Genomic DNA, 576,716 nt, shown 5'->3' with positions numbered 1-576,716 from the left:
GGTGAGAGGAGGAGGAGCCAGCAAAAGATACAGTAAAGGAGCGGTCAGAGAGATAGGAGGAGAACCAGGAGAGAACGGTGTCCTTGAGGTCAATGGAACGGAGCATAGTGAGGAGGAGCTGATGATCCACAGTGTCGAATGCTGCAGAGAGATCCAAGAGAATTAGCATGGAGTAATGACCATTTGAGACTTTAGTGAGGGAAGCTTCAGTAGAGTGTAAAGAGTGGAAACCGGATTGGAGAGGGTCGAGAAGAGAGTTATCCGAGAGATAGCGGATCAGAGGGGAGTGAACCAGGCGTTCCAGGAGTTTAGAGATGAAGGGAAGATTAGAGACAGGTCTATAGTTAGCGGCACAGTTTTGGTCGAGGGATGGTTTTTTAAGTAGTGGATGTTTGATGGCATGCTTAAATGAGGAGGGAAAGATACCAGAAGAGAGAGAGAGGTTAAATATTTTAGTTAGGTGAGGGGTGACAGCAAGGGAAAGGGACTGGAGGAGATGTGACGGAAATGGGTCACTGGTGCAAGTGGTTGGGCGAGAAGATGCAAGGAGCCTGCTTACTTCTTCTTCTGTGACTGGTTCAAAATCAGAGAGTGAGCTAGATGCAGTGGGGAGGGAGGACAGTGCATGGTATGAGGTGATTGGGAGATAATTTCCTGTCGGATCTGGTCAATTTTTTCTTTGAAGTAATTGGCCAGATCATCAGCTCGGAGCTCCGTGGTTGGGGCCTGTACTCTTGGGTTGAGTAGAGAATGAAAAGTGTCAAAGAGACGTTTCGGGTTATTGGACAGTGAGGTGATGAGGGTGTTGAAATAGGTTTGGTTGGAGAGGTGAAGGGCAGTGTTGTATGTTCGAAGCATAAACTTATAATGGATGAAATCTTCGTGTAGATTGGATTTTCTCCACAGACGATCGGCACACCTGGAGCACCGCTGCAGGAAATGTGTTTGCAGGGTGTGCCAGGGTTTTCGCCATCTATGTTGTGGTGTTCTATTTATAGGGGGTGCAAATTCATCCAGGGCACTTTGAAGTGTTTCATTGTAATGCTTCAATGCAGGATCAGGACATGAGAGGGAGGAGATAGGGGCCAATGAAGACTGCAAGTTCTTCATAAGTTTCTGGGTGTTAATGGCCTGTATGTTTCTATAAATATGGACAGTGGGGGTGACCTGAGCAGCCTGGCAGTTCTTGATAGAGAATGAAAGAAGATTGTGGTCAGCGAGCGGGAGAGGGGAGTTTGCAAAATCATCCACTGTACAAAGCCGAGAGAAGACCAAGTCGAGGGAGTTTCCATCTTCATGCGTTGGAGAATTAGTAAGCTGCGAAAGGCCAAACGAGGAGGTTAGAGATAAAAGGTGAGTAGCAGATGGGGAGAGTGGAAGAGCAATGGGGATGTTGAAATCTCCCATGATGAGGGTAGGGATGTCACAGGAGAGAACATGTGGAAGCCAAGTGGCAAAATGATCCAGGAACTGATGGGAGGGGCCGGGAGGATGATACACCACTGCCACTCGCATGGAGAAGGGGGTGTAGAGTCTGACGGCATGGACCTCAAAAGAAGGGAAGACTAGTGAGGGTAGTTGAGGGATAACCTGAAAGGTACATTTTGGTGATAGAAGCAGACCAACGCCTCCACCTGCTCTATTGTCTGATCTTGGGGTATGAGAGAAGTGTTGTCCCCCGTATGAAAGAGCAGCAGCGGTAGTGTCTGACTGCTGGATCCAGGTTTCAGTAAGAGCCAGGAGGTTAAGAGAATTAGAAAGGAAAAAGTCATGAGTGAAGGAGAGTTTGTTACACACTGAGCGAGAATTCCAAAGTGCACAATTAAGAGAGACAGATGGCATGCAGGGAATATTAATAAGATTAGAGGGGTTTCTGAGTGTAGCAGTTGGGGGGTTTGACTTTCTATAACATGGGGGACCAGGGTTGGGAGCAATGTCTCCTGCGACTAGGAGAAGGAGGATAGAGTGAGCAGATGGTTAAGTGATTTTTGAGAGCAATTCTTGTCTGTCATCTCAGAGGCAGTTGCCATTGGAGGAACAAAGGAGGACGAGAAGGAAGAGGTGATGGACGCACAACAGTTAGAAGATGAAGAGGATAATGATTCCCACTCTTGTCTGTGGTTGCCAGGAGGGGATGAAGGAAGGGAGCTTGAGTGCCAGCCTGCGACCAACACACTATGGACTTGGACCTCATGAAAGAGACTGACTCATGAGAGCCTTCTTGCAGCACTATCTGCAACATGATTGTTGCCCATATTGTTAGGATTCGAAATTGTGCTGAATACTGGGTTGCCAACCTGTTCAATCCACTATACAAAAATAAATTTTGCCAGTTGCTTCCCCCCCCTGAAAAGTGACGAGCCCATGCTGCACTATCAAAACATGGTTGAAGACATTCTTGACAGTGGTTTTCCCCAAGACAGCAGTGAGGCACATAGCATGCATCACAGTGATAGACGTTCTCAGTTGCCAAAATACTTATAGCTGCCAGGTGGAAATCTGATACCATTCCCAGCCTCAATATGATAATAAATTAGAATCCCATAACAAACTTCGATTTAGGTTTTGCCTTGAACATTAACTCCCTTTCAAAATATAAATCTAAATGGACATTATGTAATTCATTTTTTTCTCCACATGCAGAGTCCTTTACAACTAATTGATATGACTGCATAGCTGGTGTATATGCCAAGTAGAAATCTTTTAAGATTGCTGCTCTTTACTGTGTCACCACTCTCAGTGGACTATTGCTTTGTTCCGTTCCCCTTCTTTCCCTTGTTTTATCCCTAATTTCCACTTTCCATGCCATATCCAAGTTCATGCCCCTTCACCCCATTTTTTTCTTCCCCTTTTTCCTTTTCCCAATTATCCATTATCCTGTCCAAATTGTTATTATTATCCTTCATATAGCTTCTGTGGTATTATTTGACATGCTCCATTAATATTATATATGTTGAATTTCAACTCATGTTATATTGTCGCATATAACCTTTTCCCTTACCTTCATATTTTAAAATTTCCCCAAATAAAAATTATTTAAGCAAAAAAAGATTAATTTAATTATTTTTGCTTTCTTTCAATTGTTTATTTGTTTGTCTATCCATGGTGTAAATTGTTGTAATGTGCATTTAGTAGAACTAGCTCAGTAGCTCAGCTGGGGAGCCAATCACCCATCCGTGCTCGTATGCGCAGACGTCACTGCTACATCAGTAGGTTTCAGCTCTGTGTATCACAGGTCGACATATAGGCAATAGCTGCATCGATTGATCGAGTCTGTCTCGTACAGTTTGAGAGGGTGTGTGTATAATGCTAATGTCTGTGGTGAGATTCGGGGGGCTTATAATGTTGATACGTTTGGGTGGGAGTGGCAGGGTCGGAGAAAATAAAATGGTGCTCTGCAAGTATTTGGATTTCCTTGGACTCGAAAAGTGGCTCCTAAGACTTTGAGTAAAATATGAAACATTCAACAATTTTTTTCTGGAACTGGAGATGAGTGAGCGCTCATTGAGACTTTTTGTACAGAGTAAAAATCTAATAGGGTAGCTAGGTAGATTGCTACCTTTTTACACCAGGCCCAGATCTTCTGCTTCACCAAGTATGAATTAAACACCTCTCATAAATGTATTCTAGTCTGTTATGCAGACCGGTTTTTGTTTGTCCTTGGGACGCCTGTCTTTGACCATCACAGTGGTGTCTGTATGCAGCATTATTAGCATGTAGATATCTTTCCTTTTATTTCACTTCACTGCAAGAAGTTGGTCACTTGCAAGTGTGAAAGACGCCCCCTTCTCCTAACGTCTGGATTTTTATAGGGGGATACTAATATAATACAGTAATTGTCGGTATTCATGTGGTACCCCTCATAAAGAAATGGTTTCATTAGTTCCCAGACAATTTTACCCATGATGCCAATTGTCTGGGGGGCAGTTTGGTGGGTTTAATTGGCACTCCCAACCTTCATATATTAGAAAGGTGCACGTCTACTATTCTGTGCTCTTTCACATTTTGTATAATTCAATGCTGTGTTAGGCGTTGGGTTCCTGTAGCTGCACAGCGGTAATCCCGAGCCTTACTTCCGGCGGTCTCCCATTCTTCTCCAGCCGCAGAGGAGGTTGCTCAGCAAACGCGTCGGTCCCTGCACTCTGTCCTGACCACCTCCGTGGGTTTGCTTGCTGCTGCGACCTCTGGCTCAGCTATGGCAAAACATGCTGCTCAGCAGCGAGATTCTCCAGGGACTATGTCCCCATGTCAGGTCACTGAGCATGCCCGTGGAGTGATCTCCCATTGGAGATCGAAGGTCACGTGCTCAGGTCCTGCTCCTGTTAGGATTGGCCTATCCGAGAAGCCAGGAAGGTCCCGGACGCTCACGGCTATAAAAGGGTCGCATGGCAGGATAGACTGTACTTTCAGACTATAAGGAGTGAGTGATGTATGCACGTATGAATGTCTCTGGTGACTGACTCATTATGAAACCCCTACCCTTGGTACGCATGTGTTGTGCAGCCTAGCCTGCTAGCGCCCAGGCTTAGTTGTAGGTAGGTCAGAGTCTGAGTCAGGCATTAGTCATCATCAGTGTATTGGCACGCCTCAGTGCAAGTGCACCACACTCCATAGCCAGCGTCTATAGCAGCGTTCGTGGCAGCGACGCCGCGTGCTCAGTGGGCCTAGAGGGACTCTAACCCCGTGTCCTTGGGGTAGATTCTGTGGCCGTTTGCTGTGCGCTCTTTGGCCGGGCTCTGTGAGCCTAACAGGCTCCGGCATCCACGTTCAGCGGTTGTGCGGCTCTGTGAATTAACAGAGTCCGCTCCTGTTCACCCTGGGTGACGTAACCCACGTGTGACTGTTTTCACGCTGCTCTATTCTTCCGCCATTGTCTAGCAGCAGTGTACCACCTCTGCACGGTGGACCCCGGGCTGTGAACGCACCTACTACTACATAATAATTTGGTGCGTTCCGCCAGCCCTAACATATCCTAGCGCCAGGGTCTGGCTAGTAATGGCAGACGAACAGCGACTGCATAGGTACATTCAGCAGCTGGAGGGTAGGTTGGCAGTGCTAGAGCATTCCACCTCAGCTGCGGATGTTACCTCAGTCGCCGTCCAAGCAGCTACTGAGGCTGTCGCCCGTGTCTCCACGACCAGTCCTGCCCCGACCTTGTCCCGCATCCCGCTGCCCGAGAAGTTCTCGGGTGATAGTGCTTCATGCAGGGGTTTCGTGAGTCAGTGCTCCATTCACCTGGAGTTGCTGGCCACACGATTCCCCTCCGAGCGGGCCAAGGTGTGGTTTATCATCTCCTTCTTGTCGGGCAGGGCCCTGGAGTGGGCCACCCCGCTGTGGGAGTGGGGGGATCTACTGGTACAGAATGCCACCCATTTCCTGGTCACTCTGAAGCAGGTGTTCCTGGGTCCTCGGGTCACGCACGATACCGCACTTCAGTTGCTGGCTCTAACCCAAGGTGTGTCTCTGGTCAGCCAGTATGCCATCCTCTTCAGAACTCTGGCCTCAGAGCTGGAGTGGTCCGATAAGGTTCTCATACCTGTATTCTGGAGAGGCCTGGCTGATCATGTCAAAGATGTCCTGGCCACCAGGGAGGTGCCCACCACTTTAGAGGAGCTCATTACGGTCTCAACCCAAATTGACATTCGCTTCACGGAGCGAGGGCTGGAGCGCTCCGGTCCGCGCGGGTACCCCCAGTCTGCAGACTGGGCAGCTTGCTAACCAGTGCCCATAGTGCTTGGGAAACATCTAGTGGATATCGGAGGGGACCTACTAGGCAACGCGACTTTCTCCTCCAGGCTCATGTTTAAAGGGGCGATAGAGTTTAATTCTTCCACTCTATTGGTCGAGGTTTGCGTGGACTCTGGAGCGGAGGGCAATTTCATGTCATCTGTAGTGTTGAGCGATACCGTTCGATACCCAAAAATATCGGGTATCGCCGATTCCGATACCGGAAGTCCCATTCAAGTCAATGGGACTTCCGGTATCGGAATTAAAAAAAGCCCTTTATTTCCTTGTTGGCTAATTCTACATAATTGAAAACAAATAAGAATCATGTAGAATGTATTGTGGGAGGTGGAGGAGACATTAAAGGCATAGTGGTTTATTCAAATCACATGGCATAGCATTAATTCCATTTTTTTTTTCAAGACGTTCGCAGTTAAAAAGATATTGACTATGTTAACTTTTTTATATTTTGTCAGATATGTATGTTTCACAACTTCCATGCTCTTCACCTTCTTTTGTACTTCTCCCACACTTTCTCCTTCATGATCCGCAGCAGTAGCATTTTTTCATCAACTTTTTCTTCACCTTATTCATCTTCTTCTTCTTCACCTTCTTCCCATTATTTTTTTTTCCATTCTTCATATTCTTCTTACTCAGCTATTATTAATTTTCATATGCTATTTCTTCATCTTCTTCCTATTCTTCTTTTTCTTCATTTTCTTATGGTGACAGGCATTCCTGTAGTACTTATCTATAAAAGTTATAAGATTACACCTTACGTTCTGCCTGTCACAAAAGATTTACAACAGGATTTGTCCGCGTTCAGTTTGGCCTGCAGCAGCAGGCATTTTCCAGGGGCACCACAAGGAGGAACGGACTTACCCCCATTTACTGCTTAGTCTTCTTCTGCTTATAATTTTGATATCTTCTATGCTGATTTTTAGTCTTATGCTTAATGTTCTTCTGCTTTCTGTTCTTCTGCTTTTGCTTCTTCTGCTTCTTGTTCTTCTGTCTTTTGTTCTGTATCTTGGTGGTTGTCTTCATGTTCTTTGTCCTCTTGGTCATATTATTTAGGGTCATATTTCTGGTCTTCTTTGGTGTGGTCTTCAGGGTCGTCGTCATCAGGGTCGTCGTCATGGAGATCAATAAGGATTACCAAAGACAATTTCAAAAAGCTTGATCTTGGAAATGTAGCAGAAGGTACAAGAAGGCTGAGAAACTGGTGAGAACCAGCTGACAGTACTGGAACCTGTAGTGGCAGCAGAAGGAACAAGAGCCAATGGCACTACTGAGGAACAGCTGACGGTGCTGGACCCCGGATACTATGCAGGAGGTACCTGTGCTAGAAACCACTACCAAGGACCAGCTGACGTTGCTGGACCTCGGATACCAAGATGGAGGCACCTAGGCCAAAGGCTCTGGCGAGAACCAGCTGACAGTGCTGGAAACCGGATGGGTAGCAGAAGGAACAAGAGCCAATGGCACTACCGAGGACCAACTGACGGTGCTGGACCACGGTTACTAAGCAGAAGGTACCTGTGCTAAAAAGCACTACCAAGGACCAGCTGACAGTGCTGGACCTCGGATACCGAGATGGAGGCACCTAGGCCAAAGGCTCTGGCGAGAACCAGCTGACAGTGCTGGCACCCGGATGGGTAGCAGAAGGTACCCATTCATAGCAAAGTAGCCAGGCCGCAAGCCGGCCACAGTTACCGAAACCCACAGTACTACAGGGGGTCCATGTCCCATTGGCACTACGGATCCAGCCTTCAGTGCCAGATCCCGCAGCCCACATAGGAGTCACCTAAACTGCAGGCACCGTAGAGTCGGCTAACCCGGCAGCAAGACGACAGGACAACGGATTGGTGGCAAAGTGACCTTGACACTACCCGGAAACAGCTGGCGTGCTGAAAACAGGCTGGGCAACAGGGAGTACCCGTGCCAAAGACACTGCCGAGAACCAGCTGACGGTGCTGGAACCCAGATGGGTAGCAAAAGCTACAAGAGCCAATGGCACTACCGAGGAACAGCTGACGGTGCTGGACCACGGTTACTAGGCAGGAGGTACCTGTGCTAGAAAGCACTACCAAGGACCTGCTGACGTTGCTGGTCCTCGGATACCGAGATGGAGGCACCTAGGCCAAAGGCTCTGGCGAGAACCAGCTGACAATGCTGGCACCCGGATGGGTAGCAGAAGGAACAAGAGCCAATGGCACTACCGAGGACCAACTGACGGTGCTGGACCACGGTTACTAGGCAGGAGGTACCTGTGCTAAAAAGCACTACCAAGGACCAGCTGACGGTGCTGGACCTTCGAATACCGAGATGGAGGCACCTAGGCCAAAGGCTCTGGCGAGAACCAGCTGACAGTGCTGGAACCCGGGTGGGTAGCAGAAGGTACCCATCCAAAGCAAAGTAGCCAGGCCGCAAGCCGGCCACAGTTACCGAAACCCACAGTCCTACAGGGGGTCCATGTCCGATTGGCACTACGGATCCAGCCTTCAGTGCCAGTTCCCGCAGCCCACATAGGAGTCACCTAAACTGCAGGCACCGTAGAGTCGGCTAACCCGGCCGCAAGACGACAGGACAACGGATTGGTGGCAAAGTGAAATTGACACTACCTGGAAACAGCTGGCGTGCTGGAACCAGGCTGGGCAACAGGGAGTACCCTTGCCAAAGACACTGCCGAGCACCAACTGGCGTTGTTGGAGCCCAGGGACAATCATGGTGTAGGCCGAGGCCTACTTGGTGGTAGTTTTATATCGGTTCCGGACTACAGCTGACTGTCAACGTGCTCCAATTAGGCATCTGTCTCCACTCTGTTTCCAGGATTTAACCTGACCACCAACACCACCACCGCCAACATGCGCACAGTAGCCGTCAGCCCAATCCACATGTGTTCCTGTGTTACTGGGATTCTGTAATGTCAGCAGATCCCCTGATGTGTTTCTGCCAATGTCTCCTGCTCTGTCCACATTCCCACCACTTGTAGTGGGAAGGTGGACAGCGCAGGAGACAGTGCCGGACACACATTGGGGGATCAGCTCACGTAACAGAACACCAGGAACACAGGAACAAGTGTGGAATGCATGGACGGCAACTGTGAGCAGGAACTGGCGGTGTTGGAGGTCAGGGGAAATACTAGAGACAGAGGCCAAATCAGAGAATGTTTAAATCAGAAGTAGTTACAATTGCAGCAGTTTGACCTCCACACAGCAGGGGATCAGCTGACGTTACTGACCCCCACTTACACATGAACGAGTGTTTTTTCTGTGCGGACAGCACTTCCGAGCACCAACTGGCGTTGTTGGAGCACAGGGACAATCATGGTGTAGGCTGAGGCCTACTAGGAGCCAGGTGTAAATCAGAGATATTTTGACTTTGGAGGGAGCAGGGCACTTTGCCATACACACAGCAGGGGATCAGCTGACGTTACTGAACCCCACTTTCACACGAACAAGTGTTTTTTTCTGTGTGGGCAGCACTTCCGAGCACCAACTGGCGGTGTTGGAGCCCAGGGACAATCATGGTGTAGGCCGAGGCCTACTTGGTGGCAGTTTTAGATTGTTTGTAGGCTACAACAAACTGTTAACGTGCTCCAATTAGGCATCTGTCTCCACTCTGTTTCCAGGATTTCACCTGACCACCAACACCGCCAGTTTATGCGTACAGTAGCCGTCTGCCCAATCCACACGTGTTCCTGTGTTACTGGGGTTCTGTAATGTCAGCAGATCCCCTGATGTGTGTCTGGCAATGTCTCCTGCTCTGTCCACATTCCAACCACTTGTAGTGGGAAGGTGGACAGCGCAGGAGACAGTGCCGGACACACATTGGGGGATCATCTCACGTAACAGAACACCAGGAACATAGGAACAAGTGTGGAATGCGTGGACGGCAACTGTGAGCAGGAACTGGCGGTGTTGGAGGTCAGGGGAAATACTAGAGACAGAGTGGAGACAGAGGCCAAATCAGAGAATGTTTAAATCAGAAGTAGTTACAATTTGGAGGCAGCAGCAGTTTGCCCTCCACACAGCAGGGGATCAGCTGACGTTACTGACCCCCACTTACACATGAACGAGTGTTTTTTCTGTGCAGACAGCACTTCCGAGCACCAACTGGCGTTGTTGGAGCCCAGGGACAATCATGGTGTAGGCTGAGGCCTACTAGGAGCCAGGTGTAAATCGGAGGTATTTTGTGTCATGGTTTGAACAGGGTTCTTGCCCTGCACTCACAGGGTTAAGTGTTCGTGGCCTCTTTCTGGATCTGGGAGGGGTATTTATACTCACTCTTTACCAGGGTTCTCTGTCAGCTATACTGTTGTTCTGGTGTGTCTGACCCCTGTTGTGCGTGTATTCTGCATTGCTTGTTTGCTTCCCGTGTATGACCCGGCCTGTTCCCTCACTCTGTACTCCGTCTCTCGCTTTGGTACTATTGTCTTCTCCGGTTCTGACCTCCTGGCTTGGCTATCGTTACTCCGTTACAGTTTGTCCCTATTGTACCGTCTATTGCCCGTTCTGGTTTTCTGACCTATTGCTACGTCCTGACTATCCTTTCTGTCTAAACCCTGTGGTACTGTATTTCTATCTTGTTCTTTGACCCTGGCTTCATCTGGTTTCTGTCTCTGTCTATGCCCCTTGGTAACATTGTCCCGTAGTTACCTTTCTAGGAGTTTCCCTGCAGCTCCTAGATCTGTGGAGCTTAGGCCACGCCCCCAGCTGTCATGTGCTTCAGGTCCTGATACTCTGAAGCACGCATCGTCACCGCTGCTGCCCTGCTCCACAGGTATCTTTGAGTACTGTCTTTTTACTCAGGACACCTGCACTGGCTCAGTGCGCAAGTGCAGTGCGGTGTTCCTGACATTATAGCTGACCATTTCAGGTTTTTTTCCCCCTCTGAGGAAAAAAAAAAAAAAGTGTGTTATCCTCATTGATCCCATACAAGCTCTGGCTGATCAGGTCACGCACCTGACCCAAATGTTCCACAAACTTAATGTGGAACAGTGCACGATGGCCCAGACCCAGCAACAGTTGGTGGATACTGGGCAGGGGGCTGTCGCTGCATCTCCTAGTGCTGGGGATAGAGATGTGTCATTGGCATTCCCAGAATCTCTGGTCAAATTGCCAGACCTTTTCTCAGGGGATAAAAAGGAGTTCAGGTCTTTTAGAGAAGGATGCAAGCTTTTTTTTCTCTGTGGCCCCGCTCTTCCGGGGATGAGTTCCAGAGGGTGGGGGTCGTCATTTCCCTACTTCGGGGGGCTCCACAGGCATGGGCATTCTCTCTCTCTTCCTCTGCTCCTGAACGCATGTCTGTGAATTTGTTCTTTGAAGCTCTGGGGCACATTTATGATGAGCCTGATAGAGTGCGTCTGGCAGAGGATATGGTGATGAGTGTGACACAGGGAAGGAACTCTGCTGAATGGTTCTGCTCTGAGTTCAGACGCTGGGCAGCGGAGGTCTCCTGGGATGATGCTGCCCTCCGGGGTTTGTTCTGTAGAGGCCTGTCCGAACGTTTGAAAGATGCCCTAGCCCTTCATCCTCCACCGGATTCTTTGGAGGACGCTCTGATCCAGGCTGTCCGCATGGACCGTAGGCTGCGGGCAAGAGGGGTCATGCTGCAGGAGACCCCTTTATTCTCCAATCTGAGAGACTCTGCATCTAGTCCTGAGCCCATGGAGGTTGGTGCCACATCATTGGAGGAAAAAGAGAGGAGACACCGAAGAAACAACCAATTGTGCTTTTACTGTGGATCCGCTGGACATTGGAGAAGGAACTGTCCTTCTTGCCCTTCTTCAGTGAAGCCATCAGGAAAACGACTGAGTCTGGGTAACAATCGAGGAGGTTGCCCAGACTCCCAGGTACCCTTTTACTCACTTACTAAAATTCTGCTTCCGGTGGAACTGGAACTTACATGCGCTCTGGTTGGGACTACCGCCTTTGTTGACTGTGGTTCTTCTATTAATCTGATCGATGCCAAAGTTGTGACTTTTCATAAGATAGGGACAGTCAGGTTAAAAAATCCTGTTAAAATCGTGGCAATTGATTCTTCTCCTATCACCCAGGAGGGAATTTGTTTCATGACTGATACCTTTTCTCTGAAAGTGGGTTCCACTCACGTGGAAAAATTAAGATGTTTTGTCATAAATAATCTGCCGGCTGGACTGATACTGGGTATGCCTTGGCTTCAACGTCACAATCCTACTATTGACTGGGTCGCAGGGGAGATCATTCAGTGGGGTTGTATGGCTAACGGTCTATGTTGTAACTTGACAACCCTTGAAAACACATGAAAAGAAGAAAGTATATGCACACAAATAGGGATCACCACAAAGATATGAAAAAAGTATCAATTTTATTAATGGACACAACAAACAGACACTTTGTGGTTAAAAACAATTAAAAAGTCTGAACAACCAGACATTAATAACAGAACAAAGACAATGGGTCATTTTGATAAGTAGTTAAATGCTATGGGTCCCAAGACCAACCATACAGTATAATGCCAGGTATCTGCTAGTTACCATAACCTAGGGTCTATCAAATCAATTGTTATGACAATCATGACCTTAAATCAAAAAATACCATATTATCAATAACTACTATGGTTACATAGAAATTCTACATATACCATGGACAGAAAATTGAATGCTTATCATGTTGCCAACACAAATAAACATACATTAATAAGTCCCTTTCCCTAGCATGATATCACCTGGTTTCTGAGGATGAACAAGCTACCGGGTAGGTTACATGGGACCCCCAAACCCACGCGTATCGACACAGTGATGTGTCTTTCTCAAGGTCAATGTGATGTTCTGTTGAAGTCCTTTATATACCTATCCAATTAGTAATCACTCTTACCAGCTGAGTTTCAGAGTGGGGGAGAAAGGTAGATCGGATCTGAGTTTAATGACACAGCGTCCTTGAGTCATTAAACTCAGATCCGATCTACCTTTCTCCCCCACTCTGAAACTCAGCTGGTAAGAGTGATTACTTATTGGATAGGTATATAAAGGACTTCAACAGAACATCACACTGACCTTGAGAAAGACACATCACTGTGTCGATACGCGTGGGTTTGGGGGTCCCATGTAACCTACCCGGTAGCTTGTTCATCCTCAGAAACCAGGTGATATCATGCTAGGGAAAGGGACTTATTAATGTATGTTTATTTGTGTTGGCAACATGATAAGCATTCAATTTTCTGTCCATGGTATATGTAGAATTTCTATGTAACCAAAATAGTTATTGATAATATGGTATTTTTTTATTTAAGGTCATGATTGTCATAACAATTGATTTGATAGACCCTAGGTTATGGTAACTAGCAGATACCTGGCATTATACTGTATGGTTGGTCTTGGGACCCATAGCATTTAACTACTTATCAAAATGACCCATTGTCTTTGTTCTGTTATTAATGTCTGGTTGTTCAGACTTTTTAATTGTTTTTAACCACAAAGTGTCTGTTTGTTGTGTCCATTAATAAAATTGATACTTTTTTCATATCTTTGTGGTGATCCCTATTTGTGTGCATATACTTTCTTCTTTTCATGTGTTTTCATGTCAATCCATTTATATGCACTAGGTGATCCCACCTAAATTGATATTGTGGTTGGTGCCCGTTTACTCTATATCTTGTCGAACTTGACAACCCTTGTCACCCCAGTAAAATCTGTGTCAGTGTCGTCTGTCGATCTGGAAGGTATTCCGGAGTGCCTGAAAGATTTTGAAGACGTATTTTCTGAAAGTGAGGCTGAGGCGCTACCACCACATAGACCCTTTGATTGTGCCATTAATCTAGTCCCTGGAGCCAAGTTACCCAAGGCTCGCCTGTTCAATTTATCCGGGCCCGAACGTCTAGCCATGAAGGAGTACATTACTGAGAGTCTCCGCAAAGGGCATATTAGGCCTTCTGTTTCACCTGTGGCAGCGGGCTTCTTTTTTGTTAAGAAAAAAGATGGTGGTTTGCGGCCGTGCCTCGACTTTCGGGAATTAAACAAAATTACTGTGAAAAATACATACCCTCTCCCCCAATTCCTGATCTATGTAACCAACTCACCGGGGCCAAGTGGTTCTCTAAACTGGATTTACGTGGGGCATATAACCTTATAAGAGTCTGTGAAAGGGACGAATGGAAAACAGCATTCCTGACGACTGAAGGGCTGTTCGAAAACTTGGTTATGCCCATTGGTCTCACCAACGCTCCTGCTGTTTTTCAGAATTTTATTAATGTAATTTTCTCTGATTTAATCGGCCATTTTGTGGTTATCTATTTGGATGACATTCTGGTGTACTCGGTGGACAGTCAATCTCACTTGCACCATTTGCGGATGGTTCTCATGAGACTGAGGGAGAATCATTTGTATGCCAAGCTGGAAAAATGCTCATTTTTCATGCAAGAAGTATCCTTTCTGGGGTTGATTGTGTCAGGGGAGGGGTTCCGCATGGATCCTAAGAAAGTCCAAGCTGTTACGGAGTGGGTGCAACCTCATGACTTGAAAGGGTTGCAACGATTTTTGGGCTTTGCCAACTTTTATAGGAAATTTATTAAGGGCTTCTCGCAGGTGGTAAAGCCGCTAACGGACCTCACTCTCAAGGAAGCTGATGTAAAAAATTGGTCTGTAGCTGCAAAAAACTCTTTCATGACATTAAAAAAGTGCTTTTCTTCAGCCCCTGTATTGGTACAACCCGACCCGTCAAAACCTTTTGTCGTGGAGGTTGACGCCTCGGATGTGGGGGTGGGGTAGTTTTGTCTCAGGGCCCTCCTACCCTTACTAACCTGAGGCCTTGCGCCTTCTTCTCTAAAAAATTTTCCTCTGCCGAGAGAAATTACGATGTCGGCAATAGAGAGTTGTTGGCGGTAAAGTTGGCTTTTGAAGAATGGAGGCATTTCCTGGAGGGGTCTGTTCATCCCATTACAGTCATCACTGATCACAAAAATTTGGCCTATATCGAGTCTGCCAAGAGATTGACCCCCAGACAGGCTCGGTGGGCGCTTTTTTTTCTCGATTTCAGTTTACCATCACATTCTGCTCGGGATCTAAAAACATCAAGGCTGATGCTTATCCCGAAGCTTTGATTCGGTGTCCCCTCCAGAACCTCCCTCCTCCATTCTTCAGCCAGGAGTAGTGGTGGCCGAAATCTCATCTGAGTTACAGAGAGGGATTTTGGAGGCCCAGGCTCGGGCTCCTGGTGGTAAACCCCCAGGTAAATTGTTTGTACCGGAACGTTTCCGTCTCGGACTTATGCAGGAATTTCACGATTCGGTGTTGAGTGCTCATCCTGGGATTGCAGCTACCCGGGGGGGCAATTGCGAGGGATTTCTGGTGGCCCTCTATGGTAACAGATATTAAAAAGTTTGTGACTGCATGTGGGGTGTGCGCTCGTTCTAAAAGTTCTCAGGTCCGGCCGGCCGGGGAATTGGTGCCTTTGCCAATTCCGGATAGACCATGGACACATTTGTCCATGGATTTTATCACAAATCTTCCTCCTTCCAGGGGCAACTGGTGATATGGGTGGTGGTGGATAGGTTTTCAAAACAAGCTCACTTTGTACCTCTCCCCGCGTTACCATCTGCTGAAACCCTGGCCCGCTTATTTATGCAGCATATAATTAGGTTACATGGAGTGCCTATGAATGTGGTGTCAGACAGAGGGGTACAGTTTGTTGCCAGGTTCTGGAGGGCTTTTTGCAAAAAGCTGGGGATTTCGTTGTCCTTCTCCTCTGCCTACCACCCAGAGTCTAATGGACAGACGGAGCGCACGAACCAATCGTTGGAGCAGATTCTGAGATGCTTGGCCTCTTCCAGGCAGGAGGACTGGTGTGAGGTATTGCCCATGGCAGAGTTTGCATTCAACGGTCGTGTGAGTCAGTCTACTGGGAAGTCTCCTTTTCAGGTCAACTATGGGTTTAACCCACATTTTGGAGAGTTTTCCCGTATGGATTCAGGTTGTCCTGGTGCTGAGGATGTAACACAACGTCTTAGAATTCTTTGGAGGGAGGTTCAGAGGAATATTTCCAAGGCCCAGGAAAACTATATGCGGTTTGCTGACAGGAGGAGGGGGCCAGGTCCAGCATTTGCAGTAGGGGAGAAGGTGTGGCTATCCACCCGCAATATCAAGCTTAAGATACCTTCTATAAAGCTGGGCCCCAAGTTTATTGGCCCATACAAAGTTGTGGAGGTTGTTAACCCAGTAGCCTTCCGACTGCAGCTGCCCACCTCCTTTAAAATTTCTGATGTCTTCCACAGGTCCCTGTTAAAGCCTGTGGGGACGGTGAGAGAGGATCCCTCATCAAATGCTCCACCAGTGCTGGTAGAGGGGCAGCTGAAGTATGAAGTAGAGCGCATTGTTGACTCCCGATGGGTGCGCCGGAGACTCCAGTATCTGATACACTGGAAGGGGTACTCTCTGGAGGATCGGTCATGGGTTCCGGCCAGTTCGGTGCATGCCGATTGTCTGGTGCGGGCTTTCCACGCCAGATACCCAGACAAGCCTGGGGGTCCAGTGGCCCCCCATTAAGAGGGGGGTACTGTCATGGTTTGAACAGGGTTCTTGCCCTGCACTCACAGGATTAAGTGTTCGTGGCCTCTTCCTGGATCTGGGAGGGGTATTTATACTCACTCTTTACCAGGGTTCTCTGTCAGCTATACTGTTGTTCTGGTGTGTCTGACCCCTGGTGTGCGTGTATTCTGCATTGCTTGTTGGCTTCCCGTGTATGACCCGGCCTGTTCCCTCACTCTGTACTCCGTCTCTCGCTTTGATACTATTGTCTTCTCCGGTTCTGACCTCCTGGCTTGGCTATCGTTACTCCGTTGCAGTTTGTCCCTATTGTACCTTCTATTGCCCGTTCTGGTTTTCTGACCTATTGCTACGCCCTGACTATCCTTTCTGTCTAAACCCTGTGGTACTGTATTTCTATCTTGTTCTTTGACCCTGGCTTCATCTGGTTTCTGTCTCTGTCTATGCCCCTTGGTAACATTGTCCCGTAGTTACCTTTCTAGGAGTTCCCTGCAGCTCCTAGATCTGTGGAGCTTAGGCCACGCCCCAGCTGTCATGTGCTTCAGGTCCTGATACTCTGAAGCATGCATCATCACCGCTGCTGCCCTGCTCCACAGGTATCTTTGAGTACTGTCTTTGTACTCAGGACACCCGCACTGGCTCAGTGAGCAAGTGCAGTGCGGTGTTCCTGACATTTTGACTTTGGAGGGAGCAGGACACTTTGCCATACACACAGCAGGGGATCAGCTGACGTTACTGACCCCCACTTACACATGAACTAGTGTTTTTTTCTGTGTGGACAGCACTTCCGAGCAACAACTGACGATGTTGGAGCCCAGGGATAGTCATTTTGTAGGCTGAGGCCTACTTGGAGGCAGTTTAAGATAAGACGTTGTTTGAATTTGGAGGCAGCAGGAGAGTTTGCCGTACACACAGCAGGGGATCAACTGACGTTACCAAACCCCACTTACACATGAACAAGTGTTTTTTCTGTGTGGACAGCACTTCTGAGCACCATCTGGCGGTGTCGGAGCCCAGGGAAAATCAGGTAGTAGGTCGAGGCCTACTTGGTGGCAGTTTTAGATTATTTCTACTCTACTACTAACTGTCAACGTACTCCAATTACGCCTCTGTCTTCACTCTGTTTCGAGTATTTCTTCTGGCTTCCAATCACGCCAGTTGCTCTGAAATGCCGTCTGCACAACCAACACTTGTTCCTGTGTTACTGGGGTTCTGTAACAGCAGCTTCTCCCTAGAGGTGAGTCAGGCAATGTCTCCTGCTCTGTCCACTTTTCCACTACAAGTAGTGGGAATGTAGACAAAGCAGGAGACATTGCCGGACTCACCTCTGGAGATGAGCAGATGTTACCGGACCCAGGTAACACAGGAACAAGTGTTGATTGTGCAGACGGCACTTGAGAGCAGAAAACAGGCAGTGTTGTAGGCTGGAGGAAATACTCAAAACAGAGTGGAGACAGAGGGCAAATCAGAGAACATATTAAATCAGAGGTAGTCAGAAGTAGTGTTGAGCATTCCGATACCGCAAGTATCGGGTATCGGCCGATACTTGCTGTATCGGAATTCCGATACCGACTTCCGATATTTTTTCAATATCGGAAGTCGGCATCGGAATCGGAAGTTCAAAGTTGATTGACAGCCTGACGTCATCATGATGCGCGGTGTGTGCGCATCATGATGCGCCGTCATTTCGGGCCTTCCGGGGGTCTCTGCCGGCCTGCCGGGGGGCTGTGTGGACTGCCCGGGGTCTGTACAGGCCTGCCGGGGGGCTGTGCCGGCCTGCCGGTGGTCTGTGCACCCTGTGGGGGTCTGTACCGGCCTGCCGGGGGGCTGTGCCGGCCTGCCGGTGGTCTGTGCACCCTGTGGGGGTCTGTACCGGCCTGCCGGGGGGCTGTGCCGGCCTGCCGGGGGGCTGTGCTGATGTCCGGGGGTCTGTGCAAGCATCGTCCGATGGGACTACAAGTCCCATCTGGCGATGCCTGCTACCATGACAGTGATTGACACATTAGCCAATGATGGGACAGTAGTAGTCCCATCATCCGGCTAATGTGTTAAATGTTAAAAAAAAAAAAAAATACTACATACATACTACATGCATGCTACATACATACTACATGCTACATACATACTACATACATACCACATACATACTACATACATACTACATACATACCACATACATACCACATATATACCACATACATACTACATACATACTACATACATACTACATACTGTACATAACACATATATACTACATGCATGCTACATACATACTACATGCTACATATATACTACATACATACTACATACATACATACTACATATATACTACATGCATGCTACATACATACTACATGCTACATACATACTACATATATACTACATGCATGCTACATACATACTACATGCTACATACATACCACATACATACTACATACATACTACATACATACTACATGCATGCTACATACATACTACATACATACTACATATATACTACATGCATGCTACATACATACTACATGCTACATACATACTACATATATACTACATACATACTACATACATACTACATGCATGCTACATACATACTACATGCTACATACATACCACATACATACTACATACATACTACATGCTACATACATACTACATATATACTACATGCATGCTACATACATACTGCATGCTACATGCATGCTACATACATACTACATACATACTACATGCTACATACATACCACATATATACTACATACATACTACATACAATACATTCATACAATACATACATAGACATACAGTACATATAACATAGAGTAACATACTTACCAATACTTGTCACATTGTTCCCCGAAACCATTGTCTTTTACGGAATAAATATTAACATAACAAACCACAAAAATACTCACCCACGATCCGAAGCAGTCCACGAGTGTGTCCCACGACGATCTTGGGTAGAGAACTGCAGCATCAGCTGTTGCTGCCGTTCTCTACGGGCTGCAGGAATCCAATGACGGAAGGTAGGTATCCTTCCGCACTGTATTCCTCCGCCACTTAAAAAAAAAAAAAAGTCCCTAGTCTCACTTTATGCCATTGCTGTGTGGGAAATTCCCACACAGCAATGGCATAAAGTGAGACTAGGGACTTTTTTTTTTTTAAGTGGCGGAGGAATACAGTGCAGAAGGATACCTACCTTCCGTCATTGGATTCCTGCAGCCCGTAGAGAACGGCAGCAACAGCTGATGCTGCAGTTCTCTACCCAAGATCATCGTGGGACACACTCGTGGACTGCTTCGGATCGTGGGTGAGTATTTTTGTGGTTTGTTATGTTAATATTTATTCCGTAAAAGACAATGGCTTCGGGGAACAATGTGACAAGTATTGGTAAGTATGTTACTCTATGTTATATGTACTGTATGTCTATGTATGTATTGTATGAATGTATTGTATGTAGTATGTATGTAGTATATATGTGGTATGTATGTAGCATGTAGTATGTATGTAGTATGTATGTAGCATGCATGCAGTATGTATGTAGCATGCATGTAGTATATATGTAGTATGTATGTAGCATGTAGTATGTATGTGGTATGTATGTAGCATGTAGTATGTATGTAGCATGCATGTAGTATGTATGTAGTATATATGTAGTATGTATGTAGCATGTAGTATGTATGTAGCATGCATGTAGTATATATGTAGTATGTATGTAGTATGTATGTAGCATGCATGTAGTATGTATGTAGTATGTATGTAGTATGTATGTGGTATGTATGTAGCATGTAGTATGTATGTAGCATGCATGTAGTATATATGTAGTATGTATGTAGCATGTAGTATGTATGTAGCATGCATGTAGTATATATGTAGTATGTATGTAGCATGTAGTATGTATGTAGCATGCATGTAGTATGTATGTAGTATGTATGTAGTATGTATGTGGTATGTATGTAGCATGCAGTATGTATGTAGCATGCATGTAGTATATATGTAGTATATATGTAGCATGTAGTATGTATGTAGTATGTATGTGGTATGTATGTAGCATGTAGTATGTATGTAGCATGCATGTAGTATGTATGTAGTATGTATGTAGTATATATGTAGTATGTATGTAGCATGTAGTATGTATGTAGTATGTATGTAGCATATATGTAGTATGTATGTAGCATGCAGTATGTATGTAGTATATATGTAGTATGTATGTAGCATGTAGTATATATGTAGTATGCATGTTGCATGCATGTTGTATATATGTAGTATGTATGTAGCATGTAGTATATATGTAGTATGTATGTTGCATGTAGTATATATGTAGTATGTATGTTGCATGTAGTATGCATGTTGTATGTATGTAGCATGTATGTAGCATGTAATTTTTTTTTTTTTTTACATTCAACACATTAGCCGGATGATGGGACTACTACTGTCCCATCATTGGCTAATGTGTCAATCACTGTCATGGTAGCAGGCATCGCCCGATGGGACTTGTAGTCCCATCGGACAATGCCTGCACAGACCCCCGAAGCCTGCACAGCCCCCCGGCAGGCTGGCACAGCCCCCCGGCAGGCCGGCACAGCCCCCCGGCAGGCCGGCACAGCCCCCCGGAGCCTGCACAGCCCCCCGGCAGGCCGGCACAGCCCCCCGGCAGGCCAGCACAGCCCACCGGAGCCTGCACAGACCCCCTGGCAGGCCGGCACAGCCCCCCGAAAGGCCCGTACAGACCCCAGAGAGGCTGTACAAGGGAAAAACAGGATTTTTCTTATTCCGATACCGGAAGTCCCATAGACTTGAATGGGACTTCCGGTATCGGAATCGGCGATACCGATACTTTTTTTTAAGATCGGCCGATCCATTCCGATCCGATACTTTGAAGTATCGGACGGTATCGCTCAACTCTAGTCAGAAGTTGTAGGCAGCAGGAGTTTGCCGTACACACAGCAGGGGATCAGCTGACGTTACCGAACCCCACTTACACATGAGCGAGTGTTTTGTCTGTGCATACAGCACTTCTGAGCACCAACTGGCGGTGTCGGAGCCCAGGGAAAATCAGGTAGTAGGCCGAGGCCTACTTGGAGCCAGGTGTAAATCTGAGGTACTTTGAGTTTGGAGGGAGCAGGACACTTTGCCATACACACAGCAGGGGATCAGCAGACGTTACCGAACCCCACTTACACATGAGCGAGTGTTTTGTCTGTGTGGACAGCACTTCTGAGCAACAATGGGTGTTGCTGTAGCCCAGGAAATAAAGTTCAGGTCATAGAAACATGAACACAACAGGAGACCTGGATCCTGTTGCCAGGCAATTATTTATTCTGGAAGAGGACTGGCAAATTCAGGTGAGATCCAGGCCTTGTTCATTTTCACAAAAGTAAGCCGGTCAACATTATCGGCGGATAGTCGCGTGCGACGGTCTGTTACCACACCACCTGCAGCACTAAAGACACGTTCCAATAATACACTGGCAGCAGGGCAAGCCAGCACCTCCAATGCATACTGGCTAAGCTCTGGCCATGTATCCAGCTTAGAGACCCAAAACTTGAATGGGGAAGAGCCGTCTGGGAGTACACTAACAGGGCAAGACAAGTAGTCTGTCACCATCTGACGGAAACGTTGCCTCCTGCTGACTGGAGCCGTCTGTGATGGTGTAGCCGTTTGTGGCGGTCCCACAAAACTTTTCCACATTTGGGCCATACTGGCCTTGCCTTGTCCTGCGGCACTGCCTCTGCTACCTCTTTGTGCAGAGCTTCCTCCACTGCCTCTACCCACATGGCTGCTTTGAAAAGCACTACCAGCAACACTTGCAGGGGGAATGGAGAACATGATGGCCTGCACAAGTGTTTCTTGGTACTCCCGCATTTTACGCTCGAGGTTCAACCGTGGTATGAGGCTTTGTAAGTTGTCCCGGTAGCGAGGATCTAGGAGGGTGTACACCCTATAATCAGCCGTGTGGAGAATGTTGACGATGCGGCGGTCATTTAACAAGCACTGCAGCATGAAATCAGCCATGTGCTGCAGACTGCCAACTGGACCGGAAACGCTGTCCCCAGCTTGAGGCAGCATCTCAGCCTGCTGAGCATCACCCCACCCTCGCTGCACACACTGACTACTAGAGCCTTGTGTACTTCCCTCCTCTGGAGAGATGTGTTCCTCCTGCTCCATTGACGCCTCGTCATCCTCCTCACTAAGTGTCCCCTGCCTGGGCCTTTGTGTGGAAGCACGTTGCGCAGACTTGCCAGAAGCAGATGGCATTTCTGACTCCTCATCCTCGACCTCTTCAAAAACCTCCTCACTTAGTGCTTGTAAGGTTTTTTGAAGCAGACAGATAAGGGGGACAGTCATGCTGACTAGTGCATCATCTGCACTGGCCATCCGCGTGGAGTCATCGAAGGCACGCAAAACTTGGCAGATGTCCCTCATAGTGGCCCACTCAGTGGTGGTGAAGTGTGTCCGGCGCACAGTGCGACTTGTTTGCGCCTGATGCAGCTGGTACTCCATTACTGCTGCCTGCTGCTCACACAACCGCGCCAACATATGTATCGTTAAATTCCACCTGGTGGGGAGGTCACATATGATGCGATGTTCTGGCAGGCGGAATCGGCGTTGCAGAGATGCAATGCGCAATCTTGCCATGCTGGAATGCCGCAAGTGAGCACACTCTAGGCGAACCTTGTGCAGCAGTGCATCAAGATTCGGATAGACCCTCAGAAAGCTCTGCACGACCAAATTGAGCACGTGTGCCAGACATGGTATGTGAGTGAGGTTGCCTAGGCCCAGAGCTGCAACTAGATTTCGGCCATTGTCACTCACTACCAAACCTGGCTGGAGTTTCGCTGGCACAAACCACACATCGCTCTCCTGCTTGATGGCATTCCAGAGCTCCTGTGCTGTGTGGCTCCGATTCCCCAACGAAATTAATTTAAGGACGGCCTGTTGACGTTTGGCCACACCTGTGCTCATATCTGGCCTAACAGGCTCATGCAGTGCTGATTCCGAGGAACTAGAGTAGGAGGAGGACTCAATATGTACAGACTGCATTCCTGCAATCCTTGGAGTTGGCAGAATACGTACAGAGCCACTCTCCAGATCTGTACCCGGCTCCACAACATTGACCCAATGGGCAGTGAAGGAAAGGTATCGTCCCTGTCCATGGCTACTGGTCCACGCATCGGTGGTCAAGTGGATCTTGCTACTGACGGCGTTTAGTAGCGCATTTTTAATTTTTCCCTCCACATGCTTTTGCAGGGCAGGGACGGCTTGCCTGCTGAAATAAAAGCGGCTGGGCACATTGTATTGTGGAGCTGCCAATGACATCAAGTTCCGGAAGGTGTCAGTCTCCACCAGCCTGAATGACAGCATCTCAAGGGCCAGTAGTTTGGCAATGCCGGCATTCAGAGCCAGTGCTCGGGGATGGTTTGCTGAGTATGGCCGCTTTTTCTCCCATGCCTGTGCTACTGATTGCTGGTGAGTGGCCTGGGAGTGTGCTGATGACTGAGAATGTGGTTCAGTGGGTGGAATTTCACTGGGTCTCTGGACAACAGTGGCAGAGGTTCTTCCATGGCGTTCCAGTGAGGAAGCCGAACCAGCTGTGTGAGAGCTGGAGGAAGAGGCCCCAACACGAGCTGAAGAGGTGGTAGGTGCTGCTGAAGGTTGGCCTACATCTTCAGTGTGTCTGTGTAACTCCACCTCGTGCTTGGTACGCACATGTTTCCACATATTTGTGGTATTGAGGTTGCTCACATTTTTCCCTCGTTTAACTTTCTGATGACACAGCTTGCATTTGACAAAGCAAATGTCATCTGCAACTGTGTCAAAAAAAGACCACGCACTGCAAGTCCTGGGAGCGCCCGTTTTGTGTTTTGGAAGAGGATTGCTCCTCACCGGTGCCAAAGTGGAGGCTACAGGCAACCAAGTCTGCCCCCGCCCTCTCCCTCCTCTTTTGGGCGTTCGGGGAATCTCTTCCTCAGAGCTGCTCCCACCACCTTCCTGTGGCTGACGCCATGATGGGTCAAGGACCTCATCATCTCCACTCCCCTCTTCAAGCACCGGCTGGTCCTGGGTTGTCTCGCCAGCACCGTACGCACCAGAAATTGGCAACTGAGTCTCATCATCATCAGATGAGCTGACAATAGGCACTGGCCCACCCGCCTCTTCAGATTCAGAGGGACAAAGCAGTTGCGCATCACTGCATACTCCCTCTTCTTCACGCTCTAGAATGCTGCTTGGCTGGCCACCTCTTTCCAAGCCAACAGATTCTGAGAACAGAGGTAAAGATTGAGATGGCTCCTGTCCAGGGCTCTCAGACTGCCTGGGCAATTTGGCAGGTGGTGAAGAGACAGATGGTTGCTATTCAGTGCTCTGGCCCTGAGAGGATGCGGAAGTCATTGAAGTGGATGCATTAGCTGCCATCCATCCGACAACGGCTTCAATTTGTTCATCACACTGCAGTGGGGTACGGCGAGGTCCTACAAAGCTGCGCATGAAGGACTGTTGCCTGGTAAAAGTGGGGGATGCCGGGTCACTGGTGGCCGCAGCAGACACCGAATCCCCACGTCCTCTCCCTGCTGAAACTCCACGGCCACGACCATGTGCCTTACTCCCTGCCTTCTTCATCTTGGTAGACTGATAAAGATAGGCAGAAAAGTAAAAAAGGGGGGGCTTAGTGTTCTTATTCCTGAACACCTGCTAACCAGTATAAGAAACACTAATTTTGCTAAGAGTGTGTGTACTACACTTTAATATGATCTAATGTGGCCTACACAACTCTAAAGTGGAGTGTTTGGTGAACTTTATTTCCTTTTTTTTTGGGGGGAAAAATAAAAGGATGTGACCAAAGTTTGAAAGCTATAGTATCACAAACTTTATGGAGCGATTACAATGCAGGAAGCTAACCTACAATGCAATTGCTGAGGCTACAAAAAATAGGATGATACTAGTCTGGCTGGCCCTGAAGGGCACAAGCCAGCAAAAAGGCTCCTCTATCTAATCCTATATAGTGTTTGCAACCAACCAATGACAATGGATGCGGATGGAAGCACACTAATATAGGAGCAAAAATCTGGACAAATTAGCTCCAAAAAAAGGACTATGTATGAGGCAGTGACGCACGCTGAGCGGACTACAACCAGTGGTGGCTGTAGAACACACTGCAATGTGAGCTGCACTCACACACAGAGAGACCTATCAGACAGCCAAAAACAGTGCAGAGAAATGGGCTATAGCACTGAAAGGCTCCTGAAAGGCTCCACTGTCCACTCCTTTAGTGTTTGCAACCAACGTATATGGATACGTATGGAAGCACACTATACAGGAGAAAAAAAAGCAGCAATAAAAGAAAAATGTGTATGAGGCAGAGACACACGCTGGGCGGCCTACAAGCAGACGTGCCTGCAGGACACACTACACAGCGTGGGTCTGCACTCACATAGCCCTTGCAGACAGCTATTAAAACAGCGCTGCTGGGCTAAAAAAATGCTACAGTGGTAGATTATGTAGCCTGGGTAGAGCAATAGATATGTGTGATGATCGCTATTTCTAACTGTCCCTCACAGTCTTCAACAGCAGTCTGTCCCTAACTGAATTCACAGCAGAGTGAACCCGAAATGGCGGCTGCTGCGGTTTTCATAGTGCATCATGACATCATTTCAACAGCCAATCACAGCCATGCCAGTAGTTAACATGCCTACATGCCTAACAGGATATGCCCACACTTCTGAGGATCCCCATTGGCTGAATCAAATCGAGCGGGCTCCTAGCATTATGGGAACTTCCTATTCCGGTATTCGATATGAAAAAAGTATCGGAACTAAGTATCGGAATTCCGATACAGCTAATATCGGCCGATACCCGATACTTGCGGTATCGGAATGCTCAACACTTGTCATCTGCCTTCGCTCAACAACACGCAATCCCCCTGGTCTTGCTACCTCAACCAGTCACCATCAGAGTGGTAAATGGGGCGACACTCCTGTCCTAAATCACCCACCAGACGGCTCCACTGAGACTCTCTTTGTCTCCTTCTCATCAGGAGATGCTGTCACTCCTTGTTATGACCGAAGGGATCGACGAGATCCTCCTAGGGGTTCCCTGGCTACGATCTCATTCTCCCCACATAGAGTGGTCTTCAGTAGAGTTGAGCGAAACAGGTAGAAAAATTTCAAAAGTCGCCGACTTTTGGTAAAGTCGGGTTTCATGAAACGAAACCCGACCCTAGGGTGAGGTCGGCCACGAGCTCGGCCACTTTAGCTCCAAAGTCGCATTTCAAAAGTTTGTTTTCCACCCTTTTTCAGCCAATCAGGATCCACGGACACTGTGGGCAATGTGATGACATAGGCAGCGGTCACCACCATCTTTGAGAAGGGCATGCAAGTGATTGGCTTGCTTTGGGGGGCGTCACAGGGGGTATAAAAGGGCGTGCACGCCGACCGCCATGTTATGCTGATCTCAGAATAGGGAGAGCTGCTGCTGATTCTGTAGGGAGAGCGTTAGGCAGGGAAGAAGACACTAAAAACTGTTTCTGCTGCTAGCGATTTTGCCTGTACAACACAACAGTCACTGAGTGTGCAGTGCAAGTGGAGGCTATATTTTGTTGGATCAGCTGTGTTGGTTGTTAGGCTGCCTTATAAGGCTTCCTGATAGCTGCATTGCTGTTTTCCCACTGCTCTGCAAACTGCTTTTTTAAAAGCAATCCAAATTTTTTTTTTGTCCTGGTGAGGTACTGAGCGTGCATTTTTTCACACCATACAACGGTGTACGCTCTTCACACAGTACCGTGTAACGGTTATCACGGCCACAGCGAAGCTATCTGTGTGTTACAGTTAATTATATTTGCTGTTTGATCACATTCAAAACTATAGAGAGACAGCGTGTGTCAGTCTGTATACTTAAAAAACACGGAGCTTGACAATTTTACGGACACCGGACAGCGGTGTACGTGCACGCTCCTCTCTTAGTACCGTGTAACGGCTGTTATCCCGGCCACAGCGAAGCTATCTGTGTGTCACTCTGTAAGAATAAGTCGAGGACATTCCTCTTACATTCTTACAGACCTACACCTTCTAGTTTTGTCTGCTTTTCAAACAGTAAAGTGTTGTGAGTTCATTTTTCCCTTCACCATTGAGGTCTGATGAACTCCCTCCTCTAGTGAAGGAAGGTAGTGAGACTGATTACCAAACACCTGGGCAGCTAGATGATGACTGGGTGGCTGGAATTGAGGACTGGATATAAGGCTGCTGACGCCCTTCTTCCTGGCTGGTGATTTTCCTGCTGGATTCTTGGAGACCAGTCTGATTCCTGCATCTCAAAGCTAAGTTTTTCTGCTCTGCTTTGTACTCTTCAGTTTTGTTTTTGTTTTGCCTTGTTTTTTGGGAGTTCTGCCATCACCGGCCGGGGGTGAGCTGAATTCCTTTTTTGTCTCTGATCTGTTGATATTTTGCTCTGTCTTCAGAATATACCTGAGTGCTGATATAGTCTTTTGAAGCCTAGCGACTTCAGGGCCTGTTTTTCCTATCAGTCGGTTGGCTCATTTTGATAGGGTTTTTGCGGATGGCAGACAGCAGCTTTCCTATCCTGTCCTATGTAGTTAGCTTGGGCCCCGTCATTTGCTCAACCTATCTTTCTATCTGTGTTGGTGTTTTCATCTTGCTTCACCGTCATTATATGTTGGGGGCTGCCTATTGCTTTGGGGTCTGCTCTGGGGCAGTTTAGTTTTTCCCCTTTCTGTCTTTAGGCTATATAGTTCTCCGGCTGTGATCGAGGGGTCTAGGGCACCGTAGGAACCCCCCACGGCTACTGCTAGTTGTTGTGGATAGGTTCAGGGGTCTGCAATCCGATAGCTGCCAACCTCTCTGGTTTTTCTGGACTTAGCTGGTATTTTGTTTTTTCCTCCTTCGGTGACTCATCATAACAGTAAAGTATATTTGCTGTTTGATCACATTCAAAACTATAGAGAGACAGCGTGTGTCAGTCCGCATACTTAAAAAACACGGAGCTTGACAATTTTACGGACACCGGACAGCGGTGTACATGCACGCTCCTCTCTCAGTACCATGTAATGGCTGTTATCACAGCCACAGCGAAGCTATCTGTGTGTCACTCTGTAAGAATAAGTCAAGGACATGTTCCTTTCTTACAGACCTACACCTTCTAGTTTTGTCTGCTTTTCAAACAGTTAAGTATATTTGCTGTTTGATCACATTCAAAACTATAGAGAGACAGCGTGTGTCAGTCCGTATACTTAAAAAACACGGAGCTTGACAATTTTACGGACACCGGACAGCGGTGTACGTGCACGCTCCTCTCTCAGTACCGTGTAACAGCTGTTATCATGGCCACAGCGAAGCTATCTGTGTGTCACTCTGTAAGAATAAGTCGAGGACATGTTCCGTTCTTACAGACCTACACCTTCTCGTTTTGTCTGCTTTTCAAACAGTTAAGTGTATTTGCTGTTTGATCACATTCAAAACTATAGAGAGACAGCGTGTGTCAGTCCGTATACTTAAAAAACACGGAACTTGACAATTTTACGGACACCTGCGACATTGAGCCCGTGACATAGCAGTGTGATATTCACTGGGCCTCACACAATCCAACAGTGTCCACAAGTGTGTTCAGAAATTCTACATCTCCCCTGTCCTATAGTGACATTTTTCACACCTGCGACATTGAGCCTGTGACATAGCGGTGTGATATTAACTGGGCCTCACACAATCCAACAGTGTCCACAAGTGTGTTCAGAAATTCTACATCTCCCCTGTCCTATTGTGACATTTTTCACACCTGCGACATTGAGCTTGTGACATAGCGGTGTGATATTAACTGGGCCTCACACAACAGTGTCCACAAGTGTGTTCAAAAATTCTACATCTCCCCTGTCCTATAGTGACATTTTTCACACCTGCGACATTGAGCCTGTGACATAGAGGTGTGATATTAACTGGGCCTCACACAACAGTGTCCACAAGTGTGTTCAGAAATTCTACTTCTCCCCTGCCCTATAGTGACATTTTTCACACCTGCGACATTGAGCCTGTGACATAGCGGTGTGATATTAACTGGGCCTCACACAACAGTGTCCACAAGTGTGTTCAGAAATTCTATGTCTACCCTGTCCTATAGTGACATTTTTCACACCTGCGACATTGAGCCTGTGACATAGTGGTGTGATATTAACTGGGCCTCACACAATCCAACAGTGTCCACAAGTGTGTTCAGAAATTCGACGTCTCCCCTGTCCTATATACACCTTGTACCTTGTTTTACATTACTGTATAGTTTGTGGGATTTTGTGTACATTTTTACCAAAAATGAGGAAGGCTGGTGGAAGAGGCCGTGGAATTGGGCGGGGGTTGGCAGCTGGCAATGATGGTGTTGGTGGTGGATCTGATGGTAGTGGCAAAAGCAAAATAGGACTGAATGCAGGAGGTGTTGAGCCTGCGTCATCGTCTGGCTCCACAAGGCCTCGAAGGCTTAGTTTTCTAGGAGTTGGCAAACCGCTTTTAAAGCCAGAGCATCGGGAAAAAGTTTGGCTTACATTGCTGACTCAGCCTCCAGCTCTATCGCCTCCTCTTCTGAAGTTGTAAAAAATAAAAGCACTGAGTCGTCATTGGAGGGTCATGTTCATGAACCACACCTTTCCTTGTGTCCTTCACCCCAACCAAGATTGAAGGATGACGCAGGCCATACAACTGATTACTCCATGGAGCTGTTTTCACATACCATGCCTGGGTTATCAAGTGAAATGGTGAATTACCCAGGCCAAGATGAATCTGACATGGAGTGCACTGATGCACAGCCACTGATAGATGATTCTGCTGGTATATTCAGTCAGAGCACTACATTGTCCTCGCAGTGTAATGAGCCAGATTCTGACCCTGATGAGACTCAGGTGCCCCTTCCCGCATACTATACCACCATACACGGTGACACAGAGGAAGGTGCACATGACATTGAAGAGGAGGTGATGGATGACCCAGTTGTTGACCCAGATTGGCATCCATTGGGGGAAGAGGATGCTGCTTCCAATAGCTCAGATGAGGAGGAGGAGCATCCACAGCAGACATCGACATCGCAACAGCTGTTATCTGGCAGGCCCGGAGCACTCCAAAGGCAGGTTCCAAAAATCAAAAGAGTTGCTGGACAGCTTGTCCAGAGGGTCAAAACATCACAGCGTGCTAGGCCGCAAAATGTCTGCCAAAGTAGGAAGAGTGCAGTGTGGCAAAATCCTCATGATCAGGCCAAGGTTATCTGTAAGAAGTGCGCAAAGACCTTTAGCCGAGGGAAAAATCTGAAAAATTTGAATAACAGTTGCATGCTTAGACATTTAACCAGCATGCACTTGCAAGCGTGGACACAACACCAAACCTCAAGTACCACATGTGCAACTGATCAACAAGAAGGTAGTCAGCAACGCTACATTGTTTCCCCCACTGTAAGCCCACCGGTTAGCACAGCAGCAAATGTTGAGGTGTCATTGCAAGGCCAAAGCAGTCAGGGAATCCCACTGTTATCCCTCCGTCAGGAGCAATATAGATTCTCCTCAGTTCATGCGCAATGTGCCTGACAAGCACAGGTCAGAAAACCACCTATAGTAGCTACATATTTCAATTTCAGGACTATAGAAGTAGTCAGTGACCTTCATAGGAATGTATTAAAAGAGATTACACCAAATCAGATGCAAAAAAAAACATTTATTAACCATAAACTTATTAAAACTAAAAGTACCACTTTTCGGTAGTACCGCCAAATAGGCTCCAGTTATCTTTACTTAACTATTGCTTAAATATAAAATTATGGAAAAAAACTTAAAGGATATTGCACTTAGATGTTACTTAATTATTTTCTACTCATCTTCAGTGGTTTCAATTGCAGCAGAAGCAGCACAGGTACACTTAGAAAAGCAAGGCTGGCAGACGAAAGTTGCATGGGAAAGGCAGATTGATTCTTTACATATTTTGCAGTCATATTTAGAAAGCCTTCTGAAACCAGATACAAATGAGCAGGTAGTACAACTGCGTCTTTTAGAAGGTGGTAGAGTCGGTGTTTGTTCTGGAACGTCCTTGGGACGATATCTCTTCAACCGGTGTTGCAGGGCAAGGGGCATTCCAACCGTCTTTGTACTTCTTAGGCTTAGCTCTCCACTCACCAGTTCATTAGCCAAATGTTTTAGGTACATTCTTCTGCGCATTTGTTTAAGTTCATTACCGAGGTAAATTACTTGTGAGTTGATGCCACCCACATTCAGCATTGTAAAGAAGATTACCATCGGCCAGCGTTTGGTATTTTGACTTACATTGAAATTGCCACACATTTGGTCAGCAGTGTCAACGCCGCTTTTGGTCAAATTATAAAAAGTTATGATTTTTGGTTTCCTTAGCTCCCCAGACTCTGGATCAATGGTGTAATCATTATGTAATGAAGAGACCAAAATCACATTTTTCCTCTCGCGTGGGATGTAAGAAACTAAAATCTTTCCATTACTGAACCCAAACATAGTGCTATACTGTTGTTTGCCTTTTGTATATAGAAAATCTGGCGGCAACTGCCTTTTGTTTTTTCTAACAGTTCCCACATATGACAGCTTTTTCGTTTTTAAAAAATCAATCAGATCAAAGTCAGTAAACCAGTTGTCAGCAGTGATATTTCGACCAGATCCAAACATTGGCTCAGCAATTCTCTTTACCACATCACTAGGCTTGTTGCTCACATTGAAAGGACCTGGTGGCTGTCTTCCACAATAAACTTCCATGTTCATAGTGTACATCATCCTTGCATCAACCATGGCAAAAATTTTAATTCCATATTTGTTTGGCTTTGATGGTATATATTGCCGAAAACCACATCTTCCACGGAAACCTGGAAGCATCTCATCAATAGTGAGGTTTTGCCCCGGGCAATAGCTTTTTTGACAATTCATAATAAATTGTTGAAATATGTCCCGAATTGGTGCAAGCCGGTCATAACCTTTTCGTTCTGTCTGGGTACTTCGATCATCGAAACGGAGGCAACGGATCAGGACTTTGAATCGTTTCAGATTCATCACAAGGCTGAATTTTTCGATGCCATCACCGTCTGTCCCCCACAGCTCCTCCAAACTTTGCCTATTTGCTCTGAAAGCACCAGCTAGGTATAACAAGCCAAAAAATGCCTTGAGTTCAATCACATCAGTGTTTTTGATGTCCCTCTCTCTGGAGAATTGCTCTTTGATTGTGTCAATATACTGGTTAGTGAACCGAACAATAGTTTCCAACATGCTATCTGTAATTAGATTACTCCAACATTCCACTGCAGTTTTAGCTTTTCTAGCACTTCCAATAACTCCAGGAAGGTGTGTAATAATATTGTGGGATTCTCTGCGCTGTTTGTTCTTGGGTGCCTTTTTGTTCCACTTTGTATTTTTATCTTTGCCCAAATAATAAGCTAGATCTGTGTCTGTTTCCTCTGTATCAGTGTCATCACCATCCTGCTCTGTTCCAGAATCAGTGTTACATTCTGCTACCTCATCTTCAGATGAAATGTCACTAGATTCCCCTAAATCCTCAGTTACTGCTGGTTCTTCCTCATCATCTTCTAACAAAAAAATCTTCATTTCTTCTAAATGAAGGGGTTTAGATGAATCATACTGTTTTCTGGCCATTGCAGCAGAAAATCTGAAGCAAGAGAGAAAGAGTATGTGTTAGGGCGCAATGTGCCTTAGAAGCCACCCTCCTTTTGTCTAAGAAAACAGTACTTATGTACACTAACTTAGCATTAATCCTTCATAAAACAAGCTAAATACACAATCGTGATGAATAAAAAAAGAAAATACTAACCTTTCAATTTGTGTTGAAATCAGGCGCAATGTGCCTGAGAAGCCAAAGTGTTGATATCTGCTCACTAGAAGGTCTGCTGAGTCACTGTGATATCAGGTTTCACAGAGCCTGTAGAGTCAGGAGATAACTAAGAGGGGTGGGGTTTTCTGATAAGTGGGCAAGGAGAGAGAAGTGAAACTAATTACTGTGTGCCTGTCAGATCTATTGCGCCTGACGGAGGGTTAAATCAATGAAAGACTGAATCTAGGCCATCAGAAAGAACACCAACTCCATCACCATCATCAACCCTCTCTCAGTCCGCCCTGTCCACCGCTAGTTCCACCATATGCAGCTCTCAAGTCCAGCTCACCCTCCCAGAGACTATGAGTAGGTCAAGAAAGTACTCAGTCTCTCATCCGCGTACACTGGGTTTGAACACCCGCATTGCCAAACTAATCTCGTTAGAGATGATGCCCTATCGGTTGGTGGAAAGCGCAGCTTTCCGCGAACTCATGGCCTACGCAGTACCACGCTATGACCTACCCAGTCGCCACTTCTTCTCTCGCAAAGCCATCCCAGCCCTCCACCATCATGTGAAAGACCGCATTGTCCATGCACTCAAGCAGTCAGTGAGTGGAAAGGTGCACCTCACAACAGATGCATGATCCAGTCGGCATGGCCAGGGCCGTTACGTGTCCATCACTGCGCACTGGGTTAACGTGGTGGATGCAGGGTCCACAAGGGACAGCGGTGGTGGGACAGTGCTGCCTAGCCAACGGTATAGGAAACAGTTGGCTGTAGGCGCTCGACCCTCCTCCTCCAGAAGCAAAAGCTCGTCCACAGAACGCAGTCGTACGAGCACTCCATCTGCAGCTGCCACTGTTGCACACAAGGTGTCCCCCTATCGAGCAGCTAGTGGAAAGCGTCAGCAGGCTGTGTTGCAGATGATGTGTTTGGGCGACAGACACACCGCGGAGGTGCTGGCCGAGTACTTTCAGCGACAAACTGAGTCATGGCTGGGCAGTGTACATCTTGAGGCAGGCAAGGTAGTTAGTGATAACGGCCGTAATTTTGTGGCAGCCATAGCCCTTTCAAAACTCAGCCACATACCTTGCTTGGCTCACACCTTGAACCTGGTGGTGCAGTGCTTCCTCAACAATTATCTGGAGTTAACAGCCCTGCTCCAGAAGGTGCGAAGACTGTGCGCGCACGTCGCCTGTACACTCCATTCGTATGCAGAAGCTGCAGCGATTGCTTCACCTTCCCAACTACCGCCTCATTATCGACATTGCAACAAGGTGGAACTCCACCCTGCACATGGTTGAGTGGCTGTGCGAACAGAGGCAGGCCATAATGCATTTGTGGGAGGATACACGGCCAGGCACTTTGAGAGCAGACATGGAGTTGACAGGTGTGCAGTGGTCGAAGCTGAAAGACCTCTGTAAAGTCCTTCAGTGTTTTGAGGAATGCACACGTCTGGTGAGCGCAGACGACGCCATCCTAAGCATGAGCATCCCACTAATGCGTCTGCTCATGCAAACTTTGACGCACCTTAAGGAGCAGGCGTCTGCAGCCAATGTTGACGAGGAGGAAGAGGAGGAGGGAATCCTTGATGACATTCAGCCATTGTCTGCTCAGGGACCTCTCCTGGACGAGGTGGAGGAAGAAGAGGATGAGGAGGATGATGATGGGGATGATTACTTAGGGGAGGAGGATGCATCTCGTGGGGCAAGTGAAAATGTTGGCGTGGCAAGGTCTGGTACAGGGTTTGTGCGTGACTGGAGGGATGTGGATTTGCCAGAAAGTGCTCCTCCAACCAGCACTCGCAGTGCATCATTGACACCGGGAACATTGGCCCACATGTCAGATTATGCCTTGCAGATCCTAAAAAGGGACCCCCGCATTGCCAAAATGATGAACGATGACGACTACTGGTTGGCCAGCATCCTGGATCCACGCTATAAAGGCAAATTACAAAACATCATGCCACACGAGAACCTTGACCTAATATTGGCTAATAAACAAGCAACTCTGGTAAACCGGTTGGTTGAGGCATTCCCAGCACACAGCAGCGGTGATGGTTCTCACACGAGCCGTACGGGCCGGGGGCAGCTTGGCAGAGGTGTTCGTGGTGCACACAGCAGAAGTGGCGTTGGAGACAGGGGTTTCATGACAATGTTGTGGACTGATTTTTCAAGTACCGCTCACACAACTGGTAATACTGCATCGATGGAAAGTGACAGGAGACAGCAGTTGTCAACTATGGTTAACAACTACTTTTCCTCCCATATCGATGTTCTCCCACACAGGTCATTCCCCTTTGACTATTGGGCCGCTAAACTGGACACCTGGCCTGAATTGGCACAATATGCCTTACAGGAGCTCGCTTGCCCAGCTGCAAGTGTGCTATTGGAAAGAGTCTTCAGTAAAGCTGGATCAATCCTGACAGAAAAAAGGACCCGTCTGTCAACCCAAAATGTGGATGATCTAACCTTCATTAAAATGAACCATGCATGGATTTTCAAGGATTTTGTCCCACCTTCCCCTGATGACACATAGGGTGACAGAAAAATGGCTTGCTTTGTTCCTCCTCTTCCTGGGCCTTGAACAATTTCGCCTTTTGCATCAGCTGAATGTCCAACATCAACATATGCCACTTTCTAAAACTCTCTAACTGTGCTGCCTCCCCCCCATGGCCGGGTTCACCACCTAGCGCTCGAAACCGTGCGACTGCCGTTGCCCTGGACAAGTGGGTAGGTCGACTCTTGGGCGCGGGCACTGGCACAGGGTCCCTCATAGTGCAATCAAGTGTCTCTGACGGTGGTGGTGCACACCTGCCATCAGACACACCGCCGTACTATGAGGGGCCCAGTGCCAGTACCGACGCCCACGAGTGGGCCCCCCTTGCTTGGGCAGGGCCCCAGCATTTGCAATCTTTACCTCTCCCTGCTCCTCCGCTGTGTAGTCTGGGCCGTCAAATCCATACTGGGCCTGACACCGTCTGAGCATGCCTCCTGATTTATAGACATATATTTTGAATGTGTACACTATGCTATCCATACATGTTATCCGGGGATACAGTACCCTTTCTCACCTTTGTGCAATCACGTGTAATCCATACTGGGCCTGACACGGTTTGAGCCTGCCTCATGATCTATAGACATATATTTTGAATGTGTACACTATGCTATCCATACATGTTATCCGGGGATACGGTACCCTTTCTCACCTTTGTGCAATCACGTGTAATCCATACTGGGCCTGAGAACGGCTGGCGAGCTGTTAAGCAAGCTACAGCACCTGTGGTTTGCACACATAAGTTTTTCATTTTTTCAGGAATGACGGTTAGGCCTAATTCCGGAACTGCGGTTGACCTGCACTTACTGGGAAATCATCGTTCGCGGGTAATAATTGTAATCCCAGATCCCCATCACTAACGTTGTTCAGCGGGTTATCTGCACCTGTAAGCGACAAACGCTGGCCTTTTCAGTGTAGCGCACATGCAGCCACGGACATGTAAGGGCATGACACACCAGTTATTGGCCAATCTCACGTGCCAGAGCCTCGCATGTCCCTATAGTAAGCCGGACTCGGACCGCGGGGCATGACGGAGTCTCGTTCGTTAACAGAATTAAGCTTGCAATGTGTGCATCTTTTTTGTGTCTGGATGGTTGAGGTTGCCCATGTTGAGTCAAATTACGCCGTAGGCTCCACTCCTGATGGTGCCATTCTGGACATTCCTTTAAGGTTCAGCTTTGCAACCATACTGCCCAAGTAAAACAAACACTTTGCCTTCATGAACGCTGTTTGGACGGTCGTGACTCATGGGAATAACGCCGCCCAATAAGTTAACCTGCTAGAGAGATCCTTCGTTGCTCCCAAGCATGACATCACACTCCCTAGGAGGAAGGTAATGCCACTGTGGCGACCGTACTCCTGGGGGCGACACAAGTGTACTGATGCCCAGCCACTGCTCGATGAATCTGCTGGTACATTGACCCAGACCACTACATTACCCTCGCACGCTACATGGCCTGAAACTGACCCTGATGAAACTCAGGTTACCCTTCCCATATACAGTTCCATCTTACACGGTGACAAAGAGGAAGCTGCAGATGAAAGTGCAGGTTCGGCACACCCGCCGTCAGACACACCACCGTACTATCAGGGGCCCTGTGCCAGTGCCGTCGCCAACGAGTGGGCCCCCCCTGCTTGCTCAGGATCACAGCACTTGCAAGGTTGAAATACTGTGCAGTGAGATGGAAGATGGGGACGACGAGGAGTCCAGACTAGTACAGGGATTCTCTAGCGAGGAGACTTATTTCATTGTTTTCAATTTTGGGACAGCAATTTTTGGGGAGCACTATACTCTGGAGAATGATAGATGGGGCCCACCATACACTGGAACATTCCAAAGGTGGACATCAGACACTGGAGCAGCATTTACAGGGCCCATTATACACTAGAGCATTAGAAATGGGGCCCATTATGTTTGGAGCATTATTTGGGCCCATAAGATAGTGGAGCTTCATCCATGGGGACCAACATATACTGTAGCATTATTTGGAGCTCATCATATACTGTTTCAAACATTATATGGGACCAATGATTCTGTATGGAGAAATAGATGGGCCTCGTCATGAGATGTAAAAAGTGAAGTATTTTTCATTGTACTTTACCGCTATTTCTCTGCTGTATCGGAGCATCATGAGTTGTGGTATGTGTTAAAGGGGCGCTCTTTTGCCCAGGGCACATGAAAACCTGGAGCCAGCCCTACCCCCCCACAACTTTAGCCAAATAACCCCCATTTTTCAGTGCATAACTAGTATTATGAAGTTAATTAAGGTTGACAAGCTTAAGTAAGAAGAATTGATGCTTTTGGCATTCAAATGGGCACTGTAGGTGTGTTTCCTGTCCTCCTCTCACTGCCGACTTTAATTCCCCATTGACTTACATTGGGTTTCGTGTTTCGGTCGGACCCCCGACTTTTCCCTATAGTCGGCCGATTTTGCTCGACCCGACTTTTGGAAAAGTCGCGTTTCATGAAACGAAACTTGACCCTAAAAAAGCAAAAGTCGCTCAACTCTAGTCTTCAGGAAAAATCCTCGGTTGGAGCAAGTCTTGCGAGGGTAGGTGTCTGACGGACTGTGTACAGGTTGCTACTTCTGAGGTTCCTGCAGATCTCTCCTCGCTTCCCAAGCCATATCAGCAGTATGCAGACGTGTTTTCCAAGAAGGCGGCAGAGACCCTTCCGCCGCACCGCCCTTATGACTGTCCTATGGACCTCTTGCCCGGTGCTGAGCCTCCCCGGGGTCGAGTATATCCCCTATCTCTCCCAGAGACAGAGGCCATGTCTCAGTATATCAGGGAGAATCTGGCAAGAGGATTCATTAGGAAGTCGGTGTCCAAAAGAAGAATGGAGAATTACGTCCATGCATCGATTACAGGGGCCTTAATGCCATAACCGTTAAGAACAAGTATCCTCTGCCCCTGATATCGGAACTGTTTGATAGGCTATGGGGAGTGAGAGTGTTTACTAAGCTCGATCTGCGTGGAGCCTATAACCTGTTTCGCATCCGTGAGGGGGACGAATGGAAGACGGCTTTTTACACCAGAGATGGGCACTATGAATACCTGGTGATGCCCTTCGGGCTATGTAACGCTCCAGCCGTCTTCCAAGACTTTGTGAATGACATCTTCTGGGATATGCTTACCATCTCGGTAGTGGTCTATCTGGACGATATTCTCATTTACTCTCCAGACATTAACTCCCACCGGAGAGATGTTCGCAAAGTTTTCGATCTCCTACGGGTCAACTCTCTTTATGCCAAATTGGAGAAATGTGTGTTTGAGCAGGAGTCCATGCCTTTCCTGGGCTACATCATCTCTGCCCAGGGTTTAACCATGGATACTGCCAAGCTACAGGCAGTGAAAGATTGGCAGGAACACCATTCTCTCAAAGCGGTGCAGCGCTTTATGGGGTTCATAAATTACTATCGCCAATTCATTCCTCATTTCTCAACTTTGGTAGCGCCCTTAGTAGCCCTCACCAAGAAGGGCGCAAATCCCAAACTGTGGTCGGAGACTGTCTCCAAGGCCTTCGCCTCCATTAAGTGCCACTTCGCTAGCACTCCCATTCTACATCGTCCTGATGTAGATAAGCCCTTCATCCTGGTGGTGGATGCCTCCTCCGTCGGTGCTGGAGCGGTCCTTTTTCAGAAGGACTTGTAAGGTCGGAAGCACCCATGCTTCTTCTTCTCTAAGACCTTCACACCGGCGGAGAGGAATTATTCCATCGGGGACAGGGAGTTGCTAGCAATGAAGCTGGTCTTCTCAGAGTGGAGACACCTCCTGGAGGGGGCTTGCCACCCGTTCCAGGTGTTCACCGACCACAAAAATTTGGTCTATTTACAGACAGCCCAGTGGCTGAATTCTTGCCAGGCCAGATGGTCCTTGTTCTTCTCCCGATTTCATTTCACACTGCATTTTCTCTCCGGGGAGAAGAACGTCCGGGCCGATGCTCTTTCTCGCTCCGTGGTGTCATCGGAGGAGGAGCCTCGGCTGATAGTCCCATCTGAGAGCCTGAGGACCATGGCTCCGGTTGCTCACGAGTCTGTAGCTCTGGGCAAGACTTTGGTTCCTACCCATCTGCAACCGGAGGTCCTCTCTTGGGCTCTTTCGTCCAGGGTGGGTGGCCATTTTGGGATCAAACGGACCTCTGAATTCCTGGCGAGGACGTACTGGTGGCCGCATATGGCCCGTGACGTCAGGGACTATATTTGGGCATGCATCTCTTGTGCCCAGAATCGGCCCTCTCGGCAGCGGCCCGCTGGGCTACTCTATCCTCTGCTGGTTGCGGACAGGCCCTGGGAGATGGTCGGTATGGACTTTGTGGTGGGTCTGCCCAAGTCGAGCGGCAGCACTGTCATTTGGGTGATCACCGATCATTTCTCCAAGATGGTGCATCTGGTACCACTCTATCAGCTACCTTCGGCACGGGGCCTGGCAGCGTTGTTTATTAAACATGTTTTCCACCTGCACAGCATGCCGGATAAGATTGTCTGCGACCGGGGTCCTCAGTTTGCGTCTCGGTTCTGGAGAGAGCTCTGTTCTCTGCTCAGCATTGAACTAAATCTCTCCTCGGCCTATCATCCCGAGATGAATGGGTTGGTTGAGAGAGCCAACCAGACCCTGGTGACATATCTGCGACATTTTGTCTCGGCCAGGCAGGATGATTGGGCATCCTTGCTGCCGTGGGCGGAGTTCGCCTTGAACAACGCTGTGGCCGACTCCATTGGTCAGACCCCTTTCTTCTTAAATTACGGCTAGCATCTGCGCGTCCCCGTGCCCATGCCTGTGTCGTCCACCGACTCTAGGGAGGCAGACTGGGCGGTGGAGGCACGTGACATTTGGGATCGCACGCAGGATGCTATCCGGGCCTCCAAGGAGAGAATGAGGTCCTCCGCTGACACTCGCCGACGCCCGGCTCTGACCTTCGCCCCTGGCGACTTTGTGTGGCTCTCCGCTCGAAACATCAGGCTGTGGGTGGAATCTGCTAAGTTCGCACCGCGCTATATTGGTCCTTTCAAGGTCCTCAAGCAGATCAACCCTGTGGTCTACCGCCTGGCTCTTCCACCACACTTGGCCATCTCAGACACGTTTCATGTGTCTCTCCTCAAGCCGGTTCACATGTCCCGGTTTTCTGAGCCATCTGCCAGGACATATGACCTGTTGTCAGACAAGTTTGAGGTCAATGCCATCGTGGGATGCAAGATGATGCAGGGCAAAAAATTTTATTTGGTGGATTGGAATGGACCAGAGGCTCAGACCTGGTGGAGAACATCCACACTCCTCTACTCATTGCGTAATTTGAGCAGAGCGAGGCTCAGAAGGAGGGGGGGTAATGTTAGGCGTTGGGTTCCTGTCGCTGAACAGCGGGAATCCCGAGCCTTACTTCCGGCGGTCTCCCATTCTTCTCCAGCCGCAAAGGAGGTTGCTTAGCAAACTCGTCAGTCCCGGCGCTCTGCCCAGACCACCTCCGTGGGTTTGCTTGCTGCTGCCACCTCTGGCTCAGCTATGGCAATACATGCTGCTCAGCAGCGAGATTCTCCAGGGACTAAGTGCCCATGTAGGGCCACTGAGCATGCCCGTGGAGTGATCTCCCATTGGAGATCGAAGGTCACGTGCTCAGGTCCTGCTCCTGTTCGGATTGGCTCATCCGAGAAGCCAGGAAGGTCCCGGACACTCGCCGCTATTAAAGGGTCGCATGGCCACTCAGCCATGCGCTAGGATAGACTGTATTTTCAGACTATAAGGAGTGAGTGATGTATGCACGTATGAATGTCTCTGGTGACTGACTCATTATGAAACCCCTACCCTTGTTGCGGATGTGTTGTGTAGCCTAGCCTGCTAGCACCCAGTCTTAGGCGTAGGTAGGTCAGAGTCAGAGTCAGGCATTAGTCATCATCAGTGACTCGGCACGCCTCAGTGCAAGTGCTCCACACTCCATAGCCAGCGTCTATAGCGGCGTTCGTGGCAGAGACACCGCGCGCTCAGTGGGCCTAGAGGGACTCTAACCCCGTGTCCTTGGGGTAGAGTTCTGTGGCCGTTTTCTGTGCGCTCTTTGGCCGGGCTCTGTGAGCTTAACAGGCTCCGGCATCCACATTCAGTGGTCTTGCAGCTCTGTGAATTAACAGAGTCAGCTCCTGTTCACACTGGGTGACGTAACCCACGTGTGACTGTTTTCACGCCGCTCTATTCTTCCGCCATTGTCTAGCAGCAGTGTACCACCTCTGCACGGTGGACCCCGGGCTGGGAACGCACCTACTACTTTATAATTTGGTGCGTTCCACCAGCCCTAACACGCTGCATGTGGAGCACTTTGAGGGGATAAATTGGCAGAATGACTAACGGTCCTTGAAACTCACGAGGGACTCATCGACTGCAACATTTTTTAGGGGTATAGGAATTTACAAAATGAATGCAATTGACCAAAGAACAAAGAAATCTGCACCGCCAAGACACCTTCAATACCGACACATAATCTTTGTGCAAAAACAGCAGCCAGTCTCTATGGGTCGCCCTCCCAGGGCTGTGGGGTACTCGGTACTGGGCAGGTGTCAGTGGGATTTCTCACAGCGGCGGTGATCCGGTCCATAGCCCTGGGCGCCCAAGTAATGGGGGAATTGAAATGGTGGAATGTAATTGATTGAATGAATAGTTTGTGACACCACCTGCGGTGTTCGGCAAGTGAGATGTTAAGCCGACACTGCATGCAGATCCTCTGGGACTGGTGGTGTGTTGCAGCCAAGATGTTGAAGCTCCCCACAGGTGGAGCTGTAGTCCCAGGGCAGTGTAGATGTAGGGGTAGAGGAGAGGCGCAGGCAGTGTAGAAGCTGGTACCCTGATGTAGCAGTACAGGGTGTGTTGGCGCAAGAAGAAATAGAGGACACCAGGACTTGTAGTTCCAAAGCTTTACTCACAGTCTATAGTACACACAGGTGCCTGCCTCCGTGCTGTGTCCTCCGGGTCAGGGACTCAGTCAACCTCCAGGTCAGATGGAATGCTCTCTTCCAACACTCCGCCAACATGTGCCTTTCTGAACGTCTCCTCTTATAGTGCCTTTGGCGTGAGGTACTCCTAATACTGAGTTACACTGGAGTTACTCCTGACAGATGTTCCCATGAACCTTCCTTGTACGGCAGACAGCTGTAGCCTGCTTCGGGGACTCCTTACTCCTGAGTCCCGGCTCACTATCCAAGTTGCTATTGTGCCCCCAAGTCTTAGATGGGAGTAGTGCATTTACAGCCCACTACTCCACCGGTGTCTGCTGTAGGACCCTTAGTATCCATACAACCTCGGGGACCGGGCCCCGGCCTTGCACTTAGAACTTCTAGGCAGGGTTCTCTTCTAACCCACGTCCTCTGTTCCCTTTTACTCCTATGTTCCGTACTAGTCTTTCCTTCCCATGGAAGATCAGGTTTCTGTTCAATGTCTTTCTCTTTCTTTCCTTTTCCGTGCGAGCAGACCCAGGTCGCTGAAATCTGCTGCAGCACCTCCTTCCTCCATCCCTCTCTCAGGGATCCTCACTCCTCACTCCTCTCTGGCTGACTCACTCACTGACTGACCTCAAATCCTAAACCTTCCCACTCTTTTATGTATTCTAACTCCACCCGCCTCCCAGCACATTTCGTGTTCCAAGCAGGGAGCCACCAAAGGTTCTCTGCTACACTCCAAGCAGGGAGCCGCAATGTGGCTTTGCTGAACTACTGTGTTGTGTGGGATGCAAGTGTTGGAGCGTGGCCAGGAGCCTCCAACTTACCTGGATGGTGGGGTACCACACCTCAGGTGGAGGTGCAGTACCTCTGTGGCAACTGAACCCTCAGAGGCGCCACATTTACACCTGAAACCTTCAGGTGCTCATCCAAGAAAAGACAGTTTTGAAGCCAACATATTTAGAGAGAAGATTGGCACTCACCAGGCTGGATATGAAACTTTATTGGAAAATCTTCAACGGGAGAATGGGAACAGGGGTGCAGGAGTGATGACGGCCGTTTCGCGCAAATGCGCTTCTACGAGTCACCAAGCCTGGTGAGTGCCATTCATCTCTCTATATATGTTGGCTAAAAAATGAATGCTTCAGGGGGAAAACTAGGGGTCTCAATTTGTTGTCAATCATAATTGTGGTAATTTCCTAAGGAGGCTTGAGAATTGTCACTAAAATGGAGGAATCTCATTATGGTTTCATAATGGGCTCAAGTCATGACAGCTGCAAATACAGGAGAACTGTGGACAGATTTGGTTGCCCAGTAGGAACAAAGATTGTTTTTTATTTTACTAACCCTATGTTGCGGGCAATGATCCAAAAATATTTTATTCTAGGGACATTTTTGAGGATGCATGAATGAGAATTAAAGGATGTGGGTTTTTGATAAATGCATTGTCAGAACTTCTGGGATAAAAGAAAATGTTGAAAAATTCAAAGGAGATAAAATTAATGACATCTACTTTTATTGCAGGGGTTGCTAAAAATGGGGAAATTTGAAGGGAAAAGGAATTGTTTGGGATACCACAGTAGAAGGGGCACTGCAAACCTTGGCCCTGCCTCTGACGTTTCAGCAGAGAAGACTGGCTCCACTATCACCTGGCTGTGGGATCCCATACCTAACAAATAACCCAAAAAAGTAACCTAATATAATACTAGAAAACCTAAACATAACTCAAGAGTAGTATTTTTACTTATTTACAGATTTTTTTGTTTGTATTTTTTTTTACATTTGAAGAAATCCGTACTTTAAATCCTAACCCTAACCATAGCTAAAGGCAAAGAAAGAAAAAAAAATAGAAATTCATATAAAAGAGAAAAATATATATATATTTTTTATCTGACTAGGGGGATGAAATTTGGGGGGGGATGATCAGGGGGTGTAGAGGAGATTAGGGAACAATTTATTGACAGGACAGCACTCGATCGCAGTATATTTCTCTTTTCTCACAGAACATCTACAAGGAGAGGAGAGAGGCACAGCCCAAGTGCTGCCATATGTATTAAATATTGGTGTTTTGATCACTGTAATAGGGTCTATCGCAGTGATCAAATATCAGGAAGCACTCAATGTGGTTCCTAACATTGCTGGGTGCCAGTAGGCAGATCTTGGTGGGTGCACAGTGCATGTGCGCACCGTTTTACTTTAGGAACAGGGGGAATGGGCCAGTGGATGGATGTTTTGTTACCAAGGTATCGCTGGGGGCCTTGGGACATCATATCTCTCTCTTCTGACATATTAGATCATGTCAGAGGACAGAGAAATTATTTTTAAATGGGACTTCACTTTTTTTTAAATGATCGCCGTTATTCAACAATTAACACTGATCACGTGATCGGGGACTGTAAAACGCGGACCTGATAGCGTTTTCCAGAGTCTCAACTACCCCGGTAGCTGAAACCCCAGAGATCTTCTGGCGCTGGGGGGGAGCTATTACCTTATTTCAACACTGATAAAAAGCGGCAATGAAAAATAAGGCCAATCACCTGCCACCGTTAAAAAGCGTATCAGCTGTCGTTAAGGGCTTAATTCCCTATGTGCTGTTTTGTCAAACTGAAGTTATAATAGAGTGAATTCATAGCACTAAAAGGTCTCATTCAGACGCCCGTGAAAATTGTTCCAAACATGGACCCCTAATGCACGGACTGATCGCGGGTCTCTTGACATGCGATCGATCGGATCTCGCATTGATTTGCACGGACATCTAAATGAACTCTGATTATAAAGCCTAGTGAGGATATATTCTGGGCAAAGCATTATCTCCTAAGACTCTTAAGCTAAGAATATTTTCAAAGGTGAAATGTAGATTCAGATCAATTTTATTAAGTTTATTCACAAAGACTTCAAACTGTACAGAGTGCAGGGAGAGCCGTTGTGGAGCGGGGCCGCCACTGTGCAGGTTATAGGGTGCCAACCTCGGCAGTTAGGTAGAAGATATCCTAACTTAGTTGGTAGATAGGTCAATAATAGAGCCTCCCCTTCATCTAGATTCACACTCCTCTTCTCCACCCTGTTTTTCTCTGTAAATAACCAGGATATTGCCCTCCATATGCATGTAATTCTGCCTTAGCATATGTAAAAAATCTAACTCAGATTTCATGATCATAACCTACATTTAACATTGACAATATCAGGCTATTATTTATTTAAAAAAATTATTTTACAGAATGTTGGCGCTTTGAATTAATCCTTCTTCTGAGAAAAATACCCCATGAATGAAAGGAAATTTTGACGAAAAAGACCCTTATTTGACTATGCATGCCATTACCTGCAAATACTCCTTTGAGGATGAGTATGACTATGGTGACTCAGCCGAGCCACCTATCATACCAGCCTTTACCTACTTATCAATATTGCCAAGTTAGGTAAAGGTAGATCAGAAATAAAGCTATGTCGAGGTCAACATAATCATTATGTAAAAAATATATCTTTCATCGCTCTAATGAGACCGCCTTTTCTGGACACCCTACCAGGTACCATACTTACCATTACACGAGCTTACGAAGTTTTGATAGGTGCGGGTGGCTTTGCGGATGCTTGCACTCCAATTATCAAAAATATTGGAGGCACTTCCGGTAATGATTGGGTTGCGTTTCACCAGCTGGATCATGTGTTCCACTCAACAAATGTGAGGGGGTGCTCCCTGAAGTGACACGACCAGGTTAAAAAATCACGCTATTCAAGATTGTACAAACCAGCGCACAGGCTGAGAGCATGTGTGCAACAGGCAAAAGATAGGACTTGCATGATGTCACAAATCTGCACAAAGACTTAGTCTTTGACGCGCCCCAGAGGCCATGGGATACTCGGCACCGGGCCCGTTGACTTCAATGGGAAATGTCACAGTGGCAGTGACCCAGTCTGTGGCCTCCGGCAGTCATGTAAAAGGGGTTGAATTGAATGGGGATAAAGTTTATGCATTGATTTGTGACGCCAGTTGGAGTGTTCGACTGTAGTATAGCCGGCACTGCAGATGATCCCTGGGGGAGTAGATGGTGTTGGCAATGCAGATGTTAAGCCCTCTCCAACCAAGGCTGACCCCCCAGAGATTGTGATGGAAGTAGAAGGCATGGAGTAATAAGGCAGGAGACAAGGAAAGTCACTTTATCATTTACTGTAGTTCAGGTGCAGTTCAGAGGAGATATTACAACTCTCACCAGGTTACAATCTGCTCTGGAGAATGGGAGTTAGCCTTCCTCTGCCGTGACTCAGTGTAAGCTTCCTGCTATTCTAATCCCTTCAGGGATCATGGATTCCCAGAGTTTGGAACTTCTAGTATAGCCTCTACTCACTGTGTATTTCTCTGCTGGTAACTTGCAGCTTGGTTCCTTTGTGAAGTTCATGTTCCTGCTTATGCAATCCTTACTGATCCTAGTTTGCTGCTGTAATCCCAGAGAAAACACTGCGCTGTTGGTTGTATAAACTCACACAGTCTCTCAGCTTACCACCCTGCTCTGAAAGCATGGATGGTCTAGGGGCTGATTCCCTGATGCTTCTTATTAGCTTTACTCCTGGAGGGACCACATGTCATCATGGCTCCCAAGAGCGTTCTTACTCCTTCCTCACACTGAAAACAACAACTCTGCTCCTCCCCCTCCCAGTTAGGGTGTGTCTGCAAAGCTCTAAGCTTCAGACAAGTGAGGGAGTGAGGTGAATTGTGGGTGTGTGTTGTTGTCTCTAGCAGAGAAAGCATAACTCCCATTGCTCACAAAACACATACAAAACAGTACATATTTAACCCTTTTGTGGCGGTAAAGATGCAGGGCGCCACATCTTCCCTGAGGAAGCTAATAAGAGGAAACGCGTTGGGAGGAACAGACTCTGACATGGACAGGAGTATGCTCTAAATGGTCCTTCCATGCCACTAAGATAAAGGGGGTATGAGGTTGTCTATACTACACATGGTGAGATTGTTCCTTTATGAATTAGTTGAACACTATCAAATATCAAATGTCTGGTGCTGCTCCCTACATACTAATTTCTGCATACTGAATTATAGAATTTTTGCTGATTATCTATCACAGGATTTATTGACTTGATTCAGATATACTTTATTGTGTTAATGGCCACCATAATAGAACTGGGTTATGCCTAGTGGGGCATAGTACACCTATCATGCTTCAGGTAGTGATATTAGCTTTAATTGATTTGTTTGCACACTTTATGTCCCTAGGGTTTTCCAGTCATGGCCAAAAGTATTGACACCCCTGCAATTCTGTCAGATAATATTCAGTTTCTTCCTGAAAATGATTGCAAACACAAATTCTTTGGTATTATTATCTTCATTTAATTTGTCTTAAATGAAAAAACGCAAAAGAGAATGAAGCAAAAAGCAAAACATTGATCATTTTACACAAAACTCCAAAAATGGGCCAGACAAAAGTATTGGCACCCTCAGCCTAATACTTGGTTGCACAACCTTTAGCCAAAATAACTGCGACCAACCGCTTCCAGTAACCATCAATGAGTTTCTTACAATGCTCTGCTGGAATTTTAGACCATTCTTCTTTGGCAAACTACTCCAGGTCCCTGATATTTGAAGGGTGCCTTCTCCAAACTGCCATTTTTAGATCTCTCCACAGGTGTTCTATGGGATTCAGGTCTGGACTCATTGCTGGCCACCTTAGAAGTCTCCAGTGCTTTCTCTCAAACCATTTTCTAGTGCTTTTTGAAGTGTGTTTTGGGTTATTGTCCTGCTGGAAGACCCATGACCTCTGAGGTAGACCCAGCTTTCTCACACTGGGCCCTAAATTATGCTGCAAAATTTGTTGGTAGTCTTCTGACTTCATAATGCCATGCACACGGTCAAGCAGTCCAGTGCCAGAGGCAGCAAAGCAACCCCAAAACATCAGGGAACCTCTGCCATGTTTGACTGTAGGGACCATGTACTTTTCTTTGAATGCCTCTTTTTTCTCCTGTAGACTCTATGTTGATGCTTTTGCCCTAAAAGCTCTACTTTTGTCTCATCTGACCAAAGAACATTCTTCCAAAATGTTTTAGGCTTTTTCAGGTAAGTTTTGGCAAACTCCAGCCTGGCTTTTTTATGTCTCGGGGTAAGAAGTGGAGTCTTCCTGGGTCTCCTACCATACAGTCCCTTTTCATTCAGATGCCGACGGATAGTACGGGTTGACACCGTTGTACCCTCGGACTGCAGGGCAGATTGAACTTGTTTGGATGTTAGTGGAGGTTCTTTATCCAACATCCGCACAATCTTGCGTTGAAATCTCTTGTCAATTTTTATTTTCCGGCCACATCTAGGGAGGTTAGCCACAGTGCCATGGGCTTTAAACTTCTTGATGACACTGCGCACGGTAGACACAGGAACATTCAGGTCTTTGGAGATGGACTTGCAGCCTTGAGATTGCTCATGCTTCCTCACAATTTGGTTTCTCAAGTCCTCAGACAGTTCTTTGGTCTTCTTTCTTTTCTCCATGCTCAATGTGGTACACACAAGGACACAGGACAGAGGTTGAGTCAACTTTAATCCATGTCAACTGGCTGCAAGTGTGATTTAGTTATTGCCAACACCTGTTAGGTGCCACAGGTAAGTTATAGGTGCTGTTAATTACACAAATTAGAGAAGCATCACATGATTTTTCGAACAGTGCCAATACTTTTGTCCACCCTATTTGTTATGTTTGGTGTGGAATTATATCCAATTTGGCTTTAGGACAATTCTTTTTGTGTTTTTTTCATTTAACACAAATTAAATGAAGATAATAATACCAAAGAATTTGTGCTTGCAATCATTTTCAGGAAGAAACTGAGTATTATCTGACAGAATTGCAGGGGTCTCAATACTTTTGGCCATGACTGTATATACATTATATGTTTGTCATATTGAAATAAAAAAATATATAGATTAAAAGTTATATTTTAACAATGCACAGTTATTGCACCTTTGCTAAAGTCTAATTTACAAGTGAATCTTCACAGCCATACCCATTTGCTTATAATCAATTGATTCAAGGACCCTGGCAGTTTTTTTTTTTTTTGCAACAGGCATCAATACAAATCTTTGGATTAACCCCTTAACGACCAGGGGTATTTTTGGTTTTGCATTTTCATTTTTCCCTCCCCTTCTTTCCAGAGCCATAACTTTTTTATTTTTCCGTCTATATGGCCATATGAGGGCTTATTTTTTGCGGGACGAGTTTTACTTTTAAATTACACCATTGGTTTTACCATGTTGTGTACTCAAAAATGGGAAAAAATTCCATGTGCGGTGAAATTGCCAAAAAAGTGCAATCCCACACTTGTTTTTTGCTTGGCTTTTTTGCTAGGTTCACTAGATGCTAAATCTGACCTGCCATTATGATTCTCCAGGTCATTACGAGTTCATAGACACCAAACATGTCTATGTCCTCTTTTAACTAAGTAGTGAAAAAAAATTCCAAAGTTTGCTAAAAAAAAAAAAAAAAAAAAAAAATTGTCAATTTTCCGAGACTCGTAGCGTCTCCATTTTTCATGATCTGGGGTCGGATGAGGGCTTATTTTTTCCGTGCTGGGCTGACAATTTTAATGATACCACGTTTGTGCAGATAAGTTCTTTTGATCGCCCGTTATTGCATTTTAATGCAATGTCTTGGTGACCAAAAAAACATAATTCTGGCGTTTTTAATTTTTTTCTCGCTACGCCGTTTAGCGATCGGGTTAATGCTTTTATTTATTAATAGATCGGGCGATTCTGAACGCGGCGATACCTAATATGTGTATGTGGGATTTTTTTTTACTGTTTTATTTTGATTGGGGCGAAAGGGGGGTGATTTGAACTTTTAGTTTTTTTTAATTTTTTTTATTTTTAAACATTTTTTCTTAAACTTTTGGCATGCTAGAAGCATGTGCAACCCGATCAGCTCTGCTACATATGGGCGATGAGCAGATCGCCCATATGTAGCAGATTTACTGCTGTGCTTTCAGCGCTGACCACTGGGTGGCGCTGAAAGCCATATGCCTGGAACAACCATAGAGGTCTCATAGAAACCTCTGGTTGTCCAGGCAACATGACGCCGACCCCGATCACGTGACGGGGGTTGGCGATGACGTCATTTCCGGCCCGGTGGCCGGAAATGCTATTTAAATGCCCGCTGTCAGCTTTGACAGCGGGATTTAACTAGTTAATAGGCACGGTCGGACAGCGATTCTGCTCGCGCCTATTGCAGGCACATGTCAGCTGTTCATAACAGCTGACATGTCCCGGCTTTGATGCAGGCTCAGCGCCGGAGCCCTCATCAAAGCAGGGGAGATGTCTGATGACGTTAAGGGGTTAATGAGGCAAAAGTCTTTTCTAATTGGGCTTTTTCTCAAAAAAATATACACCTTTTACAACAGCCTTTAAGCAACTCACTAAAGCCTTTAAGGATTAAACCACGTCCTGGTGGGAGGTACAAACATTAGAGAACTAGATTAAAGGGAAGGTACCGCGTATTTAGATAATTTATAAATCAATGTAATGTAGCATAACATGCTGTTATAACCAAGTTTTGATTGCATTTGAAACATATTTCGTGTGTTATAGGAGTTTAAAGAAGGCACTGGGGGCTGACACCTTGCTTTCATAGTAGCAGCAGGACACTTTCAGTGTCATAATATGGCACCCCATGGACATAGGAGATAACAAACAGACGCCGACCCTATCTATTTGTTCTGTCTCTGACATTTAATCCAATATTTGAATGTCAGTCTGGAAATATATTGTTATTTGCTGTAATGAATAGAATGTACAGGTTTCTATATATTTTACTGTCTTCTGTATCTTTGGCTCCATCTACTGACCAAAGTTAAAACTGCAGTGTTATTCTATTTTAGTTTCATTTTGCTTTCCCTCCATTCTCAATGTATTCTGGGAAAGCTTGCAAAACACCCTAAGTTTGCAAAGCATTATGGTCTAGTCGAGACCCATTTTTCCCTCCAGTCCTCCATTTTCTATCAAGCCTGTATTCTGGGAACATTTCATTTCTCTTCCCCCTTGTGTCAGCATTGCTGGTAGGTAACCATTAGTGTTGAGCGATACCACCCGATATTGAAAAATATCGGATTGGATTGGCCGATATAAAAAAAGTATCCGTTATCGCCGATTCCGATCCCGGAAGTCCCTTTCAAGTCAATGGAACAGAAATACCGGAATTAAAAAAAAACTTTTCTTTCCTTGTAGGTTAATTCTACATGAAGAAAAACAACTAATAATAATGTAGAATGTATTGTGGGAGGTGTAGGAGACATTAAAGCCATAGAGGTTTAGCCCAATAAAAATGGAATAGCAGGAATTATATATTTTTTTTTAAAGACGTTCGGAGTTACAAAGATATTGACTATGTTAACCTCTTTTATATTTTGTCAGATATGTATGTTTCACTACTTCCATGCTCTTCACCTTCTTTTTTACTTCTCTCACACTTTCTCCTTCATGATCCTCAGCAGCAGTAGCAGCAGCATCTTTTTCATCAACTTCTTCTTCACCTTATTCATCTTCTTCTTCTTCACCTTCTTCCTATTATTCTTTTTTTGTACATTATTCATATTCTTCTTATTCAACGATTATTCTTCTTCATATTCTACTTCTTCATCTTCTTCCTATTCTTCTTCTTCATCATATTCTTATTTGTGACAGGCATTTCTGTAGTTGTTATCTATAAAAGTTTGAAGATTACACCTTCCTTTCTGCCTGTCACAAAAGATTTACAACAGGATTTGTCCGCATTCAGTTTGGCCTGCAGCAGCAGCCATTTTCCAGGGGCACCACGAGGAGGAACGGACTCACCCCCATACACTGCTTAGTCTTCTTCTGCTTATATCATCCAAATAGAAAAAGGAAGCCATATTCAAAATATAAAAATATGCATTCTTTATTGAGATATAATTAAAATCACAAGCAAAAAACAAATGAAAATATAAAAGTGGGTACTGTAAAAATCACCACAACAAGAGGTAAGATAGAATAGGGTAACAAGGTAATATATATCTTTCTTAGATAATACCGATCCGAATATGGATGGATATATATTCATTCAAAGACATGCCAAGATTTTCAATATAAACTATGAATGCAAATTGCAAGTGTACAGTAAATAGCATGAAAAGGCATGATAAAAGAATGAAATATCAATTAGCCAATGTGTACCTGTGCAAAATGCGGCAAAGAGATAAAATGGATCGTATAGTACCTCAAGTGATGGGCAGGAGGGTCCCCGACGCGCGTTTCGCGGCTGCTTTCTCAAGGGGCGCAAAGAGGGGCTGCAAAATGGTCCTTTATATATCATAATCAAGTGGTGGTAATCAGCGTGTGACAGCGCTTCCGGTAGGCGGGCCAGAACAGAGCCGTCATAGGGGAGCGTCATGCCTTGCCGCGCCTCCTCACCGCTCGACGCGTCAGAGCAGGAAGGAGGCAACGGCTGCATAGAGACGCGTCGCCATGGTGACGACCCGGTCTGTGCGCCAGTGGAGCGCGTTCTGCTGCCACAAAAAATACGAAGCTACAATGACAGCGCTTGAGATGGAATGAGGTGCTCCATTACAAGTGAAAGAGTGGTAGGATAAATCGAGCATAGGGGGAAAAAGGATTGCATCATTATATGTGAGGAATATAAGAAAGTGCAAGAAGTACAATCATGCCGAAAATGTAACATTAAATATTTGAGGTGCTATATTGTGTTAGAAATAGGTGTTATGAATTGCATATAAGATACATAAGCAGTGCAAACCGTATTTCATAAATGGCACAAGATGCATAAAATTTGTCATATGACAGATGAATTAAAAACCTACAAAGTGCAAAAAGGAAAAATAAATATATAGAAAAAATATAATAAGAGAATAAAGGAGCATAAATAATGTGTAAAGCGCAGGGACATCGGTTCCAGCTTGGAGAAGGACGAAATCAGCTAGCATCTCTGGGAGAAAGTGAAAGCCATCTAAAAAGTATATAAAAACAATGTTAAATATACAATAAAAGAAAATGAAAAGAAAAAATAAAAAATAAATGAAAAATAAGATAAAAGGAAAATAGAGAAACGGAGCTACAGAAAAGAGGCGAAACTAATGACCTCATTGAGACCATTAGGCTGCAGTGATTTAATCTTAAAAATCCATCGCGCTTCTAGCTGCGCAAGAGATCTTCTCCAGTTCCCACCCCTAACATCAATGTGTATTTTGTCTATTCCAAAAGCTTTCAATAGGTTGGCATTACAATCATGGCTTTGCTTAAAATGGCGTGGTATAGGTTTTAAGGAGAAGATATCCTGGATGTCTATAGCATGGGTAATATCGCGATAGTGTTCTCTGATTCTGGTCTTCAAGGGTCTTGAGGTTAGGCCCACGTAGATTTTAGGACAGGGGCAGTAAGCGTAATATACTACTCCTATCGAATTGCAGGTAATGTGTTGCGTGATGGAGAAATTCTTACCATCACTGGAGCGGAAGGTGGAGGTCCATACCATATTGGGGCAAGAAATACAGTCCCCACAAGGAAAAAAGCCCCATGCGGGACCTTGGGATCCAAAGGCTTTTTCAGGAAGGAGTCCAGAGTGGTAACTCCGAACAATAAGATCCTTGAGATTGGGTGATTTCCTGTATGTGACAGATGGAAAATCAAATAGAAATTTTGCCAAGCCAGCATCCTCCTGTAAAATGGGCCAAAATTTCTTTAGGATATTTTGCATGCCTTGGGAGCTGGCATTATAAGTGGTTATGAACCTTACCTTCGTTTCCTGTGCTGGTTTGCAACGTGATTTCAAAAGCTCGCCGCGATTAGTTTTCTCAGCTGCTTTCAAACCTTTTTTAATACACCGCCGGGAGTAACCTCTTTCAAGAAACCTATTGGATAGATCATTTGCTTGCTCATTAAAATAATCCGAGTTGGAACAAATCCGTTTAGCCCTAAGAAATTGGCCTTTTGGTATACTTTTAATTAGGGATAATGGATGTGAAGATGACGCATGCAGGAGCGAATTCGTGGCAGTATCCTTACGGAAGATATTAGTTTCCAGAAATCCACTTGGGGGAACAGAGATTTTAATGTCAAGGAAGTCAATGGAAGTTTGGCTGTATTTGCATGTGAGATTGATATTCAGTTTGTTATTGTTAAGAGTCCTAACAAAATCGAGGAGGTCCTGCTCAGAGCCCTGCCACACCATGAGAATGTCATCGATGTAGCGGGCCCAGAACAGGACCTCCTCGATATGTGCCACAGGTTTAGTGAAGAAGATTTCACGCTCCCACATGCCCATGAAGAGATTAGCATAAGCAGAAGCAAAGGCCGCCCCCATTGCGGTACCTTGCTGCTGTAAATAAATGCTCTGCTTGAAAATAAAGAAATTGTGTTCTAAGGCAAATTTCAGCAATAGAAGGAGAAACTCAACAAAATCGGGACTATGTTCAGACATACGTAAGAAGGTTTTAACGGCCAATATTCCGTCCCGATGCTGGATGGAAGTATATAGGGCCTCAACATCCATAGTGACTAGCCACATGTCTCCATCAAGAGGCATGCCATCTATTTTCCTCAGGATGTCCCCTGAATCTTTCACATAAGAGGGAAGATCAAACACTAGAGGTTTCAGATGAAAATCCAAAAATTTTGAAATGGTTTCAGTTAAGTTTCCATTGCCCGAAACAATGGGGCGTCCAGGCGGTATAGTGGCATTTTTGTGTATTTTAGGTATAAAATAAATACAAGCCATTTTGGGGTAAAGTGGAATCAAATGATCTCTGATGTCTTTAGCAATATGTCCCTCATTAAAGGCTCGATCGAGAATGTCCTGTAATTCCCCCTTGAATTTTAGAGTGGGATTGAAAGTCAACTTTCTGTAACAGGTTTCGTTTCTGAGTTGCCGAAGGGCCTCTTTTTCATACATTTGAACCGGCCACACCACTACATTACCCCCTTTATCTGCCTGTTTTATAACAACTTCTTTAAGGTTTTTCAATTCTCGCAGAGCCTTCCTTTGCACAAAAGTTAAATTATCCCTAGAATCAAAATGATGTAACTTGTCAAACTCCTTAGTGACGAGCCTGACAAAAAGATCAATGTGGGGATATAAATTAAGGGGAGGAAATTTCTTGGGAATGGGGGGTTGGAATTTAACAATACCTGAGGTAGTAGTGGTGTGCTGGTTATCCTCCAATTCTTCAAGAATAGAAATAGCGCGTAATTCTTCCTCAGACCAAGTTTCGCCAACTTTCGGTTTATCATGTAGCTTCTTGAGAACTAATTTGCGGGCAAAGAGCTGGAGGTCTTTGGTTGCTAGGAAGGAGTCAAAATGAAAAGATGGTGAAAAAGATAATCCTAGACTAAGTACTTCCATTTGGGGAGGAGTGAGTTTAATAGAGGATAGGTTAATTACCTGCATTTTGGTAGAGGATTGAGAGGAACGTTCAAATGATTTCTGGGGCGTGTGCCCCTTTTTAACAACATCATTGTTTTTTCTCAGATTGTAAGTGCGCTGCTGCGTCCTACCACTTTCTCTGGAGGACACCGAGGAAATGGAAGAAGAGCGGGAAAATGATCGCTCACGCAAACCCCCAGAGGGCCATCTGTACATGGTACCATTATTGAAGTCTTTCAAGTCCCTTTGATATTTCTTAGTTTTAATCTCTTTTACTTCTTTTTCCCAAGTTATGAATTGGTTATCCAGATCCTTATTAAAGGTTTCAATTTCCGAGGAAGTTGAATTGTCCAAAAGCTTTTGCCTTGTACAGTCAATGTCTGAGTCCAATTTTTCCAAAGTTTTTTTTATTATTACCTATAAGCAGTTCCATTAATGATTTGGAACAGGTGGTACAGACCTCTTCCCATCTTGTTCTGAATAAAGGGTCATCAATAGTATAGGAGGGCATTATACGAACTCGGAGTCCCCTCGGTATTAGACTTTTAGCTAGATAGGTCTCCAATGAGGTCTTATTCCACCATGTGCTGGTTCTTTTTTTAAGGCAGAATTTTAACGTATTCTTAAGCTCCGTTTTTTGGCTACTTTCATTGATTCCTGATTGTACAGTATCCCCACAAAAAACAGTATCGACGCAAGAGAGCCAATTTTTGTCTCTTGCTTTATAGTCCATCCTGACAAGCGAACTGTAAGAAATACAGTATAATAATCAATAATCAAAAAATAGAAAAGCCTAGGCAAAAGAAAGCTTCAATACTAAATCATCCAAATGGAAAAAGGAAGCCATATTCAAAATATAAAAATATGCATTCTTTATTGAGATATAATTAATTATTCGGATCGGTATTATCTAAGAAAGATATATATTACCTTGTTACCCTATTCTATCTTACCTCTTGTTGTGGTGATTTTTACAGTACCCACTTTTATATTTTCATTTGTTTTTTGCTTGTGATTTTAATTATATCTCAATAAAGAATGCATATTTTTATATTTTGAATATGGCTTCCTTTTCTATTTGGATGATTTAGTATTGAAGCTTTCTTTTGCCTAGGCTTTTCTATTTTTTGATTATTGGTTATTATACTGTATTTCTTACAGTTCCCTTGTCAGGATGGACTATAAAGCAAGAGACAAAAATTGGCTCTCTTGCGTCGATACTGTTTTTTGTGGGGATACTGTACAATCAGGAATCAATGAAAGTAGCCAAAAAACGGAGCTTAAGAATACGTTAAAATTCTGCCTTAAAAAAAGAACCAGGACATGGTGGAATAACACCTCATTGGAGACCTATCTAGCTAAAAGTCTAATACCGAGGGGACTCCGAGTTCGTATAATGCCCTCCTATACTATTGATGACCCTTTATTCAGAACAAGATGGGAAGAGGTCTGTACCACCTGTTCCAAATCATTAATGGAACTGCTTATAGGTAATAATAAAAAAACTTTGGAAAAATTGGACTCAGACATTGACTGTACAAGGCAAAAGCTTTTGGACAATTCAACTTCCTCGGAAATTGAAACCTTTAATAAGGATCTGGATAACCAATTCATAACTTGGGAAAAAGAAGTAAAAGAGATTAAAACTAAGAAATATCAAAGGGACTTGAAAGACTTCAATAATGGTACCATGTACAGATGGCCCTCTGGGGGTTTGCGTGAGCGATCATTTTCCCGCTCTTCTTCCATTTCCTCGGTGTCCTCCAGAGAAAGTGGTAGGACGCAGCAGCGCACTTACAATCTGAGAAAAAACAATGATGTTGTTAAAAAGGGGCACACTCCCCAGAAATCATTTGAACGTTCCTCTCAATCCTCTACCAAAATGCAGGTAATTAACCTATCCTCTATTAAACTCACTCCTCCCCAAATGGAAGTACTTAGTCTAGGATTATCTTTTTCACCATCTTTTCATTTTGACTCCTTCCTAGCAACCAAAGACCTCCAGCTCTTTGCCCGCAAATTAGTTCTCAAGAAGCTACATGATAAACCGAAAGTTGGCGAAACTTGGTCTGAGGATGAATTACGCGCTATTTCTATTCTTGAAGAATTGGAGGATAACCAGCACACCACTACTACCTCAGGTATTGTTAAATTCCAACCCCCCATTCCCAAGAAATTTCCTCCCCTTAATTTATATCCCCACATTGATCTTTTTGTCAGGCTTGTCACTAAGGAGTTTGACAAGTTACATCATTTTGATTCTAGGGATAATTTAACTTTTGTGCAAAGGAAGGCTCTGCGAGAATTGAAAAACCTTAAAGAAGTTGTTATAAAACAGGCAGATAAAGGGGGTAATGTAGTGGTGTGGCCGGTTCAAATGTATGAAAAAGAGGCCCTTCGGCAACTCAGAAACTAAACCTGTTACAGAAAGTTGACTTTCAATCCCACTCTAAAATTCAAGGGGGAATTACAGGACATTCTCGATCGAGCCTTTAATGAGGGACATATTGCTAAAGACCTCAGAGATCATTTGATTCCACTTTACCCCAAAATGGCTTGTATTTATTTTATACCTAAAATACACAAAAATGCCACTATACCGCCTGGACGCCCCATTGTTTCGGGCAATGGAAACTTAACTGAAACCATTTCAAAATTTTTGGATTTTCATCTGAAACCTCTAGTGTTTGATCTTCCCTCTTATGTGAAAGATTCAGGGGACATCCTGAGGAAAATAGATGGCATGCCTCTTGATGGAGACATGTGGCTAGTCACTATGGATGTTGAGGCCCTATATACTTCCATCCAGCATCGGGACGGAATATTGGCCGTTAAAACCTTCTTACGTATGTCTGAACATAGTCCCGATTTTGTTGAGTTTCTCCTTCTATTGCTGAAATTTGCCTTAGAACACAATTTCTTTATTTTCAAGCAGAGCATTTATTTACAGCAGCAAGGTACCGCAATGGGGGCGGCCTTTGCTTCTGCTTATGCTAATCTCTTCATGGGCATGTGGGAGCGTGAAATCTTCTTCACTAAACCTGTGGCACATATCGAGGAGGTCCTGTTCTGGGCCCGCTACATCGATGACATTCTCATGGTGTGGCAGGGCTCTGAGCAGGACCTCCTCGATTTTGTTAGGACTCTTAACAATAACAAACTGAATATCAATCTCACATGCAAATACAGCCAAACTTCCATTGACTTCCTTGACATTAAAATCTCTGTTCCCCCAAGTGGATTTCTGGAAACTAATATCTTCCGTAAGGATACTGCCACGAATTCGCTCCTGCATGCGTCATCTTCACATCCATTATCCCTAATTAAAAGTATACCAAAAGGCCAATTTCTTAGGGCTAAACAGATTTGTTCCAACTCGGATTATTTTAATGAGCAAGCAAATGATCTATCCAATAGGTTTCTTGAAAGAGGTTACTCCCGGCGGTGTATTAAAAAAGGTTTGAAAGCAGCTGAGAAAACTAATCGCGGCGAGCTTTTGAAATCACGTTGCAAACCAGCACAGGAAACGAAGGTAAGGTTCATAACCACTTATAATGCCAGCTCCCAAGGCATGCAAAATATCCTAAAGAAATTTTGGCCCATTTTACAGGAGGATGCTGGCTTGGCAAAATTTCTATTTGATTTTCCATCTGTCACATACAGGAAATCACCCAATCTCAAGGATCTTATTGTTCGGAGTTACCACTCTGGACTCCTTCCTGAAAAAGCCTTTGGATCCCAAGGTCCCGCATGGGGCTTTTTTCCTTGTGGGGACTGTATTTCTTGCCCCAATATGGTATGGACCTCCACCTTCCGCTCCAGTGATGGTAAGAATTTCTCCATCACGCAACACATTACCTGCAATTCGATAGGAGTAGTATATTACGCTTACTGCCCCTGTCCTAAAATCTATGTGGGCCTAACCTCAAGACCCTTGAAGACCAGAATCAGAGAACACTATCGCGATATTACCCATGCTATAGACATCCAGGATATCTTCTCCTTAAAACCTATACCACGCCATTTTAAGCAAAGCCATGATTGTAATGCCAACCTATTGAAAGCTTTTGGAATAGACAAAATACACATTGATGTTAGGGGTGGGAACTGGAGAAGATCTCTTGCGCAGCTAGAAGCGCGATGGATTTTTAAGATTAAATCACTGCAGCCTAATGGTCTCAATGAGGTCATTAGTTTCGCCTCTTTTCTGTAGCTCCGTTTCTCTATTTTCCTTTTATCTTATTTTTCATTTATTTTTTATTTTTTCTTTTCATTTTCTTTTATTGTATATTTAACATTGTTTTTATATACTTTTTAGATGGCTTTCACTTTCTCCCAGAGATGCTAGCTGATTTCGTCCTTCTCCAAGCTGGAACCGATGTCCCTGCGCTTTACACATTATTTATGCTCCTTTATTCTCGTATTATATTTTTTCTATATATTTATTTTTCCTTTTTGCACTTTGTAGGTTTTTAATTCATCTGTCATATGACAAATTTTATGCATTTTGTGCCATTTATGAAATACGGTTTGCACTGCTTATGTATCTTATATGCAATTCATAACACCTATTTCTAACACAATATAGCACCTCAAATATTTAATGTTACATTTTCGGCATGATTGTACTTCTTGCCCTTTCTTATATTCCTCACATATAATGATACAATCCTTTTTCCCCCTATGCTCGATTTATCCTACCACTCTTTCACTTGTAATGGAGCACCTCATTCCATCTCAAGCGCTGTCATTGTAGCTTCGTATTTTTTGTGGCAGCAGAACGCGCTCCACTGGCGCACAGACCGGGTCGTCACCATGGCGACGCGTCTCTATGCAGCCGTTGCCTCCTTCCTGCTCTGACGCGTCGAGAGGTGAGGAGGCGCGGCAAGGCATGACGCTCCCCTATGACGGCTCTGTTCTGGCCCGCCTACCGGAAGCGCTGTCACACGCTGATTACCACCGCTTGATTATGATATATAAAGGACCATTTTGCAGCCCCTCTTTGCGCCCCTTGAGAAAGCAGCCGCGAAACGCGCGTCGGGGACCCTCCTGCCCATCACTTGAGGTACTATACGATCCATTTTATCTCTTTGCCGCATTTTGCACAGGTACACATTGGCTAATTGATATTTCATTCTTTTATCATGCCTTTTCATGCTATTTACTGTACACTTGCACTTTTGCATTCATAGTTTATATTGAAAATCTTGGCATGTCTTTGAATGAATATATATCCATCCATATTCGGATCGGTATTATCTAAGAAAGATATATATTACCTTGTTACCCTATTCTATCTTACCTCTTGTTGTGGTGATTTTTACAGTACCCACTTTTATATTTTCATTTGTTTTTTGCTTGTGGTTTTAATTATATCTCAATAAAGAATGCATATTTTTATATTTTGAATATGGCTTCCTTTTTCTATTTGGATGATTTAGTATTGAAGCTTTCTTTTGCCTAGGATTTTCTATTTTTTGATTATTTCTTCTGCTTATAATTTAGATAATATCATTTGCTCTGATTTTTAGTCTTATGCTTAATGTTCTTCTGCTTTTGGTTTTTCTGCTTCTTGGTCTTCTGTCTCTTGTTCTGCATCTTGGTGGTTGTCTTCATGTTCTTTGTCCTATTGGTCATATTCTTCAGGGTCATCTTTTTGGTCTTCTTCGGTGTGGTCTTCAGGGTCGTCGTCTTCAGGGTCATCGTCAGGGAGATCCAGAGTGAAAACCAAAAACCATTTCCACAAGCTTGAACTTGGAAAAGTAGCAGCAGGTACAAGAAGGCTGAGGAACTGCCGAGAACCAGCTGACGGTACTGGAACCCGGATGGGTAGCAGAAGGAACAAGAGCAAATGGAACTAGCAAGGACGAGTTGACGGTGCTGGAACCCGGAGGGGCAGCAGAAGGAACAAGAGCCAATGGCACAACCGTGAACCAGCTGACGTTGCTGGAACACGGTTACTAAGCAGGAGGTACCTGTGCTACAAAGCACTACCAAGGACCAGCTGACGTAGCTGGAACTTGGATACCGAGAAGGATGCACCTAGGCCAAAGGCACTGCCGAGAACTGGCTGACGGTGCTGGAACCCGGATGGGTAGCAGAAGCTGCAAGAGCAAATGAAACTAGCGAGAACCAGCTGACGATGCTGGAACCCGGAGGGGCAGCAGAAGGAATAAGAGCCAATGGCACAACCGTGGACCAGCTGACGGTGCTGGAACATGGTTACTAAGCAGGAGGTACCTGTGCTACAAAGCACTACCAAGGACCAGCTGACGTAGCTGGAACTCGGATACCGAGAAGGAGGCACCTAGGCCAAGGCACTGCCGAGAACCAGCTGACGGTGCTGGAACCCAGATGGGTAGCAGTAGGAATAAGAGCCAATGGCACATCCGTGGACCAGCTGACGGTGCTGGAACATGGTTACTAAGCAGGAGGTACCTGTGCTACAAAGCACTACCAAGGACCAGCAGACGTTGCTGGAACTCGGATACTGAGATGGAGGCACCTAGGCCAAAGGCACTGCCGAGAACCAGCTGACGGTGCTGGAACCCGGGTGGGTAGCAGATGCTGCAAGAGCAAATGAAACCAGCGAGAACCAGCTGATGGTGCTGGAACCCGGAGGGGCAGCAGAAGGAACAAGAGCCAATGGCACAACCGTGGACCAGCTGATGGTGCTGGAACATGGTTACTAAGCAGGAGGTACCTGTGCAACAAAGCACTGCCAAGGACCAGCTGACGTAGCTGGAACTCGGATACCGAGAAGGAGGCACCTAGGCAAAAGGCACTGCCGAGAACCAGCTGACGGTGCTGGAACCCGGATGGGTAGCAGAAGCTGCAAGAGCAAATGAAACTAGCGAGGACCAGCTGACGGTGCTGTAACCTGGAGGGGCAGCAGAAGGAACAAGAACCAATGGCACATCCGTGGACTAGCTGACGGTGCTGGAACGCAGTAACTAAGCAGGATGTACCTGTGCTACAAAGCACTACCAAGGACCAGCAGACGTAGCTGGAACTCGGATACCGAGAAGGAGGCACCTAGCCCAAAGGCACTGCTGAGAACCAGCTGACGGTGCTGAAACCCAGATGGGTAGCTGAAGCTGCAAGAGCAAATGAAACTAGCGAGAACCAGCTGACGGTGCTGGAACCCAGAGTGGCAGCTGAAGGAACAAGAGCCAATGGCACAACCGTGGACCAGCTGACGGTGCTGGAACACGGTTAATAAGCAGGAGGTACCTGTGCTACAAAGCACTACCAAGGGCCAGCTGACATTGCTGGAACTCGGATACCGAGAAGGAGGCACCTAGGCCAAAGGCACTGCTGAGAACCAGCTGACGGTGCTGTAACCCGGATGGGTAGCACAAGGTACCCGTAATAAACAAAGTTGCAAGGCCGCGAGCAGCACGCAGTTACCGAAACCCACAGTCCAACAGGGGGTGCTTGTCCTATTGGCACTACGGAACCAGCCTTTATTACCAGAACCTGCAGCCCACATAGGAAGCACCTAAACTGCAGGCACCATAGACTCGGCTAACCCGACCGCAACACGACAGGACAACATATTGGTGGCAAAGTGACGTTGACACTACCCGGAAACAGCAGGCGTGCTGGAACCAGGCATGGCAGGAGGGAGTACCCGTGCCAAAGACACTTCTGAGCAGCAACTGGCAATGTTGGAGCCGAGGGTCAATCATGCAGCAGGCTGAGGCCAACTTGGAGCAAGTAGAAAACAAAATGTAGTGTGATTTTGGAGGCAGCAGGAGACTTTGTCGTCCACACTGCAGGGGAGCAGCTGGCGTTACTGAACCCCACTAACACAGGAGGTAGTGTGTTTTTCTCTGTGAAGATGGCACTTCTGAACACCAACTAGCGTTGTTGGAGCCCAGGATCAAGCATGGAGCAGGCAGAAGCCTGATGGTCTTTGAATGTGGAGGCAGCAGGAGACATTGCCGTCCACACAGCTGGGGAACAGCAGGCGTTACTGAACCCCACTAACACAAGAGCTAGTGTTTTTCTCTGTGCGGACAGCACTTCCGAGCAACAACTGGCTGTGTTGAAGCCCAGGATCAATCATGCAGCAGGCGGATGCCAACTTGCATCAAGTTTTATATAGGTTTTTGACTACTACTGATTTTAACCATGCTCCACTATGGCCTCTGGCTCCACTGTCTATAGTATTTCCCCTGGCCTCCAACCCCACCACTTACTGCTCTGAAGTGGCGTCTGCACAATCCACACTTGTTCCTGAGTTACTGGGGCTCAGTCACGTCAGTTGATCCCCTGATGTGTGTCCGGCAAGGTCTCCTGCTCTGTCCACATTCCCACTATTAGTAATGGGAATGTGGACAGAGCAGGAGACATTGCCGGACACACATCAGGGGATCAACTGACGTGACTGAGCCCCAGTAACACAGGAACAAGTGTGGATTGTGCAGACGCCACTTCAGAGGAGCAACTGGCGGGGTTGGAGGCCAGGGGAAATACTAGAGACAGTGGAGCCAGAGGCCTAAGTGGAGCACGGTTAAAAATCAGTAGTAGTTTGATTGTGGAGGGAGAAGGTGACATTGCCGTCCACACAGCAGGGGAACAGCTGACGTTACTGAACCCCACTAACACAGGATCTAGTGTGTTTTTCTCTGTGAAGACAGCACTTCTGAACACCAACTGGCATTGTTGGAGCCCAGAATCAAGCATGGAGCATGCAGAAGCCTGATGGTTTTTGAATGTGGAGGCAGCAGGAGACATTGCCGTCCACACAGCAGGGGCACAGCTGACGTTACTGAACCCCACTAACACAGGAGCTAGTGTGTTTTTCTCTGTGAAGACGGCACTTCTGAACACCAACTGGCGTTGTTGGAGCCCAGAATCAAGCATGGAGCAGGCAGAGGCCTGATGGTTTTTGAATGTGGAGGCAGCAGGAGACATTGCCGTCCACACAGCAGGGGAACAGCTGACGTTACTAAACCTCACTAACGCAGGAGCTAGTGTGTTTTTCTCTGTGAAGACGGCACTTCTGAACACCAACTGGCATTGTTGGAGCCCAGGATCAAGCATGGAGCAGGCTGAGGTCTGATGGTTTTTGCATGTGGAGGCAGCAGGAGACATTGCCGTTCACACAGCAGGGGAACAGCTGACGTTACTGAACCCCACTAACACAGTAGCTAGTGTGTTTTTGTCTGTGAAGACTGCACTTCTGAACACCAACTGGTGTTGTTGGAGCCCAGGATCAAGCATGGAGCAGGCTGAGGCCTGATGTTTTTTGCATGTGGAGGCAGCAGGAGACATTGCCGTCCACACAGCAGGGGAACAGCTGACGTTACTGAACCCCACTAACACAGGAGCTAGTGTGTTTTTCTCTGTGAAGACGACACTTCTGAACACCAACTGGTATTGTTGGAGCCCAGGATTAAGCATGGAGCAGGCTGAGGCCTGATGGTTTTTGAATGTGGAGGCAGCAGGAGACATTGCCGTCCACACAGCAGGGGAACAGCAGACGTTACTGAACCCCACTAACACAGGAGCTAGTGTTTTTCTCTGTGCGGACAGCACTTCTGAGCAACAACTGGCTGTGTTGAAGTCCAGGATCAATCATGCAGCAGGCGGAGGCCAACTTGCAGCAAGTTTTATATAGGTTGTAGACTACAACTGATTGTAACTGTGCTCCACTATGGCCTCTGGCTCCACTGTCTCTAGTATTTCCCCTGGCCTCCAACCCCGCCAGTTACTGGTCTGAAGTGGCGTCTGCACAATCCACACTTGTTCCTGAGTTACTCGAGCTCTGTCACGTCATTTGATCCCCTGATGTGTGTCCGGCGAGGTCTCCTGCTCTGTCCACATTCCCACTACTAGTAATGGGAATGTGGACAGAGCAGGAGACATTGCCGGACATACATCAGGGCATAAACTGACGTGACTGAGCCCCAGTAACACAGGAACAAGTGTGGATTGTGCAGACGCCACTTCAGAGCAGCAACTGGCGGTGTTGGAGGCCAGGGGAAATACTAGAGACAGTGGAGCCAGAGGCCTAAGTGGAGCATGGTTAAAAATCAGTAGTAGTTCGATTGTGGAGGGAGCAGGAGACTTTGCCGTCCACACAGCAGGGGAGTAGATGGCGTTACTGAACCCCACCAACACAGGAGCTAGTGTTTTTCTCTGTGCAGACAGCACTTCTGAGCGACAACTGGCTGTGTTTAAGCCCAGGGATTACAGTTCAGGTGGTAGAAACATGAATACAACAGGAGGGGCGTGGCCTGCACGCTGTTGGCCATGGCTGCTTGAAAGGAGAGCTCTGTGCTTCAGCAGGATAAACCAGCTCTTATCAGCTCACAGATAACAGGATTACCAGCTACAGGAGGTGTGAGTAACCCCAGCCCTCAGCAATGCCTAAGTTGAGACCTAAAAAAACTGGCACTCCAGCCAAGCTGACAGACTTTTACCCCCGGGATAGGGAAGTCTCCTCACCAAGCAAGATGGCGCTGGCTTCCCACTCAGTGTCTTCCCACTCCTCACAAGGAGATACAGGCTGCTTGAGAGGCAATACAGGCATTCCTCTGACAGAGGAAACAATGCAATCTCTGCTGAAAACGCTGAGGGCTTCCCTACAGGGTGATCTCAGAGAAATAGTCAGAGAGCTGAAGGAAGAAATCAGGTCTCTGGGTGATCGCACAGAGCACGTAGAAACTAAAATGGCTGAATTTGCAACATCACATAACAATCTGATAGATGCTAACACAGCTTTGGAAAAGGAGGTGGAGGCACTAAAACTTAAAATCAGTGATATAGAGGACAGATCCTGAAGAAATAACCTAAAAATCAGAGGGATTCCCTCATCTGTAGCAGATAAAGACCTCCATGAATACTTCCACAAGTTTCTGCAGCTTATACTTCCTGGATGGGACGCCAGAGACCTGATAGTGGACAGAATTCATAGAGTCCCTTAATCCAAAGGCATAGATCCAGCTCTGCCTAAAAATGTCCTGGCTAGACTTCATTTCTATAAAACAAAAGAACCTGTGCTGTACACACTGAGGGAAAGTCCAGCCCTGCCAGACACTTTCATGAGACTAAAAATCTTCCCAGATCTTTCTGCTACAACTCTTAATAAAAGAAGAGAATTCGCCCACCTTTCTAAACTCCTTAGAGATCAAGACATCAAGTACAAGTGGGGTTTTCCGGTGAGGATGATGATTTTCAAATAAATGGAGGCACTTACATATGTCATACTCCTTCTCAGCTGGGCAAATTGCTGGATGACTGGGGAATAGCCCACCCGCCAAACCCTGGCGGGTGGGAGAATCAAAGAGGATCTCCAGACAGGATTAACCCTGAATGGTCAGCAACTTAGCTGGGACTCTTTCCTGCTTATGGCACCTGCTGTCCTTGCTCCTGTGACACGGAATGTCACGTAGCCCCCCTGATGTTCTCGCCTATGGTGAGCGGTTATACTCCGGTCACCCTACTCGAGGCAAACCAGTGTTGATGGAACTTTTTTGTTTTTGTTCTTCTTCTCACAAATGTTCCTTAATTTTTTTCAGAAATTTCTTTCAATTCCTTGCTGGTCTAACCCTTCTCATCCCTGATGGCGTTCCTAGGAATTCAAACCCCCCTGCGGCTCCAATATGAGAATTAAGATATTGTCTATTAATGTGAACGGACTCAACTCCCCAGCAAAAAGGTCAATGATGTGGAGAGAGGTGAAGGCATCTAACTGTGATATAGCGTGCATTCAGGAGACCCACCTTCTTTCCACAGATAATAAACGGCTACTTCAGCCCAGGTTTCAACACGCCTTTTTTGCTAATGACTCAAAAAAAAGAGGAGGAGTGGCCATTTTAATAAAGAACTCAGTGGCTTTTAAATTGATAAATGTCAGTTATGGAGTGGATGAAAGATATATTATTTTGTCTTGTTATATCAACAGCGTCCCTTATACCTTGACAACGGTCTACTCCCCAAATTCATCGCAATTGACCTTTGCTAGGAAATTTTTCCAAGCATTCAAAGATACTGCCACAGGGGCGGAAATCATCTGTGGAGATTTTAATATACCTGTTATACGCTCCATGGATTGCTCCAACATCAACATCTCACATGCTAAGGAACTTAAGCATCTCATCAATGAATTCCATTTTCATGACATCTGGAGATATTTACACGCATCAGAAAGAGACTATACATTCTTCTCTTCCAGGCATCGCTCATACAGTAGATTTGATTTCTTTTTGGTTGACAGCAAATCTATAAGTAATTGTGTTGCAGCTGATATTGGTTTAATCACTTGGACAGATCATGCGCCGATCTCTTTGTCTGTTCAGGGTGGCTTTAATGTTCAAAATTCCCCCAGGTGGAGATTGAATACTAGCTTGCTTGGTAGGCAGAAGGTACATGATGAAGTAGAGTCAGTGTTAACAGAATATTTCAAACTTAATAATAATGGGGAAATTTCTGACGAGACCCTGTGGGCTGCTCATAAAGCAGTAGTCAGGGGGCAGTTCATAAAGCTAGCCTCCATCCAAAAACGGCAAAAAGACGCAGATATTAAATATATATTAACCCGTATTCATCACCTTGAATCCCTGAATAAAGCCAAAGCAACCTCTAACTTGACTAAAGAAATTGTAACCCATAGATTCCAACTAAGATCCCTACTCCTGGAAAAATACGAACATAATCTTAAAAAAAATCGATCGATATTTTATGCTATGGGGGATAGAGCGGGGTCCTTATTGGCAAGAAGGACAAAAAAACGTGAGATTCAATCTAAAATAGAATTCCTGAGGGACCCAAACGGAACAATCACTAGACATCCCATTGAAATAGCAGAAGCATTTGCGAAATATTATGAGGCCCTGTATAATCTAAAATATGATTCCAACACGTCACAGCCGACTCAAGTGGATATACAGGGCTTTCTAGACACCCTGGATCTTCCCCGGGTCTCAGATGAGCAATTAGAGGAACTTAATCTTTCCTTTACTACACATGAAATCCCAGGTGCCATCAAAATGACTAAGACTAACTCTGCCCCGGGCCCCGATGGGCTGCCATACGAATATTACAAACAATTTACATCCACTCTGTCCCCCTTTATGTTAAAAACCTTCAATTTTTGGCAAAATAAAGGGTCAATTTTCCCAGACATAAAATCATAGAATCGTAGAGTTGGAAGGGACTTCCTGGGCCATCTGGTCCAACCCCCTGCTCAAAGCAGGATTCGCTAAATCATCCCAGTCAGATGTCTGTCCAGCCTCTGTTTGAAGACTTCATTGAAGGAGAACTCACCACTTCTCGTGGCAGCCTGTTCCACTCATTGATCACTCTAACTGTCAAAAAGTTTTTCTAATATCTAATCTGTGTCTCCTCCCATTCAGTTTCATCCCATTGCTTCTAGTCTTTCCTTGTGCAAATGAGAATAAAGTTGATCCTTCTACAATGTGACAGCCCTTTAGATATTTGTAGACAGCTATTAAGTCTCCTCTCAGTCTTCTCTTTTGCAAACTAAACATTCCCAAATCCTGCAACCTTTCCTCATAAGACAGGGTTTGCAGACCGGTCACCATTCTGGTCGCTCTTTTCTGAACTTGCTCCAGTTTGTTGATGTCTTTTTTAAAATGTGGTGCCCGAAACTGGACACAATATTCCAGATGAGGTCTGACCAAAGAGGAGTAGAGGGAAATAATGACTTCACGTGATCTAGACTGTATGCTTCTGTTAATACATCCTAGAATTGCATTTGCCTTTTTTGCTGCTGCTTCACACTGTTGACTCATATTCAGTCTGTGATCTATTAGTATACCCAAGTCTTTTTCACATGTGCTGTCACTTAGCCCTATTCCTCCCATTCTATATATGCTTTTTTCATTTCTATTGCAACTTAGAAGCGATTATTATCACGCTACCCAAGCCAGGGAAAGCTGCAGACACCCCGGGTAATTTTAGGCCCATTTCACTCCTAAATTGTGATGTTAAAATTTATGCCAAACTAGTGGCGGATAGACTTCATAAAGTGATCCCGGCCTTAGTGGCTCCAGACCAAGTTGGTTTTGTGACAGGCAGGCAATCTAAGGATGGCACCAGACGGATGCTTGACTTGATTAGACTGGTGGAGATATCGGGTGAACCCAGTGCATTCCTGTCTCTTGATGCTGAAAAAGCCTTTGACAGGGTGCACTGGGGATACCTGGAGAGAGTTCTAACAAAATTCGGGTTCTTGGGGAAAATTAAGTCATCCATTCTAGCTCTCTACTCTTACCCAAATGCGTCAGTGTTGGCATCGGGGTTTCTGTCATCTAAATTTCAAATAAGTAATGGCACTCGCCAGGGGTGTCCATTGTCTCCCGCTATTTTTGCTTTAGTGGTAGAACCTCTGGCGGAAGCTATACGAAAAAACATAGCCATTTCTGGTATAAGAGTTGGGGAATTTGAACATAAACTTGGTTTATACGCAGATGATTTGATAATTTCCTGTTCTAACCCTGTAGTTTCGATTCCAGCAGTGGTGAACACATTATCAAACTTTTCTAAAGTGTCGTATTATAAGCTTAATGCGGCAAAGTCTTTGATATTGCCGTTTAATGTACCGGTGGAGGCCAGGAGTGTGCTGGAGGGGGCCTTTCAATTCAAATGGTGCGACAGGGGGATACCTTATTTAGGTATTAAGCTGACACCATCGCAGATGTTAATTAAAGAAAATTTGGAACCTCTGATCCAAAATTTAGAAAAGGAATTGGGAAGGTATGAAAAAATATCGTTGTCCTGGATGGCCAGGATACAGTCCTTTAAAATGGTTTTCTTACCCAAAATATTGTATGTGCTCAGTTGCTTACCCATCAAAATTTCTAACAAAACCCTGATGAAACTTCAATTGTTGACTAACAAATTTGTCTGGGGTAATAAAAGGGCCAGGGTCGCAGGTAAAGTGTTATATCCCCCATATGACTTAGGGGGATTGGGCACCCCAAACATAACGGCATATTATAAAGCCTTACTAATTGAATCACTAAAGGAATGGTGGCGTCCAGGTAATTCACATAGATGGGCTCAGATTGAAAATTTCCTGTCCCGCCAGGGCTCGGTCAGAAGAATGATGGAAGCAGAATATTTGAGCCGTTCACGGTTCTCCCCGTGTGTTCCCACCATGTCAGCTTCCCTGGAGGTCTGGCGAAATGACTTGATTCATAAGATTCAGATTCCTCTTTCAGAGATTTCCCTCAAGTCGTTGGAATCTCAAATCCCCTTTTTGAATCTAGCCAGGTGGGAGGGATCGGGCATTACAGTGCTGGTGGATCTATTCTCTGATTTGGGTGTTAACCCCTTTAATGAAATAGTACGGAAACACCCCTCTTTAAAGGTTTGTTTCTATCAACACATCCAAATTAGTCATTTTCTGGCCTCTAAATTTCCTCTAAAGTCGAATCCTCTGTTACCTACAACAAAGGCTTTGGTATTTGAAAAGATAATTAAATCTAAAGGTATCTCCTCAACATACAAATGGCTCAATAACCCCCCCGAAGAGCAAAAATCTCCTTATATGAATAAATGGGACGTGGAGTTGAGTGTCTCTACCTCTCCTTCAAACTGGCACTCGGCTTCAGCAAATATCCAAAAATATTCCAAGTGCATAAATCATCTGGAGCAACTGAAAAAAGTACACCTGCGATGGTATCGGTCCCCAGCCAACTTAGCACAGTTCCTCCCAAATTATTCGCCACATTGTTGGAGGGGCTGCCTCCAAAGGGGTACTCTTGGTCACTGCTGGTGGGCTTGTCCCAAGGTTTTCTCGTTCTGGCTGGAGGTGTTTGGCCTGATGGGTGAGCTGACAGGCAATCCTATTAATCTGAATCTGGGTCTGGCAGTGCTAAACGTGGGTATAGAGGAGTTCTCTTGGGAATCCAGGGGATTATTGGTTCACATTCTAGTTGCTGCCAGATATTGCATAAGTAGCTATTGGAAATCCCCAAAGACACCTACATTAGTTGAACTATATAACCGAATTAATCTCCATTGCCAATACGAGTTCTGTCTGGCTCACTCCATCCGCGCCAAAAACAAAATACTTCAGACTTGGGACACGTGGCTAAACTCTGTATATGCATCCCCTGTCAGGCATCTGTTTCCAGGGCAAACTGTCTGAGATTAATAAAATGGGTCAAATAGGGTCAAAGAGAGTGTTACGCAGGGAGTTCACCCGTACCACATGTCAATATTCAAGGTGTTTATATCTCTGTTGTTGTTACTGCTCGGGCTACCCCGGAACGCCATCTAATTCCCTAGATCCCCTCTCCCCCTCCCCGGTTGCCTCTTTGCAACCATCCATGGTTCCCCCCCACCTCTTCCTTCCCTCCCCTTTCTTATCTTCCTTTCTTACTCTCTGGTTCTGGTTGTTTGAAACCCTCGTTTTGAGGATTAAAGAGTAAATGGGTAGGTTGACTCTTTACGTTTTAGGTGTTGATTAACCAAAAAAAAAAAAAAAAAAAAAAGTTGTAACTTGCATCAGACATGATTGTTGGTGGTGTGATAGGAAATGTGAATCATAATCAAAAGATATACTACCACGTGTTACAGCGTTGTTCTCTTTGTGTATTAATGCCATTGATACCTGAATTTCTCCTTTTTCTAATGTAACTTCCTACAATAAAAATTGATTGGAGTAAAAAAAAACACAACAGGAGACATGGATACTGTTGCCAACCAATTATTTATTTTGGTAGAGGACTGGCAAATTCTGGCAAGATCCAGGCCTTGTTCATTTTTAGAAAAGTAAGCCGGTCAACGTTATCGGAGGATAGTCGCGTGCGACGGTCTGTGAGTACATGTCAGTACTCCGGGTTTTCTAAATCACCTTGCGAATGAATTTGCCCTTTGTCAAGATAGAGGTTACTGGTCTTGTGTGCCCTACTTCCTGTTCATTTGTGTAAAACCCTGCTCAGGTGCTGCCTTCCTTGCTGGAGTATTCTGCTTCCTTCAGCTGTGCTGTTTGTTTCTTAGTGTTCTTCTGCTGTGGCTCTGGACATTCCCTATTCTCTGTAGGAAAGCTGCACTCATCTTTGGAACTTAACCCTTGGTTCACTTTATCTGGTAAGAACTGTGTTCCTGAACTATGTGTTGTTCTTAACCCTTCACTCTCCCCAATGAGAGCAGTCGGAACTGTCACCAACCGTATGCTTTAATGTGAACCTGTTCCTCGACTCACCTGTGTTTACGCGACTCCTGGGATCAACTTATAAATCAGCTTTTGGACTGTCCTGTGCTTTTGCTCGTCTGGGATTTACCTATAGTCTTGTTCTGGACTTCCCTGTGCTTGCTACATACCTGGATTGGACTCTCTCTGCATCACTACGTTGTGAACTGTGCCACGTCACCTGAGTGTTACACTCGCCTTTGGATCACATTTTTATGAGGACTCTGTCTTAGGAACTTTACTGAATTGCTATATAGCTTCAAGACTTGTCTCATTTCAGGCTATCAGCATATTGTTTTTGGGTGTCACTGCTGTTATAAAAATACATTATTTGCACTAAAGTAACCCGCTTCTGTCTGATCATTGCCCCACGCTATCAGAATCCTCTAGTTCCTACAATAGTATTACAGGATACTCCATCCTAAAAGAGGATTCTGCTGGGGCAATGTCACAGTCACAAGCAGACAAGATGTTTTCTATTATTAACTCCTTGCAGCTGGAGGTGGGGGCTATACAAAATAAGCTCAGAGACTTGGAGTCCCGGGTGGACCACAATGCACAGGTGTTTGGTCAGGCTCTCCAAGATCTACGTACCAGGATGGAAGTCCAGGAGGCTTTACCCACTGAGCATATACCGTCCCCCAGTATGCCTAAGTTGCCCCCATTCCGGTTTAATGGTGACCGAAGTCAATTTCGTGGGTTTGTTAATCAATGCATATTATTTTTTGATGTACATGCCTCTTACTACCGGTCTGATAGATCTAAGGTTTTATGTATCATTATGTTGTTGACATCAAGGGCTCTGGCTTGGGCAAATCCTATGGTTGAAAGTCATGATACCCGTCTAAATAATTTGGATGATTTTCTGACATCTATGGCGCAAATGTTCGACGATCCCACCCGCCGTGCCACTGCTGAATCTGCCCTGCTGTCCTTACGCCATGGGAAGCGCTCAGTCATAGAATATGTTACCGAATTTAAGAGGTTAGTGGTGGATACCAACTGGGACAACAATGCTTTATTGCCAATTTTTAGGAAAGGTTTATCCAGTGCAATCAAGGATGAGCTAGCTCGTTCCGAGTCCCCACAGGAGTTCGAGTTGTTTTTACAACACTGTGTGCGTATTGACATTCGCCTAACTGAACGCAGACAAGAGAAATGGGCAGCTTTAAATCGCATTGCTAATTTTTCTCTTCCATCTAGGGAAACTACAGGCAAAAGCCCGAGGGAGACCGAGGAGGTGCCTATGCAAGTGGACTCGCTACAAAGACGTGAGAATAATAATGAACGCCGGGAATACTGTTTCCGTGAACGATTATGTTTTTATTGCGATCAATCAGACCATTTCCTCATTAATTGTCCTAAATGTCCCAGGCGACCTAACAAGGTGTTAGCGGCAGTAAGGGATTATGACAATACGGACGCTGAGTCTGAGGTTTCGGAGACCAGTCTACACCTAGACGCTGTGTTTCCCCCAACATTGATGTTGACTCCTCTAAAGATCAAGGGGAAAAATATTCACATTGTTCTCTTCCTACTCAGATTCTGTGGGAAGGTCAGTGGATACCAAGTTCTGCCATGATAGACTCTGGAACAGGTGGGAATTTCATGGATTCTTCTTTTGCCAGGAAACATGGTATAAGGACACAACTAAGAGCTTCGCCAGTCACTATGGAAACAGTGGATGGTTCCCCATTAACTTCTGGACCAGTAGACCGGGAAACGGTGCTCCTGAGTGTAAGATGGAACCAGACCATCAGGAAACCCTTTCATTTATGCTAATATCTTCTCCTCATTTTCCTATAATTTTAGGAATTCCCTGGCTGCGGTCGCAAAATCCAAACATCAATTGGGAAACCAAGGAGATATCCTTCCCCTCGAAGGGTAGTCCTATCATCTGTCCAACGATCACGGTTCCAGTTACCCGGGACGTGGAAGAGGCAATACAGGTACCTACTCTCCCTCTGGTTTACCAGGAATTCGCGGATGTTTGTGACAAAAAGAAAGGCAGACCAACTCCCACCACATAGACCATATGACTGCCCCATAGAATTGCTTCCAGGGGCAGCGATCCCATTCGGCCATGTTTACCCGCTGGCAGCTCCAGAACTAAAAACATTATGAGAGTATATAGATGAGAATCTAGCCAAGGGGTTTATCCGACCATACTCTTCACCAGCGGAAGCCCCCATATTCTTTGTAAAGAAGAATGATGGGACTCTAAGACCTTGCATTGACTACCGGGAGCTAAATAAGGTAACCATTCGTAACAGGCACCCGTTGCCGCTAATTCTTGAAATGTTGGAAAGATTTCGTAAAGCCAAGGTGTTTACCAAATTAGACCTTCGTGGGGCATATAATTTACTCCGCATACGTCCCGGAGACGAATGGAAGACAGCTTTTAGATGCCGGTATGGACATTTTGAATATTTAGTGATGCCCTTCGGACTGTGTAACGCTCCTGCGGCTTTTCGACACTTAGCCAATGATATCTTCAGGGATTTATTGGACCATTATGTGGTAATTTACCTGGATGACATCTTAATTTTCTCTGATTCTCTACAGAAACATCAGGAACATGTCAAGACCGTGCTCAGACGCTTAAGAGATAATCATTTATACATTAAACTCGAAAAATGTGAGTTTCATTGCTCCGAAATTCAATTTCTGGGCTATATTATTTCTCCCCAGGGATTGAACATGGAATCCAGCAAGATCCAGGCGATCATAGACTGGCCTGTACCAGGAAACATCAAAGAGGTACAACAATTTATTGATTTTGCTAATTTTTATAGACTTTTTATCCTGAATTTTTCGGAAATTGTCCGTCCCATCACTCTCCTTACTAAGAAGGGGAAGAAGTTTGTATGGTCTTCGCAAGCCCGGGAAACCTTTGACCTCGTCAAGGTTTGTTTTACCACGGCTCCGATATTAATGCATCCGGATCCTGCACTGCCTTTCATCGTGGAGGTGGACGCTTCTGACTGTGCACTGGGAGCTATCCTCTCACAACGAACCGGAGACAAAGGTTTGCTGCACCCGTGTGCCTTCTTTTCACGCAGGTTATCTTCTGCTGAACTAAATTATGACATTGCAGATAAGGAACTTTTGGCAATAATTTCCGCCTTTAAAGAATGGAGACTCCATTTGCAGGGAGCTACTCAACATGTAGTAGTGCTTACAGATCATCGTAATTTGGAATTTCTTAAATCCGCCAGGTTTCTTTCTCCTCGACAAGCTAGGTGGAGTTTGTTCTTGAACCAGTTTACTTTTATTATCTCGTACCGCCCAGGTTCATGTAATGGGAAGGCTGATGCATTATCCCGAATCCACACGGTGAACTCCGTGCCTGGGACCCCGTCTAAGACCATCTTGTCTGATGCCAATTTCATAGGAGTGCTCCAGGACCGGGACTTGTGGGAGGAGATCAAGCTGGCCTATGACGGTGATGTATTTCTTGCTGCTCCACCTGACAGCGTGAATCTTGTCTTTCAGAATGGTGTGTGGCTTAGAGATTGACGTATTTACGTCCCAGAGGCTGTGAGACTTCGAATCCTCAAATTGGTCCATGACTCCATATTGGCTGGTCATAGGGGGGTACAGAAGACTCAGGAATTTTTAAGTCTTTTTTTCTGGTGGCCTACCTGCTTAAAAGATGTGAATGAGTATGTCCGCTCTTGTGAGGTTTGTGCCCGGTACAAAGTTCCTCGTGTTTCACCTACTGGTCTTCTCAAACCACTACCCGTACCATCTCGCCCTTGGGGGTCTATTTCGATGGACTTTATTGTGGAGTTACCCACCTCTGCCGGTAAAAACACTATTTTGGTGGTAGTGGACCGTTTAACGAAGGTGGCCCATTTTATTCCTTGTGCCGGTCTCCCCTCGGCTACAGAGACAGTGGATCTGGTTATCCAGAACGTTTTCCGGCTGCATGGGGTACCAGATGAGATGATCTCTGACAGGGGAATACAGTTTACCTCTAAGTTTTGGAAAGAATATTGCTCTGCGCTCCACATTAATGTTTGCTTGTCTTCTGCATACCATCCTCAGACCAACGGGCAGACCGAACGTACCAATCAAACCTTGGAGCAATATCTATGCTGCTACGTCAGTCATTTGCAGGATGACTGGCTGAAGTTACTTCCTTTAGCGGAGTTTTCGTGCAACAACTCACAGAACAGTTCCACGAAGGTAACTCCTTTTTTGCCAATCTGGGATATCATCCAAATATTCTCCCTAGGTCTCCGGTTGTCTCTTCGGTACCGGCGGTTCAAGACAGAGTGGAGCTGTTGCAACGTAATCTTGAAGTTTTGAAGGACTCCCTGACTGTAGCACAGGAGCGTTACAAGAAGTCGGCTGATAGGTTCCGGAAACCAGCACCTTTGTATAAGGTAGGAGACTTGGTTTGGTTGTCTACCAAGAATCTAAGGTTGGGTGTTCCTTCGCAGAAACTGGGACAGAAGTTCATCGGTCCATTCAAGATTACCGGGATTGTGAGCTCCGTTGCTTGTCGGCTGAAGCTACCACGAACTCTAAAGGTACACCCAGTATTTCATGTTTCTTTATTAAAACTGGTTTCTCCTAACAAGTTTCAGGGACGTATCGTACTTCCTCCTCCACTAGTGTTGGTTAATGGCGGAGAACAATTTGTGGTCCAGGACATTATTGATTCGAGACTTCATCGAAACCGGCTTTGGTATCTAGTTAGATGGCAGGGTTACTCTCCTGAAGATGATTCCTGGGAACCAGTAAGTAACATCAATGCTCCCCTGAAGGTTGCTCAGTTTCATCGGAGATACCCAGACAAACCTGGTCCGGGATCGCCGTTTCTAGGTGGGGAGTAATGTCAGTACTCTGGGTTTTCTAAATCACCTTGTGAATGAATTTGCCCTTTGTCAAATGGAGGTTGCTGTTCTTGTGTGCCCTACTTCCTGTTCATTTGTATAAAACCCGGCTCAGGTGCTGCCTTCCTTGCTGGAGTATTCTGCTTCCTTCAGCTGTGCTGTTTGTTTCTTAGTGTGCTTCTGCTGTGGCTCTGGACATTCCCTGTTCTCTGTAGGAAAGCTGCACTCATCTTTGGAACTTAACCCTTGGTTCACTTTATCTGGTAAGAACTGTGCTCCTGAACTATGTGTAGTTCTTAACCCTTCACTCTCCCCAATGAGAGCAGTCAGAACTGTCACCAACCGTATGCTTTAATGTGAACCTATTCCTGGACTCACCTGTGTTCACGCCGCTCCTGGGATCAACTTGTAAATCAGCTTTTGGACTGTCCTGTGCTTTTGCTCGTCTGGGATTTACCTATAGTCTTGTTCTGGACTTCCCTGTGCTTGCTACATACCTGGATTGGACTCTCTCTGCATCACTACGTTGTGAACTGTGCCACGTCACCTGAGTGTTACACTCGCCTTTGGATCACATTTTTATGAGGACTCTGTCTTAGGAACTTTACTGAATTGCTATATAGCTTTAGGACTTGTCTCATTTCAGGTTATCAGCATATTGTTTTTGGGTGTCACTGCTGTTATAAAAATACACTATTTGCACTAAAGTAACCCGCTTCTGTCTGATCATTGCCCCACACTATCAGAATCCTCTAGTTCCTACAATAGTATTACAGTACACCACCTGCGGCACTAAAGACGCGTTCCGATAATACACTGGCAGTAGGGCAAGCCAGCACCTCCAATGCATAATGGCTAAGCTCTGGCCATGTGTCCAGCTTTGAGACCCAAAACTTGAAGGGGGAAGAGCCATCTGGGAGTACACTGACAGGGCAAGGCAGGTAGTCTGTCACCATCTGATGGAAACGTTGCCTCCTGCTGACTGGAGCCGTCTGTGATGGTGTAGACATTTGTGGCGGACACACAAAACTTTGCCACATTTGGGCCATAGTGGTCTTGCCTTGTGCTAAGGCGCTGCCTCTGCTCCCTCTTTGTGCCGAGCTTCCTCCACTGCCTCGACGCACAGAGCTGCTTTGTAAAGCACTAGCAGCACTGCTGTCGGGTGGAATGGAGAACATGATGGACTGCACCAGTGTGTCTTGGTACTCCCGCAGTTTACGCTCACGGTTCAACGGTGTTATGAGGCTTTGTAAGTTGTCCCAGTAGCGAGGATCTAGGAGGGTGTACACCCAATAATCAGTCGTGTTGAGAATGTGGGCGATGCGGCGATCGTTTCTCAGGCACTGCAGCATGAAATCAACCATGTAACTGCCAAAGAAACGCTGTCCCCTGCTTGAGTCGTCATCTCTGCCTGCTCTGCATCACCCCACCCTTGCTGTATATACTGATTAGAGCATTGTGTACCTCCCTCCTCTGGAGAGATGTCTTCCTCCTCCATTGACTCCTCCTCATCCTCCTCACAAAGTGTCCCCTGCCTAGGCCTTTGTGAGTAACCCCTTAGCGCAGACTGTCCAGAAGCAGATGGCATTTGTGACTTGTCATCCTCCACCTCTTCCAAAACCTGCTCCCTTAGTGCTTGCAGTATTTTTTGAAGCAGGCAGATAAAGGGGACAGTAATGCTGACTAGTGCATCATCTGCACTCGCCATCCGCACGGAATCATCGAAGGCACGCAAAACGAGGCAGATGTCCTTCACAGAGGCCCACTCAGTGGTGCTGAAGTGTGACTGGCGCACAGTGCGACTTGTTTGCGCCTGATGCAGCTGGTACTCCATGACTGCTGCCTGCTGCTCACACAACCTCTCCAACATATGTAACGTTGAATTCCACCTGGTGGTTAGGTCACATATGATGCGATATTCCGGAAGGCGTAATCGGCGCTGCGCGATCTTGCCGTGCTGGAACGCCGCAAGTGAGCGCACTCTATGCGGACCTTGTGCAGCAGTGCATCAAGATCCAGATAGTCCCTCAGAAAGCTCTGCATGACCAAGTTCAGCACATGTACCAGACATGGGATGTGAGTGAGGTTGCCTAGGCCCAGAGCTGCCACCAGATTTCGGCCATTGTCACACACTACCAAGCCCGGCTGGAGATTCGCTGGCACAAACCACACGTCGCTCTCCTGCTTGATGGCATTCCAGAGCTCCTGCGCTGTGTGGCTTCGATTCCCCAAAGAAATTAATTTGAGTACGGCCTGTTGACGTTTGGCCACGGCTGTGCTCATATTAGTTGTAACAGGCTCCTGCAGCGCTGTCTCTGAGGAACTTGAGTAGGAGGAGGAGTCAATGTGTACAGACTGGATTCCTGCAATCCGTGGAGTTGGCAAAACATGTACAGCGCCACTCTCCAGATCTGTAACCGGCTCCACAACATTGACCCAATGGGCAGTGAGGGAAAGGTATCGTCCCTCTCCATGGTTACTGGTCCACGCATCGGTGGTCAGGTGGACCTTGCTACTAACGGCGTTTAGTAGCGCATGTTTTATTTTTCCCGCCACATGTTTTTGCAGGGCAGGGACGGCTTGCCTGCTGAAATAAAAGCGGCTGGGCACGGTGTATTGTGGGACTGCCAATGCCATGAAGTTCCGGAAGGTGTCAGTCTCCACCAGCCTGAATGAGAGCATTTCATGGGCCAGTAGTTTGGCAATGCCAGCATTCAGAGCCTGTGCTCGGGGATGGTTTGCCGAGTATGGCCGCCTTTTATCCCATGTCTGTGCTACCGATGGCTGTAAAGTGGCCTGGGAGTGGGAGTGTGAGGATGACTGGGAACGTGGTGCTGTGGGCGGAATATCACTGGGTCTCCGGACAACAATACCAGAGGTTGTTCCTTGGCGATCCTGTGAGGAAGCCGAACCAGCTGTGTGTGAGCTAGAGGAAGAGGCCCCAACACGAGCTGAAGAGGTGGTAGGTGGTGGTGCTGTACGTTGGCCTACGTCTTCAGTGTGTCTGTGTAATTCCACCTCGTGCTTGGTCCGCACATGTTTCCACATATTTGTGGTATTGAGGTTGCTGACATTTTTCCCTCTTTTGACTTTCTGATGACACAGCTTGCATTTGTCAAAGCAAATTTCATCTGCATCTGTGTCAAAAAAGGACCACGCACTGCAAGTCTTGGGAGCGCCCATTTTGGCTTTTGAAATAGGAATGCTCCTAATGGGTGCCGAAGTGGAGGCTACAGGCAGCCAAGTCTGCCCCCTCCCTCTCCCTCCTGTTTCGGCCGTTCAGGGTATCTCTTCCTCAGAGCTGCTCCCACCACTTTCCTGTTCCTCATGCCATGATGGGTCAAGGACCTCATCATCTACACTCCCCTCTTCAAACACCTGCTTCTCCTGGGTTGTCTCGCCAGCACCGTATGCACCAGAAATTGGCACCTGAGTCTCGGCATCATCTGATGCGTACTGAGGTGTGCTGACCACCCACCTCTTCAGATTCAGAGGAACAAAGAAGTTGTGCATCACTGCATACTCCCTCTTCTTCACATTCTTGAATGCTGCTTGGCTGGCCCCCTCTTTCCAAGCCAACAGATTCAGAGAACAGAAGTAGAGACTGTGATGGCTCCTGTCCAGGGCTCTCTGACTGCCTGGGCACTTTAGCAGGTGGTGAAGAGACAGACGGTCGCTCTTCAGTGCTCTGGCCCTGAGAGGACGTGGAAGTCATTGAAGTCGATGCGTTAGCTGCCATCCATCCGACAACGGCTTCAATTTGTTCCTCCCGCAGCAGTGGGGTACGGCGAGGTCCTACAAAGCTGCGCATAAAGGACTGTTGCCTGCTAAAACTGGGGGATGCTGACTCAGTGGTGCCCGCAGCAGGCACAGAATCCCCATGTCCTCTCCCTGCAGAATCCCCACGTCCTCTCCCTGCAGAATCCCCACGTCCTCTCCCTGCTGAAACTCCACGCCCACGTGCCTTACTCCCTGCCTTCTTCATCTTGGTAGACTGATAAAAATAGGCAGAAAGTACAAAGGAGGGGCTTAGTGTGCTTATTCCTGAACAGCTGCTAACAGGTATAAGAAACACTAATTTAATGAAGTGTGTGTGTGGACTACACTTTAATAGGAGCTAATGTGGCCTACACAACTGTCAAATGGAGTGTTTGGTGAACTTTATTTTGGTTTTTGTTTTTTTTTGAAAAAAAACTAAAAGGATGTGACCAAAGATTTGAAAGTGATAGTATCACAAACTTTTTGGAGCTATTACAATGCAGGCAGGTAACCTACAATGCAAAAGATGAGGCTCCAAAAAAGTTGGGTAATACTAATCTGGCTGCAGCTGAAGGGCACAAGCCAGAAAAAAGGCTCCTCTATCTACTCCTATATAGTGTTTGCAACCAACCAATGTAGATGGATACAGATGGATGCACATTAATAGGAGAATAAAAAATGAGCTGCAATAAAAGAAAAATATGTGTGAAGCAGTGACGCACGCTGAGCGGCCTACAACCAGACGTAGCTGCAGGACACAGTACTCAGTGTGAGGCTGGTTTCACATTAGCGCTTTTTAAGCGCACGCACGGCCGGGGGTAGCTCCGCCCCCGAGCCAGCTCTCTGCCCGGCGTGCCCGCCCCTTGCTTGTAGCGCCGCCTCCTAGCGCACAGCGCTATCTTTATCTATGCTAAAGATAGGGTGCGCCGATCGCAGGCGCCGCTGTGCGCTAGGAGGCGGCGCTACAAGCAAGGGGTGGGCACTCCGGGCAGAGAGCCGGCTCGGGGGCGGAGCTACCCCCGGCCGTGCGTGCGCTTAAAAAGCGCTAATGTGAAACCAGCCTGAGCTGCACTCACACACAGAGACCTCTCAGACAGCCGTGAACAGTGCAGAAAACTGGTCACTAGCACTGAAAGGCTGCAGAGAGGCTCCGCTGTCTACTCCTATAGTGTTTGCATCCAACGTATATGGATACGGGTGGATGCACAGTGCACACTAATAGAATGAAAAATGAGCAGCAAAAGAAGAAAAATATGTATGAGGCGGTGACACACGCTGAGCGGCCTACAACCAGACGTGGCTGCAGGACACACTACTCAGCGTGAGCTGCACTCACACAGACCTTGCAGACAGCTGTGAACACTGCTGCAAGGCAAAAGAAAGCTACAGTGGTGGATTATGTAGCCTGGGTAAAGCACACTAAGATTGTGAAAATCGCTATCTCTAACTGTCCCTCACAGTCTTGACCAGCAGCCTGTCCCTAACTGAATTCACGGCAGAGTGAACCCGAAATGGCTGCGTTGACGGCTTTTATAGTGCATTATGACATCATTTCAGCAGCCAATCACAGCCATGCCATTAGTTAACATGCCTACATGCCTAACAGGATGTGCCCACACTTCTGAGGATTGTCATTGGCTGAATCAAATCAAACTGGCTCATAGCATTATGGGAACTTCCGATTCCAGTATTCGATATGCTAAAAGTATCTGAACTCAGTATCAGAATTCCGATACAGTGAATATCGGCCGATACCCGATACTTGCGGTATCGGAATGCTCAACACTAGTAACCATACTTCCTATATCTAATTCCTATCTCATACTACCCTGCTTAGTTAGCTCTCCCCTGGTTAGCTATTAATTCAGATAATCTATGTTATGTATATTATGTATTCCTATGACCCTAGTACTGATTGTATTTGTATGTTTTACTTGTAGTTTCACCACATCAATATAGCACTACGTTCAATAAAGCACAGATTCAACCTGCAGTCTCCTTTTTGGACCCCCGGTATAGTGCTTTAGCTGCCTGTATAATCTACATGAATCCCGGTTCATTAGTGAGGACAGAATAGTGAAACAGCGGCTCTCCAGCTAGTGGGAATACAGAGAGAAGAGCCTTCCATCTTGCAGGACCGCAGTGAAACAATAGCTATCCAGCTAGTGGGAACTCAGGGGAAAAATAGTCTTCCATCCTGCAGGGACCAGTTACACAGCACCATCCAGCTAGTGCAACTCAGATGAAGACAGCCCTTCATCCAGATTGCAGGAACTAGTAAACTGCAGAAATCCATCTAGTGAGATTCAAGTCACCAGCTACACAGAGACTAATACAGCTACAGCAATCTCTGCCCAGCCAAGCATCCCTCCATGACACCATGCCCCACAAATCACACAGGACAAAATCTGTTACTTCTGTGTCCTCAAAGACTGTATCCATCAGCAGCATGGTCGCCATTGCCCGCACAAAGTCAAAGGTGTTAACCCTTTAATCCAAAAGTTGCCCCACAATCTACAGGAGAGGTGGCTCACACGTGTTTCCACGTACAAATACAAACACAGTGTTCCATTCCCTCCCTTCTCCGTTTTTGTAGACTTTATACACAAAAAGCGACAATCAGGAATGATCCCAGCTTTGATTTTGCAATGTCATATGCCACACCATCACCAGCTGCAAACCCACGCAGAACATCTGTGGCAGTGCACAAGACTTATGTTTCATCTCCAAGTTCCAATTACAGGTCTGCTGGCTGCTCCCAATCAGAGACAAAGGTACAAGAACCTGACAAGCAGTGCCCGCTCCATCAGAAGCCTCATCCTCTCCTGAAATGCAGAGCCTTCAGAGGAAAATCTATGCCAGAATGCAGAAGCTTCCTGAAAGAGAACGGTATCTGCTACAAGTGCTGCTCATCCACAGTTCACCTCGCCAAGGATTGTAAGGTTAGTGAAAAATGCACAAAATGTGGCACCACAGATCATAACACTGCCCTACACCCTGGCCCAGCTCCATGGAGTGCATAAAACACGCTAGCTGACAGTGAGCATGGCTGGGAGGAAAGGAGCAATGATGCAGCTACACCAGAGATCACTTCACAATGTAATGAAGTCTGTAAAGGGACAATAGACAATAGGTGCTTTTCTAAAATATGCCTCATGTCAAAGATATTGGAGAACTGCCATGTAGAACTAGCTCCCACTCTCAAAGTCTCTGAAGAATGCTGGTTCCTACCCATGTTTGGAGTATACCACCCTAAGAAACCGGGCCAGATTAGAGTGGTGTTTGACTCCAGTGCTAAGTTTGATGATGTCTCCCTGAATGATATTCTACTGACAGGACCAGACCTCAATAACAAACTGCTGGGAGTACTTATGCGCTTCCATTAGGATTCCATTGCTTTCATCAATGACATCCAGCAAATGTTCCATTGTTTCCTTGTGAGAGAGAGAGATGTGGCGCCCCTGAGGGTTCAGTCGCACAGAGGTACTGCACCTCCTCCTGAGGTGTGGTACCCCACCATTCGGGTAAGGTGGAGACACCTGACGACACTCCAACACCTGCATCCCAAACAGCATAGTAGTGTAGCAAAGCACCTTTGGTGGCACCCTGTTTGGAACATGAAGAGTGCTGGGAGGTGGGTGGAGCCTAGCTGCACAAGGGAACGGGAGATTATTAGGACTAGGTCAGTCTGTGAGAGGAGATCCCCTGAGTGGGATGGATGGAAAGAGGTGCTGCAGCAGTCTCCTGTGACCTGGAGCTGCTGGCACGGGAAAGAGATATAGAAAGCTTGATTCTCCATAAGAAAGATTGATTTGTACGGAACGTGAGAAGAAGAAGAGAACTAAGGACTAGGGTCAGAGCAGACTATGAAAAAATGAGGATGATTGACCTCATGGAGATCAACATCCGACACTGCGGAGACACCATCACGTGTTTCTCAACGCAGTGATTCTAGAGCACTGCTCCCATCCCTTATGGGAAATATGTAAAACATGCAAATATATAAGCCGCGGAGACACCATCACATGTTTCTCAACGCAAGCAATGACTAGCCAGGTCTTTCACCGGGAAGGAACAACCACGGGAAGGGCAGTCTCCAATGAAGGAAACCACCTATGCCAAAACATGGTATCCATCCACAGACAGCTGTTTCCGGGTATTGCCCCTCATCAGTGTGGAGTAGGAAACTGGCTAGTAGGAGCAATGCCTAGTAGCAGACTATGAAAAAATGAGGATGATTGACCTCATGAAGATCAAATTCCGACACTGTGGAGACACCATCACATGTTTCTCAACACAGTGATTCTAGAGCACTGCTCCCATCCCTTATGGGAAATATGTAAAACATGCAAATATATAAGCCGCGGAGACACCATCACATGTTTCTCAACGCAAGCAATGACTAGCCAGGTCTTTCAACGGGAAGGAACAACCACGGGAAGGGCAGTCTCCAATGAAGGAAACCACCTATGCCAAAACATGGTATCCATCCACAGACAGCTGTTTCGGGGTATTGCCCCTCATCAGTGTGGAGTAGGAAACTGGCTAGTAGAAGCAATGCCTAGTAGCAGACTATGAAAAAATGAGGATGATTGACCTCATGGAGATCAACATCCGACACTGCGGAGACACCATCACGTGTTTCTCAACACAGTGATTCTAGAGCACTGCTCCCATCCCTTATGGGAGATATGTAAAACATGCAAATACATAAGCCGCGGAGACACCATCACATGTTTCTCAACGCAAGCAATGACTAGCCAGGTCTTTCACCGGGAAGGAACAACCACGGGAAGGGCAGTCTCCAATGAAGGAAACCACCTATGCCAAAACATGGTATCCATCCACAGACAGCTGTTTCGGGGTATTGCCCCTCATCAGTGTGGAGTAGGAAACTGGCTAGTAGGAGCAATGCCTAGTAGCAGGCTATGAAAAAATGAGGATGATTGACCTCATGGAGATCAACATCCGACACTGCGGAGACACCATCACGTGTTTCTCAACGCAGTGATTCTAGAGCACTGCTCCCATCCCTTATGGGAGATATGTAAAACATGCAAATATATAAGCCGCGGAGACACCATCACATGTTTCTCAACGCAAGCAATGACTAGCCAGGTCTTTCACCGGGAAGGAACAACCACGGGAAGGGCAGTCTCCAATGAAGGAAACCACCTATGCCAAAACATGGTATCAATCCACAGACAGCTGTTTCGGGGTATTGCCCCTCATCAGTGTGGAGTAGGAAACTGGCTAGTAGGAGCAATGCCTAGTAGCAGACTATGAAAAAATGAGGATGATTGACCTCATGGAGATCAACATCCGACACTGCGGAGACACCATCACGTGTTTCTCAATGCAGTGATTCTAGAGCACTGCTCCCATCCCTTATGGGAAATATGTAAAACATGCAAACATATAAGCCGCGGAGACACCATCACATGTTTCTCCACGCAAGCAATGATTAGCCAGGTCTTTCACCGGGAAGGAACAACCACGGGAAAGGCAGTCTCCAATGAAGGAAACCACCTATGCCAAAACATGGTATCCATCCACAGACAGCTGTTTCGGGGTATTGCCCCTCATCAGTGTGGAGTAGGAAACTGGCTAGTAGGAGCAATGCCTAGTAGCAGACTATGAAAAAATGAGGATGATTGACCTCATGGAGATCAACATCCGACACTGCGGAGACACCATCACGTGTTTCTCAACGCAGTGATTCTAGAGCACTGCTCCCATCCCTTATGGGAAATATGTAAAACATGCAAATATATAAGCCGCGGAGACACCATCACATGTTTCTCAACGCAAGCAATGACTAGCCAGGTCTTTCACCGGGAAGGAACAACCACGGGAAGGGCAGTCTCCAATGAAGGAAACCACCTATGCCAAAACATGGTATCCATCCACAGACAGCTGTTTCGGGGTATTGCCCCTCATCAGTGTGGAGTAGGAAACTGGCTAGTAGGAGCAATGCCTAGTAGCAGACTATGAAAAAATGAGGATGACTGACCTCATGGAGATCAACATCCGACACTGCGGAGACACCATCACGTGTTCCTCAACGCAGTGATTCTAGAGCACTGATCCCATCCCTTATGGGAAATATGTAAAACATGCAAATATATAAGCTGCAGAGACACCATCACATGTTTCTCAACGCAAGCAATGACTAGCCAGGTCTTTCACCGGGAAGGAACAATCATGGGACGGGCAGTCTCCAATGAAGGAAACCACCTATGCCTAAACATGGTATCCATACACAGACAGCTGTTTCGGGGTATTGCCCCTCATCAGTTTGGAGTAGGAAACTGGCTAGTAGGAGCAATGCCTAGTAGCAGACTATGAAAAAATGAGGATGATTGACCTCATGGAGATCAACATCCGACACTGCGGAGACACCATCACTTGTTTCTCAACGCAGTGATTCTAGAGCACTGCTCCCATCCCTAATGGGAAATATGTAAAACATGCAAATATATAAGCCGCGGAGACACCATCACATGTTTCTCAACGCAAGCAATGACTAGCCAGGTCTTTCACCGGGAAGGAACAACCACGGGAAGGGCAGTCTCCAATGAAGGAAACCACCTATGCCAAAACATGGTATCCATCCACAGACAGCTGTTTCGGGGTATTGCCCCTCATCAGTGTGGAGTAGGAAACTGGCTAGTAGGAGCAATGCCTAGTAGCAGACTATGAAAAAATGAGGATGATTGACCTCATGGAGATCAACATCCGACACTGCGGAGACACCATCACGTGTTTCTCAACGCAGTGATTCTAGAGCACTGCTCCCATCCCTTATGGGAGATATGTAAAACATGCAAATATATAAGCCACGGAGACACCATCACATGTTTCTCAACGCAAGCAATGACTAGCCAGGTCTTTCACCGGGAAGGAACAACCACGGGAAGGGCAGTCTCCAATGAAGGAAACCACCTATGCCAAAACATGGTATCCATCCACAGACAGCTGTTTCGGGGTATTGCCCCTCATCAGTGTGGAGTAGGAAACTGGCTAGTAGGAGCAATGCCTAGTAGCAGACTATGAAAAAATGAGGATGATTGACCTCATGGAGATCAACATCCGACACTGCGGAGACACCATCACGTGTTTCTCAACGCAGTGATTCTAGAGCACTGATCCCATCCCTTATGGGAAATATGTAAAACATGCAAATATATAAGCCGCGGAAACACCATCACATGTTTCTCAACGCAAGCAATGACTAGCCAGGTCTTTCACTGGGAAGGAACAACCACAGGAAGGGCAGTCTCCAATGAAGGAAACCACCTATGCCAAAACATGGTATCCATCCACAGACAGCTGTTTCGGGGTATTGCCCCTCATCAGTGTGGAGCAGGAAACTGGCTAGTAGGAGCAATGCCTAGTAGCAGACTATGAAAAAATGAGGATGATTGACCTCATGGAGATCAACATCCGACACTGCGGAGACACCATCACGTGTTTCTCAACGCAGTGATTCTAGAGCACTGCTCCCATCCCTTATGGGAAATATGTAAAACATGCAAATATATAAGCCGCGGAGACACCATCACATGTTTCTCAACGCAAGCAATGACTAGCCAGGTCTTTCACCGGGAAGGAACAACCACGGGAAGGGCAGTCTCCAATGAAGGAAACCACCTATGCCAAAACATGGTATCCATCCACAGACAGCTGTTTCGGGGTATTGCCCCTCATCAGTGTGGAGTAGGAAACTGGCTAGTAGGAGCAATGCCTAGTAGCAGACTATGAAAAAATGAGGATGACTGACCTCATGGAGATCAACATCCGACACTGCGGAGACACCATCACGTGTTGCTCAACGCAGTGATTCTAGAGCACTGATCCCATCCCTTATGGGAAATATGTAAAACATGCAAATATATAAGCTGCGGAGACACCATCACATGTTTCTCAACGCAAGCAATGACTAGCCAGGTCTTTCACCGGGAAGGAACAACCACGGGAAGGGCAGTCTCCAGTGAAGGAAACCACCTATGCCTAAACATGGTATCCATCCACAGACAGCTGTTTCGGGGTATTGCCCCTCATCAGTTTGGAGTAGGAAACTGGCTAGTAGGAGCAATGCCTAGTAGCAGACTATGAAAAAATGAGGATGATTGACCTCATGGAGATCAACATCCGACACTGCGGAGACACCATCACGTGTTTCTCAACACAGTGATTCTAGAGCACTGCTCCCATCCCTAATGGGAGATATGTAAAACATGCAAATATATAAGCCGCGGAGACACCATCACATGTTTCTCAACGCAAGCAATGACTAGCCAGGTCTTTCACCGGGAAGGAACAACCACGGGAAGGGCAGTCTCCAATGAAGGAAACCACCTATGCCAAAACATGGTATCCATCCACAGACAGCTGTTTCGGGGTATTGCCCCTCATCAGTGTGGAGTAGGAAACTGGCTAGTAGGAGCAATGCCTAGTAGCAGACTATGAAAAAATGAGGATGATTGACCTCATGGAGATCAACATCCGACACTGCGGAGACACCATCACGTGTTTCTCAACGCAGTGATTCTAGAGCACTGCTCCCATCCCTTATGGGAGATATGTAAAACATGCAAATATATAAGCCGCGGAGACACCATCACATGTTTCTCAACGCAAGCAAGGACTAGCCAGGTCTTTCACCGGGAAGGAACAACCACGGGAAGGGCAGTCTCCAATGAAGGAAACCACCTATGCCAAAACATGGTATCCATCCACAGACAGCTGTTTCGGGGTATTGCCCCTCATCAGTTTGGAGTAGGAAACTGGCTAGTAGGAGCAATGCCTAGCAGCAGACTATGAAAAAATGAGGATGACTGACCTCATGGAGATCAACATCCGACACTGCGGAGACACTATCACGTGTTTCTCAATGCAGTGATTCTAGAGCACTGATCCCATCCCTTATGGGAAATATGTAAAACATGCAAATATATAAGCTGCGGAGACACCATCACATGTTTCTCAACGCAAGCAATGACTAGCCAGGTCTTTCACCGGGAAGGAACAACCACGGGAATGGCAGTCTCCAATGAAGGAAACCACCTATGCCAAAACATGGTATCCATCCACAGACAGCTGTTTCGGGGTATTGCCCCTCATCAGTGTGGAGTAGGAAACTGGCTAGTAGCAGCAATGCCTAGTAGCAGACTATGAAAAAATGAGGCTGATTGACCTAATGGAGATCAACATCCGACACTGCGGAGACACCATCACGTGTTTCTCAATGCAGTGATTCTAGAGCACTGCTCCCATCCCTTTTGGGAAATATGTAAAACATGCAAATATATAAGCCGCGAAGACACCATCACATGTTTCTCAACGCAAGCAATGACTAGCCAGGTCTTTCACCGGGAAGGAACAACCACGGGAAGGGCAGTCTCCAATGAAGGAAACCACCTATGCCAAAACATGGTATCCATCCACAGACAGCTGTTTCGGGGTATTGCCCCTCATCAGTGTGGAGTAGGAAACTGGCTAGTAGGAGCAATGCCTAGTAGCAGACTATGAAAAAATGAGGATGATTGACCTCATGGAGATCAACATCCAACACTGCGGAGACACCATCACGTGTTTCTCAACGCAGTGATTCTAGAGCACTGCTCCCATCCCTTATGGGAGATATGTAAAACATGCAAATATATAAGCCGCGGAGACACCATCACATGTTTCTCAACGCAAGCAATGACTAGCCAGGTCTTTCACCAGGAAGGAACAACCACGGGAAGGGCAGTCTCCAATGAAGGAAACCACCTATGCCAAAACATGGTATCCATCCACAGACAGCTGTTTCGGGGTATTGCCCCTCATCAGTGTGGAGTAGGAAACTGGCTAGAAGGAGCAATGCCTAGTAGCAGACTATGAAAAAATGAGGATGATTGACCTCATGGAGATCAACATCCGACACTGCGGAGACACCATCACGTGTTTCTCAACGCAGTGATTCTAGAGCACTGCTCCCATCCCTTATGGGAGATATGTAAAACATGCAAATATATAAGCCGCGTAGACACCATCACATGTTTCTCAACGCAAGCAATGACTAGCCAGGTCTTTCACCGGGAAGGAACAACCACGGGAAGGGCAGTCTCCAATGAAGGAAACCACCTATGCCAAAACATGGTATCCATCCACAGACAGCTGTTTTGGAGTATTGCCCCTCATCAGTGTGGAGTAGGAAACTGGCTAGTAGGAGCAATGCCTAGTAGCAGACTATGAAAAAATGAGGATGATTGACCTCATGGAGATCAACATCCGACACTGCGGAGACACCATCACGTGTTTCTCAACGCAGTGATTCTAGAGCACTGATCCCATCCCTTATAAGAAATATGTAAAACATGCAAATATATAAGCCGCGGAAACACCATCACATGTTTCTCAACGCAAGCAATGACTAGCCAGGTCTTTCACCGGGAAGGAACAACCACGGGAAGGGCAGTCTCCAATGAAGGAAACCACCTATGCCAAAACATGGTATCCATCCACAGACAGCTGTTTCGGGGTATTGCCCCTCATCAGTGTGGAGTAGGAAACTGGCTAGTAGGAGCAATGCCTAGTAGCAGACTATGAACAAATGAGGATGACTGACCTCATGGAGATCAACATCCGACACTGCGGAGACACCATCACGTGTTTCTCAATGCAGTGATTCTAGAGCACTGATCCCATCCCTTATGGGAAATATGTAAAACATGCAAATATATAAGCTGCGGAGACACCATCACATGTTTCTCAACGCAAGCAATGACTAGCCAGGTCTTTCACCGGGAAGGAACAACCACGGGACGGGCAGTCTCCAATGAAGGAAACCACCTATGCCAAAACATGGTATCCATCCACAGACAACTGTTTCGGGGTATTGCCCCTCATCAGTGTGGAGTAGGAAACTGGCTAGTAGGAGCAATGCCTAGTAGCAGACTATGAAAAAATGAGGCTGATTGACCTCATGGAGATCAACATCCGACACTGCGGAGACACCATCACGTGTTTCTCAACGCAGTGATTCTAGAGCACTGCTCCCATCCCTTATGGGAAATATGTAAAACATGCAAATATATATGCCGCAGAGACACCATCACATGTTTCTCATTGCAAGCAATGACTAGCCAGGTCTTTCACCGGGAAGGAACAACCACGGGAAGGGCAGTCTCCAATGAAGGAAACCACCTATGCCAAAACATGGTATCCATCCACAGACAGCTGTTTCGGGGTATTGCCCCTCATCAGTGTGGAGTATGAAACTGGCTAGTAGGAGCAATGCCTAGTAGCAGACTATGAAAAAATGAGGATGATTGACCTCATGGAGATCAACATCCGACACTGCGGAGACACCATCACGTGTTTCTCAACGCAGTGATTCTAGAGCACTGCTCCCATCCCTTATGGGAAATATGTAAGACATGCAAATATATAAGCCGCGGAGACACCATCACATGTTTCTCAACGCAAGCAATGACTAGCCAGGTCTTTCACCGGGAAGGAACAACCACTGGAAGGGCAGTCTCCAATGAAGGAAACCACCTATGCCAAAACATGGTATCCATCCACAGACAGCTGTTTCGGGGTATTGCCCCTCATCAGTGAGGAGTAGGAAACTGGCTAGTAGGAGCAATGCCTAGTAGCAAACTATGAAATAATGAAGATGATTGACCTCATGGAGATCAACATCCGACACTGCGGAGACACCATCACGTGTTTCTCAACGCAGTGATTCTAGAGCACTGATCCCATCCCTTATGGGAAATATGTAAAACATGCAAATATATAAGCCGCAGAGACACCATCACATGTTTCTCAACGCAAGCAATGACTAGCCAGGTCTTTCACCGGGAAGGAACAACTATGGGAAGGGCAGTCTCCAATGAAGGAAACCACAGACAGCTGTTTCGGGGTATTGCCCCTCATCAGTGTAGTCTGCTACTAGGCATTGCTCCTACTAGCCAGTTTCCTACTTCACACTGATGAGGGGCAATACCCCGAAACAGCTGTCTGTGAATGGATACCATGTTTTGGCATAGGTGGTTTCCTTCATTGGAGACTGCCCTTCCCATGGTTGTTCCTTCCCAGTGAAAGACCTGGCTAGTCATTGCTTGCGTTGACAAACATGTGATGGTGTCTCTGCGGCTTATATATTTGCATGTTTTACATATTTCCCATAAGGGATGGGATCAGTGCTCTAGAATCACTGCGTTGAGAAACACGTTATGGTGTCTCCGCAGTGTCGGATGTTGATCTCCATGAGGTCAATCATCTTCATTTTTTCATAGTTTGCTACTAGGCATTGCGCCTACTAGCCAGTTTCCTACTCCTCACTGATGAGGGGCAATACCCCGAAACAGCTGTCTGTGGATGGATACCATGTTTTGGCATAGGTGGTTTCCTTCATTGGAGACTGCCCTTCCCGTGGTTGTTCCTTCCCGGTGAAAGACCTGGCTAGTCATTGCTTGCGTTGAGAAACATGTGATGGTGTCTCCACGGCTTATATATTTGCATGTTTTACATATTTCCCATAAGGGATGGGAGCAGTGCTCTAGAATCACTGCGTTGAGAAACACGTGATGGTGTCTCAGCAGTGTCGGATGTTGATCTCCATGAGGTCAATCATCCTCATTTTTTCATAGTCTGCTACTAGGCATTGCTCCTACTAGCCAGTTTCCTACTCCACACTGATGAGGGGCAATTCCCCGAAACAGCTGTCTGTGAATGGATACCATGTTTTGGCATAGGTGGTTTCCTTCATTGGAGACTGCCCTTCCCGTGGTTGTTTCTTCCCGGTGAAAGACCTGGCTAGTCATTGCTTGCGTTGAGAAACATGTGATGGTGTCTCTGCGGCTTATATATTTGTAGGGTCAGTGCAGAGCCCTTCTTCAAGTTCAAAGTGCATGGCCGGGGTCCGGTCCACGAGGTTGTATGGATAGTAATGGTCCTGCAGCAGACACCAGAGGAATAGAAGTTGTCACCACTTTATTCCCACACATTACTTGGGGGCACAACAGCAATGTGAGTGATCCGAGACTTGGTAGCAAGAATTCCCCAAAGCAGGCTACAGCTGTCTGCCGTACAAGTAGAGTTCAAAGGAGCATCTTAAAGGAGGAACTTGGGTTTAACACACAACCACAAGTACTTCATTACAAGCGCTAGAAAGGAGACATTCAGAGGATGTATATGTTGGCGGAGTGTTGGAACGGAGTACTTCATCTTGCCTGGAGGTTGGCTGAGCCCCTGACCTGGAGGACACAGCACTGAGGCGGGCACCTGTATGCACAACAGACTGTGAGTAAAGCTTTGGAACTACATGCCCTGGTGTCCTCCGCTTATTCCTGCGCCAACCCACTCAGCACTGCTACATCTCTGTACTTCACACTGCACCATTACGCTCTCCTCACTAGCTCTTCATCTACACTGCCCTGGGACTACAGTCCAACCTGTGGAGGGCTACACCATCATTGCTGCACCACACATCTGTCCCAGAGGATCTGTCTGCAGCGTCGGCTTAACACCTTCATTGCTGAACACCACAGGTGGCGCCACGAATCATCCACTTATAAACTTTAATCAGCCTCGCTTAACACCATTCCCTTTTACATGGGCGCCCAGGGCCACGGACCGTGTCACCGCCGCTGTGACTACTCCCATTGAAACCCACGGGCCCGGTACCGAGTACCCCACGGCCCTGGCGGGCGACCCAGAGACTGGAACTTCCTAAGATTCTCCGGGTATAGAGACAATGATCCTACTAAAGAGGTCACAGAGTACCGCATGAGAGTGCACATCTTCGGCAATAGCCCTTCTCCTGCAGTCACCATCTATGGACTCAAAAGGTCAGCTCAAGAAGGAGAAACAGAATACGGATCAGATGTTAGACAATTCATATAAAAAGACTTTTATGTTGATGACTGTCTGAAAGCCATGCCTTCAAATGAGACTGCCATCAGTCTTCTCAAGAGAGCCCAAGAGACGCTTGCTTGCTCTAACCTCAGGCTTCACAAAATAGCCTCAAACAGCCAAGAACTCATGAAAGCATTCCCTTCATAAGACTTGTGTAACGGTCTCAGAGACCTGGACCTGGAGTCAGACCCCACACCAATGCAACGCAGCCTCGTCTTCCCTGGAATCTACAATCAGATACCTTTACCTTTCAGGTCAGCCAGGAAGAAAAGCCTTTCACACGCAGAGGTGTCCTGTCTACCATCAACAGCCTGTATGATCCCTTGGGTTTTGCAGCTCCTGTTACTATGCAAGGCAAAGCTATACTAAGGCTGGTTTCACATAAGTGTTTTATCACGCAGCGCATCGTGCGCAATCGTGCGCATGCACAATGCTTCGTTAGCTTTACCATGGCAGGCGCATGGTCTAGCGCTTGCCCGCGTTCATCTGCATTTTCGTGCGCTGCACTTTTTCCAGGTGTGCACCCAGACGCGCGAGACACTACATGTTGCATCTTTTGTTCCGCCCAACCGCGTTAAAAAAGCGCATGCACACGAGTGCGCTCAGAAAGCGCAAAAAAATAACATTACAGTCTATGGGGTCGCTGGCGTGCGCATGGACGTGCGCATGTCTGTGCTTTTGAGCGCATGCGATTTTGGAGTAAACAATGTCTAGACACTTGTTTAAACCATCCCCTACACAAAAAACATTGTGTGTTTGGGAGGAGTGTAGATAAAAGGTGTCTTCTCTGTCAGACCACTACTCTACAGACAGCCTGCAAGAGATAAGACACCCAGCAAGAGACAAGAGCCATATTTGGATCAGAGCTGCATCATCAAGAATGAGAGTATTCTTAAACCTAATGTCTGCCTGTCCATTCAAATGTATTATGTACTAATGCTTTGTATTTTTTTTAATTGCAGCATTTCTTCTGGGGATGAATACACACCATCCTGGCAAGAACTGTCCCAAGCAGAGCGTGAGGTGAGTATCTTCCTGCCTTTGGTAAGTATAGCTGCTGCATCTACAAATGTGTAATAATTTTTGTTCTTTTTCAGACATCATCATCGGACCCAGCAAGTGAGGCCGAACAGCGGGAGAAGCCAAGACAAGTCCCGGTGGTGAGACAGAATGTAAGTATGAAATGACTTTGAATGTCCCTTTTTTTTGTTTAAATGTATTTTCTTCTTCCTATTTTTCTGTCCTGTTTTTCATCTTCTCTCTTGCTTCTTTTCTGTACCTTTTTCTAACTTTTTCATTCACAAAAATTTCCAAGATTATAATGTATTTTTTTTCTATGTTCCACAACTGGATGAAGAAGACACCTATCTTGACAACGAGCACAAGATCCACCTGGTCAAGGAGCGTGTCCCGTTGTGGGACAGCTGTGACCAGCAGTACAAGGACACTGTGGTGACCCGGCTGTGGAATGAGGTGGCCTCAGCGTTGATGGATGGCTGGGACAGCGTCTCTCCAAGTTCCAAAAAGGCTTTTAGTAAGTATTTCCCTGCTCCGTGTTACCGCAGTGACTATTGTCCCTGATGACACTGTTGTGTTTCCTGCTAGATATATTCTAGCAGGAAACACAACAATGTTATCAGGATCAACAGTGACAGCATTGTATATTGTATTGCTGTATTGTGCCGCATTGACTATTGTTCCTGATGACACTGTTGTGTTTCCTGCTAGATATATTCTAGCAGGAAACACAACAGTGTTATCAGGATCAACAGTGACTGCCTTGTGTATTGTATTGCTGTATTGTGCTGCAGTGACTATTGTCCCTGATGACACTGTGGTGTTTCCTGCTAGAATATATCTAGCATGAAAAACAATTGTGCTATCATGGCGAACAATCAGTGCATTGTCTGTTGAATTGTTTTGTGATGCCGCATTGACTGTTTTCATGTTCACTCAGGTTTGTGTGATGATACAGATTTTGGCATGAGTGCATTGTATAATGTATTTTCTTTGTTTTTCCAACAGTGAATAAAGTCCGAACACGTTGGCACTCGATGAAGGACCGCTTCAACACTGATGCTCGTGCTGAGGGACAGGTTCGCAGTGGTTCAGCGGCAAGGACCAGAACTAAATACCGTTACCATCGTGAGTTGACATTCCTTAGACCGGTCCTTGCCACCAGAGAATAAGTATTTAATTTTTTTAAAATTTATTTATTTTTTTTAACCTGTGCTTTTCTATTCCACAGCAGTTGCTTCTTGTAAATGCAGGAGACTAATATTTTTCTTTTCTTTCCACAGCACCTGGAGCAGCACCCTGCAACCTGTCCCTGGAGCGGCCCTTCATCGAACGACCTCGGACCCGTCCCAGCCATCCGACAGCCAGGAAGCAACTTGCAGGTCAGCAACACGGACAGCTGGTGATCAGGAAGCTGATCAATCAGGTGTTCCCCTGTCCCAGGTCTCTGCTACTGGTTATGTGGGCACTTCCTGCCAGCGGCAGAGGGCCTTGGACAGGAATGTCCTGCTTGAGTTCATGCACTTAAGCGAGGCCTTTCATGCCAGCCTCAAGGCGCTGTCAGACAGAGTGGAAAGCGGTTTTTCGCTCGCTCCATCCTTGATCTCCCTTCCCCCACTACTTTCGTCGCCCCTTCCCCTAGAACCCCTTCCTCACCTACCAGCCATTCCTCCTCTCTCCACACCCCCAAAGTAGCCGAATCTTCCCCCAAACGTCCTTCACAATAATTTTTTTTTAAATAAATGTGTAATTCTGCTTTCACCTAAAATGGTTTGATTAATGTGTCTATCGCCGCCTTCACACACTGTGCCGTACACACACTGCACCGTACACTTTGCCTTTTTGCCCAGACATAGCTCCATTAGTGACACATGTTTCTTGTGTCATTCCTGGAGATATGTGTAGTCAAAAACACAAATATATGACTTGTATTTTCCCTACCAGTCTCTTCAGTATGCTAATATTGCACAGACTGAATAGAGGATGGTGTTGAGTGCAAGGCATATCTATTGTTACCTTGCCAGGTATCATTAAAAGTTTATTGAGGATGGTGTATTTTTACCATCATCAATTCACTTATTGTGAGACAAGGCCAGGGGATTCCAGATATACCTTGTAATTAACCACATCCTCTATTCAGTGTGTGGTGAATAAACTGAGGAGATGATGGGGAAAATAAACGTCATATGTACAATACCCTGGCCTTGTATCATAACTATTTATCACACCTGGGCAGGTGAATACACATATGAGTTTTAACCTGCAGCGTCCCTTCAGTCTGCATATATTTCACGCAGACTGTATCGATGCTGCATTTTAACTCATGTGGTCTAGCACTTGCCCACGTTCATCTGCATTTTCGTGCGCTGCACTTTTTCCAGGTGTGCACCCAGACGCACGAGACGCTACATGTTGCATCTTTTGTTCCGCCCAACCACGTTAAAAAAGCGCATGCACACGAGTGCGCTCAGAATGCGCAAAAAAATAACATTACAGTCTATGGGGTCGCTGGCGTGCGCATGGACGTGCGCATGTCTGTGCTTTTGAGCGCATGCGATTTTGGAGTAAACAATGTCTAGACACGTATTTCCCTGCTCTGTGATACCGCAGTGACTATTGTCCCTGATGACACTGTTGTGTTTCCTGCTAGATATATTCTAGCAGGAAACACAACAGTGTTATCAGGATCAACAGTGACTGCCTTGTGTATTGTATTGCTGTATTGTGCCGCAGTGACTATTGTCCCTGATGACACTGTTGTGTTTCCTGCTAGATATATTCCAGCAAGAAACACGACAGTGTTATCAGGATCCACAGTGACTGCATTGTGTATTGCATTGCTGTATTGTGCTGCATTGACTATTGTCCCTGATGACACTGTGGTGTTTCCTGCTAGAATATATCTAGCATGAAAAACAATTGTGCTATCATGGCGAACAATCAGTGCATTGTCTGTTGAATTGTTTTGTGATGCCGCATTGACTGTTTTCCATGTTCACTCAGGTTTGTGTGATGATCCAGATTTTGGCATGAGTGCATTGTATAATGTATTTTCTTTGTTTTTCCAACAGTGAATAAAGTCCGAACACGTTGGCACTCGATGAAGGACCGCTTCAACACTGATGCTCGTGCTGAGGGACAGGTTCGCAGTGGTTCAGCGGCAAGGACCAGAACTAAATACCGTTACCATCGTGAGTTGGCATTCCTTAGACCGGTCCTTGCCACCAGAGAATAAGTATTTAATTTTTTTAAAATTTATTTATTTTTTTTAACCTGTGCTTTTCTATTCCACAGCAGTTGCTTCTTGTAAATGCAGGAGACTAATGTTTTTCTTTTCTTTCCACAGCACCTGGAGCAGCACCCTGCAACCTGTCCCTGGAGCGGTCCTTCATCGAACGACCTCGGACCCGTCCCAGCCATCCGACAGCCAGGAAGCAACTTGCAGGTCAGCAACACGGACAGCTGGTGATCAGGAAGCTGATCAATCAGGTGTTCCCCTGTCCCAGGTCTCTGGTTATGTGGGCACTTCCTGCCAGCGGCAGAGGGCCTTGGACAGGAATGTCTTGCCTGAGTTCATGCACTTAAGCGAGGCCTTTCATGCCAGCCTCAAGGCACTGTCAGACAGAGTGGAAAGCGGTTTTTCGCTCGCTCCATCCCTGATCTCCCTTCCCCCACTACTTTCGTTGCCCCTTCCCTTAGAACCCCTTCCTCGCCTACCAGCCATTCCTCCTCTCTCCACACCCCCAAAGTAGCCGAATCTTCCCCCAAACGTCCTTCACAATAATTTTTTTTTTAAAATAAATGTGTAATTCTGCTTTCACCTAAAATGGTTTGATTAATGTGTCTATCGCCGCCTTCACACACTGTGCCGTACACACACTGACCGTACACTTTGCCTTTTTGCCCAGACATAGCTCCATTAGTGACACATGTTTCTTGTGTCATTCCTGGAAATATGTGTAGTCAAAAACACAAATATATGACTTGTATTTTCCCCACCAGTCTCTTCAGTATGCTAATATTGCACAGACTGAATAGAGGATGGTGTTGAGTGCAAGGCATATCTATTGTTACCTTGCCAGGTATCATTAAAAGTTTATTGAGGATAGTGTATTTTTACCATCATCAATTCACTTATTGTGAGACAAGGCCAGGGGATTCTAGATATACCTTGTAATTAACCACATCCTCTATTCAGTGTGTGGTGAATAAACTGAGGAGATGATGGGGAAAATAAACGTCATATGTACAATACCCTGGCCTTGAATCATAACTATTTATCACACCTGGGCAGGTGAATACACATATGAGTTTTAACCTGCAGCGTCCCTTCAGTCTGCATATATTTCACGCAGATTGTATCGATGCTGCATTTTAACTCATGTGTATTCACCTTCCCATGTGTGATAACATTCTGAAGTCAGGATGCATTATTTTGGGCGTCCTCAATTCAGCATGACACTAGGCCTGGGGATTGAAGAAGTTGTATAAACTTTATTATCTCTCCAGTCTGCGTTCAAACTCAAGCCACATTGGTGATCCTACAAATAATATTTATAGTCACATGGTTAGTTGTCATAAATATTGACGGATGCTAGTGCATCCCCAAATCACTATTTGTAACATCAGGTCAGGTGACACAAATATTAGTTGTATTATCTCCACCGTCGCTGCAAATTGAACACAAACTGTAGAAATGATAAAGGTCATACAACTTGCGTGTGTGTATAGTCACCTGGTCAGGAGTGCTAGTAAATTCATGATGCACAAAACACAGCATCATGAATTCACTGGTACACATGGCCAGTTGATTATTGTATTGAAGTGTAAAAAGACAGAGTGCACTCGGTACAGGTATCCAAACAGGTTTTTTATTAACATACACACAAGAAAACATTTTTACACCATTTCATCTTACCATTCCACCCGTCCTACATCTGAGATGAAGTAGGCCGCAAATTGGTCCCTCATTTGGCCAATTTCAACGGATGACCTGAGAGGGTGCTGAGTGAATTCAGGCATTGGGTTTGGAGTTGCATCATCGAGTTCAAGGGTCGGGTGCTCTTTTGCCATCACAAAATTATGTAGAACCACACATGCCTTCACCACCTCATCCACTGTTTCCAGTTTCACATTAATGGCTATAGCGAGAATGCGCCATCTGGAGACCAGTACACCAAAGGCACACTCTACAGTTCTTCTGGCCCTGGTCAGCCTCTAATTAAAGATTTTTTTTGTGTAGGCCCCTCCTGGGCACGCTGCAGGTTCAGAGAGCCTCTTGTCTCAGCCGCAGGCGGTGTGTCAGCTGGACAATCTCACCTATTCGCACTCTTCATGCCTCCTTCCATCCTCCATCATGGCGTCCTGGCGTTCTTTTCCCCTCCCGGGCTCCTTTCCCACCACCAAGCTTCGCTCCTCCTTCTGGGGGCGGCGTCTTCTTCCTACTCCTCCATACCAAGCCAGTATATGAACCCCTCTGGGGGTGGGCCATGTTGCTGTAGCATAGAAGTTAAGGCAGGGGAGGCCCAGGACAGTCCACGCTCTTTTCTTGGGACCACCCATATTGTCACGTCCTTCTTAACCGCACCGGCGGCCATTTTGAGAGTCCATTTTGCAGTCTATCAATTTGGTTATTTTGCACATTCTCAGCAATTAAGTCCAATAAATCTTTGGCACACAGAACCAGTGGTAACGGGCTTCGCCATCCTGCTCGTGAGCCAAGTTGGGTCGCCCTCCCAGGGCTGGTGGGGTACTCGGTATTGGGCCCATGGATCTCCAAGAGGGGGTTTTGTCACGGCAGCGATGACCCGGTCCGTGGCCCTTGGCACCCATTGTAGACAGCGGAAATGTTCATTGCACGTGTAGGCAATGGTTGAATGTTGGTATAGGAATGATTCGTGACGCCACCTGTGGTGTTCGGCAAGAGAGGGGTTAAGCCGACGCTGCGAACAGATCCTCTGGGACAGATGGTGTACTGCAGCAATGATGTTGTGGCCCTCCACAGGTAGGACAGTAGTCCCAGGGCAGTGTGTTATGAATGAGTCACCGAAGGAGGAAAAAACAAAAAATACAAGCTAAGTCCAGAAAACCGGAGAGGTTGGTAGCTATCGGATTGCAGACCCCTGATCCTATCCACAATAACTAACAGTAGCCGTGGTAGCCGTGGGGGGTTCCTACGATGCCCTAGACCCCTCGATCACAGCCGGAGAACTAAATAGGCCTAAAGAAAGAAAGGGGAAATCTAAACTGCCCCAGAGCAGACCCCAAAGCAACAGGCAGCCCCCAACATATAATGATGGTGAAGCAAGATGAAAACACTAACACAGATAGAAAGATAGGTTGAGCAAACGATGGGGCCCAAGCTAACTAAAAAGGATAGGATAGAAAAGCTGCTGTCTGCAATCCGTAAAAAACCCTACCAAAAAATGTCCCAACCGTCTGATAGGAAAAACAGGCCCTGAAGTCGCTAGGACTTCAAAAAGACTATATCAGCACTCAGGTAAATTCTGAAGACAGAGCAAAGAGAAAAACTGAACAGAGACAAAAATGGAACTCAGCACACCCCGACCGGGGATGGCTGAACTCCAAAAAACAAGGTAAACAAAACAAAACTAATAAGTTCAATAGCAGAGCAAAAATTTATCTTTGGGAAGCAGGAATCAGACTGGTCTCCAAGAATCCAGCAGAGAGATCACCAGCGACTCAGAAGGGCGTCGGCTGCCTTATATCCAGTCAAAATTTCCTGTTACCCAGTCATCATCTACCAGATCAGGTGTTTGGTAATCAGCCTCACTACCTTCCTTCACCAGAAGAGGGAGTTCATCAGACATCGACGGTGAAGGGGAAAATGAACTCACAACAGCAGTGTAGGTGAGGAGATAGAAAGGAGACGTAGATGGTGCAGTGCTAGGCACAGAGATGTAGCAGTGCAGAGTGTGTGACCTCAGGAATAAGTGGAGGACACCAGGGCATGTAGTTCCAAAGCTTTACTCACAGTCTGTTGTGCATACAGGTGCTTGCATCTGTGCCGTGTCCTCTGGGTCAGGGGCTCAGCCAACTTCCAGGCAAGATGAATTACTCCCTTCCAACACTCCGCCAACATGTGCCTTTTCTGAACGTCTCCCTTTTTGTGCCTATAGTAGTGTTGAGCGACTTTTGGTTTTTTAGGGTCGAGTTTCGTTTCATGAAACCCGACTTTTCCAAAAGTCGGGTCGAGCAAAATCGGCCGACTATAGGGAAAAGTCGGGGTTGTCCCGAAACACGAAACCCAATGTAAGTCAATGGAGAATTAAAGTCGGCAGTGAGAGGAGGACAGGAAACACACCAACAGTTCCCATTTGAATGCCAAAAGCATAAATTCTTGTTACTGAAGCTTGTCAACCTTAATTAACTTCATAATACTAGTTACGCACTGAAAAATGGGGGTTATTTGGCTACAGTTGTGGGGGGGGAGGGCTGGCTCCAGGTTTTCATGGGCCCAGGGCCAAAGAGCACCCCTTTAACACATACCACAACTCATGATGCTCCGATACGGCAGAGAAATAGCAGTATAGTACAATGAAAAATACTTCACTTCTTACATCTCATGACTGATATCCATTTTAAATTCTCCAATACCTCCAAAAACGGACAGTATATAACTCCATACAGTATTATGGCCAGCGCTTAGTGCGCTATACAGAGTAAGGAGGCCCATATATTTCTCCATACGGAATCATTATTCCCATATAATGTTTCAAACCGTATATGATGAGCTCCACATAATGGTACAGTATATGTTGGTCCCAATGGATGAAGCTCCACTGTCTTATGGGCCCAAATAATGCTCCATATATAATGGGCCCCATTTCTACTGCTCTAGTGTATAATGGCCCCTGTAAATGGTGCTCCAGTGTCTGATGTCCACCTTTAGAATGGTCCAGTGTATGGTGGGCCCCATATATCATTCACCAGAGTATAGTGCTCCCCAAAAATAGCTGTCCCAACATTGAAAACAATTACATAAGTCTCCTTGCTAGGGAATCCCTGCACTACTCTGAACTCCTTGTCGTCCCCATCTTCCATCTCACTGCACTTGGCTGTTTAGGCCCTCCCACCGGCAGAGACACTTTTGCGTACTATGCGGTGCCCTGTGCCAGTGCCATCGCCCATGAGTATGCCCCCCACCTGCTCAAGGAACTTGCACTTTCATCTGCACCTTCCTCTTTGTCACCGTGTAAGGTGGTATAGTATGCGGGAAGGGGAACCTGAGTTTCCTCTGGGTCAGATTCTGGCTGTGTAGAGTGCGAAGGGAATGTAGTGGTCTGGGTCAATGTACCAGCAGCATCATCCAGCAGTGGCTGGGCCTCAGTGCACTTGTGGCGTCCCCAAGAGTACGGTCGCCACTGTGGCATTGCCTTCCTCCTAGGGAGTGTGTTGTCAAGCTTGGTAGCAACGAAGGATCTCTCTAGCAGTGAAACCAACACACAACACATTTCCCACTCCAGGCCAGCAGGGAGACCTCTGAATCTGACTGCTGAGGAGCTGCTCTCTGTGGTCGGGAGGAGGTAAGTTATGGCACTCTGTGCAGGGAAGGGGAAGTGTGTGGACGTGAGAAGGGGAGCTGGAGGATGAGCAGAGTTAAGGCTCACTCCTAGCTGGAGCGCATGGTCCGGATTCCGGTCTCCGAGTTTGTAGGGACACTGACGTTCCTGCAGCAGAAACCTGGGGAAGTAGCAGCTATAAATGCTCTGTACCCAACTAAGGCTCGGAGGCCCCAGCATCGACGTGTGCGAGGCAGAAGGAAAAGGCTACAGCTGTCTGCCATACAAGTAAAGTCTGAGGAACATCTGTTAGACAGGAGGCGTTTCAGTGAACCACGGTCCTGTGAGTGCTTCCCCCACAAGCGCTAGAAAGGAGACGTTCAGGAAGGTACATGTTGGCGGAGTGTTGGAAGGGAGCTTTCCATTCTGGTCCCGGAGGTTGGCAGAGGTCCTGACCCGGAGGACACAGCACGGAGGCAGGCATCTGTGTAACCTGCAGACTGTGAGTAAAGCTTTAGAAATGCACGCTCTGGTGTCCTACAGTTATTTAATCACCGCTACATCTGGGGTACCAGCACCTACACCGCCTGTGCCTTTCCCCCATCACTACATCTACACTTCCCTGGGACTCCAGCTCCACCTGTGGGGAGCTTCACCATCTTTGCTGCACAACACCATCAGTCCCAGAGGATCTGCATGCAGCGTCGGCCTAACATCTATGTTGCCGAACACCACAGGTGGCGTCAAACTATATAAACTCTTTACGATTATACCGCGCCATTTACATGGGTGCCCAGGGCCACCGTCCGGATCACCGTTGCTGTGACACATCCCACTGACACCGGCCCGGTACCGAGTACCCCACAGCCCTGGGAGGGCGACCCATATGCCGACTGCTGATCGGGCGGCGTTATTCCCACGAACCTCCAAACAGCATCCCTAAAGGCAAAGTTTTTGGTTTCCGGGGGCAGTATGACTGCAAAGCTGAACCTTAAAGGAATGTCCAAAAGGGCACCACCAGGAGTGGAGCCTGTGGCTTAATTGGACTGCACCCGGGAAACCACTACCATACAAGCTACAGAAAAGATGGACAGATTGCAAGCTTTGTCGATTCTGTGTGTGGTGTGGTATGTCCGTTTGTAGTTGTGCTAGCGATTTCTCAGCTTTATTCCGTTAACGACCGAGTCTCCGGCATGGCCCTGCGGTACGCGTCAAGCTTACTAGAGGGATACGCGAGGCTGTGGCACGTGGGATCGAGCAATAACAGGTCTAGCATTCCAGTACATGTCCGGGGCTGCATGCACGCTACACTGAAAGGACCAGCTTTTGTCGCTTACAGGTGCAGATAACCTGCTGAACTCCGTTAGTGATGGGGATCTGGGATTCAGATTATTCCCCGCGAACGATGATTTCCCAGTAAGTTCAGGTCAATTCTGGAGTTAGGCCTAACCGTTATTCCTGAAAAAATTACGTGTCCAAACCACAGGTGCTGTAGCTTGCTTAACAGCTCGGCAGCCGTTGTCAGGCCCAGTATGGATTCAACAACATTGTAGAAAGTTGATAAAGGGTACAGTTTCACCAGATAACACGTATATATGTAGCCTAGTTTACACATTAAAAATATATGTCTATAGATCAGGAGGCAGACTCAGATGTTCTCAGGCCCAGTATGGATTTGACCAGATTGTACAAAGTTGAGAAAGGGTACTTTATCAATGGATAGCAGGTATATATAGCATAGTTTAAACATGTAAAATCTCCGTGTTCTCAGTATGGATTACACAGCAATCTAAAAAGTGGAAAAAAGGAAATGCATTTGAGGCGTACACAATTATATACTTTTGGTGTTATTTTTAAATCTTCATATATATTTCTGTCTCAGTAATACAGTCCAGCCTCTCCGCAATAGGAAATGAGATGCATACAATTAGTGACATAAAGGCTATTGATTGCAGAAATCTAGGAATTATTATTCACGGGAAAAACTTCCGTCACAATTCTCATAGGCGATGCTGACCCTCAATTAATTTGTGTTTTGAGACAGTGAAAACATTTTTTTGTGAATAAAGTCTTGCTGTATCGCACTTCCGTTGATTCCATCACTGTTACTCATCTCAATCCAATTTTTATCACAGGGAGCGATGTAAACATGGTGCTCACTGGCTATCATGATCTGTCACGTAACTTTGGAGTGCAAAAGACAGAAGCCACAGGCCGTAGGCGATTCTATTTGATTGGCATGAGAGGGCACATTTTGAAATGTGCGCCGGAATGTCACACGTTTGTGAGTAGGAAAACTGTGAAAGCTGATGATAAACCACCACTGCATGTAATTGTGAGTCGACGTCCATAAGAAATGCAAGCCACTGATCATCTGGAGCTAGAGCCCGGCCAGCAGGACAGGGCATAGCTACATCTTAACCATCATCTTTCAGTTCAATCAATTTGTAGTGGCAGTCCCAGTGAAGGATTTGACAGCCCAGACTACACAGCGGAGAAGCAGGGAGAGGTAAACATTGCAAATGCAAGGGGGGCACACTCGTGGGCGTCGGTACTGGCACTGGGCCCCTCATAGTGCGGTGGTGTGTCTGACGGCGGGTGTGCACCACCACTGTCAGAGACACTTGATTGCACTATGAGGGACCCTATGCCAGTGCCCGCGCCCAAGAGTCGGCCTACCCACCTGTCCAGGGCAACGGCACTCGCACGGTTTTGTGCGCTAGGTGGTGACCCCGGCCATGGGGGGGGCCGCCCACTTAGGGAGGTTTACAAAGTGGCATATGTAGATGTGGGTCATTCAGCTGCTGCAAAAGGCGAAATAGGTCAAGTTCGTGGAATAGTAGGAGGACCAAAGCAAGCCATTTTTCTGGCAACCTATGTGTCATCAAGGAAGGTGGGACAAAATCCTTGGAAACCCATGCATGGTTCATTTTAATGAAGGTTAGATCATCCACATTTTGGGTTGACAGACAGGTCCTTTTTTCTGTCAGGATTGATCCAGCTGCACTGAAGACTCTTTCCGATAGCACACTTGCAGCTGGGCAAGCGAGCTCCTGTAAGGCATATTGTGCCAATTCAGGCCAGGTGTCCAGTTTAGCGGCCCAATAGTCAAAGGGGAATGACCTGTGCGGGAAAACATCGATATGGGAGGGAAAGTAGTTGTTAACCATAGTTGACAACTGCTGTCTCCTGTCACTTTCCATCGATGCAGTATTACCAGTTGTGTGAGCGGTCCGTGAAAAATCAGTCCACAACATTGTCATGAAACCCCTGTCTCCAACGCCACTTCTGCTGTGTGCACCACGAACACCTCTGCCAAGCTGCCCCCGGCCCGTACGGCTCGTGTGAGAACCATCACCGCTGCTGTGTGCTGGGAATGCCTCAACCAACCGGTTAACCAGAGTTGCTTGTTTAGTAGCCAATATTAGGTCAAGGTTCTCCTGTGGCATGATGTTTTGGAATTTGCCTTTATAGCGTGTATCCAGGATGCTGGCCAACCAGTAGTCGTCATCGTTCATCATTTTGGCAATGCGTGGGTCCCTTTTTAGGATCTGCAAGGCATAATCTGACATGTGGGCCAATGTTCCCGGTGTCAATGATGCACTGCGAGTGCTGGGTGGAGGAGCACTTTCTGGCACATCCACATCCCTCCAGTCACGCACAAACCCTGTACCAGACCTTGCCATGCCAACATTTTCACTTGCCCCACGAGATGCATCCTCCTCCCCTAAGTAATCATCCCCATCATCATCCTCCTCCTCCTCTTCTTCCTCCACCTCGTCCAGGAGAGGTCCCTGAGCAGACAATGGCTGAATGTCATCAAGGATTCCCTCCACCTCTTCCTCCTCATCAACATTGGCTGCAGACGCCTGCTCCATAAGGTGCGTCAAAGTTTGCATGAGCAGACGCATAAGTGGGATGCTCATGCTTAGGATGGTGTCGTCTGCGCTTACCAGCTGTGTGCATTCCTCAAAACTCTGAAGGACTTTACAGAGGTCTTTCAGCTTCGACCACTGCACACCTGTCAACTCTATGTCTGCTCTCAAAGTGCCTGGCCGTGTATCCTCCCACAAATGCTTTATGGCCTGCCTCTGCTCGCACAGCCGCTCAACCATGTGCAGGGTGGAGTTCCACCTTGTTGCAATGTCGATAATGAGGCGGTGGTTGGGAAGGTGGAGCAATCACTGCAGCTTCTGAATACGAATGGAGTGTACAGGCGACCGGCGGATGTGCGCGCACAGTCTTCGCACCTTCTGGAGCAGGGCTGTCAACTCCAGATAATTATTGAGGAAGCACTGCACCACCAGGTTCAAGGTGTGAGCCAAGCAAGGTATGTGGCTGAGTTTTGAAAGGGCTATGGCTGCCACAAAATTACGGCCGTTATCACTAACTACCTTGCCTGCCTCAAGATGTACACTTCCCAGCCATGACTCAGTTTGTCGCGACTGGGTAGGTCATAGCGTGGTACTGCATAGGCCATGAGTTCGCGGAAAGCTGCGCTTTCCACCAACCGATAGGGCATCATCTCTAACGAGATTAGTTTGGCAATGTGGGCGTTCAAACCCAGTGTACGCGGATGAGAGACAGTACTTTCTTGACCTACTCATAGTGTCTGGGAGGGTGAGCTGGACTTGAGAGCTGCACCTGTTGACTCATATTTCCTCTTGCATGCAAATTTGTTGGAGTGGGTGTCTCTTCTTTTTTTTTAGGGAGCACAATTTATCTCCCTTTGTTGTGACACGTATGATGTCACTGAGGCATTTGTATCTAATATTTATTTCTGTGTTTTTCACAGTGTGCTTCAGTCCTAATATGGATTTCCGTGCACGTGACCAGATGTGGCGTGCACTTATTAATGACACACTACAGGATGATACAGGGGGGGGTCCAGAGGGAGTGAGTAGGGAAATTCATGATGTTATTCAACACTTTAGAGATTTGCTTCGTAAACGGACCCGTATTTGGTGGAACCATGCATTTCTTGAAAAATATCTACAGAAGGACCTCATACCGCGTGGTCTACGGATTCAGGTCTTTCCATCTTTTCCCATTGATGATGATGTTTTTAAAAAGAAGTAGGAAAATCTGATCAATACATGTTCCAGGGGCTTCATGGAACTACTTAAACAGATGAACCATGAGTCCCTGGTATCTCTGGAATCAGAGATTGAAACCTTACAGGTCACTCTCCGTAAAGAAATGACCAGTGATTCCCTAAAAAAATTAAATGAGGAATTGGATGAGCTTTCCCAGAAATGGGCTCAAGAAATTCAGACTGCTAAGGCTAAAAAATTCCAAAGAGATATAGAAGATAAGAAATCACTACGGGTGTATAGATGGCGGAATCCGCAGGACCGTTCAAGATCACAATTTAGGAGCTATTCACGTTCTAGGTCCAGATCTACCTCTATGAGGTCTAATTATTCGGGAGAGGATGAACAGACTCCCAAAAATTCCATGAAAGCGGGTTCCTCTGGGATTATTTCCACAAATAAACGGATTCTGACGAGACAGACGTTGAGAAATAAACCTAACAATGGAAAGGCCTCGCAATCTCAGGGGGGGCTTCAGGTACTCAACTTATCATCACATATATTGTCTGACACCCAATTGGAGGTTCTATCTAGGGGCCTCTCTTTTTGTCCCACTAACTCTTTCCATTTCTTCACAGCCATGAAGGACCTGCATTTATTTTCTCGTAAACTTTTGCTACGCAAACTACATATGAAGAGAGACTCCAGCGAATCAATGTGTGAGGTCGAGAGAGAGGCTTTACGCAATTTGGAGGAGCTCTTAAATGAGCAAACATCCACTACCTCAAGTAGGTTTCCGTCATCTATTTTACCTAGGTCAACAAAATTCCCCCCCTTGTCACTAAGTCCGGCAATTGAGGTTTTTACGAGGCTGGTACAGGAGGAATTTAAGGAGTTAACAACTAGGCGTCAATATGATAATCTTACTCATGTCCAACGCACTGCTATATCTGAACTCCAGTCCTTGCCTGATGTTGTCTTTAAACCGGCTGACAAGGGGGGGAATATTGTTATCTGGCCTCATGAAAAATATGAACGTGAGACATTTCGTCAATTGAGAGATACGAGTACTTATTCTCGCTTATCATATAATCCTCTTGCGACCTTCTCTCTCGACCTACAACGTATTCTCATGGAGGCACTTGAAAATAATATAATTACTAAGCAGGTCTTTGATGGGCTGATTGCTAAATATCCGAGAGTCCCTACATTTTATTTACTACCTAAAATCCACGAAGATGCCCTCGACCCTCCGGGACGTCCTATAGTGTCGGGCATCGATGGACTATGTGATCCTGTATGTCGTTTTATTGATTTCTATTTAAAACCTCTAGTAGAAACTTTACCATTGTATATACGTGACACTACGGACGCCGTGGCTAGGGTCGATGGCATCTTTGTGGAATGTGGGACTTTGTTGGTGAATGCAGACGTGGAGAGCCTCTATACTTGCATCGAACACTCACATGGGATCGATGCGGTCCGCCTCTTCCTGGGCTCCTCCGACCTGGACAGCCCCTTATGTGAGTTGATCCTCGAGCTGTTGCACTATATCCTCACCCACAATTTCTTTACATTCAAGGATCAGTTCTTTCTGCAGAAACACGGCACAGCCATGGGCGCGGCCTGTGCGCCCGCGTACGCTAATCTATTCCTCGGATCGTGGGAGAGATCTGTTTTTGGCGACGCGGGCGTGCCGGCCGCCTCCCATGTCCTGTGCTGGCATCGGTATATGAATGACATCCTATTTTTGTGGGATGGGACTGTGCAACAGCTCGGGGATTTTATGAGGACGCTCAAACAAAATGTATTTAATATTCATTTAACTTAATTTTTTGAGATCAAAAATATAACTTTTTGGATGTCACTCTGAGTGTGGATTCTTCGGGCCACATTCAGACTGACGTCTATCGCAAACCAACATCTGTGAATTCTTTGGTGCATGCGTCCTCTGCTCACTATCCATCTACTATTAGGGCTGTCCCTGTCGGACAGTTCTTACGGATGAGGCGGATCTGTTCATCGGATATGAAATTTGAAGCCCAATCGGCTGATCTAAAATTACGATTTTCCAGCCGTGGATATTCTAATAGATGCATAAAAAATGGCTATCTTAGGGCAAGGGCGACTCCACGATCTGGTCTCCTCAAATCCCACGTTGGGAACTCTCGGACTGGCAATGATGGACCTATTAGGTTCATTTCCACTTTTAATAATCAGTGGGACAATATGAGACGTGCCCTTACTAAACATTGGTCTGTTTTGAGTACTGAGCCTTCCCTGGGATCGTGTTTGGGTAAGAATCCTCTGATGACTTCAAGGAGGTCTAAAAACCTTAAGGACCTTCTGGTTAATAGCCATTACGTACCCGCTGTGGTTAATCCATTTGGTACGAGGGGCCCTATTACTGGTTCCATACCCTGCGGTCACTGTCTGGCATGCACAAATGTCCTGCGCTGCTCTACCTTTACCTCCTCTGACGGACAGAAACAATATGATATCCGGCATCGGATATCATGCAGCAGCACAAATGTCATATATTATGCCACATGTGGCTGTTCCAAGATATATATTGGCTTAACGTCTAGGGAGTTAAGAATACGGGTACGTGAGCATGTGCGGGACATTTGTGCGTCAAAGACAGTGACCGACCCTTCACTTCTTAAAACATTACCCCGCCATTTCCGGCAATACCATAATAGTGAGTCTTCTTCGCTTAAGATTAGAGGTATTGATCAGGTCCATTTTGGCATAAGAGGTGGTAACTATAAACGTAGATTGGCCCAAGTTGAGGCCAAATGGATAGTAACGTTGGACACTCTGGCCCCGAGGGCCTTAATGAATCTCTATCTTTTTCCTCCTTTTTGTAGGATCCTTTATTTAGTGGTTAGATATTCTCAGTATCTTATTATAATATTTTCTCATCTCATCATTTTTCCCTCTCATTTTTCCCTGACCCCCCCGTCTCTCAGGATGAGGGGTTTCTTGTGTTTTTATTATGTGTTTTTAATATTTTCTTATTTTTTTCTTTTTCTCCTTTTTAATCCATTTTCTTAGTTTGTATGGGACCTTCTGATTCATCTGGAAGTGAAAATATATTTTCAGCACCTCTGGTCATCTATTGTACTATCAAGTTCCTCTACTATATGTTTATATGATCTTTTGTATTGTGCCTGCATGTACGTTTGAAATTATATTCCTGATTTAGGATGTTCTATATATGATTATATATTTGCATACTTGCGATTGTAAGAGCGCACAATTTTGGCACACTTTTGATCTATATTACATTATTTTTATGTGAAGGCTTTCCCTTTTTTTCTACTAAGATATTACTTTCCGGTGGTGATCTAGTGGTTGTGCGCGTGCGCTCTGTTTTCCTTGGTGTTGGCGATCGGGGGCGGCGTCTCTTCACCTTCCCCGGGCTCTGGGAGGGTTTCTTCCTCCTTGCACCCGGGGTAACGTGTGACACCTTCCCCTGCATCTGCTGACGCCTTTGGTCTCCAGCGCGCACGCGCCGCTTAGAACCACGCCGATTGGCTCACTGATTCCCATGTCACTGAGTCACATGGGATATAAGAAGGTCCTGTGCTCCACCACACACAGACTTCCCTTGAGAAAGCGTGGTCTCTCCACGCGAAACGCGTGTCGGGCTCTCTCTCACCTGGCCCTGGGGTCATCCCGCTCCTGCCTACACCTGGGTAAGATATCGCGCTACCTATGCTATGTTCAGGCGATCGGTATCTACCTGCACTTCATGGTGTCTTCTTGGACATTATTGCTTGACATGTCGGCTTATAATTGCACCTGCTGTCTATTTTTCTATATATATACCGCATGTACATTTTACTTTATAAGGCATGATGTAGTGGGTATTACCCTGGGTGAGCTGCTTCTACCCTGTGGTGTTGTTATTTTATTTACTATATTTCTTGATATGATGTTACTCTATGTATTTCAATAAAGATTATAAGACTTTTTATCTTATTCACCTGTTGACTCATATTTCCTCTTGCATGCAAATTTGTTGGAGTGGGTGTCTCTTCTTTTTTTTTAGGGAGCACAATTTATCTCCCTTTGTTGTGACACGTATGATGTCACTGAGGCATTTGTATCTAATATGGTGGAAGTAGCGGTGGACAGGGTGGACTGAGAGAGGGTTGATGATGGTGATGGAGTTGGTGTTCTTTCTGATGGCCTAGATTCAGTCTTTCGTTGATATAACAGTGGGATTCCCTGACTGCTGTGGTCTTGCAACGACACCTCAACATTTGCTTCTGTGCTAACCGGTGGGCTTACAGTGGGGGAAACAATGTAGCGTTGCTGACTACCTTCTTTGTGATCAGTTGCACATGTGGTACTTGAGGTTTGGTGTTGTATCCACGCTTGCAAGTGCATGCTGGTTAAATGTCTAAGCATGCAACTGGTATTCAAATTTTTCAGATTTTTCGCTCGGCTAAAGGTCTTTGCGCACTTATTACAGATAACCTTGGCCTGATCATGAGGATTTTGTTCAAAAAAGTGCCACACTGCACTCTTCCTACTTTGGCAGACATTTTGCGGCCTAGCACGCTGTGATATTTTGACCCTCTGGACAAGCTGTCCAGCAACTCTTTTGATTTTTGGAACCTGTCTTTGGAGTGCTCCGGGCCTGCCAGATAACAGCTGTTGCGATGTCGATGTCTGCTGTGGATGCTCCTCCTCCTCATCTGAGCTATTGGAAGCAGCACCCTCTTCCCCAATGGATGCCAATCTGGGTCAACAACTGGGTCATCCATCACCTCCTCTTCAATGTCATGTGCACCTTCCTCTGTGTCACCGTGTATGGTGGTATAGTGTGCGGGAAGGGGCACCTGAGTCTCATCAGGGTCAGAATCTGGCTCTGTACACTGCGAGGACAATACAGTGCTCTGAGTGAATGTACCAGCAGAATCATCTATCAGTGGCTGTGCATCAGTGCACTCCATGTCAGATTCATCTTGGCCTGGGTAATTCACCATTTCACTTGATAACCCAGGCATGGTATGTGAAAACAGCTCCATGGAGTAATCAGTTGTATGGCCTGCGTCATCCTTCAATCTTGGTTGGGGTGAAGGACACAAGGAAAGGTGTGGTTCATGAACATGAGCCTCCAATGACGACTCAGTGCTTTTATTTTTTACAACTTCAGAAGAGGAGGCGATAGAGCTGGAGGCTGAGTCAGCAATGTAAGCCAAAACTTTTTCCTGATGCTTTGGCTTTAAAAGCGGTTTGCCAACTCCGACAAAACTAAGCCTTCGAGGCCTTGTGGAGCCAGACGATGACGCAGGATCAACACCTCCTGCATTCGGTCCTATTTTGCTTTTGCCACTACCATCAGATCCACCACCAACACCATCATTACCAGCTGCCAACCCCCGCCCAATTTCACGGCCTCTTCCACCAGCCTACCTCATTTTTGGTAGAAATGTAGACAAAATCCAACAAACTATATTGTAATGTAAAACAAGGTACAAGGTGTCTATAGGACAGGGGAGATTTTGAATTTCTGCACACACTTGTGGACACTGGACACTTTTGGATTGTGTGAGGCCCACTGAATATCACAGCGCTATGTCACAGGCTTGATGTCGCAGGTGTAAAAAATGTCACTAGAGGATAACGGAGATTTTGAATTTCTGCACACACTTGTGGACACTGGACACATGGATTGTGTGAGGCCCACTGAATATCACAGCGCTATGTCACAGGCTCGATGTCGCAGGTGTGAAAAATGTCACTAGAGGATAACGGAGATTTTGAATTTCTGCACACACTTGTGGACACTGGACACTTTTGGATTGTGTGAGGTCCACTGAATATCACAGCGCTATGTCACAGGCTTGATGTCGCAGGTGTGAAAAATGTCACTAGAGGATAACGGAGATTTTGAATTTCTGCACACACTTGTGGACATTGGACACTTTTGGATTGTGTGAGGCCCACAGAATATCACAGCGCTATGTCACAGGCTCGATGTCGCAGGTGTGAAAAATGTCACTAGAGGATAACGGAGATTTTGAATTTCTGCACACACTTGTGGACACTGGACACTTTTGGATTGTGTGAGGCCCATTGAATATCACAGCGCTATGTCACAGGCTCGATATCACAGGTGTGAAAAATGTCACTAGAGGATAACGGAGATTTTGAATTTCTGCACACACTTGTGGACACTGGACACTTTTGGATTGTGTGAGGCCCACTGAATATCACAGGGCTATGTCACAGGCTCGATGTCGCAGGTGTGAAAAATGTCACTAGAGGATAACGGAGATTTTGAATTTCTGCACACACTTGTGGACACTGGACACTTTTGGATTGTGTGAGGCCCACTGAATATCACAGCGCTATGTCACAGGCTCGATGTCGCAGGTGTGAAAAATGTCACTAGAGGATAACGGAGATTTTGAATTTCTGCACACACTTGTGGACACTGGACACTTTTGGATTGTGTGAGGCCCACTGAATATCACAGTGCTATGTCACAGGCAGAAATTGGCTAGTGTATGACAAACTACAAGGTGTATATAGAATTGGGCAGAATAGGAATCTCCCTAGAGTGTAGGTCTGTAAGAACGGAACAAGAACTCGACTTATCCTTACAGAGCGACACACAGATAGCTTCACTGTGGCCTTGATAACAGCCGTTACATGGTACTGAGAGAGGAATGTGCACGTACACGGCTGTCCGGTGTACTTAAAATTGTCAAACTCCGTGTTTTTTAAGTATACGGACTGACACACGCTGTGTCTCTATAGTTTTGAATGTGATCAAACAGCAAATATATTTAACTGTTTGAAAACTAGACAAAACTAGCAGGTGCAGGTCTGTAAGAACGGAACATGTCCTCGACTTATCCTTACAGATTGAAACACAGATAGCTTCACTGTGGCTGTGATGACAGCCGTTACACGGTACTGTGTGAGGAGTGTGCACCGCTGTATGGTGTGAAAAAATGCACGCTCAGTACCTCACCAGGACAAAAAAAAAAATTGGGATTGCTTTTAAAAAAGCAGTTTGCAGAGCAGTGGGTAAACAGCAATGCAGCTGTGAGGAAGCCATAGAAGGCAGCCTAACAACCAACACCGCTGATCCAGCAAAATATAGCCTCCACTTGCACTGCACACACAGTGACTGGTGTGTTGTACAGGCAAAATCGCTAGCAGCAGAAGCAGTTTTTGGTGTCTTCTTCCCTGCCTAACGCTCTCCCTACAAAATCAGCAGCAGCAGCAGCTCTCCCTATTCAGAGATCAGCATGAGTAACATGGCAGTCGGCGTGCACGCCCTTTTATACCCCCTGTGACGCCCACCAAAGCAAGCCAATCACTTGCATGCCCTTCTGAAAGATGGTGGTGACCCCTGCCTATGTCATCACGTTGCCCACAGTGTCCGTGGATCCTGATTGGCTGAAAAAGAGCGCAAAACAAACTTTTGAAACGCGACTTTGGCGCTTAAGTCGCCGACCTCGTGGCCGACCTCATCCTAGGGTCGGGTTTCGTTTCATGAAACCCGACTTTGCCAAAAGTCGGCGACTTTTGAAATTTTTTGACCCGTTTCGGTCAACTCTAGTGGTGAGCACTTTGAACCCCCAAGTGCTTCACAGAAGTTTATAAAGCCCGGGTGTGAAAATAAAAAAATCATATTTTTTCCACAAACATGATCTTTTAGTCCTCAATTTTTTTTCCTAAGGGTAACAGGAGAAATTGGACCCCAAAAGTTGTGCAATTTGTCCTGAGTACTGATATCCCATATGTGGGAGAAAACTACTGTATGGGCACAAGTCGAGGCTCGGAAGGGAAGTAGTAACGCTTTGGAATGCAGACTTTGATGTAATGGTCTGCGGGTGTCATGTCGCGTTTGGAGAGCCTCTGATGTGTCTAATATGATGAAACCCCACAACTGACCCCTTTTTTGGAAACTAGACCCCCCCAAGGAGCTTATTTAGATGTGTGGTGAGCACTTTGAACCCCCAAGTGCTATACAGAAGTTTATAACATAGAACCATAAAAATAAAAAATCTTTTTTTTCCACCAAAATTATATTTGTGCCCACAATTTTTTGTTTTCCCAAGGGTAACAGGAGAAATTGGACCCCAAAAGTTGTTGTACAATTTGTCCTGAGTAGGCTGATACCCCATATGTGGGGGTAAACCACTATTTGGGCGCATGGCAGAGCTTGGAAAGGAAGGAGCACTGTTTGACTTTTTCAACGCAGAATTGGCTGGAATTGAGATCAGACGCCATGCTGCATTTGGAGAGCACCTGATGTGCCTAAACAGTGAAAACCCCCCAAATCTAACTCCAACCCTAACCCCAACACACCCCTAACCCTAATCTCAGCCCTAACCCTAACTCTAGCCCTAGCCCTAACCCTAACCCTAATGGGAAAATGGAAATAAATACATTTTTTAAATTTTATTATTTTTCCCTGATAAAGGGGGGTTTGATTTACTATATATGGCGGGTTTTTATGTTTGGCAGCTGTAGCACGCTGAAAGACGCTTTTTATTATAAAAATAGTTTTTGCATCACCACATTTTGAGAGCTATAATTTTTCCATATTTTGACCCACCGAGTCATGTGAGGTCTTATTTTTTGCGGGATGAGTTGATATTTTTATTGGTACCATTTTCGGGCATGTGACATTTTTAATCGCTTTTTATTCCGATTTTTGGGACACAGAATTAACAAAAACCAGCATTTCATGAATTTCTTTTGGGGGGTTTACACCATTCCGCGTCTGGTAAAATTCATGAAGTGGTTTTAATCTTCGGGTCAGTACGATTACAGCGATACCTCATTTATGTCATTTTTTTATGTTTTGGCGCTTTTATGCATTGAAAACAATTTTACATAAAAAATAATTATTTTTGCATCGCTTTATTCTGCGAGCTATTACTTTTTATTTTTTCGCTGATGATGCTGAGTGGTAGCTCTTTTTTTGCGAGACAAGATGATGTTTTCAGTGGTACCATGGTTATTTATATCTCTCTTTTTGATCACGTGTTATTGCACTTTTTGTTCAGTGGTATGATGATAAAGCATTATTTTTTCCTTTGTTTTTTATTTTTATTTTTTAAGGGGTTCAATAAAGGGGTTAACTAGTGGGACACTTTTATAGGGCAGGTTGTTACGGACACGGCGATACCAAATAAGTGTACTTTTATTGTTTTGGGGTTTTTTTATTTCCAAAAATTGAATTTATTAGGGTATTTTTTTTTTTAATTTATTTAGCGATTTTTTTATAAAATATTCTTACACTTTTTTTTATTTTTTTTTACTTTATTACATTGTCCCGGGGGGACATCACTGTCATATGTCAGATCGCTGAGCTGACACATCACACAGCGCTGTGTCAGATCAGCGATGTGACAGGCGCTGCAGCAGGCTTCCTCATGCCTGCGCTCTGCAGGCACTGAGGAGGCCGCCTCCCTGCAGGCCCGTAAAGGTCCCCGCCGCCATATTGGATTCGGAGACTTGCAGGGAAAGAGGCCCCCAGCACAGAGCAGCATTTCGCGCTGCGCTGGGGGTCACAGGGAAGCACTGAGGGAGCCCCCTCCCTGCCGATGCTTCCCTGATCCTCAGTTACACTGCGATCAGGTTTGATCGCAGTGTGCCAGGGTTTAATGTGCCAGGGGGGGTCCGTGACTGCCCCTGACACATAGTGCCGAGTGTCAGCTGTGATAAACAGCTTACACCCGGCCGCGATCAGTGGCGCCCCCGTCCCGTGAGCGCCGCTGATCGCTATGACGTACTATCCCATCCTTGGGAATTAAGTCCCAGGGCACATGGACGGGATAGTATGTCATATGTCAGGAACGGATTGATTAAACCATACTAACTGCATTGCCTAATTTCCCTATGCCCTCAATCTCCTGCAACAAAAATTAAATAATAAACCAACACTAATACTTCCTGTCCAATGTAGTACTAAATAACGAGTGTCCCACGACGATCTCACGTCTACAGGGCCTCCGGTAATACACTGACAGGAGTTCTTGCTCTCACTTCATGGCACTAACGCTGTGCGAGAATTTTCTCATGCTGCAGTGTCGCAAGTGACAGCATGAACTCCGGTGAACTCATGGCGGCAGGATTATCTCTTGTCACTGTATCACCAGAGGCCCTGTAGAGCAGTCAGATCTCCCTATGTGACTGTTCTCCACGTGATATCACTGTGGAAAAATCATTATTAAATGGACTATAGCAGAAAGGTAAGTATAGGTTGGTTTATTTTATTTTTATTGCAGGAGATCGAGGGCATCGTGGACTAGCTATTAGTGAGTATGAATGTTTTTTTTCCTACTATTTAACAGACAGTCGTTGGATTATGGGACTACTAGCCCATCATCAGCTCATGCTGTCGCTGTATATGTGACAGCAGACATAGCCGGATGGGAGTAGAAGTAACATCAGGTGATGACTGCCTACACACAGACACCCACACACACACACAGACCCGCAAACAGCTGCACCCCCCCCCACAGACACACGCAGACACACACAGATGCAGACAGACACGCACATCTTCTCTGCTCACATGTAGGGGGTGGACTGACCTATAGACCTGCCTGATGTGGAAAGAAAATGTAAAAGATGATGTGCACTATGCTTTATTCTGATTTGAATATATATGTGTGGGATAACAGCTGGAATTAGTAATGGACGATGTAGTACCGGCTTTTGGCCACAAGATGGAGAGTGCAGTGAGAAAAGGACTTAACAGCAAGCTATAGGCTAGCGAAACTGCAGAGTCATGGTGAGCGGAGTTACAGGACTGGGATGGGTATTTCCAGAAGGAGGAGATAAAAAGGAAGGAGAGTCCCAGGGGAGGGCAGACACCCAGGAGGAGGAGAGAAGCAAGAAGAGCTCAGGAGAGGATGGAGGAAAGAAAAGCTCAGGAGAGATAGAAGAGAGAGACGGTTATTCGGAGAGGGGGGTGGCCCGGAGAAGACATCTGCAGGACAGGACGGCAGTGACAGACGGAGGCCTGGGGTACCGGACAGCTGGACACCGAAGAGTGAGTAAGTGTTACAGCGAGCAGACTCAGACGGGGGAAGCACTGTGTCCATGGGCCTAATGGCAGCCACAGTAAAGGAACCCAAAGGGTTGACACCAACAAGAGTAGGAGGAGGTGACTGGTACCCGGGCCTGAGAACAGCAGCTGTCGTGTTGGCTGTGGATGTCAAGAGGACACCCAATAAAGCTGCACCTGGTTGAACAAGTTTCTGTGTCTGTCATCAGTCTGTCTCGCAGCCAAAAGGGACCACCCCCAGTCGGCACACGTACTACAAAGTGGCGTAGTCGGCAGGATCCATCACTACCCTCCCCACCAACATAGGCAGTGAGAACACGCCGAAGATTTAACGGACCGAGCTGAACGGGTTGAAGATTTGCTGGAGTGGATTACAATCTGGGACTGTGATTGGGATTACCGGATTTGACCCAGAGTAACACTGCTGGAAAAGCTGGGTGCCATTGCAGAAAAGCTGGGTACTCTTCTACATTAACAGACAAAAAAAAGAAAAAGGAGGAATCCTGAAAGAGACTATGCGCACCTCCAGAGATGGCGACTGTCCGGAAGGAGGAGGTTGGAGCTAAATTGGACAACCAGGGGCAGTTAAGCCGAGCCCACCCCTGGGGGAGCGGTGGTCATTGAGTGACAATCGCCCCATTAGGGAAGCTTTGTGCTGCCGCAGGAATGCTGGGCACCCTCCCACGTTAAAGGACTACAGCGGGAGCTGGGAGCCGTTACAAAAGGTCCTGAAGACCTGCCGCAGATGGAGTCCGTGAAGCTGGATCACCTAGTGGAGGTGCACCCACACTCTCCACCATTCATGCCGGAGTCGGAGACAGCAGGGGAAGCGGGACTCGCTCTTCAGCCATTGGAGCAGCAGTCGCTGACGTGTCCTGCGGAACCATTGGGCCTGGAGACTGATCCTGCCAGATGGCTGGATGAAGAACAGCAGCGGACACCAGGTAATGGGACTGGTAGCGGCAGACGAACGGCGTGGCCCTTCTCACGGATGACGGCTGGCGACATCGAGCCCACCCAGCGGGAGGCTGGCGGCATCGTGGAAACTCCGGTCATTCGAGTGCCCGAGTCCCCAGAGGAGCAGTGGAGCAGCTGGAAGGAGGCCGCGGCACCGGGAAAGGTGAGCGTCTCCCCGCCCCTTGCCGGCGGCACCGCCGGCAGCCCCCGCTTCCCTGACTTGTCCGGACGCTAGGCCCAAAATCCCCGATTGTGATTTCCAGCCTCCCTGCCTGGCCTCCCGTATGCAGCATTACAGGCAGGAGCTGAGGGCCGGATGGAGCGGAACCGCGACCTCAAAGGTTGTGAGTGCATCCTTACCTCGGCCGGTGACAGAACGTGTAGCCTCAACGCTGTCCCACTGCAGGGACATGAGGCCCAAGGTCCGTGTCACTGGGCCCCCGAACGCTCCTGCTTGGCATCCCTGAAACCACCGTGCCCTCCGGAAAAGATGTCGGTCCCCGTGCGGAGGCAGCTGAAGATGCCTCTGCCCCTCTTTCTTCCCCTCGGTTTGGGGCTCTGCGGTTGTAGAGTCCTCTTCGGCCCTGGTCTCCCGCAGGGATGCGGCCCATGATGTATGCCGCGGAACCCTCTGTGGCCCCTTCTTCCCCTTCTAGGGCATGTTTATACCATCTAAGGACTGCCCCGCATTCCCTCAGGGTAAGGAACCCTGCAACGCTCATCTGGAGAGTCCATGACGGTCCACGGGACCTGAGGAAAATTGTTTTGCGGGGCGCCTGTTGTGCTCCTGTAGCAGAACTACAACGGGGGAAGTGAACACTCGTGGCCCAGGGACTGCTAGACATCCCGGGGGCCCCACGTCTGTGGGGTGCCCCTCTACAGGCGAAGAACAACAGCCATCAGGAGATGGCCCGGAGCATCGTTGATGTTCACGGACTACCGGGACTGCTGCGCGCCGTTGCGCAGCTCAGGGGACTATTCTGCATCCCCTCGGGGTAAGAGGTAAGAAGCCCTGTTCCTGATGCAGCCGGGATGTGGTGGGGGTTACGTTCCGCAAAGGAAGGGGGAACTCTTGCGTTTATAATTATTTTCATAATGGTTGATAAGGTGTTTACATAAATATTTGGAGTTATTATTATGTCAAGGGTAGTGTTGAGCGATACCACCCGACATTGAAAAATATTGGATCGACCAATCTAAAAAAAACATCGGGTATCGCCGATTCCGATCCCGGAAGTCCCATTCAAGTCAATGGAACAGAAATATCGGAATTGAAAAAAACCTTTTCATTCCTTGTAGGTTAATTCTACATGAAGAAAAACAACTAATAATAATGTAGAATGTATTGTGGGAGGTGTAGGAGACATTAAAGCCATAGAGGCTTAGCCAAATCAAATGGAATAGCAGGAATAATTTTTTTATTTTAACCCCTTCACCCCCAAGGGTGGTTTGCACGTTCATGACCGGGCCAATTTTTACAATTCTGACCACTGTCCCTTTATGAGGTCATAACTCAGGAACGCTTCCATGGATCCCGGTGATTCTGACATTGTTTTCTCGTGACATATTGTACTTCATGTTAGTGGTAAAATTTCATTCAAATAACTTGCGTTTATTTGTGAAAAAAAATGGAAATTTGGCGAAAATTTTGAAAATTTCGCAATTTTCCAACTTTGAATTTTTATGCCCTTAAATCACAGAGATACGGCACACAAAAAACTTGATAACTAACATTTCCCACATGTTTTCTTTACATCAGCACAATTTTGGAACCAAAATTTTTTTTTGTTAGGAAGTTATAAGGGTTAAAAGTTGACCAGCGATTTCTCATTTTTACAACACCATTTTATTTTTAGGACCACATCACATTTGAAGCCACTTTGAGGGGTCTATAGGATAGAAAATGCCCAAAAGTGACACCATTCTAAAAACTGCACCCCTTAAGGTGCTCAAAACCACATTCAAGAAGTTTATTAACCCTTTAGGTGCGTCACAGGAATTTTTTTGAATATTTAAAAAAAATGAACATGTAACTTTTTTTCACAAAAAAAGTACTTCAGGTTCAATTTTTTTTATTTTACCAAGGGTAACAGGAGAAATTGGACTGCAAAAGTTATTGTGCAATTTGTCCTGAGTACGCTTATACCTGATTTGTGGGGGGGAACGACTGTTTCGGCGCATGGCAGAGCTCAGAATGGAAGGAGCGCCGTTTGACTTTTTCAATGCAAAATTGGCTGGAATTCAGATCGGACGCCATGTCACGTTTGGAGAGTCCCTGATGTACCTAAACAGTGGAAACCCCCTACAAGTGACCCCATTTTGGAAACTAGACCCCCCAAGGAACTTATCTAGATATGTGGTGAGAACTTTGAACCCACAAGGGCTTTACAGAAGTTTATAACGTACAGCGGTACTATTAAAACATCATATTTTTTCCACAAAAATGATCTTTTCACCCCAATTTTTATTTTCCCAAGGGTAACAGGACCCTAAAAGTTATTGTGCAATATGTCCTGAGTATGCTGATACCCCACATGTGGGGGTAAACCACTATTTGGGCGCATGGTAGAGCTCGGAAGGGAAGCAGCGCCATTTGACGTTTTTGGCTGGAATTGAGATCGGACATCATGTCGCGATTGGAAAACCCCTGATGTACCAAAACAGTGGAAACCCCCCACAAATGACACCATTTTGGAAACTAGACCCCCTAAGGAACTTATCTAGATGTGTGGTGAGAACTTTGAACCCCCTAGGGCTTCACAGAAGTTTATAACATAAAGCCGTACAATTAAAAAATCATATTTTTTCCACAAAAATGATCTTTTCACCCTCAATTCTTATTTTTCCAAGGGTAACAGCACCCTAAAAGTTATTGTGCAATTTGTTCTGAGTACGCTGATACCCCACATGTGGGGGTAAACCACTATTTGGGCGCATGGCAGAGCTCGGAAGGGAAGCAGCGCCATTTGACGTTTTTGGCTGGAATTGAGATCGGACACCATGTCGGGATTGGAAAACCCCTGATGTACCTAAACAGTGGAAACCCCCCACAAATGACACCATTTTGGAAACTAGACCCCCTAAGGAACTTATCTAGATGTGTGGTGAGAACTTTGAACCCCCCAGTGCTTCACAGAAGTTTATAACGCCCGGGCGTGAAAATAAAAAATTTGTATGATCTTTTAGTCACCATTTTTTTTATTTTCCCAAGGGTAACAAGAGAAGTTAGACCCCAAAAGTTGTTGTCCAATTTGTCCTGAGTATGCTGATACCCCAAATGTGGGAGAAAACTACTGTATGGACACACGTCAGGGCTCGGAAGGGAAGTAGTGACGTTTTGGAATGCAGACATTGATGGAATGGTCTGCGGGTGTCATGTTGCCTTTGGAGAGCCCCTAATGTACCTAAACAGTGGAAACCCCCCACAAATGACCCAATTTTGAAAACTAGACCCCCTAAGGAACTTATTTAGATGTGAGGTGAGAACTTTGAACCCCCAAGGGCTTCACAGAAGTTTATAATGCCAGGGCATGAAAATAAAAAAATCATATTTTTTCCACAAACATGATCAATTAGTCCCCAATTTTTTTATTTTCCCAAGGGTAACAGGAGAAATTGGACCCCAAAAGTTGTTGTCCAATTTGTCATGAGTACGCTGACACACGATATGTGGGAGAAAACTACTGTATGGACACACGTCGGGGCTCGGAAGGGAAGCAGTGACGTTTTGGAATGCAGACTTTGATGGAATGGTCTGCGGGTGTCATGTGCGTTTGGAGAGCCCCTGATGTACCTAAACTATTGAAACTCCCCACAAGTGACCCCATTTTGGAAACTAGACCCCCCAACGGAACTTATCTAGATGTGTGGTGAGCACTTTGAACCCCCAAGTGCTTCACAGAAGTTTATAACGCTCGGACGTGAAAATAAAAAAATCATTTTTTTCCACAAAAATGATATTTTTTCCCCCAATTTTTTATTTTCCCAAGGGTAACAGGAGAAATTGGACCCCAAAAATAGTTTTGCAATTTGTCCTGAGTAGGCTGATACCCTACATGTGGGGGTAAAACACTGTTTGGGCTCATGGCAGAGCTTGGAAGGGAAGGAGCACCATATGACTTTTTCAACTCAGAATTGGCTGGAATTGAGATCAGACGCAATGTTGCATTTGGAGAGCCCCTGATGTGCCCAAACAGTGGAAACCCCCAATTCTAACTCCAACCCGAACCCCAACACACCCCTAACCCTAATCTCAGCCCTAACCCTAGCCCTAACCCTAACCCTAGCCCTAACCCTAACCCTAACCCTAGCCCTAACCCTAGCCCTAATGGAAATAAATACATTTTTTTAATTTTATTATTTTTCCCTAACTAAGGGGGTGATAACGGGGGGTTTGATTTACTATTTATGGCGGTTTTTATGTTTGGCGGCTGTCGCACGCTGAAAGACACTTTTTATTGTAAAAATAGTTTTTGCATCACCACATATTGAGAGCTATAATTTTTCCGTATTTTGACCCACCGAGTCATGTGAGGTCGTATTTTTTGCAGGACAAGTTGACGTTTTTATCGGTACCATTTTCGGGCACGTGACATTTTTTGATCGCTTTTTATTCCGATTTTTGGGACGCAGAATGAACAAAAACCAGCGTTTCATGAATTTCTTTTGGGGGGGTGCGTTTACACCGTTCCGCGTGCGGTAAAATTGATAAAGCGGTTTTATTCTTCGGGTCAGTACGGTTACAGCGATACCTCATTTAGGTCTTTTTTTATGTTTTGTCGGTTTTATGCAATGAAAACTATTTTATATAAAAAATAATTATTTTTGCATCGCTTTATTCTGCGAGCTATAACTTTTTTATTTTTTCGCTGATGATGCTGAGTGGTGGCTCGTTTTTTGCGGGACAAGATGACGTTTTCAGCGGTACCATGGAAATTTATATGCGTCTTTTTGATCGCGCGTTATTACACTTTTTGTTTGGCGGCATGATAATAAATCATTATTTTTTGCTTCGTTTTTTATTTTTATTTTTTAAGGGGTTCGCTAAAGGGGTTAACTAATGGGACAGTTTTATAGGGCGGGTCATTACGGACGCGTCGATACCTAATATGTGGACTTTTATTGTTTTGTTTTTTTTTATTTTCAAAAAATGAATTTATTGGGGAATATTTTTTTTTTTTTTTACTAATTTATTTGGCGATTTTTTTTTAAATTATTTTTACACTTTTTTTTAATTTTTTTTTTACTTTATTACATAGTCCCAGGTGGGACATCACTGTCCTGTGACAGATCGCTGATCTGTCACATCACAGATCACTGTGACAGATCAGCAATCTGTCACAGGCAGTGCAGAAGGCTTCCTAATGCCTGCGCTTTGCAGGCACTGAGGAAGCCAGCTTCCTGCAGGCCCCCGAAGGCCCCCGTCGCCATCTTGGATTCGGGGGCCTGGAGGAAAGGAGTCTCCCGCAGCAGCGCTGCACATTGCGCTGCCGTGGGGGGCTCAGGGAAGCACGGAGGGAGCCCCCTCCCTGCCGATGCTTCCCTTTAACCCCCGGTACACCGCGATCGTGTTTGATCGCGGTGTGCAAGGGGTTAACGTGTCGGGGGAGGTCCGTGACCGCCCCTGACACATTGTGCCGGGTGTCAGCTGTGATAATCAGCTGACACCCGGCGGCGATCAGCGGCGCTCACCACGTGGGCGCCACTGATCGCGGTAGACGTACTATCCCATCCATGGGCATAGGGGCCCGGGTCCCATGGACGGGATAGTACGTCTCATGTCAGGAAGGGGTTAAAGACGTTTGGAGTTGCAAAGATATTGACTATGTTAACCTCTTTCATATTTTGTCAGATATGTATGTTTCACTACTTCCATGCTCTTCACCTTCTTTTTTACTTCTCCCACACTTTCTCCTTCATCATCCTCAGCAGCATCTTTTTCATCAACTTCTTATTCACCTTATTCATCTTCTTCTTCTTCTTCACCTTCTTCCTATTATTCTTTTTTTTACATTCTTCATATTCTTCTTATTTAACTATTATTCTTCTTCATATTCTACTTCTTCATCTTCTTCCTATTCTTCTTCTTCATCATATTCTTATTTGTGACAGGCATTCCTGTAGTTGTTATCTATAAAAGTGTGAAGATTACACCTTCCGTTCTGCCTGTCACAAAAGATTTACAACAGGATTTGTCCGCGTTCAGTTTGGCCTGCAGCAGCAGGCATTTTCCAGGGGCACCACGAGGAGGAACGGACTCACCCCCATACACTGCTTAGTCTTCTTCTTATAATTTAGATAATATCATTTGCTCTTATTTTTAGTCTTATGCTTAGTGTTGTTCTGCTTTTGGTTTTTCTGCTTCTTGGTCTTCTGTCTCTTGTTGTTCTGCATCTTGGTGGTTGTCTTCATGTTCTTTGTCCTCTTGATCATCTTGAGGGTCATCTTTTTGGTCTTCTTCGGTGTGGTCTTCAGGGTCGTCGTCTTCAGGGTCATCGTCAGGGAGATCCAGAGTGAGAATCAAAAAACAATTCCACAAGCTTGAACTTGGAAAAGTAGCAGAAGGTACAAGAAGGCTGAGGAAGTGCCGAGAACCAGCTGACGGTACTGGAACCCGGATGGGTAGCAGAAGGAACAATAGCAAATGGAACTAGCGAGGACCAGCTGACGGTGCTGGAACACGGTTACTAAGCAGGAGGTACCTGTGCTCCAAAGCACTACCAAGGACCAGCAAAGGCAGCCAAAGGTGCTGGAACCCGGATGGGTAGCAGAAGCTGCAAGACCAAATTAAACTAGCGAGGACCAGCTGATGGTGCTGGAACCCGGAGGGGCAGCAGAAGGAACAAGAGCCAATGGCACAACCGTGGACCAGCTGACAGTGCTGGAACACAGTTACTAAGCAGGAGGTACCTGTGCTACAAAGCACTACCAAGGACCAGCAGACGTTGCTGGAACTCGGATACCAAGAAGGAGGCACCTAGGCCAAAGGCTCTGCCGAGAACCAGCTGACGGTGCTGGAACCCGGATGGGTAGCAGAAGCTGCAAGAGCAAATGAAACTAGCGAGGACCAGTTGATGGTGCTGGAACCCGGAGGGGCAGCAGAAGGAACAAGAGGCAATGGCACAACCGTGGACCAGCTGACAGTGCTGGAACACGGTTACTAAGCAGGAGGTACCTATGCTACAAAGCACTACCAAGGACCAGCAGACGTTGCTGGAACTCGGATACCAATAAGGAGGCACCTAGGCCAAAGGCACTGCCGAGAACCAGCTGACGGTGCTGGAACCCGGATGGGTAGCAGAAGCTGCAAGAGCAAATGAAACTAGCGAGGACCAGCTGACTGTGCTGGAACCCAGAGGGGCAGCAGAAGGAACAAGAGCCAATGGCACAACCGTGGACCAGCTGACGGTGCTGGAACACGGTTACTAAGCAGGAGGTACCTGTGCTACAAAGCACTACCAAGGACAAGCAGACGTTGCTGGAACTCGGATACCGAGAAGGAGGCACCTAGGCCAAGGGCTCTGCCGAGAACCAGCTGACGGTGCTGGAACCCGTATGGGTAGCACAAGGTACCCATAATCAACAAAGTTGCAAGGCCGCGAGCAGGACGCAGTTACCGAAACCCACAGTCCAACAGGGGGTGCTTGTCCTATTGGCACTACGGAATCAGACTTTATTACCAGAACCCGCAGCCCACATAGGAAGCACCGAAACTGCAGACACCTTAGACTCGGCTAACCCGACCGCAACACGACAGGACAACATATTGGTGGCAAAGTGACGTTGACACTACCCGGAAACAGCAGGCGTGCTGGAACCAGGATGGGCAGGAGGGAGTGCCCGTGCCAAAGACACTTCCGAGAACCAGCTGACAGTGCTGGAACCTGGATGGGTAGCAGAAGCTGCAAGAGCAAATGAAACTAGCGAGGACCAGCTGACGGTGCTGGAACCCGGAGGGGCAGCAGAAGGAACAAGAGCCAATGGCACAACCATGGACGAGCTGACAGTGCTCGAACACGGTTACTAAGCAGGAGGTACCTGTGCTACAAAGCATTACCAAGGACAAGCAGACGTTGCTGGAACTCGGATACCGAGAAGGAGGCACCTAGGCCAAGGGCTCTGCCGAGAACCAGCTGACGGTGATGGAACCCGTATGGGTAGCACAAAGAACCCATAATCAACAAAGTTGCAAGGCCACGAGCAGGACGCAGTTACCGAAACCCACAGTCCAACAGGGGGTTCTTGTCCTAGTGGCACTACAGAACCAGCCTTTATTACCAGAACCCGCAGCCCACATAGGAAGCACCTAAACTGCAGGCACCATAGGCTCGGCTAACCCGACGGCAACATGACAGGACAACGTATTCGTGGCAAAGTGACGTTGACACTACCCGGAAAAAGCAGGCGCGCTGGAACCAGGCTGGGCAGGAGGGAGTACCCGTGCCAAAGACACTTCTGAGCAGCAACTGGCGATGTTGGAGACCAGGATCAATCACGGAGCAGGCTGAGGCCTACTTGGAGCAAGTTTTAGATCGGTTGTACACTACTACTGATTATAACCATGCTCCACTTAGTCCTCTGGCTCTACTGTCTCTAGTATTTCCCCTGGCCTCCAACCCCACCAGTTGCTGCTCTGAAGTGGCGTCTGCACAATCCACACTTGTTCCTGGGTTACAGGGGCTCTGTCACGTCAGTGGATCCCCTGATGTGTGTCCGGCAAGGTCTCCTGCTCTGTCCACATTCCCACTACTAGTAATGGGAATGTAGACAGAGCAGGAGACATTGCCGCACACACATCAGGGGATCCACTGACATGACAGAGCCCCTGTAACTCAGGAACAAGTGTGGATTGTGCAGACGCCACTTCAGATCAGCAGCTGGTGGGGTTGGAGGCCAGGGGAAACACTAGAAACAGTGGAGCCCGAGGCATAAGTGGAGCATGGTTAAAAATCAGTAGTAGTGTGACTGTGTAGGCAGCAGGAGACTTTGCCATCCACACAGCAGGGGAGCAGCTGGCGTTACTGAACCCCACTGACACAGGAGCGAGTGTTTCTATCTGTGCGGATGGCACTTGCAAGCAACAACTGGCTGTGTTGAAGCCCAGGATCAATCACGGAGCAGGCTGAGGCCTACTTGGAGCAAGTAGAAAATACGATATAGTGTGATTTGGGAGGCAGCAGCAGACTTTGCCATCCACACAGCAGGGGAGCAGCTGGCGTTACTGAACCCCACTGACACAGGAGCGAGTGTTTCTATCTGTGCGGATGCCACTTCCAAGCAACAACTGGCTGTGTTGAAGCCCAGGATAAATCATGGAGCAGGCTGAGGCCTACTTGGAGCAAGTAGAAAATAAAATGTAGTGTGATTTGAGAGGCAGCAGGAGACTTTGCCAACCACACAGCAGGGGAGCAGCTGGCGTTACTGAACCCCACTGACACAGGAGCGAGTGTTTCTATCTGTACGGATGGCACTTCCAGGCAACAACTGGCTGTGTTGAAGCCCAGGGTCAATCACGGAGCTGGCTGAGGCCTACTTGGAGCAAGTAGAAAATAAGATGTAGTGTGATTTGGGAGGCAGCAGGAGACTTTGCCATCCACACAGCAGGGGAGCAGCTGGCATTTCTGAACCCCACTGACACAGGAGCGAGTGTTTCTATCTGTGCTGATGTCACTTCCAAGCAACAACTGACTGTGTTGAAGCCTAGGATCAATCACGGAGCTGGCTGAGGCCTACTTGGAGCAGGTAGAAAATAAGATGTAGTGTGATTTGGGAGGCAGCAGGAGACTTTGCCATCCACACAGCAGGGAAGCAGCTGGAGTTACTGAACCCCACTGACACAGGAGCGAGTGTTTCTATCTGTGCGGATGGCACTTCCAAGCAACAACTGGCTGTGTTGAAGCTCAGGATCAATCACGGAGCTGGCTGAGGCCTACTTGAAGCAAGTTTTATATCGGTTGTACACTACTACTGATTGTAACCGTGCTCCACTTATACCACTAGCTCTACTGTTTTCAGTATTTCCCCTGGCCTCCAACCCCGCCAGTTGCTGCTCTGAAGTGGCGTCTGCACAATCCACACTTGTTCCTGGGTTACAGGGGCTCTGTCACATCAGTGGATCCCCTGATGTGTGTCCGGAGACGGCAGCAGGAGACATTGCCGTCTACACAGCAGGGCAACAGCAGACATTACCGAACCCCACTAACACAGTAGCTAGTGTGTTTTTCTCTGTGAAGACGGCACTTCTGAACACCAACTGGCATTGTTGGAGCCTAGGATGAAGCATGGAGCAGGCTGAGGCCTGATGTTTTTGGTATGTGGAGGCAGCAGGAGACATTGCCGTCTACACAGCAGGGAAACAACAGGCATTACTGAACCCCACTAACACAGGAGCTAGTGTGTTTTTCTCTGTGAAGACGGCACTTCTGAACACCAGCTGGCGTTGTTGGAGCCCAGGATGAAGCATGGAGCAGGCTGAGGCCTGATGTTTTTGGCATGTGCAGGCAGCAGGAGACATTGCCGTCCACACAGCAGGGGAACAGCAGACGTTACTGAACCCCACTAACACAGGAGCTAGTGTGTTTTTCTCTGTGAAGACGGCACTTCCGAACACCAACAGGCATTGTTGGAGCACAGGATCAATCATGCAGCAGGCGGAGGCGAACTTGCAGCAGGTTTTATGTAGGTTGTAGACTACTACTGATTGTAACTGTGCTCCACTTAGGCCTCAGGCTCCACTGTCTCTAGTATTTCCCCTGGCGTCCAACCCCGCCAGTTACAGCTCTGAAGTGGCGTCTGCACAATCCACACTTGTTCCTGTGTAACTGGGGCTCAGTCACATCAGTTGATCCCCTGATGTGTGTCCGGCAAGGTCTCCTGCTCTGTCCTCATTCACACTACTAGTAATGGGAATGTGGACAGAGCAGGAGACATTGCCGGACACACATCAGGGGATCAACTGACGTGACTGAGCCCCAGTAACACAGGAACAAGTGTGGATTGAGCAGCAACTGGCGGGGTTGGAGGCCAGGGGAAAAACTAGAGACAGTGGAGCCACAGGCCTAAGTGGAGCACGATTAAAAATCAGTAGCAGTTTGAATGTGGATGGAGTAGCAGACTTTGCCGTCCACACAGCAGGGGAGCAGCTGGCATTACTGAACCCCACTAACACAGGAGCTAGTGTTTTTCTCTGTGCAGACGACACTTCTGAGCGACAACTGGCTGTGTTGAAGCCCAGGGATTATAGTTCAGGTGGTAGAAACATGAACACAACAGGAGACCTGGATACTGTTGCCAAACAATTATTTATTCGGGAAGAGGACTGGCAAATTCTGGCGAGATCCAGGCCTTGTTCATTTTCAGAAAAGTAAGCCGGTCAACGTTATCGGAAGATAGTCGCGTGCGACGGTCTGTTAATACACCACCTGCCGCACTAAAGACGCGTTCCGATAATACACTGGCAGCAGGGCAAGCCAGCACCTCCAATGCATACTGGCTAAGCTCTGGCCATGTATCCAGCTTATAGACCCAAAACTTGAAGGGGGAAGAGCCATCTGGGAGTACACTGAGAGGGCAAGACATGTAGTCTGTCACCATCTGACGGAAACGCCTCCTGCTGACTGGAGCCGTCTGTGATGGAGTAGACAATTGTGGCAGACACACAAAACTTTGCCACCTTTTGGCCATAGTGGTCTTGCCTTGTGCTGAGGCACTGCCTCTGCTCCCTCTTTGTGCAGAGTTTCCTCCACTGCCTCGACGCACAGAGCTGCTTTGTAAAGCACTAGCACCACTGCTGTCGGTTGGAATGGAAAACATGATGGACTGCACCAGTGTTTCTTGGTATTCCTGCAGTTTACGCTCCCGGGTCAACGGTGTTATGAGGCTTTGTAAGTTGTCCTGGTAGCAAGTATCTAGGAGGCTGTACACCCAATAATCAGTCGTGTTGAGAATGTGGGTGATGCGGCGGTCGTTTCTCAGGCACTGCAGCATGAAATCAACCATGTGCTGCAGACACCCAACCGCCAAAGAAACGCTGTCCCCTGCTTTATGCCTCATCTCTGCCTGCTCTGCATCACCCCACCCTTGCTGTACATACTGACTAGAGGATTGTGAACCTCCCTCCTCTGGAGAGATGTCTTCCTCCTCCATCGACTCCTACTCATCTTCCTCACAAAGTGTCCCCTGCCTAGGCCTTTGTGAGCAACCACGTAGCGCAGAAACACAAAACGCAGGCAGATGTCCTTCATAGAGGCCCACTCAGTGGTGCTGAAGTGTGACCGGCGCACAGTGCGACTTGTTTGCGCCCGATGCAGCTGGTACTCCATGACTGCTGCCTGCTGCTCACACAACCGCTCCAACATATGTAACGTTGAATTCCACCTGGTGGGTAGGTCACATATGATGCAATGTTCCGGAAGGCATAATCGGTGCTGCAGAGCAGCAAGGCGCGATCTTGTCGTGCTGGAACGCCGCAAGTGAGCGCACTCTATGCGGACCTTGTGCAGCAGTGCATCAAGATCCGGATAGTCCCTCAGAAAGCTCTGCACGACCAAGTTCAGCACATGTGCCAGACATGGGATGTGAGTGAGGTTGCCTAGGCCAAGAGCTGCCACCAGATTTACGCCATTGTCACACACTACCAAGACCGGCTGGAGATTCGCTGGCAGAAACCACACGTCGCTCTCCTGCTTGATGGCATTCCAGTGCTTCTGCGCTGTGTGGCTTCGATTCCCCAAAGAAATTAATTTGAGTACGGCCTGTTGACGTTTGGCCACGGCTGTGCTCATATCGGTCGTAACAGGCTCCTGCTGCGCTGTTTCTGAGGAACTTGAGTAGGAGGAGGAGTCAATGTGTGCAGACTGGATTCCTGCAATCCGTGGAGTTGGCAGAACACGTACAGTGCCACTCTCCAGATCTGTAACCGGCTCCACAACATTGACCCAATTGGCAGTGAGGGAAAGGTATTGTCCCTGTCCATGGTTACTGGTCCACGCATCGGTGGTCAGGTGGACCTTGCTACTGATGGCATTTAGTAGCGCATGTTGTATTTTTCCCTCCACATGTTTTTGCAGGGCAGGGACGGCTCGCCTGCTGAAATAAAAGCGGCTCGGCACGGTGTATTGTGGGATTGCCAATGCCATCAAGTCCCGGAAGATGTCAGTCTCCACCAGCCTGGATGAGAGCATTTCAAGGGCCAGTAGTTTTGCAATGCCAGCATTCAGAGCCTGTGCTCGGGGATGGTTTGCCGAGAATGGCCGCCTTTTATCCCATTCCTGTGCTACCGATGGCTGTAGAGAGGCCTGGGAGTGTGTGGAGGACTGGGAACGTGGGCTGTGGGTGGAAGTTCACTGGGTCTCCGGACAACAGTGCCAGAGGTTCTTCCTTGGGGATCCTGTGAGGAAGCCGAACCAGCTGTGTGTGAGCTGGAGGAAGAGGCCCCAACACGAGCTGAAGAGGTGGTAGGTGGTGCTGTTCATTGGCCTACGTCTTCAGTGTGTCTGTGTAACTCCACCTCGTGCTTGGTCCGCACATGTTTCCACATATTCGTGGTATTGAGGTTGCTGACATTTTTCCCTCTTTTGACTTTCTGATGACACAGCTTGCATTTGACAAAGCAAATGTCATCTGCAACTGTGTCAAAAAAGAACCACACACTGCAAGTCTTGGGAGAGCCCATTTTGCCTTTTGAAAGAGGAATGCTCCTACCGGGTGCCGAAGTGGAGGCTACAGGCAACCAAGTCTGCCCTCTCCCTCTCCCTCCTGTTTTGGCCGTTCGGGGAATCTCTTCCTCAGAGCTGCTCCCACCACCTTCCTGTTCCTCACGCCATGATGGGTCAAGGACCTCATTATCTACACTCCCCTCTTCAAACACCTGCTTCTCCTGGGTTGTCTCGCCAGCACCGTATGCACCAGAAAGTGGTAACTGAGTCTCTTCATCATCTGATGCATACTTAGGTGTGCTGACCATAGGCACTGGCCCACCCGCCTCTTCAGATTCCGAGGGACAAAGAAGTTGCGCATCTCTGCATACTCCCTCTTCTTCATATTCTTGAATGCTGCTTGGCTGGCCCCCTCTTTCCAAGCCAACAGATTCAGAGAACAGAAGTAGAGACTGTGATGGCTCCTGTCCAGGGCTCTCTGACTGCCTAGGCATTTTGGCAGGTGGTGAAGAGACAGATGGTTGCTCTTCGGTGCTCTGGCCCTGAGAGGACGTGAAAGTCATTGAAGTCGATGCGTTAGCTGCCATCCATCCGACAACGGCTTCAATTTGTTCCTCCCGCAGCAGTGGGGTACGGCGAGGTCCTACAAAGTTGCGCATAAAGGACTGTTGCCTGCTAAAACTGGGAGATGCTGACTCACTGGTGCCCGCAGCAGGCAGAGAATCCCCACGTCCCCTCCCTGCAGAATCCCCACATCCTCTCAATTCTGAAACTCCACGCCCACGTGCCTTACTCCCTGCCTTCTTCATCTTGCTAAACTGATAAAGATAGGCAGAAAAGTACAAAAAGGGGGCTTAGTGTGCTTATTCCTGAGCAGCTGGTAACAGGTATAAGAAACACTAATTTTATGAAGTGTGTGTGTGTGGACTACACTTTAATAGGAGCTAATGTGGCCTACACAACTGTCAAATGTAGTGTTTGGTGAACTTTATTTTGTTTTTTGTTTTTTTAAAAAATCAAAGGATGTGACCAAAGATTTGAAAGTGATAGTATCACAAACTTTTTGGAGCTATTACAATGCAAGCAGGTAACCTACAATGCAAAAGATGAGGCTCCAAAAAAATTGGGTAATACTAATCTGGCTGCAGCTGAAGGGCACAAGCCAGAAAAAAGGCTCCTCTATCTACTCCTATATAGTGTTTGCAACCAACCAATGTAGATGGATACGGATGGATGCACACTAATAGGAGAAAAGAAAGGAGCTGCAATAAAAGAAAAATGTGTGAGGCAGTGACGCACGCTGAGCGGCCTACAACCAGACGTAGCTGCAGGACACACTACTCAGCATGAGCTGCACTCACACACAGTCAGAGACCTCTCAGACAGCCGTGAACAGTGCAGAGAAGTGGGCACTAGCACTGAAAGGCTGCAGAATGGCTCCGCTGTCTACTCCTATAGTGTTTGCAACCACCGTATATGGATACAGATGGATGCACACTAATAGGAGAGTAAAAAATGAGCTGCTATAAAAGAAAAATATGTGTGAGGCAGTGACGCACGCTGAGCGGCCTACAACCAAATGTAGCTGCAGGACACACTACTCAGCATGAACTGCACTCACACACAGTCAGAGACCTCTCAGACAGCCGTGAACAGTGCAGAGAAGTGGGCACTAGCACTGAAAGGCTGCAGAAAGGCTCCGCTGTCTACTACTAGTGTTTGCAACCAACGTATATGGATACGGATGGAAGCACACTAGATAGAATTTATGAAAAATAAGCAGCTTGAAAAGAAAAATATGTATGAGGCAGCAATGATGCACGCTGGGCGGCCTACAATCAGGCGTGGCTGAAGGACCCACTACACAGTGTGAGCTGCACTCACACAGCCCTTGCAGACAGCTGTGAACACTGCTGCTAGGGAAAAGAAAGCTACAGTGGTGGTTTATGTAGCCTGGTTAAAGCACAATATTTTTTTGAGAATTGCTATTTCTAATTGTCCCTCACAGTCTTCAACAGCAGCCTGTCCCTAACTGAATTCACAGCAGAGTGAACAGAAATGGCGGCGGCAGCTGCTTTTATAGTGCATCATGACATCATTTCAGCAGCCAATCACAGCCATGCCAATAGTTAACATGCCTACATGCCTAACAGGATGTGCCCACACTTCTGAGGATTCCCATTGGCTGAATCAAATCGAGCGGGCTCATAGCATTATGGAAACTTCCGATTCCGGTATTCGATATGAAAAAAGTATCGGAACTAAGTATCGGAATTCCGATACAGCGAATATCGGCTGATACCCGATACTTGCGGTATCGGAATGCTCAACACTAGTCGAGGGATATTAGCGGGTATGCTGAATAGTTTAAAAAAAAGGGAAAGCGTTAATTAATAATGATGGTTAAATAGATATTTGAAGGTAGAGGTAATGAGCATATTTAACTGAAATAATGTAAATGTTGCCAGAAAAGTTGGTAAAATTGATATACTGGAAAATGTTCAAGAAGGAGGTCCAAAATGTGAAGAAGTGTAAAATGCTTGCCATGACTAATCATAAATGAAGGGGTAAGAAAGTTTGTAATCTTGAACAGACAGCGGTCCACAGGTCAGGTCCTAGGTAGAAAAATACCTGGAGCAGAAGAAAAGGGAAGGCAGTGGCCAGAGCCTCGGTCATTCCGCCACTAGAGTGGAGCACATTACTGGAAAGTGAGAACAGTGGGGGAGAACACCCGGTAAGGCATCCGGGTGATCCTACCCCAATGAACGAAAATTGTGCCAGCAAGTAGCCGTCAGCTACTTGGCGCTTAATGGCTCCTGGCCCTGCCCAGCTTCCCATGTAAGAGCTAGAGAGCTCCTGGCTCTGCTCGGCAACCGGCCACACAGGCAAAAGGAAATTGAAAAGGCAAAAAGAGGGATACGGGATTGTCGGGAATGACAATGGTCAAAGGAAGGGGGTATGTAGGTGGTGGACTGACCTATGGACCTGTCTGATGTGTAAAGAAAATGTAAAAGATGATGTGCACTATGCTTTATTCTGATGTGAATATATATGTGTTGGATAACAGCTGGAATTAGTAAAGGAAGATGTAGTACCGGGTTTTGACCACAAGATGGAGACAGTGAGCAGTGAGAAAAGGACTCAACAGCAAGCTTTAGGCTAGGGAAACTGCAGAGTCATGGTGGGCAGAGTTACAGGACTGGGAAGGGGATTTCCAGAAGGAGGAGATAAAAAGGAAGGAGAGTCCCAGGGGAGGGCAGACACCCAGGAGGAGGAGAGAAGCGAGAAGAGCTCAGGAGAGGACAGAAGAAGGAAAAGCTCAGGAGAGATAGAAGAGAGAGACAGTCATTCAGGGGGGGTGGCCCGGAGAGGACAGCTGCAGGGCAGGATGGCAGTGACTAACAGAGGCCTGGGGTACCAGATTGTTACAGTGGGCAGACTCGGACGGGGAAGCGCTGTGGCCGTGGGCCTAATGGCAGCCATAGTGAAGGAACCCAGAGGGTTGTCACCCACAAGAGTAGGGGGAGGTGATGGGTACCCGGGCCTGGGAGCAGCAGCTGTCATGTTGGCTGTGGGTGTCAAGAGGACACCCAATAAAGTTGGACCTGGTTGAACAAGCTTCCGTGTCTGTCGTCAGTCCGTGTTGCAGCAGGAAGGGACCACCCCCCAGTCGGCACACGTACTACACACACATAGTCTCCGCCCACACACTTCCTCCTGCCTTTCTGCAGCATTTTTCACATACACATCCGTAGCAAATCTGTATACCTTTTTACACCTGCCGTTTTGCTGCGGATTTGACTGACTGAGTGGAAGTCAATGGGTGCAGAAACGCTACAGATCTGCAAAAAGAATTGACATGCTGCGGAAAAAAAGCGCTGCAAATCTGTGCAGATTTTTCTGCAGCATGTGCACACCAAGTCTGGATTCCCAAAGATTAACATTGGTTGGGCACTACATTGCTGATCTGGTGCAAATCCACTCGTCTAAAATGTTGCGGATCCGCAACAAAATCTGTAACGTGTGCATATAGCCTAAAGCTACATTCCCATGATGAGCTTTTGGTGCATTTTGAAATTGCATTTTTTTTGCTTTTGTCTTACAGTTCTTGCAAAGTGGATGGCATTTATAGAAATCTCAAGCTCAATGTGTTTTTTTTAATGCTGAATAAGCTCATCTGTGGTGTGTTTTTCAAATCTACAGCATGTAAATTTCTCTTGCGAATACCGCAGCAAAAAAATATGCATGTGGTTTTAGTGTGTTTCCTCTGCGGAAACATATCAAAAGCACATGGAATCAAAAAACAAAAAAAACAGAATGCATAAAAACAAAGCAGCTTTGTTTAAAACATGACACACCAAAAGCATCAAAAATGTGATAAAAACGCATGGTAAAAAAACTGTAATAAAAACGCAATGAAAAAACACAAGTACCCTAGACTAAATAATAGGAGCAGAAATGGTTCATAAATTCTGCAGTGTCAAAAACTCACCAAAAGCTCATTGTGGAAACATAGCCTAAAAAGAGTGACAAATGGGTATTGTAAGGCAGTTACTGGACACATAGTTAATGAGTGGTATGTATCATGGAGGTGATTGTCCTCTGTGATGTATACCTGGAGTATTGCTCTAGTGCACATAGTACTAAAGAGGCTTGTTTTATGCATCTGGGTAAGCTTTATCAGCAGCCTTAGAGATTGGTGGCTCTGGCTGCCCATATACCCACCCCTGGGTGTGATTCACATATTAAGGCCGGGGTCACACTTGCGTATGGCATCCAATGCGAGAGCATCAGATACAATATGCTAATGACCCTCGGTTCCTGCTCTGCTGCGAGCAGGAGCCAATTGTCATGCGTCTGTACTCCGAGCCTCTCGCACAGGGAGAATTGGAGCACAGCTGCGGAGGAAGCAGAGAAATTAATTTCTCCATCTCCTCCGTTTATCGCACATCACTCGGATGATACCTGAGTGATGTGCGTTGTCTTAATCGCACCCATATGCTTATATGGGTGGGAGTGAGCCGAGACTCTGCCGAGTGTCGGTGCAAATCGCAGCATCCTGTGATTTCACTCACATGTTGAAAACGTCCGAGAAAATAAACACTGATGGGAGCTGCCCCATAGATGAATACTGATCCGAGTGCTATGCGATGTTTTATCCAATAGCACTCATCCGTATTCATCACTAGTGTGAGCCCGGCCTAAAATGGAGTCACATGTCTGTTTGACACATGATCTGTGTGTGGAGGTAAAGATGGCCTCCTGTATAATGTCTCCAGACTGAGCTGGTATGCTGGATGCTATCCAGCCTGTGTGACCAGGATTGTCTCTAAAGTGACTTTGTTGAAACTGTTTACTTTGCTTTGCCTGCACTGAAAGGTCATTTATTTTCCTTTGCTTGTGGCATGGTTTATGAAGTACCAATACACCAATTTTAAAAAAAAGTGTAAGGCTATGTGCCCACGGTGCGTGTTAAAATGCACACCAAAAACCGGACTCCTTCCCAGAAATCGCGCGTTTTTTTCCGCGCGATTTCACCGCGATTTTACTGCGATTATTATCGCGATTTTGCCGCGATTTTCGCATGCGATATTCAAGCACTTTCCAAGCGATTTGAAGCATCGCTTGGAAAGTGATTGACAGGTTAGTCACACTCGTCAAACATAGTGTTTGACAAGTGTGACCAGGTTTTTACTATTGAGGCCGCCTATGCGGCCTCAATACGATAGAATGTTAAAATGCTAAAAAAAATTAAAAAATTGGTGGTATATTTACCTTCCGGCGTCCCGCCCTGCATTCCCGGGCCTCAGCGTTCCCAGTAATGCCTTGCGAGACCTGTGATTACGTAGTCTCGCGTTGCTATAGCGATCTCGCGAGACCGCTAGAGTCACGCGGGACTACGTCATCACTGGACCGTGCCGCAAGGCATTACTGGGAACGCTTAGGCCGGGAATGCAGCGCGGGACGCCGGAAGGTAAATATACCCCGATTTTTTATTTTTTATTCTTTTTTTTACAGGGGTATGGTACCCAGGGCCTGGAGGACAGTCTCCTCTCCTCCACACCGTGGGTACCAACCGCACGTGAGACGCTTAATAAATACATTTATTTGTTTATTTAAAAAAATAACAGAAAAAGTACACATATTTGGTATTGCTGCTTCCATAACGACCCAATCTTTAAACTGTCCCACTAGTTAACCCTTTCAGTAAACACTAAAAAAATAAAAAGAGGCAAAAAACAAAACTTTACCATACTGCTGAACAAAAAGTGCACTAAAACGCGATCAAAAAGGCGAATGTAAATAAACATGGTACCGCTGTAAACATCATCTTGTCCGGCAAAAAACAAGCCCCCTTACAGCTCCATCAGCAGAAAAATGAAAAAGTTATAGCTCTCAGAAAAAAGCGATGCAAAAATAATTACACAATAATAACAGTTTATATTGTGTAAAAGCGCTAAAGCGCTGTAATCGTACTGACCCGAAGAATAAAACCGTTTTATCAATTTTACCACACATGGAATGGTGTAAAAAAAAAGCTAAAAAACAATTCCTGAATTGCTGTTTTTTGTTCATTTTGCCTCACAAAAATCAAAATAGAAAGTAATCAGAAAATGTCATGTGCCCGAAAATGGTACCAATAAAAATATCAACTCATCCCGCAAAAAACAAGCCTTCACATGACTGTCAGATGAAATATGGAAAAATTATAGCTCTCAAAATGTGGTGATGCAAAAACTTCTTCTTGTAAAAATAGCATCTTTTAGTGTGTGACAGAAGCTAAACATAAAAGAAAGATATAAATCTGTTATCGCTGTTTTCGCACAGACCCGAAGAATAATGTCGCCTAATCACTTATAACGCATGAGGAATGACGTAAAAAATAAATAAAACCAATTCTTCACCTGCTGTGGATTTGTTCATTCTGCCTCCCAAAGGTCACAGTAAGGCTTGGTGCACATTTATCCTGCGCTTTACGCTCAGCGCTTGCATCAAGGTTTCCATGTAAATCTATGAAATACGTGATTCACACAGAATCACCGGTGGAAGATTCCCTATAAAGAGGCGGATAAAGGCAAAGTGAATGTCATATGACCAGTGATCTAATGGTGTCTGTATTTTTTTGCATGCATTAAAACGCAGTCCACCATAGTTTTGTGCACCTCTGAAAAGAAGGCCAATGCTGATCAGAGGCCAGACAGAGTCCAGACTAACTCTGCTGCCTCATTGTAGAGAATGGATCCCTCAGTGGTTTCATCTGTCACGTAGCTGGGAGATTTAGATGGAAACCCCAAAATATGTGGTTAGCATAGAGAGCCAGATAAATGTGATCACAAAAGTAATGAAAAATGTTCCCAATAAAAGCTTCAAATCAATCCACAAAAAACTCCCCAGTTAGGTCTGTCATCTGTTAACAGAAATATAAAGGGCTTCCACGTTACTGGTAGCACAAAGGCTCTGGAAAAGCCAAAAGAAATTCATCAAATTCTGCTCTCCCAAATATAAATGTGTTGTGAATTCACTTTCTGGCCTACCTCTGGTTACTGGTGAAGGTAGTAGAGATGGTTATATTGACAGAGGGGTCGCAAGTTCTCTTTCCGGGCTCCCTCTGGTGGTTACAGGAGGTAATGGAGCTGATCTAATTAACAGAGGCCTGCCACCTGATAATGAGGAGGCCGATTGGACATTGGGAGTTTCTGACTGGATTTAAGACAGCCAACTCCCTCTATCCCTGCTGGTGATTTTTTCCTGCCTCCTGAGGTCTTAGTTTCCAGCTCAGTCCCTGCATGCTCAAGCTAAGTGTTCTTTTGCTATTGTCCCCGGCTGGGGCTGTGCTGAATTTCCTTCCTTATGTTACTGTTTGTGCCAGTTTGTTTTTGTCCCTTATTAGATTGGCCTCTCTTTGCTCTGCTTTCAGAATATACCAGAGTGCTGATATTGTGGGCGAAGTCTAGTGACTTCAGTATTTTTTCTATCAGACGTGTTGGGCATTTTTTGCAGGGTTTTTTGCGTGATTGCAGACAGTGTCTTTTTTTTCCTGTCCTGTCTAGTTAGTTTGGGCCCCATCTATTTTCCTACCTGTGTTTGTGTTTTCATCTTGTCGCACCGACAATATATGTTTGGGGGCTATCTATTCCTTTGGGGTCTGCTCTGGGGCAGTTTAGATTTCCCCTTTCTTGCTTTAGGCTTATTTAGTTCTCCGGCTATGTCGAGGCGCCTACAATCATCATAGGTACGCTCCACGGCTACTGCTAGTTGTGTGGATAGGATCAGGGGTCTGCAATCTGCTTAGTTGCCAACCTCTCTGGTTTTCTGTGGCTTAGCTTGGTCTTGCTTTCCTTCTCAGTGACCCAATCATAACATAATCACCAGCCTAAACCGCAGATTCTAGGGTACTCAAAAACAGTAGAGAATTGTAAAAAGAAAAAAAAGTGTCAGAATTTATTTTTATATATATATATATATATATATATATATATATATATATATATATATATATATATATATATTTTTTTTTTTTTTTCCTCTTTTTCTCTGGGGCCGTAGGAGGGTTTTTTTTTCTCTAATGGAGATTAAGCAATTGTCTGATCGTGTTGAGCAGCTAGCTGCTGAAGTGCAGGGAATTTCCGCTTATCTTGCTCAATCACCTGCTGTTGAACCAAAAATCCCTACTCCTGATGTGTTTTCTGGGGATCGGTCTAAATTTTTGAATTTTAAGAATAATTGTAAACTATTTCTTGCCTTGAAGCCTAACTCATCGGGGAGCTCTGTGCAGCAGGTTAAAATTGTCATCTCTTTGCTGTGCGGCGATCCCCAGGATTGGGCTTTTTCTCTGACACCTGGAAATCCTATTCTGACTAATGTGGGTGCAATTTTACAAGCCTTGGGATTGTTGTATGATGAACCTAATGCTATTGATCAAGCTGAGAAAACCCAATTGGCATTGAACCAGGGTTAGGATTCTGCAGAGTTATACTGTAAAAAATTCGAAAAGTGGGTGGTCCTTACTACATGGAATGACAGTGCCTTAGCAGCTCTCTTTTGGAAGGGTTTATCAGAAACCATAAAAGATGTTATGGTGGGATTTCCTGTTCCCTCTGGTCTTGATGATTCTATGCCATTAGCCATTCAAGTTGATCGGCGTTTACGTGAACGTAAAACTACACGAGAGGCGTTGCCGCCTTTTGAACAAGCGTCTGAACCCATGCAATGTGATAGGGTTTTGTTTTGGGCGCAACGTCAGGAGTATAGAAGGCGTAATAAGCTGTGTTTTTTTTTGTGGGGACACCTCTCATACTATTTCTTTCTGCCCTAAACGAGAGAAACGTTTTGGGCACACATTTGCTGTGGGCAGTGTACAACCTAAGTTCCTTTTGGCAATTACTCTGATCTGCTCCTTATTTACATTTTCCGCTAAAGCATTTGTGGATTCAGGAGCAGCTTTGAATATGATGGATTTGGACTTTGATAAACTTTGTGGTTTTCCCATGATACCACTGCGGACTCCTATCCCTTTGAGGGGTATTAATGCTACTCCATTGGTGGAGAATAAACCCCAGTTTTGGACCCAGATGATAATGCGTGTCGCCCCGGACCACCAAGAAAATTGTACATTTTTGGTGCTGCACAATTTGCATGATATTATTGTTCTGGGTTTTCCCTGGTTGCAAACTCATAATCCTGTTTTGGATTGGAAATCTGTGTCTGTAGTGAGTAGGGGTTGTCAGTGTGTTCTTAATGACACTCCTATTTTCTCCACCTCTCCCCAGTCTCATGATATTCCTGATTATTTGGCTGATTTTTCTGATGTATTTAGTGAGAGTAAGTCTGCGTCTTTGCCTCCTCATAGGAGTTATGACTGTGCAATTGAGTTAATACCCAGGTGTACATTTCCCAAGGGTCGGCTTTTCAACTTATCGGTACACGAACATGATGCTATGCGATCTTATATCAAGGAGTTGTTGGAGAAGGGTCATATTAGACCATCCTCTTCACCCTTAGGTGCTGTTTTTTTTTGTGACCAAGAAAGATGGTTCATTAAAGCATTGTATTGACTATCGTTCCCTTAACAAAATCACAGTTAAATATCAGTACCCGTTACCCCTGATTTCTGATTTATTTTCCAGAGTTAAAAGTGCCTGCTGGTTTACCAAGCTTGACCTCTGGGGGGTGTATAATCTTATTCGCATCAAGCACAGGGATGAATGGAAGATAGCATTTAATACTCCGGAGGGACATTTTGAGTATCTGGTGATGCCTTTTGGGCTCACTAATGCCCCTTCTGTCTTCCAATCCTTTATGAACGATATTTTCCGGGACTTTGTGGATAAGTTTTTGATCATTTACCTGGATGATATCTTGATCTTTTCCAGTGATGGGGATTCTCATGTGGAACATGTCCGGACTGTGTTCCGGATTTTGAGGGAAAATTCCCTGTATGTTATGGGATCGAAATGCCTCTTTGGTGTACAGAGGATTTCATTTTTGGGATTTATTTTGTCTCCGGCGGCTATTGAAATGGACCCAGCCAAGGTACAGGCCATTTATGATTGGGTTCAGCCCACTTCTTTGAAGGCTCTCCAGAAGTTTTTGGGTTTTGCTAATTTCTATCGTAAATTTATAGGTAATTTTTCTGGTATTGTCAAACCACTGACTGATCTGAACAAAAAGGGCACTGATGTGGTGAATTGGCCTCCAGAGGCAGTTTCGGTATTTCAGGAGCTTAACCGGAGATTCACTTCTGCTCCAGTTCTACGGCAACCTGATGCCTCACTCCCATTTCAGGTGGAGGTAGATGCTTCTGAGATTGGTGCAGGAGCTGTTTTGTCCCAAAAAGATCTGGTGACTTCTAAGATGAATCCCTGTGCCTTCTTTTCTCGAAAATTCTCCCCATCTGAATGTAATTATGATGTGGGGAATCGGGAATTGTTGGCCATGAAATGGGCATTTGAAGAGTGGAGACATTGGTTGGAGGGAGCTAGACATCAAGTTGTGGTCCTCACCGAGCACAGGAATTTTATTTATCTTGAATCAGCCAACCGCTTGAATCCTAGACAGGCTAGGTGGGCCTTGTTTTTCACGCGTTTTAATTTTGTGGTCTCTTTTTTTCCAGGCACTAAGAATGTTAAGCCGGATGCCCTTTCTAGGAGTTTCTTTGCGGATTCTCTTATTGTGACCAAGCCTACTGCCATTCTAGGTGAAGGGCTAGTTCTTTCAGCCATCTAGCCTGATTTGAGACGTGCCCTGGAGGAATTTCAGGAGGACAAACCTGAGCGTTGCCCTATGGGAAAATTGTATGTTCCTGACCAGTGGAGGAAGAGAGTAATGTCTGAAATTCATTGCTCCGCTTTGGCTGGTCATCCAGGTATTTTTGGTACCAGAGATTTGGTGAGTTGGTCTTTTTGGTGGCCTGACTTATCTTGTGATGTCAGGAATTTTGTGCAGTCCTGTGGGACTTGTTCTGTGTCTAAACCCTGGTCTCGTTCTAGTGGGTTGTTGATACCCCTGCCGGTGCCCAAGAGGCCATGGACCCATATCGCAATGGCGGCACCTCCTGATCCTGTATTGGTTAAAGGCAATGTGGAATATGAGGTAGAGAAAATATTGGATTCTCGTTTGGCTAAACGGAGTCTCCAGTACTTGGTCAAATGGAAGGGTTATGGCCAGGAGGATAATTCTTGGGTCTCTGCTTCTGACATTCATGCCGATAGATTGGTTCATGCTTTTCACCGGGCCCATCCTGATCGGCCTGGTGGCGTGGATGAGGGTTCGGTGACCCCTCCTCAAGGGGGTACTGTTGTGAATTCACTTTTTGGCCTACCTCTGGTTACTGGTGAAGGTAGTTGAGATGGTTATATTGACAGAGGGGTCGCAAGTTCTCTTTCCGGGCTCCCCCTGGTGGTTACAGGAGGTAATGGAGCTGATCTAATTAACAGAGGCCTGCCACCTGATAATGAGGAGGACGATTGGACATTGGGAGTTTCTGACTGGATTTAAGACAGCCAACTCCCTCTATCCCTGCTGGTGATTTTTTTCCTGCCTCCTGAGGTCTTAGTTTCCAGCTCAGTCTCTGCATGCTCAAGCTAAGTGTTCTTTTGCTATTGTTCACATTTGATTTGGTTTTGTCCATTTCAGTTTTGTGTGGTCAGCCAGCCCCGGCTGGGGCTGTGCTGAATTTCTATCCTTATGTTACTGTTTGTGCCAGTTTGTTTTTGTCCCTTATTAAATTGTCCTCTCTTTGCTCTGCTTTCAGAATATACCAGAGTGCTGATATAGTGGGCGAAGTCTAGTGACTTCAGCATTTTTTCTATCAGACGTGTTGGGCATTTTTTGCAGGGTTTTTTGCGTGATTGCAGACAGTGTCTTTTCTTTCCTGTCCTGTCTAGTTATTTTGGGCCCCATCGTTTGCTAAGCCTATTTTCCTAACTGTGTTTGTGTTTTTATCTTGTCTCACCGACAATATATGTTTGGGGGTAGAGTTGAGCGAAACGGGTCGGTCATATTCAAAAATCGGCGACTTACACTGAAGTCGGGTTTCATGAAACGAAATCCGACCATAGTGTGAGGTCGGCCACGAGGTCGGCGACCAGAGCGCCAAAGTCGCGTTTCAAAAGATGCTTCCAGCGCTCTTTTTCAGCCAATGATGGAGGACGCACACTGTGGGCAATGCGATGACATAGGCATCGGTCTCCACTATCTTTGAGAGGGGGCATGCAAGTGTTTGGTTGGCTTTGTGTGGCATTACAGGGGCTATAAAAGGGCGTGAACGCTGACCGCCATCTTACTTATGCCGATCTTAGCATAGGGAGAGCTGCTGCTGCTGCTGCTGATTCTGTAGGAAGAGCGTTTTTACAGGGAAGAAGAACCAAAAAAACTGCTTCTGCTGTTAGCGGTTTCCACGTACAACACTTTGTTTGCAGTGACAGGGGAGGCTCTATTTTTGTGCATCAGCTCTATTGGTTATTAGGCTGCCTTATAAGGCTCCCTGATGGCTGCATTGCTGTTTGCACACTGCTGTGCAAACTGCTTTTTTAAAAGCAAAAATACTTTTCTTCCTCTTTTCTGCACCGTTACCAAGCGTTCATTTTTCCACCCTTGCGTCCACACTTGGACTGAGAGCATCATTGTCAGCGTCCTCAAATCTCTAGTGAGATCAAAATTCTCACCAATCCTATAGACACCCTCCACCTTGTCATATACCATCCAATTTCAGCCTGTTACATTGAGGTGTAATTTCTCCTGGGCCAGAGACAATAGTTCTGCGTCCTCAAATCTATAGTGAGATTCAAAATCTCACCAATTCTATAGACACCCTCCACCTTGTCATTCACATCCAATTTCAGCCTGTTACATTGATGTGTAATCTCTACTGGACCAGAGACAATAGTTCTGCGTCCTCAAATCTATAGTGAGATTCAAAATCTCACCAACACTATAGACACCCTCCACCTTGTCATTCACCATCCAATTTCAGTCTGTTACATTGAGGTATAATCTCTACTGGGCCAGAGACAATAGTTCTGCGTCCTCAAATCTACAGTGAGATTCAAATTCTCACCAATCCTATAGACACCCTACACTTTGTCATACACCATCCAATTTCAGTCTGTTACATTGAGGTGTTATCTCTCCTGGGCCAGAGACAATAGTTCTGTGTCCTCAAGCCTCTAGTGAGATTCAAATTCTCATCAATAGTAGATACACCTTCTACCTTGTTTTACAGTACCATATAGCTGGTGGTATTTTGGGTACATTTTCACAAAAATGAGCAAGTATGATGGAAGACGCCATGGAAGTGGGAGGGCGTTGCCAGCTGGTCCCGATGGTGGTGCTGCATCTGTTGGTAGTGGCAAAAGCACAATAGCACCTAAGGCAGGAGGTGTTGAGCCTGCGTCATCGTCTGGCTCCACAAGGCCTTGAAGGCTCTCTTTTCTGTGAGTAGGTAAAGCACTTTTAAAGCTGGAGCTTCAGGGACAAGTTTTGGCTTACATTGCTGACACAGCCTCCAGCTCTCTCGCCTCCTCTTCTGAAGATTCAAAAAATAAAAGCACTGAGTCGTCATTGGAGGCTCCTGGTCAGGATCAACACCTTTCTTTGTGTCTTTCACCCCTTCCAAAAGTGAAGGATGTGGCAGGCCACACTACCGATTACTCCATGGAGCTCTTTTCACATACCATGCCTGGGTTAGCAAGTCAAATCATGAACTCCCCAGTCCAAGATGAATCTGACATAGAGTGCACTGATGCACAGCCACTGCTAGATTTTTCGGCTGGTACATTCACACAGAGCACTGCATTGTCCTCGCAGTGTACTGAGGCAGAATCAGACCCTGATGAAACTCAGGTGCCCCTTCCCGCATACTATACCACCTTACACGATGACACAGAGGAAGGTGTACATGAAATTGAAGAGGAGGTGATGGATGACCCAGTTGTTGACCCAGATTGGCATCCATTGGGGAAGAGGGTGCCACTGCCAATAGCTCAGAAGAGGAGGAGGAGGATCCACAGCAGGCAACGACATCGCAACAGCTGTTATCTGGCAGGACCGTAGCAGTCCAAAAACGTGTTGCAAAAACCAAGAGTTGCAGGACAGCTTGTCCAGACGGTCAAATAAGCACAGCGTGCAAGGACTCAAAATGTCTACCATAGTAGGAAGAGTGCAGTGTGGCACTTTTTTGAACAAAATCCTAATGATCAGACAAAAGTTATCTGTAAGAAGTGCGCAAAGACCTTTAGCCGAGGGAAAAATCTGAGAAATTTGAATACCAGTTGCATGCTTAGACATTTAACCACCATGCACTTGCAAGCGTGGACGGACTACCAAACCTCATGTACCGCATGTGCACCTGCCCTGAATAAAGGTAGTCAGCAATGCTACATCGCTTCCCCCATTGTAAGCCCACCGGTTAGCACACCACCAGCAGCAAATGTCGAGGTGTCGTCGCAAGGGCAAAGCAGTCATGGAATCACAATGTTATTGCTACGAAAGACTGAATCTAGGCCATCAGCAACACCACCAACACCATCACCAACCCTCTCTCAGTCCGCCATGTCCACCGCTAGTTCCACCATATGCAGCTCTCAAGTCCAGCTCACCCTACCAGAGACTCTGAGTAGGACAAGAAAGTACTCATCCTCTCATCCGTGTACACTGGCTTTGAATGCCTACATTGACAAACTAATCTCGTTAGAGATGATGCCCTACCGGTTGGTTGATAGCAAAGCTTTCCGTGAGCTCATGGCCTGCGCAGTACCACGCTATGACCTACCCAGTCGGCACTTCTTTTCGCGAAAAGCCATCCCAGCACTCCATGTGTATGTGAAAGACCGCATTGTCCATGCACTCAAGCAATCAGTGAGTGGAAAGGTGCACCTCACAACAGATGCATGGTCCAGTAGGCATGGCCAGTGCCGTTAAGTGTCCATCACTGCGCGCTGGGTTATGTGGTGGATGCAGGGTCCACAGGGGACAGCGGCGGTGGGACAGTACTGCCTAGTCCTCGGTATAGGAAACAGTTGGCTGTATTCATTCGACCCTTCTCCTCCTCCTCCAGAAGCGAAAGAGCGCAGTCGCACGAGCACTCCATCCGCAGCTGCCAGTGTTGCACACGAGGTGTCCCACTATCGAACAGCTAGTGGTAAGCGTCAGCAGGCTGTGTTGAAGATGATGTGTTTTGGCGACAATAGACACACTGCGAAGGTACTGGCCAACTACTTGCAGCAACAAACTGAGTCATGGCTGGGCAGTCTACATCTTGAGGCAGGCAAGGTAGTTAGTGATAACGGCCGGAATTTTGTGGCAGCCATAGCCCTTTCAAAACTCAGACACATACCTTGCCTGGCTCACACCTTGAACCTGGTGGTGCAGTGCTTCCTCAATGATTATCCTGAGTTAACACCCCTGCTCCATAAGGTGCGAAGACTGTGCTCTCACATCCGCCGGTCGCCCGTACCCTCCAGTGATATGCAGAAGCTGCAGCGATTGCTCCACCTTCCCCAGCACCGCCTAATTATCGACGTTGCAACAAGGTGGAACTCCACCCTGCACATGGTTTAGAGGCTGTGCGAATAGAGGCAGGCTGTAATTCATTTGTGGAAGGATACATGGGCAGGCAGTTTGCAGGCAGACATGGAGTTGTCTGGTGTGCAGTGGTCGAAGCTGAAAGACCTCTGTAAAGTCCTTCAGTGCTTTTAGGAATGCACATGGCTGGTAAGTGCAGATGACGCCATCATAAGCATGAGCATCCCACTTATGCGTCTGCTCATGCAAACTTTGACGCACATTAAGGAGCAGGCTTCTGCAGCCGAGGAGGAAGAGGAGGAGGGAAGCCTTGATGACAGTCAGCCATTGTCTGCTCAGGGATGTCTCATGGACGAGGTGGAGGAAGAAGAGGAGGAGGAGGAGGATGATGGGGATGATTATTTTGGGAGGAGGATGCTTCTCAGGGGGCAAGAAAAAATGTTGGCATGGCAAGGTCAGGTACAGGGTTTGTGCGTGATTGGAGGGATGTGGATTTGACAGAAAGTGCTCCTCCACCCAGCACTCGCAGTGCATCATTGACACCTGGAAGAATGGCCCACATGTGTGATTATGCCTTGCAGATCCTAAAAAGGGACCCCCGTTTTGCCAAAATGATGAACGATGACGACTACTGGTTGGCCAGCCTTCTGGATCCACGCTATAAAGGCAAATTCCAAAACATCATGCCACAGGAGAACCTAGAGCTAATATTGGCTAACAAACAAGCAACTCTGGTAAACCCTTTGTTTGAGGCATTCCCAGCACACAGCAGCAGTGATGTTTTTCCAACGAGCCGTAGGGGGCAACATGGAAGAGGTGTTCGTGGTGCACACAACCGAAGTGGCGTTGGATACAGGGGTTTCATGACCATGTTGTGGACTGATTTTTCAAGTACCGCTCACACGACTGGTAATACTGCATCGTTTGAAAGTGACAGGAGACAGCAGTTGTCAACTATGGCAACAAACTACTTCTCCTCCCATATCGATGTTCTCACTCACCGGTCATTCCCCTTTGACTATTGGGCCAGTAAACTTGACACCTGGCCTGAATTGGCACAATATGCCTTACAGGAGCTCGCTTGCCCTTCTGCTAGTGTGTTATCTGAATGAGTCTTCAGTGCTGCTGGATCAATCCTGACAGAAAAAAGGACCCGTCTGTCGACCCAAAATGTTGATGATCTAACCTTCATTAAAATGAACCATGCATGGGTTTCAAAGGATTTTGTCCCACCCTCCCCTGCTGACACGTAGGTTGCCAGAAAAATGGCTTGCTTTTGTCCTCCTCTTCCGCGGACTTCTCCAATTCCTCCATTTGCAGTTGCTGAATGTCCAACATCAACATATGCCAATTTTTCCACCTCCCTAACTAGGCTGCCTCCTCCCACAGGGCCGGGTTCACCACCTGGCGCACGCAGCCGTGCGAGTGCCATTGCCCTGGACAGATGGGTGGGCACACTCTTTGGCAACGGCACTGGCACAAGGTCTCTCATAGTAGAATCAAGTGTCTCTGTCGGTGGGGGTGCACACCCGCCGTCAGACACACCGGTGTACTATAAGAGGACCTGTGCCAGTGCCATCGCCAACGAGTGGGCCCCCCCTGCTTGCTCAGGATCACAGCACTTGCAAAGTTGAAATACTTACCTCTCCCTGCTCCACCGCCATGACGTCTTCCGCGTTTCCTGACAGTGACATTTTGGTCAGAGAGCGCGATGACATCACATTTGTCCCTCTACCTAAACAGTCCAAGTGCAGTGAGATGGAAGATGGGGACGACAAGGAGTCCAGACTAGTACAGGGATTCCCTAGCATGGAGACTTATTTGTTTTCAATGTTGGGACAGCTATTTTTGGGAGCACTATACTCTGGAGAATGATATATGAGGCCCACCATACACTGGAGCATTCCAAAGGTGGACATCAGACTCTGGAGCAGCATTTACAGGGCCCATTATGCACTGAAGCATTAGAAATGGGGCCTATTATATATGGAGCATTATTGGGGCCCATATCACAGTGGAGCTTCATCCATGGGGACCAACATATACCGTAGCATTATGTGGAGCTCATCATATACTGTTTCAAACATTATATGGGACCAATGATTCTGTATGGAGAAATATATGGGCCTCATTACTCTGTATAGCGCACTATACCTTGGCCATAATACTGTATGGAGTAATATTTTGTCCGTTTTTGGAGCTACTGGAGAATTTAAAATGGATATCAGTCATGAGATGTAAGAAGTGAAGTATTTTTCATTGTGCTATGCCGCTATTTCTCTGCCGTATCAGAGGATCATGATTTGTGGCATGTGTCAAAGGAGTCCATTGACACTCTTTGGCCCTGGACCCACAAAAATCAGGAGCCATCCCTACCCCCCCCACAACTTTAGCCAAATAACCCCCAGTTTTCAATGCCTAACTATTATTAAAAAGCAAATTAAGGTTGACAAGCTTAAGTAATAAGAATTGATGTTTTTGGCATTCAAATGGGCACTGTAGGTGTGTTTCCTGTCCTCCACTCCCTGCCGACCTTGGTTCCCCATTGACTTGCAATGGGTTTCGTGTTTCAGTTGGCCTTCGACTTTTCACGATAATCGGCCGATTTCGTTCGCCCCGACTTTTGAGAAAGTCGGGTTTCATGAAACCCGACTCGACCCGAAAAAAGGCAAAGTTGCTCATCTCTATTTGGGGGCTATCTATTCCTTTGGGGTCTGCTCCGGGGCAGTTTAGATTTCCCCTTTCTTGCTTTAGGCTTAGTTAGTACTCCGGCTGTGTCGAGGCGTCTAGAATCATCGTAGGTACGCTCCACGGCTACTGCTAGTTGTGTGGATAGGATCAGGGGTCTGCAATCTGCTTAGTTACCAACCGCTTTGATTTTCTGTGGCTTAGCTTGGTCTTGCTTTCCTCCTCGGTGACCCAATCATAACAATTAGTGTAGCATCATACATGACTTTACTGTGTTGTCCCATGACACAAATGCCTCCATCGCTTCTGAGCCCCAGTGTGCATAAACCACTTTTAGCATTCACATTTGGCAGGGTATAATTTCTAAAATGGGATCACTTAGGGGGAAGGGGGATTCTGCTCTCTAGGACTTAGGGGGCTCTGTATATTGAGTCCACAAACTATTCTAGGAAAATCTGCGCTCCATGAGGAAAATAGCGCACCATCCCTACAGAGACTCTCTCTATGGTTAAGCAGTACTGTACAGCCACATATGGTGTATTTCTATATTCAGCAGAAATTCTGGTGCCAATTTTACCCACTTCTTGTGTGAAAATGTTAAATCTGGGGTGAAAACAAAATTTTTGTGGTAAAATTTAATTATTTTTTCTTCACTGCCCAATGGGGTCTGTTCAATTCTTGTGAAGCACATGAAGGGTGAAACTTTTTGAACATGGTTTTGAACACCTTAAGGGGTGCAGTTTTTAGAATGGTGTCACTTTTCTGTCATGTACACCCCTCAAAGTGACTTCAAATGTGAGGTGATCCCTAAAAAAATGGTTTTATAAATATTGTTGGAAAAATGAGAAATCGCTGGTCAAGTTTTAACCCTTATAACATCCTAATAAAAAAAAATTATGTTTCAAAAATTGTGCTGATGTAAAGCAGACATATGGGAAATGTTATTTCTTAACTATTTTATGTGACATAACTCTCTGATTTAGGGGCATAAAAATTAATCCCTTAAGCCCCAAGGGTGGTTTGCACGTTAATGACCAGGCCAATTTTTACAATTCTGACCTCTGTCCCTTTATGAGGTAATAACTCTGAAATGCTTCCATGGATCCCGGTGATTCTCACATTGTTTCCTTGTGACATATTGTACTTCATGTTAGTGGTAAATTTTCATTCAAATAACTTGCGTTTATTTGTGAAAAAAAAATGGAAATTTGGCGAAAATTTTGAAAATTTCGCAATTTTCCAACTTTGAATTTTTATGCCCTTAAATCACAGAGAAACGGCACACAAAAAACTTGATAAGTAACATTTCCCACATGTTTACTTTACATCAGCACAATTTTGGAACCAAAATTTTTTTTTGTTAGGAAGTTATAAGGGTTAAAAATTCACCAGCGATTTCTCATTTTTGCAACACCATTTTATTTTTACGGACCACATCACACTTGAAGCCACTTTGATGGGTCTATATGATAGAAAATACCCAAAAGTGACACCATTCTAAAAACAACACCCCTTAAGGTGCTCAAAACCACATTCAAGAGGTTTATTAACCCTTTAGGTGTGTCACAGGAATTTTTTGAATATTTTAAAAAAAATGAACATTTAACTTTTTTTCACTAAAAAAATACTTCAGGTTCAATTTTTTTTATTTTACCAAGGGTAACAGGAGAAATTGGACTGCAAATGTTATTGTGCAATTTGTCCTGAGTACGCTGATACCTGATATGTGGTGGGGAACCACTGTTTCGGCGCATGGCAGACCTCAGCAGGGAAGGAGCGCCGTTTGACTTTTTCAATGCAAAATTGGCTGGAATTCAGATCGGACGCCATGTCGCGTTTGGAGAGCCCCTGATGTACCTAAACAGTGGAAACCCCCCAAATGACCCCATTTTGGAAACTAGACCCCCCAAGGAACTTATCTAGATATGTGGTGAGAACTTTGAACCCATAAGGGCTTCACAGACGTTTATAACGTACAGCGGTACAATTAAAAAATCATATTTTTTCCACAAAAATGATCTTTTCACCCCCAATTTTTATTTTTCCAAGGGTAACAGGACCCTAAAAGTTATTGTGCAATTTGTCCTGAGTACGCTGATACCCCATATGTGGGTGTAAATGACAATTTGGGCACATGGCAGAGCTCGGAAGGGAAGCAGCGCCATTTGACGTTTTTGCCTGTAATTGAGATCGGACACCATGTCGCGATTGGAAAACCCCTGATGTACCAAAACAGTGGAAACCCCCACAAATGACACCATTTTGGAAACTAGACCCCCCAAGGAACTTATCTAGATGTGTGGTGAGAACTTTGAACCCCCAAGGGCTTCACAGAAGTTTATAACATACAGCCGTACAATTAAAAAATCATATTTTTTCCAAAAAAATGATCTTTTCACCCTCAATTCTTATTTTTCCAAGGGTAACAGGACCCTAAAAGATATTGTGCAATTTGTCCTGAGTGCGCTGATACCCCACATGTGGGGGTAAACCACTATTTGGGCGCATGGCAGAGCTCGGAAGGGAAGCAGCGCCATTTGACGTTTTTGGCTGGAATTGAGATCGGACACCATGTCGCGTTTGCAAAGCCCCTGATGTACCAAAACAGTAGAAACCCCCACAAATGACACAATTTTGGAAACTAGACCCCCCAGGGAACTTATCTAGATGTGTGGTGAGCACTTTGAACCCCCCAGTGCTTCACAGAAGTTTATAACGCCCGGGCATGAAAATAAAAAAATAGTATTTTTTCCACAAACATGATCTTTTAGTCACCAATTTTTTCATTTTCCTAAGGGTACAAGGAGAAATTGGACCCCAAAAGTTGTTGTCCAACTTGTCCTGAGTACGTTTATACCTCATATGTGGGAGAAAACTACTGTATGGGCACACGTCGGGGCTCGGAAGGGAAGTAGTGACGTTTTGGAATGCAGACTTTGATGGAATGGTCTGCGGGTGTCATGTTGCTTTTGGAGAGCACCTGATGTACCTAAACAGTGGAAATCCCCCACAAGTGACCCCATTTTGGAAACTAGACCCCCTAAGGAACTTATCTAGATGTGTGGTGAGCACTTTGAACCCCCCCCAGTGCTTCACAGAAGTTTATAGCGACCGGGCGTGAAAATATAAATATCGTATTTTTACAACAAACATCATCTTTTAGTCCCCATTTTTTTATTTTCCCAAGGGTAACAGGAGAAATTGGACCCCAAAAGTTGTTGCCCAATTTGTCCTGAGTACGCTAACACCCCATATGTGGGAGAAAACTACCGTTTTGGAATGCAGACTTTGATGGAATTGTCTGCGGGTGTCATGTTGCCTTTGGAGAGCCCCTAATGTACCTAAACAGTGGAAACCCCCACAAATAACCCCATTTTGGAAACTAGACCCCCTAAGGAACTTATTTAGATGTGTGGTGAGCACTTTAAACCCCCAAGGGCTTCACAGAAGTGTATAATGCCCAGGCATGAAAATAAAAAAATCGTATTTTTTCCACAAACATGATCAATTAGTCTCCAATTTTTTTATTTTCCCAAGGGTAACAGGAGAAATAGGACCCCAAAAGTTGTTGTCCAATTTGTCCTGAGTACGTTGACACCCCATATGTGGGAGAAAGCTACTGTATGGGCACACGTCGGGGCTCGGAAGGGAAGTAGTGACGTTTTGGATTGCAGACTTTGATGGAATGGTCTGCGGGTGTCATGTGCATTTGGAGAGCCCCTGATGTACCTAAACTATTGAAACTCCCCACAAGTGACCCCATTTTGGAAACTAGACCCCCCCATGGAACTTATCTAGATGTGTGGTGAGCACTTTGAACCCCTATGTGCTTCACAGAAGATTATAACGCCTGGGTGTGAAAATAAAAAAATCATTTTTTTCCACAAAAATGATATTTTTGCCCCCAATTTTTTATTTTCCTAAGGGTAACAGGAGAAATTGGACCCCAAAAGTTGTTTTGCAATTTGTCCTGAGTATGCTGATACCCTATATGTGGGGGTAAAACACTGTTTGCGCGCATGGCAGAGCTTGGAAGGGAAGGAGCACCATTTGACTTTTTCAACGCAGAATTGGCTGGAATTGAGATCAGACGCCATATTGTATTTGTAGAGCCCCTGATGTGCCCAAACAGTGGAAACGCCACAATTATAACTCCAACCCTAACCCCAACACACCCCTAACCCTAATCTGAGCCCTAACCCTCTTCTGAGCCCTAACCCTAGCCCTAACCCTAGCCCTAACCTTAGCCCTAGCCCTAACCCTAACCCTAGCCATAACCCTAGCCCTAGCCCTAACTCTAATGGGAAAATGGAAATAAATACATTTTTTTAATTTTATTATTTTTCCCTAACTAAGGGGGTGATAACGGGGGGTTTGATTTACTATTTATGGCGGTTTTTATGTTTGGCGGCTGTCGCACGCTAAAAGACGCTTTTTATTGTAAAAATAGTTTCTGCATCACCACATATTGAGAGCTACAATTTTTCCGTATTTTGACCCACCGAATCATATTATATTATATTATATTGGTATCATTTTCGGGCACGTGACATTTTTTGATCGCTTTTTATTCCGATTTTTGGGACGCAGAATGAACTAAAACCAGCGTTTCATGAATTTCTTTTGGGGGGTGCGTTTACACCGTTCCGCGTGCGGTAAAATTGATAAAGCGGTTTTATTCTTCGATTTGGTATGGTTACAGCGATACCTCATTTAGGTCGTTTTTTTATGTTTTGTCGTTTTTTTGCAATGAAAACAATTTTATATAAAAAATAATTATTTTTGCATCGCTTTATTCTGCGAGCTATAACTTTTTTATTTTTTTGCGGATGACGCTGTATCGTGGTTCGTTTTTTGCGGGACAAGATGACGTTTTCAGCGGTACCATGGATATTTATATGCGTCTTTTTTATCGCGCGTTATTGCACTTTTTGTTTGGTGGTATGATAATAAATCATTATTTTTTGCTTAGTTTTTTATTTTTATTTTTTAAGGGGTTCGCTAAAGGGGTTAACTAATGGTACAGTTTTATAGGGTCGATATGGACACAGTGATACCAAATATGTGTACTTTTATTGTTTTTTTTTTTGTCAAAAAATGAATTTATTGGGGCATATTTTTTTTTTTTTTACTAATTTATTTAGTGATTTTTTTAAAATTATTTTTACACTTTTTTTTTTTTTTTAACTTTATTACATAGTCCCAGGTGGGACATCACTGTCCTGTGACAGATCGCTGATCTGTCACATCACAGATCACTGTGACAGATCAGCAATCTGTCACAGGCAGTTCTGCAGACTTCCCCATGCCTGCGCTTTGCAGGCAGTGAGGAATTCAGCTCCCTACAGGCCCCCCAAGGCCCCCGTCGCCATCTTGGATCCGGGGGCCTGTAGGGAAGGAGTCCCCCACAGCAGCGCTGCACATTGCGCTGCTCATTGCGCTGCTGTGGGGGGCTCAGGGAAGCACGGAGGGAGCCCCCTCCCTGCCGATGCTTCCCTTTAACCCCCGGTACAACGCGATCATGTTTGATCGCGGTGTACAAGGGGTTAACATGTCGGGGGCGGTCCGTGACCACCAGTGAAACATTGTGCCAGGTGTCAGCTGTGATAATTAGCCGACACCCGGCCGCGATCAGCGGCGCTCACCACGTGGGCGCCGCTGATTGCATTAGACATACTATCCCGTAATTGGGAATTAAGTCCCAGGGCACATGGACGGGATAGTACGTCTAGTGGCAGAAAGGGGTTAAAAGTTAAAAATTGTGAAATTTTCAAATTTGTTGCCAAATTGACATTTTTTCACAAATAAACACAAGAAATTTTGAAGAAACTATCATAAAGTACAATATGTCACAAAAAAGTGTCTCAGAATCAGCGGGATCCATTGAAGCGTTCCAGAGTTATGACCACATAAAGTGACAGTGGTCAGATTTCAAAATTAAGGCCAGGTCATTAATCTACAAAGTGGCTTGGTCCTTAAGGGGTCAATATCACAGTTTTCAAGGCAGCGTTTTTTAGACATTTGTAGCTATAAATTCTTATTTTAATTGACGGGTTGGTAATAAAAATAATGTTTCCATGTAGTTATATGTGAAGTACATTACTCACCCTTTGTCTAAGATCGTTTCCTTTTATGTATAATGATTATGCTTCCGCAAATCTGGTTCAACAGGATCTGTAGATGATACAGCGAGCAGCAGAGTAAGTTCATGTACGTGCACAGAAATAGGGATAGGGAGTAATTGAAGGAGAGAAGAGATGTAAAGAAAGAGAGGGGAAGAGAGAGGAATAGAAGAAAAGAAAGAGGGAAGTTAAGAGAGGAACAGAAGGAAAGAAGAAAGAGATAAAGGTAAGGAGACAAAAGAAGAAAAAGGAAAGGAAACGAAATATGAGGCATAGATATAGATATGAAGCTAGATTAGGATATATATATATAACCTCTGGCTATAGATGTTTACTGTGCATTGTTTTTCTACAGACAATGAAGTACCTCTTATCCTACAAAGGTTACCCGATATCATTAGTTGCATTCTGTCTCCTGATTAGCATCATTTACCATCAAAATTTAAAAAAGGTAAGACCTAAAATAACTTGATTATGTCGTTACTTATGTTGATGAGAATTAAATTGTGAAATGTGAAGTCACCTGGTGCATGAATATAATACTTTGTTGTCATTGCATTTTTTGTATGTAATCAATTTGTCTGATGTCATATGATTGTTGTTCTAACAAATATAACATTCAGTCAGCAGGAACAAAAATACCATAATAGCCAAATAGGAAAAATATTTGTAATGAAATTCAATTGTAAAAATCATTTTGAGCTCCAATTACCTGCATTTACTTAAAATCTAAATGCCCCCCCCCAGAGGTGTCCTTATCATTTAAAGGAGACCGTGCCCATGGGATGTGTGCCATAGTTCATACAAGCTAAATGTGAAAACTGACAGTATGTCAGCTATTAAGTTTTCCTTGTTACAACTAATTGAGAAATTCGTAGTAAGCTAGATTGTTAATAATTCTCATTAATACCCTGGAAAGTGATCTCTGGTTTTTATCACCATGTTTCTTTAGGTCTAAAATTTTTTCCTTATTTTTTTTTAATATTTAGTGGCTGGTGCTTTGTGTTTCTGATAAAAAGCTCTAAAAAATTTAGAAAGTTATAAATAAAACACAGTGAACAGTAAACTCCTTTTTTATAAGCTCATCGTATACCAGTTACTGCAGCTCCTAAGGTCACCAAGTATTGGTGAGGTTACATAGCATGTTAAAATTGTTAAAAATGACATTTATAAACATCATCTTTACTGGAGTTATATGAAGGGAAAAAAGGGTTCTCTCCTCTAGATACTACATTTATAGCGGACATGGACCTTTCAACATCTGCTAAAAGAGACCCTAGGGATTGGGATAAGGATGAGGTAAGATCTCAAGGTGACTCAGACCGCTTTTCTGACGTTACATCTATCGCCCAATGACAGCCCCTTTAAAAACCGCGCCAAAACAGACCGTCCGCTACCACCTCATCCAGAGGAATCTTCCATCTCTCCTATTAATATTGAGATTTTACCATCCCCAGAAAACCAAATTAACGAAGATTAAAAGCTGTTTATATGTAATATCATAAGAGAGAGCCCCAAAATAGGATTTGAAAAACAACAGGAAAATCTTCATTCTGTGTGTAGGCATTTATGTAAGATTTGAAGAAAAGGAAAAAAGAATAAACAAGGTAGAGAACAAAACAGATAACCTTTTCAAACTAAATTTAAATCTACAAACTGAAATTCAAAGTTTAACCCCTTTTCCCCCAAGGGTGGTTTGCATGTTAATGACCGGGCCAATTTTTACAATTCTTACCACTGTCCCTTTATGAGGTAATAACTCTGGAACGCTTCCATGGATCCTGGTGATTCTGACATTGTTTTGTTGTGACAATTGTACTTCATGATAGTAATAAAATTTCTTTGATATGACTTGCGATTATTTGTGAAAAAAATGGAAATTTGGCTAAAATTTTGCAATTTTCCAACTGAATTTTCATGCCCTTAAATCACAGAGATATGTCACACAAAATACTTAATAAGTACCATTTCGCACATGTCTAATTTACATCAAGAAATTATAAGGGTTAAAAGTTGAGCAGCGATTTCTCATTTTTACTACACCTTTTTTTAGGGACCACATCACATTTGAAATAACTTTGAGGGGTCTATATGATAGAAAATACACAAAAGTGACACCATTTTAAAAACTTCACCCTGAAAGTGTCACATGGACCCATCTTGTCTGGCACGACCCGCAGGTCGGTAACTGAAACAACAAGACAAGGCACGTGTAACTGTCCTGTGTGACACGACTCGCAGGCCGGTAACTGATACAGCAAGACACGGGGAAAGGGGCAACAGTTACAATGGCGGGCCCTGTGATAGGGAACGGGGACGTGGAGACCTCCTGCACTCCTCTGAGTCAGTGTCCCTCCACTCCTAACGATCCCTAGGCCAGTTCCGCACCGGGTGTCGATCAGGATACCTGTTGTGAGTTCATTTTCCCCTTCACCATTGAGGTCTGATGAACTCCCTCTTCTGGTGAAGGAAGGTAGTGAGGCTGATTACCAAGCACCTGAGCAAAATGATGATGACTGGGTGACTGGAATTGCTGACTGGATATAAGGCAGCTGACGCCCTTCTGCCTTGTGGGTGATTTCCCTGAGGGATTCTAGAAGACCAGTCTGATTCCAGCTCCTCAAAAGCTAAGTTTTCTGCTCTGCTTTTTGCATTTGCGTTTTGGTTTTGTTTTGCCTTGTTTTTCTGGATTTCTGCCATTCTCTGCTGGGGTGAGCTGAATTCCTTTTGCTCTGTCTTCAGAAAATACCTGAGTACTGATATAGTCTTTTTGAAGCCTAGCGTCTTCAGGGCTTTTTTCCCTATCAGCCTGTTGGCTCTTGTTTTGATAGGGTTTTGGCGGATTGCAGACAGCAGCTTTTCTATCCAGTCCTATTTAGTTAGCTTGGGCTCCATCATTTGCTCAGCCTATCTTTCTATCTGTGTGAGTGTTTTTTCATCTTGCTTTGCCGTCATTATATGTTGGGGGCTGCCTATTGCTTTGGGGTCTCCTCTGGGGCAGTTTAGATTTCCCTTTCTGTCTTTAGGCTATTTAGTTCTCTGGCTGTGATCGAGGGGTCTAGAGCACCGTAGGAACCCCCCACGGCTACTGCTAGTTGTTGTTGATAGGTTCAGCGGTCTGCAATCCGATAGCTACCAACTTCTCTGGTTTTCTGGACTTAGCTAGTATTTCTGTTTTTGCCTCCTACGGTGACTCATTCATAACAGAATCACCCGCCATACTGCAGATCCTAGGGTACTCAATAGCAGGAAAGAATTGAAAAAAAAAAAAAAAGAGTGTGTATATTTTTTCCTCAATATCTCTGAGGCCGTAGGGGGAATTTTTTTTTCTCTCAATGGAGATAAAGCAATTGTCTGATCGTGTGGAGCAGCTCGCTGCGGAAGTGCGGGGAATTTCCGCCTACCTTGCTCATTCACATGCTGCTGAACCAAAGATCCCTACTCCTGATGTGTTTTTTGGGGATCGGTCTAAATTTCTGAATTTCAAAAATAGTTATAAATTATTTTTTGCCTTAAAGCCTAACTCGTCAGGGAGCTCTGCACATCAGGTTAAAATTGTCATCTCTTTGCTGCGTGGCGATCCCCAGGATTGGACGTTTTCTTTGAAACCAGATGATACTATTCTGACTAATGTGAACACATTTTTTCAAGCCTTGGGGTTGTTGTATGACGAACCTAAGGGTATTGATCAGGCTGAAAAGACCCTGTTGGCATTGAGCCAGGGTCGAGATTCTGCAGAATTGTACTGTCAAAAATTCCGAAAGTGGGCGGTCCGTACTACCTGGAATGATAATGCCTTGGCAGCTCTCTTTCGGAAGGGTTTGTCAGAAGCCGTAAAAGATACTATGGTGGATTTCCTATTCCCTCTGGTCTTGACGATTGTATGTCATTAGCCATTCAGGTTGATCGGCGTTTACGTAAACGCAAGACTGCACGAGAGGTGTTGCCACCTGTTGAACAAGTGTCTGAACCTATGCAATGTGATAGAGTTTTGTCCAGGGAGCAACGTCAGGAGTTCAGAAAGCGTAATAAGCTGTGTTTTTTTTGTGGAGATGCCTCGCATATTATTTCTGTCTGTCCTAAACGAGAGAAACCTTTTGCACACATGTTTTCTGTGGGTGGTGTTCAACCTAAGTTTCTTCTGGCAATTACTCTGATCTGCTCCCTGTCCACATTTTCCGCCAAGGTTTTTGTGGATTCAGGAGCAGCCCTGAACCTAATGGACTTGGATTTTGCTAGACATTGTGGATTTCCGATGATACCTGTGCAGACGCCTATCCCTTTGAGGGGTATTGATGCAACTCCTTTGGCAAAGAATAAACCTCAGTTTTGGACCCAGGTGGTAATGCGGGTCGCCCCAGACCATCAAGAAAATTGTAGATTTTTGGTGTTGCATAATTTGCATGATACCATTGTTCTGGGGTTTCCCTGGTTGCAAATTCATAATCCAGTGTTGGATTGGAAATCTGTGTCTGTGGTGAGTTAGGGTTGTCGGTGTGCCCTTAGTGAGGCTCCGGTTTTTTCCACCTCTCCTCAGTCGCATGATGTTCCTGACTATTTGGCGGACTTTTATGATGTATTTAGTGAGAATGAGTCTGCGTCTTTGCCTCCTCATAGGAGTTATGACTGTGCAATTGCACTGAGCCCGGGGTGTAAATTTCCCAAGGGTCGGCTCTTCAATTTATCTGTACCCCAGCACAAGGCTATGCGATCCTATATTAAGGAGGCATTGGAGAAGGGTCATATTAGACCATCCTCTTCACCCTTAGGTGCCGGGTTTTTTTCGTGGCCAAAAAGGATTGTTCATTAAGGCCTTGTATTGATTATCGTGCCCTCAACAAAATTACTATTAAATATCAGTATCTATTACCCCTGATTTCGGATCTATTCTCCAGAGTTAAAGGTGCTTGCTGGTTTACCAAGCTTGACCTCAGGGGGGCGTATAATCTTATCCGCATTAAGCATGGGGATGAATGGAAGACCGCGTTTAATACTCCGGAGGGACATTTTGAGTACCTGGTGATGCCATTTGGGCTCACTAATGCCCCTTCTGTCTTCCAGTGCTTCATGAATGATATTTTCCGAGATTTTGTCGATAAATTTTTGATTATCTATCTGGATGATATTTTGATGTTCTCCAAGGATTGGGATTCTCATGTGGAACATGTTCGGACTGTGTTCCGGATCTTGAGGGAGAATTCCCTGTATGTCAAAGGATCGAAATGCCTTTTTGGGGTACAGAGGATTTCATTTTTGGGATTTATTTTGTCTCCGTCAACTATTGAAATGGACCCGGCCAAGGTACAGGCCATTTATGATTGGGTTCAGCCCACTTCTTTGAAGGCCCTCCAGAAGTTTTTGGGTTTTGCTAATTTTTATCGGAAATTTATAGCAAAATTTTCTAGTATTGCCAAGCCATTGACTGATCTGACTAAGAAGGGTCCTGATGTGTTGAATTGGTCTCCGAAGGCTGTTTCTTCCTTTCAGGAGCTGAAGCAAAGATTCACTTCTGCCCCGGTTTTGCAGCAACCTGATGTCTCACTCCCGTTCCAGGTAGAGGTGGACGCTTCTGAGATTGGTGCAGGTGCTGTTTTGTCCCAAAAGGATCCTGCAACATCTAAAATGAATCCCTGTGCTTTCTTTTCCCGAAAGTTCTCTCCATCTGAACGTAACTATGATGTGGGGAATCAGGAACTGTTAGCCATGAAATGGGCATTTGAGGAGTGGAGATATTGGTTGGAGGGAGCTAAACATCGGGTCATGGTCCTCACTGACCACAAGAATTTGATTTACCTGGAGTCGGCCAAACGCTTGAACCCTAGACAGGCTAGGTGGGCCTTGTTTTTTTTACACGTTTTGATTTTGTGGTCTCTTTGCTTCCTGGCACTAAGAATGTCAAGGCAGACGCCCTCTATAGGAGCTTCTTTGCTGATTCTCCTGTGGTGACCAAGCCTGCTACCATCTTAGGCGAGGGGGTAGTTCTTTCTGCCATCTCGCCCGGTTTGAGACGTGCTCTGGAAGAGTTCCAGGAGGACAAACCTGAGCGTTGTCCCAGTGGAAAGTTGTATGTTCCTGACCAGAGGAAGAAGAGAGTGATGTCTGAAGTTCATTGCTCTGCATTGGCTGATCATCCAGGTATTTTTGGTACTAGAGATCTGGTGAGTCTTTCTTTTCGGTGGCCCGCCTTGTCTCGTGATGTCAGGAATTTTGTGCAGTCCTGTGGGACTTGCTCCAGGTCTGAACCTTGTTCTCGCTCTAGTGGGTTGTTGATGCCTTTGCCGGTCCCCAGGAGGCCATGGACCCATATTTCAATGGATTTCATCTCTGATATGCCTGTCTCTCAGAGAATGACTGTTATTTCGGTGATTTGTGATAGGTTCTCTAAGATGGTTCATCTTGTACCACTCCCTAAGTTGCCATCTTCCTCTGAGTTGGTGCCCCTGTTTTTGCAACAGGTGGTTCGCTTGCACGGGATTCCTGAGAACATTGTATCTGACAGAGGAGTTCAGTTTGTGTCTAGATTTTGGAGGACTTTCTGTTCCAAGCTGGGAATTCAGTTGTCCTTCTCCGCTGCTTTTCACCCTCAGACCAATGGGCAGACGGAGAGAACAAACCAGACCTTGGAGTCATATTTGAGATGTTTTATTTCCGCTGATCAGGATGATTGGGTTTCATTTTTGCCCTTGGCTGAATTTGCTTTAAATAATAGAGCTAGTTCTGCCACTTTGATGTCACCTTGTTTTTGTAACTTTGGGTTTCATTCTCGATTTTCTTCAGGGCAGGTGGAGCCTTCTGCCTGCCCAGGTGTTGACACTGTGGTGGAGAGAATGCACCAGATCTAGGACCAAGTGGTGGATAAGTTGTCTCTCTCCCAGGAAAAGGCCCAGCGGTTTTCCAACTGACATAGGACCATTGGTCCCCAGTTTAAGGTTGGTGATATGGTTTGGTTATATCAAAAAATATCGCTATGAAGGTGGCTTCTCCTAAGTTTAAGCCTAGATTTATTGGACCTTACAAGATTTTGGAGATTATTAATCCGGTCTCTTTTCGTTTGGCTCTTCCTGTCACATTTAAAATCCATAATGTGTTTCATAAGTCCTTGTTGAAGAGGTTTGTTGAACCAGTTGTTCCTGGGGTGGCACCTCCGGACTCTGTATTGGTTGAAGGTAACATGGAATATGAGGTAGGGAAGATACTGGATTCCCGTCTGGCTAGACAGAGACTCCAGTATTTGGTTAAGTGGAAGGGTTATGGTCAGGAGGATAATTCCTGGGTCTCTGCCTCTGATATTCATGCCAAAAGATTGGTGCGTGCCTTTCATCGGGCTCACCCTGATCGCCCTGGTGGCATGGATGAGGGTTCGGTGACCCCTCCTCAAGGGGGAGGTACTGTTGTGAGTTCATTTTCCCTTCACCATTGAGGTCTGATGAACTCCCTCTTCTGGTGAAGGAAGATAGTGAGGCTGATTACCAAGCACCTGAGCAGAATGATGATGACTGGGTGACTGGAATTGCTGACTGGATATAAGGCAGCCGACGCCCTTCTGCCTTGCGGGTGATTTCTCTGAGGGATTCTAGGAGACCAGTCTGATTCCAGCTCCTCAAAAGCTAAGTTTTCTGCTCTGCTTTTTGCATTTGTGTTTTGGTTTTGTTTTGCCTTGTTTTTCTGGATTTCTACCATTCCCTGCTGGGGTGAGCTGAATTCCTTTTGCTCTGTCTTCAGAAAATACCTGAGTACTGATATAGTCTTTTTGAAGCCTAGCGTCTTCAGGGCTTTTTTCCCTATCAGCCTGTTGGCTCTTGTTTTGATAGGGTTTTGGCGGATTGCAGACAGCAGCTTTTCTATCCAGTCCTATTTAGTTAGCTTGGGCTCCATCATTTGCTCAGCCTATCTTTCTATCTGTGTGAGTGTTTTTTCATCTTGCTTCGCCGTCATTATATGTTGGGGGCTGCCTATTGCTTTGGGGTCTCCTCTGGGGAAGTTTAGATTTCCCTTTCTGTCTTTAGGCTATTTAGTTCTCCGGCTGTGATCGAGGGGTCTAGGGCACCGTAGGAACCCCCCACGGCTACTGCTAGTTGTTGTTGATAGGTTTAGCGGTCTGCAATCCGATAGCTGCCAACTTCTCTGGTTTTCTAGACTTAGCTAGTATTTCTGTTTTTGCCTCCTACGGTGACTCATTCATAACAGATACCTGTCACCCTAGCACACCCTAACCCTATCCCTTGCTAGGGAGCTGGGTGATGCAGGCACTGGCCCCACCGCTGTACTAATACACACCAGGGAAAAACACAAACAGGGGAAACACCAAAAAGACTTATCTTGCTCTGCTGCAGCACCAGGCAGCAGAGTGCATCACCGGGTTAACTTTTCGCAGTGGCTCAACACCTCAGAGCCAGCTGACACCTTCACCATCTCACTGTGCTGCGGACACCGGGCAGCCAGAGTTCAACACCAGTTTCAGCAGTGGCTCCAACCTTCAAGCCAGCTGCTAACTTCACCAGGTTTCTGCAGTGACTTCACACCTCAGCCAGCTGTTCCCTTCACCGTGGTTGGAATCCCAAAAAGACGCTATCACCAACACCTGCTCATAGACCATGTGACCCTATATAGGAAAAGGGAATGGTCAAATGATCAGGGGCCAAAATCTGCTATAACCCCTGTGACCACCGGGGGCAAAAGGCAAAGCAAAGAAAACATCAAGTGCAATGGCCAATGGCCACCGGGGGCAAAACTAGAACTGAAACCACACAGTGAAGAAAAAAAAGGTTACTGGTGCTTTTATCTGTCATGATCCAGCATGGAAAGTAGGTGCTCAAAACCACATTCAAGCAGTTTATTAACCCTTCAGGTGCTTCACAGGAGGTTTTGGAATGTTTACAAAAAATGAACATTTAACTTTTTTCACAAAAAATTTAATTCAGATCCAGTTTGTTTTATGTTATCAAGGGTAACAGGAGAAATTGGACCCTAAAAGTTGTTGTGCAATTTGTCCTGAGTACACTGATACCCCATATATGGGGGTAAACCACTGTTTGGGCGCATGGCAGAGCTCAGAAGGGAAGGAGCGCCGTTTGACTTTTTCTATGTAGAATTAGCCGGAATTGAGATCAGACGCTATGTCACATTTGGAGAGTGCATGATGTGCCTAAACAGTGAAAAAAAACCAATTCTAACTCCAACACTAACTCCAACACACCCCTAAACCTAATCCCAACCCTAACAATAACCCTAACCACAAACCTAACACTAACACACCCCTAACCCCAACCCTAACCCTAATCCCAACCCTAACCCAAATCCCAACCCTAACTCTAATCCAAACCCTAACCCTAATCCCAACCTTAACCTTACTCTCAACCCTAACTCTAATCCAAACCTTAACCCTAATCCAAACCCTAACCCCCAACTCTAGCCCCAACCCCAACCCTAACTTTAGCCCCAACCCTAACCCCAATGGGAAAATTGAAATAAATACTTTTTTTTATTATTTTCCCTAATTAAGGGGTGATAAAGGGAGGTTTGATTTGCTATTTATAGAGGGTTTTTATAGCGTGTTTTTATGTTTGGCAGCTGTCACACACTAAAAAAACGCTTTTTATTGCAAAAAATAGTTTTTGCATCACCACATTTTAAGAGGTATAATTTTTCCATGTTTTGGCGCACAGAGTCATGTGAGGTCTTATTTTTTGTGGGACAAGTTGATGTTTTTATTAGTACCACTTTCGGGAGCATGACATTTTTTGATTACATATAATTCCGATTTTTGGGAGATAGAATGAACAATAACCAGCAATTCATGAATTTCTTTTGGGGGGGCGATTATACCGTTTCATGTGTGGTAAAATTGATGAGGCATTTTTATTATTTGGGTCAGTATGATGACAGCGATACCTCATTTATATCTTTTTTATGTTTTGGCGCTTTTATATAGTGAAAACTATTTTATAGAAAAAATTATTATTTTTGTGTTGCTTTATTCTGACAGCTATAACTTTTTTATTCTTTTGCTGATGATGCTGTTTATTGCGGGACAAGATGACGTTTTCAGTGGTACCATGTTTATTTTGTATCTGTCTTTGTTTGCGTGTTATTCCACTTTTTGTTTGGCGGTATGATGATAAAGCATTGTTTCTCTCTCACCCATGGCAGCACCACGGAGAGAGGGGGTCCGCCCATCAAGGACAGGAACCTACAGATAAAAAGGCGGCACCTCTCCTCCGCCCCCAGTTGGGTTCCTGTCCTTGACTGGTGACCCATGTATCCTGCAGCAGCGGCGGTAGCAGCTTACCTGAAAGGACCAGGGCCGTTTCGTTCGTGGTTCTGGCAGCGGGGAGGCCCCCTGCAGTGGCGGGGTCGGTGTCTGAAGCTGCCACCGCTGTAGCTGAGGGGATGTACAGGGTGAACAGGCAGGGGCGGACCGAGCCGCTGCTCCGGAAAGGAGAATGGAGCTGGGGGACGCCGGCACATGTGGGGGCAGCGCAGCGGTACAGAGGTGCACCAATATGGCACTGCCCCGGAAATGAAACGACGACTTCCAGGTTCCCGCGGTCGGCGCATGCGCAGTGCACGCTCCCCGGGGCTCAGCGGTGCAGGCTGGGAGAAGGAAGGTGACGTCATGGTGGGAGATTTAAAAGAAGAACGCAGGAGCTGCTCCTTGCTGGAAGCATAAGCAGCAGCAACACAGACAACACCACCATCGCCGGTAAAAAGAAAAGGACGGCGATGGCCAGTCCAGTAGCCACTCCACGCAGCGGAGCAAGTCGACTGCGAGGGGCAAGTCACCTTCCGTGGATCAGCCTGAGGGATCCGAATCCACCTCCCGAACCAGTACCTGCATTCGCGCACAATGGGGTAAGTGATCTACGTGAATGTCCCCCATTTGAATAGACTTCTTTTCCTTAGGGAAAGAAGAAAGAAAAAACAAAGAACAGGGAATGCCCCACCTGTAGCAGACCGCTACCACCAGCTTAGGATAAAAAGCTCTGCGATTCCTGCATACAGGAAGTTCTTTGTGATGAAACCCCGGATTACGCCTCGGATCTAAGAGCGGTAATCCATACGGAGTTTCAAAGTGCCCTTTCATCCCTAAAACACAAAGGAAGGGGAAGGAAAAGGGACACAATAGTAGCCTCCCAGTCAGAGGCCTCGACGTCAGGGGAAGTTACATCACATACCTCAGGCACCGACGTGTCATCCTCAGATGAGGAAACAGAAGGTCGTCATTGCTTTCCTTTGGACTAGGTAGACATGCTAGTAAAGGCGGTAAGGTCTACCATGGGGGTAGCAGACCCTCGGCCAGATAGATCAGTCCAGGACATAATGTTCGGGGGACTAGGCCAAAAGAGGCGCAGAGTGTTTCCGCTGAACGAAAAGAGTAGGAAACCGATCACAACCAGGGCCTATGGTAGAACTTGGAGGAAATTTCTATCCAGCTCCAGGGTAAGGGTTCAGGATGTGGCGGGCAACCCTTGAGTAGTACGGTTTATGAGGGCCGCAGCCAGATCTAGACCAATAACCACCCAGAAGATACCATCATGGGATCTAAATCTAGTGTTGTCTGCCCTAACAGGGCCCCCATTCGAGCCCATCCAGTCAGCACCCCTGAAAACCTTATCATTAAAGACTATACTCTTAGCGGCCCTCACATCCGCTCGCAGAGTGAGCGATATTCAAGCCTTGTCAGCGATACCCCCATTCACTGAAATCTTGGACGATAGAGTCATATTAAAACCTGACCCAGCATACCTACCTAAGGTGTCAACACACTTCCATAGGTCACAAGAAGTAGTCTTTCCTTCTGCCCAAACCCTAAGAATAGGGGAGAGGAAAAATTTCACACCCTAGATGTGAAGAAGTGCCTAGTTCAGTACTTAGAGGCCACCAAGGAATGTAGGAAGGAAGGGTCTCTCTTTGTGTGTTTCCAGGGACCTCGGAAGGGACTCAAGGCATCCAAGAGTACTCTAGCAAGATGGATAAGGGATGCGATTGCCCTGGCGTATTCATCCAGTGAGAATACCATCCCGGAGGGTCTAAAAGCTCACTCTACAAGGGCAATGGCGACCTCATGGGCTGAAAGATCAGAGGTATCAATAGAGCAGATCTGTAAGGCGGCCACCTGGTCAACACCTTCTACCTTTTTCAGGCACTATCGCTTAGATCTAGCCTCTACGTCTGACCTGACCTTCGGGAGAAGGGTCCTTCAGGCGGTGGTCCCTCCCTAAGCTACCAATCTCTGAAATTCTCTCCGTGGTGCTGTCATGGGTGAGAGAGAATAGCTTAGTTACTCACCGACAACGGTGTTTCTCGGAACCCATGACAGCACCCGCTTATTCCCCCCTTCACGTGTGTGGTGAGCACGAGTTAATATGTATAGAGTGGTTTGTTAGACACGGTGCTTCTCCATAATATACAATATTATAATGTTATGTATATACTTTTGTTGTTAACTAACCTGGAGACCCTCTGATGCTCTGTAACCAACTGGGGGCGGAGGAGAGGTGCTGCCTTTTTATCTGTAGTTTCCTGTCCTTGATGGGTGGGCCCCCTCTCTCCGTGGTGCTGTCATGGGTTCCAAGAAACACTGTTATCGGTGAGTAACTAAGCTATTTTTTGCCTTTTTTTTTATGATGTTCACTAAAGGGGTAACTAGTGGGACAGTTTTATAGGTTGGGTCGTTATGGACGCTGCGATACTAAATATGTGTACTTTTATTTTTTAGATTTTTTTTCTATTAAATATTTATTTTGTGATAAAATAAATATTGATTTTTTTACAATTTTTTATTATTTTTTAAAATATTTTTACAATTATTTAAAATTTTTATTTTATTTAATTCTTACTTTTACACTTTGTACCACTATGGGACACTCATTTTGTGCAGGCTAATCGCTTCTATAGCATGCAGATATGCATGCTATAGAAGCTGTCAGTGCTGCAGCTTCTGTTACACTGACCTGTGAGACTTCCTGACATGCACTGTGCATGACAGGAAGTCTCTCAGATCTGGAGACCCGGATGTCGTCATGACGACATCGGGTCTCCATGGCAGCAATCGGGACCCTGCGTCATGCCGCGGGGTCTCCGATCCAAAGTCAGAGAGGCTGTCAGCCCCTCTGCCAGCTCTGGATTGCTGCAATCATGTTTGATCGCTGTGTCCCGGGGTTTAAAGTCCTGGGAGCGGTCCGTGACTGCTCCTGGCAATTAGTGCCGGGTGTCAGCTGTGAGAATCAGCTTACACTCGACCGCGATCGCACATAATGTACTATGTGCCCTGGACCTGTATGCCCATGGACGGGATAGTACGTCTAAGGTCAGAAAGGGGTTAAACATTAAAACTAGCTGATCTGGAGGATCGTAATAGACTAAACAATTTAAAAATCTGAGGAATTCCAGAACCAGAAAATATCTTACCAAACTAGCTAATGTATTATACTAAGACTATGTTTAAAAAAGTTTTACTATCCCTAGTAGTGATGGGCGAGCACTAAAATGCTTGGGTGCTCATTGCTCAGGTCAAGCAAATTGGAATACTCGGGTACTCGGATAGAACAACGAGCCCAATGTAAGTCTATGGGAGACCCGAGCATTTTTACCACGATCCCTCCCGGGGGTCTAAAAACATCTGAAAATGATGCAAACACTGCTCAAATGACACGTGGACATCACGGGGATTGCCCCTGGAAGCATTCCTGACTCCTAGTTCACATCTTTAAACAATGTTGTCAGAGTTTCTTGCCATTTTTACAAAAAAAACATACCAAACCAAAACCAAAACAGATTTTGCTGGGAAATATGCTAAGGTACATCCTTTCCAGGTTAATGACTTGTATATAAGGCAAAAAAAATTAACCCCATACCAAAAAGTTCCTCCCCCACTTTAGCTATGTTCAGACGCTGCATTTTTGAAGCGTTTTTCAAATTTTACATTGCTTTCAACCAAAACAAATGCATTCACTGGGAAATGTCATTGCAACATTTACCAACCCTAGCTGGCCATGTGGTGTGTGACATAAGCAGACATATCTTGCTTCATTTATGAAGGAGAGACTCTCAAAGTCACAGAGGCTATTTTTACAGGGGCATCAGGCAGCACTAATCTGCTTAAAGGGCCATTATTAAACAGTGGGTCATAAACTGTTATAGCCTATGCAGTGAGTGGATGGGCTTCCAAGAATTACGACGCACCCCAATACCCCTTTCACAAGATGTCCAGGAGAGCTTCCCTAAAAAATGTTGCATTGAATGCAAGGCCTGCCTTGCTACCAAGTCATATGCACCCCAATAAGCCTTTGAACCCACATACTGGATGGGCACAGGAAAATCCACTTCACATTATTCATTTTGTACTCCCATTCTGTTTTCTTATGGATTAACTGCAAGGCCTGAACTGCTACCGAGTCATATGCACCCCAATAAGCCTTTGAACCCACATACTGAATGGGCACAGGAAAATCCACTTCACATTATTCATTTTGTACTCCCATTCTGTTTTCTTATGCATTGACAGCAAGGTCTGCCCTGCTACCAAGTCATATGCACTCCAATATGCCTTAGAACCCAGGTACTGGATGGGCCCAGGAAAACCCACTTCACATTATTCATTTTGTACTCCCATTCTATTTTCTTATGGATTGACTGCAAGGCCTGCCCTGCTACCAAGTCATATGCAGCCCAATAACCCCAATCCCCCTTGGAAGAAACATGGATGAGGGCCTCTTAACAAAATATGTCCCATTAAAAAGGAGCTGGTCTCCTAAACTTGTAATGCCCATACACTAAGTGTGTTGGCTGGAAAACATGTTCCCCTGTGGGGTACACCTCAACCTTTTCCATAACAAGTCTTTTACGCCCAGCAAAACCACCCACCCTTGTTCGTGTGATGACTCCTGGAGTGGACCCTCTGGGCCGTGACACCAACTCACCCCTGGCGAGCTGACCTAGGGAGGACCACCTCCTATACAGGGAGCGTCAGGGGCAGGCCCAGGGGAATAAAGTACCACGACTGTTGGAACCAGATGGCCTGTTCAAAGGAGGCATGAGAGACCGTGTTTAGCAGGATGAAGATGGGGGCACACAGGGTACAGGAATATATAAAGCATGTACTCGGGGCACGCTGGGTACAGAAGTGCGTACAGCATGTAGACGGGGGCACGCAAGGTACAGGATGGAGCAGGACGTGTACTGGGAAGCACACTTGGGTACAAGACACAGCAGAGCACGTGCTGGGAAGCACGCCTGGGTACAAGACAGAGAAGAGCGGGTGCTGGGAATCACACCAGAGTACAAGGCAGTGGACCTGAGTACAGAGAGCCACCATGCAGGCACCAACAAGGCCTAGCAAGGAAGCAAAAGCGATAATCAGGTGCTGCCTCCAGGAAGAGGCGGCCTGATATAGGGAATGCACGCTGGGACTTCTGGGTAAGGTCCTCCAGGACCATAAAGACATCAGACTCAGTGCGGTCACAGTCAGAGTGTCATGGTTTGAACAGGGTTCTTGCCCTGCACTCACAGGGTTAAGTGTTCGTGGCCTCTTTCTGGGTCTGGGTGGGGTATTTATACTCACTCTTTACCAGGGTTCTCTGTCAGCTATACTGTTGTTCTGGTGTGTCTGACCCCTGGTGTGCGTGTATTCTGCGTTGCTTGTTTGCTTCCCGTGTATGACCCGGTCCGTTCCCTCACTCTGTACTCTGTCTCTCGTTTTGGTACTATTGTCTTTTCTGGTTCTGACCTCCTGGCTTGGCTATTGTTACTCTGTTACAGTTTATCCCTATTGTACCATCTATTGCCTGTTCTGGTTTTCTGATCTATTGCTACGTGCTGACTATCCATTCTGTCTAACCCTTTGGTACTGTATTGCTATCTCGTGCTTTGACCCGGCTTGATCTGGTTTCTGTCTCTGTCTATGCCCCTTGGTAACTTGTCCCATAGTTACCTTTCTAGGAGTTTCCCTGCAGTTCCTAGCTCTGTGGAGCTTAGGTCACGCCCCCAGCAGTCACATGCGTCAGGTCCTGATAGTCTGAAGCACACATAGTCACCACTAGTGCTCTGCTCCTCAGGTGTCTTTGAGCACTGCTTTTGTACTCAGGACACGCGCACTGGCTCAGTGAGCAAGTGCAGTGTGGTGTTCCTGTCATTATAGCTGACCATTTCATTTTTTTTTTCCTCTGAAGAGAGAAAAAAAAAGTGTGCTATCCTCATGGCTCCCTTACAAGCTTTGGCTGTTCAGGTCAAGCACCTGACCCAAATGTTCCACAAACTTAATGTGGAACAGTGCACGATGGCTCATACCCAGCATCAGTTGGTGGATACTGTGCAGGGGGCTGTCGCTGCAGGAGCTCCTAGTGCTGGGGATAGAGATGTGTCATTGGCATCCCCCGAATCTCCGGTCAAATTGCCAGACCCTTTCTCAGGGGATAAAAGGGAGTTCAGGTCGTTCAGAGAAGCATGCAAGCTTTTTTTTTCTCTGAGGCCCCGCTCCTCCGGGGATGAGTTCCAGAGGTTGGGGGTCATCATTTCCCTACTTCGGGGGAGCTCCACAGGCATGGGCTTTCTCTCTCTCTTCCTCTGCTCCTAAATATATCTGTGAATTTGTTCTTTGAGGCTCTGGGGCACATTTATAATGAGCCTGATAGAGTGCGTCTGGCAGAGAATATGGTGATGTGTTGTGAGTTCATTTTTCCCTTCACCGTTGAGGTCTGATGAACTCCCTCCTCTGGTGAAGGAAGGTAGTGAGGCTGATTACCAAACACCTGGGCAGCTAGATGATGACTGGGTGGCTGGAATTGAGGACTGGATATAAGGCAGCCGACGCCCTTCTGCCTTGCTGGTGATCCTGCTGGATTCTTGGAGTCCAGTCTGATTCCGGCATCTCAAAGCTAAGTTTTTCTGCTCTGCTTTGTACACTTCAGTTTTGTTTTTGTTTTGCCTTGTTTTTTGGGAGTTCTGCCATCCCCGGCCGGGGGTGAGCTGAATTCCATTTTTGTCTCTGATCTGTTGATCTTTTGCTCTGTCTTCAGAATATACCTGAGTGCTGATATAGTCTTTTGAAGCCTAGAGACTTCAGGGCCTGTTTTTCCTATCAGTCGGTTGGCACTTTTTGGATAGGGTTTTTGCGGATGGCAGATAGTGACTTGCCTATCCTGTCCTATTTAGTTAGCTTGAGCCCCATCATTTGCTGAACCTATCTTTCTATCTGTGTTAGTGTTTTCATCTTGCTTCACCGTCATTATATGTTGGGGGCTGCCTATTGCTTTGGGGTCTGCTCTGGGGCAGTTTAGTTTTTCCCCTTTCTGTCTTTAGGCTATGTAGTTCTCCGGCTGTGATTGAGGGGTCTAGGGCACCGTAGGAACCCCCCACGGCTGGTGCTAGTTGTTGTGGATAGGTTCAGGGGTCTGCAATCCGATAGCTGCCAACCTCTCTGTTTTTTCTGGACTTAGCTAGTATTTTGTTTTTTCCTCCTTCGGTGACTCATCATAACAGAATCACCAGCCTTACCCAGATCCTAGGGTACTCAATAGCAGGAGAGAATTGATAAAAAAAAAAAAAAGTGTGTCAGAATTTTTTTTTTTCTTTTGTGCATATTTTTTTCCTCTATATCTCTCAGGCCGTAGGGGGAATTGTTCTCTCAATGGAGATGAAGCAATTGTCTGATCATGTGGAGCAGCTCGCTGCTGAAGTGCGGGGAATTTCCACCTATCTTGCTCATTCACATGCTGCTGAACCAAAGATTCATGCTCCTGATGTGTTTTTTGGGGATAAATTCTTGAATTTCAAGAATAATTGTAAATTATTTTTTGCCTTGAAGCCTAACTCGTCGGGGAACTCCGCGCAGCAGATTAAAATTGTCATCTCTTTGCTGCGCGGCGATCCCCAGGATTGGGCGTTTTCTTTGAAACCTGATGATCCTATTCTGAATAATGTGAATGCATTTTTTCAAGCCTTGGGGTTGTTGTATGATGAACCTAATGCTATTGATCAGGCTGAAAAGACCCTGTTGGCATTAAGCCAGGGTCGGGATTCGGCAGAACTGTACTGTCAAAAATTCCGAAAGTGGGCGGTCCTTACTACCTGGAATGATTGTGCCTTGGTAGCCCTCTTTCGGAAGGGTTTGTCAGAAACCGTAAAAGATACTATGGTGGGATTTCCTGTTCCCTCTGGTCTTGACGATTCTATGTCATTAGCCATTCAGGTGGATCGGCGTTTACGTGAACGCAAAACTACACGAGAGATCTTGCCACCTGTTGAACAAATGTCTGAACCTATGCAATGTGATAGAGTTTTGTCTAGGTCGCAACGTCAGGAGTTCAGAAGGTGTAATAAGCTGTGTTTTTTTTGTGGAGATGCCTCGCATATTATTTCTGTCTGCCCTAAACGAGAGAAACGTTGTGCACACACGTTTTCTGTGGGTGGTGTTCAACCTAAGTTTCTTCTGGCAATTACTCTGATCTGCTCCCTGTCCACATTTTCCACCAAGGCTTTTGTGGATTCGGGAGCAGCTCTGAACCTGATGGACTTGGATTTTGCTAAACGTTGTGGATTTCCTATGACACCTCTGCGGACGCCTATCCCTTTGAGGGGTATTGATGCAACTCCTTTGGCAAAGAATAAACCTCAGTTTTGGACCCAGGTGGTAATGCGGGTCGCCCCAGACCATCAAGAAAATTGCAGATTTTTGGTGTTGCATAATTTGCATGATACCATTATTCTGGGGTTTCCCTGGTTGCAAATCCATAATCCAGTTCTGGATTGGAAATCTTTGTCTGTGGTGAGTTGGGGTTGTCGGTGTGCCCTTCGTGATGCTCCTGTTTTCTCCACCTCTCCCCAGTCGCATGATGTTCCTGACTATTTGGCTGACTTTTATGATGTATTTAGTGAGAATGAGTCTGCGTCTTTGCCTCCTCATAGGAGTTATGACTGTGCAATTGAGCTGAACCCGGGGTGTAAATTCCCCAAGGGTCGGCTTTTCAATTTATCTGTACCCGAGCACGAGGCTATGCGATCCTATATTAAGGAGTCATTGGAGAAGGGTCATATTAGACCATCCTCTTCACCCTTAGGTGCTGGGTTTTTTTTCGTGGCTAAAAAGGATGGTTCATTAAGGCCTTGTATTGACTATCGTGCCCTCAACAAAATTACTGTTAAATATCAGTATCCGTTACCCCTGATTTCTGATCTATTCTCCAGAGTTAAAGGTGCTTGCTGGTTTACCAAGCTTGACCTCAGGGGGGCATATAATCTTATTCGCATTAAGCATGGGGATGAATGGAAGACGGCGTTTAATACTCCGGAGGGACATTTTGAGTACCTGGTGATGCCTTTTGGGCTCACTAATGCCCCTTCTGTCTTCCAGTGCTTCATGAAGGTTAAATTCCGAGACTTTGTGGATAAATTTTTGATTATCTATCTGGATGATATTTTGATCTTCTCCAAGAATTGGGACTCTCATGTGGAACATGTTCGGACTGTGTTCCGGATTTTGAGGGAGAATTTCCTGTATGTCAAGGGATCGAAATGCCTTTTTGGGGTACAGAGGATTTCATTTTTGGGATTTATTTTGTCTCCGTCAACTATTGAAATGGACCCGGCCAAGGTACAGGCCATTTATGATTGGGTTCAGCCGACCTCTTTGAAGGCCCTCCAGAAGTTTTTGGGTTTTGCTAATTTTTATCGGAAATTTATAGCTAATTTTTCTGGTATTGCCAAGCCATTGACTGATTTCACTAGGAAGGGTGCTGATGTGCTGAATTGGTCTCCGGAGGCTCTTTCTTCCTTTCAGGAGCTGAAGCGAAGATTCACTTCTGCTCCGGTTTTGCGGCAACCTGATGTCTCACTCCTGTTTCAGGTGGAGGTGGACGCTTCTGAGATTGGTGCAGGAGCGGTTGTTGTCTCAAAAAGATCCTGTGACATCTAAAATGAATCCTTGTGCTTTCTTTTCCCGAAAGTTCTCCCCATCCGAACGTAACTATGATGTGGGGAATCGGGAACTGTTGGCCATGAAATGGGCATTTGAGGAGTGGAGATATTGGTTGGAGCGAGCCAAACACCAAGTCGTGGTCCTTACTGACCACAAGAATTTGATTTACCTGGAGTCGGCCAAGCGCTTGAATCCTAGACAGGCTAGGTGGGCCTTGTTTTTCACACATTTTGATTTTGTGGTCTCTTTTCTTCCAGGCACTAAGAATGTCAAGGCAGACGCCCTCTCTAGGAGTTTCCTTGCTGATTCTCCTGTTGTGACTAAGCCTGCTACCATCTTAGGCGAGGGGGTAGTTCTTTCTGCCATCTCGCCCGATTTGAGACGTGCTCTGGAAGAGTTTCAGAAGGACAAACCTGAGCGTTGTCCCAGTGGAAAGTTGTATGTTCCTGACCAGTGGAGGAAGAGAGTGATGTCTGAAGTTCATTGCTCTGCATTGGCTGGTCATCCAGGCATTTTTGGTACTAGAGATCTGGTGAGTCGGTCTTTTTGGTGGCCCGCCTTGTCTCGTGATGTCAGGAATTTTGTGCAGTCCTGTGGGACTTGCTCCCGGTCTAAACCTTGTTCTCGCTCTAGTGGCTTGTTGATGCCTTTGCCGGTGCCCAGGAGGCCATGGACCCATATTTCAATGGATTTTACCTCTGATATGCCTGTCTCTCAGAGAATGACTGTTATTTCAGTGATTTGTGATAGGTTCTCTAAGATGGTTCATCTTGTACCACTCCCTAAGTTGCCATCTTCCTCTGAGTTGGTGCCCCTGTTTTTGCAACAGGTGGTTCGCTTGCACGGGATTCCTGAGAACATTGTATCTGACAGAGGAGTTCAGTTTGTGTCTAGATTTTGGAGGACTTTCTGTTCCAAGCTGGGAATTCAGTTGTCCTTCTCCTCTGCATTTCACCCTCAGACAAATGGGCAGACGGAGAGAACAAACCAGACTTTGGAGTCGTATTTGAGATGTTTTATTTCTGCCGATCAGGATGATTGGGTTTCATTTTTGCCCTTGGCCGAATTTGCTTTAAATAATAGAGCTAGTTCTGCCACTTTGATGTCACCTTTTTTTTGTAACTTTGGGTTTCATCCTCGATTTTCTTCAGGGCAGGTGGAGCCTTCTGCCTGCCCAGGTGTTGACACTGTGGTGGAGAGAATGCACCAGATCTGGGACCAAGTAGTGGATAAGTTGTCTCTCTCCCAGGAAAAGGGCCAGCGGTTTTCCAACTGGCGTAGGACCGTTGGTCCCCAGTTTAAGGTGGGTGATATGGTTTGGTTGTCATCAAAAAATATCACTATGAAGGTGGCTTCTCCTAAGTTTAAGCCTAGATTTATTTGGACCTTACAAGATTTTGGAGATTATTAATCCGGTCTCTTTTCGGTTGGCTCTTCCTGTCACATTTAAAATTCATAATGTGTTTCATAAGTCCTTGTTGAAGAGGTTTGTTGAACCAGTAGTTCCTGTGGTGTCACCTCCTGACCCTGTATTGGTTGAAGGTAACATGGAATATGAGGTAGAGAAGATACTAGATTCCCATCTGGCTAGACGGAGACTCCAGTATTTGGTTAAGTGGAAGGGTTATGGTCAGGAGGATAATTCCTGGGTCTCTGCCTCTGATATTCATGCCGAAAGATTGGTGCATGCCTTTCATCGGGCTCATCCAGATTGCCCTGGTGGCATGGATGAGGGTTCGGTGACCCCTCCTCAAGGGGGAGGTACTGTTGTGAGTTCATTTTTCCCTTCACCGTTCAGGTCTGATGAACTCCCTCCTCTGGTGAAGGAAAGAAGTGAGGCTGATTACCAAACACCTGGGCAGCTAGATGATGACTGGGTGGCTGGAATTGAGGACTGGATATAAGGCAGCTGACGCCCTTCTGCCTTGCTGGTGATTTTCCTGCTGGAATCTTGGAGACCAGTCTGATTCCTGCATCTCAAAGCTAAGTTTTTCTGCTCTGCTTTGTACACTTCAGTTTTGTTTTTGTTTTGCCTTGTTTTTTGGGAGTTCTGCCATCCCCGGCCGGGGGTGAGCTGAATTCCATTTTTGTCTCTGATCTGTTGATCTTTTGCTCTGTCTTCAGAATATACCTGAGTGCTGATATAGTCTTTTGAAGCCTAGCGACTTCAGGGCCCGTTTTTCCTATCAGTTGGTTGGCACTTTTTGGATAGGGTTTTTGCGGATGGCAGACAGCGGCTTTCCTATCCTGTCCTATTTAGTTAGCTTGGGCCCCATCATTTGCTGAACCTATCTTTCTATCTGTGTTAGTGTTTTCATCTTGCTTCACCGTCATTATATGTTGGGGGCTGCCTATTGCTTTGGGGTCTGCTCTGGGGCAGTTTAGTTTTTCCCCTTTCTGTCTTTAGGCTATGTAGTTCTCCGGCTGTGATTGAGGGGTCTAGGGCACCTTAGGAACCCCCCACGGCTACTGCTAGTTGTTGTGGATAGGTTCAGGGGTCTGCAATCCGATAGCTGCCAACCTCTCTGGTTTTTCTGGACTTAGCTAGTATTTTGTTTTTTCCTCCTTCGGTGACTCATCATAACAGTGATGAGTGCGACAAAGTGGAGGCACTCTGCTGAATGGTTCTGCTCAGAATTCAGACGTTGGGCAGCGGAGGTCTCCTGGGATGATGCTGCCCTCCGAGGTTAGTTCTGTAGAGGCCTGTCCGAACGTTTGAAAGATTTCCTAGCCCTTTCTGCTCCACCAGATTCTTTGGCGGACGCTATGATCCAGGCTGTCCGCATGGACTGTAGGCTGCGGGCAAGAGGGGTCATGCTGCAGGAGACCCCTTTTTTCTCCAATCTGAGAGACTCTGCATCTAGTCCTGAGCCCATGGAGGTTGATGCCACGTCATTGGAGGAAAAAGAGAGGAGACGCCGTAGAAACAACCAATTGTGCTTTTACTGTGGATCTGCTGGACATTGGAGAAGGAACTGTCCTTCTTGCCCTTCTTCAGTGAAGCCGTCAGGAAAACGACGGAGTCTGCGTAACAATCGAGGGGGTTTTCCAGACTCCCAGGTACCCTTTTCCTCACTTACTAAAATTCTGCTTCCGGTGGAACTAGAACTTACAGGCGGTCCGGTTGGGACTACCGCCTTTGTTGACTGTGGTTTTTCTATTAATCTGATCGATGCCAAAGTTGTGACTTTTCTTAAGATAGGGACAGTCAGGTTAAAAGATCCTGTTAAAATTGTGGCGATTGATTCTTCTCCTATCACCCGGGAGGGAATTTGTTTCATGACTGATAATTTTTCCACGTGAGTTGAACCCACTTTCAGCGAAAAGGTAAGGTGTTTTGTTCTAAATAATCTGCCGGCTGGACTGGTACTGGGTATGCCTTGGCTTCAACGTCACAATCCTACTATTGACTGGGTCACGGGGGAGGTCATTCAGTGGGGTTGTATGGCTAACGGTCTATGTTGTAACTTAACAACTCTTGTCACTCCAGTAAAATCTGTGTCAGTGTTGTCTGTTGGTCTGGAAGGTATTCCGGAGTACCTGAAAGATTTTGAAGATGTATTTTCTGAAAGTGAGGCTGAGGCGCTACCACCACATAGACCCTTTGATTGTGCCATTAATCTAGTCCCTGTTGCCAAGTTACCCAAGGCTCGCCTGTTCAGTTTGTCGGGGCCCGAACATCTAGCCATGAAGGAGTACAATACCGAGAGTCTCTGCAAAGGGCATATTAGGCCTTCTGTTTCACCTGTGACGGCGGGCTTCTTTTTTGTTAAGAAAAAAGATGGTGGTTTGCGGCCGTGCCTCGACTTTCAGGAATTAAACAAAATTACTGTGAAAAATACATACCCTCTCCCCCTAATTCCTGATCTATGTAACCAACTCACCGTGGCCAAGTGGTTCTCTAAATTGGATTTACGTGGGGCATACAACCTTATAAGAGTCCAGGAAGGGGACGAATGGAAAACAGCATTCCTGACGACTGAAGGGCTGTTCGAAAACTTGGTTATGCCCTTTGGTCTCACCAACGCTCCTGCTGTTTTTCAGAATTTTATTAATGTAATTTTCTCTGATTTAATTGGTCGTTTTGTTGGTTATCTATTTGGATGACATTCTGGTGTACTCGGTGGAGTCAATCTCACTTGCACCATTTGCGGATGGTTCTCCTGAGACTGAGGGAGAATCATTTGTATGCCAAGTTGGAAAAAAGCTCATTTTTCATGCAAGAAATATCCTTTCTGGGGTTGATTGTGTCTGGGGAGGGGTTTTGCATGTGTAGCGCCCTCAGACGCCAGGGCAGTGGGATACTCCATACCGGTCCAGTTGATCTTCTCAACGGGAGTTGTCACGGCAGCGGTTACCCGATCCGTGGCCCTGGGGCTCCATTGCAAATGAGGTTGTTGCAATGTGGTTATGGTGATGAAAGTTTATAAGTGATTCGTGATGCCACCTGTGGTGTTCGACAATGAAGATGTTAAGCCGACGCTGCAGACAGATCCTCTGGGACCGATGGTGGGGTGCAGCAGGTATGTTATAGCCTTCCACAGGCAGGGCTGTAGTTTCAGGGCAGTGTAGGTGAAGTGACACGTAGATGATGTAGAGTCAGGCACAGGGGATGTAGTAGTGCTGAGTAGGTTGACGCAGGAATAAGTTGAGGACACCATGGCATGTTATTCCAAAGCTTTACTCACAGTCTGTTGTGGTACAGGCACCCACATCCGTGCCATGTCCATGTCAGGAGCTCAGTCAACCTCCAGGCAAGGTGAAGTACTCTCTTCCAACACTCCGCCAACATATGTGCCTTTTCTGAACGTCTCCTCTTATAGCACCTTTAAAATGAAGTACTCCAGTACTGAGTTACACTGGGGTTCCTCCTGTCCGATGTTCTTATGAACTCTACTTGTACAGCAGACAGCTGTAGCCTGCTTCAGGGACTCTTTGCTGCTAAGTCCCGGTTCACTATCGTTGCTGTTGTGCCCCCAAGTCTTGTGTGGGAATAAAGTGGTCACTACTTCTATTCCTCCGGTGACTGCTGCAGGACCATTAGTATCCATACAACCTCGGGGACCGGAACCCGGCCTTGCGCTGTGAACTTGGGAAGGGTTCTCCTCTAACCCTAGTCCTTAGTCCTCCTTTTCTCCTTACGTTCCGTAGAATCCTTTCTTTCATATGGAGAATCAGGCTTCCGTTCTAATGTCTCTTCCCTGTGCCAGCGGACCCAGATCATTGAGGTCGGCTGCAGCACTTCCTTCATCCATCCCTCTCCTGGGAATCTTCCTGACTGACTTCCCTGTCAGACTTCCACTCACTGAATGACTGAATCACTGACTCCTAAACTCCTCCTGCTCTTTTGAGGGCAAACTAAACTCCACCCACCTCCCAGCACGCTTCGTGTTCCAAGCAGGGACTACCAAAGGGTGCTTTGCTACACTACTATGTTGTGTGGGATGCAGGTGTTGGAGCGTGGTCAGGTGTCTCCACCTTACCTGGATGGTGGGATACCACACCTCAGAAGGAGGTGCAGTACCTCTGTGGTGACTGAACCCTGAGGGGCGCCACATACCCCCCCGTTAAACACAGCACGTCCGCGGGCTGAAAAAGAAGCAAAGATGGACAAATACAGGAACATACAACATTTTTAAAATACTAATAAACAGTTCTTATCTAAACTTCCCAATGTGGGAGGCACTCATTCTTGAATGTTACAAACAATTTAACTAAATATCTATACCTTACTATAGTACCTAATTCAAAAGTGCTTTTGGCAACAACTCACTACCACTTCAAGTATCATCATTAACACACTTCTTCACTTTCTCTTTTCTTTCACATTTACTACTTTCTAAAACCCTAAGTGACAACCGTGGCTACCTGGTTCGTCACCTGAAATTTTAAATCTTTATTCAGTCTTAAACATCATAAAGCATTCTCTGTAAAATCTGTAAACACTATCACTATTTACTTCTCTGTTACAAAAATACTAAGCATCATCATTTTTTCTTTAAGTGCAATTCTATAAAGAGTAGACACTGGTCCAGCCAACATGTCTTGAAATGTCCCTATTCAACAAAGAAATGAGGTAGTCCTTATTCCAAGAAAGTCCTATGTAAAACCAAGAGAGAGCACCTACGAAAAAGGTGCAAACTATTTACATGACAGTTCTGGATCACTCAGCGTCCATGATCTCTACAGTTCAATTGTAAAGGCTGCCAATTAGACTGGGCAACAAAAACTGGAAACAGTTAAACGGGAAAACATGATGAACTAAAAATAGAAAAATAGGCACAATGGTGCTAATAACCTCCTGAGTAACAAAAGTTAGTTACTTATCTTTTAGTGTTAGTGTTCCCCTCCTGGGGTGCTGGAAGTGGGTTGCTTTGGCTGCTTCCAGGGAAGAACTTCAGAGCATCGGCATCTGCTGGTGTAAATGGAATAGCAGCAGGAGTAACGGCTGCCTGTGAGGGTAACATGTCATCTGCTGCTGGTGGTATCTCTGTTGCCGGTGACTCTGCAGGAGTTGCAGCTGGTACCAAGGAATGTTGTTCTGTAATTTCAGGTGGCACCGCTGTTAACGGCACTACCACTGTGGTCTTTGGCTTGACGTCTGGTGGTATCGGTGTCTGTAGGTGCGGATAGGGCAAAATGTGGGGGTTCAGAATCTGTGGTAAGGGGAACCCATGATGCATATTAATACTCTCCAGTCGTTCAGACTCTTCTGCGGAACCCACGAGATGCCGAATAGGACGTGCCTGCTCCAGCCTCACTCTCCTCAGCAGGGACTTCTTCCACTTCCCCATTTCAGTAAGCTTAGTGCTTCTGAATTGAGAGCACACATCGTCTAATTGTCCCATTTGGAGCGCAAGCAAGCCGGCCTCACTACATGAAAACTCAAGGGGCAACCCGTTGGGAAGGGTAGTGGTCATACCTGGAGCCTCCCGGCGGCGCACTACGTTCACCGGTACCACCGGACCCATGGTCGGAGATGATGGTGGAGCCGACGGCGGCTCCAGGTCTGCTGGGGTCTCCGGTGGGACCTGCGCAGCCGTGTCAGGTCCAGGCAGGAGCTCTACTTCTTCCTCCACTTCAGCTCCCAGGCCCTCAGACAACTCCTCCAGGCAGACCTCTCCCAGCGGCGGTGACAGCGGGGCGGCGGTGATAGATGCTGCCGGTGGTATTGCAGCGGCCGCAGGCTCCACAGGGTTTGCCTGGGGGAGATCCGGGGCAGCAGTGGCGGGTACCGGGGACTGGGGTACCGCGGATGGAGGCCCCTCTAGGGTGTGCTGCCATTTCTTCATCCAGAGCGCCTCCTGCTTCAGCCGCAGTTCATGAGTCAGCCGGGCAATCTCATCCTCCAGCTGTTGACGGTCCAGATGGGAAGCCAGATCGGAGCCTTCAGTCATTGCGCCAGGGAGGTTCAGCTTAACCTCCCTTCGCTCTTCAGGCTTCCTCTCTCCTTCCATCATGGCGTTCTCTCCTTTCTCTTCCTGTCTGGACTCTTTTCCCGCCATCGCCTCTCGCTCCTCCTTATGGGGGCAGCGTCTTCTTCCTACTCCCCCATACCAGGCCAGTATACGAACCCCTCGGGGGTGGGCCATGTTGCTGTCGCATATAAGTTCAGACAGGGGAGGCCCAGGACAGTTCGCGGTCTATTCTTAGGACCAAGCATGTTGTCACGCCTCTCTTCACCACGCCAGCGGCCATTTTTAGAGTTCGTTTTACAGTCTATTAAATTGGTTATTCTGCACATTTTCACAAGCTGTTAAGTTCAATAAATCGTAGGCACACAGAACCTGGTGGCACCGGGCTTCTTCATCCTATTTGTGACGCCAAGTTCTGGAGCGCCCTTAGATGCCAGGGCAGTGGGGTACTCGGTGCCGGGCCGGCTGATCTTCTCAACGGGAGTTGTCACGGCAGCAGTGACCCGGTCCGTGGCCCTGGGGCTCCATTGTAAAAGGGGTTGTTGCAGTGTGCATTGGTGATGATGAAAGTTTATAAGTGATTCGTGACGCCACCTGTGGTGTTCAGCAATGAAGATGTTAAGCCAACGCTGCAGTCAGATCCTCTGGGACCGATGGTGGGGTGCAGCAGTGATGTTATAGCCCTCCACAAGCAGGGCTGTAGTTCCAGGGCAGTGGAGGTGAAGTGACACGTAGATGATGTAGTGTCAGGCGCAGGGGATGTAGTAGTGCTGAGTAGGTTGACGCAGGAATAAGTGGAGGACACCAGGGCATGTAGTTCCAAAGCTTTACTCACAGTCTGTTGTGGTACAGGCACCCGCATCCGTGCCGTGTCCACCGGGTCAGGAGCTCAGTCAACCTCCAGGCAAGATCCTCCCTTCCAACACTCCGCCAACATATGTACCTTTTCTGAACGTCTCCTCTTATAGCACCTTTAAAATGAAGTACTACAGTACTGAGTTACACTGGGGTTCCTCCTGTCTGATGTTCTTATGAACTCTACTTGTACGGCAGACAGCTGTAGCCTGCTTCGGGGACTCCTTGCTGCTAAGTCCCGGCTCACTATCGTTGCTGTTGTGCCCCCAAGTCTTGTGTGGGAATAAAGTGGTCACTACTTCTATTCCTCCGGTGTCTGCTGCAGGACCATTAGTATCCATACAACCTTGGGGACCGGACCCCGGCCTTGCACTGTGAACTTGGGAAGGGTTCTCCTCTAACCCTAGTCCTTAGTCCTCCTTTTCTCCTTATGTTCCGTACAATCCTTTCTTTCATATGGAGAATCAGGCTTCCGTTCTAATGTCTCTTCCCTGTGCCAGTGGACCCAGATCACGGAGGTCGGCTGCAGCACTTCCTTCATCCATGCCTCTCCCGGGGATCTTCCTGACTGACTTCCCTGTCAGACTTCCACTCACTGAATGACTGAATCACTGACTCCTAAACTCCTCCTGCTCTTTTGAGTGCAAACTAAACTCCACCCACCTCCCAGCACGCTTCGTGTTCCAAGCAGGGAGACACCAAAGGGTGCTTTGCTACACTACTATGTTGTGTGGGATGCAGGTGTTGTAGCGTGGTCAGGTGTCTCCACCTTACCTGGATGGTGGGATACCACACCTCAGGAGGAGGTGCAGTACCTCTGTGGCGACTGAACCCTCAGGGGCGCCACGCATGGATCCTAAGAAGGTCCAGGCTGTTACAGATTGGGTGCAGCCTCATGACTTGAAAGGGTTGCAGCGATTTTTAGGCTTTGCTAACTTTTATATGAAATTTATTAAGAGCTTCTCGCAGGTGGCAAAGCCTCTAACGGACCTCACTCTCAAGGGAGCTGATGTAAAAAATAGGTATTAGACCTACCGGTAATGATGTTTCCAGGAGTCCATCCTGACAGCACCATGGAGGATGTCCTCCTCCTCCTTACAGGGACAGGAAAACACACGAGAGGTTAAAAGGTCATGGCCCACCCCCTCTTCCTCAGTGATTTAACAAGTACCACAAGGTGGATGATGCTAGTAACAGTTTAATGAAACAATCATATTACAGCATATGACATAACATAATACATTGTAGTATAACACAACCGGGAGGGAACTACCCGTGCTGTCAGGATGGACTCCTGGAAACATCATTACCGGTAGGTCTAATACCTATTTTCCAGGACGTCCACCTGACAGCACCATGGAGAGTACCAAAGCACCTCCTCAGGGTGGGATTACCGCCTGGAGAACCTTTCTCCCAAATGCGGTCTGTTGACCAGCTAACACATCAAGCTTGTAGTGCTTGCAGAATGTATTAAGACTGGCCCAGGTTGCTGCTCTACAGATTTGATCAACCGACGCCCCTGCCTGTTCGGCCCATGAGGCCGATATCGCCCTTGTAGAGTGGGCTTTTATGGAATTTGGCGGGTTGGCACCTTCAGCTTGGTAGGCGTCCGAGATTACTGAGGTAATCCAGCGCGCGATGACGCCTTAGAGGCCCTCTTCCCCTTATTTCTACCCCCAAAAAGGATGAACAGGTTCGGGTCGATGCGCCAGCTATTGGTGGCCTCTAGGTAGTCTATAATTGCGCGCCTCACATCCAGCGAGTGAAGACGCTGCTCCTTTTAATTACGGGGATTATCACAGAAAGATGGTAACACTACCTCTTGGTTTAGATTTTTTGGAGAGGCTACCTTTGGGGTAAATGCCGGGTCTAACCTTAGGATTATACGGTCCTCTCTTATCTGGAGATATGGGTCCTTAGTGGACAGGGCCTGGATCTCCCCTATTCTTTTGGCCGTGGTAATGGCTACTAGGAAGGCCGTTTTACGAGTGAGAGCAGAGATGGTTATTTTCTCACCGAGAGCGTAGGGGTCTGTACAGAGAAACCGAAGTAACAGGCCCAGGTCCCAAGGCTTGGTGAGCTGCCTAATCGTGGGGCACAGGCGCTGTGTGACTCTTATAAATCTTATTACCCAGGGATGTGAAGCTAACTGGTAATCGAAGAAGGCGCTCAAGGCTGAAACCTGGACCTTTAGAGTGCTGGGCTTAAGGCCTTTATTAAAACCTGCCTGCAAAAAGCTTAGTATGTTAGGGAGGTCAGGGGCGCCTGCCACAAGATCGGACCTGTCACCCTCCAGACAGAATCTTTTCCATATTTTTCGATAGATTGCGGATGTCACCGGTTTCCTACTGGCCTGTAAGGTGGATATGACCTGATCCGACAATCCCTTTGCCTTCAGGATGTCCCTCTCAGGATCCAAGCCGACAGGTGGAGTCTTGCTGGGTCCGGGTGGTGGATCGGGCCCTGGTGGATGATGTCCTTCCACGGGGGTAGTTCGACTGGATTTTCTACTGCCATGGCTCCTAGAAGGGGAAACCAGTTTCTCCTCGGCCAATATGGCACGATCAACATCACTCTTGCGTGGACCTCGCGTATCTTCCTGAGCACTGCCGGTATGAGAGCCAGTGGTGGGAACGCATAAGAGGGGGATTCTCCCCAAGTCTGACTCAGGGCGTCTACGCCTTCCGGGTGGTCCGTCGGATTCAGGGAGTAGAACCTGGGGACCTTCGAGTTCTTCCGGCTTGCGAAGAGATCTATACTGGGAGTCCCCCAACGCTGACAAAGGTGGTCGAAGATTTCCATGTTCAGTTCCCATTCTGTCGGGTGGATCTGTTGTCTGCTCAAGTAGTCTGCCACTTCGTTCTGGGAACCTTCTAAGTGTACTGCGGTCACTGATCGGACTGTTCGTTCTGCCCACGTGAATATTTTTCCTGCCAGGGCCTGTAGTGGTTGATGTCTGGTCCCTCCCTGGTGCTTCAGGAATGCCACTGCCGTTGTATTGTCGGATAATATGCGGATGTGGCGATTCTTTAGTACCGACTGGTTTCTCCGCAACGCTTCCCAGACCGCGAAGAGCTCTCTGAAATTGGAGGATCTGGTCCTGATGCCTGCTGGCCATTTCCCCTGGAAGATCTTCCCTTCTATGTGGGCTCCCCATCCCCACGCACTGGCGTCTGTGGTGACTACCACGTATGGAGAGGTTGTCCATTGTTCGCCCACCTGAAGGTTTCTGGACTGTGTCCACCACCGCAGGGACTCCTTCACTCGTTCTGGCAGCCTTAGGGGTCTGTCTAGTGACGCCTGACTTCTGTCCCACCTTGCGAGGATTTCTCTCTGTAACAATCTCGAGTGGAATTGGGCCCAACGGACACACTGGATGCAGGCTGTCATGAGGCCCAAGACCTCCATTGCCTCTCTTATGGAGCATTGACGCCTCAACAGGTCTCTGGTTCTGGCCTGAACAGTCTTCTGCTTCTGCTCGGGTAGCAAGGATATTCTGTTGGCTGAGTCTAGGAGGACTCCGAGGAATACTTTTCTGGTGTCTGGCCTGAGGTCCGACTTCTCCCAGTTGATCACCCAGCCGAGGAACTCCATTACGGTAGTTGCTCGGATCCTGTCTCGAATGAGCGCTTCTTTGGATCTTGCCACCAGTAGGAAGTCGTCCAGGTATGGAATGATCACAATACCCTGATCTCTTAGGTAGGCCACCACCTCTACCACCAATTTTGTAAAGATTCTGGGAGCTGAGGCCAACCCGAATGGAAGACACTGGAAATGGAAGTGGCAGGTCCGGGCTGGTAAACTGACCGCGAACCTTAGTAGGCTCTGGGATGAGGGATGGATAGGGACCTGGTAGTATGCCTTTTTTAGGTCTAGGGTGCACATAACGGCGTCCCTGTCTATTAGGGGGATTGCGGATCGGATCGATTCCATCCGGAATCTCTTGTATCTGACCCAGGCATTTAGTGGTTTCAGGTTTATGATGGTACGGGCCTCGCCGGATGGTTTTGTGATTGAAAACAGGGAAGAGTAGTGCCCTCTTCCTCTTTCCGTCGGGGGAACTGGTATTATGACCTTTGAGTTTACCATGTCCTGAAGATCCGTCCACATTGCGGAGTCCTCCAGGACGACAGTGGGGGCAATATATCTGTCGGGGGGAGGTGAATAGAGCTCTATACTGTAGCCTTCCGCGATGGTTCTGAGGACCCACGGATTGTGGGTGACTCGGGACCAGTTTGCTGCGAAGTCTCCCCCCAACACCTATGGCGTCATTGCCTCCTCGATCTAGATGTTGATGTGAATGAGGGACCCCGGTTCCTCCCGCCTTGGCTGAAGGAGCCCTTATAGGAGCTTCTATTGGACTTTGCCCGACCCCTGAATTCCGTCTGACTCCTGAAGAAGGAGCCTCTCCGAAAGGACTGGGGCCACCTGGGTTTTTCCTCTGGGAACCCTTATTTTTATCGGACACAGGCTCTAGGATGTTATCTAGGGCTGGACCAAATACCCTCAGGCCCGAGAAGGGGATGGCGCATAGCTTTGTTTTAGAAGCGTTATCCCCTGACCAGGATTTAAGCCAGACTGCTCTCCGGGCCGCATTAGAGAGGGAGCTGTTTCTGGCTGCAAACCTTACTGATTCAGCCGACGTATCCGACAGGAACGCCGTGGCTGATTTCATGAGGAAGTGATGCTAGGATCTCTGATCTAGGGGTCTTGTTGGTTAGGTGTTCTTCCAACTGCCCCATCCACAAAAACAGACCTGGCCACTGAGGTGGCTGCTATGTTGGCCCTAATCAGAGCCGCCGACGTCTCCCAAGTTCTCTTTAACAAGACGTCCGCCTTCCTATCCATCGGGTCTCGGAGACCTGATGAGTCCTCGAATGGGATGGCCGTCTTTTTGGTAACCTTGGCGACTGGGACATCTATTTTAGGGACTTCCTCCCATGCCCGTGTTTCCTCGGGATCAAAAGGCAGTCTATTTTTAAAGTCTCGGGAGAGTATCAACCGACGCTCTGCCTCTTTCCACTCTTCCTGGACCATTGTTTTGATGTGTTCACTTACGGGGAACACTACCTGTTTCCGGGCCATGAGTCCTCCAAACATTAAGTCCTGTCTGGACTGTGGTTTAGGGACTTCCTCTATCTGCATAGTATTTCTGACTGCCTGGACCAGCTCGTCCGTGTCCTCCAGTCTGAACAGGTACTTCCTGCTCTGATCCTGTCTATCCCCCAGGATCTCGCCTTCTTCCTCCTGGTCTGAATCCCGGAAGTCGGACTCCTCGCTAAGGCTTGCTTCCGACACTGGGTCTGCTTCCCACCTTGGACGCTTGCGACTTGGCCCTGGGCTGGGGGACTGGCGCCGTGTGAGGCCGGCTGTAGAGGCCTGAACTTCCTCCCTTATCAGCAATCTCATTTTGCAAAGGAGGGATGGCTGTTCCTCGCCTATGACCCTTGAGGTACAGGGTCCGCATAGGGTCTTGATATAGGTGTCTGGCAGCTTTACCCTGCATACGGGGCATCGGACCGATTTGGAGGTGGCTTTTGCCGGGTCCTTCACCCCCGAGGGGGATTCTGCCAGGATTCCCTTCTCCTAATAATACAGAAGGGGCACCTACTCAGATCTGGGCTGTGAGGATGGGTGGGGGAGGGTGGTCTGCGCTATGCGCACTTATCCCTCCACCTGCTGGAGCGTTGCCTTCCATTATGGCACGATTCTGCAGAGCGCTGTGGATCTCAGGAGCGCGCGCCCGGGATTCAAAGCCGGCGTCTGACGTCACCGGATGTGACGCGCGACCTCTCCGCCTCCACTTCCTGCCCGGGCTCCTGTGCGCGACCGCGCTCTGCTTCTCCCCCGGTGCCTGCTCAGCCCGCCGTTTGCAGGGAACCCCCCCCGCCTGCTATGGCGGTCTGTTGGAGCCTTCCAGCGCTGACCTCGCCGCCGTTTGAGCCATCCTGCGGGTGCTCGGCCCGCCGCCTGCAGGAGCCCGGCCTTCGCCTGTCATGGCGCTGCTGCGCCCATCCTTCTGCCGGTGCCCGCTCGGCCAGCCGCCTGCGGGGAGCCGACCCTCGCCTGTTATGGTGGTGCATCCTGGAGCCGAGAGCCTCCCACAGGGAGAAATGGTTCCCTCCCGGAGTGTCGTCCTGCTCCTGGCCTTTGGAGCAGATGGACTCCCCCATCGGAGAGTTTCGGCCCCGGGACCTTTTGACAGGGGAAGGCTTGGACTGGCCGCACGATCCCCTGAGCCCCTCCGGTAAGTCTCTCGTGTGTCCCTCCTTGCAGGGACAGGAAAAACACTGAGGGAGAGGGGGTGGGACATGACCTTTTAACCTCTCGTGTGTTTTCCTGTCCCTGTAAGGAGGAGGAGGACGTCCTCCATGGTGCTGTCAGGTGGACGTCCTGGAAAATTGGTCTATAGCTGCAAAAAATTCTTTCATGACATTAAAAAAATGCTTTTCTTCAGCCCCTGCATTGGTACAACCCGACCCGTCAAGACCTTTTATCATGGAAGTTGACGCCTCAGAAGTAGGGGTGGGGGCAGTTTTGTCTCAGGGCCCTCCTACCCTTACTAATCTGAGGCCTTGCGCCTTCTTCTCTAAAAAATTTTCATCTGCCAAGAGAAATTACGATGTCGGCAATAGAGAGTGTTGGCGGTAAAGTTGGCTGTTGAAGAATGGAGGCATTTCCTGGAGGGGGCTATTCATCTCATTACAGTCATCACTAGTGTTGAGCATTCCGATACTGCAAATATCGGGTATCGGCCGATATTCGCTGTATCGTAATTCCAATACCGAGTACCGATATTTTTACAATATCGGATGCCGGAATCGGAAGTTCCCATAATGCAATGAGCCACTGTTGTGGCTGTGATTGGCTGCTGAAATGATGTCATCATGATGCGCGGTCTGTGTGCATCATGATGCGTGGTCTGTGTGGGCCTGCCAGGGGTCTGTACGGGTCTGCTGGGGGTCTGTGCCGGCTGCCGGGGGTCTGTGCGGACTTCCAGGGGTCTGTGCGGGACTGCCGGGGGTCTGTGCGGACTGCCGGGGGTCTGTGCGGGCCTGCTGGGGGTTGTGTGTGTGTGTGCAGGCATCGTCCGATGGGACTACAAGTCCCATCGGGCGATGCCTGCTACATTGACAGTGATTGACACATTAGCCAATGATGGGACAGTAGTAGTTCCATCATCCGGCTAATGTGTTGAATGTAAAAAAAAAAAAATATATATATATATATCAACATGTTAGGGCAAGTTAGGATAGGATATGGGTTGAACTAGATGGACTTAAAGTCTCCCTTCAACCTTAATAACTATGTTACTATGTTACTATGTAGTATATATGTAGTATGTATGTAGTATGCATGTATGTACGTTGTATGAATGTAGTATATATGAAGTATGTATGTAGTATGTAGTATTTATGTATGTTGTATGAATGTTGTATATATGCAGTATGTGTGTATATATATATATATATATATATATATATATACATACACATACTGCATATATACAACATTCATACAACATACATAAATACTACAAACTACATACATACTTCATATATACTACATTCATACAACGTACATACATGCACACTACATACTACATACATACTACATATATACTACATAGTAACAGTTATTAAGGTTGAAGGGAGACTTTAAGTCCATCTAGTTCAACCCATATCCTATCCTAACTTGCCCTAACATGTTGATCCAGAGGAAGGCATAAAAAACCCCATGTGGCAAACAGTAAGCTTCACATTGGGGAAAAAAATTCCTTCCCGACTCCACATACGGCAATCAGACTAGCTCCCTGGATCAACGCAATATTAAGGAAACTAGTGTATATACCCTGTAATATTATACTTTTCAAGAAAGGCATCCAGTCCCTTCTTAAATTTTAGTAGGGAATCACTCATTACAACATTATATGGTAGAGAGTTCCATAGTCTCGCTGCTCTTACAGTAAAGAATCCCCGTCTGTGAGTATGCTTAAACCTTCTTTCCTCCAGACGTAGAGGATGCCCCCTTGTCCCCGTCACAGGTCTAAGAGTAAAAAGATCATTAGAAAGCTCTTGGTATTGTCCCCGCATATATTTATACATTGTAATAATATCACCCCTAAGCCTTCGATTCTCCAAACTAAATAACCCCAAATGTAATAACCTGTCATGGTATTGCAGACCCCCTAGTTCCCTAATAACCTTGGTCGCTCTTCTCTGCACCCGCTCCAGTTCAGCTATGTCTTTCTTATACACCGGAGACCAGAACTGTACACAGTATTCTAAGTGTGGTCGCACTAGTGACTTATATAGAGGTAAAATTATGTTCTCCTCCTGAGTATCTATGCCTCTTTTAATGCATCCCATTATTTTATTTGCCTTTGCAGCAGCTGCCTGACACTGGCCGCTAAATGTGAGTTTGTCGTCCACCCATACACCCAGGTCTTTTTCAGTGACAGTTTTGCCCAGTGTTTTACAATTAAGCACATACTTATACATCTTGTTCGTTCTACCGAAGTGCATGACCTTACATTTATCCCCATTAAAGCTCATTTGCCATTTATCAGCCCAAGCTTCTAGTTTACATAAATCCTCCTGTAATATAAAATTGTCCTCCTCTGTATTGATTACCCTGCAGAGTTTAGTGTCATCTGCAAATATTGAAATTCTACTCTCTATGCCCCCTACAAGGTCATTAATAAATATGTTAAAAAGAAGCGGGCCCAAAACTGACCCCTGTGGTACCCCACTGCTAACTGTGACCCAGTCCGAGTGTGCTCCATTAATAACCACCCTTTGTTTCCTATCCCTGAGCCAGCTCTTAACCCACCTACACATATTTTCCCCTATCCCCATTGTTCTCATTTTATGTATCAACCTTTTGTGTGGCACCGTATCAAAAGCTTTTGAAAAGTCCATGTACACCACGTCCACTGCATTCCCTTGGTCCAGTCCGGAACTTACCTCTTCATAAAAGCTTATCAGATTAGTCTGACAGGAACGGTCCCTTGTAAACCCATGTTGATATTTGGTCATGAGGTTATTCTTCTCCAGATACTCCAGTATAGTATCTCTTAGGAAACCCTCATTCATACAACATACATACATAGTACATACTGCATATATACTACATTCATACAACATACATACTACATACATACTTCATATATACTACATTCATACAACATACATGCATACTACATACATACTACATGCATACAACATGAATATATAGTACATACTACATTCATACAACATACATACATGCATACTACATACTATATACATACTACATATATACTACATTCATACAACATACATACTTCATATATACTACATTCATACAACATACATACATGCATACTACATACTACATACATACTACATATATATTACATTCATACAACATACATGCATACTACATATATACAACATGAATATATAGTACATACTACATATATACTACATTCATACAACATACATACATGCATACTACATACTACATACATACTAGATATATACTACATTCATGCAACATACATACTACGTACTACATATATACTACATTCATAGAATCGTAGAGTTGGAAGGGACCTCCTGGGCCATCTGGTCCAACCCCCTGCTCAAAGCAGGATTCGCTAAATCATCCCAGTCAGACGTCTGTCCAGCCTCTGTTTGAAGACTTCCATTGAAGGAGAACTCACCACTTCTCGTGGCAGCTTGTTCCACTCATTGATCACTCTTACTGTCAAAAAGTTTTTTCTAATATCTAATCTGTGTCTCCTCCCATTCAGTTTCATCCCATTGCTTCTAGTCTTTCCTTGTGCAAATGAGAATAAAGTTGATCCTTCTACAATGTGACAGCCCTTTAGATATTTGTAGACAGCTATTAAGTCTCCTCTCAGTCTTCTCTTTTGCAAACTAAACATTCCCAAATCCTGCAACCTTTCCTCATAAGACAGGGTTTGCAGACCGGTCACCATTCTGGTCGCTCTTTTCTGAACTTGCTCCAGTTTGTTGATGTCTTTTTTAAAATGTGGCGCCCAAATCTGGACACAATATTCCAGATGAGGTCTGACCAAAGAGGAGTAGAGGGAAATAATGACTTCACGTGATCTAGACTGTATGCTTCTGTTAATACATCCTAGAATTGCATTTGCCTTTTTTGCTGCTGCATCACACTGTTGACTCATATTCAGTCTGTGATCTATTAGTATGCCCAAGTCTTTTTCACATGTGCTGTTGCTTAGCCCTATTCCTCCCATTCTGTATATGCTTTTTTCATTTTTATTGCCCAGATGTAGTACTTTGCATTTTTCCCTGTTAAAAACCATTCTGTTTGTTGCTGCACACTTCTCCAGTTTATTTATATCTTTTTGAATCCTCTCTCTCTTCTCTAGTATTAGCTATCCCTCCTAGCTTTGTGTCATCAGCAAATTTAATCAGTTTACCCTCAATTCCTTCATCTAAATCGTTGATAAAGATGTTGAACAATACAGGGCCCAGGACAGAGCCCTGTGGTACCCCACTTGAGACATTCTTCCAACTGGATGTGCAGCCATTTACGACCACTCTTTGGGTCCGATCACTAAGCCAGTTATGAATCCACCTAACAGTTGCCTTGTCCATTCCATACTTAGACATTTTTTCAATAAGGATTGTATGAGATACTTTGTCAAATGCTTTGCTGAAGTCAAGATATACTATATCTACAGCATTTCCTTGATCCACCCAATCAGTGATTCCATCATAGAAGGAAATTAAGTTAGTCTGACATGACTTATTAGTTACAAACCCATGCTGACTCTGTTTAATCACTTCATTCTTATCCAGATGCTGACATACATGTTGTTTAATAATTTGTTCAAAGATCTTTCCTGGTATAGAAGTCAGACTCACTGGCCTATAGTTGCCTGGGTCCACCTTCTTCCCCTTTTTGAAGATAGGAACAACATTTGCTCTTCTCCAGTCTTCTGGGACTTCTCCTGTTCTCCAAGAATTTTCAAAGATTATGGAGAGGGGTTCAGAAATTTCTTCTGCTATCTCCTTCAGTACTCTGGGGTGTAATTCATCTGGACCTGGTGACTTGAATTCATTTAGGTTAGCTAAGTGTTTCCTCACTATCTTTCTGTTTATAGATATCCTGGATTCTTCTATTCCCTTAATAGGATAGTGAAGAACAGTTGATGCTACATTTCCTTTCTGAGAGAAAACAGATGCAAAATAGGAATTTAAAAGTTCGTCCTTCTCAACATCCTGTCTTACCATTTCATCATTTTCATCCTGTAAAAATCCTATAGCATCTTTGACTTTTCTTTTACTTTTGACATATCCCCAAAATCCTTTATTATTGCTTTTGACATCTCTTGCAAGCCTCAATTCATTGTCAGCTTTAGATAATCTGATTTGTTCCCTGCAGGTTCTGCAGACAGCATTATATTCTTCTTTAGATATGCCTCCCTCTTTCCATTTTATAAACATTTTTTTCTTCCTTTTTAGCATGTGCTTAAGTTCTGTGTTCATCCATCCTGGCTTCCTTAAATGCTTCCTATTCTTCCCTCTTTTTGGAATTGTTAACAATTGTGCTTTGAGAATTTCATTTTTCAAGATTTCCCATCCTTCCTGGACATTTTTGTCTTTAAGGATATCCAGCCATTGGATCCCTCCAATTCTCTTTCTGAATCCCTTAAAATCTGCCTTTCTGAAATCTAACCTTGACGTCTGAATCTTCACAGGTCTTCCTCCTCTAGTTATCCAAAATTCTAAAATAGCATGGTCGCTACCTCCTAGGGTCCCAGCCACTTTTACCTCCTCAACCATTTCCTCCCTGTTTGTAAGGATTAGATCCAAGGTAGCAGTTCCCCTTGTTTTCTCCCCTACCTTTTGGAAGATAAAGTTGTCAGCAAGAGAGGATAAGAATTTCCTTGACCTGTTAGTTTTGCCTGAGAGAGATTCCCAACAAATGTCTGGATAGTTGAAATCTCCCATGACAACTATGTCATATTTTTTGGAGAACTTGGCCATTTGATGCATAAAGAGTTCATCCATATCTTCAGCTTGCACAGGCGGCCTGTAGTAAATGCCTACAATGGTGTCCTTTCCATTGTTCTGTCCTTGTATTCTTACCCAAACAGTTTCCACAGTACTCCCAGTCTCTGAAGCTTCAATCTCTGTGCAGATATACGCGTTTCTAACATACAATGCGACACCTCCTCCTCGTTTATCAAGTCTGTTTCTTGAAAATAAGTTGTATCCTTCTAGTCTTGTATTCCAATCATGTGTATTGTCCCACCAAGTTTCAGTGATTCCAATGACATCATATTTCTTTTCCTGTGTTAGTAGTTCCAATTCTCCTTGTTTGTTGCCCATGCTTTGTGCATTAGTATAGAAACATTTTAGTTTGTGATTGGTTTCTCTTTCTCCAATATTTTTATTATTTAGATTCTTTTGTCTTTGTTCTTCCTTTCCACTTCTAATAGCAGAGTTCTCAATAGCATTTTTCAGATGTATGGCTTTTTCTGGTCTTTTGCTTCCCTTCCCATGTTGTTCTAGTTTAAAGCTCTCCTTACAAGTGTAGCAAGGCGACTTCCAAATACATGTTTTCCAGTCTTCGTAAGGTGCACCCCATCTCTAGCAAGTAGTCCATCGTAAAAGTAATTCACTCCGTGATCCATAAATCCAAATCGTTGCTGACGGCACCATCGACGTAGCCAGTTGTTCATCTGCAGAATCTTATTCCACCTCCTTGTTCCATGGCCATCCACTGGGAGGATGGAAGTATGAATCTGCATTCATACAACTTACATACTACATACATACTTCATATATACTACATTCATACTACATACATACTACATTCATACTACATACATACTACATTCATACAACATGCATACATGCATACTACATACTACATACATGCTACATATATACTACATACAACATACATACAACATGCTACAGACATACTACATACATACTACATACAATACATACAGTACATATAACATAGAGTACATACTCACCATCACTTGTCACTTTGTTCCCTGAAGCCAGTGTCATCTATAAAAAATATGAAAAAAACAAACAAGCAATATACTCCCTGATCCGCAGAAATCCACGAGTGTCCCACGACGATCTCCAGCACTGCATCACTGAGAGGTTACTCTAGTTCACTGGTCTCACTTTATGGCAAAAGCTGCGTGGGAACTTTCTCACACAGCAATGCCAAAAGTGAGACTAGGGACTATTTTTTTTACAGTGGCGGAGGAATACAGTGCGGAAGGATACCTACCTCCTGTCATTGTATTCCTGGGGCCCCTAGAGAGCGGTCGCATCAGCTGATGCTGCTGTTCTCCACGGGAGATCATCGTGGGATACTCGTGGATTTCTGCGGATCAGGGAGTATATTGCTTGTTTGTTATTTTCATATTTTTTATAGATGACACTGGCTTCGGGGAACAAAGTGACAAGAGATGGTGAGTAGAGTTGAGCGACTTTTGTTTTTTTAGGGTCGAGTTTCGTTTCGTGAAACCCGACTTTTCCAAAAGTCGGGTCGAGCAAGATCGGCCGATTATAGGGAAAAGTCAGGGTCGTCCCGAAACACGAAACCCAATGTAAGTCAATGGGGAATAAAAGTCGGCAGTGAGAGGAGGACAGGAAACACACCTACAGTGCCCATTTGAATGCCAAAAGCATCAATTCTTCTTACTTAAGCTTGTCAACCTTAATTAACTTCATAATACAAGTTACGCACTGAAAAATGGGGGTTATTTGGCTAAAGTTGTGGGGGGGGTAGGGCTGGCTCCAGGTTTTCGCGAAAGAGCGCCCCTTTAACACATACCACAACTCATCATGCTCCGATACGGCAGAGAAATAGCAGTATAGTACAATGAAAAATACTTCACTTTTTACATCTCATGACGAGGCCCATCTATTTCTCCATACAGAATCATTGGTCCCATATAATGTTTGAAACAGTATATGATGAGCTCCACATAATGCTACAGTATATGTTGGTCCCCATGGATGAAACTCCACTGTCTTATGGGCCCAAATAATGCTCCAAACATAATGGGCCCCATTTCTAATGCTCTAGTGTATAATGGGCCCTGTAAATGCTGCTCCAGTGTCTGATGTCCACCTTTGGAATGTTCCAGTGTATGGTGGGCCCCATCTATCATTCTCCAGAGTATAGTGCTCCCCAAAAATTGCTGTCCCAACATTGAAAACAATCAAATAAGTCTCCTCGCTAGGGAATCCCTGTACTAGTCTGGACTCCTCGTCGTCCCCATCTTCCATCTCACTGCACAGTATTTCAACCTTGCAAGTGCTGTGATCCTGAGCAAGCAGGGGGGGCCCACTCGTTGGCGATGGCTCTGGCACAGGGCCCCTGATAGTACGGTGGTGTGTCTGATGGCGGGTGGGCCGAACCTGCACTTTCATCTGCAGCTTCCTCTTTGTCACCGTGTAAGATGGAACTGTATATGGGAAGGGTAACCTGAGTTTCATCAGGGTCAGATTCAGGCCGTGTAGCGTGCGAGGGGAATGTAGTGGTCTGGGTCAATGTACCAGCAGATTCATCAAGCAGTGGCTGGGCATCAGTGCACTTGTGTCGCCCCCAGGAGTACGGTCGCCACAGTGGCATTACCTTCCTCCTAGGGAGTGTGATGTCATGCTTGGGAGCAACGAAGGATCTCTCTAGCAGGTTAACTGATTGGGCGGCGTTATTCCCACGAGTCATGACCCTCCAAACAGCGTTCATGAAGGCAAAGTGTTTGTTTTACGTGGGCAGTATGGTTGCAAAGCTGAACCTTAAAGGAATGTCCAGAAGGGCACCACCAGGAGTGGAGCCTACGGTTAAATTCGACTCCACCTGGGAAACCTCAACCATGCCAGCTACAGAAAAGATGCACACATTGCAAGCTTAATTCCGTTAACGAACGAGACTCCGTCATGCCCCGCGGTCCGAGTCCGGCTTACTAGAGGGACACGTGAGGCTCTGGCACATGAGATTGGCCAATAACTGGTGTGTCATGCCCTTACATGTCCGTGGCTGCATGTGCGCTACACTGAAAAGGCCAGCGTTTGTCGCTTACAGGTGCAGATAACCCGCTGAACAACGTTAGTGATGGGGATCACTGATTACAATTATTACCCGCGAACGATGATTTCCCAGTAAGTGCTGGTCAACCACAGTTCCGGAATTAGGCCTAACCGTCATTCCTGGAAAAATGAAAAACTTACGTGTGCAAACCACAGGTGCTGTAGCTTGCTTAACAGCTCGCCAGCCGTTCCCACGCCCAGTATGGATTACACGTGATTGCACAAAGGTGAGAAAGGGTACCGTATCCCCGGACAACATGTATGGATAGCGTACACATTCAAAATATATGTCAATACATCAGGAGGCAGGCTCAGACCGTGTTAGGCCCAGTATGGCTTGCACGTGATTGCACAAAGGTGAGAAAGGGTACCGTATCCCCGGATAACATGTATGGATAGCGTACACAATCAAAATATATGTCTATACATCAGGAGGCAGGCTCAGACGGTGTTAGGCCCAGTATGGCTTGCACGTGATTGCACAAATGTGAGAAAGGGTACCGTATCCCCAGATAACATGTATGGATAGCGTACACATTCAAAATATATGTCTATACATCAGGAGGCAGGCTCAGACGGTGTCAGGCACAGTATGGATTTGACGGCGCAGACTACACAGCGGAGGAGCAGGGAGAGGTAAAGATTGCAAATGCTGGGGCGCTGCCCAAGCAAGGGGGGCCCACTCGTGGGCATCAGTACTGGCACTGGGCCCCTCATAGTACGGCGGTGTGTCTGACGGCGGGTGTGCACCACCACCGTCAGAGACACTTGATTGCACTATGAGGGACCCTGTGCCAGTGCCCGCGCCCAAGAGTCGGCCTACCCACCTGTCCAGGGCAACGGTACTCGCACGGTGTCGTGCGCTAGGTGGTGACCCCGGCCATGGGGGGGGAGGCAGCACAGTTAGGGAGTTTTAGAAAGTGGCATATGTTGATGTTGGACATTCAGCTGATGCAAAAGGCGAAATAGGTCAAGTCCCAGGAAGAGGTGGACCAAAGCAAGCCATTTTTCTGTCACCCTATGTGTCATCAGGGGAAGGTGGGACAAAATCCTTGGAAACCCATGCATGGTTCATTTTAATGAAGGTTAGATCATCCACATTTTGGGTTGACAGACGGGTCCTTTTTTCTGTCAGGATTGATCCAGCTGCACTGAAGACTCTTTCCGATAGCACACTTGCAGCTGGGCAAGTGAGCTCCTGTAAGGCATATTGTGCCAATTCAGGCCAGGTGTCCAGTTTAGCGGCCCAATAGTCAAAGGGGAATGACCTGTGTGGGAGAACATCAATATGGGAGGAAAAGTAGTTTGTAACCATAGTTGACAACTGCTGTCTCCTGTCACTTTCCATCGATGCAGTATTACCAGTTGTGTGAGCGGTAGTTGAAAAATCAGTCCACAACATTGTCATGAAACCCCTGTCTCCAACGCCACTTCTGCTGTGTGCACCATGAACACCTCTGCCAAGCTGCCCCCAGCCCGTACGGCTCGTGTGAGAACCATCACCACTGTTGTGTGCTGGGAATGCCTCAAGCAACCGATTTACCAGAGTTGCTTGTTTATTAGCCAATATTAGGTCAAGGTTCTCCTGTGGCATGATGTTTTGTAATTTGCCTTTATAGCGTGGATCCAGGATGCTGACCAACCAGTAGTCATCATCGTTCATCATTTTGGCAATGCGGGGGTCCCTTTTTAGGATCTGCAAGGCATAATCTGACATGTGGGCCAATGTTCCCGGTGTCAATGATGCACTGCGAGTGCTGGTTGGAGGAGTACTTTCTGGTAAATCCACATCCCTCCAGTCACGCACAAACCCTGTACCAGACCTTGCCACACCAACATTTTCACTTGCCCCACGAGATGCATCCTCCTCCCCTAAGTAATCATCCCCATCATCATCCTCCTCCTCCTCCTCTTCTTCCTCCACCTCGTCCAGGAGAGGTCCCTGAGCAGACAATGGCTGAATGTCATCAAGGATTCCCTCCTCCTCTTCCTCCTCCTCATCAACATTGGCTGCAGACGCCTGCTCCTTAAGGTGCGTCAAAGTTTGCATGAGCAGACGCATAAGTGGGATGCTCATGCTTAGGATGGCGTCATCTGCGCTTACCAGCCGTGTGCATTCCTCAAAACACTGAAGGACTTTACAGAGGTCTTTCAGCTTCGACCACTGCACACCTGTCAACTCCATGTCTGCTCTCAAAGTGCCTGGCCGTGTATCCTCCCACAAATGCATTATAGCCTGCCTCTGCTCGCACAGCCGCTCCACCATGTGCAGGGTAGAGTTCCACCTTGTTGCAATGTCGATAATGAGGCGGTGGTTGGGAAGGTGGAGCAATCGCTGCAGCTTCTGCATACGAACGGAGTGTACAGGCGACCGGCGGATGTGCGCGCACAGTCTTCGCACCTTCTGGAGCAGGGCTGTTAACTCCGGATAATTTTTGAGGAAGCACTGCACCACCAGGTTCAAAGTGTGAGCCAAGCAAGGTATGTGACTGAGTTTTGAAAGGGCTTTGGCTGCCACAAAATTACGGCCGTTATCACTAACTACCTTGCCTGCCTCAAGATGTACACTGCCCAGCCATGACTCAGTTTGTCGCTTCAAGTACTCGGCCAGCACCTCGGCGGTGTGTCTGTCGCCCAAACACATCATCTGCAACACAGCCTGCTGACGCTTTCCACTAGCTGCTCAATAGGGGGACACCTTGTGTGCAACAGTGGCAGCTGCAGATGGAGTGCTCGTACGACTGCGCTCTGTGGACGAGCTTTCGCTTCTGGAGGAGGAGGGTCGAACGCCTACAGCAAACTGTTTCCTATACCGTGGGCAAGGCAGCACTGTCCCACCACCGCTGTCCCCTGTGGACCCTGCATCCACCACATTAACCCAGTGCGCAGTGATGGACACGTAACGGCCCTGGCCATGCCGACTGGACCATGCATCAGTTGTGAGGTGCACCTTTCCACTCACTGACTGCTTGAGTGCATGGACAATGCGGTCTTTTACATGATGGTGGAGGGCTGGGATGGCTTTGCGAGAGAAGAAGTGGCGACTGGGTAGGTCATAGCGTGGTACTTCATAGGCCATGAGTTCGCGGAAAGCTGCGCTTTCCACCAACCGATAGGGCATCATCTCAAACGAGATTAGTTTGGCATTGTGGGCGTTCAAACCCAGTGTACGCGGATGAGAGACTGACTACTTTCTTGACCAGTGTCTGGGAGGGTGAGCTGGACTTGAGAGCTGCATATGGTGGAAGTAGCGGTGGACAGGGCGGACTGAGAGAGGGTTGATGATGGTGATGGAGTTGTTGTTCTTTCTGATGGCCTAGATTCAGTATTTCGTTGATATAACAGTGGGATTCCCTGACTGCTGTGGCCTTGCAACGACACGTCAACATTTGCTGCTGTGCTAACCGGTGGGCTTACAGTGGGGGAAACAATGTAGCGTTGCTGACTACCTTCTTTGTGATCAGTTGCACATGTGGCACTTGAGGTTTGGTGCTGTGTCCACGCTTGCAAGTGCATGGTGGTTAAATGTCTAAGCATGCAACTGGTATTCAAATTTTTCAGATTTTTCCCTCGGCTAAAGGTCTTTGCGCACTTCTTACAGATAACTAGTGTTGAGCGATACCGTTCGATACCCAAAAATATCGTATCGGATGGTATTGCCCGATACGAAAAAAATATCGGGTATCGCCGATTCCGATACCGGAAGTCCCATTCAAGTCAATGGGACTTCCGGTATCGTAATTAAAAAAAGCCCTTTATTTCCTTGTTGGCTAATTCTACATAATTGAAAACAAATAAGAATCATGTAGAATGTATTGTGGGAGGTGGAGGAGACATTAAAAGCATAGTGGTTTATTCAAATCACATGGCATAGCATTAATTCCAATTTTTTTTTTCAGTACGTTCGGAGTTAAAAAGATATTGACTATGTTAACCTTTTTTATATTTTGTCAGGTATGTATGTTTCACAACTTCCATGCTCTTCACGTTCTTTTGTACTTCTCCCACACTTTCTCCTTCATGATCCGCAGCAGTAGCATTTTTTTCATCAACTTTTTCTTCACCTTATTCATCTTCTTCTTTTTCATCTTCTTCCCATTAATTTTTTTTTCCATTCTTCATATTCTTCTTATTCAGCTATTATCAATTTTAATATGCTATTTCTTCATCTTCTTCCTATTCTTCTTTGTCTTCATTTTCTTATGGTGACAGGCATTCCTGTAGTACTTATCTATAAAAGTTATAAGATTATACCTTACGTTCTGCCTGTCACTAAAGATTTACAACAGGATTTGTCCGCGTTCAATTTGGCCTGCAGCAGCAGGCATTTTCCAGGGGCACCACGAGGAGGAAGGGACTCACCCCCATTTACTGCTTAGTCTTCTTCTGCTTATAATTTTGATTTCTTCTATGCTGATTTTTAGTCTTATGCTTAATGTTCTTCTGCTTTCTGTTCTTCTGCTTTTGCTTCTTCTGCTTCTTGTTCTTCTGTCTTTTGTTCTGTATCTTGGTGGTTGTCTTCATGTTCTTTGTCCTCTTGGTCTTATTATTTAGGGTCATATTTCTGGTCTTCTTTGGTGTGGTCTTCAGGGTCGTCGTCATCAGGGTCGTCGTCATGGAGATCAATAAGGATTACCAAGGACAATTTCAAAAAGCTTGATCTTGGAAATGTAGCAGAAGGTACAAGAAGGCTGAGAAACTGGCGAGAACCAGAAGACAGTGCTGGCACCCGGATGGGTAGCAGAAGGAATAAGAGACAATGGCACTACCGAGGACCAACTGACGGTGCTGGACCACGGTTACTAAGCAGAAGGTACCTGTGCTAAAAAGCACTACCAAGGACCAGCTGACGGTGCTGGACTTCGGAAACCGAGATGGAGGCACCGAGGCCAAAGGCTCTGGCGAGAACCAGCAGACAGTGCTGGAACCCGGGTGGGTAGCAGAAGGTACCCATTCAAAGCAAAGTAGCCAGGCCGCAAGCCGGACGCAGTTACCGAAACCCACAGTCCTACAGGGGGTCCATGTCCCATTGGCACTACGGATCCAGCCTTCAGTGCCAATTCCCGCAGCCCACATAGGAGTCACCTAAACTGCAGGCACCGTACAGTCGGCTAACCCAGCCGCAAGACGACAGGACAACGGATTGGTGGCATAGTGACCTTGACACTACCCGGAAACAGCAGGCGTGCTGGAACCAGGCTGGGCAACAGGGAGTACCCGTGCCAAAGACACTGCCGAGAACCAGCTGACGGTGCTGGAACCCAGATGGGTAGCAAAAGCTACAAGAGCCAATGGCACTACCGAGGAACAGCTAACGGTGCTGGACCACGGTTACTAGGCAGGAGGTACCTGTGCTAGAAAGCACTACCAAGGACCAGCTGACGGTGCTGGACCTCGGATACCGAGATGGAGGCACCTAGGCCAAAGGTTCTGGCGAGAACCAGCAGACAGTGCTGGAACCCGGGTGGGTAGCAGAAGGTACCAATTCAAAGCAAAGTAGCCAGGCCGCAAGCCGGACGCAGTTACCGAAACCCACAGTCCTACAGGGGGTCCATGTCCCATTGGCACTACGGATCCAGTCTTCAGTGCCAGTTCCCGCAGCCCACATAGGAGTCACCTAAACTGCAGGCACCGTAGAGTCGGCTAACCTGGCCGCAATGACGACAGGACAACGGATTGGTGGCATAGTGACCTTGACACTACCCGGAAACAGCAGGCGTGCTGGAACCAGGCTGGGCAACAGGGAGTACCCGTGCCAAAGACACTGCCGAGAACCATCTGACGGTGCTGAAACTCAGATGGGTAGCAAAAGCTACAAGAGCCAATGGCACTACTGAGGAACAGCTGACGGTGCTGGACCACGGTTACTAGGCAGGAGGTACCTGTGCTAGAAAGCACTACCAAGGACCAGCTGACGGTGCTGGACCTCGGATACCGAGATGGAGGCACCGAGGCCAAAGGCTCTGGCAAGAACCAGCAGACAGTGCTGGAACCCGGGTGGGTAGCAGAAGGTACCCATTCAAAGCAAAGTAGCCAGGCCGCAAGCCGGCCGCATTTACCGAAACCCACAGTCCTACAGGGGGTCCATGTCCCATTGGCACTACGGATCCAGCCTTCAGTGCCAGTTCCCGCAGCCCACATAGGAGTCACCTAAACTGCAGGCACCGTAGAGTCGGCTAACCCGGCCGCAAGACGACAGGACAACGGATTGGTGGCATAGTGACCTTGACACTACCCGGAAACAGCAGGCGTGCTGGAACCAGGCTGGGCAACAGGGAGTCCCCGTGCCAAAGACACTGCCGAGCACCAACTGGCGTTGTTGGAGCCCAGGGACAATCATGGTGTAGGCCGAGGCCTACTTGGTGGTAGTTTTAGATTGTTTGTAGGCTACAACAGACTGTCAACGTGCTCCAATTAGGCATCTGTCTCCACTCTGTTTCCAGGATTTCACGTGACCACCAACACCGCCAGTTTATGCGTACAGCAGCCGTCTGCCCAATCCACACGTGTTCCTGTGTTACTGGGATTCTGTAATGTCAGCAGATCCCCTGATGTGTGTCTGCCACTGTCTCCTGCTCTGTCCACATTCCCACCGCTTGCAGTGGGAAGGTGGACAGCGCAGGAGACAGTGGCGGACACATATTGGGGGATCTGCTGACGTTACAGAACCCCAGTAACACAGGAACACGTGTGGAATGCGTGGACGGCAACTGTGAGCAGGAACTGGCGGTGTTGGAGGTCAGGGGAAATACTAGAGACAGAGTGGAGACAGAGGCCAAATCAGAGAATGTTTAAATCTGAAGTAGTTACAATTTGGAGGCAGCAGCAGTTTGCCCTCCACACAGCAGGGGATCAGCTGACGTTACCGAACCCCACTTTCACATGAACGAGTGTGTTTTTCTGTGTGGACAGCACTTCCGAGCACCAACTGGCGTTGTTGGAGCCCAGGGACAATCATGGTGCAGGCCGAGGCCTATTAGGAGCCAGGTGTAAAGCTGAGGTATTTTGACTTTGGAGGGAGCAGGATACTTTGCCCTCCACACAGCAGGGGATCAGCCGACGTTACCGACCCCCACTTTCACATGAACGAGTGTGTTTTTCTGTGTGGACAGCACTTCTGAGCACCAACTAGCGTTGTTGGAACCCAGGGACAATCATGGTGCAGGCCGAGGCCTACTAGGAGCCAGGTATAAAGCTGAGGTATTTTGACTTTGGAAGGAGCAGGACACTTTGCCCTCCACACAGCAGGGGATCAGCCGACGTTACCGAACCCCACTTTCACATGAACGAGTGTGTTTTTCTGTGTGGACGGCACTTCCGAGCAACAACTGACGATGTTGGAGCCCAGGGATAGTCATTTTGTAGGCTGAGGCCTACTTGGAGGCAGTTTAAGATAAGACATTTTTTGAATTTGGAGGCAGCAGCAGTTTGCCCTCCACACAGCAGGGGATCAGCTGACATTACTGACCCCCACTTTCACATGAACGAGTGTGTTTTTCTGTGTGGACAGCACTTCCGAGCACCAACTAGCGTTGTTGGAGCCCAGGGAGAACCAGGGTGCAGGCCGAGGCCTACTTGGTGGCAGTTTTAGATTGTTTGTAGGCTACAACAGACTGTCAACGTGCTCCAATTAGGCATCTGTCTCCACTCTGTTTCCAGGATTTCACGTGACCACCAACACCGCCAGTTTATGCATACAGCAGCCGTCTGCCCAATCCACACGTGTTCCTGTGTTACTGGGATTCTGTAATGTCAGCAGATCCCCTGATGTGTGTCTGCCACTGTCTCCTGCTCTGTCCACATTCCCACCGCTTGCAGTGGGAAGGTGGACAGCGCAGGAGAAAGTGGCGGACACATATTGGGGGATCTGCTGACGTTACAGAACCCCAGTAACACAGGAACACGTGTGGAATGCGTGGACGGTAACTGTGAGCAGGAACTGGCGGTGTTGGAGGTCAGGGGAAATACTAGAGACAGAGTGGAGACAGAGGCCAAATCAGAGAATGTTTAAATCTGAAGTAGTTACAATTTGGAGGCAGCAGCAGTTTGCCCTCCACACAGCAGGGGATCAGCTGACGTTACCGAACCCCACTTTCACATGAACGAGTGTTTTTTTCTGTGTGGACAGCACTTCCGAGCACCAACTGGCGTTGTTGGAGCCCAGGGACAATCAGGGTGCAGGCTGAGGCCTACTAGGAGCCAGGTGTAAATCGGACGTATTTTGACTTTGGAGGCAGCAGGAGAGTTTGCCGTACACACAGCAGGGGATCAGCAGACGTTTCCGAACCCCATTTTCACATGAACAAGTGTGTTTTTCTGTGTGGACAGCACTTCCGAGCACCAACTGGCGTTGTTGGAGCCCAGGGACAATTATGGTGTAGGCCGAGGCCTACTTGGTGGCAGTTTTAGATTGTTTGTAGGCTACAACAGACTGTCAACGTGCTCCAATTAGGCATCTGTCTCCACTCTGTTTCCAGGATTTCACGTGACCACCAACACCGCCAGTTTATGCGTACTGCGGCCGTCTGCCCAATCCACACATGTTCCTGTGTTACTGGGGTTCTGTAATGTCAGTAGATCCTCTGATGTGTGTCTGCCACTGTATCCTGCTCTGTCCACATTCCCACCGCTTGCAGTGGGAAGTTGGACAGCGCAGGAGACAGTGGTGGACACACATTGGGGGATCTGCTCACGTAACAGAACACCAGAAAAACAGGAACAAGTGTGGAATGCGCGGACGGCAACTGTGAGCAGGAACTGGCGGTGCTGGAGGTCAGGGGAAATACTAGAGACAGAGTGGAGACAGAGGCCAAATCAGAGAATGTTTAAATCTGAAGTAGTTACAATTTGGAGGCAGCAGCACTTTGCCCTCCACACAGCAGGGGATCAGCTGACGTTACCAAACCCCACTTTCACATGAACGAGTGTTTTTTTCTGTGTGGAAAGCACTTCTGAGCACCAACTGGCGGTGTCGGAGCCCAGGGAAAATAAGGTAGTAGGCCGAGGCCTACTTGGAGCCAGGTGTAAATCTGAGGTTGTTTGACTGTGGAGGGAGCAGGACACTTTGCCATACACACAGCAGGGGATCAGCTGACGTTACCGAACCCCACTTACACATGAGCGAGTGTTTTGTCTGTGCGGACAGCACTTCTGAGCACCAACTGGCGGTGTCGGAGCCCAGGGAAAATCAGGTAGTAGGCCGAGGCCTACTTGGAGCCAGGTGTAAATCTGAGGTTGTTTGACTGTGGAGGGAGCAGGACACTTTGCCATACACACAGCAGGGGATCAGCTGACGTTACCAAACCCCACTTACACATGAGCGAGTGTTTTGTCTGTGCGGACAGCACTTCTGAGGACCAACTGGCGGTGTCGGAGCCCAGGGAAAATCAGGTAGTAAGCCGAGGCCTACTTGGTGGCAGTTTGCGATTGTTTCTAGACTACTACTAACTGTCAACGTACTCCAATTAGGCCTCTGTCTTCACTCTGTTTCGAGTATTTCCTCTGGCTTCCAACCACGCCAGTTGCTGCTCTGAAATGCCATCTGCACAACTCACACTTGTTCCTGTGTAAGGCTAATTTCACACTTGCTTTTTTTTGCAGCGCGTTTTTCCCGCAAAAAAACGCATTGAAAAAACGCATACAAACGCATACAAATGCTGCGTTTTTTTCAAGCATTTTTATGAGCATGCATGAAAAAAACGCAGCGTTTTTATGCGTTTGTATGCGTTTTTAGTGCGTTTTACCGCGTTTGCATTTTTTTCCAACATTAGGTGGCCCCTCACACTAACCCAAACCATGACTTTACTAACCCTAACCCTAACCCTGACCCTAAACCTAACCCTAACCCTAACCCTGACCCTAACCCTGACCCTAACCCTAACCCTGACCCTGACCCAAACCCTAACCCTGACCCTAACCCTAACCCTTAACCAAACCATACTAACCCTAACCCTAACCCTGACCCTAACCCTAACCCTTAACCAAACCATACTAACCCTAACCCTAACCCTGACCCTAACCCTGACCCTAACCCTAACCCTTAACCAAACCATACTAACCCTAACCCTAACCCTAACCCTGACCCTAACCCTAACCCTTAACCAAACCATACTAACCCTAACCCTAACCCTGACCCTAACCCTGACCCTAACCCTAACCCTTAACCAAACCATACTAACCCTAACCCTAACCCTGACCCTAACCCTGACCCTAACCCTAACCCTTAACCAAACCATACTAACCCTAACCCTAACCCTAACCCTGACCCTAACCCTGACCCTAACCCTAAACCAAACCATACTAATCCTAACCCAAACCCTAACCCTAACCCTGACCCTAACCCTAACCCTAAACCCCCTTAACTGACCCTAACTCTAACCCAAACCCCTAAATTCCATTGTCAAACTAATGGTAAAAAAAAACGCATGCGCAAAAAAACGCATACATAAGCATGCCAATGCGCACATATGCGCACCCATAGACTTATAATGGGTGTCCTGCTGTAAAAAAAACGCATTGCGCGCGCATGCGTTTTTTTCAGGCAAGTCGGACTCCCAAAAAATGCAACAGGATGCATTTTGTGCGCCCGAGCGCATACCGCAAAAAAAACGCATGCGCGGAAAAACGCATACAAACGCATGTGTATGCGCACATAAGCGCATCCCATGCAAAGTATAGGAAAAAAAAACGAATGCGTTTTTTAGCGCTAAAATCCCGCGAAAAAAAACGCAAGTGTGAAACCAGCCTTACTGGGGTTCTGTAACAGCAGCTTCTCCCTAGAGGTGAGTCAGGCAATGTCTCCTGCTCTGTCCACATTTCCACTACAAGTAGTGGGAATGTAGACAAAGCAGGAGACATTGCCGTGCTCAACTCTGGAGATGAGCAGATGTTACAGGACCCAGGTACCACAGGAACAAGTGTGGATTGTGCAGACGGCACTTGAGAGCAGAAACAGGCAGTGTTGTAGGCCGGAGGAAATACTCAAAACAGAGTGGAGACAGAGGGCAAATCAGAGAACATATTAAATCAGTGGTAGTCAGAAGTTGTAGGCAGCAGGAGAGTTTGCCGTACACACAGCAGGGGATCAGCTGACGTTACCGAACCCCACTTACACATGAGCGAGTGTTTTGTCTGTGTGGACAGCACTTCTGAGCAACAACGGGCGTTGATGTAGCCCAGGAAATAAAGTTCAGGTCATAGAAACATGAACACAACAGGAGACCTGGATCCTGTTGCCAGCCAATTATTTATTCTGGAAGAGGACTGGCAAATTCAGGTGAGATCCAGGCCTTGTTCATTTTCACAAAAGTAAGCTGGTCAACATTATCGGCGGATAGTCGCGTGCGACGGTCTGTTACCACACCACCTGCAGCACTAAAGACACGTTCCGATAATACACTGGCAGCAGGGCAAGCCAGCACCTCCAATGCATACTGGCTAAGCTCTGGCCATGTATCCAGCTTAGAGACCCAATACTTGAACGGGGAAGAGCCGTCTGGGAGAACACTAACAGGGCACGACAAGTAGTCTGTCACCATCTGACGGAAACGTTGCCTCCTGCTGACTGGAGCCGTCTGTGATGGTGTAGCCGTTTGTGGCGGTCCCACAAAACTTTTCCACATTTGGGCCATACTGGCCTTGCCTTGTCCTGCAGCACTGCCTCTGCTACCTCTTTGTACAGAGCTTCCTCCACTGCCTCTACCCACATGGCTGCTTTGAAAAGCACTACCAGCAACACTTGTGGGGGGAATGGAGAACATGATGGCCTGCACAAGTGTTTCTTGGTACTCCCACATTTTTCGCTCCCGGTTCAACTGTGGTATGAGGCTTTGTAAGTTGTCCCGGTAGCGAGGATCTAGGAGGGTGTACACCCAATAATCAGCCGTGTGGAGAATGTTGGCGATGCGGCGGTCATTTAACAAGCACTGCAGCATGAAATCAACCATGTGATGCAGACTGCCAACTGGACCGGAAACGCTGTCCCCAGCTTGAGACAGCATCTCTGCCTGCTCAGCATCACCCCACCCTCACTGTACACACTGACTACTAGAGCCTTGTGTACCTCCCTCCTCTGGAGAGATGTGTTCCTCCTCCTCCATTGACTCCTCGTCATCCTCCTCACTAAGTGTCCCCTGCCTGGGCCTTTGTGTGAAAGCACGTTGCGCAGACTTGCCAGAAGCAGATGGCATTTCTGACTGCTCATCCTCGACCTCTTCAAAAACCTCCTCACTTAGTGCTTGTAAGGTTTTTTGAAGCAGACAGATGAAGGGGACAGTCATGCTGATTAGTGCATCATCTGCACTGGCCATCCGCGTGGAGTCTTCGAAGGCATGCAAAACTTGGCAGATGTCCCTCATAGTGGCCCACTCAGTGGTGGTGAAGTGTGTCCGGCGCACAGTGCGACTTGTTTGCGCCTGATGCAGCTGGTACTCCATTACTGCTGCCTGCTGCTCACACAACCGCTCCAACATATGTAACGTTGAATTCCACCTGGTGGGGAGGTCACATATGATGCGATGTTCTGGCAGGCGGAATCGGCGTTGCAGAGATGCAATGCGCGATCTTGCCATGCTGGAACGCCGCAAGTGAGCACACTCTAGGCGAACCTTGTGCAGCAGTGCATCAAGATCCGGATAGTCCCTCAGAAAGCTCTGCACGAACAAATTGAGCACGTGTGCCAGACATGGTATGTGAGTGAGGTTGCCTAGGCCCAGAGCTGCCACTAGATTTCAGCCATTGTCACTCACTACCAAACCTGGCTGGAGATTCGCTGGCACAAACCACACATCGCTCTCCTGCTTGATGGCATTCCAGAGCTCCTGTGCTGTGTGGCTCCGATTCCCCAAAGAAATTAATTTAAGGACGGCCTGTTGATGTTTGGCCACACCTGTGCTCATATCTGGCCTAACAGGCTCACGCAGTGCTGATTCCGAGGAACTAGAGTAGGAGGAGGACTCAATATGTACAGACTGCATTCCTGCAATCCTTGGAGTTGGCAGAATACGTACAGAGCCACTCTCCAGATCTGTACCCGGCTCCACAACATTGACCCAATGGGCAGTGAAGGAAAGGTATCGTCCCTGTCCATGGCTACTGGTCCACGCATCGGTGGTCAGGTGGACCTTGCTACTGACGGAATTTAGTAGCGCATTTTTAATTTTTCCCTCCACATGCTTTTGCAGGGCAGGGACGGCTTGCCTGCTGAAATAAAAGCGGCTGGGCACGTTGTATTGTGGAACTGCCAATGACATAAAGTTCCGGAAGGTGTCAGTCTCCACCAGCCTGAATGACAGCATCTCAAGGGCCAGTAGTTTGGCAATGCCGGCATTCAGAGCCAGTGCTCGGGGATGGTTTGCCGAGTATGGCCGCTTTTTCTCCCATGCCTGTGCTACCGATTGCTGGTGAGTGGCCTGGGAGTGTGCTGATGACTGCGAACGTGGTTCAGTGGGTGGAATTTCACTGGGTCTCTGGACAACAGTGGCAGTGGTTCTTCCATGGCGTTCCAGTGAGGAAGCCGAACCAGCTGTGTGTGAGCTGGAGGAAGAGGCCCCAACACGAGCTGAAGAGGTGGTAGGTGCTGCTGAAGGTTGGCCTACATCTTCAGTGTGTCTGTGTAACTCCACCTCGTGCTTGGTACGCACATGTTTCCACATATTTGTGGTATTGAGGTTGGTCACATTTTTCCCTCGTTTCACTTTCTGATGACACAGCTTGCATTTGACAAAGCAAATGTCATCTGCAACTGTGTCAAAAAAAGACCACGCACTGCAAGTCCTGGGAGCGCCCGTTTTGTGTTTTGGAAGAGGATTGCTCCTCACGGGTGCCAAAGTGGAGGCTACAGGCAACCAAGTCTGCCCCCGCCCTCTCCCTCCTCTTTTGGCCGTTCGGGGAATCTCTTCCTCAGAGCTGCTCCCACCACCTTCCTGTGGCTGACGCCATGATGGGTCAAGGACCTCATCATCTCCACTCCCCTCTTCAAGCACCGGCTGGTCCTGGGTTGTCTCGCCAGCACCGTACGCACCAGAAATTGGCAACTGAGTCTCATCATCATCAGATGAGCACTGAGGTGTGCTGACAATAGGCACTGGCCCACCCGCCTCTTCAGATTCAGAGGGACAAAGCAGTTGCGCATCACTGCATACTCCCTCTTCTTCACGCTCTAGAATGCTGCTTGGCTGGCCACCTCTTTCCAAGCCAACAGATTCTGAGAACAGAAGTAAAGATTGAGATGGCTCCTGTCCAGGGCTCTCAGACTGCCTGGGCAATTTGGCAGGTGGTGAAGAGACAGATGGTTGCTCTTCAGTGCTCTGGCCTTGGGAGGATGCGGAAGTCATTGAAGTGGATGCGTTAGCTGCCATCCATCCGACAACGGCTTCAATTTGTTCGTCACGCAGCAGTGGGGTACGGCGAGGTCCTACAAAGCTGCGCATGAAGGACTGTTGCCTGGTAAAAGTGGGGGATGCCGGGTCACTGGTGGCCGCAGCAGACACCGAATCCCCACGTCCTCTCCCTGCTGAATCCCCCTGTCCTCTCCCTGCTGAAACTCCACGGCCACGACCACGTGCCTTACTCCCTGCCTTCTTCATCTTGGTAGACTGATAAAGATAGGCAGAAAAGTAAAAAAGGGGTGGCTTAGTGTTCTTATTCCTGAACACCTGCTAACCAGTATAAGAAACACTAATTTGGCTAAGAGTGTGTGTACTACACTTTAATATGATCTAATGTGGCCTAGACAACTGTAAAGTGGAGTGTTTGGTGAACTTTATTTCCTTTTTTTTGGGTGGGGGGAAAGGAAAGGATGTGACCAAAGTTTGGAAGCTATAGTATCACAAACTTCTTGGAGCGATTACAATGCAGGAAGCTAACCTACAATGCAATTGATGAGGCTCCAAAAAATAGGGTGATACTAGCCTGGCTGGCCCTGAAGGGCACAAGCCAGCAAAAAGGCTCCTCTATCTAATCCTATATAGTGTTTGCAACCAACCAATGACAATGGATGCGGTTGGAAGCACACTAATATAGGAGCAAAAATCTGGCTAAATTAGCTGCAAAAAAAGGACTATGTGTGAGGCAGTGACGCACGCTGAGCGGACTACAGCTAGCGGTGGCTGTAGAACACACTGCAACGTGAGCTGCAGTCACACACAGAGAGACCTATCAGACAGCCAAAAACAGTGCAAAGAAATGGGCTATAGCACTGAAAGGCTGCTGAAAGGCTCCGCTGTCCACTCCTTTAGTGTTTGCAACCAACGTATATGGATACGTATGGAAGCACACTATAGAGGAGAAAAAAAAAGCAGCAATAAAAGAAAAATGTGTATGAGGCAGAGACACACGCTGGCCGGCCTACAAGCAGACGTGCCTGCAGGACACACTACACAGTGTGGGTCTGCACTCACACAGCCCTTGCAGACAGCTGTGAAAACAGCGCTGCTAGGGAAAAGCAAGCTACAGTGGTGGTTTATGTAGCCTGGGTTAAGCACTATATGTTTTGTGGAATCGCTATTTCTAACTGTCCCTCACAGTCTTCAACAGCAGCCTGTCCCTAACTGAATTCACAGCAGAGTGACCAGAAATGGCGGCTGCAGCGCTTTTTATAGTGCATCATGACATCATTTCAGCAGCCAATCACAGCCATGCCAGTAGTTAACATGCCTACATGCCTAACAGGATGTGCCCACACTTCTGAGGATCCCCATTGGCTGAATCAAATCGAGCGGGCTCCTAGCACTATGGGAACTTCCGATTCCGGTATTCGATATGAAAAAAGTATCGGAACTAAGTATCGGAATTCCGATACAGCTAATATCGGCCGATACCCGATACTTGCGGTATTCGGAATGCTCAACACTACAGATAACCTTGGCCTGATCATGAGGATTTTGTTCAAAAAAGTGCCACACTGCACTCTTCCTACTTTGGCAGACATTTTGCGGCCTAGCACGCTGTGATCTTTTGACCCTCTGGACAAGCTGTCCAGCAACTCTTTTGATTTTTGGAACCTGTCTTTGGAGTGCTCCGGGCCTGCCAGATAACAGCTGTTGCGATGTCGATGTCTGCTGTGGATGCTACTCATCTGAGCTATTGGAAGCAGCACCCTCTTCCCCCAATGGATGCCAATCTGGGTCAACAACTGGGTCATCCATCACCTCCTCTTCAATGTCATGTGCACCTTCCTCTGTGTCACCGTGTATGGTGGTGCGGGAAGGGGCACCTGTGTCTCATCAGGGTCAGAATCTGGCTCTGTACACTGCGAGGACAATGTAGTGCTCTGAGTGAATGTACCAGCAGAATCATCTATCAGCGGCTGTGCATCAGTGCACTCCATGTCAGATTCATCTTGGCCTGGGTAATTCACCATTTCACTTGATAATCCAGGCATGGTATGTGAAAACAGCTCCATGGAGTAATCAGTAGTATGGCCTGCGTCATCCTTCAATCTTGGTTGGGGTGAAGGACACAAGGAAAGGTGTGGTTCATGAACATGAGCCTCCAATGACGACTCAGTGCTTTTACTTTTTACAACTTCAGAAGAGAAGGCGATAGAGCTGGAGGCTGAGTCAGCAATGTAAGACAAAACTTTTTCCTGATGCTCTGGCTTTAAAAGCGGTTTGCCAACTCCTAGAAAACTAAGCCTTCGAAGCCTTATGGAGCCAGACGATGACGCAGGCTCAACACCTCCTGCATTCGGTCCTATTTTGCTCTTGCCACTACCATCAGATCCACCACCAACACCATCATTACCAGCTGCCAACCCCCGCCCAATTCCACGGGCTCTTCCACCAGCCTTCCTCATTTTTTGTAGAAATGTAGACAAAATCCAACAAACTATATAGTAATGTAAAACAAGGTGTCTATAGGACAGGGGAGATTATCAGAGCGCTATGTCACAGGCTCGATGGCACAGGTGTGAAAAAAGTGACTACAGGATCACAGAGATTTTGAATTTCTGCACACACTTGTGGACACTGGACACTTATGGATTGTGTGAGGCCCACTGAATATCAGAGCGCTATGTCACAGGCTCGATGGCACAGGTGTGAAAAAAGTGACTACAGGATAAGGGAGATTTTGAATTTCTGCACACACTAGTGGACACTGGACACTTTTGGATTGTGTGAGTCCCACTGAATATCAGAGCGCTATGTCACAGGCTCGATGGCACAGGTGTGAAAAAAGTGACTACAGGATAAGGGAGATTTTGAATTTCTGCACACACTAGTGGACACTGGACACTTTTGGATTGTGTGAGGCCCACTGAATATCAGAGCGCTATGTCACAGGCAGAAATTGGCTAGTGTATCACAAACTACAAGGTGTATGTAGAATTGGGCAGAATAGGAATCTCCCTAGAGTGTAGGTCTGTAAGAACGGAACAAGTCCTCCACTTATCCTTCCACAGTGACACACAGATAGCTTCACTGTGGCCGTGATAACAGCCGTTACACGGTACGGAGAGGAGCGTGCACGTACACGGCTGTCCGGTGTACGTAAAATTGTCAAGCTCCGTGTTTTTTAAGTATACGGACTGACACACGCTGTCTCTCTATAGTTTTGATGTGATCAAGCAGCAAATATATTTAACTGTTTGAAAGCTAGACAAAACTAGTAGGTGCAGGTCTGTAAGAACGGAACATGTCCTCGACTTATTCTCACAGAGTGACACACAGATAGCTTCACTGTGGCTGTGATAACAGCCGTTACACGGTACTGAGAGGAGCGTGCACGCACACGGCTGTCCGGTGTACGTAAAATTGTCAAGCTCCGTGTTTTTTAAGTATACGGACTGACACACACTGTCTCTCTATAGTTTTGAATGTGATCAAACAGCAAATATATTTAACTGTTTGAAAGCTAGACAAAACTAGTAGGTGCAGGTCTGTAAGAACGGAACATGTCCTCGACTTATTCTCACAGAGTGACACACAGATAGCTTCACTGTGGCTGTGATAACAGCCGTTACACGGTACTGTGTGAGGAGCGTACACCGCTGTATAGTGTGAAAAAATGCACTCTCAGTACCTCAGCAGGACAAAAAAAAAAAATTGGGATTGCTTTTAAAAAAGCAGTTTGCAGAGCAGTGGGTAAACAGCAATGCAGCTGTCAGGAAGCCTTAGAAGGCAGCCTAACAACCAACACCGCTGATCCACCACAATATAGCCTCCCCTTGCACTGCACACACAGTGACTGGTGTGTTGTACAGGCAAAATCGCTAGCAGCAGAAGCAGTTTTTTTTTCTTCTTCCCTGCCTAACGCTCTCCCTACAGAATCAGCAACCTCTCCCTATGCTAAGATCGGCAGAAGTAAGATGGCGGTCGGCGTGCACGCCCTTTTATAACCCCTGTGACGCCCACCAAAGCAAGCCAATCACTTGCATGCCCTTCTGAAAGATGGTGGTGACCCCTGCCTATGTCATCACGTTGCCCACAGTGTCCGTGGATCCTGATTGGCTGAAAAAGAGCGCAAAACAAACTTTTGAAACGCGACTTTGGCGCGTAAGTCGCCGACCTCGTGGCCGACCTCATCCTAGGGTCGGGTTTCATGAAACGAAACCCGACCCTAGGATGAGGTCGGCCACGAGGTCGGCGACTTACGCGCCAAAGTCGCGTTTCAAAAGTTTCATGAAATGAAACCCGACTTTGCCAAAAGTCGGCGACTTTTGAAATTTTTCGACCCGTTTCGCTCAACTCTAATGGTGAGTATGTACTCTATGTTATATGTACTGTATGTCTATATGTATGTATTGTATGAATGTATTGTATGTAGTATGTCTGTAGTATGTATGTAGTATGTATTTTGTATGTTTGTAGCATGTTGTATGTATGTTGTATGTACTATGTATGTATGTTGTATGAATGGAGTATATATGTAGTATGTATGTAGTATGCATGTATGTATGTAGTATGCATGTATGTATGTTGTATGAATGTAGTATATATGTATTATGTACTGTATGTAGTATATAGTATGCATGCATGTATGAATGTAGTAAATATGTAATATGCATGTATGTATGTTGCATGAATGTAGTATATACACTCACTGGCCACTTTATTAGGTACACCATGCTAGTAAGGGGTTGGACCCCCTTTTGCCTTCAGAACTGCCTCAATTCTTCGTGGCAGAGATTCAACAAGGTGCTGGAAGCATTCCTCAGAGATTTTGGACCATATTGACATGATGGCATCACACAGTTGGCGCAGATTTGTCGGCTGCACATCCCTGATGCGAATCTCCCGTTCCACCACATCCCAAAGATGCTCTATTGGATTGAGATCTGGTGACTGAGGAGGCCATTTGAGTACAGTAAACTCATTGTCATGTTCAAGAAACCAATCTGAGATGATTCGAGCTTTATGACATGGCGCATTATCCTGCTGAAAGTAGCCATCATATGTTGGGTACATTGTGGTCATAAAGGGATGGACATGGTCAGCAACAATACTCAGGTAGGCTGTGGCGTTGCAACGATGCTCAATTGGTACCAAGGGGCCCAAAGAGTGCCCAGAAAAAATTCCCCACACCATGACACCACCACCACCAGCCTGAACCGTTGATACAAGGCAGGATGGATCCATGCTTTCATGTTGTTTACGCCAAATTCTGACCCTACCATCCGAATGTCGCAGCAGAAATCGAGACTCATCAGACCAGGCAACGTTTTTCCAATCTTCTACTGTCCAATTTCGATGAGCTTGTGCAAATTGTAGCCTCAGTTTCCTGTTCTTAGCTGAGAGGAGTGGTACCCAGTGTGGTCTTCTGCTGCTGTAGCCCATCTGCCTCAAAGTTCGACGCACTGTGCGTTCAGAGATGCTCTTCTGCCTACCTTGGTTGTAACGGGTGGCAATTTGAGTCACTGTTGCCTTTCTATCAGCTCGAACCAGTCTGCCCATTCTCCTCTGACCTCTGGCATCAACATGGCATTTCTGGCCACAGAACTGCCGCTCACTGGATTTTTTTTCTTTTTCGGACCATTCTCTGTAAACCCTAGAGATGGTTGTGCGTGAAAATCCCAGTAGATCAGCAGTTTCTGAAATTCTCAGACCAGCCCTTCTGGCACCAACAATCATGCCACGTTCAAAGGCACTCAAATCACCTTTCTTCCCCATACTGATGCTCGGTTTGAACTGCAGGAGATTGTCTTGACCATGTCTACATGCCTAAATGCACTGAGTTGCCGCCATGTGATTGGCTGATTAGAAATTAAGTCTTAACACACAGTTGGACAGGTGTACCTAATAAAGTGGCCAGTGAGTGTATGTTGTATGTATGTAGTATGCATGTATGTTGTATGAGTGTAGTATATATGTAGTAAGTATGTATGTTGTATGAATGTAGTATATATGAAGTATGTATGTAGTATGTATGTTGTATGAATGTAGTATATACTATGTATGTATGTATGTTGTATGAATGTAGTATGTATGTAGTATGTATGTTGTATGAATGTTGTATATATGTAGTATGTATCAATAATTACTTTTGTGGTCACCTCATAGAACAATGTACAAGAAGTTTCCACACAATGGTACCTTGTAAAAAAACATCTTTATTTAAATACCAATGTCACAACATTAAAAGAACATTAAAAAGAAAGGTGCTGGATCAATATGAGAGACAAAACGCATGTAAACACCATATAATGATATATTCATGGGAGGCTGCAAAAACAATATGCAATGTGAACACCAAAGAGATATTAAAAAAAAAAAAAAAAATTTCACTACTTTAATGTCAATTGTTGATTGCCTATCATTAAGGAGTTATTATACCCATATGCAGTGTGAGAACCAAGGAAGATTCACTTGCTCCATATCCATTATTAATTTAACATAAAAGGACTATTGAATCAATTTACAGTGTGTGCACCAGGGGAGATTTATGAAAATTCACTTGCTCCATACCAATTAGTCATCTATAAAGAGATGCAACACTAAAGGAGCATCCCATCAAACTGATACTTCACAATGCATAAAATAGGTTATCACGTCTCCTGAAACCAGTGTTTCACAGTGAATAGTTATAAACTAAGAAATGTAAACACTATATAAGCGTGACAAAAAGTCACTACAACCTACCAATAAATAAAGGTGCTTGCTGCAGCGTCCCTCATGCCCCGACACGTGTTTCGCAATGCTTCATCAATGGAGGTATGTATGTATGTATGTATGTATGTATTATATATGAAGTATGTACAGTATGTAGTATGTATGTATGTTGTATGAATGTTGTATATATGTAGTATGTATGTATGCTGTATGAATGTAGTATATATGAAGTATGTATGTAGTATGTATGTTGTATGAATGTTGTATATATGTAGTATGTATGTAGTATGTATATATATATATTTTTTTTTCATTCAACACATTAGCCAGATGATGGGGCTACTAATGTGTCAATCACTGTCATTGTAGCAGGCATAGCCCGATGGGACTTGTAGTCCCATCGGACGATGCCTGCACACACTCACAACCCCCGGCAGGCCCGCACAGACCCCCGGTAGTCCGCACAGACCCCCGGCAGCCGGCAATGCGCAGAGACCCCCAGAAGCTGGCACAGACCCCTCGCAGGCCCGTACAGACCCCCCGGCAGTCTGCACAGACCCCTGGCAGCCGGTACAGACCCCCGGTAGTCCGCACAGACCCCCGGCAGCCGGCAATGCGCAGAGACCCCCAGAAGCTGGCACAGACCCCTCGCAGGCCCGTACAGACCCCCCGGCAGTCCGCACAGACCCCCGGCAGCCGGTACAGACCCCCGGCAGCCGGTACAGACCCCCGGCAGGCCCGCACAGACCCCCGGCAGGCCCGCACAGACCCCGCCCACACACACAGACACGCACAGTGTCTGCCCACGCACCTCCCACACTCTTCCCCCCTCCCGAACAGAATGTACAAGTAAAGAAAGGGTTTTTTTTAATTCCGATATTTCTATCCCATTGACTTGAATGGGACTTCTGGTATCGGAATCGGCGATACCCAATACTTTTTGGGTATCGGTCATATCCAATCCGATCCGATACTTCACGGTACCGGATGGCATCACTCAACACTAGTCATCACTGATCACAAAAATTTGGCCTATATCGAGTCTGCCAAGAGATTGACCCCCAGACAGGCTCGGTGGGCACTTTTTTTTTTTTCTCGATTTCAGTTTACCATCACATTCCGCCCGGGATCTAAAAGCATCAAGGCTGATGCCTTATCCCGAAGCTTTGATTCGGTGTCCCCTCCAGAACATCCCTACTCCATTCCTCAGCCAGGAGTAGTGGTGGCCGAAATCTCATCTGAGTTACAGAGCGAGATTTTGGAGGCCCAGGCTCCAGCTCTGGGTGGTAAACCCCCGGGTAAATTGTTTGGACTGGAACGTTTCCGTCTCGGACTTAAGCAGGAATTTCACGATTCTATGTTGAGTGCTCACCCTGGGATTGCAGCTACCCGAGGGGCAATTGCGAGGGGTTTCTGGTGGCCCTCTATGGTAACAGATATTAAAAAGTTTGTGACTGCATGTGGGGTGTGCGCTCGTTCTAAAAATTCTCAGGTCCGGCTGGCCGGGGAGTTGGTGCCTTTGCCAATTCAGGATAGACCATGGACACATTTGTCCATGGATTTTATCACAAATCTTCCTCCTTCCAGGGGCAACTCGGTGATATGGGTGGTGGTGGATAGGTTTTCAAAACAAACCCACTTTGTACCTCTCCCCGCGTTACCATCTGCTGAAACCCTGGCCCGCTTATTTATGCAGCATATAATTCAGTTGCATGGAGTGCCTATGAATGTGGTGTCAGACAGAGGGGTACAGTTTGTAGCCAGGTTCTGGAGGGCTTTTTGCAAAAAGCTGGGGATTTTGTTGTCCTTCTCCTCTGCCTACCACGCAAGAGTCTAATGGACAGACGGAGTGCACGAACCAATCGTTGGCGTAGATTCTGAGATGCTTGGCCTCTTAAAGGCAGGAGGACTGGTGTGAGGTATTGCCCATGGCAGAGTTTGCATTCAATGGTCGTGTGAGTCAATCTACTGGGAAGTCTCCCTTTCAGATCAACTATGGGTTTAACCCACATTTTTGAGAGTTTTCCCTCATGGATTCAGGTTGTCCTGGAGCTGAGGGTGCGACACAACGTCTTAGAATTCTTTAGAGGGAGGTTCAGAGGAATATTTCCATGGCCCAGGAAAACTATAAGCGGTTTGCTGACAGGAGGAGGGGGCCAGGTCCAGCATTTGCAGTAGGGGAAAAGGTGTGGCTATCCACCCGCAATATCAAGCTTAAGATACCATCTATAAAGCTGGGCACCAAGTTTATTGGCCCATTCAAAGTTGTGGAGGTTGTTAACCCAATAGCCTACCGACTGCAGCTGCCCACCTCCTTTAAAATTTCTGATGTCTTCCACAGGTCCCTGTTAAAGCCTGTGGGGACGGCGATAGAGGATTCCTCATCAAATGCTCCGCCAGTGCTGGTAGATGGGCAGCTGGAGTATGAAGTAGAGCGCATTGTCAACTCCCGGTGGGTGCGCCGGAGACTCCAGTATCGGATACACTGGAAGGGGTACTCTCTGGAGGATCGGTCATGGGTTCCGGCCAGTTTGGTGCATGCCGATCGTCTGGTGCGGGCTTTCCACGCCAGATACCCAGACAAGCCTGGGGGTCCAGTGGCCCCCCGTTAAGAGGGGGGTGCTGTCATGGTTTGAACAGAGTTCTTGCCCTGCACTCACAGTGTTAAGTGTTCATGGCCTCTTTCTGGATCTAGGAGGGGTATTTATACCCACTCTTTACCAGGGTTCTCTGTCAGCTATACTGTTGTTCTGGTGTGTCTGACCCCTGGTGTGAGTGTATTCTGTGTTGCTTGTTTGCTTCCCGTGTATGACTCGGTCCGTTTCCTCACTCTGTACTCTGTCTCTCATTTTAGTACTATTGTCTTTTCTGGTTCTGACCTCCTGGCTTGGATATCGTTACTCCATTACAGTTTGTCACTATTGTACCGTCTATTGCCTGTTCTGGTTTTCTGATCTATTGCTACGTCCTGACTATCCATTCTGTCTAACCCTTTGGTACTGTATTGCTATCTCGAGCTTTGACCCGACTTGATCTGGTTTCTGTCTCTGTCTATGCCCCTTGGTAACTTGTAGTTACCTTGCTAGGCGTTTCCCTGCAGCTCCTAGCTCTGTGGAGCTTAGGTCATGCCCCCAGCAGTCACGTGCTTCAGGTCCTGATAGTCTGAAGCACTCATAGTCACCACTACTGCCCTGCTCCACAGGTATCTTTGAGCACTGTTTTTGTACTCAGGACACGCGCACTGGCTCAGTGAGCAAGTGCAGTGCGGTGTTCCTGACACAGAGCTTCTGGTTGTGCGCAAGTGCATTCGATGGGACCTGGGACCGGGCGTGCAGCCGCAGAGTCAAGAGCGCACGGCACACGCACGCACCCTACTTGTTAGGAGTCAGATTTCTGCCTCTCCTTTGCTGAAAACTAGGTCCTCACATTCTGCAGTCTCCTGCGCTTTTCCTGCTGCAGAGGAGATTGCAGAGGAGATTGCCCTGCGGCAACTCTCTCCTGAGGCGAAGTCCTTTGTTTCCTCATCTGAGCATACTCATGAGACGAACTCCCATTGGAGTTCGGGAGTCAGGTGCTCAGGTCCTGTGTCGAATCCCATTGGCTCTTCCTGGAGCCTTGGAGATTTCCGGAAGGTCCCATTCAGTATAAAAAGTGCGCATGGCTGTTCCGCCATGCGCTAGTATTTTCATACTTGCTGCTGTATGTTTGATGATGGATGCTTGGACTGGTGAATGACTTATTAAGAAACCCCTTCCCTCTGATAATACACTTGTGTGAGTGATTGGTTCCTGCCAGTAGTAGCGCCAGCGCGCCTAGCTCCTTCTTGCTCAGCAGCTTAGTGTCTGCATTGTGCCAGCGTTATTGCAGTGCCTTACCAGCGGCTCAGTTCTTGCCGCACTGCAGTTGCAGCTTATCTCTGCATCCACTGTTGCGGCGCCACGCACCTTATTTAACGGTAGGTCTAGACGGAGTAGTCCTGCTGGCTAAGGCTACTCCTGTGACCCTGAATACCGTGTCTGCATCGCTGAGACTCTGTGACCCTGAACAGACTCAGCGTTTTGTATATGCTTTTTGCCTGCATCTCTGAGTGTAACAGAGCTTGCTTCAGTGCACATTGGGTGCAGTTAAACCCTGTGCACATTACCACCATAGTGCTCTGAATCTACTAGCTGCAGTTTTCCATCCTCCGCACGGTGGACCCCAAGCGGCGAAGGCACTTTATTCATATTTTTTATTTAGTGCCTTCCGCCACTCCTAATATAATACTAGCGCCAGGGTTTGGCTAGAGATGGCAGACCAGCAGCAACTTTTGCAGTGTGTGTGACAGCTCGAGGCTAGCTTGGCTACCCTTGAGAGAGCTCTCGCAGATGCGCAGGCCAGGGATGCTGCTGTTCAGGCACTCACAGATGCGGTAGGGCGTATGTCCATGTCCGCCCTTGCGCCGACAGTTACCTGCCTCCCGTTGCCCGAAAAATACTCTGGGGATGGCGCCTCCTGCAGGGGTTTCATCAGCCAGTGCTCAATACACCTGGAGCTGCTGGCTGCGCAATTTCCTACAGAGCGGGCTAAGGTGACCTCTATTATCTCCCTACTGTCAGGCAAGGCCTTGGAATGGGCTACGCCTTTATGGGAACGTGGTGACCTCGAGATTCAGACCGCGGCCAACTTGCTAACAGCCATCAAGCAAGTGTTTCTCGGTCCACGGGTCATGCACGATACGTCTCTGCAACTTCTCGCCTTTACTCAGGGGTCACTTTCGGTTAGCCAGTATGTCGTCCGTTTTCGGACACTGGCGTCCGAGTTGGAGTGGTCCGACAAAGCCCTTATCCCCGTTTTTTGGCGAGGTCTAGCAGAGCACGTGATGGATGCTCTCTCCACTAGAGAGATCCCCACCAGCTTGGAGGAGTTAATTTCAGTCTCCTCACGTATCGACCTCCGTTTTTCTGAGCGCGGTATGGAGCGGGCTCACTCCAAGCGAAGAGCTGTTTCGGCTCCAAGATTTTTTGAACCTCTTGAGCTGTCTGAGCCGGAGGTTCTACCCCCTGAGCCGATGGAGGTGTCTCGTACCAATCTTAATACAGACTCGGACCAGGAATCCATTTGCGGTTCTCACCATTTTTGTGCGGTTTCTCCAGAAGCCAGCTCCCCGCAATGGTTGGAGTCTGAACCTGTTATCGAGACCTTTGTCCCTCCTCATCTTAGGGCTCAGGTTCTCGCCTGGGCACATGCGTCCAATGCGTCCCACCATCGGGGTTACATGCAAATATCGAAGCTATTAGCCGGGGCGTATTGGTGGCCCCATAGGGCTCGGGACATCAAAAAATGTATCCAGGCTTGCACCTCATGTGCTCAGAATAGCCTTCCTAGGCAGAGGGTTGCGACGGCCGCCGACTCACGGTGACGCTCTGTTGCATCGGCCACTCACGCCATTTCCCAGGTGTCTCTTCTGAAACCTGGTGACCTTGCCTCCACTGATGCCGTCCAGGTGTCCCGGTTTACCATCTCACCTACCAGGACACCAAGCTCGCCTTCGGACGAGTTTATGCCCTATACCACCACAGGGCACAGGTTGATGGTCCAGAAGGCTCAGGGAGGAGGGGCCCTAGGAGGGGGGGTAATGTTAGGAGTCAGATTTCTGCCTCTAATTTGCTGAAATCTAGGTCCTCACATTCTGCAGTCTCCTGCACTTTTCCTGCTGCAGAGGAGATTGCCCTGAGGGAACTCTCTCCAGAGGCTAAGTCCTTTGTTCCCTCATCTGAGCATGCTTATGGGATGAACTCCCATTGGAGTTCGGGAGTCAGGTGCTCAGGTCCTGTGTCGAATCCCATTGGCTCTTAAAAAGCGCGCATGGCTATTCTGCCATGCGCTAGTATTTTCATACTTGCTGCTGTATGTTTGATGATGGATGCTTGGATTGGTGAATGACTTATTAAGAAACCCCTTCCCTCTGATAATACGCTTGTGTGAGTGATTGGTTCCTGCCAGTCGTAGCGCCAGCACGCCTTGCTCCATCTTGCTCAGCATCTTAGCATCTGCATTGCGCCAGCATTATTGCAGCGCCTTACCAGCGACTCAGTTCTTGCTGCGCTGCAGTTGCAGCTTATCTCTGCGTCCGCTGTTGCGACACCACGCACCTTATTTAACGGTAGGTCTAGACGGAGTAGTCCTGCTGTCTAAGGCTACTCCTGTGACCCTGAATACCGTGTCTGCATCGCTGAGACTCTGTGACCCTGAACAGACTCAGCGTTTTGTGTATGCTTTTTGCCTGCAGCTCTGTGAGTGTAACAGAGCTTGCTTCAGTGCACATTGGGTGCAGTTAAACCCTGTGCACATTACCGCCATAGTGCTCTGCATCTACTAGCTGCGGTTTTCCATCCTCTGCACGGTGGACCCCGAGCGGCGAAGGCACTTTATTCATATTTTTTATTTAGTGCCTTCCGCCACTCCTAACTCTACTGGACCTCAGCACCGGACGCGAGACCGGAAGTGAAGAAGTCGGGCGGTGTGCACCAGCTCTGGAGGTAAGCGGTGAGAGCAGCGTAACAGTTCGGAATTTGACACTGGCTGTAGCAGCACGGAACACGTTAAACATGTTGATCTAGTGGGGATGGATGATGAGACGTGGAGCAAGGCCTGATTTCAAATGATGCCCAATTTAAAGGAGCCATTCTCCTAGACTTGGAATGCCCATACACTAAGTGTATGGGCTTGCAAACATTTCCCCCTGGAGGTAGATATCAACATAACGTGGCCTTTTTTTGGGAAGGTCATCATAAACACCTTGCAAAACTGTAGCGTGGTTTCATACACAGTTTCTGCTGGGAAGGTGCAGGTTTTTAGTCAAAATATGGCGGACAAATCGTTGGATGAAGTGATCTGGAAAAGGAGCATGGTGAAGACAGGAATGTGAAAGTACATGATTAATAACAGCAGTGGCTATGGGAGTTATGACATCCAGGATACAGCCAACAATGGTTTATCGATTAGCCACCATCAATTACCAGAATCAGTTTCATGCCCGTCACAAGATCAGTGTACCAGATGCGCGTGTGAGTCTCGCTCTAAGAAATGTCCTTCCCAAATATGTTGCCAAACACGCACATGTCTGTATAAAGGGCAAAGTGCAATATGTTAGTGAGATGCTGAATCATATGAAGCAGATCAGTGTCGGAGGAAAATCAAACAAACTGATGGATGCTCGTGAAAAAGTAAGTGCACCGTCCGTAACTATAAACACTCCCGTGGCACAATCTTCTCCATTTACACCAGTACATATTACCAATAATATACAAATGTCACAGTCTAAAATTAATTGTCCGAGTGTAACCAACATTGTTAAAGGAATGTCACAAAAGCTACATAACCACGACCCTTTGAAAAACCTGATTTCCTCTTTACAACATATGGATGATGATGGTATTGATGAGGACTTAGAAAATTTCCACATCCACAACAAGAAGATGATGATCACAGCTGCAAAAATGTTCAAAAAAGGCAGTGAATGTCTGGAAAATCATTTTCTCTAGGGCAAAGTTTATCTCTTTCTAAAGTGGTACCGAATGAGGCATACACAGCTCTCAGGTGTACTCAGCGTGAGATGCTTCAAAGATGATGTATTCTGATTTGTCCATGTCCACTTTTTGAAAGCGAGGAGAAGAGAAGTATGATTAGGCGGGAAGACGTGTGATTTTGGTCAGTAAGGAGGTGATGTCAGGTACAGATAGGTAGATCTGCGTGTTATCAGCGTAGTGATGATATTGCAAACCGTGCCATTACATCAGCTGGCCCAGGCGAAAGGTGTAGATGGAGAAGAGTAGGGGTCCTAAAACACAGCCATGGGGAACAACGAAAGACAGGTGTTGAGGTGAGGAGGTGGTGTGGTAGAGGGAGACAGTGAATGTTCTCCTACCAGTCATCTTGTATTTTAAAGACTCTGCCGATAACCCAAAAAAGGACATTTGCACCACCGGCCATGGTCGCATCAGCAGGGGTAGTAAAACTACCAGCCTTACCACCGCCAGCATGATCAGGCACATGGCAGCAAAGTAACAGACTTTGTTGGTTGAAAACCAGGCTCCATGAACAGTGTCTGCGGGTGATACCACTGCTTCTTCCGCTGTTGTGCGTGCAAGCCAATCCCCTGTCCACAGTGCATGTGAAGATGCATCCTTCCCTGCACCTGCCGTTGACCACAGTCAAATAGCACCATCATCAAGCAGTCCACATCCTTGTCCCAGCGCAGTCTTCAGTTTACCATACCCCAATCATTGGACCATAAGCGGAAAGACGCAGCCAATGCCCCACAGGCCACAGTACTAAATTAACAAATTTCTCATCTGCTTGCGCTCGAAATGTTGCATTTTAGGCTCGTGGGAAACGGACGCTTTGCGCAACCTGATGGTGGTGACCGGAATAAGGTACTCGGTCCCCACGCGACCCTATTTCTCCTGGTTTGCCAACACGACATTAGACAAACAAACACGTGTCCCACAACATTACCCGGGCTATCAACAATGCTGGTACATGGAAAGTGCACCTAACCACAGACTCCTGGACAAGTGCTTGTGGGCCGGGATCATACATCTCACTGACGGTACACTGTGTTTGCATAGAATAAGTCATGAACCAGTCACACATTGTAAACCATGTCACAGATGTAGGGAGGAGACAGGTTGTGGAAGGCTTTATAAGTCATATTTAGGGTTTTGAACTGTAGCCTATTGCAATAGGAAGGCAGTGAAGAGCATGGCAGAGAGGAAAGGCTGGGGAATAACGGAGGGTCAGTTGGATTACTCTGGCAGTAGAGTTTTGGATACATTTGAGTGGAGCAAGAGTGCTAGAGGGAAGGCTAAGGAGTATAAAGTTGCAATAGTCGAGGAGGAAGATCATAAGGGCGTGCACAAAAATTCTTGAATTTTCTTGGAATGCATGTTCTAATTTGAATATTAAAAGTTATTATACATCAAAAACATATTTACAGTTTAACAGTTTCAAACACAACAGTCCTAAATAACAATGATAACAATAATCCAATAATTTAACCAACAAACAAAACAATCCTGCTCGTGACAACTTACAATCTAAAATGAGGTGGGGGGTATTTACAAGAAAGTATTTACAATGATGTTTGTACTATGATCTTACTGAGGTTCGTTGAAACTGTTGTAGTCCTGAGGACAAAGAGGAGGAGGACAGCATGTTGAGTTGTTCCCTTTGTGACAACACGAAAGGGTTGCTTGTTAACAGTCTGGGACGCATTGGGATGACTTTATGTTGTGCTGCATTTCCCGTGACCCTCGCATTATCAAAATTTTTGGTGACACTCATAACTGGTTGGTGACACTTCTAGACCCATGCTACAAGAAGAACTTTCAATTTCTTCTTCCAGAGGCAGAGAGGTGTACAAAAATGTTGCTGTACCAGAGGGCCCTTGTAGCGGAATTACTTAAAAAATTCCCATGTGAGAACACTGGCAACAGACGTCTTGTTTGTTGTACAACCAAGGAGTCCAAACAAGATATACAGAAGTAAAATCCAGCTCAGGCAGTGGAACAATGGCAAAGTTCTGGGACAGTTTTCTTAGACCCTCCCATCATGCCGGCACAGGGGAAAGGGGTGCTGGCACAAGAAGTGCAATGTTAGGGAAGATGCTGAGTACCTTGCAGATCGTTCAAACGTCCTCCGGGATACCTCTGTGCCTTTTCATTATTTGGCATCCAAGCTGGACATGCGGCATGAACTGTCTCTCTACGCCTTGGAGGTCCTGGCCTGCCCTGCTGCTAGCGTTCTGTTAGAGTGGGTTTTTAGTGCCGCTAGAGGAATTATAACAGATAAGCGCATCCGCCTGTCAACTGACAATGCTGACATGCTGACTTTTATAAAAATGAACAAGGGCTGGATTGGGCAAAACTTCTGTACAGCACCGAATGAAAACAGCGAAACATAACCTCAATACATTGTCTTTTTTGTGGAGGTGTATTCTCATGCACCTCTTCCAACCACACATGGGTATCCACTTCCTGATTTGTTCTGTTTGGTGTTATCCTCCTACTTATCCTCATTCTCATCATTCACAACCAGTAGAACACCAGGGTAAATGTATTCCATGATGCAAAAGTCACTCAATTTTTGTGCAAGGGTGTTTTTATTATGCTCGTTACTAAACCAAACCAAAACTAATGTTACTCCTCCAGGGGGAACTGTCATAAAAATGAGATGTACGTATATTCTTCCCATTTATTCTTATATTTTCCAGCTTTGCTATCTCTGGACCATCCTCTTAGGACATAGTTTATACCTCTACAATAGAAAAATATTGAAATACTATTATTATTTTAATTTATATCTCTTTCTCTGAGCTGTTGCTAGGGACAAACTTATCTCACTGGACACATTCTGGCTTCATATCTATGAACCTGCGTTCGCCCCTCCCTTTTGTTAATGTTCTTTCATAGGTGGATTCACATTTTTTATTAATTTGTTTGATTTCAGCATGATTTATCATTATGTCTCCTCATTCTATGCCACTAAATCACCAGGGTTAACATGTTCTGGGTCGCCCTCCCAGGGCTGTGGGGTACTCGGTACCGGGCCGGTATCAGTGGGACGAGTCACAGCAGCGGTGACCCGAACCGTGGCCCTGGGCGCCCAAGTAATGGGGGAATGTAGTGGTTTGAATGTATAGTTCGTGATGCCACCTGTGGTGTTCGGCAAGGGAGGTGTTAAGCTGATGCTGCATGCAGATCCTCCGGGACAGATGGTGTGGTGCAGCAATGGTGATATAGCCCTCCACAGGCAGGGCTCTTGTCCCAGGGCAGTGTAGATGTGGAGACACTTAGGTGATGTAGTGTCTGGCGCAGGGGATGTAGCAGTGTCAGGCGGGCGGACGCAGGAAGGAATGGAGGACACCAGGGCATGTAGTTCCAAAGCTTTACTCACAGTCTGTAGTGCCCGCTTCTGTGCCGTGTCCTCCGGGTCAGGGACTCAGTCAACCTCCAGGCAAGATGGAAAGCTCCCTTCCACACTCGGCCAACTTATGTGCCTATCCTGAACGTCTCCTCTATAGCGCCTTTAAGTGTGAAGATGTCCAGTACCATGGTACTCTGGAGTTCCTCCTGACAGATGTTCCCAAGAACTCTACTTGCACGGCAGACAGCTGTAGCCTGCTTCGGGGACTCTCTACTCCTAAGTCCCGACTCTCTATCCGTATTGCTGTTGTGCCCTCAAGTCTTAGATGGGAGTAGTGCATTTACAGCCCACTACTCCACTGGTGTCTGCTGCAGAACCATTAGTGTCCATACAACTTCGGGGACCGGGCCCCGGCCTTGCGCTTAGAACTTCTAGGCAGGGTTCTTCCTCTAACCCACGTCCTCTGTGTTCCCTTCTACTCCTACGTTCTGTACTTGTCCTTTCCCTTCTATGGAAGCTCAGGCTTCAGGTCAACGTCCTTCTCCTTCTCTCCTTTCCTTTCTTGTGCCTGCTGGCTCTGGTCACTGAGGCAGCTGCAGCACTCCTTCCTCCATCCCTTCTTCCAGGGATCCCCACTTCTCCTGAGTGGCTTCCTCTCTCCCTGACCTCCTGTCAGACTACCCTGTTATCCTAAACCATCCCGCTCATATATATATATTCTGAAGTCCACCCACCACCCAGCACGTCTAGTGTTCCAAGCAGGGAACCACCAAAGATGCTCTGCTTCTCTCTAAGCAAGGAGCCACAATGTGGTTGTGCTGAACTACTCTATTGTGTGGGGTGCGAGTGTTGGAGCGGGGTCAGGAGCCTCCAACTTACCTGGATGGTGGGATACCACACCTTAGGAGAGAGGAAGGTGCAGTACCTCTGTGGCGACTGAGCCTCAGGGGCGCCACAGTTCTGTGCTGCTACAGGCAGTCCAATTTTTGGCAAGGGTGTCTATGATTCCCATAGTATATTTTTTAAAAATGTACCCCCAGTGTAGAAATGTTTGTCAGCCCAGGCACTGCATGTATATAATGAGAGTGACAGACTGCCCAAAAAAGGGAATTTAGGCCTAAAATGCCTCAATTTTTGGCACACGGGTGTATGAGGCATGTCAGAGATAGACCCCACTGTAAAATGTGGCCTGTTTTTTAAAATAATGCAACATAGTGCTGTATATAAGTACAGTGACACCCAGGACAAAAAAAGAAGGCCGCCGTAAACTGGCAAAACTTTGTGCACATACAGATATGATCTACCACAGAGATGCCACTACGACAAATGTGTGCCCTGTTTTTTTATTTTTGGGCTAACTAGTGCTGTATATAAGTTCAGTTTCACCCAGGACTAAAAAAGAAATCAGCCGTAAACTGGCCAAACTTTGAGCATGCACAGATATGATCTGGCACGCAGATACCACACCGAAAAATGTGTGGCCTGTATTTTTAGAATTTTTTGGCTAAATACTGCTGTATCTAAATCCAATCACACCCAGGACCAAAAAAAGATAGATGCTGTAAACTGGCCAAACTTTAAGCATGCACGGATATGAGCTGGCACGGAGATACTACACCAAAAAATGTGTGGCCTGTATTCCAACTACACCTGGGGCTAGCTATATATGGCTAATATATCCTAAAGGTAGCAGCAGCAGCACCAGAACACAGGAAGGGAATGGACCCTCTTGATGTATACAGTGATCTATATACACACATACAGTGCCTGCAGGCCTTGCACTGATGTGTATAGAGTGACGTACACTACCCTGCCTACCTAATACTGGAACCAATATACTCCAGAATTAGTTCTTAGAAGTACTGTTGGTTTAGTTGGATATGAGTATTTAGGATGGTAGACCCCACACTAATAAATCACCTATACTGACCCTATCAAGGTAGCCACTCTCCTTACACTCTCAATCTGGAGCTGAATGCGCCAAGCATGGCGGCGTCCAATCTCTTATACCCCTGATGATGCTCTGCGACCAGCCAATCACTGCATGACCACAACAAAGATGGCTGCAGCGTTTCATAGCCTGGCAGACAATTCCTGCAGCGTGATTGGGTCTCTAAAGTCCACCAGAAATGCTGGGTGGAGACCCGAGTTCCCGACGAGTAATTTCGGAAATGCTCGGTGCTCGCCGAGTACACCGAGTACCGTGATACTCGGACGAGTAACAAGTAGTGGCGAGCACGTTCGCTCATCACTAATCATCACCATTCACCATGTATTGAGACTGAAATTTTTTCCAGTCTTCTGTGGGGGTGTAAGGGAGGGACGGGACTGTAGTCGTGACCTGAATAACTGCTATATCTATGTCCAGTCCTTCCCCTTCAGAAAACTGTACTCTTCACTTCTGCATACCTGCATCTCCAGATTTAGCTTCCTCTGGGCACTTTCAAGGTGATAAAGGTCCCTCTTCCAGGTGACCCCCAGCAATGGAGACACAGTCCAAGTTAACTTTAACACTTTCTTTGCTGAGTATTTCACAGGTTACATTCACAGTCGGTACATCAAGAAATTTACTTGTTTCCTCATTTTCATGGTCACGTGTGTCTGGATGCAGATGTTACCGCAAGGCGAACCCATAACACTCGTGACCCTGGTTACAGCGCCTCCAGTGGCGAATTTAAATAATAATACGTGCAGATGGATACACCGCCTCCACCTGGCGAATTTAGGTATTACACGTTAATATAAATTCTGGAAACCCCGCCTCCAGTATGGCGAATTTAAATAATAAGGGGGAACCTGGATAACATTAACAATGGTGGGCCCTGCGATAGGGAATAGGGGAGTGGAGACCTCCTAAGCTCCCCTGAGCCAGTGTCCCTGCACTCCCTACGTTCCCTATACAGGCTCCGTACCTGTCGCCGCACGCGAACCTTAAACCCTTGCTCGCCCTGACCCTAAACCCTCACTAGGGAATTGGTCGGTGCGGAGACTAATCCCACCACTGCACTAACAACACACATGAGGAAAGAAGACAATACAGGGGAAACACCACTCAGCTTTAGGCTCTGTGCTTATGCTCCTGCAACAGAGCCCCACCACCTGTGTGCATCTTCTCCTCCACCCAGATCCATCACCATCCTGGATCCTACACCATAGTGCAGCCTTGGAGCAGAGTCCATCTCCAGTTGCAGCAGTCCAATAACAGAGTCCCAAGGATGAGTCAGCCTCTGCCAAAATTCTAAGCATGCTTGAGTCCAGCTCTCGGCCACCAAGTCGAGCATGCCGAGTGCAACTCTCTCCATAGTCGCCACTCCACAAAGTCATGCACGCACTTCCCGCCGACACCATAAACTGCGACTCCTCCACGCCATGCCAGCAATTCCTGCAGACACCATTAGCTGCCACTCGTCTCCTCTGGCTGACTGCGCAGGACTCCTCTTCAGCTCCATGTTCAACCAGGCTTCACAAACAGCATGAATCAGTATCACCAGCAGTGATTGCACACCCTGAGACTCATTTATAGAGCCCCACACCTGATTCATAATTACATGCAAATTAAACCTAAAGTGCGATACCACTAACCACCACCGAGGACAATCAAGTCACTTGGCACTTGCCAAAGTAAAAAAAGTTCACTCTGTGCAATTTAAAACTGTCAGATCAAATTCAGATCATGACAGTACCCCCTCCTAAATGAGGGGTCTCTGGACCCTCAAGACCACCCCTCATTAGGGAAACACCTACAGCGGGGACGCCCAGATCCTGAGTTCATTCCACCACTACCTGAATCTTCAGGTTTATGACAAACACATCGCTGGTATTGGCAATAAAGTTCATTTCGGAGGCACCACTCATCTCCACAGTGCCGACCTGGGGAACGAGTTTATGTTTGTTTGTGTATGTTTGTTATGAGCTGATCAGACTCCACATCACACTTCCACAAGATGTTTTTTGGTGGCCACCCATACACGCTCGTTCACACACAGGTCCGGACCTGAACGTTCAATGCACACATTTGTTTGTCATAATTGGGGAACTCATTCTGAACTAGACAGCAGAGGCGTCCCCCTGTGTCACCACACTCACACCCCCGCTATTCACCACGGGACACCACCCTCCAACCCTCTTCACCACGAGGTCTATGCCTCCCAGGGTTGGTTAATGGTGAGGATTGAGATTTGCCCCTACTCCCCCGCAGCACACCTGCTGCTCACACCAGGAGGAGAGGGGACCAGATATGGAGGAACATACACTCGCTGGTCACCTCCACACGACCAGGAGGGGGCGGCATTTAAGATTTGGCGTGAGCCCCGCTGACTCTACACCAGTCTGCTCATCACTGGAACGTACCCCTTCACCCACTGACTCAAACACAAACACAAAGAGCTGGCTTACACCACGTGCCCATTCTAGGATGCAGCCTATCTTCATCCTGTTCATTTAGACACTGTTCACATGTTCAGGTTTTAAATACATTAGATAGGGACTGCTTCAATAGGGTTACCTTGACGCGGTGAAGCAGCTTGATATACATTTCTTTGCAAAAAATGTATCGACTAAATACCCTGTTTTTGTTATCATCTTTTCAGCAGCACTTGCTGACTACTGTTATATGTTTTACTGCAGGATATTTCTGCACAATTGTCATTCTGTGCTCTCTGTGTTTGAGTCAGTGGGTGGTATGAACAGTGTGCTACCGACTTGTTCATATGTGTGCATGTCACATGTGTTTTTAATTATAGGAACTGGGAGCACCTGATGAGAACTCAATACCTCCTAGTTTCAGATTGGAAGGCTGAGCTGTCAATCAAAACACAGACAGCTCAGCAAACCCCTGCCCTAGTCTGGACAACTGAGCAGTCTATCACTGCACAAACAGCTCAGCACACCCCTGTACCACACTGGACAACTGAGCTGTCAATCACTGCACTGACAGCACTGAGAGGTGTTATCGTTACATCGCTGTTATAAAAGTCTGAGAAACATCTGTGGATTCCAAATGCCCAGTACACCCTAGATAAATTTCATGTGGGGTGTAGTTTCTAAAGTGGGGGGGTCTATTTTGGCACTTTAGGCCACTGCAAGCCTGTCTTGATATGTGCAAAACATTTCAGCCAAATTTGCATTACAAAATCAGACATCGCTCTTTCCCTTTTGAGCTTTGCAATGTGACAAAATAGCAAATAGTAAAGCATTCCAAAGTTATTACCATATACAGTAATATAAGTCAGAGGAAAAAATCCTACCTGGTCAGGAACACCAGAATTGATTGTGACTGGAAGGAGTGAAATCTCTATTGCTCAAGACAAATGGGATCAGATTACTGCTGCCTATTAAAATGTATGTTGAGTGGGGATGGAAGGAAAGATAAAATGTAATCTGCTGCTGCTTTCTAGGAAGTGTTTTATCTCATGTTAGTGCTGGATTCACATCTACACCACTCAGTACTGCTGTATAATGTATCCTTTCTGAAGATGAGTTACACAAAGATAAGAGAGCAGGAATCCATTGTGTGTTCATGCAATGTTCAGTGACGTAGCTTGAAGCTTGTAGACCCCAATGAAAAATCTCCAATAGGGCCTCCAACTATTGCACATATTTAAAAGTATTAGTATTCTCATATGGGTCAAATAGACATTTTTGGCCCCATCACCATCACCCACTGTATTTATGCACGGGAGACATTTCAGCTAGTCTTCAACCACTTGCTCAGAAACAAATTTAATTTTGAGAGAACACATAAAAGAGGGGGACACTGGTGAAAAATTCAAAATACTAGTCATATAATGGACTGATATAGTGTTGTTCCTCGTACACACACACATGCCAGCTTTTGATAGATTCCAAAAAGTCAACTGAAATAACATATACACTTTAACCCCTTTCTGCCATCAGACGTACTATCCCATCCATGTGCCCTGGGACTTAATTCCCAGGGACGGGATAGTCCGTCATAGCGATCAGCGGCGCCCACGTGGTGAGCGCCGCTAATCGCGGCCGGGTGTCAGCTGATTATCACAGCTGACACCCGGCACAATGTATCAGGGGTGGTCACGGACCGCCCCCGACACGTTAACCCCTTGTACACTGTGATCAAACACGATCGCGGTGTACTGGGGGTTAAAGGGAAGCATCGGCAGGGAGGGGGCTCCCTCCGTGCTTCCCTGAGCCCCCCACGGCAGCGCAATGTGCAGCGCTGCTGCGGGGGGCTCCTTTCCTGCAGGCCCCCGAATCCAAGATGGCGACGGGGGCCTTCGGGGGCCTGCAGGAAGCTGGCTTCCTCAGTGCCTGCAAAGCGCAGGCATGAGGAAGCCTTCTGCACTGCCTGTGACAGATCGCTGATCTGTCACAGTGATCTGTGATGTGACAGATCAGCGATCTGTCACAGGACAGTGATGTCCCACCTGGGACAATGTAATAAAGTTAAAAAAAAGTAAAAATAATTTTAAAAAAATCGCTAAATAAATTAGTAAAAAAATATATATATATTCCCCTATAAAATCATTTTTTGAAAATAAAAAAAAACAATAAAAGTACACATATTTGGTATCACTGCGTCCGTAACGACCCGCCCTATAAAACTGTCCCATTAGTTAACCCCTTTAGTGAACCCCTTAAAAAATAAAAATAAAAAACGAAGCAAAAAATAATGATTTATTATCATACCACCGAACAAAAAGTGCAATAACGCGCGATCAAAAAGACGCAAATAAATATCCATGGTACCGCTGAAAACGCCATCTTGTCCCGCAAAAAACGAGCTGCCATACAGTGTCATCTGCAAAAAAATAAAAAAGTTATAGCTCGCAGAATAAAGTGATGCAAAAATAATGATTTTTTATATAAAATAGTTTTCATTGCATAAAACCGACAAAACATAAAAAAACGACCTAAATGAGGTATCGCTGTAACCGTACTGACCTGAAGAATAAAACCACTTTATCAATTTTACTGCACGCGGTACGGTGTAAAAGCACCCCCCCAAAAGAAATTCATGAAACGCTGGTTTTTGTTCATTCTGCATCCCAAAAATCGGAATAAAAAGCGATAAAAAAAGTCACGTGCCCGAATATGGTACCAATAAAAACGTCAACTCGTCCCGCAAAAAATAAGACCTCACATGACTCAGTGGGTCAAAATACGGAAAAATTATAGCTCTCAATATGTGGTGATGCAAAAACTATTTTTACAATAAAAAGCGTCTTTTAGTGTGTGACAGCTGCCAAACATAAAATCTGCCATAAATAGTAAATCAAACCCCCGTTATCACCCCTTAGTTAGGGAAAAATAATAAAATTAAAAAAATGTATTTATTTCCATTTTCCCATTAGGGTTAGGGTTAGGGCTAGGGTTAGGGTTAGGGTAGGGTTAGGGCTAGGGTTAGGGCTGAGATTAGGGTTAGGGGTGTGTTGAGGTTCGGGTTGGAGTTACAATTGGGGGTTTCCACTGTTTGGGCACATCAGGTGCTCTCCAAATGCAACATGGCGTCGGATCTCAATTCCAGCCAATTCTGCGTTGAAAAAGTCAAATGGTGCTCCTTCCCTTCCAAGCTCTGCCATGCGCCCAAACAGTGTTTTACCCCCACATATAGGGTATCAGCATACTCAGGACAAATTGCAAAACAACTTTTGAGGTCCAATTTTTCCTGTTACCCTTAGGAAAATAAAAAATTTGGGGGCAAAAATATCATTTTTGTGGAAAAAAATGATTTTTTTATTTTCACGCCCAGGCGTTATAAACTTCTGTGAAGCACTTGGGGGTTCAAAGTGCTCACCACACATCTAGATAAGTTCCGTGGGGGGTCTCGTTTCCAAAATGGGTTCACTTGTGGGGAGTTTCAATAGTTTAGGTACATCAGGGGCTCTCCAAACGCACATGACACCCGCAGACCAATCCATCAAAGTCTGCATTCCAAAACGTCACTACTTCCCTTCCGAGCCCCGACGTGTGCCCATACAGTAGTTTTCTCCCACATATGAGGTATCAGCGTACTCAGGACAAATTGGACAACAACTTTGAGGGGTACAATTTCTCCTGTTACCCTTGGGAAAATAAAAAAATTGGAGACTAATTGATCATGTTTGTGGAAAAAATACGATTTTTTTATGTTCATGCCTGGGCATTATAAACTTCTGTGAAGCCCTTGGGGGTTCAAAGTGCTCACCACACATCTAGATAAGTTCCTTAGGGGGTCTAGTTTCCAAAATTGGGTCATTTGTGGAGGGTTTCCGCTGTTTACTTACATTAGGGGCTCTCCAAAGGCAACATGACACCCGCAGACCAATCCATCAAAGTCTGCATTCCAAAACGTCACTACTTCCCTTCCGAGCCCCGACGTGTGCCCATACAGCAGTTTTCTCCCACATATGGGGTATCAGCATACTCAGGACAAATTGGACAACAATTATTTTGGTCCAATTTCTCCTTGTACCCTTGGGAAAATAAAAAAAATGGTGAGTAAAAGATCATGTTTGTGGAAAAAATAAGATTTTTTTATTTTCACGCCCGGGCGTTATAAACTTCCGTGAAGCACTGGGGGGTTCAAAATGCTCACCACACATCTAGATAAGTTCCTTGGGGGGTCTAGTTTCCAAAATGGTGCCATTTGTGTGGGGTTTCTACTCTTTTGGTACATCAGGGGCTTTCCAAACGCGACATGGTGTCCGATCTCAATTCCAGCCAAAAACGTCAAATGGCGCTGCTTCCCTTCCGAGCTCTGCCATGCACCCAAATAGTCATTTACACCCACATATGGGGTATCAGCGTACTCAGGACAAACTGCACAATAATTTTAGGGTCCTGTTACCCTTGGAAAAATAAAAATTGGGGGTGAAAAGATCATTTTTGTGGAAAAAATATGATTTTTTAATTGTACCACTGTACGTTATAAACTTCTGTGAAGCCCTTGTGGGTTCAAAGTTCTCAAAACATATCTAGATAAGATCCTTGGGGGTCTAGTTTCCAAAATGGGGTCACTTGTGGGGGGTTTCCACTGTTTAGGTACATCAGGGGCTCTCCAAACGCGACATGGCGTCCAATCTGAATTCCAGCCAATTTTGCATTGAAAAAGTCAAACGGCGCTCCTTCCCTTCTGAGGTCTACCATGCGCGGAAACAGTGGTTCCCCCCCACATATCAGGTATCAGCGTACTCAGGACAAATTGCACAATAACTTTTGCAGTCCAATTTCTCGTGTTACCCTTGGTAAAATAAAAAAAATTGAACCTGAAGTTTTTTTTTGTGAAAAAAAGTTAAATATTCTTTTTTTAAATATTCAAAAAATTCCTGTGACGCACCTAAAGGGTTAATAAACTTCTTGAATGTGGTTTTGAGCACCTTAAGGGATGCAGTTTTTAGAATGGTGTCACTTTTGGGTATTTTCTGTCATATAGACCCCTCAAAGTGGCTTCAAATGTGATGTGGTCCGTAAAAATAAAATGGCGTTGCAAAAATGAGAAATCGCTGGTCAATTTTAACCCTTATAACTTCCTAACAAAAAAAAATTTTGATTCCAAAATTGTGCTGTTGTAAAGTAAACCTGTGGGAAATGCTATTTATTAAGTTTTTTGTGTGCCGTATCTCTGTGATTTAAGGGCATAAAAATTCAAATTTGGAAAATTGCGAAATTTTCAAAATTTTCGCCAAATTTCCATTTTTTTCACAAATAAACGCAAGTTATATGAATGAAATTTTACCACTAACATGAAGTACAATATGTCACGAGAAAACAATGTCAGAATCACTGGGATCCATCGAAGCATTTCAGAGTTATTACCTCATAAAGGGACAGTGGTCAGAATTGTAAAAATTGGCCCGGTCATGAATGTGCAAACCACCCTTGGGGCTTAAGGGGTTAAGGGGAGATCTTTGAACTTTAAGGTTATAGCATGGTGTCAGCTGTACAGTTGGCACCTGTGCCCGTTATCATTACTGGACTTTTGAAGGGAAATATAAATGTAAACTAGTCTATGTGGCACTATGTGCTGGAGAACAAAAATAAACAGAACCTGTCATTTAAAAAATACGCTAGTAACCTGCAGATATGGGGTTAATCTACAGGTTTAGGGTGAGTGCACGGATTCAGCTGCTGATTTTTCCGTGCGGATTTGCAGGTAAATCCGCAGGTAAAATGACTTGCGGTTTACCACCATTACGTCCTCGCCAGAAGCTCAGAGGTCCGTTTTGTCCAGAAATGTCCACCCACCCTGGATGAGTGAGCCCAAGAGAGGACCTTCGGTCGCAGATGGGCAGGGACAAATGTCTTGCCCGGTGGTACTGACTCAAGGGTGACCGGAGCCACGGTCCTCAGGCTCTCGGATGGAACAATCAGCCGAGGCTGCTCCTCCTCCTCCGATGACACCACGGAGCAGGAGAGAGCATCGGCCCGGACGTTCTTCACACCAGAGAGAAAATGGAGGGTGAAGTGGAACCGGGAGAAGAACAAGGACCATCTGGCCTGGCGAGAATTTAGCCGCTGAGCTGTCTGCAAATACACCAAGTTCTTGTGGTCAGTGAACACCTGGAAAGGGTGGCGAGCCCCCTCCAGGAGGTGTCTCCACTCAGAGAAGGCCAACTTCATCGCTAGCAATTCCCTGTCCCCAATGGAATAATTCCTCTCCGCCGGTGTGAAGGTCTTAGAGAAAAAGAAGCATGGGTGCTTCCGACCGTGCGTGTCCTTCTTGAACAGGACTGCTCCAGCACCGACGGAAGAGGCATCCACCTCCACATTGAAGGGTTTATCTACATCTGGGCGATGTAGAATGGGAGCGCTAGCAAAATGGAACTTAATGGAGGAGAAGGCCTTGGAGACAGGTTCCGACCACAAATTGAGATTTGCACCCTTCTTGGTGAGGGCCACCAAGAGGCCTACCAAAGTCAAGAAGTGGGGGATGAATTGGCGATAATTATTTGTGAACCCCATAAAGCGCTGCACCGCTTTGAGAGAATGGGTCTCCTGCCAATCAATCACTTCCTCACAGTGCAGCAACTTTCACAGTCTCTTCGTCACTTGAGCTCCCCGTGGGGACTGGAACTTTCTGGAACCCTCCTGTCAAATTTATAGCTTTCCCGGTTCCCTATAACTCCGCCCCCCATGACCAATGGTTTCTTAGCCCTAAGCTGATGTCAAGTCTTATGCTCACACTCCTCCCTGCCCTCTAATGTCAGTTCAAGGTACTGCATGTCACCTACACTTTCCTAGCTGTTTTCCCTTTTGAAATCTGACCAGTCAGTCCGTCCGTCAGGTCACCTTCCCTACACATTTTCAGGCACGTGACATTTTTTGATCGCTTTTTATTCTGATTTTTGGGACGCAGAATGAACAAAAACCAGCATTTCATGAATTTCTTTTGGGAGGTGCGTTTACACTGTTCCACGTGTGGTAAAATTGATAAGGCGGTTTTGTTCTTCGGATCAGTATGATTACAGCGCTACCTCATTTATGTTTTTTTTTTATGTTTTGCCTCTTTTATGCAATAAAAACTATTTTATATAAAAAATAATTATTTTTGCATCCTTTATTCTGCGAGCTATAACTTTTTAATTTTTTTGCTGATGATGCTGTGTGGCGGCTTGTTTTTTACAGGACAAGATGACATTTTCAGTGGTACCATGTTTATTTACATATGTCTTTTTAATCCCGTGTTATTGAACTTTTTGTTCGGTGGAATGATGATAAAGAATTATTTTTTGCCTAGTTTTTTTTTAAGGGGTTCACTAAGGGGTTAACTAGTGGGACAGTTTTATAGGGCGGGTCGGTATGGATGCGGCGATATTAACCCCTTAACGACCGCCGATACGCCTTTTAACGGCGGTAATTAAGGGTACTAAAACCACAGCGCCGTTAATTCACGGCGCTGTGATTTAAGTGAATAGCGCCCCCCAGTGTCGGATTTTCTCTGGGGTCTCGGCTGCCAGGGGTAGCCGAGACCCCAGAGAACATGAATCGGTCAGTTTTTACCAACCCCCGCTTTTGCGATCGCCGTTATTAACCCTATAACGGCGACCGCAAAAAAAAGAAGCCGCGATTTTACATTTAATTTCTCTCTCCTCTGATGTGATCGCACATCAGAGGAGAGAGAAATAGGGTCCCCGATCCCCCCCGGTACCTCTCCATGGCCCTCCGTCCCCTCCTGGTGGTCCCACGTCCCGCCGGCATCCTCCGATGGGCGCCGCCATCTTGAAACTGGCGGGCGCATGCGCAGTACGCCCGCCGGGAATCTGCCGGCTCCGGCTGGCAGATTCCATTCAGAATTTTGATCACTATGATAAACGATCATAGTGATCAAAATAAAAAAATAGTACATAACCCCCCCGTTTATCACTCCCTTATATAGGCCAATATAATGAAATAAAGAAAATATTTTTTTTTTCAGTTTTCCATTAGGGTTAGGGCTAGGGTTAGGGTTAGGGTTAGGGTTAGGGTTAGGGCTAGGGTTAGGGTTAGGGTAGGGTTAGGGCTAGGGTTAGGGTTAGGGTTGGGCTAGGGTTAGGGTTAGGGTTAGGGTTGGGCTAGGGTTAGGGTTGGGCTAGGGTTAGGCTAGGGTTAGGGTTGGGCTAGGGTTAGGGTTAGGGCTAGGGTTAGGCTAGGGTTAGGGTTAGGGTTGTGCTAGGGCTAGGGCTGGGCTAGGGTTAGGGCTCGGGTCACGACTAAGGTTAGAATTAGGGTTAGGGCGAACTAGAATTAGGGTTAGAATTAGGATTAGGGATTAGGGTTGGGATTAGGGTTAGGGTTGGGATTAGGGTTAGGGGTGTGTTGGGGTTAGGGTTGGAGCAAGAATTGATGGGTTTCCACTATTTGCCAACTTTGGGGGTCTAAAAATTGGGGTCTAAAAAATCACTTTTGTGGAAATAAAAAAAGACTTTTTATTTTCACGGCTCTGCATTTATAAACTTTTGTGAAGCGCTTGGGGGTTCAAGGTGCTCACCACACATCTAGATAAGTTCCTTAAGGGGTCTAATTTCCAAAATGGGGTCATTTGTGGGGGGTTTCCACTGTTTAGGCCCATCAGGGGCTCTGCAAGCGCAACATGATGCCCGCAGACCATTCCATCAAAGTCTGCATTCCAAAATGGCACTCCTTCCCTTCCGAGCTCTCCCATGCGCCCAAACAGTGGTTCCCCCCCACATATGGGGTATCGGCGTACTCAGGACAAATCGCATAACAACTGTGCGGGTATGATTTCCCCTGTTACCCTTGTAAAAAATAAAAATTTGGGGGCGAAAAGATCATTTTTGTGGAAAAAAATAGATTTCTTATTTTCACGGCTCTACGTTATAAACTTCTGTGAAGCCCTTGGGGGTTCAAAGTGCTCACCACACATCTAGATAAGTTCCTTAATGGGTCTAGTTTCCAAAATGGGGTCACTTGTTGGAGGTTTCAACTGTTTAGGCACATTAAGGGCTCTCCGAACGCAACATGGCATCCGATCTCAATTCCAGCCAATTCTGCGTTGAAAAAGTCAAACGGCGTTCCATCCCTTGCGAGCTCTGCCGTGTGCTGAAAAAGTGGTTTACCCCACATATAGGGTATCAGCGTATTCAGGAGAAATTGTACAACAAATTTTGTGGTTGATTTTCTCTTTTGACACTTGTGAAAATAAAAAAAATTGGTTCTGAAGTAAATTTTTTGCAAAAAAAAAGTTAAATGTTAATTTTTTCCTTCCACATTGCTTTAGTTCCTGTGAAGCACTTAAAGGGTTAATAAACTTCTTGAATGTGGTTTTGAGCACCTTGAGGGGTCTAGTGTTTAGAATGGTGCCACTTTTGGGTATTTTCTGTTATGTACACCCCTCAAAATGACTTTAAATATGATGTGGTCCCTAAAAAAAATGGTTTTGTAAATTTTGTTGTAAAAATGAGAAATCGCTGGTCAACTTTTAACCCTTATAACTTCCTAACAAAAAAAAATTTTGCTTCCAAAATTGTGCTGATGTAAAGTAGACATGTGGGAAATGTTATTTATTAAGAAATTTGTGTGACACATCTCTCTGATTTGAGGGCATAAAAATTTAAAGTTTTAAAATTGCAAAATTTTCAAAATTTTCGCCATATTTCCGTTTTTTTCATAAATAAACACAAGACTTATCGAAGAAATCTTACCACTAACATGAAGTACAATATGTCACGAAAAAACAAAATTAGAATCAGCGGGATCCATTAAAGCGTTCCAGAGTTATAACCTCATAAAGGGACAGTGGTCAGAATTGTAAAAATTGGCCTGGTCATTAAGCTGCAAACTGGCTCTGTCGCTAAGGGGTTAAATATGTGTCTTTTTATTGTTTTTGTTTTTATTTACAAAAAAAAAATTATTAGGGAATTTTTTTATTATTATTTATTTAGGATATTTTTATAAATTATTTTTACACTTGTTATTTTTTTTTCACTCTATTATATTGTCCCAATGTGGGACATTACAATAAAGTGTCAGATCACTGATCTGACAGTTTGCACAGCACTCTGTCAGATCAGCGATCTGACAGGCGCTGCACAGACTTTCTCAGCGCCTGCTCTCAGCCATATTGGATCCGGGGGCCTGCAGGGAGCCTCCTCCGAGGGTCTCAGGGAAGCATGCAGGGAGCCTCCTCCCTGCGTGATTCTTCCCTAATCCCCGGTACACTGCGATCATGTTTGTTGGATGGGATCCATTGAGATCCCCGCAGCTCAGCCCAGCTGGGAATGGAGCTCAGTGACCAGAAGTTACCTCTGTCATGTCACCCCCCTGTCACTGAGTTCCCAGCCCGGCTGAACTGTGGTCACTTTGCTGAGAGCTCACTGTGCTAATGGGGATCTCACCGGATTTCATCGCAGCTCAGCCCGGCTCTGAACAGAGCTTATTGACTGAAGGTAAACTCTATGACATCACCTCTCGTCATTGACACTGTATTCCCAGCAGCTGATTCACCTTTTGGTTTTCAGCCGGGACGGTTGCATCTTGGCACCATCCAGGTTGAAAACTAATTATCCTCCAGACATGAATTACTGCATGGGACAGAACAACGGACAAGTATGGTATATTGTTTGTTTAATATTTTATTTCTATTACAGGCGATTGAGGGCCTCGCTGGGATTAGGCGATGCAGTAAGTATGGTTTAATTGAGAATAACAAAGGTGTCTGTGTCATTTTTGTCAAATAAAGGACTTTATTCTGGCTGTGTCTTTATTTACAATGCAAGTATAGGATTAGTAAAGGATAGGTGTCTTATAGACGCCTCTCCATTACTAAGCTGTGGGCTTGATGTCACCTTTGTATTGTCAGGTGACATCAACCCCACAAATATTACCCCACTTGCCACTGCTACAGTTCAAGTGTGAGGAGCCGGGCAAAGCACCAGAATTGGCGCATCTAATAGATGTGCCTTGTCTGGGCAGCTGCGGGCTGCTATTTTTAGGCTGAGAGGTCATTTCCATGGCCCCTTACCAGCCTGAAAATATCAGCCCCCAGCTCTGAGCTTTAGCAAGGCTGGTTGTCAAAAATGGAGGGACCCCACGCCTTTTTTTAAATGATTTATTTATTTGCAGCCCCAAGCTGTGAGTGTTGTCTGGCTGGTTATCAAAAATAGGGGGGAACCAACGCCGTTTTTTTTAATTACCATATTTATTTACAGTGCAGGAGCGGCAGATGAATACTCCCATCCACTGCTCCTGCTGTCACTATTATTAGCAGCAGCAACACAGGAAGGCTGATGGGAGTAATATTCCCATCAGCCGCTGCCTGCTGTCTTTTTTATTACTTAAATGTAACTCCGGCAGAGCAGAGGAGAATGATGAGAGCCGGGTTCAGCATCCAGTGCTGGGGAAAAGCACTTACTTTAATGCTTCTTCCCTGGTGCCCATCTGTGTGGTACTGATTCGGCACACACATGCCACACATGTGCCGCAAGTATTACACACACGGACACTGACATCTCTGGTACCGGAAATATCAGTACGTGTGGAAAAGGCCTTATATCGGGTTTTTATGTTTTGGCTGCTGTCACACACTAAAAGACGCTTTTTATTGCAAAAAATAGCTTGTGGATCACCATATTTTGAGAGCTATAATTTTTCCATATTTTGGCCCACAGAGTCATTTGAGGTCTTCTTTTTGGAGGGACGAGTTGACGTTTTATTGGTACCATTTTCAGACACATGACATTTTTTGATTGCTTTCTATTCCGATTTTTGGGAAGCAGAATGAACAAAAATAGGCGATTCATGAATTTCTTTTGGGGGGGTGCTTATACCATTTCATGTGTGGTATAATTGATATGGCAGTTTTATTCTTTGGGTCAGTACTAGAGTTGAGCGACTTTTGGTTTTTTAGGGTCGCGTTTCGTTTCGTGAAACCCGACTTTTCCAAAAGTCGGGTCGAGCAAGATCGTCCGATTATAGGGAAAAGTCGGGGTCGTCCCGAAACACGAAACCCAATGTAAGTCAATGGGGAATAAAAGTCGGCAGTGAGAGGAGGACAGGAAACACACCTACAGTGCCCATTTGAATGCCAAAAGCATCAATTCTTCTTACTTAAGCTTGTCAACCTTAATTAACTTCATAATACAAGTTACGCACTGAAAAATGGGGGTTATTTGGCTAAAGTTGTGGGGGGGGAGGGCTGGCTGCAGGTTTTCATGTGCCCTGGGCGAAAGAGCGCCCCTTTAACACATACCACAACTCATCATGCTCCGATACGGCAGAGAAATAGCGGTATAGTACAATGAAAAATACTTCACTTTTTACATCTCATGACGAGGCCCATCTATTTCTCCATACAGAATCATTGGTCCCATATAATGTTTGAAACAGTATATGATGAGCTCCACATAATGCTACAGTATATGTTGGTCCCCATGGATGAAGCTCCACTGTCTTATGGGCCCAAATAATGCTCCAAACATAATGGGCCCCATTTCTAATGCTCTAGTGTATAATGGGCCCTGTAAATGCTGCTCCAGTGTCTGATGTCCACCTTTGGAATGTTCCAGTGTATGGTGGGCCCCATCTATCATTCTCCAGAGTATAGTGCTCCCCAAAAATTGCTGTCCCAACATTGAAAACAATCAAATAAGTCTCCTCGCTAGGGAATCCCTGTACTTGTCTGGATTCCTCGTCGTCCCCATCTTCCATCTCACTGCACAGTATTTCAACTTTGCAAGTGCTGTGATCCTGGGCAAGCAGGGGGGACCCACTCGTTGGCGATGGCACTGGCACAGGGCCCCTGATAGTACGGTGGTGTGTCTGATGGCGGGTGGGCCGAACCTGCACTTTCATCTGCAGCTTCCTCTTTGTCACCGTGTAAGAGGGAACTGTATATGGGAAGGGTAACCTGAGTTTCACCAGGGTCAGATTCATGTCGTGTAGCGTGCGAGGGGAATGTAGTGGTCTGGGTCAATGTACCAGCAGATTCATCGAGCAGTGGCTGGGCATCAGTGCACTTGTGTCGCCCCCAGGAGTACAGTCGCCACAGTGGCATTACCTTCTTCCTAGGGAGTGTGATGTCATGCTTGGGAGCAACGAAGGATCTCTCTAGCAGGTTAACTGATTGGGCGGCGTTATTCCCACGAGTCATGACCCTCCAAACAGCGTTCATGAAGGCAAAGTGTTTGTTTTACGTGGGCAGTATGGTTGCAAAGCTGAACCTTAAAGGAATGTCCAGAAGGGCACCACCAGGAGTGGAGCCTACGGTTAAATTCGACTCCACCTGGGAAACCTCAACCATGCCAGCTACAGAACAGATGCACACATTGCAAGCTTAATTCCGTTAACGAACGAGACTCCGTCATGCCCCGCGGTCCGAGTCCGGCTTACTGGAGGGACACATGAGGCTCTGGCACATGAGATTGGCCAATAACTGGTGTGTCATGCCCTTACATGTCCGTGGCTGCATGTGCGCTACACTGAAAAGGCCAGCGTTTGTCGCTTACAGGTGCAGATAACCCGCTGAACAACGTTAGTGATGGGGATCACTGATTACAATTATTACCCGCGAACAATGATTTCCCAGTAAGTGCAGGTCAACCGCAGTTCCGGAATTAGGCCTAACCATCATTCCTGAAAAAATGAAAAACTTACGTGTGCAAACCACAGGTGCTGTAGCTTGCTTAACAGCTCGCCAGCCGTTCTCACGCCCAGTATGGATTACACGTGATTGCACAAAGGTGAGAAAGGGTACCGTATCCCCAGATAACATGTATGGATAGCGTACACATTCAAAATATATGTCTATACATCAGGAGGCAGGCTCAGATGGTGTTAGGCCCAGTATGGATTGCACGTGATTGCACAAAGGTTAGAAAGGGTACCGTTTCCCCGGATAACATGTATGGATAGCGTACACATTCAAAATATATGTCTCAGGAGGCAGGCTCAGACGGTGTTAGGCCCAGTATGGATTGCACGTGATTGCACAAAGGTTAGAAAGGGTACCGTATCCCCGGATAACATGTATGGATAGCGTACACATTCAAAATATATGTCTCAGGAGGCAGGCTCAGACGGTGTTAGGCCCAGTATGGATTGCATGTGATTGCACAAAGGTTAGAAAGGGTACCGTATCCCCAGATAACATGTATGGATAACGTACACATTCAAAATATATGTCTCAGGAGGCAGGCTCAGACGGTGTTAGGCCCAGTATGGATTGCACGTGATTGCACAAAGGTTAGAAAGGGTACCGTATCCCCGGATAACATGTATAGATATCGTACACATTCAAAATATATGTCTCAGGAGGCAGGCTCAGACGGTGTTAGGCCCAGTATGGATTGCACGTGATTGCACAAAGGTTAGAAAGGGTACCGTATCCCCAGATAACATGTATGGATAGCGTACACATTCAAAATATATGTCTCAGGAGGCAGGCTCAGACGGTGTTAGGCCCAGTATGGATTGCACGTGATTGCACGTGATTGCACAAAGGTTAAAAAGGGTACCGTATCCCCGGATTACATGTATGGATAGCGTACACATTCAAAATATATGTCTCAGGAGGCAGGCTCAGACGGTGTTAGGCCCAGTATGGATTGCACGTGATTGCACAAAGGTTAGAAAGGGTACCGTTTCCCCGGATAAAATGTATGGATAGCGTACACATTCAAAATATATGCCTCAGGAGGCAGGCTCAGATGGTGTTAGGCCCAGTATGGATTGCACGTGATTGCACAAAGGTTAGAAATGGTACCATATCCCCGGATAACATGTATGGATAGCGTACACATTCAAAATATATGTCTCAGGAGGCAGGCTCAGACGGTGTTAGGCCCAGTATGGATTGCACGTGATTGCACAAAGGTTAGAAAGGGTACCGTATCCCCGGATAACATGTATGGATAGCGTACACATTCAAAATATATGTCTCAGGAGGCAGGCTCAGACGGTGTTAGGCCCAGTATGGATTGCACGTGATTGCACAAAGGTTAGAAAGGGTACCGTTTCCCCGGATAACATGTATGGATAGCGTACACATTCAAAATATATGTCTATACATCAGGAGGCAGGCTCAGACGGTGTCAGGCACAGTATGGATTTGACGGCCCAGACTACACAGCGGAGGAGCAGGGAGAGGTAAAGATTGCAAATGCTGGGGCCCTGCCCAAGCAAGGGGGGCCCACTCGTGGGCGTCGGTACTGGCACTGGGCCCCTCATAGTACGGCGGTGTGTCTGACGGCGGGTGTGCACCACCACCGTCAGAGACACTTGATTGCACTATGAAGGACCCTGTAACAGTGCCTGCGCCCAAGAGTCGGCCTACCCACCTGTCCAGGGCAACGGCACTCGCACGGTGTCGTGCGCTAGGTGGTGACCCCGGCCATGGGGGGGTGAGGCAGCACAGTTAGGGAGTTTTAGAAAGTGGCATATGTTGATGTTGGACATTCAGCTGATGCAAAAGGTGAAATAGGTCAAGTCCCAGGAAGAGGTGGACCAAAGCAAGCCATTTTTCTGTCACCCTATGTGTCATCAGAGGAAGTTGGGACAAAATCCTTGGAAACCCATGCGTGGTTCATTTTAATGAAGGTTAGATCATCCACATTTTGGGTTGACATACGGGTCCTTTTTTCTGTCAGGATTGATCCAGCTGCACTGAAGACTCTTTCCGATAGCACACTTGCAGCTGGGCAAGCGAGCTCCTGTAAGGCATATTGGGCCAATTCAGGCCAGGTGTCCAGTTTAGCGGCCCAATAGTCAAAGGGGAATGACCTGTGTGGGAGAACATCGATATGGGAGGAAAAGTAGTTTGTAACCATAGCTGACAACTGCTGTCTCCTGTCACTTTCCATCGATGCAGTATTACCAATTGTGTGAGCGGTACTTGAAAAATCAGTCCACAACATTGTCATGAAACCCCTGTCTCCAACGCCACTTCTGCTGTGTGCACCACGAACACCTCTGCCAAGCTGTCCCCGGCCCGTACGGCTCGTGTGAGAGCCATCACTGCTGCTGTGTGCTGGGAATGCCTCAAGCAACCGATTTACCAGAGTTGCTTGTTTATTAGCCAATATTAGGTCAAGGTTCTCCTGTGGCATGATGTTTTGTAATTTGCCTTTATAGCGTGGATCCAGGATGCTGGCCAACCAGTAGTCGTCATCGTTCATCATTTTGGCAATGCGTGGGTCCCTTTTTAGGATCTGCAAGGCATAATCTGACATGTGGGCCAATGTTCCCGGTGTCAATGATGCACTGCGAGTGCTGGTTGGAGGAGCACTTTCTGGCAAATCCACATCCCTCCAGTCACGCACAAACCCTGTACCAGACCTTGCCACGCCAACATTTTCACTTGCCCCACGAGATGCATCCTCCTCCCCTAAGTAATCATCCCCATCATCCTCCTCCTCTTCTTCCTCCACCTCGTCCAGGAGAGGTCCCTGAGCAGACAATGGCTGAATGTCATCAAGGATTCCCTCCTCCTCTTCCGCCTCATCAACATTGGCTGCAGATGCCTGCTCCTTAAGGTGCGTCAAAGTTTGCATGAGCAGACGCATAAGTGGGATGCTCATGCTTAGGATGGCGTCGTCTGCGCTTACCAGCCGTGTGCATTCCTCAAAACACTGAAGGACTTTACAGAGGTCTTTCAGCTTCGACCACTGCACACCTGTCAACTCCATGTCTGCTCTCAAAGTGCCTGGCCGTGTATCCTCCCACAAATGCATTATGGCCTGCCTCTGCTCGCACAGCCGCTCCACCATGTGCAGGGTGGAGTTCCACCTTGTTGCAATGTCGATAATGAGGCGGTGGTTGGGAAGGTGGAGCAATCGCTGCAGCTTCTGCATACGAACGGAGTGTACAGGCGACCGGCGGATGTGCGCGCACAGTCTTCGCACCTTCTGGAGCAGGGCTGTTAACTCCGGATAATTTTTGAGGAAGCACTGCACCACCAGGTTCAAGGTGTGAGCCAAGCAAGGTATATGGCTGAGTTTTGAAAGGGCTATGGCTGCCACAAAATTACGGCCGTTATCACTAACTACCTTGGCTGCCTCAAGATGTACACTGCCCAGCCATGACTCAGTTTGTCGCTTCAAGTACTCGGCCAGCACCTCGGCGGTGTGTCTGTTGCCCAAACACATCATCTGCAACACAGCCTGCTGACGCTTTCCACTAGCTGCTCGATAGGGGGACACATCGTGTGCAACAGTGGCAGCTGCAGATGGAGTGCTCGTTCGACTGCACTCTGTGGATGAGCTTTCGCTTCTGGAGGAGGAGGAGGAGGGTCGAACGCCTACAGCCAACTGTTTCCTATACCGTGGGCTAGGCAGCACTGTCCCACCACCGCTGTCCCCTGTGGACCCTGCATCCACCACATTAACCCAGTGCGCAGTGATGGACACGTAACGGCCCTGGCCATGCCGACTGGACCATGCATCAGTTGTGAGGTGCACCTTTCCGCTCACTGACTGCTTGAGTGCATGGACAATGCGGTCTTTCACATGATGGTGGAGGGCTGGGATGGCTTTGCTAGAGAAGAAGTGACTGGGTAGGTCATAGCGTGGTACTGCATAGGCCATGAGTTCGCGGAAAGCTGTGCTTTCCACCAACCGAAAGGGCATCATCTCAAACGAGATTAGTTTGGCAATGTGGGCGTTCAAACCCAGTGTACGCAGATGAGAGACTGAGTACTTTCTTGACCTACTCATAGTGTCTGGGAGGGTGAGCTGGACTTGAGAGCTGCATATGGTGGAAGTAGCGGTGGACAGGGCGGACTGAGAGAGGGTTGATGATGGTGATGGAGTTGGTGTTCTTTCTGATGGCCTAGAATCAGTCTTTCGTTGATATAACAGTGGGATTCCCTGACTGCTGTGGCCTTGCAACGACACCTCAACATTTGCTGCTGTGCTAACCGGTGGGCTTACAGTGGGGGAAACAATGTAGCGTTGCTGACTACCTTCGTTGTGATCAGTTGCACATGTGGCACTTGAGGTTTGGTGTTGTGTCCACGCTTGCAAGTGCATGCTGGTTAAATGTCTAAGCATGCAACTGGTATTCAAATTTTTCAGATTTTTCCCTCGGCTAAAGGTCTTTGCGCACTTCTTACAGATAACCTTGGCCTGATCATGAGGATTTTGTTCAAAAAAGTGCCACACTGCACTCTTCCTACTTTGGCAGACATTTTGCGGCCTAGCACGCTGTGATCTTTTGACCCTCTGGACAAGCTGTCCAGCAACTCTTTTGATGTTTGGAACCTGTCTTTGGAGTGCTCCGGGCCTGCCAGATAACAGCTGTTGCGATGTCGATGTCTGCTGTGGATGCTCCTCATCTGAGCTATTGGAAGCAGCACCCTCTTCCCCCAATGGATGCCAATCTGGGTCAACAACTGGGTCATCCATCACCTCCTCTTCTATGTCATGTGCACCTTCCTCTGTGTCACCGTGTATGGTGGTATAGTGTGCGGGAAGGGGCACCTGAGTCTCATCAGGGTCAGAATCTGGCTCTGTACACTGCGAGGACAATGTAGTGCTCTGAGTGAATGTACCAGCAGAATCATCCATCAGCGGCTGTGCATCAGTGCACTCCATGTCAGATTCATCTTGGCCTGGGTAATTCACCATTTCACTTGATAATCCAGGCATGGTATGTGAAAACAGCTCCATGGAGTAATCAGTAGTATGGCCTGCGTCATCCTTCAATCTTGGTTGGGGTGAAGGACACAAGGAAAGGTGTGGTTCATGAACATGAGCCTCCAATGACGACTCAGTGCTTTTACTTTTTACAACTGAAGAAGAGGAGGCGATAGAGCTGGAGGCTGAGTCAGCAATGTAAGACAAAACTTTTTCCTGATGCTCTGGCTTTAAAAGCGGTTTGCCAACTCCTAGAAAACTAAGCGTTCGAGGCCTTATGTAGCCAGACGATGACGCAGGCTCAACACCTCCTGCATTCGGTCCTATTTTGCTCTTGACACTACCATCAGATCCACCACCAACACCATCATTACCAGCTGCCAACCCTCGCCCAATTCCACGGCCTCTTCCACCAGCCTTCCTCATTTTTGGTAGAAATGTAGACAAAATCCAACAAACTATATAGTAATGTAAAACAAGGTACAAGGTGTCTATAGGACAGGGGAGATTTTGAATTTCTGCAGACACTTGTGGACACTGGACACTTTTGAATTGTGTGAGGCCCAATGAATATCTGAGCGCTATGTGACAGGCTCGATGGCACAGCTGTGACCAAAGTGACTAGAGGATAAGGGAGATTTTGAATCTGCACACACTTTTGGACACTGGACACTTTTGGATTGTGTGAGGCCCAATGAATATCTGAGCGCTATGTGACAGGCTCGATGGCACAGCTGTGACCAAAGTGACTAGAGGATAAGGGAGATTTTGAATCTCTGCACACACTTTTTTACACTGGACACTTTTGGATTGTGTGAGGCCCAATGAATATCTGAGCGCTATGTGACAGGCTCGATGGCACAGCTGTGACCAAAGTGACTAGAGGATAAGGGAGATTTTGAATCTCTGCACACACTTTTGGACACTGGACACTTTTGGATTGTGTGAGGCCCAATGAATATCTGAGCGCTATGTGACAGGCTCGATGGCACAGCTGTGACCAAAGTGACTAGAGGATAAGGGAGATTTTGAATCTGCACACACTTTTGGACACTGGACACTTTTGGATTGTGTGAGGGCCAATGAATATCTGAGCGCTATGTGACAGGCTCGATGGCACAGCGGTGACCAAAGTGACTAGAGGATAAGGGAGATTTTGAATCTCTGCACACACTTTTGGACACTGGACACTTTTGGATTGTGTGAGGCCCAATGAATATCTGAGTGCTATGTGACAGGCTCGATGGCACAGCTGTGACCAAAGTGACTAGAGGATAAGGGAGATTTTGAATCTCTGCACACACTTTTGGACACTGGACACTTTTGGATTGTGTGAGGCCCAATGAATATCTGAGCGCTATGTGACAGGCTCGATGGCACAGCTGTGACCAAAGTGACTAGAGGATAAGGGAGATTTTGAATCTCTGCACACACTTTTGGACGCTGGACACTTTTGGATTGTGTGAGGCCCAATGAATATCTGAGCGCTATGTGACAGGCTCGATGGCACAGCTGTGACCAAAGTGACTAGAGGATAAGGGAGATTTTGAATCTCTGCACACACTTTTGGACACTGGACACTTTTGGATTGTGTGAGGCCCAATGAATATCTGAGCGCTATGTGACAGGCTCGATGGCACAGCTGTGACCAAAGTGACTAGAGGATAAGGGAGATTTTGAATCTCTGCACACACTTTTGGACACTGGACACTTTTGGATTGTGTGAGGCCCAATGAATATCTGAGCGCTATGTGACAGGCTCGATGGCACAGCTGTGACCAAAGTGACTAGAGGATAAGGGAGATTTTGAATCTCTGCACACACTTTTGGACACTGGACACTTTTGGATTGTGTGAGGCCCAATGAATATCTGAGCGCTATGTGACAGGCTCGATGGCACAGCGGTGACCAAAGTGACTAGAGGATAAGGGAGATTTTGAATCTCTGCACACACTTTTTTACACTGGACACTTTTGGATTGTGTGAGGCCCAATGAATATCTGAGCGCTATGTGACTGGCTCGATGGCACAGCTGTGACCAAAGTGACTAGAGGATAAGGGAGATTTTGAATCTCTGCACACACTTTTGGACGCTGGACACTTTTGGATTGTGTGAGGCCCAATGAATATCTGAGCACTATGTGACAGGCTCGATGGCACAGCTGTGACCAAAGTGACTAGAGGATAAGGGAGATTTTGAATCTCTGCACACACTTTTGGACACTGGACACTTTTGGATTGTGTGAGGCCCAATGAATATCTGAGTGCTATGTGACAGGCTCGATGGCACAGCTGTGACCAAAGTGACTAGAGGATAAGGGAGATTTTGAATCTCTGCACACACTTTTGGACACTGGACACTTTTGGATTGTGTGAGGCCCAATGAATATCTGAGCGCTATGTGACAGGCTCGATGGCACAGCTGTGACCAAAGTGACTAGAGGATAAGGGAGATTTTGAATCTCTGCACACACTTTTGGACGCTGAACACTTTTGGATTGTGTGAGGCCCAATGAATATCTGAGCGCTATGTGACAGGCTCGATGGCACAGCTGTGACCAAAGTGACTAGAGGATAAGGGAGATTTTGAATCTCTGCACACACTTTTGGACACTGGACACTTTTGGATTGTGTGAGGCCCAATGAATATCTGAGTGCTATGTGACAGGCTCGATGGCACAGCTGTGACCAAAGTGACTAGAGGATAAGGGAGATTTTGAATCTCTGCACACACTTTTGGACACTGGACACTTTTGGATTGTGTGAGGCCCAATGAATATCTGAGCGCTATGTGACAGGCTCGATGGCACAGCTGTGACCAAAGTGACTAGAGGATAAGGGAGATTTTGAATCTCTGCACACACTTTTGGACACTGGACACTTTTGGATTGTGTGAGGCCCAATGAATATCTGAGCGCTATGTGACAGGCTCAATGGCACAGCTGTGACCAAAGTGACTAGAGGATAAGGGAGATTTTGAATCTCTGCACACACTTTTGGACACTGGACACTTTTGGATTGTGTGAGGCCCAATGAATATCTGAGCGCTATGTGACAGGCTCAATGGCACAGCTGTGACCAAAGTGACTAGAGGATAAGGGAGATTTTGAATCTCTGCACACACTTTTGGACACTGGACACTTTTGGATTGTGTGAGGCCCAATGAATATCTGAGCGCTATGTGACAGGCTCGATGGCACAGCTGTGACCAAAGTGACTAGAGGATAAGGGAGATTTTGAATCTCTGCACACACTTTTGGACACTGGACACTTTTGGATTGTGTGAGGCCCAATGAATATCTGAGCGCTATGTGACAGGCTCGATGGCACAGCTGTGACCAAAGTGACTAGAGGATAAGGGAGATTTTGAATCTCTGCACACACTTTTGGACACTGGACACTTTTGGATTGTGTGAGGCCCAATGAATATCTGAGCGCTATGTGACAGGCTCGATGGCACAGCTGTGACCAAAGTGACTAGAGGATAAGGGAGATTTTGAATCTCTGCACACACTTTTGGACACTGGACACTTTTGGATTGTGTGAGGCCCAATGAATATCTGAGCGCTATGTGACAGGCTCGATGGCACAGCTGTGACCAAAGTGACTAGAGGATAAGGGAGATTTTGAATCTCTGCACACACTTTTGGACACTGGACACTTTTGGATTGTGTGAGGCCCAATGAATATCTGAGTGCTATGTGACAGGCTCGATGGCACAGCTGTGACCAAAGTGACTAGAGGATAAGGGAGATTTTGAATCTCTGCACACACTTTTGGACACTGGACACTTTTGGATTGTGTGAGGCCCAATGAATATCTGAGCGCTATGTGACAGGCTCGATGGCACAGCTGTGACCAAAGTGACTAGAGGATAAGGGAGATTTTGAATCTCTGCACACACTTTTGGACACTGGACACTTTTGGATTGTGTGAGGCCCAATGAATATCTGAGCGCTATGTGACAGGCTCGATGGCACAGCTGTGACCAAAGTGACTAGAGGATAAGGGAGATTTTGAATCTCTGCACACACTTTTGGACACTGGACACTTTTGGATTGTGTGAGGCCCAATGAATATCTCAGCGCTATGTGACAGGCTCGATGGCACAGCTGTGACCAAAGTGACTAGAGGATAAGGGAGATTTTGAATCTCTGCACACACTTTTGGACACTGGACACTTTTGGATTGTGTGAGGCCCAATGAATATCTGAGCGCTATGTGACAGGCTCGATGGCACAGCTGTGACCAAAGTGACTAGAGGATAAGGGAGATTTTGAATCTCTGCACACACTTTTGGACACTGGACACTTTTGGATTGTGTGAGGCCCACTGATATCTGAGCGCTATGTCACAGGCTCGATGGCACAGCTGTGACAAAAGTGACTAGAGGATAAGGGAGATTGGATTGCTTTTAAAAAAGCAGTTTGCAGAGCAGTGGGTAAACAGCAATGCCAGCCTGTCAGGAAGCCTTAAAAGGCAGCCCAACAACCAACACCACTGATACACCACAATATAGCCTCCCCTTGCACTGCACACACAGTGACTGGTGTGTTGTGCAGGCCAAATTGCTAGCAGCAGAAGCAGTTTTTTTTTCTTCTCAGCAGGACAAAAAAAAAAAATTGGGATTGCTTTTAAAAAAGCAGTTTGCGGAGCAGTGAGTAAACAGCAATGCAGGAATGTCAGGAAGCCTTAGAAGGCAGCCCAACAACCAACACCACTGATACACCACTATATAGCCTCCCCTTGCACTGCACACACAGTGACTGGTGTGTTGTGCAGGCCAAATCGCTAGCAGCAGAAGCAGTTTTTTTGTCTTCTTCCCTGCCTAACGCTCTCCCTACAGAATCAGCAGCAACCTCTCCCTATACTGAGATCGGCAGAAGTAAGATGGCGGTCGGCGTGCATGCCCTTTTATACTCCCTGTGACGCCCACCAAAGCAAGCCAATCACTTGCATGCCCTTCTGAAAGATGGTGGTGACCCCTGCCTATGTCATCACGTTGCCCACAGTGTCCGTGGATCCTGATTGGTTAAAAAAGAGCACAAAACAAACTTTTGAAACGCGACTTTGGCGCGTAAGTCGCCGACCTCGTGGCCGACCTCATCCTAGGGTCGGGTTTCGTTTCATGAAACCCGACTTTGCCAAAAGTCGGCGACTTTTGAAATTTTTCGACCCGTTTCGCTCAACTCTAGTCAGTACAATTACAGAGATTCCTCATTTATATCATTTTTTTATGTTTTGGCGCTTTTATACAATAAAAACTATTTTATTTAAAAAAATAATAATTTTTGCTTCACTTTATTCTTAGAGCTATAACATTTTTATTTTTCCACTGATGGAGCTGAATTCTTTTTTTTTGCGGGACAAGATGACATTTTCAGCGGTACTATGCTTATTTATATTTGTCTTTTTGATCTCATGTTATTGCACTTTTGGTTCAGCGGTATGATAATAAAGCATTGTTTTTTATGATATTCACTAAAGGGGTTAACTAGTGGGAAAGTTTTATAGATTGGGTCATTTTGGACGCAGCAATACCAAATATGTGCACTTTTATTGTTTAATTTTTTTTTCATTCAAATATTTATTTAGTAATAGACTATACAGTATATTGATTTTTTTATTTTGATTTTTGATTTCTTTTAAAAACATTTTTACAACCATTTAAAAAAAAATTTTTTAAACTTTTTTCTAACTGTTTTACTTTGTCCCGCTATGGGACTATCATTTTTTGCATGCAGATCGGTTCTATAGCAGGCAGATGAAGCAGCATCTGCATGCCATAGAAGCTGTCAGCGCTGCACTGACAGGGAGACTTGATGATCATGCACTGCACATGATCAACACGTTTCCTAGCTCTAGTGACCATGTCAACCAACGGGACCTTGCGTCACGCCGCGTGGTCTCCGATCCAAAGGCAGAAGGGCTGTCAGCCCTGTGCCGGCTTCCAGAATGCTGCGATCGTGTTCAATAGCAGCATTTTGGTGGTTAAAGTGTTGGGGGTGGTCTGTGACCGCTTCTGGCATCTAGTGCTGTATGTCAGCTGTGAGAATCAGCTGACCCCCGGCGGTGATTGCCTGCGCACCCCCTGTGTGCGTGGCCGATAGTGATGACGTAATATTCCGTCCATGGTCAAACAGGCCACATGGACGGAATTATGTCAGATGTCAGAAAGGGGTTAAAGGAGAGTAAAAGTATACACCATTGTTCTCAGCAGTGATCTGGAAGTCAGAGATGCTTCCAGGGGGCTTCCGCATACTATTCTCCTTACATTCAGCACTTTTCTCATCCATTGGAACATTTTCAATAGTATCACTACCCCCCAGACCTCTTTTTAGGGTCTGCTGGAAAAAACCTTGACTTTCCCATTGACTCCCATTATACTCGTTACTCGCAATGAGCATTCGATTATTAGGAATTACTGGGTTCAAGCAACGAGCACCCAAGCATTTTATTACATAGTTACGTAGGTTGAATAAAGACCTAGGTCCATCAAGTTCAATTTTTCTACACCTATTGTACATTTTGTCACTAATTTAACTACAACCCGCAATGTTGTGTCTATCAAGGAAATCGTCCAGCCCTTTATTAAAAGCTAACACTAAATGCCACAGATAAAAAAAAACCAAATGGCACAAGGAATGTGGAGTACAAAATATAAACAATTTTATTCATATTAGAATTCACATCTCATACAATCACATATAGATGCCTCAAATTATCAAAAAAATTGCTGGCAACATGGACAAAAAATCACTTCATTATCCAATAAATAAACCATTAATCTGTGCTAAAAATGGCATATAATACCCAAGCAGTCATATATAAGACTGCTAAGAATTCATATTATAATAAATGCCTAAAATGACAATTTATATCCTAAACATAGTGCCTGGATTTTACTAAAGCGGATCAAGTTCTAACAGCCTAAAGAGTAAGCCATAGTAATGCTACGGAATGTAAAATTAGCGATACCTGTGTATATATATGTCCACGCTGTCACCGCGATCCACCCCAACGCGCGTTTCGCCTCTTCTTCCGGGGGGCTGTTATAGTGTCAGCATTACTACCTCTTGTGGTCGGCATTCCACAGTCTGACTGCTCTATCTGTAAAGAGTTCGTTCCTGTATATCTGCCGGAATTGTCTTTCTTCTACCCGTAATGAGTGCCCTCTAGTCCTTAGTATGGTCTTTGGAAGGAATAAGTCATGTGTCAGTCCTTTATACTGACCACACATATATTTATACATGTAAATGAGATCTCCTCTGAGGCGTCTTTTTTCCTAGACTAAACAAAGCCCAAATTTTACAAGCTCTCCTCATATAGAGGTCTTCTAATGTAATAATGTAGTTGCCATCTTTGAATTGATTCTAACTTCTGAACATCCTTTTTAAAATGTGGAGCCAAAAACTGGATCCTATATTCTAGATGTGGCCTCACCAGTGATTTATAAAGGGGTAACAATACAATGGAATCACGGGATTTTATACACTCTAAAATCTTGTTTGCTTTTGAGGCTGCTGCTTAACATTGAGTACTGGTGCTCAGATTACTTGTAACCAGAATACCCAAGTCCTTCTCCTGTTCTGTAGTCACGAGTATTGTCCCATTCAATGTATATGCAGCAGTAGGATTACTCTGTCCCAGATGCATTACTCTACATTTATCTAGATTACACTTCATATGCCAAGTGTTTGCCCATTCAGTCACCTTATTCACTTCATTTTATAATATTGTAATGTCAAGGTCAGATTTTAATACCTACATAGTTTTGTGTCGTCAGCACTTTACTAACACTTTACTCTCAATCCCATTCACTAGGTCATTAATAAAGAGGCTAAAAAGAATCAGGCCTAGCACAGATCCCTGTGGTCCCCACTGCTCCCAGTACAGATTCTTGCAACCCCCACTGCTCCCAGTACAGATCTCAGTGGTCCCCACTGCTGACTATATCTCATTTAGAGAACGTACCATTTATGACGACTCTTTGTTTTCTGTCATTTAGACAATTCCTTACCCATCTGCATATAGTTTCCCCCAGTTCTTGCCTCTGTAGCTTCAGTATAAGGCTGCTATGTGGAATAATATCAAATGCCTTTGTAAAGTCCAGATAAATCACATCAGCCGCATTACCAACATCCAGACTTACAATTACCTCCTCATAGAAACCCAACATGTTAGCAAGACAAGACTTATTCTTCATGAATCCATGCTGGTTGTCAGTAATTATATTATTACTAGATGTGTGCCCGATGCTATCACAACGGGAGGGCAGTAACATCACGATGGGGGCAGTTTGTGACGCTGGGGATGGCGATGACAAACAATTTAAGGCAATTATAAATATAGATCTACAATATATTTCTGCAGGTCATCTCTTGTAATGCCCTCAAAAATTTTGCACACTACTGATGTCAGGCTTACCAGACAATAGTTGCCTGGATCCATCTTCTTACCTTTCTGAACCTTTTCGTGACTGCCAACGGTAGATATACGTCGTCACTAGCAGGGCTTTGTGCAGAGCCCCACATATCTTATAACGAGGGGATTCCGGCGCACAATGCTGTCTGTGACCCCAGACCTCATCGAGACCTGATTGATTTAGGTCCTGATATTGACAGCATCACACCAGCCAATGCGACAAATCACTGGGAAAGTTTGTTGTAGCAACAAACTTTCCCCGGCGATCTGCCTCATAACAACTCTGTTTCTCCTCTGATCGCCAGTTTACTATTTATAGTTTTGGGCCTCTCACCCGATACACTTGAAACAGGGCAAGAAGAGATCGCATGTAGCGATGCCCAAATATTTGAGCAGCCATGGTCACATGAAGGCAATGGTGGGAACGTGTCACAAGAGATGGACGATGATGAGACACAATTGCCAGCAAGTCAGAAGGAGGAAAAGGGTGCTGAAGTGGAGTCCAAGGTGGTGGATGATATATTAACTGACCCAACCTGGCAGGAGGAAATGCAGAGTGAGGACAGCAGCACACACGGGAAGATAGGCATATCGCCCCAACAGGCAGGAAGAAGCAGTGTGTTGACCACAGACAGAAGGCGGGCAACCATTCATTGTAACCCCAGTATGACGGAAGTCGGCAGTACAACTGTTAAGTCTTCCCGAGTCTTGTTGTTTTTTAAAGACTCTGCCGATAACCCCAAACAGGCCATTTGCACCACCTGACCTGCCCGCACCAGCAGGCGTAGCAAAACTAACAGCCTGACCACCACCAGCATGATCAGGCACATGGCAGCAAAGCACCAGACTTTGTGGGCCGAACCCCAGGCTCCAGGAACAGTGTCTGTGGGTGAAAACACTGCTTCTTCTGCTGTTGCGTGTGCAAGCCAATCCTCTGTCCACGGTGCATGAGAAGATGCCTCCTGCCCTGCACTTGTCATTGCCCACACTCAACTACCACTATCAACAAGCCCGTCCACGTCTTTATCACAGCACAGCATTCAGTCGTCCATACCCCAGTCATTGAAACGCAAGCGTAAATAATCAGCCAATGCCCCACAGACCACAGTACTAAATTCACACATTTCTCGTCTGCTTGCGGTCGAAATGTTGCCTTTTAGGCTTGTGGAGATGGAAGCTTTCCACAACCTGATGGCGGTGGCCGTCCCAAGGTACTCAGCCCCCTGTGCCGGCATTACACAAGCACGTATCGCTCAACATTACCCGTGCCCTGAACAGTGATGTTACTGGGAAAGTGCACCTAACCACAGACACATAGACAAATGCTTGTGGGCAGGGATACTACATCTCACTGAGGTACACTGGGTAAACATAGCGGAAGCCGGGACCCAGATGGACCTTGGAACGGAACACATACTCCCAAAGCCGAAGATTGTTGGCCCTATGTCAATCAGGGCTGCCCCTACAGTCTACAGCTCCTGCACCTCCTCATCCTCTTCAGCCTCCATCTCCGAAATGAGTACATCAGTCCCAAGCTGGAAGCATTGTAGCACTTTCTCAGCCAAGCGTCAACAGGCTGTACTGAAGCTAATATGCTTAGGTGACAAACCGCACAATGCTGAAGAGTTGTGGACAGCTCTGAAAGAGCAGGCAGATGTGTGGCTGACACCGCTGAACTGTAATAACGTGCAAGAGAGATATATGTCACCACTGAGCAGGCAGACCAACAGAAAAAGGGGAGGTTTATTTACAGGGGATAATACTGGTAAAACATACAGTATAACAGAGAAAATAATGTGATAGGGTTATTTCGACAGAAGGAGAAATATACGGGGTTAAAACAGTGGAAAAAGTTATTCTCTGATGAGGCAAACTTATCAGTTCTCAGGGATCTTGATTGGAGAGATCCTCTGGTCCAACGTTGGCACCAAGGCACCAGCGGTGCTTGATGTCCTCTGTCTCTAGGATCCTTGAAATAGTCCAGCTGTAGTATGGGGGGTTTACGCGGGGGTCCAAAGGGTAGGAAGATGGCGCTATCCCTCTGTGCTCAAGGTCCTTGCCTCTGCTACGACCATGGAGTTCTCCCACCAAGGTCAGGGACTCTGCCTCACACAGTCTCTCTCTGCAGGTCAGTGTCTCATTACTGAACGCCCCTTGGTCACAGGGGAGTGTCTCAGCAAATGTTCCAGTCTCTCTGCTAGGGAACGTCTTGTCGGGGTATGCGGTCTGTCGGTGGGGCAGGGTCTCCTCAAGGAGGGGAGTCAACAGCCTTCCTGGCGGTGCAGTGACAGGCCTCACGTACTCACTGCACACCGCCTGTGTCTGCGGTATCTCAGTCTCCAGCCCCTGCACCTGTCTGCTCTCTGCTCCTGCATCAGCATTCTCCCACTTCTCTTCTCTGCCCTGCTCTGCTGAAAGCACACACAGTTCTCCCACTCCCAGTCCTGACCTCTTCCTGTTCCTGGTTGCAGTCCAGTCCCCTAAAGCATCCCCCGGGGAACCTGCTGGATGGTTACGGCATGGAGCCAGGAAGGCAACTCCCCCTCGGCTTCTTCGGTGCTTCACCCCCTTACATTCCCCCTCTCAGTGAGCTCGCCATTCCACGGGCGAGAGTTTCTGGAGTTCTTGTCGACAATCGTCCAGACCTTGTACAATTTGCTGCCAGATGAATTCGTCCTGGTTGTAGCGTCTGGGCGGCACATCTGCCATTGATCGTTCAGAACGTCTCAGATCAGTGGAGGTTGTGGGATCAGCCACCGGAAAAATGGAAGTTGGAGTTTCCTCGGTTACTTCCATCATTTCAGGCACCAGCCCTGTTTCCGGGTTTCCCTGAAGGAGTAGAGTCTCCCTCTTCGTCGTCTTCAGCAACGAGCATGGGTTCAGCCACCGGGCTGATGGCACCACTGGAGGATCTTGAGACAAACAGGGACGCAGCATATTCCGATTTAATGTACGAGTGGGGAGTTTTTCACCTGTTTGAGATTGAACTTCATAGACAGGTCCCCGTCTACCGAGCCGTTGTTTCACCCTGTACGGGCTCTTCTCCCACCGACACTCCAATTTGCTGTTAGGCACTTCTCCCTGACTAAGACTCGGTCCCCTGGTCGTAGGATTGTCCCCTTCTGGGGAGGGACCTGCGGGTGTTCCAACCCACAGAGCCGGTTCTGCACCAACCGTTGAATGGTCCGTAGCCGGCGACGATGTTCTCGAACCCAGGAGTACACCCCCGTCCACGGGTACTCCTCCTTGGTCTCTAGTGCCAATTCAGTCAGTACCTTCCCGGGTCGGCCGAAGAACAGTGAATAGGGCATGAATCCTGTGGTGCTGTGTTTACAGTTATTGTATTTCCACACCAATTCTGGGACGGACTCAGTCCAGCACGCTTTCTGATCTTCTTCAAGTGTCCTTAGCATCTGGATCAGGGTGCGGTTGAATCTCTCACAAGCTCCATTCCCCTGTGGATGGTAAGGGGTGGTCCGAGACTTATCGATTTATTACAGCTGATGCAACTCCTCCATCAGATTTCCCAGGAAGCAAGCACCTTGATCCGAATGAATTCGCTTGGGACACCCTTACACTTGAATGAAATGTTTACAGATAGCATAGGCCGCAGATTCGGCAGTCTGGTCCCGAGTAGGTGTGACCACAGCAAACTTGAAATAGTGGTCGATCATCACAAGGCAATGTTCGTAGCCCTGGTGCGCTCGGCCAATCGTCAAGTAGTCTATGGCCAGTAACTCCATGGGAGCAGAGGACCTCACCGTTTCTGTAGGGGCTTGCTGTTCCAGCGGCTTAACTAGTTCACAATTTCAGCACTGCTGACATACTTTCTCCACAACAGTCCTCATGTGGGGATGGTAGAACAACCGTTGCAGCCACAGGAATGTTTTTTCCATCCCGAAGTGTGCTCCCTTCTCGTGTGCTTCCTTAGCCACCTGTTCTACCTGGGACGAGGGGATGATTGTTTGCCAAACGAAACTCAGTTCAGATTGTAGGTACACTTTCCTGTACAAGATTCCATCCCATAACTGTAGCCGCTCCCACTGGTGCAACATTTGCAACATCTCAGGGGGCATGGCTGCCCGCTCACTCTGGCCGGGCACCTGTTCGGCTATGAGCCATCGCCTCAACTGAGCTATCTCTCGATCTTCCTGCTGTATCCAGACCCACTCATCACGGGGTTGTTCCAACAAATTCTCGGGTGTACTTTCTTGAACTGTTTCCCGCATCGCTCCCACCGTCCTGGCAGTCCCACCAAATTCTGGAACCTCTATAGCCTCCAACTCTTCATCCCGACTGGGCACTGGCGGGCGGTAATCTACTCGGGAAAGGGTATCCGCATGAGTATTCTCCACTCCTCTCCTGTAGGATATCCTGTACCAGAATTTTGCCATTTGTGCTACCCAGCGTTGTTCTAAGGCCCCTAGCTTTGCTGTTTCAAGGTGAGCCAACGGATTGTTATCCGTACGCACGTGGACTTCCGAGCCAGCCATATACTCTGCAAACTTTTCAATCATCGCCCACACCAGCGCCAAAAACTCTAGCTTGAATGAGCTTTAATTATCCGGATTTCTTTCTGAGTCATGTAAAGAGCGACTGGCTTATGCGATAACATGCTCCTTCCCATTCTGCATCTGTAACAGTACTGCCCCAAGTACTTGTAGACTTCCGTCAGTGTGCAAGATGAACGGCTGCATGAAGTCAGCGTAGGCCAACACCGGGGCCTCAGTCAGGGCCTTCCTCAGGGCCTGGAATGCTTTCTCTTGTTGCTTTCCCCAGTGTACGTTGTTGTTCTTCGCACATGAGGGTACTCCATTCTGCAATTCCAGGAGAGGGCTTGCGATGCGGGTGAAATCCTTCACAAAGCGCCGGAAGTATCACGTGAGTCCCAGGAATGATCGTACATCCTTCACGGTTTTTGGGGTCGGCCATTCCTGCACCGCAGCGATCTTCTCCTGCGAGGGCTTCACTCCCTCGGCAGAGACCACATATCCCAGATAGTCAATTTGTGTTCGGAAGAGGTGCCACTTCGGGGGTTTCACCTTCAAGCCATATTTTTGTAGCTGACTCAGAACTTGCTCCAGTCTCCGAAGATGTTCTTCAATGGTGGGAGCAAAGATGTTCTTCAATGGTGATAGCAAAGATGATTATATCATCAAGGTAAATCAGGGTGGCTTCGAAGTTCAGGACTCCCAGGCACCGCTCCATAAGCCGCTGAAATGTTCCCGGAGCGTTGGCTAACCCAAAGGGCATGCTGTCAAACTCAAATAGTCTCATCAGAAGAATGAAGGCTGTCTTGGCTCGGTCTTGTTCAGACATGGGTATTTGCCAGTACCCGCTAGCCAGATCCAGTGTGGAAAAATACCGGGCATTTCCCAGTGCTGACAGGGACTCCTCTATCCGGGATAGTGGATATGAATCTCGCACTGTGCAAGCGTTGAGCCGGCGGTAATCCACACAGAAATGTAGAGTTCCATCTTTTTTTCGCACCAAGACGATGGGGGCAGTCCACAGGCTCTGGCTCTCACAGATCACTCCCTTCTTCAGCATCTGTGACATCATCCCTTTGACCTCCTGATACACTTGTGGGGATACGGCGATATGTCTCCCGTATTAGTGGCACATCCCCAGTGGGTATCTCATGAGTGATGGCCGTCGTGCGCCCAAAATCATCTTCATCCTTTGCAAACACCTCTTGGTACTTCCCCAGCAAGGCCTCCACCTGGGGAACCTGATGAGGGGGCATTTCTGAGAGTTCAGCCCGCATTTTCTCAAGTATCTGTTGGCCTTTTTGTAACACCCTGGGATCCGGGGCGACCTCCGCTTTTACAGTCACCAACCATGGATCTTCTGCTTTGGCAGTCAGCTGCATTGTTTCGGAGCGCACCAGCTCATCTGGTACACCTAGAATGTGGGCCAATTCTGCTCTGGGAGCCACAATCACATCAGTCTCTCCCAAGTTCACACAGCGCACGAGGACCATGCTGTTTCGCACAGTTTCTAGGATCCGTGCAACTAGTATCCCTAGCAGCAATTGATCAGCTCGGCTAGGCTCCACCTGTACCTCTGCTCCTTCTAGTGGGACTCCTGCTCGCAACGGCAGGGGAAGCACGGTCTGTCCAGGGGGTAACACTCGGTTCAAAGAAGCAGGGACTATGACTTTGCCTAGTTCTTTTCCGCTGCTGCATATTTCCCGGACCCGTGCTGCCCGAATCAGTTGTTGAAAGACCTTCTTCTGTGGAGTCTGGTCACTCCACTGTCGTAAGAATTGATCTGGGGTCTCGTTGAGCAGTAGGCTTCTGAGGTCTTTAAGTACGTTCATGCCCAGGGTTACATTATGATCCCGAGCGGGTTCTCCATCTACCAATACTACTCCTTTTCTCCCCACATCTTTTCCACAGACTTCTATGTTCAGCTACACCACCCCTGCGACTGGGATGGGTAGGTGATTGGCCACCATAAGTTTAATGACTGGGCCCCACTCAGGCTGCAGCGCCTCTGTAAAGTGTCTACAAAAAAATTTTTCGGGCATGGTGGTCACTTGCGAACTGGTGTATACCAGGCATCGCACAGCTCTCCCATTGATTTCGGCTCAGACCAAGGGGCACATGGAAACAAGGCTGGTGGGACTATTTTCACTCCTTCTCTGCTCTTCACGCTCTGGGCGGTGTCCCTCGTGCTCGGAGCCCGCTAGTTTAATGGGAGCCACGGGGATGGTCGGCTCCACTGGGGACACCACCACAGGCAATATGACCGGGCTTTCCACAAGTATAGCATGTGAGGGGACGTCTTCTCGGGGTAGCTGCACCTTCTCTCCGGGGAACAGCTCCTCTTCCCCGCATCTGTGACATGGGCCCCTCTGCCTGGGTTCTCCTGGAAGACGCCATTTCTTCTCGGAACTGACTGATCTCCATAATCAGGTCTTCCACCCATTGGTGGACTTTGTCTTCAGTGGTAGTTGCCTCCCCGCTCCGCACCTTTCCCACCGAGCCTGTCACATCCTGCTCTTGCTCTCGCGTCTCACTACCTACTTCAGAAAAGGTCATGCCTGGCTTCACCCGCAGGCGCTCTCGCATAGCCTGCTTCATCATTCTGCCACATAACCCCGTCACCATCAGGTCTCTGAGCACCACATCTACTGACCCTACACCTACCCCATCCTTTCTTTTAATAGCAGTGTGAAGCTCTTGTAGGGCATTCATAAACTGGGTCACGGTCTCCCCCCTCTTTGCACCTGATGGAACAGTCACATACATAGTTCCCCTACGTCAGTGGGGTCCCCATGTGTCTCCTCTAGAATATGTGGCACCTTTTCCAAAGTATTCCTTTCTTGGGGGGGTCTATGCACGACAGAGTCCGGGGCCTCCCCCTCCAAGGCCATTAATGCTATTTCTGCCTCTAGTGCTGGGGCCAAGGGGTGCATCTGCAGTAACCCCTGAATTCTCTCAGTCCAGTTCCATAGCATCACATTGTTCCCCGTACACCTCGGCAGATTATTCAACATGGCTCCCAGGGAGATGCTAGTCTTGGGGCCTTCCCTGACTGCTTGGTCCGCTCCGTTCCCGCCTTCGTGTGACATCCTGTCGACTACGCAAAGTGTAATAACGTGCAGGAGAGATATATGTCACCACGGAGCAGGCAGACCAACAGTAAAAGGGGAGGTTTATTTACAGGGGATAATACTGGTAAAACATACAGTATAACAGAGAAAATAATGTGATAGGGTTATTTCGACAGAAAGAGAAATATACGGGGTTAAAACAGTGGAAAAAGTTATTCTCTGATGAGGCAAACTTATCAGTTCTCAGGGATCTTGATTGGAGATATCCTCTGGTCCAACGTTGCACCGAGGCACCAGCGGTGCTTGATGTCCTCTGTCTCTGGGGTCCTTGAAATAGTCCAGCTGTAGTATGGGGGGCTTACGTGGGGGTCCAAGGGGTAGGAAGATGGCGCTATCCCCCTGTGCTCAAGGTCCTTGCCTCTGCTATGACCGCGGTGTTCTCCCACCGAGGTCAGGCAGGTCACACAGTCTCTCTCTGCAGGTCAGTGTCTCGTTACTGAGCGCCCCTTGGTAACAGGGGAGCGTCTCAGCATATGTTCCGGTCTCTCTGCTAGGGAGCGTCTTGCCAGGGTATGCGGTCTGTCGGTGGGGTAGGGTCTCCTCAAGGAGGGGAGTCAACAGCCTTCCTGGCAGTGCAGTGACATGCATCAGGTACTCACTGCACACCGCCTGTGTCCGCGGTATCTCAGTCTCCAGCCGCTGCACCCATCTGCTCTCTGCTCCTGCGTAAGCGTCCTCCCACTTCTCCTCTCTGCCCTGCTCTGCTGAAAGCACACGCAGTTCTTCCGCTCCCAGTCCTGACCTCTTCCTGTTCCTGGTTGCAGTCCAGTCCCCTAAAGCATCCCCCGGGGAACCTAACACTCTGCTCGATGGTTCCAGGCACAGAGCCACGAAGGCAACTCCCCCTTGGCTCCTTCGTTGCTTCTCCCCCTTACAGAATCTACAGCCAGGCCTGATCCTGTGTAAAAAAGGCCAGAACCTGGTCGTGACTCTGAGTCGAGGAGAGTTCACACACTTCCCATGCCTGGCCCATGTCCTTAACCTCATTGTTCAATGGTTTCTCAAAAGCTACCCAGAGCTGCCGGATCTGCTTGTGAAAGTACGCCACCTGTGTGTCCATTCTCAAAAGTCACCTCTAGCTTCCGCCGTTCTTGCCGTGCTTTAGCAGCATTTGCAGCTTCTGGCTCACCGATTGGGGTCTGATATCCCCATGTGTTGGAACTCTACAATGCATATTTTGGTAAGGATTTGTGAGCAGAAGAGGACAGTTGTTGACTACCAGCATCAACAAGGCCGTCGTCATTCCGGTCAGACCCCACACATAAGACGTCAGGAGTGGACATGGATGTTAGACATATGTACCATCCTCCAAAACTTTGAGGAATCCACCAAGATGGTGAGCGGCAATGACGCCATAATTAGCGTCACCATCCCACTTTTCTGCATTCTGAAAAGCTCTCTGCTCACAATGAAAGAGGATGCATTGCAGGCAGAGCATGAAGACATGGAGCAAGGAAGCATACAAGGTAATTACACGCAGCCCAGTCTCGTTATCCCAACGTGGATTGGTTGACAATGAGGAAGAGGAGGAGGAGGAAGGACAGGAGCTACTTTCATGTGCTATAGATGGTAGTACAAGCACTACTAGGAAACAAAGGGCGGTTATTAATGGAGCACACTCGGTCTGGGTAAGAGTTAGCGGTAGGGTACCATAGGGGTCAGTATTGGGTCCGCTTCTTTTTAACATATTTATTAATGACCTTGTAGGGGGCATAGAGAGTAGAATTTCAATATTTGCAGATGACACTAAACTCTGCAGGGTAATCAATACAGAGGAGGACAATTCTATATTACAGGAGTATTTATGTAAACTAGAAGGTTGGGCTGATAAATGGCAAATTAAGCTTTAATGGGGATAAATGTAAGGTCATGCACTTGGGTGGAACAAACCAGATGTATAATTATGTGCTTAATTGTAAAACACTGGGCAAAACTGTCACTGAAAAAGACCTGGGTGTATGGGTGGACTACAAACTCACATTTAGTGGCCAGTGTCAGGCAGCAGCTGCAAAGGCAAATAAAATAATGGGATGCATTAAAAGGGGCATAGATGCTCATGAGGAAAACATAATTTTACCTCTATATAAGTCACTAGTACGACCACACTTAGAATACTGCATACAGTTCTGGTCTCCAGTGTATAAGAAAGACATAGCTGAACTGGAGCAGATGCAGCGAAGAGCGACCAAGGTTATTAGAGAACTGCAATACCAAGACAGGTTATTACACTAGGGGTTATTTAGTTGGAAAAACGAAGGCTTAGGGGTGATCTTATTACAATGTATAAATATATGCGGGGACAGACAAGACCTTGCTAATAATCTTTTTACTCTTAGACCTGTGACGGGGACAAGGGGGCATCATCTACGTCTGGAGGAAAGAAGGTTTAAGCATAATCACAGGCGCAGATTCTTTACTGTAAGAGCAGTGAGACTATGGAACTCTCTGCCATATGATGTTGTAATGAGTGATCCCCACTAACATTTAAGAAGGGACTGGATGCTTTTCTTGAAAAGTATAATATTACAGGTTATATACACTAGTTTCCTTGATATTGCATTGATCCAGGGAGCTAGGCTGATTGCCGTATGTGGAGTCGGGAAGGAACTTTTTTCCCCTATGTGAAGCCTACTGATTGCCACATTGTTTTTTTTTTGCCTTCCTCTGGATCAACATGTTAGGGCAAGTTAGGATAGGCTATGGGTTGAACTAGATGGACTTAAAGTCTTCCTTCAACCTTAATTACTATGTTACTATGTTACTGTCTTACCGTCTGTTCAGCATGGATGGCCTGAGGACAGGGAGGAGGAGGAGAAGGACACCATGGTCAGTCATCCTGTTGGTGAGGACACGGAAGGCTTACCTGTTACCAGTCTGACATGCATTGCTAACTTTATGTTGTGCTGCCTTTCCCGTACCCTCGCATTATGAAAATTTACGATGACACTCATTACTGTTTGGTGACAATTTTAGACCCACGCTACAAGTAAAACTTTCCATCTCTTCTTCCAGAGGCATACAGGTCTATTAAAATGGTGCAGTACCAGAGGGCCCTTGTTGCGGAATTATTAAAAAAATTCCCATCTGAAAACGCTGGCGGCAGACGTCACAGTTCGCTGGACAACCAGGGAGTACTGGCAAAAGTGACACAACTCCAATCCTGCAGAGGCAGGGGAACACTGGCCAAGTTCTGGGTGTGTTTTCTCAGACCCTCACATCGCCTTGGTCCAGAGGTGCGGGGTAATGTCACAAGGAATGGAATGTTTTGGAAGATGCTAAGGGATTACCTTCCTGACCGTACCAATGTCCTCCATGATTCCTCTGTGCCTTTTAATTATTGGGTATCCAAGATGGACACGTGGCATGAACTGGCTCTCTATGCCTTGGAGGTCCTGGCCTGGCCTGCCACTAGCGTTTTGTCAGAGTGGGTTTTTAGTGCTGCTGGTGGAATTATAACTGATAAGAGCATTCACCTGTCAACTGAAAATGCAGACAGGTTGACTCTTATAAAAATGAACAAGGGCTAGATTGGGCCAGACTTCTCTACACCACCGAATGACAACAGCAAAACATAACCTCCAATACAGTGTCTTTTTTTTTAGAGGTGTATTCCCACACAACTCTTGACATCCACACATGGGTATACACTTCCTGATTTTAGCTATTTGGTGTCATCCTCCTCCTACTACTCATCCTCATCATCTACCAGACCACCAGCACTATAACATGAGGGTGACCATGTTCAGTGCTGCTACAGCCACTCTAACTTGTTGAAAGGGTCTTTAGGATGCCCGTCAAAATTTTTTTAAAAATATGTACCCCATAGGGGGAAATGTTTGTCAGCCTCCAAGTAAAGGAGACCCACTCCTTTATAATGTGAAAAAAGTTTTAAGAAGCCTTCCTACACGTATCTCCTAACTTTTGGCAGGCCTTGCATTCAATGCATGGGCAAACACTATGGGAGATCCACTTCCTAATAATGGGAACACTGTTTTCAGGAGGCCCTCCTCTAAGTCTGTTCCAAGGGTTATTGTGATGCATGTAACTTTGGTGCAGGGCGGGCCTTGCATTCAATGCATAGGATAGCAGTATCCAAATAAAAGAAAAAAGACCCGCACTCTTGTTTTATAGTGGTGCAGACTGAATGTGGAGTTTTTTCCACAAAATGCAGTCACAGGGACAAACAGTCGCTCTCACAGATGCATATTATTGCAAAAAGATTTTTTTATTTGTTTCAATCACCAAAAAAAACAAAAATAAAAATTCTTTACCGCAGTTGACAAGATAAGAGATTCCAAAAGTATAAGGTTACATTTCGACCTTACCACAGATCTTTCTCAAACCATACTAGAAGGAATAAAGATGCAGAATATAAATTATACATAATACATAATCATACAGCGGAGAAAGAATATAAACAAAAGATCCTATTTAGTGCTGTACAAATATTTACAGGTGTATGACAACATGCGGATCACTGAAAATCCATAGAGTCTGAGCGTATTAACTTAAATGGCGGAGTAGGAGAGAGTATTCAGACTAGGATATAAACCAAGCTCATGAAATACTATTATATGGGTGGTGGAGGTGAAATGTGGGCATAGATAAAAAAAAAAGGGCAAAAGAACCACAGTAAATACTGACCTTATGCAGAAGTTCAGAGGTTATGAAAAGAGTTGTGGAGTAACAGAGTCCCGTCAGGGGCTGTGCAGGAATAAAGCAGAGTACATATGAGAAGGATATTCAGGGGAAATAATTGTAATAGATGCCAGAAGCGCTGGACATACTGACCTTATATCATGCTAATGTCAGGAGACTGCGGTGAACTGGAGGAAGCCCAGGACAGTGCGGTTATATGTGGGGATTGGCCGGAAATGGTAGAGACCAAAGTGAGGCTTGGTTGTAACCGCGTCATGACGTGACTCTGCATTTTTTTTTTGGCTAACAGTATGGAAGAACCAAAAGAATAATGTGAAATTGGTTTTCCTGTGGCCATCCAGTACGTGGGTTCAAAGGCATATTGGGGTGCGTGTAACTTTGGGGCAAGGTGGCCTTGCATTCAGTGCACAGGCTAATAGTATGGCAGAAACAAATGAATAATGTGAACTTGGTTTTCCTGTGGCCATCCGGTTCGTTGCATTCAAATGCTTATTGGGGTGCATGTAACTTTGTGGCAAGCCTTGCAGTCAATGTATAGGCAAACACTATGGGAGACCTACTTTCTTCTAATTGGAACATTTGTGTCATGAGGCCCTCAAGTACATCTGTTGAAAGTCTTATTGGGGTGCGTGTTACTTTGGTGCAGGGCAGGCCTTGCATTCAATGTATAGGCTAACAGTATGGCAGTACCAAATGAAAAATAATGGGAACTTTTGTATCATGTGGCCATCCAGTACGTGGGTTCAAAGGCCTATTGGGGTGCGTGTAATTTGGTGCAGGGCAGGCCTTGCATCCAATGCATAGGCTAACAGTATGACTGGACCAAAAGAATAATGTGAACTTGGTTTTCCTGTGTCCGTCCAGTCCTTGGATTCAAAGGCTTATTGGGGTCCATGTAACTTTGGGGCAGGGTAGGCCTTGCATTCAATGCATAGGCTAGCAGTATGGAATAACCAAATGAATAATTTGAAATTGGCTTTCCTGTGGCCATCCAGTACGTGGGTTCAAAGGTTTATTGGTGTGCGTGTAACTTTGTGGCAGGGCAGGCCTTGCATTCGATGCATAGGCTAACAGTATGTCAGTACCAAATAAAAAATAATGGGAACTTTTGTTTCATGTGGCCATCCAGGACGTCTGTTCAAAGGGTTATTGGGGTGCGTGTAACTTTGGGGCAAGGCAGCCATTGCATTCAATGCATAGGCAAACACTATGGGAGACCCACTTTCTTATAATGGGAACATTTTTTCAGGAGGCCCTCCTGTACGTCTCAAGGGTATTGGGGTGCGTCCTATGCATAGGCAATAACTGTATAGGAGACACACTGTTTTATAATGGCCCTTTAAGAATAGTAATGCCAACTGATGCTCCTATTAAAATAAGCTTTGTGACTTTAAGAGTCACTCCTTCATAAATGATACAAGATGTGTCTGATGATGTGTCACACACCACATGGCCAGCTAAGATTGCTGAATGCTACAATAGCATTTTCCCAGTAAATGCATTTGCATTGATTGAAAGCTATGGTAACGTTGCAAAACACATCAAAAACGCTACGTGTGACCATTGCCAAAGTGGTGGAGGAGCATTTTTTGGGGGGTTATTTCTTTTGCCTTACATACAAATTATTAACCTGGAAAGGATGTCCCTTAACATATTTCCCTGTAAAATCAATTTTTGCTTCGTTTTCATAAGTTTTTTTGTGTGCCTGTAAAAGTGGCATCACACTCTGACAACATTGGTCACAGCAGTGAGCTAGGAGTCAGAAAGGCTTCCAGGGGTGATCCCCATGATGTTCCCATGTCGTTTGTGCACTATCCCCATACATTTCCGTTGTTTTGATACCCTAGAAAGCCCTCCGGGGGTGGGGAGTCGAGGCAATAAAGCTCGGATTTCTCATAGACTAAGATTGGGCTTGTTGCTCGGGTCGAGTACCCGAGTATTCCAATTTGCTCTACACGAGCAACGAGCACCCGAGCATTTTAGTGCTCGCTCATCACTAGTCAAGTTAGTTTTGTCACGTCACTCACATCACGTCAGTCATGTCACATCAGTCAAGTCAAAGTTTTCTATTTCCAGAAAAAATAAAAATATAAAGCAAATAAAATGGCCCGTCAGTATTATGGTGCACAGGAGGTTAATGCACTTTTATGTTCTGACAGCGAAGAAAGTGCAGTGTCAGATGGTGATGTGGATTTCGAGGGCTTTAGTAGAGGAGACAGTCTTAGCTCTGAAATGAGCAGTGATTCTGGTCCATCCTCACATACAAGGACCAGTACAGCAAGAAAGGCAAATAGCGCTTCTGGAGATGTGTCTCCAACTCAGGGAACAATGCCCAGTACTAGAGTTGTCCCTAGGGCTCGTGAATTGGTGCACGCCAATGTCCAAGGGGCTTTGCCTCTGATGTAGCATTTCCCAGATGGGAGACTTTGGATTTGGCTACTCCATTCATCCCTAATTTTCGTGCCATTCCTGGTATAAATGTGGAGGTGGAAAATTTTGGACCAATTAATTTTTTTAATTTGTTTATGACAGATTGCTTGCTAGAGTATATTGTCCTACAAACAATTTTATATGCATCCCAACTTATCAGCTAGAATCCACGATCCTATTATGCTAAGTCAAATTTATGGATACCAACTTATGTCCTGGAAACAAAAAAAATTTTAGGACTTACATTCGTTATGGGGCTTGTTAAAAAAAACAAGAATTCAGTCCTATTAGTCCAACTGCCCTGTTCAAGCCTCCCCTATGTTTTCTGCCATTTTTCCTAGGACCTGTTATGAAATGCTCATGAGATTTTGGTATTTTAAAGCCAATAGTCAATGCCTGCCCAGAAATGCCCCAGAATATGACAGACTATTCAAAATCAGACCCATCATCGAAGACTTGACAGAAAAGTTCTTAAAGCTCTACACCCCAAAAGAAAATATTTCCATTTATGAGTTCCTTGTAAAATTCAAAAGAAGACTGCACCTCAAGCAATTTATCTCTTCTAAGAGGGCAAGGTTCGGAATAAAGCTCTATAAAATGTGCGAGAGTTCAACTGGATACACATCAGCTTTTCGCATTTATGAGGGGAAAGATAGCCAACTAAACCCACCAGGATGCCTTACTTATCTGGGGACATCTGTAAAAGTTGTTTGGGAAATTATAACTCCATTTTTACAAAAAGGCTACAATCTGTATGTTGACAACTACTACACCAGCATACCCCTACTTAAAAGTCTGGTTGAACATAACATAGGGGCTTGTGGGACCATTCGAATAAACCATCTGGGGTTTCCACAATAATTGGTAAATGAAATGTTCCGAAAGGGGAAATCAGAGGCTTTATGCAGTGGAATGTAATCAGAAGGATAATGGATAGTCACAAGCCATCAAACAAAGAAGAACTGTTTACATTTTTGAGCCAGAAGCAGTGTGAAAGACTGGTGGAAAGCATGCCAAGACGCATGAAAGCTGTTTTTAAAAATCATAGTTATTCCACAAAATATTGATTTCAGAAACTCTTCCTGAGTTAAAACATTAGTATTGTTGCTTCTGAATGATTATGAACTTGTTTTATTTGCATTACTTGAGGTCTGAAAGTACTGTTTTTTTTGTTTTGACCATTTTTCTTTGTCAGAAAAAAAATACAAAATTTATTGTTTGAAAATTCGAAAACATGTTGTCAGAAGTTTATAGACTAAAATAACAATTTACATTTTACTCAAAAATATAACTATAAAGAAGAAAATCAGACAAACTGATCATTTGAAAGAGATCTCTTAATTTTTGACAGAGCTGTATTTGGCACTACAATCACATTTTTGTAATTTTTGCTCTAAAATTTCCACTATGTGTTTCTGGAAATTATCCATGTAGTGATAATGGTCACTATATCCATAGATGAATTCCCAGAGGGGTGTCATTTCCAAAATGGGGTCACTTCAGGGGGATTCTGTTGTTCTGGCACTTAGCAACTCTCTAAAGTGCCATAACACCAGAATCACCCCTGAAGTGACCCCATTTTGGAAATCACACCCCTCGGCAAATTCACCCATGGGTGTAGTGACCATTTACCTATCTACCTATTTTCCATTGTAAAAATCTGGGGTTAAAAAAACAACATTTTAGTGGTAAAAATGTAATTATTTTTTCTTCACTGCCAAACGGTATAATTTTCTATGGAATAGCTGTGGTGTCAGTATGCTCACTGCACCACAAGAAGAATTCATTTTGAGAAGTATTTTGTAAAATGCAGTCACTTTTGGGGGCTTACGCTGTTCTGGCACCTCAGGGGCTCTGACAATGTGACATGTCACCCACAAACAATTACTGCAAAATCTGCTCTCCAATATGGCGATCATTCTCTTCCGAGCTCTGCCATGTGCCCAAACAGTGGTTTACCCCCACATATGGGGTGTCAGTTTACTCAGGACAAATGGCACAACAACGTTGGGGGTCTAATTTCTCCTGGTACTCTTTGGAAAATAAAAAAATTGAGGTAGAAAAGATCATTTTTGTGGAGAAAATATGTTTTTTTTTCACGGCTCTACGTAATTAACTTCTGTCAAGCACTTGGGGGTTCAAAGTGTTCAACACACATCCAGATAAGTTCCTTGGGGGGTCTAGTTTCCAAAATGGGGTCACTTGTTGGGGGTTTCCACTTTTTAGGCACATCAGAGGCTCTCCAAATGCAACATGGCATCCGCTATCGATTCCAGCCAATTTTGCATTCTAAAAGTAAAATTGTGCTCCTTCCCTTTCATGCCCTGCCATGCTCCCAGACAGTAGTCTTCCACCACATACTAGGTATTAGCATACTCATGAGAAATTGCAGAACAAACTTTGGGGTCCATTTTGTCTTGCTACCCTAGTGAAAATAAAATATTGAGGTTGAAAATACATTTTTTGTGGAAAAAATATGATTTTTTATTTTCACCGCTCTATGTTATTAACTTTTGTGAAGCACTTGGGGGTTCAAATTGCTCACCACCAATCTATATAAGTTCCTTGGGGGGTATAGTTTCCAAAATGGGGTCACTTATTGGGGGTTTCCACTGCTTAGGCACGTCAGGGGCTCTCTAAACGCAACATGGCGTCCGCTATCGATTCCAGCCAATTTTGCATTCCAAAAGTCAAATGGTGCGCCTTCCCTTTCATGCCCTGCCATGCACACACACAGTAACTTTCCATCACATATGGGGTATCGACATACTTGGAAGAAATCGAACAACAAATTTTATTGTCCATTTTTTTCCCTTGTGAAAAATAAAAAATTGAAGTTGAAATAAAAGTTTTGTGGGAAAAAGTAAAACTTTTATTTTCCATTCCACATTTCATTAATTCCTGTGAAGCATCTGAAGGGTTAATAAACCCAGCGGGCAGTGCCTTTCTGAATCCTGCTCATGTGTAGGTATTGTTCACATGATCAGGTTTAAATACATTAGATAGGACTGCTCCGAGAAGGGTATACCGTGATATAGTGGAGTGGCTTCGTATACATTTTTTGCAAAAAAGTATCAACTAAATAACCTATTTTTGTTATCATCTTTTACTAGCACTAGCTGCTTACTGTTACACATTTGTCATACTGTGTGTTTTTTCTGTGTCTCATTCTTTGGGTGGTGTAAACATTGTCTTACTGACCTGTTCATTTTTGTGCATGTCCCATGTGTTTTTAATTTATTAATTTCTTGCTCATGCAAGCTTTGGGAGACTCCAGCCTCTCTCTTGTGGTACACGCACATAAAGAGCCATTTTGCCAAGCTTGCCCATACCGGGTAGCGCCTTTCTGAATCCTGCTCATGTAGGTATTGTTCACATGATCAGGCTTAAATACGTTAGATAGGACTGCTCCGAGAAGGGTATACCGTGACGTGGTGGAGTGGCTTCGTAAACATTTTTTGCAAAAAACGTATGAACTAAATACCCTGTTTTTGTTATCATCTTTTACCAGCACTTGCTGCTTACTGTTACATATGTTTTACAACAGAGTATTCATGCACATGTGTCATACTGTGTGTTTTTTCTGTGTCTCAGTCTTTGGGTGATGTGAACATTGTCTTACTAACGTGTTCATTTTTGTGCATGTCCAAGTGTTGTTAATTTGTTAATTTATTCCTCATGCAAGCTTTGGGAAATTCACGCCTCTCTTTTGTGGTACATGCACATAAAGAGCCATTTTGCCCAGTGGGCCCATACCGGGCAGGGCCTTTCTGAATCCTGCTCATGTAGGTATTGTTCACATGATCGGGTTTAAATACATTAGATAGGACTGCTTCGAGAAGGGTATACTGTTGTGAATTCCCTTGCTCGAAGTTCTGAGCCGAAGCTCCCTCTGGTGGTTACTGAGAGTAGTGGGGCTGACCAGGTGGATGGAAGTTCTCCACCTGATGACGATAATTGGGAACCTGGGATTACTGGCTGGGAGCATATAATTGAGCTGGATGCTCTTGGAGGTTGCTGGTGATTTCCTCCTTGTGCATTTGGAGTTCTTTTGTCCCCTGCCCGATCTGCATGGTTCAGCTAAGTGATTCTTTTGCTAATCCTTTGCATCTAATCTGGTTGTGCCTTTTTTCGCTTTCTGCTTTTTTGCTAGGGTTCAGCGTGCTCCCTGCTGGGGGCAGCGCTGGGCCCTGCTTCATATGCTACAGCTTGTTCAGTCCCCTGTTATATTAGTATCTTTTTGCTTTGCTTCCAGTTTATTCCAGAGTGCTGATCTAGCGGGGGTGAGGTCGTGTGACCTCAGGTTTTTTGTACATCAGAAGTGTTGGACTTTTTCAGGGTTTTGTGCGTGATTGCAGACAGTATCTTTTCTGTCCTGTTCTGTCTAGACAGCTTGGGCCCCACCGTTTGCTCGGTCTGTTCTCTACCTGTGTTTGTGTCTCATCTTGTCTCACCGACAATATATGTTTGGGGGCTCTCTATTCCTTTGGGGGTCTGCTCCGGGGCAGTTCAGATTTCACCTTTCAGTCTTTAGGCTTAGTTAGTTCTCCGGCTGCGACAAAGCATCTAGGGCATCGTAGGAATGCTCCACGGCTACTGCTAGTTGTGTGGATAGGATCAGGGGTCTGCAATCCACTTAGTTACCAACCTCTCTGGTTTTCTGGTGGCTTAGCCTGTTCCTGCCATCCTCTTCGGTGACCCATTCATAACAGAATCACCAGCCTAATTGCAGACTCTAGGGTACTCAAAAGAAGGAAAGAATTGCAAAAAAGGTGTCAGAATTTTTTTTATACATTCATTCCTCTTTTTCTCTGGGGCCGTAGGAGGATTTTTTCCTTAATGGAGACTAAGCAATTGTCCGATCGTGTTGAACAGCTCGCTGCTGAAGTGCGGGGAATTTCTGCCTATCTCGCTCAATCATCTGCTGTAGAGCCAAAGATCCCTACTCCTGATGTGTTTTCGGGGGATCGGTCAAAATTTTTGAATTTCAAGAATAACTATAAACTGTTTCTTGCTTTGAAGCCTAATTTATCGGGGAGCTCTGTGCAGCAGGTTAAAATTGTCATCTCCCTGCTGCGCGGCTATCCCCAGGATTGGGCTTTTTCTCTGACACCTGGAGATCTTATTCTGGCTAATGTGGATGCATTTTTTCAGGTCCTGGGGTTGTTGTATGATGAACCTAATGCTATTGATCAAGCTGAGAAAACCTTATTGGCATTGAACCAGGGTCAGGATGCTGCGGAGTTATATTGCCAGAAGTTCCGAAAGTGGGTGGTCCTTACTAAATGGAATGATGATGCCCTAGCAGCGCTTTCGGAAAGGTCTGGCAGAAACTGTAAAAGATGTTATGGTGGGATTTCCTGTCCCCTCTTGTCTTAACAACTCCATGTCATTAGCCATTCAAATTGATCGACATTTACATGAACATAAAGGTACGTGAGAGGTGGTGCTGCCTTTTGAACAAACTTCTGAACCCATGCAATGTGATAGGGTTTTGTCTAGGGCGCAACGTCAAGAGTTCAGAAGGCATAATAAGTTATGCTTCTTTTGTGGGGATGCCTCTCATGTTATTTCTGTCTGCCCTAAATGAGAAAAATGTTTTGCTCACGCATTTGCAGTGGGCAGTGTACAGCCTAAGTTCCTGTTGGCAGTTACCTTGATCTGCTCCTTGTTTACTTTTTCTGCTAAGGCCTTTGTTGATTCAGGAGCAGCTTTGAATCTGATGGATCTTGACTTTGCCAAGCGTTGTGGTTTCCCCATTGTGCCCCTGAGAACCCCTATTCCCTTGAGGGGGATTGATGCTACCCCTTTGGCGGAGAATAAACCCCAGTTTTGGACCCAGGTGGTAATGCGGGTCGCCCCGGACCATCAAGAGAATTGTAAAGTTTTGGTGTTGCACAATTTACATGATACTATTGTACTGGGTTTTCCTTGGTTACAAACCCATAATCCTATTTTAGATTGGAAATCTGTGTCTGTGGTGAGTTGGGGTTGTCAATGTGTTCTTAGTGACACTCCTGTTTTTTCCACCTCTCTCCAGTCTCAAGACATTCCTTACTATTTGGCTGATTTTTCTGATGTGTTTAGTGAGAGTAAGTCTGCGTCTTTGCCTCCTCATAGGAGTTACGACTGCTCAATTGAGTTAATGCCCAATTGTAAATTTCCCAAGGGTCGGCTTTTCAACTTATCTATACCTGAACATGATGCTATGCGATCTTATATCAAGGAATCATTGGAGAAGGGTTATATTAGACCATCCTATTCGCCTTTGGGTGCTGTTTTTTTTTTCGTGGCTAAAAAGGATGGTTCATTAAGGCCTTGTATTGACTATCATGCCCTCAACAAAATCACTGTTAAATATCAGTACCCGTTATCCCTGATTTCTGATTTATTTTCCAGAGTTAAAAGTGCTTGTTGGTTTACCAAACTTGACCTTAGGGTGGCGTATAATCTTATTCGCATCAAGCATGGGGATGAATGGAAGACGGCATTTAATACTCCGTAGGGACATTTTCAGTACCTGGTGATGCCTTTTGGGCTCGCTAATGCCCCTTCCATCTTCCAATCTTTTATGAACGATATTTTCCGGGACCTTGTGGATAAGTTTTTGATCATTTATCTGGATGATATTTTAATTTTTTCCAGTGATTGAGATTCTCATGTGGAACATGTCCGGACTGTGTTCCGGATTTTGAGGGAAAATACTCTGTATGTTAAGGGATTGAAATGTCTTTTTGGTGTACAGAGGATTTCGTTTTGGGGATTCATTTTGTCCCCGTCTGCCTTTGAAATGGACCTGGCAAAGGTACAAGCCATTTATGACTGGGTTCAGCCCACTTCTCTGAACGCTCTTCAGAAGTTTGTGGGTTTTGCTAATTTCTACCGTAAATTTATAAGTAATTTTTCTGGTATTGTTAAACCTCTGACGGATTTGACCAAAAAGGGCGCTGATGTGGTGACTTAGTCTCCAGAGGCAGTCGCGGCATTTCAGGAGCTTAAGCAGAGATTCACCTCTGCTCCTGTTCTACGGCAACCTGATGTTTCACTCCCATTTCAGGTGGAAATAGACGCTTCTGAGATTGGTGCAGGAGCCGTTTTGTCTCAAAGAGATCCGGTAACCTCTAAGATGAATCCCTGTGCCTTCTTTGCTCTGAGATTTTCTCCATCTGAACGTAACTATGACGTGGGGGATCGGGAATTATTGGCCATGAAGTGGGCATTTGAAGAGTGGAGACATTGGTTGGAGGGAGCTAGACATCAAGTTGTGGTCCTCACCGATCACAAGAATAGATATATCTTGAATCAGCCAAATGCTTGAATCCTAGACAGGCTAGGTGGGCTTTATTTTTCACGCATCTTAATTTTGTGGTCTCCTTTCTTCCGGGCACTAGGAATGTTAAGGCGGACGCCATTTCTAGGAGTTTCTTTGTGTATTCTCTTGACGTGACCGAGCCTAAGACCATTCTAAATGAAGGTGTAGTTCTTTCCGCCATCTCTCCTGATTTGAGACGTGCCCTGTAGGAATTTCAGGAGGATAAACCTGAACAATGCCCTAAGGAAAAATTGTATGTCCCTGACCAGTGGAGGAAAAGAGTAATGTCTGAAATTCATTGCTCCACATTGGCTGGTCCTCCAGGTATCTTAGGTACCAGAGATCTGGTGCATTGGTCTTTTTAGTGGCCTGCCTTATCTTGTGATGTCAGGAATTTTGTACAGTCTTGTGGGACTTGTTCTCGTTCTAAGCCCTGTTCTCGTGCTAGTGGTTTGTTGATGCCCCTGCTGGTGCCCAGGAGGCCATGGACCCATATCTCAATGGATTTTATCTCTGATCTCCCTGTCTCTCAGAGAATGACTGTTATTTGGGTGATCTGTGATAGATTTTCTAAGATGGTCCATCTTGTACCACTCCCAAAGTTGCCATCTTCTGAGTTGGCGCCCTTGTTTTTGCAACAAGTGGTTCATTTGCACGGGATTCCTGAGAACATTGTGGCGGACAGAGAGGTCCAGTTTGTTTCCAGATTTTGGAGAGCTTTTTGTTCCAAACTGGGAATTCAGTTGTCTTTCTCCTCTGCATTTCATCCTCAGACAAATGGGCAGACTGAGAGAACAAACCAGACGTTCGAGTCCTATTTGAGATGTTTTATATCTGCTGATCAGGATGATTGGGTCTCATTTTTGCCCTTGTCCGAATTCACGCTAAGCAATAGGGCTAGCTCTGCCACTTTGATGTCTCCTTTCTTTTGTAACTTTGGGTTTCATCCTCGATTTTCTTCAGGGCAGGTAGAAGCTTCTGCCTACCCTGGTGTGGATTCTGTGGTAGAGAGAATGCAGCAGATTTGGGACCAATTAGTGGATAAGTTGTCACACTCTCAGGAAAAGGCCCAACGGTTTTCCAACCGGCATAGGACCACTGGTCCCCGGTTTAAAGTGAGTGATACGGTTTGGTTGTCGTCAAAAAATATTCCCATGAAGGTTGCATCTCCAAAATTCAAGCCAAGGTTTATTGGACCTTATAAGATTTTGGAAATCCTTAACCCCGTTTCTTTTCATTTGGCTCTTACAGTTATATTGAAGATTCATAACGTCTTTCATAAATCTTTGTTGAAAAGGTTTGTGGAGCCAGTCGTCCCCATGGCAGCACTCCCTGACCCTGTACTTGTTAAGGGTAATTTGGAGTATGATGTAGAGAAGATATTGGATTCTCATCTGGCTAGACAGAGACTTCAGTACTTGGTCAAGTGGAAGGGTTATGGCCAGGAGGATAATTCTTGGGTCTCTGCTTCTGACATCCATGCCAAGAGATTGATTCCTGCCTTTCACAGGGCCCATCCTGATCGGCCTGGTGGCGTGGATGAGGGTTCGGTGACCCATCCTCCAAGGCGGTACTGTTGTGAATTCCCTTGCTCGAAGTTCTGAGCTGAAGCTCCCTCTGGTGGTTACTGAGAGTGGTGGTGATGGCCAGGTGGATGGAAGTTCTCCACCTGATGATGATAATTGGGAACCTGGGATTACTGGCTGGGAGCATATAATTGAGCTGGCTGCTCTTGAAGGTTGCTAGTGATTTCCTCCTTGTGCATTTGGAGTTTTTTTGTCCCCTGCCTGATCTGCATGGTTCAGCTAAGTGATTCTTTTGCTAATCCTTTGCATCTAATCTGGTTGTGCCTTTTTTGCTTTCTGCTTTTTTGCTAGGGTGCAGCATGCTCCCTGCTTTGGGCAGCGCTGGGCCCTGCTTCATATGTTACAGCTTGTTCAGTCCCCTGTGTCGTAGCTGCTTTTTGTTCTGACCAAGAGTCAGGTATGCCAGATCACCAATGAGGCTGGATTAGGAGTTTTCACCCTTAATTCACAAGCGCTTGGAGACAAAGAGACTCAACACACACGAGCTGTGGTCAAATCACTTTATCTGACATAATGAAATACAAGGCAATCTTTTATACCATTTACAATGATATGTAATTCTATGGAGCTCATGTGGCCCCCACCTCCTACCTTGGTAGCTGTTTGTCATCAATCTGCAGTCTCAGAAACGGGTAGAGAGGCCTAGGTGTCGCTTTCTTAGGGACTTTTACTGTTTTACCTGGGTTGTGCTTGTGCACAGATGAGGCGTGATTGTACAAGTTTCGTGGCTGTGTAATTGAAACCAGGAGTGATCCAAGGCATCTACCATAGCACACATGTGACTTTTTGAAGCGTGAGTGGGGCCATGTGTTGCTTGCGCCATGATTGGGAACAGGGAATTTGGTAGGCACAATTTATCCTTATTCTCCTATACTCCATTTGAGTTGAGCTCAGCTCCCAGTCTCCCCCGGTGTACCTTCTCTGTTTGGGCAGCCTGTTGCTGGAGAGATTTCAGGACATCTAGGCTCAGTGAGGCTGAAATACGCTGACTCTCCACCACCGTCCACTGCTCCCTAGGCCGCCTTGCTGCTACTTTAGCAGCCTCGTCTGCCCTTCTGTTGCCCTCTACCTCCACGGAGTCACCTTTTGTGTGTGCTTTTACCTTGACAATGCCACCCTGGACTGGTAACATCAATGCCTCCATCAATTGTTTCACCAGCTCTGCATTTTTAATGGGCTTCGAATCTGTGTGAATATTAGTGACTTTACCTGCAGCGGCTCTACACGCCTCAGTGAGTGCCTTTAACTCTGCCTCCTATGCCGACATTTGAGGAGGGAGTGGTTCAGCTCGGATTACCTCATGTGAGGAAACTATTGCATATCCAGTGTAGAATCGTCCATCCTGGTGGTATCTGGAGCCATCTACAAAATAAAACTCAAAATCTGCATTAGGAACAGTTCTATGCAGTCATGTTCATGCGTCATGTCAAAGTATTCTTCCTCACTTGTTAATATGGTCACCAATTCCCCCTTTTCTGAATCAACAGGCAGGAGGGTGGCTGGATTCAGAATGTTACATCTATTGAGGGTGACATACTCAGGAATTAGTAGAGCACATTCAAGTCGAAGCTGTCTGGCCATAGACAGATGTTTTGGTTGAACTTGTACGAGTATGGAATGGATGTCATGTGGGGAATAAATTGTCAAAGGAGTGAGATCATAGGGGTCTGATGAAAAACAGTCATAAAGTGGTTGCATCATTTGTGAAGCAGGCCTTATCCAAGGCCTACAGTAGGTCACCAAGCCTAGGAAAGTGCGAAGCTGCTGATGTGACCTGTGTAGAGGGAGATTTTTGAATTGCCTGTTTCCTGTCTTCAGTCAGGTGTCTGGTACCTTTGGCAATACAATGTCCCAAAAATGTCACCTTTTATTTGCAATACTATAATTTGTCACGTGAAACCTTGCAACCCTTTTCTGCTAAAAAAAAAGCATAGCAAGGGACCTGTGGCTTCCCTGCAGGACCTCTTGTCCAGGCAGAACAGCAAAAGGTCATCCACGTACTGTAATAGTACAATCTGCGGATGAGGTGATTGCCACTACTCAAGGATCCCTGCCATCGCTGCTGAATAGATGGCAGGGGATTTCTTTCCCCCTTTGTGGGAGTACTGTCCAACAATATTGTTTACCTTTATGAGTAAAGGAAAAAGATACTGACAGTCAGGGTGCAGGGGTACAGATAAAAATGCACCTGCTAAATCAATGACTGTGAGACATTTTGACATCACTGGGATCTGTGACAGTATTGTCTGTGGATCAGGGACGATTGAGGTCACACTCTCTGTAACATTATTAATAGCCCTTAAGTCATGAACCTTTCTGTAAGTGTCAGCAAACCCTTGAGTCCTTTTTCCCTAATGGGATGGAAAAAGGGTGTTGCAGGGGGAAGATCTTTGCACTAGAACCCCTGCCTTAATATACTCTCTAATATCTCTGCTCGGGGCCATTGATTTGGCTAGGCTCAAGGGGTATTGGTTTAAACAAGGAGGAGTGGTTCCTTTTATTTTCTTTCATAGTCATTTGATTTTACAAAGAGAAGATAACAAAAAATCCCTTATACTCAATTATTCCTCTTTCATCTCATTCAGAGGTTCTCATAGGCATACATGCAAGGATTCACACAGCCTGACTATCTTGCACTTTGGATTTGACACCTTAACCTACAGCAGTGTCCACTGACACTCTGAAAACACCAAAGCCAACTTCTTAAACAACAAGAATCAACAAAGACCAAAACAACCAAAAACTACAGCCCTATTCAAAATACAGGCTCATATGATTTACTGCCAATCCAAAATCACACTGCACGGAGTCTATCCCAGGCTCTGTGCTACACAGTACACCAGTACACAACCAGTTAGTATATTAGTATATTGCCAGGACAGATTCACAGATAATCCAGATGACAATTATTATCTTAATACTCTATTATTTAACTCTCATACGGACATACTCACTGCTCACTGGTTGACTGGTAATGTGGGTTCTTTTAAACCATGTTGTGCAGCCTTACCCAGAGATATGTAGAGATCCTTAGAGAGGTTGCAAACGCAAAATCAGTGTAAGAATAAATGTTCTCACCTACTGCAGCCTGGATGTTGAATATTCAACCTCCCAGGAAACTCCCACATGCGGATTCCGAATAGGCTGGTTTCCACGGCCCCACGTTGGGCGCCAAAACTGTCGTAGCTGCTTTTTGTTCTGACCAAGAGTCAGGTACGCCAGATCACCAGTGAGGTCAGATTAGGAGTTTTCGCCCTTAATTCACAAGCTCTTGGAGACAAAGAGACTCAACACACACGAGCCGTGGTCAAATCACTTTATCTGACGTAATGAAATACAAGGCAATCTTTTATACCATTTACAACAATATGTAATTCTATGGAGCTCATGTGGCCCCCCACTATCACCTTCAGGGTTATACTATGTTTACAATGTACCCAGAACACGTTGTGGCTGACTGCTGAGAACATACAGTATATGATAAGAAGCATTTTTCCCTTGAAGAGGAGACAGGCAAAACTGCAGCGTCATAAGAATGATTGAAAGGCAAAAGGCAAATGGAGAATAAAAAGCAATTAAAAGGATATAATGTAGTAGAAAAAGACAGCAGGATGGCACTCACCGTTCTGTTGCAATGATTCACTTTATTTCATATCGACAAAGCATAGGCATCGGCACGGGAGAGATGTAAAAAGATGGACAACAGCCGTTTCGTGCACAATGCACTTCAGCAGGAGTGACATCCTGCTATCTTTTTCTACTATGATATTTCATGTTTTTCTCATATGGATAGAGCTCCCATTCAATAAGGGTTATAGGTGTCACACTGATAGCGGTTACAAGCAGCCTTGCGGGTATTTCTTATCCAGGGACAGTGCCGGATGTTTCTTTCTTTCCTTGGATGGATAAAAGCCTGTATTTGTGGCTCATCTTGTCTCACTGACAATATATGTTTTGGGGCTGTCTATTCCTTTTGGGGTCTGCTCCGGGGCAGTTTAGATTTCACCTTTCTGTCTTTAGGCTTAGCTAGTTCTCCGGCTGTGACGAAGCGTCTAGGGCATCGTAGGAATGCTCCACGGCTACTGCTAGTTGTGTGGATAGGATCAGGGGTCTGCAATCCGCTTAGTTACCAACCTCTCTGGTTTTCTGGTGGCTTAGCCTGTTCTTGCCATCCTCCACGGTGACCCATTCATAACACTCCAGCCATTCAGCAAAAGTTAGCTCTAACAATGAGTGCTAGCAAGGGCCCAGACTATATAGGGAATGGGAATGGCTGACAGTGAACAGCTGAGAGCCTTAACGTAGGAAAGCTTCTAGGAGCTCTCAACTGAGCAGATTAAACCCTGCACTGCTAAAAGAAACCTGCACCATTTCTGGTGGCTTAGCCTGTTCCTGCCATCCTCCTCGGTGACCCATTCATAACAGAATACCGTGACATGGTGGAGTGGCTTCGTATACATTTTTTGCAAAAAACGTATCAACTAAATTCCTTGTTTTTGTTATCATCTTTTACTAGCACTTGCTGCTTACTGTTACATATGTTTTACAACAGAGTATTCATGCACATTTATCATACTGTGTGCTTTTTCTGTGTCTTAGTCTTTGGGTGGTGTGAACATTGTCTTACTGACCTGTTCATTTTTGTGCATATCCCATGTGTTTTTATTTTGTCATTGTTAGATTGTCTACTGTAAGTGATATCTGTGTTTTCTATGTAACACCTTCTTTTCTACAGCACCATGGAATCAATGCTGCTATACAAATAAATAATAGTAATAATAATAATACTGCAGCCAGTGTTTGATTCAGGCTGCATATATCCCCTTTGAGTTTCTCTTTACGACACTTTGTGTAAAAGTGCAAAAGAGAAATATAAAAGAGAGATATGATGAAACAGACAAAACATGACAAAACATGACAAAAAAATCAAGAAATAGAGAAGAAAATGTAGTTTTGCAACTATATTTAGCCTTAATAAATTGATGTCATTTTACTATTACTGATAATTGTAGTATTTGTTCTATTTTTTCTTCTACTAATAATATTCTTTTCTGTATTCAGTGTTCTAACAGAAAGAATATATTAATTAATGGCACTGAGAAAGCATCAGAATTGGCAACGCATATAAATGAAATCTTCAATCAGATAGACCAGAAGATGCCTAAAGTATCTTTTGTCCACAAAGACAATACAACTAGTGCTCAAAATAGCAAAGTGTTCATTAAAAATCCCCAGAACCGTTATTGTGTCGGGGATCAATTAGTCATACAAGTTGATATGTATGATTATCTTGGTAAAAAGAAAACCTATGGAGGTGACTATCTCAGATCAAGAATTTCCAACCCAGATAAGAGAGCTGGATCTTCAGGAAGAATTGAAGATTTTAACAACGGAACATACCATGTTCATTTTACTTTATTTTGGGAAGGCAAAGTTGTGGTGACAGTATTTCTCATGCACCCAAGTGAAGCCGTCGCTGCTCTCTGGAGGTCAAGGAATAGTTGGTATGGCCATGTTGCACATTTAGGAAAATTTACCCATGAAGGTAAAGAGATGGTGACAAAATGTGGATATGATCTAGACAAAAAAGAAGAACTTTGTGAATATGCAGACCATGAAAACGAAGAATACTTTTATTGTGTCAAACCTCAGAATTTCAGCTGTGACTCATACACTGAGTTTAAAAACTGGAAAACTCTTGCTACTCAACTGTCTCAACTGGAAAATAGTCTCCTTACAAGGTATGAATACATTTTATTCCAATACATATCCTTATTGTTTACATAATCATTTCTCTGAATATCCTTGTGCACAAAAAGACACACAATAGTAAATCAAAATGTTTACATTTCCAGCAGAAAGTAGTGTGTCATGACTCTGTTGTCAGTTGTCCTGCGACCAGGGGCTCCTTCCCTGTCCCTAACGCTAGTGGCTCCTTCACCATCATTGCTTCTGATGGTGAAGATTCCAAAGCCACATACCTTGCCTTAGCTCCTGGATCCGCCCTCAGTCTGTACCTTTCCCCCACACAGGGAAGAGGGGAGTAGTAATGCACCAACTAGACTAACAAGGTAATATGAACAGGGATAATGAAAAATACCAAACATACAAATATACTCACACAGACAACAGAGATAAACACCGGGGAGTGGAGGATAGTTTAAACTAAAGCAGGAGAAGAAAGGGAATTATCACACTCTCAAAACCTGGTAAGTCTCAGATAAATCCGTCCAACGCCTTGTCCAATAACAACAACCTAAAACCTCCAGTGTTGTGAATTCCCTGGCTCAGACTTCTGAGCTGAAGCTCCCCCTGCTCCCTCCGGTGGTTACTGGAAGTAGTGGAGCTGGCCAGATTGACAGTGGTCTGCCATCTGATGATGATGATGACGAGTGGAGATCTGGGGTTACTGATTGGAGTATTTAAGTCTGCAGACTTCCTGAAATCCCTGCTGGTGATTTCTTTCCTGTGCATTCAGAGGTCTGATGTCTCCTGCTCTGATCCTGCATTGTTCAGCTAAGTGGTTAATTTGCTAATCCTTTGAATCTGATCTGGTTTTGTCTCTCTCTGTCTGTTGTGCGGGTTCAGCTTGCTCCTCTGGGGGCTGTGCTGGACCACTGCTCCATATGTTACAGCCTGTGTCAGTTTGTTCAGTCCCCTGTTATATTGGATTTCTTTTGCTTTGCTTCCAGTTCATACCGGAGTGCTGATATAGTGGGGGCTAAGTCGTGTGACTTCAGTCTTTTTTTGTATATCAGACGTGTTGGATTTTTCAGGGTTTTTGCGTGATTGCAGACAGTGTCTTTCCTTTCCTGTCCTGTCTATTCAGTTTGGGCCCCATCGTTTGCTCAGTCTATTTTTCTGCCTGCGTTTGTGTTTCATCTTGTCTCACCGACAATATATGTTTGGGGGCTATCTATTCCATTTGGGGTCTGCTCTGGGGCTGTTTAGATTTCCTGTTATATTGGATTTCTTTTGCTTTGCTTCCAGTTCATACCGGAGTGCTGATATAGTGGGGGCTAAGTCGTGTGACTTCAGTCTTTTTTTGTATATCAGACGTGTTGGATTTTTCAGGGTTTTTGCGTGAGTGCAGACAGTGTCTTTCCTTTCCTGTCCTGTCTAGTCAGTTTGGGCCCCATCGTTTGCTCAGTCTATTTTTCTGCCTGCGTTTGTGTTTCATCTTGTCTCACCGACAATATATGTTTGGGGGCTATCTATTCCATTTGGGGTCTGCTCTGGGGCTGTTTAGATTTCATCTTTCTTGCTTTAGGCTTACTTAGCTCTCCGGCTGTGCCGAGGCATCTAGGGCATCGTAGGTATGCTCCACGGCTACTGCTAGTTGTGTGAACAGGATCAGGGGTCTGCAATCCACTTAGTTACCAACCTCTCTGGTTTTCTGGTGGCTTAGCCTGTTCTTGCCGTCCTCCACGTATACCCATTCATAACACTCCAGCCATTCAGCAAAAGTTAGCTCTAACAATGAGTGCTAGCAAGGGCCCAGATTATATAGGGAATGGGAATGGCTGACAGTGAACAGCTGAGAGCCTTAATGTAGGAAAGCTTCTAGGAGCTCTCAACTGAGCAGATTAAACCCTGCACTGCTAAAAGAAACCAGCACCATTTAATGTGAAGGTGAAGTGCATCTAATCAGTTCACAAAGAGGAGAAATCAGATGCTGTGATCTTCTGGCTCCTCTCTGTTGCAGTAAACCCGTGACATAGTGATTACATGTTGCCTGGATGTGGCAAACCTTTATGATCATGGGGTCCAATCTCATGCACTCCCACCAATACTGATAATGAAGAAGCGAAAGTGCTGGTTTAGAATGGCACACTTTTTAAATATTTCCTGCACAGGAATAATACTGGCCACAGCTTGAACAAGTGGACATTTTTTGATGCTTTGGTCATTGATTTGTTGTTTTCTTTCAAGCTGGATAAACATGGAATATTGTGATTGTATTCATAATTATTTTACAGTTCAATACTGGTAATGTTCTAAATGCGTTGTCCAGGGAATTTTAATTAGTACGGGCATTTTTCAGACTGTCTAACAAAATAAATATCCTCACTGATCCTGCACAGGTTTGTGTTTACTGGGATGAGATCAACTGCAATCAGAGAAGATGTCTCTTGTAAAGTGTCTGGGTGTAAAGGTTTATTTGTGATACTGTTTGCATCTACTCAGTACTGTGGTTCCTTTTTGGTCCACAGTCTGATGGTGACTGGTAAAAGCAACTTCTGGTATCTTATTATTGTGCAGGAAATGCTAGGAATTCAAGGTTCATGCGCATATGGGTCTAACCAAAGGTGGACATTGACAGAAAAGGGCCTCTTTGAATGAACAATTTATAGTATGGGGCCTTTGCTATGTAGAATTCTGCATAATGCACAATTGTCCCGGATTTGAAGGTGGAAATATTCCCCCTGGAAGCTGCACAGGTTTCACGAATGGTATGTGTACCCCAGAGACTTACCTGACAATGAAATTAATCACTGTACTATGATTTGTGCTGTATTCATGTGCTGACATTGGTACAGCTGTTGTATTCATGTACTGACGGTATTTCTGATACTGCATTCAGGCACTGATGTTGGTTCTCGAACTGTATTTAAGTAGTGAAAGATAGAATCCAGCTCATCTGCATGAACTGTTTGAAAATCCAGAACAAAAGGAAGATCCATGCCTTGGACGTGAATGAATGCAAATAACGAAAAATTCAGGCCCACGAAAATCCAGGAATTTGACCCATGGGAGGTGCTTTTTCTCACACCAAGTGAAGTAAAAACCCCTAATATATATAGCTATCAGGCTATGTAGTTACTGGATTTTTTAAATGTGGCATGAAAATCTTGTAATATGTGTTCGTATACCAAGAAATGAAACAAATGTTTTGATTCCTTAAACAAAGCCAAGTTTCCTATTAAAACTTTCATCAATTTCCAATTAAATTTTGTTGTGTATGTTGTGGAGTGCTCCCACTGCAACTTAAAATACCTCGGCATACCACTTGCCAACTAAAAGTTCACATGAGGGAGTATGTCTACGATAAACACAGCCATGAAAATTCTCATAAGCGAATCTCTCAGGCATATAAGGATTTAATTGAAAAACATCATAGTGACACATCAGAAACAATGTCTTATGCCATCAAACAGGTATTCACCAGTAATAGAGGGGGAAACAGAGAGGCTGCTTTGAAAAGACATAAGGCTTCATAGGCATTTAATTTGAATACAAGGTACCGAGAGGTCTAAATCTTAGAAAGGATATTATACTCCATTATCTGTTATTCATATTTTCCATCAAAGTAGATGGAGAATTGAATTGATTTGGATCATAATGTTCCTAATCTACCCATTGTTTATGCTGCATTGAGGTATAACTTTTTATGGACCATAGAAATACTGTAATAACAAGAATTCATTTCTAAAATATTAATAATTTCTGTAAACATATATGCTTCTGCAAGAGCAATAATAACAAAATGTACACTATTATATACTATATACTTTGCATTTTTGCATATATCATGCATATTGTATGCATAATGCATTTCAATATATTTTATTTTCGTACAATAATTGCACAATGTTGTATATATGATACTGTCATGGTTAGGACATGGTTAATGTCCTGTTCTCACAGGGTTAACTTTTGCCGGCCTCTCTTTGGATCTGGGAGGGGTATTTATGCTCACTCCAGACTAGCATTCTCTGTCAGCTATACTGTTATTCTGGCTGTGTGTCTGACCGACCCCCCTGGTGTGCGTGTATTCTGCATTGCTTGTTTGATTCCCGTGTATGACCCGGCCTGTTCCCTCACTCTGTACTCCGTCTCTCGTTTTGGTACTATTGTCTTCTCCGGTTCTGACCTCCTGGCTTTGCTATGGTTACTCTGTTGCAGTTTGTCCCTATTGTATCGTCCATTGCCCGTTCTGGTTTTCTGATCTATTGCTACATCCTGACTATTCGCTCTGTCTAACCGTTTGGTACTGTCCTGCTTTGACCCGGCTTGATCTGGTTTCTGTCTCTGTCTATGCCCCTTGGTAACATTGTCCTGCAGTTACCTTTCTAGGAGTTTTCCTGCAGCTCCTAGCTCTGTGGAGCTTAGACACGCCCCCAGCAGTCACGTGCTTCAGGTCCTAGAGCATGCATCGTCACCGCTGCTGCCCACTCCACAGGTATCTTTGAGCACTGTTTTTGTACTCAGGACATGCGCACTGGCTCAGTGAGCAAGTGCAGTGCGGTGTTCCTGACAGATACATCTTTTGCATCTTGTTTTGCATATTTATCTATTCTACTGTAGGTGCATCATACATTTTGTCTATTTTGTGTATTATGCAGTGGGGAAAAAAAGAATTTAGTCACCCACTAATTGTGCAAATTTTCCCACTTAAAAATATGAGAGAGGCCTGTAATTGACATCATAGGTAGACCACAACTATGAGAGTCAAAATGAGAAAACAAATCCAGAAAATCAACTTGTCTGATTTGGCAAGATTTATTTTTTAACGTATGGTGGAAAATAAGTATTTGGTCATTAACAAAAGTTCATCTCCATATTTTGTTAATTATCCTTTGCTGGCAATGACAGAGGTCAAGGTCTTCTGTAAATCTTCACAAGGCTGGCACACACTGTTGGTGGTATGTTGGCCCATTTTTCTATGTAGATCTCCTCTAGAGAAGTGATGTTTTGGGCCTGTTGCTGGGCAACACGGACTTTCAAATCCCTCCAAAGTTGTTCTATGGGGTTGAGATCTGGAGACTGGCTAGGCCACTCCAGGACCTTAATATGCTTCTTATGAAGCCACTCCTTCATTGCCTATTTAACTATTTATTTCCAGACATGAATTATGGCATGGGACAGGATGTCGGACACATGAGGGATATTGTTATTTTTTAGTTTTTGTTTTATTACAGGAGATGTTGGCTTCAGTGGAATGGGCATTAGGTGAGTATAACTGTCTCTGTTATTTTTAAATAAAAATGAAAAAGTGTGCTTTGTTTTGATTTCAAAGAAAAGACTTTATTCTGGCTGAGTGTTTATTTACAATTAGTGTTGAGCGATACCTTCCGATATCGGGAAATATTGGATCGGATTGGATCGGACCGATACCCCAAAAATATCGGGTATCGCCGATTCCGATACCGGGAACCAATGGAAGTCAATAGGACACAAATATCGGAATGAAAATAAACCCTTTCTTTCCTTGCATATCCAGTTCGGGAGGGGGGAAGAGTGTGGGCGGTGCATAGGCAGAGACTGTGCGTGTCTGTGTGTGCGGACGGGGTCTGTGCGGGCCTGCCGGGGGTCTGTGCTGGCTGCCGGGAGTCTGTGTGGGCTGCTGGGGGTCTGTGCCGGCCTGCCGGGGGTCTGTGCAGGCTGCCGGGGGTCTGTGCGGGCCTGCCGGGGGTCTGTGCGGGCTGCTGGGGGTCTGTGTGGGCTGCCGGGAGTCTGTGCGAGCCTGCCGGGGGTCTGTGCGGACTGCCGGGGGTCTGTGTGGGCTGCCGGGGGTCTGTGCGGGCCTGCCGGGGGTCAATGCGGGCCTGCCGGGTGTCTGTGCGGGCTGCCGGGGTCTGTGTGGGCTTCCGGGGGTCTGTGCGGGCCTGGCGGGGGTCTGTGCAGGCTGCCGGGGGTCTGTGCGGGCCTGCCGGGGGTCTGTGCGGGCTGCCGGTGGTCTATGTGGGCCTGCCGGGGGTCTTTGCGGGCCTGTCGGGGTCTGTGCGGGCTGCCAGGGGTCTGTGTGGGCTGCCAGGGGTCTGTGCGAGCTTGCCGGGGGTCTGTGCCGACCTGCCGGGGGTCTGTGCGGGCCTGCCGGGGGTCTTTGTGTCTGTGTGCAGGCATCTTCCAATGGGACTACAAGTCCCATCGGGCTATGCCTGCTTCAATGACAGTGATTGACACATTAGCCAATGATGGGACAGTAGTAGTCCCATCATCCGGCTAATGTGTTTAATGTAAAAAAAAAAACCCACAAACAAACATACATACTACATACATACATACATAATACATACTACATACATACTACATACAACATACATACTACAGACATACTACATGCAATACATTCATACAATACATACATATAGACATACAGTACATATAACATAGAGTACATACTCACAATCACTTGTCACTTTGATCCCCGAAGCCAGTGTCATCTATAAAAATATTAAAATAACAAACAACCAATATACTCCCTGATCCGCAGAAATCCACGAGTGTCCCACAACGATCTCCCCTATAGGACATCTATAGGACCTTCAGTGACACACTGACAGGATACAATGGCTCCTGCAGTGCATCACTGAGAGGTTACTATAGTTCACTGGTCTCAATTTATGGCAAAAGCTGCGTGGGAACTTTCTCACACAGCAATGCCAAAAGTGAGACTAGGGACTATCTTTTTACAGTGGTGGAGGAATACAGTGCATAAGGATACCTTCCTCCCGTCATTGTATTCCTGGAGCCCCTAGAGAGCGGTCGTATCAGCTGATGCTGCTGTTCTCCACGGGAGATTGTCGTGGGACACTCGTTAATTTCTGCGGATCAGGGAGTATATTGGTTGTTTGTTATTTTAATATTTTTTACAGATGACACTGGCTTCGGGGATCAAAGTAACAAGTGATGGTGAGTATGTACTCTATGCTATATGTACTGTATGTCTATATGTATGTATTGTATGAATGTATTGCATGTAGTATGTATATAGTATGCAGTATGTATGTAGTATGTATGTATGTAGTATGTATGTAGCATGTATGTAGTATGTATGTAGTATGTATGTATGTAGTATGCATGTAGTATGCTGTATGTAGTATGTATGTATGTATGTAGTATGTATGTTTGTTTGTGGGATTTTTTTACATTAAACACATTAGCCGGATGATGGGACTACTGTCCCATCATTGGCTAATGTGTCAATCACTGTCATTGTAGCAGGCATAGCCCAATGGGACCCCCGGCAGCCCGCACAGACCCCCGGCAGGCCCGCACAGACCCCCGGCAGCCCGCACAGACCCCCGGCAGGCCCTCACAGACCCCCGGCAGGCACGCACAGACCCCCGGCAGCCCGCACAGACCCCCGGCAGCCAGCACAGACCCCCGGCAGGCCCGCACAGACCACCGGCAGCCAGCACAGACCCCCGGCAGGCCCGCACAATACAGACAATACAAAGGTGACATCAACCTCACAGATATTACCCCACTTGCCACCACTATAGGGTAAGTGTGAAGAGCCAGGCAAAGCGCCAGAATTGGCACGTCTAATAGATGTGCCTTTTCTTGGATACTGTGTGCTGATACTTTTAAGCTGGGGGGCCAATGTCAATGGAGCTTTAACAGCCTGAGAATACCAGCCTCTGTTGTCTGCTTTAGCATGGCTGGTTGTAAAAAATTGGGGGCCTCATATTGTTAATTTAAATTATTTAATTAAATAATTAAAAAAAAAACCTCTATTCTTGATAACTAGCCATGATAACGCTGACAGCAGAGGGCTGCAGCCCGCATCTGTCAGTTTTGCCTGGCTGGATATCAAAAATAAAGGGGAACCCTGGGTTTTTTATTTATTTATTTATATCGCATGCAGTGTGTGATGAATAACTCCATCAGCCACACCTGCTGTCACTGTTATTTGCAGCAGCAGATGTAGGCTGATAGTAGTAATAGTAGTAATAGTCTCATCAGCCTTCACCTGATGTCATTGTTCTTAGTTGAATGTAACTCTCATAATTCTTAGGTGCTCGTGCTGATCACTGACAGATCAGGGGAGAAAGATGAGAGCATCTTCAGCACCCGGAGCCAGGGAACAGCGCTTACTGTACTGCTTGTTCCCTGACGCTGATGCCTGTCACACAGATGACATCCATGTGTGTCATCCGAGTGCACATGTGCGGGACGTTTTGTGGCCCATGCTGACGGTAAAAAATGGACATACCAGCATGTTTTGCCATGTCTGCCGTATGTGTGAAAACTGTCGCCACATGTACCAGAGACACGGAAAGAGTGTGAAAGAGCCTTTGTATAGTACACCATAAATCAGAGTGCAACTAAAAGAGCAATGATATATCCTATACACTGATCAACAAAAACACCAAATGTATTATAGGAATGCAAAGAGAGGAAAGTTGGTCTTTATCAGTTATTTGTATCTTGCAGCCTATTCATATTAAAAGAACCTGTTGCACAAGTGGTATTTTACAGGACTGTGTACTATTGCTTTTTTGTATTATTTAATAAAGATTATTTATAGTTTAATATACTCTGTTGTGTCCTGGGCCTAATTATGCCTGTGATTTTGTGGTAGTATTGCTATATTTGAGTTTTTGACCACTATACTATTACGCGGCAAATCAGTTAGTTGCCGTGGGAACCTGCATCGCGCAGGAGGGCAGTGTCAGGGCGTCTGCGGGGGGGCCAACTGCCAGAGCGGGCAAAAACCAGCAGAGGCTAAAAGCTGCTAACAGAGACTGCCGACAAAGACGTACCTTGTCCCCGCTGACATCGCTGACTGTGAGTGACAGGACGCCCAGTCAGGACATAAGCCTGTGCACGCACCAATGGGAGAATTGGGACTCCCGCTGTGAGGGGTTTCCTTTTGTACCTGAATCGAGTTGCTTATTGTCCCTGTACGCTGACAGGGGGAAAGACTGTGCTCTGTCCGGCTCATCGTTTCCTGACACACCGATTACCGACCGGACCACAAGGAATCACCGTCGCCGCCAGGAGCCAAGATGTCATCTTTTCCAGGACTACACCAGACCACGAGGAATCACCGCCGCCGCCAGGATCAGGACGCCATCTTTTCCAGGACCATACCGGACCCCTTATGCGCCACTGCTTTGGCACCAACGTCCACATCCTGAACTAACCGCATTCTGAAGTCGTCAGACTGATAAGTTTGCTATGCTTGAACTTCCTACCCTATGCTTCACACCAGATTCCCCTGAGTTACGTCCCCTGTGTTCCTTTATACTGTTTTATCCGTTTTCTCCCCACGAGGAGTGTACCTGTTAAATTAAACCCCACGTTAACGCTTTCTCTGCCTCCAACTCGTTACTGGATCTTCCTACATGCTCACACTTGCACCAGGAATGTATTTCATGTTTTGCTCTAGACAATCTACCTGCGGGACTGGTGTTGGGGTTCCCCTGGTTACAGTTACATAATCCTGTGATAGACTGGGAATCTCTGGACATTGCTATATGTGGTCATAATTGTAGTAGAAGTTGCCTTACTACTGTACATCCGTTAATCTGGAAGGTATTTCGGAGTACCTGAAGGATTTTGAGGATGTTTTTTCTGAAAAGGAGGCTGAGGTTTTACCACCACACTGCTCTTTTGATTGTACTATCGATCTGATTCTGGGTGCTAAATTGCCCAAGGCCGGTCTGTACAATATCTCTGGCCCGGAGCGAACCGACATGAAAGAATATATTTCTGAAAGCCTACGTAAAGGCCACATCCATCCCTCTGTCTCTCCTGTGGCAGCTGGATTCTTTTTTGTAGAATTGAATAAGATCACAGTGACAAATACCTACCCCCTCTCACTCATCCCTGATTTATACAACCAATTGTCAGGGGCCAAATGGTTTTCTAAATTGGACCTCAGGGAGGGGGCATGTAATTTTATTTGTATTCGGGAGGGGGATGAGTGAAAAACAGCATTTCTCACTTCTGAAGGGTTATTTGAGAATTTGGTTTTGCCTTTTGGTCTCACCAATGCGCCAGCTGATTTTCAAAATTTCATTAACCATGTTTTTTCTGATTTTATTGGGCACTTTATGATGGTGTATGTGGATGATATCCTCTTGTTCTCATCTAACAAACAGGTTCACATGGATCATCTACGTGTGGTTCTCCAGAGGTAACGGGGAATTCGCTTTTTGCAAAACCTGAAAAGTGTATATTTGTCCAAGAGTTGTCTTTTTCTGAGGTTCATTCTGTCTGACAAAGGGTTTCATATGGACCCTGGGAAGGTACGGGCCATTGTAAATTGGGTGCAACCCAGAGACTTAAAGGGTCTTCAACGTTTTCTAGGGTTTGCAAACTATTATAAGAAATTAATTAATGGGTTTTCACAGGTGGTCAAGCCCCTCACTGATCTGACTAATAAGGGGGCTAATATCAAAAACTGGTCAGCTCCTGCTGTGGAGGTGTTTACTTTATTAAAGAAATGCTTTATGTCTGACCCTGTTTTGGTCCAGCCTGATCCGTCTAAACAATTCATCATTGAGGTGGATGCATCGGAGGTTGGGGTGGGGGCGGTGTTGTTCCAAGGACCAGTCGCTTTGACTAACCTGAGGCCCTGTGCCTTCTTCTCAAAAAATTTCTCATTGTTCATCGAGTCACGGCAATTATGGACCACAAGAATCTGTCTTATATTGAGTCGACCAAACGTTTGACTCCCAGAAAAGTGAGGTGGTCGCTTTTTTTTCACGCTTTATATTTTCTATCACCTCTCAGCCTGGTTCCAAGAATGTCAAGGCTGATCCCTTATCTTGCAGCTTGGATCCGATATCACCTCCCACACCTTCTTCCTCCATTCTTCAGCACGGGGTGGTTGTGTCCTCAGAATTGGAGCAGGAGTTTCGTGAGGCGCAGTCTCTTGCTCCTCCGTCATTGCCTGACTACAAGATCTTTGTCCCGGTTCAGTACCAGTTGAGGGTGCTCCAGGAGTTTCACGATTCTGCTCTTAGTCGGTATCCTGGGATCTCGGCCACTCGAAAAGCTATTACTAGGCTTTTTTGGTGGTCCTCTATGGCCTCTGATGTTGCTGTGTTTGTGTCTGCTTGTGATACTTGTGTCCATGCTAAGAACTCCCATAACTGGCTGGCCGGGAATTGGTGCCATTGCCAATTCCGGATAGACCTTAGACTCATTTGTCCATGGACTTTATCACTGATTTCCCTCCTTCCAATGGCAAAACTGTGGTCTGGGTGGTGGAGGATAGATTCAGTAAACAGATTCATTTTGTACCTTTGGCAGGACTGCCTAATGCAGAAACTCTTTCTAGGTTGTTTGTTGAGCTCGTTGTGCGATTGCATGGTGTGCCTTTGAATGTGGTTTCAGATAGGGGGCACAATTTGTGTCCAAATTCTGGAATGCTTTTTAAAAGGTTAGGTATTATTTTGGCCTTCTCCTTGGCCTATCATCCCGAAGCCAATGGTCAGATGGAGAGGACCAAACAGTCTCTGGAACAAATTTTGCGGTGCCTTGCCACATCCCAGCAGGATGATTGGTGTTACCAGTGGCTTAGTTGGCCTTTAATAATCATGTTAATCAGTCCATGGGCACCTCTCCTTTCTCTATACATTATGGCTTTCATCCCCATTTTGGTGAGTTTTCCAGGATGGAATTGGAGTGTCCTGGGGTTAATTCGGTCATTCTGCGGCTGAGGGAGGTATGGAGGGAGGTCCAGAGGAACATCTACAGGACCTATGTTCCTGGTGGGAGATAACGTGTGGTTGTCTACCAAGAACATTCGGCTGAAAGTTCCTTCCACTAAGCTGGGTCCCAGGTTTATAGATCCTTATGAGGTTATTGAGTTCGCCTACATCTAATTCCGTCACTGCGGTTCCCCAATGTGTTCCATAAGTCTCTCCTGAAGTAATTTGTTCCTTCCTTTGCTGGGTCTCCATCCCCTCCACCTCCAGTTTCTGTGGATGGGCAGATGGAGTATGAGGTGGAACGGATTGTGGTCCACAATTCCCTGCAGTATTTGGTCCTGAGTCCCGGTGCGATCAGTTCATGCTGATCGATTGGTTTGGGCGTTTCATGCAGGGTATCCTGGGAAACCTGGGGGTCCAGTGACCTCCCCTTGAGAGGTTTGTACTGTCGTGATCCAGACCGGGGTTGGATTCCTGTTTTCCCTTTTTCCTAGTCTGGTTATGAAGGGGTTAACCTTTTTCTGCCTCAGTCTGGGTTCAGGTTTTCGATTTATCGCTGCTGCTTCCAGCAGACTATGTCGGACATAGTTTTGCCTAGGGCTGCTATAGCTGACTCTGATTGCTCTGATTTGTCCTCCTGTGTTTGCTGTCTGAACCCGTGTCTATGTTTTCCCCCATTCCTGTTTTGACTCAGTGTTTCCCTTTAGTTTATTGACCTCCCGGTTCTGACTTGGCTTGTATCCTGACCTGCTTCTGTCTTTTGTCTTATCCGCTCCTGACCACTACTGACCTTCTCGGCTTGCCTCTGACCCTGAGTTTGTTTATTATTTGTACTGCTCTGCTGTGTGTTGCTTGACTCGGCCTGTTTGCCTAATCTGCTGCCACCTGTGGTAGCCTGGCTGCTGCATCGCAAGCCTGCTCTGTTTGGGTGCAGTTCTGCATCCACTCTACTGCCATCTAGTGGAGCGTGCACCTATCTGCATTGCAGCAGCCCTGACACTATCGCTCTTATCATGTGTACCCAGACCTCTTTTAACCCCTTTCTGCCATTGGAAGTACTATTCCATCCATGTGACCTGGGAATTAAAACCCATGAACGGAATAGTACATCATGACTCCCTGACAAGTCCCCCTAGCGAAAGACAAGTGAAACTGTATAACATTGTGGTCGTTATTTCCTAGATGTCCAACGACCTGCAGATTTGTTATTCTGTCAGGTGTATTAGATAGTATTAGGTCTAAAAGTGCTGCTCCTCTGGTTGGATTCTGCACCAATTGTGAAAGATATTTTTTCTTGGTTATTATCAGAAACTTATTGCCTTTATGGGTTTTGCAGGTATCTGTTTCCCTGTTAGTTTCTGGGTACCGTATATACTCGAATATAAGTCGAGATTTTCAGCCCAAAAAATTGGGCTGAAAGTCCCCCTCTCGTCTTATATTCGAGTCATATACACCGGGGGGTCGGAGGGGGAGGGGGAGCGGGGGTGTCAGGTCATACTTACCCGTCCTGACGCTGTCTCTTGAGCCCCCAGCTTCTCCCCGTGCTCTCTCTTCCTGCCTTCAGCGGTCACATGGTGCCGCTCATTAAAACTCATGAATATGCGCATATTCATGAGTTTTAATGAGCGGCACCACGTGACCGCTGAAGGCAGGAAGAGAGAGCGCGGAGAAGCTGGGGGCTCAAGACACAGCGTCAGGGCGGGTAAGTATAGCGATACTCACCTGTCCTGTGTCCATGGCTGCTTGCTGCTGTCTGTGTCTGTCATCGGTCAGTGACTTCAGACAGCAGAGGGCGCGGTGACGTGGTTAGTGTGCGCCGCGCCCCCTGCAGTCTGAACGTCACTGACTGATGACGTTGCAGATAGCGGGGAGCAGCCATGGACGCAGGACAGGTGAGAATCTGACACCCAGCGACGGAGAGGTGAGTATGTCATTTTTTTTATTTTTACATGCAGCAGCAGCATGGGGGCAGCATATGGGGGCAGCATATGGGGGGCATAATCTAAGGAGCTTCTTATGGGGGCAGCATATGGAGGGCATAATCTAAGGAGCTTCTTATGGGGGCAGCATATGGGGGGCATAATCTAAGGAGCTTCTTATGGGGGCAGCATATGGGGGGCATAATCTAAGGAGCTTCTTATGGGGGCAGCATATGGGGGAATAATCTATGGAGCATTTCCCACCCTAGACTTATACTCGAGTCAATAAGTTCTCCCAGTTTTTTGTGGCAAAATTAGGGGGGTCGACTTATACTCGGATCGACTTATACTCGAGTATATACGGTAGTTAAATTCCCTATAACAAGGACCTCATTATGGGTTGCAGCTTCATCTCTCCTCCTTATTAGTAGACTTTCTATGATTTCTGTTATATTTGGGGGTTTGTAACAGACCTCAATGAGAATTTTGTTACTGTTTTTCTCTCCATGTAATTAGACCCATATGGACAAGACATCCTCATTCACTTTGCTAATATCTTCCCTTAAAGTGGACTTTAGACAAGACTTTACATAAAGACAAAACCCTCCTCGTCTTCAATTTTTACAATCCTTTCTAAACAGACTGTAACCCTGTAAGTTAACTGCCCAGTCATAGCTTTCATCTAACTATGTCTCGGTTATTCCCACTAATTCATAGTTACCTGTTGTCACGCTCGCGCCTTGGCTGAATGGCGCGAGCTGGGGGGTCGTGGCCCCACTGTGCCACAAACCAGACTACCCTGGAAGGGGCTTGACTACGACAGCTACCTCGGTCTTCACTGGAGCCTCTGATGGTGAGGTCAGGCTTATGCGGCAGATAGCTGTCGGGTGCCACTCCAGGGTGGTGTCTGGCTGTGGCTGCTGGTCCCACTCGGGGACAAGTCACTTTGACAGAGGCTATAGACAGGCAGGCAGGTAGACACGACAGGCGCGGCTGAGACAAAGGGCAGGCAGGCACGGCTTGGAGACACAGGACAGACGGGCACGGCTTGGAGACACAGGACAGGCGGGCACGGCTTGGAGACACAAGACAGGCGGGCACGGCTTGGAGACACAGGACAGGCGGGCACGGCTTGGAGACACAGGACAGGCGGGCACGGCTTGGAGACACAGGACAGGCGGGCACGGCTTGGAGACACAGGACAGGCGGGCACGGCTTGGAGACACAGGACAGATTGGCGTGGTATGAGAAGGAGCAGGTAGGGACCTGTTCACACAGCAGGTGTAGGCAGGAGGGAGTGATGTATGAGAGAGCAGGTTTGGACCTGTTCACACAGCAGGTGTAGGCAGGAGGGAGTGGTGTATGAGCGAGCAGGTTTGGACCTGTTCACACAGCAGGTGTAGGCAGGAGGGAGTAGTGTATGAGAAAACAGGTTTGGACCTGTTCACACAGCAGGTGTAGGCAGGAGGGAGTGGTGTATGAGAGAACAGGTTTGGACCTGTTCACACAAGAGTTGCAGGTATGGGTAAAGGCAGGAAGGAGTGGAATATGAAGGAACAGGTTAGACCTGTTCACACGGGAGGTACGGAGCAGGCAGAGCCGCAGGAGTGCGGAGCAGGCAGAGCCGCAGGAGTGCGGAGCGGGCAGAGCCGCAGGAGAGCGGAGCGGGCAGAGCCGCAGGAGTGCGGAGCGGGCAGAGCCGCAGGAGTGCGGAGCGGGCAGAGCCGCAGGAGTGCGGAGCGGGCAGAGCCGCAGGAGAGCGGAGCGGGCAGAGCCGCAGGAGAGCGGAGCGGGCAGAGCCGCAGGAGTGCGGAGCGGGCAGAGCCGCAGGAGAGCGGAGCAGGCAAAGCGGCTAAGGAGCCGTGCAGACAGAGCTGTGAGGGTGCAGATGCACAGACAGGGAGGACACAAGGAAAAACACAGCAAGGAAGGGAGCCACGGACAAGGAGAAAGGGAGACTGATAGACAAAGGTAAGACTGAGTTCAGACAGAGACATAGACAAAGACACAAGGACCAAGACTCAAGGGCCAGGATATTCTGCCTCCTGGCAGGCGGACAGAGAAATACTAGGCAAGGTACCAAGACACAAGAGTACACAGTAAGAGCCTTCAGAGAAGGCATGATACAGAACAGGGCCTGGCTGGCTCAGCAGCAAGGAGCTAACTGAGTTTAGACATTGCACAGGCAAAGTTTCAGTGGGAGTGGTGAAACTAAATAGTCAAGGGCTCCAGGTGATTGGTCAGGGACAGATTACCCAGGTGCACCCTGACTGCATAAGAACCAGAGAGTTCAGGCGCCGCCCCCCTATACACACAGTCTGGAAACATGGAGAGCAGAGGCAAAGAGCTGGCAACAGACAGAATTCACAGCATGGCTTGAAGCAGAAAGTAAGTTGGTGTGCGGGGGATGGGAGGCCATGTAGTGATGCCAGCAGGGTTGTTACACCTGTAGATATTTCTGCTTCTAGTTCTTCCATCTTGTTTGTCAAGCTTCTGGCGTTTGCGAGCATGCAATTTAGTGGATTTTGTTTCATTCCAATCTCCTTTTTGTGGATGGTTTTAGAAATTTTCTTACCTCCCTTCCGAGTATATTGTCTTGGGTCTTCTTTGCCGCACCTCATATCCTTCATCAGAAAATTTTCTAGCTTCATGTTCGTGTCTAACATTTTTCTTCCCATCCCCTCTTCTAGTTTAACACCCTCCTGATAAGTGAAGCGAGTCTTCTGGCAAATGTGTGTTTCCCTGGTTTGTTGAGGTGTAGTCCGTCTCTGGCAAGGAGTCAGTCGTACAGGTAATTCACGTCGTGGTCCAGGAATCTGAATCCTTGTTGTCTGCAATATCATCTTAGCCAGTTGGTCGCATCAAGGATCCTGCTCCATCTTCTGGTGCCATGCCCGTCTACTGGAAGGATAGAAGAAAAAACTACCTGTGCATCCAGTTCCTTTACTTTCTTCACCAACTATTCAAAGTCCCTGCAGATTGTCGGTAGGTCCCTCCTTGCCGTGTCATTGGTGCCAACCTGTATCAGAAGAAATGGGTGGACATCTATGTTAACTATTTACACTAAAGTATCCCCATCTAGTGGCCTATTTGCCGCACCGCACTTTCCCTAACAATAGTGTGCATTCAACAATAAACAGGCATAAAACATTATTTACAAGGTAAAACATTAACCATTAGTTTACCAGGACAAATGTGGGGAATAACCAGTCCTGGTGACCCTTTACACTACATCTTTCTTTAATAATGGCTGTGCCCATATGAACACCTCTCCATTACTAAGCCGTGGGCTTGATGTCACCTGACCATACAAAGGTGACATCAACCTAACAAATATGAACCCCACTTGCCACCGCTACAGGACAAGTGGGAAGAGCCAAGCAAAGCACCAGAATTGGCGCATCTAATAGATGTGCCTTTTCTGGGCAGCTGCGGTTTGCTATTTTTAGGCTGAGGGGGACAATATCCATTGCCCCTTACCAGCCTGAAAATACCAGCCCCCGGCTGTCAGCTTTAGCAAGGTTGGTTATCAAAAGTGGGGGGACCTCACGCGTTTTTTTTAAATTATTTATTTAAATAATTAAAAAAACAGCATGGGGACCCCTCTATTCTTGATAACTAGCCTTGCTGAAACTGACAGTGAGTTTTTACTGGTTGGTTAGCAAAAATACAGGGGAAGCCACTCTTTTTCTTTTTAAATTATTTATTTACAGCGCAGGAGGAGCCAATGAATACTCCCATCCACCGCTCCTGCTCTCACTGTAATTTGTGGTAACAGGTGTCGGATGATGGGATCAGAAGTCCCATCAGCTGACACCAGTGACCGGAGGTAAAGTTTATACCTCTGATCACAGCTGAGCACTTATGCTGTCTTTTGACAGCATGGGAACCGCAGCTTTCTGACCGTGGGGATGATTTCACTGCCGATCAGAAGTGATGTTTGCTGCACTGCCATGCGCATGACTGCGTGGCAAACACCCGGTGTTCTGTCAGCCGATCCCGAACAGCCTCATATCTTGTGGGCATCAACATAACTCTCAGACTCATATATCCGTCAACCCCCCCCTTTATTAATTGCCACCTAACCTAGGGATTGTTAGAGCCATCGGAGTCACTGTGACTGAGCCACCCTCCGAGGAACTAGGCCCTGCATCCGACAAGGCGGTGTGACAATTTAAAAATGGTGCCACGAATATGATGAACCTTCTGTACCTGTATGTACACTAAATGTTTACTAAGACTGTGTTAACAGAGCTCACTACTCTGAAAGTGACACTCAAAATGGCAGACGAAAGTGAAAATGAGCATCTTTGCAGCAGCCCTCCTGATAAAGGCTCCACTGCATTTATGCCTCTCATCATGCCATATTATTTGGGAGCTCCCTGGATGCCACATTATATTGGGGAAAGCAACACATTATGAGACTTTAGAGAAAAAATGACTGCTTTGTTTCGCCTGTACCCCATAACCAAAGATCAAAAAGTGGAAATACTGAGTGGCCAACTCCAAAGTGCAGCCTTGAGAGAAATCAAGTCCTGGCCCAAAGTTCAGAAAAGGACTGGAAAACCAATCCTGGAGCAGTTAGAAAGCATATTTGAGGTCCGCTCCGCATCAGAATTAAAAATGTGTTTTTTCAGAAAAAAACAAGACGTTAACGAGTCACTAAGAGACCATAGTCTTTATTCTTACAAGAAGCTTGGAGGGCTGTAATACATGTGGAGCCCCAGGAGACCAGGGTTACAGATGAAGTCCTGAAAGAGCAGTTTATTGAAGGGGTTGCCACGGAAACCCTACGCAGTCAGCTGAAAATATTAGCGCTCCAGCATGCAGATAGCTCCTTCCAGGAATTCAAAGAACTTGCTATTCGGATTTTAAGGAGAGAATTTCTCCCAGTGGCTAAAAAACTTGAATTATCTACCTTAGCTAGTGATACAGCAGTTCAATCGTCGCATAATTTTCCAAGAAGTAACGTCCTGCTGTCACAAGCCACCCAAACGCAGGCTCCAAATACTAATGCTATGATAGAATTACTGAAACAGATGGCGGAGTTAGCTAGCGGACTAGCCTAGGTCTGCAAGAAGATAGACAAGCTAGAGAGCCCACAAATAGAATCTACACCCCGAACCCAAATGGAATTCCCTGCTGGACGCACTAGCCAGGAATATCAAACCCCATCTGGGAAAAGATCCACCGACCGCTTTGACAAGCAGAGTAGGCCATTCTGCAGATATTGTCATCGAGCTGGACATTTGAAACGTCAATGTTGGCTTTTAAAAGAACAACCCCCGAGGCACAGGGCCGCCCCTCTGGAGGACAGATGGTAGGTCCCGAAAATGTTACTTGGTTCTCCAGATATGTTGGACCTCGTCCAAAAGTGACCATTCGCATTAATGGAGTTCCATTTACCGCACTATTAGACACTGGTTCCCAGGTCACCACCATAACCAAAGACACCTTTGAAAGACATTGGGACCCTAACCTACTTATGCAACCTCCAGATCATTGGTTAGATGTCATAGCCACTAATGGACAGTCTGTACCTATAACAGGGTATTGGGAACCCACCATTTGTGCAGGAGAAACCCAACTTCCACAACAGGGAGTTCTGGTTGGAAACGTCCCAGAAAAGCCAGACACCTGTAATTCTAGGCATGAACGTCCTGCACAACTGTTATGGCAAAATGTTAGAGGCTCTTCGCAAATCAGTACCCACTGCTTCACAAGAACAGCAAAGAATTTTGCAGAGAACTATCAAAGTGTTGTCAACGCAGCAGCAGTTCAGTAATCCTTGAGGTGAGATCTGCTGTGCCCGCATCTGTGATGTATGTCCTGTCATTTTGCAACCCAACACTGAAACTATGCTGTGGTGTCGTGCTCGACCCAGGATCCAAGGACAAAACTATCATGCCCTAGTAGAATCCCTACCCATGGCATAGCATCCTATGCTTATGACTGCAAGGAGTCTTGTTACGGTATCTGCAGGAAAAGTACCAATTCGTCTGTTAAACCTAGGTGACACTGAAGTGTAATTGAAAAGGTACTATCCTGTAGCTCAATTATCCATCATTTCCTACCAGGATGTAGTGAGTTCAACTCAAAACAAAGCCCAACAGGTGACTCAAGTAGTAGAGGGGGACAGTGTAGCTTCAGAAGCCCTGTGGGGGTCTGACATACATGTAGGAGAGGTAACCACCCCATCTACACAAATCGAAGAAGTACTGAAGCTTTGTCGAGACTTCCATCAAGCGTTTAGAAAACATGCTATGGATTATGGTAAAGCACGGGAGATACAGCATACCATCCCCACTGGCTCTCATCCTCCCATTAAAGAGCGGTACCAACCCATTCCACCGGCCATGTATCAGCCTGTCAAAAAAAGATGCAAGAAATGAAAGATGCTGGAGTAATTCGCGAAAGTCACAGCCCTTGGGCTGCACCTTTAGTTTTGGTGAAGGAAAAAGATGGCAGTATCCGATTCTGCGTGGACTACTGCAAGATAAACAGCCTTACCCATAAAGACGCATATCCATTACTGCGCATCGAAGAGTCACTAACAGCTCTGGGGTCTTCTGCATATTTCTCCACCTTAGATTTAACAAGTGGGTATTGGCAAGTGCCTATGTCAGAGGAAGATCGTGAAAAAATGGCGTTCACCTCCTCAATGGGCCTCTTTGAATTCAGTGACATGCCTTTCGGACTCTGCAATGCCTCAGGAACTTTTCAAAGGCTAATGTAACGTTGTTTGGGCCACAAAAACTTTGAGACTGTTTTACTTTATCTAGACGATGTCATAGTCTACTCAATATCTTTAGAGGATCACTTACAGCACCTGGCAGAAGTTTTCCAGATTCTCATCAAACACGGCCTCAAAGTCAAACCTTCGAAGTGTCACTTACTGCAGACCCAAGTACGCTATCTAGGGCATGTTGTGAGAGCTGAAGGAGTGAGACCTGATCCGGACAAGAATGCTGTGGTCACAGATTGGCCCACACCTACTACCTTGATGGAAGTCCAGAGTTTTTTAGGATTTACGGGCTACTATAGACGCTTTATACCTACTGTAACTATGCCCAAATCGCTGCACCATTGCAAGAACTTTTACGTGGTCACCCAAAAAAGGAAGGAAAAAGATCTATTATCAGTCATTGAATAGAAGAGCAGGAAGTTGCCTTCCAGTATCTCAAGAAAAAGCTTACCACTCCACCTATTCTGGCTTACCCGGATTACAGCAAGCCTTTCTGTCTTTACACCGACGCCAGTCTAAAGGGGTTAGGAGCAGTCCTAAGATAGAAGCAAGATGGAAAAGAGCCAGCAATCGCTTTTGCTAGCAGATCTATTAAAGGAGCAGAACGGAATGATCAAATTTACAGTTCTTTTAAGCTAGAGTTTCTTGCTCTCGTGTGGGCCATTACGGAACAATTCAAGGACTATCTAGCTGCCTCTCCATTTATCGCCTAAACCGACAACAATCCTCTTGTTCATTTGAGCACAGTTAGATTGGGAGCTTTAGAGCAGAGATGGGCCTCAAGACTAGCTAACTACGATTTTATCATCAAGTATCGTGCTAGGAAATCCAATGAAAATGCCGATTCCCTGTCCCGATTACCAACCTCTTCAGATCCCCTGCCAGATGAAGATCACTGGGAGGAAGTGGAGATGCCAAACTTTTATGCCCGACTTGCTCAACAAAATGTGGCCAGTGCCCTTTGGCAGGAGACTTCCGCCTCCCAATCCCAGGAAGCTAGTTCAGACTCTCCGCTAGAGGAAAGTAGATGGATACAAGTACAGCCTGAAAGTAGTGTTATTGCAGAAATTTCAGAATTCCTAATCACGGGGAAACCTCCCGGGAGAATTTGTAGAGGCGATGCTGACCCTGAATTGATTCGTCTGTGGAGACAGCAAAAGCGGTTCTTTGTGAAGAAAGGGTTGCTGTATCGCAGTAGCTTGGATCCCATCACAGGAAGTCGTCTCCATCAAATTGTGATCCCAAGGAGAGATGTAGAAATGGTTCTCACCACCTATCATGATCAGTCTGGTTACTTTAGAGTGCGAAAGACAGAAGCCACAGTCCGTAGATGATTCTATTGGATTGGCATGAGAAGAGACATTGAAAAATGGTGCCAGGAATGTCACACGTCTGTGAGTAGGAAAACTGTGAAAGCTGATGATAAACCACAACTGCATCTCATTGTGAGTCGACGTCCATAACAAATGGAAGCCATTGATCATCTGAAGATAGAGCCCAGCAGGACAGGCCATAGCTATGTCTTAACCATCATCGATCACTTCACCAAATTTGTAGTTGCTGTCCCTGTGAAGGATTTAACTGCCCAGACTAACGCTGCTATCCTCTGGAAAGCCTTCTGGCTACCTTATGGATGCCCAGAGAAGATTTTGACCAATTGAGGTCCCGCCTTTGAATCACAACTCTTCCAAGAATTGTGCAAGTACAACAACTGTCAGAAGCTCAGGACTACGGCATACCACCCGCAGTGCAATGGGCTTTGTGAGAAGATGAATCAAACCATCCTGAACTTGCTAAGAGCTATTCCAGCTCACAGAAAGGCTGACTGGCCAACGCTACTCCCAGAACTCATCTATGTGTATAATAATACCCCGCAATGTTCTACGAGTACACCCCATATTATCTGATGTTTGGACGCCAAGGTAAACTATCCGCTGACCTTGCTTTAGGAGTGACTGTCTCCGATGAAATTAATCCTCTGCCTGCTACTGAGTGGGTGAGCGATCATCAAAGATGCCTAGTGGAAGCCCAAGACATTTTGGATACCCATATGGAAGAAGCTCGCAAAAGACAATAACTTGATTTTGATAAACAAGCAAAAGCTACACCTTTGAGTATAGGTGATAAGATCTGGTTGCGAAACAATCATTGGACAGGAAAGCTTGATACACAATGGGAGAGACAGCCTTACACCATCCAAGATATCCCTTACCTGGGGAATGACATTTATTGTATCCAGCGAGAGACTCAACAACCCAAGGTTGTTCTCAGGAATCGACTAAAACTCTGTAAGTCAGAATACCTCCATCCTGATTCAACAACTGTGGATGAGTTATTTGAGTGTGAACCTTTTCCGGAGTCCAAAAGATACCCACAGTTCATCTTTTCCAGTATTCAATATCAATGACCTATTATCTTGGTGTTTTGTTTCTGTGATGCCTACCTGTGGACAAAGACAGACGACTCCTAATGAAGAGTTGCCCCTTGCAAGAACAACCAACCTCAGAACTGACCCTGCAAAGATATATCCTGACTCTATGGAGGAATTCACTCTGGTTCGACGCTCTCAAAGAATCAACAAAGGTCAGTTACCAGCTAGATATCTGGACTAAAACATGTAGAATGAACTGCACGTTTTTCCCACTGTTTTCTTCTAGAAAAGACTACATTCTTCCCCTGTTAAGCACATAGACATTACTGTGACTTTTCCTCAGTTTGTTAGAGAATTTTTAGTTAATTTTTGTTTGTTCTAACACATTTTATGACCCTCCTTTTTGAAACACTGGGACTACTTCATGCTTAAAAAAAAAAACGGTGCAGCCACATTGATGGACTGTGTGCCCGGATCCTGCACCCGGAGACCAAAAGCACTTACACATTTTACGCATTATTTTAAGACTGTTACTTACGTCTATAAGCAGGAAGATTTGCTACAAGAACAAGATATTCTACCTCTGGAGAAATAGTTTTGTTATTTATTTTGAGTTATGAAGAAATGCTAAGTCTTCCTATTACAATGAAACCAAAGTTTGAGTTATAAAGTTTATTGTTGCACTAAAATGCATGTTTATCGAATGTTAAGATATTTTCATGATAATTTAGTGTCCCAAGTTTGTACAGGGAGAATATTACTCTATTTCTGGTACCTCAACATATACCTCAGTACATATTTTGCAGTCATTCGGGTTTCCACCGATATATTTACATGTCTGCCAATAAACCTCTTGACGGAACTCTATCTCGGAGTCCCGATGTGACCTATGGGGGAAAGTATTGTATGAACCCCACAGATTTGCTATACACATTGGGTTCTGCCCTCACTTAGCGCCCCACTGCAACTCACATGTTGCTCAGTTACTAGTCTACACCCCATATCGTAGAGGTTTAGACGCTGGTGTCACACCCCGCTGTTTGGGAATTTTGACTATAAAAGCACTTTGGTTCAAACTAGACATTGACCTGTATTATTTTATAAAATATATATGGTGGCAAATGCCGGGGATGGCTCTGTTTAAACCAGGGGGTATATGTAGTGACCAGAAAAACCATTACTAATGCATGTTATATGTCATATGGTTCTTCGACCGCTTACAATCTGGCTTCTGGTCACACCACTCCACTGAAACTGCCCTTACTAAGGTCACCAATGACCTCTTAACTGCCAAGAGCAAGCGACACTACTCTGTCCTCCTCCTCCTGGACCTGTCGGCTGCCTTTGACACAGTGGACCATTCCCTATTATTACAGACCCTCTCATCCCTTGGCATCACAGACTTGGCCCTATCCTGGATCTCATCATACCTAACAGACCGGACATTCAGCATCTCCCACTCACACACCACCTCCTCACCTTGCCCCCTATCTGTCGGAGTCCCACAAGGTTCAATCCTAGGACCCCTGCTCTTCTCCATTTACACCTTTGGCCTGGGATAGCTCATAGAATCTCATGGCTTTCAGTATCATCTCTATGCTGCTGACACACAGATCTACATCTCTGGACCAGATATCACCTCCCTACTAACTAGAATCCCTCAATGTCTGCCCACTATTTCATCCTTCTTCTCCGCTAGATTTCTGAAACTTAACATGGACAAAACAGAATTCATCATCTTTCCCCCATCTCACATGACCCCCCCAACGAACCTATCCATTACAGTAAATGGCTGCCCACTCTCCCCAGTCCCACAAGCTCGCTGCCTCGGGGTAATCCTTGACGCTGATCTCTCCTTCAAACCACATATCCAAGCCCTTTCCACTTCCTGCCGACTTCAACTCAAAAATATTTCACGAATCCGTTCATTCCTCAACCAAAAATCTGCAAAAACCCTAGTCCATGCCCTCATCATCTCTCGCCTTGACTACTGCAACCTCCTGCTCTGTGGCCTCCCCTCAAACACTCTCGCACCCCTCCAATCTATTCTAAACTCTGCTGCCCAACTAATCCACCTGTCCCCCCACTATTCCCCAGCTTCTCCCCTCTGTCAATCCCTTCACTGGCTCCCCATTGCCCAGAGACTCCAGTACAAAACCCTAACCATGACATACAAAGCCATCCACAACCAGGCTCCTCCATACATCTGTGAACTTGTCTCCCAGTACTTTCCTGCACGCAACCTCCGATCCTCACAAGATCTCCTTCTCTACTCCCCTCTTATCTCCTCTTCCCACAATCACATACAAGATTTCTCTCACGCAACACCCCTACTCTGGAACTCTCTACCACAACTTATCAGACTCTCACCTACCATAGAAACCTTCAAAAAGAGCCTGAAGACCCACCTCTTCCGACAAGCCTATAACCTGCAGTAACCACCGATCGACCAAACCGCTGCTTAACCAGCTCTACCCTCGCCTACTGGATTCTCACCCATCCCTTGTAGAATGTGAGCCTTCGCGGGCAGGGTCCTCTCTCCTCCTGTACCTGTTATGACTTGTATTGTTTACCATTATTGTACTTGTTTTTATTATGTATATCCCTCCTTACATGTAAAGCGCCATGGAATAAATGGCGCTATAACAATAAATAATAATAATATGGTAAGTGTTTTCTCTATCCTTTACATAATTGCATTTGTGACACCTGTTTCCCGTGTTGCCTTGGGAGGAGGTAAATTATTTATTATGCTGCCCTCTCCTGCCTTGTTTTGGTATTACAACTTGTAGTACTAAGCTACCCTCTTCTGCCTTAGTTTGGTATTGCAACTTGTTTATCTGATTTGAAAATAAGTGGCAGCTGGAGGTGTGAGGGAGACTGAAAAGGTCGTGTTACGTGCGGTTTTGGTGGTGAGAGGAGGTAGGAAATTGAGACTCCTCATCTAGGACAAGTGGGTAGTACAAATAGCACCTTTTTTGGAGTGCCTCACGTTTACAGCAACAGAGTGCTGAGACAAGCGAAGGAGCTGCAGAGCTGCAGATTTTACGGATACTCCGTTCTGATTAAGGTCAGCTAATCCTCCCCCTTCACGCAGCACAGTTAATCAAATGAAATGTTACTGCCATCCTCCCAAGGCCGGGACCGAGAAAAGGCTTTGACTGACACCATGCGTAAGGAAAATAGTATCTGCTACCCAAGACTGTTATATGGAAAAACATAAGAATTGTTGCAAGTATTCAGTAAAATTCATCTTTCAAGTTTGCACGGGACCCCTTTTGTATGCTTCTTTCGTTTGCGGCCTCATATCTTGCGGGCATCAACATAACTCTCAGACTCATATATTCATCAACTCCCCCCTTTATTAATTGCCACTTAACCTAGGGATTGTTAGAGCCATCGGAGCCACCGTGACTGAACCACCCTCCGAGGTACTAGACCCTGCATCCCACAAGGCGGTGCGAGAGGAGCATGTCAATTCTCTCAGCGTTTTTGCAGCATTTTTCACCTTTAAAAGGTGTAAAAACAGTATGTGTGAACAGTGCCTAAGCGGTGGAGGAGGCGGTTTTTCTCTCTTTTTAATTTTGCCATATGTACAAGTGATTATACAAGAATGAATGTTTCCAAATATTTTTTCCTGTACATTCCTTTTTTATCTTCGGTTTGGTATATATAATTGTCAGTCCGTAATAGTAGCCTAATGCTGTGACAACATTATTCCCAGCACCGACCTGTGAGTCATAAATGCATCTGGGCATGTTCCCCATGCTGTTCCCATTCCATTTGAGTGCTGTTTCCATCCATTTCAGTGATTTTCTTGCCCCCCCCGACATACTGGGAGGGTCTGTCAGAAAAATACCCAAGTTTCCCTTTGACTTCCATTATGCTCGTTACTCGAGTCGAGCACCCGAGCAGTACAACTTGCTTGTTACGAGTAACAAGCATCCAAGCATTTTAGTGCTCGCTCATCCCCATTAATGTGTTCATTCCTTGTAGGTTTACATTGAATTTGTGTGTTGTATGTGAAGTACTCACTGCTTGTAGGATTACATACTCTCTTTATATTGTATGTGGATTGTATCTATATTGCCTGCTTTTTCATAATTGTTCCTATTAGGGTATATCTTTATCTGGATCCAGAATAATTTGTTTGGAGTATGTGGTTTACCTTGTCTATTGCAAGATTCATGGCAGAAGGAATGCCATAGCATAATCATGAATTAGACAACTGGGGCATCATACATCCACCCATCACCAGCTCTGCCTGTTTTGGTGCAGCTTGCTGAAACAGACGTGGAAATGCCAAAAGTCTTAACCTTTGAACAACACCACATTGTCCCCAAATTTTGCAACTTCTCTTAAAGTTTTACATCAGAATTCTGGCATAGTCGCTTGTCTTTGTGTCTGGTGTATTTTTTGCTCTAATTAGACAAATTTCACATTGATTTTTCTTCATTAGTCCAGTCCTTAGAATTTCTTTTCCATTTGTGTAGCTATATGATGCATTATTTTATGTAGAAATATTGTTTTTTTAATAACACTTTGAGGAACTTCTAAATATCTTTATGTGAAAATGGAAAATTATTATTTTTTTAACTAACTACCAATATCTCTAAATTTATGTATGTGTTCTGACATTTACCGTATTTTTTGTACTAGAAGATGCAATTTTTTCCCAAAAATTTTTTGGGGAAAATCGGGGTGCGTCTTATAGTCGGAATATACTTGCAAGTAGGGTGGCGGCAGCAGGAGTTGGGCGATTCTGCGGTCCGACGCTGCAGGGCGATAATCACACTACTTTCTCAGGCTGGTGCGTCAGGTTCGGCGGTGCTTTGTGGTGTGGGGGGGCTCCGCCAGCATTTTGTGAAAGCCCGGAGCCCCCGCATATCCATTACTGCAATGCGGTGTCCTCCGGTAAATGGCCGCCAGGGGCAGCGCATGCTTAGATTGAGATCTTGGCAACGAGATCTTGTCCCGAGATCTCGGGAGAAAAAATCTCAGCACCCAAGATCTTGGGATTAGCTCTCGTTGCCAAGATCTCAATCTGATCTGAGCATTCGCTGCCCTCGGTGGCCGCTTTCCTGGAGCCCCCCCCACATCCATTACTGCAATGCAGTGGCCTCTGGGAAAATGGCCGTTGGGGGTGGCGCAAGCTCAGATTGAGATCTCAGCAAAGAGATCTTGTCCTGAGATCTCTGGAGACAAGATCTCGGCACCCAAGATCTCGTTGCTGTGATCTCAATCTGAGCATTCGCCATCCCCAGTGACCATTTTTCTGGAGGCCACCCTATTGCAGTAATGGATGTGTGGTGGGCTCCCGACTTTCACATAATGCTGTTGGTGCTCTGTGGTACGGGAACCTGCCACACCAGCCTGAGATGGAATTTCCCGGTGTTCAACGTATCACAGCAATGGATGTGCGGGGGCTCATGAGTTTCAGAAAATGTTGGCAGAGCCCCTGCACCACGAGCATCGCCAAACCTGCCACACCAGTCTGGGAGTCATATCGCTGGACTACCGAACAGCCCCTGTGACCACACTCCACTAGCGCTGCCGATCACCACCGGTAAGCTGAATTCGGACTGTAAGATGGACCCCTATTTGACACGTTAATTTTTTTCCGTATTTTACTTCTGAAAATTTAGGGTGCGTCTTATAGTCCAAAAAATACGGTATGTAGTGACTTATTAGAATCAACAACTTAAATATTTACTGTATAAAAAAGAGAGGCACTCACCCAGATGCAGTAAAAAAACGGAGTCCTTTATTATACCATTATAACGTTAAAACAAGGTCCACAGGAACAGCATGTGTGTAACGGACTGCGGGGAAAGGAAGATGGACGACGGCCGTTTTGCAAAGCAAGCACTTCAACGGGTCCAGGTCAATATACGGATCTGACCTTTCATACAAGTGTATCCACTCCCCTAGTGCCATTCATTCATTGTTTCTCTCTGGAACATTAAATATTTATAATCTAGGTACATTCCCATGGGTTAGAGAGTGCGTGCTGCAATACTGAACAGTTTGCATGTCTGAACAAGCCAATAGAAAGTTTAACTCAAATGAAGCAATTGATAAACAAATTCTATTTTGGGTCAACCTTTATGAGGAAATGTAGGCGTGCTTAGGTCACAATACAGTAGGATATTTTTTAAGAAAATCTATTTGCAAAGTTTATTTTAAATATTAATATTTAAAATGTTTCAATTTAACATATCAATAATAAAGACAAAATAAGAAACACTGTTTATATCCTATGGGAAAAAAATAATTTTCTCCCGGTCTTCAATCATTTTTTCTCTTTGTTTCATGTCTACTGCAATGGTCATTCACAAAAACTGCTCAAATCTGACTTCGGATCTGATTTATGGATTAGAGAACAGCGCCAAGAGACTACAGAAATATATCTAGTTTAATACAGAAGTTTAAGAAGTTGTTGCCAAAATATATGCTAGATTAAAATAGATTTTTTTTCTTTCCTAGGTCAAATGTCAGAGTGGAAATTCCGGTAACTTTTCAGCCAATTGAAGCAGTTCTTTGCAACAGTAAGTATAGCCTTATTCAAAAAGGGAAGAGGGTCAAAATGGGCTTCTGATTTATCATTCATACGTGTATATCTGAGAAGATCACATTGGTCGTCTGAGACAACATAGATTTTCAGAACGAGGTTATTCACAAATAAGGTTGGTGAAAAAACAGCGCACATTTTTTTTACATGTTGAGTGCTGCAGACTTTTCATTTATCGGACTCTCTGGAGAGTTTTAAGGTAAACTGTCTACAGGTGTTTATATCCTAAACAAATGAAATCTATGTAATGTTGATCAAATACTTGCCTTTTATCTTAGAAATCTTGGTTTATGTTTTAGAGAAACATATTCTTAAATTATTATGCAAATGAGCCCAAGTGCAATGGGTGGGCGCTGCACTTACAGCTCTGCAGCCTCTCGTCCCTATTCCCTTACCATTGCCTATCTTTTATCACTGATTTACAGGTCACTCTTATTTCAGTGACCTGCATTTCCCACCAGAGATCTACTTCAAATGCTGCCATTCCCTTGGATTAAAGATGCACAGTTAGGTCCTGATGGAGAAAACTGTCAGTGTCTGGTGTGATCTGCATAGTTTTTGTTTTCAAATAATTTTATTGGTTTTTTGGAAATAAACAGGGTAGGGAAAGGAAGGTAGGAAGGGAGGGAAGGGAGTGGGGAATAAACAACCTTGTACAGGTACGGAAAAAAAATGTAAAAACTAGAGAACCCACAAACAGGCATAGAATAACATATATCGAATAACAACATAAAAGAAAAAAAAAAAATCGACAATCCTTATTATGGGGTAACATTCTTGGAAGGACATACAGCTCCCAGTACTAAAGCGCCCAGGTTTAAACTTCAAAATATAGTGCCTCTTGTTAAGTCTAGTTGATATGAAATTTGTTGTTCCAGGTCTTCCATTTTTTTGAGTATTTGTGAATGTGATTGTTGTTGATCGCAAATCTGCTTTCTAAATCGCTGTGTTGGCCTATCTTGTCAAGTATGTCTGAAAACTTGGGAACCTCTGCTTTCTTCCACCATTGTGCTAACATGGTCTTGGTCACTAAGAAGATGTGTATGATAATGTGTCTTACCGAATCATCAAATTGTTCCATGTCTAAAGAAAGAAGTGCTCTTTCGGGTGTAATTATGAAGTCCTTAGCAATGAGGTTAATGTGCTGTGTGACTTGAAGCCAGAGGTTTTTGATTTTTGAACAACCCCAGAAAATATGGTAGAGGTTCCCTTGGTGTCCACAATCTCTCCAGCACAAGGAAGATAGCTCTGTGTTAAAATGCGATAACCTCGTCGGGGTATAGTACCATCTATTTAACAATTTAAAATAACTCTCATGAAGACCCATTGATATGTTGGAATTGTAAGTGTTTTTAATGGCCTCGTTCCAGTTCTCGAGACGGATATCAGCACCAAAATCGGACTCCCATCTCTTCATATATATGTTTTTGTGGCTCGTTAGGTCTTTGACAACAGATCTATACAAATTACGCAGACTCCAGAGGTTTTTATTTTTAAGGTTGCACAGTAGTGAAGATAGCATTTCATAATTCAAAGTCTTCCCTTTTATTAATTTCCAAATTCTGTCTTTCAACATAGTGTAAAAGACTAGCTCAGATGACGGTAAATTATATTTAACCCTGATCTCACCGAATTTCAGTTACTCCACTCCACTAAAAACATCCCCCACCCTTTTAATTCCAGTTTTCCCCCAAACCTCCGGTATCGGGAGATCATCCATCAGTGCCAATGAAGATAGAGGCAACTTTAAGATTTGCTCTGCTTTTTTGATATTTTTAGTCGGCTTAATGAGATCCCTCCAGGCTGAGATTATCGGCCGGAATATAGGATGAGATGAGTTTGCACTGGGCTTTTGCAGAAGGAAGTGAAAGAAAAGTTTTTGAATGGAACCTCTATCACTAGCATCTCTCTCCAAGCCATACCAAGCTGGATGCGTCATGTTTTCAGTAAACCAGTGCCAGCTCTGTTTAATGAGCGAGGCCTGATAATAAGCGTATATGTTGGGCAGTCCTGCACCCCCATGTTTTTTATTTTTGTACATCAAGTCTGCAGATATTCTTGCTTTTTTACCTTTCCAAATAAATAGTCGGATGAGCTCTTGAGCTCTATCAATGGTTTGGCGCGGAAAGCTAACTGGTAAAGTCCTAAATATGTATAACATTTTGGGAAGGATAAAAGTTTTGACTGCCAGAATCTTCCCAAAGGTGGAAGTCTCTAGCTGAGCCAAAAAGGATAGATCGCCTGTAATAGTCTTTATAATGCTGTCTAAATTGGCCCTAACTGTGGCTTGGATTGATCCTGCTATTCTAATCCCTAGATAGACAATCTCTTCCTCCTCCCAAATGAACTGGGTTTGGGCCTTTATTTCGCTAATTTCAGATTGTTTCATGTTTAGAGTTATAAATTTTGATTTGTTTGGGTTTATCTTAAAATAAGATGCTCTAGAGAATTTTTCTAGTTCAACTGAAAGGGCTTTAATGGAGTTTGCAGGATCCAGTAGCGTGAGGAATAGATCATCTGCGAATAATCCAATTTTAAAATTTCGTGATGGCAGTTCAAAGCCTTTAATATCATTGTTTATTCTTATTTTTTCGGCTAGGGGCTCTATGGCAAGCACAAATAGAAGGGGGGACAGGGGGCACCCCTGTCTCGTGCCATTGGTAATGTCAAACGGGTCGGAGAGGAAATTGTTTGCATAAATCCTGGCACTCGGACCCGAGTACAAGGCGAAGACTGTTGATAGAAACTTCTCATCAAAGCCAAATCTAGCGAGAGTTGCTTTTAAGTAAAACCAATTTAGCCTATCAAACGCCTTCTCGGCGTCCAGTGCCAGAAAAGCAGTTTGGGTTCTCAGGTTGGTCGCTAAATTTATCAGATTCAACACCCTTCTAGTTCCGTCTGAGGCCTGGCGGCCCTCTGTAAAGCCTATTTGATCATCCACCAACAGACGTGGAAGGATGTTTTTTAATCGGTTTGCAATGATCTTTGAGTAGATTTTAATATCGCTATTTATGAGCGATATTGGCCTATAGTTCTGTATCCTCTCGGGGTCCCCTCCTCCTTTGGAATCATGATAATTGTTGCCTCTAACATCTCCTTTGGGAAGGAACCCCGAGAGGACGCCAGATCAAAGACGGAAGCCAGCTGTGGAGCCAGAACTTTTGAAAAGGATTTATAGTAGTCTCCAGAGAAGCCATCCGGCCCTGGTGATTTTTGGGACTGCAGTTTCTTGATTACGTCAGCAATTTCTCTCTCTGTAAAGGGGCTATTGACATAACTCAAGTCCAGCTCATCGACTCTTGGTAGATCAATACTCTGTAGAAAAGAATCTACAAAATTCGAGTTAACCACCGGTGTTTGGGGGTCATCTTTCAGGTTGTCTTGCTAAATTTTCTCCCAAATTAGGTTATTTACCTTAACTTACGTAGCGCTCACTGGCATCCCAACCAGGCAAAGATTATTGACAATCTTTTATTTCAGCAAGCAATCATTTTGTTTTACATAGCACATGAATAGTCTCAAGATTTTAAAAAAATGACAGTTATGACATGAAAGATTTCAGCATCAATAATAATTACCGAGTTATTGTAGCATCACCCTTCGCATCGGGGGACCTCGATCAGCGGGAAGGGGTTTTCCTCGGTCAGCATCACAGACTAAGTGCGTCCACTTGAATCGTCTGGAAAGTCCCCACCCGCTGAGGAGGTCAGTACTTTTTATAATATTAATTGGAATGATCACGCACTGACATGCGCAGTAACTTGTTTCTTTTTCACATTCCTCCTTTATCTCAGTTGGTTTGGTTCTCACATTCCTCCCTTCCAACTCCCACAACAATGCCTGAGCAGGTGGTTGCTTTTCACATTCCTGAGTGTGTGCTCTCCTCATGGTAGGAAAAGTTCAGATTCCGGTCACAATCCATAGTATCCAAATGGATGTTTCAATGTACTGCAATCACTACCTTATTGACTGGATGCCTATCTATACCAGTCTCTCACTCATGCATATCCCATTTGTATCACACAGGTTATAGAGATTTTTAAAGAATTCTGCAAACGAGTTGACAATGTCCCTAGGGTGAGTTTTGGGGTCACCCGAGGGAGATACTATCTTATTTATTCTCCTTTTAATTCTTTCTCTTTTTAATTTCCTCATCATAAACCTGGTAGGCTTGTTAAGAGACGCATATGATTTGTACCTAGATGCTTTGATGGCTGCATCATATTCCTGGTAGATTTCAGATCTCAAACTCTGTCTAAGTCTCAAAATCTCAGCCTGGACGGTCTGGGAAGGAACTTTAAAGTTTGTTTGTTTTTTCTCTAGATCGTTAATTTGGGCCTGTAGGTTTGAAATATTTTCCCTATTTCTCTTCTTATGTTTAGAAAGAATTTGCATAAGACACCCCCTCAGGACCGCTTTATGGGCGTTCCAGACCGTGAACTGATCTACTTCACCAGATACGTTTTCCTTGAAGTAGTTTAAGAGAGCGTTTTCTATCTCTTGTTTGTAATCTGGTATATATAGTAAAGCTGAGTTAAGCTTCCAGCGGAATGGTTTGTCGGGGAGGACCCACAAGGAAGTCAATGAGAACCGGGGTATGATCCGAGATGGACTTCTGCATGAAGCGAATGTCCTTAATTTTGGACAGAGTGAATATGTTAGTAAGTAGAAGATCTATCCTGGATGCTGTCTTATGTACATCTGAAAAGTGGGAATACTCACGTGACAATGTATTCAAGCAGCGGAAAGCATCATAAAGCTCATTTTGAATTAACCAGTCTTTTAAAGCTGGGACCTTGTGGCGAACTAAAGAGGATGAATCAATGCTGCTATCTGGGACAATATTAAAGTCGCCCAATAAGATGAGTTCGCCTGTTTTAACTTTGTCAATTTTTTTGATAAGCTTGTTCAAGAAGCGAATGTGTCCCTTGTTGGGTGCGTATACATTCACTATTGTGCATGGCTTTTCATGGAGTAAACATATGAGTATATGAAACCTGCCCAAGGAGTCTGGTATCTCTTTGATGAGCTGAAAAGGAACGGTGCCACCTACCAATGTGATGACCCCAGCCTTTTTCTTTGTGGAAAGTGACTTGTACATGTGTGGGAAGTTCTTGTGCTGGAAGACCGGGTGTCGATCGGAAGCCAGTTTAACCTCCTGAAGGCATACCAATTCTGCCCGGGTTTGGTTGATCTCCTTCCATACCGCATACCTCTTATTCGGACTGTTGAGCCCCCTAACATTGTACGATAAAATTTTCATCATTAGAATGCAATATCAAAACAGGAAAGGGAAACAAATAAAACAATGAAATACAGAAAAAAAAAAAAATTACGAACTTGAGAGTTCTCCTGGAGGACTCCAAACTGGTTGGTGTCTCACCTTTGATCGGGGGAAAAACGAGAAAAAAATTAAGTGGCAAGTTCCCACAACGATAAACTGTAATTACGGGTACTAATATTCATGTTCAGGAAAAGGAAATAATAGTGACCCCCTAATAAATTCAAACATAAGACAAAGGTCAATCCTAATCCCTATCTCTAAAGGATGGCTCATCCATCAGGAATTTAAGAAACCTCTGACCCTCGTGAGGAGTATAGATGGGGTAGTGTTTATCTTTATACCAGACTAAAAGCTTGGTAGGGAAACCCCATCTATATGACACTCTAAGTTCCCTAAGTTTAGAGGTCAGATCTCTGAAGGAGCTTCTTGCGTCCATAGTCTCTTTGGAAAAGTCTTGGAAAATCTTAAGATCCTTATAAGGCTCAGGGGGTGAACCTCTCTCTCGCAAAGATTTTAAAACCTTCTCCTTGGTTTCAAAGAAATGGACCCTGAGGATAGTGTCCCTGGGCTTTTCCTGTGGGACCCCTTTGAGACGTGGGAGGCGGTGTATACGATCGATATTGACTTCTAATTCTGTCAGTTTTGGCGATAATTTTTTAAACAGATTTTTGGTGTAATCAGAGAGATCTGCCTGGGAGACCGACTCAGGGATACCTCGTATCTTTAAGTTATTTCTCCTGCTTCGGTCTTCCAGATCCGTCAATTTGTTTTTAAGGGAAATAACCTCCTTTTTGAGGAGTGAATTCTCCTTTGAGAGGTAAACTATATCCCTCTCCGCCTGTACCATCTTTACCTCATATTTCTCAACCTTTTGGCTAAGATTTCTGCAAGTTTCCTGTAGGGCCTTGGCCTGAGTCTCAAACCCTATTTTTAGGGCATCACTGAAGGACTGGAAGAGATCCGCCATGAATCCTTCAGTGGCTTGTTTGTTGGACCCCTTGTATTCCCCCAGGTTAATGGATGGAGGAGGAACCTCAAACGAAGGAAATGGACCTCCGTTATCCCTCCTAGGCTTCTGCCTTTCAGGGCTTGTGTTTGGAGTATAGTCAGCTGAGACACTGTCGGAGTCCTCAGATGAGAGACTCCCAGTCTTTCCCTGATCGCCTGGTCCCTTCCTTTTGTTTGATTTGGAAGTGTCCATTTCCTCCGTAAGAGTCTCAATTGGAGGGGGGGTTTAATGTTGCCCCCTAAATTTTTATTTTTTTGAGGCGTTTCAGGTTGTGTTTTAGATAGGGTTTTGGTCAATGAGCTATTAGTACCTGATCCCCCTTTTGCAACTTTGACAGATGCAGGGTTCTGAGATTTTTTTAGATAAGACATTTTTGGCTCGTCTCCTTTCAGGGGTGACCTAGATTTTATTGGGCTTAACAAATTAGAGATATCGTTGTATGATTTAGAGTGTGCCCCAAAATTGTGCCTCGTGACCCTGTGTGGGCTATTGGAAGCTCTGCCCCTACCTGACTGCATCTTGGTTTGCCACAAACCCTTCCCAGACATCAGATCTATGCAAACAAGTTAAGAAAAATGGTAAAAAAGCAAGTTTCCCAAAGGAGTTAACTGAGAGACCCTTAGTGAGCGTGAGTAAAGTCACACAATTCTGCAGTATCAATATCAGCAGCCCACTGTATCTCTGATCCTCAGTTGAAATAAAGGTAATCTTCTGTTATAATTCACTGGTCAGATGGATACCAGGCACCGGGACCACCAGCCATGAACTGCAGACTCTGTTATATTGTATGCCTGCGCCGCTGATATGCTGAAAGCAGCCAGTGAACAATCCCTTGGGACACTATATGGGGATAAAGAGTGCCTCCAGATGCCTGTGTCCTTTCCCCAGTACCCCTGTGGTTAAGTCTCTGCTGTGTTGCACAGTTCATGGGAGTATCTGTGTCTGTCACAGGGGAGACCGCTGACTGAACGCTGCAGGGCCTGTGACGTCAGGTCTGCTCAGTGCTGACAGGCTGGAAGCTGGGAGCAGTCGGATCTACTTCCCATTGAAGTCTATTGTGGCTGTGAGCACTAATCAGCAGCCGAATCTAGTGGCCCAAACTCGGATGTGCCTCACCTTTGCTGTCTTCAGAGGCTCCCCCTGTGCTTGTCGCCCCCTGTCCGGTCCTCAATGTGGCTGTGGAACGCTGTTCTTAGCCGTTCTGATGTCTGTTCAATGGGTCCAGTGGTATCCCTCCGCCTCTCTGCTCTGTGACAAGAAAGTAATCCCTGCCGGTGTCCTCTGCTTATATCCTCGGCGTGTCAGTCCAGAAAGGGTCCAGATCAGCTCCTCTGACCCCGCTCTCCTCGCAATGGCCGTGAAACTTCCTGATTTCGGTGGCACTCAGTCAGAAATCCAGAGGGGAGATTGTGCATAGTTCCGTATCCCTCCACCGCAGCAGTGCCATTATCCTCTGCACCCCGCAGGCAAAAAACATTGCAGGCAGTTACAATCAAGTTGTGCCTTACCGGGAGGATTCCAAATAAAGTCCTGATGGTCCTTATTACTGGCGATGAGCCTCCAGATCCGTCCTGGCTTATATACAGCCCACAGTAGCACTCCAGTCACTTCCAGGAAGGCAAATGGTGGGAGGGTGATGTCCCTCTGTTTCTCCTACACCACTACTGTCCCAAACTTTTAAAAGTTCATATCTTCGGTCTCCTTTGGTCCAGGGTCCTAGTTTTAGGCTCAGAATGTGCACCAGAGTTTCAGGAATAGAATAGGGTCCAGTATGGGTTGTTTTTGTTAACCCTTTGCACGCTTTTTTGTTGCTTTAGTGTGTGACTGTGGGAGCTTAGAGCTCTTGCCTCCTACATGCTCAGAGTCCAGGCCACGCCCCCATCTGCATAGTTTTTGAGTAAATTTAACTCACTATTTTACTTAATTGAATCCTACAAACTACAGGTTCATCTCACAAAATAAGAATATAATCAAAAAGTTAATTTATTTCAGTTCTTCAATACAAAAAGTGAACCATATATTATATAGAGTCATTACAAACAGAGTGATCTATTTCACGTGTTTATGTTGATGATTATGGCTTATAGCCAATGAAAACCCAAAAGCCATTATCTCAGTAACTTTGATTACTTTATAACATCAGCTTTAAAAATTATTTTAAAACCTGAAATTTTGAACTACTGAAATGTATGTTCAGTGAATGCACTCAATACTTGGCATGGAGGCGATCAGCCTGTAGCACTGCTGAGGTGTTATGGAAGCTCAGGTTGCTTTCATAGCAGCCTTCAGCTCGTCTGCATTGTTGGGTCTAGTGTCTCTCATCTTCCTCTTGACAATACCCCATAGATTCTCACTGGGGTTAAGGTCAGGTGATTTTGCTGCCCAATCAAGCACAGTGGTACTGTTGCTTTTAAACCAGGAATTGGTATTTTTGGCAGTCTGGACAGGTGCCAAGTCCTGCTGAAGAATGAAATTTCCATCTCCAAAAAGCTTGTCGGCAGAGGGAAGCATGAAGTGCTCTAAAATTTCCAGGTAGATGGCTGTGCTGACTTTGGTCTTGATAAAACACAGTGTACCTACACCAGCAGATGACATGGCTCCCGAAAGCATCATTGATTGTGGATACTTCACACTAGACCTTGAAAATCAAGGTCCCAGAGTCTGGAGGAAGAGTAGAGAGACAGACAATCCAATTTGCTTAAGGTCTAGTGTGAAGTTTCTACAATCAGTGATGGTTTCATGAGCCATGTCATCTGCTGGTGTAGGCCCACTCTGTTTTATCAAGACCAAAGTCAGCACAGCCATCTACCAGGAAATTTTAGAGCACTTCATGAAGGCCTGGAGTTCCCGCACGGTTCGAGGAACTGGCCACTTCTGGATAGCAGCCACTTTTTCTAGTGAAGGCAGAACTCCGTCTTGTGACACTGTGTGGCCCAGGTACTCGATCTCTCTCCTGAAGAGGTGGCACTTCTTTGGCTTCACATTCAGCTTATGAGCCCGCAGTCTTCCGAGTACCTGTCAAAGCCGGGCAAGATAGTCTTCGAACGAGGCAGAGAACATAATGATGTCATCCAGGTAGATGAGGGTAGCCTCAAAGTTTAAGTCTCCCAAACACTTTTCCATCAGCCGTTGAAACATGCCCAGAGCATTGGAGAGCCCGAAGTGCATCTGGTTAAACTCGAACAATCCCACAGGGAGGAAGAAGGCAGTTTTTTCCTTGTCTTTCTCGGCCATGGCCACTTGCCAGTATCCGCTTGCTAGATCCAAGGTGAAGTGCTTGGCTTTCCCCAATGCTGTCAAGGATTCCTCGATGCGGGGTAATGGATATGAGTCTCGCACAGTGCAGGCATTGAGTTTCCTGTAATCTACACAGAACCGGAAGGTCCCATCCTTCTTCTTGACGAGCACCACCGGTGCCTCCCAAGGGCTCTGACTACTCTGCACAACTCCTGAATCCAGCATCTGCCTCAATAATGTCTTCACCTCTTGGTACATCTTGGGTGGGATTTGCCGGTATCATTCTCGAATTGGACGAGCGTCCCCGGTCGTTATCTCGTGTGTGATCGTTTCAGTACAGCCAAAATCTTCGGCGTGACGAGCAAATGTGGCCTGATTTTCCCACAGCATAGCTTCTATCGCCCGCGCACACTCTGGGCCAAGAGCCTTCACATCCACTTCCATTTGGTCAAGGATGATCCACCCATTCCACTCTTGGGATGGCTCCTCTTCAGGCCCCACAGCAACTGCCAGGGTCCACCCCACACCTTCGATCGGCAATAAAGACATCTCCTTCTGACTCACCACTTCGTCTTTGTGTAGGTACACCCAGGCCAGATCTGTCCCCCAGGGCAAAGTGACTTCCCCAGGGCCCACGTTCAAAGGTGGACCACAGCTATCATGCGAGCTATCATGACTTCTTGGTCCACTCCTCCGCCTACCACAGGCTGAACTATCACCTCCAGCCCATCAAGCTTGTGATGAGTCACCAAGGTGTAATATATTTTCTCGCTCGGGAGGCAGGATTACAGACTCCTTCCCAGGGGCCCTGATGACCCCTACCGCCTGATAAGACAGCACACTCTTCTGTGTCCCACAGACGCGGATCAGTCGCTGAAGGGCTTCCTGAGTAGGCTTGTGTGTGGCAGCCTTTTTCCAATAACTGGGTCCTCGTTTGGTGAACATTATCTGATCGAGTTCTCGTAGGATATTCATTCCCAGTACAATAGGCACATCTTCTTTGATGGGCACAGGGACTAGCAGGATCCCTTTCTTTCCTACTTCTTGCCGACAGATTCAAATATTCATCCACACGACCCCTGTGACCAGGATTGGCTGTTGATTGGCAGCAATCAACCGTATCAATGTCTCCTTCTCTGGCTTGGCCAGGGCTTGAAAATGCTGTTTGAAATATGATTCTGGCATCGTTGTCACTTCTGAACCGGTATCTATCAAGCAATCCACTGGAACGCCCTCAAATTCTGCATGCAGGATGGGACTCCTAGCAATCTGGTGTTCATTATGATAAGGAGTGGCTTCTCTTCTTGCTTTCGCCACAGAGTGCCGCGTTACTGCGGGGGTTGGTAGTTTAACAGTGGTTGTTGCTGGCTATGAGCATAATTCCGGCAGTCTCTGGCAAGGTGCCCTTGTCCTCCACATTCCCAGCATTGGATGCTTCCTCTTTGCCGAGGGGCCCCTGAGCCTGTCTTCATGCCTCTGATGCCTGGCGGGGGGAGCTTGCACCCACTGACCCCTTGAAGGTCGGGCCGAAGGATGGTTATATGAGTGCGTTGAGACAGACTGTTGTTCTCCCTTTCTTTGCTCCATCCGGGTTAATTTGTCTTGCATACTGACAAGAGACTGCTGCAAGTTGTGCACTACCTGGACCAGCGCCTCCTGATGATTTGGGTCTCCTCTGGTATTGGCACCCTGGACACGCATCACACCAGACACGTAACTGTCTCCCTTGCTTCGGGCCACTGCTTCTGCCAGGATTTGACGGAATGAAAGAGTCGGATCTACACGGACCTGTTCTGACAGTGCTCTCCTCAAGGATGTGTTGTGCAGTCCCAGAATAAATTGTTCCTGGAGTATCTGGTCTTTGGAGCCCATCCGTCTCTCCTTTGCACTTCTGCCAACACTTCTTGCAGTGCTGTTGCGTAATGAGAAATCCCTTCTTCTTCCTGCTGCAGTCTAGAGAAAAATTTGGCGCAGAGATGTCCTGCGCTAGCAGTTTCACCATAGATCTCTTCCAGGAATTTCACTAGCTCCTTCAGGGTACTACGGGTGAGTTCCGGCTGTAGACAGACATTTTTACGGGCCTCTCCCTCCAAGGCAGTCAACGCAATGTCCACGTCAAGGTCTGTGCTGATGTTATAAATCTTCAGGGTGCTTTGCAGCTGGGACACCCAATCAGACAGGGGAATATTATTGCCATCAAATTTTGGAAGCACACTAAGTATGGTGCTCATAGGGAGTGTCCTTGCAGGGGTTCCACCAATGCCCACAGCATCCCCACTAACACTAGCATTCTCGCCGTTGCCGCCTTCTGACTGCATATTGGTGATAAGTTAATTAAATTCACCGCACACTCAAACAGACTTTATGCAAATAGGTGTTCATTTTATTACATGTGGGAGCCAAACAGGAATATAGCACACAGTGGAAGCGATATAAATAAAAGACGTTTCGGCTCAGCCTGAGCCTTTATCATATTATCGCTTATTCCAATATTGGAGGTTTGTAAAGGGTGCAGAAGGAGAGGAGAACCACCTCTGACAAGCGCGGGAGCGCTTCCTTCTCTCAGCACATATCAGCCATTTATCTTGGTATTTCTTCTTGAGAGATTCTCCTCTCCTTCTGCACCCTTTTTGATATGGTGGACAGCAGTGTCTGAGAATCCTGTACTTACCTCAGCACCCTTGGAATCTCCAGTGTTTGATCAGATAGACAGGGTGGACAGCAGTGTGAGCAGCTTCTTCTTACCTCAGCACCCTGGTATTTCCAGGTTTAGATCAGATTTACAGGGTGGATAGCATTGAGAGCCACCACTTCTTACCTGTAATACTCCTCGTATTTCCAGTATTAGATCAGATTGATATGGTGGACAGCAGTGTGTGAGAATCCTGTACTTACCTCAGCACCCTTGGAATCTCCAGTGTTCGATCAGATAGACAGGGTGGACAGCAGTGTGAGCAGCTTCTTCTTACTTCAGTATCCCTGGTATATCCAGTATTGCATCAGATAGATACAATGGACAGAAATGAGGACAGCCTCTTCGACCTCTGGACTCCTGGTATAACCACCATTAGATCAAATAGGTGAGGTGAATAGTATTGTGATTTGCATCTTCCTATCTCCTGTACTACTGGTATCTCCAGTATTTTATCAGATAGACAGGGTAAACAGCAAGTGTAAGCAGCCTCTTCTTACCTCAGCATCCCTGGTATCTCAGGTATTCGATCAGATGGACATGATGGACAGCAGTGTAAGTTGTGTATGAAAGTCAGGTAGGCTAGTGTTAAATCCTAGCATTATAGGTTCTTATTCAATGCACCTGGATAGCTATGACCAGAACAAGTCCATGTGTTCATTGGTCAGTCATCTGGGGGAAGCTGAGAAAAATGGATTGTGTTGGAGCTGGAGAAAGACAAGCCAGAATCTCTGTCAGAGAGAAAACTGCACAGGATATGTGCACCAAACTGGTTGCTATGGACCAAACTGAGATTAACTCAGCCATGTCTGAGTAGTCAAGGCATATATTGTTTAGTTGGCACCTGGACAAGGCTAGAGATTTTATGTTTGTTTTTTTTACTGTGCAATCAATGTAATTAAACATAATTCTGTTTCTGAGATAAAAATCCTGTGGCTTTGTGTTCCAAGTGGCTACTCAAGAGTGTGATCCTCTACAGAAGCTTTTTCTTACCTCAGCATCCCTGGTATCTCCAATATTAGATCAGATAGACATGGACAGTATTTTATCAATATATCACAAAAAAATGGGAAGCTAAATGCCTAAAATAAATCAAATTTTATTTCAACAAAATACTAAAAAACACAAATATCCTGAACTAAAAAGTAAAAAATAAACTGCAAATAATGCATAAAGGTAATAATAATAATAAGGGTATTTAGTAAACATAATTTTGGTCTTGTGTTAATATGCACTTACATTGTGCATACACATTAACTTCCTTTTCTCTGTTCAGATCCATTTTTTAAAATACTAAAAAACATTGCACAAATGTTACATGATATCGTATAATGAGGGCAACAAATGCAAAAAGGCGGGCTTTAAAAGAGGTACATAGGGATTTTAAAAAGACATACCGTATGTATCTGAATATAATCATACATCAATATACAGTATAAGCATAATGCTAAGGCAAGCATAAATATAAAAGGATTGTCTACTAAATAAGTAGTGGAGCACAAAATTTCCCATAAAAAACTTCCTTAAACCAAGCCCTATTTTAATGGTAAGGATTCTAGACAAAGAAAATCCCATAAAGTAGCATGCCAGCCAGATTCCTATCTGCAATAAGCTATACAGCTGCATAAGTGCAAAGTGCTGTGCAGATAGATTTACCAGAATGTGCTGCATAGATGCATAATGCTGTGCAGGCAAATATATCACAATGGGTACCATATACATATAGCCAGATAGAAAAGAAAATAGCTGCTGCAAGACAGATACCGCACCTAGTCGGCCCTGGCACCTAAGGGGGTGCTCTGATTAGACAGCGGAGACTTTGATAAAAGAAGATTATAAACATTATTCCTATTGGGAGAAATATTTTCCTGATACAGTTCTGGAGTTTTCAATGTTCATATAGTTAGACAAGACTCATTGTCATATTAGTTGCAAGGTGTGTTAACTCTGGCACAATCACTCACCCAAAAGTATCATGAACTATAGCTGCACAGTATCCTGTAGGTGGAAGGGTGGATATGGACTGGTGACCTAACTTGTCAATGACTTCCCACCAGAAAGGTACTGACAAGCCACTGCTAGGACCGCTAAGAATCAGTGTGATTGCATCAAGGACACTGCTTTTTTATACTAACATCTTTAGCATAATTACATTTTTTTACATTTCAATAAACATCATAAAAATGTAAATGCACGTACTCCAACAGCTGGGACACACACTGATCTATCATATGAGCAGGAACCTCTTAATGGTTTTCATGATGAGGCACACTTTTCATGCACTTTTCTAAAGAATTGAATGTCAGTATGTTCTAGTCTCATTGACGTAATTCAAGCAATTTGAAATTACACCTTTGATCACAATAATTAACAAAAATTGACATGGTGGAAACACATACAGGGATATAGTTTTCCCACACCGGGAACTAATTAGAGCAACTCCCTAAAAATGATACCATCCTACAAATAGAAAGCAGGAGTACCTAGCTCAGAAGAGTGCATATGAATAACAAGGTCAAATATAAAAAATTAGAACAATCTTTATTATTCAAATATTAACATACAATAATATAGGCAAAAATAACCACTATTACAAAAACTGGACGAGAGAATGAAAGGGGTAGAAAACTAGGTGGCAACAGTCAGAGTGGACCTCTCATACTTAGTTCAAGCGAGTGACCATATACCATGAGCACTCCATTAATTGGGTTAGCCTCAAATAACAGGGTACAATTGGTTCATCATTTACATTAGTCCAAATGGGCACTAATATAGATAAAATAAATAATGTTCCTAGTATTCAGAAACTAAAGTGCCGCTCATAGTGTATAAATAAGGTATTCGCTTACCCTTGTGGGAGAGAGGAACACAGGTGCACCATGCACACCAGAGCCCCGACGCGCGTTGTTAATATTTGAATAATAAATATTCTTATACATTTTTTTATATATTTGACCTTGTTATTCATATGTACTCTTTTGAGCTAGGTACTCCTGCTTTCTATTTGTAGAATGATACCTTTTATCACAATGTAGCTACTAGCTGTGTCTTCCATTTGTCATTTCATCAATGTTATTGGCAATCAAAAATTTGTAAAAGTCAATTATTGTCAGGTATTTTTCTCAAACCATACCTGAAATTGAGGTAACAATGAAACACCTACAGATTATATAACAATGAAGAGTGTATTACTGATTAATCCAACAACTGTAGGAGTAGCTACTGGAATATATTATTCAATGCTTGTCTTTATTGGCAGCAAGCCCTCCACAGAACTGAGCTTTAGTGTCATAATCATAAGTCTAAACCATCTGTACAGCAAAAGCATCTAATGTTTCACACTACCTAACATGTTTTATGTACCTTATATGTAAAAGGGTCAGTTTTTATGTGTGCTCCGCAAAGATAGTCTGATACCTTAGAGAAGAAAGTGGATGATCATTGTAGTTTGTCCAGATAAAGAGGTATTATCATTGCAAAACGCGTTGACAAATAAAACCGCATCCATACCATGTCTGGTCTCCTATTCTATATTGGATTCTCGGCAGCGAAGATTTACACCCACTTTCATCTTCAAGTTTACTGACTATCTGATTGGTGGACATGTAGCAGCTGTCTTTATTTACAAGCTAACAAAAGAGTTGTAATTTTCATAACCGCCCCCCCCTTCAGGTTAGCAAATTCCGTTTACGCCTTCTTTAGTAATCCAGATAAGGCCCTATTGTGCTTATTGTCATCTCAGTTTTTATCTACACACATGCTCCACAAAGACAGCACAGTTATGGACATAGACATGGCAGGGCAAAGCAAAACATTGAATTTACTTCAACTTAAGGCAATAGAACAGGGCCGGTCAATTAATTTTCCCGAGGGGCAACATGAGAGCCCGTGACTCTTGTGGAGGGCCGAACCAATAGGACGAAATTAATTCTACTCAATATTAATATTGATATATTCTAATTATTATATCATTGATAATCATCTTAATATTAATTCTAGCACTTGTGGAATATCTCCACTATCTGTGGACGGGGAGTACTCACTTGGCTGGTCATTGAAGCATACGCTGGGACACTCAGGGTTAAATAGTCAATTCCCTTTATTAAGGCACAGCATTAACTGAAGCTCAGGTACTTGGTGATATGGAGCAGCCCGTGCACCATCCAGCAACCAATCGGCTCTACAGTACCCATGGTCCTCGCTAAGCCCTGGAGTGCCTAATATGGATTAGTGTCCGTTAACTGTCCGTGACGAACGCACCAGTTCCAGGATACCTCTTATTCTCAGAGGTGTCCTCTACGGAGGTATATCACAGGCCTCTTCACTCTCGCTCAGACAAGCCAGCACTGCCACCTGTGCACAAACAGACAGGCTTCATCTTGGGTACTCAGATACACCCCCTGGGGTGGGGTATGTAGGTGACTGGACCCACCCATCTCTCCAAATCACCTGGAAGCCTTCCCAATGTATAGTTAACCTCAGTCGTAGATCTGCTGAGCAAAACAAACCCAGGTTCCATCACAATGCCACCTGTTGTGAGTTCATACTCACCAGTTGTGAGTTCCCCTTCTGGACTACCTCTGGTGGTGACGGGAGGTGGTGCGGCTGGTTTGATCGGTGGAGATCTGCCACCTGAGAATGAGGATGACGATTGGATCTCAGGATTCTCAGATTGGATTTAAGACAGCCGACGCCCTATTCAGTTGCTGGTGATTCCTTCTGGCTTGTCAGCTCTTGGTTTTCAGCTCTGTTCCAGTCATCTAAAGCTAAGTTTTTCTGCTAATGTTCACACTTGATTTTGTTGGTCTATTCAGTTTTTTATGTGGTCTGCCAGCCCTGGCTGGGGGCTGAGCTGAATTTCCACTCTTATTTATCAGTATTTTGCCAATTGGCTTTTTGTCTCTTACTAGTTCTGTCTCTTTTTGCTCTGTCTCAGAATATTCCAGAGTGCTGATATAGTGGGAGAAGTCTAGTGACTTCAGGGTTAATTTTGCCATCAGAAGTGTTAGAAATTATTTTTGTAGGGTTTTTTGCAGGTTGCAGAGAGTGTCTTCCCTTTCCTTTCCTGTCTAGTTAGTTTGGGCCCCATCATTTGCTCAGCCTATTTTCCCGCCTGTGTTTGTGCCTTCATCTTGTTTCACCGTCAATACATGTGTGGGGGCTATCTATTCCTTTGGGGTCTGCTCTGGGGCAGTTAGTTTTCCCTTTTCTTGCTTTAGGCTTATGTAGTCCTCCGGCCGTGACGAGGCATCTAGGAACATCGTAGGCACGCTCCACGGCTACTGCTAGTTGTGTGGTAAGATCAGGGATCTGCAATCTGCATAGTTACCAACTTCTCTGGTTTTCTGTGGCTTAGCTTGTTTTGTTTTCTCCTCGGTGACCCATTCATAACAGAATCACCAGCCATACCGCAGATTCTAGGGTACTCAAAAGCAGGAAGGAATTGTGTAAAAAAAAAAAAAAAAAAAAAGTGTCAGAATTTTTTTTTTTTATATGTATATTTTTTCCTCTTTTTCTCTGGGGCCGTAGGAGGATTTTTTTTTTTTAAATAGAGGTTAAGCAATTGTATGATCGTGTGGAGCAGCTCACTGCTGAAGTGCGGGGAATTTCCGCCTATCTCGCTCATTCACATGCTGCTGAACCAAGGATCCCTACTCCTGATGTGTTTTTTGGAGATCGGTCTAAATTTTTGAATTTTAAGAATAATTGTAAATTATTTCTTACCTTAAAGCCTAATTCTTCGGTGAGCTCTGCGCAGCAGGTTAAAATTGTCATCTCTTTGCTGCGCGGCGATCCCCAGGATTGGGCGTTTTCTTTGACACCTGAAGATCCTATTCTGACTAATGTGAATGCATTTTTTCAAGCCTTGGGGTTGTTGTATGATTAACCTAATGCTATTGTTGAAAGCCCTGTTGGCATTGAACTAGGGTCGGGATTCTGCATAGTTATACTGTGAAAAATTCCGAAAGTGGGTGGTCCTTACTACCTGGAATGATGGTGCCTTGGCAGCTTTCTTTTGAAAGGGTCTGTCAGAAACCGTAAAAGATACTATGGTGGGATTTCCTGTTCCCTCTGGTCTTGACGATTCTATGTCATTAGCCATTCAAATTGATCGGCGTTTACGTGAACGCAAAACTAAACGAGAGGAGTTGCCACCTTTTGGACAAATGTCTGAACCTATGCAATGTGATAGAGTTTTGTCTAGGGCGCAACGTCAGGAGTTTAGAAGGCGTAATAAGCTATGTTTTTTCTGTGGAGACGTCTCTCATATTATTTCTGTCTGCCCAAAACGAGAGAAACGTTTTGCACACACATTTGCTGTGGGCAGTATACAACCTAAGTTTCTTTTGGCAATTACACTGATCTACTCCTTATCCACATTTTCCACGAAGGCTTTTGTGGATTCAGGATCAGCGTTGAATCAGATGGATTTGGACTTTGCTAAACATTGTGGTTTTTCCATGACGCCTCTGCGGACCCCTAATCCTTTGAGGGGTATTGATGCTACTCCTTTGGCGGAGAATAAACCTCAGTTTTGGACCCAGGTGACGATGCGAGTTGCCCCAGACCACCAAGAAAATTGTAAATTTTTGGAGCTACATAATTTGCATGATACTATTGTTCTGGGTTTTCCTTGGTTGCAAATTCATAATCCAGTTTTGGATTGGAAATCTGGGTCTGTGGTGAGTTGGGGTTGTCAGTGTGTTCTTAATGACGCTCCTGTTTTCTCCATCTCTCCTCAGTCTCATGATATTCCTGATTAGCCGATTTTTCTGATGTATTTAGTGAGAGCAAGTCTGCGTCTTTGCCTCCTCATAGGAGTTATGACTGTGCAATTGAGTTGCTGCCTGGGTGTAAATTTCCCAAGGGTCGGCTTTTCAACTTATCAGTACCCGAACATGATGCTATGCGTTCCTATATTAACCCCTTCACTACCATGGGTGGTTTGCACGTTAACTACCGGGCCAATTTTTACAATTCTGACCACTGTCCCTTTATGAGGTAATAACTCTGAAACGCTTCCATGGTTCCCGGTGATTCTGACATTGTTTTCTCGTGACATATTGTACTTCATGTTAGTGGTAAAATTTCATTCATATAACTAGCGTTTATTTGTGAGAAAAACGGAAATTTGGCGAAAATTTTGAAAATTCCGCAATTTTCCAACTTTGAATTTTTATGCCCTTAAATCACAGAGATATGGCACACAAAAAGTTAATAAGTAACATTTGCCACATGTTTACTTTACATCAGCACAATTTTGGAACCAAAATTTTTGTTAGTAAGATATAAGGGTTAAAAGTTGACCAGCGATCTCTCATTTTTGCAACATCATTTTATTTTTACGGACCACATCACATTTGAAGCCACTTTGAGGGGTCTATATGATAGAAAATACTCAAAAGTGACACCATTCTAAAAACTGCACCCCTTAAGGTGCTTAAAACCACATTCAAGGAGTTTATTAACCCTTCAGGTGCGTCACAGGAATTTTTTGAATATTTAAAAAAAATTAACATTTAACTTTTTTCACAAAAAAAATTATTTCAGGTTCAATTTTTTTTATTTTACCAAGTGTAACAGGAGAAATTGGACAGCAAAAATTATTGTGCAATTTGTCCTGAGCACGCTGATACCTGATATGTGGGTGGAACCACTGTTTCGGCGCATGGCAGAGCTCAGAATGGAAGGAGCGCCGTTTGACTTTTTCAATGCAAAATTGGCTGGAATTCTGATCGGACGCCATGTCGCGTTTGGAAAGCCCCTGATGTACCTAAACAGTGGAAACCCCCCACAAGTGATCCCATTTTTGAAACTAGACCCCCTAAGGAACTTATCTAGATAGTGATGAGAACTTTGAACCCACAAGGGCTTCACAGACGTTTATAATGTACAGCGGTACAATTAAAAAATCATATTTTTTCCACAAAATGATCTTTTCACCCCCAATTTTTATTTTCCCAAGGGTTACAGGACCCTAAAAATTATTGTGCAATTTGTCCTGAGTACGCTGATACCCCATATGTGGGTGTAAATGACTATTTGGGCACATGGCAGAGCTCGGAAGGCAAGCAGCACCATTTGACTTTTTTGGCTGGAATTGAGATCGGACACCATGTCACGTTTGGAAAACCCCTGATGTACCAAAACAGTGGAAACCCCCCACAAATGACCCCATTTTGGAAACTAGACCCCCCAAGGAACTTATCTAGATGTGTGGTGAGAACTTTGAATCCCCAAGTGCTTCACAGAAGTTTATAACGCCCAGGCGTGAAAATAACAAAAAAATTTTTTTCCACAAAAATGATATTTTTGCCCCCAAATTTTTATTTTCCTAAGGGCAACAGGAGAAATAGGACCCCAAAAGTTATTTTGAAAATTGTCCTGAGTAGGCTGATACCCCATATGAGGGGGTAAAACACTGTTTGGGTGCATGGCAGAGCTTGGAAGGGAAGGAGCACCATTTGACTTTTTCAACGCAGAATTGGCTGGAATTGAGATCAGACGCCATGTTGCGTTTGGAGAGCACCTGATGTGCGCAAGTAGTGGAAACCCCCAATTCTAGCCCTAACCCTTACCCTAACCCTTACCCTAACCCTAGCCCTAACCCTAATGGGGAAATGGAAATAAATACATTTTTTTAATTTTATTATTTTTCCCTAACTAAGGGGGTGATAACGGGGGGGTTTGATTTACTATTTATGGCGGTTTTTATGTTTGGCGGCTGTCACACGCTAAAAGACGCTTTTTATTGTAAAAATAGTTTTTGCATCACCACATATTGAGAGCTATACTTTTTCCATATTTTGACCCACCGAGTCATGTGAAATCTTATTTTTTGCGGGACGAGTTGACGCTTTTATTGGTATCATGTTCGGGCATGTGACATTTTTTGATCGCTTTTTATTTCGTTTTTTGGGACGCAGAATTTACAAAAACCAGCGTTTCATGAATTTCTTTTGGGTGGTGCGTTTACGCCGTTCCGGGTGCGGTAAAATTTATAAGGCGGTTTTATTCTTCGGGTCAGTACGGTTACAGCGATACCTCATTTAGGTTGTTTTTTTATGTTTTGGCGCTTTTATGCAATGAAAACAATTTTATATAAAAAATAATTATTTTTGCATCACTTTATTCTGCGAGCTATAACTTTTTTATTTTTTCGCTGATGATGCTGTATGGTGGTTCGTTTTTTGCGGGACAAGATGACGTTTTCAGCGGTACCATGGATATTTATATGTGTCTTTTTGATCGCGCGTTATTGCACTTTTTGTTCGGCGGTATGATAATAAATCAATATTTTTTGCTTTGTTTTTTATTTTTATTTTTTAAGGGGTTCGCTTAAGGGGTTAACTATTGGGAAAGTTTTATAGGGCGGGTCTTTACGGACGCGGCGATACCAAATATGTGTACTTTTATTGTTTTTTTTTTTCTTATTTCCAAAAAATGAATTTATTGGGGAATATATATATATTTTTTTTAATTTATTTGGCGATTTTTTTTTTTTATTATTTTTACACTTTTTTTTTTTTTTTTACTTTATTACAATGTCCTCCCAGGGGGGACATCACTGTCCTGTGACAGATCGCTGATCTGTCACATCACAGATCACTGTGACAGATCAGCGATCTGTCACTGGCACTGCACAGGCTTCCTCATGCCTGCGCTTTGCAGGCACTGAGGAAGCCAGCTTCCTGCAGGCCCCCGGAGGTCCCCGTTGCCATATTGGATCCAGAGACCTGCAGGAAAGGAGTCCCCCACAGCAGCGCTGCACATTGCGCTGCCGTGGGGGGCTCAGGGAAGCAAGGAGGGAGCCCCCTCCCTGCCGATGCTTCCCTTTAACCCCCGGTACACCGCGATCGTGTTTGATCGCGGTGTGCAAGGGGTTAACGTGTCGGGGGCGGTCCGTGACAGCCCCTGACACATTGTGCCGGGTGTCAGCTATGATAATTAGCTGACACTCGGCCGCGATCAGCGGCGCTCACCACGTGGGCGCCGCTGATCGCGATGACGTAATATTCCGTCCATGGTAATTAGGTCCATGGTCACATGGACGGAATATTACGTCAATTGTAGGTAAGGTGTTAAGGAGTCATTGGAGAAGGGTCATATTAGACCATCCTCGTCACCTTTAGGTGCTGGGGTTTTTTTTGTGGCCAAGAAAGATGGTTCATTAAGACCGTGTATTGATTATCGTTCCCTTAACAAGATGACGGTTAAATATCAGTACCTGTTACCTCTGATGTCTGATTTATTCTCCAGAGTTAAGAGTGCCTGCTAGTTTACTAAGCTTGACCTCAGGGGGCGTATAATCTTATTCGCATCAAGCACGGGGATGAATGGAAGACGGCGTTTAATACTCCGGAGGGACATTTTGAGTACCTGGTGATGCCTTTTGGGCTCACTAATGCCCCTTCTGTCTTCCAGTCCTTTATGAATGATATTTTCCGTGACTTTGTGGATAAGTTTTTGATCATCTATCTGGATGATATTTTGATCTTTACTAGTGATTGAGATTCTCATGTGGAACACGTCCGGACTGTGTTCCGGATTTTGAGAGAGAATTCCCTGTTTGTTAAGGGATCGAAATGCCTCTTTGGTGTACAGAGGATTTCATTTTTGGGATTTATCTTATCTCCATCGACTATTGAAATGGACTCGGCCAAGGTACAGGCCATTTATGATTGGGTTCAGCGTTCTTCTTTGAAGGCTCTCCAGAAGTTTTTGGGTTTTGCTAATTTCTATCGTAAATTTATAGGTAATTTTTCTGCTATTGTCAAACCACTAACTGTTCTGACCAAGATGGGCGCTGATGTGCTGAATTGGTCTCCTGAGGCTGTCTCAGCATTTCAGGAGCTTAAGCAGAGATTTACTTTAGCTCCAGTTTTACGGCAACCTGATGTCTCACTTCCATTTCAGGTGGAGGTAGATGCTTCTGAGATTGGTGCAGGAGCTGCTTTGTCCCAAAAAGACCCTGTGACTTCTAAGAAGAATCCCTGTTCCTTCTTTTCTCGAAAGTTCTCCCCATCTGAATGCAACTACGACGTGGGGAATCGGGAATTGTTGGCCATGAAGTGGGCATTTGAGGAGTGGAGACATTGGTTGGAGGGAGCTAGACATCAAGTTGTGGTCCTCACCGATCACAAGAATTTGATTTATCTGGAGTCGGCCAAACGCTTGAATCCTAGATGGGCCTTGTTTTTCACGCGTTTTAATTTTGTGGTCTCTTTTCTTCTGGGCACTAAGAATGTTAAGGCAGACACCCTTTCTTGGAGTTTCTTTGCCGATTCTCTTAGTGTGACCGAGCCTACTACCATCCTAGGTGAGGGGGTAGTTCTTTCTGCCATTTCGCCCGATTTGAGACACGCCCTGGAGGAATTTCCGGAGGATAAACCTGAGCGTTGCCCTATGGGAAAATTGTATGTTCCTGACCAGTGGAGAAAGAGAGTGATGTCTGAAATTCATTGCTCTGCATTGGCTGGTCATCCAGGTATTTTTGGTACCAGAGATTTGGTGAGTCGGTCCTTTTGGTGGCCTGCCTTATCTCGTGATGTCAGGAATTTTGTACAGTCCTGTGGGACTTGTTCTCAGTCTAAACCCTGTTCTTGTTCTAGTGGGTTGCTGATGCCCTTGCCGGTGCCCAAGAGGCCATGGACCCATATCTCAATGGATTTTATTTCTGATCTTCCTGTCTCTCAGAGAATGACTGTTATCTAGGTGATTTGTGATAGATTTTGGAAGATGGTCCATCTTGTACCACTCCCAAAGTTGCCATCTTCTGCTGAGTTGGTGCCCTTGTTTTTACAACAGGTGGTTCGGTTACATGGGATTCCTAAGAACATTGTGTCTGACAGAGGAGTCCAGTTTGTTTCCTGATTCTGGAAAGCCTTTTGTTCCAATCTGGGAATTCAGTTATCCTTCTCCTCTGCGTTTCATCCCCAGACCAATGAACAGACTGAGAGAACAAATCAGACCTTGGAGTCTTATTTGAGATGTTTTATATCTGCTGATCAGGATGATTGGGTCTCATTTTTGCCCTTGGCCAAATTCGCGCTGCACAATAGAGCTAGTTCTGCCACTTTGATGTCACCCTTTTTCTGTAATTTTGGGTTTCATCCTTGGTTCTCTTCAGGGCAAGTGGAATCTTCGTCCTGCACAGGTGTGGACTCTGTGGTTAAGAGAGTGCAGCAGATATGGGACCAAATGGTGGATAAGTTGTCACTTTCTCAGGAAAAGGCCCAGCGATTTTCCAACCGGCATAGGACCATTGGTCCCCGGTTTAAAGTGGGTGATATGGTTTGGTTGTCGTCTAAGAATATTCCTATGAAGGTTGCATCTCCTAAATTTAAGCCAAGATTTATTGGTCCCTATAAGATTTTGGAAATTCTTAATCCTGTTTCGTTTCGATTGGCTCTTCCAGTTACTTTCAAGATCCATAACGTATTTCACAAATCTCTGTTGAAGATGTTTGTTGAGCAAGTGGTTCCTATGGCAGCACCTCCTGACCCTGTGTTGGTCGAAGGCAATGTGGAATATGAGGTAGAGAAAATTTTGGATTCTCGTTTGGTTAAACGGAGACTCCAGTATTTGGTCAAATGGAAGGGTTATGGTCAGGAGGATAATTCTTGGGTCTCTGCCTCCGATATTCATGCCAATAGATTGGTTCGTGCTTTTCACCGGGCCCATCCTGATCGGCCTGGTGGCGTGGATGAGGGTTCGGTGACCCCTCCTCAAGGGGGGTACTGTTGTGAGTTTATTCTCACTAGTTGTGAGTTCCCCTTCTGGACTCCCTCTGGTGGTGACGGGAGGTGGTGCGGCTGGTTTGATCGGTGGGGATCTGCCACCTGAGAATGAGGATGACGATTGGATCTCAGGATTCTCAGATTGGATTTAAGACAGCTGACGCCCTATTCAGTTGCTGATGATTCCATCTGGCTTGTCAGCTCTTGGTTTTCAGCTCTGTTCCAGTCATATAAAGCTAAGTTTTCTGCTAATGTTCACACTTGATTTTGTTGGTCTATTCAGTTTTGAGCTGAGCTGAATTTCCACTCTTATTTATCAGTATTTTGCTAATTGGCTTTTTGTTTCTTACTAGTTCTGTCTCTTTTTGCTCTGTCTCAGAATATTCCAGAGGGCTGATATAGTGTGAGAAGTCTAGTGACTTCAGGGTTAATTTTTCTATCAGAAGTGTTGGACATTATTTTTGTAGGGTTTTTGCAGGTTGCAGACAGTGACTTGCCTTTCCTTTCCTGTCTAGTTAGTTTAGGCCCCATCATTTGCTCAGCCTATTTTCCTGCCTGTGTTTGTGCCTTCATCTTATTTCACCGTCAATACATGTGTGGGGGCTATCTATTCCTTTGGGGTCTGCTCTGGGGCAGTTAGTTTTCCCTTTTCTTGCTTTAGGCTTATGTAGTCCTCCAGCCGTGACGAGGCATCTAGGAACATCGTAGGCACGCTCCACGGCTACTGCTAGTTGTGTGGTAAGATCAGGGATCTGCAATCTACATAGTTACCAACTTCTCTGGTTTTCTGTGGCTTAGCTTGTTTTGTTTTTTTTCTCCTCGGTGACCCATTCATAACAGCCACCCACTTCTGTGATCACATAACTCCCATTAACCACATGTCCACTCGCAATACCACACGCTTAATATTGGACAGAATTAAATATTCTGACACCCCCTATATATCGTTTGAACCTGATTACAGCCCCTACTGTATATCGTATGAACCCCCCACAGCACCTTATATACTGTAAGAGCCCCACACAGCTTCCGCCATATGAGGCATGAGCCTTACACAGCCTCCTTATATGCAGCATGAGCCCCACACAGCCTCCCTCAAATGCGGCATGAGCCCCAGACAGCCTCCCCCACTGTCATGCCCGCCATGTCTGATATGCCGCATGACCCCTGGAGCAGTGTGCATGCGCACCTCACTGTTATATCTGCCATGTCTTGTGTGCTGCATGACCCCTGGAGCAGTGTGCATTCGCACCTCACTGTTATATCTGTCATGTCTGTTATTCTGCATGACCCCTGGAGCAGTGTACACACGCACCTCATGACTATTATGCTGCATGATCCCTGGAGCAGTATGCATGTGCACCTCATGACTGTTGTGCTGCGTCACTCCTAGAGCAGTGTGCATACGCACCTCACGGCTGCATGCTGTTGCTGTGTGCGCGCCCGTCTTTGCTTTGCCTGCTGTGATCGTCACTATGGTCCAGCAGAATCTGATCCAGCAATCCTCTCTATGGTCCTGGAGGCCCTGATCATGTGACCCTCACTTTGGTCCAGCAGTATCTGATTCAGCAATCCTCTCTATGGACCTGAAGCCCCTGATCATGTGACCCTCTCTATGGTCCAGCAGAATCTGATCTAGCTAGCCTCTCTATGATCCTGGAGTACTGAACCAGAAGTCCTCTCCTGGTCCTGACCCAGAAGTGCAGGTGCTAATGCCCTATATCAGACCGCCCCTTCCTATGGGAGGGGCCTGAGTATCGTGTTGCTTCCCGGCATGACTGCTTGGTCTGCTGGGTCGCTCCCTGTATTCTGTGCCCCTGCACTATGCCCTGTTGTGCGTCTCTGCACACGCTCTGTGCTTGTATTCTTCCTCTTGTCCCGTGCCATGTCTTGTGTTGTCTTTTGTGCCATGTTTTGTCTCTGTTATTTTTTGACTTGTAGTACTTTCTCTGTTCTCTGCCTTTGCCTGTTTCGCCATGTCTTGTCCTTGCTATTCTTGGACTTGTAGTACTTCCTATGTTCTCTGCCTTTGCTTGTTTCGCCATGTCTGGTCTTTGCTATTCTGAGCCTCATAGTACTTCCATGTTCCCTGTCTTTGCCTGGTTTTCCTTACTCTGTCTTCTGGTGCTCGCTAGCACATTCCCTGTCTAGTCTCAAGGTTCTGCCTTGACCCGGCTCTGGGCTTTGGCCTACACACCGCTGCTAGACTCTGTCCTATGGTGCTCTCTAGCACATTTCCTGGCAAGTCTCAAGGTTCTCCCTTGACCCGGCTCTGGGCTTCGGCCTACGCTCCGCTGCTAGCCCTTTACTCACTCTGACCCTGCTCTGTGCTTCTGCCTACGTTCCGCTCCTTGTTCTGTACCTTGCCTAGCTTTGCCTTGTTTCTTGCCTTGCCTTGTTTCTTTACGTGCCCTTTGCACGTGCCTGGTCTTCCCTCGCCCACCTGTTTGTGCCTCAGCCATGCCACGCTATACGTGCCTGCCTGTGTGTACCTCAGCTGTGCTCGTCGGCCAGTGACTAAGCTGTGTCCGCCTGTTGTGCTTCAGCCATGCTCGCCTCAGTCTTGCCCGCCGGTCTGAGCCTCAGCCTGACCAGCTAGCCTGTGCCCCAGCCGAGCTCTGTGCTTCTTGCACCCACGCTGCCCCACACTGTGCATTGCGTGCTTCTCTAATAGCAGGTGCAGGCCCTAGCCTGCTCCTTGGCATACCTCCTCGTGCTTCTCTAAAGCATGCGCAGGTCCTGCCATGTACCCTGTCGTGCCCTCTAGCATGCAAAGGCCCTAGCTGGTACCCTGTCGTGCCCTCTAGCATGCACAGGCCCTAGCCTGTACCCTGTCGTGCCCTCTTGCACACATAGGCCCTAGCCTGAACCCTGGCATGCTTCCTAGCACGCGCAGGCCCATGCCTTAGCCTGAACCCTGGCGTGTCTCCAAGCAAGCGCAGGCCCTTGCCTTAGCCTGAACCCTGGTGTGCCCCTCTGCACGCGCGGGACCTTGGACCTTGAACCCTGGCATGTTCCCTAAACACGCACCATGCCTAGTGTGTTGTACCCTGCCTTGCACCTTGTCTTGCACCCTGGTGTGCCCCTAGCATGAACCCTGCCTTGAACTTTGCCTTGGACCTTGGCGTGTTCCCTAACACGCACCATGTCTGTCGTGCCTCCTTGCCTGAATCCTGGTTTGCCTGCGGGATGCCTGGAACCTGTCGATCACTGCCAGAGATCGTAAGCCTGATGACTGCGGCCTGATGTCCGGAGCTGATGTCCGCAGCCTGATGCCCTGATCCTGTTGATCGTTGCCAGCTGTCCGGAGTCCGATGCCATTGAGCCTTTGCCTGTACCCAGGCGTGCCACCTAGCATGTACCATGCCACGGACCTTGGCGTTCCCACGCACGCACCTTGCTGTGTTTTCTCCGTTATCACGTCCTGCACCTGATGTTACCCTGAGTTTGCCTTAATGAAGATACCTTGAAATCACGTCTTGTCTTGTTTCCTGCACATCCCTTTTCGTCAGACACTCACACATTGTGTCTCCCTTGAGCCGGCCGTCTGGTTCCAGCAGTCATGGTGGCTCACCCCCTTGGTCTTGCCCCTGACACTCCCTGTATAGGGGGTGGTTCCTAACAAGGTCAGCTCGCCCTCGGTGGGTGCCAGGACCCAGAGGGTCCACTCTAGAAAATGACTCAGCGATAGCTGACTTCATCACACCCATATGTGGTATAAGCCACACACAGCCTCTCCCATATTTTGCATGAGCCCCACACCTTCCTCCCCCATATGTGGCATGAGCCCCATACAGCCTCCCCCATATGTGGCACGAGCCCCACACCAGCCTCCCCCATATGCAGCATGAGCCCAGCCCCTTCCTCCTCCATATGCGGCATGAGCCCTACACAACCTACTACATTTGCCACATGAGCCCCACACCGTCCTCCCCCATATGCAGCATGAGCCCCACACTTTCCTCCTCCATATGCGGCATAAGCTCCACACCAGCCTCCCCCATATGCGGCATGAGTCCCACACAACCTCCCCCATATGCGGCGTGAGCCCAACTCCTTCCTCCCTATAAGCGTAATGAACCCCACACAAGCCTCCCCATATGCGGCATGAGCTATAAACAGCCTCCTCCATATAGTTACATCTACGAGACGGGCGGCTTAATTAATGGCACTTCCCAAATATAGACCAATCCAAGATGAAATAAGGAAGCATAGGCCAAAAATAAAATACAAGACTCTTTATTCAAAAAATAACTCCAAAATAGATGTGATAAAATATGGTTACACAATTGCAAAAGAAACTGCCTGCCAGAGACATATACTGGTTCCTAACAAGTCACAAAAGAATCAAAAAGTAACATTCACAAGCCTATTTCGATATAGGATGCCCTGAAATAGTATAGAGAAGTACATGAGTTATAAGGACTAAAGACTGAAATACTTTCAGTGAGTCTAAAAATCTATATACAAAGGGTAAATTATATCAATAGTTCAGTCAGGGCTGATCCTGCTATTGCTATCAATTAATGCTGCAAGACATATATAGAAGGTTAAGGGTGTCATTAACATAGGTTACATAAATTGCATAGTGCTCTGAGAAAATACAGTGGGTACTGAAAGTATTCAGACCCCTTTAAATTTTTCACTTTGTTTCATTGCAGCCATTTGATAAATTCAAAAAAGTTCATTTATTTTCTCATTAATGTACATTCTGCACCGCGTCATGACTGAAAAAAACAGAAATGTAGAAATTTTTGCAAATTTATTAAAAAAGAAAAAACAAAATATCACATGGTCATAAGTATTCAGACCCTTTTCTCAAACACTCATATTTAAGTCACATGCTGTCCATTTCCTTGTGATCCTCCTTGAGATGCCTCTACTCCTTCATTGGAGTCCAGTTGTGTTTAATTAAACTGATAGGACTTGATTTGTAAAGGCATACACCTGTCTATATAAGACCTCACAGCTCACAGTGCATGTCAGACCAAATGAGAATCATGAGGTCAAAGGAACTGGCCAAGGAGCTCAGAGACAGAATTGTGACAAGGCTCAGATCTGGATAAGGTTACAAAAGAATTTCTGCAGTACTCAAGGTTCCTAACAGAACAGTGACCTCCATAATCATTAAATGGAAGAAGCTTGGGATCACCATAAGTCTTGCTAGACCAGGCAGTCCAGCCAAACTGAGCAGTCGTGCAAGAAGAGCCTTGGTGAGAGCTCCACAGATGCAGTAGGGAGATGGGAGAAAGTTTCACAAAGTCAACTATCACTGTAGCCCTCCATCAGTCGGGTCTTTATGGCAGAGTGGCCCTTCGGAAACCTCTCCTCAGTGCAAGACATATGAAAGCCCACATAGAGTTTGCAAAAAAAACACATCAACGAATCCCAGACTATGGGAATTATGATTCTCTGGTCTAATGATACAAAGATAGACCTTTTTGGTGATGATTTTAAGCAGTGTGTGGAGATAACCAGGCACTGCTCATCACCTGCCCAATACAATCCAAACAGTGAAACATGGTGGTGGCAGCATCATGCTATGGGGGTGATTTTCAGCTGCAGGGACAGGACGACTGGTTGCCATTGAAGGAAACATGAATGCAGCCGAATACAGAGATATCCTAGATGAAAACCTCTTCCAGAGTGCTCTGGATTTCAGACTTGGCCGAAGGCTCACCTTCTAACAAGACAATGATTGTCCACTACAATGTGTAGTGGGCAGATTGATTTAAACCTTGGAAATAAGGCATTCTTCAAATATCTTACGCTTTCAAATGTGCCTTTTAAGTGGCGCTATTGTAGTCCACGCATCCCCATCATGTGACCCTCAGTTTCAGCTGCCTCTCATTTCCAGTGATGTCATGTCAACTTCTGGAACTGAAAGTTGACCCAGCTTCACAACACATCACAGGGATGAACTGGAGAGGTGGGTGAGTGTTAGATGGAAGTCCACAGAATATATTGCAGTAGTTGAGGCGGGAGATTATGAGGGCATGCAATAGCATTTTAGTAGATTCGGAGATGAGGAAAAGACGAATTCTGGAATTATAGTTAACTTAGCTGGTTATGTCATTTGTAATTTTAGTTAGGGCAGTATCGGTAGAATGAATGTGATGAAATACAGATTTTAGTGTGACACGTGAGTGTTTATATTATATTAAATTTATAGACATTTTGTGTTTTTTGTTATATTTACTCCACACTTAAGCACTTCGCTGTTCTATTGCTGTTAGATTTACGTAATTTTTCTAAATTCTTTGCTCTGATTTTCCCAAATAACAGAAAAACTTTACACTTTCATTTTACCATCATTTCAGAAATGCACAACAAAAAGTGCCTCATTCTGTGAACTAGATGATTTGACCAGAACCACCTGAGCATGACTGCTGCCTCAACCCCTTGCAGAAAAGCATATCAATGAACTATTTAAGACTAGTGAAACAACTGGCCATGCTGGTTATTATTTACTGTATTATGCCTGATGACTTATATAGTTGCAAAAAAAATAATGGACACTAGACTTTTAGAAAGTAATTTTGACCCCTCCTTAAAAGAAAGCTTTCATCTTGCATTAAATGCCTAACTACAGTCCTTATGAATAAAGTGAGAGAAGCACATCAACCTGTATTGATATTGTGCTTTTCATCTATCTCTATTTCAGTGAAAATATACAGAATATAAATATATATACTGTATATATATATATATATATATATATATATATATATAATATATAAAGCTCAATGTGTGTGTGTTTGTATGTATGTGTGTATGGCATCTGCACCGTTGCAGCTACAGCCACAACATTTTGCTGTGGTTGGTTGCTATCAGCAACAGTTTTCTTTGTAGACGGTTGTGGTAACTGAGGCCTATTATTCTTATCATTTCTATGGTGTTATCGTCCTTCTGTAAAGCTGGAAATAACACAATTTATTACCTTGCCAACACAGACCACCCTATGACACAGACTGCAGGGGGAGCCCAGTATCACACAGGATAGGATTAGATGCACAGCTCAGCAGTCAGTATCACACAGGATAGGATTAGATACACAGCTCAGCAGTCAGTATCACACAGGAGAGGATTAGATACACAGCTCAGCAATCAGTATCACACAGGATAGGAATAGATACACCGCTCAGCAGACAATATCACACAGGATAGGATTAGATACACAGCTCAGCACAAAGTATCACACAGAATAGTATTAGATAGACGGCTCAGCAGACAGTATCACACAGAATAGGATTAGATACATGGCTCAGCATTCAGTATCACACAGGATAGGAGTAGATACACGGCTCAGCAGTCAGTATCGCACAGAATAGGATTAGATACATGGCTGAGCAGTCAGCAGTCAGTATCACACAGGATAGGATTAGATTCACAGCTGAGCAGTCAGTAACACACATGATAGGATTAGGTGCATGGCTCAGCAGTCAGTATCACACAGGATATGGTTAGATACATGGCTCAGCAGATGGTATCACACAGGATAGGATTAGATACACTACTCAGCAGTCAGTATCACACAGGATAGGATTAGATACATGGCTGAGCAGTCAGTAACACACAATAGGATTAGATGCACAGCTCAGCAGAAAGTATCACACAGGAGAGGATTAGGTACACAACTCAGTCAGCAGACATTATCACGCAAGATAGAGTAAGATACACAGCTCAGAAACAGGATGTGCCAAAGGAGAGGACATTTTCATTCCAAGAATTCCACTCATTCCATCTGATTTGTATTTTGATTTTAAACGCCTCCAGTTTCCAGTTCAACTGCTATTTGCAATGTCCATTAACAATGCTCAGGGACAGTCCTTGAAAGTAGTAGGGATCGATTTGCAATCTCCATGCTTTTCTCATGGTCGACTTTTTGTGATCTGTTCAAGAGTTGGAACTGCCAAAAATCTGTTCATCTTTGCACCGAAAGGAAAAACCAAACATGTTGTTTATCAAAAGGCTCTTGAATGAGTTGAAAATAAAATACTATCAATACTTGCGTAATCGTTTAGTTAATTTGTGTTGCAAATCTGTAGTGTTGAATATATGATGTGAAATGTCTTTATGCGCAACATAATCATTATAAATTGTCATAACTAACCACAGTTGGTTACTATGCCCAGGCAACGCCGGGCTCTTCAGCTAGTATATATGTATATATATATATACATATATACAGCTCTGTCAAAAATTAAAGAGACCACTGCACAGTTTTATAAAAATTTGCTTCTCTACACGTCTAACAGCCATACCATTCCAGTGTCAGTTGAATTCCAATCAGAGTACACCTCATTCTACTTAATGTGCTTCCGATTAGGTGATCACCTGAACCAAATCTTATTTAACGAAGGAAAGTATAAAAAAAACCCTGCTGTGGTGTTCACAATCCTCTTGCAATAGGCCAAGCTGGATGGCAAAACAAGTGCTAGTAATATCCTAAAAGTAATAAGACTGAAAAAATAACTTTTAACCATGCCAATTGAGTTGAAAAGAAAAGTCTTGCGTGAGGAAAAAAAGGGCTCAATTCTGGCTCTAGCAGAGGGATACAGTGAGCGTCATGTTGCCTCCATCCTTTAAATTTCTAAGACGGCATTCCATTTCAACAAGGTCAAGCAGCAGACATTGGGGACAACAGAGCTACAGACCGGTAGAGGGCGAAAACGACTCTCCACTGACCGGGGTGACCGTCATTTTATTCAACTGTTACTCAGCAACCACAGGATGACATCAAGTGACCTACAAAAGGAATCACAAATGGCAGCTGGGGTGAAGTGCACGGCAAGAACAGTTCGCAACAGGTTCTTAGAGGCAGGGCTCAAGTCGTGTAAAGGTTGAAAAAAGCCTTTCATGAATGAGAAGCAAAGGAGAGCCAGGCTGAAGTTTGTCAAAGACCATAAGGAATGGACCATAGAAGACTGAAGTAAGGTAATCTTCTCTGATGAGTCTACACTACCGTTCAAAAGTTTACGGTCACTCAGACAATTTTGTGTTTTCCATGAAAACTCATACTTTTATTAATCAAATGAGTTGCCAAATGAATTTGAAATCTAGTCCAGACAATGACAAGGTTCGAAAAAAAGATTTTTATTTGAAATAATAATTTTTTCCTTCAAACTTTGCTTTCGTCAAAGAATGCTCCCTTTGCAGCAAATTACAGCATTGCAGACCTTTGGCATTCTAGCAGTTAATTTGCTGAGGTAATCTGGAGAAATTTCACCCCATGCTTCCAGAAGTCCCTCCCACAAGTTGGTTTGGCTTGATGGGCACTTTTTGCGTACCATACGGTCAAGCTGCTCCCATAACAGCTCAATGGGGTTGAGATCTGGTGACTGCGCTGGCCACTCCATTACAGATAGAATACTAGCTGCCTGCTTCTTCCCTAAATAGTTCTTGCATAATTTGGAGGTGTGCTTTTGGTCACTGTCCTGTTGTAGGATTAAATTGACTCCAATCAAGTGCTGTCCAGAGGGTATGGCATGGCGCTGCAAAATGGAGTGATAGCCTTCCTTCAAAATCCCTTTTACCTTGTACAAATCTCCCACTTTACCAGCACCAAAGCAACCCCAGACCATCACATTACCTCCACCATGCTTGACAGATGGCGTCAGGCACTCTTCCAGCATCTTTTCAGTTGTTCTGCGTCTCACAGATGTTCTTCTGTGTGATACAAACACCTCGAACTTGGATTTGTCTGTCCATAACACTTTTACCAATCTTCCTCTGTCAAAAGTCTGTGTTCTTTTGCCCATTTTAATCTCTTCTTTTTAATAGCCAGATTCATATATGGCTTTTTCTTTGCCACTCTGCCCTGAAGGCCAGCATCCCGGAGTCGCCTCTTCACTGTAGACATTGACACTGGCATTTTCCTTGTACTAATTAATGAAGCTGCCAGTTGAGGACCTGTGAGGCATCGATTTTTCAAACTACAGACTCTAATGTACTTGTCTTGTTGCTCAGTTGTGCAGCGGGGCCCCCCACTTCTCTTTCTACTCTGGTTAGAGCCTGTTTGTACTCTCCTCTGAAGGGAGTAGTACACACTGTTCTAGGAAATCTTCAGTTTCTTGGCAATTTCTCGCATGGAACAGCCTTCATTTCTAAGAACAATAATATACTGTCGAGTTTCAGATGAAAGTTCTTTTTTTCTGGCCATTTTGAGAGTTTAATGGAACCAACAAATGTAATGCTCCAGATTCTCAACTAGCTCAAAGGAAGGTCAGGTTTATAGCTTCTCTAATCAGCCAAACTGTTTTCAGCTGTGCTAACATACTTGCACAAGGGCTTTCAAGGGTATTCTAACCATCCATTAGCCTTCCTACACAGTTAGCAAACATAAAGTACCATAAGAACACTGAAGTGATGGTTGTTGGAAATTGGCCTCTATACACCTATAAAGAAATTGTATTAGAAACCAGATGTTTGCAGCTAGAATAGTTATTTGCCACATTAATAACATATAGAGCGTATTTCTGAATCATTTAATGTTAGCTTCTTTGGAAAAAACTGCTTTTCTTTAAAAAATAAAGAAATTTCAAAGTGACCCTAAACTTATGAATGGTAGTGTAATTTTTAGCTTTGCCCAACACATGGTCAGCTAATGGTTAAAAAGAGACCTGGAGAGGCGTACAAGGCACAGTGTCTTGCACCCACTGTGAAATTTGGTGGAGGATCGGTGATGATCTGGGGATGCTTCAGCAAGGCTGGAATTGGGCAGGTTATTCTTTGCGAAGGACATATGAATCAAGCCGCATACAAGGTTATCCTGGAAAAACAGTTGATTCCTTCTGCTCAGGCAATGTTCCCCAACTCTAAGGACTGATTTTTCCAGCAGGACAATGCGCCATGCCACACAGCTAGGTCAATCAATGTGTGGATGAAGGACCACCACATCAAATCCCTGTCATGGGCAGTCCAATCTCCAGACCTGAACCCCATTGAAAAACCTCTGGAATGAAATCAAGAGGAAGATGGATAGTCACAAGTAGTGTTGAGCATTCCGATACCGCAAGTATCGGGTATCGGCCGATACTTGCTGTATCGGAATTCCGATACCGACTTCCGATATTTTTTCAATATCGGAATTCGGCATCGGAATCGGAAGTTCAGTTGATTGACGGCCTGACGTCATCATGATGCGCGGTGTGTGCGCATCATGATGCGCCGTCATTTCGGGCCTTCCGGGGGTCTCTGCCGGCCTGCCGGGGGGCTGTGCCGGCCTGCCGGGGGGCTGTGTGGACTGCCCGGGGTCTCTGCCGGCCTGCCGGGGGGCTGTGCCGGCCTGCCGGGGGGCTGTGCACCCTGTGGGGGTCTGTACCGGCCTGCCGGGGGGCTGTGCCGGCCTGCCGGGGGGCTGTGCTGATGTCCGGGGGTCTGTGCAAGCATCGTCCGATGGGACTACAAGTCCCATCGGGCGATGCCTGCTACCATGACAGTGATTGACACATTAGCCAATGATGGGACAGTAGTAGTCCCATCATCCGGCTAATGTGTTAAATGTTAAAAAAAAAAAAAAAAAAAAAAAAATACTACATACATACTACATGCTACATACATACTACATATATACTACATACATACTACATACATACTACATACATACTACATGCATGCTACATACATACTACATGCATGCTACATACATACTACATGCATGCTACATACATACTACATATATACTACATACATACTACATACATACTGCATGCTACATACATACTACATACATACTACATACATACTACATGCATGCTACATATATACTACATGCTACATACATACCACATACATACTACATGCATGCTACATATATACTACATGCATGCTACATACATACTACATATATACTACATGCATGCTACATACATACTACATGCTACATGCATGCTACATACATACTACATACATGCTACATATATACTACATACATACTACATATATACTACATGCATGCTACATATATACTACATACATACTACATATATACTACATACATACTACATATATACTACATGCATGCTACATATATACTACATACATACTACATATATACTACATACATGCTACATATATACTACATACATACTACATATATACTACATACATGCTACATACATACTACATACATACTACATATATACTACATGCATGCTACATATATACTACATGCTACATACATACCACATACATACTACATACATGCTACATATATACTACATGCATGCTACATACATACTACATATATACTACATGCATGCTACATACATACTACATGCTACATGCATGCTACATACATACTACATACATACTACATGCTACATACATACCACATATATACTACATACATACAATACATTCATACAATACATACATAGACATACAGTACATATAACATAGAGTAACATACTTACCAATACTTGTCACATTGTTCCCCGAAGCCATTGTCGTGTACGGAATAAATAGTAACATAACAAACCACAAAAATACTCACCCACGATCCGAAGCAGTCCACGAGTGTGTCCCACGACGATCTTGGGTAGAGAACGGCAGCATCAGATGATGCTGCCGTTCTCTACGGGCTGCAGGAATCCAATGACGGAAGGTAGGTATCCTTCCGCACTGTATTCCTCCGCCACTTAAAAAAAAAAAAGTCCCTAGTCTCACTTTATGCCATTGCTGTGTGGGAATTTCCCACACAGCAATGGCATAAAGTGAGACTAGGGACTTTTTTTTTTTTTAAGTGGCGGAGGAATACAGTGCGGAAGGATACCTACCTTCCGTCATTGGATTCCTGCAGCCCGTAGAGAACGGCAGCATCAGCTGATGCTGCAGTTCTCTACCCAAGATCGTCGTGGGACACACTCGTGGACTGCTTCGGATCGTGGGTGAGTATTTTTGTGGTTTGTTATGTTAATATTTATTCCGTAGACGACAATGGCTTCGGGGAACAATGTGACAAGTATTGGTAAGTATGTTACTCTATGTTATATGTACTGTATGTCTATGTATGTATTGTATGAATGTATTGTATGTATGTAGTATATATGTGGTATGTATGTAGCATGTAGTATGTATGTAGCATGCATGTAGCATGTAGTATGCATGTAGTATATATGTAGTATGTATGTAGCATGCATGTAGTATATATGTAGCATGCATGTAGTATATATGTAGTATGTATGTAGCATGCATGTAGTATATATGTAGTATGTATGTAGTATATATGTAGCATGTATGTAGTATATATGTAGCATGCATGTAGCATGTAGTATGTATGTAGTATGCATGTAGTATATATGTAGTATGTATGTAGCATGCATGTAGTATATATGTAGCATGCATGTAGTATATATGTAGTATGTATGTAGCATGCATGTAGTATATATGTAGTATGTATGTAGTATATATGTAGCATGTATGTAGTATATATGTAGCATGCATGTAGCATGTAGTATGTATGTAGCATGCATGTAGTATATATGTAGTATGTATGTAGCATGCATGTAGTATATATGTAGTATGTATCATGTAGTATGTATGTAGCATGCATGTAGTATGTATGTAGCATGCATGTAGTATATATGTAGTATGTATGTTGCATGTAGTATGAATGTAGCATGTATGTAGTATGTAGTATGAATGTAGCATGTATGTAGTATGTAGTATGAATGTAGCATGTAATTTTTTTTTTTTTTTTTTTTTTTACATTTAACACATTAGCCGGATGATGGGACTACTACTGTCCCATCATTGGCTAATGTGTCAATCACTGTCATGGTAGCAGGCATCGCCAGATGGGACTTGTAGTCCCATCGGACGATGCCTGCACAGACCCCCGGAGCCTGCACAGACCACCGGCAGGCCGGCACAGCCCCCCGGCAGGCCGGCACAGCCCCCCGGCAGGCCGGCACAGACCACCGGAGCCTGCACAGACCCCCTGGCAGGCCGGCACAGCCCCCCGGCAGGCCGGCACAGCCCCCCGGAGCCTGCACAGACCACCGGCAGGCCGGCACAGACCACCGGAGCCTGCACAGACCCCCTGGCAGGCCGGCACAGCCCCCCGAAAGGCCCGTACAGACCCCAGAGAGGCTGTACAAGGGCAGGAAAGGGTTTTTCTTATTCCGATACCGGAAGTCCCATAGACTTGAATGGGACTTCCGGTATCGGAATCGGCGATACCGATACTTTTTTTAAAGATCGGCCGATACCATCCGATACGATACTTTGAAGTATCGGATGGTATCGCTCAACTCTAGTCACAAGCCATCAAACAAAGAAGAACTGCTTAAATTTTTGTACCAGGAGTGGCATAAGGTCACCCAAAAGCAGTGTGAAAGACTGGTGGAAAGCATGCCAATACACATGAAAGCTGTGATTAAAAATCATGGTTATTCCACAAAATATTGATTTCTGAACTCTTCCTGAGTTAAAACGTTAGTATTGTTGCTTCTAAATGATTATGAATTCTAAATGATTATGAACTTGTTTTCTTAGCATTATTCGAGGTCTGCAAGCACTGCATTTTTTTGTTATTTTGACTATTTCTCATTTTCTGGAAATAAATACAAAATTTAGTGCTTGGAAATTCGGAGACATGTTTATAGAATAAAGAGCAATCTACACTTTACTCAAAAATATAGCTAAAAAGAGAAAAATCAGACAAAAAGAAAATTCTGCAGTTTCTGAAATTTTAACCCCGCACGTTCCAGTTCACTAAACAATTTTGCCCCTATCTACATACTGGGGAAAAAGTGTGTGGGTATCAAGCCCCGCTCCGCATTATGATGTCATAATGCCCCTATTTGCATACTGGGGAAACAGTGTGTGCGTATCAAGCCCCACCCCTCATTATGATGTCACAATGGTTGCCATGACGACGCTGATGTCATCATAGGTTGCAAGCCCCGCCTCTCATTATGATGTCATAATGGTTGAGTATGAGATGGAGGATGTGTGATGGGTATATGGGCACGGGACTATGGGATGGAGGATATGTATGATGGGTATATGGGCACGGGACTATGGGATGGAGGATATGTATGATGGGTATATGGGCACGGGACTATGGGATGGAGGATATGTATGATGGGTATATGGGCACGGGACTTTGGGATGGAGGATATGTATGATGGGTATATGGGCATTAAACTATGAGATGAAGGATGTGTGATGGGTATATGGGCACTCGACTATGGGATGGCGAATATGTATGATGGGTATATGGGCATGGGACTATGGGATGGAGAATATGTATGATGGGTATATGGGCATGGAACTATGGGATGGAGGATGTGTGATGGGTATATGGGCACTCGACTATGGGATGGAGGATATGTATGTTGGGTATATGGGCATGGGCTTATGGGATCATGGATATGTATGATGGGTATATGCGCACGGGACTATGGGATGGAGGATAATTATAATTTGTTATAACTAACCACAGTTAGTTACTATGCCCGGGCAGCACCGGGCTCTTCAGCAAGTATATATATATTATATATATATATATCAAATATATAAAGCTCAAAGTGTGTATGTATGTATGTGTGTGTGTGTGTGTGTATGTCCGGGATAGGCATTCGCACCGTCGCAACTACAGCCATAAAATTTGGCATAGTCACACGTCTGGACCTCAAGAGTGTCCTAAGCTATGTTGTGAGGTGAAATTTTAACCCCACGCATTCCAATTCACCAAACAATTTTGCCCCTATCTACATACTGGGGAAAACTGTGTGCGCGTCAAGCCCCGCCCCTCATTATGATGTCATAATGCCCCTATCTACATAATGGGGAAACAGTGTGTGCGTATCAAGCCCCGCCCCTCATTATGATGTCACAATGGTTGCCATGGTGACGCTGATGTCATCATAGGTTGCAAGCCCGGCCGCTCATTATGATGTCATAATGGTTGACTATGAGATGGAGGATGTGTGATGGGTATATGGGCACTGGACTATGGGATGGAGGATATGTATGATGGGTATATGGGCACGGCACTATGGGATAGAGGATGTGTGATGGGTATATGGGCATGGGACTATGGGATGGAGGATATGTATGATGGGTATATGGGCATTGGACTATGAGATGAAGGAAGTGTGATGGGTATATGGGCACTCGACTATGGGAGGGCGAATATGTATGATGGGTATATGGGCACGGGCTTATGGGATCATGGATATGTATGATGGGTATATGGGCACGGTACTATGGGATGGAGGATAATTATAATTTGCTACTATAACTAACCACAGTTAGTTGCTATGCCCGGGCAGCGACGGGTACTTCAGCTAGTATATATATATATATATATATATATATACACTATATATATATATATATATATATATATATATATACTGTATATATATATATACACACATGTTAGGGTTGCGGATCACACTAAATATAAAATAAGAGAAAGTGCGATCGCAACCCGGGGTCCACCGTGCAGGGATGGTAAACTGCTGCTCAGTAATGGTGGAGTTCTAACAAAACACTGGCGGATTAACCGCTGACCCGGTGTGTACGGGAGCAAACTCTGTTATTTCACAGAGCAACTGTAACAAATGCTGGAGCCTGTTAGCATCACAGGACTCAGCGGAGTGAGCGCTAGTGTACAGTTTCAGGACTCAGCCCCAAAGACGCTGGGTTAGAGTTCTTCTAGACCACTAGCACTCGGCGCCGCAACTGCGATGCCAGGAAGAAACTAAACTTAAACAGAAACCGCACTAATGTGCACACAGTGCCATACTGGCGGACGCCACTAGCCAGCCTAGACTCAGGACTGGAAAGCGGACTCTAATAGAATGGAAGTGCGCATGGTGCCGCTCTGACAGGCGCTGCAGTAGATGCGGTACAGTGATGCCTTATAGCTTGGTGCACACTGGCACTAACATGTGAGAGGAGCTGGGAGCACTGCGGCACTAGGCAGTGCCACTACTCGGCGATGACTCAAAACTCTAAACCCTACTAACATGCGGTTCAAAGGGAAGGGGTTTCATAATGAGTCAGTCAGCAGTTCACAAGCATCCATCATCACACACACCACTAAAAATTACAGTCTAAACTAGCGCATGGCCGCGTGGCCATGCGACTCTTTTATTGCAGTGTCCTTCCTGAACCTTCCTAGTGGTCCAATGGGAGCAGCAATAGGACCTGAGCATGTAACCTCAGACCTCCAATGCGAGGACTTCCCACAGGCTTTCTCAGTGAGCCAGAAGAAGGACTTAGTCCCAAGAGCTGCTCTCTGCTGGCTATTGCAGGCTACTATAGCTGAACCCTGATTGACAGCAGTAACCAAGCCAGCAGTAGTAGACTGAGCAAGACACTGGGAGCCATGTCTTTGCTGAGCAGGCTCCTCTGTGGCTGGAGAGGAATGGGAGACCGCAGAAGGCAAGGCTTGGGGTTCCTCCTGTGCAGAGGCAGGAACCTGATGCCTAACACACACATATATATATATGCATTAGGGTGTTGTGGCCATTGGCCATGACATAGGCAGACACAGTCCATGTAAAGTATGCGTTGGGGTTTATTTTCAGCCAAATACATAGCAAACAGTAAAAAAAGCCAAAAATGAAGACTTGCCTGTCTAGGCGCTGACTAACTTAACAGGGATGTATGCAGGCTTGGCTCTCCAGCCACTCAGTAATTAGCATATCCTCCTCAGAAACGCATCATATCAGTCCAGAGCTGTGACACTGAAGCTTTTTCTTTGTCAGTAATGAGACTACTTCTCTCAGCTGAGCTGGCTAAACCCTCTGTACTGGAGCAGGAGTGGGAGTGATGAGTCTCACCATTAAATCCTCCTCATCACTCCAATAAAATTCAGCCTGGAGATATCACGAATAAAACGGCTCAGCTCAGCACCTAAGCTGCTGCACAAGCCAGTACCACCCAGCTTTAAATATCTCATCCAGCTTAACTTTCTGGGAGAGATATACATTCTGTACAGTATCTACCCAGTTGGTCACCTACGTATTCCCCCTTCTTCTCCAGACCAGAGGTCTGAACATTTAGGTCCATCATACAATGAATTTTTGAGTATGCATCTGCTTTCCCCTGTGATTTTGTTGGGCTGTGTTTTATGAAGAAATTAAAATTTTAAAATTCTGTAGCGAGTGAAACCACCTTGTCACCCTAGCATATTTTTCCTTATTGTGCTTCATCCACATCAGCGGTGCATGATCTGATACCAGCTTAAATCTCCTACCCAAGAAGTAATATTTTAAAGATTCTAATGCCAATTTCACAGTTAAACATTCACGCCCTACAATGGCATAGTTTTTGTCATGTCCTCAATAAATGAACCGGGATTCATGCATCTTAACAGGCAGCTAGACTGCTATACCGGGGTCCAATAAGGGAGACTGTAGTTGAATCTGTGCTTTATTGAACGTAGGGTATATTGATGTGGTGAAACTACAAACAGAAACATATAAATACAATCAGTACTGTGTTCATAGGAATACATGTATACATAACATACATATCTACACTACTAGCTGACCAAGAGAGCTATCGAAGCTGGTTAATATGACATAGGGATTATATACAGGGAGCATGTTACATACCAGCGATGCTGATGCGAGGGAGTAGAGAAATAAGATGTTCCTATGAAGCAGGCTTGAGAGAAAATGTAAGACTGGAGGGAAAATGGGCTGAACTAACCATAATCCCTTGCACAGCATACCAGGGTGCTTTGCAAACCTCCCAGAATGCATTTAGAATGTAGGTAAAGAGAATTCAAGAAGTACAACGCATAATAACATGCAGTTATGTGTTATGATTGGGTCATCGAGGAGGAAAACAAAACCAAGCTAAGTCACAGAAAACCAGAGAGGTTGGTAACTACACGGATTGCAGACCCCTGATTAGAGTTGAGCGACTTTTGGTTTTTTAGGGTCGAGTTTCGTTTCGTGAAACCCGACTTTTCCAAAAGTCGGGTCGAGCAAGATCGGCCGATTATAGGGAAAAGTCGGGGTCGTCCCGAAACACGAAACCCAATGTAAGTCAATGGGGAATAAAAGTCGGCAGTGAGAGGAGGACAGGAAACACACCTACAGTGCCCATTTGAATGCCAAAAGCATCAATTCTTCTTACTTAAGCTTGTCAACCTTAATTAACTTCATAATACAAGTTACGCACTGAAAAATGGGGGTTATTTGGCTAAAGTTGTGGGGGGGGAGGGCTGGCTCCAGGTTTTCATGTGCCCTGGGCGAAAGAGCGCCCCTTTAACACATACCACAACTCATCATGCTCCGATACGGCAGAGAAATAGCGGTATAGTACAATGAAAAATACTTCACTTTTTACATCTCATGACGAGGCCCATCTATTTCTCCATACAGAATCATTGGTCCCATATAATGTTTGAAACAGTATATGATGAGCTCCACATAATGCTACAGTATATGTTGGTCCCCATGGATGAAGCTCCACTTTCTTATGGGCCCAAATAATGCTCCAAACATAATGGGCCCCATTTCTAATGTTCTAGTGTATAATGGGCCCTGTAAATGCTGCTCCAGTGTCTGATGTCCACCTTTGGAATGTTCCAGTGTATGGTGGGCCCCATCTATCATTCTCCAGAGTATAGTGCTCCCCAAAAATTGCTGTCCCAACATTGAAAACAATCAAATAAGTCTCCTCGCTAGGGAATCCCTGTACTAGTCTGGACTCCTCGTCGTCCCCATCTTCCATCTCACTGCACAGAATTTCAACATTGCAAGTGCTGTGATCCTGAGCAAGCAGGGGGGGCCCACTCGTTGGCGACGGCACTGGCACAGGGCCCCTGATAGTACGGTGGTGTGTATGATGGCGGGTGGGCCGAACCTGCACTTTCATCTGCAGCTTCCTCTTTGTCACCGTGTAAGATAGAACTGTATATGGGAAGGGTAACCTGAGTTTCATCAGGGTCAGATTCAGGCCGTGTAGCGTGCGAGGGGAATGTAGTAGTCTGGGTCAATGTACCAGCAGATTCATCGAGCAGTGGCTGGGCATCAGTGCACTTGTGTCGCCCCCAGGAGTATGGTCGCCACAGTGGCATTACCTTCCTCCTAGGGAGTGTGATGTCATGCTTGGGAGCAACGAAGGATCTCTCTAGCAGGTTAACTGATTGGGCGGCGTTATTCCCACGAGTCATGACCCTCCAAACAGCGTTCATGAAGGCAAAGTGTTTGTTTTACGTGGGCAGTATGGTTGCAAAGCTGAACCTTAAAGGAATGTCCAGAAGGGCACCACCAGGAGTGGAGCCTACGGTTAAATTCGACTCCACCTGGGAAACCTCAACCATGCCAGCTACAGAACAGATGCACACATTGCAAGCTTAATTCCGTTAACGAACGAGACTCCGTCATGCCCCGCGGTCTGAGTCCGGCTTACTAGAGGGACACGTGAGGCTCTGGCACATGAGATTGGCCAATAACTGGTGTGTCATGCCCTTACATGTCCGTGGCTGCATGTGCGCTACACTGAAAAAGCCAGCGTTTGTCGCTTACAGGTGCAGATAACCCGCTGAACAACGTTAGTGATGGGGATCACTGATTACAATTATTACCCGCGAACGATGATTTCCCAGTAAGTGCAGGTCAACCGCAGTTCCGGAATTAGGCCTAACCGTCATTCCTGAAAAACTGAAAAACTTACGTGTGCAAACCACAGGTGCTGTAGCTTGCTTAACAGCTCGCCAGCCGTTCTCACGCCCAGTATGGATTACACGTGATTGCACAAAGGTGAGAAAGGGTACCGTATCCCCGGATAACATGTATGGATAGCGTACACATTCAAAATATATGTCTATACATCAGGAGGCAGGCTCAGACGGTGTTAGGCCCAGTATGGCTTGCACGTGATTGCACAAAGGTGAGAAAGGGTACCGTATCCACGGATAACATGTATGGATAGCGTACACATTCAAAATATATGTCTATACATCAGGAGGCAGGCTCAGACGGTGTTAGGCCCAGTATGGATTGCACGTGATTGCACAAAGGTGAGAAAGGGTACCGTATCCCCGGATAACATGTATGGATAGCGTACACATTCAAAATATATGTCTATACATCAGGAGGCAGGCTCAGACGGTGTCAGGCACAGTATGGATTTGAGGGCCCAGACTATATAGCGGAGGAGCAGGGAGAGGTAAAGATTGCAAATGCTGGGGCCCTGCCCAAGCAAGGGGGGCCCACTTGTGGGCGTCGGTACTGGCACTGGGCCCCTCATAGTACGGCGGTGTGTCTGACGGCGGGTGTGCACCACCACCGTCAGAGACACTTGATTGCACTATGAGGGACCCTGTGCCATTGCCCGCGCCCAAGAGTCGGCCTACCCACCTGTCCAGGGCAACGGCACTCGAACGGTGTCGTGCGCTAGGTGGTGACCCCAGCCATGGGGGGGAGGCAGCACAGTTAGGGAGTTTTAGAAAGTGGCATATGTTGATGTTGGACATTCAGCTGATGCAAAAGGCGAAATAGGTCAAGTCCCAGGAAGAGGTGGACCAAAGCAAGCCATTTTTCTGTCACCCTATGTGTCATCAGGGGAAGGTGGGACAAAATCCTTGGAAACCCATGCATGGTTCATTTTAATGAAGGTTAGATCATCCACATTTTGGGTTGACAGACGGGTCCTTTTTTCTGTCAGGATTGATCCAGCTGCACTGAAGACTCTTTCCGATAACACACTTGCAGCTGGGCAAGCGAGCTCCTGTAAGGCATATTGTGCCAATTCAGGCCAGGTGTCCAGTTTAGCGGCCCAATAGTCAAAGGGGAATGACCTGTGTGGGAGAACATCGATATGGGAGGAAAAGTAGTTTGTAACCATAGTTGACAACTGCTGTCTCCTGTCACTTTCCATCGATGCAGTATTACCAGTTGTGTGAGCGGTACTTGAAAAATCAGTCCACAACATTGTCATGAAACCCCTGTCTCCAACGCCACTTCTGCTGTGTGCACCATGAACACCTCTGCCAAGCTGCCCCCGGCCCGTACGGCTCGTGTGAGAACCATCACCGCTGTTGTGTGCTGGGAATGCCTCAAGCAACCGATTTACCATAGTTGCTTGTTTATTAGCCAATATTAGGTCAAGGTTCTCCTGTGGCATGATGTTTTGTAATTTGCCTTTAGAGCGTGGATCCAGGATGCTGGCCAACCAGTAGTCGTCATCGTTCATCATTTTGGCAATGCGGGGGTCCCTTCTTAGGATCTGCAAGGCATAATCTGACATGTGGGCCAATGTTCCCGGTGTCAATGATGCACTGCGAGTGCTGGGTGGAGGAGCACTTTCTGGCAAATCCACATCCCTCCAGTCACGCACAAACCCTGTACCAGACCTTGCCACGCCAACATTTTCACTTGCCCCACGAGATGCATCCTCCTACCCTAAGTAATCATCCCCATCATCATCCTCCTCCGCCTCTTCTTCCTCCACCTCGTCCAGGAGAGGTCCCTGAGCAGACAATGGCTGAATGTCATCAAGGATTCCCTCCTCCTCTTCCTCCTCATCAACATTGGCTGCAGACGCCTGCTCCTTAAGGTGCGTCAAAGTTTGCATGAGCAGACGCATAAGTGGGATGCTCATGCTTAGGATGGCGTCGTCTGCGCTTACCAGCCGTGTGCATTCCTCAAAACACTGAAGGACTTTACAGAGGTCTTTCAGCTTCGACCACTGCACACCTGTCAACTCCATGTCTGCTCTCAAAGTGCCTGGCCGTGTATCCTCCCACAAATGCATTATGGCCTGCCTCTGCTCGCACAGCCGCTCCACCATGTGCAGGGTGGAGTTCCACCTTGTTGCAATGTCGATAATGAGGTGGTGGTTGGGAAGGTGGAGCAATCGCTGCAGCTTCTGCATACGAACGGAGTGTACAGGCGACCGGCGGATGTGCGCGCACAGACTTCGCACCTTCTGGAGCAGGGCTGTTAACTTCGGGAAATTTTTGAGGAAGCACTGCACCACCAGGTTCAAGGTGTGAGCCAAGCAAGGTATGTGGCTGAGTTTTGAAAGGCCTATGGCTGCCACAAAATTCCGGCCGTTATCACTAACTACCTTGCCTGCCTCAAGATGTACACTGCCCAGCCATGACTCAGTTTGTCGCTTCAAGTACTCGGCCAGTACCTCGGCGGTGTGTCTGTCGCCCAAACACATCATCTGCAACACAGCCTGCTGACGCTTTCCACTAGCTGCTCGATAGGGGCACACCTCGTGTGCAACAGTGGCAGCTGCAGATGGAGTGCTTGTACGACTGCGCTCTGTGGACGAGCTTTCGCTTCTGGAGGAGGAGGAGGAGGAGGGGGGTCGAACGCCTACAGCCAACTGTTTCCTATACGGTGGGCTAGGCAGCACTGTCCCACCTCCGCTGTCCCCTGTGGACCCTGCATCCACCACATTAACCCAGTGCGCAGTGATGGACACGTAACGGCCCTGGCCATGCCGACTGGACCATGCATCAGTTGTGAGGTGCACCTTTCCACTCACTGACTGCTTGAGTGCATGGACAATGCGGTCTTTTACATGATGGTGGAGGGCTGGGATGGCTTTGCGAGAGAAGAAGTGGCGACTGGGTAGGTCATAGCGTGGTACTGCATAGGCCATGAGTTCGCGGAAAGCTGCGCTTTCCACCAACCGATAGGGCATCATCTCAAACGAGATTAGTTTGGCAATGTGGGCGTTCAAACCCAGTGTACGCGGATGAGAGACTGAGTACTTTCTTGACCTACTCATAGTGTCTGGGAGGGTGAGCTGGACTTGAGAGCTGCATATGGTGGAAGTAGCGGTGGACAGGGCGGACTGAGAGAGGGTTGATGATGGTGATGGAGTTGGTGTTCTTTCTGATGGTCTAGATTCAGTCTTTCGTTGATATAACAGTGGGATTCCCTGACTGCTGTGGCCTTGCAACGACACCTCAACATTTGCTGCTGTGCTAACCGGTGGGCTTACAGTGGGGGAAACAATGTAGCGTTGCTGACTACCTTCTTTGTGATCAGTTGCACATGTGGCACTTGAGGTTTGGTGTTGTGTCCACGCTTGCAAGTGCATGCTGGTTAAATGTCTAAGCATGCAACTGGTATTCAAATTTTTCAGATTTTTCCCTCGGCTAAAGGTCTTTGCGCACTTCTTACAGATAACCTTGGCCTGATCATGAAGATTTTGTTCAAAAAAGTGCCACACTGCACTCTTCCTACTTTGGCAGACATTTTGCGGCCTAGCACGCTGTGATCTTTTGACCCTCTGGACAAGCTGTCCAGCAACTCTTTTGATTTTTGGAACGTGTCTTTGGAGTGCTCCGGGCCTGCCAGATAACAGCTGTTGCGATGTCGATGTCTGCTGTGGATGCTCCTCATCTGAGCTATTGGAAGCAGCACCCTCTTCCCCCAATGGATGCCAATCTGGGTCAACAACTGGGTCATCCATCACCTCCTCTTCAATGTCATGTGCACCTTCCTCTGTGTCACCGTGTATGGTGGTATAGTGTGCGGGAAGGGGCACCTGAGTCTCATCAGGGTCAGAATCTGTCTCTGTACACTGCGAGGACAATGTAGTGCTCTGAGTGAATGTACCAGCAGAATCATCTATCAGCGGCTGTGCATCAGTGCACTCCATGTCAGATTCATCTTGGCCTGGGTAATTCACCATTTCACTTGATAATCCAGGCATGGTATGTGAAAACAGCTCCATGGAGTAATCAGTAGTATGGCCTGCGTCATCCTTCAATCTTGGTTGGGGTGAAGGACACAAGGAAAGGTGTGGTTCATGAACATGAGCCTCCAATGACGACTCAGTGCTTTTATTTTTTACAACTTCAGAAGAGGAGGCGATAGAGCTGGAGGCTGAGTCAGCAATGTAAGACAAAACTTTTTCCTGAAGCTCTGGCTTTAAAAGCGGTTTGTCAACTCCTAGAAAACTAAGCCTTCGAGGCCTTATGGAGCCAGACGATGACGCAGGCTCAACACCTCCTGCATTCGGTCCTATTTTGCTTTTGCCACTACCATCAGATCCACCACCAACACCATCATTACCAGCTGCCAACTCCCACCCAATTCCACGGCCTCTTCCACCAGACTTCCTCATTTTTGGTAGAAATGTAGACAAAATCCAACAAACTATATAGTAATGTAAAACAAGGTACAAGGTGTCTATAGGACAGGGGAGATTTTGAATTTTTGCAGACACTTGTGGACACTGGACACTTTTGGATTGTGTGAGGCCCACTGAATATCAGAGCGCTATGTCACAGGCTCGATGGCACAGGTGTGAAAAATGTCACTAGAGGATAACGGAGATTTTGAATTTCTGCACACACTAGTGGACACTGGACACTTTTGGATTGTGTGAGGCCCACTGAATATCAGAGCGCTATGTCACAGGCTCGATGGCACAATTGTGAAAAAAGTGACTACAGGATAAGGGAGATTTTGAATTTCTGCACACACTAGTGGACACTGGACACTTTTGGATTGTGTGAGGCCCACTGAATATCACAGCGCTATGTCACAGGCTCGATGGCACAGGTGTGAAAAAAGTGACTACAGGATAAGGGAGATTTTGAATTTCTGCACACACTAGTGGACACTGGACACTTTTGGATTGTGTGAGGCCCACTGAATATCAGAGCGCTATGTCACAGGCTCGATGGCACAAGTGTGAAAAATGTCACTAGAGGATAACGGAGATTTTGAATTTCTGCACACACTAGTGGACACTGGACACTTTTGGATTGTGTGAGGCCCACTGAATATCAGAGCGCTATGTCACAGGCTCGATGGCACAGGTGTGAGAAATGTCACTAGAGGATAACGGAGATTTTGAATTTCTGCACACACTAGTGGACACTGGACACTTTTGGATTGTGTGAGGCCCACTGAATATCAGAGCGCTATGTCACAGGCTCGATGGCACAGGTGTGAAAAATGTCACTAGAGGATAACGGAGATTTTGAATTTCTGCACACACTAGTGGACACTGGACACTTTTGGATTGTGTGAGGCCCACTGAATATCAGAGCGCTATGTCACAGGCTCGATGGCACAGGTGTGAAAAAAGTGCCTACAGGATAAGGGAGATTTTGAATTTCTGCACACACTAGTGGACACTGGACACTTTTGGATTGTGTGAGGCCCACTGAATATCAGAGCGTTATGTCACAGGCAGAAATTGGCTAGTGTATCACAAACTACAAGGTGTATGTAGAATTGGGCAGAATAGGAATCTCCCTAGAGTGTAGGTCTGTAAGAACGGAACAAGTCCTCCACTTATCCTTCCACAGTGACACACAGATAGCTTCACTGTGGCTGTGATAACACGGTACTGTGTGAGGAGCGTACACCGCTGTATGGTGTGAAAAAATGCACGCTCAGTACCTCAGCAGGACAAAAAAAAAAATTGGGATTGCTTTTAAAAAAGCAGTTTGCAGAGCAGTGGGTAAACAGCAATGCAGCTGTCAGGAAGCCTTAGAAGGCAGCCTAACAACCAACACCGCTGATCCACCACAATATAACCTCGCCTTGCACTGCACACACAGTGACTGGTGTGTTGTACAGGCAAAATCGCTAGCAGCAGAAGCAGTTTTTTTTTCTTCTTCCCTGCCTAACGCTCTCCCTACAGAATCAGCAACCTCTCCCTATGCTAAGATCGGCAGAAGTAAGATGGCGGTCGGCGTGCACGCCCTTTTATAACCCCTGTGACGCCCACCAAAGCAAGCCAATCACTTGCATGCCCTTCTGAAAGATGGTGGTGACCCCTGCCTATGTCATCACGCTGCCCACAGTGTCCGTGGATCCTGATTGGCTGAAAAAGAGCGCAAAACAAACTTTTGAAACGCGACTTTGGCGCGTAAGTCGCCGACCTCGTGGCCGACCTCATCCTAGGGTCAGGTTTCGTTTCATGAAACCCGACTTTGCCAAAAGTCGGTGACTTTTGAAATTTTTTGACCCGTTTCGCTCAACTCTACCCCTGATCCTAACCACACAACTAACAGCAGCCGTGGAGTGTACCTACGATGAATGTAGACACCTCGTCACAGCCAGAGTGTCATGATCCATGCTGGATCATGACAGATAAAAGCACTAGTAACCTTTTTTTTCCTTAAGCTGGTGGTTTCAGTTCTAGTTTTGCCCCCAGTGGTCGTTAGGGTCATTGCACTTGATGTTTTCTTTGCTTTGCCTTTTGCCCCCGGTGGTCACTGGGATTATAGCAGCTTTTGGCCCCTGATCATTTGACCATTCCCTTTTCCTATATAGGGTCACATGGTCTATGAGCAGGTGTTGGTGATATTGCTCATTTCCAACCCAGACTGTTGAAGGAAGGAACTACAGAGAGCAGCTCAGGGGAGCTCTGGTGTAAAGTCAGGTGAAGGAAGGAATTACAGAGAGAGGTGTTCCTTAACAGCTCTGACAAAGCTTGGAGAAGTAGCAGCTATTCTGCAGGAAAGCTGCATTCTGGTGGTGGACTCTGTTGCTGGGAGCAATAGCTACAGAGCAAAGCTAAGTGGTGTTATCCCTGTTTGTATTTTTCCCTGGTGTGTATTAGTACAGCGGTGGGGCCAGTGCCTGCACCACCCAGCTCCCTAGCAAGGGATAGGTGTAGGGTGTACTAGGGTGACAGGTTCCGGCTCGGCGACAGGTGAGGAGCCTGTATAGGGAACGTTAGGAGTGTGAGGGACACTGACTCAGGGGAGTGCAGCAGGTCTCCACGTCCCCGTTCCCTATCGCAGGGCCCACCATTGTAACTGTTTCCCCTTCCCTCGTGTCTTGTTGTTTTAGTTACCAGCCTGCGGGTCGTATCACACAGGACAGTTACACATGCCATGTCTTGTTGTCTTAGTTACCGACCTGCGGGTCGTGTCACACTGGACAGGTCCACGTGACATTATCACCAACCATACAACATTTTTTTTCTGCCATGGACCCAATGCAGACCTTTGCCCAAATGCTGCAAATCTTTATGAATGAGATTAGGGGGCTGCGCAGTGAGTTGGTGCAGCAACTGCAGCTGTTGGTGGGCTTTGGGGGCTTGGTTCAGAGACAGGCTCAGCCAGAACCCAAAATATCCTTCCCTGACAGGTTTTCTGGAGGGAGAGATCAATTCTTGGTATTTCAGCAAGCCTGTAAACTATACTTCAGGCTGTGCCCTCATTCATCAGGGAGTGAAGAGCAACGGGTGGGAATCATTATGTCCCTTCTTAAGGGGGCTCCCCAATCCTGGACCTTCTCCCTCCCGGATGATTCACCATCATTAGAGTCCGTGGACGAGTTTTTTGCAGCTTTGGCGCTAGTGTATGGGGATCCTGATGGCGTCGCCCTGGAGGAATCCCGACTCCGTAGGTGTAAACAGGGAGCCCGGTTGCTGAGGACTACTGCTCAGAGTTTAGGAGGTGGGCCACTGACACTCAGTGGAATGACCCTGCACTTAGGAGTCAATTTGTGCAGGGTCTGTCTCCAAAGATGCAGGATACTCTGGTGCAGTATGCCGCCCCCAGGTCGCTGGAGGCCGCCATGTACCTTGCCATCCAGGTGGATAGATGCCTAAGGGAGAGACATACACAAAATGTGACCCCTGTTGTTCTTGCTAGGGAGGAGGACCCACCAGAGCGGACGGAGGAACCCAGACTGCCCGGTGTTGTTGGTACAAAAAAGGGGGTGTCTGCGGCTCGTCATGGTGGGGGGTATGCTTTTCCTGTGGGAAGCCGGGCCATTTCATGAGAGCCTGCCCAGTGCGTGCCAAGTCTCCAGACGTACCTATGCAAGTAGGAGGAGCTAGTTTGTGTACGGAGCTGCCTACGGTTCAGTGAGTGGTGTCGGCATGTTTTTACTGTGGGCAGACTGGTCATGTCCTGAAGGCTTGCCCAACCCGCGCCAAATTATCTGTGCCATCTGAGAAGCCGCATTCCCCTGGTCGCTTGGAGGGAGGTGACCAGGGAGTGTATATTTCCTCCATTTTGCCCTCCCAAGCTACAATGTTAGCAGAGGTGTTGGCTGGCGGGGAACAGGAGGTGATACCGGTGCTTGTGGACAGCGGAGCAGGAGTCAGTCTAGTGAATTCTCGCTTTGTCCAGACTCATGGCCTGAGGTGTAGGACGCTAGCCCAACCTATAAGCGTCCAGGCCATAAACTCTGTTCCACTGAGCCAGGGGAGCTTGACCCAAGTCATAGAAAATATCCATCTACGTATAGGACATCATGAGGAGTCCTTGTCATGCTATGTCTTGGAGGGAATGCCAGTACCTATCGTTTTAGGCCTCCCTTGGCTGAAAAAACACAACCCGGTAATAGATTGGTGGGCGAGGGAAGTGGTCAGCTGGGGGCAGTCGTGTGAGGGCTGCTGCCTAGGGACTACTGTCTCTGCCGTCTCTCTTCAACCGACCCCTTTCTCTCCAGTGAGAGCAGCAGATGTGCTGCAGGAGAGTAGGGACAAGTCTCAACCCTCGCCATTAGCCAACCCTGGGAGGCGCAGACCTCGTGGTGGAAGAGGTTGGAGGGTGGTGTACCCCGTGGTGAATTGCGGGGGTGTGAGTGTGGTGACACACGGGGATGCCTCTGTTGTCAATCCCAGAAAGAGTTCACCCAATTGTGACAAACGAATGTGTGGCAATAAACGTTCAGGTCCGGACCTGTGTGTGAACGAGCTTGTATGGGTGGCCACCAAAAAACATCCAGTAGAAGTGTGTTGCGGAGTCTTACCAGCTCGAGTTACCCCCAAACATACACATACACAACTCGATCCCCAGGTCGGTGCTTCGGAGCCTCCAGAACATACATTGCCAATACCAGCGGTGCTCGTTTGTCATCAACCTGAAGGGCAGGTAGTTGCAGGGGTGAACTCTGGTTCTGGGCGTCCCCTCTGTAGGTGGTTCCTTGATGAGGAGCGGTCTTGAGGGTCCAGAGGTCCCTCATTAAGGGAGGGTACTGTCGTGATCCATGCTGGATCATGACAGATAAGAGCACTACAGTAGTAACCTTTTTTTTTTCTTAAGCTGGTGGTTTCAGTTCTAGTTTTGCCCCCGGTGGCCGTTAGGGTCATTGCACTTGATGTTTTCTTTGCTTTGCCTTTTGCCCCCGGTGGTCACTGGGATTATAGCAGCTTTTGGCCCCTGATCATTTGACCATTCCCTTTTCCTATATAGGGTCACATGGTCTATGAGCAGGTGTTGGTGATATTGCTCATTTCCAACCCAGACTGGTGAAGGAAGGAACTACAGAGAGCAGCTCAGTGGAGCTCTGGTGTAAAGTCAGGTGAAGGAAGGAATTACAGAGGTGTTCCTTTCAGCTCTGACAAAGCTTGGAGAAGTAGCAGCTATTCTGCAGGAAAGCTGCATTCTGGTGGTGGACTCTGTTGCTGGGAGCAATAGCTACAGAGCAAAGCTCTCATAGACCATGTGACCCTATATAGGAAAAGGGAATGGTCAAATGATCAGGGGCCAAAAGCTGCTATAATCCCAGTGACCACCGGGGGCAAAAGGCAAAGCAAAGAAAACATCAAGTGCAATGACCCTAACGACCACCGGGGGGCAAAACTAGAACTGAAACCACCAGCTTAAGGAAAAAAAAGGTTACTAGTGCTTTTATCTGTCATGATCCAGCATGGATCATGACACTCTGGCTGTGACGAGGCGTCTAGATTCATCGTAGGTACACTCCACGGCTGCTGTTAGTTGTGTGGTTAGGATCAGGGGTAGAGTTGAGTGAAACGGGTCGAAAAATTTCAAAAGTCGCCGACTTTTGGCAAAGTCGGGTTTCATGAAACGAAACCTGACCCTAGGATGAGGTCGGCCACGAGGTCGGCGACTTACGCGCCAAAGTCACGTTTCAAAAGTTTGTTTTGCGCTCTTTTTCAGCCAATCAGGATCCACGGACACTGTGGGCAACGTGATGACATAGGCACGGGTCACCACCATCTTTCAGAAGGGCATGCAAGTGATTGGCTTGCTTTGGTGGGCGTCACAGGGGGTATAAAAGGGCGTGCACGCCGACCGCCATCTTACTTCTGCCGATCTTAGCATAGGGAGAGGTTGCTGCTGATTCTGTAGGGAGAGTGTTAGGCAGGGAAGAAGAAAAAAAAACTGCTTCTGCTGCTAGCGATTGTGCCTGTACAACACACCAGTCACTGTGTGTGCAGTGCAAGGGGAGGCTATATTGTGGTGTATCAGTGGTGTTGGTTGTTGGGCTGCCTTCTAAGGCTTCCTGACAGCTGCATTGCTGTTTACCCACTGCTCTGCAAACTGCTTTTTTAAAAGCAATCCCAATTTTTTTTTTGTCCTGCTGAGGTACTGAGCTGCAAACTGCTTTTTTAAAAGCAATCCCAATTTTTTTTTTTTGTCCTGCTGTGGTACTGAGCACGCATTTTTTCACACCATACAGCGGTGTACGCTCCTCACACAGTACCGTGTAACCGCTGTTATCACAGCCACAGTGAAGCTATATGTGTCACTCTGTGAGAATAAGTCGAGGACATGTTCCGTTCTTACAGAGCTGCACTCTAGGGAGATTCCTACTCTGCTCAATTCTACATACACCTTGTAGTTTGTGATACACTAGCCAATTTCTGCCTGTGATATAGCGCTGTGATATTCAGTGGGCCTCACACAATCCAAAAGTGTCCAGTGTCCACAAGTGTCTGCAGAAATTCAAAATCTCACTTATCCTCTAGTCACTTTGGTCACAGCTGTGCCATCGAGCCTGTCACATAGCGCTCAGATATTCAGTGGGCCTCACACAATCCAAAAGTGTCCAGTGTCTGCAGAAATTCAAAATCTCACTTATCCTCTAGTCACTTTGGTCACAGCTGTGCCATCGAGCCTGTGACATAGCGCTCAGATATTCAGTGGGCCTCACACAATCCAAAAGTGTCCAGTGTCCACTAGTGTGAGCAGAAATTCAAAATTTCACTTATCCTCTAGTCACTTTGGTCACAGCTGTGCCATCGAGCCTGTCACATAGCGCTCAGATATTCAGTGGGCCTCACACAATCCAAAAGTGTCCAGTGTCCACAAGTGTCTGCAGAAATTCAAAATCTCACTTATCCTCTAGTCACTTTGGTCACAGCTGTGCCATCGAGCCTGTCACATAGCGCTCAGATATTCAGTGGGCCTCACACAATCCAAAAGTGTCCAGTGTCCACAAGTGTCTGCAGAAATTCAAAATCTCACTTATCCTCTAGTCACTTTGGTCACAGCTGTGCCATCGAGCCTGTCACATAGCGCTCAGATATTCAGTGGGCCTCACACAATCCAAAAGTGTCCAGTGTCCACTAGTGTGAGCAGTAATTCAAAATCTCCCCTGTCCTATAGACACCTTGTACCTTGTTTTACATTACTATATAGTTTGTTGGATTTTGTCTACATTTCTACCAAAAATGAGGAAGGCTGGTGGAAGAGGCCGTGGAATTGGGCGGGGGTTGGCAGCTGGTAATGATGGTGTTGGTGGTGGATCTGATGGTAGTGGCAAGAGCAAAATAGGACCGAATGCAGGAGGTGTTGAGCCTGCATCATCGTCTGGCTCCATAAGGCTTCGAAGGCTTAGTTTTCAAGGAGTTGGCAAACCGCTTTTAAAGCCAGAGCATCAGGAAAAAGTTTTGTCTTACATTGCTGACTCAGCCTCCAGCTCTATCGCCTCCTCTTCTTCAGTTGTAAAAAATAAAAGCACTGAGTCGTCATTGGAGGCTCATGTTCATGAACCACACCTTACCTTGTGTCCTTCACCCCAACCAAGATTGAAGGATGACGCAGGCCATACTACTGATTACTCCATGGAGCTGTTTTCACATACCATGCCTGGATTATCAAGTCAAATGGTGAATTACCCAGGCCAAGATGAATCTGACATGGAGTGCACTGATGCACAGCTGCTGATGGATGATTCTGCTGGTACATTCACTCAGAGCACTACATTGTCCTCGCAGTGTACAGAGCCAGATTCTGACCCTGATGAGACTCAGGTGCCCCTTCCCGCACACTATACCACCATACACGGTGACACAGAGGAAGGTGCACATGACATTGAAGAGGAGGTGATGGATGACCCAGTTGTTGACCCAGATTGGCATCCATTGGGGGAAGAGGGTGCTGCTTCCAATAGCTCAGATGAGGAGCATCCACAGCAGACATCGACATCGCAACAGCTGTTATCTGGCAGGCCCGAAGCACTCCAAAGACAGGTTCCAAATCAAAAGAGTTGCTGGACAGCTTGTCCAGAGGGTCAAAAGATCACAGCGTGCTAGGCCGCAAAATGTCTGCCAAAGTAGGAAGAGGGCAGTGTGGCACTTTTTTTAACAAAATCCTCATGATCAGGCCAAGGTTATCTGTAAGAAGTGCGCAAAGACATTTAGCCGAGGGAAAAATCTGAAAAATTTGAATACCAGTTGCATGCTTAGACATTTAACCAGCATGCACTTGCAAGCGTGGACACAACACCAAACCTCAAGTGCCACATGTGCAACTGATCACAACGAAGGTAGTCAGCAACGTTACATTGTTTCCCCCACTGTAAGCCCACCGGTTAGCACAGCAGCAAATGTTGAGGTGTCGTTGCAAGGCCACAGCAGTCAGGGAATCCCACTGTTATATCAACGAAAGACTGATTCTAGGCCATCAGAAAGAAAACCAACTCCATCACCATCATCAACCCTCTCTCAGTCCGCCCTGTCCATGGCTACTTCCACCATATGCAGCTATCAAGTCCAGCTCACCCTCCCAGACACTATGAGTAGGTCAAGAAAGTACTCAGTCTCTCATCCGCGTACACTGGGTTTGAACGCCCACATTGCCAAACTAATCTCGTTTGAGATGATGCCCTTTCGGTTGGTGGAAAGCGCAGCTTTCCGCGAACTCATGGCCTATGCAGTACCACGCTATGACCTACCCAGTCGCCACTTCTTCTCTCGCAAAGCCATCCCAGCCCTCCACCATCATGTGAAAGACCGCATTGTCCTTGCACTCAAGCAGTCAGTGAGCGGAAAGGTGCACCTCACAACTGATGCATGGTCCAGTCGGCATGGCCATCACTGCGCACTGGGTTAATGTGTTGGATGCAGGGTCCACAGGGGACAGCGGTGGTGGGACAGTGCTGCCTAGCCCACGGTATAGGAAACAGTTGGCTGTAGGCGTTCGACCCTCCTCCTCCTCCTCCTCCAGAAGCGAAAGCTCGTCCACAGAGCGCAGTCGTACGAGCACTCCATCTGCAGCTGCCACTGTTGCACACGAGGTGTCCCCCTATCGAGCAGCTAGTGGAAAGCGTCAGCAGGCTGTGTTGCAGATGATGTGTTTGGGCGACAGACACACCGCCGAGGTGCTGGCCGAGTACTTTCAGCGACAAACTGAGTCATGGCTGGGCAGTGTACATCTTGAGGCAGGCAAGGTAGTTAGTGATAACGGCCGTAATTTTGTGGCAGCCATAGCCCTTTCAAAACTCAGCCACATACCTTGCTTGGCTCACACCTTGAACCTGGTGGTGCAGTGCTTCCTCAAAAATTATCCGGAGTTAACAGCCCTGCTCCAGAAGGTGCGAAGACTGTGCGCGCACATCCGCCGGTCGCCTGTACACTCCGTTCGTATGCAGAAGCTGCAGCGATTGCTCCACCTTCCCAACCACCGCCTCATTATCGACATTGCAACAAGGTGGAACTCCACCCTGCACATGGTGGAGCGGCTGTGCGAGCAGAGGCAGGCCATAATGCATTTGTGGGAGGATTCACGTCCAGGCACTTTGAAAGCAGACATGGAGTTGACAGGTGTGCAGTGGTCGAAGCTGAAAGACCTCTGTAAAGTCCTTCAGTGTTTTGAGGAATGCACACGGCTGGTAAGCGCAGACGACGCCATCCTAAGCATGAGCATCCCACTTATGCGTCTGCTCATGTAAACTTTGACGCACCTTAAGGAGCAGGCTTCTGCAGCCAATGTTGATGAGGAGGAAGAGGAGGAGGGAATCCTTGATGACATTCAGCCATTGTCTGCTCAGGGACCTCTCCTGGACGAGGTGGAGGAAGAAGAGGAGGAGGAGGAGGAGGATGATGGGGATGATTACTTAGGGGAGGAGGATGCATCTCGTGGGGCAAGTGAAAATGTTGGCGTGGCAAGGTCTGGTACAGGGTTTGTGCGTGACTGGAGGGATTTGGATTTGCCAGAAAGTGCTCCTCCAACCAGCACTCGCAGTGCATCATTGACACCGGGAACATTGGCCCACATGTCAGATTATGCCTTGCAGATCCTAAAAAGGGACCCCCGCATTGCCAAAATGATGAACGATGACGACTACTGGTTGGCCAGCATCCTGGATCCACGCTCTAAAGGCAAATTACAAAACATCATGCCACAGGAGAACCTTGACCTAATATTGGCTAATAAACAAGCAACTATGGTAAATCGGTTGCTTGAGGCATTCCCAGCACACAGCAGCGGTGATGGTTCTCACACGAGCCGTACGGGCCGGGGGCAGCTTGGCAGAGGTGTTCGTGGTGCACACAGCAGAAGTGGCGTTGGAGACAGGGGTTTCATGACAATGTTGTGGACTGATTTTTCAAGTACCGCTCACACAACTGGTAATACTGCATCGATGGAAAGTGACAGGAGACAGCAGTTGTCAACTATGGTTACAAACTACTTTTCCTCCCATATCGATGTTCTCCCACACAGGTCATTCCCCTTTGACTATTGGGCCGCTAAACTGGACACCTGGCCTGAATTGGCACAATATGCCTTACAGGAGCTCGCTTGCCCAGCTGCAAGTGTGCTATCGGAAAGAGTCTTCAGTGCAGCTGAATCAATCCTGACAGAAAAAAGGACCCGTCTGTCAACCCAAAATGTGGATGATCTAACCTTCATTAAAATGAACCACGCATGGGTTTCCAAGGATTTTGTCCCACCTTCCCCTGATGACACATAGGGTGACAGAAAAATGGCTTGGTTTGGTCCACCTCTTCCTGGGACTTGACCTATTTCACCTTTTGCATCAGCTGAATGTCCAACATCAACATATGCCACTTTCTAAATCTCCCTAACTGTGCTGCCTCCCCCACATGGCCAGGGTCACCACCTAGCGCACGACACCGTGCGAGTGCCGTTGCCCTGGACAGGTGGGTAGGCCGACTCTTGGGCGCGGGCACTGGCACAGGGTCCCTCATAGTGCAATCAAGTGTCTCTGACGGTGGTGGTGCACACCCGCCGTCAGACACACCGCCGTACTATGAGGGGCCCAGTGCCAGTACCGACGCCCACGAGTGGGCCCCCCTTGCTTGGGCAGGGCCCCAGCATTTGCAATCTTTACCTCTCCCTGCTCCTCCGCTGTGTAGTATGGGCCGTCAAATCCATACTGTGCCTGACACCGTTTGAGCCTGCCTCCTGATGTATAGACATATCTTTTGAATGTGTACGCTATCCATACATGTTATCTGGGGATACAGTACCCTTTCTAACCTTTGTGCAATCACTTGCAATCCATACTGGGCCTAACACCGTCTGAGCCTGCCTCATGATGTATAGACATATCTTTTGAATGTGTACGCTATCCATACATGTTATCTGGGGATACGGTACCCTTTCTAACCTTTGTGCAATCACGTGCAATCCATACTGGGCCTAACACCGTCTGAGCCTGCCTCCTGATGTATAGACATATCTTTTGAATGTGTACGCTATCCATACATGTTATCTGGGGATACGATACCCTTTCTAACCTTTGTGCAATCACGTGCAATCCATACTGGGCCTAACACCGTCTGAGCCTGCCTCCTGATGTATAGACATATATTTTGAATGTGTACGCTATCCATACATGTTATCTGGGGATACGGAACCCTTTCTAACCTTTGTGCAATCACGTGCAATCCATACTGGGCCTAACACCGTCTGAGCCTGCCTCCTGATGAATAGACATATATTTTGAATGTGTACGCTATCCATACATGTTATCCGGGGATACGGTACCCTTTCTAACCTTTGTGAAATCACGTGCAATCCATACTGGGCCTAACACCGTCTGAGCCTGCCTCCTGATGTATAGACATATATTTTGAATGTGTACGCTATCCATACATGTTATCCGGGGATACGGTACCCTTTCTAACCTTTGTGCAATGACGTGCAATCCATACTGGGCCTAACACCGTCTGAGCCTGCCTCCTGATGTATAGACATATATTTTGAATGTGTACGCTATCCATAGATGTTATCTGGGGATACGGTACCCTTTCTAACCTTTGTGCAATCACGTGCAATCCATACTGGGCCTAACACCGTCTGAGCCTGCCTCCTGATGTATAGACATATATTTTGAATGTGTACGCTATCCATACATGTTATCTGGGGATACGGTACCCTTTCTAACCTTTGTGCAATCACGTGCAATCCATACTGGGCCTAACACCGTCTGAGCCTGCCTCCTGATGTATAGACATATATTTTGAATGTGTACGCTATCCATACATGTTATCCGGGGATACGGTACCCTTTCTAACCTTTGTGCAATCACGTGCAATCCATACTGGGCCTAACACCGTCTGAGCCTGCCTCCTGATGTATAGACATATATTTTGAATGTGTACGCTATCCATACATGTTATCTGGGGATACGGTACCCTTTCTAACCTTTGTGCAATCACGTGCAATCCATACTGGGCCTAACACCGTCTGAGCCTGCCTCCTGATGTATAGACATATATTTTGAATGTGTACGCTATCCATACATGTTATCTGGGGATACGGTACCCTTTCTAACCTTTGTGCAATCACGTGCAATCCATACTGGGCCTAACACCGTCTGAGCCTGCCTCCTGATGTATAGACATATCTTTTGAATGTGTACGCTATCCATACATGTTATCTGGGGATACGATACCCTTTCTAACCTTTGTGCAATCACGTGCAATCCATACTGGGTGTGAGAACGGCTGACGAGCTATTAAGCAAGCTACAGCACCTGTGGTTTGCACACGTAAGTTTTTCATTTTTTCAGGAATGACGGTTAGGCCTAATTCCGGAACTGCGGTTGACCTGCACTTACTGGGAAATCATTGTTCGCGGGTAATAATTGTAATCAGTGATCCCCATCACTAACGTTGTTCAGCGGGTTATCTGCACCTGTAAGCGACAAACGCTGGCCTTTTCAGTGTAGCGCACATGCAGCCACGGACATGTAAGGGCATCACACCACAGTTACTGGCCAATCTCATGTGCCACAGCCTCACGTGTCCCTCTAGTAAGCCGGACTCGGACCGCGGGGCATGACGGAGTCTCGTTCGTTAACGGAATTAAGCTTGCAATGTGTGCATCTGTTCTGTAGCTGGCATGGTTGAGGTTGCCCGTGTTGAGTCAAATTACGCCGTAGGCTCCACTCCTGGTGGTGCCCTTCTGGACATTCCTTTAAGGTTCAGCTTTGCAACCATACTGCCCACGTAAAACAAACACTTTGCCTTCATGAACGCTGTTTGGAGGGTCATGACTCGTGGGAATAATGCCGCCCAATCAGTTAACCTGCTAGAGAGATCCTTCGTTGCTCCCAAGCATGACATCACACTCCCTAGGAGGAAGGTAATGCCACTGTGGCTACCGTACTCCTGGGGGCGACACAAGTGCACTGATGCCCAGCCACTGCTCGATGAATCTGCTGGTACATTGACCCAGACCACTACATTCCCCTCGCACGCTACCTGGCCTGAATCTGACCCTGATGAAACTCAGGTTACCCTTCCCATATACAGTTCCATCTTACACGGTGACAAAGAGGAAGCTGCAGATGAAAGTGCAGGTTCGGCCCACCCGCCATCAGACACACCACTGTACTATCAGGGGCCCTGTGCCAGTGCCGTCGCCAACGAGTGGGCCCCCCCTGCTTGCTCAGGATCACAGCACTTGCAAGGTTGAATTACTGTGCAGTGAGATGGAAGATGGGGATGACGAGGAGTCCAGACTAGTACAGGGATTCCCTAGCGAGGAGACTTATTTGATTGTTTTCAATGTTGGGACAGCAATTTTTGGGGAGCACTATACTCTGGAGAATGATAGATGGGGCCCACCATACACTGGAACATTCCAAAGGTGGACATCAGACACTGGAGCAGCATTTACAGGGCCCATTATACACTAGAGCATTAGAAATGGGGCCCATTATGTTTGGAGCATTATTTGGGCCCATAAGACAGTGGAGCTTCATCCATGGGGACCAACATATACTGTAGCATTATGTGGAGCTCATCATATACTGTTTCAAACATTATATGGGACCAATGATTCTGTATGGATAAATAGATGGGCCTCGTCATGAGTAGAGTTGAGCGATACCGTCCGATACTTCAAAGTATCGTATCGGATGGTATCGGCCGATCTTTAAAAAAAGTATCGGTATCGCCGATTCCGATACCGGAAGTCCCATTCAAGTCTATGGGACTTCCGGTATCGGAATAAGAAAAACCCTTTCCTGCCCTTGTACAGCCTCTCTGGGGTCTGTACGGGCCTTTCGGGGGGCTGTGCCGGCCTGCCAGGGGGTCTGTGCAGGCTCCGGTGGTCTGTGCCGGCCTGCCGGTGGTCTGTGCAGGCTCCGGGGGGGCTGTGCCGGCCTGCCGGGGGGCTGTGCCGGCCTGCCGGGGGGCTGTGCCGGCCTGCCGGGGGGCTGTGCAGGCTCCGGGGGGCTGTGCCGGCCTGCCGGGTGCTGTGCCGGCCTGCCGGTGGTCTGTGCAGGCTCCGGGGGTCTGTGCAGGCATCGTCCGATGGGACTTGTAGTCCCATCGGACGATGCCTGCTACCATGACAGTGATTGACACATTAGCCAATGATGGGACAGTAGTAGTCCCATCATCCGGCTAATGTGTTAAATGTAAAAAAAAAAAAAAATTACATGCTACATACATACAACATGCATACTACATACATGCTACATTCATACTACATACTACATACATGCTACATTCATACTACATAAATACTACATGCAACATACATACTACATATATACTACATGCATGCTACATACATACTGCATGCTACATACATACCACATATATACTACATACATACTACATGCATGCTACATGCATGCTACATGCTACATACATAACACATATATACTACATGCATGCTACATACATACTACATGCTACATACTACATATATACTACATGCATGCTACATACTACATGCTACATACATACTACATATATACTACATGCATGCTACATACATACTGCATGCTACATGCATGCTACATACATACTACATACATACTACATGCTACATACATACTACATATATACTACATACATACTACATACATACTACATGCATGCTACATGCATGCTACATACATACCACATACATAACACATATATACTACATGCATGCTACATACATACTACATGCTACATACATACCATATACATACTACATGCATGCTACATACATACTACATGCATGCTACATACATACTACATGCTACATACATACTACATATATACTACATGCATGCTACATACATGCTACATGCTACATACATACTACATATATACTACATGCATGCTACATACTACATGCTACATACATACTACATATATACTACATGCATGCTACATACATACTACATGCATGCTACATACATACTACATGCTACATACATACCACATACATACTACATATATACTACATGCATGCTACATACATACTGCATGCTACATGCATGCTACATACATACTACATACATACTACATGCTACATACATACCACATATATACTACATACATACAATACATTCATACAATACATACATAGACATACAGTACATATAACATAGAGTAACATACTTACCAATACTTGTCACATTGTTCCCCGAAGCCATTGTCTTTTCCGGAATAAATATTAACATAACAAACCACAAAAATACTCACCCACGATCCGAAGCAGTCCACGAGTGTGTCCCACGATGATCTTGGGTAGAGAACTGCAGCATCAGCTGTTGCTGCCGTTCTCTACGGGCTGCAGGAATCCAATGACGGAAGGTAGGTATCCTTCCGCACTGTATTCCTCCGCCACTTAAAAAAAAAAAAGTCCCTAGTCTCACTTTATGCCATTGCTGCATGGGAATTTCCCACACAGCAATGGCATAAAGTGAGACTAGGGACTTTTTTTTTTTTTAAGTGGCGGAGGAATACAGTGCGGAAGGATACCTACCTTCCGTAATTGGATTCCTGCAGCCCGTAGAGAACGGCAGCAACAGCTGATGCTGCAGTTCTCTACCCAAGATCGTCGTGGGACACACTCATGGACTGCTTCGGATCGTGGGTGAGTATTTTTGTGGTTTGTTATGTTAATATTTATTCCGGAAAAGACAATGGCTTCGGGGAACAATGTGACAAGTATTGGTAAGTATGTTACTCTATGTTATATGTACTGTATGTCTATGTATGTATTGTATGAATGTATTGTATGTATGTAGTATATATGTGGTATGTATGTAGCATGTAGTATGTATGTAGTATGTATGTAGCATGCATGTAGCATGCAGTATGTATGTAGCATGCATGTAGTATATATGTAGTATGTATGTGGTATGTATGTAGCATGTAGTATGTATGTAGCATGCATGTAGTATGTATGTAGCATGCATGTAGTATATATGTAGTATGTATGTAGCATGTAGTATGTAGCATGCATGTAGTATATATGTAGTATGTATGTAGCATGTAGTATGTATGTAGCATGCATGTAGTATATATGTAGTATGTATGTAGCATGTAGTATGTATGTAGCATGCATGTAGTATGTATGTAGCATGCATGTAGTATGTATATGGTATGTATGTAGCATGTAGTATGTATGTAGCATGCATGTAGTATATATGTGTTATGTATGTGGTATGTATGTAGCATGCATGTAGCATGCATGTAGTATGTATGTAGTATGTATGTAGTATATATGTAGTATGTATGTAGCATGTAGTATGTATGTAGTATGTATGTAGCATGCATGTAGCATGCAGTATGTATGTAGCATGCATGTAGTATATATGTAGTATGTATGTAGCATGTAGTATGTAGCATGCATGTAGTATATATGTAGTATGTAGTATGTATGTAGCATGCATGTAGTATATATGTGTTATGTATGTAGCATGTAGCATGCATGTAGCATGCATGTAGTATGTATGTAGTATATATGTGGTATGTATGTAGCATGCAGTATGTATGTAGCATGCATGTAGTATATATGTAGTATGTATGTTGCATGTAGTATTTATGTAGTATGAATGTAGCATGTATGTAGTATGTAGTATGAATGTAGCATGTATGTAGTATGCATGTTGTATGTATGTAGCATGTAATTTTTTTTTTTTTTTTTTTTTTTTTACATTTAACACATTAGCCGGATGATGGGACTACTACTGTCCCATCATTGGCTAATGTGTCAATCACTGTCATGGTAGCAGGCATCGCCCGATGGGACTTGTAGTCCCATCGGACGATGCCTGCACAGACCCCCGGAGCCTGCACAGACCACCGGCAGGCCGGCACAGCCCCCCGGCAGGCCGGCACAGCCCCCCGGAGCCTGCACAGCCCCCCGGCAGGCCGGCACAGCCCCCCGGCAGGCCGGCACAGCCCCCCGGCAGGCCGGCACAGCCCCCCGGAGCCTGCACAGACCACCGGCAGGCCGGCACAGACCACCGGAGCCTGCACAGACCCCCTGGCAGGCCGGCACAGCCCCCCGAAAGGCCCGTACAGACCCCAGAGAGGCTGTACAAGGGCAGGAAAGGGTTTTTCTTATTCCGATACCGGAAGTCCCATAGACTTGAATGGGACTTCCGGTATCGGAATCGGCGATACCGATACTTTTTTTAAAGATCGGCCGATACCATCCGATACGATACTTTGAAGTATCGGACGGTATCGCTCAACTCTAGTCATGAGATGTAAAAAGTGAAGTATTTTTCATTGTACTATACCGCTATTTCTCTGCCGTATCGGAGCATGATGAGTTGTGGTATGTGTTAAAGGGGCGCTCTTTCGCCCAGGGCACATGAAAACCTGGAGCCAGCCCTCCCCCCCACAGTCTGTAGCCAAATAACCCCCATTTTTCAGTGCATAACTTGTATTATGAAGTTAATTAAAGTTGACAAGCTTAAGTAAGAAGAATTGATGCTTTTGGCATTCAAATGGGCACTGTTGGTGTGTTTCCTGTCCTCCTCTCACTGCCGACTTTTATTCCCCATTGACTTACATTGGGTTTCGTGTTTCGGGACGACCCCGACTTTTCCCTATAATCGGACGATCTTGCTCGACCCGACTTTTGGAAAAGTCGGGTTTCACGAAACGAAACGCGACCGTAAAAAAACAAAAGTCGCTCAACTCTACTTAGGAGTCAATTTGTGCAGGGTCTGTCTCCAAAGTTGCAGGATACTCTGGTGCAGTACGCCGCCCCCAGGTCGCTGGAGGCCGCCATGTACCTTGCCATCCAGGTGGATAGATGCCTAAGGGAGAGACATACACAAAATGTGCCCCCTATTGTTCTTGCTAGGGAGGAGGACCCACCAGAGCGGACGGAGGAACCCAGACTGCCAGGTGTTGTTGGTACAAAAAAGGGGGTGTCTGCGGCTCGTCATGGTGGGGGGTATGCTTTTCCTGTGGGAAGCCGGGCCATTTCATGAGAGCCTGCCCAGTGCGTGCCAAGTCACCAGACAAACCTATGCAAGTAGGGGGAGCTAGTTTGTGTACGGAGCTGCCTACGGTTCAGTGAGTGGTGTCGGCATGTTTTTACTGTGGGCAGACTGGTGATGTCCTGAAGGCTTGCCCAACCCGCGCCAAATTATCTGTGCCATCTGAGAAGCCGCATTCCCCTGGCCGCTTGGAGGGAGATGACCAGGGAGTGTATATTTCCTCCATTTTGCCCTCCCAAGGCACAATGTCAGCAGAGGTGTTGGCTGGCGGGGTACAGGAGGTGATACCGGTGCTTGTGGACAGCGGAGCAGGAGTCAGTCTGGTGAATTCTCGCTTTGTCCAGACTTATGGCCTGAGGTGTAGGACGCTAGCCCAACCTATAAGCGTCCAGGCCATAAACTCTGTTCCACTGAGCCAGGGGAGCTTGACCCAAGTCATAGAAAATATCCATCTACGTATAGGACATCATGAGGAGTCCTTGTCATGCTACGTCTTGGAGGGAATGCCAGTACCTATCGTTTTAGGCCTCCCTTGGCTGAAAAAACACAACCCGGTAATAGATTGGCGGGCGAGGGAAGTGGTCAGCTGGGGGCAGTCGTGTGAGGGCTGCTGCCTAGGGACTACTGTCTCTGCCGTCTCTCTTCAACCAACCCCTTTCTCTCCAGTGAGAGCAGCAGATGTGCTGCAGGAGAGTAGGGACAAGTCTCAACCCTCGCCATTAGCCAACACTGGGAGGCGCAGACCTCGTGGTGGAAGGGGTTGGAGGGTGGTGTACCCCGTGGTGAATTGCGGGGGTGTGAGTGTGGTGACACACGGGGATGCCTCTGTTGTCAATCCCAGAAAGAGTTCACCCAATTGTGACAAACGAATGTGTGGCAATAAACGTTCAGGTCCGGACCTGTGTGTGAATGAGCTTGTATGGGTGGCCACCAAAAAACATCCAGTAGAAGTGTGTTGCGGAGTCTTACCAGCTCGAGTTACCCCCAAACATACACATACACAACTCGTTCCCCAGGTCGGTGCTTCGGAGCCTCCAGAACATACATTGCCAATACCAGCGGTGCTCGTTTGTCATCAACCTGAAGGGCAGGTAGTTGCAGGGGTGAACTCTGGTTCTGGGCATCCCCTCTGTAGGTGGTTCCTTGATGAGGAGCGGTCTTGAGGGTCCAGAAGTCCCTCATTAAGGGAGGGTACTGTCATGATCCATGCTGAATCATGATAGATAAAAGCACTACAGTAGTAACCTTTTTTTTTTCTTAAGCTGGTGGTTTCAGTTCTAGTTTTGCCCCCGGTGGCCATTAGGGTCATTGCACTTGATGTTTTCTTTGCTTTGCCTTTTGCCCCCGGTAGTCACTGGGATTATAGCAGCTTTTGGCCCCTGATCATTTGACCATTCCCTTTTCCTATATAGGGTCACATGGTCTATGAGCAGGTGTTGGTGATATTACTTATTTCCAACCAAGACTGGTGCAAGAAGGAACTACAGAGAGCAGCTCAGGGGAGCTCTGGGGTAAAGTCGGGTGAAGGAAGAATTACAGAGAGGTGTTCCTTGCAGCTCTGACAAAGCTTGGAGAAGTAGCAGCTATTCTGGAGGAAAGCTGCATTCTGGTGGTGGACTCTGTTGCTGGGAGCAACAGCAACAGAGCAAAGCTAAGTGGTGTTATCCCTATTTGTATTTTTCCCTTGTGTGTATTAGTACAGCGGTGATGCCAGTGCATGCACCACCCAGCTCCCTAGCAAGGGATAGGTGTAGGGTGTGCTAGGGTGACAGATTCCGGCTCGGCGACAGGTGAGGAGCCTGTATAGGGAACGTTAGGAGTGTGAGGGACACTGACTCAGGGGAGTGCAGGAGGTCTCTACGTCCCCGTTCCCTATCGCAGGGCCCACCGTTGTAACTGTTAACCCTTCCCCCGTGTCTTGTTGTTTTAGCTACCGGCCTGCGGGTCGTGTCACACAGGACAGTTACACGTGCCGTGTCTTGTGGTCTTAGTTACTGACCAGCGGGTCGTGTCACAAAGGATGGGTCCACGTGACACGGAGGACTAAATAAGCCTAAAGCAAGAAAATGGGAAATCTAACCTGCCCCAGAGCAGACCCCAAAGGAATAGACAGCCCCCACACATGTATTGATGGTGAAACAAGATGAAAGCACAAACACAGGTAGGAAAATAGGCTGAGCAAGCGATGGGGCCCACACTAACTTGAAAGGACAGGAAAGGAAAGATACTGTCTGCAATCATGCCAAAAAACCCTGCAAAAATGTCCAACACTTCTGACAGCAAAAAAACCCTGAAGTCACTAGACTTCACCCACTATATCAGCATTCTGGCATATTCTGAGAACAGAGCAAAAAGAGGCCAATCTAATAAGGGACAAAAAAGCAAACTGGCACATACAGTAACATAAGAGTGGAAATTCAGCACAGCCCCAGCCGGGGCAGGCTGGCCACACAAAAAACTGAATAGACCAAACCAAATCAAATGTGAACATTAGTAGAGACCACTTAGCTTGAGATGGCAGGAACTGAGCTGGAAACTAAGACCTCAGGAGGCAGGAAAAAATCACCAGCATGGGAATAGGGAATCGGCTGTCTTAAATCCAGTCTGAGACTCCAGATGTCCAATTGTCCTCAAAATTATCAGGTGGCAGGTCTCTGTTAATTAGATCAGCTTCATTACCTCTTGCCACCACCTTTGTCAGCACAAACAGTTCCCTCACCAGAAACCAGAAGCAGACCAGAAAATGAGTTCACAACAGTACCCCCCCTTGAGGAGGGGTCACCGAACTCTCATCCACACCACCAGGCCGATCAGGATGGGCCCGGTGAAAAGCACGAACCAATCTATTGGCATGAATGTCAGAGGCAGAGACCCAAGAATTATCCTCCTGGCCATAACCCTTCCATTTGACCAAATACTGGAGTCTCCGTCAAGCCAAAAGAGAATCCAATATTTTCTCTACCTCATATTCCACATTACCTTTAACCAGTACAGGGTAAGGAGGTGCCGCCATAGGAACTACTGGCTCAACAAACCTCTTCAACAGTGATTTGTGAAATACGTTATGGATTTTGAACGTAACTGGAAGACCCAATCAAAAAGAAACAGGATTAAGAATCTCCAAAATCTTATAAGGTCCAATAAATTTGGCTTGAACTTTGGAGACGCAACATTCATAAAGATATTCTTGGACAACAACCAAACCATATCACCCACTTTAAACTGGAGACCAATGGTCCTATGCCGGTTAGAAAACCGCTGGGCCTTCTCCTGAGAGAGTGACAACTTATTCACCACTTGGTCCCAAATCTGCTGCATTCTCTCTACCACAGTGTCCACACCTGGGCAGGCTGAAGATTCCACTTGCCCTAAAGAAAATCGAGGATGAAACCCAAAGTTACAGAAAAAGGGCGACATCAAAGTGGCAGAACTAGCTCTATTGTTTAGCGGGAATTCGTCCAAGGGCAAAAATGAGACCCAGTCATCCTGATCAGCAGATATGAAACATCTTAAATAGGACTCCAAAGTCTGGTTTGTTCTCTCAGTCTGCCCATTGGTCTGAGGATGAAATGCAGAGGAGAAAGATAACTGAATTCCCAGATTGGAACAAAAGGCTTTCCAGAATCTGGAAACAAACTGGACTCCTCCGTCCTACACAATGTTCTCAGGAATCCCATGAAACCGAACCACTTGTTGTAATAGCAAGGGCATCAACGCTGAGGAAGATGGCAACTTTGGGAGTGGCACAAGATGGACCATCTTCGATAATCTATCACAAATCACCCAGATAACAGTCATTCTTTGAGAGACAGGAAGATCAGAAATAAAATCCATTGAGATATGGGTCCATGGCCTCTTGGGCACCGGCAGGGGCATCAACAACCCACTAGAACGAGAACAGGGTTTAGACCGAGAACAAGTCCCACAGGACTGCACAAAATTTCTGACATCACGAGATAAGGCAGGCCACCAAAAAGACCGACTCACCAAATCTCTGGTACCAAAAATACCTGGATGACCAGCCAATGCGGAGCAATGAACTTCAGACATCACTCTCTTCCTCCACTGGTCAGGAACATACAATTTTCCCATAAGACAACGATCAGGTTTATCCTCCTGAAATTCTTCCAGGGCACATCTCAAATCGGGCGAAATGGCAGAAAGAACTACCCCCTCACCTAGCATAGTAGTAGGCTCGGTCGCAATAAGAGAATCAGCAAAGAAACTCTTAGAAACGGCGTCTGCCTTAACATTCTTAGTGCCCGGAAGAAAAGAGACCACAAAATTAAAACGCGTGAAAAACAAGGCCCACCTAGCCTGTCTGGGATTCAAGCGTTTTGCCGACTCCAGATAAATCAAATTCTTGTGGTCGGTGAGGACCACAACTTGATGTCTAGCTCCCTCCAACCAATGTCTCCACTCTTCAAATGCCCATTTCATGGCCAACAATTCCTGATTCCCCATGTCATAGTTGCGTTCAGATGGGGAGAACTTTCGAGAAAAGAAGGCACAGGGATTAATTTTAGAAGTCATAGGATTTTTTTGGGACAAAACAGCTCCTGCACCTATCTCAGAAGCATCTACCTCCACCTGAAATGGAAGTGAGACATCAGGTTGCTGTAAAACCGGAGGAGAAGTGAATCTCCGCTTAAGCTCCTGAAATGCTGAGACAGCCTCTGGAGACCAATTCAGCACATCAGCGCCCTTCTTGGTCAGATCAGTCAGTGGTTTGACAATACCAGAAAAATTACCTATAAAATTATGATAGAAATTAGCAAAACCCAAAAACTTCTGGAGAGCCTTCAAAGAAGTGGGCTGAACCCAATCATAAATGGCCTGTACCTTGGCTGGGTCCATTTCAACAGTGGACGGAGACAAAATAAATCCCAAAAATGAAACCCTCTGTGCACCAAAGAGGCATTTCGATCCCTTAACAAACAGGGAATTCTCCCTCAAAATCCGAAACACAGTCTGGACATGTTCCACATGAGAATCCCAATCACTGGAAAAGATCAAAAAATCATCCAGATAGATGATCAAAAACTTATCCACAATGTCCCGGAAAATATCATTCATAAAGGATTGGAAGACAGAAGGGGCATTAGTGAGCCCAAAAGGCATCACCAGGTACTCAAAATGTCCCTCCAGAGTATTAAACGCCGTCTTCCATTCATCCCCGTGCTTGATGCGAATAAGATTATATGCCCCCCTGAGGTCAAGCTTAGTAAACCAGCAGGCACTTTTAACTCTGGAGAATTAATCAGACATCAGGGGTAACGGGTACTGATATTTAACCATCATCTTGTTAAGGGAACGATAATCAATACAAGGTCTTAATGAACCATCTTTCTTGGCCACAAAAAAAAGCCCAGCACCTAAGGGTGAAGAGGATGGTCTAATATGACCCTTCTTCAACGACTCCTTAATATAGGATCACATAGCATCATGTTCGTCTACTGATAAGTTGAAAAGTCGCCCCTTGGGAAATTTACACCCAGGCATCAACTCAATTGCACAGTCATAACTCCTATGAGGAGACAAAGACTCAGACTTAGGCTGGAGTCACACTAACCTGCGCAAAATACGGTCCGTAGTTTACATGCGTAATACGGATGAATGACCCCTAAATAGTGCTTCGTAGGCCATCCGTAAGCAAGGTGAGGTCGCGTATTTTGCGCATGTCTGCATCCGTATGTAATCCGTGTGGCATCCGTATGCAATCCGTATGGCGAGATTTTCTCGCAGCCTTGCAAAATGGACATTTAACGGTTTTGAGGCCTGCAAACAATTTAAATCATTAGCCTGCACCCTATTTAGACACTCAGAAACAGGTGGCTGCCTCCATTCTGTCCATTTGTCACCTTGCTTTCACGAGGTGTGTTGGTGTTCTTTGTGCAGCATGGCAGAGGGTCTGAGATTCAATACAACTGAGCAGGTTCTCTTTACCTGGCTTTTGTCACGGCGCTTTGGGCAACCATACCCAGTGATAGTGGATCCGCGGAGGAGGAGACGCATGTGGGTCCATCCACTTTTGAGGCAACGACTCACAAGAGGTCATTTTCACCGCCTCTATTCTTCTCTGCGGGAGCATCCGGAGAAATTTTACCAGTACTGTCGCATGAGCATTTCCACATTTGATCGACTCTTGGAGACAGTGCGCCCTGGGATAACCTTTCAGGACACAAGGATGCGCAAAGCGATATCTACAGAGGAGCGACTTCTACTCACAATACGGTATGTACTACACAACCACATTCTCTATGTTCATAATGTGTGTGCTAAAATATGTTTTTTGGCCTTCTTGGACAAAGTTTAATGCCCTCATCTTACTCCAAATATGTTTCAACTGACACACCAGATTGTTACATCTAATATGTCCTGCATATCACTTAGTCATTGTGCCACCAAATATGTGTGTGTTATTCTCTCTTAATTCCTACCAAGTTTGGTCGGCATGTAACTGATTTTTTTTTACTTTAGCCATTCTAAACTTAAATATTTCTGTTGTTCTACAGCTTCCTGTCCACTGGCCTGTCTTATGCCGCCCTCCACCATGAGTTTCTCATTGGAAAGTCAACCATTTCAGGCATAGTGAGGTCTACATGTACAGAAATCTGGACAAGACTCCATCAAGTGGTCATGCCCGAGCCCAGGATGGAAGACTGGTTAAGGATATCAAGGGAGTTTGAGGAGGACTGCCAGTTTCCAAATTGTATTGGGGCCCTGGATGGCAAACATATCAGGGTGCGTAAGCCGCCGAACTCAGGCTTCCAATTCTTCAATTATAAACAATACTTTTCTGTTGTATTGTAGGCTCTGGTAGACCCTCAATACAAGTTTATAATTGTTGACATTGGGGCCTATGGAAGGACGGGAGACTCTAGAGTCTTCAATACTTCCATAATGGCTCGGTGGCTACGCACCAACCAGTTGGATCTACCCCCACCACGCCAGCTACCAGGCTCCCCCGAACAATCAATCCCTTATGTCCTTGTGGCAGATGAGGCCTTTCAGTTATCGCGCAATGACATGAGGCCATATCCCCGGCGCAACCTTGACCACAGGCGCAGAATTTTTAACTTGCGCCTATCACGTGCTAGGCGACTGGTGGAGTGTTCCTTTGGGATTCTTTGTGCCAAATGGCGGGTACTCCAGTCTGCCATTCAGTTGAGTGAGCAAAATGTGAATGAAGTTGTGAAAGCCTGTGTTGTTCTGCATAACTTCACCAGGATACATGATTGTTCCTCCTCTGATGGTGTTGTGCGTAGGCCGGACAATGTGCGCAGGGTGAGAACACCTATGAACCCTCATCATAGACCGCTCTCTGGCCTAAAAGTGCGTGATATTTTCAATAATGACTTTATCTCACCTGAGGGGGCAACTTCTTGGCAAGAGCATGCTGTGTCTATGTTATAATTTGTTTCTTTAATTGTGTCTAAATATATATTACTCAAGCCCTTATGATTCTATGAGTGTTTCCTTGCATTGGTTTGTGTCTGTTAGTATGTTGTGAGGGATAATGAAAAATCACACAGAGACGTTAACTAGAGTAGACAAATTTTTAGTTTTGCCTTTATTTTTTTTTGGTTTGCTTAAAGGCAAACATAATATTGCCATAAGAAAATTTTGGCAATGGGCAAAATGACCCTTTGTGCCTTCTTTAGCTTTTTTTTAAAAATTAACATTACATAACAAAACACCAACAAAGATTAGGCAATAACAACATTGCTGCATGACTAGATTAAACTAGATTTTCCAACAAAAGGTGAGCTCCATCACCAAAATAAAGGCTACAAGATAACACTCACATTTCCTCATAATGTTTTCCAATCATAGAAAGATTCCACCATGACAGGCAAGGCTACCTCACAGCTTTCACACAGATATTACCTGTCTGTAGAACAGAGAATATTTAACCATGCTATACTGGAAAGGATGAAAATACAAAACTCACTTGTTAAGACATAGAGAGAGCGTGATATTCTGAATGCTGGTCGCCTTGAATTTTTTTAATAGCGATTGCTAGCAAAAAAGGTGACTACTTCACTAAGGCCAGCACGCCTTTCCTAGTGAGTAGTGTATTTTCATCCTTTCATTTTACAGTATAGCGCGTTTAAATATTCTATTTTGTACACACATGTAATATCTGTCTGAAAGGCGTGAGGTAGCGTTGCCTGTCATGATGGATTGTTTCATATGTTTGGAAAACATTGTTTAAAAGTGTGAATGTTAAATTATGTTCTAAATGTTGGTGATGGAGAACACCTGTTTTTTCCTTTCTATTAGGAGCACCACTTAAAACTCACTGGACATCTCCACCCATCATAATCATAAATCCTCATAGGTTGGGGAAGGGGAACGTGGAAGAACAGCCTGTGGGTGCTGCTGGACACTGTGGCCAACATCGCCCTGTGTGGGGCCATACTGTTGCCCATGATGCTGGAATTGTCCAGCCTCCTGGGACTGTTGGGGATACTGGCCAGAGTAATGATGATGGTGAGGGGCGTCTTGTTGGCTGTGGTAGGCACGTGGCTCATACCCACCAAGATAGCCAGTTCGTCCCCAACCAGGTTGGGACCAGCCTCCGACACTGGATGGGTACAATTGGCCATATTGGTGGGGTTGGCTTGAGGATGACATTTGGGGCTGCGGAATAGAAGGTTGGGTAGGGGGAGGAAGGGGTTGTGGTGTTGGCCCACGTATTAGGGGCTGTTCGGACCCTGCTTGAGCAAGCATCTGTGTGGGTGGTCTCATGCGCATTAGATTTCGTGGTGAGAGCTGCCACCTCTCCAGAAATTCAAAAACCTCATATGGGGTATTGGGGGGGGTGCTTGCATCAAGCAGGATCTGAATACATCCCCTAATACGGAGCCGGACCTCACGGGTAAGGGCACGGAGATAACGGGTGAGGCTACGTGCATAGGCCTCCTCCCCATCATCTGTAGTTACTCTAGACAAATAATTGAGCACCCCTGTGTCCACATTGGTCCTGCTCTCTTGAATAGTGACCTGGCGCCTTCTTCTTGTTCGCCGTGATGTAAGAGCAGCCTGTGGGGAGGACCTGATCTGGGCAGTTGGGCTGCTGCTCAAGTTGCCCGGCTCTTCCAGGATGGGTGATGTGGCAGCAGCAGACCGTCCTGGTGGTGTTGTGTGTAGGCCAGCCATTGTGTTGTCCTGTGATGCCTCATCTTCAGCCATCCTTCTTGTAGGGGGAGAAGATGGGCCAGCCACCTCATCCCCTACAGGATCTATAATGGGCTCTGCCTCTGAGGCCGTTCCTCGATCCGTAAGGTTGGATTGAGTTCTGTTATGAAATAGAACAGAGGCAAAAATACATCAATATTTTTGTCCCTGTAAAGTATTTGTGTAATGTATTTGTGTAATGTGGTGTGAGGTATGTACTTACAGTCTCAGATCCAGAATTGGGGCGAGGAAGGACAGCCGGTCATAGTACATGTACTTTCTTTTGACATATCCAGCATCCTCACTCCTGGACCGCTGCTGGCGTTCCCGGCGGAACTGGTCCCGGATGCTTCGCCAGCGTTTCATCACATCTTCCACTGCAATGTGACAGGAAATATTGTCAAATTCACATATTTGAGAGGCCACATTTTCTAACAGTAGTCTAGGCATAGGGCCTTCTGGGGTGTGCGTTCTACCCATGGTGGCATATGTAATTGGGCCGATACACAGGGTCTCATTAGCTACACTTAAACTAATTTTTTTGGCTAGGAGGATGAGGAGCTTGTGGCCTAACCCCAAATTATGGCTGTGTGAAGGCACGTGTCACATCCAAATGTAACGGCCTTATGAGGCTAAAAGTACATGCACAGGAAGGCGCAAAGGTTAATGATGTTTTTATGGTTGCACTTACGAATTTTATGCTGCTCATCACGTGGTCTGTCACCAAAGTCATGGTACATCTGGCGACAGATGCGCCTCCATGACGCCTCCTTTCTTGTCCAGTTAGCATAATTTGCATTGTGTGGGTCCCATATTTCGGGACGCTCCTGCACCAGGACAATGAGCATCTCCACATTTATGTACGTAGACGCCATGCTGCTGCTGTACTGCGTGGAGGCGTACTTCCTGGATGTCTGGAGCGCTTTTTGAGCTCATTTGCATGTCTAGGCTTCCTGATGATGGATTGGCCCATTTCCTATCACCAGCCAAAAGACCTGCGTATTGCTCGCAGGTCACACGTGTGTTCCGTGTGTAATCCGTATTTTTTGCCCACCCATAGACTTGCATTGGCGTACTACGGGCGTAGTACGCTGACAATCGCAGCATGCTGCGATTGGCACGGAGCGTAGGATACGGATGAGAAATATACGCCTGGTGCGAGTGACGCCATAGAGAATCATTTGTCCGTGTCTAATGCGTGCTTTTAAAGCCTCTCACTCGCCCGTATTCCTCACCAGTGTGACTCCGGCCTTACTCTCACTAAATACATCAGAAAAATCAGCCAAATAATCAGGAATATCATGAGACTGAGGAGAGGTGGAAAAAACAGGAGTGTCCCTAAGAACACACTGACAACCCCAACTCACCTCAGACACAGTTTTCCAATCCAAAACTGGATTATGAGTTTGCAACCAGGGAAAACCCAGAACAATAGTATCATGCAAATTGTGCAGCACCAAAAATTTACAATTTTCTTGGTGGTCTGGGGCAACTTGCATTATCACCTGGGTCCAAAACTGAGGTTTATTCTCCGCCAAAGGAGTAGAATCAATATCCCTCAAAGGAATAGGCGTCTGCAGAGGTATCATAGGAAAACCACAACGTTTAGCAAAGTCCAAATCCATCAGATTCAAAGCTGCTCCTGAATCTACAAAAGCCTTAGCGGAAAATGTGGATAAGGAGCAAATCAGAGTAATTGCCAAAAGAAACTTAGGTTGTACACTGCCCACAGCAAATGTGTGTGCAAAACGTTTCTCTCATTTAGGACAGACAGAAATAGTATGAGAGGCGTCTGCACAGAAAAAACACAGCTTATTATGCCTTCTAAACTCCTGACGTTGTGCCCTAGACAAAACCCTATCACATTGCATAGGTTTAGACGTTTGTTCAAAAGGTGGCAACGCCCCTCGTGTAGTTTTACGTTCACGTAAACGCCGATCAACTTGAATGGCTAATGACATTGAATAATCAAGACCAGAGGGAACAGGAAATCTTACCATAACATCGTTTACTGTCTCTGATAAACCCATCCAAAAGAGAGCTGCCAATGCACCATCATTCAATGTAGTAAGGACCGCCCACTTTTGGAATTTTTGACAGTATAACTCTGCAGAATCCTGACCCTGGTTCAATGCCAACAGGGTTTTCTCAGCTTGATCAACAGCATTAGGTTCATCATACAACAACCCCTAGGCTTGAAAAAATGCGTCCACATTAGTCAAAATAGGATTTTCAGGTGTCAGAGAAAACGCCCAATCCTGGGGATCGCCGCGCAGCAAGGAGATGACAATTTTAACCTGCTGCACATAGCTCCCCGATGAGTTAGGCTTCAAGGCAAGAAATAATTTACAATTATTCTTAAAATTCAAAAATTTTGACCAATCCCCAGAAAACACATCAGGAGTAGGGATCTTTGGTTCAACAGCATGTGTGACTGAATGAGATAGGCGGAAATTCCCCGCACTTCAGCAGAGAGCTGCTCCACACGATCAGACAATTGCTTAATCTCCATTAGAAAAAAAATCCTCCTACGGCCCCAGAGAAAAAGATGAAAAAACACAAATTAAAAAAAAAAAATTCTTTCACTTTTTTCTTATTTTTAACAATTCTTTCCTGCTTTTGAGTACCCTAGAATCTGCGGTAAGGCTGGTGATTCTGTTATGATTGGGTCACTGAGGAGTAAAACAAAACCAAGCTGAGTCACAGAAAACCAGAGAGGTTGGTAACTACGTGGATTGCAGACCCCTGATCCTAACCACACAACTAACAGCAGCCGTGGAGCGTACCCACGATGATTCCTTGTCACAGCCGGAAGACTAAATAAGCCTAAAGCAAGAAAAGGGGAAATCTAAACTGCCCCAGAGCAGACCCCAAAGGAATAGACAGCCCCCACACATGTATTGATGGTGAAACAAGATGAAAGCACAAACACAGGTAGGAAAATAGTTTGAGCAAACGATGGGGCCCACACTAACTTGAAAGGACAGGAAAGGAAAGATACTGTCTGCAATCACACCAAAAAACCGTGCAAAAATGTCCAACACTTCTGACAGCAAAAAAAACCCTGAAGTCACTAGACTTCACCCACTATATCAGCACTCTGGCATATTCTGAGAACAGAGCAAAAAGAAGCCAATCTAATAAGGGACAAAAAAGCAAACTGGCACATACAGTAACATAAGAGTGGAAATTCAGCACAGCCCCCAGCTGGGGCTGGCTGACCACACAAAAAACTGAATAGACCAAATCAAATCAAATGTGAACATTAGCAGAGACCACTTAGCTTGAGATTGCAGGAACTGAGCTGGAAACTAAGACCTCAGGAGGCAGGAAAAAATCACCAGCATGGGAATAGGGAGTTGGCTGTCTTAAATCCAGTCTGAGACTCCAGATGTTCAATTGTCCTCCTCATTATCAGGTGGCAGGTCTCTGTTAATTAGATCAGCTTCATTACCTCCTACCACCACCAGAGGGAGCCCGGATAGAGAACTCATAACTCCTTTGTCAGCACAAACAGTTCCCTCACCAGAAACCAGAGGCAGACCAGAAAATGAGTTCACAACAGTTACGACTTTGGTCAGTAGATAGAGCCAAAAACAATGAAAACATTAAATCTATGGCTGAAACTGAACACTGTGGATATTCACAGCAAATCATTGTATATATTGTCAAAATAGACAGTTAAAGGTTGTGAATTATGTCAGAGACAGAACACTCCTCATCTGGCATCAAACGGATGTCACTATTCTTATTCTCCGAAGACAACAATAGGACCAGCTCAGTCACTGGTCTGAAGAATGTCTTAAGTTCATGCCCATTGGCCATCCTAAGTTCAACCTTGCAGACATTGCCATCTTTACTCAGGAATGTTGCAGTCACTAGTCCGAGTGGCCACTGGTTTCGGTGGGCTTGACAGTCTTTCACATGAACAAGGTCACCAATCCTCAGATTAGGTCTGGTAGATTGCCACTTCGTCCGTGACAGCAAGGTAGACAAATACTGTTTGTGCCACCTGTCCCAGAATGTATTGGCAAGACTTTGTACCTGTCTCCATTGGCGCTTGTAGAGGTCCTTAGCATCAAATCCTCCCGGAGGGGCACTGGATAGTCCTGTTTTCTGGGTTAGGAGAGTAGCTGTAGTCAATAACAAGGGCTCCTCAGGATCATTAGGAACTGGAACCAAGGGCCTTGCGTTGATTATAGCTGCGGCTTCTGCCATGAAGGTGGTTAGGCTTTCGTGGGTAAGTCTTGCTGCTCCTTCCTTAAGAAGAGTAGAGTCAAGAATTCTTCGTACTAGACCAATCATTCGTTCCCAAGATCTACCCATGTGTGAGGAGTGAGGTGGGTTGAATGATCATGTGCAACTTTGGTCACTGAAGAACCTCTAGAGAGTCTTATGGTCTAGATTTGAAGGTATGCCCAATACCTTTGCTGCACCAATGACGTTGGTACCTCTGTCTGAACATATATGTTTGATAGGATCACGGATGGCAATGAAACGTCTCAAAGCATTGATGAAGCTTGAAGTGTCAAGTGACTCAATGAGCTCTATGTTGACGGCTCTGATTGACAGACAGGTAAACATGATGGCCCAACGTTTACCATTAGCTTGTCCGCCTCTCGTGTGACGAGTAACAACTGACCAAGGCCCAAGCACATTGAGACAAAAGCTGGTAAAAGGAGGGTCTGGGCTGAGTCTATCTGCTGATAGGTCAGCCATCTTTTGGGTTTGAGTGGAACTACGAAGCTCACGGCAGGTAATGCATTTGTAGATGACACTACTGATGAGCTTCTTTGCACCGACAATCAACAGGCCAGCAGTTCTTTTGGCTCCTTCTGTGAATAGTCTTCCTTGGTGTTCGACCAGATTGTGGTAGGTTGTACGATTAAGTAAGCAACATGACATTTTCCAGCAATAATAAGAGGAAATTTCTCCTCAAACTCCATTTTAGCTTCTTTGAGCCGACCTCCTACTCTCTGCAGGCCGATGAATGGGTCGAGTTTTCTCTATGAGATGCTCGCTGGTATTGGAGCTTTGGTAATGAGACATTGGATTTCCACAGAGTAGGTTTCTCTCTGAGCTGTGATGATGTGGTTTCTGGAAGATTCCAAGTCAGAGGCAACATAAGTGTTTTTACAGAGATGCCAACCTTTACATCTTTCTGTGTCACAAGCTTGGTGATCTTGAATGAGCAAGCTATATGAGTCAGGCAGGTAATGGCTCGAGCAAGTGACTTCCAACTTGAAAACTTGTCAAATCTGTTGGATCCAAGCTGGATAGCAGATGTCGTTGTATGAAGTGTAGACACTTTAGGGTGAATTTCAGCATCTGAGTCCTCTCCTATTAGTTCAAAGGTGCCTGGACAACTTTCCTCAGTGTACAATAGTTTTGGTCCTGAGAGCCAAGTAGTGCTCTCTAGTCGACTTGCGTCAACTGCTCTAGTTGCATGATCTGCAGGGTTTTGGTCTGTGGGAATGTAATGCCACTGTTTTGGATGAACTGATCTCCTAATTCGTAGCACTCTGTTGTTGACATAAATGTAGAATTGCCTGGTTTCATTGTGGATGTATCCCAGGACTACTTTGCTGTCTGAGTAGAACTTGGCTTGTGTCAGGTTGATATCCATCTAGGATGCGATGAACTCTGCTAACTCGACGGCTAAAACTGCAGCACAAAGTTCTAACCTTGGTATGGTGTGCTCTGGTTGTGGAGCAAGTTTGGCCTTCTCCATAACAAATCCAATGTGGCTCTGACATTTGGAGTCCACAGTTTTGAGATAGGCAACAGCAGCAATTGCTTTTACAGAAGCATCTGCAAATACATATAGTCTTTGGCTCTGTATCTCTGTAGAGGGCACAGGGGTGTATGGTCTTGGAACATTCAGGTTGGAGAGGGCTGCTAAGGAGTTCTTCCATACTTCCCACTGGATTCTCTTATCAGGTGGCAGAGGTGCATCCCAGTCAGATGTTTTCTTAGTTAAGTCTCTTAGTATGGCTTTGCCTTGTATAGTAACAGGAGCTGCAAAACCTAAGGAATCGTACAGGCTGTTGATGGTAGACAGGACACCTCTGCGTGTGAAAGGCTTTTCTTCCTGGCTGACCTGAAAGGTGAAAGTGTCTGACTGTAGATTCCAGAGACGCCCGAGGCTGTGTTGCATTGGTGTGGGGTCTTACCCTAGGTCCATGTCTCTGAGACCGTTACACAAGTCTTGTGAAGGGAATGCTTTCATGAGTTCTTGGCTGTTTGAAGTTATTTTATGAAGCCTGAGGTTGGAGCAAGCAAGCATCTCTTGGGCTCTCCTGAGAAGACTGATGGCAGTCTCATTTGAAGGCATGGCTTTCAGACAGTCATCAACATAAAAGTCTTTTTCTATGAATTGTCTGACATCTGATCCATATTCTGTTTCTAATTCTTGAGCTGACCTTTTGAGTCCATAGATGGCAACTGCTGGAGAAGGGCTATTGCTGAAGATGTACTCTGTGACCTCTTTAGTAGGATTATTGTCTCTGTACCAGAAGAATCTTAGGAAGTTCCTGTCTCTCTCTCTCACAAGGAAACAATGGAACATTTGCTGGATGTCAGCGATGAAGGCAATGGATTCCTTACAGAAGCGCATAAGTACTCCCGGCAGTTTGTTATTGAGGTCTGGTCCTGTCAGTAGAACATCATTCAGGGAGACATCATCAAACTTAGCACTGGAGTCAAACACCACTCTAATCTGGCCCGGTTTCTTAGGGTGGTACTCCAAACATGGGTAGGAACCAGCTTTTTTCAGAGTCTTTGAGAGTGGGAGCTAGTTCTGCATGACAGTTCTCAAAAATCTTTGACATGAAGGAGAAAAAGTGATCTTTCATCTCTGCTTTCTTCTGCAGATTATGTTTAAGGGAAGAGAAAGGTTTTAATACCTGATTTCTGTTGTTTGGTAGACGTGGTCTGTGGGTACTGAAGGGAAGAGGTGCGACCCAGCTGTTGGTCTCATCTTTTACAAGACCCTTGTCCATTACCTCTAAGAACAACTTGTCCTCTACCGACGTTGCCACTTGGTTGTCTTGCTTAGTTCTCTGGAAGACTGTGCACCCCAACTGATCCTCATTGCTTCCTGAAACCATACTGCTGTTATGAGTAAAGTCTATTAAGTGATTGGGTAGTTGGATGCTGTGTGGTAGTTCCTTGACATGGAACTCGTTGTTGCAAGGTTGAAACAGAGATGGGCGTCCTTTCTCCAATGTATTTGTTAGCATACTTGTCACAGAAGATGGGGCGTGCATGTGTCCCAAACATACGTTTCCTATTATGACCCATCCTAGGTCTAGCTTTTGGGCATAGGGAGCATTGTGGAGTCCATCGATATGACTTCTCACTTTATGAACCTGTAGAATATCTCTTCCCAACAACAGTGTTATCTGTGCCTGATGGTCGAGTTCCGGTATAAGGTGTGCTATAAGTTTTAAGTGAGCATGATGGATTGCCACATCTGGTGTAGGAATTTCAGATCTGTTGTTTGGTATCTGATTACACTCGATGATTGTAGGTAGTGGTAGGCAGAATTGTCCGACTAAGGACTCAATTTGGTAGTCAGTGGCTTTCCTACCTGCTGTTGTCACAGTACCTGCATATGTCTTTAATGAGTAAGGAGTCCTTTGATGTTGAATAGGTCAAAGAATGTTGATCTAGCCAAGGATTAATTACTTTGATTATCCAAGATAGCATACAGTCTCACAGCTTTGTCTCTATGACACTTTGGGTACACTCTGACGAGGCATATTTTAGAAAAAGACCTGCTGTCTGTTGTGAACTCATTTTCTGGTTTACCTCTGGCTTCTGGTGAGGGTGGTGGAGATGGCTGTGTTGACAATGGAGTCATGAGTTCTCCATCCAGGCTCCCTCTGGTTGTGACAGCAGGTAATGAAGCTGATCTAAATTGCAGAGACCTGCCACCTGAGGAGGAGGACTGTGAGTGGACATCAGGAGTCTCTGACTGGATTTAAGACAGCCGACTCCCTAATTTTGTGCTGCTGATTTTCTCCTGCCCTGAGGTTCTGGTTTCCAGTTCTGTTCCTGCCTTCTCAAGCTAAGTGTGCTCTGCTATTTTTCACATGAGATTTGGTCTGGTTTACTCAGTTTTTGTGGTCAGCCAGCCCCTGCTGGGGCTGTGCTGAATTTCCATTCTTATGTCTCTGTTTATGCCAGTTTGCTTTTTGTCCCTGATCTGATTGTTCTCTTTTTGCTCTGTCTTCAGAATATACCAGAGTGCTGATATAGGGATTTGAAGTCTAGCGACTTCATGGTTTTTGTTATCAGAAAGTGTTGGACATTTTTTGGCAGGGTTTTGTGCGTGATTGCAGACAGCATCTTTCCTTTCCTGTCCTTTCTAGTTAGTGTGGGCCCCATCATTTGCTCAGCCTATTTTTCTATCTGTGTTTGTGTTTTCATCTTGTCTCACCTTCAATACGTACATGTTTGGGGGCTGTCTATTGCTTTGGGGTCTGCTCTTGGGCAGTTTAGATTTCCCCTTTTCTAGCTTTAGGCTTATTTAGTTCTCCGGCGATGACGAGGCGTCTAGGATCATCGTAGGTACGCTCCACGGCTACTGCTAGTTGTGTGGATAGGATCAGGGGTCTGCAATCCGCTTAGTTACCAACCTCTCTGGTTTTCAGGGGCTTAGCTTGTTTTTGTTTTTCCTCCTCGGTGACTCTTTCATAACAGAATCACCAGCCATACCGCAGATTCTAGGGTACTCAAAAGCAGGAAAAAAAATTGTAAACAAAAAAAGTGTCAGAATTTTTTTTTTATATGTATTTGTTCCTCTTATTCTCTTGGGCCGTAGGAGGATTTTTTCCTTAATGGAGATTAAGCAATTGTCTGATCGTGTGGAGCAGCTCGCTGCTGAAGTGCCGGGAATTTCCACCTATCTCGCTCAATCACATGCTGTTGAACCAAAAATCCCTACTCCTGATGTGTTTTCTGGGGATCGGTCAAAATTTTTGAATTTTAAGAATAATTGTAAATTATTTCTTGCCTTGAAGCCTAACCTATCGGGGAGCTCTGCGCAGCAGGTTAAAATTGTCATCTCCTTGCTGTGCGGCGATCCCCAGGATTGGGCAATTTCTTTGACACCTGAAAATCTTATTTTGACTAATGTGGATGCATTTTTTCAAGCCTTGGGGTTGTATGATGAACCTAATGCTATTGATCAAGCTGAGAAAGCCCTATTGGCATTGAACCAGGGTCAGGATTCTGCAGTTATACTGTCAAAAATTCCGAAAGTGGGCGGTCCTTACTACATGGAATGATGGTGCCTTGGCAGCTCTCTTTCGCAAGGGTTTATCAGAAACCGCAAAAGATATTATGGATTTCCTGTTCCCTCTGGTCTTGACGATTCTATGTTATTAGCCACTCAAGTTGATCGGCGTTTACGTGAACGTAAAACTACATGAGAGGTGTTGCCACCTTTTCAACAAATGTCTGAACCTATGCAATGTGATAGTTTTGTCTAGGGTGCAATGTCAGGAGTATAGAAGGTGCAATAAGCTGTGTTTTTTCTGTGGAGATGCCGCTCATATTATTTCTGTCTGCCCTAAATGAGAGAAACATTTTGCACACACATTTGCTGTGGGTGGCGAACAACCTAAGTTTCTTTTGGCAATTTCTCTGATCTGCTCCTTATCCACATTTTCCTCCAAGGCTTTTGTGGATTCAGGAGCGGCTTTGAATCTGATGGATTTGGATTTTGCTAAACGTTATGGTTTTCCCATGATACCTCTGCGGACGCCTATTCCTTTGAGGGGTATTGATGCTACTCCTTTGGCGGAGAATAAACCTCAGTTTTGGACCCAGGTGTTAATGCGGGTCGCCCCAGACCACCAAGAAAATCGTAGATTTTTGGTACTGCATAATTTGCATGATACTATTGTTCTGGGTTTCCCCTGGTTGCAAATACATAATCCAGTTTTGAATTGGAAATCTGTGTCTGTTGTGAGTTGGGGCTGTCGGTGTGCTCTTGGTGACACTCCTGTTTTCTCCACCTATCCCCAGTCTCATGATGTTCCTGACTATTTGGCTGATTTTTATGATGTATTTAGTGAGAGTAAGTCTGCGTCCCTGCCTCTTCATAGGAGTTATGACTGTGCAATTGAGTTGAGGCCTTGGTGTAAATTTCCCAAGGGTCGGCTTTTCAACTTATCTGTACCTGAACACGAGGCTATGTGATCTTATATTAAGGTGTCGTTGGAGAAGGGTCATATTAGACCATCTTCTTCACCCTGAGGTGCTGTGGTTTTTTTGTGGCTAAGAAAGATGGTTCATTAAAGCCTTCTATTGACTATCGTTCCCTTAACAAGATTACTGTTAAATATCAGTATCAGTTACCCCTAATTTCTGACTTATTCTCCAGAGTTAAAGGTGCCTGCTGGTTTAGTAAGCTTGACCTCAGGGGGGTGTATAATCTTATTCGCATCAAGCATGGAGATGAATGGAAGACGGCGTTTAATACTCCGGAGGGACATTTTGAGTACCTAGTGATGCCTTTTGGGCTCACTAATGCCCCTTCTGTCTTCCAATCCTTCATGAATGATATTTTCTGGGACTTTGTGGATAAGTTTTTGATCATCTATTTGGATGATATTCTGATCTTTTCCAGTGATTGGGATTCTCATGTGGAACATGTCCGGACTGTGTTCCGGATTTTGAGGGAGAATTCCCTGTATGTTAAGGGATCGAAATGCCTTTTTGGTGTACAGAGGATTTCATTTTTGGGATTTATTTTGTCTCCGTCAACTATTGAAATGGACCCGGCCAAGGTGCAGGCCATTTATGATTGGGTTCTGCCCATTTCTTTGAAGGCTCTCCAGAAGTTTTTGGGTTTTGCTAATTTTTATCCCAAATTTATAGCTAATTTTTCTGGTATTGCCAAACCACTGACTGATCTGACCAAGAAGGGCGCTGATTTGCTGAATTGGTCTCCAGAGGCTGTTTTGGCATTTCAGGAGCTGAGGCGGAGGTTCACTTCTGCTCCGGTTTTACGGCGACCTGATGTCTCACTTCCATTTCAGGTAGAGGTAGATGCTTCGGAGATTGGAGCTGGAGCTGTTTTGTCCCAAAAAGATCTGGTGACTTCTAAAATGAATCCCTGTGCCTTCTTTTCCCAAAAGTTCTCCCCATCTGAACGCAGCTATGATGTGGGGAATCGGGAATTGTTGGCCATGAAGTGGGGCATTCAAGGAGTGGAGACATTGGTTGGAGGGAGCTAGACATCAAGTTGTGGTCCTCCCTGACCACAAGAATTTGATTTACCTGGAGTTGGCCAAACTCTTGAATCCTAGACAGGCTAGGTGGGCCTTGTTTTTCACGCGTTTGATTTTGTGGTCTCCTTTCTTCCGGGCACTAAAAATGTTAAGGCAGATGCCCTTTCTAGGAGTTTCTTTGCTGATTCTCGTATTGTGACCAAACCTACTACCATCCTAGGTGAGGGGGTAGTTCTTTTTGCCATCTCGCCCGATTTGAGACGTGCCCTGGAAGAATTTCAGGAGGACAAACCTGAGCGTTGTCCTATGAGAAAATTGTATGTTCCTGACCAGTGGAGGAAGAGAGTGATGTCTGAAGTTCATTGCTCTGCGTTGGCTGGTCATCCAGGTATTTTTGGTACCAGAGATTTGGTAAGTCGGTCTTTTTGGTGGCCCGCCTTATCTCGTGATGTCAGGAATTTTGTGCAGTCTTGTGGGACTTGTTCCCGGTCTAAACCCTGTTCTCGTTCTAGTGGGTTGTTGATGCCCTTGCCGGTGCCCAAGAGGCCATGGACCCATATCTCAATGGATTTTATTTCTGATCTTCCTGTCTCTCAGAGAATGACTGTTATCTGGGTGATTTGTGATAGATTTTCGAAGATGGTCCATCTTGTACCACTCCCAAAGCTGCCATCTTCCTCAGAGTTGGTGCCCTTGTTTTTACAACAGGTGGTTCGGTTGCATGGGATTCCTGAGAACATTGTGTCAGACAGATGAGTGCAGTTTGTCTCCAGATTTTGGAAAGCCTTTTGTTCCAAGCTGGGAATTCAGTTATCCTTCTCCTCTGCATTTCATCCACAGACCAATGGGCAGACTGAGAGAATAAACCAGACTTTGGAGTCCTATTTCAGATGTTTTATTTTTGCTGATCAGGATGATTTGGTCTCATTTTTGCCCTTGGCCGAATGCGCCCTAAATAATAGAGCTAGTTCTGCCACATTGATGTCGCCCTTTTTCTGTAACTTTGGGTTTCATCCTCGATTTTCTTCAGGGCAAGTGGAATCTTCAGCCTGCCCAGGTGTTGACACTGTGGTAGAGAGAATGCAGCAGATTTGGGACCAAGTGGTGGATAAGTTGTCCCTCTCTCAAGAAAAGGCCCAGCGGTTTTCCAACCAGCATAGGACCATTGGTCCCCAGTTTAAAGTGGGTGATATGGTTTGGTTGTCGTCAAAGAATATCTCTATGAAGGTTGCGTCTCCAAAGTTCAAGCCAAGATTTATTGGGCCTTATAGGATTTTGGAGATTCTTAACCTGGTTTCTTTTCGATTGGCTCTTCCAGTTGCTTTTAAGATCCATAACGTGTTTCATAAGTCTCTGTTGAAGAGGTTTGTTGAGCCAGTGGTTCCTATGGCGGCACCTCCTGACCCTGTGTTGGTTAAAGGTAATGTGCAATATGAGGTAGAGAAAATACTGGATTCTCGTCTGGCTAGACGGAGACTCCAGTATTTGGTCAAGTGGAAGGGTTATGGCCAGGAGAACAATTCTTGGGTCTCTGCCTCTGACATTCATGCCGATAGATTGATTCGTGCTTTTCACCGGGCCCATCCTGATCAGCCTGGTGACATGGATGAGGGTTCGGTGACCCCTCCTCAAGGGGTGGTACTGTTGTGAACTCATTTTCTGGTTTACCTCTGGCTTCTGGTGAGGGTGGTGGAGATGACTGTGTTGACAGAGGAATCGTGAGTTCTCCATTCGGGCTCCCTCTGGTGGTAACAGCAGGTAATGAAGCTGATCTAAATTGCAGAGACCTGCCACCTGAGGAGGAGGACAGTGAGTGGACATCAGGAGTCTCTGACTGGATTTAAGACAGCCGACTCCCTAATTTTGTGCTGGTGATTTTCTCCTGCCCTGAGGTTCTGGTTTCCAGTTCTGTTCCTGCCTTCTCAAGCTAAGTGTGCTCTGCTATTTTTCACATGAGATTTGGTCTGGTTTACTCAGTTTTTGTGGTCAGCCAGCCCCTGCTGGGGCTGTGCTGAATTTCCATTCTTATGTCTCTGTTTATGCCAGTTTGCTTTTTGTCCCTGATCTGATTGGTCTCTTTTTGCTCTGTCTTCAGAATATACCAGAGTGCTGATATAGGGATTTGAAGTCTAGTGACTTCATGGCTTTTGTTATCAGAAAGTGTTGGACATTTTTTGACAGGGTTTTGTGCGTGATTGCAGACAGCATCTTTCCTTTCCTGTCCTTTCTAGTTAGTGTGGGCCCCATCATTTGCTCAGCCTATTTTTCTATCTGTGTTTGTGTTTTCATCTTGTCTCACCGTCAATACATGTTTGGGGGCTGTCTATTGCTTTGGGGTCTGCTCTTGGGCAGTTTAGATTTCCCCTTTTCTAGCTTTAGGCTTATTTAGTTCTCCGGCGGTGACGAGGCATCTAGGATCATCGTAGGTACGCTCCACGGCTACTGCTAGTTGTGTGGATAGGATCAGGGGTCTGCAATCCGCTTAGTTACCAACCTCTCTGGTTTTCTGGGGCTTCTCATGTTTTTGTTTTTCCTCCTCGGTGACTCATTCATAACAGCTGTCTATTGTCCCTTTACAGACTTCAGTACATTGTGAAGTGATCTCTGGTGTAGCTGCATCAGTGCTCCTTTCCTCCCCGTCATGCTCACTGTCATCTGGCGTGTTTTGCGCACTCCATGGAGCTGGGCCAGAGTGTAGGGCAGTGTTATGATCTGTGGTGCCACATTCTGTGCCTTTTTCACTGACCTTACAATCCTTGGCGAGATGAGTGGTGGATGAGCAGCACTTGTAGCAGATACCGTTCTCTTTCAGGAAGCTTCTGCGATCCGGCATAGATTTTCCCCTGAAGGCTCTGCATTTCAGGAGAGGGTGAGGCTTCTAAGATGAAACGGGCACTGCTTGTTAGGTTCTTGTACCTTTGTCTCTGATTGAGAGCGGCCAGCAGACCTGTAATTGGAACTTGGAGAAGAAACGTAAGTCTTGTGCACTGCCACAGATGTTCTGCGTGGGTTTGCAGCTGGTGATGGTGAGGCATATGACATTGCAAAGTCAAAGCTGGGATCATTTCTGATTGTCGCTTGATCGTGTATAAAGTCTACAAAAGTGGAGAAGGGAGGGAATGAAACACTGTGTTTGTATTTGTATGTGGAACCACGTGTGAGCCACCTCTCCTGTAGATTGTAGGGCAACTTTTGGACTATAGGGTTAACACCTTTGGCTGTGTCGAGGTATGCAAGTCCTTGTAGGTCACTTTCACATTTGGCAACTAGGACCTCTTGTAGCAGGTCACCTAGCTCTCTAAGTTTTGGGAGACCTTTGTTAGATTTTTTTGGAAAGTCATCGATTCTTTTGAACAAGGCAATCTCTATGATGTCTGCCGAGCCGTAACACTCATCCAGCCTCTTCCAGATCTCTTTGAGGCCGATTTGAAGATGGTTTATGTTAATGTCTCTGATCCTTACTGCGTGTTTGACTGACTCTTCTCCTAGGTATTTGACTAAGAGGTCTATGTCTTCCCTGTGTTGTAGCCCCAAGTAGACCAAATGGCATGTTCTTGAGCTGGAACAAACCCTCTGGGGTGGAAAAAGCCATTTTTTCTTTGGTCCTCTTGATTATCAGAATTTGCAATAACTCTTGGTAAGATCCAGAGCAGTTATGTATCTGGCATTACCAACTTTGTGAATTAATTCATACCCTGGCCATGGGAATTGCATCAAATTTAGAGATTTCTTTTAGCTTTCAAAAATTATGGCAAAACCTCAAGGTCCCATTTCTTTTGGGAATCAACACAACCGGGCTAGAACATTCTCTTCGAGTCTCATCGATCACTCCCAGCTGCAACATATGTTTGACTTCAGTCGAGATTGCTTCTCTGTGTGCCTCTGGTATTCAATAGGGTTTAAGGTTTGTTTTCTTACACGGTTCAGTAATTATATTATGTTTTATTAGATGGGTAATTCCAGGCAGGTTAGAGAACTTTGTTTTGTTTCTATGGAGGAATTGTTGTGCTCCCTGACATTGAGTTGTCAAAAGGGTATCCCCTAATTTCACCACTGGAACAGGATGTGGTGACATACTATGCTTCAGACCAGCATCGCCTAATGATTCCCTGTCTTTCCAAGGTTTAAATAGATTCACAACACAATACTGATGGTACGGTTTATGTCTTACTGGTTGGTGCGCCTTATAATCTACTTTTCCAACCTTCTCTACTACCTCATATGGACCCTGCCACTTCGACAAAAACTTCCTTTCAACTGTTGGCACTAAGACCAAGACCCTATCTCCTGGGCTGAAGTTTCTGATTTTGGTTGCCCGATTAGACTTGGCTTTGGGCCTTCTGCATGTTGTCTCTGACAATAGGTAACACTTTTTTGATTTGGTCCTCCATCTTTTTGTGACTGCAGACTTATGAATCCCCCCCAGCGCATGCACTGTGCACTGCTGGGATTCGCCGGTTTCAGACCCGGGGCAGGAGGGTATGTATACGTTACACATACCCTTAGCCAGTGGGCGTGGCTCCCCTCAATGCACTTGTATTGAGCTGAGGCAGCGCCAGTCTACATTAGTGACTCCCACTGGCCTGGGGTATGTATATTCCATACATACCCTTTGGTCCCGGCTTTGAAATCGACGCACAGTGTGTGCACTGGGAGAATTCATAATTATGCAGTCACACAGAGTAACAGTGTTTTGGATCAAAATATGTCATCAGTGTTTGTTCAATATGTCCATTGTCACCATTGATGTAACTAGAGACTGATGGGCCCAGGTGCAAGATCTGGACCAGCCTTCCATCCCACATCCTGGTATATATGTTCTGGTATATATATCTCCCATCCTGATATATATGTCCCTTATCTTTCGCCCCATTATGGTACTATCCCTGATCCTGGTATGTATATTGCCAATTCTGGTATATATTCCCCATTCTGATATACATGTCCGTTATCCTGGGCCCCATTGTGGAATGTTTCCCCTGTTCTGCCGCTGTTCTTTAATGCATAGAACAAAATAATGTAGAAAAGGAAGGGATTCCAGCTTCTTGTTCAGTAAAAATAATCCATATTTATTCAAGGAATTAAAATGTCCATGCAGTTAAAAACGGTGGACAGGGAAACATGGCGACGCATTTTTAACACAATCTGCATTCTTCCTCAAGATCTAATGGACGAAGATTACCCATAAGTCTTATATATATACTAGCTGAAGAGCCCGGCGCTGCCTGGGCATAGTAACTAAATGTGGTTAGTTATAGCAAATTATAATTATCCTCCAACCCAAAGTCCCGTGCCCATATACCCATCATACATATCCACCATCCCATAGGCCCGTGCCCATATACCCATCATACATATCCACCATCCCATAGGCCCGTGCCCATATACCCATCATACATATCCACCATCCCATAGGCCCGTGCCCATATACCCATCATACATATTCTCCATCCCATAGGCCCGTGCCCATATACCCATCATACATATTCTCCATCCCATAGTCCCATGCCCATATACCCGTCATACATATCCTCCATCCCATAGTCCCGTGCCCATATACCCATCATACATATCCTCCATCCCATAGTACCGTGCCCATATACCCATCATACATATCCTCCATCCCATAGTCTAGTGCCCATATACCCATCACACATCCTCCATCCCATAGGCCCGTGCCCATATACCCATCATACATATCCTCCATCCCATAGTCCTGTGCCCATATACCCATCATACATATCCTCCATCCCATAGTCCCGTGCCCATATACCCATCATACATATCCTCCATCCCATAGTCCGGTGCCAATATACTCACACACATCCTCCAATCCATAGTCAACCATTATGACATAATGAGCGGCGGCAGGGCTTGCAACCTTTGATGACATCAGCGTCGCCATGGCAACCATTGTGACATCATAATGAGGGGTGGGGCTTGACACACACACACACTGCTTCCCCAGTATGCAAATAGGGGCATTGTGACATCATAATGAGGGGCGGGGCTTGACGCGCACACACCTTCCCCCCAGTATGTAGATAGGGGCAAAATTGTTTGGTAAATTGGAATGTGCGGGGTTAAAATTTTGCCTCACAACATAGCTTAGGACGCTCTCGGGGTCCAGACGTGTGACTGTGCCAAATTTTGTGGCTGTAGCTGCGACGGTGCGGATGCCAATCTCGGACATACACACATACACACATACATACTGTACATACATACATACACACTTTGAGCTTTATATATTAGATGGAAATGGTTTCAATTGGACTAGAGAATAACATGACATTTAACTAGTGATGAGCGAGCACTAAAATGCTCAGAAGCTCGTTGCTCGGGTCAACTAAATTGGAATGCTCAGGTGCTGGACCCGAGCAACGAGCCCGATGTTAGTCTATGGGAAATCCGAGCTTTTTCCTCCCCGGAGGTCTTTCCTGGGGTATCTTATGGGGACAGTGCACCAACGACATGGGAACATCATGATGATCGCCCCTGGAAGCATTTCTGACTCCTAGGAAACTGCTGTAACCAATGTTGTCAGAGTGTGACACCATTTTTACAGGCGCACAGTAAAACATACAAAAGCGAAACCAAAATGGATTTTACAGGGAAATATGTTAAGGGACATCCTTTCCAGGTTAATAATTTGTATGTAAGGCAAAATAAATAACCCCCCAAAACATGATCTGGGGATGCTTCAACAAGGCTGGCACATAATCAAATGAATAAAGTTAGCAAGCTAGTGCTAGCAGCACATTGGTGGGGATGCAGGATATTGACTCCCACAATCTGATATTGATGACCTCTCCTAATATTTATATAGTGGAAAATCCCTTTAAGCAGAAAATTAGAATCTTCTAAAAATTATTGGTGCACATTAGAGTTAGAATTTGTGTAGAAAATGCAACATTTATGAGCATGTTTTACATTTATTATTAACCTCTTCGCGACCGCCCACAGTAGATAAACGTTGGCGCTTGCTGGGCTTTGTGCAGCGCCGACGTTTATCTACTGTCGGCGGTTTTGTGCCCCCCGGGACCCCCTCATACCTTATAACGCGGGGATCCCGGTGCACAATGCATGCTGGGACCCCCGACGTCATCGAGACCTGATTGGTTCATGTCCTGATGACGTCGCGTCACAGCAGCCAATGAGAGAGCTCGCTGGGAAAGCTGCTTGTTTCCCGGCGATCTCCCTCATTATAACGCGACTTCTCCTCTGAGCTCATGCTGACAGATGAGCAGAGGTGAAGCAGCGTTACAGTGTGACCAGATCGCTGCCTGGCACAGCTGATCGCTGCCTGGCACAGCTGTGTCAGGCAGCGATCTTGTCACACAGTAACGCTGCTTCACCTCTACTCATCTGTCAGTGTGAGATCAGAGGAGAAGTGGCGTTACTATGTGCCGGGCAGCGATCTTGTCACATAGTAACGCTGCTTCTCCTCTGATCATCTGCCAGTGTGAGATCAGAGGAGAAGTGGCGTTACTATGAGTCAAAAATACAAAAAATAAAAAACACAAAAATAAAAAAAAAAGTAAAGAAAAAAAAGCAGGTAGGCAGGCTAGGGGCTAGGTCTAGGGTTAGGTCTAGGGTTAGGGCTAGGGTTAGGGCTAGGGCTAGGGTTAGGGCTAGGGTTAGGGCTAGGGCTAGGGTTAGGGCTAGGGTTAGGGCTAGGGTTAGGGCTAGAGTTAGGGGTGTGTTGGGGTTAGGGTTGGAATTCGAATTGGGGGTTTCCACCGTTTAGGTACATCAGGGGCTCTGTAAATGCAATATGACGCCCGCAGACCATTCCATCAAAGTCTGCATTCCAGAACGTCACTACTTCCCTTCCGAGCCCCACCGTGTGCCCAAACAGTGGTCCCCCCCCACATGTGGGGTACCAGCGTACTCAGGACAAATTGGACAACAACTCTTAGGGTCCAATTTCTCCTGTTACCCTTGTGAAAATAAAAATTGGGAGCTAAAAGATCATTTTTGTGGAAAAAAAATGATTTTTTTATTTTCACGGCTCTACATTATAAACTTTAGTGAAATACTTGGGGGTTCAAAGTGCTCACCACACATCTAAATAAGTTCCTTGGGGGGGTCTAGTTTCCAAAAAGGGGTCACTTGTGGAGGATTTCCACTGTTTAGGCACATCAGGGGCTCTGCAAACGCGACATGACACCCGCAGACCATTCCATCAAAGTCTGCATTCCAAAACGTCACTACTTCCCTTCCGATCCCCACCGTGTGCCCAAACAGTAGTTTTCTTCCAGATATGGGGTACCAGTGTACTCAGGACAAATTGGACAACAACTTTTGGGGTCTAATTTCTCCTGTTACCTTTATGAAAATAAAAAATTGGGGGCTAAAAATCATGTTTGTGGAACAAAAATGATTTTTTATTTTCATGGCTCTACGTTATAAACTTCTGTGAAGCACTTGGGGGTTCAAAGTGCTCACGACACATCTAGATAAGTTCTTTAAGGGGTCTAGTTTCCAAAATGGGGTCACTAGTGGGGGTTTCCACTGTTTAGGCACATTAGGGGCTCTCCAAATGCGACATGGCGTCCTATCTCAATTCCAGCCAATTCTGCATTGAAAAAGTCAAACGGCACTCCTTCCTTTCTGAGCTCTGCCATGTGCTCAAACAGTGGTTTAGCCCCACTTACGGGGTATCGGCGTATTTGGGAGAAATTGCACAAAAAATTTTGTGGTTCATTTTCTGTTTTTACACTTGTGAAAATAAAAAAAATGGTTCTGAAGTAAAATGTTTGTGAAAAAAAGTTAAATGTTTATTTTTTCCTTCCACATTCCATTCATTCATGTGAAGCACCTGAAGGGTTAATAAACTTCTTGAATGTGGTTTTGAGTACATTGAGAGGTGCAGTTTTTAGAATGGTGTCACTTTTGGGTATTTTCTGTCATATTGACCCCCCCAAACTCACTTCAAATGTGAGGTGGTCCCTAAAAAAAATGGTGTTGTAAATTTTGTTGTAAAAATGAGAAATCGCTGGTCAATTTTTAACCCTTATAACTTCCTAACAAAAAAAAAATTATGTTTCCAAAATTGTGCAGATGTAAAGTAGACATGTGGGAAATGTTATTTATTAACTATTTTGTGCGATATCACTCTCTGATTTAAGGGCATAAAAATTAAAAGTTTGAAAATTGCAAAATTTTCAAAATTTTTGCCAAATTTCGATTTTTTTAACATATAAGCGCAGTTCATATCTAAGAAATTTTACCACTATCCTGAAGTACAATATGTCATGAGAAAACAATGTCAGAATCAGCAGGATCCGTTGAAGCGTTCTAGAGTTATGGCCTCATAAAGTGACACTGGTCAGAATTGAAAAAATTGGCCTGGTCACGAAGGCAAAAACAGGCTCAGGCGCGAAAGGGTTAATATTTCTGAAAGTTTCAGGAATGTTTAATTTTTGCACAATAATTGTGTTTTTATTTATATTTTCTGAGAATATGATATAAATAGTAATGAAAAATATAATGAACTGGATTGTAGAGACATAAAGTATGCACACTTGTACAGTATACTTTATGTAAGGGGCTACATGGTGACTTTGGACGCGATCCAGGTTGTGCATACAAAGATTATGTGTAGCTGATACATTGCAGCGTAATACACAGTAAGTGAAAGTCGTTGGATCCAACCAGTGTGGATTTTTTGCAGCATGCTTGTCGTATCTGCGGTCCTCTTTTTGTTCATTTGCATTATGCTGCTATGTAGCAGCTATACATAACCATCTCTGATGGCACAACTTGGGTCATAGCCAAAGTCGCTGTGTAGCCTCAGCAGCACAGTATATTTAGGCAATATGTGTAGTGCAACAGCAATTCTCAGACAGGTTGCATGACCTAAAAACATTTGTGCAACTTGTCTTTAACTTGCTGTTGTACAACTATTTCAAAGCCGTGAGTTCTGTGTAAAACAAAAAATTGCCAAATTACCGATGAGTAGAATAAAAGTTGCAGTGACATGTAGAGTTGAGAGACTTTTGTTTTTTTAGGGTCGCGTTTCGTTTCGTGAAACCTGACTTTTCCAAAAGTCGGGTCGAGCAAGATCGTCCGATTATAGGGAAAAGTCGGGGTCGTCCCGAAACACGAAACCCAATGTAAGTCAATGGGGAATAAAAGTCGGCAGTGAGAGGAGGACAGGAAAAACACCTACAGTGCCCATTTGAATGCCAAAAGCATCAATTCTTCTTACTTAAGCTTGTCAACCTTAATTAACTTCATAATACAAGTTACGCACTGAAAAATGGGGGTTATTTGGCTAAAGTTGTGGGGGGGAGGGCTGGCTGCAGGTTTTCATGTGCCCTGGGCGAAAGAGCGCCCCTTTAATACATACCACAACTCATCAATGATCATGCTCCGATACGGCAGAGAAATAGCGGTATAGTACAATGAAAAATACTTCACTTTTTACATCTCATGACGAGGCCCATCTATTTCTCCATACAGAATCATTGGTCCCATATAATGTTTGAAACAGTATATGATGAGCTCCACATAATGCTACAGTATATGTTGGTCCCCATGGATGAAGCTCCACTGTCTTATGGGCCCAAATAATGCTCCAAACATAATGGGCCCCATTTCTAATGCTCTAGTGTATAATGGGCCCTGTAAATGCTGCTCCAGTGTCTGATGACCACCTTTGGAATGTTCCAGTGTATGGTGGGCCCCATCTATCATTCTCCAGAGTAACGTGCTCCCCAAAAATTGCTGTCCCAACATTGAAAACAATCAAATAAGTCTCCTCGCTAGGGAATCCCTGTACTAGTCTGGACTCCTCGTCGTCCCCATCTTCCATCTCACTGCACAGTATTTCAACCTTGCAAGTGCTGTGATCCTGAGCAAGTAGGGGGGGCCCACTCGTTGGCGACGGCACTGGCACAGGGCCCCTGATAGTACGGTGGTGTGTCTGATGGCGGGTGGGCCGAACCTGCACTTTCATCTGCAGCTTCCTCTTTGTCACCGTGTAAGATGGAACTGTATATGGGAAGGGTAACCTGAGTTTCATCAGGGTCAGATTCAGGCCGTGTAGCATGCGAGGGGAATGTAGTGGTCTGGGTCAATGTACCAGCAGATTCATCGAGCAGTGGCTGGGCATCAGTGCACTTGTGTCGCCCCCAGGAGTACGGTCGCCACAGTGGCATTACCTTCCTCCTAGGGAGTGTGATGTCATGCTTGGGAGCAACGAAGGATCTCTCTAGCAGGTTAACTGATTGGGCGGCGTTATTCCCACGAGTCATGACCCTCCAAACAGCGTTCATGAAGGCAAAGTGTTTGTTTTACGCGGGCAGTATGGTTGCAAAGCTGAACCTTAAAGGAATGTCAAGAAGGGCACCACCAGGAGTGGAGCCTACGGTTAAATACGACTCCACCTGGGAAACCTCAACCATGCCAGCTACAGAACAGATGCACACATTGCAAGCTTAATTCCGTTAACGAACGAGACTCCGTCATGCCCCGCGGTCCGAGTCCGGCTTACTAGAGGGACACGTGAGGCTCTGGAACATGAGATTGGCCAATAACTGGTGTGTCATGCCCTTACATGTCCGTGGCTGCATGTGCGCTACACTGAAAAGGCCAGCGTTTGTCGCTTACAGGTGCAGATAACCAGCTGAACAACGTTAGTGATGGGGATCACTGATTACAATTATTACCCGCGAACAATGATTTCCCAGAAAGTGCAGGTCAACTGCAGTTCCGGAATTAGGCCTAACCGTCATTCCTGAAAAAATGAAAAACTTACATGTGCAAACCACAGGTGCTGTAGCTTGCTTAACAGCTCGCCAGCCGTTCTCACGCCCAGTATGGATTACACGTGATTGCACAAAGGTTAGAAAGGGTATCGTATCCCCAGATAACATGTATGGATAGCGTACACATTCAAAATTTATGTCTCAGGAGGCAGGCTCAGACGGTATTAGGCCCAGTATGGATTGCACGTGATTGCACAAAGGTTAGAAAGGGTACCGTATCCCCGGATAACATGTATGAATAGCGTACACATTCAAAATATATGTCTCAGGAGGCAGGCTCAGACGGTGTTAGGCCCAGTATGGATTGCACGTGATTGCACAAAGGTTAGAAAGGGTACCGTATCCCCGGATAACATGTATGGATAGCGTACACATTCAAAATATATGTCTCAGGAGGCAGGCTCAGATGGTGTTAGGCCCAGTATGGATTGCACGTGATTGCACAAAGGTTAGAAAGGGTACCGTATCCCCGGATAACATGTATGGATAGCGTACACATTCAAAATATATGTCTCAGGAGGCAGGCTCAGACGGTGTTAGGCCCAGTATGGATTGCACGTGATTGCACAAAGGTTAGAAAGGGTACCGTATCCCCGGATAACATGTATGGATAGTGTACACATTCAAAATATATGTCTATACATCAGGAGGCAGGCTCAGACGGTGTTAGGCCCAGTATGAATTGCACGTGATTGCACAAAGGTTAGAAAGGGTACCGTATCCCCGGATAACATGTATGGATAGCGTACACATTCAAAATATATGTCTCAGGAGGCAGGCTCAGGCGGTGTTAGGCCCAGTATGGATTGCACGTGATTGCACAAAGGTTAGAAAGGGTACCGTATCCCCGGATAACATGTATGGATAGCGTACACATTCAAAATATATGTCTCAGGAGGCAGGCTCAGACGGTGTTAGGCCCAGTATGGATTGCACGTGATTGCACAAAGGTTAGAAAGGGTACCGTATCCCCGGATAACATGTATGGATAGCGTACACATTCAAAATATATGTCTCAGGAGGCAGGCTCAGACGGTGTTAGGCCCAGTATGGATTGCACGTGATTGCACAAAGGTTAGAAAGGGTACCATATCCCCGGATAACATGTATGGATAGCGTACACATTCAAAATATATGTCTCAGGAGGCAGGCTCAGACGGTGTTAGGCCCAGTATGGATTGCACGTGATTGCACAAAGGTTAGAAAGGGTACCGTATCCCCGGATAACATGTATGGATAGCGTACACATTCAAAATATATGTCTCAGGAGGCAGGCTCAGAAGGTGTTAGGCCCAGTATGGATTGCACGTGATTGCACAAAGGTTAGAAAGGGTACCGTATCCCCGGATAACATGTATGGATAGCGTACACATTCAAAATATATGTCTCAGGAGGCAGGCTCAGACGGTGTTAGGCCCAGTATGGATTGCACGTGATTGCACTAAGGTTAGAAAGGGTACCGTATCCCCGGATAACATGTATGGATAGTGTACACATTCAAAATATATGTCTCAGGAGGCAGGCTCAGACAGTGTTAGGCCCAGTATGGATTGCACGTGATTGCACAAAGGTTAGAAAGGGTACCGTATCCCCGGATAACATGTATGGATAGCGTACACATTCAAAATATATGTCTCAGGAGACAGGCTCAGACGGTGTTAGGCCCAGTATGGATTGCACGTGATTGCACAAAGGTTAGAAAGGGTACCGTATCCCCGGATAACATGTATGGATAGCGTACACATTCAAAATATATGTCTCAGGAGGCAGGCTCAGACGGTGTTAGGCCCAGTATGGATTGCACGTGATTGCACAAAGGTTAGAAAGGGTACCGTATCCCCGGATAACATGTATGGATAGCGTACACATTCAAAATATATGTCTCAGGAGGCAGGCTCAGACGGTGTTAGGCCCAGTATAGATTGCATGTGATTGCACAAAGGTTAGAAAGGGTACCGTATCCCCGGATAACATGTATGGATAGCGTACACATTCAAAATATATGTCTCAGGAGGCAGGCTCAGACGGTGTTAGGCCCAGTATGGATTGCACGTGATTGCACAAAGGTTAGAAAGGGTACCGTATCCCCGGATAACATGTATGGATAGCGTACACATTCAAAATATATGTCTCAGGAGGCAGGCTCAGACGGTGTTAGGCCCAATATGGATTGCAGGTGATTGCACAAAGGTTAGAAAGGGTACCGTATCCCCGGATAACATGTATGGATAGCGTACACATTCAAAATATATGTCTCAGGAGGCAGGCTCAGACGGTGTTAGGCCCAGTATGGATTGCACGTGATTGCACAAAGGTTAGAAAGGGTACCGTATCCCCGGATAACATGTATGGATAGCGTACACATTCAAAATATATGTCTCAGGAGGCAGGCTCAGACGGTGTTAGGCCCAGTATGGATTGCACATGATTGCACAAAGGTTAGAAAGGGTACCGTATCCCCGGATAACATGTATGGATAGCGTACACATTCAAAATATATGTCTCAGGAGGCAGGCTCAGACGGTGTCAGGCACAGTATGGATTTGACGGCCCAGATTAAACAGCGGAGGAGCAGGGAGAGGTAAAGATTGCAAATGCTGGGTCCCTGCCCAAGCAAGGGGGGCCCACTCGTGGGCGTCGCTACTGTCACTGGGCCCCTCATAGTACAGCGGTGTGTCTGACGGCGGGTGTGCACCACCACCGTCAGAGACACTTGATTGCACTATGAGGGACCCTGTGCCAGTGCCCGCGCCCAAGAGTCGGCCTACCCACCTGTCCAGGGCAACGGCACTCGCACGGTGTCGTGCGCTAGGTGGTGACCCCGGCCATGGGGGGGGAGGCAGCACAGTTAGGGAGTTTTAGAAAGTGGCATATGTTGATGTTGGACATTCAGCTGATGCAAAAGGTGAAATAGGTCAAGTCCCAGGAAGAGGTGGACCAAAGCAAGCCATTTTTCTGTCACCCTATGTGTCATCAGGGGAAGGTGGGACAAAATACTTGGAAACCCATGCATGGTTCATTTTAATAAAGGTTAGATCATCCACATTTTGGGTTGACAGACGGGTCCTTTTTTCTGTCAGGATTGATCCAGCTGCACTGAAGACTCTTTCCGATAGCACACTTGCAGCTGGGCAAGCGAGCTCCTGTAAGGCATATTGTGCCAATTCAGGCAAGGTGTCCAGTTTAGCGGCCCAATAGTCAAAGGGGAATGACCTGTGTGGGAGAACATCGATATGGGAGGAAAAGTAGTTTGTAACCATGGTTTACAACTGCTGTCTCCTGTCACTTTCCATCGATGCAGTATTACCAGTTGTGTGAGCGGTATTTGAAAAATCAGTCCACAACATTGTCATGAAACCCATGTCTCCAACTCCACTTCTGCTGTGTTCACCACGAACACCTCTGCCAAGCTGCCCCCGGCCCGTACGGCTCGTGTGAGAACCATCACCGCTGCTGTGTGCTGGGAATGCCTCAAGCAACCGATTTACCAGAGTTGCTTGTTTATTAGCCAATATTAGGTCAAGGTTCTCCTGTGGCATGATGTTTTGTAATTTGCCTTTATAGCGTGGATCCAGGATGCTCGCCAACCAGTAGTCGTCATCGTTCATCATTTTGGCAATGCGGGGGTCCCTTTTTAGGATCCGCAAGGCATAATCTGACATGTGGGCCAATGTTCCCGGTGTCAATGATGCACTGCGAGTGCTGGTTGGAGGAGCACTTTCTGGCAAATCCACATCCCTCCAGTCACGCACAAATCCTGTACCAGACCTTGCCACGCCAACATTTTCACTTGCCCCACGAGATGCATCCTCCTCCCCTAAGTAATCATCCCCATCATCATCCTCCTCCTCCTCCTCTTCTTCCTCCACCTCGTCCAGGAGAGGTCCCTGAGCAGACAATGGCTGAATGTCATCAAGGATTCCCTCCTCCTCTTCCTCCTCATCAACATTGGCTGCAGACGCCTGCTCCTTAAGGTGCGTCAAAGTTTGCATGAACAGATGCATAAGTGGGATGCTCATGCTTTGGATGGCGCCGTCTGCGGTTACCAGCCGTGTGCATTCCTCAAAACACTGAAGGACTTTACAGAGGTCTTTCAGCTTCGACCACTGCACACCTGTCAACTCCATGTCTGCTCTCAAAGTGCCTGGCCGTGTATCCTCCCACAAATGCATTATGGCCTGCCTCTGCTCACACAGCCGCTCCACCATGTGCAGGGTGGAGTTCCACCTTGTTGCAATGTCGATAATGAGGCGGTGGTTGGGAAGGTGGAGCAATCGCTGCAGCTTCTGCATACGAACGGAGTGTACAGGCCACCGGCGGATGTGCGCGCACAGTCTTCACACCTTCTGGAGCAGGGCTGTTAACTCCGGATAATTTTTGAGGAAGCACTGCACCACCAGGTTCAAGGTGTGAGCCAAGCAAGGTATGTGGCTGAGTTTTGAAAGGGCTATGGCTGCCACAAAATTACGGCTGTTATCACTAACTACCTTGCCTGCCTCAAGATGTACACTGCCCAGCCATGACTCAGTTTGTCGCTGAAAGTACTCGGCCAGCACCTCGGCGGTATGTCTGTCGCCCAAACACATCATCTGCAACACAGCCTGCTGACGCTTTCCACTAGCTGCTCGATAGGGGGACACATCGTGTGCAACAGTGGCAGCTGCAGATGGAGTGCTCGTACGACTGCGCTCTGTGGATGAGCTTTCGCTTCTGGAGGAGGAGGAGGAGGAGGAGGAGGGTGGAACGCCTACAGCCAACTGTTTCCTATACCGTGGGCTAGGCAGCACTGTCCCACCACCACTGTCCCCTGTGGACCCTGCATCCACCACATTAACCCAGTGCGCAGTGATGGACACGTAACGGCCCTGGCCATGCCGACTGGACCATGCATCAGTTGTGAGGTGCACCTTTCCGCTCACTGACTGCTTGAGTGCATGGACAATGCGGTCTTTCACTTGATGGTGGAGGGCTGGGATGGCTTTGCGAGAGAAGAAGTGGCGACTGGGTAGGTCATAGCGTCGTACTGCATAGGCCATGAGTTCGCGGAAAGCTGTGCTTTCCACCAACCGAAAGGGCATCATCTCAAACGAGATTAGTTTGGCAATGTGGGCGTTCAAACCCAGTGTACGCGGATGAGAGACTGAGTACTTTCTTGACCTACTCATAGTGTCTGGGAGGGTGAGCTGCACTTGAGAGCTGCATATGGTGGAAGTAGCGGTGGACAGGGCGGACTGAGAGAGGGTTGATGATGGTGATGGAGTTGGTGTTCTTTCTGATGGCCTAGAATCAGTCTTTCATTGATATAACAGTGGGATTCCCTGACTGCTGTGGCCTTGCAACGACACCTCAACATTTGCTGCTGTGCTAACCGGTGGGCTTACAGTAGGGGAAACAATGTAGCGTTGATGACTACCTTCGTTGTGATCAGTTGCACATGTGGCACTTGAGGTTTGGTGTTGTGTCCACGCTTGCAAGTGCATGCTGGTTAAATGTCTAAGCATGCAACTGGTATTCAAATTTTTCAGATTTTTCCCTCGGCTAAAGGTCTTTGCGCACTTCTTACAGATAACCTTGGCCTGATCATGAGGATTTTGTTCAAAAAAGTGCCACACTGCACTCTTCCTACTTTGGCAGACATTTTGCGGCCTAGCACGCTGTGATCTTTTGACCCTCTGGACAAGCTGTCCAGCAACTCTTTTGATGTTTGGAACCTGTATTTGGAGTGCTCCGGGCCTGCCAGATAACAGCTGTTGCAATGTCGATGTCTGCTGTGGATGCTCCTCATCTGAGCTATTGGAAGCAGCACCCTCTTCCCCCAATGGATGCCAATCTGGGTCAACAACTGGGTCATCAATCACCTCCTCTTCTATGTCATGTGCACCTTCCTCTGTGTCACTGTGTATGGTGGTATAGTGTGCGGGAAGGGGCACCTGAGTCTCATCAGGGTCAGAATTTGGCTCTGTACACTGCGAGGACAATGTAGTGCTCTGAGTGAATGTACCAGCAGAATCATCCATCCGCGGCTGTGCATCAGTGCACTCCATGTCAGATTCATCTTGGCCTGGGTAATTCAGAGGTAGCAAATTGGTATATCATAAAAAATAAAACATAACCTTTAATGATTCTTTAAAAACCATACATCAAATCTAAACAAACATGTGCCCAAGTGCAATTGTGCAGTGCTCTATTAAAAACAAACCGTTTTGTACTTTATGAGGTACCATATGGCCCTGGACATTATCGTATTTCTTGTCTAGGTGTTTCAAAACCTGGACTCTCCGACCATATGGGCCTTATATATATGTAATAGTGTGCCAACCGGCCTTAATGTCATCAGAATTATTATTACTTAATAGACATGTATCCAGCCCGTATACAAATAGCACAGCATATGTACAGCATCGGTCAAATGCATAAGCATAAAATCACCTCATCAGCAAATTGTATCCATTTATGATACCACTATAGAAACTGAGACCGCTGTACTTATCTTTAAACGCTTCTATAAGGAACGGATGATCAGGTAAGGTCCATCTGAAAACCCCAAGATCGTGACCCGATCTCCAGAATTGTCACCCAACGCGTTTCATCAATGTCTGACTCATCAGGGGTATTGTGACACCTTCTTCTGGCGCATAGCACGCCCGTTGTGAGATAACTGCCTTTTATAAATCGCGGCATACCGCGGCTTGTGAATAAAAACAAATTCTTTACACCCCATCGTAGGAAAAGAAACAGAAAAAAAAGGAGAGTCAGGGTACCAACTACAAATTATGTGTATCAAAATATTGCGTGATTGGTCTAAGCAGTCACCTGACCATCACGTATCATTAGGAGCCGCTCACTTTGTTTTATTGCATCAATCTAATAGTGCGGCTTCATTTGCTCAATCATAAAATGTTAAATGCGTCCCCCTATCATTATTTATACGGGATCCGAATTATTATTTTATGATTGCATAGGCGTTATGAATCAGTACAAAACGCCAACACCCATATTATGGACATTGTCAGGGATTATCTTGTGAATAAAAACAAATTCTTTACACCCCATCGTAGGAAAAGAAACAGAAAAAAAAGGAGAGTCAGGGTACCAACTACAAATTATGTGTAATGTGGAAATTATTCTATTAATTTTGTTGCATGCATAACAAGGGGATACCACCAACCTCCATGTATCTGTAGGAATTATAGAAAGGGTGCCCACTAAATCTGGCCCTATATGTCCCTAACTAGCTGTTCCCTACCTCACGCGGAGGTTGGCACCCTAAATTCCTGCGCAATGGCGCCCCCACTCCTCGTCGGCTCTCCCTGAACTAGAAAGCCCTATTGAAACTCCCTACAAGAAGGAAGAAAAGGAAAGTGTCTCATTCAGTCCTTTGGGATATACAGATTGTAGTGAGAAAATCCAATATGTTTCTCTTTGGAGTATGCGTTTATCCCAATCACCTCCTCTTGGATTTTGGGGGACCTTTTCTATGCCCATGAAACTGACCGCCTTCACGTCACCCTTATGTCTTTGATTGACATGGGTGGCTACCGGTGTATCACGTTTAAGAATTATATCTCTATGGTGTTCACCTACCCTCACCCTCAACTCCCTCTTTGTCTTGCCGATGTATTCAAGGCCACAGCTACAGGTGATTTTATATACCACTCCTATTGATCTGCAATTAATGAATTGACCAATACGGTAGATCTTTCCTGTGACATTGCTCTGAAATTCTTTACTCTGTTGAATAGAGGTACAATATTTACAGCTACCACATCTGTAACAGCCTTTCGGCTGTGTACCTAGCCATGTTGGGCTGTATGAGGTTTTCTGGGTATAATGGCTGCGGACCAACCTATCCCTCAAGGAGCGGCCCCTCCTAAATGTAATTTGTGGATTATCCGAGATCAAGCCTCCAAGATCTTTGTCCATACATAGTATTGGCCAATGTCGGTTCATAATGGCTCTCAGCTCATTTGCCCCATTGGAAAAGGTGGTGATGAACCTTATGATATTGTCTTCATTGGTTTGCTGTTTGGGTATAAGTAGTTCTTTTCTTTCCTTCTCTACCGTAAATTTATAAGCCCCTTTAAGAATGTCATCTGGGTATCCTCGTTCATGAAAACGAGATCTAAGGTCATCTGCTTGTCTCTTAAAGTCTCTCTGATCAGTACAATTCCGTTTCATGCGTAGGTACTGGCCTTTAGGAATACCTTTTTTCAAGGGGACTGGGTGACTGGATTCCCATCTTAGAAGGGAGTTCGTAGAGGTAGGTTTCCTGTATGTTTCTGTAACTATACGGCCATTTTCTCCCCTCTTAATGACTATGTCCAGGAAGGGTAGTCTGTTCGCACTAACCTCACATGTGAAGCTAAGACCAATATCATTTATATTAAGATCTTTCACAAAGGTTCTAAAACTGTTCTCATCACCTCTCCAAATAACAAATACGTCGTCGATGTAGCGGAGCCATAGCACTATTTTGTCCTCCGCCACATCAACCTGCTCACCAAAAACGACATTTTCCTCCCACCAGCCCAGGAGCAGATTTGCGTACGATGGCGCACAGGGATTTCCCATCGCAGTGCCCCTGAGCTGATGGAAGAACCTGCCATCAAAAAGAAAAAAAATTTTTGTGAGACAGAATTCCAAGGCTTGCATAACAAACAAGTTATGTCTCGTACATTGGACGCCCCTTGTCTTTAGGAAATAGTCCGCAGCCATTAGACCTTTATCATGGGGAATGGATGAGTACAAGGCTTCTACATCTATTGAACCCAATATCATATCGGTGTCCAATTCGATGTGGTCGAGTTTCAATAAAAGGTCGGTGGTATCCCTTGTATAGGAACTAAGTGATGTAACAAATGGTCTTAAAATTTTGTCTACATATATACCCAGATTTTGGGTTAGACTTCCTATACCCGATATAATCGGTCGGCCTTTCAGGGGCGAAAGGCCTTTATGAATCTTAGGCAGAGCATAGAATGTTGCCACAGTCGGATGTTGTGGAATCAAAAAATCTTTCTCATTTTTATCAATGAGTTTTGCTTGAAGGGCCCCATTCACCAACTTCTTAAGATCATTCAAAAAAGTGTTTGTGGGGTTATGTTCCATTCTTTCATACCCCATAGATCTATCTAACAATGAGTAGCACATGGTTTTATATTGTGCTACATCCATCAATACTATATTCCCCCCTTTATCTGCGGGTTTCACTATTATAGAATTGTCTCTCTCCAGCTCCAGAAGCCCATCCATCTCAGACTTGGTAAGGTTATGGAATCGTCTTTTTTTCCCATTATCCAATTCCTTGATATCTCTAGATACCAAGTTGGCAAATATGTCAAGGGCCCCTATATCATTGCTAATAGGTGGCATTTGTTTACTCTTATTTTTTAATTGTGTGAATGGTCCCTCACCCAAATCGTTGGGATTCATATCCCCCAAATTGAACAAAAATCTCACATCATTAAGTAGGTCTCCCTCTATACCCAATTCAGTGCAGCTTTTTTTATCCATATTTATAAAATGTTTTTTCCACTTAAGTTTACGGATGAAGAGCTGTAAATCCTTAATCGTTTCAAAACATTCAAGATCCGATGTTGGGACAAAAGACATCCCCTTACTGAGAACCGCCATCTGTTCTTTACTGAGGGATTTCGAGGAAAGGTTAATTATATGATTGTCTATACGGGGTTCCTGTTTCTTAATGGGTAGCTTGTGTCTAAAAAATGATCCCTCTGTGGGGAACCTCGACCAGATCCTCTCCCCGCACGTAGATTCCCCCTTCCCCTTACTCTCCCTCTTCCGGGTTTGTACCTCGTTTCTGAGTCAGAAAACTCAGCCTCTGAAGATGATATATCTGTCTCCTGCGGTCTATTGGTTTTTCCGTAATACACTGAATATGCTTTATTATCCCTGAATTCTTGTAAATCCCGGATAAAATATTTATGTTTCCTTTCTTTAAGATGATTGCATAGGCGTTATGAATCAGTACAAAACGCCAACACCCATATTATGGACATTGTCAGGGATTATCTTGTGAATAAAAACAAATTCTTTACACCCCATCGTAGGAAAAGAAACAGAAAAAAAAGGAGAGTCAGGGTACCAACTACAAATTATGTGTAATGTGGAAATGTATGGTTTTTAAAGAATCATTAAAGGTTATGTTTTATTTTTTATGATATACCAATTTGCTACCTCTAAATATCTGACATTGGTTTGAGACACCCCCGCTATATATTTGTAATAGTTGGACATGGCAGGATTCCTTGTTACAGGAATAGACACCAATCAGTGGATTAATGAAGCGAAAGATGTATTTTCAGATGGTACCTTTACACAGAAAAAGTATATACCCTCTTTCAGTGCTGCTTTTAAAGAGTTGACCAAGGTTTATAAAGAACAAGTTACTTCGTGGTGGGAGGTACAGAGCTTGGAAAGTTATATAAAAGCAGGAATAGTTCCCCGCCATCTTAGAATATCAATTAACTTTGGTTATAGATATAAGAATACAACACTATTGGCCAAATTAGAGAAAGAAGCAACTGATAGTTCATTGAAACTTATGAAAATACTCCTTGAGGAGGAGAAGTGTATGTTAAATAATATTAATGAACGTCTGAGAGATCAGATAGAGGTCACGAAGAAATTTTCTACAGAGGCCGAGTTTACGGTGAAAGAATCTAGTCTACAAAACATTATAGAAAAATTTCAATATCATCTTAAAGAAAGGAAACATAAATATTTTATCCGGGATTTACAAGAATTCAGGGATAATAAAGCATATTCAGTGTATTACGGAAAAACCAATAGACCGCAGGAGACAGATATATCATCTTCAGAGGCTGAGTTTTCTGACTCAGAAACGAGGTACAAACCCGGAAGAGGGAGAGTAAGGGGAAGGGGGAATCTACGTGCGGGGAGAGGATCTGGTCGAGGTTCCCCACAGAGGGATCATTTTTTAGACACAAGCTACCCATTAAGAAACAGGTTCAACGGCAGGAACCCCGTATAGACAATCATATAATTAACCTTTCCTCGAAATCCCTCAGTAAAGAACAGATGGCGGTTCTCAGTAAGGGGATGGCTTTTGTCCCAACATCGGATCTTGAATGTTTTGAAACGATTAAGGATTTACAGCTCTTCATCCGTAAACTTAAGTGGAAAAAACATTTTATAAATATGGATAAAAAAAGCTGCACTGAATTGGGTATAGAGGGAGACCTACTTAATGATGTGAGATTTTTGTTCAATTTGCGGGATATGAATCCCAACGATTTGGGTGAGGGACCATTCACACAATTAAAAAATAAGAGTAAACAAATGCCACCTATTAGCAATGATATAGGGGCCCTTGACATATTTGCCAACTTGGTATCTAGAGATATCAAGGAATTGGATAATGGGAAAAAAAGACGATTCCATAACCTTACCAAGTCTGAGATGGATGGGCTTCTGGAGCTGGAGAGAGACAATTCTATAATAGTGAAACCCGCAGATAAAGGGGGGAATATAGTATTGATGGATGTAGCACAATATAAAACCATGTGCTACTCATTGTTAGATAGATCTATGGGGTATGAAAGAATGGAACATAACCCCACAAACACTTTTTTGAATGATCTTAAGAAGTTGGTGAATGGGGCCCTTCAAGCAAAACTCATTGATAAAAATGAGAAAGATTTTTTGATTCCACAACATCCGACTGTGGCAACATTCTATGCTCTGCCTAAGATCTTAAAGGCCTTTCGCCCCTGAAAGGCCGACCGATTATATCGGGTATAGGAAGTCTAACCCAAAATCTGGGTATATATGTAGACAAAATTTTAAGACCATTTGTTACATCACTTAGTTCCTATACAAGGGATACCACCGACCTTTTATTGAAACTCGACCACATCGAATTGGACACCGATATGATATTGGGTTCAATAGATGTAGAAGCCTTGTACTCATCCATTCCCCATGATAAAGGTCTAATGGCTGCGGACTATTTCCTAAAGACAAGGGGCGTCCAATGTACGAGACATAACTTGTTTGTTATGCAAGCCTTGGAATTCTGTCTCACAAAAAATTTTTTTCTTTTTGATGGCAGGTTCTTCCATCAGCTCAGGGGCACTGCGATGGGAAATCCCTGTGCGCCATCGTACGCAAATCTGCTCCTGGGCTGGTGGGAGGAAAATGTCGTTTTTGGTGAGCAGGTTGATGTGGCGGAGGACAAAATAGTGCTATGGCTCCGCTACATCGACGACGTATTTGTTATTTGGAGAGGTGATGAGAACAGTTTTAGAACCTTTGTGAAAGATCTTAATATAAATGATATTGGTCTTAGCTTCACATGTGAGGTTAGTGCGAACAGACTACCCTTCCTGGACATAGTCATTAAGAGGGGAGAAAATGGCCGTATAGTTACAGAAACATACAGGAATCCTACCTCTACGAACTCCCTTCTAAGATGGGAATCCAGTCACCCAGTCCCCTTGAAAAAAGGTATTCCTAAAGGCCAGTACCTACGCATGAAACGGAATTGTACTGATCAGAGAGACTTTAAGAGACAAGCAGATGACCTTAGATCTCGTTTTCATGAACGAGGATACCCAGATGACATTCTTAAAGGGGCTTATAAATTTACGGTAGAGAAGGAAAGAAAAGAACTACTTATACCCAAACAGCAAACCAATGAAGACAATATCATAAGGTTCATCACCACCTTTTCCAATGGGGCAAATGAGCTGAGAGCCATTATGAACCGACATTGGCCAATACTATGTATGGACAAAGATCTTGGAGGCTTGATCTCGGATAATCCACAAATTACATTTAGGAGGGGCCGCTCCTTGAGGGATAGGTTGGTCCGCAGCCATTATACCCAGAAAACCTCATACAGCCCAACATGGCTAGGTACACAGCCGAAAGGCTGTTACAGATGTGGTAGCTGTAAATATTGTACCTCTATTCAACAGAGTAAAGAATTTCAGAGCAATGTCACAGGAAAGATCTACCGTATTGGTCAATTCATTAATTGCAGATCAATAGGAGTGGTATATAAAATCACCTGTAGCTGTGGCCTTGAATACATCGGCAAGACCAAGAGGGAGTTGAGGGTGAGGGTAGGTGAACACCATAGAGATATAATTCTTAAACGTGATACACCGGTAGCCACCCATGTCAATCAAAGACATAAGGGTGACGTGAAGGCGGTCAGTTTCATGGGCATAGAAAAGGTCCCCCAAAATCCAAGAGGAGGTGATTGGGATAAACGCATACTCCAAAGAGAAACATATTGGATTTTCTCACTACAATCTGTATATCCCAAAGGACTGAATGAGACACTTTCCTTTTCTTCCTTCTTGTAGGGAGTTTCAATAGGGCTTTCTAGTTCAGGGAGAGCCGACGAGGAGTGGGGGCGCCATTGCGCAGGAATTTAGGGTGCCAACCTCCGCGTGAGGTAGGGAACAGCTAGTTAGGGACATATAGGGCCAGATTTAGTGGGCACCCTTTCTATAATTCCTACAGATACATGGAGGTTGGTGGTATCCCCTTGTTATGCATGCAACAAAATTAATAGAATAATTTCCACATTACACATAATTTGTAGTTGGTACCCTGACTCTCCTTTTTTTTCTGTTTCTTTTCCTACGATGGGGTGTAAAGAATTTGTTTTTATTCACAAGATAATCCCTGACAATGTCCATAATATGGGTGTTGGCGTTTTGTACTGATTCATAACGCCTATGCAATCATAAAATAATAATTCGGATCCCGTATAAATAATGATAGGGGGACGCATTTAACATTTTATGATTGAGTAAATGAAGCCGCACTATTAGATTGATGCAATAAAACAAAGTGAGCGGCTCCTAATGATACGTGATGGTCAGGTGACTGCTTAGACCAATCACGCAATATTTTGATATGCAGACCGACAGGCCCGGTTACGCCCAGGAAGTGGGGCAAGGTATGGTCGGTTCCTGTCCCAACATGACGCGCGGCGCCTGTTTAGGAAAACCCAGGAAGTGGGGCAAGTTGCCTGAGCAGATGCCGGCGTCATGCGCAAACCGGAAGTACTGAACGGGGCAACCGGAAACGGCAACAAGCCGCGGTATGCCGCGATTTATAAAAGGCAGTTATCTCACAACGGGCGTGCTATGCGCCAGAAGAAGGTGTCACAATACCCCTGATGAGTCAGACATTGATGAAACGCGTTGGGTGACAATTCTGGAGATCGGGTCACGATCTTGGGGTTTTCAGATGGACCTTACCTGATCATCCGTTCCTTATAGAAGCGTTTAAAGATAAGTACAGCGGTCTCAGTTTCTATAGTGGTATCATAAATGGATACAATTTGCTGATGAGGTGATTTTATGCTTATGCATTTGACCGATGCTGTACATATGCTGTGCTATTTGTATACGGGCTGGATACATGTCTATTAAGTAATAATAATTCTGATGACATTAAGGCCGGTTGGCACACTATTACATATATATAAGGCCCATATGGTCGGAGAGTCCAGGTTTTGAAACACCTAGACAAGAAATACGATAATGTCCAGGGCCATATGGTACCTCATAAAGTACAAAACGGTTTGTTTTTAATAGAGCACTGCACAATTGCACTTGGGCACATGTTTGTTTAGATTTGATGTATGGTTTTTAAAGAATCATTAAAGGTTATGTTTTATTTTTTATGATATACCAATTTGCTACCTCTAAATATCTGACATTGGTTTGAGACACCCCCGCTATATATTTGTAATAGTTGGACATGGCAGGATTCCTTGTTACAGGAATAGACACCAATCAGTGGATTAATGAAGCGAAAGATGTATTTTCAGATGGTACCTTTACACAGAAAAAGTATATACCCTCTTTCAGTGCTGCTTTTAAAGAGTTGACCAAGGTTTATAAAGAACAAGTTACTTCGTGGTGGGAGGTACAGAGCTTGGAAAGTTATATAAAAGCAGGAATAGTTCCCGCCATCTTAGAATATCAATTAACTTTGGTTATAGATATAAGAATACAACACTATTGGCCAAATTAGAGAAAGAAGCAACTGATAGTTCATTGAAACTTATGAAAATACTCCTTGAGGAGGAGAAGTGTATGTTAAATAATATTAATGAACGTCTGAGAGATCAGATAGAGGTCACGAAGAAATTTTCTACAGAGGCCGAGTTTACGGTGAAAGAATCTAGTCTACAAAACATTATAGAAAAATTTCAATATCATCTTAAAGAAAGGAAACATAAATATTTTATCCGGGATTTACAAGAATTCAGGGATAATAAAGCATATTCAGTGTATTACGGAAAAACCAATAGACCGCAGGAGACAGATATATCATCTTCAGAGGCTGAGTTTTCTGACTCAGAAACGAGGTACAAACCCGGAAGAGGGAGAGTAAGGGGAAGGGGGAATCTACGTGCGGGGAGAGGATCTGGTCGAGGTTCCCCACAGAGGGATCATTTTTTAGACACAAGCTACCCATTAAGAAACAGGTTCAACGGCAGGAACCCCGTATAGACAATCATATAATTAACCTTTCCTCGAAATCCCTCAGTAAAGAACAGATGGCGGTTCTCAGTAAGGGGATGTCTTTTGTCCCAACATCGGATCTTGAATGTTTTGAAACGATTAAGGATTTACAGCTCTTCATCCGTAAACTTAAGTGGAAAAAACATTTTATAAATATGGATAAAAAAAGCTGCACTGAATTGGGTATAGAGGGAGACCTACTTAATGATGTGAGATTTTTGTTCAATTTGGGGGATATGAATCCCAACGATTTGGGTGAGGGACCATTCACACAATTAAAAAATAAGAGTAAACAAATGCCACCTATTAGCAATGATATAGGGGCCCTTGACATATTTGCCAACTTGGTATCTAGAGATATCAAGGAATTGGATAATGGGAAAAAAAGACGATTCCATAACCTTACCAAGTCTGAGATGGATGGGCTTCTGGAGCTGGAGAGAGACAATTCTATAATAGTGAAACCCGCAGATAAAGGGGGGAATATAGTATTGATGGATGTAGCACAATATAAAACCATGTGCTACTCATTGTTAGATAGATCTATGGGGTATGAAAGAATGGAACATAACCCCACAAACACTTTTTTGAATGATCTTAAGAAGTTGGTGAATGGGGCCCTTCAAGCAAAACTCATTGATAAAAATGAGAAAGATTTTTTGATTCCACAACATCCGACTGTGGCAACATTCTATGCTCTGCCTAAGATTCATAAAGGCCTTTCGCCCCTGAAAGGCCGACCGATTATATCGGGTATAGGAAGTCTAACCCAAAATCTGGGTATATATGTAGACAAAATTTTAAGACCATTTGTTACATCACTTAGTTCCTATACAAGGGATACCACCGAACTTTTATTGAAACTCGACCACATCGAATTGGACACCGATATGATATTGGGTTCAATAGATGTAGAAGCCTTGTACTCATCCATTCCCCATGATAAAGGTCTAATGGCTGCGGACTATTTCCTAAAGACAAGGGGCGTCCAATGTACGAGACATAACTTGTTTGTTATGCAAGCCTTGGAATTCTGTCTCACAAAAAATTTTTTTCTTTTTGATGGCAGGTTCTTCCATCAGCTCAGGGGCACTGCGATGGGAAATCCCTGTGCGCCATCGTACGCAAATCTGCTCCTGTGCTAGTGGGAGGAAAATGTCGTTTTTGGTGAGCAGGTTGATGTGGCGGAGGACAAAATAGTGCTATGGCTCCGCTACATCGACGACGTATTTGTTATTTGGAGAGGTGATGAGAACAGTTTTAGAACCTTTGTGAAAGATCTTAATATAAATGATATTGGACTTAGCTTCACATGTGAGGTTAGTGCGAACAGACTACCCTTCCTGGACATAGTCATTAAGAGGGGAGAAAATGGCCGTATAGTTACAGAAACATACAGGAAACCTACCTCTACGAACTCCCTTCTAAGATGGGAATCCAGTCACCCAGTCCCCTTGAAAAAAGGTATTCCTAAAGGCCAGTACCTACGCATGAAACAGAATTGTACTGATCAGAGAGACTTTAAGAGACAAGCAGATGACCTTAGATCTCGTTTTCATGAACGAGGATACCCAGATGACATTCTTAAAGGGGCTTATAAATTTACGGTAGAGAAGGAAAGAAAAGAACTACTTATACCCAAACAGCAAACCAATGAAGACAATATCATAAGGTTCATCACCACCTTTTCCAATGGGGCAAATGAGCTGAGAGCCATTATGAACCGACATTGGCCAATACTATGTATGGACAAAGATCTTGGAGGCTTGATCTCGGATAATCCACAAATTACATTTAGGAGGGGCCGCTCCTTGAGGGATAGGTTGGTCCGCAGCCATTATACCCAGAAAACCTCATACAGCCCAACATGGCTAGGTACACAGCCGAAAGGCTGTTACAGATGTGGTAGCTGTAAATATTGTACCTCTATTCAACAGAGTAAAGAATTTCAGAGCAATGTCACAGGAAAGATCTACCGTATTGGTCAATTCATTAATTGCAGATCAATAGGAGTGGTATATAAAATCACCTGTAGCTGTGGCCTTGAATACATCGGCAAGACCAAGAGGGAGTTGAGGGTGAGGGTAGGTGAACACCATAGAGATATAATTCTTAAACGTGATACACCGGTAGCCACCCATGTCAATCAAAGACATAAGGGTGACGTGAAGGCGGTCAGTTTCATGGGCATAGAAAAGGTCCCCCAAAATCCAAGAGGAGGTGATTGGGATAAACGCATACTCCAAAGAGAAACATATTGGATTTTCTCACTACAATCTGTATATCCCAAAGGACTGAATGAGACACTTTCCTTTTCTTCCTTCTTGTAGGGAGTTTCAATAGGGCTTTCTAGTTCAGGGAGAGCCGACGAGGAGTGGGGGCGCCATTGCGCAGGAATTTAGGGTGCCAACCTCCGCGTGAGGTAGGGAACAGCTAGTTAGGGACATATAGGGCCAGATTTAGTGGGCACCCTTTCTATAATTCCTACAGATACATGGAGGTTGGTGGTATCCCCTTGTTATGCATGCAACAAAATTAATAGAATAATTTCCACATTACACATAATTTGTAGTTGGTACCCTGACTCTCCTTTTTTTTCTGTTTCTTTTCCTACGATGGGGTGTAAAGAATTTGTTTTTATTCACAAGATAATCCCTGACAATGTCCATAATATGGGTGTTGGCGTTTTGTACTGATTCATAACGCCTATGCAATCATAAAATAATAATTCGGATCCCGTATAAATAATGATAGGGGGACGCATTTAACATTTTATGATTGAGTAAATGAAGCCGCACTATTAGATTGATGCAATAAAACAAAGTGAGCGGCTCCTAATGATACGTGATGGTCAGGTGACTGCTTAGACCAATCACGCAATATTTTGATATGCAGACCGACAGGCCCGGTTACGCCCAGGAAGTGGGGCAAGGTATGGTCGGTTCCTGTCCCAACATGACGCGCGGCGCCTGTTTAGGAAAACCCAGGAAGTGGGGCAAGTTGCCTGAGCAGATGCCGGCGTCATGCGCAAACCGGAAGTACTGAACGGGGCAACCGGAAACGGCAACAAGCCGCGGTATGCCGCGATTTATAAAAGGCAGTTATCTCACAACGGGCGTGCTATGCGCCAGAAGAAGGTGTCACAATACCCCTGATGAGTCAGACATTGATGAAACGCGTTGGGTGACAATTCTGGAGATCGGGTCACGATCTTGGGGTTTTCAGATGGACCTTACCTGATCATCCGTTCCTTATAGAAGCGTTTAAAGATAAGTACAGCGGTCTCAGTTTCTATAGTGGTATCATAAATGGATACAATTTGCTGATGAGGTGATTTTATGCTTATGCATTTGACCGATGCTGTACATATGCTGTGCTATTTGTATACGGGCTGGATACATGTCTATTAAGTAATAATAATTCTGATGACATTAAGGCCGGTTGGCACACTATTACATATATATAAGGCCCATATGGTCGGAGAGTCCAGGTTTTGAAACACCTAGACAAGAAATACGATAATGTCCAGGGCCATATGGTACCTCATAAAGTACAAAACGGTTTGTTTTTAATAGAGCACTGCACAATTGCACTTGGGCACATGTTTGTTTAGATTTGATGTATGGTTTTTAAAGAATCATTAAAGGTTATGTTTTATTTTTTATGATATACCAATTTGCTACCTCTAAATATCTGACATTGGTTTGAGACACCCCCGCTATATATTTGCCTGGGTAATTCACCATTTGACTTGATAATCCAGGCATGGTATGTGAAAACAGCTCCATGGAGTAATCAGTAGTATGGCCTGCGTCATCCTTCAATCTTGGTTGGGGTGAAGGACACAAGGAAAGGTGTGGTTCATGAACATGAGCCTCCAATGACGACTCAGTGCTTTTACTTTTTACAACTGAAGAAGAGGAGGCGATAGAGCTGGAGGCTGAGTCAGCAATGTAAGACAAAACTTTTTCCTGATGCTCTGGCTTTAAAAGCGGTTTGCCAACTCCTAGAAAACTAAGCGTTCGAGGCCTTATGTAGCCAGACGATGACGCAGGCTCAACACCTCCTGCATTCGGTCCTATTTTGCTCTTGCCACTATCATCAGATCCACCACCAACACCATCATTACCAGCTGCCAACCCCTGCCCAATTCCACGGCCTCTTCCACCAGCCTTCCTCATTTTTGGTAGAAATGTAGACAAAATCCAACAAACTATATAGTATGTAAAACAAGATACAAGGTGTCTATAGGACAGGGGAGATTTTGAATTTCTGCACACACTTTTGAACACTGGACACTTTTGGATTGTGTGAGGCCCAATGAATATCTGAGCGCTATGTGACAGGCTCGATGGCACAGCTGTGACCTAAGTGACTAGAGGATAAGTGAGATTTTGAATCTCTGCACACACTTTTGGACACTGGACACTTTTGGATTGTGTGAGGCCCAATGAATATCTGAGCGCTATGTGACAGGCTCGATGGCACAGCTGTGACCTAAGTGACTAGAGGATAAGTGAGATTTTGAATCTCTGCACACACTTTTGGACACTGGACACTTTTGGATTGTGTGAGGCCCACTGATATCTGAGCGCTATGTGACAGGCTCGATGGCACAGCTGTGACCTAAGTGACTAGAGGATAAGTGAGATTTTGAATCTCTGCACACACTTTTGGACACTGGACACTTTTGGATTGTGTGAGGCCCACTGATATCTGAGCGCTATGTGACAGGCTCGATGGCACAGCTGTGACCTAAGTGACTAGAGGATAAGTGAGATTTTGAATCTCTGCACACACTTTTGGACACTGGACACTTTTGGATTGTGTGAGGCCCAATGAATATCTGAGCGCTATGTGACAGGCTCGATGGCACAGCTGTGACCTAAGTGACTAGAGGATAAGTGAGATTTTGAATCTCTGCACACACTTTTGGACACTGGACACTTTTGGATTGTGTGAGGCCCACTGATATCTGAGCGCTATGTGACAGGCTCGATGGCACAGCTGTGACCTAAGTGACTAGAGGATAAGTGAGATTTTCAATCTCTGCACACACTTTTGGACACTGGACACTTTTGGATTGTGTGAGGCCCAATGAATATCTGAGCGCTATGTGACAGGCTCGATGGCACAGCTGTGACCTAAGTGACTAGAGGATAAGTGAGATTTTGAATCTCTGCACACACTTTTGGACACTGGACACTTTTGGATTGTGTGAGGCCCACTGATATCTGAGCGCTATGTGACAGGCTCGATGGCACAGCTGTGACCTAAGTGACTAGAGGATAAGTGAGATTTTGAATCTCTGCACACACTTTTGGACACTGGACACTTTTGGATTGTGTGAGGCCCACTGATATCTGAGCGCTATGTGACAGGCTCGATGGCACAGCTGTGACCTAAGTGACTAGAGGATAAGTGAGATTTTGAATCTCTGCACACACTTTTGGACACTGGACACTTTTGGATTGTGTGAGGCCCAATGAATATCTGACCGCTATGTGACAGGCTCGATGGCACAGCTGTGACCTAAGTGACTAGAGGATAAGTGAGATTTTGAATCTCTGCACACACTTTTGGACACTGGACACTTTTGGATTGTGTGAGGCCCACTGATATCTGAGCGCTATGTGACAGGCTCGATGGCACAGCTGTGACCTAAGTGACTAGAGGATAAGTGAGATTTTGAATCTCTGCACACACTTTTGGACACTGGACACTTTTGGATTGTGTGAGGCCCACTGATATCTGAGCGCTATGTGACAGGCTCGATGGCACAGCTGTGACCTAAGTGACTAGAGGATAAGTGAGATTTTTAATCTCTGCACACACTTTTGGACACTGGACACTTTTGGATTGTGTGAGGCCCAATGAATATCTGAGCGCTATGTGACAGGCTCGATGGCACAGCTGTGACCTAAGTGACTAGAGGATAAGTGAGATTTTGAATCTCTGCACACACTTTTGGACACTGGACACTTTTGGATTGTGTGAGGCCCAATGAATATCTGAGCGCTATGTGACAGGCTCGATGGCACAGCTGTGACCTAAGTGACTAGAGGATAAGTGAGATTTTGAATCTCTGCACACACTTTTGGACACTGGACACTTTTGGATTGTGTGAGGCCCACTGATATCTGAGCGCTATGTGACAGGCTCGATGGCACAGCTGTGACCTTAGTGACTAAAGGATAAGTGAGATTTTGAATCTCTGCACACACTTTTGGACACTGGACACTTTTGGATTGTGTGAGGCCCACTGATATCTGAGCGCTATGTGACAGGCTCGATGGCACAGCTGTGACCTAAGTGACTAGAGGATAAGTGAGATTTTGAATCTCGGCACACACTTTTGGACACTGGACACCTTTGGATTGTGTGAGGCCCAATGAATATCTGAGCGCTATGTGACAGGCTCGATGGCACAGCTGTGACCTAAGTGACTAGAGGATAAGTGAGATTTTGAATCTGCACACACTTTTGGACACTGGACACTTTTGGATTGTGTGAGGCCCAATGAATATCTGAGCGCTAAGTGACAGGCTCGATGGCACAGCTGTGACCTAAGTGACTAGAGGATAAGTGAGATTTTGAATCTCTGCACACACTTTTGGACACTGGACACTTTTGGATTGTGTGAGGCCCACTGATATCTGAGCGCTATGTGACAGGCTCGATGGCACAGCTGTGACCTAAGTGACTAGAGGATAAGTGAGATTTTGAATCTCTGCACACACTTTTGGACACTGGACACTTTTGGATTGTGTGAGGCCCACTGATATCTGAGCGCTATGTGACAGGCTCGATGGCACAGCTGTGACCTAAGTGACTAGAGGATAAGTGAGATTTTGAATCTCTGCACACACTTTTGGACACTGGACACTTTTGGATTGTGTGAGGCCCAATGAATATCTGAGCGCTATGTGACAGGCTCGATGGCACAGCTGTGACCTAAGTGACTAGAGGATAAGTGAGATTTTGAATCTCTGCACACACTTTTGGACACTGGACACTTTTGGATTGTGTGAGGCCCACTGATATCTGAGCGCTATGTGACAGGCTCGATGGCACAGCTGTGACCTAAGTGACTAGAGGATAAGTGAGATTTTGAATCTCTGCACACACTTTTGGACACTGGACACTTTTGGATTGTGTGAGGCCCACTGATATCTGAGCGCTATGTGACTGGCTCGATGGCACAGCTGTGACCTAAGTGACTAGAGGATAAGTGAGATTTTGAATCTCTGCACACACTTTTGGACACTGGACACTTTTGGATTGTGTGAGGCCCACTGATATCTGAGCGCTATGTGACAGGCTCGATGGCACAGCTGTGACCTAAGTGACTAGAGGATAAGTGAGATTTTGAATCTCTGCACACACTTTTGGACACTGGACACTTTTGGATTGTGTGAGGCCCACTGATATCTGAGCGCTATGTGACAGGCTCGATGGCACAGCTGTGACCTAAGTGACTAGAGGATAAGGGAGATTGGATTGCTTTTAAAAAAGCAGTTTGCGGAGCAGTGGGTAAACAGCAATGCCAGCCTGTCAGGAAGCCTTAAAAGGCAGCCCAACAACCAACACCACTGATACACCACAATATAGACTCCCCTTGCACTGTACACACAGTGACTGGTGTGTTGTGGAGGCCAAATTGCTATCAGCAGCAGAAGCAGTTTTTTTTTCTTCTCAGCAGGACAAAAAAAAAAAAATTGGGATTGCTTTTAAAAAAGCAGTTTGAGGCCCAATGAATATCTGAGCGCTATGTGACAGGCTCGATGGCACAGCTGTGACCAAAGTGACTAGAGGATAAGGGAGATTGGTTTGCTTTTAAAAAAGCAGTTTGCGGAGCAGTGGGTAAACAGCAATGCCAGCCTGTCAGGAAGCCTTAGAAGGCAGCCCAACAACCAACACCACTGATACACCACTATATAGCCTCCCCTTGCACTGCACACACAGTGACTGGTGTGTTGTGCAGGCCAAATCGCTAGCAGCAGAAGCAGTTTTTTGGTCTTCTTCCCTGCCTAACGCTCTCCCTACAGAATCAGCAGCAACCTCTCCCTATACTGAGATCGGCAGAAGTAAGATGGCGGTCGGCGTGCACGCCCTTTTATACCCCCTGTGACGCCCACCAAAGCAAGCCAATCACTTGCATGCCCTTCTGAAAGATGGTGGTGACCCGTGCCTATGTCATCACGTTGCCCACAGTGTCCGTGGATCCTGATTGGCTGAAAAAGAGCGCAAAACAAACTTTTGAAACGCGACTTTGGCGCGAAAGTCGCCGACCTCGTGGCCGACCTCATCATAGGGTCGGTTTTCATTTCATGAAACCCGACTTTGCCAAAAGTCGGCGACTTTTGAATTTTTTCGACCCGTTTCGCTCAACTCTAGTGACTTGCATTGAATTCTATGACAAGTGAGTGAATTGGGGGGCTGTGGGGTATCATACTATATGAGGTGTTGTGAGGTATCCTAGTGTATGGGGGGTTGTGGAGGATATTATATTGCATGGGTGAAGTATTATACTGTGTGGTGGGTCATGAGGGACATCATACTATGTGGTGGGTCATGAAGGACCTCATACTGTGTGATGGTCTGTGGGTGACATAATACTGTGTGAGAAACTGTAGCATCCATCATATGGAGCACATTATACTGTCAAAAGTCAAAATTTCTTATATTCAATGTTTGCACACATCTTAGCATCTACAGTGGGCAGTTGTATTTTTGATTTGTATAGTATGCATTCATAGACCTTGCACCTGTTCACACTTGCTTTATTCTGTTTAGAGGTTGTGGTCAGTTTTCTGGGGGTTTTTTGCAGTATACTATTGGAGGTGGTGACTGCCTCCATAGTACTGCCATCAGCCTAAGATTGTTTTTAATTAGTGCTGAATCCTACATGACCTTTTAATTTGTAGGCTTTTAGTCCAGGAGAGGGATGCTTAATAAGTATTAGGTTTAATGCCTCATCAAACAAAGGTTCGCCTTGTTGCCGCTGATTGGCTCTTATGAATTGGTCAATTTGAAGGCGGTGGTGGACATCATATTTTATGAGGTGTTGTTGGTGACCATCATACTGTTTGGAGGGCTGTGGTGTATAGGGGCTTTGAAGGCCGCCATACTGTTAGTGAGGGTAATGAAGGCCTTCATACTGTGTGTGTGGGGTTTTGGGTGCTATCATACTGTATGGGAGTCTGTGGGGACCATCTTACTGTGTTGGGCATCATATTATGTATGGAGTTTGTGCAGCCGTCATACTGTATAGGTGGAGGAATATGGGGACATCAGTGTGTGTGTGGAGTCATCATACTATGTGGGATATTTTATGGGGCATCATATTCTGAGCCTATGGGCTCAAACTCACTTGCGAGAGACTCGCACAATTCTCGTGCGAGTCTCTCGCATGGAAACCTGGCACAGCCGCTGGCACTCGGATAGGAACGTGAGGCTGCATAGAAATACATGTAGCCGCACGCTCCGGTCCAAGTGACAGCGGCAGTGCCATGTTTTCACGTATGAGCCCAAAGTGACACGATAGGAGTCTTGCTAAGGGGTCACATGATTTCCCTGTACATCCCTGCTCATGAACGTTATTACAAATACAATATTATTACAATAAAGAGGCACTGAGACTGCAATTTGGCCATTTTTTACAGCTCTAAAAATAGTTGTGACGACTGCTGGTATGAACACACTGCGCCACTGACTGGGCTTACCCTGGAAGAGGGTAACAAAGTGATTACCTGGTATTCATTAGAGCCTCTGATGGTGAGATTAGGCTTGCGCCGTTCAAGTAGTCAACAGTAGAGTTGAGCGACTTTTGGTTTTTTAGGGTCGCGTTTCGTTTTGTGAAACCCGACTTTTCCAAAAGTCGGGTCGAGCAAGATCGTCCGATTATAGGGAAAAGTCGGGGTCGTCCCGAAACACGAAACCCAATGTAAGTCAATGGGGAATAAAAGTCGGCAGTGAGAGGAGGACAGGAAACACACCAACAGTGCCCATTTGAATGCCAAAAGCATCAATTCTTCTTACTTAAGCTTGTCAACCTTAATTAACTTCATAATACAAGTTACGCACTGAAAAATGGGGGTTATTTGGCTACAGTTGTGGGGGGGGGGAGGGCTGGCTCCAGGTTTTCATGTGCCCTGGGCGAAAGAGCGCCCCTTTAACACATACCACAACTCATCATGCTCCGATACGGCAGAGAAATAGCGGTATAGTACAATGAAAAATACTTCACTTTTTACATCTCATGACGAGGCCCATCTATTTCTCCATACAGAATCATTGGTTCCATATAATGTTTGAAACAGTATATGATGAGCTCCACATAATGCTACAGTATATGTTGGTCCCCATGGATGAAGCTCCACTGTCTTATGGGCCCAAATAATGCTCCAAACATAATGGGCCCCATTTCTAATGCTCCAGTGTATAATGGGCCCTTTAAATGCTGCTCCAGTGTCTGATGTCCACCTTTGGAATGTTCCAGTGTATGGTGGGCCCCATCTATCATTCTCCAGAGTATAGTGCTCCCCAAAAATTGCTGTCCCAACATTGAAAACAATGAAATAAGTCTCCTCGCTATGGAATCCATGTACTAGTCTGGACTCCTCCTCGTCCCCATCTTCCATCTCACTGCACAGTATTTCAACCTTGCAAGTGCTGTGATCCTGAGCAAGCAGGGGGGGCCCACTCGTTGGCGACAGCACTGGCACAGGGCCCCTGATAGTACGGTGGTGTGTCTGACGGCGGGTGGGCCGAACCTGCACTTTCATCTGCAGCTTCCTCTTTGTCACCGTGTAAGATGGAACTGTGTATGGGAAGGGTAACCTGAGTTTCATCAGGGTCAGATTCAGGCCATGTAGCGTGCGAGGGGAATGTAGTGGTCTGGGTCAATGTACCAGCAGATTCATCGAGCAGTGGCTGAGCATCAGTGCACTTGTGTCGCCCCCAGGAGTACGATCGCCACAGTGGCATTACCTTCCTCCTAGGGAGTGTGATGTCATGCTTGGGAGCAGCGAACGATCTCTCTAGCAGGTTAACTGATTGGGCGGCGTTATTCCCACGAGTCATGACCCTCCAAACAGCGTTCATGAAGGCAAAGTGTTTGTTTTACGTGGGCAGTATGGTTGCAAAGCTGAACCTTAAAGGAATGTCCAGAAGGGCACCACCAGGAGTGGAGCCTACGGTTAAATTCGACTCCACCTGGGAAACCTCAAACATGCCAGCTACAGAACAGATGCACACATTGCAAGCTTAATTCCGTTAACGAACGAGACTCCGTCATGCCCCGCGGTCCGAGTCCGGCTTACTAGAGGGACACGTGAGGCTCTGGCACATGAGATTGGCCAATAACTGGTGTGTCATGCCCCTTACATGTCCATGGCTGCATGTGCGCTACACTGAAAAGGCCAGCGTTTGTCGCTTACAGGTGCAGATAACCCGCTGAACAACGTTAGTGATGGGGATCACTGATTACAATTATTACCCGCGAACAATGATTTCCCAGTAAGTGCAGGTCAACTGCAGTTCCGGAATTAGGCCTAACCGTCATTCCTGAAAAAATGAAAAACTTACGTGTGCAAACCACAGGTGCTGTAGCTTGCTTAACAGCTCGCCAGCCGTTCTCACGCCCAGTATGGATTGCACGTGATTGCACAAAGGTTAGAAAGGGTACCGTATCCCCAGATAACATGTATGGATAGCGTACACATTCAAAATATATGTCTCAGGAGGCAGGCTCAGACGGTGTTAGGCCCAGTATGGATTGCACAAAGGTTAGAAAGGGTACCGTATCCCCAGATAACATGTATGGATAGCGTACACATTCAAAATATATGTCTCACGAGGCAGGCTCAGACGGTGTTAGGCCCAGTATGGATTGCACGTGATTGCACAAAGGTTAGAAAGGGTACCGTATCCCCAGATAACATGTATGGATAGCGTACACATTCAAAATATATGTCTCAGGAGGCAGGCTCAGACGGTGTTAGGCCCAGTATGGATTGCACGTGATTGCACAAAGGTTAGAAAGGGTACCGTTTCCCCGGATAACATGTATGGATAGCGTACACATTCAAAATATATGTCTCAGGAGGCAGGCTCAGACGGTCTTAGGCCCAGTATGGATTGCATGTGATTGCACAAAGGTTAGAAAGGGTAACGTATCCCCAGATAACATGTATGGATAGCGTACACATTCAAAATATATGTCTCGGGAGGCAGGCTCAGACGGTATTAGGCCCAGTATGGATTGCACGTGATTGCACAAAGGTTAGAAAGGGTACCGTTTCCCCGGATAACATGTGTGGATAGCGTACACATTCAAAATATATGTCTCATGAGGCAGGCTCAGACGGTGTTAGGCCCAGTATGGATTGCACGTGATTGCACAAAGGTTAGAAAGGGTACTGTGTCCCCGGATAACATGTATGGATAGCGTACACATTCAAAATATATGTCTCAGGAGGCAGGCTCAGACGGTGTTAGGCCCAGTATGGATTGCACGTGATTGCACAAAGGTTAGAAAGGGTACCGTATCCCCAGATAACATGTATGGATAGCGTACACATTCAAAATATATGTCTCAGGAGGCAGGCTCAAACGGTGTTAGGCCCAGTATGGATTGCACGTGATTGCACAAAGGTTAGAAAGGGTACCGTTTCCCCGGATAACATGTATGGATAGCGTACACATTCAAAATATATGTCTCAGGAGGCAGGCTCAGACGGTGTTAGGCCCAGTATGGATTGCACGTGATTGCACAAAGGTTAGAAAGGGTACCGTTTCCCCGGATAACATGTATGGATAGCGTACACATTCAAAATATATGTCTCAGGAGGCAGGCTCAGACGGTGTTAGGCCCAGTATGGATTGCACGTGATTGCACAAAGGTTAGAAAGGGTACCGTATTCCCAGATAACATGTATGGATAGCGTACACATTCAAAATATATGTCTCAGGAGGCAGGCTCAGACGGTGTTAGGCCCAGTATGGATTGCACGTGATTGCACAAAGGTTAGAAAGGGTACCGTATTCCCAGATAACATGTATGGATAGCGTACACATTCAAAATATATGTCTCAGGAGGTAGGCTCAGACGGTGTTAGGCCCAGTATGGATTGCACGTGATTGCACAAAGGTTAGAAAGGGTACCGTATCCCCAGATAACATGTATGGATAGCGTACACATTCAAAATATATGTCTCAGGAGGCAGGCTCAGATGGTGTTAGGCCCAGTATGGATTGCATGTGATTGCACAAAGGTTAGAAAGGGTACCGTATCCCCAGATAGCATGTATGGATAGCGTACACATTCAAAATATATGTCTCAGGAGGCAGGCTCAGACAGTGTTAGGCCCAGTATGGATTGCACGTGATTGCACAAAGGTTAGAAAGGGTACCGTTTCCCCGGATAACATGTATGGATAGCGTACACATTCAAAATATATGTCTCAGGAGGCAGGCTCAGATGGTGTTAGGCCCAGTATGGATTGCACGTGATTGAACAAAGGTTAGAAAGGGTACCGTATCCCCGGATAACATGTATGGATAGCGTACACATTCAAAATATATGTCTATACATCAGGAGGCAGGCTCAGACGGTGTCAGGCACAGTATGGATTTGACGGCCCAGATTACACAGCGGAGGAGCAGGGAGAGGTAAAGATTGCAAATGCTGGGGCCCTGGCCAAGCAAGGGGGCCCACTCGTGGGCGTCGGTACTGGCACTGGGCCCCTCATAGTACAGCGGTGTGTCTGACGGCGGGTGTGCACCACCACCGTCAGAGACACTTGATTGCACTATGAGGGACCCTGTGCCAGTGCCCGCGCCCAAGAGTCGGCCTACCCACCTGTCCAGGGCAACGGCACTCGCACGGTGTCGTGCGCTAGGTGGTGACCCCGGCCATGGGGGGGGAGGCAGCACAGTTAGGGAGTTTTAGAAAGTGGCATATGTTGATGTTGGACATTCAGCTGATGCAAAAGGCGAAATAGGTGAAGTCCCAGGAAGAGGTGGACCAAAGCAAGCCATTTTTCTGTCACCCTATGTGTCAACAGGGGAAGGTGGGACAAAATCCTTGGAAACCCATGCATGGTTCATTTTAATGAAGGTTAGATCATCCACATTTTGGGTTGACAGACGGGTCCTTTTTTCTGTCAGGATTGATCCAGCTGCACTGAAGACTCTTTCCGATAGCACACTTGCAGCTGGGCAAGCGAGCTCCTGTAAGGCATATTGGGCCAATTCAGGCCAGGTGTCCAGTTTAGCGGCCCAATAGTCAAAGGGGAATGACCTGTGTGGGAGAACATCGATATGGGAGGAAAAGTAGTTAGTAACCATAGTTGACAACTGCTGTCTCCTGTCACTTTCCATCGATGCAGTATTACCAGTTGTGCGAGCGGTATTTGAAAAATCAGTCCACAACATTGTCATGAAACCCCTGTCTCCAACGCCACTTCTGCTGTGTGCACTACGAACACCTCTGCCAAGCTGCCCCCGGCCCGTACGGCTCGTGTGAGAACCATCACCGCTGCTGTGTGCTGGGAATGCCTCAAGCAACCGATTTACCAGAGTTGCTTGTTTATTAGCCAATATTAGGTCAAGGTTCTCATGTGGCATGATGTTTTGTAATTTGCCTTTATAGCGTGGATCCAGGATGCTGGCCAACCAGTAGTCGTCATCGTTCATCATTTTGGCAATGCGGGGGTCCCTTTTTAGGATCCGCAAGGCATAATCTGTCATGTGGGCCAATGTTCCCGGTGTCAATGATGCACTGCGAGTGCTGGTTGGAGGAGCACTTTCTGGCAAATCCACATCCCTCCAGTCACGCACAAACCCTGTACCAGACCTTGCCACGCCAACATTTTCACTTGCCCCACGAGATGCATCCTCCTCCCCTAATTAATCATCCCCATCATCATCCTCCTCCTCCTCTTCTTCCTCCACCTCGTCCAGGAGAGGTCCCTGAGCAGACAATGGCTGAATGTCATCAAGGATTCCCTCCTCCTCTTCCTCCTCATCAACATTGGCTGCAGACGCCTGATCCTTAAGGTGCGTCAAAGTTTGCATGAGCAGACGCATATGTGGGATGCTCATGCTTAGGATGGCGTCGTCTGCGCTTACCAGCCGTGTGCATTCCTCAAAACACTGAAGGACTTTACAGAGGTCTTTCAGCTTCGACCACTGCACACCTGTCAACTCCATGTCTGCTCTCAAAGTGCCTGGCCGTGTATCCTCCCACAAATGCATTATGGCCTGCCTCTGCTTGCACAGCCGCTCCACCATGTGCAGGGTGGAGTTCCACCTTGTTGCAATGTCGATAATGAGGCGGTGGTTGGGAAGGTGGAGCAATCGCTGCAGCTTCTGCATATGAACGGAGTGTACAGGCCACCGGCGGATGTGCGTGCACAGTCTTCGCACCTTCTGGAGCAGGGCTGTTAACTCCGGATAATTTTTGAGGAAGCACTGCACCACCAGGTTCAAGGTGTGAGCCAAGCAAGGTATGTGGCTGAGTTTTGAAAGGGCTATGGCTGCCACAAAATTACGGCCGTTATCACTAACTACCTTGCCTGCCTCAAGATGTACACTGCCCAGCCATGACTCAGTTTGTCGCTGAAAGTACTCGGCCAGCACCTCGGCGGTATGTCTGTCGCCCAAACACATCATCTGCAACACAGCCTGCTGACGCTTTCCACTAGCTGCTCGATAGGGGGACACATCGTGTGCAACAGTGGCAGTTGCAGATGGAGTGCTCGTACGACTGCGCTCTGTGGACGAGCTTTCGCTTCTGGAGGAGGAGGAGGAGGAGGAGGAGGGTCGAACGCCTACAGCCAACTGTTTCCTATACCGTGGGCTAGGCAGCACTGTCCCACCAACGCTGTCCCCTGTGGACCCTGCATCCACCACATTAACCCAGTGCGCAGTGATGGACACGTAACGGCCCTGGCCATGCCGACTGGACCATGCATCAGTTGTGAGGTGCACCTTTCCGCTCACTGACTGCTTGAGTGCATGGACAATGCGGTCTTTCACATGATGGTGGACGGCTGGGATGGCTTTGCGAGAGAAGAAGTGGCGACTGGGTAGGTCATAGCGTGGTACTGCATAGGCCATGAGTTCGCAGAAAGCTGTGCTTTCCACCAACCGAAAGGGCATCATCTCAAACGAGATTAGTTTGGCAATGTGGGCGTTCAAACCCAGTGTACGCGGATGAGAGACTGAGTACTTTCTTGACCTACTCATAGTGTCTGGGAGGGTGAGCTGGACTTGAGAGCTGCATATGGTGGAAGTAGCGGTGGACAGGGCAGACTGAGAGAGGGTTGATGATGGTGATGGAGTTGGTGCTCTTTCTGATGGCCTAGAATCAGTCTTTCGTTGATATAACAGTGGGATTCCCTGACTGCTGTGGCCTTGCAACGACACCTCAACATTTGCTGCTGTGCTAACCGGTGGGCTTACAGTGGGGGAATCAATGTAGCGTTGCTGACTACCTTCGTTGTGATCAGTTGCACATGTGGCACTTGAGGTTTGGTGTTGTGTCCACGCTTGCAAGTGCATGTTGGTTAAATGTCTAAGCATGCAACTGGTATTCAAATTTTTCAGATTTTTCCCTCGGCTAAAGGTCTTTGCGCACTTCTTACAGATAACCTTGGCCTGATCATGAGGATTTTGTTCAAAAAAGTGCCACACTGCACTCTTCCTACTTTGGCAGACATTTTGCGGCCTAGCACTCTGTGATCTTTTGACCCTCTGGACAAGCTGTCCAGCAACTCTTTTGATGTTTGGAACCTGTCTTTGGAGTGCTCCGGGCCTGCCAGATAACAGCTGTTGCGATGTCGATGTCTGCTGTGGATACTCCTCATCTGAGCTATTGGAAGCAGCACCCTCTTCCCCCAATGGATGCCAATCTGGGTCAACAACTGGGTCATCCATCACCTCCTCTTCTATGTCATGTGCACCTTCCTCTGTGTCACCGTGTATGGTGGTATAGTGTGCGGGAAGGGGCACCTGAGTCTCATCAGGGTCAGAATTTGGCTCTGTACACTGCGAGGACAATGTAGTGCTCTGAGTGAATGTACCAGCAGAATCATCCATCAGCGGCTGTGCATCAGTGCACTCCATGTCAGATTCATCTTGGCCTGGGTAATTCACCATTTGACTTGATAATCCAGGCATGGTATGTGAAAACAGCTCCATGGAGTAATCAGTAGAATGGCCTGCGTCATCCTTCAATCTTGGTTGGGGTGAAGGACACAAGGAAAGGTGTGGTTCATGAACATGAGCCTCCAATGACGACTCAGTGCTTTTACTTTTTACAACTGAAGAAGAGGAGGCGATAGAGCTGGAGGCTGAGTCAGCAATGTAAGACAAAACTTTTTCCTGATGCTCTGGCTTTAAAAGCGGTTTGCCAACTCCTAGAAAACTAAGCGTTCGAGGCCTTATGTAGCCAGACGATGACGCAGGCTCAACACCTCCTGCATTCGGTCCTATTTTGCTCTTGCCACTACCATCAGATCCACCACCAACACCATCATTACCAGCTGCCAACCCCCGCCCAATTCCACGGCCTCTTCCACCAGCCTTCCTCATTTTTGGTAGAAATGTAGACAAAATCCAACAAACTATATAGTATGTAAAACAAGGTACAAGGTGTATATAGGACAGGGGAGATTTTGAATTTCTGCACACACTTTTGGACACTGGACACTTTTGGATTGTGTGAGGCCCATTGATATCTGAGCGCTATGTGACAGGCTCGATGGCACAGCTGTGACCTAAGTGACTAGAGGATAAGGGAGATTTTGAATCTCTGCACACACTTTTGGACACTGGACACTTTTGGATTGTGTGAGGCCCACTCATATCTGAGCGCTATGTGACAGGCTCGATGGCACAGCTGTGACCTAAGTGACTAGAGGATAAGTGAGATTTTGAATCTCTGCACACACTTTTGGACACTGGACACTTTTGGATTGTGTGAGGCCCACTCATATCTGAGCGCTATCTGACAGGCTCGATGGCACAGCTGTGACCTAAGTGACTAGAGGATAAGTGAGATTTTGAATCTCTGCACACACTTTTGGACACTGGACACTTTTGGATTGTGTGAGGCCCACTCATATCTGAGCGCTATGTGACAGGCTCGATGGCACAGCTGTGACCTAAGTGACTAGAGGATAAGTGAGATTTTGAATCTCTGCACACACTTTTGGACACTGGACACTTTTGGATTGTGTGAGGCCCACTGATATCTGAGCGCTATGTGACAGGCTCGATGGCACAGCTGTGACCTAAGTGACGAGAGGATAAGTGAGATTTTGAATCTCTGCACACACTTTTGGACACTGGACACTTTTGGATTGTGTGAAGCCCAATGAATATCTGAGCGCTATGTGACAGGCTCGATGGCACAGCTGTGACCTAAGTGACTAGAGGATAAGTGAGATTTTGAATCTCTGCACACACTTTTGGACACTGGACACTTTTGGATTGTGTGAGGCCCACTCATATCTGAGCGCTATGTGACAGGCTCGATGGCACAGCTGTGACCTAAGTGACTAGAGGATAAGTGAGATTTTGAATCTCTGCACACACTTTTGGACACTGGACACTTTTGGATTGTGTGAGGCCCACTGATATCTGAGCGCTATGTGACAGGCTCGATGGCACAGCTGTGACCTAAGTGACTAGAGGATAAGGGAGATTTTGAATCTCTGCACATACTTTTGGACACTGGACACTTTTGGATTGTGTGAGGCCCACTCATATCTGAGCGCTATGTGACAGGCTCGATGGCACAGCTGTGACCTAAGTGACTAGAGGATAAGTGAGATTTTGAATCTCTGCACACACTTTTGGACACTGGACACTTTTGGATTGTGTGAGGCCCACTGATATCTGAGCGCTATGTGACAGGCTCGATGGCACAGCTGTGACCTAAGTGACTAGAGGATAAGGGAGATTTTGAATCTCTGCACATACTTTTGGACACTGGACACTTTTGGATTGTGTGAGGCCCACTGATATCTGAGCGCTATGTGACAGGCTTGATGGCACAGCTGTGACCTAAGTGACTAGAGGATAAGTGAGATTTTGAATCTCTGCACACACTTTTGGACACTGGACACTTTTGGATTATGTGAGGCCCACTGATATCTGAGCGCTATGTGACAGGCTCGATGGCACAGCTGTGACCTAAGTGACTAGAGGATAAGGGAGATTTTGAATCTCTGCACACACTTTTGGACACTGGACACTTTTGGATTGTGTGAGGCCCAATGAATATCTGAGTGCTATGTGACAGGCTCGATGGCACAGCTGTGACCTAAGTGACTAGAGGATAAGTGAGATTTTGAATCTCTGCACACACTTTTGGACACTGGACACTTTTGGATTGTGTGAGGCCCACTGATATCTGAGCGCTATGTGACAGACTCGATGGCACAGCTGTGACCTAAGTGACTAGAGGATAAGTGAGATTTTGAATCTCTGCACACACTTTTGGACACTGGACACTTTTGGATTGTGTGAGGCCCACTGATATCTGAGCGCTATGTGACAGGCTCGATGGCACAGCTGTGACCTAAGTGACTAGAGGATAAGGGAGATTTTGAATCTCTGCACACACTTTTGGACACTGGACACTTTTGGATTGTGTGAGGCCCACTGATATCTGAGCGCTATGTGACAGGCTCGATGGCACAGCTGTGACCTAAGTGACGAGAGGATAAGTGAGATTTTGAATCTCTGCACACACTTTTGGACACTGGACACTTTTGGATTGTGTGAGGCCCAATGAATATCTGAGCGCTATGTGACAGGCTCGATGGCACAGCTGTGACCTAAGTGACTAGAGGATAAGTGAGATTTTGAATCTCTGCACACACTTTTGGACACTGGACACTTTTGGATTGTGTGAGGCCCACTGATATCTGAGCGCTATGTGACAGGCTCGATGGCACAGCTGTGACCTAAGTGACTAGAGGATAAGTGAGATTTTGAATCTCTGCACACACTTTTGGACACTGGACACTTTTGGATTGTGTGAGGCCCAATGAATATCTGAGCGCTATGTGACAGGCTCGATGGCACAGCTGTGACCAAAGTGACTAGAGGATAAGGGAGATTGGATTGCTTTTAAAAAAGCAGTTTGTGGAGCAGTGGGTAAACAGCAATGCCAGCCTGTCAGGAAACCTTAGAAGGCAGCCCAACAACCAACACCACTGATACACCACTATATAGCCTCCCCTTGCACTGCACACACAGTGACTGGTGTGTTGTGCAGGCCAAATCACTAGCAGCAGAAGCAGTTTTTTTGTCTTCTTCCCTGCCTAACGCTCTCCCTACAGAATCAGCAGCAACCTCTCCCTATGCTAAGATCGGCAGAAGTAAGATGGCGGTCGGCGTGCACGCCCTTTTATACCCCCTGTGACGCCCACTAAAGCAAGCCAATCACTTGCATGCCCTTCTGAAAGATGGTGGTGACCCCTGCCTATGTCATCACGTTGCCCACAGTGTCCGTGGATCCTGATTGGCTGAAAAAGAGCGCAAAACAAACTTTTGAAATGCGACTTTGGCGCGTAAGTCGCCGACCTCGTGGCCGACCTCATCCTAGGGTCGGGTTTCGTTTCATGACACCCGACTTTGCCAAAAGTCGGCGACTTTTGAAATTTTTCGACCCGTTTCGCTCAACTCTAGTCAACAGGTTCAACTCCAGGGAGGTCCCCGGGTCTGTAGCAGCTGAACCAAGAGTCAGAGGCAAAACACAAATATCATGAGTGGGTCACATCCTGCTAGGTGATCTGGGGTTAGAAAATCAAAATATATTGTGAATTGCCGATCTTCCATTTAGCTGGTGTGTTAGATATTACCTTATATACTTCAGTATAAGCTGAGTTTTTCAGGTTTTTTTTTGTGCTAGAAAAGCCCCTCTAGGCTTATTCTCGAGTGAGGGTCCCAGAAGATGGAGGGGGAGCAGGAGCAGGGGGTCACAGGAGGCAGGAGCCGGCTGCGGTGGCTTAAGCCTGTGCCAGCTGCTAAAGAGAAATGAATATTCACTGCGCTTGCAGTGAGTATTCATTCGTCTTCAATAGCTGGCACAGTAATCGCCACCTCTAGCTTCCTGCAGCGGCTGGGCGATCACATGTGCCGCATGAATATTCATTTCCCTTTAGCAGCAGGCACACATGATTGCTCCGCCGCCGCAGCTGCTGGCATCTGAACAAGACGCGGCGAGGGAGTGCAGGGACTGTGAGTAGGATGGGTTTTTTTAACGTTTTTCTGCTGGGGACCATAGTTAGGGCCCCAGTCCTAAGGATGGATCAGGGTCCCTTTCCTTAATCACAAACAGTCACAGCGTGACTAGTGTTGAGCATTCCGATACCGCAAGTATCGGGTATCGGCCGATATTAGCGGTATCGGAATTCCGATACTTAATTCCGATACTTTTGTCATATCGGATTCCGGAATCGGAATCGGAATAGGAAGTTCCCATCATGCTATGAGCCTGCTTGCTTTGATTAAGCCAATGGGAATCCTCCGAAGTGTGGGCACATCCTGTTAGGCATGTAGGCATGTTAACTATTGGCATGGCTGTGATTGGCTGCCGAAATGATGTCATGATGCACTATAAAAGCCACCGCAGCCGCCATTTCTGGTCACTCTGCTGTGAATTCAGTTAGGGACAGGCTGCTGTAGAAGACTGTGAGGGACAGTTAGAAATAGCGATTCCACCAAACATCTAGTGCTTTACCCAGGCTACATAAACCACCACTGTAGCCTTCTTTGCCCTAGCAGCAGTGTTCACAGCTGTCTGCAAGGGCTGTGTGAGTGCAGCTCACGCTATGGAGTGGGTCCTGCAGCCACGTCAGGCTGTAGGCCACCCAGTGTGATCACTGCTGCCTCATACATCTTTTATTTTTTGAGCTGCATTTTTTACATAATTTCAATCTAGTGTGCTTCCATCCGTATCCATATACGTTGGTTGCAAACACTAGTAGTAGACAGCGGAGCCTTTCTGCAGCCTTTCAGTGCTAGTGTCCACTTTGCTGCACTGTTCACGGCTGTCTGAGAGGTCTCTGACTGTGTGTGAGTGCAGCTCACGCTGAGTAGTGTGTCCTGCAGCTACGTCTGGCTGTAGGACGCTCAGCGTGCGTCAGTGCCTCACACATATTTTTATTTGAGTGCAGCTCATTTTTTCTTCTATTAGTGTGCATCCATCCGTCTCCATCTACGGTGGTTGCAAACACTATAAAGGAGTACACAGCGGAGCCTTTCTGCAGCCTGTCAGTGCCAGTGCCCACTTAGCTGCACTGTTGACGGCTGTCTGAGAGGCCTCTGACTGTGTGTGAGTGCAGCTCACGCTGAGTAGAGTGTCCTGCAGCTACGTCTGGTTGTAGGACGCTCAACGTGCGTCACTGCCTCACACATATTTGTCTTTGAGTGCAGCTCATTTTTTCTTCTCCTATTAGTGTGCATCCATCCGTATCCATCAACATTGGTTGGTTGCAAACACTATATAGGAGTAGATAGAGGAGCCTTTTTTTCTGGCTTGTGCCCTGCCGGCGCAGCCAGATTAGTATTACCCAATTTTTTTGGAGCCTCATCTTTTGCATTGTAGGTTACCTGCCTGCATTGTAATAGCTCCAAAAAGTTGGTGATACTATCAGTTTCAATTCTTTGTTCACATACTTTGAGTTTGTTTCCAACAAAGAAACCACAAAAAAAGTTCACCAAACACTACATTTTGAACTTGTGTAGGCCACATCAGCTCCTATTAAAGTCTAGTCCACACACACACACACTTCATAAAATTAGTGTTTCTTGTACCTGTAACCAGCTGTTCAGGAATAAGCACACTAAGGCCCCCCTTTGTACTTTTTTGCCTATCTTAAGCAGTCTTGCAAGATGAAGAAGGCAGGGAGTAAGGCGCGTGGGCGTGGGCGTGGGCGTGGAGTTTCAGCAGGGAGAGGACGTGGGGATTCTGCAGGGAGAGGACATGGGGATTCTACAGGTAGAGGACGTGGGGATTCTGGGCCTGCTGCGGGCACCAGTGGATCAGCATCCCCCAGTTTTAGCAGGCAACAGTCCTTTATGCGCAGCTTTGTAGGACCTCAACGTACCCCACTGCTGCGGGAGGAACAAATTGAAGCCGTTGTCGGATGGATGGCAGCTAACGCATCGACTTCAATTACTTCCGCATCCTCTCAGGGTCAGAGCACCGAAGAGCAACCATCTGTCTCTTCACCACCTGCCAAAGTGCCCAGGCAGTCAGAGAGACATGGACAGGAGCCATCACAGTCTCTACTTCTGTTCTCGGAATCTGTTGGCTTGGAAAGAGGGGGCCAGCCAAGCAGCATTCCTGAATGTGAAGAAGAGGGAGTATGCAGTGATGCGCAACTTCTTTGTCCCTCTGAATCTGAAGAGGCGAGTGGGCCAGTGCCTATGGTCAGCACACCTCAGTACGCATCAGATGATGACGAGACTCAGTTGCCACTTTCTGGTGCGTACGGTGCTGGCGAGACAACCCCGGAGAAGCAGCTGTTTGAAGAGGGGAGGGAAGATGATGAGGTCCTTGACCCATCATGGCGTGAGCAACAGGAAGGTGGTGGGAGCAGCTCGGAGGAAGAGATTCCCCTACCGGCCAAAACAGGAGGCAGAGGGAGGGGGAAGACTTGGTTGCCTGTACCCTCCACTTCGGCACCCGTTAGGAGCATTCCTCCTTCCAAAGGCAAACCGGGCGCTCACAAGAGTTGCAGTGCGTGGTCCTTTTTTGACACAGTTGCAGATGACATTTGCTTTGTCAAATGCAAGCTGTGTCATCAGAGAGTCAAAAGAGGGAGAAATGTCAGCAACCTCAATACCACAAATATGTGGAAACATGTGCGCACCAAGCACGAGTTGGAGTTGCAGAGACACCCTGAAGACGTAGGCCAACGTACAGCACCACCTACCACCTCTTCAGTTCGTGTTGGGCCCTCTTCCTCCAGCTCACACACTGCTGGTTCGGCTTCCTCACAGGATCGCCAAGGAAGAACCTCTGCCACTGTTGTCCGGAGACCCTGTCAGATTCCACCCATAGCAGCACGTTCCCATCCATCACAGCCATCGGTAGCACAGGCATGGGATAAAAGGCGCCCTTACTCGGCAAACCATCCCCGAGCACAGTCTCTGAATGCTGGCATTGCCAAACTTCTGGCAGTTGAAATGCTGTCATTCAGGCTGGTGGACACTGACACCTTCCGGGACTTAATGGCATTGGCAGTCCCCCAATACAACGTGCCCAGCCGCTTTTATTTCAGCAGGCGAGCCGTCCCTGCCCTGCAGAAACATGTTGAGGGCAAAATAAAACATGCGCTACTAAACGCCGTTAGTAGCAAGGTCCACCTGACCACCGATGCGTGGACCAGTAACCATGGACAGGGACGATACCTTTCCCTCACTGCCCACTGGGTCAATGTTGTGGAGCCGGGTACGGATCTGGAGAGTGGAGCTGTACGTGTTCTTCCAACGCCAGGGATTGCAGGACTCCAGTCTGTACACATAGACTCCTCCTCCTACTCAAGTTCCTCAGAAACAGCAGAGCAGGAGCCTGTTACGACCGATATGAGCACAGCCGTGGCCAAACGTCAACAGGCTGTACTCAAATTAATTTCTTTGGGGAATCGAAGCCACACAGCGCAGGAGCTCTGGAATGCTATCAAGCTGGAGAGCGATGTGTGGTTTGGGCCAGCGAATCTCCAGCCGGGCTTGGTAGTGTGTGACAATGGCCGAAATCTGGTGGCAGCTCTTGGCCTAGGCAACCTCACACACATCCCATGTCTGGCACATGTTCTTAACTTGGTCATGCAGAGCTTTCTGAGGGACTATCCGGATCTTGCTGCACTGTTGCACAAGGTCCGCATAGAGTGCGCTCACTTGCGACGTTCCAGCACGGCAAGATCGCGCCTCGCTGCTCTGCAGCGACGATTTGGCATTCCGGAACATCGCATCATATGTGACCTACCCACCCGGTGGAATTCAACGTTACATATGTTGGAGCGGTTGTGTGAGCAGCAGGCAGCAGTCATGGAGTACCAGCTGCATCAGGCGCAAACAAGTCGCACTGTGCGCCGTTCACACTTCAGCACCATTGAGTGGGCCTCTATGAAGGACATCTGCCTCGTTTTGCGTGCCTTCGATGAATCCACGCGGATGGCGAGTGCAGATGATGCACTAGTCAGCATGACTGTCCCCCTTATCTGCCTGCTTCAACAAACACTGCAAGCACTAAGGGATGAGGTTTCAGAAGAGGTGGAGGATGAGGAGTCCCAAATGCCATCTGCTTCTGGACAGTCTGCGCTACGTGTTTCCTCACAAAGGCCTAGGCAGGGGACACTTTGTGAGGAGGATGAGGAGGAGTCGATGGAGGAAGAAGACATCTCTCCAGAGGAGGGAGGTACACAAACCTCTACTCAGTATGTACAGCGAGGGTGGGGTGATGCAGAGCAGGCCGAGGTCACGCCTCAAACAGGGGACAGCGGTTCTTTGGCAGTTGGGAGTCTGCAGCACATGGTTGATTTCATGCTGCAGTGCCTGAGAAACGACCGCCGCATCGCCCACATTCTCGTCTCGGCTGATTATTGGGTGTACACCCTCCTAGATCCTCGCTACCGGGACAGCGTACAAAGGCTCATACCAACGTTGAACCGGGAGCGTAAAATGCGGGAGTACGAAGAGTCACTGGTGCAGTCCATAATGTTTTCCATTCCACCCGACAGCATTGTTGCTAGTGCTTTACAAAGCAGCTCTGTGCGTCGAGGCAGTGGAGGAAACTCTGCACAAAGAGGGAGCAGAGGCAGCGCCGCAGCACAAGGCAAGACCACTATGGCCCAAATGTGGCAAAGTTTTGTGTGTCCACCACAATTGTCTACACCATCAGCGACGCCTCGAGTCAGCAGGAGGCAACGCTTCCGTCAGATGGTGTCAGACTACATGTCTTGCCCTGTCGCTGTACTCCCAGATGGCTCTTCCCCCTTCAAGTTTTGGGTCTCTAAGCTGGATACATGGCCAGAGCTTAGCCAGTATGCATTGGAGGTGCTGGCTTGCCCTGCTGCCAGTGTATTATCGGAACGTGTCTTTAGTGCCGCAGGTGGTGTACTAACAGACCGTCGCACGCGACTATCTTCCGATAATGTTGACCGGCTGACTTTTCTGAAAATGAACAAGGCCTGGATCTCCAAAGACTTTGCCATTCCTCTTACAGACTAAATTAGTGGTTGGCAACTGTATCCAGGTCTGCTGGTGTGTTCATTTTTCTACCACCTGAACTATAATCCCTTTGCTTCAACACAGCCAGTTGTCGCTCAGATGTGTCGTCTGCACAGAGAAACACACTAGCTCCTGTGTTAGTGGGGTTCAGTAATGCCAGCTGATCCCCTGCTGTGTGGACGGCAAAGTCACCAGCTCCATCAACATTCAAACCACTACTGATTTTTAACCGTGCCCAACTTAGGTCTCTGGCTCCACTGTCTCTACTATTTCCCCTGACCTCCAACCCCGCCATCTACATCTCTGAAGTGGCGTCAGCACAATCTACACTTGTTCCTGTGTTCCTGTGGCTCAGTCCCATCAGTTTATCCCCTGATGTGTGTCCGGCAAGGTCTCCTGCTCTGTCCACATTCCCATAACCAGTAGTGGGAATGAGGACAGAGCTGGCGAACTTGCCGGACAAACATCAGGGGATCAACTTATGGGACTGAGCACCAGTAACACAGGAACAAGTGTAGATTGTGCTGACGCCACTTCAGAGATGTAGCTGGCGGGGTTGGAGGCCAGGGTAAATAGTAGAGACAGTGGAGCCAGAGGCCTAAGTGGAGCATGGTTAGAATCAGTAGTAGTCCACAACCTCCATAAAAACCGCTGCCCATTGGCCTCTGCATGCGGCATGCGTAATCCTGGGCTCCAACAGCTTCAGTTGGTGTTCAGAAGTGTCGTCTCCACAGAGCCAAACACCTTCGTTAGAGTGTTAGTGGGGTTCAGCACTGCCAACTGTTCCCCTGCTGTGGAGATGGCAAGTCTCCTGCTGCCTTCACCTGCCAAAATCCAGTAGGCCCCAGCCTGCTCCTCGCCTAATCCTGGGCTCCAACAGCGTCAGTTGGTGTTCAGAAGTGTCGTCTCCACAGAGCCAAACACCTTCGTTAGAGTGTTAGTGGGGTTCAGCACTGCCAGCTGTTCCCCTGCTGTGGAGATGGCAAGTCTCCTGCTGCCTTCACCTGGCAAAATCCAGTAGGCCCCAGCCTGCTCCTCGCCTAATCCTGGGCTCCAACAGCGTCAGTTGGTGTTCAGAAGTGTCGTCTCCACAGAGCCAAACACCTTCGTTAGAGTGTTAGTGGGGTTCAGCACTGCCAGCTGTTCCCCTGCTGTGGAGATGGCAAGTCTCCTGCTGCCTTCACCTGCCAAAATCCAGTAGGCCCCAGCCTGCTCCTCGCCTAATCCTGGGCTCCAACAGCGTCAGTTGGTGTTCAGAAGTGTCGTCTCCACAGAGCCAAACACCTTCGTTAGAGTGTTAGTGGGGTTCAGCACTGCCAGCTGTTCCCCTGCTGTGGAGATGGCAAGTCTCCTGCTGCCTTCACCTGCCAAAATCCAGTAGGCCCCAGCCTGCTCCTCGCCTAATCCTGGGCTCCAACAGCGTCAGTTGGTGTTCAGAAGTGTCGTCTCCACAGAGCCAAACACCTTCGTTAGAGTGTTAGTGGGGTTCAGCACTGCCAGCTGTTCCCCTGCTGTGGAGATGGCAAGTCTCCTGCTGCCTTCACCTGCCAAAATCCAGTAGGCCCCAGCCTGCTCCTCGCCTAATCCTGGGCTCCAACAGCGTCAGTTGGTGTTCAGAAGTGTCGTCTCCACAGAGCCAAACACCTTCGTTAGAGTGTTAGTGGGGTTCAGCACTGCCAGCTGTTCCCCTGCTGTGGAGATGGCAAGTCTCCTGCTGCCTTCACCTGCCAAAATCCAGTAGGCCCCAGCCTGCTCCTCGCCTAATCCTGGGCTCCAACAGCGTCAGTTGGTGTTCAGAAGTGTCGTCTCCACAGAGCCAAACACCTTCGTTAGAGTGTTAGTGGGGTTCAGCACTGCCAGCTGTTCCCCTGCTGTGGAGATGGCAAGTCTCCTGCTGCCTTCACCTGCCAAAATCCAGTAGGCCCCAGCCTGCTCCTCGCCTAATCCTGGGCTCCAACAGCGTCAGTTGGTGTTCAGAAGTGTCGTCTCCACAGAGCCAAACACCTTCGTTAGAGTGTTAGTGGGGTTCAGCACTGCCAGCTGTTCCCCTGCTGTGGAGATGGCAAGTCTCCTGCTGCCTTCACCTGCCAAAATCCAGTAGGCCACAGCCTGCTCCTCGCCTAATCCTGGGCTCCAACAGCGTCAGTTGGTGTTCAGAAGTGTCGTCTCCACAGAGCCAAACACCTTCGTTAGAGTGTTAGTGGGGTTCAGCACTGCCAGCTGTTCCCCTGCTGTGGAGATGGCAAGTCTCCTGCTGCCTTCACCTGCCAAAATCCAGTAGGCCCCAGCCTGCTCCTCGCCTAATCCTGGGCTCCAACAGCGTCAGTTGGTGTTCAGAAGTGTCGTCTCCACAGAGCCAAACACCTTCGTTAGAGTGTTAGTGGGGTTCAGCACTGCCAGCTGTTCCCCTGCTGTGGAGATGGCAAGTCTCCTGCTGCCTTCACGTGCCAAAATCCAGTAGGCCACAGCCTGCTCCTCGCCTAATCCTGGGCTCCAACAGCGTCAGTTGGTGTTCAGAAGTGTCGTCTCCACAGAGCCAAACACATTCGTTCAAGTGTTAGTGGGGTTCATCATTGCCAGCTGATCCCCTGCTGTGGAGATGGCAGTCTCTCCTGCTGTCTCCGCATTACAAAGACAGCAGGCCTCTGCCTACACCCTCCTATTTCCTGGGCTTCAACACAGCCAGTTGTAGTTCGGAAGTGCCGTCCACACGGAAAGAGATACTTGCTCCCGTGTCTCAGTGGGGTTCAGTAACGTCAGCTGATCCCCTGCTGTGTGGATGGCAGTCTCTCCTGCTGTCACCTCAATCAAAATACAGTAGGCCTCTGCCTACACCCTCCTATTTCCTGGGCTTCAACACAGCCAGTTGTAGTTCGGAAGTGCCGTCCACACGGAAAGAGATACTTGCTCCCGTGTCTCAGTGGGGTTCAGTAACGTCAGCTGATCCCCTGCTGTGTGGATGGCAGTCTCTCCTGCTGTCACCTCAATCAAAAGACAGTAGGCCTCTGCCTACACCCTCCTATTTCCTGGGCTTCAACACAGCCAGTTGTAGTTCGGAAGTGCCGTCCACACGGAAAGAGATACTTGCTCCCGTGTCTCAGTGGGGTTCAGTAACGTCAGCTGATCCCCTGCTGTGTGGATGGCAGTCTCTCCTGCTGTCACCTCAATCAAAATACAGTAGGCCTCTGCCTACACCCTCCTATTTCCTGGGCTTCAACACAGCCAGTTGTAGTTCGGAAGTGCCGTCCACACGGAAAGAGATACTTGCTCCCGTGTCTCAGTGGGGTTCAGTAACGTCAGCTTATCCCCTGCTGTGTGGATGGCAGTCTCTCCTGCTGTCACCTCAATCAAAAGACAGTAGGCCTCTGCCTACACCCTCCTATTTCCTGGGCTTCAACACAGCCAGTTGTAGTTCGGAAGTGCCGTCCACACGGAAAGAGATACTTGCTCCCGTGTCTCAGTGGGGTTCAGTAACGTCAGCTGATCCCCTGCTGTGTGGATGGCAGTCTCTCCTGCTGTCACCTCAATCAAAATACAGTAGGCCTCTGCCTACACCCTCCTATTTCCTGGGCTTCAACACAGCCAGTTGTAGTTCGGAAGTGCCGTCCACACGGAAAGAGATACTTGCTCCCGTGTCTCAGTGGGGTTCAGTAACGTCAGCTGATCCCCTGCTGTGTGGATGGCAGTCTCTCCTGCTGTAAACTCATTCAAAATACAGTAGGCCTCTGCCTACACCCTCCTATTTCCTGGGCTTCAACACAGCCAGTTGTAGTTCGGAAGTGCCGTCCACACGGAAAGAGATACTTGCTCCCGTGTCTCAGTGGGGTTCAGTAACGTCAGCTGATCCCCTGCTGTGTGGATGGCAGTCTCTCCTGCTGTAAACTCATTCAAAATACAGTAGGCCTCTGCCTACACCCTCCTATTTCCTGGGCTTCAACACAGCCAGTTGTAGTTCGGAAGTGCCGTCCACACGGAAAGAGATACTTGCTCCCGTGTCTCAGTGGGGTTCAGTAACGTCAGCTGATCCCCTGCTGTGTGGATGGCAGTCTCTCCTGCTGTCACCTCAATCAAAAGACAGTAGGCCTCTGCCTACACCCTCCTATTTCCTGGGCTTCAACACAGCCAGTTGTAGTTCGGAAGTGCCGTCCACACGGAAAGAGATACTTGCTCCCGTGTCTCAGTGGGGTTCAGTAACGTCAGCTGATCCCCTGCTGTGTGGATGGCAGTCTCTCCTGCTGTAAACTCATTCAAAATACAGTAGGCCTCTGCCTACACCCTCCTATTTCCTGGGCTTCAACACAGCCAGTTGTAGTTCGGAAGTGCCGTCCACACGGAAAGAGATACTTGCTCCCGTGTCTCAGTGGGGTTCAGTAACGTCAGCTGATCCCCTGCTGTGTGGATGGCAGTCTCTCCTGCTGTCACCTCAATCAAAATACAGTAGGCCTCTGCCTACACCCTCCTATTTCCTGGGCTTCAACACAGCCAGTTGTAGTTCGGAAGTTCCGTCCACACGGAAAGAGATACTTGCTCCCGTGTCTCAGTGGGGTTCAGTAACGTCAGCTGATCCCCTGCTGTGTGGATGGCAGTCTCTCCTGCTGTCACCTCAATCAAAATACAGTAGGCCTCTGCCTACACCCTCCTATTTCCTGGGCTTCAACACAGCCAGTTGTAGTTCGGAAGTGCCGTCCACACGGAAAGAGATACTTGCTCCCGTGTCTCAGTGGGGTTCAGTAACGTCAGCTGATCCCCTGCTGTGTGGATGGCAGTCTCTCCTGCTGTCACCTCAATCAAAATACAGTAGGCCTCTGCCTACACCCTCCTATTTCCTGGGCTTCAACACAGCCAGTTGTAGTTCGGAAGTGCCGTCCACACGGAAAGAGATACTTGCTCCCGTGTCTCAGTGGGGTTCAGTAATGTCAGCTGATCCCCTGCTGTGTGGATGGCAAAGTCTCCTGCTGCCTACACAGTCGTACCACTACTGATTTTTAACCGTGCTCCAATTAGGCCTGTGGCTCCACTGTCTCTCGTATTTCCCCTGTCCTCCAACCCTGCCAGTTACAGCTCCGAAGTGGCGTCTGCACAATCCACACTTGTTCCTGTGTTACAGGTGTTCAGTCCGGTCAGTTAATCCCCTGATGTGTGTCCGGCAATGTCGCCTGCTCTGTCCACATTCCCATTATGGGAATGTGGACAGAGCAGGCGACATTGCCGGACACACATCAGGGGATTAACTGACCGGACTGAACACCTGTAACACAGGAACAAGTGTGGATTGTGCAGACGCCACTTCGGAGCTGTAACTGGCGGGGTTGGAGGACAGGGGAAATACGAAAATCAGTGAAGCCACAGGCCTAAGTGGAGCTTGGTTCAAATTAGTAGTCTACAACCGATCTTAAAATTTCTTCAATGCAGCCTAAGCCTGCTCCGTGCTTGTCCCTGGGCTTCAACACAGCCAGTTGTTGCTCGGAAGTGCCGTCTTCACAGAGTAAAACACTAGCTCCTGTGTTTGTGGGGTTCAGTAACGTCAGCTGTTCCCCTGCTGTTTTGATGGCAATCTGTCCTGCTGCCTCCCAATTGACAGCACATCAGGCCTCAGCCTGCTAAGTGCTTGTCCTGGGCTCCAACATCGCCAGTTGCTGCTCATAACTGACTTTGGCACGGGTACTCCCTCCTGCCCAGCTTGGTTCCAGCCCTGCCTGCTGTTTCCGGGAAGTGTCAATGTCAGTTTGCCACCCCAAGTTGCCATGTCGTGTTGCGGTTGGGTTAGCCGAGGCTAGGGTGCCAGCAGTTTAGGTGCTTCCTATGTGGACTGTGGGTTCTGGTAAGAAAGGTTTGTTCCATAGTGCCAGTAGGACAAGCACCCCCTGTAGGACTGTGTGATTCGGTAACTGCGGCCAGCTTGCGGCATGCCAACTTTGCTTTTCAGGGGTAACTTCTGATACCCCTCCGGGTTCCAGCACCGTCAGCTGGTTCTCATCAGAGCCTTTGGCCTAGGTGCCTCCATCTCGGTATCCGAGTTCCGGCAACGTCTGCTGGTCCTTGGTAGTGCTTTGTAGCACAGGTACCTCCTGCTTAGTAACCGGGTTCCAGCACCGTCAGCTGGTCCTCGGTTGTGCCATTGGCTCTTATTCCTTCTGCTGCCCCTCCGGGTGCCAGCACTGTCAGCTGGTCCTCGCTATTTCCATTTGCTCTTGCAGCTTATGCTACCCCTCCGGGTTCCAGCACCGTCAGCTGGTTCTCGTCAGAGCCTTTGGCCTAGGTGCCTCCATCTCGGTATCCGAGTTCCGGCAACGTCTGCTGGTCCTTGGTAGTGCTTTGTAGCACAGGTACCTCCTGCTTAGTAACCGGGTTCCAGCACCGTCAGCTGGTCCTCGGTAGTGCCATTGGCTCTTGTTCCTTCTGCTGCCCCTCCGGGTGCCAGTACCGTCAGCTGGTTCAAGAGGACAAAGAACAGGAAGACAACCACCAAGATGCAGAACAACAAGAGAGAGAAGACAAAGAAGCATAAAAAAAACAAAGCAGAAGAACATTAAGCATAAGACTAATACTCTGAGCAAATGATATTATCTTATTTATAAGCAGAAGAAGACTAAGCAGTGTATGGGGGTGAGTCCGTTCCTCCTCGTGGTGCCCCTGGAAAAGGCCTGCTGCTGCAGGCCAAACTGAACGCGGACAAATCCTGTTGTAAATCTTTTGTGACAGGCAGAACGGAAGGTGTAAACTTCTAACTTTTCTAGATAACAACTACAGGAATGCCTGACACAAACAAGAATATGATGAAGAAGAATAGGAAGAAGATGAATAAGCTGAATATGTAGAATAATAATTGTTGAATAAGAAGAATATGAAGAATGTAAGAAAAGGAAGAAGAAGAAGAAGAAGAAGAAGAAGAAGAAGAAGAAGAAGAAGAAGAAGAAGAATGTAAAAAAAGGAAGTAGAAGAAGAAGAAGAAGAAGAATGTAAAAAAAGGAAGTAGAAGAAGAAGAAGAAGAAGAATGTAAAAAAAGGAATAAGAAGAAGAATGTAAAAAAAGGAAGTAGAAGAAGAAGAAGAAGAAGAATGTAAAAAAAGGAAGTAGAAGAAGAAGAAGAAGAAGAATGTAAAAAAAGGAAGTAGAAGAAGAAGAAGAAGAATGTAAAAAAAGGAAGTAGAAGAAGAAGACATACATGTCTGGCAAAATATAAATGAGGCTAACATAGTCAATATCTTTGTAACTCCTAACATCTTTAAAAAAAAAGTTTAATTCCTGCTATTCCATTTGATTGGGCTAAACCTCTATGGCTTTAATGTCTCCTCCACCTCCCACAATACATTCTACATTATTCTTAGTTGTTTTTCTTCATGTAGAATTAACCTACAAGGAAAGAAAGGGTTTTTTTTAATTCCGATATTTTGGCCCCATTGACTTGCATTGGTTCCCGGTATCGGAATCGGCGATACCGATACTTTTTTTAAAGATCGGCCGATCCATTCCGATCCGATATTTTCAAGTATCGGCTGGTATCGCTCAACTCTAAGCGTGACATTAAAGCGTTGAGGTTAAAGACAGGGAAGTGGTCAGAAGGTCAGAGATTGGAGTGGGCATCACAGGATTCAAAATACGAAGCTGGGGTCAGAAACAGAGATGTCAAATAAAACTAGTGAACAAACTGGGTTGATAACAGGAGAAAGTTTACTAGAGGCAGACTGAAAATAGGAATCTAAGTTTAGGCAAGGTGTAGAGGGAGGAGAAGCATAATATATCCCCTGTTGGCAAGGGATAGGCCAGGGAAACAAAACTCTGCAGGACAAAGTGGGTTAAATAAATGCAGAGTCTGTGTGTGCCTCTCTATAGCGAGGTGGAGACTCTACAGCCTCATGAGGATTCAGCAGTGCTGGAAGTACTGCAAGAGGCAGTTCAGCATGATAGCCTGACACTGGGAGGAGAGGAGAAGTTGTTAATGCTGATCATGCTGGAAAAGAGTCTAAAGAGTTTGGAATCCACCAGTTAGGTCTGGGATAACAGATAGATATTAGGCAAAAGTAGGCAGCTGCCTAGCGCTCCATTCAAACATAAATTTAAGGGGTCACAATTTATTGAGCAAAAATAAATCTTTATGCTTTTCTTCCTGCTACTCCAATCAACACTGAGCAACTAGCAATGCAGTGAAGAAGTGATGAACACTCCCTTGGCACTAAAGAGAAGCACTTATTTGTTGTAGAGAATACTCTGTCACAGTCTGTAACTTGGATAAATTCTTCCTTAAACCCCTTAACGACCGCCAATCCGCCTTTTAACGGCGGTAATTAAGGGTACTTAAACCACAGTGCCGTTCACGGCGCTGTGGAGTAAGTAAATAGCGCCCCCCAGTGTCGGATTTTTTCCGGGCAGCCCCCGGCAGCTGAGACCCCAGAGAACATGAATCGGGTCGGATTTTACCGACCCCGCTTTTGCGGTCGCCGTTATTAACCCTATAACGGCGATCGCAAAAAAAAGCAGCGATTTTGCATTTAATTTTTCTTTCCTCTGATGTGATCGCACATCAGAGGAGAAAGAAATAGGATCCCCGATCCCCCCCTGTACCTCCCGGTGGTCCTCCATCCCCTCCCGGTGGTCCTCTGTTCCGCCGGCGTCCTCCGGTGGGCGCCACCACCTTGGATCCAGAAGAAAATGGCGGGCGCATGCTCAGTGCGGCCGCCGCGAATCTGCCAGCTGGCAGATTCATTTTGATCACTATGATAAACTATCATAGTGATCAAAATAAAAAAAATAGTAATTAACCCCCCTGTTTATCACCCCCTTAGTTAGGCAAACATAATGAAGTAAAGAAAATATTTTTTTTTTCATTTTTCCATTAGGGTTAGGGTTAGGGCTAGGGTTAGGGTTAGGGCTAGGGCTAGGATTAGGGCTAGGGTTAGGGTTGGAATAAGGGTTAGGGTTGAAATTAGGGTTAGGGTTAGGGTTGAAATTAGGGTTAGGGCTAGGGTAAGGGCTAGGGTTAGGGCTAGAATTAGGGTTTTTTATTTTCACGGCTCTGCGTTATAAACTTCTGTGAAGCACTTGGGGGTTCAAAGTGCTAACCACACATCTAGGTAAGTTCCTTGGGGGTTCTCGTTGCACTCAAACAGTGGTTCCCCCCACAAATGGGGTATCAGCATACTCAGGACAAATTGCACAACAACTTTTGTGGTACAATTTTTCCTGTTACCCTTTGGAAAATGAAAAAGAGCTGGCTACAAAATCATTTTTGAGGAAAAAAATTGATTTTTTATTTTCACGGCTCTGTGTTTATAAACTTCTGTGAAGCACTTGGGGGTTCAAAGTGCTCACCACATATCTAGATAAGCTCCTTTGGGGGTCTAGTTTCAAAGATGGGGTCACTTGTGGGGGGTTTATACTGTTTAGGCACATTAGTGGCTCTGCAAACGCAACATGAAGTCTGAATTCCAAAATGGCACTCCCTCCCTTCCAAGCTCTCCCATGCGCCCAAACAGTGGTTCCCCTCACATATGGGGTATCAGCGTACTGAGGACAAATTGCACAACAACTTTTGTGGTCCAATTTCTCCTGTTACCTTTAGGAAAATAAAAAATAACGGGCTAAAAATCATTTTTGAGGAAAAAAAATGATTTTTAATTTTCACGGCTCTGTGTCTACAAACTTCCAAACTTCTGTGAAGCACTTGGCGGATCAAAGTGCTCATCACATATCTAGATAAGCTCCTTCAGGGGTCTAGTTTCCAAAATGGGGTCACTTGTGGGGGGTTTATACTGTTTAGGCACATTAGTGGCTCTGCAAACGCAACATGACGCCTGCAGACCATGCCATCAAAGTCTGCATTCCAAAATGGCACTCCTTCCCTTCCGAGCTCTCCCGTGCACACAAACAGTGGTTCCCCCCCCACTTATGGGGTATCATCGTACTCAGGACAACTTGCACAACAACTTTTGTGGTCCAATTTCTCCTGTTACCCTTGAGAAAATAAAACATAGCGTGCTAAATTATCATTTTTGAGGAAAAAAAAGTGATTATTTTATTTTCACTGGTCTGCGTTATAAACTTCTGTGAAGCACTTGGGGGTTCAAAGTGCTCACCACATATCTAAATAAGTTCCTTAAGGGGTCTAGTTTCCAAAATAGTGTCATTTGTGGGTTTTTTTCACTGTTTAGGCACAGCAGGGGCTCTCCAAAAGCGACATGGCGTCCAATCTCAATTCCAGCCAATTCTGCATTGAAAAAGTCAAACGGTACTCCTTCCCTTCTGAGCTCTGCCGTGCGCCCAAACAGTGGTTTACCCCCACATATGGGGTATCAGCGTACTCAGGACAAATCGCACAACAACTGTGGGGGTATAATTTCTCCTGTTACCCTGTTATAAATAAAAATTTGGGGGTGAAAAGATGATTTTTGTGGAAATTTTTTTTTTTTATTTTCACGACTCTACATTATAAACTTCTGTGAAGCACTTGAAGGTTCAAAGTGCTCACCATACATCTAGACAAGTTCCTTAATGGGTCTAGTTTCCAAAATGGGGTCACTTGTTGGGGGTTTCCACTGTTTTGGAACATCAGGGGCTCTCCGAAAGCAATATGGCATCCGATCTCAATTCCAGCCAATTCTGCGTTGAAAAAGTCAAACGGCGCTCCCTCCCTTGCGAGCTCTGCCATGCGCTGAAAAAGTGGTTTACCCCCACATTTTGGGTATCAGCATATTCAGGAGAAATTGCACAACACATTTTGTGGTTCATTTTCTCTTTTAACACTTGTGAAAATAAAAAAATGGTTCCTTCCACATTGCTTTAGTTCCTGTGAAGCACGAAAAAGGTTAATAATCTTCTTGAATGTGGTTTTGAGCACCTTGAGGGGTCTAGTTTTTAGAATGGTGTCACTTTTGGGTATTTTCTGTCATGTACACCCCTCAAAATGACTTTAAATATGATGTGGTCCCTAAAAAAATGGTTTTGTAAATTTTGTTGTGCATACCTCTTCCAGACTTTAGTTCAAGATTGTCCCGGCAACCAGACGTGACCAAAGCTGTGCCCTCATTCTTCTAGGAAACTTATTGACTGGATCTGTTCTCTTCTTTGGCAGGTTAGCTGCACTAGAACCTGCTAACTCTATGTCTAGCCTTGCTCTCCACTCCACCCAGAACTTGCACCTGTCTAAGTCCTAGACTGTCTTTCACTAGACTGTATCTAACTGACTCTAACCCAGAAAACATTTTCTATTAAATCTCATCTAACCCTCCCCAAACTGTTTGCTGATCCTAGCTCTATCTAGTGTAGTGTGAACTGTATCCCTATCTACAGTATGGCTCCCCTAGTGGACAGACCTCCCGCATTCCTAGGCACAGCCTTTAGCATAGTCTGTAGGAGAACTGAACACACAACACTGGCCATAGGGATAAAATACAACATTACTTTTTATCACACAACATAAATATATAAACCTTCACATGACATCCTAACAACCCCTTTGTTGCCACGATGTCTCCTTCATCCCAGCCTCCTGCCTATGTATGCAGATATACAACATGCAAATAAGTGTGCACTATGTATGCAGTGTTGATATATACACTACATATAAATGTGCAGTGTGTGCCTAAAGCATATACAGATGAGCAAAGTGTTCATTCAGATATGTGGAATTTCTGGAGTGTGTGAAGATGTAAAACATGCACATATTGGAACAATTAATTTGTAACTATACCAGAAAATTCAGGACATCTGTCTATGAGCTGAATCTCAAGAGAATGTGGGTCATGCACCATATCGATCGAATATAGATAAGTTCAAAAGGATGGTTCAATAAACATAAGTTTAAGTTTTGGAATGACCAAGTCAAAGTCCTGACTTTAGTCCTATAGAAATGTTGTGGAAGGACCAGCAGCAAGCAATTCATAGGAGAAAACCCAGCAACATAATAGAGTTTTGTAGTGAGGAATAGGCTAGCATTACTCCAAGCCAATGTGCAGGACTAATCATCAACTATCAACTATCAGAAACGCTTAGATGCAGACAGTAGCGTAGCTACCGAGGGGGCAGAGGGGCCTCGCGCTCTGATGGGGCCCACCTGCAGCTACGCTACTGCACTACTGTAGCTGTATCGGCATGCACATCGCGCCGATACAGTTACATTCTGCGGCAGAAAAAAAGCTCCGTCTGTTAATGTGGTGATTTGTGTGCCCTAGTCTGCCGTTCATCTGTGTGCTTTCTTGCTGGGATTATACTATAGAGTCTACCTATGGGGAATGCATTATACTATATGGAGACCTATGGGGAGCACATTATACTATATGGAGGCCTATGGGGAGTGCATTATACTATAAATAGAGTCTGCCTATGGGGAATGCATTATACAATATAGAGACTGCCTATGGGGAGTGCATTATATTATATGGAGCCCTATGGGGAGTGTATTATACTATATGGAGGCTTATAGGAAGTGCATTATACTATATTGAGGACTATCTGGTGTATTATGCTATATGGAGTCTATCTAGGGTCCATCATACCGTGTGGAGATTACAGTGGTGGTGCCATCATACAGCGTTGGAGCCATTAAATAGTTTGGGGGATATTAAGGTGTCAGTATATACTGTATACAGTGAGGGGCATTATACTGTGTATAAGAGAGCATCATACTGTACAGAGGGGAGCTGTACAGGGGGGAAACTTGGAACATTATTAAATGTAAAGTGGGCAGTTATTGTTATAGGGGAACTCAGGTTACTGTGAAAGTCAAAGGGCACACAGAGGGCATTATTACTTTCTAGGGGACAAAATGTGGGAACTGTTTTCTAGGGCACTTGCATCTGGCATTAGTACATTCTAAAGGGTTGCCTTAGAATTTAGAGGGCACTCAGAACCACACAGTAGGTGAAGTAATAGTACATATACGGCAGCAGCAGTTCAGTATTGGGGTATCAGATGCAGTGATAGGGACACGTGAAGCAGCGGCTCAACTTTGGGGTATCAGCAGGATGAGGAGTTTGTGCAGATTAGGAATAGTCTCATTGGGGACAGTGCTGAAAATGTGAGAAGTGAAATGTGTCTTTGTTGCAATCTCTGCAGCCGAGTCCTGGCTGGAAGAAGTTGTCATGTCGGTCTAGGCCAGATGGAAAAGACGGGAAAAGTGAACGACTTCATCAGAAAGAACGTCAGCTGTAAGTCACCATCTATAACTGTGCTGTGTTCTGTAGGACTGGTATCTACCACTGACCATATGTCAGTAATATCAATATTAGTCTATGTAGAGATATTATTTTCAGCAACAGCGTGGTCATCTGCTGAGGTTCTCCTCCCCTATTAGGGTGTGTCGCCCAGTTGTAATCAAGGTTACCTGGTTAGCAGCCCATGCAGAAGCTTCATCCCCCAAACCAAAACCCTAGCTATGCCTCTGAATGCAAATATTGCTGCACAATTATACTGCTTCCTGATACCGAAAGCAATGGTTCAGATACCTTTGCCACTCATAGCTATGTGATAATTGACCATTTACCTCAATAAAACGTCTAAACACTTTTCACTTATTTCTTTAATTTGGTTTTCCTTAGGACTTGTAAGAAAATTTAATGAACATTGTAGTTTTAGATTTATGCAGAAAAATTGAAAATTCTGAAGGGTTCACAAACTTTCAATCACCGCTTCATTGAACTTTTGCAAGCACCAATCATACATTACTATAGCAAGCAAAAAAACATGTTTCTTTTCTAAAGCTATAGTTAATGTAATGTAAAGACAGGCTTTAAAAGAAAAATCATTTTTCTCACAATTGCCGTAGTCTGCTGCTAGAACAATGCACATGTATAGAAAATGGCTTATACACGGTCATGCTGTGAGTTAGTAAATGCTGTTGGTGTTAGTTTGTGAGAAAATGGATAGTTGTAGCATTATTATTATTATTATATAATTATTAGTCATATTTATATGAATAATTATAAGTAATATACTATTACTATTTTTTATGTACATCTATATAATATGGTTTCTAATATCCACTATTAATTATTTATTCATAGTTGTGTAATTCTTATTTATTATTACTATATATTACAACCTCTGTTTGAATATCTATTGAATATGTTATCAACTTACAAATTCACATAAGCAGTCATATTTAAATATATATTTTTTGTTTTGTTTTGTTAAGATTCTAGTTCAAAAACAAAAGATCCCTGTAAAACTGGAATAAGCTTAGAATATCCCAGTGGATATGTAATGGAGAATTTATGGTACCCAAAGGCGTGCAAAATGCAGACCTATCACACTATGGAGGAACTGAACACATGTATGCAAGGAAAGTTCTTTCATATGTTTGGAGATTCTACAATGCATCAGTGGATGACATATTTTGAAAACAAACTAAAAAGTAAGTCTAAGGAAGAAATATGTTTACAATCTTATGCATTCTAATAAAAGTTCAATATTAATAAAAAAAAAAACGGAAATATAATTCAGGCATTTATCATATTGAAAAGATAAAGTGACATAACTGGCTGTACAACATTATACTCTGCTATAATTTACATATTTAAATAAATATAAGTCACATATAGTACTGTGGAAAAGTTTTAGGGAGGTGTGGAAAAAGTGCAGCAAAGTAAAAAATGCTTTAAAAAAATAGAAGTGTAAGGTTTGTTTTTTTTTTAACAAAATGCAATATTAGTGAGTAAAAGCAAAATCTAAAACAAATACGTATTTGGTGTGACCACCCTTTGTCTTCAAAGCAGCATCACTCCTTCTAGTTACAATTGTACACAATTTTTAAAGGCACTTGACAGGAAAGTTGTGTCAAACATCTTGGAGAACTAGCCACATATCTTCTGTGGATGTAGGCTTGCACAGATCCTTCTCTTTATGTGCGCCCACATAGACATGATGATGTTGAATAAATTTGAGCCAATCAGATGCCTCACTGATAGTATTGCATTATGGATAGTGATGAGAGAGTGTGCTTGCCACTGGTCAATACTTGATCAAGCATCAGGGTGCTCGGGTACCCTCGTTAATACAACGTGTATTGCTCGTGCTTGAGTGCCATGCTCAAGTCCCTGCCCTGCATATGTCAAGGCTGTTAGGAAGGCAGTAAACATGCAGGCATTGTACATGGTAATGCCGCAGTGGCATTACTGTGATTGGGCAACGGCATCGCGTCATCTGGTCTTAGATATGACCTGGCGAAGTGAAGCTCGGCACTCTCTCTCTTCTGGAAACAGATCAAGGAAAGTTGATCTAGGAGGGAGAGCTTAGATTAGAGCTGGCCTATAGGCAGTGTTTAATTGCTATTGCAGTACTTGTATACTGCCTGTTAGGCATCGGGTTCCATGTGCTGCACAGCGGGAATCCCGAGCCTTGCCATTGGCGGTCTCCCATTCCCCTCCGGTTGCAGTGGAGCCTGCTCAGCAGACTCCACAATCCCAGTGTTCTGCCCACACCAGCATTGTGGGTTCAGTTGCTGCTGCCACCTCTGGTCCAGTTATGACAATGCAACCTGTCCAGCAGCAAAAGACTCCAGAGTCTAAGTCCTTCCTTCGGTCCACTGAGCATTCTCATGAGACGATCTGCCATTGGGGATCGAAAGTCACATGCTCAGGTCCTTCTCCATTTCCTATTGATCCACCTGGAGGATCAGGAAGGTCCCAGAAGCGCACGGCTATAAAAGGCTCGCACGGCCACCCTGCCATGCGCGATGATAGACTCAGAGGCTAATGTATCTAGTGTATGCATGATGATGGTTGAATGAGCCTGGTGACTGACGCATTATAATCCCCCCCTCCTTGGATATTACGTATGAGTTAGGGTTAGGAATTAGAATCAGCACATTAGCTCTGGCACTGCATAGCACCGCAGTGTTGCTCAACATCTACCGCTAGTGCCTTGAGCGTCAACCAGTATAGGCCTCCTTGACCACTGCTACCGCAGTGTTCGCTACAGTAGCGCCGTGCGCCATGTGTGCGCTTTCCAGCACCGTTTGTTAGGCTGGTTTGACGGCGTCCGTCAGTGCAGACACCGCTCACGTTGCAAGTAGTGGTTCACACCACCATGACCTGTGAAGCTAACAGGTTGCAGTTGTTCGCCGGCTGGTACGTGTTACGTGAAGTAACGGAGCTCATGCCTGCTAGCACCGACTCAGTGGTTACCCACTGGTGTCCGGCTTTCCTCCTACATGCCTTTCCCTCATTGTTCAGCAGCAGTTGGTCACCTCTGCACGGTGGGCCCTGGGCTGCGAACGCACCTTATATATTATTTCATCTTTATTATTTGGTGCGTTCCGCCAGCCCCGTAACACTGCCGCTGCACCATTAAAACAAAAGTCCTTAGTCCTGCATACTATGCTTTCTGTTGTAACACTGTTGTTACCTGCATTCAGTGTAGTAATAGCTGGTGGAGGAGGGATAGTTTGAGATAACAGGCATATACAGTGGGGAAAATAAGAATTTTATACACTGCCGATTTTGTAAGTTTTCCCACCTACAAAGAATGGAGAGGTTTGTAATTTTTTTTGTAGGTACACTTCAACTGTGAGAGATAGAATCTAAAAAAAAAACCAGAAAGGGACATTGTATGATTTTTATATAATTAAATTGCGTCTTATTGCATGAAATAAGTATTTGATCACCTACCAACCAGTAAGAATTCTAGTTCTCACAGACATGTTAGTTTTTCTTTAAGAAGCCCTCCTACTCTCCACTCATTACCTGTATTAATTGCACCTGTTTGAACTTGTTACCTGTATAAAAGACACCTGTCCACATACTCAATCATACTCCAATCGCTCCACCATTGCCAAGACCAAAGATCTGTCTAAGGAAACCAGGTACAAAATTGTAGACCTGCACAAGGCTGGGATGGGCTACAAGACAATAGGCGAGCAGCTAGGTGAGAAGGCAACAACTGTTGGCATGTTGGCACAATTATTAGAAAATGGAAGAAACTCAAGATGACTGTAAATCTTCCTCGGTCTGGTCTCCATGCAAGATCTTCCTCGTGGGATAAGAATGATTCTGAGAACAGTCAGGAATTGGCCCAGAACTATAACGAAAGACCCTGAAAGGGAAGACCTTGCCAAGTACCTGAAGAAAGCTATAACCACAGTCTCAAACATTACTGTTAGTAACACACTATGCTATCATAGATTAAAATCCTGCATGGCACACAAGGTCTCCCTGCTCTTGCAAACACATGTACAGGCCCTTTAGAAGATCATGTCATCAGATAACACCAAAATATAATGTTTTGGTATGAAGTCCACTCGCCTTTTTTGGAGCAAGAAGGATAAGTACAACTCCTATAACACCATCCCAAGCATGAAGCATAGTGGGAGGAACATCATACTTTGGGTGTGCGTTTCTGCAAAAGGGACATGACGACTGCACCATATTGATCAGAAGATGATTGGGGTCATGTATCACAAGATTTTGGCCAGCAACCTTCTTCCCTCAGTAAGAGCATGGAAGATGGGTTGAGGCTGGGTGTTCCAACATGACAATGACTCGAAACACACAGCCAGGACAACTGAGTGGCTCCAAAACAAGCATTTCAAGGCCCTGGAGTGGTTATATAAATATTGCACATTGTTACTTTTAGCTATTTATTCACTAATTGATAAGGATATAATTGCATATTTTTTAATTGTTTACATAATTATAAGTAATATTTAATTTTATTTGTTAATTTGACACTATGTACAAAAGGATTATCTGAACACAGCACATGGTTACTTTCATCCAGTTATTTACTAATTGCTATATATTAGAGATATTTTGGATACATGGTAAATGAATATATGGTACCACTGCAATGTCATGGACGGAGTGCGCAGATTTTTCTTTTCTCCCCCAGACCTATCTACATCCGGCACATCGGAACATGCTGGCACGCAGAATAGCCGCTACTAAGGTTATCTGCTCACTTGCATTCCAAGGACTGGCTGTGATGGGTCATTTTATGAGAGGGAGGAGGAATTTCGTGCGCCGCATTTCCTTGACAGCTGCAGCGCTACATGTGACGGTTAATGCAGAAGCTCATTGGACGGCGGTTAGTTATAATGTCCGGTCTCCCTCTTCCCCGACACGCCCCCTGAAGAAGTGTGGACGAAACGCACGTCGGGGTGTGAGGGACACGGCACAGTCTCTGCTTACAATGTAAGTTAATTTATACTGATGTTATGGATTACCGTGCAATAGATGGTGGATTGTTTAATATAGCGGAGTAATCTTAGGATATTCTGGGCTAATATTTCCCTCCTGCACTGAGCACTTTTTCTATATATGGATCATTATTGATATACACAGCATATCTTATATGAAAGTATGTATAAAGGAGTAGATAGCATTCTGTGTCCCTCAATATATGAAATTACTATTGATTTGAATATTGAGTAAATTGTTGTCAATAAACTTTTTCTATGACACTTTTGAGAAGTTGGTGTTGATTCTGACCACTCTCCTAGGGGAAGTTTTGCGTACGGACGGATTTTTTTTTATCATATATCCGGAGTCCGATGTATATGAAGTGAAGAAACCTGGAATGGCCCCACAGACAGTTCACAGAAACCGCATGAAGTTATGTACCAAAGAGGATCCACTGGTGATGTCCTCACCTCCTCCACAAAGCATGCTGGTTTACACATCAATTCCTAACTTGGAGCCACCACCCAGACAAACCACGGCGGAAGAGTCTGACACAAAATAGTTAATAAATAACATTTCCCACATGTCTACTTTACATCAGCACAGTTTTGGAAACAAAATTTTTTTTATTAGGAAGTTATAAGGGTTAAAAGTTGACCAGTGATTTCTCATTTTTACAAAAAAATTTACAAAACCATTTATTTTAGGGACCACCTCACATTTGAAGTTACTTTGAAGGGTCTATATGGCAGAAAATACCCAAAAGTGACACCATTCTAAAAACTGCACCCCTCGTGCTACTCAAAATACAGATTATTAACCCTTCTGGTGCTTCACAGGAACTAAAGCAGCGTGGAGGAAAAAATGGACATTTTAATTTTTCCAACATAAATTTTCTTTTAGCATCAATTTTATCATTTTCACATGGGTAACAGGATAAAATGGATCCTAAATTTTGTTGGGCAATTTCTCCTGAGTACACCGATACCTCATATGTGGTCATAAACCACTGTTTGGGCGCACGGCAGGGCTCAGAAGGGAAGGAGCGCCATTTGACATTTTGAATGGAAAATATGCTTGAATATTTAGCGGTTGCCGTGTCGCGCTTGGAGAGCCACTGTGCACGTAAACATTGGAGCTCCCCCACAAGTGATCCCATTTTGGAAGCTAGACCCCCCAAGGAACTTATCTACATGCATAGTGAGCACTTTGAACCACCAGATGCTTCCCAAATTTATCTGTAAAAAAAAAGTACTTTTTTTTCACATAAATTTTATTTAGCCTCAGTTTTTTCATTTTCACATGGGCAACATGATAAAATCGATCCTAAATTTTGTTGGGCAGTTTTGTTTGAGCACACCAATACCTCATATGTGGTCATAAACCACTGTTTGGGTGCACGGCAGGGCCCGGAAGGGAAGGAGCGCCATTTGACTTTTTGATTGGAAAATTAGCTCCAATCGTTAGCGGACACTATGTCGCATTTGGAGAGCCCCTGTGTGCCTAAACACTGGAGCTCCCCCACAAGTGACCCCATTTTGGAAACTAGACCACCCAAGGAACTAATCTAGATGTGTGGTGAGCACTTTGAACCCCCAAGTGCTTCACAGAAGTTTATAAAGCAGAGCCATGAAAATAAAAAAAAAAATTTCCTCAAAAAATGATTTTTAGCCCACTATTTTTTATTTTTACAAGGGTAACAGGATAAATTTGGACCCCAAAAGTTGTTGTCCAGTTTGTCCTGAGTACGCTGGTACCCCATATGTGGGGGGGACCACTGTTTGGGCACACGTTGGGCTCAGAAGGGAAATACTGACATTCTGAAATGCCGACTTGATGGAATGGTCTGCAGGAGTCATGTTACGTTTACAGAGCCCCTGATGTACCTAAACAGTGGAAACCCCCCACAAGTGACCCCATTTTGGAAACTAGACCACCCAAGGAACTAATCTAGATCTAGATGTGAGGTGAGAACTTTGAAACCCCAAGTGCTTCACAGAAGTTTATAACGCAGAGCCGTGAAAATAAAAAATATTTTTTTTCCACAAAAATAATTATTTAGCCCCCAATTTTTTATTTTCCCAAGGGTACCAAGAGAAATTAGACCCCCAAAGTTGTTGTGCAATTTTTCCTGAGTACGCTGATACCCCATATGTGGGGGTAAATCACTGTTTGGGCGCACATCGGGGCTCGAATTGGAGGGAGCACTGATTAACTTTTTGAACGCAAAATTGGCTGGAATCAATGGTGGCGCCATGTCGCGTTTGGAGGCCCCCTGATGTGCCTAAACAGTGGAAACCCCTCAATTCTATCTCCAACACTAACCCCAACACACCCCTAACCCTAATCCCAACCCTAATCATAACCCTAACCCCAACCCTAACACCAACACACCCCTAACCCTAATCCCAACTCTAACTTTAACCACAAGCCTAACAGTAATCTCAACCCCAAACCACCCCTAACCCTAATCCCAATCCTATTTACAACCTTAACCCTAATCCCAACGCTAATTCCAGCCCTATCCCTAATTCCAGCCCTAACCCTAATTCCGGCCCTAACCGTAATTCCAACACTAACCCTAATTCCAACCCTAACCCTAATTCTAACCCTAGCCCTAACCCTAATTCCAACCCTAACCCTAATTCTAAACCTAGCCCTAACCCTAGCCCTAACCCTAACCCTAACCCAAGCCCTAGCCCTAACCCTAGCCCTAACCCTAGCCCGCAACCCTAACCCTGATGGAAAAATAAAAATAAAAATATTTTCTTTATTTTATTATACGTCCCTACCTATAGGGGTGATAAGGGGGCGGTGATTTACTTTTTTATTTATTTTGATCACTGTGACAGTGATCAAAATAAATGAATGAATCTGCAGCGTCGCAGATCCCCGGCGGGCGCACTGCACATGCGCCCGCCATTTTTCAAGATGGCGGTGCCCATGATCCGGGACGGCAGGACACCGGGACGGCCAGAGGCAGTTCGGAAGCCTCATGGAGGGTGAGAGGGGGTGATCGGAGGGCAGATTTTGACAGCGGATGCCGATTGGCGCCGTCAGATGGTGGCGGCGGCCAATCGGCGCTGTCAGTCAGTTGGGGGGGTTGGTTCAGTGTCTCCAGCCATGCCCAATGCTATTTCAGCATTGGCCATGCCTGGATTTGTAATATTTCATCAAATTTCATTTATGAAATTTTACAATCGCTCTGATTGGCAGTTTCACTTTTAACAGCCAATCAGAGTGATCGTATGCATGTGGGGGCTAAGCCACACCCCCCTAGGGTTAACTCTAAGGTGTCCTCTGTGTGTGGTCGGGTGACCTTTCAGTGACCCCGGTCACCCGACCGGCAGGGGGGCTTTAAAGTCATGACGCCACATAGGCATCATGGGTCATTTTGGCACGACTTTTCATGACTCCTATGTGGCGTCAAAGGTCATGAAGGGGTTAAGTAATACTGAATTGTGAGTAGCTTCTGTACACTACTGATCACTTTCTAACTGGTCCTCTACATTATTTGTGAGGTATAATTCTCCATTACTAGTCACCTCCATTTTAGATGCAATGCATTTCTCATTTGCTGTGTTCTGTTGCCATCTAATGGTAAAAGTGTACAATGACTGAATTATTGTTTTGTAAGTATCTGAGATGTGAATTCGGTCTCCAATTGGCCAGCTCCTAGTCACATGGTCAATAGGAGAAGCTGTTTTCCAAGCAAGTCTAGAATGTTCTTTGGTCTGAGGGATGCCTTCAGGGAGAGCTGAACACACATGGAGGATGTTTTTACCTCAAGATCTCCTGCAGACCTAAAAGCCTGAGTTCCCTCTAATCTGTACAGAAATCATTCTAAAGTATTTCTGACAGGATTGACCACATCTAAAGTATTTCTGACAGGATTGACCACATCTAAATATTTCTGACAGGATTCACCATTTATAAAGTATTTCTGATTGGATTCACCACAGTTTTCACATTAACCTATAAGTACTTGTGCATGTGCTGTGACACACTGTGGAGCCAACCCCAAGTACAGGTCTATAACCTCTAATTGCTGTGTCTACCTCCTTCTGTAAAATACCAAAAGACGCTGCCAGTGCTCTTAAAGCTTCAGACCCCAATCACATCTCAGTATCTAAGTGAACTGTAATTGTCGTGGACTGCCCATGAGAGACTGTTCCTTATTTGTTCCAAGTTATAATTCCCATTCCTGCTGAAGTAAAAGCAACTGTTATCCCCAAGACCAGTGTGTGTCATAATTCCTTCGGCTGCGGACATCGTGTGGGGGTGGATAGCAGGGAACGTTTGGCCTGGTCATTACAAGGCTGAAACTCAATGTTGCGTAGCGACAGCCCCACAACCTGAAAGATCTGGAGAAGAGCTGAATGTAGGAGTGGAACAAAATCCTTGCTGCAGTGTGCAAGTTCTGTTTTTCTATTGTATCAAATACAGTACTTATTTCATGCAATAAAATGCTAATTAATTATCTAAATATCATACCAGATGATTTTCTGGCTTTTTTTAAAAGATTCTGTCTCCCTCAGTTGAAGTGTACCTATAATAAAAATTACATACCTTTTCATTCTTTGTAGATGGGAAAACTTGCAAAATCGACGGTATATCAAATACCTATTTTTCCCACTGTAGGAAAGGTTTGTTGCCTTAACTATAGGTATACTGCTGCAACCTAAAAATAAAAGTCCTTTTTGCGGTAAGGGACAGTGAAGTGGACGTGCTGCTGATGGTGTACACGTAGTCCAAGGTCGTGGCCTGCTGCAGAAGCTTATAACTTTTAGAGGGTCATTATGCAGCCCTCGCTCATTTTTGTAGAGGGTAAAAAGGTGACCCTCGCTAATAATTTTTAGAGAGTCATCAGGCAGCCCTTTTCTCTTAAATTTTTCCAGGGTGTGTATGTTGTTTTTCATAATGTTTACAGGATATGTATGAGTCCTATCTTTATAATTCTCTTACATAAATGAATTCCCCCCAGGGTTAAATGCTTGTCAGCCCTTGCGCTCAGTGCACAAGCTTTACCAGTTTAGGAGTCCCATCATTTATAATGGGAAAAAAAATTCTGAGGTCCTCCTCTACATGTCTTTCAGGGTGTATTGCAGTCCTTCCTTACAATTTTTGGTGGCCCTTGCAATTAAAGCATAGGATTTAAGAGACTAGGAGTCCCTCTACCTAATGATTTTAACAGAATGTGTATGAGGCCCTCCTTTATGTCTAATACAGGAGGTATCAGAATACCTCTTCCTTTTAATTTTTGGCAGTTCTTGCAGATTTTATAAGTGGTCATAAACTTGTAAATAAGTCATGAAAGAATAAAGCTAAGATAAAACCAAGCACGCCACTGTTTTTATTGTGAAATTCTCAATAAGTTTGTTGTGTCACATGACCCTCTTCCAATTGGAAAAAATAAAGTTGGATCCAAATGGCCAACTTCAAAATGGCCGCCATGGTCACCACCCTTCTTGAAAAGTTTCCCCCCTCCCATATACTAATGTGCCACAAACAGGAAGTTCATATCACCAACCATTCCCATTTTATTTAGGTGTAACCACATAAATGGCCCACCCTGTTTGTGTGTGTATATATATATATATATATATATATATATATACACTCACTGGCCACTTTATTAGGTACACCTGTCCAACTGTGTGTTAAGACTTAATTTCTAATCAGCCAATCACATGGCGGCAACTCAGTGCATTTAGGCATGTAGACATGGTCAAGACAATCTCCTGCAGTTCAAACCGAGCATCAGTATGGGGAAGAAAGGTGATTTGAGTGCCTTTGAACGTGGCATGATTGTTGGTGCCAGAAGGGCTGGTCTGAGTATTTCAGAAACTGCTGATCTACTGGGATTTTCACGCACAACCATCTCTAGGGTTTACAGAGAATGGTCCGAAAAAGAAAAAAAATCCAGTGAGCGGCAGTTCTGTGGCCGGAAATGCCTTGTTGATGCCAGAGGTCAGAGGAGAATGGGCAGACTGGTTCGAGCTGATAGAAAGGCAACAGTGACTCAAATTGCCACCCGTTACAACCAAGGTAGGCAGAAGTGCATCTCTGAACGCACAGTGTGTCGAACTTTGAGGCAGATGGGCTACAGCAGCAGAAGACCACACTGGGTACCACTCCTCTCAGCTAAGAACAGGAAACTGAGGCTACAATTTGCACAAGCTCATCGAAATTGGACAGTAGAAGATTGGAAAAACGTTGCCTGGTCTGATGAGTCTCGATTTCTGCTGCGACATTCAGATGGTAGGGTCAGAATTTGGCGTAAACAACATGAAAGCATGGATCCATCCAGCCTTGTATCAACGGTTCAGGCTGGTGGTGGTGGTGTCATGGTGTGGGGAATTTTTTCTTGGCACTCTTTGGGCCCCTTGGTACCAATTGAGCATCGTTGCAACGCCACAGCCTACCTGAGTATTGTTGCTGACCATGTCCATCCCTTTATGACCACAATGTACCCAACATCTGATGGCTACTTTCAGCAGGATAATGCGCCATGTCATAAAGCTCGAATCATCTCAGATTGGTTTCTTGAACATGACAATGAGTTCACTGTACTCAAATGGCCTCCTCAGTCACCAGATCTCAATCCAATAGAGCATCTTTGGGATGTGGTGGAACAGGAGATTCGCATCAGGGATGTGCAGCCGACAAATCTGCGCCAACTGTGTGATGCCATCATGTCAATATGGTCCAAAATCTCTGAGGAATGCTTCCAGCACCTTGTTGAATCTCTGCCACGAAGAATTGAGGCAGTTCTGAAGGCAAAAGGGGGTCCAACCCGTTACTAGCATGGTGTACCTAATAAAGTGGCCAGTGAGTGTATATATATATATATATATATATATATACTCTTTTCTCACCCCCACTGTGGGGTGGTCTTTGTTGTCCTTTCCCATTCTCGGGTCCTCTACCAGAGGCCTAGGAGTCTGAGGGTTCTGTGTAGGATCTTAGTTGTTCCCAGCATTGTGCTTTTCTGGACAGGGTTCAGATGTTGCTCCTGGGATCTGTTGTAGCCATTCTTCCAACTTAGGGGTCACTGCTCCAAGTGTTCCTATCACACTTGGAATCACTGTTGCCTTCACCTTCCACATCTTCTCCAGTTCTCCTTTGATGCCCTGGTATTTCTCAAGCTTCTCATATTCCTTCTTTCTGATGTTGCTGTCACTTGGCACTGCTACATCTATTATCATTGCTGTCTTCTGATCCTTGACTAATATCACAATGTCCGGTTGGTTAGCCAACACCTGCTTATCCGTCTGGATCTTGAAGTCCCACAGTATTTTAACCCTTTCATTCTCCACCCCTTTTTCTGGGGTCTCCCACCTGGACTTAGGAGGACTTTTTAGCCCATATGCTGTGCTGATGTTCCTGTATACAATTGCCGCTACTTGGTTGTGGTGTTCGGTATACGCTGTTCCTGCTTGCATTTTGCATCCTGCCACTATGTGTTGGACGGTTTCTTATGGAAATAGTATGTTATAAGTAGTTAAGGTGTTAAAAGTCAATATCGACCCTTTAGCGATGAAAATTACATGGCCTATACGACTCCTTATGACGGCTTTCCACAAGGAGAAACTTTCTCCTTTAGATCCCCTATCAGAAGTCTCTCATCTAGCAATATTAGACATCCTGCTTTGCAGTGATGAGGGGAGAACACCTTGAAACATATGCCTGATTTGGCATGTTATCTTAAGTCTAGTGTTGAGCATTCCGATACCGCAAGTATCGGGTATCGGCCGATACTTGCTGTATCGGAATTCCGATACCGACTTCCGATATTTTTTCAATATCGGAATTCGGCATCGGAATCGGAAGTTCAGTTGATTGACGGCCTGACGTCATCATGATGCGCGGTGTGTGCGCATCATGATGCGCCGTCATTTCGGGCCTTCCGGGGGTCTCTGCCGGCCTGCCGGGGGGCTGTGCCGGCCTGCCGGGGGGCTGTGTGGACTGCCCGGGGTCTGTACCGGCCTGCCGGGGGGCTGTGCCGGCCTGCCGGTGGTCTGTGCACCCTGTGGGGGTCTGTACCGGCCTGCCGGGGGGCTGTGCCGGCCTGCTGGGGGGCTGTGCTGATGTCCGGGGGTCTGTGCAAGCATCGTCCGATGGGACTACAAGTCCCATCGGGCGATGCCTGCTACCATGACAGTGATTGACACATTAGCCAATGATGGGACAGTAGTAGTCCCATCATCCGGCTAATGTGTTAAATGTTAAAAAAAAAAAAAAAAATACTACATACATACTACATGCATGCTACATACATACTACATGCTACATACATACTACATATATACTACATACATACTACATACATGCTACATACATACTACATGCATGCTACATACATACTACATGCTACATACATACTACATGCATGCTACATACATACTACATATATACTACATACATACTACATACATGCTACATACATACTGCATGCTACATACATACTACATACATACTACATGCATGCTACATACATACTACATATATACTACATGCATGCTACATACATACTACATGCTACATACATACTACATATATACTACATACATACTACATACAAACTGCATGCTACATACATACTACATACATACTACATACATACTACATGCATGCTACATACATACTACATGCATGCTACATACATACTACATGCATGCTACATGCATGCTACATACATACTACATGCTACATACATACCACATACATACTACATACATACTACATACTACATATATACTACATGCATGCTACATACATACTACATGCTACATACATACCACATACATACTACATACATACTACATACATACTACATGCTACATACATACTACATATATACTACATGCATGCTACATACATACTACATGCTACATACATACTACATACATACTACATACATACTACATGCTACATACATACTACATATATACTACATGCATGCTACATACATACTACATGCTACATACATACCACATACATACTACATACATGCTACATATATACTACATGCATGCTACATACATACTACATATATACTACATGCATGCTACATACATACTACATGCTACATGCATGCTACATACATACTACATACATACTACATGCTACATACATACCACATATATACTACATACATACAATACATTCATACAATACATACATAGACATACAGTACATATAACATAGAGTAACATACTTACCAATACTTGTCACATTGTTCCCCGAAGCCATTGTCTTTTCCGGAATAAATATTAACATAACAAACCACAAAAATACTCACCCACGATCCGAAGCAGTCCACGAGTGTGTCCCACGACGATCTTGGGTAGAGTACTGCAGCATTAGATGATGCTGCCGTTCTCTACGGGCTGCAGGAATCCAATGACGGAAGGTAGGTATCCTTCCGCACTGTATTCCTCCGCCACTTAAAAAAAAAAAAGTCCCTAGTCTCACTTTATGCCATGGCATAAAGTGAGACTAGGGACTTTTTTTTTTTTTTAAGTGGCGGAGGAATACAGTGCGGAAGGATACCTACCTTCCGTCATTGGATTCCTGCAGCCCGTAGAGAACGGCAGCAACAGCTGATGCTGCAGTTCTCTACCCAAGATCGTCGTGGGACACACTCGTGGACTGCTTCGGATCGTGGGTGAGTATTTTTGTGGTTTGTTATGTTAATATTTATTCCGGAAAAGACAATGGCTTCGGGGAACAATGTGACAAGTATTGGTAAGTATGTTACTCTATGTTATATGTACTGTATGTCTATGTATGTGTTGTATGAATGTATTGTATGTATGTAGTATATATGTGGTATGTATGTAGCATGTAGTATGTATGTAGTATGTATGTAGCATGCATGTAGCATGCAGTATGTATGTAGCATGCATGTAGTATATATGTAGTATGTATGTGGTATGTATGTAGCATGTAGTATATATGTAGTATGTATGTGGTATGTATGTAGCATGTAGTATGTATGTAGCATGCATGTAGTATGTATGTAGCATGCATGTAGTATATATGTAGTATGTATGTAGCATGTAGTATGTAGCATGCATGTAGTATATATGTAGTATGTATGTAGCATGTAGTATGTATGTAGCATGCATGTAGTATATATGTAGTATGTATGTAGCATGTAGTATGTATGTAGCATGCATGTAGTATGTATGTAGCATGCATGTAGTATGTATATGGTATGTATGTAGCATGTAGTATGTATGTAGCATGCATGTAGTATATATGTGTTATGTATGTGGTATGTATGTAGCATGCATGTAGCATGCATGTAGTATGTATGTAGTATGTATGTAGTATATATGTAGTATGTATGTAGCATGTAGTATGTATGTAGTATGTATGTAGCATGCATGTAGTATATATGTAGTATGTATGTAGCATGTAGTATGTAGCATGCATGTAGTATATATGTAGTATGTAGCATGTAGTATGTATGTAGCATGCATGTAGCATATATGTGTTATGTATGTAGCATGTAGCATGCATGTAGCATGCATGTAGTATGTATGTAGTATATATGTGGTATGTATGTAGCATGCAGTATGTATGTAGCATGCATGTAGTATATATGTAGTATGTATGTTGCATGTAGTATTTATGTAGTATGAATGTAGCATGTATGTAGTATGTAGTATGAATGTAGCATGTATGTAGTATGCATGTTGTATGTATGTAGCATGTAATTTTTTTTTTTTTTTTTTTTTTCTACATTTAACACATTAGCCGGATGATGGGACTACTACTGTCCCATCATTGGCTAATGTGTCAATCACTGTCATGGTAGCAGGCATCGCCCGATGGGACTTGTAGTCCCATCGGACGATGCCTGCACAGACCACCGGCAGGCCGGCACAGCCCCCCGGCAGGCCGGCACAGCCCCCCGGCAGGCCGGCACAGCCCCCCGGAGCCTGCACAGCCCCCCGGCAGGCCGGCACAGCCCCCCGGAGCCTGCACAGACCACCGGCAGGCCGGCACAGACCACCGGAGCCTGCACAGACCCCCTGGCAGGCCGGCACAGCCCCCCGAAAGGCCCGTACAGACCCCAGAGAGGCTGTACAAGGGCAGGAAAGGGTTTTTCTTATTCCGATACCGGAAGTCCCATAGACTTGAATGGGACTTCCGGTATCGGAATCGGCGATACCGATACTTTTTTTAAAGATCGTCCGATACCATCCGATACGATACTTTGAAGTATCGGACGGTATCGCTCAACTCTACTTAAGTCATATGGCAAGTCTCATTAAAAAGTTGATATTGACTTTTAGGATTGCTAACTCCTATAGGTAGCAATAGAGTTCTACTACTCTTCCTTTCTGAAGAGGATATTTTCATATTTAAATGACCAGAAAAGCATTTGAACTATAAATATCCTTACACTGGCTTATAATACTCTGCAAGGAGAAATAATATGCCTTAGGCACCATATATAGGTTGAAACACATCCATAAATTTAAACAAACTGTGCAGGAGGCTTAAAACTGGGTGATTAACAGCCAAACTCTGGCTGAGATTGTGAAAGACCATTTCATGTCACAGGTCATACATCATGGCAAGATTGAGGAACAAGACACAAGGTAGCTATTTTGCATTAGCAATGACTTCATTTCAAAGTAAACTGGGATTCAAGATGTGCAGTTCAAGCTCTTTTGATGAAGAACCAACAAATGGGCATTATTGAGGACTGGTTAGCCATGGAAGCATAGTGCAACAGAAACCACTGGAGCACTAAGCGGAGGCGAACATGACTTTGGGAGAGGTGGACCTTTAAATCCTGCAGCTTTGTTTGCATAATCATGTAGATTTTAAGCAAAAGTGACATTGCTTTTAAGACAAAGGAGCACAGTATGCCTGTGCTTGGTGTGTTCATGTGAGGAGTGTGGGGCTTATACGGAGGAGATAACTCTGTCTCTCTCCCTCTTTCTCTCACCGAATGAACTGGAAGAAACATCATCCGCCCTCCCACCCTGTTATAATCACTGTGCTAAAATGTTTTATTTATTTATTGCTCGTATAATGATGAGTTTTTTTTATTGTATTTGTTGAATTAACCATTGTATATTTTGTGCCAAGTCCAATTTTATAATGGCTATAAAAAGTTAACATTAGCATTAACCTCTAATCCCAAGGGAAGGGCAATCCTTCAGCCGTGATTCCCAAAAGGTTTCCTCCACAGGGTTTTTTCCAATCCTGAGCACTGTTGGATGACTCTTTGAGTTGGAGGTTTGCTGAGTTTAGTCCCCTTAATGCTTTTGCAGGGACTTCTAGTTTATAAGTTTACAACAGTGATTTGTAAATAAAATATGGCTAAAAGTAACATAGTAACATAGTTTTGAAGGCTGAAGAAAGACCTTATGTCCATCTAGTTCAGCCCATTTTTAGTGCAGCTGTTCTGCATTGTTGATCCTGGGGAAGGCAAAAAACCCACAGAGTAGAAGCCAATTTTCTCCATAGGGAAAATAATTCCTTCCCCTAAGCTGGGTCAACCATCTACCTATAATATTCTGTTATTTGTAACCTTCTATACTGCTACTCACAAGAAAAATGGGTCGCCCTCCCAGGTCTGTGGGGTACTCGGTACCGGGCAGGTATCAGTGGGATGTGTCACGGTGGCGGTGACCCGGACTGTGGCCCTGGGCACCCAAGTAATAGGAAGATGTGGATGTTAAATGTAATAGTTCGTGACGCCACCTGTGGTGTTCGGCAAGGGAGGTGTTAAGCCGACGCTGCATGCAGATCCTCTGGGACAGATGGTGTGGTGCAGCAATGATGGTATAGCTCTCCACAGGCAGGGCTGTTGTCCCAGGGCAGTGTAGAAGTGGAGACACTTAGGTGATGTAGTGTCTGGCGCAGGGGATGTAGCAGTGTCAGGCAGACGGACACAGGAAGGAATGGAAGACACCAGGGCATGAAGTTCCAAAGCTTTACTCACAGTCTGTGGTGCCCGCTTCCGTGCCGTGTCCTCCGGGTCAGGGACTCAGTCAACCTCCAGGCTGTCATGATCCCAATGTAGGTTTTTGAGCTGCACACCGGGGGTTAATGTCTGGAGCTCTGTGCAGGTTTTGACCTGCACACTTGGGGTTAATGATTGTGGCCTCTTTCTGGTTCTGGGAGAGCTTCATAAACCTCTGGGTAGCTTCAATCCCTGCCAGTTATACTTTTGCCTTTGGTCTAGTGTGCTGACCCCCGTGTGCCTGTTTATTGCTATAGCTTGTTTATATGGTTCTGACCCAATTCTGTTTCCCGTTGTGAGTTTGCCTGTTAATTTTGTACTGCGTTATTATCTGTGTATGACCCATTGCCTGTGACCTGATTACTCTCTGCTCGCCCCTCTTGTACCTTGCAGATATCTGTGTATGACTCATTGGCTACGTCCTGACTATTCTCTCTGTCTATGCCCCTTGGTAACTTTGTCTCACAGTTACTCTGCTAGGAATTGTCTTGCGGCTCCTAGCTCTGTGGAGTTTAAGCCACGCCTCTAGCAGTCACGTGCTTCAGGCCCTGCAGCTCTGAAGTACGCATCTATTTGGTTGCTGCCCGCTCCACAGGTAGCTTTGAGCACGCTTTCGCTTACTCGGGGCACGCGCACTGGCTCAGTGAGCAAGTTCAGTGCGGTGTCTTTGACATTATAACTGGCCTGCAATTTTTTGTTCTCTCCTCACTTCTGCAGCATGGACCCAATGTGTGCTTTATCTGAGCAGGTGAGAAGCTTGACTCAGTCACTGCAGAAGCTTAGTTTGGAACACCAAGCTCTGGCCCAGTCCCAACGGCGGGTTGAGGACTCAGTTCAGGGGGTACTTTCCGCTGGCTTCCAGCAGGTGGGGAATAGAGATGTCATTTTAGTCCCACCTGAATCCCCGGTTAAATTGCCATATATATTTTCTGGTAACAAGGATGATTTCAGGGCATTTAAGGAGGGCTGTAAGCTTTTTTTTTTCTTTGAGACCCCGCTCCTCTGGGGATGAGAAACAGAGGGTGGGGGTAGTGATGTCCCTGCTTAGGGGGTCCCCACAAGCCTGGGCATTCTCGCTTTCCTCTTCTGCCCCTGAGAGAATGTCTGTGGATGCATTTTTTGAAGCCTTAGGGCTTATTTATGATGAGCCTGATAGAGTGCGGTTGGCTGAGGACAAAGTGATGAGTGTCTGTCAGGGGGAGCACTCAGCCGAATGGTTCTGTACTGAATTCAGACGTTGGGCAGCGGAAATTTCCTGGAGTGACGCCGCCCTGCGGGGGCTGTTCCACAGAGGCCTGTGTGAACGTCTGAAGGATGCTTTGGCACTTCATCCTCCGCCTGACTCCCTGGAGGATGCCATGGTCCAAGCGGTTCGCATGGATCGCAGGCTGCAGGCTAGAGGCATTATGCAATGGGAAACGCCCTTATTCTTCAGTGGAGATGAGACCCAGACTCTTCCTATGGCTATGGAGGTGAACGCTGTCACCTGTGAGGGAAAGGAAAGAAGACGCTGCCGGGAAAAGCAGTTGTGCTTCTATTGTGGGAAATCTGGACATTGGAAGAAGGACTGCCCCTCCTGTCCGTCATCCTCCAAGATGGCGGGAAACGACTAGGTCTGGGTAGTAATCGAGGAGGCTACCCAGACCTTCAGGTACAATTTTCCTCATGTGCAAAAATGGTGCTGCAGGTGGAACTGGAACTTGGTTATGGTCCTGTTCAGACTACTGCTTTTATTGACTGCGGTTCGGCTGTGAACCTGATTGATACCAAGGTTATGACTAGTGTTGAGCATTCCGATACCGCAAGTATCGGGTATCGGCCGATACTTGCTGTATCGGAATTCCGATACCGACTTCCGATATTTTTTCAATATCGGAATTCGGCATCGGAATCGGAAGTTCAGTTGATTGACGGCCTGACGTCATCATGATGCGCGGTGTGTGCGCATCATGATGCGCCGTCATTTCGGGCCTTCCGGGGGTCTCTGCCGGCCTGCCGGGGGGCTGTGCCGGCCTGCCGGGGGGCTGTGTGGACTGCCCGGGGTCTCTGCCGGCCTGCCGGGGGGCTGTGCCGGCCTGCCGGGGGGCTGTGCACCCTGTGGTGGTCTGTACCGGCCTGCCGGGGGGCTGTGCCGGCCTGCCGGGGGGCTGTGCTGATGTCCGGGGGTCTGTGCAAGCATCGTCCGATGGGACTACAAGTCCCATCGGGCGATGCCTGCTACCATGACAGTGATTGACACATTAGCCAATGATGGGACAGTAGTAGTCCCATCATCCGGCTAATGTGTTAAATGTTAAAAAAAAAAAAAAAAAATACTACATACATACTACATGCTACATACATACTACATATATACTACATACATACTACATACATACTACATACATACTACATGCATGCTACATACATACTACATATATACTACATACATACTACATACATACTGCATGCTACATACATACTACATACATACTACATACATACTACATGCATGCTACATATATACTACATGCTACATACATACCACATACATACTACATGCATGCTACATATATACTACATGCATGCTACATACATACTACATATATACTACATGCATGCTACATACATGCTACATGCATGCTACATACATACTACATACATGCTACATATATACTACATACATACTACATATATACTACATGCATGCTACATATATACTACATACATACTACATATATACTACATGCATGCTACATATATACTACATACATACTACATATATACTACATACATGCTACATATATACTACATACATACTACATATATACTACATACATGCTACATACATACTACATACATACTACATATATACTACATGCATGCTACATATATACTACATGCTACATACATACCACATACATACTACATACATGCTACATATATACTACATGCATGCTACATACATACTACATATATACTACATGCATGCTACATACATACTACATGCTACATGCATGCTACATACATACTACATACATACTACATGCTACATACATACCACATATATACTACATACATACAATACATTCATACAATACATACATAGACATACAGTACATATAACATAGAGTAACATACTTACCAATACTTGTCACATTGTTCCCCGAAGCCATTGTCTTTCCGGAATAAATATTAACATAACAAACCACAAAAATACTCACCCACGATCCGAAGCAGTCCACGAGTGTGTCCCACGACGATCTTGGGTAGAGAACTGCAGCATCAGATGATGCTGCCGTTCTCTACGGGCTGCAGGAATCCAATGACGGAAGGTAGGTATCCTTCCGCACTGTATTCCTCCGCCACTTAAAAAAAAAAAAGTCCCTAGTCTCACTTTATGCCATTGCTGTGTGGGAAATTCCCACACAGCAATGGCATAAAGTGAGACTAGGGACTTTTTTTTTTTTTAAGTGGCGGAGGAATACAGTGCGGAAGGATACCTACCTTCCGTCATTGGATTCCTGCAGCCCGTAGAGAACGGCAGCATCAGCTGATGCTGCAGTTCTCTACCCAAGATCGTCGTGGGACACACTCGTGGACTGCTTCGGATCGTGGGTGAGTATTTTTGTGGTTTGTTATGTTAATATTTATTCCGTAGACGACAATGGCTTCGGGGAACAATGTGACAAGTATTGGTAAGTATGTTACTCTATGTTATATGTACTGTATGTCTATGTATGTATTGTATGAATGTATTGTATGTATGTAGTATATATGTGGTATGCATGTAGCATGTAGTATGTATGTAGCATGCATGTAGTATATATGTAGTATGTATGTAGCATGCATGTAGTATATATGTAGCATGCATGTAGTATATATGTAGTATGTATGTAGTATATATGTAGCATGTATGTAGTATGTATGTAGCATGCATGTAGCATGTAGTATGTATGTAGCATGCATGTAGTATATATGTAGTATGTATGTAGCATGCATGTAGTATATATGTAGCATGCATGTAGTATATATGTAGTATGTATGTAGTATATATGTAGCATGTATGTAGTATGTATGTAGCATGCATGTAGCATGTAGTATGTATGTAGCATGCATGTAGTATATATGTAGTATGTATGTAGCATGTAGTATATATGTAGTATGTATCATGTAGTATGTATGTAGCATGCATGTAGTATATATGTAGTATGTATGTTGCATGTAGTATGAATGTAGCATGTATGTAGTATGTAGTATGAATGTAGCATGTAATTTTTTTTTTTTTTTTTTTTTACATTTAACACATTAGCCGGATGATGGGACTACTACTGTCCCATCATTGGCTAATGTGTCAATCACTGTCATGGTAGCAGGCATCGCCAGATGGGACTTGTAGTCCCATCGGACGATGCCTGCACAGACCCCCGGAGCCTGCACAGACCACCGGCAGGCCGGCACAGCCCCCCGGCAGGCCGGTACAGACCACCGGCAGGCCGGCACAGCCCCCCGGAGCCTGCACAGACCACCGGCAGGCCGGCACAGACCACCGGAGCCTGCACAGACCCCCTGGCAGGCCGGCACAGCCCCCCGAAAGGCCCGTACAGACCCCAGAGAGGCTGTACAAGGGCAGGAAAGGGTTTTTCTTATTCCGATACCGGAAGTCCCATAGACTTGAATGGGACTTCCGGTATCGGAATCGGCGATACCGATACTTTTTTTAAAGATCGGCCGATACCATCCGATACGATACTTTGAAGTATCGGATGGTATCGCTCAACTCTAGTTATGACTCTTTATAAGATAGGGACAGTCAGGCTTCACGATCCTGTTAAACTTGTGGCAATTGACTCATCTCCTCTTACCCAAGACGGTATCTGTTGCAGGTCTGAACTTTTTCTCTAAAAGTGGGTTCCACTCATGTGGAGAAACTAAGTTGTCTGGTGGTAGATAACTTGCCTGCAGGACTGGTACTGGGGATGCCTTGGCTTCAACGCCATAATCCTACCATTGATTGGGTTACAGGGGAAATCACTCAATGGGGATGCAATAGTAAATGTGGTAACCGGGGACATCTTGTTAACGTTGTTAAATCAGTGTCTGTGTCGTCTGTCGATCTGGAAGGTATTCCGGAGTACCTGAAATATTTCGAAGACGTTTTTTCCGAAAGTGAGGCTGAGGCGCTGCCACCACATAGACCCTATGATTGTGCCATTGATTTAGTACCCGGAGCCAAGTTACCTAAGGCTCGATTGTTCAATTTGTCTGGGCCTGAGCGCCAAGCCATGAAGGAGTACATAGCTGAGAGTCTCCGCAAAGGGCATATCAGGCCTTCTGTGTCACCTGTGGCAGCAGGGTTCTTCTTTGTGAAGAAAAAAGATGGTGGTTTGCGGCCGTGCCTCGACTTTCGGGAACTGAACAAGATAACGGTTAGGAACTCTTACCCACTTCCCCTCATCCCAGACTTATGTAACCAGTTAGCTGGGGCCCAATGGTTCTCCAAGTTGGATCTGCGGGGGGCCTACAATCTGATAAGGGTTCGGGAAGGGGACGAGTGGAAAACGGCATTCCTCACATCAGAGGGACTCTTCGAGAACCTGGTAATGCCATTTGGGTTAACTAATGCACCCGCTATTTTCCAAAATTTCATCAATGTTGTGTTTTCTGATCTGATAGGCCATTTTGTTATTATTTATTTGGATGATATTTTGGTGTATTCCCCGGACAGTCAATCTCACTTGCAACATCTAAAGACTGTTCTCCAGAGACTCAGGGAGAACCAATTGTTCGCCAAACTGGAAAAATGTTCGTTTTTTGTACAGGAGTTGTCTTTTTTGGGGTTGATTGTGTCCTGTGAGGGGTTTCGTATGGATCCTAAGAAGGTGCTCGCGATCGCTGACTGGGTTCAGCCTCGAGATCTCAAGGGGCTCCAGCGCTTCTTAGGATTTGCAAACTATTACCGGAGATTCATTAAAGGTTTCTCACAAGTGGTTAAACCACTCACGGATCTTACCCAGAAGGGAGCTGATGTAAAAAAATTGGTCTGTACTCGCTAAGGAATCCTTCTCAGCGATTAAGAAATGTTTTATGTCTGCCCCGGTGTTGGTGCAACCTGACCCGTCCAAACCATTCATTGTGGAGGTGGATGCTTCTGAAGTGGGGGTGGGGGCTGTGCTGTCCCAGGGTCCGGCCACCCTTACCAATCTCAAACCCTGTGCCTTCTTCTCCAAGAAGTTCTCTTCAGCTGAGAAAAACTATGATGTAGGCAATAGAGAACTTCTTGCGGTCAAGCTGGCATTTGAGGAATGGAGGCACTTTTTGGAAGGGGCGGCTCACCCTATCACGGTTGTCACGGATCACAAAAATTTGGCATACCTTGAATCTGCTAAGAGGCTTACTCCTAGACAGGCCCGTTGGTCACTTTTTTTTCACGATTTCAGTTCTCAATTACTTTTCGACCAGGATCCAAAAATGTTAAAGCGGATGCCCTGTCCAGAAGTTTTGATCCAGTGTCTCCCCCTGAGCCGCCGTCCTCCATTCTTCCCCCAGGGGTGGTAGTGGCGGGGGTCTCAACTGAGTTGGAACAAGAAATCCTAAGGGCTCAGGCCCTAGCTCCGGCAACCAGGCCAAGCGATAAACTGTTTGTTCCAGATTCATTGCAGCCTAGACTTCTGCAGGAGTTTCATGATTCTAGGCTGAGTGCTCATCCAGGTATCACGGCCACTAGAGAGGCAGTAACCAGGGGTTTTTGGTGGCCTTCATTAAGGGCCGATGTCAAGGAATTTGTTTCTGCTTGTGGCATGTGTGCCCGTTCCAAAAGCTCGCTTAACCGACCGGCTGGGGAACTCATACCTTTACCGGTTCCTGATAGACCATGGACTCATCTTTCCATGGATTTTATTACCGGTCTTCCACCTTCCAGGGGCAATACCGTGATCTGGGTGGTGGACAGGTTTTCTAAACAGGCCCATTTCATTCCCTTGGCAGCATTACCTTCAGCAGAAACATTGTCAAGGTTGTTTGTGCAGCATGTGGTCCGATTGCATGGGGTACCCCTGAATGTTGTGTCTGACAGAGGTGTGCAGTTTGTGGCCAAATTTTGGAGGGCGTTCTGTATGAAATTGGGCATCTCACTCTCCTTCTCGTCGGCATATCACCCGGAGAGCAATGGTCAGACGGAACGCACCAATCAATCCCTGGAACAAATTCTCAGGTGTCTGACCTCCGCCAGACAGGATGATTGGTGTGATGCGTTACCGTTGGCTGAATTTGCTTTTAACAACCGGGTGAGTCAGTCCACCAACATGTCCCCATTCCTGATTAACTATGGCTTTAATCCACATTTTGGGGTGTTTTCTCGGGTGGATTCCGGTTGTCCAGAAGCAGAGGGGTCTGTTCAACGGTTAAAAAACCTCTGGGCTGAAGTCCGGCGTAATATCTCTCGGGCCCAGGGGAGATACAAATATTTTGCGGACAAAAAGAGAGCCTCGGGAGACATGTTTCAGGTGGGAGAGAAGGTTTGGCTCTCCACGCGTAACATCAACTTGAAGGTACCATCAGTTAAGTTGGGACCAAAGTTCATTGGTCCGTACGAGATTATGGAGATAGTCAACCCTGTGGCATATAGGTTGCGTCTCCCCGCCTCCTTAAAAATATCTAATGTGTTCCATAAGTCTCTGTTGAAACCAGCAGGATCTGTCAAAGAGAACTCTGAGACTGTTGTTCCTCCAGTGCTGGTGGAGGGTCAATTGGAGTATGAGGTCGGACATATTGTGGACTCTCGGCGGGTGCGCCGCTCTTTGCAGTACCTGGTCCACTGGAAGGGATATGGACCAGAAGAGCGCTCATGGGTCCCTGCTCATTCGGTACATGCGGATCGCCTGGTTCGAGCGTTCCATGCCAAGTACCCGGGGAAGCCTGGGGGTCCAGAGGCCCCCCGTTGAGAGGGGGGTACTGTCATGATCCCAATTAGAGTTGAGCGAAACGGGTCGAAAAAATTCAAAAGTCGCCGACTTTTCGCAAAGTCGGGTTTCATGAAACGAAACCCGACCCTAGGATGAGGTCGGCCACGAGGTCGGCGACTTACGCGCCAAAGTCGCGTTTCAAAAGTTTGTTTTGCGCTCTTTTTCAGCCAATCAGGATCCACGGACACTGTGGGCAACGTGATGACCTAGGCACGGGTCACCACCATCTTTCAGAAGGGCATGCAAGTGATTGGCTTGCTTTGGTGGGCGTCACAGGGGGGTATAAAAGGGCGTGCACGCCGACCGCCATCTTACTTCTGCCGATCTTAGTATAGGGAGAGGTTGCTGCTGATTCTGTAGGGAGAGCGTTAGGCAGGGAAGAAGACAAAAAAACTGCTTCTGCTGCTAGCGATTTGGCCTGCACAACACACAAGTCACTGTGTGTGCAGTGCAAGGGGAGGCTATATTGTGGTGTATCAGTGGTGTTGGTTGTTGGGCTGCCTTTTAAGGCTTCCTGACACGCTGGCATTGCTGTTTACCCACTGCTCCGCAAACTGCTTTTTTAAAAGCAATCCAATCTCCCTTATCCTCTAGTCACTTTTGTCACAGCTGTGCCATCGAGCGTGTCACATAGCGCTCAGATATCAGTGGGCCTCACACAATCCACAAGTGTCCAGTGTCCAAAAGTGTACGCAGAGATTCAAAATCTCCATTATCCTCTCGTCACTTTGGTCACAGGCAGCTGTGCCATCGAGCGTGTCACATAGCGCTCAGATATCAGTGGGCCTCACACAATCCACAAGTGTCCAGTGTCCAAAAGTGTACGCAGAGATTCAAAATCTCCATTATCCTCTCATCACTTTGGTCACAGGCAGCTGTGCCATCGAGCGTGTCACATAGCGCTCAGATATCAGTGGGCCTCACACAATCCACAAGTGTCCAGTGTCCAAACGTGTACGCAGAGATTCAAAATCTCCATTATCCTCTCGTCACTTTGGTCACAGGCAGCTGTGCCATCGAGCGTGTCACATAGCGCTCAGATATCAGTGGGCCTCACACAATCTACAAGTGTCCAGTGTCCAAAAGTGTACGCAGAGATTCAAAATCTCCATTATCCTCTCGTCACTTTGGTCACAGGCAGCTGTGCCATCGAGCGTGTCACATAGCGCTCAGATATCAGTGGGCCTCACACAATCTACAAGTGTCCAGTGTCCAAAAGTGTACGCAGAGATTCAAAATCTCCATTATCCTCTCGTCACTTTGGTCACAGGCAGCTGTGCCATCGAGCGTGTCACATAGCGCTCAGATATCAGTGGGCCTCACACAATCCAAAAGTGTCCACTGTCCACAAGTGTGTGCAGAAATTCTAAATCTCCCCTGTCCTATAGACACCTTGTACCTTGTTTTACATTACTATATAGTTTGTTGGATTTTGTCTACATTTCTACCAAAAATGAGGAAGGCTGGTGGAAGAGGCCGTGGAATTGGGCGGGGGTTGGCAGCTGGTAATGATGGTGTTGGTGGTGGATCTGATGGTAGTGGCAAGAGCAAAATAGGACCGAATGCAGGAGGTGCTGACCCTGCGTCATCGTCTGGCTACATAAGGCCTCGAACGCTTAGTTTTCTAGGAGTTGGCAAACCGCTTTTAAAGGCAGAGCATCAGGAAAAAGTTTTGTCTTACATTGCTGACTCAGCCTCCAGCTCTATCGCCTCCTCTTCTTCAGTTGTAAAAAGTAAGAGGGTGCTGCTTCCAATAGCTCAGATGAGGAGCATCCACAGCAGACATCGACATCGCAACAGCTGTTATCTGGCAGGCCCGGAGCACTCCAAAGACAGGTTCCAAACATCAAAAGAGTTGCTGGACAGCTTGTCCAGAGGGTCAAAAGATCACAGCGTGCTAGGCCGCAAAATGTCTGCCAAAGTAGGAAGAGTGCAGTGTGGCACTTTTTTGAACAAAATCCTCATGATCAGGCCAAGGTTATCTGTAAGAAGTGCGCAAAGACCTTTAGCAGAGGGAAAAATCTGAAAAATTTGAATACCAGTTGCACGCTTAGACATTTAACCAGCATGCACTTGCAAGCGTGGACACAACACCAAACCTCAAGTGCCACATGTGCAACTGATCACAACGAAGGTAGTCAGCAACGCTACATTGTTTCCCCCACTGTAAGCCCACCGGTTAGCACAGCAGCAAATGTTGAGGTGTCGTTGCAAGGCCACAGCAGTCAGGGAATCCCACTGTTATATCAACGAAAGACTGATTCTAGGCCATCAGAAAGAACACCAACTCCATCACCATCATCAACCCTCTCTCAGTCCGCCCTGTCCACCGCTACTTCCACCATATGCAGCTCTCAAGTCCAGCTCACCCTCCCAGACACAATGAGTAGGTCAAGAAAGTACTCAGTCTCTCATCCGCGTACACTGGGTTTGAACGCCCACATTGCCAAACTAATCTCGTTTGAGATGATGCCCTTTCGGTTGGTGGAAAGCAAAGCTTTCCGCGAACTCATGGCCTATGCAGTACCACGCTATGACCTACCCAGTCGCCACTTCTTCTCTCGCAAAGCCATCCCAGCCCTCCACCATCATGTGAAAGACCGCATTGTCCATGCACTCAAGCAGTCAGTGAGCGGAAAGGTGCACCTCACAACTGATGCATGGTCCAGTCGGCATGGCCAGGGCCGTTACGTGTCCATCACTGCGCACTGGGTTAATGTGGTGGATGCAGGGTCCACAGGGGACAGCGGTGGTGGGACAGTGCTGCCTAGCCCACGGTATAGGAAACAGTTGGCTGTAGGCGTTCGACCCTCCTCCTCCTCCTCCTCCTCCTCCAGAAGCGAAAGCTCGTCCACAGAGCGCAGTCGTACGAGCACTCCATCTGCAGCTGCCACTGTTGCACATGATGTGTCCCCCTATCGAGCAGCTAGTGGAAAGCGTCAGCAGGCTGTGTTGCAGATGATGTGTTTGGGCGACAGACACACCGCCGAGGTGCTGGCCGAGTACTTGAAGCGACAAACTGAGTCATGGCTGGGCAGTGTACATCTTGAGGCAGGCAAGGTAGTTAGTGATAACGGCCGTAATTTTGTGGCAGCCATAGCCCTTTCAAAACTCAGCCACATACCTTGCTTGGCTCACACCTTGAACCTGGTGGTGCAGTGCTTCCTCAAAAATTATCCGGAGTTAACAGCCCTGCTCCAGAAGGTGCGAAGACTGTGCGCGCACATCCGCCGGTCGCCTGTACACTCCGTTCGTATGCAGAAGCTGCCGCGATTGCTCCACCTTCCCAACCACCGCCTCATTATCGACATTGCAACAAGGTGGAACTCCACCCTGCACATGGTGGAGCGGCTGTGCGAGCAGAGGCAGGCCATAATGCATTTGTGGGAGGATACACGGCCAGGCACTTTGAGAGCAGACATGGAGTTGACAGGCGTGCAGTGGTCGAAGCTGAAAGACCTTTGTAAAGTCCTTCAGTGTTTTGAGGAATGCACACGGCTGGTAAGCGCAGATGACGCCATCCTAAGCATGAGCATCCCACTTATGCGTCTGCTCATGCAAACTTTGACGCACCTTAAGGAGCAGGCGTCTGCAGCCAATGTTGATGAGGAGGAAGAGGAGGAGGGAATCCTTGATGACATTCAGCCATTGTCTGCTCAGGGACCTCTCCTGGACGAGGTGGAGGAAGAAGAGGAGGAGGAGGAGGAGGATGATGGGGATGATTACTTAGGGGAGGAGGATGCATCTCGTGGGGCAAGTGAAAATGTTGGCGTGGCAAGGTCTGGTACAGGGTTTGTGCGTGACTGGAGGGATGTGGATTTGCCAGAAAGTGCTCCTCCACCCAGCACTCGCAGTGCATCATTGACACCGGGAACATTGGCCCACATGTCAGATTATGCCTTGCGGATCCTAAAAAGGGACCCCCGCATTGCCAAAATGATGAACGATGACGACTACTGGTTGGCCAGCATCCTGGATCCACGCTATAAAGGCAAATTACAAAACATCATGCCACAGGAGAACCTTGACCTAATATTGGCTAATAAACAAGCAACTCTGGTAAATCGGTTGCTTGAGGCATTCCCAGCACACAGCAGCGGTGATGGTTCTCACACGAGCCGTACGGGCCGGGGGCAGCTTGGCAGAGGTGTTCGTGGTGCACACAGCAGAAGTGGCGTTGGAGACAGGGGTTTCATGACAATGTTGTGGACTGATTTTTCAAATACCGCTCACACAACTGGTAATACTGCATCGATGGAAAGTGACAGGAGACAGCAGTTGTCAACTATGGTTACAAACTACTTTTCCTCCCATATCGATGTTCTCCCACACAGGTCATTCCCCTTTGACTATTGGGCCGATAAACTGGACACCTGGCCTGAATTGGCCCAATATGCCTTACAGGAGCTCGCTTGCCCAGCTGCAAGTGTGCTATCGGAAAGAGTCTTCAGTGCAGCTGGATCAATCCTGACAGAAAAAAGGACCCGTCTGTCAACCCAAAATGTGGATGATCTAACCTTCATTAAAATGAACTACGCATGGGTTTCCAAGGATTTTGTCCCACCTTCCCCTGATGACACATAGGGTGACAGAAAAATGGCTTGCTTTGGTCCACCTCTTCCTGGTACTTCACCTATTTCGCCTTTTGCATCAGCTGAATGTCCAACATCAACATATGCCACTTTCTAAAACTCCCTAACTGTGCTGCCTCCCCCCCCATGGCCGGGGTAACCACCTAGCGCACGACACCGTGCGAGTGCCGTTGCCCTGGACAGGTGGGTAGGCCGACTCTTGGGCGCGGGCACTGGCACAGGGTCCCTCATAGTGCAATCAAGTGTCTCTGACGGTGGTGGTGCACACCCGCCGTCGGACACACCGCTGTACTATGAGGGGCCCAGTGCCAGTACCGACGCCCAAGAGTGGGCCCCCCTTGCTTGGGCAGGGCCCCAGCATTTGCAATCTTTACCTCTCCCTGCTCCTCCGCTGTGTAATCTGGGCCGTCAAATCCATACTGTGCCTGACACCGTCTGAGCCTGCCTCCTGAGACATATATTTTGAATGTGTACGCTATCCATACATGTTATCCAGGGATACGGTACCCTTTCTAACCTTTGTGCAATGACGTGCAATCCATACTGGGCCTAACACCGTCTGAGCCTGCCTCATGCTGTATAGACATATATTTTGAATGTGTACGCTATCCATACATGTTATCCAGGGATACGGTACCCTTTCTAACCTTTGTGCAATGACGTGCAATCCATACTGGGCCTAACACCGTCTGAGCCTGCCTCATGCTGTATAGACATATATTTTGAATGTGTACGCTATCCATACATGTTATCCGGGGATACGATACCCTTTCTAACCTTTGTGCAATCACGTGCAATCCATACTGGGCCTAACACCGTCTGAGCCTGCCTCATGCTGTATAGACATATATTTTGAATGTGTACGCTATCCATACATGTTATCCGGGGATACGGTACCCTTTCTAACCTTTGTGCAATGACGTGCAATCCATACTGGGCCTAACACCGTCTGAGCCTGCCTCATGCTGTATAGACATATATTTTGAATGTGTACGCTATCCATACATGTTATCCAGGGATACGGTACCCTTTCTAACCTTTGTGCAATGACGTGCAATCCATACTGGGCCTAACACTGTCTGAGCCTGCCTCATGCTGTATAGACATATATTTTGAATGTGTACGCTATCCATACATGTTATCCAGGGATACGGTACCCTTTCTAACCTTTGTGCAATGACGCGCAATCCATACTGGGCCTAACACCGTCTGAGCCTGCCTCATGTTGTATAGACATATATTTTGAATGTGTACGCTATCCATACATGTTATCCGGGGATACGGTACCCTTTCTAACCTTTGTGCAATCACGTGCAATCCATACTGGGCCTAACACCGTCTGAGCCTGCCTCATGCTGTATAGACATATATTTTGAATGTGTATGCTATCCATACATGTTATCCAGGGATACGGTACCCTTTCTAACCTTTGTGCAATGACGTGCAATCCATACTGGGCCTAACACCGTCTGAGCCTGCCTCATGCTGTATAGACATATATTTTGAATGTGTACGCTATCCATACATGTTATCCGGGGATACGGTACCCTTTCTAACCTTTGTGCAATCACGTGCAATCCATACTGGGCCTAACACCGTCTGAGCCTGCCTCATGCTGTATAGACATATATTTTGAATGTGTACGCTATCCATACATGTTATCCAGGGATACGGTACCCTTTCTAACCTTTGTGCAATGACGTGCAATCCATACTGGGCCTAACACCGTCTGAGCCTGCCTCATGCTGTATAGACATATATTTTGAATGTGTACGCTATCCATACATGTTATCCAGGGATACGGTACCCTTTCTAACCTTTGTGCAATGACGTGCAATTCATACTGGGCGTGAGAACGGCTGGCGAGCTGTTAAGCAAGCTACAGCACCTGTCCAGACAAGTACAGGGATTCCCTAGCGAGGAGACTTATTTGATTGTTTTCAATGTTGGGACAGCAATTTTTGGGGAGCACTATACTCTGGAGAATGATAGATGGGGCCCACCATACACTGGAACATTCAAAGGTGGACATCAGACACTGGAGCAGCATTTACAGGGCCCATTATACACTAGAGCATTAGAAATGGGGCCCATTATGTTTGGAGCATTATTTGGGCCCATAAGACAGTGGAGCTTCATCCATGGGGACCAACATATACTGTAGCATTATGTGGAGCTCATCATATACTGTTTCAAACATTATATGGGACCAATGATTCTGTATGGAGAAATAGATGGGCCTCGTCATGAGATGTAAAAAGTGAGGTATTTTTCATTGTACTATACCGCTATTTATCTGCCGTATCGGAGCATGATGAGTTGTGGTATGTGTTAAAGGGGCGCTCTTTCGCCCAGGGCACATGAAAACCTGCAGCCAGCCCTCCCCCCCCACAACTTTAGCCAAATAACACCCATTTTTCAGTGCGTAACTTATATTATGAAGTTAATTAAGGTTGACAAGCTTAAGTAAGAAGAATTGATGCTTTTGGCATTCAAATGGGCACTGTTGGTGTGTTTCCTGTCCTCCTTTCACTGCCGACTTTTATTCCCCATTGACTTACATTGGGTTTCGTGTTTCGGGACGACCCCGACTTTTCCCTATAATCGGACGATCTTGCTCGACCCGACTTTTGGAAAAGTCGGGTTTCACGAAACGAAACGCGACCCTAAAAAACCAAAAGTCGCTCAACTCTAATCCCAATGTAGGTTTTTGAGCTGCACACTGGGGGTTAATGTCTGGAGCTCTGTGCAGGTTTTGACCTGCACACTTGGGGTTAATAATTGTGGCCTCTTTCTAGTTCTGGGAGAGCTTCATAAACCTCTGGGTAGCTTCAATCCCTGCCAGTTATACTTTTGCCTTTGGTCTAGTGTGCTGACCCCTGTGGGCCTGTTTATTGCTATAGCTTGTTTATATGGTTCTGACCCGATTGTGTTTCCCGTTGTGAGTTTGACTGTTGATTTTGTACTGCGTTATTATCTGTGTATGACCCATTGCCTGTGACCTGATTACTCTCTGCTCGCCCCTCTTGTACCTTGCAGATATCTGTGTATGACTCATTGGCTACGTCCTGACTATTCTCTCTGTCTATGCCCCTTGGTAACTTTGTCTCACAGTTACTCTGCTAGGAATTGTCTTGCGGCTCCTAGCTCTGTGGAGTTTAAGCCACGCCTCTAGCAGTCACGTGCTTCAGGCCCTGCAGCTCTGAAGTACGCATCTATTTGGTTGCTGCCCGCTCCACAGGTAGCTTTGAGCACGCTTTCGCTTACTCGGGGCACGCGCACTGGCTCAGTGAGCAAGTTCAGTGCGGTGTCTTTGACACAGGCAAGATGAAAAGCTCCCTTCCACACTCCGCCAACTTATGTGCCATTCCTGAACTTCTCCTCTTTAGCACCCTTAAGTGTGAAGATCTCCAGTACCATGGTACTCTCTGGAGTTCCTCCTGACAGATGTTCCCAAGAACTCTACTTGCATGGCAGACAGCTGTAGCCTGCTTCGGGGACTCTCTACTCCTAAGTCCCGGCTCTCTATCCATATTGCTGTTGTGCCCTCAAGTCTTAGATGGGAGTAGTGCATTTACAGCCCACTACTCCACCGGTGTCTGCTGCAGAACCATTAGCGTTCGTACAACCTCGGGGACCGGGCCCCAGCCTTGCGATTAGAACTTCTAGGCAGGGTTCTTCCTCTAACCCACGTCCTCTGTGTTCCCTTTTACTCCTACGTTCCGTACTTGTCCTTTCCCTTCTATGGAAGCTCAGGCTTCAGGTCAACGTCCTTCTCTTTCTTTCCTTTCCTTTCTCGTGCCAGTTGGCTCAGGTCACTGATGCAGCTGCAGCACTCCTTCCTCCATCCCTTCTTCCAGGGATCCCCACTCCTCCCGAGTGGCTTCCTTCCTCACTGACCTCCTGTCAGACTGACCTGTCATCCAAAACCATCCCACTCATATATATATTCTGAACTCCACCCACCTCCCAGCACATCTAGTGTTCCAAGCAGGGAACCACCAAAGGTGCTCTGCTTCTCTCTAAGCAAGGAGCCGCAATGTGGTTGTGCTGAACTACTCTATTGTGTGGGGTGTGAGTGTTGGAGTGTTGTCAGGAGCCCCCAACTTACCTGAATGGTGGGGCACCACACCTTAGGAGAAGGTGCAGTACCTCTGTGGCGACTGAGCCTCAGGGGCGCCATAAAAGCATCCATTCCTTTCTTAAATTCATTCAGTGAGTTGGCCATCACCACTTCCTCAGGAAGAGAATTCAGAGTCTCACTGCTCTTACCGTGAAGAACCCTCTTCTATGCTGGTGCAGAAATTGTCTTTCCTCCAAACGAAGAGAATGCCCCCTTGCTCTTGTCACAGTCCTTGGTACAAACAGTTCATTGGAGAGATCTCTGTATTGCCCTCTGATATACTTGTACATATATATTAAGTCTCCCCTAAGTCTTCTCTTTTCTAGAGTAAATAGACCTAATTTTGATAACCTTTCTGGGTATTGTAGTGAACCAACTCCATTTATCATTTTAGTAGCCCGCCTTTGAACCCTTTCAAGTTCAGTAATGTCTTTCTTGAGCACCGGCGTCCATAATTGCACACAATACTCCAAGTGTGGTCTGACGAGTGATTTGTACAGAGGGAGAATTATGTTTTCATCTCGTGTCCCCAGACCTCTTCTAATGCATCCCATGACCCTATTTGTCAAATGTGACTTGGAATTTATAACCCATCACAGCTTTGTGGTTTAGGAGTCAGGTGGAAGTTGCAGACAAGTTAAGTTGGAGTCATTTTAACTAATAGAGGATGTAAATCCTCATGGTGGTGATCAGGCTCGGCTTTGGTGGCCAGCCTCAAGGACATTGTAATGGTAGCGATAATTAGGGGCGGGCACAGTGGTTAAGCACAGGAGTGAGGATAATAGGGTCATTGGTGCCCTGAAAGTTTACTGGCCCTGCTTGAATTGCGTGCGTGCTGCCCCTTTTTGGCTGTCTGTCCTGGTGCTGTATGTCAGACAGCTGGGGATATCACAGTACTTGTGAATCCCAATGTACTAGCACTTCACCTGACTCCTACTGTGATTGTTTTAATCCTGTGATTTAAATAAAGCTGTGGCCAGTTTGACAACCAAAATAATGTGTTTTGTGTATTTATTCCAGTGTCTATGCTTACTGTAGTTATGGTTGTTTTAAGATGGAGTCGGGGTCCGTCCCATATACAAAAGTCGTGATAAAAGACACATCATGCTTTCTTCATTTGGAAATGCAGCTTATCCTAGATACTCGAGTGATATTCGTGTATCACTGAGCATGTTTGCTCATCACTATTTAGCAGTTTTCATGACAGCAAACTGCAAAGAAATATATTTTTATTAACGTGTTTATATTTTATTTAGTAATAAGGATGGTTTTTTTTACAGCACTTTCTCTTATGAACGTCTATGAAAAAGGGTGGGCAAAGAAGCATTTAGGTGTGGACATAGAACGAAATATACAAGTTATTTGGAAAAGACATGGAAGGCCATTTGTGTTCTTGGGATCTGTATCTCTCAGAGAAGAGCGCTCTATCCCACGTGAAATCGACCTTATTGGAGGCAACGAGCATACTGTGATTGCACTAAACATTGGAGTACATTTCAGATTATTCCCTGTTCATCTCTACATCCGAAGACTCCTCAACATTCGTCGTGCTATAGAACGTCTCTTCCATAGAAGCCCAGAAACAAAAGTTATCATTAAGACTGAGAACACAAGTGAGATGGAAACTGAGTATGAAGGAATGTCTGACTTCCATGCATATGTTCACTACTTCGTAATGGAAATAATCTTCAAAGATCTCAATGTTGGGTTTGTTAATGGCTGGGACATGACTACAGCATTTAATACAAATGAGATACATCCACAAGAGCCCTTTATAAGAAATGAGGTGAACATGCTTATGACATATATATGTAGCTAATTTAAAAAATATATGTGAAAAATGTTATGCATTGTATACAATTTACAGAGAACTATAAATTAGTTATTAACTCATAATCTACATAACCTATTCTCTATACTAAATACTGTAATTCAAGAAATGATTATCATAGCCAATATTTACTATTTTTCAGCTTATTTGACACATGCAGTGGGAATTTCTTTAATGTAGAACTCTTTAATAAATTAATATTTTCTACCAACATGCCAAACATAAGTTAATAAAAATTATTTGAAAGCTTAGCAATGGCTATAAACATTTTTTGACTGGGATATATAGTATGTTCAGTGTAAACATACGGTAATTGTTTCCTTTAACGCCTTTAGTCCCAAGCCTGTTTTCACCTTGAAGACCATTGTGTGTACATATAACCCTGAAAATATAAGTTTAATAATGAACAATAAAAACACCTAAAAGGACACCCTCAGTGCACAACAATATTAAATACACATATACACAATCTCAAATGTAGACAATAAATCACTGTTATAATAATCCATATCTATAAACAGTCAGAAACTCCAATAGAACGCCACTCCCTATGTCTCTTCCCTGAAACACTCCAAAGATATTTTTTCAATATCAGAAAGGGCAAGTGTACTAGGTAAGTTCCATGGGAGAGGTCCAGAATAGAATCCTTATGGGACGCACAATTTAGTGTTATCTTTACATGATATCACTAAATATACTGCTGTCACTGGATAGCTGGCATCTGGTGATGCGGACAATGTGGAGTCAGGTACAAGAGTAAATCCAAAGCTAGCAAAAAACCCAAATGAAAAACAAAGGGAAACCCGGGACAAGAACTAATAAAGAAGAACTAATAATGACCATTAGTAACTAATGAGAAGCAACTAGAGCTCAACTAGGAAGCACTCACCATATCACTAAGCAAAAGGAACTGAATAAACAACACTACACTGGATTAGTAGCAGGCTTTACACAGCCAGCCCAAATCCAAGGATAGCAAACAGGTGATTCATTCCTCCCAGTCATGTCCAGGGAGCCACTCGTTGCTCATCTGAGCAGCAGTTTGCACAAATTCCCATCATTGGCTAACACAAGGAAAAGCAGCACCCTGCGTTGCCTGGCAATCAGCAGATACAGTGTCACATGCAAAGTCAATGAGAAATATGGCATCCCGTGTTCCCACATTGCACACCACTTACACACATGAGGCATCACCATGTGTATTCACACCACCCAAGTGCGTGCAAGCTCCTCCCCCAGCTTGGACAGTCTGGCAGAACAGTCTGGAAACCGGAGGACAATTGCATCCATTGCAGGTATTCCTAACAGTACTCCCATGTCTAAGAGAGATCTGCAAACTCTCACCACGCTGCTTATTCTCCTTATTCCTCATGCCTCTAATGGATTTCAGTGATAATGCGATCTTCATGAATTCTGTTTCTCGGGACCCAAAACATCTTCGACAGACGGTACCCCATACGTCGGATTAAATTTTGGACAGAGGTGTGAATCTTCCAGGAGTGCTCAATGCTCTCTATTAGAGATGAGGGAACCTTTCAAGGTTTGGTTTGGAATTGACGAACGGACCACTGTTCACCGAACGGTTTGGCAAACATACTGAAATCCCATTAAATTCAATGGGAGGCAAAACCCAACGTATAAACAACACCTTAACGGTGTTCTGGGCTGGCAGATCACACCAAAGGTGGTAAAAGGTGAGTTCGCACCCCGGGGTCCACCGTGTAGAGATGGAAACCTGCTGCTCAGTAATGACGGAGACTATACGGCAAATAATAAATGAACACACGCTGGTTAGCGTCACCCGGTGTGTACAGGAGCAAGTTCTGTTGATACACAGAATCACGGTGCCACACAATGTATATGCCGAAACCTGTTAAACTCACAGGGTTCAGCCAGATGAGCGCTAGTATACAGACACAAGACTCCACCCCATGGACACAGGGTTAGAGTCCCTCTAGTCCATTCGCGCTCGGCGCCCCTGCAGCGGAGACAGCAAGAGAGAAACAAAGAAGTACCGCACTAGTGTGCACTGCACCACTCTGGTGGAAGCCACTAACCACCCAGACTAAGGAGGACAGTGCTAGACCTGTGCACGGTGCCGCGCTGGTGGATGCAGCCACTAGGTGCCTTGGGCTGGATTGCACAATATGGCGCTGAGAGATGTGCTGTGACTAGGAAGCACTGTGGCAAAAGGCTTAGCCACTACAAGGCGCTGACTTAAACTAAGTTAACCCTACAACATGTGTATCAAAGGGAAGGGGTTTCATAATAAGTCATTCACCAGATCCATGCATCCATCATCACACACACAAGTTATAACAGCTTTCTATACTAGCGCATGGCCGAGTGGCCATGCAAACCTTTTAGAGCAGCGTCCTTCCGGGACCTTCCTGATGTTCCAATCTGAGCTGGAGAAGGACCTGAGCATGTGACCTCCGATCTCCAATGAGAGATCGTCCCAAGGGCATGCTCAGTGGACCAAAGGAGGACTTAGTCCCTGGAGTAGCTCACTGCTGACCAGCATGCGTTGCTATAGCTGGACCAGAGGTGGCAGCAGCAACCAACCCACAGTGCTGGTCTGAGCAGAGCGCCGGGATCGACGAGTCTGCTGAGAAGCCTCGTCTGCATCCGGAGAGGAATGGGAGACCGTCGAAGGCGAGACTCGAGATTCCTGCTATGCAATGACAGGAACCTGACGCCTAACAAAGGGTGACTAAAAGTTTCCCACACAGATAAAATTAGGGGCAGACTGTTATGATTGAGTCACCGTAGGAGGCAAAAACACAAATGCTAGCTAAGTCCAGAAAACCAGAGAGGTTGGCAGCTATCGGATTGCAGACCCCTGATCCTATCACAACAACTAACAGTAGCCATGGGGGGTTCCTATGATGCCCTAGACCCCTCAATCACAGCCGGATAATTAAATAGGCCTAAAGAAAGAAAGGGGAAATCTAAACTGCCCCAGAGCAGACCCCAAAGCAATAGGCAGCCCCCAACATATAATGACGGTGAAGCAAGATGAAAACACTAACACAGACAGAAAGATGGACTGAGCAAAGACGGGGCCCAAACTACCTAGATAGGAAAGGACAGGAAGGCTGCTGTCTGCAATCCGTGAAAAACCCTATGAAAATAAGAGCCAACAGACTGACAGTGAAAAAGGCCCTGAAGACGCTAGGCTTCAAAAAAGCTATGTCAGTACTCAGGAATATTCTGAAGACAAAGCAACCGGCAAAAGGAGATTCAGCTCATCCCAGCAGGGAATGGCAGAATCCAGAAAAGCAAGGAAAACAAAAACAAAACACAAATGCAAACAGGCAAAGCAGAAAACTTAGCTTTAGGGAAGCAGGAATCAGACTGGTGTCCTAGAAGTCCACAGAGAAATCACCCGCAGGGCAGAAGGGTGTCGGCAGCCTTATATCCAGTAAGTGACTCCACTCAGCCAGTCATCCTCATTAGGCTCAGGTGCCTGATAATCAGGCTCATTACCTTCCTTTACCAGAATAGGGAGTTCACCAGACCTCAGTGACGAAGGGGAAAATGAACTCACAACAGCAGACACCATGAAAAGTGGCATCAATTGACCCACAGTAGAAATTTGCAAATGGTGCAGCAGCATTCAGCCATGGGCTGTGCATGAGGTATCAGAGTCTGGCCCAGCATTTACAGCAAAGAATTGAAGTCTCAATGAGGACCTGGTAGTTCATGGAGCGGTGTAAGCCTTCTTAGCTAGGAGACCTCATGCAACACCTTCAATTTTTTTTATATTCCACCCACACCCAGATGGCACAAACATCAGTTTCATACAGTAATATTGGTTGAAAAATGTAGGAAAAGTAACACAGGTAGTTGACTGAAAGTAAGTGCACGCCTTGCTGTCTGGGACCCCTACTTACACAACCCACCTGATGGAAACCCAACTTGGAGTCTCCAAATTTAAAAAAAAATGTTTGTAACATCAGCAGCAAGCACAGAAGACACCACAAGGATGGCACAAACTGCAATAACGCAAGATCAATAGATGACACTAAAAATGACACCATTGCCTAGTCTGTTCCATCTGCAACTCGGGTGCAAAAGTCACTGAAAATCCATGACTTGTTCAATTTAATGAAGTTAGACATTCTACACTTTGAGCGGATAGCTGAATGTGTTTATCTGTCAGGACACCACCATCAGCACTGAAGCCAAGTTCTGAGAGAACGCTGGCTGCCAGGCATGGCAAAACCTTCAATGCAGAAAAATAGAAGATTCTTTTTATTCACAGCTTAGTAATCCACATGGTGTACATTCAATATGTGTGTAACGTTTCGGTCACTATTATGGACCTTCTTCAGACTGAATGTAATACAACGGAAAGAAAAAATAAAAAAAAAAAAATTCTAAACATCCATTGAAAATATAACATATGACATAATACACAACTGGTTTCAAAATTGATCTATATTAAACCAGTATAGTCAAAACCGACCAGAGCTGCATAGAATGACAGGTTATATATGAATGAATCTTATGTACATCAGATTATATAGCAATTACAACAATAGCAAATACAAAAATATCATAATTGTACATAATATCATAATTGTATAGATGAATTAAAGATGTCTAATAACATCCCTAATGGAACAGCAAAAAGATGTCATACAAATCGATATGGAGGGATATAAATGAGAATGGAACAACCAATACATGGGTTGTTGAAGAGATACTCATACACAGCTATTATATTGTCATTTAGTTTATCTCAAAAAAAAGGAAGGAGATCATAATAACCATTGAATTGACACCAGAGATCAGGATAAAAGGAAAAAAAACTGGGGAAAAAAAGGAGATAAAAGAAAAAGAGGAGGTATGGAGATGCTCAGATTCAATTACTTGTTGAGGTATTTCAAAAGAAGAGGGGGAAAAAATGAAAAGTAAAAAAAATTGAAAGATAAAGACAAAAAAATATAAAAAATAAAAATGCATAATAAAGCAAAAATAATATATGAAGTGGCATATGCCTTACCACTGAAACAATCCTGTTAAAGTTCAAGACAGACCCAGTACGTCATAGTAGTGTGGACAAATATAATTAAGCTGCTCTATTAAGAAACAACAGACAGATAGGTCCAGTGTGAGACAAAAAGTCAGAGGACCGCATACAGTGCCTTGTGAAAGTATTCGACCCCTGGAACTTTTCAACCTTTTCCCGCATATCATGCTTCAAACATAAAGATACCAAATGTAAATTTTTGGTGATGAATCAACAAGTGGGACACAGTTGTGAAGTTGAACGAAATTTATTGGTTATTTTAAATTTTTGTGGAAATTCAAAAACTGAAAAGTGGGGCGTGCAATATTATTCAGCCCCTTTAACTTAATACTTTGTTGCACCACCTTTTGCTGCGATTACAGCTGCAAGTCACTTGGGGTATTTCTCTATCAGTTTTGTACATCGAGAGACTGAAATTCTTGCCCATTCTTCCTTGGTAAACAGCTCGAGCTCAGTGAGGTTTGATGGAGATTATTTGTGAACAGCAGTTTTCAGCTTTTTCCACAGATTCTCGATTGGATTCAGGTCTGGACTTTGACTTGGCCCTTCTAACACCTGGATACGTTTATTTGTCCACCATTCCATTGTAGATTTTGCTTTATATTTGGGATCATTGTCTTGTTGGAAGACAAATCTCTGTCCCAGTCTCAGGTCTTTTGCAGACTCCAAACAGGTTTTCTTCAAGAATGGTTCTGTATTTGGCTCCATCCATCTTCCCATCAATTTTAACCATCTTCCCTGTCCCTGCTGAAGAAAAGCAGGCCCAAACCATGATGCTGCCACCACTATGTTTGACAGTGGGGATTGTGTGTTCAGGGTGATGAGCTGTGTTGCCTTTACGTCAAACATACCATTTGGCATTGTTGCCAAAAAGTTTGATTTTGGTTTCATCTGACTCTGCCTTCTTCCACATGTTTGGTGTGTCTCCCAGGTGGCTTGTTGCAAACTTTAAACAACACTTTTTATGGATATCTTTGAGAAATGACCTTCTTCTTGTCACTCTTCCATAAAGGCCAGATTTATGCTGTGTACGACTGATTGTTGTCCTATGGACAGACTGTCCCACCTCAGCTATAGATCTCTGCAGTTCATCCAGAGTGACCATGGGCCTCTTGGCTGCATCTCTTATCAGACTTCTCCTTGTTTGCGATGAAAGTTTTGAGGGACGTCCAGGTCTTGGTAGATTTGCAGTGGTATGATACTTCTTCCATTTCAATATGATCTCTTGCACAGTGCTCCTTGGGATGTTTAAAGTTTTGAAAATCATTTTGTATCCAAATCCAGCTTTAAACTTCTCAACAGTATCATGGACCTGCCTGTTGTGTTCCTTGGTCTTCATGATGCTCTCTGTTCGTCAAACAGAACCCTGAGACTATCACAGAGCAGGTGCATTTATACGGAGACTTGATTACACACAGGTGGATTGTATTTATCATCTTTGGTCATTTAGGACAACATTGGATCATTCAGAGATCCAGAATGAACTTCTGGAGTGAGTTTGTTGCACTGAAAGTAAAGGGGCCGAAGAATATTGCACGCCCCACTTTTCTTTTTTGCATTTCCACAAAAATTTAAAATAACCAATAAATTTCGTTCAACTTCACAATTGTGTTCCACTTGTTGTTGATTCTTCACCAAAAATTTACATTTGGTATCTTTATGTTTGAAGCATGATATGTGGGAAAAGGTTGAAAAGTTCCAGGGGGCCGAATACTTTTGCAAGGCACTGTAGCGGTGTTATAGAATAAAGCAGGTGTGCTTACCATGTGGAGCTGTGAAAAAAGCTGCGATTGAGAAGGATAATCTGATTATTATCTTATTACTCTGTTATTCAACTCTCATACGGACATACTCACTGCTCACTGGTGATGTAGGTTCTTTTGAACCGTGTTGTACAGCCTTACCCAGAGATATGTAGAGATCCAGAGAGAGATTGCAAATGCAAAACAATGTAAGAATAAATTTTCTCAACTTGCTGCAGCTGGATTTTGCATGTCCAATCTCCCAGAAAGCTCCCACATACGGATTCTGAATAGGCTGGTTTCCACGGTCCCCTGTTCGGGCGCCAAAACTGTTATAGCTGTTTTCGCTCTGACCCAGAGTCAGATATGCCAGATCACCAGTGAGGCCAAATTAGGAGTTTATGCCCTTAATTTACAAGCGCTTGGAGAAAATGAAAACTGCACACTGATTGTGAGCAAGTCACTTTATCTGACGTAATGAAACACAAGGCAATCTTTTATACCGTTTGCAACAATATGTATTTCTATGGAGCTCATGTGGACCCCACCGTCTACCCAGGGTCATACCTTGTTTACTATGTACCCAGAACACGTTGTGACTGACTATTGAAAACATATGTGATATTATGAACAGACTATTGAGAACATATGAGCATATTTTCCTTGAAGAGGAGACAGGCAAAACTGCTGTGTCATAAGAATACATTTTAGCAATGAAAGGCAAAAGGCAATGGAAGAATTAAAGGCAGTTAAAGGCATTTAAAGGCAACCCATTAACCCTTCTATATCAATTTCCCCCTTTAGTAAATGGTATAACCTTTGCCACAGGGTCAGCTGATGTCCACAAAGGAGCTACTGTCTCATGGGTCTAGTACCCATAAGGGGGCTTCCTACCTGCTTCGCCCATCCACCCTCAGTGTGGACACTAACTTTCCCCATCAGCAATGGCTATCTGGGGTCTATGATACACTACAGAAGGCTCAGCCTTAGATTCTTTTTTCACACATACATTATTCAGTAGCTTAAGTAATACATATATTAGCGCTTTTACGGCTACATAAAACAATAAGCAAAACAACAAAATTTACATACAAGTCTTTAAAATGCCATAAAACCTTCCTGCTAGGCCATTAAACCAATTTGCTGGATTTAAAAAAAAAAAAAAAGAGAATGTGTTACCCCACCAGCAGTCTCTGTTTGCACTGTGTTGTTTTAACCATTGGTCTCTAAGTTCAGCTATTTTGTCTATACTGGCCCTGACCTGGAGATTGCCAGCAGGGTCGATATAATTACAACAGGTGGGACCAATTATTTGACACATTCCTCCTTCATTTGCTGTCAGGTAATCTAGTACTATAGTATGTTGGTTAGTAACTATGATTAATTATCTCTGTATTGTATTAGTTTCATTAAGAACTTCAAGAATCTGGAAAATATGATCATCCAGGTAGTCGGTAGCTTCCACTAATTTATCCCACATTTGTGTTATGAAGGGGTATATTAGCATACTACTAAATATTTTATTTGTTATCCCCATCTCTACTAGATGCGGCCTACCCCTCTTACGTCTGGGCTCACCCTCCTGTATTCACGATGTTCGCAAACCAAGAATACGCCTTCTGGGAGAACACAAACGTGACCAGGGGTCTGTATACATTGGTATAAACTCAAAAGTCCTGACATAGGTTTATGGGCACACCAAGTATTATTCATTTGTTTTCAGTTTATACCAAATGTACATTTACCCCTTTCTTTCCCTATTATTTTACCCGTAGATGCTTTACAGCCTTCAACACCATCTTGGTACACCATATCATTAACCTGTGTTTGATCATTAGTGTATATACGGAAGCAATTATTGTCCTCACCACAGGTGTCTGCTCCAGTGTGTTGAAGACTGAACCACAGTCCATTATTGGGAATGGGGTCTGAGTGAGGGATTTCAGCCCTCCTCCTGGCGACCATATTTCCGACGTCTGAATCGTATTCCCGCCACCACATTTGTACCTTAGGCCGCGTTATATTAAACTGATACCAGGGATTAGCGGCCCATCTGATTATAGCCAATGAGGCAGATATATCACGGGGCACATATTTTCCCCAAAACCTAGATTGAGTCCAAGTCTCATTGTGTATGCAGTGTGGGGTTAATACCTCCCATGGCTCCAGAGGTAAGGCTAAGTATGGCAGAGTCCTTGCAGATTCTGGGCTGTGTGTACAGATTCAACAGTCTTTCGATTTCTGTCCTTCCATGTCCTTTATAAGAAGAGCATGATGTCGAATAAGTTTGTTGTCCCAGTCAGCATTTAAGAGTTAATCCTGTGTCTGTAGAGTGCAGTAATCCTTTCACTGCCAGCAAGGTGATTAGGAGAACAGCCTTTCTGCTGTTGAAAGGACCTTCTTGCAGTGACTGGCGTGGATCCAGGTGGGTTTTCCTCAAGTTTTACTGAGGTGGATGTGGTCAGCTGGACTTGGAAAGGGCCATCAAATCGTGGGTCCAGGCTACTTCTCATGTGTCTGCGTATAACCACCCAATCACCTGGATTCAGCTGATGCATATCTGCATTTTCATTAGGATCTGGAATGGATGAGAACACATGTTTATGCACCACATTGTCTTTTCTGCAAGGCCTGGACGTAGGCTGTCATAGAACCGTGTTGCATTTGTAGCACCTGTGGGAAGTAAAGACCAGTCTTTGGTGCACTACCAAACAGGACTTCAAAAGGAGATAAACATTTCTTTATATTTGGAGTGTGTCTGACTGAAAAGAGTACAAGAGGCAAGGACTCTACCCAGCTCTTTCCTGTGTCTGCCATGGTCTTTTGAATTTTCAGTTTAAGTGTCCCATTTAGTCTTTCCACTTTCCCACTACATTGTGGCCTATATGGTGTATGAAATGCTTGCTGTACACCAAGGGCCTGCATTACTTCCCTCATTATTTCTTGCATGAAGTGTGTACCCCTATCACTTTCTATGGTTTCTGGGACACCATACCTGCAGATCAATTCTTTCATCAGTTTGTCTGCAGTCGTTTTAGCATTTTCACATTTTACCGGATAGGCTTCTGGCCAACCAGAGAAGAGATGTACACATACTAGGCCATTTTCATACACTCCTACCTTGGTAGCTGTATGTTGTCAATCTGCAGTCTCTGAAACGGGTAGAGAGGCCTAGGTGTTGTTTTCTTAGGGACTATTACTGTTTTACCTTGGTTATGCTGTGCACAGATGAGGCATGATTGTACGAGTTTCCCGGCTGCATAACTGAAACCAGGAGCGATCCAGAAGGAATCTACCATGGCACACATGTGACTTTTTGAGGCATGAGTGGAGCCATGTGTTGCTTGCGCCATGATTGGGAACAGGGACTTTGGTAGGAACAATTTATCCTTATTCTCCCATATTCCATTTGAGTTCAGCTCAGCTCCCAGTCTCCCCCAGTGTTCCTTCTCTGTTTGGGCAGCTTGCTGCAGGAGGGATTTCAGGACATCTAGGCAGTAGCGTAGCTAGCAGGGGGGCAGAGGGGGTGGTTACCCTGGGCCCCTTGCTCTGAGGGGGCCCACCCACACCCAGAGCTTCTGCCAGTGTTAACCATGTCAGTGTGCACAGCTCACCGATGTAGTTAAGCTTCACTGTATAGTGCAGGGACACTATATCTTTAAGCTTCTTCCAGCAAACTATAGACACTCCCACACTGCTCCCTGTGTGTCTCCAGGAGAGACATCACCACACAGCCTTCAGAGCAAGACAAGATGCTTTAAGAACTTGGGCTGCTATGCACCTGAGGTGTCTGTGCAGTGATGAGGCGCAGAACTCTGCTCGCCTCCTTACAACTCCTGGATGGTTTATTGTTTGTGGTCTTGTATCTGAGGCACAGTAGATTTGTCGTGGCTACTTGAACTTTTATACAGCTCAGAAGGTGTCTCTGTCAGTGCAAATCAGCTGCCTTAAATCTCCTGGTGCCTCAGAGCCACTGACATGAGTAGTCAGTATCATGCACTGCCCTGATAAACGTCACCTCGGCTGCAGGACAGCACAGATAAGAATATGTGACTTTCCCTCTTCATATACATATATAATGTATATATAATATATACACAGGTAAATGTAAAAATCTATAGCAGCAAAAAAATGAAGGCAGAGCAACATTAACAAAATTAAAAAATAGTGCTTTAATAGACCATTGGGGCTCAGCCATGTTTCAGTTCCACTGAGAACTTTTTCCCAGGAGAACCAAACTCTTTTTTTCATTTTGTCTAAATGGTGTGCTCCCTTCATTTTTTTGCTGCTATATTGAAGATCGGTAAATGCCTCGAATGTCTGGCGGCCTTATATTTCAAATGTCTCTCTACATTTACAGTATATATACACACACACCCTGTGACTTGGTCCTGTAGCCAGGGTGAGGGTTCTATCATCTCATATTGCAAATCCAGGGTGGCAAGCATGAAAACCCAATTACGGTATATAACTTTTTATTAAAAAAATAATCCCCACAAAGTTGAGAATGAATATATATATACTAGCTATGAACCCGTTCTAAGCCCGGGTGGTGAGCATTTTTATTGGTATATGGTCTCCCATCCTGCTATGTGCTGCCACCCCTTCTATCCTGGTATGCATGGCACCCTCATCCCCCCAATCCTGGTATGCATGGCACCCCATTCTTCATCCTGGTATGCATGGTTCCCTCACCCCCCAATCCTGGTATGCATGGTACTCCCTCATCCCTATACTGGTATGCATGGTCCCCTCACCTCCTATCCTGGTATGCATTGCTCCCTCAACCCCTATCCTGGTATGTATGGTCCCCTCACCCCCTATCCTGGTATGCATGGTCCCCTCACCCCCTATCCTGGTATGCATGGTACCCCTTATCCCCCAATCCTAGTATGCATGGTACTCCCTCATCCTTATCCTGGTTTGCCTGGTCCCCTCACCCCCTATCCTGGTATGCATGGTTCCCTCACCCTCTATCCTGGTATGCAAGGCTCCCTCACCCCCTATCCTGGTATGTATGGTCCCCTCACCCCTATCCTGGTATGCATGGTACCCCTTATCCCCCAATCCTGGTATGCATGGTACTCCCTCATCCCTATCCTGGTATGCATGGTCCCCTCACCCCCTATCCTGGTATGCATGGTACCCCTCATCCCCCAATCCTGGTATGCATGGTACTCCCTCATCCCTATAATAGTATGCATGTACCCCTCATCCCCCAATCCTGGTATGCATGGTACCCCTCATCCCCCAATCCTGGTATGCATGGTACTCCTTCATCCCTATCCTGGCATGTATGGTCCCTTCACCCCCTATCCTGGAATGCATGGTACCCCTCATCCCCCAATCCTGGTATGCATGGTACCCCTCATCCCCCAATCCCGGTATGCATGGTCCCCTCACCCCCTATCCTGGTATGCTTGGTCCTCTCACCCACCTATCCTATTTTGGTATGCATGGTCCCCTCACCCCCTATCCTGGAATGCATGGCCCCCTCACCCCCTATCCTGGTATGTATGGTCCCCTCACCCCTATCCTGGTATGCATGGTCCCCTCACCCCCTATCCTGGTATGCATGGTACCCCTTATCCCTCAATCCTGGTATGCATGGTTCCCCTCATCCCCCAATCATGGTATGCATGGTACTCCCTCATCCCTATCCTGGTATGCATGGTACCCCTCATCCCCCAATCCTGGTATGCATGGTACTCCTTCATCCCTATCCTGGCATGTATGGTCCCCTCACCGCCTATCCTGGTATGCATGGTACCCCTCATCCCCCAATCCTGGTATGCATGGTACCCCTCATCCCCCAATCCCGGTAGGCATGGTCCCCTCACCCCCTATCCTGGTATGCATGGCCCTCTCACCCCCCTATCCTATCTTGGTATGCATGGTCCCCTCATCCCCTATCCTGGTATGCATGGTACCCCTTATCCCCAATCCTGGTATGCAAGGTACTCCTTCATCCCTATCCTGGTATGTACGGTCCCCTCACCCCCTATCCTGGTATGCATGGTACCCCTCATCCCCCAATCCTGGTATGCATGGTACCCCTCATCCCCCCATCCTGGTATGCATGGTCCTTTCACCCCCCTATCCTGGTATGCATGGCACCCCTCATCCCCAAATCCTGGTATGCATGGTACTCCCTCATCCCTATCCTGGTATGCATGGTACCCCTCATCCCCCAATCCTGGTATGCATGGTACTCCTCATCCCCCAATCCTGGTATGCATGGTCCTCTCACTCCCTATCCTGATATGCATGGTACCCCTCATCCCCCAATCCTGGTATGCATGGTACTCCTTCATCCCTATCCTGGCATGTATGGTCCCCTCACCCCCTATCCTGGTATGCATGGTACCCCTCATCCCCCAATCCTGGTATGCATGGTACCCCTCATCCCCCAATCCCGGTAAGTATAGTCCCCTCACCCCCTATCCTGGTATGCATGGTCCTCTCACCCCCTATCCTATCTTGGTATGCATGGTCCCCTCACCCCCAATCCTGGTATGCAAGGTACTCCTTCATCCCTATCCTGGTATGTATGGTCCCCTCACCCCCTATCCTGGTATGCATGGTACCCCTCATCCCCCAATCCTGGTATGCATGTGGGTCGCCCTCGCACACCCATGCAGCGGGGTACTCGGTACCGGGCCGGTGTCAAGGCGGGAATGTGTCACAGCAGTGGTGACCCAGTCCGTGGCCCTGGGTGCCCAATATCAATGGCGGTCTTGTTAATGGTGTTAAAGTTTATTAGAATAGTTTGTGACGCCACCCGTGGTGTTTGGCAAGTAAGATGTTGAGCCAACGCTGCATTCAGATCCACTGGGACTGATGGTGTGGTGCAGCAAAGATGGTGTAGCTTCCCACAGGTTGAGCTGTAGTCTCAGGGCAGTGTAGGTGTAATGGATGAGGAGAGGCGCAGAATGGTATGGAGGCTGGTACCCAGGTGTAGTGGTGCGGGAATAACTGGAGGACACCAGAGTATGCGGTTCCAAAGTTTTACTCACTGTTTACAGTTCACTCAACTGCCTGCCTCCATACTGTGTTCTCCAGGTAAGGGCTCCAGCCAACCTCCAGGCAGGATAGGATTCTCCCTTCCACACTCTGCCAACATGTACCTTACTGAACGACTCTTCCAATGCGCCTTTAGGTGCGAGGCACTCCAGTACTTAGTTATCCTGGAATGCCTCTCTCTAGGTGTTCCTAGTCTTTACTTGTATGACAGACAGCTGTAGCCTGCTTCGGGGACTCCTCACTGTGTCCCGGCTCTCTATTCAGTTGCTGTTGTGTCCCAAGTCTATGATGGGAGCAAGGCGTTAGCGGCTCACTACTCCTCCGGTGTCTATTGCCGGACATAAAGATCCAATCAACCTCGGGGACCGGGCCCCGGCCTTTGCGCTCTTTGGACTGGAAGGGTTCTCTGTCTTTCTTCAACCAGCTTCCCACCGTCCTTCTATTCTCCTTCGTTCCGATCTGTTCTATCTCTCTTATGGAATCTGTAGTCTCCAGTCTACGTCTCTTTCTCTTACTTCCCTAGGGAGCTCGTTCCACCAAGACCAGTCCTCAGCCTCTCCTGACTGACTGCCTTCCTCCGCCTTGAGCTCCTCTCAGGCTGACCTGCTGTCAGCCTGCTCTCTCTCTCTCTCAGACCCTCGTCTGACTGACCTCCTTCTCTGGGACTCACCCCAGACTGACCTGAAATCCTACACCTTCCCTCTCTTTTATATCTAACTCCACCCGCCTCCCCAGCACCTCTCGTGTTACGAAGCCAGGGACCACAAAAGGCACCCTTTGACCTTTCCAGCATAAAGCATGGATGGGTCCCTGCTGAACTATCCTGTGTGTGGGGTGCAGGTGTTGGAATGCGGAAAGGAGTTCCCAGCCTACCTGGATGGTGGGCCACTACACCTTAGGAGAAGGTGTTATGGAAATATATATGTATTTCATCTAGATCTCACTTGCCTGCTATAGGCTATATACTGCTATATACTCATATATACTGCACACAGATACATATTCACAGTTTGAACCTTATAACTAGTTGGTGGAAATAACCTGCTACCCAGTCATCTCATTGTCTTGTGACTTGAGAAATATCTAGCAGACATAGGGAATGAGGAAGCAAGGCCAGATGGTCCAGCCAATATTGGAGACTTGTTGATGAGTGCAAGACTCCGGACAGTAAATCATGTGGTGTCTAAGTAACCCCAGGTCGGACACCCATATATGTTCATGTATTCAAACTGACCAATTAGATAAGAAGTAAAGCCTTTATGTTAATGAGTAACCACTCCTTTATACGAACTGATAAAAGACCATGAATAAAGTTTCCAGAGTTCTGCTGGAAGGTATTGCTGCTAACCATGTGTGGCGTCTTTCCTTCCTTGAGCGCTCAATAAGACTGTCTAATCAGGACAGGCCACAGTACACACAGAGGTAAATTCACCCAACCAAAAAATCCACATCAAATGGCGCCCAACGTGGGGCTCGAACCCATGACCCTGAGATTAAGAGTCTCATGCTCTACCGACTGAGCTAGCTGGATCACAGGGAACGACAGGAGAAGCCGGCCCAAGTATCAGGTGGTGGCAACATAGTGGGAGTTATCACATTACTGATACTGACGAGCCAGCCAGGACGTCCGGTACAGTGTGTTAACATTCCCTGGTCACCAGCGCAGTGCACCCAGTGTGGTTGGCAGTTATCGGTTACCAGCAGCTGTTTCACATACGCATCACAAGACAAAGGCTTTCGATCTCTCTCCCCGGACGTCTATATGTGAATTCATTGCAGGTTTCCACGAAGATCTGAAGCAGAAAGAGTTTTGCCTTTTTTTTATTGTAAACTTCCTCTTTTGCCTGCAGGGTGTGCCCCTGATATATATATATATATATATATATATAGATATATATATATATATATATATTTCATATTGTTATATTTTGGACTCTGCTTTTCCCTATTTTATGTTTATTTTGCATTTTTGGTAGAAGCTTTGTTACTGCAGTGTTAGAAGTTTTGGGCACTGCCCCCCCCCCCGTACATTGTTCTCAGAAGATTTCACTGAGAGACGCAGGCAGGGAAAAAAAAAAAAAGAGGAAGTTGGGTGCCTGCATTCTACATTAACCCTTTTATTGTTGGAAGTTGTACTGATTTTTATTTTCTTTTTGGAGTGTTTTTTTCCAAGGTTTACCAACTTCTTGATTTGTACCTTTTGTTTTTTTCCCTTTTTCCCCTCGGTTTTTTCCCTGAATTTATTGTGTTTTCAAGTGGTTCTTTTAAAGTTTATATACTATATACTTTTTGATTTTATCAACTTTTTTTGTTTTAAAATCTTTTAAAATTCATTTTCTCTTTTTATTTCTTTTAGGTTTTCTCCACGTTTTGTGACATTTTATCAGTTTTTAGGTTTTAGTTTTCACTTCTTTCTTTCAGTTTTTTTTGTTAGAAAGAGAATTTTTACCTGCGTTGGGTTATTCACTAATTATTCTTGCTTTGTTCCCTTTTAAGCAGGTTAAAAGGGGTTGCAAAGTTTTTAAAGTTTTAATCACTTTTCTCCAGTCTTTAGAACAGACATAGTATGTGGTTTTGCAAGAACAATTTTTTTTTCTTTAAGCTGTAGCATGACATGATGTATTGAAAAGAAAAGGGAAGTAGCTTGTAATTGCCGAAAAAGTGTTTTCAGTGGCATTCTAATTTGTGCCGTCTGAGAAGGACCACAGGTCTAAGAATGCCTTCTGTGACGGCAGAGGGGGGGAAGCAGTTCGCTCCCCCCACCATCTCCTCTTTCCCCACTCTTCCCTCCTCCCATCTCTCTCACCTCTTTTCTCCCTCTATCTCGGCTATTCTCACTCCCACCTCCCATCTCTCATCTATTTCTCCTCCTATACCTCATTCTCCCTCGTCATCTCTCTCTCCCCTCCCTATCTTCTTCATCTCCGCCTATCTCTCCTCCTTCTCTCCCTCTCTCTATCATCTCTCCTCCCTATCCATCTTCATCACCAACGCCCACCTCTCATCCCTCTCCTCTTCCCTCCTCCTCCTCCTTGTCTTCCCCACTCTCCTCCACTATCTCTCACTTCTCCTCCTATTCCAAATCTTTCCTCACCCACCTCTCAGTTTATCGTCACCCGCTGGCCCAGTGCCAGATCCAGACAGTGAGGTGTCCCTATATCCACAGGCCACCCTCTCTAGAGAGACAGCTATAACACCGGGAGAAGAAAGTGAATAACTCCCCACACATGACAACACAGGTGCCCTCCCGATACAACAGCTAGCAGAAGGGAGGTGTGTGCCATCAGAGACTGCACCTGCTAAGTCTGATATGAAGCTGCAGTCTCAGAAGGGGGAGTGCTATCCACACACAAGTCAAACACACAATGGCACAGTTCCTCCTCTGATGAAAATGAAGGAGGGACAGACATGCTACCTACTACTAGGAGAAACTCACAGACACCAAGTAGGCAGGGGCAGATAGAGCCAGAACCCTTACACAATGTGCCTTTCACCCCTAGTCAGGTGTTCAGTATTCTAAGAAATCTGCCAGACCCAGTTATGGACCCCATGCCATTTTACCGAAGAATACAGCAGAGCCAGCAGACATATGCTGCAACCTGGAGTGATCTCTGGTCCATAATGGAGATTAAAGCAGCTGAAACATTCTGGCCAATCATGAAGGAACACTTCAAGCTTCCATCAGAATTAGATGTGCATTCCTGGGAATCAGGATCAAAGCTAATTGAACAGCTTAGAGAGTGGGCCAACGCCAGACAAGCACTCAGCCTGCATAACATGAGCCAAGCCGAGACAGAGTCTGTAGACGAGTTTCATGGCAGAGTGAGGCAAGTATTCCAAATTTTAGGCTTCACTATTCATGATCAGGTACACGGACAGATGTTGGCACAGGCCTTTGTGCATGGACTAAGAGAACCAATCAAGAGACTGCTGATAGTGGCCAGGCCTGAGTACAGGACAATAGCAGTAGATGTCCTGCTTACAGTAGCCAGAAGAAATGAGTCCCTGCCAGGAGTACGGAGGACAGGCCCTCCCGTGATGGCCATTGACGTGGAGGAGCAACTATCACACAGAGTTAGGAGAGCTGGCAGGTGTTTCAACTGTGGCAACGTTGGCCATTTCCAGAACCAGTGCACAGCACCCCGGCAACCCAGGTCATCACGCAGAGGAGTAGGCCAAGAAATAAACACAGAAGACAATGAAGAACCCTGTCCATAGGACAGAGGCAAAACCAGGTCCGCCAGACGTCACACCCCTGACATGTGAAACCCTGTCAGCGGACCCAATACCTCAAATCACTGGGGGCTGTCATATTTTTCCTTGTGGACACTGGTGCCGTCAGAAATGAAAATCCCCGACCCCACCAGTCCACCAGAGCACTGTGTGTCTCATATGGGGATTAAAGGTCAAGACAGACGTCCCCCAACTTGCAAGCCCCTGAGCATGTGGACACAGCCAGGACACTACATCCTGTTCCAATTTACGGTGGAGACCTGCCCACCCCACCTGATGAGTGCAGACCTACTGCAGGAACTGAAGGTGACTAAAGTGTCCCATGAAGATGTGACCTTGACCTCTTCTCCACCTCAGACCCAAGAAGAATCAATCATGCCCATGCTGGTGGTCCTACAAGAGCCTCACTCGAACAACCGGTGCCAGCCTACCCAAGGAGGTGCTGGACATAGCACCCAGAAGCCTATGGCCCAAGGGAGACTTCAAGTTGCGCCAGTGCGTATGTCACTCCAAGTCTGGAACCCCGGACGCTCAGAAGGCACTGCATCCGCTGCTCATCACCCAGAGACAAACTGACCAACTGGAGGTCTAAGTGGAACTGCTGTTCAAGAAACGGCCTAAGACCTTTGGCATGAGCCAGGAAAACTCTCAGCCCAGAGAGACCACACCCACTTCGTGAAATGGCTGCACTGCTTCCGGCTCCAGCGCCAGAGGATCACCTTGGACAAGATTCTGAAGGTGCTCCCTGAAGTTAATTGAGGCCCTGGACCAGAAGACAGCCACTCAGCTCCTCAAACTGATTAACAAATGCTGACCTGAGATCAAGCTGGGTGAAATGAACTGCTACTGGCTGGTAAAGAAGACGCCCCAGCAAAAAGACCCCCTGTGAGAGCAAGAAAGCTCAGCTGAACGTCACCTCTGAAGAAAAGGACCCAGCAAACGGCTTGCTTTTCCTGCCAGCCCTGTGCCAGAAGATGGGAGTCACTCACGGCACTGTGAAGACCAAGGCCAGATTGAGCCGCCTCACCCACGGGAATCATCATGCAGTCCCAGCTTTTCTCGATCAAGAGGAAGACTGTGAAAGGAGAACCAGACTGGGTTGAATGGTGTATAACCTGAGGGCTGTGAGCAAAGCAACCGTGTTTGAAACCCCAGTTGTGCCAGATCTGCACACTCTGCTGACAAACGTGCCAGCCACAGCAACGGTGCTCACGGCAATGGATCTGCCCGAAGCTCCCCTCAATGTTCCCCCTCACCTGGATGATCAGTTCCTGAAAATGCACAATTGGGGTGCAGAACAAATGGACAGTGAGGCCCAAGAGGGCCCGGAACAGCCTTTCACAGCTCGCCAGAGCATTGTCCTCCATCCCCGTCAACTGGATTGCAGAGCATGCAGAAGTCATCGACACCGCTACCTGCACAGCCCTTTCCATGTCTCCTCTACTCTGCCTGATGGAGCAGCAACGTAAGTTTTGCAAAACAGAGTCCAGTGGTGTCAAAAGCATGTTCCTGAAGACACCATATCGCCCACTAGACGAAACACTTGACAGATGACCGGAGGACCGCGGAGGAGAAGATGGCTCCCTCAACAACTCCGAAGATGCAGGCCTTCCTTAGTCTAGTCTCGTACCGCAGAACCTGGATCCCTGGTGCTCCAGGCTTAATGCAGTCTCTGTACAATTGCATCAATGCATTGCAACCTTCATCTCGTACTTCATAGTCTCTGCGCCAACTCTAGGCCTCACTGAGTACGAGAAGCCATCCCGTCCTGACCAAACGGGAAAAGAAGGACCAAGATTGAGAAGGTCATTCTACTGGCCAGGCTTAAAACAGACCCACGGAGGAAACAGACCCACCAGAGGCCTCTAGACTACCTCTCAGCCGACCTGGATCCAGTTGCAAGGGGGGGCCCTCCTGCATGAAAACAATACCTGCAGCACACGCCGTCCGGACAAGGCTGCTCTCCACCACTCTTCAGTGCTCTCAGCCGTTACCTGTCTCTACTCCCACTCCCAAGGGGGGATGCGGATACGGGCCCTCAGATGAAAAGTCTGCAAGATACCATAGATGGCTCCAGTTTTGCAAATGATGAAGGAAGATTCCACACGGGAGGTGCAGTGACCAGCAATCAAGACATCCTATGGTCCAGAAGGTTGTCAGCCCAAGAGCCCAAGAAGCGGAGCTAATAGAGCTGACAAAAGACCTGCCAGATTGCGAAGAACAAAAACTTCCAGGTACTTGCATGACATGGCACCCGACTTCGGACCCATCTGGGCTGCAAGAAACTTCATCACAGCAAGCGGATCGACCGTGAAGCACCATGGAGCCATCAGAGACCTGCTTGACGCTCTTCAACTACTAAAAGTGGTGGCAGTGTTAAAGATCAAGGCACACGGAAAACTGAACACAGTAGAGACACGGGGCATCAACATGGCAGACGTGGCAGCCGAAAAAGCAGCCGGAGGAAGACAATATGGAAAATGGGAGAGGTCGTAGAGCTGGACGGCTACTACATGACGACTGAAGACGAGAAAACCTGGCAAACAGAAGTCAGTGGGAAAACCGTTGAAGATGCCATCTCTGAATTGGACAGAAGTGCTGCCTCCTCCTCTACCAGCCAACAAGCTGAATCACTTCCAGGATGAAGACTCTGACGTGGATATGAATTCTGAGGCAGAAGAATGGTGCCCACCTTTCCAGACAGGACGTATTTGATGGAGAACATTCCAGAAGATTGTCCTCCACCACCCTCTCGTGGGGAAGCTTCTTCTCCAGCACAGTCCTACGATCGTCAGCCCACGGCAACACTCCTCGAGACGAGATGCATGAGTCCGAAGGCATCCCAAGGCTACAACAGTTTGACCTTCCCCCTCTTCCCCGGAGAATGTCGGCTGGATCTGTACCAATGCAAAGAGTCCCAAGTCCTCCTCTAACACAGTCTAACCCGAGTCTTCATACAGAGGGAGGGGAGACTCCGCCGCACGGACAAAGACGAAACCTCAGCTAAAAACCCACAATCAGCTCAGAGAATGTCAATTAGCACAACCCAGTCTCTAAACCTGACAAAATGACTTCCTCAAACCTGTACAAGAAGTAACAGGATCAGACTCGGAAGGAGGAGATGGAAAGCTGGATGCTGAGGGCCAAAAGCACTGGGCTCCAAGAAACCGTCTACCTCAAAACGTCTACCTCAAGACAGACCTAGTCTACCTTGAACCGACTACCTCAAGACAGACCCAGTCTATCTCAAAGTGTGTACTCTACGGTCGTTCAATGGGCACATGGCCCCGCACAGAATTGAAGACACAAATGAATGACCTGATTGAACTCAACTCACACCTTAGCAGCCAAATTCCCAGCAGCTGTTTGGCCTCCGACAAATTCAACATGGGACGAGCGGGAAAAGTTCCCCCACATCGTCTGGCCTGAAGACTTCCCAGTAAGGAACCGGTTGGCGAAGACTACCGCAAAGAAGCTACTCTCAAAAATAGTGTGCAGATATGGGGGTTCCAGAAGCAATAGCAAGTGATCAGGGACCCACATACACAGCAAACTTGACACAAGAGATCTGATCAGCAGTAGGGTCAGACTTAGGCCTACACACTTCCCACCATCCCGCATCATAGACTAGGTGGGACACTTAAGAGCAGCATGCTAAAAAATTTGCCCAAGAGACAGACAAACCCTGGCATTAGACACTCCCGTAGGCTCAGAAAAAGCTGTCACCAATATGAAACTTTATTTGGGTCAAAAACCCAGTTTAGGGGTATTCTTTACTTAGCAGTTGACTATGCAATATGATACTTTGTCTGCATGTGTAACTGAATTTATCAAGAATCTTGCTAATGTCCATTCTCGAGTTTTTCTCCTTCATTGCCAGGTCCAGATTTGGTGCCTGGTATGCACGTCCTGAAGTCAGAATACTGCTGAGTGTTGGTGAGAAAAGTCCGTAAAGAGAAGCACTCAATCCCAGATCCGATGGCTCTTCTCCAAGTGCTGACGCCACCGACCTGGAGGGAAAACCCCACCTGGATCCACGCAGCGCATTGCAGGAAAAGGCCTTCATACCAAAAGATACACCTGAGCTGGAATGATGCTGTGGATGACCTCCCTGACTGAATAAATTACCTACCCGATGGAGAATACACATGCACTGACTGCATAGACTGCTAACTAAGAGACTTTGATTACATTGCACCACACCCCCTTTAGGGACAGATCTCCTGACCGCCCATTTGCGAAAGTCTGTACAGAGGAGGATGTATGCACTAGGCATATGTCAGTCCACTGGCAGCACAAAAGAGTTACAGCGCTTTGGGCCAGGAGCAGGATTTTAGGGCAAGTGATATCTAAGGGGGGATTGTTATGGAAATATATATGTAATTCATCTAGATCTCACTTGCCTGCTATAGGCTATATACTGCTATATACTCATATATACTGCACACAGATACATATTCACAGTTTGAACCTTATAACTAGTTGGTGGAAATAACCTGCTACCCAGTCATCTCATTGTCTGGTGACTTGAGAAATATCTAGCAGACATAGGGAATGAGAAAGCAAGGCCAGATGGTCCAGCCGATATTGGAGACTTGCTGACGAGTGCAAGACTCCGGACAGTAAATCATGTGGTGTCTAAGTAACCCCAGGTCGGACACCCATATATGTTCATGTATTCAAACTGACCAATTAGATAAGAAGTAAAGCCTTTATGTTAATGAGTAACCACTCCTTTATACGAACTGATAAAAGACCATGAATATGAATAAAGTTTCCAGAGTTCTGCTGGAAGGTATTGCTGCTAACCATGTGTGGCGTCTTTCCTTCCTTGAGCGCTAAATAAGACTCTGTCTAATCAGGACAGGCCACAGTACACAGAGGGGTAAATTCACCCAACCAAAAAATCCACATCAAAGGTGTAGTACCTCTGTGGCGACTGAAGCCTTAGGGGCGCCACACATGGTACGCCTCATCTCCCAATCCTGGTATGCATGGTAACCCTCATCCCCCAATCCTGGTATGCATGGTACCTCTCATCCCCCAATCCTGGTATGCATAGTACCCCTCATCCCCCAATCCTGGTAAGCATGGTACCCCTCATCCCCCAATCCTGGTATGCATGGCCCCTTCACCCCCCAATCCTGGTATGCATGGCCTCTTCACCCCCCAATCCTGATATGCCTGGCCTCCTCACCTCCCCTATCCTGGTATGCATGGTACCCTCACTCGTATTAAAACTACACACATAAAAAAAACAAAAAAAACATTTATACTCACCCTTTCCTGTGTTCCAGCGCTGTAACGTTCTGCTGGAGGCCAGGGCAGGAGTGCGGCCGGAATCGCGCATGCCCATAGCGCTGTCCGGTGCCATATTATTGAAGGCACACTGCAAGTGTGTCTTCAGTAGAATGGTGGCGGATCATGCTATGCGCATGCGTGATTCCGGCCGCACTCCTGCCCCGGCGCCATATTGCTGAAGACACACTGCAAGTGTGTCTTCAGTAAAATGGTGCCGGACCGCGCTATGCACATGCGCGATTGCAGCCCCACTCCTGCCCCGGTCTCCAGCCATAGAGAAGCACCGTGGCAACACTCCTCCCGGTCAGGTAAGTATGTAAGTATGGCATCAGAGATGGCGGTATGCAGTGTGCACAATGTGGCGCCCCTGAAGCTTAGTCGCCACAGAGGTACTGCACCTCACCCCACACCAGAAATTAGTGTAGCAAAGCACCTTCGGCGGCTCCCTGCTTGGAGTGTAACATGGCACCCATTGGTGGCTCCCTGCTTGGCACACAAAATGTGCTGGGTGGTGGGTGGAGTTAGTTTACATTACAAAGAGAGGGAAGAGTTGAGCAGAGACGTCAGTAGTAGTTAGTTGGAGAGCTGGAGAGAAGAAGATCCCTGGAGAGAGGGACAGATGGATGGAAGTGCTGCAGCAGATCCCAGTGACCTGGGTCTGCTGGCACAGGAAAGGGAGAGAGAGAGAGCAGCATAGACTGAAAGCCAGACTCTCCATAGAGAGGAAGATCAGTATGGAATGTGAGGAGAAAAAGAGAACAGAGGACGTGGGTTAGAAGAGACCCCTTCCTAGAAGTTCAAAGCGCAAGGCCGGGGCCCGGTCCCCGAGGTTGTATGGATACTAATGGTCATGCAGCAGACACCGGAGGAATAGAAGTAGTGATCACTTTATTCCCCCACAAGACTTGGGGGCACAACAGCAACTGGATAGTGAGCCGGGACTTAGTAGCAAGGATTCTCCGAAGCAGGCTACAGCTGTCTGCCGTACAAGTAGAGTTGATAGGAACATCGGACAGGAGGAACTCCAGTGTAACTCAGTACTAGGAGTACTTCATTTAAAGGCGCTATAAGAGGAGACGTTCAGAAAGGTACATGTTGGCGGAGTGTTGGAAAGGAGTATTCCATCTGGCCTGGAGGCTGACTGAGTCCCTGACCCGGAGGACACGGCACAGAGGAAGGCACCTGTTTGTACAAAAGACTGTGAGTAAAGCTTTGGAACTACATGCCCTAGGGTCCTCCACTCATTCCTGCGAGAACCTGCCCAGCACTGCCACATCCCTTGCGCCAGACACTACACGATCTACGTGTCACTTCTTCTACTCTGCCCTGGGACTACAGCCCTGCCTGTGGAGGGCTATAACATCATTGCTGCAACACACCATCAGTCCCAGAGGATCTGTCTGCAGCGTCGGCTTACATCTCTATTGCCGAACACCACAGGTGGCGTCACGAACTATTCATTTAATCAACTATATTCCACCATTCAATTCCCCTCTTTACATTGGGCGCCCAGGGCCATGGACTGGGTAACCGCTGCCGTGACACCTTCCCCTCTGAATTGCAGGCCCAGTACCGAGTATCACACGGCCCTGGGAGGGCGACCCACACGGTACCGCCATCTCCGGCGCCATACACTCTCCTCACCTCTGGCTGCCTCATTCTATCTATAAAGGCTTCGGACAGAGTGTCGCTTACAGCGTTATATTATAGATGATAAAGAGACAAATAGAAGAAAATACAAACAGCCAGTATGTGTGTATAGCTGATCACATATAGACCCCTAAACGTATACTCAGTCTGGACAACAAGACCCCCCAAAGACAGAAAAGGGAATAAAAGAGAAGACGTACCAGGGGTTGCACTTTCTTCTTTACATGAGTAATATTTTACCTCCCTCTCTTCTAATTCCCTGTTTCTTTCTGGTTCCCTCTTTTGGGTCTTGTCCACACAAGAGTATTTCTTTTAGGGTCACCTGGGTACATTCAGGGAGCTATTCCCATACGTCGGCCTCTATACACACTCACTGGCTGTTTCTATTTTCTTCTATTTAGTTCTTTGTCTTATATATCAGAGCTGTGTAAGTTGGAGCCCACAGACAGGGACAGACAGAGACCAGAATCAAAGGCATGGGAGCTACAACGGGGGCCATTATACAGTGCTAGAGCTAATTCGGGGGTCATTGTACAATGGATGAGCTAATGCGAGAGCCAATATACATCGTGAGAGCTAATGCAGGGGTCATTATACATTATGCGAGCTAATGTGGAGCCAGTGTATGCAGGGGTCATTATACAGTATGGGAGCTAATGCAGGGGCCAGTATACAGTGTTAGAGTTAATTTGAGGGCCATTACACAGCCGATGAGCTAATGCGGGGGTCATTGTACAGCATGGGAGCAAATGTAGGGGTCATTATACAGTACAGTTTAAAGGCTACTGTGGGGGCCATGATATAGTATGGGGGCCTATATACAGTGTGGGAGCTTCTGTGGGGTTTGTCATAAACTGGGGGTTATATACAGTATGGGAGCTATTGTGAGGGCACAAAAGAGACATTCTGCTATGTATAGGGCGCAATGGTGGCATTATTATGTGAGGCAGTTAGAGGAGCTCTGCTTTAGTACCACACAGAAGTTACAATAGTAGGGACACATAAGGCAGCAGGGGCTCAGTATTGGGTTGAGTAGTTTGTGCACGTTGGAGATATATGTGTACTAAGCTGGAATGTGAGAAGTTAGATGTGTCTTTGTTGTAATCTCTGCAGATGAGTCCTGGCTGGAGAAGTTGTCAAGTCGGTCTGAGTAAGATGCAAAAGTGAACGATTATCAGAAAGAACATAGCCTGTAAGTTATCATCTGTAACTGTATACTAAACTCTTGAATATACTGCAAGTCCGGCATCTACCACTATGAGGTCACCATATGGCGGTAATATCAGTATGTTTTTTCTATAGAGATTTGTTTCAGTTACAGCGCAGTCATCTTCTGAGCTTCTCCTATACCCACGACTAAAGTGTTCCAAGTTGAGTTGTAATCAGGGTTACCGGTTATGGGCCCACTCAGATTTTTCGCCCCCCCTAAGCTGAACCCCTAGCCACGCCTCTGCATCTAGGCTCAGTGTGGCTGGAATACGCTGACTCCCCGCCACCGTCCACTGCTCCCTAGGCAGCCTTGCTGCTACTTTGGCAGCCTCGTCCACCCTTCTGTTGCCCTCTACCTCCATGGAGTCACCTTTTGTGTGTGCTTTTACCTTGACAATGCCAACCTGGACTGGTAACATCAATGCCTCCATCAATTGTTTCACCAGCTCTGCATTTTTAATGGGCTTACCGGCTGATGTAAGGAATGCTCTGCTTCCCCAGATAGGGCCATAATCATGGGCTATTCCCCATGCATAATTTGAATCTGTGTAAATGTTAGCGACTTTACCTGCAGTGACTCTACAAGCCTCAGTGAGTGCCTTCAACTCTGCCTCCTGTGCCGACATGTGAGGAGGGAGTGGTTCAGCTCGGATTACCTCGTGAGGATACTACTGCATATCCAGTGTAGAATCGTCCATCCTGGTGGTATCTGGAGCCATCTACAGAAAAAAAAATCTGCATTAGGAACAGGGTTTTTTTTTTCATGAACGTGTGCAAAACCCACTGTCTCCTGATTCATCAGTTCTATGCAGTCATGTTCATGCGTCATGTCAAAGGTATTCTTCTTCACTTGCTAATACGGTCACCAATTCCCACTTTTCTGAATCCACACGCAGGAGGGTGGCTGGATTCAGAACGTTACATCTTTTGAGGGTGACATTTTCAGGAATTAGTAGAGCGCATTCAAGTCGGATCTGTCTGGCCATAGACAGATGTTTTGGTTGAACTTGTACGAGTATGGCATGGATGTCATGTGGGGAATAGATTGTCAAAGGAAAAGTCAGCGTGATCTCACATGCCTTTCCTAGTAGTAGTGCAGCTGCTCCTACCGCACGGACACACGTAGGTGACCCTCTGATCACTGGGTCTAAGTGACCTGAGTAGTAGCTATTGGTCTCTGTTTCCCTCCATGTTGTTGTGTCAGTACTGCGGTAGCATGTCCTCCCTGCTCTGTGCAAAACAAGAAAAATGGCTGGTCATAGTTTGGAATGCCTAAGGCCGGGGCTGACACAATGAGCAGTTTGAGAGAATGGAAGAAATCAATTGCTTCTTGAGTGAGATCATAGGGGTCTGATGACAAACAGTCATAAAGTGGTTGCATCGTTTGTGAAGCAGACCCTATCCAAGGCCTGCAGTAGGTCACCAAGTCTAGGAAAGTGCGTAGATGCTGATGTTACCTGGGTAGAGGGAAATTTATAATTGCCTGTTACCTGTCAACAGTCAGGTGTCTTTACCTTTGGCCAGGGCCGCCATCAGGGCATTACTGCCCTGAATGGCATATGGGGCTCGGTGGGCAGAGGGAGCACGCATCGGGCCCAGTCTCCTATGCTCACTGGGCCCCTACCGGCAGGTAAATCGGGCCCTTAGTGCGGCCCTGCGGGCGGCAGCTGCACACTATTGACATGCGGGCCCGGCAGCCCACATGTCAATAGTTAATAGCCACCAGCCAATTGGAGGCTGGCAGCTGACGTCAGCCGCAGCGCGTAACTCGCCGGTGTCTGGCATCAGTGTCAGTCGCCGGCTAGAGCGCGCTGCAGCGTGGAGGGACAGAGCTTCGCCTACTGCTGGAGCAAGGCCAGGTGACAGCGGCGATCCGGGGGGCGCGGGGGAAGCATGCTGGACTGGGGCAAAATGCTGGACTGGGGAAGAATGCTGAACATGGGGCAAAATGCTGGACTGGGGAAGATTGCTGGACTGGGGCAGAATGCTATACATGGGGCAGTTTTGGACATGGGGCAGAATGCTGAACATGGGGCAGAATGTTGGACTGGGGCAGAATGCTGGACTGGGGCAGAATGCTGGATATGGGGCAGAATGCTAGATATGAGGCAGGATGCTGAACATGGGGCAGAATGCTGGACTGGGGCAGAATGCTGAACATGGGGCAGAATGCTGGACTGGGGCAGAATGCTGGACTGGGGCAGAATGCTGAACATGGAGCAGAATGCTGGACATGGGGCAGAATGCTGGATATGAGGCAGAATGCTGGATATGGGGCAGAATGCTGAACATGGGGCAGAATGCTGGACTGGGGCAGAAGGCTGGACTGGGGCAGAATGCTGAACATGGGGCAGAATGCTGGCCTGGGGCAGAATTCTGGACTGGGGCAGAATGCTGGAAATGGGGCAGAATGCTGGATATGGGGCAGAATGCTGGACATGTGGCAGAATGCTGGACATGGGGAAGGATGCTGGATATGGGGCAGAATGCTGAACATGGGGCAGAATGCTGAACATAGGGCAGAATGCTGGATATGGGCCACAATGCTGAACATGGGGCAGAATGCTGGACATGGGGCAGAATGCTGGACTAGGGCGGAATGCTGAACCTGGGCCATAATGCTGGACTGGGGCAGAATGCTGAACATGGGGTAGAATGCTTGACTGGGGCAGAATGCTGAACATGGAGCAGAATGCTGGAGACGGGCAGAAGGCTGGATATGGGGCAGAATGCTGGATATGGGGCAGAATGCTGAACATGGGGCAGAATGCTGGACTGGGGCAGAATGCTGGACTGGGGCAGAATGCTGAACAAGGGGCAGAATGCTGGATATGGGGAAGAATGCTGAACATGGGGCAGAATGCTGGACTGGGGCAGAATGCTGGATATGGGGCAGAGTGCTGAACATGGAGCAGAATGCTGGACATGAGACAGAATGCTGGACTTTGGGCAGAATGCTGAATATGGGGCAGAATGCTGGCCATGGGGTAGAATGCTGGATATGGGGTAGAATGCTGGACTGGGGCAGAATGCTGGAAATGGGGCAGAATGCTGGAAATGGGGCAGAATGCTGGACGGGGCAAAATGCTGAACATGGGGCAGAATGCTGAACATGGGGCAGAATGTTGGACTGGGGCAGAATGCTGGACTGGGGCAGAATGCTGGATATGGGGCAGAATGCTAGATATGAGGCAGGATGCTGAACATGGGGCAGAATGCTGGACTGGGGCAGAATGCTGAACATGGGGCAGAATGCTGGACTGGGGCAGAATGCTGGACTGGGGCAGAATGCTGAACATGGAGCAGAATGCTGGACATGGGGCAGAATGCTGGATATGAGGCAGAATGCTGGATATGGGGCAGAATGCTGAACATGGGGCAGAATGCTGGACTGGGGCAGAAGGCTGGACTGGGGCAGAATGCTGAACATGGGGCAGAATGCTGGCCTGGGGCAGAATTCTGGACTGGGGCAGAATGCTGGAAATGGGGCAGAATGCTGGATATGGGGCAGAATGCTGGACATGTGGCAGAATGCTGGACATGGGGAAGGATGCTGGATATGGGGCAGAATGCTGAACATGGGGCAGAATGCTGAACATAGGGCAGAATGCTGGATATGGGCCACAATGCTGAACATGGGGCAGAATGCTGGACATGGGGCAGAATGCTGGACTAGGGCGGAATGCTGAACCTGGGCCATAATGCTGGACTGGGGCAGAATGCTGAACATGGGGTAGAATGCTTGACTGGGGCAGAATGCTGAACATGGAGCAGAATGCTGGAGACGGGCAGAAGGCTGGATATGGGGCAGAATGCTGGATATGGGGCAGAATGCTGAACATGGGGCAGAATGCTGGACTGGGGCAGAATGCTGGACTGGGGCAGAATGCTGAACATGGGGCAGAATGCTGGATATGGGGAAGAATGCTGAACATGGGGCAGAATGCTGGACTGGGGCAGAATGCTGGATATGGGGCAGAGTGCTGAACATGGAGCAGAATGCTGGACATGAGACAGAATGCTGGACTTTGGGCAGAATGCTGAATATGGGGCAGAATGCTGGCCATGGGGTAGAATGCTGGATATGGGGTAGAATGCTGGACTGGGGCAGAATGCTGGAAATGGGGCAGAATGCTGGAAATGGGGCAGAATGCTGAACATGGGGCAGAATGCTGGACGGGGCAAAATGCTGAACATGGGGCAGAATGCTGGCCTGGGGCAGAATGCTTGACTGGGGCAGAATTCTGGACTGGGGCAGAATGCTGGAAATGGGGCAGAATTATGGATATGGGGCAGAATGCTGGACATGTGGCAGAATGCTGGACATGGGGCAGGATGCTGGATATGGGGCAGAATGCTGAACATGGGGCAGAATGCTGAACATAGGGCAGAATGCTGGATATGGGCCAGAATGCTGAACATGGGGCAGAATGCTGGACATGGGGCAGAATGCTGGACTGGGGCGGAATGCTGAACCTGGGCCATAATGCTGGACTGGGGCAGAATGCTGAACATGGGGCAGAATGCTTGACTGGGGCAGAATGCTGAACATGGAGCAGAATGCTGGAGACGGGCAGAAGGCTGGATATGGGGCAGAATGCTGGATATGGGGCAGAATGCTGAACATGGGGCAGAATGCTGGACTGGGGCAGAATGCTGGACTGGGGCAGAATGCTGAACATGGGGCAGAATGCTGGATATGGGGAAGAATGCTGAACATGGGGCAGAATGCTGGACTGGGGCAGAATGCTGGATATGGGGCAGAGTGCTGAACATGGGGCAGAATGCTGGCCATGGGGTAGAATGCTGGATATGGGGCAGAATGCTGGATATGGGGCAGAATGCTGGCCTGGGGCAGAATGCTGGACTGGGGCAGAATGCTGGAATGGGGCAGAATGCTGAACATGGGGCAGAATGCTGGATATGGGGAAGAATGCTGAACATGGGGCAGAATGCTGGACTGGGGCAGAATGCTGGATATGGGGCAGAGTGCTGAACATGGAGCAGAATGCTGGACATGAGACAGAATGCTGGACTTTTGGCAGAATGCTGGATATGGGGCAGAATGCTGAACATGGGGCAGAATTCTGGACTGGGGCAGAAGGCTGGACTGGGGCAGAATGCTGAACATGGGGCAGAATGCTGGCCTGGGGCAGAATTCTGGACTGGGGCAGGATGCTGGAAATGGGGCAGAATGCTGGATATGGGGCAGAATGCTGGACATGTGGCAGAATGCTGGACATGGGGCAGGATGCTGGATATGGGGCAGAATGCTGAAAATGGGGCAGAATGCTGAACATAGGGCAGAATGCTGGATATGGGCCAGAATGCTGAACATGGGGCAGAATGCTGGACATGGGGCAGAATGCTGGACTGGGGCGGAATGCTGAACCTGGACCATAATGCTGGACTGGGGCAGAATGCTGAACATGGGGCAGAATGCTTGACTGGGGCAGAATGCTGAACATGGAGCAGAATGCTGGAGACGGGCAGAAGGCTGGATATGGGGCAGAATGCTGGATATGGGGCAGAATGCTGAACATGGGGAAGAATGCTGGACTGGGGCGGAATGCTGGACTGGGGCAGAATGCTGAACATGGGGCAGAATGCTGGATATGGGGAAGAATGCTGAACATGGGGCAGAATGCTGGACTGGGGCAGAATGCTGGATATGGGGCAGAGTGCTGAACATGGAGCAGAATGCTGGACATGAGACAGAATGCTGGACTTTGGGCAGAATGCTGGATATGGGGCAGAATGCTGAATATGGGGCAGAATGCTGGCCATGGGGTAGAATGCTGGATATGGGGCAGAATGCTGGATATGGGGCAGAATGCTGGCCTGGGGCAGAATGCTGGACTGGGGCAGAATGCTGGAAATGGGGCAGAATGCTGGAAATGGGGCAGAATGCTGAACATGGGGCAGAATGCTGGACTGGGGCAAAATGCTGAACATGGGGCAGAATTCTGGACTGGGGCAGAATGCTGGAAATGAGGCAGAATGATGGATATGGGGCAGAATGCTGGACATGTGGCAGAATGCTGGACATGGGGCAGGATGCTGGATATGGGGCAGAATGCTGAACATGGGGCAGAATGCTGAACATAGGGCAGAATGCTGGATATGGGCCAGAATGCTGAACATGGGGCAGAATGCTGGACATGGGGCAGAATGCTGGACAGGGGCGGAATGCTGAACCTGGGCCATAATGCTGGACTGGGGCAGAATGCTTGACTGGGGCAGAATGCTGAACATGGAGCAGAATGCTGGAGACGGGCAGAAGGCTGGATATGGGGCAGAATGCTGGATATGGGGCAGAATGCTGAACATGGGGCAGAATGCTGGACTGGGGCAGAATGCTGGATATGGGGCAGAGTGCTGAACATGGGGCAGAATGCTGGCCATGGGGTAGAATGCTGGATATGGGGCAGAATGCTGGATATGGGGCAGAATGCTGGCCTGGGGCAGAATGCTGGACTGGGGCAGAATGCTGGAAATGGGGCAGAATGCTGGATATGGGGCAGAATGCTGGCCTGGGGCAGAATGCTGTACGGGGCAAAATGCTGAACATGGGGCAGAATGCTGGCCTGGGGCAGAATGCTTGACTGGGGCAGAATGCTGGAAATGGGGCAGAATGCTGGATATGGGGCAGAATGCTGGACATGTGGCAGAATGCTGGACGTGGGGCAGGATGCTGGATATGGGGCAGAATGCTGAACATGGGGCAGAATGCTGGCCTGGGGCAGAATGCTGGACTGGGGCAGAATGCTGGAAATGGGGCAGAATGCAGGAAATGGGGCAGAATGCTGAACATGGGGCAGAATGCTGGACGGGGCAAAATGCTGAACATGGGGCAGAATGCTGGCCTGGGGCAGAATGCTTGACTGGGGCAGAATTCTGGACTGGGGCAGAATGCTGGAAATGGGGCAGAATGATGGATATGGGGCAGAATGCTGGACATGTGGCAGAATGCTGGACATGGGGCAGGATGCTGGATATGGGGCAGAATGCTGAACATGGGGCAGAATGCTGAACATAGGGCAGAATGCTGGATATGTGCCAGAATGCTGAACATGGGGCAGAATGCTGGACATGGGGCAGAATGCTGGACAGGGGCGGAATGCTGAACCTGGGCCATAATGCTGGACTGGGGAAGAATGCTGAACATGGGGCAGAATGCTTGACTGGGGCAGAATGCTGAACATGAAGCAGAATGCTGGAGATGGGCAGAAGGCTGGATATGGGGCAGAATGCTGGATATGGGGCAGAATGCTGAACATGGGGCAGAATGCTGGACTGGGGCAGAATGCTGGACTGGGGCAGAATGCTGAACATGGGGCAGAATGCTGGATATGGGGAAGAATGCTGAACATGGGGCAGAATGATGGACTGGGGCAGAATGCTGGATATGGGGCAGAGTGCTGAACATGGGGCAGAATGCTGGCCATGGGGTAGAATGCTGGATATGGGGCAGAATGCTGGATATGGGGCAGAATGCTGGCCTCGGGCAGAATGCTGGACTGGGGCAGAATGCTGGAAATGGGGCAGAATGCTTGGTATGGGGCAGAATGCTGGCCTGGGGCAGAATGCTGGACGGGGCAAAATGCTGAACATGGGGCAGAATGCTGGCCTGGGGCAGAATGCTTGACTGGGGCAGAATGCTGGAAATGGGGCAGAATGCTGGATATGGGGCAGAATGCTGGACATGTGGCAGAATGCTGGACATGGGGCAGGATGCTGGATATGGGGCAGAATGCTGAACATGGGGCAGAATGCTGAACATGGGGCAGAATGCTGAACATAGGGCAGAATGCTGGATATGGGGCAGAATGCTGGATATGGGGCAGAATGCTGAACATGGGACAGAATGGTGGATATGGGGCTGAATACTGCACTGGGGCGGAATGCTGAACCTGGGCCATAATGCTGGACTGGAGCAGAATGCTGAACATGGGGCAGAATGCTTGACTGGGGTAGAATGCTGAACAAAGGGCAGAATGCTGAACATGGAGCAGAATGCTGGAGACGGGCAGAAGGCTGGATATGGGGCAGAATGCTGGATATGGGGCAGAATGCTGAACATGGGGCAGAATGCTGGACTGGGACAGAATGCTGGACTGGGGCAGAATGCTGGATATGGGGCAGAGTGCTCAACATGGAGCAGAATGCAGGGAATGAGACAAAATGCTGAACATGGGGCAGAATGCTGGATAAGGGGCAGAATGCTTAACATGGGGCAGAATGCTGAACATGGGGCAGATTGCTGGATAAGGGGCAGAATGCTTAACATGGGGCAGAATGCTGGAGACTGGGGTAGAATGCTGGAGATGGGAGGAATGCTGGATTGGGGCAGAATGCTGAACATGGGGCAGAATGCTGGACTGTGGCAGAATGTTAGACTGGGGCAGAATGCTGAACATGGGGCAGAATGCTGGACTGGGGCAGAATGCTGGACTGGGGCAGAATGCTGGATATGGGGCAGAATGCTGAACATGGAGTAGAATGCTGGACATGGGGCAGAATGCTGAACATGGGGCAGAATGCTGGATATGGGGCAGAATGCTGAACATGGGGCAGAATGCTGGACATGGGGCAGAATGCTGAACATGGGGCAGAATGCTGGACTGGGGCATAATGCTGGACTGGGGCAGAATGCTGACTATGCGGCAGAATGCTGGACATGGGGCAGAATGCTGGATATGGGGCAGAATGCTGGATATGGGGCAGAATGCTGAACATGGGGCAGAATGCTGGACTGGGGCAGAAAGCTGAACATGGGGCAGAATGCTGGACTGAGGCAGAATGCTGAACATGAAGCAGAATGCTGGACATGGGGCAGAATGATGGATATGGGGCAGAATGCTAGATATGGGGCAGAATGCTGAACATGGGGCAGAATGCTGGACTGGGGCAGAAGGCTGGACTGGGGCAGAATGCTGAACATGGGGCAGAATTCTGGCCTGGGGCAGAATGCTGGACAGGGGCAGAATGCTGAACATGGGACAGAATGGTGGACATGGGGCAGAATGCTGGACATGTGGCAGAATGCTGGACATGGGGCAGGATGCTGGATATGGGGCAGAATGCTGGATATGGGGCAGAATGCTGAACATGGGGCAGAATGCTGGACAAGGGGTAGAATGCTTGACTGGGGCAGAATGCTGGAAATGGGGCAGAATGCTGGATATGGGGCAGAATGCTGGACATGTGGCAGAATGCTGGACATGGGGCAGGATGCTGGATATGGGGCAGAATGCTGAACATGGGGCAGAATGCTGAACATGGGGCAGAATGCTGAACATAGGGCAGAATGCTGGATATGGGGCAGAATGCTGGATATGGGGCAGAATGCTGAACATGGGACAGAATGGTGGACATGGGGCTGAATACTGCACTTGGGCGGAATGCTGAACCTGGGCCATAATGCTGGACTGGAGCAGAATGCTGAACATGGGGCAGAATGCTGAACATGGAGCAGAATGCAGGACATGAGACAAAATGCTGAACATGGGGCAGAATGCTGGATAAGGGGCAGAATGCTTAACATGGGGCAGAATGCTGAACATGGGGCAGAATGCTGAACATAGGGTAGAATGCTGGACTGGGGCAGAATGCTGGACTGGGGCAGAATGCTGGATATGGGGCAGAATGCTGAACATGGAGCAGAATGCTGGACATGGGGCAGAATGCTGAACATGGGGCAGAATGCTGAACATGGGGCAGAATGCTGGATATGGGGCAGAATGCTGAACATGGGGCAGAATGCTGGACATGGGGCAGAATGCTGAACATGGGGCAGAATGCTGGACTGGGGCATAATGCTGGACTGGGGCAGAATGCTGACTATGCAGCAGAATGCTGGACATGGGGCAGAATGCTGGATATGGGGCAGAATGCTGGATATGGGGCAGAATGCTGAACATGGGGCAGAATGATGGACTGGGGCAGAAAGCTGAACATGGGGCAGAATGCTGGACTGGGGCAGAATGCTGAACATGAAGCAGAATGCTGGACATGGGGCAGAATGATGGATATGGGGCAGAATGCTAGATATGGGGCAGAATGCTGAACATGGGGCAGAATGCTGGACTGGGGCAGAAGGCTGGACTGGGGCAGAATTCTGGACTGGGGCAGGATGCTGGAAATGGGGCAGAATGCTGGATATGGGGCAGAATGCTGGACATGTGGCAGAATGCTGGACATGGGGCAGGATGCTGGATATGGGGCAGAATGCTGAAAATGGGGCAGAATGCTGAACATAGGGCAGAATGCTGGATATGGGCCAGAATGCTGAACATGGGGCAGAATGCTGGACATGGGGCAGAATGCTGGACTGGGGCGGAATGCTGAACCTGGACCATAATGCTGGACTGGGGCAGAATGCTGAACATGGGGCAGAATGCTTGACTGGGGCAGAATGCTGAACATGGAGCAGAATGCTGGAGACGGGCAGAAGGCTGGATATGGGGCAGAATGCTGGATATGGGGCAGAATGCTGAACATGGGGAAGAATGCTGGACTGGGGCGGAATGCTGGACTGGGGCAGAATGCTGAACATGGGGCAGAATGCTGGATATGGGGAAGAATGCTGAACATGGGGCAGAATGCTGGACTGGGGCAGAATGCTGGATATGGGGCAGAGTGCTGAACATGGAGCAGAATGCTGGACATGAGACAGAATGCTGGACTTTGGGCAGAATGCTGGATATGGGGCAGAATGCTGAATATGGGGCAGAATGCTGGCCATGGGGTAGAATGCTGGATATGGGGCAGAATGCTGGATATGGGGCAGAATGCTGGCCTGGGGCAGAATGCTGGACTGGGGCAGAATGCTGGAAATGGGGCAGAATGCTGGAAATGGGGCAGAATGCTGAACATGGGGCAGAATGCTGGACTGGGGCAAAATGCTGAACATGGGGCAGAATTCTGGACTGGGGCAGAATGCTGGAAATGAGGCAGAATGATGGATATGGGGCAGAATGCTGGACATGTGGCAGAATGCTGGACATGGGGCAGGATGCTGGATATGGGGCAGAATGCTGAACATGGGGCAGAATGCTGAACATAGGGCAGAATGCTGGATATGGGCCAGAATGCTGAACATGGGGCAGAATGCTGGACATGGGGCAGAATGCTGGACAGGGGCGGAATGCTGAACCTGGGCCATAATGCTGGACTGGGGCAGAATGCTTGACTGGGGCAGAATGCTGAACATGGAGCAGAATGCTGGAGACGGGCAGAAGGCTGGATATGGGGCAGAATGCTGGATATGGGGCAGAATGCTGAACATGGGGCAGAATGCTGGACTGGGGCAGAATGCTGGATATGGGGCAGAGTGCTGAACATGGGGCAGAATGCTGGCCATGGGGTAGAATGCTGGATATGGGGCAGAATGCTGGATATGGGGCAGAATGCTGGCCTGGGGCAGAATGCTGGACTGGGGCAGAATGCTGGAAATGGGGCAGAATGCTGGATATGGGGCAGAATGCTGGCCTGGGGCAGAATGCTGTACGGGGCAAAATGCTGAACATGGGGCAGAATGCTGGCCTGGGGCAGAATGCTTGACTGGGGCAGAATGCTGGAAATGGGGCAGAATGCTGGATATGGGGCAGAATGCTGGACATGTGGCAGAATGCTGGACGTGGGGCAGGATGCTGGATATGGGGCAGAATGCTGAACATGGGGCAGAATGCTGGCCTGGGGCAGAATGCTGGACTGGGGCAGAATGCTGGAAATGGGGCAGAATGCAGGAAATGGGGCAGAATGCTGAACATGGGGCAGAATGCTGGACGGGGCAAAATGCTGAACATGGGGCAGAATGCTGGCCTGGGGCAGAATGCTTGACTGGGGCAGAATTCTGGACTGGGGCAGAATGCTGGAAATGGGGCAGAATGATGGATATGGGGCAGAATGCTGGACATGTGGCAGAATGCTGGACATGGGGCAGGATGCTGGATATGGGGCAGAATGCTGAACATGGGGCAGAATGCTGAACATAGGGCAGAATGCTGGATATGTGCCAGAATGCTGAACATGGGGCAGAATGCTGGACATGGGGCAGAATGCTGGACAGGGGCGGAATGCTGAACCTGGGCCATAATGCTGGACTGGGGAAGAATGCTGAACATGGGGCAGAATGCTTGACTGGGGCAGAATGCTGAACATGAAGCAGAATGCTGGAGATGGGCAGAAGGCTGGATATGGGGCAGAATGCTGGATATGGGGCAGAATGCTGAACATGGGGCAGAATGCTGGACTGGGGCAGAATGCTGGACTGGGGCAGAATGCTGAACATGGGGCAGAATGCTGGATATGGGGAAGAATGCTGAACATGGGGCAGAATGATGGACTGGGGCAGAATGCTGGATATGGGGCAGAGTGCTGAACATGGGGCAGAATGCTGGCCATGGGGTAGAATGCTGGATATGGGGCAGAATGCTGGATATGGGGCAGAATGCTGGCCTCGGGCAGAATGCTGGACTGGGGCAGAATGCTGGAAATGGGGCAGAATGCTTGGTATGGGGCAGAATGCTGGCCTGGGGCAGAATGCTGGACGGGGCAAAATGCTGAACATGGGGCAGAATGCTGGCCTGGGGCAGAATGCTTGACTGGGGCAGAATGCTGGAAATGGGGCAGAATGCTGGATATGGGGCAGAATGCTGGACATGTGGCAGAATGCTGGACATGGGGCAGGATGCTGGATATGGGGCAGAATGCTGAACATGGGGCAGAATGCTGAACATGGGGCAGAATGCTGAACATAGGGCAGAATGCTGGATATGGGGCAGAATGCTGGATATGGGGCAGAATGCTGAACATGGGACAGAATGGTGGATATGGGGCTGAATACTGCACTGGGGCGGAATGCTGAACCTGGGCCATAATGCTGGACTGGAGCAGAATGCTGAACATGGGGCAGAATGCTTGACTGGGGTAGAATGCTGAACAAAGGGCAGAATGCTGAACATGGAGCAGAATGCTGGAGACGGGCAGAAGGCTGGATATGGGGCAGAATGCTGGATATGGGGCAGAATGCTGAACATGGGGCAGAATGCTGGACTGGGACAGAATGCTGGACTGGGGCAGAATGCTGGATATGGGGCAGAGTGCTCAACATGGAGCAGAATGCAGGGAATGAGACAAAATGCTGAACATGGGGCAGAATGCTGGATAAGGGGCAGAATGCTTAACATGGGGCAGAATGCTGAACATGGGGCAGATTGCTGGATAAGGGGCAGAATGCTTAACATGGGGCAGAATGCTGGAGACTGGGGTAGAATGCTGGAGATGGGAGGAATGCTGGATTGGGGCAGAATGCTGAACATGGGGCAGAATGCTGGACTGTGGCAGAATGTTAGACTGGGGCAGAATGCTGAACATGGGGCAGAATGCTGGACTGGGGCAGAATGCTGGACTGGGGCAGAATGCTGGATATGGGGCAGAATGCTGAACATGGAGTAGAATGCTGGACATGGGGCAGAATGCTGAACATGGGGCAGAATGCTGGATATGGGGCAGAATGCTGAACATGGGGCAGAATGCTGGACATGGGGCAGAATGCTGAACATGGGGCAGAATGCTGGACTGGGGCATAATGCTGGACTGGGGCAGAATGCTGACTATGCGGCAGAATGCTGGACATGGGGCAGAATGCTGGATATGGGGCAGAATGCTGGATATGGGGCAGAATGCTGAACATGGGGCAGAATGCTGGACTGGGGCAGAAAGCTGAACATGGGGCAGAATGCTGGACTGAGGCAGAATGCTGAACATGAAGCAGAATGCTGGACATGGGGCAGAATGATGGATATGGGGCAGAATGCTAGATATGGGGCAGAATGCTGAACATGGGGCAGAATGCTGGACTGGGGCAGAAGGCTGGACTGGGGCAGAATGCTGAACATGGGGCAGAATTCTGGCCTGGGGCAGAATGCTGGACAGGGGCAGAATGCTGAACATGGGACAGAATGGTGGACATGGGGCAGAATGCTGGACATGTGGCAGAATGCTGGACATGGGGCAGGATGCTGGATATGGGGCAGAATGCTGGATATGGGGCAGAATGCTGAACATGGGGCAGAATGCTGGACAAGGGGTAGAATGCTTGACTGGGGCAGAATGCTGGAAATGGGGCAGAATGCTGGATATGGGGCAGAATGCTGGACATGTGGCAGAATGCTGGACATGGGGCAGGATGCTGGATATGGGGCAGAATGCTGAACATGGGGCAGAATGCTGAACATGGGGCAGAATGCTGAACATAGGGCAGAATGCTGGATATGGGGCAGAATGCTGGATATGGGGCAGAATGCTGAACATGGGACAGAATGGTGGACATGGGGCTGAATACTGCACTTGGGCGGAATGCTGAACCTGGGCCATAATGCTGGACTGGAGCAGAATGCTGAACATGGGGCAGAATGCTGAACATGGAGCAGAATGCAGGACATGAGACAAAATGCTGAACATGGGGCAGAATGCTGGATAAGGGGCAGAATGCTTAACATGGGGCAGAATGCTGAACATGGGGCAGAATGCTGAACATAGGGTAGAATGCTGGACTGGGGCAGAATGCTGGACTGGGGCAGAATGCTGGATATGGGGCAGAATGCTGAACATGGAGCAGAATGCTGGACATGGGGCAGAATGCTGAACATGGGGCAGAATGCTGAACATGGGGCAGAATGCTGGATATGGGGCAGAATGCTGAACATGGGGCAGAATGCTGGACATGGGGCAGAATGCTGAACATGGGGCAGAATGCTGGACTGGGGCATAATGCTGGACTGGGGCAGAATGCTGACTATGCAGCAGAATGCTGGACATGGGGCAGAATGCTGGATATGGGGCAGAATGCTGGATATGGGGCAGAATGCTGAACATGGGGCAGAATGATGGACTGGGGCAGAAAGCTGAACATGGGGCAGAATGCTGGACTGGGGCAGAATGCTGAACATGAAGCAGAATGCTGGACATGGGGCAGAATGATGGATATGGGGCAGAATGCTAGATATGGGGCAGAATGCTGAACATGGGGCAGAATGCTGGACTGGGGCAGAAGGCTGGACTGGGGCAGAATGCTGAACATGGGGCAGAATTCTGTCCTGGGGCAGAATGCTGGAGAGGGGCAGAATGCTGGAAAAGGGGCAGAATGCTGGATATGGGGCAGAATGCTGGACATGTGGCAGAATGCTGGACATGGGGCAGGATGCTGGATATGGGGCAGAATGCTGAACATAGGGCAGAATGCTGGATATGGGGCAGAATGCTGGATATGGGGCAGAATGCTGAACATGGGGCAGAATGCTGGACATGGGGCAGAATGCTGGACTGGGGCAGAATGCTGAACCTGGGCCATAATGCTGGACTGGGGCAGAATGCTGAACATGGGGCAGAATGCTTGACTGGGGTAGAATGCTGAACATGGGGTAGAATGCTGAACATGGAGCAGAATGCTGGAGATGGGCAGAAGGCTGGATATGGGGCAGAATGCTGGATATGGGGCAGAATGCTGAACATGGGGCAGAATGATGAACATGGGGCAGAATGCTGGACTGGGGCATAATGCTGGACTGGGGCAGAATGCTGACTATGCGGCAGAATGCTGGACATGGGGCAGAATGCTGGATATGGGGCAGAATGCTGGATATGGGGCAGAATGCTGGCCTGGGGCAGAATGCTGGACGGGGCAAAATGCTGAACATGGGGCAGAATGCTGGCCTGGGGCAGAATGCTTGACTGGGGCAGAATGCTGGAAATGGGGCAGAATGCTGGATATGGGGCAGAATGCTGGACATGTGGCAGAATGCTGGACATGGGGCAGGATGCTGAATATGGGGCAGAATGCTGAACATGGGGCAGAATGCTGAACATGGGGCAGAATTCTGAACATAGGGCAGAATGCTGGATATGGGGCAGAATGCTGGATATGGGGCAGAATGCTGAACATGGGACAGAATGGTGGATATGGGGCTGAATACTGCACTGGGGCGGAATGCTGAACCTGGGCCATAATGCTGGACTGGAGCAGAATGCTGAACATGGGGCAGAATGCTTGACTGGGGTAGAATGCTGAACAAAGGGCAGAATGCTGAACATGGAGCAGAATGCTGGAGACGGACAGAAGGCTGGATATGGGGCAGAATGCTGGATATGGGGCAGAATGCTGAACATGGGGCAGAATGCTGGACTGGGACAGAATGCTGGACTGGGGCAGAATGCTGGATATGGGGCAGAGTGCTCAACATGGAGCAGAATACAGGGAATGAGACAAAATGCTGAACATGGGGCAGAATGCTGGATAAGGGGCAGAATGCTTAACATGGGGCAGAATGCTGAACATGGGGCAGATTGCTGGATAAGGGGCAGAATGCTTAACATGGGGCAGAATGCTGGATATGGGGCAGAATGCTGAACATGGGGTAGAATGCTGGACTGGGGCAGAATGGTGGACATGGGGCAGAATGTTGGACTGGGGCAGAATGCTGGACTGGGGCAGAATGCTGAACATGGGGCAGAATGCTGGAGACTGGGGAAGAATGCTGGAGACTGGGGCAGAATGCTGGACATGGGAGCAGAAGGTTGGACATGGGGAAAGAATGCTGGACATGGGGGCAGAATGCGAGACACTGGACAGAATGGAAATACGGGGCATGATTGGAGACAGATGGGGCAGGGTTGGAGACAGTTTGCACAGGATCATGGGGCAGGATGGATACGATGGAGATCATATGGGGAAGAATGGATACTCATGAGGGCAGGATGGGAGAACATATGGCTAAAGCCAGAAATGAGACACACGGGTTCAGGATGGGAGACATTATTACCATAGGGGCTAATTAAGGGATATTATTACTGCAGTGATGTATTTAATTTTTTGAGGATACTGTTTTAAATGGGGGGCGGCCCTGTTACTGTACAGAGTGACACTATGTCGCCTTTTTTTCTTCATTTGGTGTAATGTCAAAGATGGGAAAAAATAAGTAATGTGTTCTGCAAGAATGCTGGATATGGGGCAGAGTGCTGAACATGGAGCAGAATGCAGGACATGAGACAAAATGCTGGACTTTGGGCAGAATGCTGGATATGGGGCAGAATGCTGAACATGGGGCAGGATGCTGAACATGGGGCAGAATGCTGGATAAGGGGCAGAATGCTTAACATGGGGCAGAATGCTGGCCATGGGGCAGAATGCTGGACTGGGGCAAAATGCTGAACCTGGGGCAGAATGCTGGACTGGGGCAGAATGCTGAACATGGGGCAGAATGCTGGAGACTGGGGTAGAATGCTGGAGATGGGCGGAATGCTGGATTGGGGCAGAATGCTGGATATGGGGAAGAATGCTGGATATGGGGCAGAATGCTGAACATGGGGCAGAATGCTGGACTGCGTCAGAATGTTAGACTGGGGCAGAATGCTGAACAAGGTACAGAATGCTGGACTTGGGCAGAATGCTTGACTGGGGCAGAATGCTGGATATGGGGCAGAATGCTGGATATGGGGCAGAATGCTGAACATGCAGCATAATGCTGGACATGGGGCAGAATGCTGGACTGGGGCAGAATGCTGGATATGGGGCAGAATGCTGAATATGGGGCAGAATGCTGGACATGGGGCAGAATGCTTAACATGGGGCATAATGCTGGACTGGGGCATAATGCTGGACTGGGGCAGAATGCTGACCATGGTGCAGAATGCTGGACATGGGGCAGAATGCTGGATATGGGGCAGAATGCTGGATATGGGGCAGAATGCTGAACATGGAGCAGAAGGCTGGACTGGGGCAGAAGGCTGGACTGGGGCAGAATGCTGAACTTGGGGCAGAATGCTGAACCTGGGCCAGAATGCTGGACTGGGGCAGAATGCTGAACATGGGACAGAATGCTGGACTGAGGCAGAATGCTGAACATGGGGCACAATGCTAAACATTGAGCAGAATGCTGGAGACTGGGGCAGAATGCTGGACTGGGGCAGAATGCTGGATATGGGGCAGAATGCTGGATATGGGACAGAATGCTGAACATGGGGTAGAATGCTGGACTGGGGCAGAATGGTGGACATGGGGCAGAATGTTGGACTGAGGCAGAATGCTGGACTGGGGCAGAATGCTGAACATGGGGCAGAATGCTGGAGACTGGGGAAGAATGCTGGAGACTGGGGCAGAATGCTGGACATGGGAGCAGAAGGTTGGACATGGGGGAAAAATGCTGGACATGGGGGCAGAATGCGAGACACTGGACAGAATGGAAATACGGGGCATGATTGGAGACAGATGGGGCAGGGTTGGAGACAGTTTGCACAGGATCATGGGGCAGGATGGATACGATGGAGATCATATGGGGAAGAATGGATACTCATGAGGGCAGGATGGGAGAACATATGGCTAAAGCCAGAAATGAGACACACGGGTTCAGGATGGGAGATATTATTACCATAGGGGCTAATTAAGGGATATTATTACTGCAGTGATGTATTTAATTTTTTGAGGATACTGTTTTAAATGGGGGGCGGCCCTGTTACTGTACAGAGTGACACTATGTCGCCTTTTTTTCTTCATTTGGTGTAATGTCAAAGATGGGAAAAAATAAGTAATGTGTTCTGCAAGCGGAGCTCTAGATATCCGTGTTATTTCCTGCAGAAATGAGCCCTGACTGGAAGATGTGATGGCGATCTGTGCTGGATGAATGAAAAGCAAGGATGAAGGACTTCACCTAGAGACATCATTGGTGAGTTAGTGTGTTACCTATACACTGACACTATGCATTGTATACTATATACAAAGGTTCCTGTGTATAATGTCACCAGTGATCACTGTGTTACCTGTACATTATATACAGAGCTCTTGTGTATAATGTCATTGATCAATATATTACCTGTACACAGACACTGCATACTAAATACAGATCTCCTGTGTATAATGCCACTTATGGTGATAGTATTATTTTTTTTATTAATGATCAGTATTGTAGCATTCAGTCACAATGTGATGGTAATATGTGGTCTGGGCATGGTGCGGTGGTATTTGTCCCCTTTATGTGCTATTATTTGGTCACTTTGTGGTGGTAATATGTGGTCTGGTCATAGTCCGGTGGTATTTGTTACTTGCATGTGAGACCTTGCAACCCTTTTCTGCCAAAAAACATAGCAAGGTAACTGTGGCTTCCTTGCAGGACATCTGGTCCGGGCAGCAGAGCAAAAGGTCATCCACGTACTGACAGTCCTAATTCAAAGGTTGTGGGTTGTGAGGGTGCAGGGGTACAGAGAAAAATGCATTTGTCAAATCAATAACTGTGAAACATTTTGAGATCACTGGGATCTGTGACAGATGTGTGTGGTTCAGGGACAATTGAGGTCACACTCTCTGTAACATCATTAATAGCCCTTAAGTCATGAACCTTTCTGTAAGTGTCAGGGGAACGCTTGGGTCCTTTTTTTTCATAATGGGATACAAAGGGGTGTTGCAGGGAGAATATCTTTGCACCAGAATCCCTGCCTTAACATACTCTTTAATATTCCTGCTCTGGGCCATTGATTTGGCTAGGCTCAAGGGGTATTGCTTTAAAACAAGGAGGAGTGGTTCCTTTTTTCAATTTAATCATGACAGTAAATTCATAGGGGTATTGTCACTAACAACAAGTTTTGTAGGCACCACAATTCCAGCACCTCACTGTTTCTAGGTCCCTAGATCCCCTACTACGTTTACACTGTTTTCCTTGTGCTCCAGCATACATGACAGCTTGTCGTTTTGTCCTTGTTTGCTCAACTACTTTTGCTACCTTGAAGAGGTCTTTCGGATCTACATGTCTCCATTCAGGTCTGGCTATCTGTACTGCGTCTCGTAAGCCTTTGATCATACCATCAATGAATGCATTCACCAGTATTTTAACATCAAGTAGGTTTATGCGACTTTACCCAATGTCTGCCCATTTCAACTGTAACCGTCCAAAGTACATCTCTACACTCTCTCCTTTTTGCTGTGTCACATTAGTCAGGAGTAGAGATGAGCGACTTTGCCTTTTTTCGAGTCGAGTCGGGTTTCATGAAACCCGACTTTCGCAAAAGTCTGGTCAAACGAAATCGGCCGATTTTTGTGAAAAGTCGAATGCCGACTGAAACACAAAACCCAATGAAAGTCAATGGGGAAGCAAAGTCGGCAGGGAGTGGAGGACAGGAAACACACCTACAGTGCCCTTTTGAATGCCAAAAACATCAATTCTTATTACTGAAGCATTTCAACCTTAATTTACTTCATAATACTAGTTACGCACTGAAAAATGGGGGTTATTTGGCTAAATTTGTGGGGGGTAGGGCTGGCTCCAGGTTTTCATGTGCCCTGGGCCAAAGAGCACCCCTTTAACACATACCACAACTCATGATGCTCCGATACGGCAGAGAAATAGCGGTATAGTACAATGAAAAATGCTTCACTTTTTAAATCTCATGACTGATATCCATTTTAAATTCTCCAATAGCTCCAAAAACGGACAGTATATTACTCCATACAGTATTATGGCTACCACATAGTGCACTATACAGAGTAATGAGGCCTATATATTTCTCCATACAGAATCATTGGTCCCATATAATGTTTGAAACAGTATATGATGAGCTCCACATAATGCTACAGTATATGTTGGTCCCCATGGATGAAGCTGCACTATCTTATGGGCCCAAATAATGCTCCATATATAATGGGCCCCACTTCTAATGCTCTAGTGTATAATGGGCCCTGTAAATGCTGCTCCAGTGTCTGATGTCCACCTTTGGAATGCTCCAGTGTATGGTGGGCCCCATATATCATTCTCCAGAGTATAGTGCTCCCCAAAAATTGCTGTCCCAACATTGAAAACAATTAAATAAGTCTCCTCAAAAAAGTCTCCTCGCTAGGGAATCCCTGTACTAGTCTGGGCATACAGACGTGATGTCATTGCGCTCACTGTCAGGAAACGCGGAAGACGTCATGGCGGTGGAGCAGGGAGAGGTAAGAATTTCAACTTTGCAAGTGCTGTGTTCCTGAGCAAGCAGGGGGGCCCACTCGTTGGCGACAGCACTGGCACAGGGCCCCTCATAGTACAGCGGTGTGTCTGATGGCGGGTGGGCCGAACCTGCACTTTCATCTGCACCTTCCTCTTTGTCACCGTGTAAGGTGGTACAGTATATGGGAAGGGTAATCTGAGTTTCATCAGGGTCAGATTCTGGCTGTGTAGAGTGCGAGGGGAATGTAGTGGTCTGGGTCAACGTACCAGCAGAATCATCTAGCAATGGCTGGGCATCAGTGCACTTATGGCGCACCCAGGAGTACGGTCGCCACAGTGGCATTACCTTCCTCCTAGGGAGTGTGATGTCATGCTTGGGAGCAATGAAAGATCTCTCTAGCAGTTAAACCAACACACAACACATTTCCCACTCCAGGCCAGCAGGGAGACCTCTGAACCTGACTGCTGAGGAGCTGCTCTCTGTGGTCGGGAGGAGGTAAGTTAGGGAAGTCTGTGAAGGGAAGGGGAAATGTGTGGACGTGAGAAGGGGAGCTGGAGGATGAGCAGAGTTAAGGCTCACTCCTAGCTGGGGCGCATGGTCTGGATTCCGGTCTCCGAGTTTGTAGGGACACTGACGTTCCTGCAGCCGAAACCGGAGGAAGTAGCAGTTGTAAATGCTCTGTACCCAACTAAGGCTCGGAGGCCCCAGCAGCAACGTGTGGAAGCCAGAAGGAAAAGCCTATGGTTGCCTGCCATACGAGAAAGTTCCAAAAGAGAGTCAACAGGGGGAACTTCATTGAACTCAGCACTGCGAGTACCTCAGATAAGCGCTAGAACGGAGGCCACACTACCTATCTGCAGAGAGAGAATTCGAAATTGGCTTCCAGGCTGACCAACTCCTTCTCCATCTGTACTCTGGGTCCTGGACGGCACTCACCAAGTACAGGTAAAGGAACTGCACGACTGTGTCTGTCATCTTTCTCCTGCGCCTGGCACACGGCTCTGCTACATCCTGCTCTGCACACCATCTACCAACTCTTTCATCTGCCCTGCGACTATGGCCCTACCTGTGCAGGGCTTCTACATCTTAGGCTAATTTCACACTTGCTTTTTTTGCAGCGCGTTTTTAGCGCAAAAAAATGCATAGAAAAAACGCATACAAATGCATATAAACGCTGCGTTTTTTCAAGCATTTTTATGCGCATGCAGGAAAAAAACGCAGCGTTTTTATGCGTTTGTATGCGTTTTTTGTGCATTTGCGTTTTTTTACAGATTTTTGGACAACCCCCAAAAAAGAAAAAAAAAAACATTCAACAACACACAAGACCAATGGGACGTCATTGTCGGAGTGGTATGTTAATATATAGACCCTGTCTACAGTATTCTTCCCATTTGCTTGATTCTTCTCGTGTCACCATGGATCTGCGCTGGAAGAGTTTTCACTTCAACTTGGATTTGGACATCGCGATGGCTCAGGCGTATGCAGTTGCTTGCCATGAACAAAGGAAGAGAGAGAGGCAGCGAAGACGGCAGCGGCGGCGTATGTGGATACATCCGATTGTTGAACTCCGGGAGAGCCGTGGGGCATACCACACCCTCTACAGTGAGCTACAGGCAATCCCGGAGAAATTTACAGATTATATCCGGATGTCCCAAGAAAGCTTCAGGGATTTGCTTGCTCGTGTCCAACAATCCATCCGGAGACAAGACACACAGCTCCGTCGTGCGATTCCTCCTGAGGAACGGCTACTGGTGACATTACGGTACATAATATTTAAAAATCAAGGGGTGCGGTCTGATGGGTTTTTTTTTAAATTTAGTATTCAAAACCTTGGGTAATTAGTTTTCGTGAATGTACTAATATTTTATTTTATAGTCTTTTAAAATAATATACATAAATATTAATTTTACTTCTTTCTCTGTTCACAGATTCCTGCCGACTGGAGAAACCCTATCTTCACTACACTTCCAGTACCGTATTGGAATCTCTACCTTGTCTGGAATTGTTGCAGACACCTGCCGGGCTCTCTGGAATGTTCTTTGTCCAGAATTTATGCCCCTGCCCACCGCTGAAAAGTGGATGAAATTGCTGACAAATTCTGGACAGTATGCAATTTCCCCAACTGTTTGGGAGCTGTTGATGGTAAACACATACAGATCATCAAACCCAAAAGAACAGGATCTGAGTACTATAATTACAAAAAGTACTTTTCAATAGTACTCATGGCTAGAGTTGAGCGATACCAGCCGATACTTGAAAATATCGGATCGGAATGGATCGGCCGATCTTAAAAAAAAGTATGGGTATCGCCGATTCCGATACCGGGAACCAATGCAAGTCAATGGGGCCAAAATATCGGAATTAAAAAAAACCCTTTTTTTCCTTGTAGGTTAATTCGACATGAAGAAAAACAACTAAGAATAATGTAGAATATATTGTGGGAGGTGGAGGAGACATTAAAGCCATAGAGGTTTAGCCCAATCAAATGGAATAGCAGGAATTAAACTTTTTTTTTAAAGACGTTAGGAGTTACAAAGATATTGACTATGTTAGCCTCATTTATATTTTGCCAGACATGTATGTCTTCTTCTTCTTTCTTCTTTCTTCTTCTTTCTTATTCTTCTTCCTTTTTTTACCTTCTTCTTCTTCTTCTTATTCCTTTTCTTACATTCTTCTACTTCTTCCTTTTTTTTACATTCTTCTACTTCCTTTTTTTACATTCTTCTTCTTATTCCTTTTTTTACATTCTTCTTCTTCCTTTTTTTAAATTCTTCTACTTCCTTTTTTTACATTCTTCTTCTTCCTTTTCTTACATTCTTCATATTCTTCTTATTCAACAATTATTATTCTACATATTCAACTTCTTCATCTTCTTCCTATTCTTCTTCATCATATTCTTGTTTGTGTCAGGCATTCCTGTAGTTGTTATCTAGAAAAGTTAGAAGTTTACACCTTCCGTTCTGCCTGTCACAAAAGATTTACAACAGGATTTGTCCGCGTTCAGTTTGGCCTGCAGCAGCAGGCCTTTTCCAGTGGCACCACGAGGAGGAAAGGACTCACCCCCATACACTGCTTAGTCTTCTTCTGCTAATAAATAAGATAATATCATTTGCTCAGAGTATTAGTCTTATGCTTAATGTTCTTCTGCTTTGTTTTTTTATGCTTCTTTGTCTTCTCTCTCTTGTTGTTCTGCATCTTGGTGGTTGTCTTCCTGTTCTTTGTCCTCTTGAACCAGCTGACGGTACTGGCACCCGGAGGGGCAGCAGAAGGAACAAGAGCCAATGGCACTACCGAGGACCAGCTGATGGTGCTGGAACCCGGTTACTAAGCAGGAGGTACCTATGCTACAAAGCACTACCAAGGACCAGCAGACGTTGCCGGAACTCGGATACCGAGATGGAGGCACCTAGGCCAAAGGCTCTGACGAGAACCAGCTGACGGTGCTGGAACCCGGAGGGGTAGCATAAGCTGCAAGAGCAAATGGAAATAGCGAGGACCAGCTGACAGTGCTGGCACCCGGAGGGGCAGCAGAAGGAATAAGAGCCAATGGCACAACCGAGGACCAGCTGACGGTGCTGGAACCCGGTTACTAAGCAGGAGGTACCTGTGCTACAAAGCACTACCATGGACCAGCAGACGTTGCCGGAACTCGGATACCGAGATGGAGGCACCTAGGCCAAAGGCTCTGACGAGAACCAGCTGACGGTGCTGGAACCCGGAGGGGTAGCATAAGCTGCAAGAGCAAATGGAAATAGCGAGGACCAGCTGACAGTGCTGGCACCCGGAGGGGCAGCAGAAGGAATAAGAGCCAATGGCACAACCGAGGACCAGCTGACGGTGCTGGAACCCGGTTACTAAGCAGGAGGTACCTGTGCTACAAAGCACTACCAAGGACCAGCAGACGTTGCCGGAACTCGGATACCGAGATGGAGGCAACTAGGCCAAAGGCTCTGACGAGAACCAGCTGACGGTGCTGGAACCCGGAGGGGTAGCATAAGCTGCAAGAGCAAATGGAAATAGCGAGGACCAGCTGACAGTGCTAGTTATGGGAATGTGGACAGAGCAGGCGACATTGCAGGACACACATCAGGGGATTAACTGACCGGACTGAACACCTGTAACACAGGAACAAGTGTGGATTGTGCAGACGCCACTTTGGAGCTGTAACTGGCAGGGTTGGAGGACAGGGGAAATACGAGAGACAGTGGAGCCACAGGCCTAATTGGAGCACGGTTAAAAATCAGTAGTGGTACGACTGTGTAGGCAGCAGGAGACTTTGCCATCCACACAGCAGGGGATCAGCTGACGTTACTGAACCCCACTGAGACACGGGAGCAAGTGTCTCTTTCCGTGTGGACGGCACTTCCGAGCTACAACTGGCTGTGTTGAAGCCCAGGAAATAGGAGGGTGTAGGCAGAGGCCTACTGTATTTGGAATGTGGTGACAGCAGGAGAGACTGCCATCCACACAGCAGGGGATCAGCTGACGTTACTGAACCCCACTGAGACATGGGAGCAAGTGTCTCTTTCCGTGTGGACGGCACTTCCGAGCTACAACTGGCTGTGTTGAAGCCCAGGAAACAGGAGGGTGTAGGCAGAGGCCTACTGTATTTGGAATGTGGTGACAGCAGGAGAGACTGCCATCCACACAGCAGGGAATCAGCTGACGTTACTGAACCCCACTGAGACACGGGAGCAAGTGTCTCTTTCCGTGTGGACGGCACTTCCGAGCTACAACTGGCTGTGTTGAAGCCCAGGAAATAGGAGGGTGTAGGCAGAGGCCTACTGTATTTGGAATGTGGTGACAGCAGGAGAGACTGCCATCCACACAGCAGGGGATCAGCTGACGTTACTGAACCCCACTGAGACACGGGAGCAAGTGTCTCTTTCCGTGTGGACGGTACTTCCGAGCTACAACTGGCTGTGTTGAAGCCCAGGAAATAGGAGGGTGTAGGCAGAGGCCTACTGTATTTGGAATGTGGTGACAGCAGGAGAGACTGCCATCCACACAGCAGGGGATCAGCTGACGTTACTGAACCCCACTGAGACACGGGAGCAAGTGTCTCTTTCCGTGTGGACGGCACTTCCGAGCTACAACTAGCTGTGTTGAAGCCCAGGAAATAGGAGGGTGTAGGCAGAGGCCTACTGTATTTGGAATGTGGAGACAGCAGGAGAGACTGCCATCCACACAGCAGGGGATCAGCTGACGTTACTGAACCCCACTGAGACACGGGAGCAAGTCTCTTTCCGTGTGGACGGCACTTCCGAGCTACAACTGGCTGTGTTGAAGCCCAGGAAATAGGAGGGTGTAGGCAGAGGCCTACTGTATTTGGAATGTGGTGACAGCAGGAGAGACTGCCATCCACACAGCAGGGGATCAGCTGACGTTACTGAACCCCACTGAGACACGGGAGCAAGTGTCTCTTTCCGTGTGGACGGCACTTCCGAGCTACAACTGGCTGTGTTGAAGCCCAGGAAATAGGAGGGTGTAGGCAGAGGCCTACTGTATTTGGAATGCAGAGACAGCAGGAGAGGCTGCCATCTCCACAGCAGGGGAACAGCTGGCAGTGCTGAACCCCACTAACACTCGAACGAATGTGTTTGGCTCTGTGGAGACGACACTTCTGAACACCAACTGACACTGTTGGAGCCCAGGATTAGGCGAGGAGCAGGCTGGGGCCTGTTGCTTTTGGCAGGTGTAGGCAGCAGGAGACTTGCCATCTCCACAGCAGGGGAACAGCTGGCAGTGCTGAACCCCACTAACACTCGAACAAATGTGTTTGGCTCTGTGGAGACGACACTTGTGGAGACGACACTTCTGAACACCAACTGACGCTGTTGGAGCCCAGGATTAGGCGAGGACCAGGCTGGGGCCTACTGGATTTTGGCAGGTGTAGGCAGCAGGAGACTTGCCATCTCCACAGCAGGGGAACAGCTGGCAGTGCTGAACCCCACTAACACTCGATCGAATGTGTTTGGCTCTGTGGAGACGACACTTCTGAACACCAACTGATGCTGTTGGAGCCCAGGATTAGGCGAGGAGCAGGCTGGGGCCTGTTGCTTTTGGCAGGTGTAGGCAGCAGGAGACTTGCCATCTCCACAGCAGGGGAACAGCTGGCAGTGCTGAACCCCACTAACACTCGAACGAATGTGTTTGGCTCTGTGGAGACGACACTTCTGAACACCAACTGACGCTGTTGGAGCCCAGGATTAGGCGAGGAGCAGGCTGGGGCCTACTGGATTTTGGCAGGTGTAGGCAGCAGGAGACTTGCCATCTCCACAGCAGGGGAACAGCTGGCAGTGCTGAACCCCACTAACACTTGAACGAATGTGTTTGGCTCTGTGGAGATGACACTTCTGAACACCAACTGATGCTGTTGGAGCCCAGGATCAGGCGTGGAGCAGGCTGGGGCCTACTGGATTTTGGCAGGTGTAGGCAGCAGGAGACTTGCCATCTCCACAGCAGGGGAACAGCTGGCAGTGCTGAACCCCACTAACACTTGAACGAATGTGTTTGGCTCTGTGGAGACGACACTTCTGAACACCAACTGACACTGTTGGAGCCCAGGATTACGCATGCCGCATGCAGAGGCCAATGGGCAGCGGTTTTTATGGAGGTTGTTGACTACTACTGATTCTAACCATACTCCACTTAGGCCTCTGGCTCCACTGTCTCTACTATTTACCCTGGCCTCCAACCCCGCCAGCTACATCTCTGAAGTGGCGTCAGCACAATCTACACTTGTTCCTGTGTTACTGGTGCTCAGTCCCGTCAGTTGATCCCCTGATGTTTGTCCGGCAAGTTCGCCAGCTCTGTCCTCATTCCCACTACTGATTATGGGAATGTGGACAGAGCAGGAGACCTTGCCGGACACACATCAGGGGATAAACTGATGGGACTGAGCCACAGGAACACAGGAACAAGTGTAGATTGTGCTGACGCCACTTCAGAGATGTAGATGGCGGGGTTGGAGGTCAGGGGAAATAGTAGAGACAGTGGAGCCAGAGACCTAAGTTGGGCACGGTTAAAAATCAGTAGTGGTTTGAATGTTGATGGAGCTGGTGACTTTGCCATCCACACAGCAGGGGATCAGCTGGCGTTACTGAACCCCACTAACACAGGAGCTAGTGTGTTTCTCTGTGCAGACGACACATCTGAGCGACAACTGGCTGTGTTGAAGCACAGGGATTATAGTTCAGGTGGTAGAAAAATGAACACACCAGCAGACCTGGATACAGTTGCCTACCACTAATTTAGTCTGTAAGAGGAATGGCAAAGTCTTTGGAGATCCAGGCCTTGTTCATTTTCAGAAAAGTCAGCCGGTCAACATTATCGGAAGATAGTCGCGTGCGACGGTCTGTTAGTACACCACCTGCGGCACTAAAGACACGTTCCGATAATACACTGGCAGCAGGGCAAGCCAGCACCTCCAATGCATACTGGCTAAGCTCTGGCCATGTATCCAGCTTAGAGACCCAAAACTTGAAGGGGGAAGAGCCATCTGGGAGTACAGTGACAGGGCAAGACATGTAGTCTGACACCATCTGACGGAAGCGTTGCCTCCTGCTGACTCGAGGCGTCGCTGATGGTGTAGACAATTGTGGTGGACACACAAAACTTTGCCACATTTGGGCCATAGTGGTCTTGCCTTGTGCTGCAGCGCTGCCTCTGCTCCCTCTTTGTGCAGAGTTTCCTCCACTGCCTCGACGCACAGAGCTGCTTTGTAAAGCACTAGCAACAATGCTGTCGGGTGGAATGGAAAACATTATGGACTGCACCAGTGACTCTTCGTACTCCCGCAGTTTACGCTCCCGGTTCAACGTTGGTATGAGCCTTTGTACGCTGTCCCGGTAGCGAGGATCTAGGAGGGTGTACACCCAATAATCAGCCGAGACGAGAATGTGGGCGATGCGGCGGTCGTTTCTCAGGCACTGCAGCATGAAATCAACCATGTGCTGCAGACTCCCAACTGCCAAAGAACCACTGTCCCCTGTTTGAGGAGTGACCTCGGCCTGCTCTGCATCACCCCACCCTCGCTGTACATACTGAGTAGAGGTTTGTGTACCTCCCTCCTCTGGAGAGATGTCTTCCTCCTCCATCGACTCCTCCTCATCCTCCTCACAAAGTGTCCCCTGCCTAGGCCTTTGTGAGGAAACACGTAGCGCAGACTGTCCAGAAGCAGATGGCATTTGGGACTCCTCATCCTCCACCTCTTCCGAAACCTCATCCCTTAGTGCTTGCAGTGTTTGTTGAAGCAGGCAGATAAGGGGGACAGTCATGCTGACTAGTGCATCATCTGCACTCGCCATCCGCGTGGATTCATCGAAGGCACGCAAAACGAGGCAGATGTCCTTCATAGAGGCCCACTCAATGGTGCTGAAGTGTGAACGGCGCACAGTGCGACTTGTTTGCGCCTGATGCAGCTGGTACTCCATGACTGCTGCCTGCTGCTCACACAACCGCTACAACATATGTAACGTTGAATTCCACCGGGTGGGTAGGTCACATATGATGCGATGTTCCGGAAGGCCAAATCGTCGCTGCAGAGCAGCGAGGCGCGATCTTGCCGTGCTGGAACGCCGCAAGTGAGCGCACTCTATGCGGACCTTGTGCAACAGTGCATCAAGATCCGGATAGTCCCTCAGAAAGCTCTGCACGACCAAGTTAAGCACATGTGCCAGACATGGGATGTGTGTGAGGTTGCCTAGGCCAAGAGCTGCCACCAGATTTCGGCCATTGTCACACACTACCAAGCCCGGCTGGAGATTCGCTGGCCCAAACCACACATCGCTCTCCAGCTTGATAGCATTCCAGAGCTCCTGCGCTGTGTGGCTTCGATTCCCCAAAGAAATTAATTTGAGTACAGCCTGTTGACGTTTGGCCACGGCTGTGCTCATATCGGTCTTAACAGGCTCCTGCTCTGCTGTTTCTGAGGAACTTGAGTAGGAGGAGGAGTCTATGTGTACGGACTGGAGTCCTGCAATCCGTGGCGTTGTAAGAACACGTACAGCGCCACTCTCCAGATCTGTACCCGGCTCCACAACATTGACCCAGTGGGCAGTGAGGGAAAGGTATCGTCCCTGTCCATGGTTACTGGTCCACGCATCGGTGGTCAGGTGGACCTTGCTACTAACGGCGTTTAGTAGCGCATGTTTTATTTTGGCCTCAACAAGTTTCTGCAGGGCAGGGACGGCTCGCCTGCTGAAATAAAAGCGTCTGGGCACCTTGTATTGGGGGACTGCCAATGCCATTAAGTCCCGGAAGGTGTCAGTGTCCACCAGCCTGAATGACAGCATTTCAACTGCCAGAAGTTTGGCAATGCCAGCATTCAGAGACTGTGCTCGGGGATGGTTTGCTGAGTAAGGGCGCCTTTTATCCCATGCCTGTGCTACCGATGGCTGTGATGGATGGGAACGTGCTGCTATGGGTGGAATCTGACAGGGTCTCCGGACAACGGTGGCAGAGGTTCTTCCTTGGCGATCCTGTGAGGAAGCCGAACCAGCAGTGTGTGAGCTGGAGGAAGAGGCCCCAACACGAACTGAAGAGGTGGTAGGTGGTGCTGTACGTTGGCCTATGTCTTCAGGGTGTCTCTGCAACTCCAACTCGTGCTTGGTGCGCACATGTTTCCACATATTTGTGGTATTGAGGTTGCTGACATTTCTCCCTCTTTTGACTATCTGATGACACAGCTTGCATTTGACAAAGCAAATGTCATCTGCAACTGTGTCAAAAAAGGACCACGCACTGCAACTCTTGGGAGCGCCCGTTTTGCCTTTGGAATGAGGAATGCTCCTAACGGGTGCCGAAGTGGAGGGTACAGGCAACCAAGTCTTCCCCCTCCCTCTGCCTCCTGTTTTGGCCGGTAGGGGAATCTCTTCCTCCGAGCTGCTCCCACCACCTTCCTGTTCCTCACGCCATGATGGGTCAAGGACCTCATCATCTTCCCTCCCCTCTTCAAACAGCTGCTTCTCCGGGGTTGTCTCGCCAGCACCGTACGCACCAGAAAGTGGCAACTGAGTCTCGTCATCATCTGATGCGTACTGAGGTGTGCTGACCATAGGCACTGGCCCACTCGCCTCTTCAGATTCAGAGGGACAAAGAAGTTGCGCATCACTGCATACTCCCTCTTCTTCACATTCAGGAATGCTGCTTGGCTGGCCCCCTCTTTCCAAGCCAACAGATTCCGAGAACAGAAGTAGAGACTGTGATGGCTCCTGTCCATGTCTCTCTGACTGCCTGGGCACTTTGGCAGGTGGTGAAGAGACAGATGGTTGCTCTTCGGTGCTCTGGTCCTGAGAGGCTGTGGAAGTAATTGAAGTCGATGCGTTAGCTGCCATCCATCCGACAACGGCTTCAATTTGTTCCTCCCGCAGCAGTGGGGTACGTTGAGGTCCTACAAAGCTGCGCATAAAGGACTGTTGCCTGCTAAAACTGGGGGATGCTGATCCACTGGTGCCCGCAGCAGGCCCAGAATCCCCACGTCCTCTACCTGCAGAATCCCCACGTCCTCTCCCTGCAGAATCCCCACGTCCTCTCCCTGCTGAAACTCCACGCCCACGCGCCTTACTCCCTGCCTTCTTCATCTTGCCAGACTGCTTAAGATAGGCAGAAAAGTACAACGGGGGGCCTTAGTGTGCTTATTCCTGAACAGCTGGTTACAGGTACAAGAAACACTAATTTTATGAAGTGTGTGTGTGTGGACTACACTTTAATAGGAGCTGATGTGGCCTACACAAGTTCCAAATGTAGTGTTTGGTGAACTTTTTTTGTGGTTTCTTTGTTGGAAACAAACTCAAAGTATGTGAACAAAGAATTGAAACTGATAGTATCACCAACTTTTTGGAGCTATTACAATGCAGGCAGGTAACCTACAATGCAAAAGATGAGGCTCCAAAAAAATTGGGTAATACTAATCTGGCTGCGCCGGCAGGGCACAAGCCAGAAAAAAAGGCTCCTCTATCTACTCCTATATAGTATTTGCAACCAACCAATGTTGATGGATACGGATGGATGCACACTAATAGGAGAAGAAAAAATGAGCTGCACTCAAAGACAAATATTGTATGTGTGAGGCAGTGACGCACGTTGAGCGTCCTACAACCAGACGTAGCTGCAGGACACTCTACTCAGCGTGAGCTGCACTCACACACAGTCAGAGACCTCTCAGACAGCCGTCAACAGTGCAGCTAAGTGGGCACTGGCACTGACAGGCTGCAGAAAGGCTCCGCTGTGTACTCCTATATAGTGTTTGCAACCACCGTAGATGGAGACGGATGGATGCACACTAATAGAAGAAAAAATGAGCTGCACTCAAATAAAAATATGTGTGAGGCACTGACGCACGCTGAGCGTCCTACAGCCAGACGTAGCTGCAGGACACACTACTCAGCGTGAGCTGCA

General features: G+C 46.4%; 2 protein-coding genes and 2 long non-coding RNA genes across 5 annotated transcripts in view; all 4 read left to right on the top strand.

The window, feature by feature from the left end:
- LOC141082547 (NXPE family member 2-like) overlaps positions 1-3,342 on the top strand; it is a 482,607-nt gene extending 479,265 nt beyond the window's left edge. The window contains exon 7 of one of the 2 annotated variants that reach the window (XM_073566470.1): positions 2,018-3,342. In XM_073566470.1, coding sequence (XP_073422571.1) covers positions 2,018-2,196 — 179 coding nt within the window. In that variant the 3' untranslated portion in view covers positions 2,197-3,342. Of the gene's footprint in view, positions 461-2,017 lie in introns of those variants that run through there. The other variant, XM_073566469.1, reaches the window with a different exon arrangement.
- A 79,433-nt stretch (positions 3,343-82,775) lies between these two features.
- On the top strand, positions 82,776-98,381 carry LOC141082511 (uncharacterized). The gene is made up of 6 exons (XR_012230523.1): positions 82,776-84,621; positions 96,556-96,616; positions 96,691-96,765; positions 96,951-97,127; positions 97,619-97,782; positions 97,894-98,381. It is a non-coding gene; the product is annotated as an uncharacterized lncRNA (long non-coding RNA).
- Positions 98,382-99,687: 1,306 nt separating this feature from the next.
- LOC141082510 (uncharacterized) lies at positions 99,688-100,437 on the top strand. Its single transcript, XR_012230522.1, has 2 exons — positions 99,688-99,845; positions 99,957-100,437. It is a non-coding gene; the product is annotated as an uncharacterized lncRNA (long non-coding RNA).
- A 60,587-nt stretch (positions 100,438-161,024) lies between these two features.
- On the top strand, positions 161,025-518,132 carry LOC141082546 (NXPE family member 1-like). The gene is made up of 5 exons (XM_073566467.1): positions 161,025-161,117; positions 296,028-296,707; positions 325,881-325,942; positions 482,680-482,898; positions 517,594-518,132. Exons 1-5 carry the CDS (start codon positions 161,025-161,027, stop codon positions 518,130-518,132), a joined length of 1,593 nt encoding a protein of 530 aa, XP_073422568.1.
- The last annotated feature ends 58,584 nt before the right edge of the window (positions 518,133-576,716 follow it).

Source organism: Dendrobates tinctorius, unplaced genomic scaffold, assembly GCF_039654945.1.
Source record: "Dendrobates tinctorius isolate UK_male_01 unplaced genomic scaffold, ASM3965494v1 ptg000018l, whole genome shotgun sequence".
Lineage (NCBI taxonomy): Eukaryota > Metazoa > Chordata > Amphibia > Anura > Dendrobatidae > Dendrobates > Dendrobates tinctorius.
Note: the sequence above shows the minus strand (reverse complement) of the source record. Positions and strands in the feature narration are given on the sequence as shown.

Excerpts from the sequence above, each read along its gene's own strand:
- LOC141082546 (XM_073566467.1), top strand. The coding sequence starts at position 161,025 with ATGAAGTACCTCTTATCCTACAAAGGTTACCCGATATCATTAGTTGCA. Across the intron at positions 161,118-296,027 it reads ACCATCAAAATTTAAAAAAG|TGTTCTAACAGAAAGAATAT; the intron begins GTAAGACCTAAA and ends TTCTGTATTCAG. Across the intron at positions 325,943-482,679 it reads TGAAGCAGTTCTTTGCAACA|ATTCTAGTTCAAAAACAAAA; the intron begins GTAAGTATAGCC and ends TGTTTTGTTAAG.